Raw genomic sequence first — 576,716 nt, 5'->3', positions numbered from 1 at the left:
TTATCTAACACAAATAACCTAAGGGAAGTGCTGAATGGTGTTGGCAGGGGTGTTATGTGTGCTTTTTACTCACCTTTCTCAGCTATTCAGTAATGCAATGAAAGCAATTTTTTTCTGAAAATTTTATATACTTTATAAAAATAAGTCCAACAATTTTAAACATAATTTTATTTATTTATTTTTGGCTGTATTGGGTCTTGTTCTGCATGGCCGTTTCTCTAGTTGTGGCGAGCGGGGACTACTCTCCAGTTGCGGTGCACAGGCTTCTTGCTGCGGTGGCTTCTCTTGCTGTGGAGCAGGCACTCTAGGGCACGTGGGCTTTAGTCGTCGAGGTTTCCGGGCTCTGCAGCACAGGCTCAGTTATTGCGGTGCATGGGCTTAGTTGCTCCACTGCATATGGGATCCTCTTGGACCAGGGATCGAACCTGTGTCTCTTGCAGATCCTGCATTGGAAGGTGAATTCCTTTACCACTGAGCCACCAGAGAAGCCCAGTCCAATTTTTTTTTTAATAAAATTTAATCCGCTAACAGGCAAATAACTGATAAAAAAAAGTTTTGCTTCTAGCTGGTGATAGCAAAGCTGGAATTTTGATTTCACTGCTGGTTAACAGCAGTCACTCAACTGCATAGTTCCTGTTTCTCCTCTACGTCCACATTTCGGCAACATCACACAGGCTAATGCATCTCTCTTACTGACTGTTCAAAATTCTGATGAACCCAGGCGGAAGTGAGAAGCGTGAAAGTGTTAGTCGCTCAGTCATGTCCAACTTTGCCACCCCATGAACTGTAGCCCACCAGGCTCCCCTGTCCATGGGATTCTCCAGGCAAGAATACTGGAGTAGGTAGCCATTTCCTTCTCCAGGGGATCTTCCCAACCCAGGGATCAAACCCATGTCTCCTGCATTGCAGGCAGTTTCTTTACCGTCTGAGTCACACAGGTGAAATTCCCAATTGTGCTGCTACAGCCTGCCGTGGGCTCCCCTCAACTACCAGTGATGAGGTCGTCTTCTCATCTGGCTAGAGAGTGATCCAACTCTAGATTCTGTCCCAAGAATCTGTTTCTTAGGATCTGGTACCAAACCAAATGTGCTCCCTTGGGTTCCCGAGAATCAGAGCCCATACTAGGGAAACTCGTGCAAGTGAGATGCTGAGAGAATACTTTCAGATGACGTCTCTGACAGGGCCAGGGCCAGGGGTGCAACTTGGCCAGGATGTGAGTTCAGCTAAATTCTAGGCACAGCTTGATCCCATGGGGAGCTCTGGAATATCTCATGTTGAGGCAAGGTGGACGAGAACTTTGTATATACATATTAGTCAGAAATTGGCTGCATGCAGACCCTGGCCAGCATGGGGACAGGGTGTAACTCCTCAAATACATTCCAAAAATTGAAGAGCAGTGCTCCAGGGAAGGGGCAGCTGAGAATCACCATTGTGCACCTTCATGGCAGCAAGAGGGATGAAGCCCACCAGGTGAATGGGGTCTGGCTGATCACCATTAGTTTCTAGCATGGTTTATCTCTGAGTAAGTAGTATTTAGTCCTCCTCTTGCCTTTTACATTCAGCATCTTCACCAGCAATTTTGATTTTCATCCCAGCACTCCTAAAATGAAGTCAAACCAGCCAAAGGATGATCAGGAAAAGAGGACAGGAGCTACAAGAGGGACTGAGCGGGGCCAGTGAAAATGTTTTGAGTCAAAAGTTGTGTCCAGCATATATATGGAATTTAGAAAGATGGTAACGATGACCCTATATGTGAGACAGCAAAAGAGACACAGATATAAAGAATAGACTTTGGGACTCTGTGGGAGAAGGCGAGGGTGGGATGGTTTGAGAGAATAGCATTAAAACATGTATATTACCATATGTGAAATAGATCGCCAGTCCAGGTTCAATGTGTAAAAAAGGCACTCAAAGCTGGTGCACTGGGAGAACCTTGAGGGGTGGGATGGAGAGGGAGGTTGGAGGGAGGTTCAGGATAGGGGACACATGTACACCCATGGCTGATTTATGTCAATGTATGGCAAAACCCACTACAATATTGTAAAGTAATTAGCCTCTACTTAAAATAAATAAATTAATTTTTTAAAGTGTCCAGTTGTTAACTAAAAATCAATTTTACTCCTTGGCAGGGCTTCCCAGGTGGCACAGTGGTATAAAGAATCCACCTACCAAAGCAGAAGACTCTTGAGAGTCCCTTGGACTGCAAGGAGATCAAACCAGTCAATCCTAAAGGAAATCAGTCCTGCATATTCACTGGAAGGACTGATGCTGAAGCTGAAACTCCAATACTTTGGCCACCTGATACAAGGAACTGACTCATTGGAAAAGACACTGAAAGAATGAAGGCAGAAGGGGATGACAGAGGATGAGATGGTTGGATGGCATCACTGGACATGAGTTTGAGCAAGCTCTGGAAGTTGGTGATGGACAGGGAAGCCTGGCATGCTACCGTCTATGGGTTCGCAAAGGGTTGGACACACAGAGCGACTGAACTGAACTGAACTGAACCAATGCAGGAGATGCAGGTGTGGATTTGAGCCCTGGGTCAGGAAGATCCCCTGCATGAGGGCATGACAACTGACTCCAGTATTCTTGCCTAGAGAATCCAATGGACAGAGCAACCTGGCAGGCTACAGTCTGGATGGTGCAGAGTTTGACACGATTGAGCTCTCACGCACACACACAAAAGTTCCTTGGCACTTTACAGTTTATAAAACACTCTCAAACTTTTTGACTCAAATGATCCACACAGCTCCCATGGAATGGGGAGTCTCATTGTCCCCAGAGAGGTGAAGTGATTATTCTAAGGTCTTGAAGTTGGTAAGTGGTGAAGCCAGAGAGAGAGAGAGAGAAGCCAGTCTCTGACACCTCCCATCAGAGTTACCTGAACGTGTCAACCTCTGTATGTTCATCTGGGGGCCATCCTTTGCTCTTAAACACACACTTTTTCCTTCACTCAGAGGGAAATACATGCTAGCCTGGAATATGATTTCCTCGAGCTATAATCAAATGTTTCAGAGTTACAGATGTGAGTGTTTCCAAGCTATCAAGGTAACCACAGAAGTTTCTTTCTCTATTTGTACACAGATGATGGCCAGGTAATCAAACAGTCTGCTTCTCTGGCTTCCCATCTGTCCAGCCCTTTCTGGGTTGAAATCAAGATGTTTTTCCCTTCACTGGGGAAGAGAGTTGGGTGTTTTGACTCGTGGAAACATATGGTTCCATTCCCAGCTGACAGCCATTTGGCAGTGCCGGGGCAGGTGATGGGCAGTGCACACAGTAGGCAGGTTTCTCCAAGAACCCGGTCTGCAGCCAGGCAGGGTGGTGCATTCAGGGAGCCGTCTCACGGCCACAGGATTATGTGCAGCTGTAAATGGCTACAGTATGTCCTTCACATCTTCTACCCCTCAAACTGGGCCAGTAACTATTCCCCTGTCTCTGGGTAATAGAAAACCGCAAACTTGAACATCCCGGCCAGTGTGCCTTCCTCCCACCCTGGCTGTGTAATTCCTACACTCTGGTGACCTCTGTTTCACAATCTGGGCCACGTCTTGAAGCTCCTCTCCAGTTATCCCTCTGGACCCATCTCCTCTCTGCTGGCAACTCTGACGTTTGCGCATCCTCCTAGTCACTGTCTCAACAACCCCTTTTACTGGCTTGGCCAAAAAAAAGTTTGTTTGGATTTTCCTGTTACATCTCATGGAAAAAACCTGAACAAACGTTTTGGCCAACCCAGTAATTTTCTGTATGGCCCTTATGACCTTCATTTTCTAGTTTATATATTTATTTATCTGCTTCCTCTTCCCTCCACCCTACCCCCATCCCCATTGGAGAGTATAAGCTCCCTGAGGGCAGGACCTGGATGTGCCTTTTTCCCTGATGACTTCCTAGTGCCCTGTCACACAGTAGATGCTCAATAAATATTTTCTGAAGAGCATCCCTTAGATCTGTAATCCTTCCAGCCCACCCACCCCCACCCCACTGGGAAGTAGGCAGTGAGACAAGAGAGGAGACAGGCTCGGGGGTTGGGGGTTGAAGGCTTGCCCCAGTTTGCACAGCTCACTCCCCATACTCTCCCCACAAGGTCACAGAGGCAGGGTCTCCCAGCCCATGTCAGGCCCGGCCTCGGCTGCCTGCAAACCCTCCTCTTCCCCTGGGGTGCCCCCCTCACCTCCGCTCTGTGCAGAGAGTAAAATGAGACACAGAGCAGATGGCAGCCACGTGGAGCTTTGTGATGGACAAAACATCACATAAGAGAAGGGAGGCACAGATGAGGCAGTACCCGAGTTACCATGGCAACCAGGTGACCCCCCCCAGGTGAATCCAGGGAACCCCAGGTCAATGGCCATGAGCAGGACACCCCTACAGGCACACCAGATATTTGCTTTGTGGAAGGAAAGCCATTCCTGGCCCTCATCCGCCAGCGTCAGTGTGGCTTTTATCACATAGGAGATGTTTGCTGAGTGCATTAGGTACCACCCACCGTGCAGTAGGCTCCGTGTTGAGCCCTGTATCTCCCTGCCTGGTTATCATCTAACGCTCCATCTCCAACTTTCCCTCGGGAGATCTAGAGTCATGCACAAACACTCAAAATCCAACTTGGCTTAAAAAAGAAAATAAGTATCAGGTCAAGAGGAAAGGAAGGAAGGAAAAATCCAAGGTGGGCGAGGTGAAATTGGCCCACAGTTTGCAGAGCGAGGCTCAGGAGAGTTGGCAGAGGTGGGTCACAGGTTCGAGTCTCAGACCTCCAGCATCTGGTGCAGAGGGACACCCAGGCAAGTGATGCTGGGTGTCCCCAAGGTGAAACGGAACGGTTGCTGAGAGGCCAGTAGAGTAGCACAGAGAGTAGCACAACTCTTCCTGGTCCTGAAGTGGAGAGAAACATCTCCCTTCAGGCCTCAGAAGGATGGCTCAGTGGGGAGCAGGGAGCCCTGTCCTCACCTCTCATGGTAACTAAAATGGTTTTTCCTCACAGCATCCCTGAATGCACACCGGGATGAAAACACAGTACTGAGTGGGATAAACTTTGAATATTTAAGAGACTGTATAGATGCTAATCTGGTGGCTCAGTTGGTAAAGAATCTGCCTGCAATGCAAGAGATCCAGGTTTGATCCCTGGGTGGGGAAGATCCGCTGGAGAAGGGAAAGGCAATCCACTCCAATATTCTTGCCTGGAGAATCCCATGGACAGAGGAGTCTGGTGGGCTACAGTCCCTGGGATTGCAAAGATCAGAAGTGACTTGGCACGCAGGCACACACGCGTAGACACTAAGTCCCCAGGAACTCTTCCATCCATAGTCTGCTTTTGTGTCAATCAGGCTTTCGATACCTTTGGGTGGTAGTCCTGGAGTTCTCTTATAGGTTGCAGATGATATATCAGTGACCTGTCCATTTGTCATCCAAGTTGATCTTTGTTAATCCTCCCACCCACTCTGTGGGATAAATATTGCTGTCTCCATTTCCAGTGGGAGCCAGGAGGATGAGGTAACTTGACCAAGTTACCCAACTAGTAAGTAACAAACTTGGGTTCCAAACCCAGGGTCTGCTCCTCTCAGGGAGCTGGCCTAGTCTTACAAAATGGCGGCCAAGCAGCTTCCATCGGCTCTCAGGCCCCACTTTCTCCCTCTTCCATGGTCCCTGGGAACCCAGGGAACAGCCTGTTCTTTTGGCTCAAAGGAAACCAGGATGAATTTCAATATTTTCTAACCGGGCCTCGCCCTTCTCACTTGTGCCTTTGTTTGCAGATCTTCAGTTTTCCAAACCCAAACCCCCTGATTGATGGTGGGCAGCTGCCAAACACATCTGGAGCAAAGGAAGCCCAGAATCGCAGTCAGTCATCCAGGTGTTGGGAGGCCCAGCCAATGGGTCATCCACGGTCAGCCGGGCAGCCTTCTGGTTGGTTGAGGGCTAGCCCTCCCTGCTTATCTTTGGGGCCTTCCTCCTGAGGACAGGCCGTCAGGGGGAGGTTCAGGCAGGGGGACTGGGCCAAACATTTGGAAACGCTTGCCTTGCAAAGACTCAGCCAAGAAAGGAGATTCAAACATTTCTTCTACCCGCACGATTCAGGAAAGCTTGGCTTGGAATTTCCTAATTTTTATGCTTAATTATGACACAGTGCTGTCGAGGATGTGTGGGAAGAACTTTTGTTAGGCCCACAGAGTTAGGAATCACCAGAGACCCCTGGCAGGGGGAAGCTGGTAGAAACCACAAAAGCTCAAGGACAAACCCTCTTATGTAGATGAGGAAACAGCCCAGAGACAGAAGGGGACTTGTCCTTGATTATACAGAGAGCAGGTGGCTGAGCTGGGATTTGACCCTTGGTCCCAGGAAAACCAGTCCCCATTCTTCCCACCTCTCAAGTCTGTCAATCAAGGGTATGAGGGAGCTGGCCCAGGGTGGAGAGTGCTGGTGGAGCAGGAGGGAGCCACAGAGTGCCAAGGCTTTGCTCAGAAATGACACTCTCTGCAGATCACTGGCCATTCATTCCCAGAAAATGCCATTGTTTTGCAGATAACTACCAGAGTCCTAGGGACTGCAAGGAGATCAAACCAGTCAATCCTAAAGGAAATCAACCCTGAATATTCTTTGGAAGGATTGATCCTGAAGTTGAAGCTCCAATACTTTGGTCACTTAATACTTTGATCACTTAATACTTTGGTCATGTGATGCGAAGAGCTGACTCATTGAAAAAGACCCTGATGCTAAAGAAGAGGGTGGCAGAGGATAAGATGGCTAGATAGCATCGCTGACTCAATGGACATGAATCTGAGCAAACTCCGGGAGATAGTGAAGGACAGGGAAGCCTGGCATACTGCAGCCCTTGGGGTCGCAAAAAGTCCGATACATTTAGCAACTGAACAACAACAACAAGCTTGTTTAAATTTAGGCTCAAAGCGAGTGGGTTTCCCCAGTCAGTTTGGCTGGAAGCTTTAGACATTATCATGAGTCATCTCTGGTCCATTAGCCCTCTGACAGGACAGATGAGGAAACTGAGGCTTGGAAAGATTATGTGATAAGCAGTTGGGGGAAGAGTGGGGATTTGCATCCAGATATTTTCCTCTTAAGGCTTCCCTGATGGCTCTATGGTGAAGAATCTGCCTGCAGTGTGGGAGACCTGGGTTCAATCCCTGAGTTGGGAAAATCCCCTGGAGAAGGGAATGGCAACCCAATCCAGTATTCTGTCCTGGAGAATCCCTGGAGAATCTGACTAGAGAGTCACACACGACTGTGACTAACACTCTTGGACTTCCTCTTTGGCCTTCCTTGGTCACTCGGTCTTGAGGAATCCACCTGCCAGTGTAGGAGACATGGGTTTGATCCCTAAGTCAGGAAGATCCCTTGGAGAAGGAAATGGCGACCCACTCCAGTATTCTTGCCTGGGAAATTCCATGGACAGAGGAGCTCGGTGGGCTACAATGGGGTCGCGAAGAGTAGGACATGACTTAGCTACTAAACAACAATATTTTCCTCTTTCCTCTGGCCACTTGTGAGACTTATTAATAAATGAATATAACTTGTGTAATTAGGGTTCTGCAGGAAGCAGAAGTCCACTGAAATAAGTCCATTCAGATGAGTTTTCGTCACGGGCTGTGTATAGAAATGAGGACACTGGCAGCAATGTAGTCTTGGGACAATAGTAACGTGTGCAATCATTGCCTCCTGTTTTGAAGAGACAAGGGGAGGATGCCAGGGCATTGGGATCCTGCAAGGCCAGCAGCCCTGGACCAGGGACTGCGTTGGTGTCAGCCACTGCTGAAGCTCGCTTCTTTCCTGGAGATGTTTAAATTTGAAACCTGGTCATCATAAGAACAACTCCTCTCTCCCTGTCTCCCTCCCCCAACCTACACCTCCCAGAGCCCGCCGCTGGCTGACCGCCCCCAGAAGCCAGGGTGCATAGGTCCCTGAATGATGCAGTCTATGGTTCAACCCCTAAAGACGTGCCCTTGCTGTTGTTCAGTCACTAAGTCATGTCTGACTCTTTGTGACCCCATGGACTGCAGTGCGCCAGGCTTCCCTGTCCTTCACTGTCTCCCAGAGTTTGCTCAATCTCATGTCCATTGAGTCGGGAATTCTATGTTTGGATCAAATGGTGTTATGCCTAGTCTAGAGAGAAAAAAAAGCAGATTTAGCTACCAATACTTAATATTTGGAGCCATCACATAAAAATCTGAATTTCAGGCTTCTTTTAAAAAAGCATTGGAACCATCGGTCCCACATGTCTGCTTGGCTGATAGAGGCAGGACCAGAATCCCCTGCCCCTTTACCTAAGGGTGGTATGCTTGCCAGCCCCATTCCCTTGTCTTATGCCCTGGGTCCTCTGTGCCCCTGATCATACTCCCTGGGGCTTGGAGTCTGTCATGTGGGCAGAGAAAAAGTGGGGGTATTAGAGTCAGCAAGAAGTGATTTCCCCAAGGTCACTGGAGCCAGGACTGGTATGCAGTCCTGCTCTAGATGAGTATTCTTTCAAGGTATGCGATGCTGTCCCTGTTGGGTCTGGGACTCTGTGGGCCGTGTCCCTTGCAAGACTCACCCTGCTCTGAGCTCAGGGAATCATGTTTCACATCAGGTCAGCATGTCCCAAGCATCCAGCCGAAGGAGATGCCAGACCCCTGAATCTGCAGGGACATCTGCCAGAATCTGGACTCCGTTTTCGTGTGTTTAATGATGAAGATCCCTTTCTTTGCTCCTGGTGTCCCTCATGAGCTCTAGGACAACCCTGCCAATAGCCTTTAAGATCACCCTGTTTCTGGAAGAAAGGAGAGGGCTCAGAGATGATTTGTCAATGGCGGTGCAGTAGGGTCTGAGACCATGCTGGAATTTGACTCCCAACCTGTGCTATTGGGGTTTTACTGCCTGTGTCTCCCCCAACAACTGGCTTCACTGGATGTGGCATTGTTTTTTTAGTCGCTTAGTTGTGTTGGACTCTTTGCGACCCTGTGGACTGTAGGCCACCAGGCAGTGGGATTTTCCAGGCAAGAATACTAGACGGAATTGCCACTTCCTCCTCCAGGGGATCTTCCTGACCCAGGGATCAAACCGGGGAGGAGTTGCCAATTTCAGCTTTCCGGTGTCACCAAGTTGGCTGCACCTCTGCCCCATATCCATTCACTGAATGACACAGGCCACAGGGAGCTGCACCTAGACACACAGAGAAGCTGGAACAACCCTTCCGCATTTTCAGATGCCGCCCCCACCTGTCTCTGGGGTGTAAGGCTGTGTGCACTGTCCATTCACACCAGGCTTTCTCAACCCAGGCATCCAGCGGCTTCCATCAATGATCCCAGCTCCAACCCAGAATCTGCTACCTGCAGAGGCAGGGCTGGTGCTGCCCTCTTGGCCATGACATTCCAAAATCTCCCTGATCTCTCGGATAGGTCTTCTTGTCTGAGTCTGAGATATCCTTACTCAGCTCTGAAACTGACCTCGTCCCCATTTCTGGTTCAAGATGGAACAGCGCCTAACACCTTCTATGTGGGCTCCTGCGTGTGGGGCAGGGAAAAGTCACTCTTTTGCCCATCACAGGCTCTGAGTCCCTGGAGAGCCAGGCCTCCCATCACTTTTGACATGTGATTCCTGCCCAAATGCTTCATCATCAACAGAGGGCTGGGGGCCGGTGGTGAGCTGGATGCTGCCCTATGGAACGGAGGCTCCCTCTGCTCATGCACAATGGGACCCCCTCAGGCTCCTGGTGATTGCTCAGCACATGCTTGCCCACAGACTGTCACTTGCTCCTTCTCTGCAAACCTGGTCCCCAGGCCTGCACCTGTAAGGGACGGAGATTTGCTTTGAAGAAACGTGCATTTTGAAATCGGGCAGGCTTGGGTTTGAATTTTACTTCCATCCACAGAAGCTGTAGGAGGGACTTCCCTGGTGGCTCAGTGGTAGAGAATCTGCTTGATGATGTAGGGAACATGGGTTTGAGCCCTGATCCGGGCAGATCCCACATGCCATGGAGCAACTAAGCCTGTGTGCCACCACTACTGAACCTGTGCTGTAGAGCCGGGGAGCTACAACTACTGAAGCCCGCTTGCCCTGGAACCTGTGCTCTGCAACAAGAGAGGTCACCGCAGTGAGAAGCCTGAGCGCTGCCACTAGAGAAAAGCCTGTGCAGCAATGAAGACCCAGGACAGCCTATAAGTAAACACAGACTTTTTTTTAAAAAAGAAGCTGCAGGATTGGGCTGGTCTCAGAAACCCCTGGCCATCATTTCCTGTATCTGTCTTGTGGGAACAGAATGTCTTATCTGGCCAGATTGGGGAGAGGCTGTAGGCACACCTCCCCTTCTCTCTTCAGTCATGTCTTTGCTCAGAGGGCCAGCCTGACCCCCCACCTAAATCCCACCTCCTGTACAGCTTCATCTTCAAAGCCCTTGTCACCATTTGCCACAAGATACTTTTTTTTCTTAATTAATCTTGATTGGCGTATAGTTGCTTTGCAATGTTGTATTAGTTTCTGCCATAAGGATATGTTTATTTGCTTATATTTTTTGCTATCTGCCTCCTCTTCATAACATAAATTTTATCAGGACAGGACATACATGTCTCATTCAGTGCTGTATCCCTGGTGCCCACAAGAGTAGCTGCATATAGTAGGTCCTCAAGAGTATTTGCTAAATGAATGAATACACATCCTGTACTTGCCTTTTGTTCGTCGAGGCTGTATATCGTCACCCTGTTTATTTAACTTCTATGCAGAGTACATCATGAGTAACACTGGACTGGAAGAAACACAAGCTGGAATCAAGATTGCCAGGAGAAATATCAATAACCTCAGATATGCAGATGACACCACCCTTATGGCAGAAAGTGAAGAGGAACTAAAAAGCCTCTTGATGAAAGTGAAAGAGGAGAGTGAAAAAGTGGGCTTAAAGCTCAACATTCAGAAAACGAAGACCATGGCATCCAGTCCCACCACTTCATGGGAAATAGATGGGGAAACAGTGTCAGACTTTATTTTTCTGGGCTCCAAAATCACTACAGATGGTGAGTGCAGCCATGAAATTAAAAGACACTTACTCCTTGGAAGGAAAGTTATGACCAACCTAGATAGCATATTGAAAAGCAGAGACATTACTTTGCCAACAAAGGTTTGTCTAGTCAAGGCTATGGTTTTTCCTGTGGTCATGTATGGATGTGAGAGTTGGACTGTGAAGAAGGCTGAGGGCCGAAGAATTGATGCTTTTGAACTGTGGTGTTGGAGAAGACTCTTGAGAGTCCCTTGGACTGCAAGGAGACCCAACCAGTCCATTCTGAAGGAGATCAGCCCCGGGATTTCTTTGGAAGGAATGATGCTAAAGCTGAAACTCCAGTACTTTGGCCACCTCATGGGAAGAGTTGACTCATTGGAAAAGACTCTGATGCTGGGAGGGATTGGGGGCAGGAGGAGAAGGGGACGCCAGAGGATGAGATGGCTGGATGGCATCACTGACTCGATGGACGTGAGTCTGAGTGAACTCCGGGAATTGGTGATGGACAGGGAGGCCTGGCGTGCTGCGATTTATGGGGTCGCAAAGAGTCGGACACGACTGAGCGACTGATCTGATCTGATCTGATCTGGGGGGTGGGAAGGGGCTGCCCCTCACATGTTCTCACCTGTCCCCACAGGTCCTGCATCTTGCTGTCAGTCCTGCCTTTCCCTCTGGCCTCACATTTACTCAGAACTGAACCAGAGGCTGCCAGCCCCCTGATTCTGGTCACTTCCACCTTCTGGAATCCCTGAAGACATGTTCCCTACTGGCCTGGGCCAACATGGGCCACCTGTATTAGTTAATAAATGCAACAAACATTCCCCCTCTGATAGGTTGGGCTCTGCTCTGTAAGCGTACCATCTTGGGGGTGGTGAAGGCAGAGAAAGCCTATCGGATAGGCAGATTACCATGTATGGGGTCTGTGCTGGGCTGGCGTTTGGCCCCAGTCCTGGAGGTGCCTCAGGGGAGACCCACAAGGTCATGTCATTTTGGGAACTGGATCCTGGATGGGTGTTGTGTGTGAGACTGTTTTGGTTGCCGGTGCCAAAAACTGAACTAGGCCATTTAATTAAGAGCAAGAGGAACATTGCTGGCTCAAGGTACGAGTTATCGGAAGAGCTGAGATGAGACTGCGGAAAGGACAGACACACAAAAACCCCAGGCCTCTCTTTCTTAGCCTTGGGTATCCATTTCTCTCTGGGGGTTATTTTTGGGTCTCTTGTGTGTCTATTTTCTTCTACTGTGGTCACTGGGGGAGACACGGCCCTGGGGCCCTGAGATCCAAGAGCAAAAACGACCTCCTCTCCCACTTCCTCCTGATAAATTCTGGAGAAGGACTATGGTCAGCTCAGCTGTGTCCAGAGCTCCCACTTGGACATGTCACTTGGGTCGAGGAGATCAAGCACTCGACAAGACTTTCCACGTCCACCCTCGTGACCGGGCTGTGTCAGGAAAAGGGAGAAGCAGGGATGGGCCAACACAATGGGGTCTCTCCAGTTGATACCTTGAATCTGGGTCTGTAATCCCAACATGCCTCCTGCCCTGTCCTGGGGTTTAGATGCCCTCTGCTCCCACCTCTGCAACAGAGACTTCCTACTTCCTGCTTCCTGTTTCCAGTTCCTATTGCTACTGTAGCCCCACCTGCTTCCACACCCACCCTTCCCTGGTCCCTCCCCCTAGGGAGCAAACTGCTAAGAGTCAGACTCTCCATTCTCAGGTGTTCTAGGCTCTTGCTACCCCCATCCCCACATGCTTCCCTGCACCTCTGAGCTGCCAGGCTGGGGCCTGTGGGCAAAGCCCTGTGAAATCTGTGCCCTGGAGCTCAGATCAACCAAGAGATTCTTTGGAACTGAGCAGAGGCCATCTCCGGTCTAGTGTCTGGACTGGCAGTATGCCCTCTCTCTGCCCTGGCCCACCTCTGTCTGCTCCCTGTGCTCAGGGGAACCCAGGCAAACGATGTCCAAACACCCTGGGGCCAGAAAATTGGTGGAACTGAAGGAAAGGCTCTGTGTGAGGCTCTGATGTTCTTCTCCCTTCATCTGAGTACCTTGGAGGCTCTGGGGATCCCGCCTGGCTAAAAAGGATGGTCTTGTTCTCCAGGCCCTGGTGACCCAGAATTCCTGGAAGATGGACATCACTGAGAATCCAACTCCCTGAGCAGCTTCACCAGAATTTAACTCATCGAAAGCAATGTTGAGTTCCTGAATCAAATTGTGCCTGACAGCTGCCAATCAGAGCTGTCCAGAGAAGACTCATGGGCAGCACCTAGGATGGGAAGCCCTCAGAGGGCAGAAAGAACCAGTATTCAAAGTGAGGGGAGTGGGTGGTGAGTATAAAAGGCACTGAGAGCATGGCAGAGGTGGCGGCCACCCAGCCTGTGTCCTGACACCTGATGTGGGTCAGCCATCCAGAAAGTTTACACCTTCCCTTCAGGGAGCTGACGGTCAGATGGACTGCTTGGGTGCTGGGCCCCTGACTCACTCACCCCTGTCCAGCCCATCTGAATCACGGTGCCTCTGGTTGCCCGGGCCAACCCCTCTGCACAGCTGGGTAACATTAAGAACTTGGCACCTCTCGCAGCATGCATCAGATCCTCTGGGCCTTTTTCTTGTTGTTGTTGTCAGATGCTGATGGGACTTTGGGAAGCAAGTGAGGAATGTGTTCGTTCGGGGCCAGGATGAAGCTGGGCTGCAGGGCAGAGTCAGCCAGAGAGGGCAGCCTGCAGGGCATCAGGTCTATCTCCCAGTGGTGGGCTCTGGGTCACATGAATAGACTTCTTTCTCCAGCCCCCATCCCCCCATCTACAAAATGGGGGGGACAACAGCAGGACCCACATCCCAGGCCTGTGGGAGGACTGAGTGAGAGACAGCAGATATGGACAGCACCTGGAATAGCACACAGGGGTGCTCCGTCCACCCTGGTGCTCCTTGTGCCTCCGTCTCTCCATCCATACCCTCCATCTGCACTCCTCCTCTGCTTCTTCCTTCCCACTGGCCACAGTGTGAGGCCATATGAGGTCCTCAAAAGATCCCATCTTGTCCCTAGCACCCTCTCTAACCCCTCTCTCCATACTTTCTCCAACAGCCTAGCCCTAGAACTCTAGAACATCCTAGGCTTAGAACTAAAGGCCATTCCAGACCCTAGAACTCTAGAACATTCCAGGGCTTACAACTCTAGAACATTCTAGACCCTAGAACTCTAGAACACTCCAGGGCTTACAACTCTAGAGCATCCTTGCCCTTAAACTCTAGAACATTCCAGGGCCTACAACTCTAGAACATTCTAGCCCTAGAACTCTGGAACATTCCAGACCCTAGAACTCTAGAACACTCTAGGCTCTAGAACTCTGGAACATTCCCAGGCTTACAACTTTAGAACATTCTAGCTCTAGAACTCTAGAACATTCCAGGCTCTGGAACAGACATGAGCACTTCCCATCAAGCACACCTCTGTGTTTTTGTTGACCTTGTTCCCTTCAAATGCACCTCTACCTTCTTCAGCTGGCTGATTCCTCATCTTCTTCTCATGGCAGGGGGTGACGGGATGAGATTTTGGCCTCCCGTCAACCCAGGCCAAGTGACATGTCTCAGCTCAAATCACCTCCTCTGAGAAGCCTTCCCTGACCACCTCACCTGCCCGTCAAGCATTCTTAGCTGAGCCTCTCCTGTGCCCCATGGAGACTGGAATGTATATCCTCCACCAGGGCCCCCATCTCCACACTCCATGCCCACCTCTGGTTTTCTCCCTGGCTGTGAGTGCTGGGAACACAAAGCGTCCCTGCACCACCAGGGCAGGCCTGTAGGGGGTGTCCTCTGACTCTTTTTGAGAGACAGAAGGAGACGGGGCAATGCTGGCCTCCCAGTTAGGAGAACAGAGCTTCTACCCCCAGTTTTTTGCCCAGATTCTATCAGGCTTCACTTTCTGTCCGAAGACCCCAGGCTCTGAGAAGAGCTGAATCCAGCCCTTCTCAACCAGCAGCTGAAAACCTTGGACCATCAGAGAACGTTGAACTTCTCCTCCAACCTCTTACGCAGATTGTCATGGTGAATGAGGAGAGAGATGCAATTTGAAAGAGGCCTGAGAAAGTCACTGTGAGCGTCCAGCAAAATTTTTTGCCAGTTTTTCTCTTCGAGTCCATGTTGAGTGTGCCCTTGTAGGGAGATGTGAGACTGAGGTAGACAGGGGATATTGGAGGAGGTGCTGATGAACATGTCCTAATATTCCTCAGGGTTAATTTTTTTTTTTAAGTTACTCAAAGATAACGCCAAAGTTTAGAGTTTGGCGGAGATGGGAACGGAGTTGGTTCCCCTAAACCTGAACCCTGAGTGGCTGATTTGTCCAAGTCAGATTCTTCTTCTGGAAAGACGGCCAGGCCTTGGGACTTTGCGAGTCAGGCTTCTTTTTTTTTATTTTATTTTATTTTTAAACTTTACAATATTGTATTAGTTTTGCCCAACATCAAAATGAATCCAACTCTCCCCCTAGATCAGTGTAGATTAGGAACCCATGCCTGGCCAGCCTCCACTTCCTTCTCATCTTTGTCTGCCGACCATCCCTGCGTCCTTTGTTGCTGTGAGGGTCCTAATGGTCTCTGGATGACCTCAGCAGTGACTCTGGACTTCAGCTTCCTCTCATAGGAAATAGAGAGATAGCCCCTTCTCTGCCATCCTCATAGGGAGGCTGTGAAGACCAAATTGCTCAAGTGTGAGAAATAAGTGTTTGCCTCTTAAGTGTGAAATGAGTAGCAGAGGAGAGGCAGGGGGCTGGGAGCCAGGACATGTGGATCTGAGCCTTGGCCTTCTCTGATCGGTGGAGAGATGGGCCCTTGGGTGACTCACTCACACTCTCTGGGCCTCCATTTCCCTCATCTATGAATAAGAATCTTGGACCCCAGCCTAGGCTGATTTCAAGGGCCCTGACAGCTCCAGCCTTCCAGAAGCCTGCACATCCCGTTTCTTCTTGACTGAACTGTACCTTTTTGGGGAGAGGGAAGAGGATGATCCCTTCAGACTCAGTGCCACGTTCTTCCCAAACGGTGCAGCCACAGAATGCTGGCCCAGGATCCACCTTGGGGCTGAGACTCCTTCCATCTCCTGTGCCATGCCAGCTGAGACTGTGGCCTTCCAGTTTTCCAAGTGTGTTCTGGAATCTGACCTGGCCTGGCTTCCCTTGGCAGATGGGCTGCTCCTTCTGACTTGGCTGGTTGAAAGAGGACACTTTCCCTGAAACTGACTCAAGGTTGTGAAAGTCATTCATCACTGTTGAGTCTTCATGGGTGGGGCTGTCTATTCCTGGTAGAATTTCCTCTGGGATTGACTCTCATTGTGATGGGCTCTCACGCTCGTGCCACTTAGAAGGTCATCACGATGAAGATGGGGACTTGCATTCCAGTCCCAGCTCTGCCACTTCCTAGATGGATAAGCCACTTGACACCCCACCATTTCTGTGTCCTCAAGGGCAGGATGTTAGGAAAGAAATATCCCTGCCCATCTCATAGTGGTGTGGGGCTCAGAAGAGATGGGGTGGGTATGGGCTTCATGGTCTGTAATGGATTGTGGTGTTTCATGCAAAGGATACTATCTTTTGGCTGTGGTTATTTAGCAGTGGCAGCTCTGAACTGTGACAAGTCCCCCAGTCAGCTCATAGTGCTAAAAAAGGGAGTGGCTAAGGTGGGCAACCTTTCCTGATGTGATGCAGTGAAGAGACCACATGGGTGACAGTCATTTCCATTCTACTTAGCACCTCTGCGATCAAGGTAGATCCCCAGGCCTGGTAGCACCCAAACCTGGCTGCCCTACCCATAAAATGGGGACAATAAATTTGTCCAGTAATTACACTGGGCTCCTCTAAAGCAGGCTCTCAACACATAGATTGTGTGTGTGCTTAGTCGCTCAGTCTGGGTCCGATTCTTTGTAACCCCATAGACTGTAGCCCGCCAGGCTCTTCTATCCATGGGATTCTCCATGCAAGAGAACTGGACTGGGTTGCCATCTCCTTCTCCACAACACATAGATTCAAGTATTTCCTGCTCCAAGGGATCTTCCCCACCCAGGCATCAAACTTGCATCTCTTGTGTCTCCTGCACTGCAGGTGGATTCTTTACCCACTGAGCCAACAGAGAAGCCCTCAGTAATTTATCGGGTTGGCCAAAAAACTTTGTTTGTGTTTTTCTATAAGATCTTATGGAAAAATCCAAATGAACTTTTTGATTAATCCAATATTTGGTGATGACCTGGGAAGGATGGGGAAGGGGATAAAAGAAGGGGTGGGCCCCCAAAACCTTTGAGAGAGAGTTCAGAACACACCCAGAGTTGCCCCCCAAAGGGGGCCAGGATCCTAGGGTGTTTGTCCACAAGCTCTGGGTTGATCTTGGGGTGTTAAAGCCCCAGAACCCTCTATCCACTTGTGTGTGGGCCATAGATGGCCCACGTGACCAGAGAACACCCTTAGGCAGAGATGCAGGAAGCCAGGGGACTCTGGGGCCAGCCAAGGGTGTGCAGACCAGGTGCTGACAGTGACCTCATGGGCTGTGTGGCTGAGGGTGACCAGAGGTACTGGAGGAACAAATGGTGTCTGGCCTCAGTGAGCATCAGAGAGCTGTTTGCTTTCCTCACTATCTATCCCCCTACTTCCTCTGTCCCCAGCAGAACCTTCTCCTGTGGTCATGGCTTTGAAGGAGGCTGCCTCCAGCCCAGACCCAGGGCTGTGGTCTTGGTGGATCTAAATCAATGACCGTGCCCCAGGGCCCTTGCACTTGATTGGTTTAGTCATGGACCTGGGACACCTTTATGGTCTATGAGACACAGGAAGAGGAGGGTGGAACCTGGGATAAACTCAGGAAGATGGTCTCCTGAAAACCTCTGCTTGTTCTGAGCCTGGAATCACTCCTGGATTCCAGGAACCGCCATCTAGTCATGGTTCAGGTGGTCCTGGGTGGTGGGGCACCTTCCAGTAACTTCTAGAAGATGGTTGGAGTCTGATAGCTCAGCATCTAAAACTTCTTTCAGCAGGAGACCCAGAGCACAGATTGAGCTCTAAGATCAGCTTCCCACAGAATCGATATGCGTGTATTTCTTTCTTTAAGAAGGAAAGAAAAAAGAATGCTCTGGCATTTTTCCCTTAGAACCACCCTCTCTGTCTCCCCAAACAGATCTAATTTGCAATCAACGTACACATCTGCCTTTCTAAGGTCTGGAGGGCTGGGCCTGGAAAGTGGTCATTTGTGATGGAACCAGAAGGTTGGAGAAGCTTCTACATTCCTGCACATTCACACCCCTCTGGTGCAGAACGGGCACGCTGCACTTAGCTGTGTCCTAAGGGTTTTCCAGCTCCTTCTGGGAGCCTGGGAGGCTGGATGAAATCACTGGGTTATGAAGCAATTTCACTTGGAATGAATGGAGAATTTTGTTTTCCTTTGACAAAGAAACACCAGCCTGTAGCTGACCTTTTTCTTTCTCGGTAGTTACTTTTAGTCAGGACTTTTGAGTGCAATCAGGATGAGGTTAGACAAGGTCACACATGGTGTACTGTCCTGGAGCCGTGGAGCCCAGCAATGGCTCTAACAATGGCCGGAGGGAAGGTTTATAAGTGACCTGAAGCCTGTGGGAAGGACAGGAGGGCTCAGGTCCAGGATTTGGGGTACCTCAGAAACTATGGGTCTTCCCTGACCCCTCCCTGGGGAAACATCAGAGAGAAAGCTCTTCACTTCAGTTGCTTTAAAATGGGCTGGCAGAGCTGTCCAAGCCCTCCTGGTAAACTGAGCACCTTGGACATGATAAAAAAGGAGCCAAGGAAGGGAAAAATGAATACTCTTTTTTTCCCCAAGGGCAAATATGTTTATTCACAAAACATCTATACCCTCCCTCCTGGCATGCAACACTTGCTTTCATTTAAGCAGCTCTTTCTCTGGCCTCAGACACCGGAGACCCCAAAAGCACCAGGAGGGGTGGAGCCTGGCCAGGTCCAGAAGGACACACCCCGCCCCATACCCAATCCAGCAGTGGGTAGTGTCGGAGGAGTTGCTGTTGTTCAGCCACTCAGTTGCGGCCGACTCTTTGTGACCCCATGGAAGCACACTAGTTTTCTTTGTCCTTCACTATCTCCCAGAGTTTGCTCAAACTCACTGAATCAGTGATGCCAGCCAACAGTCTCATCCTCTGCCATCCCCTTCTCTTGCCCTCAGTCTTTCCCAGCATCAGGGTCTTTTCCAATGAGTCAGCTCTTCACATCAGGTGGCCAAAGTATTGGAAATTTAGCTTGGAGGGATGAATGCTCTCAATAACAATGATGATAGTTATTCTTCACAAGGCACCCTTTTGATTCCCTCCAGCTCCCCTGGAAGGCAGACACCATCACTCCCACTTTCATATGCAAGGAAATTGAGGCTCAGAGGGGTTTGTGTCCCTTACCAGGGTGACCAGTCTGGGAGGAAGGTGACCAACTTTCCCATCTGGCCCCGGGTTGGTCCTGGTTTTAGCACGAAGATTTCCATCTCCCTGGAAACCTTCAGCTCTAGGTACACCAGGACAGTTGGTCACCCCAGAGAAGTCAGAGCCAAGAGTAAAGCCAGTTCCACCTGGTTGGTCCTCAAGCCCGTTGCCCTCATGTCTACATGATGCCAGCTGCTGGCTGCCAGGCTTCAGGTGATCCTCACGTCAAGATGAAGCTGGTACCCAAAGCCATGCAATGAGATGCTGGGGAGGATGAGCTCAAACCTAAGACTGTATTTCCCCAGAGTCTCTTTTCCTTATAAGCTCACCTTTACATTCTGGTGGACGATTCCAGAATGCCTTTAGCTCTGTGGTGCTGCTGTGAAAGGTTAGATAGGTCAAATGGTTACATCCTTCCAGGGGCTGTGCACACATTCTGGAGGAGAAAGTCTTTGCAATGGCTGCCTCCTTGCCCGGCCTGGAGCCCTGCCTGGTAGAGAGCACAACGCACTAAGACTTCACCGCGTGAATGAGAAGCGAGATCACACATGGGTTTGCTTTCATTTAAGCAGCAACACAAACGTTCAACAACCCAATAATTGGCAGACATAAATACAGACATAAAATAAGGACCGGTTTTAAAAGAACTCAAACATACAAGTACAATGTGGTAACTTTTCTCATTAGCATCAACTGTTGTCCTTCGTTATGTGACATAATCTAACTCTGATGTTCTTCCAGGGCTGGGCTGAGTTGGTCTCTCTCTTTCAAATCTCTCTCTCTCTTATGTGTGTGTGTGTGTGTGTGTGTGTGCGCGTGCGCACGTGTGTGTGTGCGTGCATGTCTTCTGTGAATATATTTATATTCACAGAAGTTTTTCAAGCTGTTTCCCCCTCATGGAAGCTGTTTTGAATTTATGAGCAACTGCGGTGGAAAACTTGCTCTTTCATTGTAGCTGGCATGAACCATCACATTTAGCTGCTTGTCCTAATTAGCCTAAGATTTGTTTCTGTGTTTTTGCTACTCCCCAGCATCTTGGTCTTCCTAGCCACCCTGGTTCCAGGCCCAAGCGGAAGAACGTGCCAGCTGAGTTTATTTTGAGTGACTTCTGAGCCTAGGCTCTTGGCAGACGGTTGGTGTATTCCAATATTCATTCTCCTCTCTTTCTATGGTAAGAGAAGCCTGACATTTTGGCTGAACCATACCCACCTCCAAAGAGAGGACTACTTTTCTCGGCATTTGCCTCTAGCTGTGACTATTTGGCTAAGTTCAGCTCCAAAGATATGAGTGTGATTGGCATAAGCTCTGTGTTGTGCCCTTCAGGGCAGGGCTGTACCCTCTTCAGCATCTTTTCTTCACTTCCCATTGGTTTGTATATAAACAGAGTGCTGGTGGACTCAGTGGAAGCATTTGCTCATTTATTTACTTAATATAACAAAACAAGGAAACAGGACTCCATGAGGAATAATCCACAGAAGTAACAGACAGTAGAAATAGACCTACAAAGACATCAGATGTTGGAATGATCAGAGGCAGACAATTAAACAACACCTTAAAGATAATATAACAACAAGCTAGGGTATCTGAGTGCCGAAGAATTGATTCTTTTGAACTGTGGTGTTGGAGAAGACTCTTGAGAGTCCCTTGGACTGCAAGGAGACCCAACCAGTCAATCCTAAAGGAAATCTGTCCTGAATATTCATTGGAAGGACTTATGCTGAAGCTCAAACTCTAATACTTTGGCCACCTGATGCAAAGAATTGACTCATTGGAAAAGACCCTGATGCTGAGCAAGATTGAAGGTGGGAGGAGAAGGGCATGACAGAGGATGAGATGGTTGGATGGCATCACTGATTCGATGGACATGAGTTTGAGCAGGCTCCAGGAATTGGTGATGGACAGGAAAGCCTGGTGTGCTGTAGTCCATGGGGTCGCAAAGAATTGGACAACTCTGAGCAACTGAATTGCACTGAAGGTATCTGCAGCATAGCGGCTGCCTGGCTAGCTTATGTATGTAAGAGAAAGAAATGCTTCTCTTGGAGCCTCTGCTGTAGTAACTGACTGCATGTGAAAGAAAGTGTTAGGTGCTCAGTCATGTCAGACTCTTTGAGACCCCATGGACTCAAAGCCCATCAGGCTCCTCTGTCCATGGAATTCTCCAGGCAAGAATATTGGAATGGGCTGCCATTCACTTCTCCAGGGAATCTTCCCAACCCAGGGATCGAACCTGGGTCTCTTGCATTGCAGGCAGATTCGTTACCATCTGAGCCACCAGGGAAGCCCCCTTTCTGTAGCAGCTATTTCTTTCTAGAGTATAATATCACACTTACAGCAAGAACATTGTCGTGGAATATCTTTAGCGGACACCAAACAAAATATTCACTTCTAGGGTTTTTTGATCAGAAAAAAGATAATAGTCAGAATCTTGACACTCCATTCTTTTCCTTCCTTCCTTTCTTTTTTTTTTTTTTTAGAACCATAAGTGTGAACAGAGTGATTTTATTTGAAGTCATGATTTTAGAATCTTAAAGATGGTCATGAGACCCAGATGTGTAGGATTTCCAGATTTAATTCTCAGTCACTTAGTCCCAGTAATTGGAGGACTGACAACTGCAGCCACTCCAAAATGAAGGCAGTTAGGGGGAAATAAAGGCAGTTAGATAGCAAGGGGCTGGTAATGGGATCTAGAATTGGTTGGAGGCAGTCGAAAAGGAGAAGGAGATAATGATGGTGGAGAGGAGGAAGAGGAGGAATAGCAGAAGGTAGCTTGGTAGCACCTGAACTTTACTGAGCACCGTTTGTATACTTGGAACATACTTCTACTAAACATTATTTGTTGTTCATGTGAAATTCAAATGTAACTGGGTGTTCTATTATCAGGCAGCCTGATTTCTATTTCAACCTCCTGCTTCATCGGGATATTTCCTACTTATCCTTGCAGACTCAGCTCACATGTGGATCCCTTAGGGAAGGCGTTCCTGACTCCTAGTCCAGACTGGACCCTCATTACAGCTTCTCCTGGGATTGTGCTTCTGCCCCCAGAGCCCTTATCTCCATTTGACTATTCGATTAGCCTCTTACTTCAAGTAGACTGAGTATCTGATGGTAGGTCCCCCCTTGCTCTTGCTCACCATCGTCTCTTCTCCAACCTCTGCACCATGACTGGCACATGGTAGGAATGCGATAGATAGATGTGCAGTGAAGTAAAGGCTGGCTGAGGAATTTGTCTCGGGCCAGCCATTTAGCTAGTAGGAGAATTAGGATTCAAATCTAAAGAACAAAGACAAGAGCAGTTTAAAGGAAAACGGACTCTATAACCTGGCCTCTACGGTCCTCTGGCTGCTTCTGCAGCCCCCTCTGTGGAAGGCAGCTCAGTGGGTCAGGCAGGGCTTTGGAGCAAGACTGCCTGAGACTGAATCCAGGTTCAATGACTCATTATCTGGGTGGCCATGAGCTAGCCACCTAACTTCTCTGGATCTCAGCTTCTCTTCCTGAAAAATGATGATTAAAAAAAGAGAATAATAGCTCTCTCAAGTGATGGTTGTGAGGATTGAGTCAGTACACCCGGAACCCTTAGAAGGGTGCTAAGTGCTCAGTAAATGTGAGCTCCTTCATGCCACCTCTGCCTTGCTGGCTATCGTCCAGCCACATCCATGGAACTCATTCCTATCCCAGGGCCTTTGCACATGCTGCATCCTCTGCCATGGAAGCCCTTCTCATGCCTTTTTGCCTGGCCAGCTCCTTCTAATTCTATCTCGAATAAATCTCAACTCCCTCTTCAGGAGGTCCTTCTCTTCTCCTACCTCTCACCTCCCTCCCTATGCAGTCTCCTCAGAATCCTGACCACAATATGTAATGAAATGTGTATTTGGTATGTGTCTGGTTAGGGTCTGCCTTCCTCCACCAGACCATAAGTTCCATGAGGGCAGGGACCTCTTTCTTGTTCCCCATAAGACCCCCGGTGGCTGGCACAGTGCTAGCCACACTGTATGCCGTCAGTCAGTGTTTGGTGGATGAACACGTGAAGACAAAGTCACCAGGATATGGGGGCACCGAGAGTGGGGTGACGGGAGGGTGGTGAAGGGGCCTGGGAAGTGGGGGGCAACTTTGCCTTTACAGGGAGAGACCTGGCCTCTGTTCAGTTCACTGAATGCTTGTCCCGCCTTCTGTCCTTTGCTGTACTTCTCTCCTGTTAGTCACGTACGCTAGTCCATGAAAAACATCTTGGGGCCAAGTTGTACAGATGAAAGCTCTTACGACCTTGAAAGCTATAAATATTTCTGCATTGTGGCTGCCTTAAGATTTCTGTGTGTGTCTAGGATATGGATAAAAATAAGGATAACCATCACTGCCAGAACTACCAATTAAAAAATAAATATTATATAAAAAATTAAAATGTACATTATATAAAATTCTTCTGTAAAATCCCATGAGGTACTCCTCCTCACCCTACATTTTACAGATTGGCTGAGTCTTAGAAGCAATAAGTGATTTACCCAAAGTCGCAGAAAGTAGCAGGACTGATGGGATTAGAACCTTATCTGTCTAGCTCTGAAGCATGTACCCTTAACCTGTCCACCCAACAGCCTCTGAAAAGCTGGACTTGGACGTGATCAGTCTGGCTACCTACCCTCAGCACAAGGCAATAAGGGCCAGCGGGTCTCCGGGTCCGTGCTACAATACCAACAAATTGCATGCCCACCAAGCCCTGCTGTAGGGAAGAGGGGTACGGGAGCAAACTCTAGCTTAATGGTAGCTTGAGTTACTCTAGCTTGATACTCTTTGTTTTACATCCTTTGATCCAGCCTATTCATTCATTCAGTAAAATGAATTGCACAAGGCAGACACATGCTTAGGAGACTGCAGTGACATGTGACTGCCTGGGAGTAGTCACACTGGGGAGGGTTGACACGTGTTGCCAAAATTCTAGGATTTGGCAATCAGACAAGCTCTTGGATTTCTGGTTTGGGGTCTAATAATGGAGATCCATGGAAGACATCAGCTCGTGTGAGAGCCCCGGGGGCCCAGGCACATTTCACCTCTGGTTAATCTTTGTGTCCTCATAGTCTCAACAAGAAGCAATTGCAATGTGTGTGTGTGTGTGCGCGCGTGTGCATATTCCCTTTAAAAAGAGAAGCCAAGAGAGATTCAATTCAAAACAAGCATCTCTAAAAATATGTCTCCATTGAATGGGGATCAATTAATGATGCGAACAAAGAGAGTACCAAGTCAGAGGTCATCTGTTCATTCAGGAGGCACTCATTGAGGAATCCTGGGTACCAGAGCCTGAGTCTCATGGCTGCACAGCCTAGAGGGTGGAAGGATGATAAAGTGACCACAAGGTGACCCAGGTGCTGGGAGGGGGATGGACGTGGAGCTGTGAGCCCAGGTCTGTGGTTGTAACACATGTCTCACACCTGTCTTTGCTCTGGGTCCTCAGGTCCTTAAGGGTGGGAGACACCTCCTGGTCTTGTCTATCTCCTTAGGCAAGGCCAGCTAGACGCAAAACACAAATGAGAGTCCCCCTTTTCAAAAACAGGGGAAAATGTCATCAAAGTCACAAAAATATAAAGCTTCTCTTGTGGCCTCTTTCTTGAACTCTCATGGTGTTTTAACAATTTCACCATTTAACAGCAGTCTAAATAAAAGTTATTAGCATGACTTTCATCATTTATCTTTAAATTGTGTGATGCCAGTTTTCAGGGCAAATCTAAGAGCATTTAACTCTCATGCAGAATGTCAGGAACTCCATGCTTGTAGCTCAGATGGGCACATGTGGTTCATCTTTACCGGAACAGGGGAACCTGCCCTAAAGTAACTCACCTCTTCTCATTTCGCCTCTTGATGTGCATATATTCCACCAATGCTCTTAGTCTTCAGCTCACTGATGAGTGAGGAAGGACAGAAAGGTAAAGGAACCATGGGTCAGTCGATCTTTCCTTTCCTTGTATGTCATCACTCTCCGAGTGAGATTGGCTGATGCAGGGAAGTGACAGGAGATGGAAGGGATGTGATAGGATTTCTTGGTCATTAGTGCTTCTTAGAATACCACTGCCTTCTTTCTGAACTTGATACAAGTCCCAGTTACAATAAGAAGCATGGCCTCTGGAGGCTGTGAGAGACCCCTGCTGCTCAGCCATAGATGCAACACGCTTACCTTGAACTTGCTTTGAGTCTTGTTCAACTCCCTCATGGTGGGCGCACAGGGCTTCTGTGCCCATGGGGCCTCATGAACGCCAGGTGTGGATGGTGTGGCAAGGAACAGCAGGCACACGGAGTTGTGTGTACCCCCTCTGCTCCTGGGCACTCGCTATGGCCCCATGGGATTTCACTTATGAAGCACAAGTTCAAAGACAAGAACTTCAAGAAAGAAGAATTTCAAGATGGCGGTAGTAGAGCATCAAATCAAGCCATGGGTCCTTCCAGATATGGTATCCGTGAAACTGCCCAGGTTCCATGTTCATCAAGCTGGCCCTGTCCCCAGGGCCTTGCTAAACTTTTATCAATGAGTGAAAATCTTGCCCAAGGTGATCAGAGTTGACTCGGGATTGAGTGGCCAAATGGAAATCTCCCAGGCAGAGAAAGGGAGACCTGACAAAGACAGGAGAAGGTACTACAGGATGGGAATCGTGGTCAAATTGGCATGACTCGGGTGTTCTGTGCCAGGGAGGGAGGGGAAGCAAGGAGCCTGAATAGGAGAGCTGGAACCAGGTTGGAAAGGTCTTTGTATTCTAGATTAAAAAACTTGGACCTCTCCCAGTGGCAACGGGAGAACACTGAAGACTCCATTAGCTCTTGGGATCAGAAAGAGGGATCTGTTGTAGGGCAGGCAGAATGGGAGGGGAATGGCAATGAGGCTGGCACAGACAGTCAAGGCCAGAGGCAATGGGGTCAAGACATGGGTTGCAGGGCAGGTAGGGAGGATCTCTTTAGGGCAAATATCCAGGTACAACCCACAGAGATGGGTGCGCTTCCTGCTGGAGGCAGGGCAGACAGGTGGAGGCTGGGGAGGGGGAATAGGAGGCGGGAAGGAGGGGAAGGAGGAGAAGTCGGGGCGTTGAGCCTCTGATTTCTCATTTGGGCAGCTGGGTTCTCTAACTTCTAAACCCAAAGGGCTTAGAGATACCACAGGGTCTCCAGACTTCGATCCACGGTCTGCAAATTCTTCCATTTATTATTTCCCCCTGCTGAGGACGAGAGCATTAAAGCACAGAAAGGAAAACAGAGCACAGGGTATGTTAGTTTAGAGAAAGCCCAGAGCACAAATAAAAACACAATATTTCAAGGCTTCGTTTATTTGCAGGGAAGAGACCGTGTCGGCCTGAAGGTTCTGGACAGTGAGCCAACCCCCGCCGGCCTCTGTAAACACTTCTGGACAATAAATAATAGTAGCACCAGTGTTAAAGCCCCTCATTAGGGTCTTGGCACGAGCACGCTGTGATTTCACGCGTCCCCCTGAGTTGTGTGTGCTTCTCTTGGATTCCAAGGGATGGATCTTACTGCTTGCAGTTCCTAAGCAGAGCAATGGCTAGAGGAAGGTGCAAAGATTTGTTTGCACCAACAGAAACTTCTTATTGCTGCTGTCATTGTTATTTATGTATTAGGTCTTAAGAAGCATCCATACCTTAAACTTGCAACAGAAAATCCCTTATGCTATTTGATTTTCCTCACACTCCTGCATGGGAGCCTGGAGCCCGTTTAATAAATGAGGAAAAAGAGGACTAGCGACTCGCCTAAGGCCATATGCTAGAAAACTCTAGAATCCCTGTGCTTCTTAGTCCAAGTTCCTATTAGATCAGTGCTTCATTTTCTCACCAAAGTACTCATATCAGAGAGAGGTTGTCTTAGGGGTTGTAGAGGGAAGTCTTGTGGACCCCTCGAATAAGGAAAATGTCATCAAGGTCTAATGTCTTCTGTTAATTCATACAAACCTTGCATCTTGTGGTGTATTATAACCAAATACAGTTTTTAAACACAGATATAATGATTTGAATGTCTTATCTAGTAAGATAGATGCTCTGGGAAGACCTGCTATATTCATCTTTTGTCTGAGCCCCTGAGTGGGTCCTTGGCATACTGAAACTTACATTGAAGAGAACTGCATCACACTATAGCTACCACTGTGATCTAAAAACAGAATGAGATGATGTACAAGCTACCCACAATAAAGCTGCATAACAAGTAAGCCTAGGATTTCAGTGACATACAGCAGTAAGCACGTATTTAGCTGAAGGATCAGGGGAAGGTTGGCTGATCTTGACTGGGTTTGGTCATATGTCTGCTGTCCCGTTAGTCTCAGCAAGAATCATTTAGGCCTCTTGGTTCTGCTCCATGTGCCTCTCATCCTCCTCCAGGGGGTGGTATCCTAATCCAGGCCTGCTCTCCTTGTGACCACAGCACAGGAGCCCAGTCATGCCATGGGTCATATTATACCTGCCAGCTTTCCTTTGACCAAAGCAAGTCACATGGCTGAAACCAAAGTCAAAGGGTAGACAGTATTCTTTGCTTGGAAGGAAAGAACCTTCCAAATGGAACTCATTCATGAAGGGTGTAGATACAGGGAGGGATGAGGAATTGGGCTGTTAAGGAAATCTTCCACAACGACAAGAGGATGGGTCTAATTATTTTGTGTCACTCTTACTAACCTGGGGCTTCCCAGGCGGTACAGTGGTAAATAATCCACTTGCCAATGCGGGAGAAGCAGGAGACTCAAGTTCAATTCCTGGGTCAGGAAGATCCTCTGGATAAGGAAATGACAACCCACCTGAGTATTCTTGCCTGGAAAATTCCATGGACAGAGGAGCCTGGTGGGCTATACAGTCCATGGTATTGCAGATTGTCAGAAACACACTTACTAATTTGCATCAGGGAATCTGGAATGTTTTACTTTTTTAAAAAATTGAGGTATAATTGACTTATGATATTGTATAAGTTTCAGGTGTACAAAATACACAGTTTTTAAGTGGTAGACTGCATATATAGATATTATACAATGTTGGCTATATTTAAGGAAATCTGGCTTTTAATGGCAGCTCAGCCATGTGATGACAGGTAAGACTTGTATTCTCTCTGAGCCTCAGTTTTCTCATCCATAAAACAGGAACAATCATTCCTTTTCCACAGTGGTGTTACTAAGATAAAATACGATTATAAGGAACAGCACTTTATGAGAAAATGGGATGAAGTTACTCTGAACTGTTTCTCCATTGAATGTTTCCTGAGTTGCTCTACTTAGCGCCAAAAAATTTTCGACCTCCAAAACAATTAAATTAGGCTACTGAATGCTTTGGAACATGGATATCATTATAAAAAATAATGAAGACAACCACCATCACAGCATCAATGGTAAAATCACAACAGGAACACTTTTTTCTGTTTTTGTTTGTGTGTGTGTGTGTGTGTGTGTGTGTGTTTTGGCCACACCAGGCAGCATGTGGGATCTTAGTTCCCCAACCAGGAATCAAACCCAAGCCCCCTGCCTTGGCAGCCTGGAGTCTCAACTCCAACAACAGGAACACTTAGATCTTCACAATCGTCTTTCCTTGTATCTCCAAAACTGACACAAAGCACTTACTCCAACGAGGTTTTGCTGAATGGATGATCAAATCACCAATAACGATCATGCACTTTAACATTTCTCCGTTTCTAAAATTAGTTTCCAGAGGAACTCTAGAAAAAACTTTGCATGAGAGAGCCAAGATTCACTTGCTTTGAAGAGCAGTGGCTCACCTCTCCAGGTGTATGGTGAATGTTGTCTTCCACCGTTCCCAGCACACACAGAGAGCCACTTGAAGTGGCTCTACTTTGCAGCCAAGTCAAACAATTCTGGGAGCCCGAATCCTTGTCTTTACTCTCCATGACACAGTCAATCAAACACTATGCCTTGATTCTCTTAGGAAAGAGAAATGTGCATTTCTTGAGGCTCACAGAGGCTTCTCTGGTGGCTCAGATGGTACAGAATCTGCCTGCAATGCAGACTACCCACTCCGGTATTCTTGCCTGGAGAATTCCACAGACAGAGGAGGCTGGCGGGCTGCAGTCCAAAGAGTCATACACAACTGAGCAACTAATACTACTTTCACAGACATGTCAGGCAATTCTGTGTACGCTGATTTCTCTAGTTCTCACTACCTCCAAAAGAGACATTAGTATCCACGATTTTTAGCTGGTACTCTGAGCTCGGAGGGCTTCCCTGATAGTTTAGTTGGTAAAGAATCCACCTGCAGTGCAGGAGACCTCAGTTCAATTCCTGGGTTGGGAAGATCCACTGGAGAAGGGGTAGGCTACCCACATTAGTATTCTTGGGCTTTCCTTGTGGCTCATCTGGTAAAAATCTGCCTGCAATACGGGAGACCTGGGTTCAATCCCTGGGGTAAGAAGAGTCCCTGGAGAAGGGAAAGGCTACCCATTTCAGTATTCTGGCCTGGAGAATTCCATGGACTGTACAGTTCATGGGGTGGCAAAGAGTCAGACACGACTGAGTGACTTTCATTTTCCCTTTCTTTCTGAGCTCAGAGAGGTTGTGGGATTTGAACTCCAAGGACTAGCTTAGGCCCACATTGGCATTAAATACTGGTTGCTTGATTGCCATATCAGTGAACAGATTAGAAGAAGCTACTGCTAAAGTTACAGTCATTTGGCAGGAAGCAAAGTGTGAGACAAGTCGATATGACACCTGTCTGCTGCTCTGCCCTCTGGATGGTGTCCTTTCCCCAGCAGGGCTCAGGGAAGGGGCGTGGTGACTGTCACACTCTCAGGAATAGAATTCTGGAACGGGCTTCTCTTTTTATCAAGCTCAGGATTTTAAATGAGGCCAAGCACGTCCCGAAATTTCTAGGATTCCTCTGGATTTGAAAACACTGATGTGATCCAAACTCTTCATTTTCCAGATGAGAAAACTGGAGTTCCAAAAATGTAAGTGACTTTTAGGGTCACCAGGCTAGTTAGTGGCAGAGCTTGAATTTTCCAGAAAGGACTTTCTGTCTTTGTCTCTCTGCCTCTCGCACACATGCTTAGCCACACTGGTGCAGGGGTGGGGTGCTGGGTGCTGGCAGCTGCTTCCAGTGAGTAAGAATGCCCATTATCACCTTTCTGAGTGATGCTGAGAAGCTGAAGGCTGAAGGCCTCAACGCCCTGGAGGCCCAGGGAGTCTGTGAACACTTAGCACATTTAGACGTCAGCCCTTCAGACCATCCATCTGTGCAGCTTTCTGTGGGATTGATTACCCCCTCTTGCCCCCTGTGGTTCCATGGGATCCTGATTAGAAGCACGACGGAGCTCCAGAAGCTCCAGGAGGGTTGGCAGGCAAGGGACCCGTTTGAGAGCAGTGACACGGTGGACGGCTGAGCTGTCAAAACAGGAAATGGATTTGCGATGGTTGTTTCGGGCTGGTTGACCGCGTGTGCGAGGGAATCAGCCCGTGGCATGAGGGGCTCTGTTTTCAGGCTCTGAGCTGCTGGGGTGGGACTGCGGTCCATCACACATGCTGGGGGCCTTCAGATGGTCCAGATGGCTGCCACCTTTTCCTCTTGGAGTGAACGGCTGGGCTGAATGATTCTGCCTAAGGACCAGCTCTCCTGCCTAAGACAGAGGGCCCTGGGCCAGAGCCCTGCAGTGTATATTCAGCTTCCACACTCACTGCTGTGGGGTCTCAGGCAAGTCACTTAACCTCTCTGTGCCTCTGTTTCATCCTCTTGAAAATGGAGACAACAATAGCAGAGACTGAATGTAACTTGTGGGTAAACAAATCACCTCTATACCTTAGCAGAACTCAAGGCCCTGTAGGGCTTCCCTGGTGGCTCAGATGGTATAGGATCTGCCTGAGCCTGATTCTCAGTGCCACAGAGGTCGGGAAGATCCCCTGGAGAAGGGAATGGCTACCCACTCCAGTATTCTTGCCTGGGAAATCCCATGGACAGAGGAGCCTGGAGGGCTATAGTCCATGGGGTAGCAAAGAGTCAAAGACTGAGTGACTAACATTTTCACCTTCAAGTCACTGCATTTAATTCACAGTTAAATAACTCATCTACTCACATTAGGGGAGACAGAACTATGTAATTTAGAACTTGGAACATTGCAAGCAGAAGGCAGGCAGCAGATGTTGGTCGATGGTCTTCCCATTTCTGACCTTGTATCTTCTGACCTTGAGGTCAATGAAAGAGAGCTCTGGAAGCTTCAGCTCTGTCCAGGGACATTGACCTTGAGATTTTGAACCTAAGCATCCCTACTTTCTTCCTAAAATGAACATCCATCACTAATTGGCCACCGCCTGCCATATGCCTGGCATTGTGGTGGGTACTTGGACACAGAACCTCATTTTATTGCAACAACAAATCTATAAAGTAATGACTCCCAATCTAAAAATAGCCAATGAGGTACATTTGAACATTCAAGGTGCACTGTGAACATTTTATGTATATTAACTCAGTTAATTAGGTTTTAGGTCTTATTTCCCCCATTTTGCAGAAAAACCTGATACTTAGAAAGGTGAGATGCAAGGAAAAAAAGAAAGGTGAGACACACAAAGCAAGCTTCAGATTCCCAGACACCAAAGATCTTGGAAAGGCCCAATTTCCTCTGGACAGAAGTGATTATACATACACACTCTCACATGCATCTGTGTGCAGCTGTGCCCAGAAACTCCATTGCTGATGATAGGGAAGTGGTTCTGTGTGCTGGTTAACAGTGATTTTCTTTGTTTAAGCCCCGAATTCTGATGGGCTTTGTCATGACTGCCCTAGGAAACTAATATCACACGTGGAAATAACTGCTTATTGTCACAGGTCCATCTGTGGCAGAGTCTGGACTCGAACCCAGAGCAGTTTACTCCAAGATCCATTTAGGGTGAAGACTGGCTGATTTCCCCACTCGGTACATCTTTCTTACCAGTTCCTCCATTTTCCTTTTAGAATAAGAGTTGTTCTTTTCTCTACTCAATTTCTATCTACTGCTTCTCTACACAGAGTTGATTAGACCTGGGGAGAAGGCGATCCTGAAGAAGAATGGTGACCGGATGCATTAGATCAAGTGGAAATCACGTCTGTTTATCATTTTATGTGGATTAAACTTTTATCGTAGAAACCATAAACCTATATTGACACTATCTGTCAGTAATGAAACTTATCTCCGTGACGAAAGCTTGAGTGCCGCATTGGGCCAAACGTGTCTGCCTTAACTCCTTTGCATGTAAACCAAGGAATCCCAGTGGACACGTGAGGGGATGATGGATGGTACATTCAGGCCTGAAGACGGCCTCCAGACCATGATGGGTCAAAATGTGGATGGTGGTTCAGAGATGATGGACAAAGACCACTCACAAATCCCAGCTCCACTGGTTTAACCTCAGGCACTGTGATCCATCTCTCTATGAGTCAGTTTTTCATTTAGGGCTTTTCCAGTGGTTCAAGCAGTAAAGAATCCACCTGCAATGCAGGAGACATGGGTTCAATCCCTGGGTTTGGAGGATACCCTGGAGAGGAAAATGACACCTCACTCCAGTATTCTTGCCTGGAAAATCCTAGGGACAGAGGACACTCCAGGGGGTTGCCGAAGAGTTGGACATGACTTAATGACTAAGCAACAAAATTGATGGAATATTAATAATAGTAGTAATATTCTACTACTATATCCTATGTTACAATACTAGTATAATGATATTGTAATGTTAATAATATAACTATTAATTACAATATTAATAATTAAAGTAACATTTTAAAATATAACATTAATAATGCTATTGGAATAACAGTTGGATTGTTGTTCCAGTTATTACTGGTAAGTCCTCCATCGATGTGGGTTATTGTTTTGGTGTTCTTATTAGTGGTTTTATTGATGGCTCCTGAATGTCTCAACAGGTCAAAAGGGGATGCAGGGAATATTATAAAATTCTAAAATCACTTATTACATCAAACAGTATGTATGTGTATTAGTCTCTCAGTCATGTCCGTCTCTTTACAACCCCATGGACTGTAGCCCACCAGGGTCCTCTGTCCATGGAATTCTCCAGGCAAGAATACTGGCATGCGTAATACCCTCTTAAGGGGGATCTTCCCAACCCAGGGATCAAACCCAGGTCTCCTGCATTGCAGGCAGATGTTTTACCATTTGAGCCACCGGGGAAGCCCATTAAATAGATACACTTCAAATATTTGACTTTGTATCTTGCTTCCAATCACCATTTATATGGGAATATAAACATTTGCATGACTATACCACTTTCCCTGTGACCACAAGATGTGGCTCATTTCTGAACTGCCTGTGTGCCTGCTTCATACCTCACACGTGTGTCATAACCTCCTCAGTTCAGTTCAGTCGCTCAGTCATGTCCGACTCTTTGCGACGCCATGAACTGCAGCATGCCAGGCCTCCCTGTCCATCACCAACTCCCGGAGTCCACCCAAACCCATGTCCATTGAGTCGGTGATGCCATCCAACCATCTCATCCTCTGTCATCCCCTTCTCCTCCTGCCCTCAATCTTTCCCACCATCAGGGTCTTTTCAAATGAGTCAGCTCTTCGCATCAGGTGGCCAAAGTATTGGAGTTTCAGCTTCAGCATCAGTCCTTCCAATGAACACCCAGGACTAATCTCCTTTAGGATGGATTGGTTGGATCTCCTTGCAGGCCAAGGGACTCTCAAGAGTCTTCTCCAACACCACAGTTCAAAAGCATCCATTCTTCGGCGCTCGGCCTTCTTCACAGTCCAACTCTCACATCCATACATGACCACTGGAGAAACCATAGCCTTGACTAGATGAACCTTTGTTGGCAAAGTAATGTCTCTGCTTTTGAATATGCTATCTAGGTTGGTCATAACTTTCCTTCCAAGGAGTAAGCATCTTTAATTTCATGGCTGAAATCACCATCTGCAGTGATTTTGGAGCCTCCCCCCAAAAAAGTCTGCCACTGTTTCCATTGTTTCCCCGTCTATTTCCCATGAAGTGATGGGACCAGATGCCATGATCTTAGTTTTCTGAATGTTGAGCTTTAAGCCAGCTTTTTCACTCTCCTCTTTCACTTTCATCAGGAGGCTTTTTAGTTCCTCTTCACTTTCTGCCATAAGGGTGGTGTCATCTGCATATCTGAGGTTATTGATATTTCTCCTGGCAAGCTTGATTCCAGCTTGTGCTTCTTCCAGCCCCAGCATTTCTCATGATGTACTCTGCATATAAGTTAAATAAGCAGGGTGACAATATACAGCCTTGGCGTACTCCTTTTCTATTTGGAACCAGTCTGTTGTTCCATGTCCAGTTCTAACTGTTGCTTCCTGACCTGCATATAGGTTTTTCAAGAGGCAGGTCAGGTGGTCTGGTATTCCCATCTCTTTCAGAATTTTCCACAGTTTATCGTGATCCACACAGTCAAAGGCTTTGGCATAGTCAGTAAAGCAGAAATAGATGTTTTTCTGGAACTCTCTTGCTTTTTCGATGATCCAGCGGATGTTGGCAATTTGATCTCTGGTTCCTCTGCCTTTTCTAAAACCAGCTTGAGCATCTGAAAGCTCATGATTCACAACTTCACAGCAATTCTGTGAGTCAGGCAGTCATGAGGTTCATGTCACAGAGCAGGAAAAGCCTCCGAGACTCACCTAATGCTCAGCCTTGGTGCCAGGCAGAGCCCAGGGTCTGACTCAGATTGCTCTGGCTCCAAAGCCCTCCATAGGTGTTATCACTGTAGGACCAGTCCCAGGAGGAGATGATTTCTCATCTCCTTCTTTCAACCTCTGTGGTTCTTCCTGGAGCACTGAGGAAATAGTAATTCCTCAAAAACCCAATGTCTGGATTAAATTAATGAGAAAAGAAAGCAAGGGGACCCACTGTGGCTTGGAATGTTGAAAGTTCAGCATCTTCATGATTTTAATTACTTAAATCAAGTGAAGTTGTGGTAGAGTCTGCATTCAGATTGAGCAATGTGATTCTGCATCTTTGTTGCAGGTGGGTGACCTGGATGGACCTCACCATGGAAGGCTGGAGAGGGGGCTTGGTTGGGGGTAAAAGTTACAGCTTTGCCTCCGTCAAGCCCTTGTTGTGAAGGAGAACAAGGCACCCATGTCTTTCTGTTTCCCCAGGAGGTTTTCTGTGGTTGTCATTTGTTCCTGGGACTAATGGCTCTGTTCTCCCAGGAATAGATTAGAGATGTGACCACCTCCAGAAACTGGGAGGACAGAAATACCTTGGATCCCTCAAGGTCACCTGCTAGGGAGTGCAGGGATGAGATATAATGTCCATCAGTGCCTCAGAGCAACCAGAAACAAATGCATGTCTCAGGGGAACAATGAGAGACTCTAAATATGTACCGGCTGTAAAACTATCATGGAAGTCATGCAGTGCTTATTAAGAATGAGAATTGCTAGTAATGGGAAATGATGGCATGGGCTATGGATTATAGAGGAAGATATAAAGAGTAAATTTAAGGGATTTAATAGCAATGGTAAAGTAACAGCAATTAGGGAGACCAGCTTGTCTTGGGTCTCCTCGAACCGTGTTCGTCTTTTGTTTTTGATTTTTCTTCTGAAAGGCCAGTGTTCCAGAAAGCCCCTCAGTGGTGGTCACCCCAGTAATGAGCATCTCAGGCAACATTTGTTGTTCTGTTTAGTGGCTAAGTCCTGTGGGACTCTTTGCCAGGCTCCTCTGTCTGTGGATTTCCCAGGCAAGAGTACTGGAGTGAGTTGTCATTTCTCTCTCCATCTCAGATAACACGAATTCATTCAAATGAATTAAAAAGGATCCCTTTGCAACACTTTATGGACAATGGCTAAAACACTCATTCTGACTTGTTTTGGGGAGGGACTCTTTGTCATCCTTGGTTGGTGGCACCACTGTGACACCTGGAAAGCCTCAGTTGATTTCAGCCTTGGCCGTCCATCAGAGCCAGCTGCCTCAGGGACCCATCTCCTGAGACCTCAGGACTCACCAGAAACCCTGGCTTCCCCATCATAGCCCCTTGCAGTCTGCAAAGTGATTTGTCACCTACTGTTTCATTTCAGTCTCTTGGAAGGCTAGGGGAGTGGAGGTAGTTGCTGTTTGTTGTTCACTCACTAAGTCGTGTCCAACTTTTTGTGACTCCATGGACCGCAGCACTCCAGGCTTCTCTATCCTTCACTATCTCCTGGAGCTTGCTCAAATTCATGTCCATTGAGTCGGTGATGCCATCCAACCATCTCATCCTCTGTCGTCCCCTTCTCCTTCTGCCTTCAATCTTTTTCACCATCAGAGTCTTTTCGAATGAGTCAGCTCTTTGCATCAGGTGGCCAAAGTATTGGAGCTTCAGCTTCAGCATCAGTCCTTCCAATAAATATGCAGATTGACTTCCTTTAGGATTGACTAGTTTGATCTCCTTGCTGTCCAAAGGATTCTCAAGAGTCTTCTCCAGCACCACAATTCGAAGGCATCAATTCTTTGGCTCTCCGTCTTCTATATGGTCCTGCTCTCACATCCATACATGACTACTGGAAACACTATAGCTTTGACTATATGGACCTTGTTGGCAAAGCGATTTCTCTGCTTTTTAATATGCCATCCAGGTTTGTCCTAGCTTTCTTCCAAGGAGCAAACATCTTAATTTCATGACTGCAGTCACAGTCTGTAGTGATTTTAGAGCCCAAGAAGATAAAATCTGCCAATGTTTCCACTTTTTTCCAATCTGTTTGGCATGAAGTGATGAGACCAGATGCCATGATCTCAGTTGTTTGAATGTTGAGTTTTAAGCCAGTTTTTTCACTCTCCTCTTTCACCCTCAACAAAAGAATCTTAAGTTTTGGCCATAAGGGTGGTGTCATCTGCCTATCTGAGGTTGTTGATATTTCTTCTGAAAATCTTGATTCCAGATTGTGCTTCATCCAGCCCAGAATTTCACACGATGTACTCTGTATAGAAGTTAAATAAGCGCGGTGACAATATACAGGCTTGACTTACTCCTTTCCCAATTTGGAACCAGTCCTTTGTTCCACATCTGGTTCTGTTGCTTCTTGATCTGCATACAGATTTCTCAGGAGGCAGGTAAGGTGGTCTGGTATTCTCACCTCTTTAATAATTTTCTGCAGTTTGTTGTGATCCACACAGTCAAGGGCTTTGGCATAGTTAATAAAGCAGGAGTGGATGTTTCTCCGAAATTCCCTTGATTTTTGTATGATCCAGCTGATGTTGGCAATTTGATCTCTGGTTCCTCTGTCTTTTCTAAATCCAGCTTGTATATCTGGAAGTCCACATACTGGTCCACATTCTTGGTCCCCATACTGTTGAAGCTTAGCTTTGAGAATTTTGAGATTTACCTTGCTAGAATGCAAAATGAATGTAATTTTGTGGTAGTTTGAACATTCTTTGGCATTGTCTTTCTTTGGGATTGTAATGAAAACTGACTTTTCATCCTGTGGCCACTGCTGTGCTATCCAAATTTGCTGGCATATTGAGTACAGCACTCTAATAGCGTCATCTTTTAAGATTTAAAATACCTCAGCTGGAATTCCATCATCTAATAGCTTTATTCATAGCAATACTTCCTAAGGCCCACTTGACTTCATAGTCCAGAATGTCTGGCTCTAGGTAAGTGACCACACCATTATAGTTATGTGGGTCATGAAGATCTTTCTTTGTATAGTTCTTCTGTGTATTCTTGCCACCTCTTCTTAATCTCTTCTGCTTCTATTAGATCCTTGCCATTTCTGTCTTTAATTGAGCCCATCTTTGCATGAAATGTTCCCTTGGTATCTCCAATTTTCAGGATGAGATCGCTAGTTTTTCTCATTCTATTGTTTTCCTCTATTTCTTTGCATTGTTGACTTAATTTAGGCATTCTTAAGTCTCCTTGCTATTCTCTGAAACTCTGCATTCAGTTGGATATAGCTTTCCCTTTCTCCTTTGCTTTTCTTTTCTCAACTATTTGTAAGGCCTCCTCAGACAACCGTTTTGCCTTTTTGCATTTCTTTTTCTTTGGGATGGTTTTGGTCTCTGCCTCCTATAAAATGTTACTAACCTCCATCCATAGTTCTTAAGGCACTCTGTCTACTAGATCTAATTCCTTCAATCTATTCAATGCCTTTACTGTATAATCATAAAGGATTTGATTTAGGTCATCCCTGAATGGTCTAGTGGTTTTTCCTACTTTCTTCGATTTAAGCCTGAATTTTGCAATAAGAAGCTCATGATCTGAGCCATAGTCAGCTCCAGGTCTTGTTTTTGCTGACTGTATAGAGCTTCTTCATCTTTAGCTGCAAGGAATATAATCAGTCTGATTTTGGTATTGACCATCCGGGGATGTCCATGTGTAGGGTCATCTCTTATGTTGTTGGAAGAGGGCATTTGCTATAAACTCTTAGTCTTTGCCGTGCTTCATTTTGCACTCCAGGGCCAAACTTGACTGTGTGGCCTGTCAATTGACTTTTTACGTTTGCATTCCAATCCCCTATGTTGAAAAGGACATCTTTTCATGGTGTTAGTTATAGAAACTCTTGTAAGTCTTCACAGAACCATTCAACTTCAGCTTCTTTGATTTTAGTGGCTGGGGCGTAGACTTGGATTACTGTGATGTTGAATGATTTGCCTTGGAAACTAACCAAGATCATCCTGTCATTTTTGAGATTGCACTCAAGTGCTGCATTTCAAATTTTTTTGTTGACTATGAGGGCTACTACATTTCTTCTAAACGATTCTTGCCCATGGTAGTAGATATATGGTCATCTGAATTAAATTTGCCCATTCCCATCCATTTTAGTTCACTGATTCCTGAAATGTCAGTGTTCACTCTTGCCATCTCCAGCTTGACCACATGCCTTGACTCATGGAACTATATCCCAGGTAGATACGATTAATCTACTTTTCAGTATAGCGAATTGAGATTCAGAGAGATGAAGCCACTTGTCCCAGGTCACATAGCTGCTGGGTGATCCAGTAAGGGCTGATGGCTGGGTCTGTCTGACCCTAAAGTCTATGGTCTTTTACAACTACAGTATGATATTTCTAAATATATGAATGATATAAGAATGATATCACGTATACATGGAATCTAAAAAATACAACAAATGAGTGAATATAACAAAAAAGAAGCAGACTCAGAGAACACTAGAGAACAAACTAGTGGTTACCAGTGGTGGGGTAGAGGGAGAGAGGGACAATATATGGGTGGGGGAGGGGGAGATACAAACTATTGGGGGTAAGATAGGCCCAAGAATATATTGTACAACACAGGTAATATAGCCAGTACTTTGTAATAACTGCAAATGAGTGTAATCTTTACGTTTCACATAAAATTTTTTGGGGTTTCCCTGGCAGTCCAGTGGTTAAGACTTCACTTTAACTCAATGGTTGCAGCTTCGATCCCTGGTCAGGGAGCTAAGATGTTGCATGTCTCGAGGTCAAAAACCCAAAATATAAAATAGAAACAATATTGTAACAAATTCAAAGAATTTAGAAATGATCCATATCAAAACAATCTTTAAAAATAAATAAAATTTATATAAATTGTTAATTTAAAGACATAATCAATTAAAAAAAAAAACAAGTCTGTGATCCTCTCACTGTAGTATCTATCATTTGTCTGAGTTATTCTCTCATATGAAAAGCCAAGATCTCAGCATCTCATAAGCCAAAGCCAAGACTCCACTTCAGGGAATCTCCAGAACACCGGGCTGAGCTAAACACCCATACACCCGTGCCAGGCCATGGGGACAATGGCTTGGCTCCGGGAACCTCGTCCTCCTGGGCAGTCGTGAATGCTTCATGACACTGGCCAGTGTGCAGGTGTGAGGGACTGGGTGCATAAGAGGACGAGTGACTTTCACAGTGAAGTAGGGCACCACTAAAGAGAACCAATGTATACTAGAGTACTGTCTCCAGTATGGGGAATTGGCTAAGGGTGTAGGTTTTAGGTGCTCCCATCACACCCTTAAAGGAGGAGATATGTTCATGAGTTTAATCAGCTCAATATGCTAATGAGCTGGACTGCGGTTATCACTATGTCTGCATACAGCAGACCACCATGTCACACAGCTTAAATAAATACAAGTTTTACTTAGAATTTTTAAATAGGCGCTCTGTAATGACCTAGAGGGGTGGCAGGAGGGGATATATGCATACTTATGGCTGATTCATGTTGATGTATGGCAGAAACCAACACTTGTAAAGCAAAATATCCTCCAACTAAAAATAAAACTAACAAATAATTTTAAAATAAACTTACCTCCTTCTTTTACTCACTATGACCCTTGACTTCCTCACCTGTAAAATGGAATTATGGGTGCCTTGCAAGGTGATAGTGAGCAGGAATGGGGTAAAATGTTTATAGAATATGGTACCCACAAGGAACTGGGAGGCACAGTTCATAAAGCCAGATGTGGTTCTATGCACTTTGATGGATGAAGTATTTTAATCCTGAGCACCTCTGCGGGGGAGGAGTAGGCTGGGCCTACTCCTATATAGATCAGATATAGCTCAGCACACAGGGGGCTGGGGTGAACTCGGGCAAGATCAGGGGCTGAGCGAGGTTGCCAGATAAAAATTTTTAATCTGAGTACGTCCACGCAGTACTTGGGCCATAGACTACCTAATTTGATTTTGTTGCTTATCTGAAATGCACATGTAATTGATTGTTTCGTATTTAACCTATTGTCTGACTAAATCTGGTGCGCATAGGTCTGGGCCACTGCCTCCAACAAAACCAGTGTGGGTGACTCACCTGGAACACTTCTTGGGCAATAGTGGGTGGAGTATGGGTTGGAAGCTTACATGAACCTAGTCAGGACAGCCCTGTAAAGGTAAACGCACATGCACCAGGCTCCAGGGTCCCCTTTGGGTCTCCTGTGAGCTTGGTTCCTTTACATCTATCCCAAAGGGATCACCAGCGAAAGAGACAGGAATTCAGCTGTAGTTACTGTTTCTTCTGATGCCAGTCAAGTGATCTGTCTAGCCTCCATGTTTTTCTGCTAGGCTTTGCCTACACCCTGCAATTATTTTGAGTATGAATAAGGGGAGGAAATCTTCTCTTTCATTATCTTAGAATAAATGTTTTAGGGTGGTTCTGAAAGTGTGGTCCTAGGACCACCAGCAGCAGCAGCAACACCAAGGAACTTATTAGAAATGCAAATGAATCGGAAACTCCAAGGCGGGGCAGGGAAAAAAAAAACTGTTCCCACAAGCCTCCAGGGTATGTTGATGCCTTCTCAAGTTTGAGAACCTCTGGTTCAGGGCATCTGCTTTGAATTAGGAAGCAGGAGAGCTTAGATCCCAGCTCCCTACCTCCCTGACTGGGTGACCTTATGCAAATCACGTGGTCTCTTAGACTGTTTCCTTCTGTTGAGGGCAGTGGTGGAAACAAGGACCCCAGAGCCCTGTCCAGCTCTGCTGTGTGTTCTGTCTGCTGCTGTCGAAGAAGGCAGCATGCTGGGGGGTCCCTGGGCACCGTGCCACTGTGGTGGGAGCAGTCTTCTAGGTCTCTGCTCCCTGCCACCCAGCCTGCGGGTCTCCAGCCAAGAACAAAATGACACGTGCTGCCACTTGGCCTGGCAAGGGAGGTGGCCCAGTGCCAGCCCCTGCTAATTGCTAATTTGCACTGAACCAGCAGACAAAGCTCCTCATGTGAATGCCTTGGTTATTTGGTTCTCCCCCAGCCTCTTTTAGCCAGGGGGCTGCCTTCCCCTGCTCCCCACTCTGGGGCCATTCACCCCAGGATTCCTAGAGGCCACATGGCCAGAGGCGCACACCCAGCACCCCGAAGAGCCAGCCTCTCTTGGCAGCTAATTGGAAGGGGGAGGCTTTGCTGTTGCTCTGTTCTTTTTCTCTCCCTTGTTCCTGCCTCACCATGAAGAAAAGAGTACAGTGAATTCTCTCTCAGGGGCACAGAGCTTCAGAGAGAAAGCAAGAACTTCGACTTGTAAACTCGAGATCCTGCCAAGTCTTTCAATTCAGCTAGTCTCCCTTCCCTGCTGTAATTCGGGCAGTCTTGGGCGCCTCCCCAGTACTTGAGACCCAGGTAGGATTGCCTTGAATCCCATCCACTGCCTAAGGCCACACCAAGCCTCCCCAGGGAGCCTGTTAACCTCTGGATTTACATTTTCAGGGCCCAGCCCCTGCCTCCTCATCCTCTCTTATTCCCCCATGACTCCCTGATGCCCACAGCTCAGCTCCACCACCAAGTAATGCAAGCAGGGAGAAACCCACAGGTTCCAGACAGTCCACAGTTTTGTGGCACTGACAGAGAACTGGTGGAGGGTGGAGAGGGTGATGGGGTGAAGGTAAGTGATGCCTCCTACCTTCTGGCTACCCACTCCTGTCCCCCAACTTCATCACATGCTTCCCCGGGTCTCAGAAGCTGTGAGGGCTCCTCAGGACCTCCCTCACCCCGAGCTGACCCATCATGCCAGTCTCCCAGCCAGGAGCTTAGTTCCAAGAGCAGAAACTTTTTTTCACCCTGTTATAACTCATCAGTGACAATGGACTAAGTCCCTGCCCTCTGGGAGCTTAGTGGGAAGAAAAGGGGAGAAAGCAACAAACAGGTAACTATAGATTGTGTCAGGTGGTGAGGAGCCAATATATGTGGATTTGGAGTGATTCCCTCAATTTGTTCCCCCCGCCTCGCCCCCATAGGGACAGGACTTCCCAGGTGGCTCAGTGGTAAAGAATCTGCCAGTGCAGGAGACACAGGAGATGCGGGTTTGATCCCTGGGTCTGGAAGATCCCCTGGAAGAGGAAATAGCAACCCACACCAGTATTCTTGCTTGGGAAATTCTTACAGATGGAGGAGTCTGGCAGGATATACTGTCCCTGGGGTCACAAAGAGTCAGACACCACTGAGTGACTGAGCAACAGGATCCACAGGTGTAGAATATAAGCTCCATGATATGAAATTTTTTGTAAGCAGCTTTACTGAGTATAACTGACATAGTATAAACTGCACAGAGTACACAATTTGAGAAGTTCAGACAAATGCACACAGGCGTGAAACCACCATTGTGATCCAGCGAGTGAACAGGTCCATCACCCCCAGGTTCCCTCGTGATCTTTGGCAACTCTTCTGCTCCATTCATCTGTCCCCATCCCCACTGACGGTGGGCAACCACTGATTTATTCTGTTACTACAGATTACTTTGCATTTCTTAGAGTTTTACAGAAATGAAATCCTACTGCAGGTATTCCTATCTGTATGACTTCTTCCACTCACCAAAATAATTTTGGGATTCATCACACTTGTTGTTTTAATCAAGAGTTCATTCCTTTTTATTGCAGAATATATCCCATTGCTTGGGTAGACCACAGTTCAGTTGTGCTTTCACCTGTTGATGGACATTTGAATGGTTGCAATTTTTTGACTATTGTCAAAGCCTCTGACTGTATGGATCACAATAAACTGTGGAAAATTCTGAAAGAGATGGGAATACCAGACCACCTGACCTGCCTCTTGAGAAACCTGTATGCAGGTCAGGAAGCAACAGTTAGAACCGGACATGGAACAACAGACTGGTTCCAAATAGGAAAAGGGGTACATCAAGGCTGTATACTGTCACCCTGCTTATTTAACTTATATGCAGAGTACATCATGAGAAACACTGGGCTGGAGGAAGCACAAGCTGGAATGAAGATTGCTGGGAGAAATCTCAATAACCTCAGATATGCAGATGACACCACCCTTATGGCAGAAAGTGAAGAAGAACTAAAGAGCCTCTTGATGAAAGTGAAAGAAGAGGATGAAAAAGTTGGCTTAAAGCTCAACATTCAGGTAACTAAGATCATGGCATCTGGTCCCATCACTTCATTGCAAATAGATGGGGAAACAGTGGAAACAGTGACTGACTTTATTTTTCTGGGCTCCAAAAATCACTGTGGATGGTGATTGCAGCCATGAAATTAAAAGACTCTTGCTCCTTGGAAAGAAAGTTATGACCAACCTAGACAGCATATTAAAATGCAGAGACATTACTTTGCCAACAAAGGTCCGTCTAGTCAAGGCTATGGTTTTTACAGTGGTCAGTGTATGGATGTAAGAGTTGGACTATAAAGAAAGCTGAGCACAGAAGAATTGATGCTTTTGAACTGTGGTGTTGGAGAAGACTCTTGAGAGTCCCTTGGACTGCAAGGATATCCAACCAATCCATCCTAAAGGAGATTAGTCCTGGGTATTCATTGGAGGGACTGATGTTGAAGCTGAAACTCCAATACTTTGGCCACCTGATGCAGAAAGCAGACTCATTTGAAAAGACCCTGATGCTGGGAAAGATTGAGGGCAGGAGGAGAAGGGGATGACAGAGGATGAGATGGTTGGATGGCATCACCGACTCAATGGACATGGGTTTGGGTGGACTCTGGGAGTTGGTGATGGACAGGGAGGCCTGTCGTGCTGCGGTTCATGGGGTCGCAAAGAGTCAGACATGACTGAGTGACTGAACTGAACTGAGACATTTGTGTATCTCTTGGAATAGTTGTATGCTTTCATTTATGCTGGGTAAATACCTAAAAGTAGAGTGGCTGGTTCATATGGCAGATTTATGTTTAACTTAAAAAAACCCTACTAAATGGACTTCCAAAATAATTGCACCATTTTGCATCCTCACTAGTAATGTATGAGTGTTCTAGGTGCTAGCCAAAAGTTGGTATTCAGATCAGATCAGTCGCTCAGTCGTGTCTGACTCTTTGCGACCCCATGAATCGCAGCACGCCAGGCCTCCCTGTCCATCAACAACTCCCGGAGTTCACTCAGACTCACGTCCATCGAGTCAGTGATGCCATCCAGCCATCTCATCCTCTGTCGTCCCCTTCTCCTCCTGCCCCCAATCCCTCCCAGCATCAGAGTCTTTTCCAATGAGTCAACTCTTCGCGTGAGGTGGCCAAAGTACTGGAGTTTCAGCTTTAGCATCATTCCTTCCAAAGAAATCCCAGGGCTGATCTCCTTCAGAATGGACTGGTTGGATCTCCCTGCAGTCATTACCAATCTTTAAAATTTCAGATGTTTTGATAGATGTGTCATGGTATGGTTACTGAAATTGGAGTCCAGCTGCTCACCGTCTAAAGCCAACACTTGGGAGGTGAGGTTGGTGGAAAAGAAAGTTTGCTTTATTTTGGAGGCCAGCGACCAGAGGAGGGCAGACTCATGTCCAAAAGCAATATGTGGGCAAGCGCTTTTAAAGGGGAGTTTCCAGGGTGTCTAGGTAGAGGGAGGGGGGTACATGCAGAAACAGCGCAGTCAGCTCTGACAGTCATCTGGAAATTGGTCACGCTGTGATCTGATCAGTGTCATCTTGATTGTTTTGAGTACAGTTAATCTTCAGTTCCAGGGCTGGTTGTTTTCCCATTTCTGTGAGGCCAGTTCTCAGAATTGTGGCAGCTTGATGTTACGGCAAGAGTCTGGTCATCATGTTAACTTCTTCCACCTGGTGGGAGTTTCAGTCTCTATAAGACAGCTCAAAGGATATGGCTTGGAATATTATGTATAGCCCTTGAGGAGGAACTAGAAGTCCTTGACTTTGTTTAGTGACTAACCTATTATTATTTGGTCTTGATTGTTTTCCTTTGCTTCTGCATTTTCTCGCTTCTCTGATTAAACTTACTGTTTCACTGAGGTTTTTCTACAGACAAAAGGCAGGCAGAGGACACGGGGGTGGCCTTTTCAGTATCTGAATGTGATTTAATTTGCATCAAAGTATTGAACACCCTTTTATGTATTTGCCTTCCAGATATCTTCCTGAATGAAGTGTATGTTCAATATTTTGCCCATTTAAAAAACTGAGTGTTTTGTTTTCTCGTCATTGAGTCTTAAGAGTTCTTTATATGTTTCGGGTGAAAGTCTTGTATTAGACACATTCTTTGCAAAGATATTTTTTCCTGTCTGTGGTTTGCCTTTTTATTCCCAGCATGCCATTTGAGAAGCATAAGCTTTAAATTTTGACAAACTCCAGTGTAGCCTTTTTTTCCTCTTATGGACTGTGCTTTCTGTGTCACATCTAAAACATAACCTAACAAAAAGATCTCAAAATTTTTCTTCATTGTTTTCTTTTAGATGCTTTACAGCTTTAGGTGTTACATTCAGGCCTATGCTTTATTTTGGTTAATTATTGTATGTGGTGCAATGTAGAGATCAAGGTTCGTTTTGTTGCATAAGGATATCCGATTGTTCTAGCACTCATGTTAGAAAGACAGTCTTTGTCTCACTTAAATCGCTTTGTGCCTTTGTTGAAAATCAACGGACTGATATATGTACGTCTCTGTATGTGAAGTGAAAGCCACTCAGTCGTGTCTGACTCTTCGTGACCCCATGGACTGTGTAGTCCATGGAATTCTCTAGGCCAGAATACTGGAGTGGGCAGCCTTTCCCTTCTCCAGGGAGTGTCAGGATTAGTGTAGACATATAATGTCTTGAAGTCAGATAGTGTAAGTCCTCCAACTTTATGCTGAGTTACTTTAGTTGTGTCCGACTCTTTGTGACCTCAAGGACTATAGCCCGCCAGGCTTCCCTGCCCATGGGATTCCCCAGGCAAGAGCGCTGGAGTGGGCCACCATCTCCTTCTCTTGGTGCCTTCTCCAACTTTGTTCTTTTTCAGATTTACTTTGCCTATTCTGGGCCTTTTGAACATGAATTTTATAATTGGTTGGTCAGTTTCTACAGAAGAACTTGCTGGGAATAAATTTGAAAAGAGTTGAACCTATATGTCAGTTTGGGGAGAACTGACATCAAACAAATAGTCATCTGATCCATGAACACAGTCTACTGATCTGCAAACACAGTTTGTCTATTTATTTAGACTTTCTTTAATTCCTCTCAGCAATGTTTGTAGTTTTCAATATATATTCTTGCACACTTTTGACAGACTATCCTGAATAATTATTTATACTTTTGATGCTCTTCAAAATGGCATTCTAATTTAAATTTCTGATTTATAATTGCTGATATTTAGAGACAAAATGGAGTTTTGTATGTTGATCTTATATCCTGCAAATTTGATAAACTCACTTATTAGGTCAGCTTTAAAATTGTTTTCTAAATTTTTTAGATTCCATGAGATTTTCTGTAGAAAGGATCATATAATCTGTGAATCAAGACAGTTTACTCCTTCCTTTTCCATCTGGGTATCTTTCATTTTTTCTTTTTTTTTTGCTGTGATCAACATTTGATATTTTTATTTATTTGTTTAACTTTTTATTTTTTAACTGGAGTATAGACAATTAACAATGTGATAGTTTTAGGTGAATAGCAAAGGGACTCAGCCATACATATTCATGGATCCATTCTTCCCCAAACTCCCCTCCCATCCAGGCTGCCACATAACAATAAGCAGAGTTTATCTGCTGCTGCTGCTGCTAAGTTGCTTCAGTCGTGTCGGACTCTGTGCAACCCCATTGACGGAAGCCCTCCAGGCTCCGCCATCCCTGGGATTCTCCAGGCAAGAACACTGGAGTGGGTTGCCATTTCCTTCTCCAATGCATTTAGTGAAAAGTGAAAGTGAAGTCTCTCAGTCGTGTCCGACTCTTAGCGACCCCATGGACTGCAGCCTACCAGGCTGCTCCATCCATGGGATTTTCCAGGCAAGAGTACTGGAGTGGGGTGCCATTGCCTTCTCCGAGAGTTTATCTAGATATCTTGTATTTCCTTTACTTGCCTTATTGTACTGGTTACAATAAAATGTTGACTAGTAAGGATGAAACCAAACATCTTTGTCTTGTTCTAGATCTCAGGAGAACAGCATTGGATCTTTCCTTATTAATTATGACATTAGTTCTAGGTTTTTCATAGATGCCCTTTATAAGGTTGAGAAAGTTCTATTTTGAGTTTAAGATTTTTAAAAATCAGATACGGATGTTGGATTTTATAAAGCGTGTTTTCTGTATTTTTTATAATGTCATGTGACTTTTTAAAAGCCTGTTAATGTGAATTAAATTAAATGTTAAACTAACCTTGTATTCCTGAAATACTCTACCAGTCATGATGTTTATCATTTTTATAAATTTGTGGAGCCTAAAACTTGAGAAGTTTCTTTGCAACTATGTTTGTGAGGAATATTAGTCTTCGGTTTTCTTTTCTTGCAATGTCTTTGTCTAGCTTCGGTATCAAGGTAATGCTGGCTGTAGAGAATGAACTGGGCAATACTGCCTCCTGTTCAGTTTTCTGAAAGTTTGTATAAAATTCGTATTGTTTATTTCTTACATGTTTGGTAGAATTCACCAGTGAAGGTCCCTGGGCATGGAATTTCTTTGTAGGAAGATATTAAGCTGCAAATTCAAGTTCTCTAAAAGACATGGAACTATTTAGGTTATCTATTTATTCTTGAGAGAGTTTTGGCCGTCTATTTCTTCCAAGGAATTTGTTCATGTTATCTAAGTTATTGAATTCATTGTCATAAAGTTGTTAATAATATCCTTATTATATTTTTAATATCTGTGGTATCTGTAGTGATGTTTCCTCTCTCATGTTGGTATTTTATATATTTATCTTTTATTGTCTTGATCAATCTGATTAAAAATGTATCTATCTATTTATTTTTTGGCTGTGCTGGGTCTTCGTTGCTGCCCAGGCTTTTCTCTAGTTGTGGCTAGTGGGGGCTACTCTCTAGTTGCGGGGCACAGGCTTCTATAGTTGTGACTGCCAGCTCTAGAGCACAGGCTCAATGGTTGTGGTGCACGGGCTTAATTGCTCCATGGCATGTGAGATCTTCCCAAATCAGGGATCAAACTCATGTCTCCTGCATTAGCAGGTGGATTCCTTAAAACTCGGCAACCAGGTAAGCCCAAGTATATCAGTTTTAGCATGGAACTTCTCAGAGAATCAGCTTTAGGTTCCATTTCTTTTCTTTTTTTTTTTTGTTTTTCTCTTTTTATTTTACTCATGTTACTGTAATCCTTATATCTTTTTTTTTCTGCTTGATTTCAGTTGTTCTTTTCTCCCCTAGCCTCTTAAGGTGGAAGGACATTGATTTGAGACCTTACTCTTTTTAAATATAGGCATTTTGTGCTAAACATATCCCTCTAAGTACTATTTAAATTGCATCTCAAAACTTTTGTTATGTTATTTTCATTTTCATTCAATTCAAAATATATTTTTTAAATGTTATTTCTTCTTTTACCCATGGGTTTCTTAGCAGTGCATTAATTGGTTTCCATGTACTTGAGGGTTTTCCAGATATTAATTATCTTATGAGAGAACATACCATGTGTGATTTGAATGCTCTTAAGCTTGCTAAACGGAGAAGGCAGTGGCACCCCACTCCAGTACTCTTGCCTGGAAAATCCCATGGATGGAGGAGCCTGGTAGGCTGTAGTCCATGAGGTCGCTAAGAGTTGGACACGACTGAGCGACTTCCTTTTCACTTTTCACTTTCATGCATTGGAGAAGGAAATGGCAGCCCACTCCAGTGTTCTTGCCTGGAGAATCCCAGGGATGGGGGAGCCTGGTGGGCTTCCGTCTATGGGGTCGCACAGAGTCGGACACGACTGAAGCAACTTAGCAGCAGCAGCAGCAAGCTTGCTGAAACTTAATTCTTATGATGTATATGGACTATCTTTGCAGATGCTTTCTATGCACTTGAAAGTAACGTGTATTCTGCTGTTGTCCAGCAGAGTGTTCTCAAAAAATCCATTAGGTCAAGCAGATTAATAGTGTTGTTCAAATAATTGATATCGTTACTAATTTTCTGTTTACTTTTTCTAGGGCTTCCCTGGTGGCTCAGAGGTTAAAGTGTTTGCCAGGAATGCAGGAGACCCAGGTTCAATCCCTGGGTCAGGAAGATCCTCTGGAGAATTAAATGTGTATTCTGCTGTTGTCCATCAGAGTGTTCTCAAAAAATCTGTTAGGTCAAGCAGATTAATAGTATTGTTCAAATAATTGATATTGTTACTAATTTTCTGTTTACTTTTTCTATTAATATTGAGGGGTGTTGAAATCTCCACTATAATTGTGGACTTCTCTATTTGTTCTTTCATTTCTGTTAGTTTTTGCTTAATGTGCTTTGGAACTCTGTTATTAGCAGAGCATACGTGTTTAAAACCAATGTCCTCTTTGTGAATTTATTGTCATAAAATTGCTCTCTGTCTCTGATAATATTCTTTGATCTGAAATCTTTTGATTAGTGATAGCATAGGTATCTTTCCTCATCTTGTACTTTTAACTCTATTTGCATTTTTATTACTAAGTTCTTCTTTTGGAGGAGAAGTTATTATTATTTTTTTTTTTTGGTGGCAGCATATTGTTAAATGTTTTTAGTTTGGTAAGCTTTGTCTTTTAATTGGTGTATTTAACATTTAATTTGTTAATATTATTGGTCTTAATTTACTATTTATTTTCTATTTTTCTCATCTGTTCATAATTAAATGGATTAAATAACTACTTTTACTGATTTATTAGGTAGGACCAGAGATTGCCAGGAGAAATATCAATAACGTAAGATATGCAGATGACACCACCCTTATGGCAGAAAGTGAAGAGGAACTAAAAAGCCTCTTGATGAAAGTGAAAAAGGAGAGTGAAAAAGTTGGCTTAAAGCTCAACATCCAGAAAACTAAGATCATGGCATCCGGTCCCATCACTTCATGGCAAATAGATAGGGAAACAGTGGAAACAGTGGCTGACTTTATTTTTCTGGGCTCCAAAATCACTGCAGATGGTGATTGCAGCCATGAAATTAAAAGACAGTCCTTGAAAGGAAAGTTATGACCAACCTCGATAGCATATGCAGTAGCAGAGACATTACTTTACCAACAAAGGTCCGTCTAGTCAAGGCTATGGTTTTTCCTGTGGTCATGTATGGATGTGAGAGTTGGACTTTGAAGAAAGCTGAGCATGGAAGAACTGATGCTTTTGAACTGTGGTGATGGAGAAGACTCTTGAGAGTCCTTTGGACTGCAAGGAGATCCAACCAGTCCATTCTAAAGGAGATCAGTCCTGGGTGTTCTTTGGAAGGACTGATGCTAAAGCTGAAACTCCAGTACTTTGGCCACCTCATGTGAAGAGTTGACTCATTGGAAAAGAGTCTGATGCTGGGAGGGATTGGGGGCAGGAGGAGAAGGGTATGACAGAGGATGAGATGGCTGGATGGCATCACCGACTCGATGGACCTGAGTTTGAGCGAACTCTGGGAGTTGGTGATGGACAGGGAGGTCTGGTGTGCTGCAATTCATGGGGTTGCAGAGTCAGACATGACTGAGCGACTGAACTGAACTGAACTGAGAGCATCCTTTAGTCTAAAGCAAGTTTCTACCCACTACTGAAGCAAAAGTTTTCTGAATTCTCCACTTGACTGTCCATGAATTATAAGGTTTCCCTTTCTGGCTGGTATGAAGAGGAACTTTTGCTGAACTTGTGTGAGTTCCAGGAATTCTTTTCCCCCCTCTAATCATTTCTGGTAATTCTTTCCCTACCCTCAGATAGCTTTCCTACATGCAGATGCAGATCAATATTTAAGAGAAATGGTAGAAATTGGACTTTAAGTTGAGATTTCTAATCAAAAAAGTAATGCTCTGATCTGATTTCTTTCTGTGGCTTAGAGTAGAATGTGAAAAGAAAGAGGTAAATTAAGGGAAGAATATTAAACTAAAAGGAAACAGGACTTGATAGTCCAGAAAATTCTCAGCCTCTCCAGATTGTAGAAGACACTAAAATTGAGATATTCACTGTCAAGAAAGTATGGTTTAACAACTTTTGGCTAATACTTCTGAAAGACGACAAGGTCAGAACATTCAGTTACACAAAAGGCTCTTTGAAGAGATTAAAGATGTGAGTCTCAGATCTCAGCCATTTCAAAGAAGCCAAAAATAGGTATGAGATTATCTGAGAAGAATCTGTGGAGAATCTTCTTGTCTCATGGGATGACTCCCTAAGACATACATGGGAGACCTATGAGGTTTTTGAGAATTTTATATCAGTAGAAACACTGTCAGTGTTTCCAGTTTTGGCTAGTACGAATAAAGTTGCTATAAACATTTATGAACATACATTTCTATTCTTATTATTTTATCTTAAACTTAGGGCATTGACTAGGGGAAAGTGGGGCCTCAAAAATTAGGTTGTGGATGTATGGGTAGATTCCAGTGATGACCTTGAACCCTTAAACTTTGCCAAGTCTCTTTTACCAGTAGACCAATCCTTCCTCTCCTATCTCAGGAGGTTAACCTCCTACTGCCTGAATCTCCAGTGAGATTTCCTGAAGTAGCTGCCAATCAGGGACTGCTGATCCTTCTCAAGACCTCCTCCAACTACCCCTCATTGTTTCTAAGTCAATAAACACACTCAAATCCTGGCATTACCCAGTGGGCAAGATGTAAAGCATTCCCAGGAGGATACTATACATAATAAACAAATTGTAGGATTCTGTAAATTTATTTTAAAAAACCAACACCCACCAAATTTTTTTCATACTAAGGATTCTGTAAATTTGGTATTAATAGAATTTCGTGTTTTAGAGGGATAGTCTTTTAGCTCCACTCACATGTACAGTTGAATAATTGATTTACACTTGTGATTTTAGTGGGAATCTTATAAGACATATGTGTGTATGCATATAAAATTATTAAATCATTGCTTTTATAAGTTTATTTTACTTGATTTATAATAATTATTTCAGTATTGGGAGAGCTTGCCAGACCATTGAAACACTTAAAAGGAAATCAAGTATAAACAATTTATAAATGTAATTCAAATTTTTAAAGATGTTTAATTATTTCATTTCATTAATAGGATCAAATATTTATTTTGGACCTCTTGTGGGTGATTGTTTAATTTTGCTAGGCATAAAAAGGCCTTGTAAACTCTGGTAGAAAGTGCTAGGGGCTTAATTAAAACCTGCTTCTCTTCTTCCTTGGTGGATGTCATGGTTAGTTGTGGCCAAATGACTGAGTTCTAAAGGAATTAGAGTTCAAATGGAATTGAGCAGGAGTGAGGTGAGCCATTTACAGTCTTGGGCTATGAAAACCTCTCATGGCCTTCATTTCTTCCCACATCCACGGCTGGAATGGAGATGACAAAGGCAACTTTGCAAGTCACCAGTTGGAGAGTCAAAGCCTTGGTCAGCCTGGGTCCCTGAATGATCTCACAGATTATATGCGGCATTCCAGTCTCCCACTCCTCACTTATCCTGCCCCAGCACTGCGGTAGCATGTTCAGTTCAGTTCAGTCGCTCAGTCGTGTCTGAATCATTGTGACCCCATGAACTGCAGCACGCCAGGCCTCCCTGTCCATCACCAACTCCCAGAGCTTACCCAAACTCACGTCCATTGAGTTGGCGATGCCATCCCACCATCTCATCCTCTGTCGTCCCCTTCTCCTGCCCTCAATCTTTCCCAGCATCAGGGTCTTTTCCAATGAGTCAGCTCTTCACATCAGGTGGCCAGAGTATTGGAGTTTCAGCTTCAACATCAGTCCTTCTAATGAACACCCAGGACTGATCTCCTTTAGGATGGACTGGTTGGATCTCCTTGCAGTCCAAAGGACTCTCAAGAGTCTTGTCCAACACCACAGTTCTAAAGCATCAATTCTTTGGTGCTCAGCTTTCTTTATAGTCCAACTCTCACATCCATACATGACCACTGGAAAAACCATACTTTGACTAGATGGACCTTTGTTGACAAAGTAATGTCAACATTTTAATGTTGCTTTTTAATATAGGTTGGTCATAACTTTCCTTCCAAGGAGTAAACATCTTTTAATTTCATGGCTGCAATCACCATCTGCAGTGATTTTGGAGCCCCAGAACATAAAGTCAGCCACTGTTTCCCCATCTATTTGCCATGAAGTGATGGGACCAGATGCCATGATCTTAGTTTTCTGAATGTTGAGCTTTAAGCCAACTTTTTCACTCTCCTCTTTCACTTTCATCAAGAGGCTCTTTAGTCCTTCACTTTCTGCCATAAGGGTGGTGTCATCTGCATATCTGTTACATAAGCAGAAATACACTTCTACTGTGTGGGACCCCTCCATATTGCAACTAATTGTTACCTAGCCTTCTCTAATTAATACATTTACAGAATACTAAAGAAAAGATTATGTGTTCAGCTATTTAACTTCAACCAATTGAAAATAAACTTTGTAAAAAGCAAAACAAACTTCTGAATGGACTTTTCTTGGCATAGGAATCTTTCTTTACAAAGTTTCACAGTAACAATTTTCAGTTGGGAGCTTTTATGTAACAGATCTATTGGAGAATGCCACATTTTTCCTTCTTTCACATTCTGAGCTAACCATTTCCTCCCACGATGGGTCTAAACCCTGCTACAAGGAAGTCCTTAGAAAAATAATAATGTTGAGTATAAGTATAAAAGAAAACTTTTTTGATTCTTGAAAGTAATACATGGTCAGAAATTTTGGAAAATATAGAAAAGGGAGAGAATGTCACAGAAGGAAAATCACTGCTGTTATTCCAGCACTTGTTTTTTCAACCTTACGTCTAATTTTACATAGTTGATATCATGTTACATACATATATTTAATATATATATAATGTATCATAGTATATTCTTATGTTAGGACTAAAGGAGCTTATGTTTGAAAACTTGAGCTTGAAAATAGACTCAGAATTCAGACAGATCTTGCCTAATTGTTGATGGGAGAATTCAATGTGACTTGATTGCTTTAACCAGGCTTGCTAAAGCCTGCTGGAGATATCACCTGCTACTCACTCATCTGTACCCCTTTGAGTCTTCAGAAGTGAGTGAGAGAAGGAAGCTACAGGAATAGTAGCTTTTAATATGTTGGTACACCCATCTGAGGAAAGAGGATAAATGTAGGTCAGATTCTCCCTGAAATAAGGAAGTAGATTCCATTTTTTGATATTTGACTGCTGACAGCTTTAAAGCCTCATGCCTAGCTCTTCTCCTTATCTGGGCAAGCTGATGAGAACATCTGGGTGTTCTCTGCTTTGGCATTGGCAGGAGAGTCAAACCATTCAAGTCCTTCCCCACCCATGGTATGTGGGAATCCTCACTCCAGCCCCACTTCTACCCACAGTACGAACCAGAGCCAGGCTCCTCTCCCTGCGCTCTCAAGCCATTTTGGACAAATTTGAGAGGCTGCCCTGATCTCCCTAGAGGCATCAATTATGTAAGTAATACATCTTTTTATGCTCCTTTAACGTGTGTGTGTGATGTCATCTGTGGGACATTTTGGGTGGAATCCAACTGCCTCTGTAGATGGTCAAAACATACCACCTCACCAATCAGAGAAAACAGTTCTATGCCAGTATGTTATGTGTGTGCACCTATGTCATACGTGTGTTTATGTATATATGTATATTATATATGTTCAAGTGTGTCTGCGTCAGTGAATGTATGTGTTGCTTGTACTATGCCTGGTTGCATGGCATATACGTGTGCTTATGTATATGTGCCTTGTGCTTGCGTGCTTAGTCATATCCGACTCTGCAACCCCATGGCCTGTAGCCTGCCAGGTTCCTCTGTCCATGGAATTTTCCAGGCAAGAGTACTGGAGTGGGTTGCCCTTTCCTTCTTCAGGGGATCTTCCTGACCCAGGGATCGAACCCATATTTCTTGCGTTTCCTGCATCTCCTGCCTGAGCAGGCTGGTTCTTTACCAGTTGAACCACTGGGGAAGCCCATATGCCTTATATATGTGTATATTATTCCTGTGTGTACACATATGCTATGCATATTGTATTTGTATGTTGTGTGCATTATGTTTATGTACTTATCTGTGCCTATATGTATTTACATTATGTATGTTTGTATATTACTCCTGTGTGTATACATGTTATGCATGCGTGTTTATATGTGTTCCATGTGTGTATATGTGTGTTTATATGTTTGTGTGTGTATGTGTATTATACATGTACATGTACGTGTGTGTGTATATGTGTGTACTTATTTTTCTGACACTGCTGTCATCCACACTGCCCATAAAGACTTCCCTGGACTTGGCCATATTCCATTATAATAATCTGTTGGAAGGGGAGTTTCTAGAGGAAAGGGTAAATTTGTTTAAAGGCTCCTCATACACATTGCTGGATAGCTTTTCAAAATGTTGAGACAATTAGTTGCAGGGTAATCAGACAGTGTGGAGACTGTGAGGAGGGGCCTTGCAGACCCCTGACTGCAGAGCGTGTAAAGGCCCAGGGATCATGTGTGCTCTGAGGTTCATCACCATGTCTGGGGCAAGTTGTGCTTTTCCGATGGCTGACTTTGGCTTGCTGCTGCTGCTGCTGCTAAGTCGCGTCAGTTGTGTCTGACTCTGTGCGACCCCAGAGATGGCAGCCCACCAGGCTCCTCCGTCCCTGGGTTTGGCTTGAAGATTCCCCAAAGATCTCGTGGAAGCTTCTTGAGATGGCACAGAGTTTTCATTTAGGAAGCTTCCTCCCACCATCCTTTGCTTTCCCCTTCACTGGGGCAGACTGTATCGCTTTCAGGCAGCTGTCCTAGCCTCACTGGCTCCTCTCATGGGTGGTTCCCCTAAAATATCTTTGTACATTTAATCCTGTCTTGGCATCTGCCTCTTGGAGGACCTAGTCTGACAGATGAGTGGACAGAGCGGTAGCTCTGAGATCCTGAGTCCTGGTCCCAGCTCTGCCCCTCACTTGCTGTGTGGATTTGAGCAGGTGACTTCCATCTCTGGTGCTCAATTTCTGCATCTGAAGAGTGAAGATGTATGGCATGCACTCTACAATGCTACTGTGCAAACTAAATGAAACCATGTTTACGAAATACACACATGCCACCTTGTCTCCTTTCCTAGCTAAGAGAAAGCTTAGCATATTTAAGCATATGCAAAAGTGTACACAATGACACAGGGGCACCCGGGAGCCTAGGACCCCGTTGTAGCCTGAGCTGCCCCTTGTGGGTACTTCCTGATGGGAAACTTTGGAATGCTGCCCTCCAGCATCCACCTTGGGCCAAGCTTAATGACTCACCGGAGCTCAAGCCAGACCCTGCCCAGTGAGCCTCTGCTGTGTGAGTCAGGAAACATAACCTCAGCTCATGGCCTTTGTCTCTGAGCTCATCACCTGACCTGGGGTGGGGATCTAGGAGAGCTTATTTGGAAGAAAAATCTATGCAGCTATAGGATTGAGCAAGTTCCCAAAACCTAAACAAGCAAAACAAGGTAAGCAGAATCTGTATGGAGCTAGGACAAGGAATGGTCCCAAAGACTGATTCTTATCTCCTCTCAGCTGTGTGTGTGTGACCTTTAGCAAGTCCCTCTCTGAGCCTCAGTTATTACATCTGTGTCATGACAAACATTAGTCACTGCTTATTCTCTGTTGTTCATCTCCTTGTTTTTAAGAAGTCCTGGAGTTTTATCTCTAATTGGAGAGAAAGGTCATAGACCAAGAAAACATTTACTAGGCTTGATTTTCCTCTTCATAGCTGGTAGATGTCTGGGGTAAGTGTACCTGCTAATGACCAGAAGGCACCGACATTGACCAAGTGGTCGCAGTGTGCTGGGAGCTGCAGAGCTCAGCCCGTGTACTCTTCACTACAATCCTAGGAGGCAGATGTTCACATCACCCCCATTGTATGGATGAGAAAACCGAGGCTTTAAGAGGGAAAGGAAACAGGCTTGCTATGGATTCAATGTTTGTATCCCCACAAATTTATGTGTTGAAGCCCCAACCCAGAGGTTATGGTAGTAGGAGATGGGGCCTTTGGGAGATGTGTGGGGGTGTGTGTGATGGCATCAGTAGCTTTATAAGAAGGCACTCCTCCTTGGAAGGAAAGCTATGACAAAGCTCTACAGCATATTAAAAAGCAGAGACATCACTTTGCCAACAAAGTTCATGTAGTCAATGCCACAATTTTTCCAGTAATCATGTGCAGATGTGAGAGTTGGTCCATAAAGAAGGTTGAGCGCTGAAGAATTGATGCTTTCTGCTTCTGGTGCTGGAGAAGACTCTTAAGAGTCCTTTGAACTGCAAGGAGATCAAACCAGTCAATCCTAAGGAAATCAACCCTGAATATTCACTGGAAGGACTGCCGCTGAAACTGAAGCTTCAGTACTTAAGCCACCTGATGTGAAGACCCAGCTCATTGGAAAAGACCCCGATGCTGGGGAAGACCGAAGGCAAAAGGAGAAGAGGGCGGCAGAGGATGAGATGGGTAGATAGCATCACCAACCCAATGCACGTGAATCTGAGGAAGCTTTGGGAGGCGGTGAAGGAGAGGAGCCTCGAGTACTGCTTCATGGTGTTGCAAAGAGTCAGACCCGACTTAGAGTCTCAACAGCAACAAGAGGAGACATGAGAGAATTTGCTTTTCACTCATCTGTTTGAGGATTCACTGAGAGGGTGGCTGTCTGTTAACCAGAAAGAGAGCCCTCCAAAAACTGATAATGTCAGCACTCTGATCTTGGATTCCTAGTCTCCCAGATGACAAGAAAAAAAGGCTGTCTTTCAAGCCCACCAGTCTATGGTATTCTGTGATAGCAGCCTGAGCTGACCAAGTGAAGTCCCAAGTTCATGGTCTTTCTTGGTTTTCTTTAGTGGGGCTTCAGTCTTCACGGAGGGTTTCAGACAGGCTACCACCCAGCCATTAGATGTCTGTGTGGACGCTGCTACAGAGTTGTTTATATATTTTCAGAACCAATCCTTTGTCCGTTATGCATATTAAAGCTGTCTTCTTTAAGCTGTGTGCACTTTCAATTTTACTAAATATTGGTGAATTGTTCTTGAATGGCTGCATCAGCTTTCTCTCCCGCTGTTGTGTGAAAGTTCCCATCTGCCCACAGCCCATCAGTGTTGGTATTATCAGATTTTAACATTGCTTGCCTGTCAAGAAACATCAATATGACATTATTATTGTTTGTTTGTGCGCTTTTATGATTACCAGTGAGAATGAGCAACTCCTAAGACGTTAATAGACTATTTGGATTTTCTGTTCTGTGAATGCATTCCCATATATTTTGTCCATGTATTTCTTGTTACAATGTCTGTTTTCTCATAACCATTTTGAAACACTGTATTCAAGTCCTTTGCACATTTTAAAAACTGGGCTGTGTCTTGTGAAGTTGTAGGATTTCTTTACGTATTCTGGAAAGCAATCCTTTGTAAGATGTATGATTTGCAAATATTTTCTCCCATTCCATGGATTTTTTTTCATTCTGTTGATAGGGGCCTTTGCTTCACAAAAGTTATTAAGTTTGGTGAAACTCATTTCATCTATTTTTTTCTTTTGTAATTTGTTCCTTCAGTGTCATATCCAAGAAATTATTGCCAAATCTAATCATGAGGCTTTTTTTACTGTTTTATGTGTTTTAAGATATCCTTACCTGTATTAAATTTATAATATTTTCTTTAAAGTATTTGTTTTATCTTTTGTATTGTAGTCTTTTGCTCAGAAATCAGGTATTTTTATGAATAGAATGAGAAGGAGATTTAATTTTAATTGTTTTTTATTGCTACAAAGCCTTTTTTTTACAAAAATAAAAAAATAAAAAAAATTTCATGGTTACAAAACTATTTCTTGGATGATAATCTCTCTCTCCAGTGATCTGTAATGCTAGTTTTGTATCAGTATATAAGGGCGGGGCATCAACTTCTGGCATTTTCTCTGTTGTCTCCATTAATGTATTTCTTATCTGTGGGCCAACACTGCATTATTTTTATTACTATAGTGTTATAAGAAGGTTTATATCTGGCAGAGTCAGTTTCCCTTTGTACACGTGTGCGTGCAAAGTTGTTCCTGTCATGTCCGACTCCCTGTGACCCCACGGACTGCAGCCCTCCAGGCTCTTCCATTTGCAGGATTCTCCAGGCAAGAACAGTGGAGTGGATTACCATTTCCTTCTCCACTCCCTTTGTACAGAAAAGAGTTAATGCAGCAGGCTTGAGACTGATATCCTAGGCTTGCTTGCAAAGCTGGCCCTGGGTTGGCATCTGGGAACTTGGACTTCAGAAGGTTTCCATTATCTTCACAACTGATAAGAGTGTCTCACCATGTGGAAACCATTTGTACAAACAGAACTGTTTATATTGACCACCTGCTTTTCTTCTGAGAGTCTGGAGTCTCGGTATGTGCCAGGCAGAGAAAGCCTATGTGGCCAGCTCCCCCAGAAATCTTGGGTGTTGCTGTTGTTTAGTTGCTAAGCTGTGTCAGACTCTCAGTTACTCCACGGACTGCAGCAGGCCAGGTTTCCCTGTCCCTCACTAGCTCCCGGCGTTTGCTCAAATTCATGTCCATTGAGTCGGTGATGCTGTTAGTCTCAAATGGCCTTTCCCGGTGGTCCAGGTTCACATGTCCTGTTACAACCTACTTCTAGAGAACTTAAATGCACCCTGCCTGACTCCACTGGAAGAGGAGCTCCTGGTTGCCTCTGGACTCTGCCCTTCTGCCTTTTCCCTTTGCTAGTTTTGCTCTGGATCCTTCCATGTTGATCAATCACAGCCAGGAGGATGACTGTGTGTCAAGTCCTGTGATCCTCCTAGTGGAGGTGATCATGGGAACCCCAACACACCCTTCCTCCTCCCCCTGTTCCTCTACTTCCTCCTTTTTCTTCAATCTTATCTTGATTATCCTTGGATCTTTATTCATCTTTGTGAATCTTATAGTTCTTGAGGATTTAATTGGCATTCCCTTGCATTCAAAGTTAAATCTGGGGGGCAGGGATTGACATCTAGGACCATGCCAATTATTGTGTGTTTATTCCCAGTACCAGGCTAGCCATTCCAGGCTCCTCATTATATACCCAGCACCATGAAGCCTGCAAACTGCATTTTCTAGACTCCCTTGTCCTTAGTTAGGGTCCACCTATGAGCAGTACCAGCATGTAGCTGGAAGAAGGAAGGGAAGGAGTGTGTAATCTCTAGTTCAGGAGGGTATTACAGAGACAGGGTTTTGACTGCAGCTGTGAGCATCCTCCTGAACATCACTCACATCAAAGCCACAGGCATCTTCCTCGTGATCTCTGAACCTACAGAATTCTCAGAAATGCCCTTCCTGAGCTTGGCTCGTACACCTTTCCAAAGACAAGGGAAATCTCCAATTTCTGTGTCACACTGCTGCTTGCTTAAAGTACCTGGATCGGGGGACTTCCCTGGTGGTCCAGCGGCAGAGACTCCACACTCTCAATGCAGGGAGCCCAGGTTTGATCCCTGGTCCGGGAACAAGATCTCACATGCTGCAACTGAAGACCCCTCACACCACAGTTAAAAATCCAGTATGCCTCAACTGAAAGAGCCCACCCACGTGCTGCAACTAAGACCCAGTGCAGCCAAATAGACAAAAATAAATATTAAAAAAGTACCCAGAGTGGTTTCTGTTGTCCCGATCAATCCGTAACTGATTGTAAGACAGCACTGAGCTTTCCCAGTAATTTACATGCTCTCACTTTTCACTTACATAATCCTTTTCAAAATCCTTCAGTGAAGCTTTTTAATATTCTCCATGAAGTCAACTGGCAGAACTGGACTCCTGTTGGCCACCATAGCACCTACAACAGACTCTTGCTGTAGTTTCTCTTCCTTTCTTGTCTCACAGTCCTTGTTTCCTCATTCCTGCTTCCTGGTATTCAGTTCAGTTCAGTTCAGTTCAATCGCTCAGTCGTGTTTGACTCTTTGGGACATGAACCACAGCATGCCAGGCCTCCCTGTCCATCACCAACTCCCGGAGTCCACCCAAACCCATGTCCATTGAGTCAGTGATGCCGTCCAACCATCTCATCCTCTGTTGACCCCTTCTCCTCCTGCCCTCAATCTTTCCCAGCATCAGGGTCTTTTCAAATGAGTCAGTTCTTCGCATCAGGCGGCCAAAGTATTGGAGTTTCAGCTTCAACATCAGTCCTTCCAATGAATACCCAGGACTGATCTCCTTTAGGATGGACTGGTTGGATCTCCTCGCAGTCCAAGGGACTCTCAAGAGCCTTCTCCAACACTACAGTTCAAAAGCATTAATTCTTCAGTACTCAGCTTTCTTTATAGTCCAACTCTCCTGGTATTATCTTCCAAATAAAGGATGTCTGCCTGTCTTTGTCTCTGCTTAGGGAAACCCCAACTAGAATGTCCTTCTACTCAGACATCCTCATAACAAGAGCTGCCATTTCTTTGGCACTCACCATCAGCTGGACACTGAGGTTAGTCTGTACACACACCCTCTAAGTTGATTCTCCCAGAATTCCCATTATACCTTGCTGCTATCATTTATTTTACAAGCAAGCAAACCAAATCCCAGAGTGGAAACGACTTACTTGAGGTCACAAAACGAGGACTTGTGCGAACCCAGAACTCTCCAGTGCCAAATCCTGAGCCGGGGTCCTTCACCATGATGACAAAGGCCAACTCTTTCCATTAACTTGTCGTATGACTTTGATCAAGACATTGAAAACCTCTGAAATTTCCGGATGGAACTAGATGATCTCAAAACCTGTTTCCAGCATTGCAGGCTACAGCCCAGAGACCCCGGGAGCCAAACACTCTTCCAAGCGCCTCTTCCCCAGTGGGCTTGCTTGGAGCCGAGGAGATGGTTCCGCTTGGGCTTCCACAGACCTTGCAGATCACCTGCGCCTTGGCTGGCTGCCCTGCAAAGGCTGGAGCCTGAGCCTGGAAAGCCGCAAGCCAAGCAGAAAGATGGAACGAGCTTGGGAAGAGAGCGTGAGCGCCTTGAGTCGGGCCCAGCAGCACCAGGAGCCTCTGAACATTCCAGCTCCCACTCGGGATGGCTTTCACGCTTTTTGCAGTGGGGCAGACGCTCACTGCGCATAAATGCAGCCCAGTTCAGCATTTATTGCCGCGTGAAGGCTTGGGGGTGCTGTTTTATATGTCTCTGTTTGCACGACTCTAGCATCATAGGGGCTAAAATTAATTCCACGAGACGGGCTGCTCACAGGCAGAGCCAAGAATTTCCTGGGAAGGGTTTCGGTCTGACTTTGGCAGCCACTGTGCACAGTGATAAAGCCCCTTCAGACCGTCTTATATGGCCAGGGGCATCCAAGGGTATTGTATTCTTTGGCCCCAGAGGTCTATTTCTCCCTTTGCCATAAAACTGGGTGTGGAGTACGGGCTTGGAGTCAAGGCAGATCACAGATGAGAAACGAACACTGGCATCCTCTCTGGTCCTTCTGGATGACTTGATCGATAAGGCTAGTGAGGTCCAAACAGGTCAGCTAGCGTGCCTGCCCCAGGGCACTGGAGTCCTTGGACTTGATCCCTTGGCCATTTCCCCTATCCAGACAGCAGACCATGTACTGCTCGTGAGGTGGGTTGTGTCGGTCCTTTGATTTGCGAAGAACTTCCTTAGGTATCGTCTTACCTGAACCTCCCCAGAGCCCTGGAAATTGGTCTATGTGATATTATTACACCTCCTCCTGAACACAGTAATAGTTGTGATGACCAAGCTCACTGAGCATCGACTCTATAGAAGCTCCTGTGGGAAGCACTTGACACCCAGGAACTGTTGCTTTGTAGACAGGTCCCAAGAGAATGAAATGCCATAAGGTAGACAGTCCCCAAGCATCTAGTTCATGCCAGCCACCCTCTTCCCCGGAAATTCCCCGATCCGGCAATACTGCAAAGGCTGCAGTTTGCCATACACATTGTGTTCGTGCCCAAGGCCTTGTGCAACCTCTTCTGTTTGGCAGGCGCTCCCTGGAAAATGTCTATTCATCCTCAAAACACAGATCAGGAGAGGCTTCCTCTAACACGATTCCTTGGATCATGCTGGACTGATTACATTGATCTATTCACTGTCCATGAGCTCACTTTAATGTCCACTGACTGTGGTCCACTTCTCCCTGTTCTGGGCCCAGGAGGCTGACTATGTAGATTGCCCCTCACATCCTCTGCCCTCCTGATGGGTTTGGTCAGTGGGCAACATCAGTGGGAGATGCCAGGCAGGAGCACAGTGAGGGGTGGGCATCTGTTTCCCTGACTCTTTCTCTGTATGGTGTACTAATCATGTCTTTTTTTTTTTTCTCTACTCAGATGCTTCCCTCACCTGGAGGACTGGGCTAGCCCGTTCCTAGAGATAAAAAGCAACTCACTCACAAGTGCACTTTCTGATGCAAACCAAGCAACCCAGAGCCCACACCCTCCAACCACCTCATTTATGGGGTCCACACACTCTGGACCACCTGTCCTAATCCCCAGGTATCAGACAACGGGGGGCAACCTCTTGCCAGAGCCTGATGTAGTCATTCAAAGTAGCCCATCCCAAGGTGGCTTACCCTGCCTCACTGTTCCTTCCCATAGAGACCACAAGAAAGACTCCCGCCCAGGTTCCCTACTCCTCCGGCTCCTGACCGACCCTGGTGCTTCCCTATGTGGCCTGCCATGCTGTGCCTGTCCCTTGTTTTGGGATCTGTGAGTACAGCAAAAAATCTGTTCTCTCCTGATCTGTTGGCCTCACTGTACCTCCATAATAAGGACTGATGCTGAAGCTGAAACTCCAATACTTTGGCCACCTGATGCGAAGAACTGACTCATTGGAAAAGACCCTGAGGCTGGGAAAGATTGAAGGCAGGAGAAGGGGACGACAGAAGAAGAGATGGTTGGATGGCATCACCGACTTGAAGGACATGAATTTGAGTAGGCTCCAGGAGTTGGTGATGGACAGGGAGGCCTGGCATGCTGCAGTCCATGGGGTCGCAAAGAGTCAGACACAACTGAGTGACTGAACTGAACTGAACTGAAAGTATAGTTCTGGGCCTCCCTGGTAGCTCAGTGGTAAAGAATCCGCCTGCCAATGCAAGAGACAGGGGTTCAATCCCTGATCTAGGAAGATCCCTCATGCTGCAGAGCAACTAAGCCCGTGTGCCACAGTGACCGAGCCTGTGCTCCAGAGCCTGGGAGCCGCAACTGCTGAAGCCCACACACCCTAGGGCCCGTGCTCTGCAACAACAGCAACCACCGCAATGAGAAGCCCGCACATCACAATTAGGGAGTAGTCCCTGCTCGCCGCAACTAGAGAAAAGCCTGTGCAGCAATGAAGACCCTGCAGAGCCAAAAACAGATAAATAAACAAGATACTTGTAGTTTCTGTGGACTAGCTGCTTCCCTCTGCTGGAACACCACCATCCCATATCCCAGGCATGCTCCTGCCTCATCAGGTCCAGTGGCCATGCCTCCTCCCACCTTCTGGGTAAGAAGCAGTAGCAGCTCCCCCTGCTACCAGTCCCCAGGTTTTGCACTGTCCACACCTTTATGAGTAGTCTTTGTACCAACATCTTCCCAGTTACATGGTTTGAGAGGGTCTCTCTTGCCAGGACTCCACCTGGTACCTGCGGGACAAACCTGGGGCCAGACAAGGTGAACACTGTCCTCTTAGTCCATCCAACCATCCTGAGATGCACCTTAGGGCCCTTCCTGCTGCCCGGCACCTGCGCTCACCTGTCTCCAAATAGTAATCTCCCTGAGCCGGGCCTCTGCTCCTTGCATCTTGCCCTCCCCCATGGTAGGCACCATCTTGTGGGAAGCTGGCACAAAAACACCAAGGACAGAGTCCAGGTCGGGAAGGTGAAGACTTGTGGCTGGTTGAAGGAGATGTTTTCCTCTATTTCTTTGCACTGATCACTGAGGAAGGCTTTCTTATCTCATTTGAAAAGACACCAATGCTGGGAAAGATTGAAGACGGGAGGAGAAGGGGATGACAGGGGATGAAATGGTTGGATGGCATCACTGACTCAATGGACATGAGCTTGAGTAAACGGGAGTTGGTGATGGACAGGGAGGCCTGGCATGCTGAGGTCCATGGGGTCGCAAAGAGTCAGACACGACTGAGTGACTGAACTGAACTGAACTGAAGGCGATGTGGCAGATGACACCAGGTTTCTAATGTCACCAGAGGCGCTGCCAGGCAGAGCAGTGGGCTTGGAGGAGGGGGAGGTTATCATTCGGGTGTATTGCACTGGGAAGGGGTCCATGGTGCCCACAGGGCCAGTGGGTCAGCGGACAGGGAAGCTATGGTGTGGAGAGCCCCCCAGGGACTGTGTGGAGCGAGACGAGTGGGCCCAGGGGAGTCAGGCTACCTTTGGAATAGGAGTGAGAAGGCATCCCTGGGGGAAGGGGAGGGGGCTGAGAGGACCACAGCGGGGCACTGCCAGAGGGGTGGGAGGGGTGGGCTTCATCGGGGACAGGGACCCAGAGGTATTGGATCTGCCGGCTGCAGTGTCCCCTGGGCCTGCGGCTTTGTGGTGAGCGGGACAGAGGGGAGCCTGCAGGGGTTAGGGTGGCCAGGTGGTGCTGAGCCTGGCCTCACTGCACCCAAGGACAGGATGGTGTGAGGGAGGAGCTCTGGGAGGGACGTCGAGGAGGCACCCAGGTGGGCATCAGGCGCGGGAGGGGCACGGGAGCAGAGAGCTGAAGCATGAGGCAAAGCAGAGTGGATGGTGTGGCCAAAGGGGTGGGAACAGCGTTTCAGGCAGAGGAAACAGCGTGGCCAGAGCTGGACACGGAGGCTGTGCGGTTCGCTTAGTAGCTGAAGAGTCAGGCATACTTTAGGTGTGAGAGTCTGTGAGTGTGTGTTTGAGAGGGTGCGTGTGTGTGTGTGAGTGCATGTGTAAGAGAGAGAATAAATGTGTGTGTGAGTGTGTGTGTGAGAGAGGGGATGAGGGTGTGTGTACATGAGTGTGTGTATGTGAGTGCATATGTGAGAAAGATTATAAATGTGTGTGTGTGAGTGAGTGCATGTGTGAGAGTATAGATGTGTGTGTGTGAGTGTGTGTGTGTGAGTGAGTGCGTGCATGTGTGAGAGTATAAATGTATATGTGTGAGTGCATGTGTAACAGAGAGTATAATGTGTGTGTGAGAGAGGGTATGAGGGTGTGTGTGCATGAGTGTGTGTGTGTGTGAGTGTGAGAGGGCGTATGTGTGTAAATGTTTAGCGGTCTCTCCTTTTTCTTTCTTGCTGGCCCTCAGGTGCAGGGGTCCAGGCGGTCAGATCCTCACTGCTTGACCCTTGACTTCCTCTGGTTGGGAAAGCCTTTCTTTTTGTCGATTGGTTCTCTCATATTTCACTTCCACTTCTGTGTGTACATATGTGCATGTGTGCATGTCTTATTTGGATGCTGTTATATATGCGTTGTAATTTGTGATGGATATAGTGTTAATGTTTTTGTAACATGTATTGGCTCATAGGTCATCTTTTTTTTTTCTTCTTTCTTTTTTTTTCTGCCTCCCCCTCCCTCTCCCCCTCCCTCTTCCCATCTCGCCCCCTCCCCATCTCTCCCCCTCTCCGTCCTCCTCCCTCTTTCTCCCTCCCTCCCCACTCTCTCCCTCCCCTCTATCCTTCCCTCCCCCTCCCCTCCCCAATCTCTCCCTCCCCCTCCCCTTTAGCCCTCCCCCTCCCTTCTATCCCTCCCCCTCCCCTCCCCTCTATCCCTCCGCCCTCCCTTTCCCCTCCTCCCCCCATCTCTCTCTCCTCCCCTCTCCCCTCTCCTCTATCTTTCCCTCCCCCTCCCTTCTATCCTTCCCCCTCCCCTCTATCCCTCCCCCCTCCCTCTCCCCCTCCTCCCCTCTCCCCTCTCCTCTATCTTTCCCTCCCCCTCCCCTCTATCCCTCCCCCTCCCCTCTAGCCCTCCCCCTCCCTCTCCCCCTCCTCCCCTCTCCCCTCTCCTCTCTCCTCTCTCCTCTATCTTTCCCTCCCCCTCCCCTCTATCCCTCCCCCTCCCTTCTATCCCTCCCCCTCCCCTCCCCTCTATCCCTCCGCCCTCCCTTTCCCCTCCTCCCCCCATCTCTCTCTCCTCCCCTCTCCCCTCTCCTCTATCTTTCCCTCCCCCTCCCTTCTATCCTTCCCCCTCCCCTCTATCCCTCCCCCCTCCCTCTCCCCCTCCTCCCCTCTCCCCTCTCCTCTATCTTTCCCTCCCCCTCCCCTCTATCCCTCCCCCTCCCCTCTAGCCCTCCCCCTCCCTCTCCCCCTCCTCCCCTCTCCCCTCTCCTCTCTCCTCTCTCCTCTATCTTTCCCTCCCCCTCCCTTCTATCCCTCCCCCTCCCCTCTAGCCCTCCCCCTCCCCTCTATCCCTCCCCTCCCCTCTATGCCTCGGCCCTCCCTCTCCCTCTCCTCTCTAACTCTCCGCCTTCCCCTCCCCCTCCCCCCTCCCTTTCTCTCTCCCTCCCTCCCCTCTATCATTCTCTCCCACTCTCAGCCCTGGGTCTTACTGAGTAGCCATCATACAGTCGTAGGTTCATCCCTTTAGGCCGCTATGTTATGCTCCAGGGGTGCCCACCTTGCCTTTCCCCTCTGTTCCCCCAGGGGTGGACCCCAGGTTGCCTTCATCTTCCTGTCCCAGGGGCTGACTTGTACAGAGTCTGATGAAGAGGGGCAGGAGACAGGAGGCCAGAAGCCTGAGATGGTGGCGACGAGATGGGAGAAGGAGGTACCGAGGCTCTATGTCTGCACGACGCTCCCCGCAGAGAGCAAGAGGGGTGGGTCTGCCAGGTTGGAACGGGCCAAGCCCCCTGGGATGATGGGGAAGGACGAGATGCCAGAGTCTCCCAGACACCTTCCCGTTTCCCCCCAGAGAGTCTGTAAGCCAGAAGGGCCGAAATGATTCTGAGCGGCTGACCAGGCATTTGCTGGATACTTATTTGAAGGGGAGAGGGTACTTATTTTCTGCTAATAAAAATTGCATGCCTCTCTATGTTCAAAATAAGAGATTTATATATACATTTATTATAGTAATTTTCCAAGCCAGACGGCATCTTGGGAGGCATATTTAAAGAGTTTAAAATAAAAGAAAGCCCTCGTTTGGGGGAAGCAGCCCTGCGGAATGTCTCATTCTGTTTCTGGATCTCGGATGGCTGCGATTTGCACCCTCACAGTCTCTCCCATTGGCTGGAGAGAGTTGATGAAGCTCACAGAGGCTGGTGCAGAAGTAGCCAGAAGGGGTGGGACAGCCCCTGAGGGAGGCATGGGCTTATTTCCACTCCAGGCTGCAACCAGCTTGGCAGGACCAGGGCTTAAGTTCCCATTCTGGTGGCTGTGCGTGGACTCCTGTGCGGAGACCTTCAGTAGCTGGCAGTGCTTCCTGATGGATGAGGCTCTTACTGATCTGTGCCTGAAGCAGATGCTCAGCTGATCCCACTTACTCTGCCACTGGAGGCAGCTACTGTAAGCCTCATTTTCCGGCCGAGGGATGATGCTAAGTAACAGGCTAACAGGTCACACAGCTCTTGAGAGATGGAGCTAGGTTTCCACTCGGCGGACCCCACAGCCCCGTTTTCCACTGGATCCCGTGGTGTGCTCACCATGTCTTTTCCGTATTCTGATGCTTCTGCTCCTCGGGTCTTGCTGACCCTGAAAGGACTGCCCCTCCCAGGACCAGCCAATTCCTATAGATAATAATTCACTCACAAGTGTACTTTCTAAATTCAAACCAAACCAGAGCCCACACCCCATCGCCCCTTCCATCCAGTTCTCACATTTGGGACCATTAGCCTCCACGTTTCTCCTCATCCCCTCAGGGTACCAGAGACCTGGGGACAGACCTGTGTCTTAGGGCCTGCTGATATTATTCAGACCAGCTTGTTCACTATGCCTCCCGGTTCCTCCCTGTGAGAACCTCAGTAAATGCTTTTGACCCCTTATTCTCTCTGAGTCCTGACCCACTCTGGTGTTCCTTCAAGTGGCCCTGCATTGCGTGGTATGCCTCATACCTCCAACATAAAAACTTCTTCCCTCATAAGAGCCATTTCTGCATCTGTGTGTCTTACCACACCCATTGAAACAGATACTGGATGCCCTTGAAAGTGAAAGTGAAAAAGTCGCTCGGTCATGTCCGGTTCTTTACGACCCCATGGACTATACATTTTGTGGAATTGTCCAGGCCAGAATACTGGAGTGGGTAGCCTTTCCCTTCTCCAAGGGATCTTCCTAACCCAGGAATCGAACTGGGGTCTCCTGCATTGCAGGCGGATTCTTTACCAACTGAGCTATCAGGGAAGCCCCTTAAGATACACAGATCCCCTAGCAATCACAGCCTGGAGCTCAGATTTTGGCTTTCACTTTACCTTTTCTCTTTTTTTCCAAAGTATAATTACATTCAGTAAAAAGCGCTTATGTGTTATCCCCATCAGTTCCTGCCGCCTCTTAATCCTGCCCATTTTACCCACAAGAGGATTGAATTGCAGAGAGAGAGGTGAGAAAACTCAAGAATAAATCAGTAGCCAAGTAGGGAAGTGAGTCCAGATCTTGTCAGTTCCCGGAATCTCTGATGACCACTGCACACCCTTGCATCTAGCTGGTGCTCCTGATTGAAAGTGAAAGTGAAAGTAGCTCAGCCGTGTCCGACTTTTTGCGACCCCATGAACTATACAGTCCATGTAATTCTCCAGGTTAGAATACTGGAGTGGGTAGCCTTTCCCTTCTCCAGGGGATCTTCCCAACCCAGGGATCGAATCCAGGTCTCCCGCACTGTGGGTCGATTCTTTACCAGCTGAGCCACCAGGGAAGCCCTAGAATACTGGAGTGGGTAGCCTCTCCCTTCTCCAGGGTATCTTCCTGACCCAGGGAATTGAACCGGGGTGTCCTGCATTGCAGGTAGATTCTTTACCAACTGAGCTATGAGGGAAGCCCTTTATTGAAGCCTCTACATTCCAACTCAAACACTCGCTCATTCCTTTATCTTGGCCTCTGACTCTAAGCCAAGCAGGGCCTGGGGACTCAGGAGATAGAGAAATGACTGGAATGTGGTCCTCATCATCAAGACCCTCCAGGCCAGGCAGGTGGGGCAGGCAGAACGGCAGCCAAGGCTTGAGTGGGATGCAACAGGAAACACAGCCAGGGGCCCTCCTGACTCCTGAGATGGAGGAACCTGCCGCTGACAAGCCCCTTGCTGGGCTGCAATGTGCCTTTGTAGTCAGAGCTTCCATTCTCTCTCTTGCTGTCATGCATGGAGCATTCCAGCATGTCCTCTGACCTGGAGGCAAAACATCGGCCCCTCTGTCCTTCACCCCTCCCCTCTCGCCCACTACGCCTTGGTCTTCCTTATCTGATCCTGAACCTCCTTTGCTACTGCCCTTCTCCTCCACCTTCTGTCTCTCTGCCCTGACGTCTGCTGGTTGGGGGTGGGGTCTGGCTGTCCCGTTTTCTCTAGGGAGATCTGGAAAGAGACCCCGAGGTGTGTAGGTCTTGAGTTTAGTCCTCACACAGCCGGGCAAAGGGAGTGTAATTAACATGTCCACTTCACCGGCGAGGAAACCGAGACTTAACCCCAAGGCAGGTGGCTGAGAGGGGTTCAAGGCCACGGCATCCTGGCTTTGCTCCACACTGAGAGGCAGCAATGGGTTGATTTCTTAGCAGTTGAGGCCCTTCTGGGGTCCCCGCCATGCTGCCTGTGTAGTTAAAGGGCTCTTGCAAACAAGGACATGTACCTTATTTACGAGGCTGTCCCACTCTGTGTTCTAAACCATCAAAAAACAACACAGACAACCTAAGTAAGTGTCCAACTGAAGGGGAATGGTTAGCAAAAGGCTTGCTGTAGCCGTACAATGCAGCACTCTACTGCAGTTAGAGTTGCTGTCCAGAATATTAACTTGTCCATTGTAATTACTGAGCTAAAAAGAACTTACAAAGTGTAATTTGTATGATGATCCATTTGATACAAATATCTGGCAATGTATGCAGTTGTCTTTGGGTTGAGATTCAGGTGCTTTTAATTTTCCCTGAGTTCATCTGTGGTATTGTCTGTCTCAATAAGAAGAGGCATTGTCTAAAACAATACTTTCATTAGAAACAGTCTCTCTTTAATATCTGCCGAGTCTGTCTTCTCAGGCATATAGATGGCCCTGGAAGAAGAGAGGGCTTCCCTGGTGGCTCAGCTGGTAAAGAATCCACCTGCCAAGGCAGGAGACACAAGAGACATGGGTTCGATCCCTGGGTCGAGAAAATCCCCTGGAGGAGAATATGGCAACCCACTCCAGTATCCTGACCTGGAGAATCCCATGGACAAAGGAGTCTGGTGGGCTACGGTCCACTGGGTCACAAATAGTCAGACTCGACTGAGAGAGCATGCACACACACACCCAGGAGCTGGGGGGGTCTGATTGTCCACCCTGCTCCCTAGGCTGGGCTGGGAACCCTGAAATAGCCTCCTTCTTGGTGTGGGAGATGCCCACACATAGCCTCTGCAGAAGAGATTTATCTGTAAAATAGATGCCATGGTCTTCACTGTCCTTGTATGAGTTATGAACACAGCTATAGACGTGAGGATGAGATGGTTGGATGGCATCACCAACTAGATGGACATGAGTTTAAGCAAGCTCTGGGAGTTGGTGATGGACAGGGAGGCCTGGTGTGCTGCAATTCGTGGGGTCACAAAGAGTTGGACACGAGTAAGTGACTGAACTGAACTGATACACGTGAAGCGCCCAGCCTGGTGCAGAGTAAGAACCACAGTGAGGAACATGTTTGCTCTGTCGGGCTTCCTCTCCCCAGCATCCTGTGCCTCTCCACTTGTCTGTCTCATCTTCCATCACCCTGCCTCTTCTCACCTCTCCCATGTCTTCCTTCCTCCCATAACCTCTCCCTCATTGCGCTCTCAGACAGGAAGGGACTTCATGTGTCGGGGCTTCTCCCAACCTCTTCCCGGAGCTGTTTTTCACCAGTGTCAGCTCATCGAAGCCTCAGAAGCTCCCAGGGAAACAGCCTCATCCTGCCTACTTTATAGGATGATGCTGGGGCACAACGTGATGAGCTGGACGGGGGTGGATCACCGTGATGATAGTGGGAAGACAGCTGCCTCAGTGTAGATGGGGTGATTAGACCTTAACACCAATGACCAGGTTCAGATGGGGCTCCCCGCCTCCTGCCAGTGGTTACCTTCCCCAAAGAAGCTTTTTCCCTCTGCAAACCGGGGATACCAATAGCCTCATGCCCCATGGGCTGTTGTGATGGTTAAAAGTGAAAACCTCCAAAGCACACTCTTCACAGGAGAGCTGGACTGGCAGGAGCAGGGCTCTGGACTTGGAGGCTGGGGCTGGGGGTGGTGCCGTGTTACTGCGGGCAGCAGCGGGGTGGGGTGCGGAGCAACACCTGGGGCAATGAGCCTCCCTGCAGCCCTTCCAGCCTGATGTTGTAGGGGAGGGAAGTGTGTGGGGTTGAGGGCTTCGCAACAAGTTCATTTCCAGTCCACCTCCCAGACCATTCGCTGGCCCCTCTCTCATCAGGACCCATGAAAACCCCGCCACATTTTTCCTTTGCTCCTGATGAACCAATAACCTTGAAAACTTGAAAATAAAATGTCTACGGCCGCACAGCCAACTAAGGCTGCGTGGCTTTGCAGACATTATAAAACATCAAATTAGATGGAAAATTGCCCAGGGTCCCTGTAAACGAAAATTACTCTTTTTATAGGGGGAAAAATGACCCTTATAATAGCAATAAACAATTTCGGGCTCTTCCTTTTATTAGCTGGCTCACATGGAGAACAGGCTTTGTTCATTCCACTGCCCTGGCCCCGGCCAATGTTTTTACAACACTTTGCTTTGCACATTTTCACAGCATTATAACAGGAAAATGAGGTTCTGCCTGTGACTATCCTGTTGGGAGCGGACCTGTTCCCTCCCCCAAAGAGGACCTTTAGCCTTTTGACTGGTGCTGGCTGGATCCAGGCTTGCTGTGGGGCACTGGAAAGAGCCCTGGTAGGGGGATGAGACAAGGAAATCTGCTGTGTGACTTCAGGCTGATTGCTTACCCTTTCTGGGCTACACATCCTTCCTCCATGAAAAGAGAGGGTTGGATTGGCTCAAGGACACTCAATGCTTACAGGAGTTGGCATGGTGATGGCCAAGGGGAAGGCACCACCCCAGGGGCCCAGCCAGGGCCTGTGCCCATCCATTAATGTGCATGTTCTAACATTTAATATTTTTTTTCTTGCTACAGGACCCCACAAGAATATTTTGGGACCAAGGTACAGAGGGAATATACTGCTGGTCCTAGCTTAGTGGTTCTTCAACCAGAGGATGGTTTTTGCCTCCATCATAAGACACTTGATGGGTTTCCCTGGTAACTCAGCTGGTAGAGGATCCACCCATGACACAGGAGACTCTGGTTCCATTCCTGGGTCAGGAAGATCCGCTGGAGAAAGGATAGGCTACCCACTCCAGTATTCTAGGGCTTCCCTGGTGGCTCAGCTGGTAAAGAATATGCCTGCAATGCGGGAGACCTGGGTTCAATCCCTGGGATGGGAAGATCCCCTGGCGAAGGGAAAGGCTACCCACTCCAGTATTCTGGCTTGGAGTTGTCCATGGACTTTATTGTCCCTGGGGTTGCAAAAAGTTGGACACAACTTTCACTTTCAGTCATGTGACCATTTCTGAGATATTTCTGATCCTCAAGAGTGGGTGGTCATCAAGTGATGCTCCTGGCATTAGTGGATGGAAGCAGGGATGCTGCTGAACATCTCACAGAGCACAGGATGGTTACCCCTGACAAAGGATTAACCAGCCCTGGATTAACCAGCTCCAGGTGTCCGCGTGCCAAGGCTGAGACAGGCACCCTTCACAGAGGACTTGAACAGGGATTCGAGACTGGCTGGCCAGGGACTGGTCCCCATCGCTGGACCTGACTCCCCATAGTGCAAACGGGTGCCTGTTGGACCTTACAGGGCTGGCTGTCAACCCCACAAGTCACCACGCCCCACGAAGTGCCTGCGGTCTGACTTCTGTCAGGGGTGAGAGAGCTGTTGCCAGCCACCATGCCCGAACTGAGACCTGGAGAACCAGGAGGGTCAGGTGTCAAGAATGCAGGGCAAAGGAGGGCCGTGGGCGCTGCAAGCTGCTTTTGGTGAGTTCCAGCCCTCTCTCCTCCCGGGTTCCCACATGGGGGTGGTGGGCGGGGGCGTGGAGATTTCAGTGGAAGCACCTCCCTCGTTCACCCTCTCACATCCATTTCTTTCTTGCACATGAGAGGAAATAAACTTATCTTTTAAAACCTCCAAAGTGGAGTCTAAGAAGGCCTAGTGAGCAGAGGCCTGGGCATCAGGACCTTAGGCTCCAGCTCGGGCAGGTGTGATCATGGATGTCCATTCTACTCTCTGATCTCCTGTTTTCCAGTCTGTAAAATGGGCAAGTGGACACTGGCTCCCAAGTCCTGTAGTTCGAAAGGTGTGGGTGTTTCCTGATGCAAAGTACAAATCCAGGTCTGGGGCTGGCATATCTTGTGGGTCCCAGGTACCACTCTGGTCTGCCTACCTTGGGTCAGCTAAGTCATGGATTGTGGACCTGGACTTTGGGAAGTCAGGATTGTCTTGTCCTCCAACAAGGACCTATTGTACAGCACATGGAACTATATTCAGCATCTTATAATAAGCTATAATGGGAAAGAATGTGAAAAAGAATATATATATATATACACACACACACACACACACACACACACACACACATATGTCTTCCCAGGTGGTGCTAGCAGTAAAGAACCCTCCCACCAATGCAGAGACATGAGAGACGTCTATTCTCGGGTCAGGAAGATTCCCTGGAGGAAGGCATGGCAACCCATTCCAGTATTCTTGCCTGGGAAATCTATGGACAGAGGAACCTGGGCTACAGTCCATAGCGTCACAAAGAGTCAGACACGACTGAAGTGACTTAGCTTCCACACATGCATATATATGCGTGTGCACACTAAATCACTATATATATAACTATATAGCTATGTTATATGACTATATACAACTATATATATATATATACACATATAACTGAAATACTGCTGTACACTTGAAACTAACTCTTCAATTAAAAAAAAAAAAAATAAAACATGAGGATGATCTACTAAAGGATGAGGCACAGCCCACCTACAACATCCAAACTCCTACTCTGGGGAAATGAAAACCCTCAGAGTTGTTCTGATATAAGGTGCAGTTTCAATACATTGAGCTTTCAACAGTACATGAACCGTGAACTTCCAGATGTTCAAGCTGGATTTAGAAAAGGCAGACGAACCAGAGATCAAATTGCCAGCATCCACTGGATTATAGAAAAAGCAAGAGAATTCCAGAAAAACATCTACTTTTGCTTCACTGACTATGCCAAAACTTTTGACTGTGTGGATCACAGCAAACTGGAAAATTCTGAAAGAGATGGGAATACCAGACCACCTTACCTGCTTCCTGAGAAAACTGTATGCAGGTCAAGAAGCAACAGTTAGAACTGGACATGGAACAACAGACTAGCTCCAAACTGGGAAAGGGGTATGTCAAGGCTGTACATTGTCACCCTGCTTATTTAATTTATATTCAGAGTACATCATGAGAAACGCTGGGCTGAATGAAATACAAGCTGCAATCAAGATTGCAGGGAGAAATATCAGTAACCTCATATACGCAGATGGCACTACCCTTATGGCAGAAAGTGGAGAGGAACCGAAGAACCTCTGAGGAAAGTGAAAGAGGAGGGTGAAAAAGCCGGCTTAAAACTCAACATTCAAAAAATGAAGATCATGGGATTCAATCCCATCACTTCATGGTAAATGGATGGGGAAACGATGGAAATAGTGGGAGACTTTATTTTTGGGGGCTCCAAAATCACTGCAGATGGTGACTGCAGCCATGAAATTAAAAGACATGTGCTCCTTGGAAGAAAAGCTATGACCAACCTAGACAGCATATTAAAAAGCAGAGACATTACTTTGCTGACCAAGGTCCATCTAGTCGAAGCTATGGTTTTTCCAGTAGTCATGTCTGAATGTGAGAGCTGGACCATAAAGAAGGCTGAAAGCTGAAGGATTGATGCTTCTGAACTGTGGTGTTGGAAAAGACTCTTGAGAGTCCCTTGGATGCAAGGAGATCAAACTAGTCAATCCTAAGGGAAATCAGTCCCGAATATTTATCAGAAGGACTGATACTGAAGCTGAAGCTCCAATACTTTGGTCACGTGATGCGAAGAACTGACTCATTGGAAAAGACTCTGATGCTGGGAATGATTGAAGGAGGGAGGAAAAGGGGATGACAGAGGGTGAGATGGTTGGATGGCATCACCAACTCGATGGACATGAGTTTGAACAAGCTCTGGGAGGTGGTGATGGACAGGGAAGCCTGGCGAGCTGCAGTCCACGGGGTTGCAAAGAGTCGGACACAACCGAGGGACTGAACTGATACTGATAATGATTACCTCAAACTAAAAATCTTACGCACAGCAAAATAAACCTGCAATAAAACAAAAGGAAACATACAAAATGGGAGAAGATATTTGCAAATGCTATATCTGATAAAGGGTTGATATCCAAAATATATAAAGAACTCATACAACTCAATAACGAGGAAGGACAGATCAGACCTGCACCTCCATGTTAATCACAACATTATGCAAAATAACCCAAGATATGAAAGCAACCTAAGTGTCCAGCAACAGATGAATAGCTAAAGAAGATCATACACATGCACAGAAATACTACTCAGTCATAAAAAGATGAACTCTTGCTATTTGTGACAACATGTATGGACATTAAGGGCATTATGTTAAGGAAAATAAGTCAGACAGAGAAGTACAAACACAGAAGGTGGAATACAAGCAAACTAATAGACCAAACAGACAAACAGACAAAACCAAAATAAATGAACAAACCAAACTAAGCAAAAACAAACATGCAAATACAGAAAACAGGATAGTGGTTATGGGGGAGGGTGTGCTCTGGGGGGGTGGGCAGGGCGAAGCGGGTGAATTAGGAGGGTCAATGATATAATGACAAATGAACACCAGGTTTTTGGAGGTGAGTGAGTAGTAGGGCACACAGAAGTAGGAGTACAATGCTGTATACATAAAATAAAATGTTACAGGTCAGTGTTACCTCGATTAAAAATAAAAGAGTTTTTAAAAGTAAAATAACCGTTTAGAGTTGAGACTTGGAAAGCTTAGTGACTTTCACTCCAGCTACCTTGTAAGAGGGGCTTTCTGCCCCACTGTCCATCTCCTGTTACCCCATGACCCGGGATGGAGGGCCACCTTCCCCCAGCTTGCTGTGTCCCCACCCCGGTTCCTGGGATGTGTGAGTGATCAGACTCATGCCTCTACTCTGTATTGTCACTCAGCCCCTCAGTCGTGTCTGACTCTTTGTGACCCCATGGACTGCAGCACGCCAGGCTTCCCTGTCCATCACCAACCCCCGGAGCTTGCTCAAACTCATGTCCATTGAGCTGGTGATGCCATCCAACCATCTCATTCTCTGTCATCCCCTTCTCCTCCTGCCTTCAGTCTTTCTCCGCATTAGGATCTTCGGCGTTCATGTGTTTATTTTTACTTTTGTTTCCCTTGCCTGAGGAGATATTAGAAAGATATTGCAAAGACTGATGTCCAAGAGCATGCTGCCCATGTTTTCTTCCAGGACTTTTATGGTTTCAGGTCTTACAGTCAAGTCTTTAATCCATTTCAACTAATATTTGTGTATAGTGTGAGACAGCAGCTCAGTTTCATTTTTAAGACCTAAAAGTATAAGATATTGTTGATAGAAATTGAAGAAGACACAAATAGTTGGAAAGATATTCCGTGCTCATGGATTGGAAGAATGAACATTGTCAAAATGTCCTTATTACCTAAAGCAATCTACATATTCAGTGCAATCCTTACCAAAATCCCAAGGACATTTTTTGAAGAATAGAACAAAAAAATTCATACAGCACCATAGACGATCCTGAATAGTCAAAGCAATCTTGAGAATAAAGCTAGAGGTATCAGAGTCCCTGATTTCAAATTATACTACAAAGCTGCAGTAATTAAAACTGCATGATACTGGCAGGAAAACAGATACATGAATCAGTGGAACAAAACTGAGAGCCCAGAAACAAAACCACATATATATGGGCAATTGATTTACGACAGAAGAGTAAAGAACATACAATGGGAGAAGAATAGCCTCTTCAGTGGTGTTGAGAAAACTGGACAGCCACATGCCAAAAGAGAGAGAGCAAGCGAAACTAAATGTTTATTGTAAAAGATGCCCCAGGAAAAGCAGAGCAGGAAATTGTGGCAGGAATCCTAAGCTCAAGTCCTTGTTTCAATGTCCAAATTCTGGGTGTGAGCTGGTTGTTTTACTGTAAAATGCCCAGGCAGCATCTCAAAGTGGCAGGTTTCTCTCAGGCTGCTGTGTGTGGAGGGGGCTGGGCAGGGCTAGGATGGGCAGGGGGCAGCCAGGGAGAGATGCTGGTGGCTTAGTTCGGCGTGGGAGCAGTGGTATGGTGAGAAGGCTTTGGATTTGGGCTGCAGGGAGGTAGTTATGATGACTAACTTCAGCTAGGAGGACATTTAATTTATAGCCCAATGTTCATGAAATGGAAACCAGGAAAAAAAAAGGCGGAGAGGATTAAAAAATGGGCTCAAGGTCAGGGAGCTAAAGGCTATGCATGAATCCATAGTGTGCACCCATCGTGCCCCGAGGCATATGTTTCCTGGGATGGGACATGTTTGACCCACCACGGTGCCCACCCTGAGCACACTGGGTTCTGGTAGGGTCTCCGTGTCATTAAAGGAATTTGGTTGAAGCCTGCAGGGAGCCCTCTGGGCACCGCCATAGTTCATTCTGGCTAGTGACCACTAGAGGGCAGCGGTGCCTTTCCTGCCGCACAAAGTCTCTGGACACTGGCTTCAGCTGAGTTAACCCCCATCTTGTCCAGGTCACCCAGGGCTCGGATACTTTGGGAGGGAAAGGCCCCATCAATGATCATCCATCCACCAACTCCAGCTGTCCGCCCAAGCCAGAGGAAAAGAGCAAGCTTGAGGACCCTGGCGGGAGACTGGACAGGGGCGGCCAAGACCTGAGTAACTCACTCCTCCTCTCCTTGGTCCCCAACTCACATCCCAGAAAGGGAAGACAAGAAGAAGTGACTTGCCCAGGTCATGCGGGGACTGGGTGCCATGTGGTCACCCTCTTCTCTGAGACCTGCTCCAGTGCTTCTCTCTGGGACCCCAGGGGGGGCCTCCTTTAGTCCAGCTGATACTGGGGGGCTGTTCAGAGGGGGTTCAGAGGCACACAATCAAATCAGTGTCCTAAGGAGAGAGAGAGGGCTGGAAGGCCCGTCAGGGAAGAGAGCCCCCTCTGACAGCCTGCTGATCCCACCCTGGTCTCTCTTTTCAGTCCACAGAATAGAAGGCAGTACCACCTGTGAAAGGCAAGCATCATTAAAGTTCTCAACTTCAGTTATCCGGCATCAGCCAAGTGTGGATTGATTTTTTTAAGCATCCACACAGCACTGCAACTAGGCCTTTGAGAATCCTCTATCGCTTCAGAAAGGCACATAGAAAGGTCACAGGGATTGTTTCCCAAATCCCCACATAAATATTTGCTCGGTTGGCTGAGAACCTCATTCGCGTGTGTAAATCTATTTATAATTAACTGCATTTGGCAGGACTTCTTGTCCTCAGCTCAAGGCTAGCTTCGGATGCTCTGGCTTTTCCTGTTGACAGTCGGCGCATCCAGACAAAGCTTTCAGCTTCCTCAAGCAGCGCCCCTTTCCCCTGACTCATATCCACAGAGGGTGCCTATGAAGGCCCCACCCTGCCTTCAGCCCCATCTCCCGCTCAGTGTCTCCTAGTAATGGCAGTTGTTCATATCTATAGATGAACCACTCGTATGCCAGCCTCTTTTCCGAATACTTCCATGCCATCACTCATCAACACACCCTTGGCACAGCCCTCTTCAGTAGGTGTTATCATTAACCCCATTTTACAGATGTGAAAACTGAGGCCAAGAGCTAGGTGTAAAGGACAGAGTTCAGATTGGAACCAGGTGTGAGGCTGGAGAGTGTGTCTCCTTCACCTGTACGTGGTACCCTGTCTGATGCTGAGCCATGTGACAATGCCAGGGATGCTCTGGAGTGGGTCACCCCGCCACACCTCTGCCAGAGCTGTTCTCTCCTCCTGACTGCCCCTAGCCCCCACCTGGCTTCAGCTGGCAACCCCAACTGCTCCTCCACATTTCTCCTTAGACCCTCTATTCCAGAAGCCTTCCTAAGGTCAAAGTTTCCCTGGTAGCTTAGCTGGTAAAGAATCTGCCTGTAAAGCAGGAGACCTCAGTTTAATTCTTGGGTCAGGAAGGTCCGCTGGAGAAGAGACAGGCTACCCACTTCAGTATTCTTGGTCTTTTCTGGTGGCTCAGATGGTCAAGAATCCGCCTGCATATGCGGGAGACCTGGGTTCGATCCCCAGGTTGGGAAGAGCCGGTGAAGGGAATGGCTACCTATTCCAGTATTCTGGCCTGGAGAATTTCATGGACAGAGGAGCCTGGCAGTCTACAGTCCATGAGGTCCCAAAGAGTTGGACAGGGCTGAGCGACTAACACTTTGACTTGTCCTAAGTACCTGTGGGGGAATTATCAGTTTACACCCAGGGTTCGTCCACCAATGGGAGAAGACTGCTTCTCAGCATTGCTTTAGGCCGATCGTCTGTATTCCTTTGCTTCTGTCTCCTCAAGGTTGCCCCAACCCTCTGCGTGATGCTGGGGACAGTTCATGGCAGTGGTCCTCAACCTTTCTGGCGTCAGGGACAGGTTTAGTAGAAGACAATTTTTCCACGGACCAGGAGGGTGGGGATGGTTTCAAGATGATTCAAGCTCATTGCATTTATTGCGCACTCTGCCTCTATTATTATTACATCAGCTCCACCTCAGATCATTAGGCATTAGATCTCAGAGGTTGGGGCCCCTGGTCTATGGGTTTACCCTGTTTGCCTATTCTGGTGGGAGAATCATCAGAGGTGGGGTGATTTCAAAATCAAAACACACCCCACTTTGTGAGCAGCCAGGACATTTCCCGTGGGGCCCCATCAAAATATCTCCCCCCCACCCCTCCTCCCGACCCACAGCCCAGGATGGGTAACATCTGACCATTTCATTCCCCAAACAGGAGCCACAAAAGAATGTTGCCAAATAAGATGTAAAAACATGCAACCATGTAACCAGGAGGAACGAGGATTATTCTACAGCCGAGAGTCTGAGGTGCGGGCTAGAAGCTGGTCACATGATCCCGGAGGGGGAGGGGGGACGGGGGATGGAGGAGCTGGTCCCAGACTATTTCTGCCTGACTCCCTGCCTTTTCAGGTAAGTTAACTCGTCTTTGAAGACTCCCTTTTGTCATCTTAAAGATGGAAGAAATCGTTTTGCTCTAAATGCATCTCGGGTTATTGTTTTTTTTTTGAAACACAACGTGTATCATGGGTCAGTGTGTCCTACGGGCTTTGTGAACTTAAGCATCACAGAGAATAGAGGGGTCATGAGAATGGGGGAGACCCCCAGTTGGAGGTGGGACGGGGAGAGTCGAGCTCCCTCTTCGGATGGATCCCTCCGCCGTATCCACGCTCTGAAGGGGGCACTTACTCCCGGGCCCAGTGTCCTCGGAGGAAGCACAACCTGTGGCCGGAGATAAGTACGGGCTGTAAATCCATTTGATGAAGCCTGGAATCACTGTCCATTCAGGCGGCATCCAGGCGGCAGCGAGGGAGGCTTATCAGCGCTTTCAGGAGGCCTGTGACACCGATAAGGCCGAAACCAGCTCTGTGCGCTGCCTGGGATGCCAGCAACGCCTGTGCTGGGTGCTTGGGAGCCAGGACTCAGCAGGGCCAAAGGCTGTCAAGAGCATCGTTTTAGGGGGGCTGTGGTCCTCCGCCGCCGTCCTCCGTGGATGCCTCTCTGAACAGGGTTTTCAGTTCATCAGCGTGTGACTGAGGGTCCACATACATTTTCCAACATCAAAAACTGTGCATCTGAATTAATTATTCTCTTTTTGTTCATATGTGTCATAACCATGGACCTATCAGAAAAACAGGATTTGACTAATTTTCCAGCAATGAGTCCTTCACTGTCTCTTCCTTTAAATTAAAACAACACCATTCTTTGTCTTATAAACATGTTGCTCCAGGGAGTGAACTTACTGAATCATTCCATTTGAAACTGCAAGGAGAGGCAAGGGGTTTGGGAGGGATGAGGAGTGAGGCGTTGGTGGTTTGGGGCGTCTAAGAGGCAGGAGACCCCACCGGGGACACCTTGTGGGACTCACAGGGGCTGGTGGAGGATTGTGGATTCAGGGATGGGGGCGGGGTGGGAAGAGGAAAGGGGAGGTTGGCTGATCAGCCTGGTGGGAACATTCTATCGAGTCTGTGGGCTGGAGCAGATAATTCTATGACGATGCCAACAAGAAGACGTCCCAGGTTACACTGGTAAAGAACCCACCTGCCATTGCAGGAGACTTAAGAGACACAATTTTGATCCCAGGGTTGGGAAGATCCCCTGGAGGAGGGTGTGGCAACCGACTCCAGTATTCTTGCCTGGAGAATCCCATGGACAGAGGAGCCTGGCAGGTGACAGTCCATGAGGTCACAGTCAGACACAAATGAAGAGGCTTAGCATGCATGCATGCACGCCCACAAGAAGGGAACACACAGAATAAAAAATACGTGGAAGAGAAAGCACAAACTGCCAGAGGGGCATTTGAAAGGATGTCAAAATGGGCAAAGACGCCAGGGACATCGTTTCTGGGTCTGCGACTCTTCTATCTTTATTTTTCCCTTTCCTCAGAGAGCAGGTAGGATAACCTGGTGAAGAAGTCGTGAGGATGTCAGATAGTGTTCGTCCATCAGGAGGCCAGGAGATGGGCATCCCACACAGATGTCCTCTGTACCTGGAATAGATCAGTGTATGGTTCCTATTGGGGCTCAGTGGGGAGCGGGGGAACTAGACCTCCTCCAGGCCCTGGCCAGTAGCTGAGGTGTGAGGTGTGTGGCTGCTCCGCTGTGGACCAGCCCAGAGTACGCAGCTAGGAGTGGAGCATGTAGGCTGTGGAGGGGCGTATTCAGGCTTTGGAGGGTGGCAGTGGAGCAGCTGTGTGTTGCTAGCCAGTCTCTTTCCCTCTCTGAAACTTTTGAGCAAATGTCTAAGCTCTCACTCTGTCCTTTGAGCTCCCATAACACAAGTCTTAAAATGTCCTCCAATAGAGTCCTCTCGGGTAATTCCTGCATTGGTAGAAACAGCAGTGGGCTCAGAGTCTGGAACCTTCAGTGTGAGTACAAATCCTGCCACTTGTTGGCTGGGTCACCTTTGGCAATTTACTAACCCTCTCTGAGTATGGCTTTCTCCCCAAAGATCTCTGTGGTGCTGTGTTAAAGAACAAAGTTCAGCTATACTCTTCACAGGAAGAAGTGGCTAGAAAATCGGAGAGGGGGGTGCAGAGTGGGTAGGAAAGTAATAATTGAATAATTTATTGGGAGATGATTTCAGTTATAATTCTGGAATATTGGAAACATACTGGAAAAAAAAGACGAATTATAAATAAACACCGCAACTCAGATCCAGTAGATGTCAACATTTTGTCATGCATGCTCAAGCTTAACAAAAACCAAAAACATTACTGGGACTTCCCTGATGGTTCAATGGTAAAGACTATGCCTGCCAGTGCAGGAGACTGAGGTTCGATCCCTGATCTGGGAGGATCCCACATGCTGCGGAGCACCTAAACTCGGGTACCACAACCACTGAGCTTGTATGTTTTAGAACCTGGGAGCTGCAACTACGGAGCCCATGTGCCACAGTTACTGGAGTCCAAGCACCTAAAGCCTGTGCTCCACAATAGAGAAGCTGCTGCAGTGAAAAGCCCAGGCACTACAACGGACAGGATCATCTGCTCACTGCAGCAAGAGAAAAGCACACACGGCAACCAAGACCCAGCTCAACCAGAAATAAATAAATAAAATTATTAAAATATCAAACATTACTGGTAAAGTTGAAATTCTGTTTCCATCCCTGTGCTGTGTTCACTTCCCTATTCCCAGAAGCAACCAGTCACATGAATGCAATGTGTTTCCAGTCCATTCTCTTATGCATCTAAAAAGTTTTTAAGAGTCTTGCTGCTGCTAAGTCGCTTCAGTCGTGTCCGACTCTATGCGACCCCATAGACGGCAGCCCACCAGGCTCCCCCGTCTCTGGGATTCTCCAGGCAAGAACACTGGAGTGGGTTGCCATTTCCTTCTCCAATGCATTAAAGTGAAAAGTGAAAGTGAAATCGCTCAGTCGTGTCCGACCTGAGTCTTAAACGTATACAGTTATCCTAGGGGAAAGTCGCTCAGTTGTGTCCGACTCTTTGTGACCCCATGGACTATACAGTTCATGGAATTCTCCAGGCCAGAATACTGGAGTGGGTAGCCTTTCCCTTCTCCAGGGGATCTTCCCAACCCAGGGATCGAACCCAGGTCTCCTGCCTTGCAGGCGGATTGTTTACCAGCTGAGCTACAAGGGAAGACCTTCTAGGGGACATACACTCCTTGTTAGACAATAGTTATTGAAGTCGGTGCTCCTTGAATCATGGGCAGCTGATTCATTCATGTTAACTGCTGTGTAATATTTCATGGAATGAATCTATGAGAATGTATTCATTTTTCTGTAGGACTTTCAGGCTCTTTTTCTTTGTTCCATTATAGCCAATAATGAGGTGGTAATGAACATCCTCGTTTATGTCTCCTTGTGACAGTGTGTCTGAGCTATATCCCTAGAAAGGAAATAGCTTTACCAAATATTTGGAAATTGCTCTTTTTTAAAAAAAATATGCAATTGTATTTATTTATGTGGGGCTGTGCTGGGTCTTTGTTGCTGTGTGTTTCTCTAGTTGCAGTGAGCAGTGGCTTTGCTCTGGTTGCGGTGGCTTCTCTTGTGGCAGAGCATGGGCTCTAGGGCATGGGGGCGTCAGCGGCTGCAGCTCTCAGGCTCCAGAGCACAAGTTCAGCAGTTGTGGAATCTTCCCGGATCAGGGATCGAACCCACGTCTCCTGCCTTGGCAGGTGGATTCTTCACCACTGAGCCACCAGGGAAGCCCCATAAAAACCTTGCATTATATTTATTCATGTTTCCTTTATTGGATGCATTCTTTGGATCTTGTTTAAGAATTATTTCCTTATCCTAAAAATACAAAGAAATTCTGCCATATTTTCTTTTAAATATTTTAAAATACAGTTTTACTTACTGAGTCTGTCATCCTTCTCACTTTTATTTTTGTGTGTAAGGAAGAGATCAAATTTCCATTTTTTCCCTAAGCAGATATCCTGTTATCCCAGCAGCACTTAATGTGTTGTCTATTATTTTTCCACTGATTTGTCATGGTTTCTCAGAAATTTACTAAATTTCATTTGTTCTGCTCCACTGGCTATTTTTTTTTATCCCTGCATCAGTACTCTGGCATATTAATTTTATAACATCTTGATATTTTAGGGAAATTCTCCTCCCTTTCTTCTTCTTTTGAAAAATTTAATTAATTTTTTACATTTTTTCTATAAATTTTAGGTTCAGCATATCAAGATCTCTCCTGTTGGGGTGCTCACTGAATACACTGAATTTCAGTAAAGTTGAGATTCATAAATTATGGCTTATCTCTTTATCCATATAGGACATTCTTTTATGTCCTTTAATAAAGTTTTTAAATTTTCTCCTTAAAGTCTGCACACATATTTACTTTTATTTATTTTCAGGTATCTTTTGGGGGTTTGCTGCTTTTGTATATGGAATTGGTTTTTACTTTGCATTTCCCAATTAGTTTTTGATATGACTGCTATTCCTTTTTACTTATAAAATATTGAATAAATAATAACTTATTTTCCTAAAAGACCTATCTTCTGTCCTGAATCTTATTTTGAGCCCTTTCATGAACTTCTTTAAAGCTTTATCCCATATGTTTCTAGCCCCCAAATATATTTTACACTTTGCCTGTTTTCATTGTTTACATAAATGAAATCATTTTGCATGTCCTCTTCTGTTACTTATATTTCCTCCTCACTGTAGGTACCTGAGATTCAGCTGTGTTATTATGTACCATTGTAATATATTCATTATTATTATCATTATATGACTCTACAACAGCTTGTTTTTCCATTGATAACATTTTGACTTCTTTCCAGATTTGTTATTGTAAACATTCTGTTGTGAACATCCTTAGACATATTTGTAAGACACGTGTGCTAGAATTTCCCTAGGGTATATTCTAGAGTTAAAATCGCTGGATCACAGGGCATGCACATCTTCAGATTTACTGTTGCTGCTGCTCAGTTGCTTTAGTCATGTCCAACTCTTTGTGACTCCATGGACTGTACCTTCCAGGCTCCTCTGTCCGTGGGATTCTCCAGGCAGGAATACTGGAGTGGGTTGCCATGCCCTCCTCTAGAGGACCTTCCTGACCCAGGGACTGAATCTGGGTCTCCTGCATTGCAGGCGAATTCTTTACCACTGAGCCACCAGGGAAGCCTACACCAAATCTTTTTCCAAGAATATATCCATGAGCAATGTGTTAGTTGCCTGATGTCCTCACACTTGATATTGTCATATTTTAAATTTTTAAGCACGTTTGTAGAAACAAAGGGCTTTAATTGAAGATTTGCTTTAAAGGTATAGTTGGAAATCATCTGTCCTGATCCACCCATCCTCATCGCTGGGGAAAGAACTAAAGTTAACAAAGGGGGAAATAGACATGAAAACATTTTGTAAATTGCAAAAGGTTCAGCGGTAAAGAATCTGCCTGCAGTGGAGGAGACACAGGAGAGCATCTACCTGGAGCACAGAGGTAGTTTTTTAGGGCTTCCCAGGTGGTTCAGATGTTCAACAATCTGCCTGCAATGCAGGAGACCTGGCTTTGATCCCTCGGCTGGGAAGATCCCCTGTAGAAGGAAATGGCAACCCACGCCAGTATTCTTGCCTGGAGAATCCCATGGACAGAGGAGCCTGGTGGGCTACAGTCCATGGGATTGAACATGACTGAATGACTAACACTTTCACTTTATTTCCACGTAAGGAGTTATCATCATCAATCAATTGAGAGTATCTCAGAGAATCAGTAGACAATGTTACAGCATAACTCCAGATTTTTCTTCTCTCAAGCTTAAGGACTTACAGGCTCAGAATGTCTGCAGAGCTGTGGGCCAGTGGAAGGGTGCCTCTTACGGTGACAGTGATCTAAGCCCATCATCTAAACAAGGAGCATCTTCCAATTTTATAGCATCTTCAGATGGGTTGATTCTGGAGCCTTGGGATCAAACTGCATGTGCTAAGTCGCTTCAGTTGTGTACGACTCCTTGTGACCCTATGAACTATAGCCCACCAGGCTCCTCTGTGCATGGGATTCTCCAGGCAAGAAAGTGGAGTGGCAGTTATTAAAAAGAACGCATTTGAGTCCATTCTAATGAGGTGGATGAAACTGGAGCCTATTATACAGAGTGAAGTAAGTCAGAAAGAAAAACACCAATACAATATATTAATGCTTATATATGGAATTTAGAAAGATGGTAATGACAACCCTATATGTGAGACAGCAAAAGAGACACAGACTGCAAAGAACAGACTTTTGGACTCTGTGGGAGAAGGCGAGGGTGGGATGATTTGAGAGAATAGCATTGAAACATGCATATTACCATATGTGAAAGAGATGACCAGTCCAAGTTCGATGCATGAAACGGGGCACTCAAAGCTGGTGCACTGGGACAACCCAGGGGGATGGGATGGGGAGGGAGGTGGGAGAGGAGTTTGGGACGGGGGACACATGTACACTCGTGGTTGATTCATGTCAATGTATGGCAAAAACCACCACGATATTGTAAAGTAATTAACCTCCAATTACAATAAATAATTTAATTAATTAAAAAAAAGAATACTGGAATGGGCTGCCGTGCCCTCCTCCAGAGGGTTTTCCAACCCAGAGATTGAACCCACATCTTTTTCTGCTCCTGCATTGCAGGCAGATTCTTTTACCACTGAGCCACAGGAGATCAAGGTGAAGTGAATTAAAAAGCAACAACTTGAGCATGGTTCCTTGTCTTTGGGTAGCTGCCAGGAAATCCTTCAATAATAAGCAGTGCTGCATTTTAGGAACTAGATTACAAAAGTTTCTGAAATGTATATCCAAGGCCCAGATAATTCCTGGGATGCTTTCACTCTGAAGGAATGTAAACCTCAGTTATCACTGCTGACTGATGGCCATTTTCTACATACTGTGCTCTTTTTTCCTACTCTTTCTTCTCCTCCAACAGCTAATTAGTTTCAAGGGCAGTTTGCTACTCTCTCTTGCGAGTTCTTTTTTTTTTTTTTTTTTTATTTTATCCAAGTATAATTGTGTTAATTTCTGCTATACAGACAAAGTGATTCAGTTATACAGACATATATATAGATAGATAGATATTTTTATATTCTGTTCCATTATGGTTTATTACAAGATACTGAGTATAGTTCCCTATTCTATTCAGTAGGACCTTCTTGTTTATCCATCCTCTATGTAATAGTTTGCATCTGCTGATCCCAAACTCCTAATCCTTCCCTCCCCCTTGGCAACAAGTCTGTTCTCTATGTCTGTGAGACTGTTTCATAGATAAGTTCTTTTGTGTCATATTTCAGATTTCTCGTACAAATGATATCATATTATCCTGGCAGTTCTTGATCTGATTGTGTACAGATCTGAATATTGTGCAAATGCAGAAAATGATTTCACGTTATTAGCACTTTTGCAAATCAACGAGGCTTAAACTGTGAGGATTTTTGCCTAATAGTCCTCAGTTGCCTGACGTCGCCCCTGGGTGTGAAGGTGCAATGCTGTTGTCAGCAAATTTCTCCGAGAGAGACAAGACTGATGACTTAGATTTTAGACGCCTCAGGAAGAAAAGATAAGGGTTCTGTTCAGATCTCTGCTGCTGGCTCCAGTCCAGACAGTCATGTTTTATGGAAGAGCTCACTCAGAGCTCCATGAGAATGAGTGCCCGCCTGCAGGAGGTATGTCTGTTGTGTGTGTGGGGGTGGGGGGGGTGGGGGAGGGTATATGTGTGTGTGAGACAGAGACAGACAGACAGACAGAAACAGAGACACAATTACAAGAGAGAGTTACTGAGGTTTTGAAGGTGACCAAACAGTAAGAATAACAACAACAACAAAAAAAACCATGGGAATCGGGCTTTCAAGGCTGCGAATATGAATGTTTGAATAGTATTTATTTTATGAAGGGTGGGCATGGACCAACTGGGATTGTTGACTTTTCTTAGTCTTTCCAGTAAGTAGTATCCAGTCTCTATAAACATCCAAGATATATTTACTGTGTATGTGTGCTAAGTTGCTTCAGTCACGTCCAACTGTTTGCAACCCTGTGAACTATAGAGCCCACCAGACTGCTTTGCCCGTGGGATTCTCCAGGCAAGAATACTGGAGTGGCTTGCCATGCCCTCCTCCAGGGGATCATTCCAGCCCAGGGATAGAACCCAGGTGGGTTCTTCATCACTAGCACCACCTGGGAAGCCCTTTACCTACTAAGTGTCAGGCATGGTGCTGGGTGGGGGGATGAAACGACGAAACAAAGTGACACAGTCCCTGTTTTCCTGGAGTGAACAGTCTAGTGGGAAAGACAAAGAATAAGCAAACAAGTACACAAATGGACATACGATCAAGTACTATCGTGTTACAGAATGTTTTGCAGAGACTGGTGGTGTGATGGTCAATAAGGGCTTTGTAGACCAAGAGGAGAACTTCAAATTTCATTCAAAGTGGGAAGCTGTAGAAACTTTTTCAATAGGAGAAGGACAAGATCAAATTGATATTTTACAGCAGATTATTCTGGCTGCTGAGTAGAAATTGGATGGGAGAGGGCCAGAGTGAAAGCTGGGAGGCAACCACAGTGCCAGCTGCAAGTCAAGGTCATGATGACATTGACCAAGATATTGGTAACAGGTATGGAGAAAATTCATAAAGACAGAAAGACAATTAGAGGGGATCAGGGTCAGGAGAAGGCAATGGCACCCCACTCCAGTACTCCTGCCTGGAAAATCCCAAGGATGGAGGAGCCTGGTAGGCTGCAGTCCATGGGGTTGCTAGGAGTCGGACACGACTGAGCAACTTCACTTTCACTTTTCACTTTTGTGCATTGGAGAAGGAAATGGCAACCCACTCCAGTGTTCTTGCCTGGAGAATCCCAGGGACAGGGGAGCCTGGTAGGCTGCCATCTATGGGGTCACACAGAGTCAGACACAACTGAAGTGACTTAGCAGCAGCAGCATGGAGAGAAGAGCACAAGTTCAATGTATTAACCAGGAGTCTCTAGGATCCTGGATTTATTTATATATTTACAGATATAACATTGGAAGGACGGATGGTGAAGCTGAAGCTCCAATACTTTGGCCACCTGATGTGAACAGCTGACTCATTGGTAAAGACTCTGATGCTGGGAAAGATTGAGAGCAGAAGGAAAAGGGGGCAGCAGAGGATGAGACAATTGGATGGCATCACCATTTCAATGGTCATGAACTTGGGCCAACTCCAGGAGATGGTGAGGGAAGCCTGGCGTGCTGCAGTTCATGAGGTCACAAAGTCAGACATGACTTGGCAACTGAACAACAACAACAAAAAATATATAACATATTTATTTAAAAAAGGATTTATTGTAAGGAATTGGCTGACACAATTATGGAGTCCAAGAAGTCCCATGATGTGTCAGTTATAGACTGGAGACCCAGGAAATTTGATGGTATATTTCCAGTCTGAGTACAGAAGTCTGAGAACTGGAAATTTAACAGTAGAAGTTCTGGTCTGAGTCTAAAGGTCTGAGCATTAACAGCACCGATGGTGTGAGCTCCTGTCCCAGGACAGCAGAACATGGATGTCTCAGCTCGGCAGTCAGGCAGAGAGAACGCTCTCTCAGTCAACCTTTTGTTCTATTCAGGCCTCTGTGGATTGACTGAGGCCCACCAGCATTGTGGAGGGCAATCTCTTTATTTCATCCACCAAGTCAAATGTTAATCTCTCTGGAAATACCCTCACAAACACGCCTAGAATAATGTTTAACATGATATTCAGCCCACTCTCTGGCCTAGTTAAAGTGAAAAGTGAAAGTGAAGTAGTTCAATTGTGTTGGACTCTTTGCGACCCCATGGACTGTAGCCTACCAGGCTCTTCCCTCCATGGGATTCTCCAGACAAGAGTACTGGAGTGGGTTGCCATTTCCTTCTCCAGGGGATCTTCCTGACCCAGGGATCGAACCCTGGTCTCCCGCATTCCAGGCAGATGCTTTAACCTCTGAGCCACCAGGGAAGCCCCATTAAGCCTAGTTAAGATGACATGTAAAATGCTTTGGAGGCAGAAAGTACTGGTTTTGCTGATTAATTGCAAAGGTAGGAGAAAGGTGAGGGGAAAAAATTAGGGGACCCAAGTCCATGTTTTTGGAAGAAGCAGATACTGAACGATGGGGTGACTTTACTGAGGCAGGAAAGACCAATGGACAAGAAAGGCAAGACTTACCTTTAGAGAAGTCAATTTTGTGATACTTGTGGTGACTCTAAGAGAATATATGGGGCTTATCTGGTGGCCCAGATGGTAAAGAACCTGCCCCCAGTGCAGGAGACCCAGGTTTGATCCCCAGGTTGGGAAAATCCCCTTGAGAAGGGAATGGCTACCCACTCCACTATTCTTACCTGGAAAATTCCATGGACAGAGGAGCCTGGTAAGCTACAGTCCATGGAGTTGCAAAGAGTCAGACACACAACTAACGCACACACAAGAGAATATATAGCAACAAGGTAGTTGAAAAATTAGCCTAAGCTTCTTGGGAAAGTCTGAATGGGAGTTGTGAATTTGGGGGTTATTTCTCTAGGTGGGTTAAATCAGTTGAAGAAAGAACCTAGGCTCTAACAATTAACAAGCATATGAGGGAAAAAAACCCTTCTGATGGGGGAAGTCTCGGGAAAGGACCAGTGATTGCCAGAATCTCACTTGGGACAAAAAGAGCCAATGGTGGGGTAAGGATCAGGGGACCAAATTCTCACCTTGATCTCCGAAGCCCTTATTTAGCATCAGCAGCATTAGTCTCTGCAAAGCATCCTATAACTTTACAGTTCCCAACCATTAGCTCCATCCTCCATGAGAGGGACAAAGGTTTGGATGCCATGTTCTGAGAAGGTTCTGAACTAATATTGAGATGGTGAAATTGGAGAAGTCAACAGATGCAGAGAAGATGGGATTGACCTGTTGGCTATAGAGAAACAAGGGCTTTTTTGGTGGCTCGGACAGTAAAGAATCTGACTGCAATGCAGGAGACCCCGGTTTGATCGCTGGGTCAGGAAGATCCTTTGGAGGAGGGAATGGTTACCCACTCCAGTGTTCTTGCCTTGAAAACTCCATGGACAAAGGAGAACTGGTGGGGTACAGTCTGTGTTGGGTCACACAGAGCTGGACATGACTAAGTGACTAACACACCCAACAGAGAAAGAAGGAGAAAGAGCCCAGGCTGGTGCCCAAACATCTGGCTTGGCAATGGGCTGGTTCACAGTGGAGGAGTCGTGTCCCCATTTTGTTAGTTTTGAAATTCAAAGCCAAGGGACTTTCAGAAATTGATAATTTCCTATCATTAGGTCCCAATCTTTCTGCCCAGAAAAGGATTCTTCTTTATGTGACCCTGATTATTCCACAACTAGGGTGATGACAGACAAGCTCTGCCTGCATGTCCCTGGCAGCCTCCCGTGACCCACACCATTCTGACCCTACTACATTCTCAATTCCACTTCCCGATTTCCAACTACGCCACCATTCACTTCAGTCTCCATGCCTTTGGATCCACTCCATCTTCTGCCTCCTTTTCATCTCACCAAGTTCCTAGTTATGTCTAAAGACCTTGTTCAAATTCTGAATCCTCTAAGAAACCTTTCTGCCTCATCTCATGGAGCCTTATTTGTAATGTCTTTGGTTTTGCATATGCCCTCTCTGCTAAAAAAGAAGAATTCTTTACTTTGCATCTCAGTATTTGCTGAGTTCATAGTAAGCACTCAGTCAGTATGGAAGAAATGAACAAACAAGTAAATGCCTGGAATGTGTAAATTAGTCTTTGTCTTCACTGGTTTACTGTGCTACCTAGAATTAGCTAGGTATTACCTAGAATTAGCAGAGCTGTGGGCTTCCCTGGTGGCTCAGCTGGTAAAGAATCTCCCTGCAGTGTGGGAAACCTAGGTTCTATCCCTGGCTTGGGAAGATCCCTTGGAGAAGTGAATGGCAACCCACTCCAGTATTCTGGCCTGGAGAACTCCATGGGGTCGCAATGAGTTAGACACGACTGAGTGACTTTCACTCACTCACAGAGCTGTGAAATGAACACTTCTAGTGCCTATTTATCTGGAATCTCTTTGCCACTCTTTATCAGCTGTCTGGGAAAATCACTTAACCTTTGACCCCAAGGGCATGTCTTACATTGTAAATTGGGTTTGAGAACACCCAACCTGCAGCAGCATCATTGTGAAGGTTCAGGGGGCTAGTGTGTGCTGGGTGCCTGGCACCCACGTTTAGCCTCTGGCAGGAAGTGGTAGATGGTGGTAACAAAGGGTTAGTTTGCTGCATAATTGTCCTTTGTGACAACATTATCAGTTGAAAGACTGACTATTGTGGGTTGAATTTTGTCTCCCCAGAAGACACCCTGACATCCTAACCCTTCAGATCTATGAATGGGACCTTATTTGGAAATAGGACAGTTTATCCTAAACTAATAATTGGCATCCTTGTAAGTGAAAGGTTGTTGTTGAATCACGCGAATACACCGGGATTCTTGGCCCCCGGAGGAGAAGAATTCAATCCGGGGCCAGAGATGATCGTTCAGAGCTTTTGTGTAATAAAGTTTTATTGAAGTATAAAGGAGATAGAGAAAGTTTCTGACATAGGCATCAGAAGCGGGCAGAAAGAGTACCCGCCTGCTAGTCTTCAGCTGGATGTTATATAGTCACTAGCAGTCTGTTAATGAAAGAAAGGAATGTCTTAAAATTCAGAATGGCACCAGGCCCCTCACCCATAAGATGCATTTGGGGATAGTTTTGGCGCCAAATGGTTTATCCTGGGCCATAAAATGATTAACTTGAATCTTGAAGAAGGGCAGACCACCATACAAATAGTTTCATTTACATAGATTAGGGGAACAATATCTGAGTATAACATACTGGTTTGTCAAGTAGGTTCTGGACCAAGAGGTGGAACCGACTTGGAGACAGAGTTTGGGGTAAAGGCATAGCACATTAGCATAGCTTAAGACAAACATTTCCATAAGAAAAAGGCATTGGTTATCTCTAGGCTCGAGAATAGCTAACTTCAGGCGAAACCAGGTGTCATTATGGCCACACAGTATTTTAAGAGAAACCTCCCTTTAAATTTGTATAGAGAAGGAAAAAATATTGCTAGTTTGTTTCCTCCTGCCGCTTAAGAGAGATAAAAATGTCTGACACTTGCAGGCTATTTCCTCCATTTGGAGAACCCTGGCCTTCCTGCCTGTTACCCTCTCATAAGAAGAGGACATTTTTGTTTCTTTTGCTTTTTTTTTTGGCTTTATAGAGGTATGATTTTCAGATAAAACTGTCTATATTTAAAATCTACAGGGTGATGATCTGATGGAAGTTATACTTGGTGAAAGAACTCCTACAGTCTAGTTAATGATCACATCTATCATTTCCCGTAGTTACTTATTTCACTTGTGTATGGTGAGGAACGCTTAGAATGACCAAATCTGCTACCAAATTTCAAGTCCACAGCACAATTATTAACTACAGTCTCCATGCTGTACATGACATTCTCAGAGATTATTCTCTTATAACTGAAGTTTTCTGTCCTTTGACCAGTATCGCACCATCTTCCCCACTCCCCAGGGCCTGGTAATGAGCATTCCACTGTTTTTATGAGTTCAACTTTTTTTTTTTTTTCAGGTTCCATATATAAGATTCTACAATATTTGTCTCTGACTGGCTAATTTCACTTAGCATAATGTCCTCTCAGTTCATGCATATTGTTGCAAATGGCAGGATTTCCTTCTTTCTTGTGGCTTAATAATAATCCATTATATATAGCCATAAAATTCTTTATCTGTTCATCCATCAATGAACATTTTGATTGTTACCATATCTTGGCTTTTGTGAGTAATATTTCAGCGAAGGTGGGTGTGCAGATATCTCTGTGGGTTCCTAATTTTCTTTCTTTCAGAGATATCCTCAGAAGTAGGATTGCTGGATCACATAGTAGTTCTATTTTTAATTTTTTGAAGACCCTCCATACTGTTTTCCATAATGACTATACCAATCTACACTCCTGCCAACTGTGTTCAAGGATTCTCTTTTCTCTGCATCCTTGCAAAGCTTGTTATCTGTCGTCATTTTTATAAAACCCACCCTAACAGATGTGAGGTGGTGCTTCATCAAAAACCACTAAATGGTTTTGATTTCCATTTCTCTCATGATGCATGATGAGAAATGATCATCATTCAGATGATCTTTTGCCCCTTTAAAAATAAGATTGAAAGTGAAAGTGAAGGTCGCTCAGTTGTGTCCGACCTCTGCGACCCCATGGACTATAGTCCATGGAATTCTCCAGGCCAGAATACTGGAGTGGGAAGCCTTTCCCTCCTCCAGGGGATCTTCTCAACCAAAGGATCAAACCCAGGTCTCCCTCATTGCAGGAGGATTCTTTACCAGCTGAGCCATTACTTGGAACTTTTTGCTATGAGTTGAAAATTTTCTTATATACTCTGGGTATTAACTCCTTATCAAATATGTGGCTTGCAAGGATTTTCTTTCATTCGTAAGTTTCCCTTTCATTTCGCTGCTGGCTTCCGTTGTTGTGCAGAAGCTTCTAAGTTTGATATAGCATGACTTGTTTACTTTGCTCTTGTTGCACGCATGCTAGATTGCTTTAGTCGTGTTCAACTCTGAGGGACCCTATGGACTGTAGCCTTCCAGACTCCTCTGTCCATAGCATTCTCCAGACAAGAATACTGGAGTGGGTTGCCATGCCTTCCTCCAGGGGATCTTCCTGACCCAGGGATCGAACCCAGGTCTGCTGCATGGCAGGCAGATCTGTTACCATCTGAGCCACCAGGGAAACCCATACCTGTGCTTTAAGTGTGATAACCAAAAAATCGTTGCTGAGACCAATGTTAGGGAGCTTTTCCCCTGTGTTTTCTTCCAGTAGTTGTATGATTTCAGGTCTTACACTTCAGTTTTTGATCTATTTTCGTGTGTAGTGTAAGATAGGGGTCTAGTCTCATCCTTTCCTTGTGACCAATTTTCCCAGCACCATTTATTGAAGAGACTGTCTTTTCCCTACAATGTATTCTTGGTGACCCTGTCAAAGTTATGCATGGGTGTATATCTGGGCTTTCCATTCTCTTCCACGGTTCTATGTGTTCTGACCCATGCGCCTGTACCATACTGTTTTGACTATAGCTTCTAGTATAATTTGCAATTAGGTTGGGTGATGCTTTGAGCTTTGTTCTTTCTCAAGATTGTTTTGGCTTGAGAAAACAAGCCAAACTACATATGGCTTGTAGTTCCATGTGACTTTTATGATAGTGTTGCCTTTTCTGTTTCTGTGAAAAATGCCAGTGGAATTTTGATAGGGATTGTCTTGAATCTGCAGATCACTTTGGGTGTATGGACAAGATTTTTGTTTTAATGGTGTTAATTCTTCCAATCCATGAAAATGAGATAACTTTTCATTTATTAGTGTCTTCCTCCATTTCCTTCATCAGTTCTTATTGTTTTCAGTGTACAGGTCTTTTACCTTCTTGGTTAAATTAATTCATATGCATTTTATATTTTTTGATACTATTATAAATGGGATTTTTTAAAATTTCCCTTTCTGAAAGTTTGTTGTTAGTGTGTAGAAATGCAACTGATTTTCATATATTGATTTTCTCTCCTGTAACTTCACTGAATTCACTTATTAATTTTAACAGGTTTTCTTTGATGAGGTGTTTAGCATTTTCTGTATTTATGATCATGTCATCTGCAAACAGAGAAAATTTACTTCAGGAAGAGGGGATTTTGGACACAGAGACACAGATGCAGGATACACAGCACGTGTTGACGGGGGCAGAGATTGAACTGATGTGTCTACAGGCCAAGAAATGCCAAGGGCTGCCAGAAACCACGAGAAGACAGGAAGAGACAAGGAAGGACCCTCTATCCTAAAGCCTTCAGGGAGAGGAGGACCCCGCCAACACTAGATTTAGGAACCTCTAGCCTGCAGGACTATCAGACAATGCATTTCTCCTATTTAGGCCCCAGTCTGTGGTACCCTGTTACAGCAGCCTTGGGACACTAGGACAGTTATTCTCTGCGCTTGTGCTTCTAAATGGAAAAGCATAGCCTGCTAAACCATTCTCATAGATCACCTAAGTCAGAGACACGAAAGACCAGGAAAGGAAAGTATGGCCCACGTGTACAAAAGAAAGGAGAGAAAACAAAAAGACCCCTGGTGTGGTATGTGAGCTTTTAAAAAATCAATATTTGGAAACCTTTTCAGCAATCCAGTTACTTAACCGTGATGATACTGTTGATTTCATGAATTTATTAAGCAAGCATCCTTCACCTGCAGAAAACCAGCCTGGGTCACTGGGGAGAGTGTGGGCTTTGGAGCCCCTGAGTTCAATCCAGAATCCCCACTTACCAGCTGCTGACCTTGGGCAAGTTACCTAACCAACACGAGCCCCAGCCTCCTATGATGCCCATGTCTAGGTTTGTGATGAAACCTCGCTGAACCGATGTTTGTGAAATGTCAGGTACCGCACTGCCATGGATACAATGCAGGATACAGTCTTCCTCAAACATAAACTGCAACATCTTCTGATACTTTGAAAACAGATTTACACAAGTGGCTTGAAACAGACCAAGAAATACCTATGCTCGATGGAAAGAGGGAGAAAGACGTATCTTGCTAAAAGCAGCGACTTGCAGAAAGGGCAGGAAATAAACACCCTGACACCCACCTTGGATGGAATACAGCAGGACAGGTGTTTCTCACTGTAATGATAGTCTTTATTTGATTTTCATCACCTTTCAATGAAAGAGTGGTTCCCGTCAGCACTATGTCATTACAAACCTTACAAATACATCTTACAGGCAGTGAAATTTCTTCTAAAAAATGAAAGCTAACTGTAAGGAACATTTGCAATTGGAGAAGGTGTAAAATAGAAGCATGGTTAAATGTAAGTTGGTTTCTATCAAGAGAGAAAAATGGTACCACTACGCCATTGAAGTAGTACTACAAACATACTATTTTGCTTGTTTGGAAGCTGACCGTTCATATGAGAGAAGCTGATTTGCTCTTTTCTTCTCAGTGACCAAATCAAATGCTTGCATATCTAACCATCCTGGCAAGACAAAAACAGGGGGAATGAGAAGCAAAGCTTCTAATTATGTTCAGAATTGACTTCAAGGGTTAGGGAGCACAAGCTGTGGTTTTCAGAAGGTGAAGACAAACTCGTGACAGTTTCAAGGAGAGCTATGGGGGCCACGGCTTTAGCCTGTTGTGTCTGGGCAGCTGACATAACTTCATTCGCCCAGGTTCTGTCTCTGGTCTGAGCTGCCTTAGCTCTGATGATCCGGGAGGACTGTGGTTACTAGGACTGGGTATTCTAACGCATTGCAGTCATCCGTCAGGAACACCAAATCCTGAAAAAGATGTGCAATAAACAGGAACATCACTAAAGGTGGCCACAGAACTCATGCACAGCAATAGGGCTCCTGCTTATCCTCAAAGGCTGTTCAGTTGTTCCCCTTTGTGTGAAAACTTCACCCATTGAATCTCATATTCCTTTGTTATTGAATTCACGTGTGTGTGTGTTGGTTGACCAGATGGATGGATAGATGGGTAAAGAGCAACAACTCTGGGGCCAGGCACTGGGGATACCAGGAGTAACAGCAGTAGGTCTCACCCTCAAACACTTCAGAGTCAATAGTAGCATTCTCAGATTGTATTACAATTATGTTTTCCTCCTCTCTCCCCAGCACCACCAAGCAGAGAGAGGAATGAAGAGGGAAGTGGTGGAGTAGGAAATGCATGTCTCATCCCCGATGCAAAGTAACAAATACATCTTTTAAAAATATGTATTTATTTTTATTCTTTTGGCCATGCCAAGTCTTCTTTGTGGTGTGTGGGATCTAGTTCCCTGACCAGGGATCAAGCCTAAACAAATCTTAATAAAACTTAAAGCTAGAAATCTTAATAGCTGAGTACTAAAGTTTCCTGGGTCAGGCCTGGTGCTCGGCATTCTATGTGTAGTTACCTTCTTTATATGTTTAATCGCCTTGCTAGAGATCTTATTACCAAGGAGTTACTGCAGCGCCCAGCACACACATGGTCAGGGTGTAAGTATTATTATCCTACCAACATAATATCCTTCAATTATTATGAAGACAGGGGCTCAGGTCTGCCTGATGCTGAAGCTTGTGCCCCTAAGACCACATGACCCAACTTTCTATATCTAACCAGTGCTGATTCTCTGCTCTTCCTGTCTCCTTCCCCTCTGATGCGGACTCTTCCCATCACAGAGCACACCCAAAGCCTCTCCCCTAGAAAGTCTCCTCTAACCTGCTCTCCAGGACACGGGAGTTCTCAGAATTCCGCAGTTCTCATCCCACCCCATTTGACTGCCGGCAGAATCTGTTCTATACGATTTTCATATGGTCCTGGGTGCTGCAGGTGGGGCTGGTGGAGGTGGGGAGCCTTGTCCAGAGTCCCCAGCACTTGGCAAGAGCAACGGGGTTGAGGAAGGGCTTTGTGAACTGGAAGCACCCCATAAGCTTTTCTCTTTCTCCTCCTGATTCCCCTGTTCCTCTAACCCGTCTCTTAATTTCTTGACCCATAACAAGTAGGAAAAGAATGTTCAACGCGTCACTCACTCTCCTGCAGAAGGAGTTCATGATGGTGTACAGCTTCCGCACTTTGTCCTTCAAAGCGTCCACCTGGGCCAGCTTCCAGCAGTGGGGTGATGCCACGAAGTCCCGAAGCTTGGCCAACACGCAGTAATTCTGCGAGTGGATGACAGGGAGGGGTCTCGTGGGAGAAGTCAGTAGTCAGAGGGCCAGGAGCTGGGGCCGGCTGGTCCTTCTTCACCGGATGTCTCCCGACCCCCCACCCTGCCCCCCAACCCCCTGCGGCAGGCAGACCGCTCTTACGTGTATATCCAGATACAGCCTGGGCAGGTATCTCACACACGCCTCCTGTGGAAAGGGAAGTGGCTTTCTGGGATGCCCACAGGGACACACCCCTGTCACAGAAGTCTCTGTCAGCCCCCAGGCAGCTGGCCCAGCCCCAGGTCCCCAGGGACTTCCTTGATGCCGACATGCACATACACTCTTGTGCTGTCTGCCACATTCCCCCAGGGTCAACTGCTCTTCTAGAATTTAGAATGCAAACTTTATGTCATATACTATGAGTTAGGGAACTGTTTCATATATGCGTGTAGAGAGAGGGAGATGTACATAAATATGTAAGTGTGTATATATATATATATACACATAGAACATGTATATATACAGTTATAACTATATATATACAGTTCTATATATATAGTCTGGGGGCTTCCCAGGTGGCTCAGTGCTAAAGAACCACCTTGCCAATGCAGGAGAGGCAGGAGACGCAGGTTTGATCCCTGGGTTGGGAAGATCCCCTGGAGAAGGAAATGGCCACCCACTCCAGGATTCTTGCCTGGAGAATCTCATGGACAAAGGAGCCTGGCAAGCTACAGTCCACGGGGTAGCAAAAGAATTAGACATGGCTTAGTGACTGAACATGCATGCACGCATAACTGTAATCTAGATATAGTAGTACATGTAGCATATGCTATAGGAATAGAAAGCTGTATATATAGTTATATTTTTATATCACTCTGTTTTAGTTTTGCTTCTGTGCTGGCCCGAAACCCGAAAACCCAGATTCTGGTCTTTTCCAACCAGTAAATTCCCTGTTGCCGGGGATAGATCTCCTTCTTTTTGGTGACTCAGTTTCCCAGTTGTGAGGCTAGAGAGTTAGAACACATAATCTCTCCACTTCCTTCCAGCTCTGAATCTATGCATTTTAAGTTTTAAAATCATGTTTTTTTTTTTTTTTTTTTTAAAGATGATTGCTCTACGTATTTGGGCTTCCCAGGTGGCACTTGTGATAAAGAATCTGCCTGCTAATGCAGGAGATGTAAGAGACGAGTGTTCGATTCCAGGGTTGGGAAGATCCCCTGGAGAAGGGCACGGCAACCCACTCTAGTATTCTTGCCTGGAGAATCCCATGGACAGAGGAGCCTGGTGGGCTATAGTCCGTGGGGTCGCAAAGAGTCGGACACGACTGAAGAGACTTAGCATACATGCACGCTCTATGCACCAGTGCTCGACACATCTAATAGCAAGGAATCTGTGGATAAATTAGGGTGCTTCAGAACAACCAAGTGCTGTTTCAAAGGAATATTATTTTGACGGCATTGTTAGAAAGTAAATTGCAGAACTGCTGTGCTGTTTGTTTCGATTTGTCTATACACACACACACACACACACACTTGGATTGGATACCTATGCACAGATCAAGAACTGAAATCCTATCCTCTGAATGTGATGGCAGCAGGTCACCTCTAGGTGGTAGGATTGCAGTAATATTTATTTTCTTCTTTGTCTTGTGCCTTTTCCAACTGTTTTCAAGCTGTATGAGCTTCATAACTTACGAAAAAATACGCATTATTTAACTTTCAAAAAGAAAACACGAAGGAGGTGTCAAGGTACCATAAGCCCCACATCTGAGAACAGTGCATCTTATGTGAAGGGTTCACAAGTGGTGAAGGGACACTTTTAAATTTTGCCAGAGCTTTGAAGTTTAATTCAGTTTGTATCTACACTGGAAGAGTGGTCAGGAGGCCAGATTTTAGCTCTGGGTGGCCCCTTAGAGACTCTGGGTTCCAAGCCCCTGCGTCTTCCGCTGAACAGAGCAGTGAGAACAGTGGCTGAAGTCCAGGGTTGTTTACACTGGGCAGACTGTGTCTGCATTCCAGTTTGCAACCCTCCAGCTGCCCAAAGTGTGTCTCACAGCTCAGGATGCTGAGATTCTCTGATTCGGCTAGATAATTTGCTCAGGTCCCATGGCAGGTGAGAGGTGGGGCCGGTTCAGGAGTCACCCCATCAGCTCCTACTGGTTAGTGGGGAGAATAAACAAGCTGAACTCCTTGGCCCTCCTTAAGTTGGGGTTCTACACTCTATGGGAACTTTTCTCCTCTCTCTCTCTGTCTGTCTGTCTTTAGATTTTAAAACAGATGCTCTGATATTTGCTAGCTTGTTGCTCTTCAGTCGCTACGTCGCGCCCGACTCTTTGGGACCCCATGAATTGCAGCACGCCAGGCTTCCCTGTCCTTCACTATCTCCCTGAGTTTGTTCACACTCATGTCCATTGAGTCAACTAGTTATAAACAAAAGTTTTGATGTCTTGGATTGCATTTTCTTTGTAGTAAAGAGGAAGCAGAAACGATGGTCATTTAATAGGATGGGACTAAAGCACAAATACCCTGGGAATTAACATTGACTGGAAAAGGAAAAGAGCATTTCCCCCCCACCCCTGGTCCCCTTCTAGCCCCCAGTCCAAAGGCAAATTTTTGAGAACTGGGTCTGCATGGACCTCCCATCCTCATTCAGGTGGGGGCTGAGGGCACTCACCGAGGGCTCGGTGGCCTGCAGGCTCTGGAAGTCAGAGGTGATCTCCCGGCTCAGGGCCAGCATCCGAGAGTAGCAGGTCGGGGGAGTCGGCCGTGTGGTGGGGAGCCCAGCCAGGAGCAGCAGCAGCAGCAGCAGGGGGAACACCTGGGCTGTCATGGTGCAAAGGCGGCCTGACTGCAGCCCAGGCCAGCCTCCCTTTTAAGCAGAGGTCTGGGGGTGGTCCTCCGAGACTCCTCTGTTTCCTGTGGGGCCCAGCCAAGGCCAAGGCCACGCCCACCTGGCTGGGGGACACTGGAGCCTTTCAGACCTGAAGCCCCCACCACCCCTGTTGAGAGAAGAGGCTGTCTGGACTGGGGTGCCGGACACTTGGAAGGGAAGTGGGGTCTTTCTCTCACACAACGTGCAATAGAATTTTCTCTCTTGGCAGGCGCTCTTCCTGAAGTGGCAGGACTGGTAGATGAAGGGAAGACGAGAGAGAGACAGGATGGATGAGTGGGTGGTTCAACCCTGGGGCAGTCAACCCTTTCAGTTAGAATGGGGACTGTTTTGTTTTTTAAACTGACTGATCTCTTGGAGCAGAACTGGATGGAATGGGGCTAAGGGACCAGAAGTGATGGATCGAGCATCAGTGATCCAGAACTTGGGATCAGGCAGCTGGGTATCACTATCCACCCGCCACTGACTGGCCAGCTGCCCTCTGAGCAGCTGCATCTCTGCATCTGGAAGATGGGCTCATGCTAGTATCTGAGGTAGGGGTGCGGGAGCATCCCCCAGGCTGGTCCACGCCAGGCTCCTGGCACGAGCCCTGGTACAGAGCAGACCCTCGGGAAGGGTGGGTTCTCCAAATGTCTCTCTCTCTTTTGTTCACTTGACTGCACCAGGACTTAGTTGTGGCATGCAAGATCTAGTTCCCTGACTGGGGATCGAACCTGGGCCCCCTGCATTGGGAGCACAGAGTCTTAGCCACTGGACCAGTAGGGAAGTCCCCTAAATATGTCTCTTTTAGCAATGATGCTCTGCAGGCTGCTCTCCTGTAAACATAGGAGCGTGGGTACCGGTTAAAGGAGTAAGCGCTGCGCTTAGGTGCTCAGTGGATCGAGTGGTCACCAGCTTCTTTGATGATCTTGGGCAAGTTTCTTAACTCTTCTCTCTTCTTAACTAGGGATGATAAGAGCGTGGTGAGGAATAAAAGATGCTGAGCTATTATCACAGCCGGAGCTAATGTCACTGTCTCGTTTCCTACAAGCGTCCCTGGGAGGCAGGGACAGAAAACAGTCCCATTTTCCAGGTGGGAAAATCGAGGCTCACAGAGTTCCAGCAATATGCCCAAGGTCGTAAAGCTAGAGGCAAATGGATCCCATGAGGCTCTGTGTTTTACCTGTTTCCCATTCTCCCACCTCACAGTGTGGAACTGGGGAGGAGCAGGATTCTTGCTGTCAGGGACTGAGCTCTTGGGCTGCCCAAGACCAAGGAACAAGCTGGGAGAAGGAGCTGTCAAAGGAGAAGGTTCTTCTTTAACACCGAGCATTGAATATGCACCAGCATGAGGCATCAGCCTAATTTATACCACTACACAGATGTTGTCACAAATGTCACGAACCTTACAGAAAGTCAGTAAAGTGGGTGGGATTATTCCCATTTCCCAGATGGAAAAACTGAGGGTCTCAGGGACAATGAAACTATCTGAGGTCACAAAGTCAATAAGGAGAGACAAAGCTGTAGACCTGTGTTTGCCTGTCTCCAAAGCCTGTCTCACTGCAGGGGGTGCAAAAGAGGGGTCAGTTGGGCACACATTCCCGGAAGAAAACAACCCATGGGGAGGACCAGAGGGTTAAGGGAAAGGAGGATGGTGTCCTGGATGTGGGGCGGCATCGAGGATCAACAGCAGGGATGAAAGTCCAGCTCCAGCCCGTCCTTGTCTCTGTTTGCCCTGAAAAATCACTTCCTGACCCTGGTGCCCATCCTCTGTCCATAAACAGAGCAGCACCTCCTGGGGCAGTTGGAGGTCCTTTCCCACCCTGACGTTCTATTTTGCTACTTCTCTGTGTTCAAGCCCCAGGCAGGGATCACAGCTTTCCCTTCCTGTTTGGTTTAGAGCCTGTTCTCTAAACACTTTAAGTGAGAGGGCCTGGGGACTGCCTCTTGGGTGCCCTCTCAGACTGGGCAGAACTGTGTGTGTTCTGGAGGTCCAAGTGGCAAACACAGATGTGTTTTCCTTCTGAATGAAGGGGTCTCCTCACTCCCTCCATGGTGGGGCCTGGGGTGTGGGCGTCCCTGGCAGACAAACCAGCCCCAGACGGGAATTCCAGTCTGCTTTGAAACGCCCCAGGGCTTCTGGACGTGCTCATCGAAGGAGCTTTAAACTCAGGACAGGGAAGAAAAACAAACCCATGCAGCAAAACAAGTCCTTGGACCGTCCGATCAAGGAGACGTCGCTGTGCTGGCAAACAGGCGTTTCTGCGCGCTTGATGGTGAGATAAATGTGTCGCAGGGAGACCCTGTCTGGTTCCACCCTGGACACGTGTGTTGCTGTTGATGGGGCTCCTTGGGCAAATCAGAAGCACCCTCTGCACCCTGAGCACCAAACATCCTGCTGAGCGGATCCTGTCTGTCTTCCCACGCGCCATGTGCGCCTTCTGCATCTTGGCTTGTCAGCACCCAGCACCCAGCTGGGCAGAGCGGATGCTCAGGAAAGCTTTGCTGAATTAACCTGGTGGCTGTTAATTTTGTTACTCAAAGCGAGGCACAAGTTCATTAAGAAATGCATAGAGCACAGCCTGACTCAGCTCCCCTGGCAGAGAGGCTAGACCCTGCCTGGATGCCAGTGGTCCCGGGGTTCCCCCGTGTGTGTCTGCTCACAAAGGTCTCCTGTGACACTGCCCTGCCTCCTATAGCCAGCCCCCTTCTCCGGCCCCTTCCCCAGCCCCTTCAGCATCAGGTTATACCATCTGGAATGTGAATGTTAAAAATCCAGGCTGGAATTTCCCCACAGACTAAAGCCTTTGTCTTCTTCCAAAGGTTCCTCCCAACTCCCTTGATGCAGGTGAGGAACAGAGGTCCCATCACAGGGACTTCATCATGCCAGGAGAGCTGAACAACCACAGCTAATGAGGGTGTGAATGCTTCTCAGCTAGAATGGTATCTTCCAGGCATTTTCTTTAAAGGGATTCTTCATTCATTCTCCGGACTCTTCTTTATTTATTGAGAATCTAGTGTGTGCAAGCCTGAGATGGACATTAGGATAAGAGTGGATGATGGGAATGCTGTCCTCAGCAAGGAGAGGGAAGACCAATTTACTCACTGAACAAGGGAAAGGGGGTGAAAATCCTGGTGTCCCAGGAACCACTCCCTGGTGATGGCTCCATCTGTGAGGAGTGTTGTGGGGATGTGGGACAGGCATGGGTGTGAGGGATAGGGGAGTGTGAGACAGTGAAAGAGAAAGGGAATTTGGAAGATGCTATGCTGCAGGCTTCTTTGAAGACAGAGGAAGAGGCCACAAGCCAAGGAATGCAGGAAGCCATGAGAAGCTGAAAGGGGGAAAGAAAAAAAAAAAAAGATCGTTCCCTAGAGCCTCCAGACCCAACTTCTGCCCTCCAGAATTGTGAGATAGTCAATTTCTGTTGTTTTAAGTCATTCCGTTTATAGTGATTTTGTTACAGCAGCAACAGAAAACTAATATACTGTCTCTCTGGGGTTCTGTAGGAGAACAGAGATCAAGGCTGCAAGGAACTTGGAAATGATCTGCCTCAACCCGCCTGAAGCTTGTGCTTCTTTTACAGCTTCCTTGTCAAGCATTCATCCAGAGTCTGCTTGTATACCTCCCTGGATGGGGAGCTCATTACTCTTTAAGACTCTTTTCTGTGATCTAAAACTCCAGTACCTTCTATTACAGAACAGCCCTGGGTGGTTCTCAGCCCTCTGTCTGTCTGTCACCGCTTGTCCCTGTCCCTCAGCATCGACTCTTTTTCTAAGCAAGCAATTTCATAAACATTTTCCCATGGGCAATGACTTCAAGATCCTTTTCCACAATTACATCTACATCTCTATTACCATCTCTCTGCCCAGGGTCCTTTCTCCTTCCAGTAGCCATTCCAAAAGCAGAAATTCATGCTGGCTGGCCTCTGTTTCATGTTTTCCCCTGGTTCCTTGAGGCCTGGAAGATTGTCTGAGGTCTGTGGCCTGGTCCACGCCAAGCTCTTTAGCCATCTCTGCCAGTCTTTCCCACACTTTTTATCAGGTACTGACAATGACAATGATGCAGTAATGATGGTGATGATAAACTAATCCTGGAATGCTGCCTTCTTCCAAGTCCTGTGCAAGGATTAATGCATTCGGTCTAGTCTCATCATTCAAGGGCACTGAGGCACAGAAAGGTAAATTTAGTTGAATCACACAGCATTAGCAATCCCTAGGGTTTGTGGTTACCGCGTGCAAGTGATCTTTGGCCTTCTTATGTGCCATTCTCTTTTCTTGCAATGTCTTTCCCCAGCCTTGCTTGTTCCTGGTTTGTTTCTTCTTACCTGCCAGACCAAGCTGAAATGTCACTTTCTCCAGGAAGCCTGCCTTGCTGGATTAGGTTCCTTCCACTTGCTCACACAGGCTCCCATGGCCCCTTCACTCTCCTTGGCTTTGACATGTCCACTTGTTCATCTATCCCCTACAGGCAGAGCAAATCTCCTATCTGTCTTTTTGTCCACAGCAAGGAGGCCTGTAAACATCTCCCCACTAAATGGTAATGACTGTTCCTTTATCCATCCTGGTCTGTATCAATGTGTCTCCCACTAGCTGGAATCCAGATTGGAACCCAGCCCTCTTTGAAAGGTCTGCTCAGAACTATCACCTCCTTTGTTTGGGCCCCTCTTGTGTCAGTTAGGACTAAAAGTTGTGAGTTACAGAAAACACAGCTTGAGATACCCATGGCCAGACTTTTTAAAATATTCAACTGAAACATACTGGCAGTAGTGTGGAGCTCAGGAATGGTTTGATCTAGGAACTCAAAGAAGTCACCAGGAAATCATCTTATTCTGTGTCCCTATTCCATGCTATGATGGTCTTTTGACATGTCAGCTCTTCCAGACTAAAATCCCTGGTTATTCAACCACATGCTACTCCAGATGTGAAGGTATTTGTAGATGTGATCAAAGTCTACACGCAGTTGAATTTAAGGAAGGGAAATTATTCTAGATGTTCTAGGTGGGCTTGATTCAATCAGTTGAACAATGTTAAGAGTAGAGCTAAAGAAGAAGAACTTCCCTGAAGGAGAAGAAATTCTGTTTATGGAATAGATTCAGTCCATCCCTGTGAGTTCTAGCTAGCCCTTCCTCACAGCCTGCCCTGATGTTTTGGACTTTCGTGGCCATCCACCACAACCATGTCAGCTGATTCTTTAGGGTAAAATAATCTCTTATAATGTCTCTGCTTCTGTTTCTGTGATTGAACCTGAACTGACACATATGTGACTGACTGCATCCAGGTGTCTGTGTGGTCACAAAGTGGCTGCCAGTAGAGTCTATCACATATGCTATCCCATCCCTGTCCAGGGAGGACACATGCCATCTCATCCCCTGACCACTGAAGGAAATCCTAAGCTTTGTGCTGCTAGTAGAGCCTACTGTGTCTGTCTTGTGATCTTGTGTTTTCATAGTCTGGGACTCCTTTTTAGTACTTCTAGGTAAAAAGCTCTCAACTTTTTCCTCCTGGCTGTTCAGACTGGCATATTCCATAAGTGATGCAGGTAATGAGGGAAATACTTGTGTTCTCAGCCCTAGGGAGTTGTGGGAAATTCCTGAACAGACCAGAAGAAATAGGAACTCTTTGTTACTTGGCTCAGACACAGAATCACACCTTTTCAAGTGTTCTGTGTGTTCTTGCCCTATACCTGTTTATAATGGCAGTCGAGGCTGAAATGGCCATGGCCAATCTCAGATCTCTGTTGCCCAAATTCCAGCCAGTAGCTGTTTTTGCCAGCCATTGGAAGAGCCTGGTGGCAGTTTCCATCCTGTGAAAAACATTACTCTAGACACACAAGGAGTCTGAGATGCTGACCTTAGGGGCTGGTGGTGGAGGCCACTTCTCTAGCAAAGAGACCACCTCCGGGTCCCTCCTTCCTGCCTGCATTCTGAGGTTAGAAACTAGGGGCCAGTGATGCCTGTGCCGTCCTAACCCAGCAGGGACAGCTGGGAGGTATTTGAGGGAGGGGTGTAGCTTGAACAACTAGCCTTAATGTTGCCTCCAGGGTTCCTGTTGACAGCAGTGTTCCTTTGGTTAAAAGCCTCACGTATCCCCCTGTTTGTGTGCTATATTTTGAGCTTGTTGCTTGCGCTCTTGGCAAACCCCAGTGGAAAGTTGGCCCACATGGTCCAGAGTGAAGGAATGAAGACAAACACCGAGGCCGGGTTTTGCTTTGGGGCAGTAATTCCGAAAATAATCCCACACTTTAGAATAGAGACCCCTCTATAAGCCTCAAAACATAGGTTCAAATTTTAATAGGGAACAGTGTGCAAGACAAATTCTCCCAAACGTTTTCTTTGGGTCTGTTTTTGCAGAAAAGACTCAGAACAAGTCCTTCAAGAAAAATTCCAGTTTGGCTTTGCAGAAAGAGTGCAGACATTGGAGGGATACAGACTTTAGTTTAAATCTCACTTCTGTTATGTAATGGTGCAAATCTTGTCACCCTTTGGTTTCCTCTGAAGAGTGGGGTTTATAACATTTATCGCCCAGAGTTCCTGTGAAGATGAAATAAACATGAAATGGCTGGAATGACTGCGGGGGCTGTGGTTTTCATTTCTTTATTTTCATTTTTCCTGCCCCACCCCTCCCCGCCCCCAGTTATGGACCTTGGTCATTCACTCCATCTTAAGCCAGTTCTTCCCTCCCCACCATGGTAATGGTGATAGCCCATGCATGCTAAGTCACTTCAGTCCTGTCTGGCTCTTTGTGATTCCATGGACCATAGCCCACCAGGCTCCTCTGTCCATGAGATTTTCGTAAACAAGAATACTGGAATGGGTTGCCATGACCTTCTCCAGGGGATCTTCCTGACCCAGGGATAGAACCCGTGTCTCTTCTCCTGCATTGGCAGGCAGGTTCTTTACCACTAGCTCCACTTGGATGGACCAGCTAGCATCCTTCCCTGGGATGAACTGATGGGTGAAGGAAGGAAATCATTCTCATTCCACCAGTGTTCCCACGTGGTTGCCAGTAATTATGTCTCCTGTGCTGGAGTAGCTGCTGTGCTGGAGGCACTGTCAAGACCAGAAGCAGAGCTGGGAGATGGATGGAGAACTGGGAACCTCAGTCATACAGTCATAAGGAACTGGGTCTGTCAGTAACCTGAATGAGTTTGGAGTCTGAATGAGTCCTGATGGAACTACCTCCCTGATTCTAGTCCCAGGGGCCCAGTCCTGGAATTCCCCCATGGACTCTGTAAGCCATCCTGGGGTCTTTTCTAGCTACAGACCTAGGGTTTCTTTTTGGTTAGAGCTGGTTTCAGTGAGGTTTTTTTCTCTGTCTTGCAAAGAAAAAGGTCCTGAATGATATAGTAACCAGCAGAGTGCTCACTGGAGAACTGGTGCTCACAGCCATTGCCTTCTCTTTGATGATTCACCCTTTGTGGCAATCACTGGTGCTCGTCATCAAATACATCCAGTTTCCTCTTTCCTGAACCCATGCCAGGATTGAGCTTCCCTGGCCCCTTGAAATTATGTGAGGCCACCTGAGTTATTTTGTGCAATGATACGTAAGAGGACATGATGGGTTTTGCTTCCAGGCAGAAGCTTTAAGAGCCCGTGCATGCTTTGCTACTTTCCCTTTCTCTCTGCGATGCGACCACAGAGTCAGAGATGGTGGCTGAGATGAAGACCTGGAGCTGTACCCCAGCCCACCTGTGGTGTGGACTAGGGTTTGTTTGTTATAACAGCAGAACCTAGCCCAGCCTGACTGTGGTAGACAGAATTCGACCATGCCCTCCAGACCCCTGTAGAACCTCATCCCCTTGAGTGTGGGTGGAGCCCATATAGGATGGAACATCACTTCAGTGGTTTGGTTAATTATATGGCAAAAGGAATCTTGCAGATGTCCTGAAGATTACTAATCAGTTGACTTTGAGTTACTTAAAAAAGGGAGATTACCCAGGGGAGCTGATTCAATCACACCAACACTTTAAAGGCAGGGAGTTTTCCCAAGTTGGTAGAAGAAAGGGAAGTCAGAGAGACTCCAAGTGTAGAAAGGATTTGACTTTCACTGCTGGTTTGAAGGTGGAGAGGGCCACACAAGAAGGAACGGGGCAACCTCTAGGAGCAGAGAGTGGCCTTGGCTGGCCTCCAGTCCAGAAATGGGAGCCTCAGTCATACAGTCATAAGGAACTGGGTCTGTCAGTAACCTGAATGAGTTCAGGAGCAGATCCTTCCCCAGAGCTCCCAGACATGCAACAAAGGCCAATGCAACCCACAGCGATGAGCCCAGCTGACTGCATCCAGACATCAGCCCTCCAGGGCCAATAGCTAATAAATGGGTGCTACTTTACCTTTCGGGTTTGTGGTAATTTGTTACACAGCAATAGAAAACAAATACAACAAGCAATACATTTTACTTGAAGATTATTCCTTGAGGATTATAATTTTTCAATTTAATAACACATGTGTAATACTCCCCAGGCTGCCCTTCAGTGGTTTATTTACCAGTGTGTGTATCAGACTCAGGATTTCCTGATGGAGGAACTGTGTCCCCAGGCTGAGCAGAGACCCTGGATGGATGCTCTAAGATGAAGTAAAGGCGATAAAAGTTGTCGCATCCCACCAGGCCTGGTCTGAGGACCTGGAAACTGACAGCGGCCAGTATGGGTGCAGAGCTCGCTGAGCATCTAGTGCTGTTGTTAGGGCACTGTGCACACGAGCCACGGCAACCCTCAGAAAACCCCAACCAGGTGACCACTGGTACCGTCACATCCCTGCTTCACAGGTGAGGCACTAGCAAGGCAAGAACTTGAATAACTTGCTCAAGGTCACACAATTAATTAGAGTGAAGCCCAGGTTCAAACCAGACAAGCTGGCTCAACTCTCTGTTGCTAATACCCCACTACCCTGCCAACTAAGAGAAAGAACTCAATAAAAATTTGTTAAGGGACAGAGTGAATGGACATGAGTTTGAGCAAGCTCTGGGAGTAGGTGATGGACAAGGAAGCCTGGTGTGCCACAGTCCATGGGGTTGCAAAGAGTCGGACATGACATGACTGAGAGACTGAACTGAACTGAAGGGCCAGAGTGACGGCAAGTGGGAAGAAAATAATTTCTTTTTATGCTAACAAGCTGTGTGATACTAGGCAGCTTGCTACCCTATCTCTGAACCTTAATTTCCTTAGAAAATGACGGGTGACTATTATTTAAGGTGATGTTTTGGATTTTTCTCCATGCTCAATGTGGTTATTCATTGCTTTTAAGGCAGGGGTTCCCAACCTCTGAGAGCTAATGCCTGATAATTTGAGGTGGAGCTGATGTACTAATAATAATAGAGATAGAGTGCACAGTGAATGCAATGTTGTTTGAATCGCCCTGAAACTAACATCCCTACCCCAGTCCGTGAAAAACTGTCTTCCATGAAACCGCTTCCTGGTGCCCAAAATGTTGGGGACTGCTGTTTTAAGGCATCGGTCATGGACACAGTGCGTCCTCTCTGCCCTGGGCAGGACCAGTCTGCCAGCCACACAGCCTGAGTGTTGGCTCACGGGCACCCTGGGCTCTGAGCCACCCCTTTGCAGTGTGCTTTGATCCCTCGGATTTCAGTGCCCCGAGGCCCCTCACGGGGAGGTGGCTGTGAGGACTGAAGTGGGGTAGCTGGTTCAGGCAGAATGGGGGATGCTCACTCAACAGTAATCTCCCTTCCCAGACCCTGGCTCCACGGCACCTGGAAAATTCCCTGATTGTTAGCAGATACATGTTGTGTTAGAGATAGTATTCAAAGATGCTTTTCCCCTTTATTTTGTTTACAGGATGTTAAATGATTCACTTAACTGATTCTTTTCAATAAATTAACAGAATTGGTTTAACTCAACAAACATGCTTGTTGCATTAGAGTCATGCATATACAACCAGAGTTCTTTTCAGGTTAGGACCTGAGACCAGGAACTGGTTTTGGCTCCTAATCTATGAAAAATCGGTACCACTGTTTCCATCTTTAATTATTTCTTTTATAATGAAAGATGATCCATTTCTCCTGCAGTGTCCTAAGTATTTCTAGAGCTATGCTATATTCCCCTGCACCTATGAAAAAAAGTTTATTGTGGTAAAATATACATTAAGTATTTTTTTAAACGTTTAATCTGTTGAGTGTCAAGTTCACTGGTTTAAGTACATTCACAATGTCATGCAGCCATCACCACCATCATCTCTAGACCCTTTTCATCTCCACCAACTGAAACTCTGTACCCCTTAAAACGCTAACCCCCCCTCTTCCTCTCCCCCAGCTCCTGCCCCGCACCATTCTGCTTCCTAGTGGCGGGCCAGCTTGATTTTGGGGTTTCAACTCGAACCAGAGATCTAAGTCACCTTCTTGCTGGATGAGTTCTCTATTTCCTTACCTGTAAAATGGAGACAATGCTGGTGATCACCCTTCTCATGCTCAGGGCTGAGAGAGGAAGAAATGGTTGAGACATGTAAAGCCCTTCGACCAGCCAGTGCCTGGGGTAGGGACAGCACTGTGGGCTTGCTGTTATTATTATTTATATGATTTCCAGGGCCTTCCCTGATGGTCGGGTGACTGAGACTTCGCCTTCCAATGCAGGGGGTACTGGTTCTGGGAACTGGGATCCCACATGCCTTGAGGCCAAAAAACCAGAAAATAAACAATAGAAGTAATATTGTAACAAATCCAATAAAGACTTTAAAAATGGTCCATGTCAAAAATATCTTAAAAAAAAAAAACCCATATGTGTGTGTGTGTGAGTGTGTGTGTGTGTGTGTGTATGTGATTTCCATCCCCCAAAATACATTTTCCAGCCCCATCTCCTCAAGTCACTGGACCCTGAGCGGTTTGGGCCCTGGGACACACCATCATTATCCCCAGGAGCTGGCTGAGGGCTTGGACCTGGTAAAAGGACTGAGAATGTGGGTGGAAGAAATGAATCAACAATGCCCTTGTCCCTTTTCCTCCCATAACATGAAATCCTGGGAGGCCTTGCTGCAGCACCGCCACCATAAACAAGAGCCTCTGAAACCTCCATTCATCGTCCTGGTCCTGCGGATTCCAGCCTTTGCGAGGTTAAGGCTTCCTCCCTCGGGAAGCGCTTTGAGTGTTTTGGCCTCCGTCCTTTCAGGAAGCCTCGAAGCCAACACACACCCAGGGCAGGAAGTGGGCAAGAAGGACTTAAACCTTGGGTGGAAAACATTTCGCCTCTTCAGGAACCATTTCAGAAGCTGGCTGTGCGTCCACATTGCTGGCACGAAGATTCGTGTTAAGTGTGACCTACTATGGTTTTTTTCTTTTTTCTTTGAATAGTTCCTTTTTCCCTTCATGAAAAGGCCATAGTTTCTGAGAGGGCGGCTAGCTTAAGGCACAGAATCAGGAAGGTAAGGAGGGCAGAAATGGGTTCGGAGCATTTTTAGCTGTAGCTCTCAATACTTTCTGAGCAAACATCCCAAGAGTTGGGTATAAATCCTCATTTTACTCTTGAGGCTCTTAGGTTCAAAGGAGTCACATGTCTTGCCAAAAATATGCTGCTGCTGGAGGGCTTCCTTGGTGGCTCAGACAGAATATGCCTGCAGGCTGGTAATAAAGCCTAGATCTTCTGGGTCCCAGAGCTGATGCTCCTCACCGTTTGCTCCTCACCTTCATTGGCTGGGGGTATCCAAATATGCCAAATACACGCACATAGACTGTATTACTCACCATAGACTTTCAGATTATTTTTCACACTGGACTGAATTCACTGATGCACAGGAGATGTAAGACCCTAAAGATATTACAAAATTATGGAGGAGTATCGCATACATTTCCAGGTAGGTCATGCTGATTTCACGCCTGTTACTTTTAGGTCTTCCTAATTCTGTTTCAACTAAATCTCTGCATTCTTATTATTTTCTTATTCATCTGTTCAGCAGAGCTTTCAACAGCAGCTGGGCCTCCTACATCTACAGAATTAGTCTTGAAAAATGAACCAGAAGATATATGGAAAGTAATCAAGACTTTCTCAACAACTACACTATTAACAATAACCTCTTATGCATGGGAGTCACATATTTGTAAAACACGTGCCCCTTAAAAACAAACTTATATACTAAACAGAAATAGACCCATAGACATAGAAAACAAATTTATGGTTACCAAATAGGAAAGCAGAGGAGAGGGACAAATTAAGAGTTTGGGATTAACATATACAAAACTACTATATATAAAATACATAACCAACAAGGACATATTGCATAGCACAGGAAACTATGCTCAATATTTTGTAATAACTTATAAGGGAAAAATTATATGTATATGTATGTATGTATGTATAGGCTTCTCCAGTGGCTCAGTCAGTTCAGTTCGGTTCGGTTCAGTTCAGTCGCTCAGTTGTGTTCGACTCTTTGCGACCCCATGGACTGCAGCATGCCAGGCTTCCCTGTCCATCACCAACTCTCAGAGCTTGCTCAAACTCATGTCCATCAAGTCAGTGATGCCATCCAACCACCTCATCCTCTGCCGCCCTCTTCTTTTGCCTTCAATCTTTCCCAGCATCAGGGTCTTTTCCAATGAGTCGGCTCTTGGCATCTGATGGCCAAAGTTTTGGAGTTTCAGCTTCAGCATCAGAATATTCAGGACTGATTTCCTTTAGGATTGACTGGTTGGATCTCCTTGCAGTCCAAAGGACTCTCAAGAGTTTTCTCCAACACCACAGTTCAAAAGCATCAATTCTTTGGCATTCAGCTTTCTTTATAGTCCAACTCTCATATCCATACATGACTACTGGAAAAACTATAGCTTTGACTAGATGGACCTCTAATAATGTCTCTGCTTTTTAATATGCTGTCTAGCTTAGTCATAGCTTTTCTTCCAAGGAGCAACTGTCTTTAATTACATGGCTGCAGTCACCATCTGCAGTGATTTTAGAGCCTAAGAAAAGAAAATCTGTCACTGTTTCCATTGTTTCCTCATCTATTTGCCATGAAGTGATGGGACCAGATGCCATGATCCTCATTTTTTGAATGTTGAGTTCTAAGCCAGCTTTTTTACTCTCCTCTTTCACCTTCATTAAGAGGCTCCTTAGTTCTTCTTTGCATTCTGCCATAAGGATGGTGTCATCTGCATATCTGAGGTTATTGATATTTCTCCCTGCAATCTTGATTCCAGCTTGTGCTTCATCCAGCCTGGCATTTCTCATGATGCACTCTGCATATAAGTTAAATAAGCAGGGTGACAATATACAGCCTTGATGTACTCCTTTCCCAAGTTGGAACCAGTCTGTTGTTCCATGTCTGGTTCTAACTGTTGCTCTTGACCTGCATACAGATTTCTCAGGAGGCAGATAAGGTGGTTTGGTATTCCCATCTCTTGATGAATTTTCCAGTTTGTTGTGATCCAGTGGCTCAGTGGTAAAGAATCTTCCGGCAATACAGGAGACACAGGAGATGCAGGTTCGATCCCTGGGTCGAGAAGGTCCCCTGGAGGAGGAAATGGCAACCCACTCCAGTATTCTTGCCTGGGAAATCCCATGGATAGAGGAGCCTGGTGGGCTGCAGTCCATGGGGTCACAAAGAGTTGGACATGACTGAGTGACTGAACACACACACAGAGACACACACACACGCATATAAGCATATGTATAACCGGCTCACTGCAATATACCTGAAACTAACACATCATTGTCAATCGGTTACAATCCAATAAAAATGTGCCACAAACGTGTCATTTTCTCTATGATGCCTGGGCTTCTGAGCACACTATTCACATGCCTGGAACACCATTCCCTGCTCCCAACCCTAATGCAATGAGGCTCAGACTTCTGGTGGTTGGACTGTCTGTTCCCTGACAAAGCATTTTCTGATTCCAGGCAAGAGGAACCACTTGCTGTGTTCTCTCCCCTAGCTTCTCATGCTTCCCTGTCCATTTCCTGTTCTTTTTTGTACACCTTCTGTATTACTCCGAGCTGAATCCTGAGCACCCAGCACAGCAATTGAGTCCAGAAATATTGCTGCTATTCTCCCTTGGATTTCATGAATGAATGACATATCGAACACATTTGCTCAATAGCCTTTGTAAATACCACACTCCTGCAGTGTGTCCTGCGACAGATTTCTTATCGTTGCTATTGCTGTCAAAATGACAGTTTTGTCCCATGTTTTGCAAAAAAAAAAATCAATCTGCACACTTAAAAACACTTTGCCTGTTGTGTACATGTCAGGTATTTTTCAGAATAATCTTCATGTTTTCCTGCTTGAACTATTGTTCAAAAATAAGCAAAATATCGAGCAGAGCTCCCTGTCCTATATACAGTACGACTTTTTCATTACCATTTTAAGTATAATGAGTGTCCATGTCCATCCCAAATTCTCATGTTATGTGGCAGCCAGGACAGGAGGGGAGTTTGGGGGAGAATGGACACATGTATACGTATGGCTGAGTCTTTTTGTTGTCCACCTGAAATTATCACAACATTGTTAATCAGTTATAGTCCAAAAAGCTTTTTAGCATCGTTACACTCATTCAGCTGATTCTTCAGTTGGTCTCAGCCCTTGAGTAAATTTGTCAGGTGGCTTGAGGAGCATCTTGGGCTCTTCTCAGGCTCCATCATCAGACAAGGGTTGCAGATGCATTTTTGTGGCAGTCTTGCCACGGAAGTCCTGCAAGAGTCAGGGGCAAGAGTCTTCATGGAATTCTCTATTGATGGCTGATGTCTGCTTTCCCTCCTTGGCCATCAGTGACTTCCTTTGAATGATAATAAAAATGCATTTTTGTGGTTAAATATAAATTTGGTTCCAGAGTCCCACAGATGTTTGGAAAACTCTGCTTATATTTGCAGACTCACCTGGGGGTGGGAGTGGATTTTAGTACATGGCTGAACACTCAGAGATTAAAGCCTGACCACCTCTGCTGGATATGCTGGGCTCAATCACTCACCATTGACATCATTTCACAACCACACAACTTCATATCACCATTAAATTATCTGTAACATACTTCCTTCCTTCATTTTATTTCTAGCACCCAATAGCAACCATTACATAGGAGTCTTGATAAGTTTCATCAAAGAAATGAATATATGAATCTGTCTCTGAGCCTTTACTGTTTGGATATTAAAAAGAAAAATAATCTTTTAGGATGATTAAAATAAGTGATTGTTTGTAACATGCTTATTATACTAATAAGCACATAATTGCTCAATAAATGGGCAAATGGTGACTGAAACATTCCTAGTCCTTGTAGGGGCTGGAGGAGGGATTGGCATATCATGCAGACAGGAGGAAGGGGCTATGAAAAGGACAATTCATTGAACAATAATGCTTCCTTCTCCAATATTTCAGGCAAACCCTTCCCACGTATGTCCTGCCTGAACAGGGGATGCCCTACTGCCACAGGAGGGTAGAGGAGGAACACTTGACTTTGTCAGGGTTGGGCAATAAGTGGGGTTGGGGCTGGGGGGGTGGGAAGGGTGGGGGGGCAGTTGGGGGTTATTTGCACATAAGGAGATGACTGAGCTGGACTCTAGAGGCTTGTCAGGGCCGCCCCCCCCAGGCAGGGAATAAGAGCCGGGCATCCCCAGAAAAAACTTGGACTCATACTCAGAGAGCTAAAGGGTCTTTGAGAACATTTATATTCAAAGTTAGTAAACTTAGAATGTATTTGCCTCAGAAATACAAATTAAAGTAATTGTAAAATTAAAAAAAAGTTAATCTATGGCCATACGACCCTGAACGCATCCCGTCTTGTCTAATCTCAGAAGCTAAGCAGAGTCGGGCCTGGTTAGTACTTGGATGGGAGACCGCCTGGGAATACTGGGTGCTGTAGGCTCAAAAAAAAAATTATTCTTCATGGATGTTTTCAAAAAAATTTTTCTTCTATCATATTCAAAATTATGTTTTAAACTAAAAGGCAGAATATAAATTATCACAGAATATAAAATATAATTTAAAAATTGCTCATTTGTGTTTTAAAAAATATTTTTCTTCTAGAATATTCAAAATTATTAAACTGAAAGTCAGAATATAACTTATCACAGAATATAAATTATTAATAATAATTACTAATTATGCATTATAATAGAAGAGAAATTAAAATGAAAATACTTTAAACCAATGAAAAAGGATTTATTACTTTGAAAATGTGAAGAAGTGTCATGGACTATTCTTATGAAATACTGTAAAATTTTCCATTCCAGTGTTCAATGTCGACCCAGTTGCTAATATAAAGAATCTGTAGGACTTCTCTGTTGGTCCAGTGGTTAAGATCCAGAGCTTCCCCAAAAAAACGTGTGGGTTCAATCCCTGGTCAGGGAAGTTCCACAATATTGGAGCTTCAGCTTCAGCATCAGTCTTTCCAGTGAATATTCAGGATTGATTTCCTGTAGGAATGACTTGATCTCCTTGCAGTCCAAGGGATTCTCAAGTCTTCTCCAGCAAAGAATATTTAGTAATGCAAAATATTCCTCAGCCATCCCATGCATTCTTGCCCACTCTTGAGTGTCTCTGGATCTGCCTACCAGAACCAAATGAGAGCTAGAAATGGGTCCTCAGGCCAGCAGGGAAACAGTACTCTGTTATGCAGGAATCTGATGGTTAAGGAATTCCAGAGGAGGGGTACCATGTGCTAGATCATTTGTCTTTTCTTGTAAATAAATCCTTTGGCTGTTCCAATTCTCTTTAGTCTTGGAAGCAGTGTCTGTCTCTAGTATTAGCAGTGAATCAACTTACAAATCTTGGAAGCAGTGGCATGCAGCCACATTTTGTTTTTAGAAGATAATGCCTGAGATGCTGGGAAGTGTTCCTAGGTTTCTGAACCGTCTTTAGGATTATGGGACGTTGCGTGCTAGCTCCCTTGGGATGGAGGCCCCCGGAGTTCTAACAAGCTGCAGGTGTGTTGATGATTTGCCAGGCCAGCTAAAAGCGGGGGTGGGGAGGGCAGTGCAGAAGAAGCCCCTCGTGCTTTGGTCTAAGAAGAACACACACTCTTTTCTATTAGATTCTGATTGAGGGTAGTTACTGCATCCCAAATCAGTTTATTTCAGTTTGAGTTAAGGGCAATTTTAATTCTTCAGAGTACTGGTCACTTCCAGTGAAATATTTTGTTTAAAAATTTAAAAAAACTTGCTTTCTTGTCTGTCTTTCATCTTGGAATGTAAACTCTGCAAAGGGAGATTATTTTTTCTGTGTCCTGCCTTGCCTTGAGCAGCATGTAGTAAGATCTTGAAGAATATATAGAGAACAACTGCAAAACTGAAAAAGGTAGCTTGATGGCCCACCACATGCCAAGGTGGAGGGGCCACTTAGAAGCTCGCACAGAGCCTGGCATAGCAGAGGACAACTGATTCTAAAACAGATTCAGACCTGCTTTGCCTGCCCTTGAATCGTCGGTTCACTCACTCACTCAGTTCAGACTGACCTTGAGGACTTGAGTAGTCTGTGTGGATCAGGAGAGAGCAAGCCCTGTGGGGTCCCCTCTCCTGTGTGGGGGCTATACTTTTCACTTCCCAAGACCAGAACCACTTCTTTTTTTCAAAACTGTGTATTCCATCCTCACAGTGTATCTCATATCTTTTGGTTGTCGTTGTTGTTGTGTTAGTTTCCGGTCTATAACAAAGAGGTTATACGTTAACTACATATGTATATGCTCTTTCATATTCTTTTCCATTATAGTTCATTGCAGATACTGAATGTAGTTCCTTGTGCTCTGTGTATAGTAGTTTGTTTCTGCAAATCCAAAACTCCTAAATTATCCCTCTCCCACCTCTTCCCCTTTTGCAACTCTAAGTTTGTTTTCTATGTCTGTGAGTCTGTTTCTGCTTTATAAATCAGTTCGTTTGTACTATTTTTATATTCCACGTTTAAGTGATACCATATGATACTTGTCTTTTCCTCTCTGACTTACTTCACTTAGTATGATAATCTCTAGATCCATCCATGTTGCTGAAAATGGAAGCAACATTTATTTCATTCTTTTTATGGCTGAGTATCTTAGTGGTAAAGAATCTGCCTGCAGTGCAGGAGACACAGGACGTAGAATTTCAATCCCTGGTTTGGGAAGATCTCCTGGAGGAAGATATGGCAACCCACTCCAGTATTCTTGCCTAGAAAATTCCATGGACAGAGGAGCATGGCGGGCTACAGTCCATGGGGTCACAGAGAGACAGACAGGACTGAAGTGACTGGGCAGTACTCCATCGTACACATGCACCACATCTTCATCCATTCATCTCTTGTTGGACCTTGAGGTTGCTTCCATGTCTCGGCTGTTGTAAATAGTGCTGCTATGAACGCTTGGGTGCATGTATCTTTTCGAATTATAGTTTTGTCTAGATATATGCCCTGGGATGAGATTGCTGGATCACATGGTAACTCTATTTTTAGTTTTTAAAGGAACATCCATACTGCTTTCTCCATAGCAATTATGCCAATTTACATTCCTACCAACAGTGTAGGAAGATTCCTCCTTCACACCAGAGGGACTCCTACTTCCAGTGAATGACTCCGAGGTGCTGGGCTGGCATTCCCACACAAGTGTAAGAGCTGGCACTGAAATCCATGTTGGTGCCAAAAAGGTTAAATTATCTGTCCATTTGAAAAGTTTCCATTTTGGCTCTCCTGCATAAAAGGAGAGCAATAGGGGCAGGGTCCCTCCACTGGTAGACTTGAATATTACCTTCGTGGAAGACATGGTTCTACCCATCAAGATGAGTTGCCTAACCTCTCTGGACACACTGTCCTGTTTGGTTAAACACGGATGATAATAAGGCCAACAGGAATAAATGCTAATACATCCATGTCACATTCTTAGTCCAGACCCTGCCATATATTTTTCACTTAGTAAATGGTGACTGGGATTATTAGTGAGTAGAAGGGATGAACCAGCGAGGCTAGAGCCCTGGGTCTACCAGATGACCTCAGATATTTCTAAGTCTTTGCAATAAATGGGCTGCTTTTACAGAGATGGAGGTCCCAGTGCTGTCACTTACGTATGTGACTCAGAGAAATGTCACCAACAACAAAGAAAAACTTGAGGTTTCCCCAATTTTAATTGAGAAATGGGACCCAAAAGAGAAGATCTGGAGCTAATTCCCATATATTCCCAGAGGAATAACTAGGGTTCTCATGGAGAGAAAAAAACATGGAATATAGATCAGAGAGGTCAAGGTTTGACTCTCTATCCCTCATTTACTGGCTACATGCACTTGGACTGGTAATACCCCTGAACCCTGGTGTCTTCCCTTCCTAGCTCCTCTCTCCCATACCTGTGATATTCTTGTCATTAATCTCATTATCCACATATGATAATTACCCAGTACATTGATACTCTTATTATTTTAAACAGCATTATTTTCAGAACAATGAAAAATAAGAAGAAAAAAAGATTGTATTTTATCTGTATTTGTTCTTTCTCTCATCACCGACTCAATGGACATGAGTTTGAGTAAACTCCGGGAGTTGGTGATGGACAGGGAGGCCTGGTGTGCTGCAGTCCATGTGGTAGCAAAGAGTTGGACATGACTGAGTGACTGAACTGAACTGAACTGAACTGTTCCTTCTCTAATCGTCTCCCTTCCTTTATATAGATCCAAGTTTCTGACTTACAACATTTTCCTTCTCCCCAAAGATCGTCTTTCACCATATTTTTGTAGGGCAGGTCTGAATTCCCTCAGTATTTGTTTGAGAAAGTCATGTTTGTCCTTCATTTTAAAGGATAATTTCACTAGATATATAATACTAGGTTGGTGGGGGTGGGAATAAAGAAAGGCAAATACAAGTTGGAGGCCATTATTGCAATAATCTACCTACTTAATCCACTAATGGTCTATGCCTTGCTTATCACACAGGATTTGGGGCTCTGCATCGTGGTTGCTCTGCGATTGGACATATGTCATTATGGTGGCCGCCCATTATCTTTTTTTGAAAGAATTTATTCATTTAGTTTTTGCTGTGCTGGGTCTTTGTTGCTGCATGGGCTTTTCTCTAGCTGTGGAGCGGGGGAGCGATTCTGCAGTTGCTGTTTGTGGCTTCTCATTGTGGTATCTTGTCTTGGTGTGGAGCACTGGCTTCAGGGAGGGTGTGTTCAGTAGTTGTGACTCCCAACCCCTAGAGCACAGGCTCAACAGTTGTGGCATATGGGCTTGGTTGCTCTGTGGCATGTGGGATCTTCCCAAATTGGGGGACTAAACCTGTGTCTCTTGCACTGGCAGGTGGATTCTTTACTACTGATCCACCAGGGCAGCCCTGCCCTTTATCTTTTGAATGAGCTTTTTATTTTAGGGAAGGAAATTTCCACTTTGTGAATCCTGCTTACCTCTGCAATGCAGAACCAGAATTCAATTTTCCTAGCTTCCCTTGCAGCTAAGACAAAGGACGTCACCTAGATCCCACCAATTAGAAGCAACTAAAGGAGAATTGGCTTCAGAAGAGAAATTGATGGTCACGTTGCACCTTCTGTTCAGCATCTCCAATGCCAGTGCCAAGAAGCAGTGGGACTGGGCCTGCAGCCTGCTCAGTGGGGAGCTATGATCTTGGTTACTGGCTGCATCATGTCCTATTCGATTCTCTGGCCATCCCAGGGATTGTGTAAGCTAACAGATATCCTTCAATACTATCCCTTTATGTGTATGTGACTTAGGACTCATTTTGCTGTTTGCAACTTAGAATCCTAATTATGCACTTGTCTGTAAGTGTAACTTTCTCACCTCTAGCCACTCCCATTCCTGCCTATTTCAAAGATTTGTGCAAATATAATAATATATGCTAAAGCCATCTGAAAGCAGCGAGGTGCAATTAGCATGGGGGCTGTGTTTATTTTATTTCCCACTCAGTGCCCAGCACTTAGCATTTAGTTTATTTCCCATGAATGCCCAGCACTTAGCATTTAGTGCTTGGAATGTAGTAAGTGCTCAATGAATGTTGGCTGGAAAAAAACACTCAAATCATCACAGCTTATAGTGGTAATCACCATCATCAACATCCCACTCCTTCTCCACACAGCAGGCCCCTTATGGTTCTGATTATGAGGATTGCATGCCTCTGAAGTCAGAAAATAAACTCCAGAATTGCCGACCAGACTAGAAGATGAGGCTGTTTCCTGATGAGTAATCAAGTGGAACTGAGCAAGTTGGATCAGGTTCTGCCAGCAGCAATTCATACGTGGATAGAAGGAACTCAAGCTTGCGCTGCTGCTATTTTGAGACAAAGTTTCCAGAATTCCAGCTGACAGTCATAGAAATATTGTTTTATAATTATATATTAAATACCAATGCAAGGTGGCATTGTAAATTGCATACTATAGGTCTCTAGCAAGAGTTTGAATGTGTCACGTTGAAGTTGGTATTTTGATGGACTAGAGCACAATCTCCCAGCATTGACACCATTGACGTTTGAGAGGGATATTTTTTTTCCTTGGGGGGTGTCTTGTGTATGGTAGAATGTTTAGCAGCTTCCCTGGTTCTTGCCCATTAGGTGCCAGTAGCTCTGCTTTTCCCCCACACCATTCATGACCATCAAAAATGTCTCCATACATTGCCAAATTTCCCCTGTGTGGGAATCACCCCGACTGAGAACTCCTGGGCTAGAGCAATATTTCTCATGCTACCAAATCAGTATCTATTCACCTGCATGGGAGCCCTTGGTAGACAGCAGGCCCTCTGTTGGGTCCTTTGCTTTGAATTTCACAATAACACTATGAAAGTGAAAATCTCTTGGTCGTGTCCAACTCTTTGTGACCTTATGGACAGTAGCCTGCCAGTCTCCTCTGTCCGTGGAGTTCTCCAGGCCAGAATACTGGAGTGGGTAGCAATTCCCTTCTCCAGGGGATCTTCCCGACCCAGGAATCGAACCAAGGTCTCCTGCATTGCAGGCAATTTTTTACCAGCAGAGCTACCAGGGAAGCCCTTGGTAGCTTCCACTATAACACTAAGACAGGAAAAATTATCCCCATTTCACCAGTGAGGAAATTGAAAGGAAGCCTGTGTGAGCGGAATGACTGGGTAATGAACGAGTGGTCCAACAGCCACGGTGGGTTCTGATCACAATCAGCTCTTCTCACTCACAGGCTGGAACTTTGATCCCTCCAGAACTCCAGGTTCATTGCTAATCAATCTCAATTACTCTGCAGGCAAAGGAAGTGGACCTACAGTGAAGATGCCTTGAGCACTCTGAGAACTGGCTCAGACAGATGAAGTTCCCCAAAGCAAATCAGGAACTCCTGATGGTGCTGAAGTCAGTAGGGATAAAGGTAGTTCTTTTTTAGAGACCAGCTCTGGAGATACTCAAAGATTAAGATGTCTCCATGTTTCAACCTGTTTCAGCTTCCACAGCTCTGGTTTTCTTTACCCATTGCCCCCTTTTCTGCATTGGCCTGTGAGGGTTGGCATGTGGACTTGTTCATTTCTGTACCCACTGGTGCCTGGCATAAGGCAAGCACATGTTTGTTGAGTGAATGAATAAATAACTGAAAGGGGGCAGAGCAGAGTGAAGGGGTGAGTGTGCATTATATCTCCTTGATCCCTCTTAGAATCTCCCCTCCCCATCCTTTATTTGGAAGACAGTTAAGACGATGCCAGTCACTTCCATGTTCCCAAATGAACCTCAGTTCTGAGAAGCATTAGGACAGAATTTTAGTATTGGAAGGATACTTAGACATGATCTTATCCATAGCCATAGACATGAGCTTATCCATAGCCAGTCCAGTTCATGAATTATCTCGATCACATTCCTGATATACCCATTAAGCCCATTCATTTGTTCATTCATTTTCTCACTTTGCTGGCCCTCTGTTATGTGTCCATTTGCTCTGGATGTAAGGGAAGATGATGGTCTTGGCATTCATCCAATCTGTAATAGTTAAATACTGGGCTAAACTGCTGCACCAAAGAAACAATGATAACTATGGTGGTTAACTATGATAGTATGTTATGGAAATCAACCCTGAATATTCATTGAAAGGACTGGTGCTAAAAATGAAGCTCCAATACTTTGGCCACCTGATGCAAAGAGTCAACTCATTGGAAAAGACCCTGATGCTGGGAAAGATTGAAGGACAAGGAGAAAAGGGCAGCAGAGGATGAAATGGTTAGATAGCATCACTGGTTCAATGGACATGAATTTGAGCAAAATCCAGTTGATCAAACCAGTCAATCCTAAAGGAAATCAACTCTGAATATTCACTGGAAGGACTGATGGTGAAGTTGAAGCTCCAGTACTTTGGCCACCTGATGCGAAGAGCTGACTCATTGGAAAAGAGTCTGAATAGAGGGCAGGAGGGGAAGGGGATGACAGAGATGTTTGGATGGCATCACTGACTCAAAGGATGTGAGTGTGAGAAAACTCCAAGAGACAGTGAAGGACAGGGAAGGACGGGGAAGCCTGGTATGCTGCAGTCCATGGGGTTGCAAAGAGTTGGACACAACTGAGTGACTGAACAACAGCCAGGAGATAAGGGAGGACAGAGGAGCCTGGTGTGCTATAGTCCATGGGGTCGCAAAGAGTCAGACGCAGCTTAGCGACTTAGCAACAACATCCCCTCTTAACAGTCCAGAGGTCAGAAGTGTGTTAGGGCAGGTAGTCCAAGGTCAGAAGGGTGTTCTGTCTGAGGTTATCCAGGGACCTGGGCTCCTTCTCTGGTTAGTCTGTTCCTTCCTAGGGTGTGGTCCTCTCCTTCAGGGTGGAAGCAGCTGCTCACTCTTAAGTCCCTATCACAGTCTATACAGGTGGGAACAGTCACTATACAGATCATTTCTCACATCCCATTTGCTGGAACTTAGTCACATAGCCACTCCTATTTCCAAAGGAAGCTGGGATATACAGTCTCTAGCCAGGTAGTCATGTGCTCAGCTAAAACAGATTCTTCACATATTCTGTTATTAAAAGGAAAGAAGGGACAAATTAATAGCAAAAGTCAAGTTGTAGTCTTTGCCACATAGCTCAAATCCTTTATTCTTTTAGTTTTACAGATAAGGAAACTGAGGCCCAGGGATGGGAAGTAGTTTATCTGAGATCACATAATGAGGCAGTGACAATAGAATTTTTAAAATCTGTCTTCTGCCTCCTAAGTCATTCTTAGGTCAAACACCTTCCATCTCAATACATGATGCCTTTTATTATTAGTGCTACTTCATGTGACTTCTTATGTAGACTAAAAAACCCCCATGCAACCTAAAAGTTGAGGGTTATGTTTTATTCAGTGGACAAAACTGAGAACTTGAGCCTGGAACACAGCATCTCAGCTAGCTCTGAAAGACTGATCCAAAGAGGTAAGTGGGGAGCCATGGTTTATAGGAGTTTTTACAGAAAAGGTGACATAGTCAAAACATCAAAAGATTACTATTAAAGAAAACCAAGTATCTCAAGTTAAGGAATTTAGCGTTTTTCTATATGTGGGAAGATACAAGAGTCTGGGCTCATTGAAATCTTTCTTTTGAAATATTACTCAGCCATAGAAAGGAATGAAATTGTGCCATTTGCAGAGACATGGATGGACTTAGAGACTGTCATACAGTGTGAAGCAAGTAAGGAAGAGAAAAACAATTATAGTATAATATTGTTTATATGTGCAGTCTAAAAAAATGGTACAGATGAAATTATTAGCAAAATAGAAATAGACACACAGACATAGAGAACAAATTCATGGATACCAAAAGGAGAAGAGAGGGACAGGATGAACTGGGAGATTCAGCTCAGTAATGACTCTTTGTAACCCTATGGACTGTAGCATGCCAGGCTTCCCTGTCTATCATCAACTCCTGGAGCTTGCTCAAACTCATGTCCATTGAGCCAGTGATGCCATCCAACCATCTCATCCTCTGTCATCCCCTTCTCCTCCTTCAATCTTTCCCAGCATCAGGGTTTTTTCCAATGAGTCAGTTCTTCACATCAGGTGGCCAAAGTATTGGACATCCAGCTTCACCATCAGCCCATCCAATGAATATTCAGGACTGATTTCCTTTAGGATGGACTGGTTGGATCTCCTTGCAGTCCAAGGGACTCTCAAGAGTCTTCTCCAACACCACAGTTCAAAAGCATCAATTCTTCTGCACTCAGCTTTCTTTATAGTCCAACTCTCACATCCATACATGACTACTGGAAAAACCAGAACTTTGACTAGATGGACCTTTGTTGGTAATGTAATGTCTCTGCTTTTTAAAATGCCATCTAGGTTGGTCATAGCTTTTCTTCCAGGGAGCAAGCGTCTTTTAATTTCATGGCTGCAGTCACCATCTTGCAGTGATTTTGGAGCCCCCCAAAATAAAGTCTGACACTATTTCCATTGTTTCCCCATCTATTTGCCATGAAGTGATGGGACTAAATGCCATGATCTTAGTTTTCTGAATGTTGAGTTTTAAGCCAACTTTTTCACCCTCCTCTTTCACTTTCATCAAGAGGCTCTTTAGTTCTTCTTCCCTTTCTCCCATAAGGGTGGTGTCATCTGCATATCTGAGGTTACAGATATTTTTCTTGGCAACGTTGATTCCAGCTTGTGCTTCATCCAGCCCAGTACTTCACATGATGTACTCTGCATATAAGTTTAAGCAGGGTGACAATATACAGTCTTGACATACTCCTTTCCCTATTTGGAACCAGTCTGTTGTTCCTTGTCCAGTTCTAACTGTTGCTTCTTGACCTGTATACAGATTTCTCAGGAGGCAGAATAAGGTGGTCTGGAATTCCCATCTCTTGAAGAAGCAGAAGATATTAAGAAGATGTGGCAAGAATGTACAGAAGAACTATACAGAAAAGATTGTCATGACCCAGATAATCACGACAGTGTGGTCACTCACCTAGAGCCAGATATCCTGGAATGTGAAGTCAAGTGGGCCTTAGGAAGCATCACTACAAACAAAGCTAGTGGAGGTGATGGAATTCCAGTTGAGCTATTTCAAATCCTAAAAGATGATGCTGGGAAAGTGCTGCACTCAATATGCCAGCAAATTTCGAAAACTCAACAGTGGCCACAGGACTGGAAAAGTTCAGTTTTCATTTCAATCCCAAAGAAGGGCAATGTCAAAGAATGCTCAAACTACCGCACAATTGCACTCATCTCACACACTAGTAAAGTAATGCTCAAAATTCTCCAACTGAGGCTTCAACAGTACGTGAACTGTGAACTTCCAGATGTTCAAGCTGGATTTAGAAAAGGCAGAGGAACCAGAGATCAAATTGCCAACAACTGCTGGATCATCGAATTGGGAGATTGGGATTGACATATATATGCTAGTATGTATAAAATAGAAAATTAATGAGAATCTACTGTACAGCACAGGGAACTCTACTCAGTGCTCTGTGGGGACCTAAATGGTAAGGAAATCTAAAAAAGAAGGGATATATGTATATGTATATATGTATATGTATATATGTATAGCTGATTCACTTTGCTATATAGCAGAAACTAACACAACTTTGTACTGAAATTATACTCCAATAAAAATTAATAAAAAGCAAAGCATAACATAAAAAGAAAGTATTCCTTTGATATACACCTCAGCTATCTAGGGTCAGTATCCTGTGTTTTCTCATCCTGAACTTCCTCAGGGGGTTTAGGCTGGGAGGGGACACTACAATTTGATGATTTGAGGGGAGGGCAAGTATTTCGTCTCCATCCTGAGTTCCTTAAGAGCTCACCAACACCATCCAGAGTGGCTGTAGTGGCTGATAGCTACAACATCACTGGTGTGGTTCACTGATAGGGCAGGCGGCATTTTTAGTTCACAACTATTCTACAGATCCGGAGAAGGCAATGGCACCCCATTCCAGTACTCTTGCCTGGAAAATCCCGTGGGCGGAGGAGCGTGGTAGGCTGCAGTCCATGGGGTCGCTAAGAGTTGGGCACGACTGAGCGACTTCACTTTCACCTTTCACTTTCATGCATTGGAGAAGGAAATGGCAACCCACTCCAGAACTCTTGCCTGGAGAATCCCAGGGATGGGGGAGCCTGGTGGGCTGCAGTCCATGGGATCGCACAGAGTCGGACACGACTGAGGCAACTTAGCAGCAGTGGTTCTATAGATCAGTGGTTCTCAGTCCTTTTTTTTTCAGCAGAGGAAGACTCGGGGAACTTTTTAAGGAACAAAGAAAGACTTTTACTCTCTCCCCACTAAAATACTGAAACATGCTTGCATGGGCACGCACACACATACATAAGTCCACACAAGTTCAAGTGCAGTTTGCGGTATTCATTCCTTTAAGCCCCTAAGAACTCCTGTCAACCCAGGGGGGAACACAGTGTTACACATTCCATGAATGCTGCTTTTGGCAGCTACTAAGCCTTCCTCCTGACCCAGCCTGGTTCACATTACAGCTAGAATTTCCCTCCAACACTTAATTAATTTGAGGTCAACATGGAGCTACTATGCAAGTTGTTTTAATAAAAGAATGAGGCGCTCAGAATTGCTGGACTACCCAGGAAAAGCAGTTACACCACCACAGTAGCAAGTGACAGACCCTTCTTTTAAGTAAGCTGTTGTGCACACACACACTCACCCACAAAGGCTCTTAACAATAAAAGGTTACTCTTTGAAATTACCATTTAAAAAAAATCTTTAGGGAGATTTTGCTACCCGAGTGAAGTGATTTTCAACAACGAATTGGCTGTACAAACCATTCCTTATCTTGGCGTGCCACAAAACAGCCTTTCTTCTTATTTTTTTTTTTTTTCTTTATAATGTACAACGCTGCCAAACAGAATATATTGAAAAAGAATGCAAGCAGACGGTATTTACTCTAAGTGAACCAGAATCAAGTTTTAAATAAAATAGGCTTAACAGAAAAGATAACAAAAGCTGATCTAGCAGACTAAAACAAACAAACAAACAAACAAAAAACGGTTTGGCACAGAAGACATCCTACCCCGGAGAATTATATGAGCCTCCTCAGCATGACCGTGCTACATAAAATTACAGGTTAAATCTGCTGGAGTTTATAGCTTTAAATGCAAGTCTGGTGAATGCTTAATCATTCTCTCTGTGATAGGAGCAGCAGCCCCGAGAATCTACTCAGGAAAACTGAAGTCAGAAAAAGCATCCCAGTTCTTATTTTCTGTGCCTCTATTTGGTATTCGAGACGCAACACAAAATCGTATTCTCAATCCCTTGTCAGATTCATAGGAGCAGCCCTAGACTGTAACTTCCCTGGTTTATCCACAGTTAACCTTCTGTGGACAGAAGACAGATCCTCTCAGGGCAGAGAAGCAGATGGCTTTTATTTTATTGATTTATTTTGCAGGGAGTCAAAAGACCGCACAAAGCCTTACCAGCATGTGAGCCAGGCAAGAGAGCCAGATCTGTAAGCTGGCTTTGTCTAGAACATGGCTAACATCAAGTAGCTCAGCCACTCTCATTCAGGAGGCTGAGTGACACTCCACATTGTGCAGGAGAAAGGAGAGTGAGGTATAATACTTACTTCAGAATAATTCAGCTGGCAGTACAGGACTGATTCCTGCAGCCACAAAGAGTCATGAAGAGAGTTTCTGGAGGCTTCCCAGCCTCAGCTGTCTGATAGGGACAGCAGAGTGATAGAGCACACCACCTTGTCATCTGTACCCCATTTCCACATCTGGAGGTCTTCCTGGTTGGAAATGAGTCTTGGTGGGGAGGCTGGGGTGGTCAGATTAAACACCTGACTCTGTCTCCTTGACCAAAGGCCTCACCCAGACCCGGTAGGAGAATGGAGTTCTTATCTGTCTTCTTTGGGCAGTGGGCTTCTGAAGACAAGGGTCCAGTGAAATTTCCTCCGTCTTTCAGCACCTGAAAAATCTTTTTTGGTAAAGAATATTTTATGGAGTTGTAAGTAGGAAGAGTTAAGAGCTGACCTTCTATGTGGAATGAAAACATAAACCTCTACTTACCTTTGAAGCATATATACTATGTATTAGCCTTAATTATGCATATGGATTCACTTACATCTCTTCTAAATCTATAGCTGTGTAGCTCACATAATCCTTGGGACAAATGATAATTTTATAGATGATGAGACACAGAGAACAACCACAAATCCTCTGCTCTGCCTCCAGGACACCCTGGACAGCCTTTTATCATAGCAGGTGTCAGGATGCATTTTTACTTGCTGGTCTCCTTAATGCTCCTAGCGCAGCATCTGATATAAAAGACAAGCTCAGGGCATGCTAATTAAAGGACAAAATGACAACAGGGAAGAAGTCTTTTGCTAGAAGCTGTTTGGACATCCCCTCTAACCAAGGTTTTATCAGGTACACTTCTTGTATTGAGGGCTTCCCAGGTGGCTCAGTGGTAAAGAATCCATCTGTCAATGCAGGAGACGGGGATTTGATCACTGGGTCAGGAAGATTCCCTGGAGGAGGAAATGGCAACCCACTCCAGTATTCTTGCTTGGAAAATTCCATGGACAGAGGAGCCTGGAGGACTATAGTCCATGGGGTCGCAAAGAGTCGGACACGACTGAGTGACTAAGCACAGCAACAAAAGACAGAGGAGGAGGTGAGTAGAAAAGACAGAAGGTTGCGTGAGGATGGCAGCAAGGATGGGGTCCTACAGCCTTGAGGCAAGGAGGCAGTCCCTGGAGCCATCAGAAGCAGGAAGAAGCCTGTAACTGAGCCCTACCTCAGAGACTCCAGAGGGAATCCACTGTGCAGACAGCTTCATTTCATATTTCTGACTTCCAGAACAGTGAGGAAATATATGTCTGCTGCTTTAAGACACCAAGTTTATGCTAACTTTTTACCATGGCCATAGGTGGCAACGGTGGCATTAAGGGCAAGCTACTTGACTCTCTGAGCTTCTTTTTAACCAAAATGAAGGATTTTGGATCCCCTGCAAAATGGGGATTTCTTAGCACTGCCTCTTGACACATAGTAACTTAGGTATGAACCATGAAATGTGCCTTACAAAATCAGGTGTGGATTACTGTCCACAAGTTTTTTTGAAAATGAAAATATTTCTCATTGTTTTTGCCGATTATTAAAATATTGATAGTACAGAAAATAATATAAAACTACTTTAAAAAGAAAATTAAAATGATCTGAATTTCACAGCCACTATTCCCTACACCGTTTCTTTACGATCTGATACCTATGTTTCAGCTGTGGACTGAAACCTCCACCACTCTGCAACCATTTGGACTCGGCTTTAATCTTTCTATGCTTTTGTGTCTGTCAGTACAGGGGTTACGGTCAAGCCCACTGGCCAGGTTTGTTGTGAGGATTAAAAGGGGGTGATCCATGAAAAGCACTGGAAGTAACAGGCCTGGAATAATATCTATAAATGGGAGAGGATCCAGGGAAGAGGCTGCTTGGAGGGCCATGCTTCCTGCAAATGGCTGGCACGGACCTGGAACCCAGAGAGCGCTCCATACGATGTGTCACAGATGCCATCCTGACCACCCCTGTGCTCCGACACTGCTCCAGCCTCCTGGAACAGCCGAAACCCCCCTTACTCGGCTTCAGTACTTTACCCAACTACCCCTTTTTCCTCCCACATGGCTGACTCCTTCTCGTCCTTCTGATCTCAGCTCACACACCATCTCCCTCCAGTTGGCTTCTTTGTGGATAAGGAAGAACAAATCTGACTCCATCTTGGATCTGTTTCCTTTACTTTAACCTTTGTGTTTGTTTACTGCTTTTGCTACCAGTTAAGAATGTTGAGACTTCCCTGTGGTTAAGAATCTATGCCTGCACTGCAGGGGGTGTGTGTTCAATCCCTGGTCAGGGAACTAAGATCTCACATGCCACACTGTCGCAGGCAAAAAAATATATGATAATATTGCCTCTAGCATGAGATATTGATTCATGGGGTCACAAAGAGTCAGACACGACTGAGCGACTGAACTGAACTGAACTGAACATGAGATATACAGGATAGCCCCTTCTCAAGGCCCTGATCTTCAGAGGTATAACACTTTTCTGTTTATACAGAGATAAAAAGTTGCAGAACAAGGAATAACATTTGCCATGTTGAAGGTTTACAGAAACACTGTGGCCTGACCTAGTGGATAACTGCAAGAACAAAGGATTCTGACACCAGGCAGTTTGGAACAACCAACCACACCCCTTCCCCTTTGAGTAAAAGAGAAGCCTGAATTGTAACTTGGGAAAGATGAAGGTTCTTTTTAAGACACTAGTCCACTATCACCTTGGTCTGCTGGCTTTCCAAATAAAGTCCCTACTCCTTTCCCCAACAGCTTGTCTCCTGATTCACTGGCCTGTCTCGTGGCGAGTAGCACAGACTTGGACTCGATGACTTGAGGGGCCTCCCTGTGTGTGTTGCCCTTGTCCTGCACCAGCCTTCTAAACTTCAGGTTCATAGATCCTATGTTATTCATCACAGGGTCTGTCTTTAGCACCCACCCCAGGACCTGACCCACAGTAAGTGTTCAGAAAACGCTTGTTCAACAAAGGAGGAAGTTCAGTCAGTTCAGTTGCTCAGTCGTATCCAATTCTTTGCAACCCTATGAACCACAGCACGCCAGGCTTCCCTGTTCATACCAACTCCTGGAGCTTGCTCAAATTCATGTCCATGGAGTCAGTGATGCCATCCAACCATCTCATCCTCTGTCGTCCTTCTTGAACAAATGCTCATGACTTCTTTCCGTGGGACCCTGCACCTGCCCAGACTCTCAGAACTGGGACAGGGGCTTCCTGTATTCTCACAGCCTCCTAGGGTTCCTTCCACACGACACAGTTTGCAGTTTTAGCCTTTGCATGCATGACTGTTAATTGAATATCTGTATTCATCAGCTTTTTCCATGATAATGCTGTGGAACAGCACTTCCCCCCAATCTCAGTGGCTTACAAGAACACTTAATTTTCTTGCTTGTAAGCTTGTAGCTGTTGAAGCAGTCAACATGGGATGGAAAAGAGTTTCCAGACACAGAGCATTTCAGAAGGGAGCGAGTTTATTAAGAATAAAGAGCAGAGATAAAGTGGGCACTGTGAGCACAGTGGGCCAGCCTCCTGACAGACCACGGAGAATTGATAGTTTTTCTGGATTAGTAGCCAATTTTAATAGCCTTGGGACAAAGAAAATCCCTGCTGGAAAGTTGGCATTAGGTGACTGGGTAGGGTGCTATAGGGTGACTACTCAGGTGGGCATTTTTGCCTAATATTGGGTCAAAAAGCCTGTTGGTGCTGATCAGGGGGGCTTTTGGAAATGGTTACAAAGGGGCTCAGTCAGCTTTGGAGGTGACCTTGGTTCTGTACTCTGCTACTATGGCTTTGATACAAACCACACCTCACACCCGTGGCCCTGGGGCAGGACTCAACAGCAGCTCTGCTTCAGATTACATGTGGGGTTCAGAGGCTACCCAAGACCAGCGCTTCTCATGGTGGATGGCAGAAGGACAAGAGAGCTGAAACATGTGACATCTTAAGGCTGTCACTCAGAACCGGTACACCATCACTTCCTCCCATAGACCAGTGGCCAAACTAAGTTCAATGGCATGCTCCATGTCAGTGGTCAGAAAGTAAGAAATGCCCCCTCATCCCAGTGAGCCATGTCAAGGACAGGGAGAGAAGAACTGTGAGCCCAGAGCACAATTTACACCATAGCTCCTTATGGAAGATAATACTAACACCTGTGTTGTGTTTATTGTGTTCCACGTAGCAACATCATTTATTCTGCATAACAACCCTAGGAAGGGTGAAAATACCATTATTATCATACCCATGTTATGGGTGAACAAACTGAGGCCAGCAGAGGTTAAGTAATTTACCCAAGTTAGCCTGCTAGACAGTGTCAAAGTCAGGTGAAATCTGGGAGGAACAGGACCCAGTGCTCATGCCTGTCACCATCCCTCTTCCTGCCTTGATCTGGGGGCTGTACCTGCTTTATCTTAGTTCATTATATTGCTCGCTATAGCCTGGCCACTCAGCCAATGCTTGTCAGTAAAATGAAAAGCAAGAAATATTTATTCATCATTGTTATGTCCCTGGGCCCTGTTACCCACTTTTATAAATATGATGTGATAGAATCCTCATAGCAATGCTGGGGAGTTAATACCAACCTCCCCATTTCACAGATGGGAACTCGAAGTTGGAACTGCACAGAGACTGTAAGTGGTGGGAGCAGTTCTGTGAATGAGGCTTGTCTGACCCATGAGGCCTAGTGGTTTGGGCCAGTCCTGAAACTTTGGCTGGATGGGGCTGGCTCCCAGGGCTCACTCACCTCCCATCGTCTCCGGGAGGTTTCTTGTGATGTTAGAGAACCATCTCACCCATCCATAGTCTCCTTCTCCCCCTCGTCTCCCAGAGAGAGAGACAGAGACAGAGGCAAAACTAGGGGGCTGGGAGAAAGGATGGGGAAGTAAAAGAACCGCTGCTTTCTATTAATACGAAGCACAGACGGTGGCTGAAGACGCCCAGTAGATGGCAGGATGTGGCCAACGATCCTGGCTGCCTGGCGCGCTGGGCTGGCGGGACTGCACTGCGCGGGTAACCTGCGGGTCCCTCTGAGAGTCCGCGCTCGCCCCAGGAGAGTCTTGGGGCGCAAGCATCGCACCCCCGTCTTAAGCATCCCCGTCCCTTTTGCTAACAGGCTTTAGTTCAGTTTCAGGGGACTCCCGAGGCCCATGCGCAGCCAGTCCTAGGGAGAATGATTTGGAGGCAAACTCCGCCCCCTTTGGGACTCAGTTTCCCCCGTAGAATGCAGGGGAGAAATTGAGTCCGAGAGGGTCCAGACTCATTGCTAAGCTAAGTCACTTCAGTCGTTCGTGTCCGACTCTGTGCCACTCCATAGACGGCAGCCCACCAGGCTCCCCCGTCCCTGGGATTCTCCAGGCAAGAACACTGGAGTGGGTTGCCATTTCCTTCTCCAATGTATGAAAGTGAAAAGTGAAAGTGAAGTCGCTCAGTCGTGTCCGACTAAACATTTAGAAAACACCAAGAGGAAAGATGTCTGCTGCAGAATTGCCTGGGACTCTGCTCAAGTGGGCAAATAAAGTCAATGGGGCGTCCGAGGGGCTTCCTCCGCAGCCAGTGCCGACTAACCGAAGAGCTCCTTTACCCCTGAACCTCAGTCTACCCAACTCTAAAATGGGCAATAGTGGTTTTTGGAGGTGACAGAGGATTGCGCTTCTAAAGCGTTTGGCTGGGGCCCGGCGCACACTAGATGGCTCACGACTTGCTTAACGCCGGGAGGTGAGCGCCCGACTCCTCTGGGCGGACCCGGCGCTCAATTCGAGTGCCCGCGTCGACTCTTCCTAGACCCGCTGGCCCCCAGCGCCCGCCGCGCCCCCTCCTCCAGGCCGCCCTCGGGGCTGCGTTCGCGCGCCCCCTCAGCGCAGCCCGCGCCCATCGCCTCCTTCCCCTCCTGTTCCTCCTCCTCCTCCCGCGCCGCCTCCGGTCTCCAGTGAGGAGCGCGGCTCCGTGCGGCCCCGGCGCTGGGAGCTCCCGCGTTCTCGGGTGCGTGCGGGCGCCTGGAACCCGGCCCGGAAGACGAGCTAGCGTGGCCGGGGCGCGGCGGGAACGCCGGGAGAGCGACGCCAGGGACAGGGGGACGCCCGGGAGGAGGGGGCGCGGTTCCCGCCCCTGCGCGGCGCTCGGCCCCCTCCGGCTCGGCGCGCGGCGGCAGCCGGGACTGGACGCTCGCGGCGCATCCGCACCCCGCGCGGCGCGCCCCGCATCCCGGCGGCCGGGCATGTAGCAGCGGCAGCCGCCGCGGCGGAATATGGGCGGGAACCACTCCCACAAGCCCCCGGTGTTTGACGAGAATGAGGAAGGTAAGAGGGCTTCGGTCGGGCAGCCCTCCTTTCCCCGTTACCCTCGGCTTGAGCGCGGGCTGCGCGCCCGACCCGTGCCGGGCGCTGGGCTTTCCTCCGAGGCAACTCCTCTGTTTCGGCGCCCCTTTAGGGGGGCCCGGGAGACGGCGCCCAGGGAGGGCCGGGCGCGGATTCCTAGGGAAGGGAGAACGCCGAGGCTTCACTTGGGGAGACAGGAGGGACAAGTGGACTTCGGAGGCGAGTCCGGATGTTGCTCGGGCTCCGGGGAAGCCGAGGTCCCCCCTTAGAGCCGGCGGCTGCAGAAGGCGGTGTTGTGTGTGTGTGTGTGTGTATGTGCGCGCGTGTGTGCGCGCGCGCGCGTGTGTGTACTATGCATTTGGTCTGGTGCACCGGCAGGTTCCATGCTGCCCTGCTCGTTCTCCCAGAACAGCCTGGGGAAACTTTTCCTGGTTAAACTCTTGAGGCCGGGCGGAAAGCGTCCCGCTGTTGGCCGCCTCCCAGGTGAAGGAGTGTTGTAGGCGGTCCAACCGTGTCGAAACTCCAGAACTGGGTTCCTGCGGCTCAGGTCGGTGGAGCTTGGTGTTTGGACCAGCAGAACCCTTTCCCAGCGCTGTGTCTCTGTGGGGCAACTTCCTTAACCTCTCTGAAACCTTCCTTTCTTCATCTAGGAGATAACTTATGATAACCGCCCTCTACCTTAGGGGATTGTTTGAAACTTAACCACTGGTAGTCCATGTGAGAAGTGCCTTGTAAATAGAATCAGTACCGAGGTCTGCACATAGTGTTGTTATCTGGTAACTCTGCCTGTGAAAGCTCCGTTTCCTATTGCACCGGTTTCTCCAGTCTCTTGTGCCCTCAATAAGAGCCAGGACTACTGAACACATTTCATGTACCAGACACTGTTCTAGGCTTCATATGTCCTCACTCAGGCCTCATGGCAACCCTAGGAGGTGGGTACCTTTGTTGTACTATTTTACAGGTGAAGAAAGGGATGTGTCACTGCTGGCTTGGAGGCTGGACACTCTTGCCCTGGAGACAGTAGGCCTTTGGGCACTGGTCATGGTCTCTAGATCTTCCAAGGCTGTACATGCATGCATGCTCAGTTGTGTCCGACTCTTTGCAGCTCTAGGGACTGTCACCTTCCAGGCTCTTCTGTCTGTGGAATATTCCAGGCAAGAATACTGGAGTGGGTTGCTATGCCTTCCTCCAGGGGATCTTCCCAACCCAGGGATTGAACCCACTTCTCTTGCATCTCCTGCATTGGCAGGTGGATTTTTTGCCTGGGAAGTCTGAGGTTGCGGATGGTAGTCAAAAGCTCACCCCACAGTCCCTCTGAGAAGAATACCTGAGTACAGTCAGTGTAATTGAGTCAGGCCCATCTGGCCCTTTCTTAACAGGAGTTCCCAGTCTGGTGGCACTGAGGACCATGCTAAGGGCTTTAAGTGGGGCCAGCGTAGGATGTGGGGACCCAAGGAGGATTGATCCCTTCCTGTTTGTTATTCTGGAGCACAGGTAGGTGGGGAGCCAGGAGTGGACAGAGAACAGGTAAACAGGTGGGTGGGGGAGGCCCTTGTGTGTTCCAGAAAGCATTCAGACACTGTGTAGCTAAACACTTTCCCCAACCAAGCTCACAGTAACCCTAAAGTGCTCTATGGAAAGCAAAGTGATCTCGACACTGAAATCGATATTTAAATGTGTGCTCTGCTAAGGACATCTTGCTTGAGGTGGACGTGGGGCAGGCCTGTTCCTCTGGGAGCCTTTTTGTCCTGTGAGGTTACATTCAGAGCTGCTCAGACCCTGTGAGAAGATACAAACTCATTGACAGATGGAGAGGATGACTTGGGTCAAAACCTTTCTATTTTCAACAAGTCAAAAGTTTCCTGTCTATTTTAGGGAAGGGACCAATGCTGGTCTTCTCAGGCTGCTGTTACTATAACAAGATACTACAGATGCTTAGACATTAGAATCTGTTGGTGATGGTGGCTTGAACAACAGAAATTTATTTTCTTACTGTTTTGGAGACTGGAAGTCCAAGATCAAGGTGCCTTCAGGGTGGGTTTCCAGCAAGGGCTCTCTTCCTGGCTGGTAGACAGCCTCCTCCTTGGGTCTTCACATGGCCTTCCTGTGTGTGCTCCGGAGATAGAGATCTCTGGTTGCTCTTCCTCTTCTTATAAGAACACCAATCCCATAGGGTTAGGGCCCCACCCTTATAACATCACTGACTATTAATTATCTCCTTAGAAGTCCTCTCCAGATATAGTCATATTGAAGGCTGAAGCTTCAGCATCTGAAGTTTGGTGGGGACACAGTTTAGTCTATAGCAGGATACTTGGATAAAAGTCATGGACTCCTTTCCAGAGAAAAGCACACAATTTTATCACTCCCGATTTTAGAGGTTCATGGTACTAGCCTGGGTCAAAGGTAATTTAGATAATTTTCTTAATGTCCTTCTTTTATTTACAGAGGAAGTTTTTGTCCCTTATATTGACAACTGTCTTTTTTCTTTATTCCGGGAACTTTGCTTTAAAATATTTATTGGCGAAATAGTTATATCTAGCAGAGCCACCTTTTGATTTTCCTGCTATTCCTCATTCTGAAAGTGGTCAGGCTCAAGGTCAACTGGTTAAAGCCCAAGGTTAGGACTCTCATTTTACCAGTTTCCAGCTCAGTGAAACATTAACTTGTTTGGTTTTGCCAGTCTATTTCTCAACACCTGTGCAAGTTGATTCATTGATTTCATAGGCATTTACTGATCATCTTTTCTGCACTCACCCCTGTGTTGGGCAACAGGACTATGAGGAAGGTGGAGGTAAGCTTCTAACCCTCAGGGAGCTTGCAGGGCAGATAGCTAGGATGATGCAAGGAGCTCAAGGGACTTTGGTATCTTGCAAGAGGGACCCTAACCCTGGGACAGGGAGGAGGGGTCAGAGGAGACTTCCTCTTAGACTAAGCCTTGCAGAAATGGTATGAGTTCCCAGGAAGGAGAGGTTGGTAGAGAGGGAAAGGGTATTTCAGAGGGAGGGAGCAGAATATACAAAGGTAGATCAGATCGGATCAGATCAGTTGCTTAGTCGTGTCCGACTCTTTGCGACCCCATGAATCGCAGCACGCCAGGCTTCCTTGTCCACCACCAACTCCCAGAGTTCACTGAGACTCATGTCCATGGAGTCAGTGATGCCATCCAGCCATCTCATCCTCTTTCGTCCCCTTCTTCTCTTGCCCCCAATCCCTCCCAGCATCAGAGTCTTTTCCAATGAGTCAACTCTTCGCATGAGGTGGCCAAAGTACTGGAGTTTCAGCTTTAGCATCTAAACATGGCTCACTGGGGAGATTGTAGGAACTTTAGTACTCTTGCAATGTGGTGTGTGAGGAGGGAAGCCTCAGGTCCTGAGTGCTGGGCTGATCTTAAAGGACCCAGTGGCCATGTGTTTCGAATCGACCTTAGGGGCACCTGTGGTCATGGAAGAATTTTAAACAGGGCAGTGACATGGTCCAGCCAAAGAACATGCTCTTGCAAACCAGAGTTGTTGGGTTGAAGATGCAGATACCTCCTCAACTGGAACAAACCTGGTTTGTAAGTAATTTAAAGCTAAACTCTAACTGGAAATTTGTCATTGCATCATTGTACCATAACCATCTTGTATCTAGGTAATATTAAAAACTCTAGCTTAGTGATGCATTGTGTGGACTCCTTTTCATACCTAATTGGGAATCATTATCACAGCTCAGCCAGGGAGGTCTCTGCACCTGCATTTTACTAGAGGGGTTACAGAGCCCTCCAGAAAACTCACTAAGGTCCCATGGCCTGTGTGGGAATGGACTCACCCCCAGGCCTCTTTACTCCAGCGTCTGGTACCTGACATTGTTCCCTGTGCCACTTCTGGAGACCTACAGGAAAATTCATCTCTAACAGATATGTAGGGCCAATGCAGAATGAGACTAGCACATGCATCACAATATGATAGCGGTCTCTTCATGCAAATGTCTATAGGAAGATAGTAACAATACACCTTGAATGCACTTGATCATTTACAATAATCAGCTACCATCTTCAAAAAACATTTTGTTGAGCAGTCATATCATAATACACATTCTGGGAATGAAAGCAAAATCATCTCCCTTTCTAGATTTGTGGCAAAATTGTTTTTACTTTTTTTTTGTTTGTTTGTTTGTTTCATTTACTGTCCTTATCTATGTCTAGACGTTTTTACATAAGGATACACTTGTCACAATAAAATGCTTTTTGCTTTTTCTCTTGGCATCGTATTTTAAGTAGATTATGTTGTTATAATGTCTTCAAAGTTAATATTTTAATGGGCTGTAATATTCCATCTGATGGAACTATCATAATTTACGTAAGTCTTTTCTTGTTGTTAGACATGCAGGCTATTGTCAGTTTTTCATCTTTATAAGTAAGTTGATTGAAAATTTTATACATAAAGCATTCCTCCTTTTTAAAGTGAATTCCTTAAAATTAGATGCAAGGAGTGAGATTATTAGATCAAAAGAATTGAATACTTTCTAGGATTTCAGAAACATGTTCTTAAATTATATTTCTAAAGGGTTTTTTAAAAATCAATGTTGTATCAACTTATGGCCTGCACCCACATTTGAAAGTATTGATTTTACAACCTTGTAACCAGCTGTCGGTATTCTCATTTTAGATTTTCAGGAGTTAAAGGGACATTTAAAAGGAAATGTTATTTCTTTTTGTAATTACTGGGTTATAATTATTGGGTCAGGTAACTTTGCATGCAGCCTAGAACGTGAAAATATCTTCTTTGTTTAAATACATATACGACAAAAGTTGTTTTTCTCTGTGCCTGTTCAGATGATGAAGGCAATTAAAAAAAATCACTCCCTGAAGTTGCAATCATGATTCACTTAGACAGTCTTTTAAACCCGGGGTGTCCTTGTCATTGTGATTCACAAAGTGACTGAGATCTCTAATGCTGCAGGATTCACTCCCAACTTTGTCTTCAGTCTTTTAGCGCTGGAGCAAGCTCACTTATGTTATACATTGCTTTCCATCCTTGTATTTATACCAGTTATGGCTTGTGCAAAAGGTGGAAGTGAAAAATATTCTGAGGAACCTCAGAATTGCTTTGAATGAACTTTGCTTTCATAATGTGGAGAGATGCCATGTAAGGGATGTGGACTTATGGGCTTGGTGTCCTTATGTGTACCAGGCATGTGTGTGTCTAATGCAGGAGTCTAAGATGTGAAAATTACATTTGAAGATCTATGCCTCATTTAAAAATTCATGTTGATTCCTCTTGTACGTGGGGGATTAAGAAAATGGCCATGAGTCAATCTGAGAGGTGAAGTAGAAGTGAACTGTCAGATGCGTTTATACCTTTCAGCCCTTCTAGAAAGTAAGCATGGTTTTCATAAGGATAAACCACGTTTCAATCATCTCTATAAAATCAGACAAATGTGTACATACTATTGGATTTCATTGACTCTAAGGCACACATTTCCCTGTGTTTTAATATTTCTGAAATTGGGATGTGCTTTATGATGACTGCTGATCATGGTGGTACTTGTGATATAGTTTTATTATTTGCATGTGCTGTTCATAGTTGTTCCTACTAACATTCATAAAAGGTCTAAAGGAGCTCTTTCAAGGGATGTGAAAGAATCACACCATCGGCTAACTGGCAGCATTTCTTCCTTCTTGGTGGTGCGTAAAGTGAGTGTATTTAATGTGGATGGAATCTGAAACGAGATGGAATAGGGCATGCCAGCCTCCATCAGCTGCAAGTGACCGAAAAGCAGCATGAGTTCCTTTGAAAGCAGTTAATTGGCTCTGGTTCCCTCTCAACGCTATTATTCTGGTCCAAGCCAGGGTCACCTCTCTTGCTTAGGTTATAACAATAACCTCCTTACTTTTCCTCTTCCTCCTTTTCAGTGGCACCTCCATGCAGCAACTCGAATGATCCTGTTAACATGGACTTCATTTTTTTCATGCGTTGTCTCCTCCTAAGGAGTTATAAAGAGTTGCAAAGAGTCAGATCCGACTGGAGGACTGAACAACACCACCACCACAAGGAGTTAAAAGCTCCTTAAAGTAGGGATATGGTGTGATTGATTCACTGTTGTGTTCCCGAGGCCCAGAAGAACACCTGGCACATACCAGATGCCCAGTACACGTTTGATGGATGGATGAGTGAACCAGTGAAAGGAGGTGTAAATCTCATCAGTTGTGGCTGGACCAGGTTCCTGAATAATATCATCAGAAATCTTCCTTCTTGAATTCTGTCCTCTGTGAGGCTCCAAGTGGGCTTAGAGGAGCTAAGCCCCCGTGGAGGGGCCCTTACCACCCCCAGGCTCACAGCCCCACAGCTCCAAGTGTGGGAAGGGGATATCTTTTTCACCATCATTGCAGAGAACATTCTAGGGTTAGTTCTGATGGAATCTGATAAGGTCCTGGGTCAAGGCTGTGAACAGGGAGGCTCTAACTGGTTGAGCTGGATCACATATCCACCCTTGGATTCAGGGGGTGGCATTGGTTCCCTTTGAGGCATTTGGATTAAGAAGATTAAAACAACAACACTCTTTCTTCTGTATTAGAGTATAGCCGATTAACAATGTTATGATGATTTCAGGTGGACAGGGACCCAGCCATACATATATATGTATCCATTGTCCCCCAAACTCCCTTCTCATCCATGCTGCCACATAACATTGAGCAGAGTTCCCTGTGCTACACAGTAGGGCCTTGTGGGTTATCCATTTTAAATACAGCAAGTCTACATTTCCATCCCAAACTCTCTAACTATCCCTTCCCCCATCCTTCCCCCCTCTCCTGACACCAGCAACCGAAGGTCTTTCTCTGAGTCTGTGAATCTATCTCTGTTTTGTAAGTAAGTTCATTTGTATCATTTCTTTTTAGATTCCACACATAAGGGATGTCATACGATATTTTTCCTTCTCTGTCTGACTTATTTCAGTCAGTATGACACTCGCCAATTCCATCCATGTTGCTGCAAATGGCATTATTTCACTCTTTTTAATGGCTGAGTACTATTCCATTGTTTCTATGTACCACATCTTCTTTTGGATTGAGATTTATGAAGAATATTCTCAATGGATATTGGAGTATCAACAGAAGAAGGGAAGTGGGTCCTGGGGCAGGCAGGTAAATATAAGCAGAAGCATCCACACCAGTGCTTATTGTTTTTGTGTTCTGTGAACCATGGTTTGGAAGCCTTTGGCTTACCATATTTCATTGTTTGGTTGCATGTCCGCTTCTGTGCTAGACTTCATAAACAGCAGCAATTCTTTCCTTTTTCCTTTGTGTTTGCAAGGCCTAGAAAGGGGCCACTGAAGGCCCTTGGCCACTCCTTGTTGACTGAGAGATGAGAGTAAGCATTTACTGGGGGCCAATTTCTTACATTCTTCTGGGTCCAGAAACTATTGGGAAACAAATGGAGAAATTCCAGACATATTATCAATGAAGTTGGTTTGGAAAACTGACTTGGATTGGAGTCTAGAATGGTCTTTCTATTCTTGTCCCTTAATTTCAACCTTGACACTTACTTGAGTAGAGAACTGTCTGTAAAGTTTGCTCTGGGACTATAATTCTCAATTTCAAAGAACTCCCATGAAATTTCTAAAAAATGGCAACCAGCAGTGATCAATGGGTATCAGATTCTTGCATAAGGTGATTTGGGCTGTCATTTCTCTTCCCTTTGAGTCAGAATGCAGAGTTTTCCCCTACTGCTTTCTGGGTGAGACAAACTTCCTGCTTCATGGGACATAAAAGGATGGGTTGAGTGGAGATGGCTCTCAGGATATGATCTGGAGTGAATAGGGTGTTAAGATGGTGACAGGATTTGTTTCGAGTCTTGAGGGAAGTGTTTGAATGCCTTGAGAGAAAAAGGATCAGTATTTTAGGAGGATCAAACAGCCTAAGCTAGCACTGAGCTTAGGCATTTTCCTGAGAGAATTGGAAGGAACAAAATATTCTTAGCAATACTCAGTTGTCTAAAATCTGGACTCTGAGCAATTGCAGACAGAGACAGAGAAACTGTCCTACAGGAAACAGTGAAGGTTCATCGAAAAAGCAAGAGAGTCCAGAAAAACATCTATTTCTGCTTTACTGACTATGCCAAATCCTTTGACTGTGTGGATCATGATAAACTGTGGAAAATTCTTCAAGAGATGGGAATACCAGAGCACCTGACCTGCCTATTGAGAAATCTGTATGCAGGTCAGGAAGCAACAGTTAGAACTGGACATGGAACAATAGACTGGTGCCAAATCAGGAAAGGAGTACGTCAAGGCTGTATATTGTCACCCTACTTATTTAACTTATATGCAGAGTACATCATGAGAAATGCTGGGCTGGAGGAAGCACAAGCTGGAGTCAAGATTGCCGGGAGAAATATCAATAACCTCAGATATGCAGATGACACCACCCTTATGGCAGAAAGTGAAGAGGAACTAAAGAACCTCTTGATGAAAGTGAAAAAGGAGAGTGAAAAATTTGCTTAAAACTCAACATTCAGAAAACCAAGATCATGGCATCCAGTCCCATCAGTTCATGGCAAATAGATGGGAAACAGTGGAAACAGTGGCTGACTTTACTTTTCTGGGCTCCAAAATCACTGCAGATGGTGATTGCAGCCATGAAATAAAAGACGCTTACTCCTTGGAAGGAAAGTTATGACCAACCGAGACAGCATATTAAAAAGCAAAGACATTACTTTGCCAACAAAGGTCAGCCTAATCAAAGCTATGGTTTTTCTAGTAGTCATGTATGGATGTGAGAGTTGGGCTATAAAGAAAGCTGAGTGCAGAAGAATTGATGCTTTTGAACTGTGGTGTTGGAGAAGACTCTTGAGAGTCCCTTGGACTGCGAGGAGATCCAACCAGTCCATACTAAAGGAGATCCGTCCTGGGTGTTCATTGCAAGGACTGATGTTGAAGCTGAAACTCCAGTACTTTGGCCACCTGATGCAAAGTGCTGACTCACTGGAAAAAACCCTGATGCTGGGAAGGATGGAGGGCAGGAGGAGAAGGGGATGACAGAAGGTGAGATGGTTGGATGGCATCACCGACTCAATGGACATGGGTTTGGGTGGACTCTGGGAGTTGGTGATGGACAGGGAGGCCTGACGTACTGCCGTTCATGGGGTTGCAAAGAGTCGGACTCGACTGAGTGACTGAACTGAACTGAACTGATGCCCTAAAGGGATATTCTCCTGCAAACAATTACAGGACAAACAGTTCAGGGTACCAGAACTACCCAAGAAGAGAAAACCAGGCTTCTTAGCCAGAGCCAACCAAGGAACAAGTGGAGACCAATGTTGTTACCGGACCTGGAAGCTAACTCTTTTCAGCACTTGGTTTTTATGACCTCCTTGCAGTGTCCTTATTCTTTGAGGATTCTAGCCTCTGGTCATCTCTCTGTGAAGTCAGGGATATAAAGGCCCCAGTTCTCTGGATGTGGGGCTTTAGCACTGTTCCCCCACATCCCATCCCTCTTTATTTCCTTGCAGACAAAGAGTTACCCTTCCCTGTCCCCTTGAAGTTATGTGGTACCATGTGCCTCGCCTTGGTCATTGTGAGCAGAGGTGATGCATGTCAGTTACATCTTAGAAAAAGTGCTTATGAACTAGATGTCACTTAGTATGTACCTAGCTCTGGGCAAGCACGATGTTCTGGATGGTGGAACTTACTTCAGCCTGGCTCCCAGAGTGAGTGCGACTTGAGACGGAGCCACACCAGTCACCAAGTCACCTGACCTGGGACATGGCATCAGTGAGACAGGAACTTCAGCTTTTTGAAGTCACTGAAATTCAGGGCTGCTTGTTACTGCAATGTAACTGAGCCTTTTCTCCATCTGTTGAGATAACACGTGGATTTTCTCCTATTTCTTTTTTTGGCCATGCTGTGTGGCTTGTGGAATGTTCGTTCCCCAATGTGCTGTGCTCAGTCGTGTCCAACTCTCTGTGGCCCCATGGACTGTAGCCTGCCAGGCTCCTCTGTGGAATTTTCCAGGCAAGAATACTGGAGCAGGTACCCCAATCAGGGATCAAACTTTGGCCCCCAGCAATGGAAGCCTGGAGTCCTAACCACTGAACCACCAGGGAATTCCCTCCTTTTTCTGACTAGGTGAAGAATCAAAATTTTAGAGTATTTTTGAATAGTAAATCCACCTTTCATTCTTGGCCTAAAGCCTAGTCTCTTATGGTGTGGTGTATTATTAGACTTGATTTGCTAATATTTTGTTTATAAGTTTTTCATGAGAAGATTCTATGAACATTATGCCAGTATATTTGAAACTCGGATAAAGTAACTACTTTGAAAAACACAACCTAACCAAAAATAATACAAGGAGAATTTAAATATTAGAATAATTTTCTATCTATTAAGGAATCAAACCTATAATAGAAGCTTTCTTATAAAGGAAAGTTTCTAGGTCTAGATGTGTACATAAGTGAATTCTTCCAAATGTTAGACATAATAACAATAATAACCCTCCACAAACTCTTGTAGAGAAGAGTAAGAAAGAGCACACTTTTAATGTCATTTAAAAAAATTATTGAAGTATAATTGATTTACAAGGTAGTGTTAATTTCTGCTGTGCAACAAAGTGCTTCAGTTATACATGTGTATATTCTTCGCATATCCTTTTCCATTATGGTTTATTACAGGATATTGATTATAGGTCCTGTGCTCTACAGTAGGACCTAATTGTTTGCCCATCTTACACATAATAGTTCGCATCTACTAATCCCAAACTCCCGGTACGTTCCTCCCCCACTCCCTTAGTGTCTTTGTTAGTTTTTTGTACCAAGATTATAGTGGCCTCATTAAAAGAATTTGGAAGCATACCATTTCTTGCAGTTCTCAGTAAGAGTTTGTGTAGGACTGTTATTTCCAAGTTTCAAATATATTGGCATAATATTCATAAGATCCTCTTAATCTTTTCAGTATTTGTAGGCTCTGTGATGTTACCTCTCTTTTAATTCTAATTTTGGTAATTTGTGTTTTCTTTCTCTTTTATTTACTTTTTGGTTGGTCTTGCTTGGGTTCATTCATTTTTTTTAAATTTAAAAATAGCCTTGGCTTTCTTATTATTTGCTAATGATTCACTGATTTATGTTCTCATTTTAATTTTCTCCTATATACTTTTTGGAATTCCCTGTAGCTCAGATGGTAAAGAATCTGCCTGTAATGCAGGAGACCCGGGTTCGATCCCTGGGTCAGCAAGATTCCCTGGAGAAGGAAGTAGCAACTCACTCCAGTATTCTTGCCTGGAGAATTCCATGGAGAGAGGGGCCTGGTGGGCTACAGTCTATGGGGTTGCAAAGAGTTGGCGGACATGACTGAGCGACTAATATACACAGACATGTACTTTTTGGTTTAACTTACTGTTATTTTTCCAGATTTTTGAGATAGGATCTTAGATCATTGATTATGTTTATTCACATATTTCGCTCATTATTTCTTCCTTCACTTGGAAGTTTCCATTAGAATTATCTTCATTTTGCCTGAGGCATTTTCTTTAGCATTCTCTTTAGTGTATGCCTTCTGGTGACAAATCTCACTTTCTATTTGTCTGAAAATGTCTTTATTTAAACTTTATGGGCTTCCCAGGTGGCATTAGTGGTAAAGTACCTGCCCACCAGTGCAGGAGATGCAAGAGATGTGGGTTCGATCCCTGGGTCAGGAAGATCCATTGGAGTAGGGCATGGTGACCCACTCTAGTATTCTTGCCTAGAGAATCCCGTGGACAGAGGAGCCTGGCAGGCTACAGTTCATAGGATTGCAAACAGTCAGGCATGACTGAAGCAACTTAGCATGCATGCATGCAAACTTTATGAGTGATTATTTTTCTGGATTTCAAATTTTATGTTGGCAGCTTTTTCCTCCAGCATTTTGAATATATGATTCTGTTATATAGTGGTTTTTGTTTCTGCTTTAAAAGACAACCGTTGGTACTATTTTTTTTTGCTCCTTTTCAGCTGTTATATTTTATTTGTCTTGCTGCTTCTGAGAATTGTATATAAAATCTAAATCAGAAATTAAATTAGAAATTTAATTACAGTGTGCATAGGTCTGGTGTTCTGGCCATTATGTGCTGGGGCTCTTGCTTCTTGTATCTGTGCTTGAATGGTACTGTTATTTTGCAGGATTCTTATTTTGTCTTCTAGTATCACTTCTGACATTTTCTCTTTCTCCTCACATTATCAAACTCAAATTACACAGATATTAGGCCTTATCACTATGGCCCGTGTGGCTCTGATGATATTTATGTACTTATAAAATTCTTTCGTTTTTCTTTGTTTTTAGTCTGAATAATTTCTTCTAGCCTGTTTCTTCTGTAGTCACTTCAGGTCTGTCTCTCAGCTGTGAAGTATAACTTTCAGGTTCTTAATACTCATTGTTGCACTTTTCAGTTCTATCATCACTGTTTGGTTCTCTTTTATGACTTTTACCTCCACTGAAATTCTCAAAACCTGCATTTTAATTACTTATGGGGTCACGAAGAGCTGGACATGACTTAGCGACTGAACAACAATACATGTCGGTCATGCGTACTTAGAAGACGTGTTTGGTAACTCTGTTATTTGGCAACCTCCTATTTCTATTGCCAGTTGTTTTCTTTTAGACATCTTGTTTTCTCATTTACTTTGTTGTTGTTGTTACATTCTAGGCATTATTGAGGAAACAGTAGAGAAAATAATGTGAGGCTTGGGATGATGTTATGTTTCCTCAGAAAGGTATTCTGTCTGCTTTTTGGAGGCAGCTAAGTTGGAGTCATGAGAAATCTGTATGCAGGTCAAGAAGCAACAGTTAGAACTGGACATGGAATGACAGACTGGTTGATAATTGGGAAATGAGTACGTCAAGGCTGTATGTTGTCACCCTGCTTATTTAACTTATATGCAGAGTACACCATGCGAAATGCTGGGCTGGATGAAGCACAAGCTGGAATCAAGATTGCTGGAGAAATATCAATAACCTCGGATATACAGATGACACCACCCTTAGAAACAAAGACTAAAGAGGCTCTTCATGAAAGTGAAAGAGGAGAGTGAAAAAGTTGGCTTAAAACTCAACATTCAAAGAGCAAAGATCATGGCACATGGTCCCATCACTTCATGGCAAATAGATGGGGAAACAATGGAAACAGTGAGAGACTTTATTTTATTGGGTTCCAAAATCACTGCAGATGGTGACTGAAGCCATGAAATTAAGAGATTTGCTCCCTGGAAGAAAAGCTATGACCAACCTAGACAGCATATTAAAAAGCAGAGACATTACTTTGCCAACAAAGGTCCATCTAGTCAAAGCTGTGGTTTTTCCAGTAGTCATGTGTAGATGACTTCCCTGGTGGTTCAGAGGTTAAAGTGTCTGCCTGGAATGCGGGAGACCCGGGTTCAATCCCTGGGTCAGGAAGATCCCCTGGAGAAGGAAATGGCAACCCACTCCAGTACTCTTGCCTGGAGAATCCCATGGACGGAGGAGCCTGGTAGGCTAGAGTCCATGGGGTTGCAAAGAGTCGGATACGACTGAGCGACTTCACTTTCACTTTCATGTGTAGATATGAGAGCTGGACTATAAAGAAAGCTGAGTGCTGAAGAATTGATGCTTTTGAACTGTGGTGTTGGAGAAGACTCTTGAAAGTCCCTTGGACTTCAAGGAGATCAAACCAGTCCGTCCTAAAGGAAGTCAGTCCTGAATATTCATTGGAAGGGCTGATGCTAAAGCTGAAGCTCTTGGAAAAGACTCTGATGCTGGGAAAGATGGAGGGCAGGAGGAGAAGGGGATGACAGAGGGTGAGATGGTTGGATGGCATCACCAACTCAATGGACATGGGTTTGGGTGGGCCCTGGGAGTTGGTGATGGACAGGGAAGCCTGGCATGCTGCAGTCCATGGGGCTGCAAAGAGTTGGACCTGACTGGGCAACTAAAGTGAAGCTGGAGTGCCAGAAATTGCTTTAGATCTCAATCTTCATGGAGATTGAGATGATGAGATGTCCTGTAAAGACCGTTCTCATCCATTTCACACTCACTCCTGAAACAAAGCCCTTGGGCATCCTTACGGGATATGCAGGGTTTACCAGGCTTCTTCCTTGTTGGTAGAGTTTGATTTTTAGCGTGTGTGCTATCCTTAAATCCTATCAGGGCTTCCAGACCCACAAGCCTATTTGGCTTCTTAGCCTCCTGAAAGCTGCTTTCAAATGTGGCAGGTGCTTCTTGAGAAAGAGTGACCCCAGTACTAGTCCCATCTATTTGGGCTCCTTTTTTATACTCAACTTGCATCTCCTCACTCCTTTCATAGCTCTGTGAATGCCTCAAATAGATTTAAAAAAATATATTTTGTATAGTTATTCTAGTTCTTATTAGCAGGAACGTTTACATGAGTCAACCAGAAGCCAACGTCTTCTTCTCAGTGTTTATCTGTGCGTGAAAGAAAGTGAAAGTGAAAGCATTAGTCGCTCAGTCATGTCCTACTCTTTGTGATCCCATGGACTCTAGCCCACCAGGCTCCTCTGTCCATGGGATTCCTTAGACAAGAATACCCGAATAGGTAGCCATTTCCTTCTCCAGGGCATCTGCCCAGCCCAGGGATTGAACTCGGGTATTTTGCATTGCAGACAGATTCTTTACCTTCTGAGCCACCAAGGAAGCCATAGCTATGCATGTTTTCTATTTTAAAAATAAGCTCTCCCTGGTACCCATGTCACCTTCGGCCTACCACCCCACATGCCTCACTTTCACAGCCATACTTGCCACCAAAATTATCTTCAGTTGGTGTCCTGACTTTCTTGTGATAACTCATTCCTCCACTCACTACGTTTGGCTGTATCATTTTAGCGAAATAACTCTGACTAGGGTCATTATGATCATTTGATTCTTAAAACTAGCATATGATTGTAAGTCTTTTCTTTCTTGGAAATAAGAAAATGAGCTCACCCATAAACTCATGATCCAACTGAGGAGAGCCTGTCCTGTTCTTTTGAAGCTCCCTGGGCGTGTTTTCCCGACTCCATCCCCTTTCCTATGCTTTCTCATTCCTAACTGCTGCTGCTGCTGCTAAGTCGCTTCAGCTTCAGTTGTGTCTGACTCTGTGTGACCCCACAGACAGCAGCCCACCAGGCTCCTCTGTCCCTGGGATTCTCCAGGCAAGAACACTGGAGTGGGTTGCCATTTCCTTCTCCAATGCATGAAAGTGAAAAATGAAAGTGAAGTCACTCAGTCGTGTCCTACCCCCAGCGACCCCATGGACTGCAGCCCACCAAGCTCCTCCGTCCATGGGATTCTCCAGGCAAGAGCACTGGAGTGGGGTGCCATTCCTAACTATACAGTGTTTAAATGTTATTGCTTTGCGAAATTTATGAAAATGGTACCACGTTTTCTGTATTCTGGTGTACTTTGTGGTTCTTGCTCAAGACTGAATCTCTAAGATCCGTCTGTGCTGGATATAGCTGTATTGTCTTCATTTCCATTACAGGATAATGTTCCATCACGTGACTGTACCACGCATTCTCTCCCTGTACTCTGTCTAATTTTTGACTATTATGAACAATGCTGCCACGAACAATTCTGTATATATCTCTAGGTACACATGGGGGTTCCCAGGTGGTGCTAGTGACTGGTAAAGAACCCTGCCAATGCAGGATACATAAGAGATGTGGGTTCAGTCCCTGGTTTGGGTAGATCCCCTGGAGGAGGGTATGACAACCCACTCCAGTATTCTTACTTGAAGAATCCCAGGGACAGAGGAGCCTGGCGAGCTACAGTCCATGGGGTCACAAAGAGTTGGATGCAACTTGGCACTTGGTGCCCATATTCAGGAGTTTCTCTGGAATGTATACCATTAAGAGAATGGCTGGGTCATGGAACAGGCATTTGTTCAACTTTGTAAAAATAATAGCAAATTGTTTTCCAAAGTGGTTGCCTAATTTATACTCTGATCACCCACATATAGATACTTGCATTGTTCTACATCAGATTAAATCTAAAGAATTATGATGAATTCCACAAATACAAGCCACATTTGTAATTTTAAGATTTCTTCTCATAACATTAAGAAGATAAAAAGAATTAGGTGAACCTAATAAATATAACTAAATATTATAATTTCAGTATCAAAATTATTTAGGTATTTTACGTCCTTTTATTCATACTGAGTCTTTAAAATTAGGTATATATTTTACACTTAGAGCATGTCTTAATTTGGACTGGTTGTTGTTGCTGCTGCTGCTACTGCTAAGTCGATTCAGCCATGTCCGACTCTGTGACCCCATAGACGGCAGCCCACCAGGCTCCCCCGTCCCTGGGATCTCCAGGCAAGAACGCTGGAGTGGGTTGCCATTTTCTTCTCCAAAGCATGAAAGTGAAAAGTGAAAGTAAAGTCGCTCTGTCGTGTCCGACTCCTAGCGACCCCGTGGACTGCAGCCTACGAGGCTCCTCCATCCATGGGATTTTCCAGGCAAGAGTACTGGAGTGGGGTGCCATTGCCTTCTCCAGGACTGGTTGTTAGCTACATTTAAAGTGTTCAGAATCCACATGTGGCTCGCAGCTACCCTATAGGACAGCACACTTTTTCTTCCTTGCCATTATTTGCTGTTATGGACATTTTCATATTTGCCAGTTGAATGAGCGTAAAATGGCATCTTGCTTTTGTAAATTGCATTTCCTCCTTAACACAGCTGAGGTTTCTTCATATATTTAGATTCGAGTTTTGTTAAGTGTCTGTTTATAGCTTTGTTCATTTTTCTACAAGATGTATGCCTATAAATCTTATACAAGATGTGGATTGATTTGTGGTTCTTTACATGTTCTTTGTCAGTTATATGTGTTATTAATATTGTCTCCAGTTTGGTGATTGCCCATTTTAAGTCCTTTGTGATGTTTATTGGCTCTTCCTTCTCCATCTTTTTTGAACAGTCAGCCTCCTCCTGCTTGCAGTAAATGTTAGAATTCCTCAAGTCTGAGCCCTCAGATCTCTTTCTTCCTTAACCATCTGGACTGTCTCCCCAGGTTATCTTGTCAACCCCTCTATGTTCAGTCATGTACAGTCTGAGTGCAGTCAAGAGACCAAAGTAATGTCAAAAAGGGAAATTGTAGTACAAAGAACAGTTGAGAGTTAGATCATAAAGAAGGCTGAGTGTGAAGAATTGATGCTTTTGAACTGTGGTGTTGGAGAAGACTCTTGAGAGTCCCTGGGGCAGCAAGGAGATCAAACTAGTCAATCCTAAAGGAAATCAACCCTGGATATTCATTGGATGGACTGCTGCTGAAGCTGAAGCTCCAGTACTTTGGCTACCTGATGCAAAGAGCGGATGCATTGGAAAAGACCCTGATGCTGGGAATGATTGACAGCAGGAGGAAGAGGGAGCAACAGAGGATGAGATGGTTGGATAGCATCACTGACTCAGTGGACATGAATTTGAGCAAACTCTGGGAGACAGTGAAGACAAAGGAGCCTGGTATGCTGCCGTTCACAGAGTTGGAAAGAGTCTGACACTACTTAACAACTGAACAGGAGTACAAAGAACTGTCATCTAGTCAAAAGGTTTAGCTGAAAAGGAGTCAGGTCTCTAGGAGGTCCAGAAGTAGCAACTCTAGTAAAACAGCTGCTCCTGCTTGGGTTGAGGGTGAGTGAACAAGGAAAGGACTCAGAAATACCTAGAAGATAGCCCCCTTCTGCATCTAGGCGGTGTTTCAGATCTCTTTGTCAAGGGTGTGGCCTGGTTGTCAGAGGAACAGGCATCCTACTGGGTGGCATAGAAACTTGCCAGAAGATGCTGCCTGCAGCTTGTTCACGAGGACCTCTGAGATGAGGGCTGCCAGGCCCATGCATGCTGACCTACTGCTGCACCCGGAAAGCAGCACACGGGAAGAAAAAGGGACATCCCTTCCTCCCACTCCGGTCTGGCAGCATCTCTCTTGCGCCCTCTGTTGGCCATGCCGAACATGAAACCAGCTGGGAACTGTCTACAGGGTCCTGTCCAGTGTCACAAAGCAGTGGATCTGTGGCTGAGAGATGGTATATGAATACCTGGTGCCTATTCCTCCACAACTCATTAGAAGAAGACCCTGAAGATCCAGCTCACTAGAAAAGACCCTGATGCTGAGAAAGACTGATGGCAGGAGAAGAAGGGGATGGCAGAGAATGAGACGGTTGGATGGAATCACGGACTCAATGGACATGAGTTTGAGCGAACTCTGAGAGAAGGCAAAGGACAGGGAAGCCTGGCGTGCTGACGTCCATGGGATTTCAAAGACTCGGACACGACTGAGCGACTGAACAAGAACAATTCCTCTACAGCAGTGACTCAGTAATTTCTTTAATTCGTGTTTTTACTCTGGTCTCCTGATCTGTGTGCCTGTGTATATATTTCCACTTAGATGTTGCGTGTTGCAAAAGAATTAATACCTCAGATTCAAAATGACCTCAATCAACCTCATATTCTTTCAGAGTTTCCCAGCTTAGTGCACTGAACCATCATCTACCGGGTCACAGAAGCCAAAATCTCTGAGGTTTTCCTTCATCCTTCCATCTCCATAAACCCCCGCAAATCCAACGAGGCACTTGGCTATGCTGATTTTAACTCCCAAATATCTCCCCAATCTATGCCTTCTTTTCAGCCACACCACCACTATCTCCATTCAACACCCCCTCATGGGATTCCAAAGCTGCCGCCTCCCTCTCTCCTTTCGAGTACGTCCCCCATCCGACCGCCAGAATCACAGCTTTATATCACGAATATGACCATGTTGGTCCTGCTTAATGGTTTTGCCCATCTTGGGATTAATATTGGGAATGTAATATGGCCTCCAAGGTTATATGGTCTGGAATCTGTCCACCTCTCTCATCTCATTTCATCTCGCGTGAGTTCTATTCCTCGTGTGAGTTAAATAGCTCAGGGCACTTAAAGGTCTTAGAATACCTGACGTGTGGTCACTGTTGTACAAAGTTAGTCACTCTCTAAGTCACTCTTAGTTCCCCTAGGATGTCATTCTTCCTATAACCAGTGCTGTTATTTATAGCCACGTGAACATTCTTTCAGATTCCTGTAAGTTCCATACCCATTCCTGTCCCCAGGAACGAGTGGGTATCACTTGTTCTGCTTGAAATGCTCCCCTCCTCCCCATTTGGCTTAGTTACCTCCCACTCATCTTTCTTCAAAGTGCCAAGATCTCCAGGGACACCCCCCTCCCCCATCAAATTACCATGTGCCCCTTAATGACATTTATCATGGTTGTAGTTCTCTGCTTTTTCATGTGAATCCTTCCTTAACGCCCTCAGGAGGTTGCAGGCTCTGTGCTGACAGGCCTGTGACTCGTAGTGGCTTGTGTGGGTCCCACTGCTTTATAAAGTGTCTGTCCTTGTGTTGCTGGTTAATTTAAGGTTCTTGCTTCGTTGTGAAAGAATTTGCAAAGTAATAGATAAGAAGTCGGTTTATTTAGAGAGAAGCACACTCCGCAGACAGAGCGTGGGCCATCTCAGAAGGTGAGAGAGCTTCAAAATGTGCTGTGGTTATTTTTTTTATGTGCTGGATGATTTCATAAGCCAAGCCTTTGACTGTGTGGATCACAACTGTGGAAAATTCTTAAAGAGACAGAAATACCAGACAACCTGACCTGCCTCTTAAATCTGTATGCAGGTCAGGAAGCAACAATTAGAACTGGACATGGAACAACAGACTGGTTCCAAATCGGGAAAGGAGTACGTCAAGGCTGTATATTGTCACCCTGCTTATTTAACTTATATGCAGAGTACATCATGAGAAATGCTGGGCTGGATGAAGCACAAGCTGGAATCAAGATTTCCGGGAGAAATATCAGTGACCTCAGATATGCAGATGACACCACGCTTACGGTAGAAAGTGAAGAAGAACTAAAGAGCCTCTTGATGAAAGTGAAAGAAGAGAGTGAAAAAGTTGGCTTAAAACTCAGCATTCAAAAAACTAAGATCATGGCATCTCATCCCATCACTTCATGGCAAATAGATGGGGGAAACAATGGAAACAGTGACAGCCTTTATTTTCTTGGGCTCCAGAGTCACTGCAGATGGTGACTGCAGCCATGAAACTAAAAGACACGTGCTCCTTGGAAGAAAAGCTATGACCAACCTAGACAGCATATTAAAAAGCAGAGACATTACTTTACCAACAAAGGTCCATCTAGTCAAAGCTATGGTTTTTCCAGTAGTCATATATGGATGTGAGAGTTGGACCATAAAGAAAGCTGAGTGCTGAAGAATTGATGCTTTTGAACTGTGGTGTTGGAGAAGACTCTTGAGAGTCCCTTGGACTGTAAGGAGATCCAACCAGTCCATCCTAAAGGAAATCAGTCCTGAATATTCATTGGAAGGACTGATGCTGAAGCTGAAGCTCCACTACTTTGGCCATCTGATGCGAAGAACTGAGTCCTTGGAAAAGACTCTGATACTGGGAAAGATTGAAGGCAGGAAGAGAAGGGAACAACAGAGTATAAGATGGTTGGATGGCATTGCCAACTTGATGGACATGAGTTTGAGCAAGCTCTGGGAGTTGTTGATGGACAGGAAAGCCTGATGTGCTGCAGTCCGTGGGGTTGTAAAGAGTGGGACACGACTGAGCGACTGAACTGACTGAGTTATACTTTCTGAATAACTGGAAAGCTCTTTCCCTCATGGTAATCTTTCTCAAAACTCAGCCATTTGCGTCCAACCTGTGGAATTATTTTTTTACGTCAGCTGTGTATTACCTGTACTGTTGTTTACTTGATACTCTTCTGTGTCTTGACTGATTTTACTTTAATAGAACTTTTTACAAAGGCAATTTCTATCTCTAGCTTAAATTAAGAATGGGTTAAGACTTCTACAAATAGGAAGAAAGATAAAGTTGTGAGAAGGTAGGATAGATACACAAGGAGGCTATCCAGTGCAACAAGATATCATTAATCTTTTGAGAACCCTTCATTTGTGACCTGCTCAGTAGATGTTTTTGGAGTGGATTTGTAATGACTGAACTCCCAGCAGCCCTGGGGAGCTGCTGTGTGGATGCCGGGTTGGGTCATGGGGAGGTCTCCACAGCAGACGTTTGCGTGTTAGCTGGAAGAGGAGGGCAGGTCCTTGAAGGGAAGTGAGCCCCGTACTTTGCTACCAGTGTTGGAGCTGCAGCTTGACACTCTTTCAGTCACACTCCAGCTTCCAGTCCTGCTTAAAGATAATATATTGGCCTCTGGGCTTATGTGTCTCTGGGAGACAGCAGGTGCCTTGGCAGGTCCACCCTAGAGTCTTCCAGCAGGAAAGCCCCTTCCACAGCACAATGGTTGAGTACAGACCCTAGCATCAGGCTTCCTGGAGTTCCATGGAGTTCTGCCACCCACAAACTGAATGACCTCATGTAAGTTTCTTCTCCTCCCTGATCCTCACTTTCCTCATCTGTAAAATGGGGATTCAGTGATACTTACTTCATAAACTGTTCTTGAAGAGTAAATGACTTCAGTTAAGTTCAGTTGCTCAGTCGTGTCTGACTCTTTGCGACCCCATGAATCGCAGCACGCCAGGCCTCCCTGTCCATCACCAACTCCGGGAGTTCACTCAGACTCAGGTCCATCGAGTTGGTGATGCCATCCAGCCATCTCATCCTCTGGCTTCCCCTTCTCCTCCCGCCCCCAATCCCTCCCAGCATCAGAGTTTTTCCAATGAGTCAACTCTTCGCATGAGGTGGCCAAAGTACTGGAGTTTCAGCTTTAGCATCATTCCTTCCAAAGAAATCCCAGGGCTGATCTTCAGAATGGACTGGTTGGATCTCCTTGCAGTCCAAGGGACTCTCAAGAGTCTTCTCCAACACCACAGTTCGAAAGCATCAAACTGCTTGCTATGTAGTCTGGCACATAATACATGCTGTATTGTTGTTGCTGTTCAGTCACTAAGTCAGTCCCACTCTTTGCAGCCGCATGGGCTGCAGCACCTCAGGCTCTTCCATCCTTCACGATCTCCCAGAGTTTGCTCAAATTCATGTCCATTGAGTTGGTGATGCTATCTAACCCTCTCATCCTGTCACCCTCTTCTCCTTTTGCCCCTGGTCTTTTGCAGCATCAGGGTCTTTTCCAGTGAATTGGCTCTTTGCATCAGGTGGCCAAAGTACTGGAGCTTCAGCATCAATATCAGTCCTTCCAGTGAATATTCAGGGTTGATTTCCTTTAGGATTGATGGTTTGATCTCAAAATTAGATTGTTTTGTGACTGAAGAAAGTCATGCATAGGAGTTAAAAGGGAAGGTTTTAGGGAATTACACAGGTTTAAACCCTGATATTTCTACATATTAACTAACGATGGGGCTTTCCTGGTGGCTGAGATGGTAAAAGAATATGCCTGCAATGTGGGCGATCTGGGTTCAATTCCTTGGTTGGGAAGATCTCCTGGAGAAGGAACTGGCAACCCACTCCAGTGGTCTTGCCTGCAGAATCCCAATGACAGAGGAGTTTGGCGGGCTGTAGTTCATAGGGTGGCAAAGAGTTGGACATGACTGAGTGACTATATGACAGAACTGTGGAGCAGTGCCTTAACCTTCCCAAGCCTCAGTTTCTTCCTCTGCAGAATGGGATGCATTCTGACACAGTTGCCATGGGAACAGAATGAGATGATGCTTCTTAGAGTGAGCAGTGCTTAGGAGGGCACCTGACAACACCAGGCAGCATGAAGTACGTGCAAAGAAAGAGGTGAGGGCTGCTGCTTCATTCAGCCTGAAAAAGAACACGGTTCTGACTCCCTCCTGCTTGCAGCCTGAATCATCAGTAGGGATTCCTCATTTCCATTCTCCTGGGAAACAGCCCTGAAGTTCAGACAGACTCTGCCGTCAAAGCTTCTTTGCCTGAGTCCTCATTGCAGCTGTCAGGAAGGCTAAGGTTTGCTTTCAGAAGACTGACTCTGGCAAGGTGTGTGGAGCCAGTGTGCAGGAAATAGCCATCCTCTCATCGGTGGTTGATGCCACAGACATGTATCAAGCCAGCTTTCAAGTCTTTTTGCTAAATCTCTTGGCAGCCCCCATGGAGGGCTTGGGGGCTGGAGTGGGATTTTAGAGAGGATTAGATATTGGGCCCTTGTCTTTTAGAAAATGCCCATTATTGAATCTGTTACAATACTGCTTCTGTTTTATGTTTTTTTGGCCCCAAGGCATGTGGGATCTTAGTTGTCTGACCAGGGATCAGATGTGCACCCCTTGCGTTGGAAGGCAGAATCTTAACCACTGGACCTCCTGGGAATCCCTCATCTTAGATGCTTGAGGGGACTTGTAAAATAGATAGCAAGTGGTAAAACAGGGAACTCAACCCAGCGTTCTGTGACAACCTAGAGGGGTGGGATGGTGAGGGAGATGGGAGGAGGATTCAGGAGGGAGGGGACATAGCTATACTTGCGGGTGATTTGTGTTGACATGTGGCAGAGGCCAACACAATATTGTAGAGCAGTTGTCCTCCAATAATTATATTTTGTTCTGTACCTCTCAATATTGTACAATTATAATCTTTGATAATCATTAGTTAAAAAAGAAACAGAAAAAATAATTTCTGGATGCCTGGTGTTGTGGATTGAATCGAATCCCCCAAAATGAGTATGCCACAGCCTCACCCCAGTACCTCAGAATGTGACCTTATTCGGAGACACAGATGTAGGTAAGTTAAACAGAAGTCATTAGTGTGGGCCCCTGCTGCTACTGCTGCTAAGTCACTTCAGTCGTGTCCAACTCTGTGTGACCCCATAGACGGCAGCCCACCAGGCTCCCCCGTCCCTGGGATTCTCCAGGCAAGAACACTGGAGTGGGTTGCCATTTCCTTCTCCAATGCATGAAGGTGAAAAGTGAAAGTGAAGTTGCTCAGTCAAATCCAACCCTCAGCGACCCCATGGACTGCAGCCTACCAGGCTCCTCTGTCCATAGGATTTTCCAGGCAAGAGTACTCTCCCCTAAACAGGAAACTGGAGCACAAAGACAGACACACAAGGAGAGTGCCTTGTGCACGGGAAGGTGCAGGTGGGGTAGTATGGCTGCCAGCCGAGGCACCCCGACACCTGGATGATCTGCCAGGCGCTGGGAGAGAGGCACGGCTCAGCGTCTGCCTCACTGCCTCAGAGGAGACCCTCCCTGCTCACACCTCCATCTTGGACTTCCAGCCTCAGGGCTGTGAGGAAATACGTGTCTGTTGTTTTAAGGTCCCCAGCTGTGGTACTTTGTTCGGGTGGCCCTAGAAAAGGAATTCACCTAGTTTTACTATTAGATAGTAACTTCAATGCAACATTCCGGAGGAGGCCCCAGATCAGCTCTGGGAGGTGTCTCCAGAAAAGGCAATTTCTGAATCCAGTCCTGAGGGAGGGACAGGAGGCATTGAAAGGGAGGTAATGTGTGAGGGAAGGAGAAGACCTGAGAAGGTGGGGCTGGGGAGGCCCTTTAAGGTTGGGGGGCGGTGGCAGCACCATGCAGAGGTGAATGAATGGGTGGATAGGAGGGGTTCAGAGTGAATGAGGGAGTGGTGTGGTGGGGGAGCGGACATGGGGAGGGAAGCTATAGAGATGGGACTGGAGCCTTAGCCCGGAGCTGGGCACTGAAGGCCCTGGGCTGTCATGCTGTGTGTCTTGCTCGGCTTGGGCCACCACAACAAATCCCACAGGCTGGGTGGCTTAAACAGCAGACATTTATTTCTTATAATTCTGGACCCTGGAAAGTCCAAGGTCAAGGTGCTGGTGAGATCTTTATTCTGGTTTGCAGACAGCTGTCTTCCCTTCCTGTCCTCATCTGGTGGAGGGAGAGAGAGCTCTAGTCTCTTCTTCCTTTTGTGAGGACACTAATCCCATCATGGGGCCCCACCCTCCTGACCTCATCTCAACACACTGTCCCTCACAGACCTCACCTCCAAATTCTGTCATCTCACTAGGGGTTAGGGTTTCAATGCATGAGTTTTGGGGGGGCACACATACACACATGTCCATACACTAAGGAATGTGATTTTTTGTTCTTAGCTGGTAGAACTGACTCCATTATGCATGAGACTTAGTGCAAAATAAAAAGGTGTGGTCCTTCATTCCAAAACGAGAAGAAATGCTGTTAAAGGTACTAAACTATATAACTTTGCTTTCATGGTCTTTCTCTTTCTCTTGGTTTGTCATGGTGTTTTTTACCTGCTTTTTGATAGCAGTCTAGATGAATAACAATAATTTTAAATTATTAGCAAGAATTTCACCATCTCTGTATTGTGCAGTTCCAATTTCAAATACAAATGCAAGAGCATTGAACTCATATGAAGAATCATGGAAATGGCCCAGTTCATACATCAAAATGCATGGATGCACATGTATCTTGTTCTCCAGAACAACAGAAACATGGAAGAAAACAGACTCAGTTCTTTTCTGTTCGCTCCTTCATGTGTGCACTTTCTACCAATGCTGCCTGCCTTGGACTGACTGATGAGTGAGGTGAGACAGAGGGGAGGACAGGCTATGGTTGTCTTGTCTTTCCCTTTCCTCCCGTGTCATCATTTCAGCATCAATGATTTGCTGACACAGGGAAGTAGCACATGAAGGAAAGAATATGACTAAGGTTCCTTGGTCATTACAGTTTCTTAGGATACATTTGCTTCTTTCTGCATTTGGAGCAAGTTGGTTCTGGTTGGAACAGAATCCTTAGTCTCCAAGGGCGATCAGTGCCCCCTGCTTACTCTTGTGTAGACAAAATACACTTCCCTGGGTCTTGCTGAATCTCCACACTTTGTGGGTCCACCAGAATTCTGTGCTTGTGGAGCATTACAAATACCATGTGGGAGTGAGGGACACACAAACTGAGTGTGTAGCCTCTGCTCACGTGTACGCCCATTGTTCAGTTCAGTTCAGTCGCTCAGTCATGCCCGACTCTTTGCAACCCCGTGGACTGCAACACTCTAGGCTTCCGTGTCCCAGACCTTGTTCAAACTCATGTTTTGAGTCGGTGATGCCATCCAACCGTCTCATCCTCTGTCGTCCCCTTCTCCTCCTGCCTTCAGTCTTTCTTAGCATCAGGGTCTTTTCCAAGAAGCCAGCTCTTCTTATCAGGTGGGCAAAGTACTGGAGCTTCAGCTTCAGTATCAGTCCTTCCAGTGAGTATTCAGGACTGATTTCCTTTAGGATTGACTGGTTTGATCTCCTCGCAGTCCAAGGGACTTTTAAGAGTCTTCTCCAACACTGCAGTTCAAAAGCATTAATTCTTCGTCACTCAGCTTTCGTCCAACTCTCACATCCGTACATGACTATGCCTATTGTGATCCCTTACAAAGTAACACTTCTAGGGTGAAAGATATCAACTCCAGAGCGTTAAGCTGAGTGCAAGGTGCTTCTGAGCATAGCACTCTGTATGGTTGCATGCCCCCAAAGCCAGCCCTCTTAGTAGAAGATGATGTGACACTAATGGTTTTCATCTTAAACATCTCTTTGTCTTCTGTGTATGTTGAAAGTCCTAGTCTCCGTACTTGACACCATTGAAGTGTCAATCGCTGTTCCATGTGGTCTTGTCTATCCTAATACTCTTGGAAATCCTTGCTGCCAATGTGGGCACAGATCAAGCACTAGACCACTGGGGCCCTCACCACGGAAGTCTCCTCTTGTCCCCTGGAAGGACCAGTCAGTCACAGGCCAGGGTAGATGGGCACTAGGCACTCTGCGGATGTGTTCTGGTAGGCTTCGCCCTTTCTTTCTCACTTAGGTGTTGAGAAAACTCACAGTACTGCGGGCTGGCTGAAAGAGGAGGGCAAGTCCAGGCTCTGTCCTTTCTTTCTCACTTAGGTGTTGAGAAAACAGTCATAGGACTGCGGGGCTGAAAGAGGAGGGCAGGTCCAGGCTCTGCTGAGTAGGGATGGCCAACTGGAAAGAGATGATGTGATCAGTTTCCATTTTAGAATGGTCATCCTGCAGACTGAAGGATGGGTTGGCAGGGGGAGAAATTGGTGGCTAGGAAGACAGTATAAAACATCCACAAAGAAAGGAGGAAGGCTGTAAATGCCCATAATTGGATATCGTGGCATATGTGTAGACAGTCACATTTATCACTATATATTGATGTACAGATAAGCACAAATACACCTACCGGTGTTTTTACAAATCTAGTCCCTTTACCCTGTGAATAATTCCAGTGAGCTCCCACTTATAGGCAATATAACTTATCAAATTCAAACAAAATCGTGGCACAGTAGAATTTTATGCAGTTCACTTAAGTGGTGTAAGGTGTTTATAAATCCCATTTAAAATGTAATTAATCTTAAGTGCACTTTTTAAACAAAATCACAAAATCGCTGCATGTCATATTTAATAAGTTCCAACACAGTTTCTTAGCCTTCCTTTCCGGAGTATAATTACTCCATCAATCTTCCTGGAGAATCAAAGAGAGCTTAGCAGAACACACCTTTCACGCGTGAACCAGAATTGTGCTTTCGAGTTACATTTGAAAGTGATTTGCATTGGCATTTTATTTCTTCCAGAATATAACAAATGTTTTTCATCTTCCTGAGGTATCTTCGTCTTAAACTGAGGTTATAAATCTTTCAGAGCTTCTGTTTACCAGTTCCTTGAATTTCTGTGGTGTAAAGGATAGGAAAAGAAACAAAGCTATAATATATGACTCTTCTTTCTTAGTCAGCAAGTAAGACACAAGATCAGGTCCTGGTATGCAGATTAGCAATTTGGTTTGCGTTTTAGCTTATGCTTCTGAGTTTTCCCCGATGCAGATGTACCTACTCCCCCTCTTTCTGTGTTTGCTAAGTTGCTTCAGTTGTGTCCGACTCTTTGTAATCCTATGGACTGTAGCCCACCAGTTTCCTCTGTCCATGGGGTTCTCCAGGCAAGAATACTGTGTTGCCATGCCCCCTCCAGGGGATCTTCCTGACCCACTGATCAAACCTGTGTCTCTTATGTCTCCTGCATTGGCAGCGGGTTCTTTACCCCTAGTGCCACCTGGGAATTCCAAGAAGTGTTTTATCTGTTTGTAAATAATAGGAACATTGTGTTAGATTTTGATATAAATTCCTGACTCAGGTCTGTCAGGTAGAGGGTCTCAAATATGATGTTGGTTTGAGGTGTAATAGCTATTTAAATGGAGAAGGCAATGGCAACCCACTCCAGTACTCTTGCCTGGAAAATCCCATGGGCGGAGGAGCCTGGTAGGCTGCAGTCCTTGGGATCTCGAAGAGCTGGACACGACTGAGCGACTTCACTTTCACTTTTCACTTTCGTGCACTGGAAAAGGAAATGGCAACCCACTCCAGTGTTCTTGCCTGGAGAATCCCAGGGACGGGGGAGCCTTGTGGGCTTCCGTCTATGGGGTTGCACAGAGTTGGACATGACTGAAGCGACTTAGCAGCAGCAGCAGCAGCAGAAGCAGCAGCTATTTAAAAAACCCACTAGTATAGTACTGGGGCTTCCCAGGTGGCACTAGTGGTAAAGAACCTGCCTGTATTCTCGCCTGGAGAATCCCATGGACAGAGGAGCCTGGCGGGCTATAGTGCATAGGGTCACAAAGAGTCTAACACGGCTGAAGCGACTTAGCACATACACAGCATAATATTTGCTGACAACCCCATCATTTTTTTTATAAATACAACCTGTACCCTACAGACTTAAATTTTTAATTGCCAATCCAAAGGTTTTATGTAGATATCTGGTAGGAATCTCAGTCTTAGTGCCCCTCTGCCCGATCCCTAAATCTGATCCTTCCCATCTTCCCTACATAGGCAAATAGCAGTTCTTGTCTTCGGTAGTGAAGGCCAAAACTTTGGAGTCACCCTGACTTTTTTTTTTCACGTGGCATCTACCCTCTTAACTAGTCCTGCCAGTCCTGCCCTGTCTTTCACACCTGCCATTTCAACAGCAAACACTGACAACTTTGGAGCAAGTCAGCTCTCTCATTTGTGTCAGACTCCCATTCCCCGTTCTGTTTATTTTCAGTCTTTCAGAGATTATTGAAACTGAAATTTGGTCACCTTGCCATAGCCTCTTGGAGGGAATACACACCCCATAGTGATCGGTGTAGTGTTCTATAAATGTCACTTGTAGTTTAGACACTAAGTCCTGTCTGACTGTCCATGGGATTTCCCCAGCAAGAGCACTGGAATGAGTTGCTATTTCCTTCTCCAGGGGATCTTCCTGACCCAAGGATCAAACCCATGTCTCCTGCATTGGCAGATGGTTCTTTACCACTGAGTCACCTGGGAAGCCCAATAAATGTCACTTAGGGATGTTCAAATTTCCTATATCCTTAATGAGTTTTGCTGCTTAAAAAAAATGGTTACTGAGAAAGGAGTTTTAATATATGTATTTGTTGGTGAATTTTTCTGTTCTTTTTAGTTTCGTCAATGTGTACATATTTTGAAATATGTTACTAATATGCACATTTAGGATTATTTTGTCTTCTTGATGAGTTGACACTTTTATCATTATGAAATCATCTTCTTTGTCTCTGGAAATACTGCTGCTTTGAATTCTACATGGCCGCATATAGTCATACCAGCTTTTTAATGCTTAGTGTGTGCATAGTAGGGCTTCTCAGGGGGTGCTAGTGGCAAAGAACCCACCTGCCAAAGTAAGAGACATAGATGTGGGTGAACCCTGGGTCGGGAAGATCCCTTGGAGAAGAGCATGGTAACCCACTCCAGTGTTCTTGCCTGGAGAATCCCATGGACAGAGGAGCCTGACAGGCTATATAGTCCATAGAGTCGCAGAGTCAGAAACGACTGAAGTGACTTAGCACACATGCACATATGTTTGCATGGTAAATCTTTTTTCCAGTCTTTCACTTTAATTTACTGTGTCTTTGAATTTAAGTATCCCTTTAAACAGCATATAGCTGTATCTTCTTTTTTTGCTTTGTTTAAAAATCTTTGCCTTTTAGTTGGAGTATTTAGTTCATTTATGTTTAGTATAATTTTTGATGTGTTGAGTGTAGTTCTGCCTTTGCCATTTGTTTATTTTTTCCCTCTGTTCTTTGCTCCCTTTTTTCCCTTTTGAATTTTTATAAATCTAATATGTTTTAATATTCCATTTTATTTTGACTATTGGCTTTTTAGCTAAGCCTCTATATTTTTTAAAAGTTACTGTACAGATTATAATATGTGTTCTTAGTTTATCACAGTCTGCCTTGAATCAGTATTATACTACTTCATGAATCATGGCAGACTCTTAGTGTAATTTCATTCTCCTATTTTTGTCCTTTTGTGTCATATTATTTTTATTCCCATATAGGATATACTTTGTTATTATTTTTTCTTTAAATTTCAGTTGTCTTTAAGGAAAAGCATTATATTTACTTACATGCATTGAGCTTCCCATGTGGCTGTAGTGGTAAAGAACCAACCTGCCAATGCAGGAGACATAAGTGACGTGAGTTTGGTCCCTGGATTGGGAAGATCCCCTGGAGGAGGGCATGGCAACCCACTCCAGTATTCTTTTTTGGAAAATCCCATGGACAGAAGAGTCTGGCGGGCTACAGTCCATAGGGTTGCAAAGAATTGGACATGACTGAAGTGACTTAGCATGCATGAACACATATCTATTATAGGCTCTTAATTCATTTTCAGTGATTAACCCTTTTGTCCAATTTTATTTTCTTCTTTTGAAAACAATTATCATTGGATAAATTGAATGATAAACCAAGTTTAGTTCTAGTACACTCTTTTTGTTATTTTTATAGTTAATAATCTCGTTTATTAGACCTGGAAATCACTTAGCACACATGGAGCCACACAGCATGGTCACAGGTGAAGGATGTGGACCTGGGGTTCTGTTTTATTGAGGGTGGAGGCCTTGGGGTTTGTGGGTTCACTCTTTATTAGTGAATTTAAAACATAAAAGCAGGAATTTAAAGTATCGGAAGAGAAATAAATGAAGCATGTGGCCCAAATAGTCGTTACCAAAATCAACCAAGATCTTTAAACAAAGGAACCTCAGTCAAGGGAGGAAGCCTGGCTCTTTATCTCGCCATGTGGCTGGCAATATGTTTGTTTGAGATAGCCGTCTTTGAAGTGGGTGCCTTTTTGAAATGGATGTCTCAGCAATCAAAGCTTAAGTCAGGCACTTGCGTTACAAAAAAGAAAAAAATCCCAACAACTATCAGGCTTTACACTACACTAGTAAATACTGCATTTTGACAAGGCTGATCTATACTGACAAAATCTGCATTTTGTATCTTACCAGCTAATGCGGTGGGAAAATGTGCTAAAAAGATGTTGAATTTTAAGTTGATGAACTGTGTACATGGTAATTACAGGTTGCAAGATGGTGATGATGATAAACTCGGCACGTATAAATCTTTGCCATGGTTACAGTGGCCACAATTATAGGAAAAGATATTGATATGGTAGGCTACTTGGACCTTTTTGTAACTAAGTGTAGGTCAGAAGGAAGATTTTTATTTCTTCGCTGTGAAATTTTCCTGGGCAGTGTTTTTCTTTCTTTAAATTGTTATGGAAGGGCTGGGTCACTGGGGGAAGGAGGGCAAGGAGATAAGGGAAAGGGGAGCTTCCTGGCTCAGGCCTCACCATCTGCAGTGATGCTCTTAGGATGGGCTGCTCTGTCTAGCTAGGGGACTGCTGAGTTTCTGAACTGTACCCTGGAGGCAGTTGACCTCATTTGTGTGGACTTCATCCCCCATGTTTCTCTCTATATACTCAGGAACTGGAACGTGGCATGGTACAATGTGCAGAAGTCCCCATGGTATATTTGTTGAAAGAAGAAATGAACCTCCTACCATTTGTTACGTTGAGTGGCTTTCCTCATGTCAGTTTATCAACCGCATGGAAATTTCATGACCATGAAAATAAGTTGAATGCAACAAAAATATTATGTTTCACTACCCTGTCTCACCACCCTGTCCACCTCCCTCCTGCACACAGTCATGTCCTTTTATAGTCCAGCCCTCTTGTTAGCCCCTCTTTATCCTCCAATCTCACCCCAGCCACTAAGATGTCATTGCAGTAGGCCTGTTTGCCCATTCAACTGTGAAGGCTTGTATCATTAACTCATCATGAACCATACCCACTGAGCCCAGTCAACTTCAGAATACTCCTGGAGGCACCCCCAGTAGCTTATCTCCAATGACCAGAGCAGGCACTGGAGGTGAAGCCTCTCCCTGGTTGACCTGTTGTTCAGCCTGTGTACCTCCCTTCCATCTTTCCAAGACTGCTTCTTGTCTCTTCCACTCAAGGTTAAATGATCGAAATAGCTCTTGCCTGTTTCCTTGCCTAAGACACACCTGGCAGCTTTGTACAACAGCCCAAGTTCCATGTAATTCTTTGCAAGGATGCTCTGCTAGAAAGGCAGGAGATTGGGATCCCTTGGTAACATCACAGTATCTTAGGGCCCCAGAGGACCTACACCACTGTAATACTTTCAAGGCTACTTTAAGACAGATTATATGTCAGGAGGTTATATTGTTAAAGAAAAGAATTATTCAAGGACACTTGCTACTTGCTAAAGTGTGGTAAGGAAGACATTATTCAAGGAGAGGGACATTTTGAAAAATGTAAGGGCCACTGCGGTGGGGTCTGGCAGTGGAGGAGAGAGCTCAGATTCAACTCTAATATAGCATGGGCAATGGGAAATTATAGTCAAGGAGAATGGTGGGGATCATGGGATGGAAAATTATTTGTAGGTATGTCAAGATTAAGGGAGAATTCAGAAGAAACTGAACTAACAGAATTCTTGCTGAAGACAGGCCAGGGTGATTAGACATCACCTGGAGGATGGTAGAGGATGAGGAACCCAATTAGATATTGAGGGTAATCAGATATGGAGAATCAGTTCAGTTCAGTCAGTTCAGTCGCTCAATTATGTCTGACTCTTTGTGACCCCATGGACTTCAACACACTAGGCCTCCCTGTCCGTCACCAACTCCCAGAGCCTACTCAAACTCATGTCCGTAGAGTTGGTGATGCCATCCGAATGTCTCATCCTCTGTCATCCCCTTCTCCTCCCACCTTCAATCTTTCCCAGCATCAGGGTGTTTTCCAATGAGTCAGTTCTTCACATCAGGTGGCCAAAGTGTTGGAGTTTCAGCTTCAACATCAGTCCTTCCAATGAATATTCAGGACTGATTTCCTTTAGGATGGACTGGTTGGATCTCCTTGCAGTCCAAGGGACTCTCAAGAGTCTTCTTCAACACCACAGTTTAAAAGCATCAATTCTTCGATGCTCAGCTTTCTTTGTAGTCCCAACTCTCATATCCATACATGACCACTGGAAAAACCAGGCTTTGCCTAGACAGACCTTTGTTGGTAATGTGTCTGTTTTTTAATATGCTGTCTAGGTTGGTCATAGCTTTTCTTCCAAGGAGCACGTGTCTTTTAATTTCATGGCTGCAGTCACCATCTGCAGTGATTTTGGAGCCCAAGAAAATAAAGGCTGTCACTGTTTCCATTGTTTCCCCATCTATTTGCCATAAAGTGTTGGGACCAGATTCCATGATCTTAGTTTTCTGAATGTTGAGTTTTAAGCCAACTTTTTTACTCTCCTCTTTCACTTTCATCAAGAGGCTCTTTAGTTCTTCTTCCCTTTCTGCCATAAGGGTGCTGTCATCTGCATATCTGAGGTTATTGATATTTCTCGCAACAACCTAGATTCCAGCTTGTGCTTCATCCAGCCTGGCATTTCACATGATGTACTCTGCATGTAAGTTAAATAAGCAGGGCGACAATATACAGCCTTGACATACTCCTTTCCCTATTTGGAACCAGTCTGTTGTTCCATGTCTGGTTCTAACTCTTGCTTCTTGACCTGCATACAGATTTCTTAGGAGGCAGGTAAGGTGGTCTGCTATTCCCATCTCTTAAAGAATTTCCACAGTTTGTTGTGATCCATACAAAGACTTTGGTGTAGTCAATAAAGCAAAATTTGATCTCTGGTTCATCTGCCTTTTCTAAATCCAGCTTGAACATCTGGAAGTTCACAGTTCACATACTGCTGAAGCCTGGCTTGGAGAATTTTGAGCCTTACTTTGCTAGCATGTAAGATGAGTGCAGTTGTATGGTAGGTTGATTTATGTAGGGGGGACCTTTCCCACTAGCCATCTGTTGGGAAATTCTGGGAGTCTGGAATTCTGGAAGTCCTAGGTCCAGATTTCATTTGTCACTTCCTGGCTTTTGTCCACTCTGGCTTAAATATCACCTGGGATGCCTCCTGACATCAGATCCAGGAAGAATATTGGGTTCTGGGGAGTAATCCTTCACCTCTCAGCTTCTCAAGTCAAGATGGCTAGAATTTCAGTGACTGACCTCAGTCCCCTGCAACTATCTCCACCACTCATTTCTTCTAGATGGTTCAACTCTTTCATCCCTTGAGAGCAAAGGCCAGCACAAGGCAGGGAGCATTATATTGGGATTGGTGTTAGCACAGGTTGAAGTGTGTTTCATTTTCCATCACTACATGTGAGAGTAGAATAGCCATCTCCAATGAAAATAAAATTGTTTTTCTTCATAATGTTAAAATTAAAATGCTTTGAAAAAACTGCAATTAGAAGAAACAAGTGTTGTCAGCACCCAGGGACAACTGTGATGCTTTAGTAATTCCTTGCCAAATCTTTTTCTTAGTATTCATTTTTTTACAGCATATTATACTGTATTACACTGTGTATTGCCATTCCCTTTAAAATCTTTGTTTTAACAATTTATGAAAATTTTTAATGGCTGTGCAATATTCTGCTGTGTGTGTGAGTACATAATAGTATTTCAGCTGTATCTCTATTGTTGGATGTTTGGGCTCCTTTCAGTTTTTCATTTTTAGAAATAAGACTGGAACTGCATACATAAATCTTTGCCTGTACTTTTTTGCTATTTTTCCTAGAACAGATTATTTGAAGGGAAATTTTAACAGGGTGAAATTTATGAATATGGCAAGGAGTCTTGATTTTTATTCCCAAATTATTTCTCGGAAAATGTATGCCACTGCTTGGCTTACTGCATCCTAGTCAACAAGGTAGGTTCTCATATTTTACATCTTTGCTAATTAAAAAGGCAAACATTTAATCTCATTATTTACACTGGGATTGCTTTGCTTAGTGAGGTAGAAGATTTTACACATGGTTGTTCGCTCTGTGTCTAAAATTGAAATCTTGATTTTTTTTCCTCCTGAATGGCTCCTGCCAGGGGCTCATGGATAATCTGTTCTTTATATAATCTATTCTTCAGGTCGAAATTTTGGTCAAGTCATCCTTGACTGTTGTGTTTTTCTCCCACCTCTCACCCCTCACTGTCTGCAGCAAGCCCTCCTGCACTCTGCTCCCAGTTGGTCTGTGCATCTTCTCTAAGTCATTGTAGCAGCCTCCCGATTGTTCGCATTACACCCGGATCTTAATGCAGTAGCCAGGGTCATCCCATTACATTGTAACTCAGATCACAGTAGTCCAGTGCTCAGAGCCCTCTGTGGCTTCCCACTGCAGTCACCGAAATAGCCAGAGATTCGAATTCTACAAGGCCCTTCATGATCAGACCTCCAGCTACCTCTCGGATACCACCTTTTCTTCTACTTCCCCATCACTTTCCTGCTGGCCCTTGCATTTCCCTGCCTCAGGCCCATGGCTCTTACTGTCTGCTCCTGCCACGTCTGCTGTCTTGCTTTTCCTTTAATACTCCAGCATAGCCTCAGGACCTTTGCACTTGCTGTGCCAACTCCCTGAAATGCTGTTTCCCTAGATACGTGAGTGACTGGCTTCCTGCTTCCCTTAGGTCTTTTCTGAAATTTTTTTTTTTTTTGTCAGTGAGGCCTTCTCTGATCTTTCTTTTTAAACTTTCCATGCATCTTGATGTTTCACTTTGCCCTTACTGCTATCTAGCTATTATATGTTTTATTTTTTCAGTCTTAATTGTTTACATCTGCACTAAGATTAAACTATACCTAGGTGGGAGTTTTTAACTTTCTATTAATAATTCACTGCTATATCCCAGCATGCATCAGTGCGTGCTGGGAAGGTCATAGCAGCTCTAATATGTGCATGAATGAGTACACTGGTCTTTATTTGCTTGGAATCCCTATTAGTTTTATTCTCTCATAAAACTGATACAGGATAAAAATTAAGAAGAGTTCAGAAATCATTACTGTGGTCCTAACTTTGAGTGGAAACCAGTATTAAATTTTTCTTTACTTGCTAGAACACTTTCTTTCCCTCTCTGCATAAGTACTTTTCAAATGCATGCCTTGTGCAGTAAAATTTTACATTCAACTTTTCCGCTATGCATTATGGTTTGTTTGTATTTTTCGTGTAATGATAATTTTTTTACATAAAATTTTTAGTGATTTCAAAATAGTACACTAAATAAAATTACTTTATTTTCCTTAGTATTGGCTCTTTGTATCATTTTCATTTTTTTGCTATTGTAAAATGGTGCTATGATGAACATCCTACTACATACCACATGTTCTGCCTTTCAGATCATTTTCTTGGACTAGATGTTCCAAAGTTAAAAAATGTTTATGAGTAGTTTTAAAGCTCTAACATTTTGTCACCTTGAAGACTTCTCTTGGAGAGTCCCTGAGATGGCTAAAATTCAGCTTCAATTAATATTTGCTTTCAAAATATATTTAGAAATCTGTGTTCTGTTGACTTCAAATGCTTTTTGAGATGTTTCCATCTCTGTTCATGGAATTCATCAAAGAGGAAATTTGTCAAATTTCCACATGGTACTGCGGAAGGTCACAGACCCTGGACAGAGATAATTTTTAGTTCTGGTTCAGTTACTTGTTGCTGGAGGACCTGGGGCAGGTTACCCAACTTTTGAGCCTCACTTTCCACTTTAGTCAATTGCATATAATTGTACTTGCTTTGGGGAAAGGGCTAAATGAGGTGGAGTAGGTACAGCCATTTACATAGACACAGGCATACAGCACATGCTCAGTGAGTGGATGCGGGCACCACTAGTGTTTCAAATGATTAAGGGCTAGAATCATCTCCAGTGCCCACTACATACAGGAATAATCACTAGAACGGTGGTTATTCATCATGTATTTAAACAGCAGAAGGAGGGGAATAGTCTCCATTTTGGTTCCTTAGCTACAGATTGCTCCATTTCCGTTACCTGGTTCCTTGAACTTTCCATATCTGTTTTTCTCTATAAGACCATGCTTCTCAGTAAAAGCTGCCCCTCTAACTTCTATTTTAAAACCTTGTGATTTTATTAGATGTTTCATGTTGTAGATACAGTTTTCTTTGCTAAATTTGTGGATTCATTTCCACTGATCTCTTACTGTTTCACATTTATCCTTTCTTCACATCACTGTGGCTGGAGATGGTAGCCTGTTGGTTGACATGGTTGTGTGTGTGTATTTCACTGTAACTTCTACCTGGACCAACCTTGGTGTGTAAGATTATTGTCATCGTTCAGTTGCCAAGTTGTGTCCAACTCTTTGCAACCCCTTGGACTATAGTCCACGAGGCTTCCTTGTCCTTGACTATATCCTAGAGTTTGCTCAAACTCATGCGCATTGAGTCAGTGATGCCATCCAACCATCTCATCCTCTGTTGTTCCCTTCTCCTCCTGCCCTCAGTCTTTCCCAGCGTCAGGGTCTTTCCCATTGAGTTTGCTCTTTGCATCAGGTGGCCAAAGTATTGGAGCTTCACCTTTAGCATCAGTCCTTCCAATGAATATTCAGGATTGATTTCCTTTAGGATGGACTAGTTTAGCATTTTGTGATCATCCAGAGCTGTTTATCACAGAATCATTTAAAACAGTGAAAGATGAGCAACAACCTAACTAGTCAACATGAGTGGAAAGATTCTGTAAATTATGATCCCTCCCTGGAGTGGAATGTTTTGAAGGCTTGCAAATAAAGATGTTTATGAAGAGTTTTAATGGCATGAAAAAATAATTATAGTAATAAAAATTATATGTATGGCAAGATTCCAAGGATGAAAAGAAAACAAGGTCCTCAAAATGCTAGAAAGAGCTACGTTGACAGAAATTGCTTCTGAGAGGAAGAAATTAAGATTTTTATTTTCTGTTCCTTTACATAGTTTGGGTTTCTTTTCAAATTTTCCTATGCTGAGAACAAATTGCCTTCTTTGCTGGAAAAAATAACTCGTGCAAAGAATTGAAGAAAAACAAATCTTTAAGGTGGAGCCCGTTCATTTAGTTCTGCTATGACTTCATAAATTCAAATTATATTGCTAATTTCTGCCTCAGGATAGAATCTCCTGGTTTTGGTTTTGTTATGGTAACCTTTCACGCCTGCCCCCGAGGAGACACTTAAAATTCAGAAACTCCTATGTGTTGATAGTCTATAGGTTGACGAGCTCCATGTTCCATTCTTCAATCAATATTTAATGTGGTAGCCAGGGTCTGTGGCATGATTTATGACAGCGAAAGTGTTGAGAAAAACACAAACTGGTTTCTTGGTCATTAAGTGTGCTTTAGCCTAGCGTTTAACAGAATGTATTCTGAGACATGCTAGTTTTCCAAGATTCTCTGTGAACAAATGTTTCTCTGACCAAATTAAGTTAGGAAATCCTGCAGTGTGGTGTATTGACTTAGGGCAAAGGCTATAAAACAACTTTGATTAAATTCCCAACTCTGGCAATTCCTAGTTGGGATAATTTACTTAAACTTAATGTGCTTCAGTTTCCTTGCCTGTAAAGTAGGAATAATATTTTATGGTGGTATGAATCAGATGAGATAATAAACAGAAGCACCGAACATAGTTTTCTGGCCCACAAGTTACCTGCTGTTGTTTTATTTATACTGTATATTCCCTTGAAGGTGTACAGCATCATTAGGGTAGCGATTATGAATTCTGAGAAATCCTGTGGTAAGGAGATATGTGTAACTTCAACATGTGGATTACAAACTTATTTCAGCACAGAACTATCACACCAGTTGTCTCCCCATGGAACTCGTGTTCTGGAGAATGCACACTGGAAACGTAGCTCAGGATAACTCCAAGGGAACACATTGTAAAAATCAAGAGCACCCTTGCTGCTGCTAAGTCACTTCAGTCATGTCCGACTCTGTGCGACCCCATAGATGGCAGCCCACTAGGCTCCCCCATCCCTGGGATTCTCCAGGCAAGAACACTGGAGTGGGTTGCCATTTCCTTCTCCAATGCATGAAAGTGAAAAGTGAAAGTGAAGTCGCTCAGTGGTATCCAACCCTCAGCGACCCCATGGACTGCAGCCTACCAGGCTCCTCCGTCCATGGGATTTTCCAGGCAAGAGTACTGGAGCGGGGTGCCATTGCCTTCTCTGAGAGCACCTTTAGTCACATCCAAAACAAACATCAAAAGGATATTAGTGAGATTGGCAGAGCAAGGAACTCTGAAATTCTGGAAAAAAAAAAAAAAAACTGGCAAAAATGGTCAGAATGAACATTTTGAAACTCTGAAAATTAACCAAAGGTCTACAGAAACCCAAGGAGCACTTCTTCAAGAAAAACAGCTGAATCTCAGTAAGAATAGCAAGCTTTGTAATATTTTAACTCACCTTCATCCTATTTCCCACTTCCTATCCCAGTAATAGCCTTGAAAATAACAGCTCATATTCCACGTGCAAGAGGTAACAGCCTGGACCTCACTCACAAAGAATAATCCTTATTAGATCAGTCTATTGTCTCTCTGGAAGAAGACTGGCTGGAAAGGTTTATCTTTATTTCACCTGAGTTGGAACTGTCCCACTGCTGTCTGTGGGGTTGTTGATAAAAATTACTTACAGGCAAATGTTTTAGTGATCACTGCATGAGACAACAGATAACAGTGGGAATGAATAATGGGTGAAAAGGCTGGAGAATGAGATGCTTTGGGTAATAAAGACTTTGAGTAGTTTCACCATATTCCTGGGGTATCACATGAAGCTCTGTGAACATGCTTAAGAAAAACACGTGAAAGCCCTAGGATCTCACCTCTGGCTCACCTTGAGGGTCTGTACCAGCAGGAAGTAAAGGTTAAAGCTGTGTTGTCACTTCATAGCTGAGCATTCAAAGTGTGCTCCAGTACACTCACAGAGCCCCTTTGCAAACATGGGGAAGATTCTTTTCTGTACAGAAATGTAGGGAAATCTACGGCTGTTAGCTGAAGAAGTGGAAACAGTGACAGATTTTCTTTTCTTGGGCTCCAGAATCACTGCGCATGGTGACCTCAGCCATGAAATTAAAAGACGCTTGTTTCTTGTAAGAAAAGCTATGACCAACCTAGACAGTGTATTAAAAAGCAAAGACTCACTTTTCTGACAAAGATCTGTATAGTTAAAGCTATGTTTTTTCCAGCAGTCATGTACAGATGTGAGAGTTGGACCCTAAAGAAGGCTGAGTGCTGAAGAATTGATGCTTTTGAATTATGGTGCTGCAGAAGACACTTGAGAGTCCCTTGGACTGCAAGGAGATAAAGCCAGTCAATCCTAAAGGAAATCAACCCTGACTATTCATTGGAGGGACTGATGCTGAAACTGAAACTGCAATACTTTGGCCACCTGATGCAAAGAACTGACTTATTGGAAAAGACCCTGATGCTGGGAAAGATTGAAGGCAGGAGGAGAAGGGGACGACAGAGGATGAGATGGTTGGATGGCATTACCCACTCAGTGGACATGAATTTGAACAAACTCCAGGAGACAGTGAAGGACAGGGGAGTCTGGTGTGCTGCAATCCATGGGGTCACAAAGTGTTGGCCATAGCACCTGAACAACAAGGATAATAAAAAAGCTAATGAGACTTCAGTGGATACATATAATAAATGATACACAGTTTGCAGAATTAGTTCAGAAAAGTCATGAGACAAGCAACAACTACAGGAAACCCTGAGCTGGGGGAAGAAAAGAATCTGATTTTCAAGATTGCCACAATGTAATATCCAGTGTCCAGTTTTCAACAAAAAGTTGCAAGGATTACAAAGAAAGAAGAATGTATGGTTGTTCCATGGGAAAATAAATAATACAGACTGTACCCGAGGAAGCCAAGAGATCGGAATTTCTAGGTGAAGACTTTCAATCAGGTATTTAAAATATGTTCAAGAGCTAAAGAAAACTACACTTAATGAACTAATGGAAAGCATGAGAACTATATCTCAGTAAGTAGAATATCAGTAAAGAGATAAAATTATAAAAAGGAACCAAATACAAACTTTGGAGCTGAAAAGTATAATAACTACAATGAAAAATTAAACTATAGGGGCTCAGCATCAGATTTAACTAGGCAGATACAAATGCAGTGAATTTGAAGATAGGTCAATTAAGATTATCCATTCTGAGGAACAGAAAAAGAAAAGGATGAAGAAAAATAAAGCCTCAGAGACCTGTTAGAATGTCATTAGATATATCAACACAGGCATATGATGGGAGCCTCTCAATGAGAGGAAGGGGCAAAAATGGCAGAAAGAGTATTTGAAGGTATAATGGCCAAAACTTTTCTGAATTTGATCAAAATGTTAACCTACACCTAAGAGGTTGTAGCTCAGTGGTAGAGCGCTTGCTTTGTACCTACACCTACACAGAGGTTGTAGCTCAGTGGTAGAGCACTTGCTTTGCATGTATGAAGCCCTGGGTTCAATCCCTGGCATCTCCAGGTCTGATCTTTCCTGTTGCTCAGATGGTAAAGAATCTGCCTGCCATGCAGGAGACCCGGGTTTGATCTGTGGGTTGGAAAGAGCCTCTGGAGAAGGGCATGGCAACCCACTCCAGTGTTCTTGCCTGGAGAATTCCATGGGCAGAGGAGCCTGGGGGGCTACAGTTCATGGGGTCACAGAGTCGGGCACCACTGAACAACTAACAAGACGCTCAACAAACACCAGATAGGGTAAACTCAGAGAGACCTAAGATAAACTACTGCTGCTGCTGCTAAATCACTTCAGTCGTGTCTGACCCTGTGCGACCCCAGAGACGGCAGCCCCCATCCCTGGGATTCTCCAGGCAAGAACATTGGAGTGGGTTGCCATTTCCTTCTCCAGTGCATGAAAGTGAAAAGTGAAAGTGAAGTCGCCCAGTCGTGTCCAACTCTTCACGACCCCCTGGACTGCAGCCCACCAGGCTCCTCCATCCATGGGCTTCTCCAGGCAAGAGTACTGGAGTGGGTTGCTATTGCCAAACTATCAAAGGTTGAAAATAAAGAGAATCTTTAAAAAAGAAAAGTTACTGATCACATGGAAGAGGTCCTCAATAATATTAGCATTTGTTAATATTAGTAATATTAACATCTCATCAGAAATCATGGAAGCCAGAAGACATAGACAAAATGAAAGACATACACAAAGTGCTAAATATATGTATAGATAGTTGACTAAATATTGTGTATCCCACAAAAAATACCCTTAGAAATGAAGGAGAAATTAAGACATTCTCAGAGAAGCAAAAGTTGAGATGGTTTGTTACTAGCAGACCTGCCCTGCAGGAGATGCTAAAGGGAGTCATGAAATGAAAGGACACAGGATATTAACTGAGACCCACGTGAAGAAAGAAAGAACACTAGCAAAGGTGGCAAGGCAGGTAAATACAGAGGACAGTATAAATGTATTTTTGTTTTTAACTCTTTTTGTTCTATCTGTGAAAGTTGCTCAGTTGTGTCCGACTCTTTGCACTCTCATGGACTGCAGCCTGCCACGCTGCTCTGTCCATGGGATTCTCCAGGCAAGAATGCTGGAGTGGGTTTTCATGCCCTCCTCCAGGGCATCTTCCCGATCCAGGAATCAAACCTGGGTCTCCTGCATTGCAGGCAGATTATTTACTGTCTGAGCTACCATTTTATCTGTGCTAAAAGATGAGTTTGTAAAGCAGTTATAAATCTTTCTTGATGGACACACAATGTTTAAAAACTAATTTGTGGCAATAACAACATAAAGCTGGTCAATGGAGATATATGTGAGATAAGATTTTCTATATTTGAAATTAATTGGTATTAATCTAAACTAGATTCTTATAAATTGTCAGTTACAGTACCCTGGGCAACCACTAAGAAAATAACTGAAAATTATATAGGAAAAGAAATGATCAGGAAATTGAATAAGGTGCACTAGAAAACCTCCTTAACAAAAACAAGGCAGTAATGGAGGATCTGAGGAATAAAAAATATATAAGGAACATAGAAAACAAATATCAAAATGGTAGAAGTAAGTTCTACATCGTCAGTAATTATATTTAGTTGAAATGCATGGGGCTTTCCAGGTGGTGCTAGTGGTAAAGAATCTGCCTGCCGTGCAGGAGATGCTGGTTCAGTCCCTGGGTGGGGAAAATCCCCTCCACTTCAGTATTCTTGCCTGGAGAATCCCATGGACAGAACCTGTCCAGGGGCTTACAAAGAGTCAGACATGACTGAACACACACACACTCACACACAGAGAGAGAAAGAGAGAAATAGATTAAACTCTCCAACTAAAAGGCAGATATTGGCAGAGTGGACAAACAATATGATCCAATGATCTGCTGCCTACTAACGATCTACTTTAAATCCCAAACACAAATAGGTTGAAAGTAAAAGAGTCCATCCATCAATAAGATGTAACAAACATTTATCTGAAAGAGAAACCCAAGATTCGTGAAGCAAAAACTGGCATAATTGAGGGGAGAAATAGACACTGAGCAATAATAGCTAGAGACTTAGATACTCCATTATCAATAATGGGTAGAACAACTCTTGTCGTTCAGTTGCTCAGTCATGTCCGACTCTTTGTGACCCCATGGACTACAGCATGCCAGGCTTCCCTGTCCATCACCAACTCCCAGAGCTTACTCAAATTCATGTCCACCGAGTCAGTGATGCCATCCAACCATCTCATCCTCCACTGTCCCCTTCTCCTCCTGCCTTCAATCTTTTTCAGCATCAGTGTCTTTTCCATTGAGTCGGCTCTTCGCTTCAGGTGGTCAGAGTACTGGAGCTTCACCTTCATTAGTCCTTCCAATGCATACTCAGGATTAATTTCCATTAGGACTGACTGGTTTTATCTCCTTGCAGTCCAAGGGACTCTCAAGAGTCTTCTCCAGCACCACAGTTCAAAAGCATCAATTCTTTGGCACTCACCCTTCTTTATGGTCCAACTTTCACATCTGTCCATATCTACTGGAAAAACCATGGCTTTGACTAGAGAGACCTTTGTTGACAAAGTAATGTCTCTGCTTTTTAATATGCTGTCTAGGTTGGTCACTGGAGAAGGAAATGGCAACCCACTCCAGTGTTCTTGCCTGGAGAATCCCAGGGACGGGGGAGCCTGGTGGGCTGTTGTCTCTGGGGTCGCACAGAGTCAGACACGACCGAAGCAACTTAGCAGCAGCAGCAGCAGCAGCAGCAGGTTGGTCATGGCTTTTCTTCCAAGGAGCAAGCATCTTTTAATTTCATGGCTGCAGTCACCATCTGTAGTGATTTTGAAGCCCAAGAAAATGAAGTCCCTAATTGCTTCCATTGTTGCCCCATCTACTTGCCATGAGTGATGGAACCAGATGCCATGATCTTAGTTTTTTGAATGTTGAGTTTTAAGCCAGCTTTTTCACTTTCCTCAAGAGGCTGTTTAGTTCCTCTTCACTTTCTGCCATAAGGGTGGTGTCATCTGCACATCTGAGGTTATTGGTATTTCTCCTGGAAATCTTGATTCTGTCTTGTGCTTCATCCAACTACATTTTGCATGATATCCTCTGCATATAAGTTAACTAAGCATGGTGACAATATATAGGCTTGATGTATTCCTTACCCAATTTGGAACCAGTTTGTTATTCCATGTCTGGTTCTAACTGTTGCTTCTTGACCTGCATACAGATTTCTCAAGAGGCAGGTAAGGTGGTCTGGTATTCCCATCTCTTGAAGAATTTTCCACAGTTTGTTGTGATCCACACAGTCAAAGACTTTAACATAGTCAGTGAAGCAGAAGTAGATATTTTTCTGGAACTCTCTTGCTTTTTTGATGATCCAGCAGATGTTGGCAATGTGATCTCTGGTCCTCTGCCTTTTCTAAATCCATCTTGCACATCTGGAAGTTCTTCGTTCACATAGTGTTGAAGCCTGGCTTGGAGAATTTTGATCATTACTTTGCTAGCACGTGAAATGAGTGCAATTGTGTGGTTAAGTTCAATCGCTCAGTTGTATCAGACTCTTTGCAACCTCATGAACCGCAGCATGCCAGGCCTCCCTGTCCATCACGCCAGGACTCCCTGGACTCCTGGAGTCCACCCAAAACCATGTCCATCAAGTCGATGATGCCATCCAACCATCTCATCCTCTGTCATGCGCTTCTCCTCCTGCCCTCAATCTTTCCCAGCATCAGGGTCTTTTCCAATGAATCAGCTCTTCACATCAGGTGGCCAAAGTATTAGAGTTTCAGCTTCAACATCAGTCCTTCCAATGAACACCCAGGACTGCTCTCCTTTAGGATGGACTGGTTGGATCTCCTCACAGTCCAAGGGACTCTCAAGAGTCTTCTCCAACACCACAGTTCAAAAGCATCAATTCTTCGGTGCTCAGCTTTCTTTATAGTCCAACTCTCACATCTATACACGACTTCTGGGAAAACCATAGCCTTGACAAGACAGACCTTTGTTGGCAAAGTAATGTCTCTGCTTTTGAATATGCTGTCTAGGTTGGTCATAACTTTCCTTCCAAGAAGTAAGTTTCTTCTAGTTTCATTGCTGCAATCACCATCTGCAGTGATTTTGGAGTCCAGAAAAATAAAGTCAGCCACTGTTTCCACTGTTTCCCCATCTATCTGCCATGAAGTGATGGGACCAGATGCCATGATCTTAGTTTTCTGAATTGTGTGGTAGTTTGAACATTTCTTTGGCATTGCCCTTCTTCGGGATTGGAATAAAAACTGATCTTTTCCAGTCCTGTGGTGAAGGCTGAGTTTTCCACATTTGCTGGCATATTGAGTGCAGCCCTTTCACAGCATCATCTTTCAGGATTTGAAATAGCTCAGCCAGAATTCCACCACCTCCACTAGCCTTGGAGCTCCACAGTGCAGAACAACTGTACAGAAGATCAAAAGTAAACTGATTTGAACAGCACTAGAAAACAGCTACACCTAACAGACATACAGAAAACTTTTCACTCAACAGTTTGTTGCTTGGTTGCTACGTCTGGTTTGACTTCTCTGCGGCCCCATTGCTCTGCAGTGTATTGCCCACCAGGCGCCTCTGTCCATGGGATTTCCCGGGCAAGAATACTGAAGCAGGTTGCCATTTCCTTCTCCAGGGGACCTTGTTGATCCAGGGATCGAACCCATGTCTTCTGTGTTGGCAGGCAGATTCTGATTTTTTTAAAATTATTTTTTAATATAAATTTATTTATTTTAATTGGAGACTAATTACTTTACAATATTGTATTGGTTTTGCCATACATTGACATGAATCCGCCACGGGTGTACATGTGTTCCTCATCCTGAACCCCCCTCCCGCCTCCCTCCCCATCCCATCCCTCTGGGTCATCCCAGTGCACCAGCCCCGAGCACCCTGTATCCTGCATCGAACCTGGACTGGTGATTCATTTCATATATGATATTATACATGTTTCAATGCCATTCTCCCAAATCATCCCACCCACTCCCTCTCCCACAGAGTCCAAAAGACTGTTCTGTACATCTGTGTCTCTTGTGCTGTCTCGCATACAGGGTTATCGTTACCATCTTTCTAAATTCCATATATATAGACAGATTCTTTATCACAGAGCTCTCAACCAACAGTGAAAGTGAAGTCGCTCAGTCGTGTCCGACTCTTTGTGACCCCGTGGACTGTAGCCCACCAGGCTCCTCCGTCCATGGGATTTTCCGGGCAAGAGTACTGGAGTGGGTTGCCATTTCCTTCTCCAGGGGATCTTCCCAACCCAGGGATCAAAACCCAGGTTTCCCACATTGCAGGCAGACGCTTTAACTGCTGAGCCACCAGGGAAGCCCGCAGTAGCAGAATGCATATTTTTCTCATTCACTATGGAACACTTTTCCAGGACAGGCTATATATTTGGATGTAAGACAAATCTCAATAAACTTAAAAACATTCAAGTCATGGCTTCCCTGGTGGCTCAGTAGTAAAGCGTCTGCCTGCCAGTGCAGGAGGCATGGTTTTGATCTCTGGTCTGGGAAGACCCCACATGCCATGGAGCAGCTAAGCCTGGGAGCCACAGCTATTGAGCGTATGCTCTAGAGCCCAGGAGCGCAACTACTGAGTCCATGAGCTGCAGCTACTGAAGCCCATGTGCCCTAGAGCCTGTGCTCCAGAATAAGAGAAGCCGTCACAGTGGGAAGCCTGCACACTGCAGCTCAGGAGTAGCCTCCACTCATGACAACTAGAGAAAGGCCCAGCACAACCAAAAATAATAAATAAGATTGTTAAAGATATTTAAGTCGTATAAAATATGCTCTGTGACCACAACAGGATAAAATTAGAATTCAATAAGGAAAATTTGGAAAGTTCACAAATATATGAAACGTACGCAACACATTGCTAACTAAATAATAAAAGCCTGTAAAAAAAAAAAAAAAAGAAAGTAGTTTGAGATGAATGAAAAGGATAGCACAATGTACCAGAACTTATGGGATGAACTGAAAACTGTGCTCAGAGGGAGATTTATAGTATACGTCTACAGTTAGAACTGGACATGGAACAACAGACTGGTTCCAAATAGGGAAAGGAGTACATCAAGGCTGTATATTGTCACCCTGCTTACTTAACTTACATGTAGAGTACATCATGCGAAATGCTGGGCTGGATGAAGCACAAGCTGGAATCAAGATTGCCGGGAGAAATATCAATAACCTCAGATATGCAGATGACACCACCCTTATGGCAGAAAGCGAAGAAGAACTAAAGAGCCTGTTGATGAAAGTGAAAGAGGAGAGTGCAAAAGTTGGCTTAAAACTCAACATTCAGAAAACTAAGATCATAGCATCCAGTCCCATCACTTAATGGCAAATAGATGGGGAAACAGTGGAAACAGTGTCAAACTTTATTTTTTGGGGCTCCAAAATCACTGCAGATGGTGATTGCAACCATGAATTTAAAAGATGCTTGCTCCTTGGAAGAAAAGCTATGACCAACCTAGATAGCATATTAAAAAGCACAGACATTACTTTGCTGACAAAGGTCCATCTTGTCAAGGCTGTGGTTTTTCTAGTAGTCATGTATGGATGTGAGAGTTGGACTATAAAGAAAGCTGAGCACTGAAGAATTGATGCTTTTGAACTGTGGTGTTGGAGTAGACTTGAGAATCCCTTGGACTGTGAGGAGATCCAACCGGTCGATCCTAAAGGAAATCAGTCCTGAATATTCATTGGAAGGACTGATGTTGAAGCTGAAACTCCAATGCTTTGGCCACCTGATGCGAAGACTGACTCATTTGAGAAGACCCTGATGCTGGGAGGGATTGGGAGCAGGAGGAGAAGGGGATGACAGAAGATGAGACGGCTGGATGGCATCACTGATCAATGGACATGGGTTTGGGTGGACTCCGGGAGTTGGTGATGGACAGGGAGGCCTGGTGTGCTGCAGTCCATGGGGTAACAAAGAATCAGACACGACTGAGCAACTGGACTGAACTGAATATTAGAAAAAGGAGAAAAATCTCAAATTAATAGCCTAACCTTTGACTTTAAGAAGCATTGCAGGCAGATTCTTTACCAACTGAGCCATCAGGGAAGCCCTTAAGAAATTAGATAAAGTAACAAACTGAACACAAGCAAACACAATGGAAATAAATGAAATAGAGAATAGAAAAATAATAGAGAAAATCAACAAAACAAAAAATTTGTTCTCTGAAAAGAACAAATAATAAAGTGCAGTAGTTAAGACTTGGGCTAGACTGACCAGAAAGAGAGAGAGAGAAAGAGAGAGAGGGAAGACTCAAATTACTAAAACAGGGAATGAAAGTGAAGATATTACTGTTGACCTTACAGAAAGAAAAACGATTAAGGGCAATGCTGTGAACAACTGCGTGCCAACTAATTAGATGATTTCAATGAACTAGGCAAATCATATGTTTGATAAGGATCTAGTATACAGAATATGTAAAGAACTCTTTAACAATTCAAAACTAAAAGGACAGCTCAACTGAAAAATGGACAAAGAATTTGAATAGAATTTCTCCAAAGAAGACAGACAGATGGTACATAAGCAAATGAAAAGATGCTCAAAATCATCTTAATTATTAGAGAAATGTAAATCAAGACCGCAGTGAGATAGTATTTCATACTCACTAGGATGGATATAACAATAATTTTTTTTTAATGCAAAACAATAAAGCTTGACAGGAATTGGAGAATTGGAAATTTCATACCTTCTGGTGGGAGTGTAAAATGGTGCATGCGTGCATGCTCTGTCGCTTCAGCCATGTCTGACTCTCTGAGACCCTATGGACTGTAGCTTGCCAGGCTCCTCTTTCCATGGGATTCTCCAAGTGGGAATACAAGACCTTGAACTGACTGTGACTCTGGTCATGAACTCCTTATTGCAAAATTCAGACTTAAATTGAAGAAAGTAGGGAAAGCCACTAAGCAATTCAAGTATGACCTAAATCAAATCCCTTACGATTATGCAATGGAAGTGACAAATAGATTCAAGGGATTAAATATGATAGACAGAGTGCCTGAAGAACTATAGATGGAGGTTCATAACATTGTACAGGAGGCAGTGATCAGAACCATCCCCAAGAAAAATATATGCAAAAAGGCAAAATGATTGCCTGAGGAGGCCTTACAAAGTAGCTGAGAAAAGAAGAGACACAAAAGGCAAAGAAGGAAAGGAAAGACATACCCATATGAAAGCAGAGCTCCAAAGAAGAGCAAGGAGAGATAAAGCTTTTCTAAGTGAACAATGCAAAAAATAGAGGAAAGCAGTAGAATGGGAAAGACTAGAGATTTCTTCAAGAAAATTAGAGATACCAAGGGGACATTTCATTCTAAGATGGGTACAATAAAGGACAGAAATGGTATGGACTTAACAGAAGCAGAAGATATTAAGAAGAGGTGGCAAGAATACACAGGAGACCTATACAAAGAAGATTAGTGGCCGGGATAACCACAGTGGTGTGATCACTCACCTAGAGTTAGACATCTTGAAGTGTGAAGTCAAGTATACCTTAGGAAGCATCACTGGGAACAAAGTTAGTAGAGGTGATGGAATTCCAGCTGAGCTGTTTCAAATCCTAAAAGATGATGCTGTGAAAGTGTTGCACTCAATATGCCAGCAAATCTGGAAAACTCAGCAGTGGCCACAGGCCTGGAAAAGGTCAGTTTTCATTCCAACCGTAAAGAAGAGCAATGCCAAAGAATGTGCAAACTACCGCACAATTGCACTCATCACATGTGGTTAGGACTGAGTGGCTGAACAACAATAAATGGTTTTACAATATTGTAAGTACACTTAAATGGTGCATTTGTGGTATGTAAACTATATACCTCAATAAAAATACTGTAAAATATAGTAAAGCAAATGTGGCAGTTAATTTCATGGCAACTTGACCGGATCACAGCATGAGTGGATATCTGGGTAAACATTTGTTTGTCGGGGTCAGTGTCAGAGTTTCCAGATGAGATCAGCATCTGAGTCAGTAGACTTGAGTAAAACACATTGATCTCCCCAGGTGGTGGGCAGTATCCAATCCACGGAGGGCCTGAATGGAATAAAATGATGGTGGTAGGGAGGATTTGCCCTCTGTGCTACAGTGAGACATCAGTCTTCTCCAGCCCACAAGGTTCTAGGTTATCGTACCTTCAGACATAGACTGGAATCCATGCCATTAGCTCCCAGCCCTTCCAGTGCTAAGGTCTTCCTGGGTCCCCAGCTTATACTCGGAAGATTGTTGGACAGTCTCCATAACTTCATGAACTAGTATCTTATAATAAATTGTATAGTTATGGATAGAAGATTCTTGAGAGTCCCTTGGACAGCAAGGAGATCAAACCAGTCAGTCCTAAAGGAAATCAACTCTGAATGTTCATTGGAAGGACTGAATCTTTCTGGAATTTTATTTACGTATTTATTTTTGTTTGCCCTGGGTCTTGGGTGCTGTGCGAGCTTTTCTCTAATTGCGGCGAGTGGGGGCTGCTCTTTAGTTGTAGTGCTCGGGATTCCCATTGTGATGGCTTCTGTTGTTGCCCATCACGGGCTTCAGCTGTTGAGGGGCATGGGCTCAGCAGTTGAGGCTCCTGGGCTTTAGAGCACAGGCTCAGTAGTTGCGGTGCACCAGCTTAGTTGCTCGGAGGCATGTGGGATCTTCCGGGATCAGGAATTGAATCTGTGTCTCCTGCATTGGCAGGCGGATTCTTTGCCACTGGACCACCAGGGAAGCCCCAGAAGGACTGATTCTGAAGCTGAAGCTCCCGTCCTTCAACTTATCAAAGTGCTGACTCGTTGGAAAAGACCCTGATGCTGGGAAAGATTGAGGGCAGGAGGAGAAGGGGGTCACAGAAGATGAGATGGTTGGATGGCATCATCGACTCAATGGACATGAGTGTGAGCCAACTCTGGGAGATAGTGGAGGAGAGGGAAGCCTGGTGTGCTGCAGTCCATGGGGTCACAAAGAGTCGGGACACGACTTAGTGATTGAAAAACAACAGAATAGATGGAAGGGCTATAGGTTTTATTTCTCTGGTGAATTTTGATTAATACAGCCAGAGCAAAGGAAAAATGTCAGTGAAAACCATGTACTTATTTTCTGCCCCTAGTTATTTCAGAATCAATAGTGCAATCTTAGGTCAAGTCGTGCAATTAATTAGTTCATCCCAGCCTGCTTTTACTGCACACACACACACACACACACACACACACACACACACACACACAACTAGTAGCTTCCAGCCCTGAGCTGGGTACCAGGAGTGCAGAGAGGAATGGGACTCTGGCGCCCCCTTGAGGAGGCAGGTGAGACCGAGGTTGTCTAATAGTACTGAGGGGCAGGTTCTGCTGTGGACAGTGACCATCTTTGCTTGGAAGAAGACAGCTGTGATAATGAGAGCTAGAGACATTTTCATTAAGAGGGCACAGTTGGAGGATATATCAGTGGTGTGGTTGGGGTCCAGGCAGAGGTGGCCCAGGGCACTCTGGAAAGAGATCAGACCAACCTCAGATGCCAGGCTGGGGTTTGGATAGTGACTTAATGCTAAGGCTGTAAATATGGCTTTAAGAAATAGCAATAGAAATTACATTCTAAAAATATAACAGGATTCATTCATTAAAGCAATATGCATTGTTCCAGGCCCTGTACTTGATTCTGGGGAAATGTTGGTTCTTAAAAGAGATGTAACTGCTCACATGTCCCTTTAGTTGTGCAATTAGAAATCTTCATGGTGGCATAATTCATGATGGAGAACACGTATAATTTCAATGTTCAGTTTTCAGAGAATGGCTAAGTAATTAGTGGGTATAATATGATGAAATGTTACCAATCTCACAAAGTTAACGTTTGTTGGTAATTTTGATGGGAGATGTTTAAAACTTAAGTGAAAAAGCAGCTTGAAAATATGAGCTGAAAAAATTACTGCTGGGAATTATAATTCACTAGGTGGTAAAATTAGAAGTGATTTTCATTGTATTCCCACTACTTTTCTACGTTTTCTAAGCAGGAAAATATTTTCTACAATAAGCATGTGCTTTAACGTAGTAAAGAATTGTTTAATATGCTTTAAGAATACTCCTAAAAGAGCTAAACATTTGGGTCTACACCAAAATATCTTTTTAGAATTTTCAGACAGCTGGTGTGAGGGATAAAGAGAGTACTGTCTTAGCACTTTAGAATTTTTGTACTTTCCTATTAAAAAGAATAATAAAACATCCGCTTCTGTCTCAGCATGGTTAGCCGCTTGTGATGCTGGAGGAGCCAGCGGGCGATCAGCATTTCTGCACACCCACTGTTGTGAGTGACCACGTAATCCAAGAAAATTGAGCTCCAGGTTTACTTCACTCCAGATGGCTTTTTGACAACACAGATAAAACATTCACGCAGTCACAGCACACATCCTGCTCAATTAGACTCCCTCAGCTCACCCTGGATCTGTTGGAGGGGCTGTTTTTGTTTTTCTAAACTTCACTTTGAACTTGAGGAGTGCCTTTTATCAGGCTGTAAGCCTCAGAAGCATTTTATTGTTTGGTAGCTTTTAGATACTTGAAGTCTATGGCAACTACAGAATCCATTTGGGAATACCCTGAGGTTTACCAGAGATTATGGGAAGGGGGAGTGTGAAGTATGTGTATGTCAGCCCATGTTCAAAAACCTCAGTCCCCTTTGGAGATAGGTACTTCGGTGCTGCCATGTAAGGAACCTAGATAATTGCCTGTGGGCAGAAAAATAGGAGCAAATATTAACACTCACAGCAACCAGGATTTGTAAATAGGGAAAGGACTAACATTTATTGAGCTCCTGCTAAGTGCCAAGCACATTCCATGTGGAAACTCACTCAACCATCACAGTGACCTTAGGAGGTAAGTGTTTTTATTCCCACTCTGGAGAAGATGAAATTGAAGCTAAAAAAATAAGGAACTTACCTAGCTTGTAAGTGACAGAGCAGAGATTTGCACCTCAGTCATTCCAGTTCTTAAAACCTTGTTTCTTCTTCTTGTCCTGGCTGTGTGTTATGTATATGAAGTCTCATTTAATCAAACTGGCTTCCTTGCCCATGGTACTTTTATTGTAGGCAGGAAAAGGGAACATGAAAATGATTGTTATGCTAACTAGGAAACATATGTATGTATGTATGTGTGTATGTATTTAATTTGATTGTTACGTGGATACTTAACATGAGATCTACCTTCTAACAAATGCTGTTGACTGTAGGCGCAATGCTGTACAGCAGGTCTCAGAGCTTATTTGTCTTACTTTACTAAGACGTTATGTCCATGGATTACCAACTCCTCATTCTCTCTACCCTCTGCCCTGATCAACCACCATTCCACTCATTTTATGAATTTGACTATTTTAGATATCTTATAAGTAGAATCATGTAATATTGAGCATTCTGTGACTGGCTTATTTCACTTAACATAATGTCCTCAGGGTTCATGCATGTTGTCACATAATACAAATTCCCTTCCTTTTTAAGGCCGAGTAGTATTCCACTGTAACTATATACCACATCTTCTTTATCCATTCATCTGTCAGTGAACAATTTAGGTTGTTACCACAGCCTGGCCATTGTGAATAGTGCTGTGATGAACACAGATGTGCTAATACCTCTTTGAGCCTGATTTCCATTTTTTTAAGATAAATAGCCAGAAGTGGGATTGTTGAGTCACGTGGTGATTGTATTTGTAATATTTTGAGGAAACTTCATATTGTTTTCCATAGCAGCTGCACCATTTTATGTTACCACCAACAGTGTGCAAGAATTGTGATTTCTCTACATCCTTGCCAATAATGGTTGTCTGTTTTGTGCTGTTTTATCATAGCCATCCCAACAGTTGTAAGATGATATCTCATTGTGGTTTTGATTTGCCTCTCCCTGATGCTTACTGATGTTGTCTTTTTCTTATACCTGTTGGCCATTTGTTATGTCTTCTCTGGAGAAATGTCTACTCAAATTCTTGCTGCTGTTGTAGTTCAGTCGCTCAGTCATGTCTGACTCTTTGCAACCCCATGGACTGCAGCACACCGGGTGCCCCTGTCCTTCACCATTGCCCAGAGCTTGCTCAAACTCATGTCCATTGAGTCGGTGATGACATCCAACCATCTCCTCCTCTGTCATCCCCTTCTCCTCCTGCCTTCAGTCTTTCCCACCATCAGGATCTTTCCTAATGAGTCAGCTCTTTGCATCAGGTGGCCAAGTGTTGGAACTTCAGCTTTGGGTCTCCCGCATTGCAGGTGGATTCTTTACCTACTGAGACACCAGGGAAGCCCTTCAAATTCTTAGTCCATTTTTAAAATGGGGTTATTAGTTTTTTTAATTAGTTTTCTTTAGTTGTAGGAATTCTGTATACTTTGGAAATTAATCCCCTATCAGATATATGACTTGAAATATTTTCTCCCATTCTGTAAGTTTATTTTTACTCTGTTGTTTGTTTCCTTTTCTGTGCAGGAGCTTTTTATTTTGATGTACTCCCTCTTGTTTACTTTTATTTTTGTTGCTTGTGCTTTTGGTGTCACACTCCAAATATCATTCCCAAGATCAACATCAAGCAGCTTTTCTACATTTTCTTCTAGAAGTTTTACAGTGTATGAATTAAAGACATAAAAAATCATATTTGTGTCATTATTCCATTTTGATTTTTGTGTATGATGTGAAATCAGTGTCCAATTCTGTTCTTTTTCATATAGATATCTAGTTTTCCCAACACTGTTTATTGAAGAGACTGTCTTTTCCCCATTGTGTATTCTTGGCTCTCTAATCGAAGATCAGATGACCGTATGTGTGGATTTATTTCTACTCTCTCTATTATGTTCCATTGGTCTATATATCTGTCTATATGCCAGTAAAATATATTTTGATTACTGTATCTTGATATTCCCTCATGGCTCAGATGGTAAAGAATCTTCCTGTAATGCAGGAGACCTGGGTCAGATCTTCGATCCTTGGGTCAGAGAGATCCCCTGGAGAAGGGAATGGCAACCCACTCCAGTACTCTTGCCTGGAGAATCCCATGGACAGAGGAGCGTGGCGGGCTACAGTCCATGGGGTTGCAAAGAGTTGGACATGACTGAGTGACTAACACTTTAATATATTTTAAAAACAGGAAGTATGATGCCTCCAACTTTGTCCTTCTTTCCTCAAGATTGATTTGGTTGTTCATGGTGTTTTGTGGTTTCATTTGAATTTTGGAATTATTTTTCTATTGATGTAAAAAATACTATTTGGAGGAATTGGATGGTATCATGTAAATTCCACAAACGGGAGTAATGTCAGCAGGATGTTAGAATAGGAAACCCTAGATCCCAGATCTTGCTCTTTCAATAGGAATCTCTGCACATCAGCGAAGACAGTCCTTGCCTGCTCCTCAGCAGACTGTTATGGTCTTGCCAAGCATCCCCTCTTCTTGCCAGTCCTGTGCTGTCATTGTTGTTCTGGACATCAGGCACAGAAGGGGATCCAAGAGGAATAATATTAGGGCTGGGACTCTTTTCATGAAGTGACATGTGAATCTTTGTCTCTAACTTGCATAACTGATCTGTCTCTTCAGAGGAATCATTTTTACAGTTTCTAAAGGATGTAAAGGTTAATACTCAAACAGCACCCTCATCTCTCACCCATCGGTCACCTGGATATGTGATTCATAGGTCTCTGTAAACACTAGTGAGTAACAAGGGGATATGTATCAGTTGGCTAAATTGCTTCATAACAAAGTACCTTAAACAGAGTGGTTTAAAACAATAAGCTCTTATCATTGTTTATGAGTCTGCAAGTCAGCTGGGCACTTCCGCTGACCTGCACCGGGCTCAGCTCATCTCGGCTGGGTTCACTGAGCTGTCTGCAATCAGCTATTGGATCAGCCAGGCATTGGCTGGTCTAGGATGGCCATGGCTGGGGTGGGTCATCTCTGTTCCACGTGGCCTGTCATCTGCCAACTGGTTGGTTTGTGCTTGTCGATAGGTGGTGGCAGGACACAAGAGAAAGGGCATACTTGTGCAAGGCCTCTTGTGACCTAAGTTTGGAACTGGCCCACCATCCTCCCGTCACATTTATTTGGCTAAATCAAATCTCCAAGCCAGTCTGGATGCAGTGACTGGGGAAATAAACTCCCATCTCTTGAAAGAAGATGCCAGAAAGTTGTCGTGCAAAGGGTGTGGTATGAAGATGGGTGGAAAATGAGTGTTAAAGTCAGTGACTTAAAGTAGAGAGCTGTTATCTTCACAGTAGTGCAGTGGGGGAAATGGAGTGTTAAGATCTATATGTTTTATTCATGTAACAGAAGGACCCAGGGAACAAGTACACCCCGGGGCTAACACACCTCCCAAGCATTTCTTGGCTGAGAACCAGAGCTCTTTCCTAGGTTACAAAACCCAGTGTCAGCAGCAGACTGGGTTGAAATGCCATCCTAAGAGTTTATAATGAGTTTGTGGCACATATGAGTATGTATGTTCTAGACATTTCAAATCTCATCTGTGTACCAGTTCTTTATCTCAGTAATTCTGGAAGGAGGTACTGTTATCCCTGTTTCATGGGCAAGGAGACTGAGATTTATCAGAGTGAAAGAACTTCTGGTTACTGTACCTACTGAGTAGAGGACCAGGATTCCAGCCTTCATCTTCTAAAGCCAAAGCCCTATACTCTTCCCGTCTTCTGTCTTTTCCAAGCTGGTTTCTCATTAGGAGTTAATTGTGTGCCCTGGTGACTCAACTGTGTAGGGTGAGAGATGATGCATCCTTGTCCTTAGGTGATTCTGGGATGCAGAGAAAGAAGATGCTGTCAGATTCAGTATCTACAGGCATATATTGAGCACCAACTGTATAAAAAGAGGGTATATTAGATTCCTATTTTTGCCCTAACAAATTACTATCACCAGTGACTTAAAAGAATCCAATTCTCCTACTGGAGAGCACTGGAAGTTGGGAATCTGGAATGGGTTTTAGTGGGTCAGTAAAACAGTGGAAACAGTGACAGACTTTATTTTTGGGGTTCCAAAATCACTGCAGATGGTGACTGCAGCCATGAAATTAAAAGATGCTTGTTCCTTGGAAGAAAAGTTATGACCAACCTAGACAGCTTGTTAAAAAGCAGAGACATTACTTTTCCAACAAAGGTCCATCTAGTCAAGGCTATGGTTTTCCAAGTAGTCATGTATGGATGTGAGAGTTGGACTGTGAAGAAGGCTGAGCACCGAAGAATTGATGCTTTTGAACTGTGGTGTTGGAGAAGACTCTTGAGCGTCCCTTGGACTGCGAGGAGATCCAACCAGTCCATCCTAAAGGAAATCAGTCCTGAACATTCATTGGAAGGACTGATGTTCAAGCTGAAACTCCAATACTTGGGCTACCTGATGAGAAGAACTGACTCGTTTGAAAAGACCCTGATGCTGGGAAAGATTGAGGGCAGGAGGAGAAGGGGATGACAGAGGATGAGATGGTTGGATGGCATCACTGACTCAATGGACATGGGTTTGAATAAGCTCCAGAAGTTGGTGATGGACAGGGAAACCTGGCATGCTGCAGTCCTTGGAGTCACAAAGAGTTGGACACGACTGAGTGACTGAACTGATCAAGGTATCAAAAGGACTACTTCCTTTCAGAGGCTCATAGGGGAGAATCTATTCCTTGCCTTTTCTGGCTTCTGTGGGTTGCCTTCATTCCTTGGCTTGTGGCATCCTTCTGTTTTCAAAGCCAGCAATGGCCAGCTGAAGCCTTCTCACTGTACATCACTCTGACTTCTCTGCTTCCCTCTTCAATACTTAAGGGTCTTTGTGATTATATTGGGCCCACGTGGATAATCCAGGAAAATCTCCCCATCTACAGGTCATCTGATTAGCAACCTCAGTTCGGTCTGCTCTCTTAATCCCTTTTTTTTCACCATGTAATATAACATTTGCAGGCTCCAGTGATTAAAAAATGGACATCTTTGGGGATGAGGTGTGTTATTCTGCTCACCAGAGATTGTGCTAAATTAGGGAATACAGATGAATTAGGGCCTCTATCCTCAAGAAGTCTGATATGTGTGTGTGTGTGTGTGTGTGTGTGTGTGTGTGTGTTCACAGCTAAGTGGACTAAAAGGAAGGATCTGAAAAGGGACATGGCAGGGTTGAGTCTAGGAATTAGAGGAAGTAAGAGGAGGGGGACTTCTTCAGATTGGGGAGCAGGGGGCATGGAAAGAAGCTTTTTGGAGGAGGTGGTCTTTGAACTTAGCCTTGAGGGATGGGGAGAATTTCAATGGGCAGAGTTGGTTGGGAGAACATGCAGAGAATGGCCCAGAAACACAGAGGTGTGTATGTTGTGGTCCCCAGCTCTGTTGCCTCCAGGGAGCAATACTCACCCTCTTCCTTTCTGGCTTCTGGGTTTTCAGGAGGGGAGGGTCCCAGCCAGAGTGGGCAGTCACCACCCAACTCCAGCATAGTGTTCCCTGCAGGAACCTGGGCCAGGGCAGTGGCCAGATTGTTGCCTTTCTAAAGAAGCTGGAGATCTGGATTATTATATGAACTATTCAAGTTTTAAAAGTGAGTGTCTAATTCAGTTCTTAAAAAAACACCAAGGACTTCCCTGGTGGTACCATGGTTAAGACTCTGTGCTCCCAATGCAGGGGGCCCAGGTTCCATTCCTACTCAGGAACTAGATCCCACAAGCCACAACTAAGACCCAGTGCAGCCAAATAAATAAATACTTTAAAAAGAAACCCACACAGAATAGGCCAAAAGTCAGAGGGCTTCCAGCAGTAACGCATGATGTGAGGTGCAGAGAGAGGGAGTTGCTGCCCAAGGCGATAGGACAAAGTCAGAATAGTCAGTGATCCCCGAATTCTTGATCACATGCTCCATATTCCTTGGTCATTGTGAGCATTCTCTGGAGAGGCGAATGGACAGCTGGCATGGCCACAGGAGGTGTTGAAACTGGGAGAAGATGGCCACTGATCGGCGAGATGGCCTTGGAGGAGCATTGATGCAAGAGGATAAGATTTCTTTCAACCCGGAGCTGCTGTCACTCCAGGAAGATTGGGGACACGGCATGTGACTTCCCAGGAGGGTCTGCACTGTTCCGCAGCAGATCTGGAACAGTGATTCAGGAATGTATGTCCTGCAGTTGTTTTTCTGAAAGAGAGAGGTGGGGCGGGGGGAGGGAGGGAGGAAGAGAGAAAAGAAGAAGGAGATTGGAAAAAAAAAAAAAACACAAGAAAAGAAAAACTAAAATTACCTCTTTTGTTTATGCTGAAAGAAGAGGCATTTGGCTCACAAAAAGGGGATGGATAATTAAGATCATTATTGATATGAAGGTTCATTGGAAACTCCGTTATTTTTTTTTTTTTCAAGAATGGAACGATAGAAATGATTCCTTTATCATCATCTCTGATAGAATGGAAATTTTATCCCATCTTGTACCCCAATTACAGACAATAATGACTTAGTCTTCTGAAAGAATTTTTTTTTTTTTAATACAAAGCATTTCTTTAATTTGCAATTCTACCCTCTGGGTCTGAATAACAGGCTGTGTAATGATAACACTGCAACTGAAAATTCCTGTCTTCTGGAAATTGCTGTAGATTTACACTAAGGGGCCTGCTTTTTCAGCGAAAGCCCCTTGTAAGTACATTTCAGTTTCCCTGATGCGTCGTGTGCAGTGTTACCCAGTGATTAAGATCCCAGCCGTCAAGCAGAAGGCCTGTGTTCATTCATTCAACAGATATTGGTAATAAAGTCACCTTTCTTCCCAGAACTGCACTACTTTTCCAGAGCCCCCTTAATTTTTTTGTTGTTCAGTCGCTCAGTTCTGTCCGACTCTGCGACCCCATGGATTGCAGCATGCCAGACTTACCAATCCTTCACCATCTCCCGGAGCGTGCTCAAACTCATGTCCATTTGAGTTGGTGATGCCATCCCACTATCTCATCCTCTTTTGTCCCCTTCTTCTCCTGCTTTCACTCTTTCCCAACATCAGGGTCTTTTCTAATGAATCTGCTCTATGCATCAGGTGGCCAAAGTATAGGAGCTTCAGCTTCAGCATCAGTCCTTCCAATGAATATTCAGGATTGATTTCCTTTAGGCTTGACTGGTTTGATTTCCTTGCAGTCCAAGGGACTCTCGAGTCTTCTCCAACACCACAGTTCAAAAGCATCAGTTCTTTAGTGCTCAGCCTTCTTTATGGTCCAACTCTCACGTCCATACATGACTACTGGAAAAACCATAGCTTTGCTGGCAAAGTGATGTCTCTACTTTTTTGTATGCTGTCTAGATTTGTCATAGCTTTTCTTCCAAGGAGTAAGTGTCTTTTAATTTCATGGCTGCAGTCACCATCTACAGTGATTTTGGAGACCAGGAAAATAAAATAACATAATAAAAATAAATTATGTCACTATTTCCATTGTTGACCCATCTATTTGCCATGAAGTTATGGGGCTGGATGCCATGATCTCAATTTTTTGAATATTGAGTTTTAAGCCAGCTTTTTCACTCTCTTCTTTCACTTTCATCAAGAGGCTCTTTAGTTCCCCTTCACTTTCTGCCATAAGAGTGGCATCATCTGCATAACTGAGGTTATTGACATTTATCTTGGCAGTCTTGATTCCAGCTTGTGCTTCATCCAGCCTGGCATTTCTCATGATGAACTCTGCATATAGGTTAAATAAGCAGGGTGACAATATACAGCCCTGACGTACTCCTTTCTCAATTTTGAAGCAGTCTATTCTTCCATGTCCGGTTCTAACTGTTGTTTCTTGACCTGCATACAGGTTTCTCAGGAGGCAAGTAAGGTGGTCTGGTATTCCCATCTCTTTCAGAATTTTCTACAGTTTGTTGTGATCCACACAGGCTTTAGCATAGTCAATGAAGCAGAACCTCCAAGACCTAAGACTGTGATCTTATTTGGAGCCAGTGTCCTTACAGAGACAATTGGATTAAAATGGGGGTCATCAGGGTGGACCCTAATCCAGTATGGCTGGCGTCCTTATAAAAGGGGGAATTTTCTGACACAGACACACACATAGGGAGAACACCATGTGATGATGAAGGCAGAGACTGGGGTGAGGCTTCTACAAGCCAAGGACGCCAAAGATGTCCAGAAAGCTACTGGAAGCTGGGGGAAAAGCCTGGAACAGATGCCCTCCCCCACCCCCAGACGCAGCAGAAGGAACTATTCTGCTAACACCTTAATAGACTCACAAGAGAATAAATTTCTGTTGCTTAAGCCACGCAGTCTGTGATAATTTATTACAGCATTTCCTGGGTACTGACAGGCCTTTCCAGAGGTCACGGTGTTCAGGCAGGTGTTTCTGGGTGAACAGGAGCATTTACACTGGTGGGATGTATCTGTGTCACTTGGCTGGCATCCCTGGGGGCTGGCCCACGCCTTTATCTTAGATATGGACACCTTCAGAGCCCCATTGCAGCCCATTCACTTATTATGAATCCAAATCAGCATCTCAGTGTGACAAAGAGGAGATGAGGCTCCAGAAGCATGTTTTGAGGGAAAAAGAAATGCAAATGGTTGTTTTCCAGAGGTAAGTGATACCCCTGGAACAGCTGCAGGGGGAAGGGAAAAAATTGGCTTCAAACCACAGATTTGGGGTTGCAGACACACAGCTGCTACAATGTGTACCTTAACCATTTCAGGCTTCTGTTTTCTGCCATGGTTCCACTGGCTACACTGACCAACTCACAGAAGGAGAGAAGTTCAAGTCTGCCACTGACTCTCTCTATACTTGTGGGGAAGTTGTGACCTCAGGTATAACCTCATACCACTGACTGTTGCCATTTGCAAGCGATATATCTAGAGTCCTTTGTGGATTTGGGGATTCATGACTAGGATCAGTCTTTCATTAATGATTTTTTTAATGAAATATGTGAAACATAGACAATAATACAATGGAAATAATACAGTGTCCACCAGCATATCCTTCCCCAGTTTAAGAAAAGAGGCATCGTAGATACAGTTGAAGCCTCTTGTCTATCACACCATAATCCTTTCCCCTCTGCAGAGATCACCACAAACATTTCTATGGTTTTTTTTTTTTTTTAATTTTGCCTAATGTTTTGTAACCCAAGGAGTAAATCCTATTCTTAAACTCTACCAAAATGAAATCAGATCATTCTGCAACTTGCTTTTCTCAGTCCCCATTTTTAATGTTTATTCATATGATGCAATTCATTTATTGTAACTGCTCTACAGTGTTGCCCAGGAGTATACCACAATTTATTAACTTATTTCCATGTTGATATAGATGTGAGCTTTCTTGTTTGGCTTTCCTTATGCAGATTTCTGGGAAGTTCTATGGGGCACATTCTACAAAATATGCACTGAGAAAGAGTGGATTTGCTGGGTCATAGGGTTTGCCATCATGGAATTTATAGGAAACCAACAGATTACTCCCCAGAGGAGTAATTTGCATTCCAACCTGGAATCTTAATAGTTCCTGTTTATCCACACCTAGGCAACATTCAGTATTATCAAGTTTTAAATTTTTGCCAGTGTGATGAATTTTTAAAATTGTGTTTTCTGATACTAGTGAAGTTGAACCTCTTTGAAATATTTATTGTCTATTCTGGTTTCCAAAATAGAAAAGGATGTTGCCTATTGTTTCCCAATAGGTTGAATTCTTGAATAGCATCAGTAAGAGAGGGCATCCTTGTCTTATTTTTTACTTCAGTGGAGATGCTTCTCAAGTTTTAATATTAAAATTATGACTGTTTAAAGTTTTAGATTGTTACCTATTTCTTCAAGAAAATTTACAATATTCCCAGTATTCCTTTAGAGGACTTGCGGTTTTCTTATTCACACTCAGATATATAACCTACTTGGAATAATATGCCTTTGTAGATTGTTGAAATTGAGATCCAAACAAGGGTTTTCTTTAAACATTGCTTTTTAATGCTACTTACTTGTTAAAGAAATGAGCTGTCCTGGAAAATATCTGATGTGTAGGGTTTTATTATTGCTTCTTTGTGGTGATATTTAATTTGCTCTCCTAGCCCTTATGTGTCCTGCAGATCTCCAGTTAGACGTTAAGTGTGGATTAGGTTTACCTTTAATTATTTTTGGCATGGATTCTTCTCTAGTGGTTCTTGCCTCATGTACAATTTTGGGTTGTCATGTTTAGTGATGCTAAGATTGGTAAGTAGGTTAGGTAGTGACAGTCTTATTCTTTCCTTGTAAAATCTCACATCAACTTTCCACCTAATAATTTTAACATCCATCAATGACCATTGTCTGAACCAGTTATTAACTGAGGAATTGCAGAATGGTAAATTTTAGTTCTACCATTCCTTTAGTATTTAGTAAGTGAGAGAACTTTACCTCATGTGATAAGGGCATAATAAATGTGTAACTCCCTTTATCACATTTCAGAGAAGTTGTGTCTTTGCAAGACCCAGTATTATCCATCCAATGAGTTTTTTTCTCTCATTTTTTTAATTGAGGCTAATTATTAACTCATTGTTTTCCATATATTCCATGTATCTTAGTAATTATGGTCTAGTTTTTGTGAATATTTTTATTGAGGTACAATATACATATAGATGACTATGTGAATTGTTCACGTGCAGCTTGAGGTGGTCTTCATAATGTGGTACCTGTATGACCACAGCTTATATCAAGAAATTAAAAACGGGAAGTCTTCCTGTCTTCACAGATAGGAAAACTTAATAATGTTAAAATGTCTATGCTATGCAAAGCAGTTTACTGATTCAGTGCCATCCCTATCAAAATCCCAATGCTATTTTTTACAGAAATAGAAAAAAAATTCTAAAATTCATATAGAACCATAGGGACTACAAATAGCCAAATAAGTCTTGAGAAAGAAGAACAAAGCTGAAGTCATCACACTTCCTAATTTAAAGTATATCACAAAACTATCACGGTCCAAACAATATGATGCAGGCATAAAGGTGGACATACAGACCAATGGAAATTAATAGAGAGCCCAGAAGTAAATTTATGGATCTAAGGTTAACCTGTCTTTACTAAGAGTTCCAAGGATATGCAATGGGGAAAGGATAGTCTCCTCAACAAACTAAATATCCAGGTGTGAAAGAATGACATTGAATCTCTATCTCACACTACACACAAAAATCAACTCAAAATCGATTGAAGACAAATAAAAGACCTGAAACTGTAAAACTTCTAGTGGAAAACATAAGGGGAAATCTTTATGATATTGATCTTGACAATGATTTCATGGAGATGACACCAAAAACACAAGTAACAAAATGAAGAGTAAGCAGGACTGTGCCAGACTGAAAAGCCTGAAACAGTCAATAGAGTGAAAGGGTGACTTACAGAATTGGGGAACGTTTTGCAAGTCATATATCAGATAAGGGGTTAAACTCCAAAATATATAAGGAACTCCTACAACTCAATAATAAAAAGAACTAATAACCCAATTTGAAATGGGCTAAGGACTTGAATAGACATTTCTCCAGAGAAGACATAACCGATGACCAACAGGTACAGGAAAAAAAAAATTGAAGTCACTAATGTTCCATTTGATTTGCAGGGAAAGGCAAATTTAAAACAGTGAGATGCCACTCATGCCTGTCAGGATGGCCATCATCAAAAAAGCAAATGACAACAACTGTTGGCAATGATACGGAGAAACTGGAGCCCTTGTATACTGTTAGTGGTAATGCAAACAGTGCAGCTACTGTGGAAAACAGAATAGAGGTTCCTCAAAAAATCACACACAGAACCACCCTATGATCGAGGAATCCCCCTTCTGGGTATTTATCTGTGTTCATTGTAACTCTATATGTAGTAGTCAAGATGTTGTAACAACCTAAGCATCCATTGATAGATGAATAGAATACACACACACACACACACACACACACACACACACACACACACACAGATACACACATGTACATACATACATTGGAATTCTATTTGGCCTTGAAAAGGAAGGAAATTCTAAAATATATAATAGCTTGGATATATTTTGAGTACGTTATGCTTAATGAAATAAGCCAGTCACAGAAAGATAAATATTGCATGATTCCTTGTATATGAGTTAATCTAAAATGATCAAATTCACAGAATCAAAGAGTGAAATGGTAGTTGCCAGGGGCTGGGAGGAGGTGGAAATGGGGAATTACTAATCAGTAGGCATAAAGTTTCAATTAAGCAAGATGAGTATGCTCTAGAGATCTGCTGTACTAATATTGTACATATAGTGAATAATATATTGCACACATAAAAATGGGTTAAGAGAGTAGATCTTATATTGAGTGTTCTCACCATAAAAAAGTAAAAGTAACTGAGTCTCTTGCAGAAAAGAAGGAAAGAAAAAGAAGAAGAAAAAAACTACTGACCTCAAGGACCACAGCCCATGTCTCTCCCAGACCCCAGGGTTTCTCCCACTCACCTGCTCCTAAAGATAGCCATTGCCCTGACTTCATCCACTTCATTTCTTCCCCCAGGTTTTGAACTTTAAGTGTAGACCCATGGTGTATCTTCTTTTGCATGTGACTTTTTCATTTGACATTGTATTTCTTAGGATTACTTATATTGTTTCATGTAGTTGTAGATCATTTATTCTAATTGGTGTTTATATTTCAGTGTTTGATTATACCACAGTATATCCTTTTGGCTATTGATGGAATTTGAGTTGTTTCCAGTTGGGACTGGAGTAAATCTTGTATATATGTCTTGAACATGTATTTTGGGTGGTACCCGTAAGTTTGGGGTTATGTACTTTGAAGTGGATTGCTAGGTTATATGCAAATGGTTTGCTCTGATTGGCACTGTCAAATCATTTCCAAAATGTTTTTACCAATTTACATTTGCACTGAGATATATGAGAATTCTAATTTTCATGCATCTTTGCCAATACTCAGTACTGTCATTCTTTATACTTTTAGAAATTCTGGTGAATGTGCAGTGATAATCCATTTTATGTTTTCAGTTTATATCACCCTGATGTCTGATGATATTGAGAGCATTTTCATCTGCATATTGGCTATTTTGATACTCATTTTATGAAATATCTTTACTGGTCTTTTACCAATTATTTCTCAAATTGGGTTCTCTCTCTTCTTACTGATTTTTAGGTGTTCTTGATATATTTTGAAAAATTATCATTTCTCATGTAGATACATTGCAGATATATTCTTACACTTTGGCTTTAATTCTCTTTCTGGTATCTTTTAGTGAACAGGAATTGTTACTTCAATGTAGCTAACATAATAAGTGTGTCCCTTATAGAGTTAGACATATTTTGTTCCCTGTTTAAAAAAAAATCTTTATAAGTCCCAAATATTTAAAAAATATTTTTAAAATTCTTTTAAGAATTTTCTTAAAATTCCAATATTCTTAAAGAAATCTTATAAGTCCCCACTATTTTTTTCCTATGTAACCTTTGAAGGTTTATATTTTTACCTTTTGATTTTCCATCCATCGGAAGTTAATTTTATTTATGGGGGAAGTGGAGGAGGGGATAATATTTATTTCTATGTGTATTGAAAAGGCCGTTGTGAACAGTTTTCTATTACTGTATAACAAAAAATATCAAAATAATTTTAGTAACTTAAGACAACTGCCATTTATTTTGGTCACAATTCTGCATGTCAGCCATTTGGGCTGAGACTCACTTATACATCTGCAACCAAGCCCTGGGTGGGCTGGGGCATCTTTTCCTGTGGTTTGTCATCTTACAGCAAGATAGGCTGGCTGGTTCATATGCTGTCTAGGTTCTAAGAGGGAAGAGAAAGTCATAATGTGAAAGGACTTTTTAATCTCTGTGTATGTCACATTTCCTATCATTCCTTTGGCCAGAAGAAGGCCAATGGTCAACCCCAGACTTGTGAAAGGGGACTTCCCCATGTCATGGATATAGGGTAGTGGGGTCATATTGGAATCCATTCTTCAATAACCTGCAAAAAGCATGTCTTAAAGGATTTGACTGTATGTGTATCTGTCTGTTTTTGGTGTCACACTCTATTTCATGGCTCTGTTTGTCAGTCTGTATGCCAATAATGTATTTCCTTAATTCCCCTAACTTTGTAACTTTAGATAATGGCATTTTAATGTTTCTATCATTCTTTTACAGGATTGCCTTGTCTAGTCTTGGTCCTGTGTAGTTCCATATGATCATAGGAACAGGTAGTCTGTTTTCTTTTAAAAAATGGCTGGGATTTTGTCAACTAAATAGGTAAATTTGGAGGACCATTAGCATCTTCAAAATATTGAGTCTTCAAATCCATGAGCATGATGTAGCCCTCTATAGTCATTCTGTTTCTCTCAGTAGGACTTGTAGAGCTCTTACGCATGTTCTAGATATGCAAAAACCTGTATATAATTAAACATTCTAGATGTTTAATTGTATGATTACAGATAAGCATTATAGATGTTCAAGTGTATGATGCTCTTTGAATGTTATTTTTAAAATGACACATAGGTGAAAGATTTATGCGATTACAAAGAGAAACCAATGGTGAAAAATTGAAAGCATTTCCCCTAAAGTCAGGAACAAGACAAGGGTGCCAACTTTCACCACTACTATTCAACATAGTTTTGGAAGTTTTGGCCACAGCAGTCAGAGCATAAAAAGAAATAAAAGGAATCCAAATTGGAAAAGAAGAAGTAAAACTCTCACTGTTTGCAGATGACATGATCCTCTACATAGAAAACCCTAAAGACTCCACCAGAAAATTACTAGAGCTAATCAATGAATATAGTAAAGTTGCAGGATATAAAATCAACACACAGAAATCCCTTGCATTCCTATACACTAATAATGAGAAAATAGAAAGAGAAATTAAGGAAACAATTCCATTCACCATTGCAACAAAAAGAATAGAATACTTAGGAATATATCTATGTAAAGAAAATAAAGGCCTATATATAGAAAACTATAAAACACTGGTGAAAGAAATCAAAAAGGACACTAATAAATGGAGAAATATACCATGTTCATGGATCGGAAGAATCAATATAGTGAAAATGAGTATACTACCCAAAGCAATCTATAGATTCAATGCAATCCCTATCAAGCTACCAATGGTATTTTTCACAGAGCTAGAACAAATAATTTCACAATTTGTATGGAAATACAAAAAACCTTGAATAGCCAAAGCAATCTTGAGAGAGAAGAATGGAACTGGAGGAATCAACCTGCCTGACTTCAGGCTCTACTACAAAGCCACAGTCATCAAGACAGTATGGTACTGGCACAAAGACAGAAATATCAATCAATGGAACAAAATAGAAAGCCCAGAGATAAATCCATGCACCTATGGACACCTTATCTTTGACAAAGGAGGCAAGAATATACAATGGATTAAAGACAATCTCTTTAACAAGTGGTGCTGGGAAAACTGGTCAACCACTTGTAAAAGAATGAAACTAGAACACTTTCTAACACCATACACAAAAATAAACTCAAAATGGATTAAAAGTCTAAACATAAGGCCAGAAACTATAAAACTCCTAGAGGAAGACATAGGCAAAACACTCTCCGACATACATCACAGCAGGATCCTCTATGACCCACCTCCCAGAATATTGGAAATAAAAGCAAAAATAAACAAATGGGACCTAATTAAACTTAAAATCTTCTGCACAACAAAGGAAACTATAAGCAAGGTGAAAAGACAGCCTTCAGAATGGGAGAAAATAATAGCAAATGAAGCAACTGACAAACAACTAATCTCAAAAATATACAAGCAACTCCTGCAGCTCAATTCCAGAAAAATAAATGACCCAATCAAAAAAATGGGCCAAAGAACTAAATAGACATTTCTCCAAAGAAGACATACAGATGGCTAACAAACACATGAAAAGATGCTCAACATCACTCATTATCAGAGAAATGCAAATCAAAACCACAATGAGGTACCATTTCACGCCAATTAGAATGGCTGCGATCCAAAAGTCTACAAGTAATAAATACTGGAGAGGATGTGGAGAAAAGGGAACCCTCTTACACTGTTGGTGGGAATGCAAACTAGTACAGCCACTATGGAGAACAGTGTGGAGATTCCTTAAAAAACTGGAAATAGAACTGCCTTATGACCCAGCAACCCTACTGCTGGGCATACACACTGAGGAAACCAAAATTGAAAGAGACATGTGTACCCCAATGTTCATTGTAGCACTCTTTATAATAGCCAGGACATGGAAGCAACCTAGATGTCCATCAGCAGATGAATGGATAAGAAAGCGGTGGTACATATACACAATGGAGTATTACTCAGCCATTAAAAAGAATACATTTGAATCAGTTCTAATGAGGTGGATGAAACTGGAGCCTATTATACAGAGTGAAGTAAGCCAGAAAGAAAAACACCAATACAGTATACTAACGCATTTATATATATATATATATATATATATATATATGGAATTTAGAAAGGTGGTAATGATAACCCTGTATGCGAGATAGCAAAAGAGACACAGATGTGTAGAACAGTCTTTTGGACTCTGTGGGAGAGGGAGACGGTGGGATGATTTGGGAGAATGGCATTATAATATGTATAATATCATATAAGAAACTAATCGCCAGTCCAGGTTTGATGCAGGATACAGGGTGCTTGGGGCTGGTGCACTGGGATGACCCAGAGGGATGGTACCGGGAGGAAGGTGGCAGGGGGGTTCAGGATGGGGAACACATGTACACCCATGGCGGATTCATGTTGATGTATGGCAAAACCAATACAATATTGTAAAGTAATTAGCCTCCAATTAAAATAAATAAATTTAAATTTAAAAAATAAAATAAAATGACACATAGGAATACAGTTGCTTTTTGTATATTGATGTTATATCTGGTGTCCTTTCTAAAATTACTTATTAAGTATTTAAGTTTTTCTGTAGATTATTTTTTACTTTCTATGTATCTAATTGTGTTTTCTGTGAACAAAGATGTTTTATATATTTTTTTCTAAACCTTGTACCTTTTATGTCTTTCTGAGGCAAAGAAATTATTTGGGACCTACTAGAGGTTGAATAGAAATGGTGATAAGCATTTTGCTTCTTTCCCAATTTATGTAAATATTTAACCATTAGGTATAATTTCTTTTGTAAATACTCTTTATCAGATTAAAGGAACTTTACTTCTAAATTTACTGTGTTTTGTCATGAATTGGTATTGGATTTTATCAGATGCTTTTAATGCATTAATTAAAATTATTTCAAGTGCCTTTTTTTCTCTTCATCTGTAATGTCTTTAATCTTACATTTCTGAGATAAACTGAACCTGGACCTGTTATAGTAACCTTATAGCAGGATTTAGTCAGTTAATATTTTGTTTATGATTTTTGCATCTATGTTTGTGAATCAGATTGACTTGTAATTTTCCTTTCTTATAATGTTCTTCTTATATTTTGATGTCAAGATGACGCTGATCTCATGAAACATATTGGGAAATGTTTTCCCTTTTTCTGTTTTTTAGAAGAATTTACCTAATTTTGGTGTTCTTCCATACTTCAGTGGAAGAGGCCATTGGGACCTAAAGACTTATTTGTGACAATATAGTTAATTGTATATTCTACTTCCTGAGATATATAGGCTTCTTCAGACTTTCTGTTGAGTCTTTTATATGTCAACAAGTCAAGTGACTTGCAGAGTGAGTGAATCAAATTCAAGTTCATTTGGTATTACGCATGTTTTGTTTTAAGTCAGTGGACTTTATCACACTTTATCAGTTGCTCCACTAGTGTCTGTCATAACGTAAGGACATGGTGAATATGGGATCTGTGTGGCCTTTTCTATATGGATATTTTTCACTAAAGATGGTTTAAATGTTTATTCATGTTTATTCATGATACTCAGGGTTCCATTCGAATCGGTCCAGGGGCATCAGGCCTTATCTCGAGTGGATGGGGAAATCAGTGTCTTTGGGATTGTGGCATGACCCACGAGGGTTCCTGTCGAGTTTCAATGTGAGACTGGCTTCCTCTTGAGGTGCGACGGGAACGTCGGGATTCCTTTCCAGACAAAGCAAGAGAATCGACCCTCATCTCGAGATGAGGAGGGGCAAAGGGGCTCAGATTGAGGGAAAAAAACTTCACAGTTCAGGAGCCCGTTCAGAATTACATATTGCATTTAGTTGTCATGTGTGTTTCTTTAAAAATTATATAAGTTGCTTTTTACTTGGTAGTGGCCTATGCTTTTATTCATTCATTTCCATTTCTTGCTATTGTGAGTCAGTGGCTTGCAATTTAAAGCTTTTCTCCCCCTGAGAATTATAACTGTTTTTTAAATGACTAACAGATCTGGTGATGGAAAACACAGAAGTCCACGCACACCTGGATTTGAAGCCCAAACCTACCATTTTTAGATGTGGGATCTGGGCAACTGCTCTACCTCCTTGAGCAGCAATTTTCTTTTTTTTTTTTTTAAATGAAACTTTATTATTGTTATTTTTCGTATGTACAATATTACATTTCTACTTCTGTAACCACCACAGCATGCTTTGGGATCACCTGCAAACCTTAAATCTGCCGATGCTGAGGGTCGTTGACCCTAGGAAGTGGGCTCATCGTTCTCCGTCCTAGACTCACAAGTGGAAATCAGGGGGAAAAACAGGAGAGTGACTAAAACAGTAATTAGGGGAGAACAGTTATGTTTAAATCTGAAACACTCATTAGTCTTGAAGAATGGAAACCTTAAAAGGCAATTTATATGCAAACACTTCCAATGTTCTTTCTGCACCAGGCTGCACTCTGTCATTAGCTTGCCAAAGACCACCTCTAAGAAAGATTTTTCCCTCTGCCTTTTTCTTCTTTCTTAATTGCCATGCTTTCTCCAGCTTCCTTGTCAAATTAATGCGGACTGAAGCCACGTTCTTACCCAGAGCCTTGTCCGGCAACAAAACCGTGCACTTCATTATCCCGCCAGCCCCTGATGGCTCTGGATCTCAGAATGTAAAGCCAGAAGCAGCCTTCCAGGTGCCATGCACAACGGCCTCACTTTCCTAGTGAGGGAGCCAAGGTCTGGGCAGGAGAAGGCACATGTCCAGGGTTAGTTCCTTCCTTCATCTTTTATCTGACAGATGTTATTAAATATTTATTGAACAACCAGTTCACACTTGGCACAAGGGAAATAAAGATAGTCAAGTGCACTTATTACAGACGAGACAGTGAGCTAACAAATGAATGCATAAAAAAATGAGAGAATGTGATATATGCCAGGAAGGAAGCATACAGGGTCCTGTAATAGAAAATGATGTGTGTGGACCTTCTTGATGGGGTTTGTCTTAGTTTGGGTTTCTAGAAGTTGAGCCTGAGGCAAGGATCCACGTGCAAGCAGTTTGCTTTGAAGGCGAATCCAAGAAACATGGAGGGGAGGGCACGTGAGGCAGGGAAGGGAAGGCATCCAGTAAGGCTTGTGTTATCCAGTGAATCGCCTCTGTGGGCACCTGTAGACTTTAGGAAGTGGTGTATGACACACCTTAGTGTCATCCCATACCTGTATCCAAGGCACATGTGGTGTTGATCCACCCATGCTCACCAGTCATTGGTTGAAGGTTCCCCCCCGGGTGCTTTCAGTTTGGGGCATTTACCAGCTGCATGCAGGGCAGAGCAGAGTCCGATAACCAGGGAAAGCCCTCCATCAAGGATATGTAGGTGTTTTCAGTGCATACATTGTGATGGTAAGGAGAGAAAGATGAGTAGGGTACCAGTAATGTCAGCTATAGTGTTGTATTAGTCAAGGAATACAGAGAAACAGAAGCAATAGGATGGGTGGATGGGTAGATGGTTGGCTAGATAAAGGAGTGTGTTATAAATAATTGGCTCATGCAATCATGGAGGCCCGAGAAGTCTCAAGACCTGTCATCAGAAGACTGGAGACCCTGGAGAGCTGATAGTATAAGTTTCAGCCTGAAGGTTAGCAGACTTGAGGTCTAAAAAAGCTGATGTTTCAGTTAATGTCTGAAGGCGGAAAGACTGATTTCCCAGCTCACAGCAGTCGATTCGAGTGTTCTCCTATTTCTCAAAAAGTTAAGATTTTTGTTCAGTTCAGGCCCTCAACTGATTGGGTGAGGCCCACCCACACTGGGGAGGGCAATCTGCTTTATTCATTCTACCAATTCAGCAGTTACTTTCATCCAAAACACCCTCACAGACACACTTCCAGAATAATGTTGAACAAAATATCTGGGTATCTCACACCCAGTCACGTTGACACATAAAGTTGACATCATGAAGGTAGTCTGAGAAAGCCTCTCTGTGAAGGTGAGGTCTGCGATTGGAAAAAGTAACCACGAGTGGGGTTCATAAAGGGCTGGGGAAGAAAAGTCCCTGAGTAGGGAAGGAAGACTCTTGGCTGGCTCTTGGGGATGATGGATGATTGTGACAGACTGAAGTGTTCAACATTCATTTATTCAAAATTTGTGGTTGAATAAATGCTTTTTGCATGCTGGGCCCTGAGGAGAAGGGAGTGGACTAAACAGACAGATACGCTGGTTTCAGGAAAGAGAGAGACAACCAAAGGAGTAAAATACGTAGTAGTTCCGATGGAACCTCAGTCAGCCTGGGTCCCTGGGTGAGCGCAGTAGAGGGGGCTATTGGCTGATCTGTGTGGACAAGTAGCATGAGTGACAAAACAAACATCTTTTGTTATAACCCATCGAGTTTTGGGGCTTACTTGTTACACAGCATCGGCTAGCCCTGTGATGGATGAGCCATCTTGCTAAGATCATATCTCCCCTCCTTCTAAGATACACATGCACACACACACACACACACACACAGTCCCCCTCTGCCTCTCAGAGCCCTGTAGGATCCCCACTGCCCTCAGGATGAAGAATAACATCTTTATCCAACCTTAGAAGCTCAGCATGGCCTGCTGCTGCCTCCTCTCCAGTATCATCTTTAACCTCTGCTCCCCTCACCCCCATTTCAGCATCTTTGACCTTGCTCTTTCATTTGCTTGGGATAACCTCTCGTACTCTCCTCCTTCTTCCACCCCTCCTGCCTTTCCTCCCAACATTGCCCAACCCCTGTGCCTCCTCTGGTCTCAGTGTCAAGTTCACTTCCTCAGAGGAGCCTTCCCTCCCCCCAGGTATATTCTTTAATGTGATGCCTCTTCATGTAGCCTCCAGCATTTGGGCCCAATACAGGTGAAATTCCTGTTGAACGTCAGGTTCCTCTTAGATTTTAGGCTCTTGGAAGACAGGGATGCTGTCTATCCTGTTTGTTCCTGTGTCTCGACACACAGCACTGACAACATCAAAGAATAAACTCCCTGTAAGTATATAACTGATGAATAGATAACAGATGTTTCTGACATCTTTCCACTAGAGTGTTTTTTATTAAACGTCAGGTTTTCTTTTAAAAGGAGTTCCTCATAGAGGCATAGGACTCACTTGTGTGAGTTCCAGCCTTTTCAAAGAACTCCCTCCTGTCTTCCAATAAACAGAGACAGGAAGACAGAGGAAGCGCGTCTCCTGTAGAACACACCGTGCCTCCTGCAGAGCCGGCGGCTGGAGGGATGTGACGCCCTAATTGGGAGCAGCGTGGGCTCATTATTCCATGAGCAGAGGGTATGATGCATGACCCAAGTTGAGCCTGGCATTTCTCTGGGATTACTCAGCAGCCCTAGCTCTTCCAAACCCCTAACCTTACATTAATGAACCAAGTCGGGGAGATGTGACCTGTTCTCACTGCTTTATGAGGTCATCAGTCAGTCAGTCAGTTCAGTCGCTCAGTCATGTACAACTCTTTGTGACCCCATGAATTGCAGCATGCCAGGCCTCCCTGTCCATCACCAGCTCCTGGAGTTCACTCAAACTCACGTCCATTGAGTCGGTGATGCCATCCAGCCATCTCATCCTCTGTCATCCCCTTCTTCTCCTGCCCCCGATCCCTCCCAGCATCAGACTCTTTTCCAATGAGTCAACTCTTTGCATGAGGTGGCCAAAGTACTGGAGTTTCAGCTTTAGCATCAGTCCTTCCAAAGAACACCCAGGACTGATCTCCTTTAGAATGGACTGGTTGGATCTCCTTGCAGTCCATGGGACTCTCAAGAGTCTTCTCCAACACCACAGTTCAAACGCATCACTTCTTCGGAGCTCAGCTTTCTTCACAGTCCAACTCTCACATCCATACATGACCACTGGAAAAACCATAGCCTTGACTAGACGAACCTTTGTTGGCAAAGTAATGTCTCTGCTTTTCAATATGCTATCTAGGTTGGGCATAACTTTCCTTCCAAGGAATAAGCGTCTTTTAATTTCATGGCTGCAGTCACCATCTGCAGTGATTTTAGAGCCCAGAAAAATAAAGTCTGAGACTGTGTCCACTTTTTCTCCATCTATTTCCCATGAAGGGATGGGACCAGATCCCATGATCTTCATTTTCTGAATGTTGAGCTTTAAGCCAACTTTTTCACTCTCCTCTTTCACTTTCATCAAGAGGCTTTTGAGTTCCTCTTCACTTTCTGCCATAAGGGTGGTGTCATCTGCATATCTGAGGTTATTGATATTTCTCCTGGCAATCTTGATTCCAGCTTGTGCTTCTTCCAGTCCCGCGTTTCTTATGATGTACTCTGCATGTAAGTTAAATAAGCAGGGTGACAATATACAGCCTTGACGTACTCCTTTTCCTATTTGGAACCAGTCTGTTGTTCCTTGTCCAGTTCTAACTGTTGCTTCCTGACCTGCATATAGGTTTCTCAAGAGGCAGGTCAGGTAGTCTGGTATTCCCATCTCTTTCAGAATTTTCCACAGTTTATTGTGATCCACACAGTCAAAGGCTTTGGCATAGTCAATACAGCAGAAATAGATGTTTTTCTGGAACTCTTTTGCTTTTTCAATGATCCAGCAGATGTTGGCAATTTGATCTCTGGTTCCTCTGCCTTTTCTAAATCCAGCTTGAACATCTGGGAGTTCACAGTTCACGTATTGTCATAGGTTGCTGGAAACCTGTCCTCCATGGGAGGGGGTGGGTAGCTGGAGGCTACCTGAGCTGGATCGTCAAGGCTTATGGTGAAATCATGGTTGGATTTGGTTAGAGGTGCTGGGATTGGGGGATGCTCTTGGGTGGTCCTCTGTGAGTGTCACATCTCCGGCTGTCCTGTGTCATTGGTTAGCTTTCTGAAGTTGCTTTACCTTCCAAATGGGAGACCACATCACCCCCCATCCCCACACCCCTCTCATCACCCACCTACCCCCCACAATGCCTTCCCCATCCACCCACACCCCCCTTCCTCATCCGCCCACACCCCCCTTCCTTAGGATGCCCCCGGGGCCTCATGTGCTGGTCTGCACACACTTGGCCAGTTGAGCCCAACCCAGTTCCACCCCTTGGCCCCATCAGCTTTCCCAAACAGCCCCTGGCCCTGAGAAGGATCAGAGCTGGTGAGGGAGACACGTGCGTGTGAGCTTGAAAAATTGCTTTCCTTCACATGCAAGGAAAGACGTAAGTTGTCTTGGCCGGCACTGGAAGTATAAGAAGGCAGCACAGATGAAAATATGTGCAACAACAAGGAAGGAAAGCAGGGATGGGGCAGAAACAGCACCAGGGCGAAGGCAGAAGTGTGTCCCTACTAAAGCCCCCACGCAGATCTGAGTTTCCTCATGGCCAATTCAAAAAGTGCAGCCAGACCCGTAACCCATTTCCAGGTGTGTACAGAGAAACTGGGCCCAGTGTGGAGGAGCAGAACGAGGACTCCTGGTCCTGAGGGGTGGCTGTGGACCAGTCAGGTGGGCTGGTTCCTACTATGGTGCTGGGGCTCGGCTGGTTGTAGGAACTTGGCCAAGACACTTGGCTCCTATTAAATCAAGGAGAAGCGTCTCTGCTCTGTACTTCTCCCTGGGTGCTGTGAAGGTCAGACAAGGATGAAATGCTTTTTGAACCAGCAAGAATGATGCAAGCATGAAGCATTAATATCTGTGAGAAATTGACAGTATTAATTAATCTCTCTGAGCTTTAGTTACCTTAATTGTAACATTGAACACAATAGCAGTCTCACTGGAGTTTTGTAAGAATGTAAATTGTCTGGTGGCAGGACTTGTCTGATCTTAATCGTCTTCCTTTGGTTTTCTCTCATTAAGTCAGAGAGACAGACTGTCAGATTGAAATGGAATGGATTCCAATGATAATGACATAAATGTTCTGCTTCAAACATTTATTGCACACACACACACACACACAAGCACACCCAGTGTGTTCTCCACCCATTACTGGCAGACAAGGCCAGCGCCACGGCATGGGACCTGGGCAGTTGTTCAGGGCTGCACCCTCAGAAGGGCTCCACACTTGGTCTGATGCTCTGTCACCATCTTGAAACGTTTAATAATATTTGAACAAGGGATCATGCGTTTTCACTTTAGACTGAGCCCTGCAAGTTCGACAGCTCGTCCTGTCCTGCCTGCAAGCATGGCCAGCTAGTACCTTGCAGGAGGATGGGAAGAGACTTTTAGAGCCGGAAGCTCAACTTTTAGAGCCGGAAGCTCAGCTTTGGGAGATGGAAGCTCAACTTTAGGAGCCGGAAGCTCAACGTTTACAGCTGGAAGCTCAACTTTAGAGCTGGAGCCTCTTTCTTTTTTTCAGGAAAGCTGAGAGGGCTGTCTTACTTACTCTGGTGTCTGTGCCAGAGACCCTCAGAGACGGGGGCTTCCACCTGCTTCTGGAAGAAGAGGGCTTGTGGTGGGGGTGTCCCAGTGTGGCTGGTGCTTGCCGTTACTTTGACCTTCACTTGTGCCATTTCTGTTAGTTCCCACTGGCCTCTGATCTCTTTCTTTTCCCGGATGCCACGGCCACCTGGGCCAGTGCACATCGTCGTGCATGGTGCTGTGGGCCTGGTGGTTTCAAGCTCAGGCTCTGGAGCTGGACTGGCCTGGGTTCAACTCCCAGGCCTACCCATCTGCACCTCTGTCCCACAGGCAAGGTTCCTGGCGTTTCGGGGTCTTGACTCCCCCAATAAGAGAGTGAAGAGAGTGTGAGCTCCTCACCGTGAGGGTTGAGACCCAGGCCTGGCACTGAGTGGTCTCAGACATCGGGTAATTGATGTGGCTATAGCAGCTTCTTAACCCATACCCCCTTTCTGAGTTTGCTCCCAACCCTTCACTTGCCACAGGCAGCAAAAGGGATCGTCTGAAAATCTAAGTGGGGTCACATACTGTCCCTGCTTGGGACTCCTCCATAGCACCCCCTGCTTTTAAATGTACTCCAAGCTCTAAAACACTGGCCTGAGGGGCCCACCTGCTTCTCTGACTTCAGTTCGCCCCCACCTGCCCTTCCTATCAATCCCACTCCAGACACACAGTGTTTTGTTGGGTCCTCAGAAACACTACATCCAATTAAGGAGAAGGGAGCCACAGAGGATGAGATGGTTGGATGGCATCACCGACTCAATGGACATGAATTTGAGCACACTCCAAGAGACAGTGATGGACAGGGAAGCCTGGCGTGCTGCAGTCCATGGACGACTGAGCGACTGAACAACAACAACAGAAACACTGAACTTGTCTCTGTCCCTTTGCACATGCTGTCCCCTGTGCTGAACACAGATGCATGTATTGCTCTGTTCCCACAGAGCTAAAGGCTTCTCTCCCTTCAGGTTCTATTTCAGAAGCCACCTGCTCAGAAAGGCCTGCCCTGCCCACCCGTGGAGGGTCCCCTCCCCACAAGCAGATGACTCCAACTCCACTTGACTTCCTTTATGCAGATTATTGCCACCTGCTATTGTTATCTTAGTTATTTGCCAACTTCCTCTCTGTCTTCCTGGTTAGAATGTAAATTCCACAGGAAGGATGACCATTTATGGTCACTGTTCCTCCCAGAGCACCTAGCTGGACACAGTATTTGTACACGAATGACCAATGTGACTGCTCAAAACGCTTGGCCAAACGACGCTCTGTCTGTCCTTCTTTCCCCCCAGCTCGGCTGGTCAGGGCTGGCTACGGCTCCTCAACCTCTCTTTTATCATCGCCTCTCCACGCTTGTTCCAGGAGCCTTTGGATGCCTTGTTTTACAATCGTCTTCCCCACTCCCCACGTGCTGTGAGATTGTGACAGCCCAGGTGTGCTGGGTACCTGTGCACGCTGACTCTGTGTGCCTGTGCTCTGCACACAGAGGAGGAAGATGTGGATAATTTTACCCCCACAGCCAGTTTCCCCCTTGCAGGATTGCGTGCTGTAGGCGGTCTTGATGATGATGAACTTCCCCCATCCCTTTGCCTAGGCATGCTCTGAGTTTGCTGTTGTTTCCACAGTTCAGTAAACACTTTCTGCACCTTTTCCTGTGTGCGAAGGCCTCTCCATATTAGAAATGAGCAGGTTGACACTCTGGTAGCTGGGAAAGCTCACGGAAGGGTAGGAGCACGTGTAACCTCTGGGTCAGCAGATTTCTCAGCTGCCGTCACAGCTGCTCCAAACTCGGACTTTGGTGCATGTCCCCAACTCTAGGACTTCCCAGGTGGCACTAGTGGTAAAGAACTCACCTGCCAATTCAGGAGACATGGGAGACCTGGGTTCGATCCCTCTGTCAGGAAGATCCCCTGAAGAAAGAAATGGCAACCACTCCAGTATTCTTGCCTGGAGAATTCCATGGCCAGAAGAGCCTAGCAGGCTACAGTCCATGGGGTCGCAAAGAGTCAGATACAACTGAAATGACTGAACACACACACCAGACTCTAGACCCAGCGCCTCCCCACTGCACTGTGGGACCTGAGGCTCCCCTAACCTTTCTGGGCCTTTGCTTCTGTGTCTGCAAAATGGGAATGGTAATTTCACTCCCTTTGAAAGTCACTGTGAAAATTAGAGAGGATTTATGGAGAACAATCCGGCCTGCTACCTGAGAGATCTGATCTGCTTTGGTCTTGATATTGGAGCAGTTGCCATTTCTACAAAATGAACCAAAAAAAAAAAAAAAAAAAGAAAGAAATGGTTTAGTCTTTTTCTCAGCAAATATCTGACAGACGTTGGAGCTCAGCTGGACAGTGGGAGGCATGAGATTTCCAAAAAGTTTCATTTCCTTTTCTTTTTCTCTCAGATATTGTCAGTTTTTTTCAGACTGCTATTCTCAAGGTTTTATCTCTTTCCACGAATCTGACAAAACCTGAGCATATGTTGTGACTGTATGATGCTGTTTCCAAAAGTACCATTTTCAAAATAAAGAGATAAGGACAGTCTCAGTTCTGAACGTGTGCCCTCAGCTTATAAACATGGGAATGTAAGATCATATATGACTTCACAAATTTCAAATAGCATGTTTATACATTCTGAGACTAATGTGGTGACTTGAACTACAAAAGTTGCTTTTTGGGAGACACAGATTTCATTATGTCCTTTAAGTTTTCATGATTTCTCTTTTCTTCACAGGCGGTTGTTTCAATACCTGATCATTTGTTTCAATATCCTCTCACCAGTTCCTCTCTGCTGGGTCCTGCTGCTGTCTCTTTATCACCACAGGCCTCTCAAACTCACAGGCTCCAAACCAAAGTCCCCATCTTTGCCCACAAATTGTCTTTCTCCTCTTGTCTTTGCCTCCAGCGTGAACCCTGCTGTGCATATCTAATCAGTTGCCCGTGCTGGGGATCCAGAATCATCACGAGGCCCACACCTGCCATCCTCTGTGTCCACTTCCAGTGTCCTGCTGATTTGTATCCCTTTCCTTCCTCCTGTCTTAGCTCCAGTTCAGACCCTCCGACTCTCTTGTCCGGGTACCACATGTCTCCCAGCCTCTCTTCCCTGGATCCACACTGCAGTGGGTGATGAGGGATGACTCACAGAGCTCTCTGTTTACAACCCAGGGTCCCTCATGTCTCACAGTCCTGTGCTTTTCTAATAATTATCAACAGCATCATCATTATTGTATGAGTCTGCTTGGGCCACCGTGACAAAGCACTATGGACTGGGGGCCTTAAACTACCGTAATTTATGTCCTCACTGTCCTGGAGGCTGAAAAATCTGCGATCAGTGAGTCAGCAGTGTTGGTTCCTTCTGTGGCCACCTTTCTCTCTGTGTCCTCACATGGTCTCGCTTCTGTGCATGTCTATGTCCTAATTTATTCTTCTTAAAAGAACATCAGTCATATTGGATTAAAACCTACCCTAGTGACTTTATTTTGGGCTTCCCTGGTGGCTCAGAGAGTAAAGAATCTACCTTCAATGCAGGAGACCTGGGTTCAATCCCCAGGTCGAGAAGATCCCCTGGAGAAGGAAATGGCAACCCACTCCAGTATACTTGCCTGGAGAATCCCATAGACAGAGGAGCCTGGGGGGCTACAGTTCCTGCGAATCACAAAGAGTCAGACACGACTGAGCAATTAACACTCTCAGTGACCTTATTTTCCCTTCATCTCTGAAAACCATTTCTCCAGTTAAGTCACATCTAAGGTTCTGGGGACTTCAGCATGTGAATCCTAGGGGGGCACATTTCAGTTCAGTTCAGTTGCTCAGTCATGTCTGACTTTTTGGGACCCTATGAACCGCAGCACACCAGGCCTCCCTGTCCATCACCAACTCCCGGAGTCCACCCAAACCCATGTCCATTGAGTCGGTGATACCATCCAACCATCTCACCCTCTGTCATCCCTTTCTCCTCCTCAATCTTTCCCAGCATCAGAGTCTTTTCAAATGAGTCAGCTCTTTGCATCAGGTGGCCAAAGTATTGTAGTTTCAGCTTCAACATCAGTCCTACCAGTGAACATCCAGGACTGATCTCCTTTAGGATGGACTGGTTGGATCTCCTTGCAGTCCAAGAGATTCTCAAAAGTCTTCTCCAACACCACAGTTCAAAAGCATCAGTTCTTTGGTGCTCAGCTTTCTTCACAGTCCAACTCTCACATCCATACATGACTACTGGAAAAACCATAGCCTTGACTAGACAGACCTTTGTTGGCAAAGTAATGTCTCTGCTTTTTAATATGCTGTCTAGGTTGGTCATAGCTTTTCTTCCAAGGAGCACGTGTCTTTTAATTTCATGGCTGCAGTCACCATCTGCAGTGACTCTGGAGCCCAAGAAAATACAGTCTGTCACTCTTCTCATCTATTTGCCATGAAGTGATGGGACCAGATGCCATGATCTTAGTTTTTTGAATGTTGAGTTTTAAGCCAGCTTTTTCACTCTCTTCTTTCGCTTTCATCAAGAGGGTCTTTAGTTCTTATTCACTTTCTGCCATAAGGGTGGTGTCATCGCATATTTGAGGTTATTGATATTTCTCCTGACAATCTTGATTCCAGCTTGTGCTTCCTCCAGCCCAGTGTTTCTCATGATGTACTCTGCATATAAGTTAAATAAGCAGGGTGACAATATACAGCCTTGACGTACTCCTTTTCCTATTTGGAACCAGTCTGTTGTTCCATGTCCAGTTCTAACTGTTGCTTCCTACCTGCATACAGGTTTCTCAAGAGGCAGGTCAGGTGGTCTGGTATTCCCATCTCTTTCAGAATTTTCCACAGTTTATTGTGATCTACACAGTCAAAGGCTTTGGCATAGTCAATAAAGCAGAAATAGATGTTTTTCTGGAACTCTCTTGCTTTTTCGATGATCCAGTGGATGTTGGCAATTTGATCTCTGGTTCCTCTGCCTTTTCTAAAACCAGCTTGAACATCTGGAAGTTCATGGTTCACGTATTGCTGAAGCCTGGCTTGGAGAATTTTAAGCATTACTTTACTAGCATGTGAGATGAGTGCAATTGTGTGGTAGTTTGAGCATTCTTTGGCATTGCCTTTCTTTGGGATTGGAATGAAAACTGACCTTTTCCAGTCCTGTGACCACTGCTGAGTTTTCCAAATTTGCTGGCGTATTGAGTGCAGCACTTTCACAGCATCATCTTTCAGGATTTGAAAAAGCTCAACTGGAATTCCATCACCTCCAATAGCTTTGTTCGTAGTGATGCTTCCTAAGGCCCACTTGATTTCACATTCCAGGATGTCTGGCTCTAGGTGAGGGATCACACCACCATGATTATCTGGGTCATGAAGATCTTTTTTGTAGAGTTCTTCTGTGTATTCTTGCCACCTCTTCTTAATATTTTCTGCTTCTTCTAGGTCCTTACTATTTCTGTCCTTTATTGAGCCTATCTTTGCGTGAAATGTTCCCTTGGTTTCTCTAATTTTCTTGAAGACATCTCTAGTCTTTTCCATTCTGTTGTTTCCCCTATTTCTTTGCATTGATCGCTGAGGAAGGCTTTCTTATCTCTCCTTGCTATTCTTTGGTACTCTGCATTCAAATAGGTATATCTTTGCTTTTCTCCTTTGCTTTTCGCTTCCCTTATTTTCACAGCTAGTTCAGCCCATAACATCAATCATGTCATCATCCCCATCATCCTGCTACCATTTACTGATCACCTAGTATGTGTTGGGCTCTGGCCTTAAAACTTTCTGTGTGTGATCTTGTTTAATTTTCACAGGAGTGGGGAGGAGACAGATAAAGTAAACCCACCTCCTCAAGAAGGTGTTCTCTCATGCCATGCTTCTGCCAAAATGTCATTATCCCTTCAGTCCGTAGGTTGGGGAGCTGCTGTGTAGCCATCCACTTGGAAATCAAGCCCTTCTTTGAATTATGGAAACTGGCTCTCTCACAGAGAAAACATCCTGAAATCTTTGAGCTTCTCAGATGTCTAGGTGGCAAAGGATTTCACTGTGCTTGCCAAGAGCTGTATAATCCCAACTCTCCTTAAAAGCCATCAGTGCTTTCTGAGCTCTGGAGTCACCTAGAGCCATCAGAGAGGGTGGCCAGTGCCCTCTCTGTCCAGCCCCCCATGCCTCCAGGGCTTTCCTGCACTTGGGCAGTGCCACTTACTTTCTTGATGGGCAGAGCCTGGATGGCTGGGACCCAGTTTGGTTTGTTCTGCCCCAGGGCTTAAAATAGAATCAGATCTCCATGAAGGTCAGGAAGGAAATACAAAATAAACAGATCTTCTTAACTCCAAAGGAGCACCACAGGCCATGGATATAAAGCATTTCAGTGAGGCTTCTCATCTCATTATTCTGTTTTGCATTAGGCTAGTAAAGGAATAAAATTGTGTGTGTGTCCCTACATGCATGTATGCGTGTGTGTGTGTGTGTGTGTGTACATGCGTGTGTATTTTAGGGGCCATCCCCAGTCTTTAGCAGTTCACAACAATGAAGTCATCATTTATTTGGCCCTGTAGGAGGCAGAGTTTTAAGATGGCCCCCACAAAGCATCCTGGCCCCCACTCCACTCCTGTGATTATGTCATGTTGCACTGCAAGAAGGAGCTTATCAAAGTGCATCAAACCTAATCACAGGAGCCCTCTAAAAGCAGAGAGATTTCTCCAACTGATTACAGAAAGGACAGTAAGAGAGGGCAGATGCATAAGAAGCATTTGAGGTGATATTATGAGCCCCCAGATGCTTAGAAAACTCCCGGTTCACAGTCAGGATAGAGACGAGACCACCATCGTACAACCATGAGGAACTGAATCCTGCCAACAACCTTGATGAGTTAAGAGGCTGATTCTTCCCCTAGAATCTCCAATAAAAGCAGCCCAGCTGACACCTTGATTTTGGCCTCGTGAGACCCTAAGCAGAGAACCTACTTGCTTTCACTCAGATTTCTGAACTGCAGAGCTGTGGACTAATGAGTGGATGTTATTTTAAGCTGCTATAAATGTGATATTACACAGCATGGAAAACCAATACAGGCCCTTCCTCTGTGTATAGGATAGGCCCTGAGCTGGATACTGGGGGCGTGGAGGTTCGTGGGACAGGCTTCTGCCCCTAAACACTCAAGGTTAGATGTTAGAATCCAGAGTTGGAGGACCTTGCTGGAGGTAGAGGTCACTGCGGGTGGGGGCTGCTGTAGCAGCATTTGATGGCAGGCAAGAGTGATGGGCAGGCCCGGGACCAAGGCAGGTGCTGAGTTGACTGTCCTGCTGCCTGGACCAATGTGGCTTTTCTGAAGCTGTTGGGCCACATGGGTCTGTTTGGGTTCTGGGGCCATCCAGGGTGCCATCCCTGGCTTTCTCTCTCTTACCTTCTCTTGAACTTCTATGTCCATCATCCCCATTTGCCATCATCAAGGAGTCTGATTTCTCTTTCACAATGAAAGTGGCAGCCCTTTAAATCCTTGTCCCAAACTTTCCAGCTTCAAAGTGTATGCAGATCTATCTCCAGGCAGTGCGAGCTCTTCATCAGACCTCACGGCAGGGCTGTCTCCTGTTCCCAGTCAGTTCATCAGTGAACTGACCCTGCCCCCTGCCAAAGACTCTAGCCTTGACTTGGGTTGAGGGTCATTTTCTTGCCCATGGATGTCCAGTTGTTCCAGTGCCACTTATTGAAACACTGTCCTTCCTCCAAACTGTTTTTGCTCCTTTGTCAAAAGTCAGAAAATTGAGAGCTTGGTTTCCAGGAGAAATGGTCATGCTCTAGGTCCATATAGTCAAAGCTATGGTTTTTCCAGTAGTCATGTACAGATATCAGAGTTGGACCATAAAGAAATCTGAGCGCTGAAGAATTGATGCTTTTGAAATGTGGTGTTGGAGAAGACTCTTGAGAGTCCCTTGGACTGCAAGGAGATCAAACCAGTCAATTCTAAAGGAAATCAACCCTGAATATTCATTGGAAGGACTGATGCTGAAGCTGAAACTCCAGTACTTTGGCCACCTTATGCAAAGAGCTAACTCACCAGAAAAGACCCTGATGCTGTGAAAGATTGAAGGCAGAAGGAGAAGAGAATAACAGAGGATGAGATGGTTGGATGGCATCACCAATACAATGGACATGAGTTTGAGCAAACTCCAAGAGATAGTGAAGGACAGAGGAGCCTGGTGTTTAGTAGTCCTTGAGGTCACAAAGAAGGACACGACTTAGGGACTGAACAACAACAACTAAGTCATGCAGGATTTCTCTTTGAATCACTGTGTAAGAGCTGGCACAGACATCACTTTTTGTCCAGGGTTGCACAGCTGGAAATAACTAAAGCCTTCCTGTCCCACAGCTGGTTCTACTCTACCAGAATCAGAGCTCTGATTCTACCAGAAAGAGGCTGAATCCCAGGGACTCAGTGGCTTGATAAGTAAAGGGACAGGATCCCCCCCGGGCAGTGCTTTTCCTAAAAAGCTCCTGTGGAGGCCGGATGCATCCTTACCCTGAAGAGATGTTTAGTGATCTGGTGGGTTAACCCTCCTAACCCCACCCCACTGTTGTTGTTCAGTCGCTCAATCATATCTGACTCTTTGTGACCCCATGGACTGCAGCACACCAGGTTTCCCTGTCCTTCACCATCTCCTGGAGTTTGCTCAAACTCATGTCCATTGAGTCAGTGATGCCATCCAGCCATCTCATTCCCTCTTGTCCCCATCTTTTCCTGCTTTTATCCCCACCCTACTCATGCCTTAATACTCATAACCCGGTCCTCCTGTTCCAAGAACTCATCCTGCTGTTTCATGCCTCTGGGTGTTAGTTTTCCTTGTAACTTTTCTTGGAATCCCTACTTCTTATCCTCACCCCCTGGAGAACTCTTGTTATTCCTCAAACCCACACTCAAGGTTTTCTGCTTTTCAGAACTTTTCCTGACTGTCCCCACAGCATGGAGGGAGTCCCTCTCTATGACCTTAGTCCTTACAGCTACTGCATCAGCTTAGGTGCCTGCAGAATCTAGCTGTGTTCCCTGCTAGGCCTGAACTCCTTGTGAGCAGAGCCCTGTCACCTCTGAGGTCCCCTCGTCCCATCAGGATAAGCAAGCCATAGACACAGATGTGAGAGGAGACCTGAATTTCGTAACGAGACTGCCCTGTCCCTGCTTCCCACATGTGGACAGACTGGACCAACTCTGCTACATGCTTACGTTGCTTCTCCTTTTCCTGGGCTGATGGCTGGTTACCCTCTTTTTTTTTTTTTTTTAAATTTGAGACTGTTTTCTTTTAGAGCCTTTCAAGGTTTGTAGCAAAATTGAGGGGAAGATTCAGAGACTTCCATTATGTCTCTGCCACCTCGCATGCACAGCCTCCCTCATTATCACCTCCCCGCCCATAGCCATACTTTTTTTTACAAGCAGTGAACCAATGAAACTGACCCATCAGTGTCACCCAAAGTCCATAGTCTTCATTAGGGTTCACTCCTGTTGCACGTTCTGTGAACTTGGACAAATGTATCATGACATGTACCGTTACTATGGTATCACATGGAGTAGTTTTACTGGCCTAAAAATCTTTGTGCCCGCTTCATTTTTCTGATTAATTTATTTAGCCAACTGTAACATAATTGTGCTGGGATTCCACATCCTTAATTACAATCATGTGGCAGTTTTGTTTCCCTGAGATCACACCTAAATGTGCTTATTTCCAAATAGCTTAAGCCAGCATCATCCAACTATAGTTTTTTATTTTCTCTACTCAGGACTCTCTAGTACTTTCCCACCATGTTTAGAAAAAATCTCCTAAAGCTCTTACCCTGTCCCGGTATGGTCAGCTCCTAACCGTCCTTCAGATCCTGGTCTCCTGCTTGCTCTCCCTGTCCAGTTGCACTCCAGCCATCCTTGCCTGCCTGCTGTTCTTGCCGAGCACCATGCATATTCTTGCCGAGGGCCTCAGCTCTTGCTATTCACTCTGCCTGCAGTAACCATCCCCTGGATATTTGCATGGCCTTTTTCGAGTATCTGCTCGATTGTTCTCTCCTTTTAAAGGCCTGGCCTGAACCACCTGTTCTCCTCCCAACATAGTTACTGTTTATGCCTCTCTCTGGTGGGGTCAGCAGAATAATGGGCCCCCAAAGATGACACATGGATGGAGGAGCCTGGAAGGCTGCAGTCCATGGTGTCGCTGAGGGTCAGACATGACTGAGGGACTTCACTTTCACATTTCACTTTCATGCATTGGAGAAGGAAATGGCAACCCACTCCAGTGTTCTTGCCTGGAGAATCCCAGTGACAGGGGAGCCTGGTGGGCTGCTGTCTATGGGGTTGCACAGAGTCGGACACGACTGAAGTGACTTAGCAGCAGTAGCAGTAGCAGCAAAGATGACCCAGAATCATTGCAGATGATGACTGCAGCCATGAAATTAGAAGACGCTTGCTCCTTGGAAGAAAAGCCATGACCAACCTAGACAGCATATTGAAAAGCAGAGACATTACTTTGCCAGCAAACGTCCATTTAGTCAAAGCTATGGTTTTTCCATAGACTGGGACTCCTTTGACTAAAGGGGGCAGTGGCCGGGAGGACCAACCCCAGTCCAAGGAGCTGGGCACAGGAGGGCCTAGAGGAGCTATCCCACGTTGAAGGTCAGGAAGGGCAGTGGTGAGGAGATACCCCTCGTCTAAGGTAAGGAGCAATGGCTGCGCTTTGCTGGAGCAGCCGTGAAGAGATATCCCACGCCCAAGGTAAGAGAAACCCAAGTAAGACGGTAGGTGTTGCAAGAGGGCATCAGAGGGCAGACACACTGAAACCATACTCACAGAAAACTAGTCAATCTAATCACACTGGGACCACAGCCTTGTCTAACTCAATGAAACTAAGCCATGCCTGTGGGGCAACCCAAGATGGGCAGGTCATGGTGGAGAGATCTGACAGAATGTGGTCCACTGGAGAAGGGAATGGCAAACCACTTCAGTATTCTTGCCTTGAGAACCCCATGAACAGTATGAAAAGGCAAAATGATAGGATACTGAAAGACAAACTACCCAGGTCAGTAGGTGCCCAATATGCTACTGGAGATCAGTGGAGAAATAACTCCAGAAAGAATGAAGGGATGGAGCCAAAGCAAAAAGAATACCCAGCTGTGGATGTGACTGGTGATAGAAGCAAGGTGTGACGCTGTAAAGAGCAATATTGCATAAGAACCTGGAATGTCAGGTCCATGAATCAAGGCAAATTGGAAGTGGTCAAACAAGAGATGGCAAGAGTGAATGTCGACATTCTAGGAATCAGCGAACTGAAATGGACTGGAATGGGTGAATTTAACTCAGATGACCATTATATCTACTACTGCGGGCAGGAATCCCTCAGAAGAAATGGAGTAGCCATCATGGTCAACAAAAGAGTCTGAAATGCAGTACTTGGATGTAATCTCAGAAATGACAGAATGATCTCTGTTCATTTCCAAGGCAAACCATTCAATATCACAGTAATCCAAGTCTATGCCCCAACCAGTAACGCTGAAGAAGCTGAAGTTGAACGGTTCTATGAAGACCTACAAGACCTTTTAGAACTAACATCCAAAAAAGATGTCCTTTTCATCATTCCAGGGGACTGGAATGCAAAAGTAGCAAGTCAAGAAACATCTGGAGCAACAGACAAATTTGGCCTTGGAATACGGAATGAAGCAGGGCAAAGACTAATAGAGTTTTGCCAAGAAAATGCACTGCTCATAGCAAACACCCTCTTCCAACAACACAAGAGAAGACTCTACACATGGACATCACCAGATGGTCAACATCGAAATCAGATTGATTATATTCTTTGCAGCCAAAGATGGAGAAGCTCTATACAGTCAGCAAAAACAAGACCAGGAGCTGACTGGCTCAGACCATGAACTCCTTATTGCCAAATTCAGACTTAAATTGAAGAAAGTAGGGAAAACCACTAGACCATTCAGGTATGACCTAAATCAAATCCCTTATGATTATACAGTGGAAGTGAGAAATAGATTTAAGGGCCTAGATCTGATAGAGTGCCTGATGAACCATGGACAGAGGTTCATGACATTGTACAGGAGACAGGGATCAAGACCATCCCAATGGAAAAGAAATGCAAAAAAGCAAAATGGCTGTCTAGGGAGGCCTTACAAATAGCTGTGAAAAGAAGAGAAGTGAAAAACAAAGGCGAAAAGAAAGATAAACATCTGAATGCAGAGTTCCAAAGAATAGCAAGAAGAGATAAGAAAGCCTTCTTCAGTGATCAATGCAAAGAAATAGAGGAAAACAACAGAATGGGAAAGACTAGAGATCTCTTCAAGAAAATCAGAGATACCAAGGGAACATTTCATGCAAAGATGGGCTTGATAAAGGACAGAAATGGTATGGACCTAACAGAAGAAGAAGATATTAAGAAGAGGTGGCAAGAATACACAGAAGAACTGTACAAAAAAGATCTTCACGACCCAGATAATCACGATGGTGTGATCACTGACCTAGAGCCAGACATCCTGGAATGTGAAGTCAAGTGGGCCTTAGAAAGCACCACTACGAACAAAGCTATTGGAGGTGATGGAATTCCAGTTGAGCTATTCCAAATCCTGAAAGATGATGCTGTGAAAGTGCTGCACTCAATACGCCAGCAAATTTGGAAAACTCAGCAGTGGTCACAGGACTGGAAAAGGTCAGTTTTCATTCCAATCCCAAAGAAAGGCAATGCCAAAGAATGCTCAAACTACCACACAATTGCACTCATCTCACACGCTAGTAAAGTAATGCTCAAAATTCTCCAAGCCAGGCTTCAGCAATACGTGAACCGTGAACTTCCTGATGTTCAAGCTGGTTTTAGAAAAGGCAGAGGAACCAGAGATCAAATTGCCAACATCCACTGGATCATGGCAAAAGCAAGAGAGTTCCAGAAAAACATCTATTTCTGCTGTATTGACTATGCCAAAGCCTTTGACTGTGTAGATCACAATAAACTGTGGAAAATTCTGAAAGAGATGGGAATACCAGACCGCCTGACCTGCCTCTTGAGAAATTTGTATGCTGGTCAGGAAGCAACAGTTAGAACTGGACATGGAACAACAGACTGGTTCCAAATAGGAAAAGGAGTACGTCAAGGCTGTATATTGTCACCCTGTTTATTTAACTTATGTGCAGAGTACATCATGAAATGCTGGACTGGAAGAAACACAAGCTGGAATCAAGATTGCCGGGAGAAATATCAATAACCTCAGATATGCAGATGACACCACCCTTATGGCAGAAAGTGAAGAGGAACTCAAAAGCCTCTTGATGAAAGTGAAAGTGGAGAGTGAAAAAGTTGGCTTAAAGTTCAACATTGAGAAAACGAAGATTATGGCATCTGTTCCCATCACTTCATGGGAAATAGATGGGGAAACAGTGGAAACAGTATCAGACTTTATTTTTCTGGGCTCCAAAATCACTGCAGATGGTGACTGCAGCCATGAAATTAAAAGACGCTTACTCCTTGGAAGGAAAGTTATGACCAACCTAGATAGCATATTGAAAAGCAGAGACATTACTTTGCCAACAAAGATTCGTCTAGTCAAGGCTATGGTTTTTCCTGTGGTCATGTATGGATGTGAGAGTTGGACTGTGAAGAAGGCTGAGTGCCGAAGAATTGATGCTTTTAAACTGTGGTGTTGGAGAAGACTCTTGAGAGTCCCTTGGGCTGCAAGGAGATCCAACCAGTCCATTCTAAAGATCAGCCCTGGGATTTCTTTGGAGGGAATGATGCTAAAGCTGAAACTCCAGTACTTTGGCCACCTCATGCGAAGAGTTGACTCATTGGAAAAGACTCTGATCCTGGGAGGGATTGGGGGCAGGAGAGAAGGGGACGACAGAGGATGAGATGGCTGGATGGCATCACTGACTCGATGGACGTGAGTCTGGGTGAACTCCGGGAGTTGGTGATGGACAGGGAGGCCTGGCGTGCTGTGATTCATGGGGTCGAAATAGTCGGACACGACTGAGCGACTGATCTGATCTGATGGTTTTTCCAGTAGTCATGTAAGGATATGAGAGAAAACTGAGTTGGACTATAAAGAAAACTGAGCACCAAAGAATTGATGCTTTTGAACTCTTTGGAGAAGACTCATGAGAGTCCCTCAGACTGCAAGGAGATCCAGCCAATCCATCCTAAAGCAAATCAGTCCTGAATATTCATTGGAAGTACTCATGCTGAAGCTGAAACTCGAATACTTTGGCCACCTGGTGTGAAGAGCTGACTCATTGGGAAAGACCCTGATGCTGGGAAAGATTGAAGGCAGGAGAAGGAAGGGGACAACAGAGGATGAGATGGTTGGATGGCATCACTGACTCGATGGATGTGAGTTTGAACAAGCTTTGGGAGTTGGTGATGAAAGGGAAGCCTGGTGTGCTGCAGTCCATGGGGTTGCAAAGAGTCGGACAAGACTGAGTGACTGAACTGAAAGATGACCCTATTTGAGAGATGAATAAACAGACTGTAGATACTAAGTGGCCAGGCTCAGGGTTCACAGCTCCTGTAGGGTTTGAGTTGATACTGTTCATGATGGCCTCCGTTTATAGAATCAGCCTTCAGCTTTCACTGCCTATGGCCCTCACCCTGACTTGGGGAGGTAGGTGTCAGTACCCCCATTTTCCTGATGGGAAAATTGAGGCTGGGGAAGTTAATTTATTTCCTTGGGTTCACAATGGCAAAAAATGGTGGATTTAGGTTTAAAACTAGCAGTGAGGAACATCAAGCCCTCCCTTCAGCCTCTGCACCTAACCATCTCCCCCATCTGATAGGTTCTTTTCTAGTACAGTCCAGTGACCAAAACCTCAAATACTGATGGGATCAGGCAGGAAACAGAGATACCTGAACTGGGCAGGCATGGAGAGTGGTGACTCAGAGAAGACTGTTGTCCTGTTGTCAAGGGACATCAGAGAGCTTGTTCTGCCAGATCTTCCAATTTTTAAAATGATGTCAGAAATCATCACTGACATAGGGAGTGAAATTTCCTACACATACATGATCAGCCCAAGTGCACTGGTAAAAGGAATGAACTCCAGAGTTTCAGCTTTTTAGGGAGACAGAAAAGGGGACATTTACTCACTGTCTTTGCTTGATGTATTTTTATAGGATATTGCTTGGGGTTTACTTACCATTAGCGATTATTTAAAGAGTAACTAGCCATCTTAAAAAATTCACACTTGGCTCTCAGAATAAGCTTCTTCATGAATATTGCATGTTGAAAGAGTGCTATGAAATTAATTAGAAATAATTCGTCTGATGGAAATGAGAAAAGAACCCACTGGCTCATAAGATAGAACAACCAAATTTACTCAGCATGATTATTACCATCAGTAGTTAATAGGCACTAATACAGTTCTCGCTTATCACCCCTGCAGTGTTTGGTCATGAGTTAATCAAACTAGTGTTGTGTCATAAAGGTGAAAAGTGGGGGAAAACTAGTGATACAGAATAATAATGATAATGATACTTAATATTGATAGGCATTACTTCTGACCCAGCATTATTGTAAATACTTTACCTCCATTGATTCATTCAATATTAATGACAATCCAGTGTGTGTGTGTGTGTGTGTGTGTGTGTGTGCGCATGTGTGCTTAGTTGTGTCTGACTCTTTGTGACCCCACAGACTGTAGCCCACCAGGTTCCTCTGTCCATAGGATTTTCTAGGCAAGAATACTGGAGTGGGTTGCTATTTCCTTCTCCAAGGGATCTTCCCAATGCAGGGATCACACTTGCATATCTTTCATCTCCTGCATTGACAGCCACATTCTTTACCACTTGCGCCACCTGCGAAGAAGCCAATGACAACCTTAGATGGATATTTTAGTTTACTCATTTTGTAAGTGAAGAGACTGAGACACAGAGAGGTTAAGTGACTTTGCCAAGGTCACTCAGCCAGTGCATGGTGGAGCCAGAATTCAAATTCAGGTAGGTTGGCCCCTCTGGTTATACCCCAAACAACAATTATTCTTCTGCCATTCAGAAAAATCACAATGAGGCTGGAAATTCAACAATAAAATAGCATTTACTAAGCTCCTACTAGTGTGACTGTCTTTGTATATTAGAGAAGAATGCTTCTGGCTTCTAGTAGTAGAAAATCTGATTCATAGTGACTTGAACAAATAAGACTGTTTTGTAATTTTTTCTAATATAATAAGTCCAGAGGTAGGAGGACTTTGGATGGCTTCAGGGGCCCAACAATATGGAGTGGCTTCTGTGTCCATATCTTGGTCTTCTTCTTGTGTTTGTTGTCTCATAGTCACAAGATGGCTGCTGTAGCTCCAGACATCATATCCTTACTCATGGAGGAAGAGTGGGCATGTTCAAGAACCACTCCAGCTATAACTGTCCCTTTTCATCAGGAAAATATGCTTTTCCAGGAATACCACTGTTAATAGGCTTAGATCTCATTGACTGGACCTATGTCATGAAGTCACTGTCCGCTAAATGAGTGTCTAGGACCGTGGGGAACAGAGGTGTCCAGTGGACAGGCAGCATCACCTGAGAACTTTCAACTTGGGAAATGCAATGTCTCTGGCCCCTGCTCAGAAATTCAGAAGGGGACCCATGATCTATCTTAACAAGCCTCCAGGGAATCTTGTGGAAAAGGCAATGGCACCCCACTCCAGTACTGTCGCCTGGAAAATCCCATGGACGGAGGAGCCTGGTAGGCTGCAGTCCATGGGATCGCTAGGAGTTGGACACGACTGAGTGACTTCACTTTCACTTTTCACTTCCATGCATTGGAGAAGGAAATGGCAACCCACTCCAGTATTCTTGCCTGGAGAAGCCCAGGGACAGGGGAGCCTGGTCGGCTGCTGTCTATGGGATCGCACAGTCAGACACGACTGAAGCGACTTAGCAGCAGCAGCAGCAGCAGCAGGGAATCTTGATGAACTCACTGGATTCAATGAACTGTGATTCACTGCTTGGGGCTAGCCACACTGCTCCCTAACATACCTGAGGCTTCCTGGTCAAAGAGAAAGGGTGAGTTGGGCCTGGCAGGGCAGGCAACTCATTACTTCATGGCTCCTGTGTCATTTCATCATCCATGTGACAGCCCTCCAGGCAGGTGTCCCTGCCCTTGTGTTTTTAGGTGAGGTCACTGGCACCTCTCGGCTTTGCCTCTGGCTGGCAACGTGCTATCTACTTCTGCTTTCACAGTGCACTTATTACAGCGTTACCCTTGGAAACTCCAGTCCTTTCTAAGTGTTGGAAAGTCCAAACAGACACTGCTTTTCAGGAATTCACCTTCCCATTCCCCTGGCCAACTCTGGCAATGCTCATGATCTAGAAACCTATAGGTCAACTCTTTCAGTTTTCCCAGGACTGCAGGGTTCCCAGGGATGCAGGGCCTTCAGTGCTAGGACCAGGGAAGTTCTGGGCAAACCAGGACAAGGTGGTCGCCCAGACCGCTCATCACCCCTCTCACACCCACCATCCAACTTCTCTTGCTCTGGGCCAACAGCCCTAGATGAGAATGTGATTTCTAGGATCCATCTTTGGCTTGGGACTCACTGATTACAACCATTTCAATCTGCTTATCAGCCAAGTGTAACCCTTCCCTTATTCACTGTGTATACATGGAGTCACTTTTATGTAAGTGTATGTATATCAGGTCAGAGGGTTGCCAAATAAATGGAAAACCCAGGCCATATGCTCAATCACTTAAATCCAGTCTAGACCAATAAGCAAATAAACATGAAATAGATACCTATTTGCCCTGTACCTTATGTTAGATCCCCACTGCAACACCCATGAGTACACATTTCATGAGGATGTGGATGAATGAGCTTATTTGCAATATTATAATGCTAATTACTAAAGCAGTCTGTTAGTCCCTTTGTCATTTCGGACTTTGCAACCTCTTGGACTGTAGCCCGCCAGGCTCCTCTGTCCATGGAATTCTCGAGGCAAGAATACTGGAGTGGGTTGCCATTTCCTTCTCCAGGGGATCTTCCCGACCCAGGGATTGAACCTGAGTCTCCTGCATTGCAGGCAGATTCTTTACTGTCTGAGCCACCAGGGAAGCAGTAGTTTTAGGCATTTGCCGGGTTGCTCAGTAATTAAAGCTCCTTCCATTTATTTTCAAGACAAAAGAGGAGGCCAGTGGAGAACCAAGCCTTACCTCTAGAAGGGATCTAGGTGGGATTGAGGAATGGGACCCAGGAAGGCAGCAGCAAGGACCCGCTGATTCTGAAGCCCAGTATTAGCCAAGCTCACCTACCTGTTCAGCATCGACTCAGTACCCTGTAGACCTCCCCTACATGGTGCCTGGCTCTGAAACGCTTCTGACAAGAAGCAACAGAGGGAAAGCTTACTCCCCAAAGATAGCCATTCCAGAGAGAGCGCAGGGCAAGCAGAAATGCACTGGTGCAATCCCTTTTCCAGTTTACTGCTGGACAACTCCCACCACCTTTGATGGGGCCAGAGGCCACAAATGTTCAGTGAAATATCCCTCCTGGAAGAACCCAGCAGAGCAGAAGGATTGTTCCTCATCCCCAACACGAACAGCTAAGTCTTGTAGGGAAGTTGCTGTGTGCCAGGCACTATTCTATGCTCTTATGGAAGGTAGGCACTGTTGGTCCCATTTTACAGATGGGGTAAGTGAGACACATAGAGGCTAAGTCATCCAAGGTCATTAGGCAGAGTTGAGTTATGGACCTAAGCAGTCTGACCTGAGGCTGGGGTTTCCTGATCCCTGGACAGATGTCTGCAGAAGGTTCTGAGATTGCACTAAGAAGAAGAAAGTGATTTGTTGGGAGTGGAGAACAAATCACTTTTCTTTCTTTCATGAGCATGTGCCATGTGTCAAAGGCCAGGTAGGAGTGTTTCTTGAAATGAAGAGTGTTGGAGGAATGGCTTTGCAAGCAGGTGAAATGACAGCACACCCATGGCAGCACAAAGCAGTGTGGAGCCTTCAGGGAAGTGGGGATGTTTATTGCTAATTGGGGGCAGGTGGCAAATGCCTCCTGGGACCTTGGGAGCACTTGATAATATATGTACATTTCCGAACTCACTGCCAGTCACATCACACATGCAGGCCAAGTTCCTCACTTTTCTCTCTTCCCTTGAGCTCTGGTGAGTGGGGAAGAGGAAAAAATAAGAGAATTTCTTTTCCTGGCAAGTTATTTACAAAGGAAGCCAATCTAGGTCAAAGAACCCAGGTTTTGCTAAGTTAACCGTTAACCTTGTCTCTCTATACTAAGCACGTTAGGTGTTAGATGGCACACTGAATTCTGACTTTGGCTTGGCAGGGACACAATTCAACATAATTATCTTCCATGGCATCAAGTTGAATACATAGGGAGCTAATTGTATTCATTCACCTCTCCCCATCCTTGCCCCCATAATGTAGTGAACTAATCAGTTCACTTCATCTTTTGTAAATAGCATGTCTTTCCTAGTTATTGGAAACTGGCGGTAATTCAATCTGATTCAGAAATATTTACCGAACACTCATTATGTACTAGGGATTGCATTTGGCACCATGAATATGGAGATCTGCTTTCAGTTATCCCTTTAATTGATGAATATTTGTTAAATATGACTGTGTTCTAATGCCCTACGAGCTGTGGGGACACCGTAGAAAAACAAACATGGCCTTTGACCTCATGGAACTTGGAGTCTAATGCTAGATCAGTGATCTTAATCAGATGCATGTAAAGTAATACACAATGGGACTTCCTTGGTGGCCTAGTAGTTAAAGACTCTGAGCTTCCACTGCAAGGAGTGAGGGTGCAATCCCTGGCTGAGACTGAGATCTTGCATGCCCTGCAGCACGAAAGTGAAGTCGCTCAGTCATGTCCGACTCTTTGTGACCCCATGGACTGTAGCCTACCAGGCTCCTCCATCCATGGAATTTTCCAGGCAAGAGTACTGGAGTGGGCTGCCATTTCCTTCTCCAGAGGATCTTCCCAACTCAGGGACTGAACCTGGGTTTCCTGCATTGCAGACAGATGCTTTACTGTCTGAGCCACCAGGGAAGCCCTTATGCCCTGCAGCATGGCTTAAAAAAAAAAAAAAAAGGTCAGTCAGTCTACCTATTCTACTTTTTCTTTTTTCAGGGATTTCACTGCTGTGGCCCAAGTTCAATCCCTGGTCCCGGAACTGAGATCCCACAAGCTGTGTGGTGCAGCCCACAAATAAATACATTTAAAAAATAAAATAATACAGAGTGATGACTTTTGGAGGAAAGTCCCAGGATGCTGTGAGACTGTATAACAAGGAGAGCAGACTCTGGAGGGTGAGGGCAACCTTCTCTGAATGTGGAAGAATGAAGAGGAAGCAGAGTTAACAAGTGTAGGGCCCAGAAAAGAGCATTAAAGGCACAGGGAATGGCTGCTCAGAGCATGGAAAGAAAGCTCTCGTGTCTGGAGCTCAGTGGGTTTGGGGATGGGGATGGGACGTGAAACAGAAGTGGCAGGACCCAACTGTGTAGTCTCTTGGCCATGGGGAGGAATTTTCCCCTTTCCCTGAAAGCAATGGAGGGGTGTTTTGGAGGAGTATAAGCAGAGGATGAGCAAGACCCCCTTCCTGAGGGAGGATGTTGGAAGACCACTGTGGTTTGTCCAGACAAGAAATGCTGTGGGTTAGACCAGAGGGTGACCATAGAGTAGACAGATGAGAGAGACAGTGAAGAGGTGAAACAGACCTCACCTAGTGCAGGATTAGGTGTGGAGTTGAGAAAGAGAGGATTCAGGGATGAGTTCCAGGCTTTGAGCTTATGAGGTCAAATGAATGTTGAACCACTCAACCTAGGCCTGCTTTCTTTCTTCTTCTTCTTTTTAAATTGATGTATGGTTGATTTGGGTGTCCCTAGTGGCTCAGATCGGAGAAGGCAATGGCACCCCACTCTAGTACTCTTGCCTGGAAAATCCCATGGATGGGGGCCTGGTAGGCTGCAATCCATGGGGTCACGAAGAGTTGGACACGACTGAGTGACTTCACTTTCACTTTTCACTTTCATGCATTGGAGAAGGAAATGGCAACCCACTCCAGTGTTCTTGCCTGGAGAATCCCAGGGACGGGGAAGCCTGGTAGGCTGCCGTCTGTGGGGTTGCACAGAATTGGACATGACTGAAGCAAGTTAGCAGCAGCAGCAGTGGCTCAGATCGGAGAAGGCAATGGCACCCCACTCCAGGACTCTTGCCAGGAAAATCCCATGGACAGAGGAGCCTGGTAGGCTGCAGTCCATGAGGTCTCTAAGAGTCGGGCACAACTGAGCGACTTCACTTTGATTTTTCACTTTCATGCACTGGAGAAGGAAATGGCAACCCACTACAGTATTCTTGCCTGGAGAATCCCAGGAACGGGGGAGCCTGGTGGGCTGCCGTCTATGGGGTCACACAGAGTCGGACACGACTGAAGCAAGTTAGCAGCAGCAGCAGCAGCAGTGGCTCAGATGGTAAAGCATCTGTCTACAATGCAGGAGACCTCGGTTCAATCCCTGGGTTGGGAAGATCCTCTGGAGAAGGAAATGGTAGCCCACTCCAGTATTCTTGCCTGGAAAATCACATGGACCTCGGAGCCTGGTAGGCTACCATCCATGGGGTTGCAAAGAGTTGGACACAACTGAGCGACTTCACTTTCAGTTTCATGGTTGATTTGGAGCTTCAGCTTCAGCATCAGTCCTTCCAATGAATATTCAGGGTTGATTTCCTTTAGGATTATCAGAGGATGCAGTGGTTAGATAGAATCCCCAACTGAATGGACATGAATTTGAACAAACTCCAGGAGATAGTGGAGGACAGTGGAGGGATAGTGGAGGACAGATAGCCCGGCATGCTGCAGTCCAAGGGACCCTAAAGAGTTGGACATGACTTAGTGACAACAACGACAAATGGTTGAGTTACAAAATTGTGTTAGTTTCGGGTGTATAGGAAAGTGATTCAGTTATATATTCAGCCATATATATGCACACACATTCTTTTTCACATTCTTTTCCATTATGGCTTATCACAGGATACTGAATATAGTTTCCTGTGCTCTACAGTAGGACCTGGTCATTTATCCATCCTCTCTACACTAGTTTGCATCTGCTAATCCCAAACTCCAAATCCATCCCTCTCACCTACCTCCCCCTTGGCAACCACCAGTCTATATATATGTGTGTGTATATATATATATATTCTTTTCTATTAGACGTTATTACAAGATACTGAATATAGTTCCCTGTGTAATACAGTAGGTCCTGTTGTTTATCTATTTTATATATAGTAGTGTGTATCTGTTAATCCCAAAGGGAATACACATAAGTGAATATTGTATGACATTTGTCTTCCTTCGTCTGACTTACTTCCCTTAGTGTTATGACCTCAAGGTCAATCCATGTTGCTGCAAATGGAATTATTTTGCTTTTTTAAAATGGCTGAGTAATATTTCATTATACTATATGTACCATATCTTCTTTATCCATTCATTTGTTGATGGACGTTTAGGTTGCTTCCATGTCTTGGGCATTGTAAATAGTTCTGCTGTGGACTCTAGGGTGCATGTATCTTTTCGAATATAGTTTTTCTGGATATATGCCCAAGGGTGGAGTTGATGGATCATATGGCAGCTCTATTTTTAGTCTTTTGAAAAATCGCCACACTGTCCTCCATAGTGGCTGCACCAATTTGCATTCCCACCAACAGTGTAGGAGGGATCCCTTTTCTCCACACTCTCTCCTAGGTTTTGTTTAGGATCCTTTGAAATGGTTCAGGGTAACTCCGAAGCCCCCAGGAGTCACTGTGGGGTTGGCATCAATCTGTACACACAGCCTGGAAAGTTATTGGCCATTAGGTGATGATGAGAGCCCTTGGAGCCAGTGAGGAGAGGAAGGCTGTAGGATGGAGGTTTGATGGAATCCAGTATTTAATGGATGGGAGGTAAAGGATGAATGTGCAAAAGAACTGAGGCATGAAATGGAGTATCGAGAAGGTGTACTTCCACAGAAGACAAGCAGATGTTTCAAGAGGGAGAGAGTGGCCAAGTAAAATGGGCACAGAAAACCGTCCACTGGCTCGGGTGGTATGGCCATACTTTGTTGATGTTGTGCTGTGGGGATGAGGTATAAGCCAGACTGGAATAAGGCAATAGACAGCAAGAATGGGGAGCCCCATCAAGAAACATGGTGAAAGAGAGACATGAGACAGGGCAATGCTTGCTTGCTTGCTAAGTTGCTTTAGTCACGTCCGACTCTTTGTGACCCTACGGAATAGAGCCTGCCAGGCTCCTCTGTCCATGGGATTCTCCAGGCAAGAATACTGGAGTGGGTTGGAGACAGGGCAGTGCAGGGTTTGAAATCATTGTCCTCCTCCTTCTGGCTCATGATACCAGAGGTGAGACACCCTAGCAGGAAAAGACTACGATGTAATCATGTCACTTGGTGGTCCAGAGGTTTCATAATGGAGGCAGGATTAGCTCCTTGGACACTGAGACAGGTGAGCTGATGTCTGAATGTGTAAGGTAATAGTGCTTGGTGGCAAGACAGAGACTAGAAGTAAAGTCATCTTGGCAAAGGGAACAGGGTGCAAGAATATGGTAATCCAAGTATCCAAGTTTTTCTCTGTTATCCCTTCCTCTGGCCCAAAAGATGTCTCTCCTCCTTTATATACACTGGGGAAGTGTTAATTGCCAAATATATGTGTTGGGGATGGGGGAGTGGAATATACAAAGCAGCCATTCAGGGGTGGAATGCTGTTATGGCAAACGATGCAGTAAACCAGAAGCCATTGGAAATAAATGGTTAGATATTCAGGTGAAGACATTTTAAGAATCAATACAAGGACTGACAAATCTAACTTGTTCATTTTTTTTTTTCTTTTACAGTCAACTTTGACCATTTTCAGATTCTGCGGGCCATTGGTAAAGGCAGTTTTGGAAAGGTAAGAATGGTGGATTTTTAAAAATTTCATCCATAAAATATAAAAGTTCTGACCACTGGATTTATACTAATGTGCATGTTTGTGTGTTTGTTTTTGTGTTGATTGCTGGGCACTGGGGATTTCCTGTTTGACAGAAAGATTTGAATTTGCCAAATTTGAAATGTGAAAGGAAGTCTGAATAGTTTCCTTTGGATACGCTGTAATTTCATTCTGAAAATTAAATTACCACGGCTGCCCTGCTTTAGGTGAATTACAATGGTAATTATTTCAAGGTTGCTAATGCTATTTCTTCTTTGAGAATCTAAATAAGGAAAGTGGGAAAAAACCACAAATTTATGTGATGGCCAACAGCAGCTTTTTCCTTCAGTGTAGGCATTTTATTTAAAAAGTTATTGTGGAAAGCAGACTTAACATGAGATCTACTTGCTTAAATTTTTAAGCGTACAATATATGTATTATTGTTGGCTATACAGAGAACACTGTACTGTAGATCTCTAGAGCTTATTCATCCTGCTTAACTGAAACTTTATGCCCATTAGATAGTAATTCCCCATGCCCTCATCCCCTTAGCCCCTGGCAACCAGCATTCCAGTCTTGCTTCTATGAATTTGACTATTTTAGATACCACATGTACATGGAATCATGCAGTATTTGTCTTTCTGTGACGTGTTTATTTCATTTGGCATAATATCCTCACGATTTAATCCGTGTTGAATAAAAGTGGCAAGAATGGGCATTCTTGTCTTGTTCCTGATCTAAAAGGAAAACCTTGCAGCTCTGCACTCTTGAGTATGATGGTGGTTGTGGATTGGTCATACATGGCCTTTTATTATGTTGAAATGTGTTTCTTTTATACTCACTCTGTTGAGAGTTTTTATCATAAATGAATGTTGAATTTTGTCAAAAGCTTTTTCTTCCTCTATTGAGATGATCAGGTGATTTTTAGCCATCATTCTGTTAATGTGGTATATCATGCTGATTGATTTGTGGATGTTGAATCATCCTTGCAGCCCTGCAGTAAATCCCGCTTGAACAGGGTGCATGATCCTTTTAATATATTGTTGAATTCAGTTTGCTAATACTTTGTTGACGATTTTTTGCAGGTATGTTCATCAGGTATATTGGCCTATAATTTTTGTTTGTGTGTGATCCTTGTTTGGTTTTGGCATCAGGGCAATGCTGACCTTATAAAATGAGTTTGAGAATGTTCCCTCCTCCACAATTTTTAGGAAGAGTCTGAGAAATATAAGTATTAAACCTTTGGGCATTTGTAATATTCACCAGTGAAGCCTTTTCATACAGTTCATGGGGTTCTCATGGAAAGAATACTGAAGTGGTTTGCCATTCCCTTCTCCAGTGGACCACGTTTTGTCAGAACTCTCCACCATGACCTGTCCATCTTGGGTGGCCTTACACGTCATGGCTCATAGTTTCATTGAGTTAGACAAGGCTGTGGTCCATGTGATCAGACTGGTTAGTTTTCTGTAATTGTGGTTTTCATTCTGTCTGCCCTCTGATGGAGAAGGATAAGAGGCTTATGGACGCTTCCTGATGCCTTAGGAAGCATCACTACAAACAAAACTAGTGTAGGTGATGGAATTCCAGTTGAGCTATTTCAAATTCTAAAAGATGATACTGTGAAAATGCTGCACTCAATATGCCAGCAAATTTGAAAAACTCAGCAGTGGCCACAGGACTGGAAAAGGTCAGTTTTCATCCCAATCCCAAAGAAAGGCAATGCCAAAGAATGCTCAAACTACCACACAGTTGCACTCATCTCACACGCTAGTAAAGTAATGCTCAAAATTCTCCAAGCCAGGCTTCAACAGTACATGAACCAGGAACTTCCAGATGTTCAAGCTGGTTTTAGAAAAGGCAGAGGAACCAGAGATCAAATTGCCCACATCTGTTGGATCATCAAAAAAGCAAGAGAGTTCCACAAAAACACCTACTTCTGCTTTATTGACTACACCAGAGCCTTTGACTGTGGATCACAACAAACTGTGCAAAATTCTTAAAGAGATGAGAATACCAGACCACCTGACCTGCCTCCTGAGAAATCTGTATGCAGGTCAAGAAGCAACAGTTAGAACTGGACATGGAACAACTGACTGGTTCCAAATTGGGAAAGGAGTACGTCAAGGCTGTATATTGTCACCCTGCTTATTTAACTTATATGCAGAATACATCATGCAAAATGCCAGGCTAGATGAAGTACAAGCTAGAATCAAGATTGCTGGGAGAAATATCAATAACCTCAGATATGCAGATAACACCACCCTTATGGCAGAAAGTGGAAAACTAAAGAGCCTCGTGATGAAAGTGAAAGAGGAGAGTCAAAAGCTGGCTTAAAGCTCAACATTCAGAAAACTAAGTTCATGGCATCTGGTTTGATCGTTTCATGGCAAATAGATGGGGAAACAGTGGAAACAGTGACAGACTTTATTTTTGGGGGCTCCAAAATCACTGCAGATGGTGACTGCAGCCATGAAATTAAAAGATGCTTGCTCCATGAAAGAAAAGCTATGACAAATGTAGACAGCTTATTCAAAAGCAGAGACATAATTTTGCCAACAAAGGTCCGTCTAGTCAAAGCTTTTGTGTTTCCAGTAGTCATGTATGGATGTGAGAATTGGACTGTTAATAAAGCTGAGCACCGAAGAATTGATGCTTTTGAACTGTGGTGTTGGAGAAGAGTCTTGGGAGTCCCTTGGAGGAGACTCAGCCAGTCTCCAAGAGGAGATCCAGCCAGTTAATCCTAAAGGAAATCAGTTTTGAATATTCATTGAAAGGACTGATGCTGAAGTTGAAATTCCAATACTTTGGCCACCTGATGTGAAGAACTGACTCATTGGAAAAGACCCTGATGCTGGGATAGATTGAAGGCAGGAGGAAGGGATGACAGAGGATGAGATGGTTGGATGGCACCACCGACTCAATGGACATGAGTTTGAGCAAGCTCCTGGCATTAGTGATGGACAGGAAGGCCTAGTGTGTTGCAGTCCATGGGGTCGCAAAGAGTCAGGCATGACTGAGCAACTGAACTGAACTGACTTGATGCTTTCTTATATTTTCTATCTCTGGTGAAGTACTATCTTTGTTTATCCATTCTTCTCCCAAGTTCAGTGAGCATCTATATGACCAATATTTTGAACTCTGTTTCAGCTAAACTGCTTATCTCCGTTTCCTTATGGGTTTTTAAACTGGTAGTTATCTTTTCCTTTTATTTGAAATATATTCCTTTCTCTCTTCATTTTGCTTGACTCTCTGTATTTGTGTCTAATATTACGTGAAGCAGCTATCTCTGCCAGTCTTGAAATACTGGCCTTATGAAGGAGATTAACTTTATTGTTTAACCTTGCCCTAGCTCTTGATTGTCTCTTAAATGTTTGTGATTATCTTAGGTCTCTGACTTATTCTTCATAGTTCCCAGTTGTTGAAGGTGTGCAAAGACCTGTTAATGTTCCAGAGAGTGGAATTTCAGTTAGCCCTTAGCTTCAGGCTGATTAGAAGCTGGACTTGCAGGCCACACATTTTAAGGTATGCCAATACATACAGTAATATAGAACTGCAATTGTAAACCTCACTGGCCTTCACATCAGATGATCTACACATAACTCATTGGTGACAGCTGCAAAAATCAGGGCTCCAGATGAGTGTTTGATCTCATTTCCAGGCTTCTCTAGAGGCTCAGTTGGTAAAGAATCTGCCTGCAATGCAGGAGACCTGGGTTCGATCCCTGAATCTGGAAGATCCCCTGGGGAAGGAAATGGCAGCCCACTCCAGTACTCTTGCCTGGAGAATTCTATGGACAGAGGAGCCAGGAAGGCTATAGTCCATGGGATCGCAGAGTTAGACACGACTGTGAGACTTTGACTTTCACTGGGAGTTACCAGGGAGCTGCAGTGAGTTCACGGGAGTACACAAAGAGGACATCCCCTAGACCATGTCCATAGCCTCTAAATGTATGGAAAACTGGAAGCCTGTCCCTCGGGCTGAAGCTCCAAGACCAGTAGATCAGCTTTTTTCACAGGAAGACGGGCTACATCTCAGTCAATTGTCTGTACAGTGACTGGAGTATGGGGGCCTTCCAAGAATAGTTTCTCTGATTGTCTCAGACCCACGGGGCACCAAAACACAATTCCGCCTGCACAGCAGAGCCAGATGCTCAAGGGGCATCCCCTGTATGGCCTGCATGTGCCTACTGGCTTTGGCAGGGCTGAGAAGCGGTGTGAAGATGAGGCACAAACACTGGTGCTAGAAGGGGAGAGGATAAGAATGGCACCAGGAAGACTCCCAACAGATTCCTGCCCATCCAGCAGAGGGGTTAAGGTTAATTAATGAACCTTAGGATTTAAAGTTAGTAAGTGAATCTCCTTCACATAAGATCTAAACCTAGGCCTGTTTGTTGCTTTTGCACTGGGTCCAAGACGAGTGAATCTTCATGCAAGCCCTTTATAAATTCTCTGTTCTCTATAGCCCTATATTCTTCCAGATGTAAATCCTGCTGGGTTTCAAAGCCAGACATTTTGCAGGCTCTCCTTACCAGTGCCAGTTCCGAGGGTTGAGATGCCTGATGTGGGCACAAACCCCTGGCTCTTTGGAGTGAAGTTTCCTATTTGTGAGCCCCCTCCCAATTTCAGGTCACCAGGCTGGGGCGGGGGGGTGGAGATTTTTTTTTTGTGAGATCACATCTCTGCTTCTCCTTCCCATCTTGATGTGGCTTTTTTATCCTTTATTGTGGAGAAGCTGTTCAGCTAGTTTTCAGGTCATTCTCATAGGGGTGTTTTCCATGTGTAGTTGTGAATTTATTGTGTCCATGGAAGGAGATGAGTCCAGGACGTTCCTACACCACCATCCTGAACCACCTCCTTCCTTGGTCTCCATCTTCACTGATTGTAACAATCTAGTTGTTTTATCCATTTCTGAGCCAGTTGTACAAAATCTCCAACTCTGATCCTAGAGTTGTTTCTTCTTCCTTTATTTCTGTCAGTTTTCCATCTGACACTTTGAAGGTCTGTTATTAGGTCCATACAGATTTATAGTTGTTATGACCTCATGATGGATTGACCTTTTTATCATTGTGAAATGTTCTTTTCTATCTCTTGCTAATGATCTTTATCTTTAAGCTTATTTTCTCTGAAATTCATATAGTTATTCTAGCCTACATGGCATATATTTTTCCATGCATTTTCTTTCATTCTATCTGTGTCTTTATATTTGACATTAATCTCTTGAGCATATCATATAGTTAGGTCTTGTGTGCATGCTTGCTGAGTTGCTTCAACTGTGTCCAAGTCTTGGCAACCCTATGGATTGTAACCCCTGTCATGTCAGTGTCCCCTGTCATGGGATTCTCCAGGCAAGAATACTGGAGTGGGTTGCCATTCCCTTCTCCAGGGATCTTCCCAACCCAGGGATTGAACCTACATCTTTCACATCTCCTGCATTGCCAGGCAGGTTCTGTACCACTAGCATCACCTGGGAACTTGCTTCTTTGTAAATCTGTCTGGCAATCTCTACCTTTTAGTCTATTCACAGTAAATGTAGTTATTGATTTGGTTTCAATTAGGCTTAGCATGGTTTTATTTGTTCTTGTTCTCTCTTTTGTTCTTTGGTTTCTCTTTTCCTGTTTTGTTTTAGATTAACTAATGATTTAGAATCTCCATTTATCTCATGACTTTACAGCCATACTTCCTTGTTTTAAAATTATTGCTCTAGGGATTATAATGCATATCCTCAGGGCTTCCCTTGTGGTTCAGCTGGTAAAGAATCTGCCTGCAATGTGGGAGACCTGGGTTCAATCCCTGGGTTGGGAAGATCCCCTGGAGAAGGGAAAGGCTACCCACTCCAGTATTCTGGCCTGGAGAATTCCATGGAGTGTATAGTCCATGTGGTCGCAAAGATGGACACGACTGAGCAACTTTCACCTCACAGTTTATTTCAATCTGCTTAGAGTTAATATTTTATACTTCACATAAAATCTAAAAAGCTGGCAACTGTATAGAACTATTTACCACACCTGTCAACTCTTATACTATAGCTGTCATGTGTTATAGTTTATAAATCATAAATCTCCAATACAACATTATAGTTTGTTGCTTTCCGATCAGATCAGTCGCTCAGTCGTGTCCGACTCTTTGTGACCCCATGAATCGCAGCACGCCAGGCCTCCCTGTCCATCACCAACTCCCGGAGTTCACTCAGACTCAGATCCATCAAGTCACTGATTCCATCCACCCACCTCATCCTCTGTTCCTTCTCCTCTTGCCCCCAATCCCTCCCAGCATCAGAGTCTTTTGCAGTGAGTCAACTCTTCGCATGAGGTGGCCAAAGTACTGGAGTTTCAGCTTTAGCATCATTCCTTCCAAAGAAATCCCAGGGCTGATCTCTTTCAGAATGGACTGGTTAGATCTCCTTGCAGTCCAAGGGACTCTCAAGAGTCTTCTCTAACAAATGTATATGTAAAATACATATACTTAAAAGTATGTGAGGGTTTTTTGGCCTTTAAAAAATTAGAAGGAAAATAGCCCTTAATAATTACTCATACCTTTCATGAAGGTATGAATTTCCCTCTGGTAACCTTTAGTATTTTATGTGGCACAAATCTCCAATCAATGCATTCTCTTAATTTTATTTTATCTGAAACTCCAATACTTTGGCCACCTGATGCAAAGAGCTGACTCATTTGAAAAGACCCTGATGCTTGGAAAGATTGAGGGCAGGAGAAGAGGACGACAGAGGATGAGATGGTTGGATGGCATCACCAACTCAATGGACATGAGTTTGAGTAAACTCCGGGAGTTGGTGATGGACAGGGAGGCCTGGCATGCTGCAATTCATGGGGTCTCAAAGAGTCAGACACAACTGAGCGACTGAACTGAACTGAACTAAACTGAAATGCATTTATTTCACCTTTCTTGAGGACTATTTCTACTGGATACAGATTATTGGGTTGACAACTTTTTCTTCATTGCTTTAAAGATTTTGTGCCATTGTCAACTGAATGACCTTTGTGCTTTCTGCTGGGAGGTCATTAAGCTGAATCATTATTAGCTGATAGTAATATGTCTGGAGAAGGCAATGGCATCCCACTCCAGTACTCTTGGCTGGAAAATCCCATGGACGGAGGAGTCTGGTAGGCTGCAGTCCTTGAGGTCGCTAAGAGTCAGATACGACTGAGCGTCTTCCCTTTCACTTTTCACTTTCATGCACTGGAGAAGGAAATGGCAACCCACCCCAGTGTTCTTGCCTGGAGAATCCCAGGGACGGGGGAGCCTGGTGGGCTGCCGTCTGTGGGGTCACACAGAATCGGACACGACTGAAGTGACTTAGCAGCAGCAGCAACAGCAATAATATGTCACATCCATCTCTTTCTTTTCAAGATTTTCTTTTAATCTTTGATTTTCAGCAGTTTGACTATGATAATCCTAGGTATAACTTCTGGATTAAAAGAAAATAGTTTCTCTTTTCTTAGATTTCCCATATTTTCATTTATTCTACCATATTGCCCTTTATACCCTGCAGCTTAGTCTTAGTCTTAAGAGCTGTTTTCATATCATTTATTCTATTTCCAACATCTGGGTCATCTTAAGATTCACCTTGATTAAGGATAGATCACGTTTTCCTGGTTCTTTATATGCTGAGTAATTTGGGCTTGCATCCTGGATATTGTGAATGTTATGTTGTATAGACTTTGGATTGTGTTGTATTTCTTTGAAAAAATATTTTGAACAAGAAGTTACCTTGGTTGGATTTATACTGCATACTCTCTTCTTGGGCATGCACATAAATCTCAGTCCCTTTCTTTTTTTCTTCTGCTCTGTACTGCTTACAGTCTGCTCTATACATGTGAGTTACTTCAGCCAGAAACGTGGACAGAGTTTATGTGCTGCGTTTGAGGTTCTTCTCTAGATTTCTTAGAAGAGTTATGATCCAGAGAATTTAGAAAGTTTGCCTGTAGTCCCATGGGGAGGGCTGAACTTCTGCAACAACAACAAAACATTTTAAAACTTCTCTTAAATCATTACTTTCTGTTGTCACTTACCCTAATGTTGAGCGTTTTGTGGCTGAAGAAAACTTGAAGCAACTCCCTTAACCCACAACACAACTGGCACCACGTAGAAGTGTATCATTTTACCCTGGAGTCAGTGGTGATCTTGGCCCTGAGCCCTTTGCACCCTTTCCTGTCAGTACTATCAGATCCGTTAGCCTGGGCCCTCATGAGTTATTACTTGATTATATCCTGAAAGTTTTCTTTTCCTTTTCTGTCTTCATCTGTGCTGCTCTTTGGCTGCTGGCTTGGCTCTCAGAACCTGTGGTTCAGAGCATAAATATATTCAAGCTTTGGGTATAGTGGGTGTTCTGAAGAAAAATGCAAGCTTTCTAGAGGAGAATTTATGTTTAAGTCACTCTTAGGTTGTGGCAGTATCTTGATGACACCCAAATTCATGTAGAACGTACACAAACAGCCAGTATTCAGGATGTGGTTGCTTCAAGGCAATCAAACAAAGCTCTGTTCTGGTCAAAATACCAAATAACTACTGCTTTTCATGTCAATGTAGATGAGCCTACATGACTATTATGAGACTCAGGGTGGAAGTGTGCTGGGCTAGGATGAAGAGAACCACCCTCCTACTATTGAATGGGTACTTTGGCTTTGCTTTCAGCCTTTGGTGGGTTTGATAGCTGGCATTTATTACGAGTTTTCAAGAAAGACATTTCACTGTTAAAGTATGACAGTAGCCTTGGTTATCAGGAAAAAGCACATGTGAATTTGCAGAAATCTTATTTGACTTTCATGCGGGGGGTAGATTGTGCTTCCCCAGTGAAGCACCAAAGTAAACAGCTGCAGGCAATCCATTGGTTTTAGCAAGAATTTACTGAAGAGTTTTATAACACTTTTATGACTTAATTCTAGGACAGTTGAGGCATGGCAGATGAATTTCTACATATCTCAGTGGAAACACTTTCGATCTGGGAAGCAGGCTGACTCTGATATGCTTTAGTTGTGCTTACTTGGGATAGTGAATTAACCAATCTTAAGCTTAGTTTTCTCATTTGTACAAAGAAAAGGGAATGGTGAATCAGTGGACTCTAAAGGCTGTTGTTTTCTACTGTCCAGCATGCTTTTCATGTCCCTTACTTACCACAATAGCATCTCTTTTCTTCAGAAAACACCTCTTCCACCCCATGTGTCCACATGCAGTCCATGGGGTCGCAAAGAGTCAGACACGACTGAGTGACTGAACTGAACTGAACTGACTGATCCAGGGCAGAAAAAGGCTTCAGAAGTAGGGCTTTCCTGGTAGCTCAGTTGGTAAAGAATCCACCTGGAATGCAGGAGACCCCAGTTTGACCCCTGGGTTGGGAAGATCCCCTGGAGAAGGGAAAGGCTACCTGCGCACTCCAATATTCTGGCCTAGAGAATTCCATGGACTGTATAGTCCATTGGGTTGCAAAGAATCGGACACGACTGAGCGACTTTCACTTCACTCACATCCAGGGCAGAAAAAGGCCCTAGCAGAGAGCCTCAGGTGTCCACAACAAGCAGCCTGAGCTCTGTGGAGGTTCAGGAGAGGGGGCATGGGCAGGTACCACCAGTGCCTCCACCTTTTGTTCTTCCAGTCCTATAGCTATATCCACTGTCCTTACCAGCCACGGAAGCTGGTACCCTGTTTTGTTTATGCAAGATCATGTTGTTGTTGTTCAGTCACTCAGTCATGTCTCTCTGTGACCCCATGGACTGCAGCACACCAGGCTTCCCCGTCCTTCACTGTCTCCCGGAGCTTGCTCAAACTCATGTCCATTGAGTCAGTGATGCTATCCAACCATCTCATCCTCTGCCATCCCCTACTCCTCCTGCCTTCAATCTTTCCCAGCATCAAAGTCTTATCCAATTAGTTAGCTCTTTGCATCAGGTGGACAAAGTATTGGAGCTTCAGCTTCAGCATCAGCCCTTCCAATGAATATTCAGGATTGATTTTCTTTAGGATTGACTGGTTTGATCTTGGTCCAAGTGACTCTCAAGAGTCTTCTCCAGCATCACAATTCGACAGCATCAATTTTTTGGCACTCAGCTTTCTTCATGGTCTAACTCTTACATCCGTACATGACTACTGGAAAAACCATAAATTTGACTATATGGACCTTGGTTGGCAAGGAGATCCAACCAGTCCATCGTAAAGGAGATCAGCCCTGAGTGTTCATTGGAAGGACCGATGTTGAAGCTGAAATTCCAATACTTTGGCCACCTGATGCGAAGAGCTGACTCATTTGAAAAGATCCTGATGCTGGGAAAGATTGAAGGTGGGAGGAGAAGGGGACGACAGAGGATGAGATGGTTAGATGGCCTCATCGACTCAATGGACGTGAGTTTGGGTAAACTCTGGGAGCTGGTGATGGACAGGGAGGCCTGGCATGCTGCAGTCCATGGGGTCACAAAGAGTTGGACATGACTGAGTGACTGAACTGAACCTTGTTTGGCAAAGTGATATCTCTGCTTTGAAGCATTACGACAAGCAAAGCTAGTGGAGGTGATGGAAGAGATCATGTTGGGTTCCCAGTATTTGCAACCTGGAGAGTCCTGGCTAACTCACAATCATTGTCCTAGGAACTGAACCCTTTTACCATTCTTGTCTTCTTAAAGCTCAGTGTGCTGGGCCTTATTATACACATGATGCATCAGAAGCCTGGAGAAGACCCCACTGCCACCAGCCTGTTTTGTTCCCACATGTCCCTCCCAAATACAGAATTTAGGAAGAAAGTAGTTTTAGTCACATGTATATTAGCAAGAAATCATGAGAGTCAGGAGGAGAGAGTCCATCAACATCCCAAAACATTGGACATTTGCTTTGGGAAGGAACAACATGTAGGAGAAAGAGCATGAGCTTTCAAGATGAGGAAGCCTGAGCTCAGATTCTGGTCCTGCTGCTTCTAGCCATATGAACTTGGACCAGTCATAAATTTTCTGCAAACCTCTGTTTCCTCTCCAAAAACATGAGAATGCCCATTTTTATCCTTATTATGTTCACAGTTTCCTTATCCTTGAGCATAGAGAGCACATGAATAATAGCCCCATGGAAGTCCTTGTTTGTTAATTTCATCACTGGTGCCATTTCTGAGTCTGTTTCTCTTTATTAATTTTCCTTCTGCTTGTGGGCCATATTTCCTGCTTCTTTTCATGTCTAGGAAATTTTTGGACACAGGAAAGTGCAATTTTATTTTATCTTCATATTTTTATTTCCCTGGTGGCTTAAATGGTAAAAAATCTGCCTGCAATGTGGGAGACCCAAGTTTGATCCCTGGGTGGGGAAGAATCCCTGGAGAAAGGAATGGAAACCCATTCCAGTATTCCTGCCTGGAGAATGCCATGGACAGAGGAACTTGGCGGGCTTTGAAGAATTGAACATGACTGAGCAACTAACACTTTCATAGTTGACTTATAATGTTTAGTTTCAGGTGCACAAAATAATGATTTGATATATTCTTAGGTTATAGTCCATTTACAATTATAAAGTATTGATTATATTCCCTGTGCCATACTTTATATCCTTGTGTCTTATTTATTTTGTACCTAGTAGCATGTCCCTCTTAATTCCCTTGCCCTCTCTTTCCCTTCCCCCTACCCAGCTTTCCTGTGGTAGCCACTCAAATAGAACTCCTAGAAATGAGAACTACAATATATGAAATGAAGCATTCATTGGATGGGATATTAACAGCAGATTAGGCAGAGGATGAGATGGTTAGATAGCATCACCGTCTCAATAGACATGAATTTGAGCAAACTCTGGGAGATAGTAGAAGATAGAGGAGCCTGGCATGTTGCACTCCATGGACCCAACTTGGTGACTGAATAACAGCAACAAATGCAGTGTAGAAGAAAAGGCTAGTGAACTTGAAGATATAGCAATGGGAACTATACAAATGAAGCACTGAGGAAAAAATTAACAGAGCTTCAGTAACTTATGGGCTTCCCTTGTGGCTTAGCTGGTAAAGAATCCGCCTGCCTGCATTGTGGGAGACCTGGGTTCAACCCCTGGATCGGGAAGATCCTTTGAAGAAGGGAAAGGCTATCCACTCCAGTATTATGGCCTGGAGAATTCCATGGACTATACAGTCCATGAGGTTGCAAAGAGTTGGACACGACTGAGTGACTTTCACTTTCACTTCACTTTCAGTGACTTATGGAACAAAGTGCCGTAATTTACCGTATGTGTAACTGGAGTTTCAGAAGGAGGGATGGGCATATAAAATACATTTGGGGAAATAATGGTTTATTTGTTTAATTGATGAAAATGATAAAATCATATCCAGAAAGTTCAACCAACTCCAAGCAAAAGGAACACAAGGAAAACATCATCAAAGATCATCATAGTCAAATTAAAAAGTGGCTTATAACCATTAATAGAAAATCTTGAAATGAACCAGGGGACAAAAGGGCACATTGTGTTAGGAAATGGAAACTATGCAAGCCAAAGATAGGGGAACAGCATTTTTCAAGTGATAATAAAGAAGAACCACCAATCTGGAATTCTATATTGAACTGAACAAAAATAAGTTTCTAAAGTGAAGACTTTAAAAGAGGGAAACAATGCTCAGAGTGATCTTCAAAGTTTACTGTGAAAATAAGTGGCAGAGACCATACAACTCCCGGACCTGGCATATGGTTGGCATTTTTCATATGCGTTCCATGTCATCTTGTCTCTAGGTTATGTGGTGGGTTCTGGAAACTTTTGGGTAGCCACCTGGAGGGATCAGGGGAAGACCTGACTCTCTCAGCTTCCTCTTGCCATCCTTCACAGCACATCTTGCTTAGAGGTGGTCTTCAGATTGCTCCTCTGCCTCAGCCATTAGACTGTGAGATTCTTGAAAAGTTAGGGTTGGTCATAGTCACCTGCCAGTCCCATCAGCAGCTGGCTCAGTGCCCAGCAGGTGGGGAAGGCTCAATAAATGCTGCCTAGAGCATGTATAAGTGAGAGAGAGAAAGAATAAGGAAGGCTCCGGTCTACATAGCAGCCAGTGATGTGATAAAGCATGAATTGGATGGAATGGTTAAGGGGCTTCCCTGCCATTGAGAATGCATGCCAACCTCTTTATGCCAGCCTGCAAGGCCCTGCAATCTGGCTATGCCTATTTCACTGACACTCCTCTCTGCCCCTCCATCTTCCTGCTCGTTCCTTGCAGCCCTTCTTCTCATCTTCCGAACATGCTGAACTTCTTTCTAACTCAGAACCTTGCACTTGCTAGGCCCACCTCCTTGATATCTTCCCTTAGAACTCTGCAAAGGTCACCCATCCTGTACAGAATTCTGCTCAAGTGTCCCCTCCCTGAATACCCACCCCACTTGACTCCACCCCAAGCATTTCCTATCCATGTGCCCTTCCTGGTCCTGTTTTCTTCAGTGCACCTGTCATTACCTGTAAATCCATTAAATACTTGTTTGTTTTTCCTTGTGGTTGTTGGTCTTATGCCTGAGAACATAGGCTCTGTGAAGGTAGGAATGTTTCCTTATTGTTCACAGTTTGATCTGCAGTACTTACTGAGTGCAACTGTATATATGTAAAGTATAATACATATACACACGTATATATTTACACATATATATGGAATTTATGTATATAATGCATATATACATGTGCATATATACTCACTGAGCAGTATATATGCTGCTGCTGCTGCTGCTAAGTCGCTTCAGTTGTGTCTGACTCTGTGCGACCCCATAGACAGCAGCCCACCAGGCTCCCCGGTCCCTGGGATTCTCCAGGCAAGAACACTGGAGTGGGTTGCCATTTCCTTCTCCAATGCATGAAAGTGAAAAGTGAAAGTGAAGTCGCTCAGTCATGTCCGACTCTTAGCGATCCCATGGACTGCAGCCAACCAGGCTCCTCCATCCATGGGGTTCTCCAGGCAAGAGTACTGGAGTGGGGTGCCATTGCCTTCTCCGGAGCAGTATATATATACACGTACAAATACATTAAGCAAAATATGTATATGAGCACACATTTATGAATATGCATGTATTCATACCTAGGAAACAGTGTACATAGACATGTGTATATGTATATAGCATATACACATGTATGTGTATGCATATATCTACACAAATATAAATGTATAGTATATATAAACACACATATCTATATACATATATACCTTCTAAGCAGCATATATATCTATACATCTATATACGTACACATTAAGTAGTATATTTAATGTGTATTTGTGTATGTATAGTCACGTATACATATACCCAGGCTTCCCCAGTGGCTCAGTGGTAAAGAATCCATCTGCAATGCAGGAGACTTGCAGGAGACACAGTTTCAATCCCTGGGTCAGGAACATCCTCTGGAGGAGGAAACGGCAACCTACTCCAGTATTCTTGCCTGGAAAATCCCATGGACAGAGGACAGAGGACAGAGGCTATAGTCCTTGGGGTCACAAAAGAGTTGGACACGACTGAGCAACTAAACAACAACAATCCATATACCCACCATTCACACAGAGTGCATAGATACATACACACACTCATATATGTATATGTATGCCCACGAAGCAGTACAGTATATATCTACATACATGTATATATATAAACACACATATATGCATATATATATACACTAAGCAGTGTGTATATTTATGTTCACATACAATATTTATTTACATATACAATGTGTATATGATGCATATGACATATATGCTACATAATTAAATGAATGAATATTATATAAATGAGTGAAAACCTTGATAATTAACAAATTAACTGATAAGAGTTAGTTGACCGGTTTATACTGACTGCCTCTGGATTAGGGTCCTGAGGAGAATTTCTGCATCCCCCTTGCTGCAAACTCTCATTTTTCACAGAGGCCCCCTCTCTCTCCAGGCTCATTCTCCCTGCCTCACAAGTTCCTTGTGACCCCTTGGAAGGTGGAGCCGGTGAATGTTTTGCTTTTGCTCCAGCAGAGAAAGTCCAGGCTGGAGTACTCTGCTCTGAGTCAACTTGAAAGTCGACAGGGCTTAATTATTTTCAAGGGAAGGAGGAAGATACCTTTGGGAGAACTTCCTGAGAAGTTCACTTCAAAAGTGTCTTTCTTGGATTAGCAAATGGGCCCTGTGCTTAGAGAGTCATAGGGTTGAAGCAAAATAAACAGAGAGTTAATTAAAATTCATGGAATAGCCAGAGGCAGTCTGCACATAAAACAGCAGAAAGTGGAATAGTTATATGATAATAGCTTTTTATGTCCCTTAAAGGCAGATTCTGGATAAAACTGAGCAGGAGTTGCACAGATGATAATTCCAGACTCCACACTATCTTATTATGCAATGACGATCATTTCCACACACAAGCATATTATTAGCTGTCTCCTTCCACATTCCCGACTTTTACATCTGCGTGTGAAAAACTATTTGATTAATAGCAGACTAACCAATTTACTGCCCAGACTGCAACAAATCAATTTTGCAGTTTTTAGAGATTTGGTCTTATGTATCTGTTTTATCAGTTTGAATGTTCAGAAACATTTGACTGATCAGCATATTTTTTTCCCTTAAAAATGTACAGTTTTGGAATCATTTTCATCTTTTAAGTTGCTGGGCCTCTAGGATAGGAGTAGGGGTGGAAAGGACAGCAGGACTTTGAGTCAGACAGTAAACGTTTCTGCCAACTGTTCTGTCCCAATGTTTGTCTGCGTACTTGTGAGGGTGTGGCAAGCAAGATGAATGAGGTCCCTGATGCTACCGAGTTGACAGTTTAGTAGGGAAGATAAATACACAAACAGTACATAAACATGATCTCAGTGATGATAATTGCCCTGCAGAAAATGTGTAATGTGATGACCTGGGAGGGTAGGACAGCTTTCCTTGGAGGAGAGGGCAACAGTGAAGGCCTCTCTGAGATGGAGACAGTTAAGCCAATACCTAGCTGCTAAGGAGACAGACCACGTGGAGATTCAGGGGGAAGAACTTCACAGACAAAAGCGGCCAGCCGATGCAAAGGTCCTGTGGTAGGGCCAGAGTTAGTGATGGGGCGGTGGCAGCAGATGTGTGTAAGACGCCCAGCCAATGTTGCATCCTGCTGTAAGTGGGGGCCTGGTGCATATGTTTGCTGTTTTCAGGACATTGCAAGAGTTCATCGTTTTATAGCACAATTGTTAGACAGTTTCATCTCTAAGTCTGACAGAGCTGAGCTGGAATTTGGGTCAACCTGGTGACTCTGGGCAAGATGTCTCACTTCTCTGTGTCTCTGAAATGAGCTGTTATTCTTATGGAAGAATCAGTTTTAGAATTCTTTAGCATGATGCTTTTACTGGCACCTTTCATCGTTCATGCAGGCATCTTTGATAAGGGTTGGAATCCATTTCTTTTGAGTGAAGTGTTTATTCCTTTCATGGGCTTCCCTGGTGGCTCAGATGGTAAAGAACCTGCCTGCAATGCAGGGGAACCTGGGTTGGATCCCTGGGTGGGGAAGATCCCCTGGAGGAGGGCATGGCAACCCACTTCAGTATTCTTGCCTGGAGAATCCCATGGACAGAGGAACCCGGCCGGCTACAGTCCATGGGGTTGGAAAGAGTCAGACAGGACTGAGCAACTAGCATGCACACACACTTATTCCTTTCATATTAATTAGTCTGTGTTTGGCTTGAGGCATGGGTTAGAGGAATTTGCTGGCTTCCATGGACTGCTTTAAGAGCTAAATATCAGAGGAAATGCAGGCTCACTCGTGAATGGCTTTCAAGCTTGGCCAGAGCAAATGATCCATTACTGACCAGTTTATTAGTAACAGACGTCATTACTCATTTGCATTTCCCATTTTCCCACAATGACGTCTCAGTCCATCTTCTGGATGAGCTTCCTGAGGACTTTCTCTGCCTATAAACCGGTGCCAACCTTGATTCATCCTAGAGAGTACATTCCAGGATAAGGGGGTTAGAAGTAACAGGGCTGGTCCTGGACCCTTGTCCCCATGACGCCTTTTGGCATTTCCTAACACAGCAAGTCCCTTATGACTCCTGAGGAAAACTGTGTGCGTAAGCAGTGGCAATAAATTATTTATAAAACACTCTTGGAATTACCTCCACACTCCTCTCCACCCTGTTGTTAGAAAAACATTCCCCTCCCCCCAAACGCCATATCTTCCACGTTGTATGTTTGTATGTTATTTCCTTTATTCTTTCATTCACAGTTGTAATAGCTGGGATCCACTTTTTAAACCCTTCTGTATTTCCCCAGTGTCCTCAGGACAAAAGCCAACCATATTGGCCTGCTTGTGCTAATGTGACAAAATTCCACAGCCTGGGTGCTTAAGCCACAGAAGTGGTTGTCTCACAGTTCTGGAGGCCAGAGGACACCAGCCCAATTGGATCAGGGCCTGCCCTCATGCCCTCATTTTAACTTAATTACCTCTTTAAAGGCCGTGTCTCCAAATGCCTCACATTCTGAAGTAGTGGGGGTTAGGGCTTCACCATGCAGAGTTGGGGAAACATAATTCAACCTGCAACACCAACCTTTTAAACATGCCATGCAAGGCCATCTGTCTTCTGCTCCTCACATTTGTTGCCTCGGTTTTCACCATGGTCTATCTCCATGATGTCTGCCGTGTAGTGTCTCAGGTGAACGGGAGTGAGCTTCACCTGATACAGATCAGAACTCACAGATGCAGGGTCCATGGGGTGGGTGCACTGTTTCTTAGCATCCCAAGGAGAGGCCAGTTCAGCTTAGAGTGGAGCTGGACACACCATGGGGCTGTGCCCCAGGCAAGGGATGCCTCTCCATTCTGCCGTCTCTTTTTCTGCTGACTGGGGACAAATACCTTAGAATCAAGTACCATGCAGTTTGAGCTTCCTGTACTTACATTTTAGTGGACTGTGGAGAAAAGCCAGATGCCCAGCCCTGGAGGCCTCAGTGGCTCCCAGGGCCCAGGAGAAGTTGACATTAGGTGGTGACTTGTGATCCTGGCTGATTCATTGCCATATGTATTAGTCAACGTTCTCCAGAAAGACAGAGCTAATAAGAGGTGTACAGGGAGAGATAGAGATAGAGTTATTTAAGTAATTAGTTCACATCATGATGGAGGCTAGCAAGTCCAAAATCTGCAGGATAGGCTGTCAGGCTAGAGATCCAGCAAGTTGCTGATATTGCTGTGCAAGATCAAAGGCCATCTGCTGCAGAATTCCCTCTGTTTGGGGAAGGTCGGTCTTTTGTTCTGTTGAGGTCTTCAATTGATTGGATGAGGCCCACCCACACTATGGAGAGCAATCTGCTTTACTCAAAGTCCACTTGTTAAAATTCATCACAAATTAATTTTATCTAAAAGCACCCGGTGGTAAAGAACCTGCCTGTCAATGTAGGAGGTGCTGGAGATGTGGATTCAGTCCCTGGTTTGGGAAGATGCCCTGGAGGAGAGCATGGCAACCCGCTCCAGTATTCTTGCCTGGAGAATCCCATGGACAGAGAACCCTGGCGGATTACAGTCCATAGGGTTTCAGAGAGTTGGACATGACTGAAGTGACTTAGCAGGCATGCATGCAAAAGCACCTACACATACAGAATCCTGTTTGACCATATACCTGGGCATCATGACCCAGCCAAGCTGACACATACGATTCACCATCACATCAAACAATTGTGAAATTGTTCCTGAGCTCCTTGGTGGGCCAATTCTGCACATCTCTTCAACATTCTCTATTCTTACCTTCATAACGTGTATGAATAATGATCATAATCAAAATGGTGGTGGTGGTGGTTTAGTCGCTTAGTTGTGTCCAATTCTTGCGACCCCATGGACTGTAGCCTGCCAGACTCTTCTGTCCATGGGATTTCCCATTCAAGAGTACTGGAGTGGGTTACCATTTCCTTCTCCCATAATCACAACAATAATAATTTAGTAAGTGCTTATCATGTAACCCTCAAAATCACCCACTAAGATAGGTACGCTCCTACCCCCATTTTACAGATGAGGAAGTTGAGAGCACTACTAACATACATGTTCCAGCTCTCTGTGTTTGCAGAGGGACTGTGCCCTCTCCTGGCAATGCCCTTCCTTCCACCTCCTCCCACACTTCCATCGTCATGACGCCAACCCTTGTTGACTGAGAAACAAGGAATGTTCAAATGCAGCCTCTTCCAGAATGCCTTCTCCTAATCACAGGTCCTGGTTAGGATCCCTCTTCTCAGGTACCTTAGCTTCATGTGCTCGTCTGTCTCACAGCACTGCTCTTTCTGAAGTAGTAATTATCCATTCCTCCAACTAGCTAGCCAGCCACAGAGGTCAACTAGTTGTGCTTGGCACTGTTCAAGTCACTAAGGAGGGAGCAGTGAATAAAAGAGAGAAAAATCCCTGTTATCATGGGGTTTACACTATAGCAAGGGGGACAGACAAAAGGGAAACAAACCCAGAAGCATGTTTGGTGATGGGACCTGGATGACAGGGACACAGGTACGGGGGTGGGGACTGAGGAGGGATTGGCTCGTTCACAGAAGGAGCTCAGGGATGGCTTTTGGGATAAGGTGACTCATGGGCAGAGCCTGAAGGAGGTGAGCAACCAAGACTGTACATGTGGGGAAAGCGTGGTAGACAGGAATGGCATGGAGGCCAGGCTAAGAAGCGAGCTGGGAGGAGAGTAATAGGTAGAAGTAAAGAGGGGCTGGGGCCATGCTGCATGGGGCCCAGGGACCTGAAGTGAGGTACTTTGTCTTCACTCTTGAGTATTGTTTGTTTATCCCATCAAATCTTGAGTGCTTAGAGCCATGCCATATCTTCATGGTTAGCACAGTGCCAGAACCATGGCAGGCATTTATCAAATGTTTATTGACTAAAATACTCATCCAAATGAGTATTTTCACAAAGCTAACTTTTGATCACTTTAATGAGGCTCCATAGATCACAGCCTTCTGCTTCTCATAATCATTCTTCCTTGTATTGTCAGGGTTCTTCGGCCATGCCAGCTCCCGGCAACAGCCCACATGGAATTTCTGTGCCATGAAAAATCATTGTATAGTTTGTATATCAGATGAAGATGTTCTCAGGAGTGAGAAATAGAAAATCTGCCATTGGAGTGGCTTAAACAAAGAGGGTTTATTTTCTCATATAACAAGAAGTTTGAAGGTAGGTGGCACCATGGTAACAGTTTCAGTATCTCTGAGACTCTTGTAGCCTCAAGATCACAAGCGGCTGCTGCAGCTCCAGACGTTACATATGTGCTCAAGGTAGAAAGAATAAAAGTGATGCAGAGGAGAAAATTGGAATCATCTGTAGCTATTACCCTTTATGCAGAAAGCGCAAGGTCAAAAGGAGAATAAAAGTAGGGAATAGGAGAAAATTGAAACCATCTGTAGCTATTCCCTTTTATGCAGAAAGCAAAAGCAGAAGTCAAAAAGCAAAAAGCAAACTTAGAAGTCAGAAACAGTCTAATATCTCACGGGTCAGAACTGTGGCTACTTCTGGCTGCAAGTGAGTATTTAATAGCTCATACTGCCTCCTTGAAGAAAATTGTCCTATTATAAAGGAAGAAGGGAGAGGATGCATTTAGGTAGTTAACAATCATTGTCTGCCAAAGGCAATCTTCACGTCAGATAAAGATATTTGAACAATGGTACCCAGCATGACCACTCCCCTTTCAGTTCAGTTCAGTCGCTCAGTCGTGTCCAACTCTTTGCGACCCCATGAATCGCAGCATGCCAGGCCTCCCTGTCCATCACCAACACTCAGAGTTCACCCAAACTCACATCCATCGAGTCGGTAATGCCATCCAGCCATGTCATCCTCTATTGCCCCCTTCTCCTCCTGCCCCCAATCCCTCCCAGCATCAGGGTTTTTTCCAATGAATCAGATCTTCACATGAGGTGGCCAAAGTATTGGAGTTTCAGCTTCAGCATCAGTCCTTCCAATGAACACCCAGGACTGATGTCCTTTAGGATGGACTGGTTGGATCTCCTTGCAGTCCAAGGGATTCTCAAGAGTCTTCTCCAATACCACAGTTCAAAAGCACCAATTCTTAGGCGCTCAGCTTTCTTCACAGTCCAACTCTCACATCCATACATGACCGCTGGAAAAACCATAGCCTTGACTGCTACTGCTACTGCTAAGTCACTTCAGTCGTGTCCGACTCTGTGTGCGACCCCATAGATGGCAGCCCACCAAGCTCCCCCGTCCCTGGGATTCTCCAGGCAAGAACAATGGAGTGGGTTGCCATTTCCTTCTCCAGTGCATGAAAGTGAAAAGTTAAAGTGAAGTCTCTCAGTCGTATCCGACTCTTAGCGACCCCATGGACTGCAGCCCACCAGGCTCCTCCATCCATGGGATTTTCGAGGCAAGAGTACTGGAGTGGGGTGCCATTGCCTTCTCCGATAGCCTTGACTAGACAGACCTTTGTTGCTTTTCAATATGCTATCTAGGTTGGTCATAACTTTCCTTCCAAGGAGTAAGCGTCTTTAATTTCATGGCTGCAATCACCATCTGCAGTGATTTTGGAGCCCCCCAAAAATAAAGTCTGCCACTGTTTTCATTGTTTCCCTGTCTATTTCCCATGAAGTGATGGGACCAGATGCCATGATCTTAGTTTTCTGAATGTTGAGCTTTAAGCCAACTTTTTAACTCTTCTCTTTCACTTTCATCAAGAGGCTTTTCAGTTCCTTGCGGGGAGCAAGCTCCGCCTGTGGCAAAGGTCATGAGGAAGGAGGCTCGGCATACGCAAAGGCGGGATCAAGCCTCAGGAGTCTCCCTGGAAATTCTCGAGCATCTACCCCCAAAACCAGAGTCTGCCTACTTTTTGCTTTGTGCTTTCACCTACACCTCAGACTTTACGGGGGGCTGTCCCCCACTACCTCTCTCTGAAAAAAGAGTTAGCTTACAGCTCCAGTTAATTCCTGGGTGTGACAGTGTTTAACCTACAAACTCCTTTGGAAATCCTCTAGCCTGCCTGAATAGGTTTTTCCGGCCACATGTGATTGCTCAGAGCCTCCCAACTGTGAGAGGCATGAGATGTTCTAAACTTTCTGAGTACAGATTCCTTTGAGCAGTTAAAAGATTGATTAGAAATTGTATTGGCGAAGGGTTTTTCACTTGTCGGGCCAATGTTTGCTGCTAAGTCTCCATATCCCTTACCTGCTGTGTCCCTGGCAGTGTATTGATTGATATAATTGGTGTAAGTAGTAGCTTTAATGTTTGTAACCTTGGACCCTTGAGTTAATTCTTTTTCTTGTTATAGCCCACCACACCTTTGCTATCTAATGCTTTCGGAGGGTGGCGCTTGACTTATCACCTTTAGAGAAAAATAAGTTTTCTGAAAAAAGGGTCTTAAAATGTTAACAGGCCTCCGGGCCAGAAGATAATGCAAATCACCTAAACTTTTGCATATGATAAGTTTGCAGGAAGAAAGCCTGGCTTACTGCATGACTCTACCCCTTCCCCCATTATCCTCTATGCATAACTTAAGGTATAAAAACTACTTTGGAAAATAAAGTGCGGGCCTTGTTCACCGAAACTTGGTCTCCCCATGTCGTTCTTTCTCTCACCTTCTGGCTGAATTATTCAGCCTCTTTTCTCCACTGAATTTCCTCACTGAGCTATCCTTATTTCAGCCTCTTTTCTTACTGAATTTTCCTACTGAGCTATCCTTATTCTATCACTCTTTATATCCTTAATTAACGTTTAATTAAGCAGTTGTTTCCTGATCCTCGCCGATGCCGTCCCTGCTTCGAATTCCCTGGATCCACCGGGGCTGGACCCCGGCAGTTCCTCTTCACTTTCTGCCATAAGGGTGGTGTCATCTGCATATCTGAGGTTATTGATATTTCTCCCGGCAATCTTGATTCCAGCTTGTGCTTCTTCCAGCCCAGCATTTCTCATGATGTACTTTGCATATAAGTTAAATAAGCAGGGTGACAATATACAACCTTGACATACTCCCATTTCCTATTTTGAACCAATCAGTTGTTCCATGTCCAGTTCTAACTGTTGCTTCCTGACCTACATACAGGTTTCTCAAGAGTCAGGTCAGGTGGTCTGGTATTCCCATCTCTTTCAGTATTTTCCATAGTTTATTGTGATCCACACAGTCAAGGCTTTGGCATAGTCAATACAGCAGAAATAGATGTTTTTCTGGAACTCTTTTGCTTTTTTGATGATCCAGAAGATGTTGGCAATTTGGTCTCTGGTTCCTCTGCCTTTTTTAAAACCAGCTTGAACATCTGGAAGTTCATGGTTCATGTACTGCTGAAGCCTGGCTTGGAGAATTTTGACCATTACTTTCCTAGTGTGTGAGATGAGTACAATCGTGTCATAGTTTGAGCATTCTTTGGCATTGCCTTTCTTAGGGAATGAAAACTGACCTTTTCCAGTCCTGTGGCCACTGCTGAGTTTTCCAAATTTGCTGGCATATTGACCTTATTTAATCCTGATTTTTTTTACTTTTCCCCAATTTGGTTTTTTCCCCCGCTCAGATTCTTGCTCCTGCAAGCATCACCAGTGTCTTTAAATGTTACACTACACCTGTACATCAATCAGCAGGATTTGCTAAGTGCACTCAAGCTGAGGATGGGGTGGGCAGCACAGCAAAGGTCAACTGAATCATGTACGAAGAAGCATCCAGGCTGGTCCACGGAAGGGCAGCACCAGCCTTTGCACCTGCACAGTCCTGGGTTCCCAGCACAGCTCTGGTTTCTCTGATTCTGGGGTCATCTGTTTCCCCAGAGCCAGGCTTGCCTGAGCTGAAGAGTGGGGTTCACAGTCGTGACCATAAAGGTCACTGAGGATACAGCCAGACAAGGACTTTCCTGAAGAGTCCAGCAAAGTGATTCTCAGCTGGCCTGCATGTCAGATTCCCCTGGGAAGCTTTTTACAAAATACACCATCCTAGGGCCCTCCCAGACCTCTGAGGGTGCTGCAGACTGAGGTCATCAGTGCTGTGAATGAGCAGTCCACTGGGGACTACTGGATGCCAGTGTGATGGAGATTCTCAACACCCAGCGGTCCCCCTTCTCTGCCAAAGTGGGATCAGGTCCCAGATTTCTGATGCACAGTATGCTGGCCACATGTCTTTCTTACGACAAGTCATCTGAAATCCATGCTCACTAGCATTTATTTATTTGCCCCAATAAATTGTAATTAATAAATGATAAATCAATTCCTAACTGAATTAGACTAATGAGGGTTGTTAACTGCCAGTCAGCAGCTGGAGTAGCTCTGGCCAAACTGCATGTAGTCTGCCTCATTAATTGTGGTTTCTGGTGGAAGGGGTTCTGTGCTGCCCTGCCGAGGAGTGCTGAGGCCACCTGGGACCCACCTCCTCTGTTTGGAAATTTCCCAGCACCTGAGCAGAGCTGACCGTTGGTAAGGAGGGCTGACATTCCCTCTGGAACACCTGTTCTGAGCCCAGGAGGCTGAGATGCTCAACCCCTCCAGGCAACATCCTGTATCAACCTCCGTTCCTTATCTGGTACCCAGAGTCAGACGTCCAAGCCCTATGCAACTCACGAGCTCTGCTTTGAAAGCTCAAATTCGAATCCCATTTTGAAGAGTCTCCCCTAGCTCCTGAGCTGTCTCTGAGCTGCAGTGAGTGTCAACTTCCCCCCTTCCCGGGGAGGTGAGAGCCATCTCTCAGCACCCTCGCCCACCATCAGTTATACCAACGAGAGCTGGGGACAGGGTAGGGGGGACAGGAGCTCTTCCTCTCACATGGGTGTTGCCCAGACCCCATGGAGTCACAGCCTCAGCTTTTCGAGCTGATGCAGCTGACTGGACTTCAGGGCTCCCAGCCCTGGCAGAAGTCGTGTCTGTTCCACACCTTTTCTGAGAAGACAAATGAAGAGTGATGAAGATGGGAAACCCTAATTAGTAGAATGATCCACCCACCACATGTCTGCCTGCAGATGTGGATCTCAGGGCTGTAGAAGGGTCTCAGATTCCTGCGGATCAGGGCCCCACAGGGCTTATGTATAGCACACCTTTGCCTCCTGTGGTTTTATACAAACTTAAAGTTTGTTGGTAAAGTTTGTTGGTAAAGTTTTTGAGCCTTCAACCTCATGCCACTAAAGAGCCTCTTGATGAAGATGGAAGAAGACAGTGAAAACGCTGGCTTAAAACTCAACATTCAAAAAAGTAAGATCATGGCATCCAGTCCCATCACTTCATGACAAATAGATGGGGAAACAATGGAAACAGTGAGAGACTTCATTTTCATGGGCTCCAAAATCACTGTGGATGGTGATTGCAGTCGTGAAATTAAAAGACACTGCTCCTTGGAAGGAAAACCTAGACAAACCTAGGTAGTGTATTAAAAAGCAGAGGCATCATTTTGCCAACAAAGGTGCGTATAGTCAGAGCTATGGTTTTTCCAGTAGTCACGTATGGATGTGAGAGTTGGACCATAAAGAAGGATAAGCACCAAAGAACTGATGCTTCTGAACTGTGGTGTTGGAGAAGACTTTTGAGAGTCCCTTGGACTGCAAGGAGATTAAACCAGTCCATCCTAAAGGAAATCAACACTTAATATTCATTGGAAGGACTGATGCTGAAGCTTAAACTGCAGTACTTTGGCCACCTGATGCGAAGGGCTGACTCACTAGAAAAGACCCAGATGCTGGGAAAGATTGAAGGCAGGAGGAGAAGGGGACGACGGAGGATGAGATGGTTGGATGGCATCACTGACTCTATTGACATAAGTTTGAGCAAACTCAAAGAGATAGTGAAGGACAGGGAAGCCTGGTGTGCTGCAGTCCACGAGGTCACAAAGAGGCAGACACGACTGAGCTACTGAACAACAAGAACTTTGTGCCACTGATGTACTGCCTAGAAAAACACTCATTTGGAGGTTTCATGAAATGTGCTCTTTAAGACATTAAGATTCGGGTGACATTTATCATCCCCCAGATGCAGCCAGGCTCTCTCACATCCTCAGTCTTATTTAGTTTCATCCCAGTGGGGCAGGGTGGGCTTTGATAACTCAGTTCAGACAGATGCTGAGACAGAAGCTCAGAAAGACAGCAAGAACCAGAGTGGGAATCGGAATTCAGGCTTTTGTCCATCATCTTCTTTTTTTGTTTGTTTTAATGAGCTCTGCTAGGTCCTTGTTGCTGCGCAGGCTTTTCTCTAGTTGCAGTGAATTGGGGCTACTCTAGTTGTGGTGCACATGCTTCTCAGTGCGGTGGCTTCTCTGGTTGCCAAGCACCAGCTCTGGAGTGTAGGGGCTTCTGTTGTTTTGGTTCCTGGGCTCTAGAGCACAGACTCAGTAGTTGTGGATAGAGACTTAGTTGCTCCATGGCATATGGGATCTTCCTGGACCAAGGATCGAACCCAGATCTCCTACACTGGCAGATGGATTCTTTACTACTGAGCCACCAGGAAAGCCCCCACCGTCTTGTATCCGCCTCAGATTCACAGCCTGTTGGGGCCAAAAGGGTCCCGAGTTCCAACAGAAGAGCAACTTGGGCTGCCTGGAGAAAACCCTGCACTCCCAGGCCGGCGACCACATCCCTGGTGTTGTCCATCACAGCCCTGTTTCCCAGGAGGAGCATCATTGGTGAAAAGCACCGGCTGGAGGGGCAGAGAGCCTGAGTTTGGGTCCCAAGGTGTGAAGAAGGTCTAAGACCTTTCTGTGCGTCTCTTCCTTTATCTGTCAAGTGAGGGTGTTAAGAGTAGTTACTGTACTGAGTTGAACAGTGTCACCCCACCCCCAAATTTACATGATGGAGCTGCTAGTAAGGGCTTCCCTTGTAGCTCAGTCGGTAAAGAATCTGCCTGCAGTGCAGGAGACTGGGGTTCGATTCCTGGGTTGGGAAGATCCCCCGGAGAAGGAAATGGCAAGCCACTCCAGTATCCTGGCCTGGAAAACCTCATGGACAGAGGAGCCTGGTGGGTTGCAGTCCATAGGGTCACAAAGAGTTGGGCACAACTGAGCGACTAACACTTACTGACTTATTTAGCTGCTAGCACGAAGCATCCAGGATTGGTAACAACCTTCAGAAATTAGAAGAGGCCAAGAAAGATTCTCTCTGAGAGCCTGCAGAGGGTACGGCCCTGCCAGCACTTTAATTTGGAGCTTCTGGCTTCCAGAGCTGTGAGACAGTAAATGTCTCCTGTGTTGAGCCCCCCAGTCTGTGGTCCTTTGATGTGTCAACCTGGGGAAAGGAAGGCAAAACCCTGTCAGGATATTGGGAACACGGTATCTGTTCTTCCTGCTAATTTTTTCAGTGACACTGTACTCCTTGCTGGGTGTCCTAAGGCTCCATGTCCTCCTTTATATCTTTCCTTTTCCTTGAACATCGCTTCTTTTGACTTTGCCATCTTGCCAGCCTTTCATGACTCCCCTCTGGCATTAGCGCCTCCAGACAGCCTTCTCTGACAGCAGGTCCCCCCTCCCACTGCAGCCCCTTGTGAGTTAGGGAGTTGCTCCAAAGTCAAAGTGTTGTGGATTTGACACTGAGAAGCTTGTTGAACTCTAATTAGCACACTCAGCTGCAGTTTCCTTGCAGTTGAAGGCGGTTGTGCTGTTTAGCCACTAAATTGTGTCTGACTCTTTGTGACCCCACAGACTGTAGCCCACCAGGCTCCTCTGTCCATGGGATTTTCCAGGCAAGGATACTGGAGTGGGTTGCCATTTCCTTCTCCACGGGAGGGCTTCCCTGATAGCTCACTTGGTAAAGAATTTGCCTGCAATGCAGGAGACCCCAGTTTGATTCCTGGGTTGGGAAGATCCACTGGAGAAGGGATAGGCTACCACTCCGGTATTCTTGGACTTCCCTGGTGGCTCAGCTGGTAAAGAATCCACCTACAATACAGGAGACCTGGGTTCGATCCCTGAGTTGGGAAGATCCCCCTGGAGAAGGGAAAGTGTACTCACTCCAGTATTCTGGCCTGGACAGTTCCCTGGGCTCTATAGTCCATGGGGTCGCAAAGAGTCAGACAGGACTGAACGACTTTAAGTTTCACTCCCAGGGATCTTTCCAGATCAAGGATCAAGCCCACGTCTCTTGCACTGGCAGGCGGATTCTTTGTGGCTGAGTCACCAAGGAATCCCTATATGGGCAGTACTTAGTGTAAATACTGATCAGCAGCTCTTCCATGATGCCAATGTGGAGGGACTGTGGCATAGCCAGGGCTGCTTGCCCACCAGGATTTCAGAACTGAGCCTTGAACCCAGGAGTGGGGAGGCAGTGAGGGGCTTTCCCTTTTTGTTCTTTTGAAATGTTGGTCTGAACGTTCTCCCCTTTGGCTGTCACTCAGGTGTGCATCGTGCAGAAGCGAGACACCAAGAAAATGTATGCGATGAAGTACATGAACAAGCAGAAGTGCATCGAGAGGGATGAGGTGCGGAACGTCTTCCGGGAACTCCAGATCATGCAGGGCCTGGAGCATCCTTTCCTGGTCAATCTTTGGTGAGTGAGTCCCTCCAGGGCTGTTGTGAATGCCTCATGGTGCGGCCAAATGCAGACACGGCTCTGCAGCAGGAATCCTGCATTGTTCAGAGAGGAAATGGAATTTTCTGGGTTCGGATGTTCTTTTGAATATATCGCTGTGTATGCTTTCCAATGACTATTGTCATTTTCTGATGAAATCATTAAGCACATACTTAATTTTCATTCTATTCTCTTACCTGGTGAATCGGAATTGAAATTGATTTAGAAGAGAAGGTTGTTGTATGTTTGAGAACACAGGTACAATGTTTTAAGAGGATGCCAAGTGGGAGTCTTCTAAGGGAATTTATCGAAAATCACCTGCGTGATGTTGATGGCAAGAAGGACTTCTGGGAGCTGATGTTTTACTCCACTCTGGATGGCTGCCCGGTGTGGATATGCTGAATTCCAACTTCTGAATCTGGCCCACAGGGCCCAGTTCCATCCGTGTTCTGAAACTCTCTCCATTGCACTGCTGGCTCTTGTCTCTGCTTTGTGTCCTAGATTTGCCACTTTGCTGGTGGTTTCCCTGCCTCTGAGCCTTTGCATGTGAAGTTTCCTCTTTCTGAGGCTTCTAATACCTCCCAGTCTACCCAGCTTCCTCCTACCAAATGCCTCAGATGGGCATTTCTATGGGGAAATGTCATACATTAGAGATTGGTAACAAGTGTGTGTCTGTCATGTCTCCAGCCACACAAGTACTTCAGTTATTTGGGGGAAATAAAACCGCTTCATGTTTTAATTGCTATGCAAGAGAAATTTTCTAATTTACTTTTTATTGAGGGGACATTTGGTTTATTAATACTATATTTGTTTCTTGTGTACAACATTATATTTCTGTATGCACTCCAGTGTGCTCATCACCAAAAATTAAGCTTCCATTCGTCACCATTCAGTTGATCCCCTTTCATCATTTCACACTCCCCTGGCCCCGCCCCTTTCCCTCTGATAACCACTGTGTTCTCAGCATGTATGTGTTTGTTTTTGATTGATCTGGTTTGTTCATGTATTTTTTGTTTGTTTTTTATATGCCACATGTGAGTAAAATCATACAGGGCTTGTCTTTCTCCATCTGATCTATTTCTCTTACCATAATACCCTCAAAGTCCATCCATGTTGTGGCAAATAGCAAAATTTCATCTGTATTATTACGGCAGAGTAGTAATCAGTTATATATATACACACACACACACCACATCTTCTCCATTCATTCGTCTGTTGATGGGCTGTGAAGTTATTACCATATCTTGGCTATTATAACATAGTTGTACAAATATCTTTTGAATGAGTATTTTTCTGTTCTTTGGATAAATACCCAGGAATGGGGTAGCTGGATCATATGGTAGTTATATTTTTAATTTTTTGAGGAACCTCCAGACTATTTTGCACAGTGGCTGCACCATTTCTGATCAGAAAAGCAGTATAGGTTCATTGCAAAATGCAGAAAATGATGTATGTAAGAAGGCAATAGGGCTTCCCCAGTGACTCAGTGGTAAAGAATCCACCTGCCACTGCAAGAGACGTGGACTTGATTCCTGGGTTGCGAAGATCCCCTGGAGGAGGAAATGGCAACCCACTCCAGTATTCTTGCCTGGAAAAATCCCATGGATAGAAGAGTCTGGTGGGCTACAGTCCATGGGGTTGCAAAGAGTCAGACAGGATTCAGAAACTAAACAAGAACAACAAGAAGGAAATGGTTATCTAGAATCCCACCACCACTAGGTTGCATTCTGGTGTGTAATTCTTTTTTTATAGTAAGTCCCTGCATATGAATGAGTATCTTTCCTAGAATGCATTCGTAAGTCCAGTTTGTTCGTAAGACCAACAAAGTTAGCCTGGGTACCAAACTAACACAATCAGCTGTATAATACTGTACTGTAATAGGTTTAAAGTACTTTTCACACAAATTATTTATTTTTAAAAAACCCACAAAAGTAAAGAAAACATTTCTAATCTTATAGTACCGTATCTTGAAAATACAGTCATATAGGACAACAGCTGGCATACAGGGCTGGCATTGAGTGACCTGTCCCCATTTTACAGATGGGGTAATTGAGTCACACCACTAGTAGATGGAGGAGATGGGACTTGAATCCAGTCTGACTTCATGGCCCACACTTGCAACCCTTCTACCACTGCTGCTGTGAGAAGGCCCTGGCCCTTCCCTTCTTTGCCCACCGTTTCCCCTTCCTCCCTGCATGGAACACCTCCTGCGAGGCTTCTGTTTGGCTGCTCTGTCACCCTGCTAGCAGGGAGTGTGGTGTGGAATCACTTGTCAGGCTCATAAGGACGCCATGGCTTTGAATTAATTACACGTCAGCTTTTCATCTCATTACACGGAGGGTGAATTACCATGGCCTTGGAGCGCCTGACTGCGCCCCTTCTCATTCCTGTCTTTTGCTGACATGCTCTATAACTGGCAGAGGCAAAGACCAGGCACTGATTAGTTTTCGCGACAGTTTGGCCTCTAGAGAATGAATGATGGGTGTTCCCAAGCCTGTGACGATTCAGGTTGAGTTGTCCAGTGCAATATTTTCACCTGTTCTGAAGCAAAGCTGTTCTGCTCTCTGGGGCTTTAGACAACTGGAGCAAAGGAAAAAGGTGATGAAATATCCCACCCCAAACAGAGGAGTTGTGCAGTAACAGGAGCCCTGGAGAGGCAGGGCGTGGGAGAGGAGGGGAGGGGAGAGATGAGGCAGAGAGTTCCAACACTCGGGCTCTGAGGTCTGATCTCCCAGGTTCTAATAACAGCTCTGCCTCTTGTAGGTGAAGAGGTTGCTATGGACTGAATTGTGTTTCCTCCCCACCCTCTCCCTGCCCCACAAAAATTCATATATTGATACCCTAACTCCCAATGTGATTGTATCTGGAGATAGGACCTTTTGGTGGCTATTAAGGTTAAACGAGGTCATTAGGGTGGAACCCTAATCCAATGTGATCTTTACCTGTCTGCTTCCCTGGTGGCGCGGATGGTAAAGAATCTGTCTGCAATGCAGGAAACCTGAATTCGATCCCTGGGTCAGGAAGAGACCCTGGAGAAGGGAATGGCAACCCATTCTAATATTCTTGCCTGGAGAATTCCATGGACAGAGGAGCCTGGCAGGTTACAGTCCATGGAGTCACAAAGAGTTGGACATGACTAAGCAACTACCACCACTAATCCAAAAAGATGGTAGCCTTGTAAGAAGATGGAGAGAGTTCGAGTCTCCACCATGTAAGGACAGAGCAGGAAGGGGGCTGCCTGCAAACCAAGAAGAGAGCCCTCACCGGAACACAACCATGCCTGCGTCCTGATCTTGGACCCCGATCTTGGGCTTCCAACCTCCAGAATTGTGCGAGAATACACTTCCGCTGCTTCTGTCTCCCAGGTGGTGGTGGTTTTGTTATGGCAGCCTGAGCAGACTAGTACAGATGCCTTGAGAGTGATTTGAGTCTCCCTTCTGTGTCTCAGTTTACTTCTTTGGAAAATGGAAGTGAAAAGGTGATCACATCACAGGGTTGCTGTAAAGACCAAACAGGGCAATATTAATGCATACAAGCATCCACACGGTCCTGCGCTTGAGGCGGCTGCTGGGTCAGGGACCTCCACTGCTGCTGGTAGGACTAGCACTTGTCCTTCAGGTCAGCTATGGGCTGGCTGGACCAATCCTGTCCTCATCCAGCTGTGAACATGAGGACGTGCTTGCTGACTATTAGAAGATGGATTGAGTTTTCAGTACTAAAGACTTTTGTCTCGATCAGTGGTAGTGGGGAGGTAGTTTGTGTGTATTTTCAGACTGTATTTTCAAAATCCAATTCTGCTTACCAGATTGACTACATTTACTAGACTGTTAAATGTTCTATTTACAGCTGGGCAGGTGCCTCCCCTGCCCTATTTGCTGTTGAAGTAACTGTGGGGATGGAGGGGTGGATACCTGGCAGAACAAGATGAGAACAGATACCTGCAATTAATGTAAACAGTTCTCATAGCAAGTATTGTTTCTAGAGCCTTCCCTGAGTAGAGAATGGCTGAATGATGACACAGCTCTCTAACAGGCTACTGGAAGCCAAGAAAGAACCACTTAAATTAGTGGCTAGTTTTTCTTCGGCATTGAGACCTTTGATTCAAGTAAAACTACATAAGGTGTTGAAAGATAGAGCTGATCTGTCTGAAGCAGGGGGCAGGAAAGAAGGTTGTAGAGAGGACAGAGACAGGAAGTCCCTTAGGGAACCTCTGATGAAGGACAAAGACCTGTACAGAGTTTCCCTGATGGGCTCAGTGGTAAAGAATCTGCCTGCAGTGCAGGAGACACAGAAACATGGGTTGATCCTTGGGTCGGGAATATCTCCTGGAGGATAGCATGCGACCCACTCCAGTATCTTGCCTGGAAAATCCCATGGACAGAGGAACCTGGCGAACTTCAGACCATGGGTTCGCAGAGTCAGATGCAACTAAAGAGACTGAGCATGCACACACCAAAGCCCTGTATAAAGAATCACCAGTTACTGAGCAGCTTCATTTTCATAAAAATAATCATCTTTGATCTTGAATATTGCTACAACCTCCCAACTGTCATTTCAGCACTTAGTCATCACCAGTTTGCCACACACACAAGTTGTCTTGTTCAGCTCAGGCTGCCATAACAGATTACCATAGACTGGTGGATTAAATAACAGACATTTATTTCCCATAGTTCTGCAGGCTGGGAAGTCTGAGACGGGGGGCCAGCATGGTCAAGTTCTGATGAAGACCCTTTTCCTGGTGTAGAGATGGCTGTCCTCCTGCTGTACCCTCCCCTTGGTCTGGGAGAGAGGGAGAGAGAGGGAGAGCGCTCTCTTGCCTCTACTTATAAGGGCACTAATACCATCACAAGGGCTCCATCCTCATGACCTGATTATCCCCCAGCCACTCTGTCTCCCTCACACAGGGGACTAGAGTTTCAACATATGAACTGGGAGAAGGGGACATAAACATTTAGCCTACAGCACAGGGAAAGTCCCATCAAAGTGCAAATCTAAGCCCACCCCACCTCTGATTAGAATTCTGCAATGGCTCCCCAAAGCCCACAGAATAAATGTTTCTTCACAACCTGGCCTCTGATATTATGTTAGTCCCTCCTCTGGACACCCATGCCTGCTCCTGTCTTCGTGCATTTTTGTTCCAGTCACACTAAGTGATTAGTGGGACCCATCATTCATCTTGTCGTTTTGATCCCTCCAGGCCTTTTGCACTTGCTGTTCCTTCTGCCTGGAATACCGATTCCTCTTTCTTCTCTGTGAGAACGTCTGCTCTTCCCCCTACAAGTATTCATTCATTAAATAGACATTTATTTGACTCTTCCTGTGTATCAGGCACTGGCTTAATTTCTTAAAAGAGTTTTTTTTTTTTTTCAATTTTGCTTGTAGTTGCACTGGGTCTTCATTGGGCTTCCCTGGTGGCTCAGACGGTAAAGAATCCACCTGCAACGTGGGAGACCTGAGTTCAATCCGTTGGTTGGGAAGATCCCCTGGAGGAGGACATGGCAACCCACTCTAGTATTCTTGCCTGGAGAATCCCCATGGACATGAACAGAGGAGCCTGGCGGGCTACAGTCCATGGGGTGGCAAAAAGTCGGACATGACTGAGCATTGCTGTGCGTGGGCTTTCTCTAGGTGTGATGAGCGGGGACTGTTTTCCAGTTGCAGTGTGTGGGTTTCTCATTACGGTGGCTTCTCTTGTAACAGAGCACAGGCTCTAGGTGTGTGGGCTTTAGCAGTTGCGGGGCGGGAGCTCAGTACTTGCAGCTTGGGAGCTCTAGAGTGCGGGCCCAGTAGTTGTGGCACACGGGCTTAGTTGTTCCGCTATATGTGGAATCTTCCCGGACCAGGGATCAAACCCGTGTCTCCTGCATTGGTAGGTGGACTCTTATCCACTGGACCACTAGGGAAGTGCCCCTGTCTTAATTTCTTAGGGTCCAGAGAAGAAGAGGATCCTTCTGCTCCTGCCCTCTTGGAGTTCATGGGCCAGCAACTACCTTCTCCTCCAAGCTGCCTCAGGGTTGCTGCCCACGTGATGGCAGGTAGTGCTTCCTTCTGGACTCTATTGCAGAACAAGGCAGTTCAATCACATTTATCTGCTTGTACATCTGTTTCCTCCATTAGTGTGAGACTCTTGGGGATTGGGGCCATGTCTCATTCGCCTCTGTAGTCTCAGCATCCACAGTGTTCAATAAATTAATTCTTTCAGTGTTTGTTAAGGATCTGCAGCATCTGTGCTGGCTTTGGTGATGGAACAGTGAGCAAGATAGTCACTCCCGATCTTTACAGAGCTTACAGATGAGAGAGGACAGACCCTTTAACCAATTTGTGTTTCTCTGCTCTTTTCCTTAAGTAGTCACTGTCCTTTGGGGGCCTGGGTAACTTAAAAAATATAGAGATAGCAAATGGCCACCATGTCCTGGGGGTCAGAGACGGGAAATGCTCATGGGGTTTTCTCAATTCCAATTAGCAGCATCTTCTTTAGTCTCCATCACCATGGCAACTCCCTTACTAGAAGGAAGCAAGAGGTGATGCTGACATGTCCAGGGTCCTTGTCTCACCTTTTACTATTCAAGGATTTGTCAGTATCACTGGTCACTTGGTTTGTGCTTTCAAGATGTCAGATTTCCCAAATTTTACTTTTAAGTGGAATAGGTTTGTTATCCCTAAGGGAGTGAGTGGGGATTATAAAATGTCCCAGCTCCATTCTGATATCCAAAGGGTCAGCATTGAACTGTGGAAAGGGAGGGATGAGGAGCTACAGATTGTTCCATGAAAAACCAGGCTGGAGGCAGGGTAGAATTGGGCGCTATGTCAGACAGTTCTTGTGAGTGAAGGGGGGGGGTGGTCCATCAATCAATCAGGAAGGGCGTGGAGTTTGCAGAAGGTCAGCGGGAAAGCCAGGACTCCCTTGGACTGGCCAGTGGTCTTTGGAGCCCTCTGCTTCTCCACCTTCCAACCCCCCACACAGTCCCTTCTGGTGCCCGTTTCTCTGACTCTTTCTTATACTTCCCATGGTTTTTCTGTAATTAGGGCTCTCCTTGGTCCTTGGTGCTCATTAAAGTCTTCCCACACTTTATCAAGTGGTCTTAAGATCCATGTCTTAAAATCTTAGTAACACTACCCTATTTGGGTCATCCATGGTACGTGGCTCTTTTCCTATTTTAGCCTGATCTAAACCATCTTACAACGCTTCCCTAGTAGCTCAGATGGTAAAGCGTCTGCCTGCAGTGTGGGAGACCTGGGTTCGATCCCTGGGTCGGGAAGATCCCCTGGAAAAGGAAATGGCAACCCACTCCAGTACTCTTGCCTGGAAAATTCCATGGATGGAGGAGCCTGGTAGGCTACAGTCCATGGGATCACAAAGAGTTGGACATGACTGAGCAACTTCACTGGTTCAAACCATCTTTCAAGGTGGATGTTCTTGTCTTCAGTTTACAGTTGGAGAAGCTGAGGATGGGTGGGTTAAATAACTCGTGCAAGATTAAGTAGCTGACAGGAGGTGGCATTGGGATTAGAGGCAACAATATACCAGGAAATGGTTAACAACCAACAGACCAAGGGGACACAATGCAAACCCTGATTTGTAGTGTCAGCCAATTCCCATGGTGTAAATATTCCCATCATGGTCTGCTGTAGACTTGGTGTATGTGTCTTCCCTGGATTTATATGTTTGAAGCCTAATCTGCAATGGGATGGTGTCAGGAGGTGAGGGCCTTTGGGAGTTGATTAATTCACGAGGGTGGGGCCTTCATGAATGGGATTAATGCCCTTATAAATGCCCCCATGGAGCTTCCTTACTCACTCCTTCCCCTTCTGCCTCGTGAAGACACAGCAAGAAGACAACTATCTATGAGCCAGAAGGCTGACCCTCGCCAGACCTCAAATCTGCCCACACCTTGATCTTGATCTTGGACTTCCAGCCTCCACAGTTTTGAGAAAGGAATTCCCATTGTTTATAAGTCCCCCAGTCTATAGTACTCTATTACAGCAGCAATAACAGTCTAGGAAATGGTTTATACCAAATTAATTGCATGCCAGCCAGCTTGCAAATTTTCTGAAAATTCAGCAATTGTCATGAGCCAGTATAAGCCAGCCCAGAATAACCCTGATAGGCCCAGGTCTAACACCAAAGCATTTGCTCTTCCTAAACTCAACTTCTAGGAGCCAGGCTCAGGGATAAGCCTCATAGTCTGAAGGTGAATGAGCAATGAGAGCGATGCCTTGAGAGGAATTAAAAAGAAGAAATACAGTGGTTAGATATTGGGTAAAGCCTCAGTTTCTTCATCTGTACAATGGGTATAGTACCGCCCTCCTTTCCATGCTTTCTGAAGTCCAAATCAAATGTGTACCTGAAAGGTCTATGGAAATGATATATTTGTTAGCAAGATATATACATTCTTACACTTCCTTCTGAGAAAAACTGTGGGTAATAACATAAATCCCGTAAACAGTTTGTGTGTATGAAGTTTCTGGTGGGAGGCAGGGAATGCAGTTAAACATGAAAAGTGAAGTCGCTCAGTAGTGTCTGACTCTTTGTGACCCCATGGACTGTTGCCTACCAGGCTCCTCCATCCATGGGATTTTTCAGGCAAAAATACCAGAGTGGGTTGCCATTTCCTTCTCCAGATCTTCCTGACCCAGGGATTGAACCTGGGTCTCCTGCATTGTAGGCAGACGCTTTACCATCTGAGCCACCAGGGATGTCCTTTATCATGTTGAAGATTTAGAAATCTGCCTGCAATGCAGGAGACTCTGGTTCAATTCCTGGGTCAGGAAGATCTACTGGAGAAGGGATAGGCTACCCACTCCAGTATTCTTGCGCTTCCCTTGTGGCTTACCTGGTAAAGAATCCACCTGCAATGTGGGAGACCTGGGTTCGACCCCTGGGGTGGAAAGATGCCCTGGAGAAGGAAAAGGCTACCCACTCCAGTATTCTGGCCTAGAGAATTCCATGGACTGTATAGGCCATGGAGTCACAAAGAGTTGGACATGACTAAGTGATTAAACATGTAAGGATTTCGGTAAAGATGAGAGAGTCTCAGTGACAAGCAATTTTATGTTAAGCTCTATCCCCAAGAGATACAAAAGTTGCATTAGGATATAATACATTTGGGAAGAGTGTATTCACTGTAGTGAGCTTAATTAAATTGGAAACCATGGTGTCCTTGTTCCTCATTTTTGAAAGTCACATGGCAGCTCCCCATTTTCTTCCAGCAGTTGGGCACACACCCACCGCCAGTCCCTACTTCTGGTCTTTTGCACTGATGTTTCCTCTGTTGGGACAACTTCCTGGGGACACCTGCAGGGCATACCCCTTCACTTCCAGCAGGTCTTTCTCCTGTTTGAGCTCTTTCTCTGACCACCCAATTTAAAACTGTGAGTTCCTCTCTACACTGGCGGCTCCTAACCTTACAGTACATGATCCATTTTACTTATTCATCTTCTTTATTTTCTATGCCTCATTTAAACACACACACACAGACACAAAGGAAGGAAGGAAGGATTCCAAAAGGGCAGAATCTCTTGCATTTCCACTGCTCCCTCCCAGGGCTCAGGATTACGTCTTGGCATTAAAGACGTGAAGTTACATGGCTCACTAAGTAACAGCTGAATGAGGGATGGAATGAGTAAATGTCCCGTCTCCCCTACATAATGTGCAGGGAGCTGTAGGTGGCGACTTCCTTGGTTCTTCACTCCCACTAATCCACACTGACCTGGAAACCAAAAGTGAACCCTTTAGTCTTCTAAACCCAGTAGAAAGGATTTTGCTAATTTGGACACATGGGGTTTCACCCCTTACCTGTGATCCAGAGTAAAGTGTATGAAGCTGAGAAGTGGAAGTGACCTTCTACATTCTGGTGGATAACAGTGGTGGCTGCTCTAATAGCGAACTTATATTAAGCACCTGCTGGGTACCTGGCATTGCACTGAGTGCTCCACTGGGGTCATGCCATTCATCATTCCTGGGGCCCTGTCAGCTGGCTCTGGGCCTCTCCACTTTACAAAGACAGCTGAGGCCGAGGGGGGTTAGGGCTATAAACGAACAGACTGTGCATCAGACTGGGGCTCTGCACGAGCGCCCGCTGTCCTTGGACTCATGAGTTCATTCCTCCAGTACGTATTTATTGAGTGCCTGTTATGTGCCAGGTATGGTCGTAAGTGCTGATGATATGTGTAAAGCAAAAGGCATGGCTTCAACTGCGTGGAGCATCCCTGTTCCTGGTTTGGACAGGAGACAGGCAAAAATCCAATAATTATTAAAATACGGACAATTCAAGATACTGGCGAGTGCTGGGAAGAGGGTGCATGTGCCCAGGAAATTGACATTGTGGAGGAAGAAGAAGCATGGCATTGTCTATGGCGTCAGGGAGACTCCCCAAGTTAAGTGGCACCTCATGGATTTCCTGGCACCCATTGCCCACAGCAGGTCCCCAAGGCAGGCATTATTACACATGGGGAAACTGAGGCTTGGAGAAGCTTGAGTGATTGATTGTATAGGGCCTCACAGTTAACAGGAGAGAGCCAGGATTCCTGCAGAACTTAGACTTTCCAGAATGTTGCACCATCTACATTTTTCTAGCTGATGCAAGAAGAGTTGTTTGCAATTGTATTAGAATTTTGAAGAGAAAACAGACCTATCTTTGGGATTGTATCCACTCACTTCAGATTTGACACTTTCCTTCTCTGGGTGCTGTTTCCTCCCCTGTGGCCTGAAAGGCTTAAACTCTATCCCCTGGTCCTTCCCTGGTTTCCATGGAGACCTGGGGCCCAGAAAGTTCCTTAGAGGTTACTCGGGCCTGATGAGGCTGAAAGTCTAGGGACTTGGTCTCTGTCCTGCCTCATTCTGCATTCATGTTTCTTCATATTCTACATGTGGCTTCATTTAAGGAAGAGTTTCTGCTGCTTGACGATGTTGACAGCCAGCAGCCTGAGTCCTCTCTCCTGCTCTGTGAGTCGGGGATTGGACCACCCGCAGCCTGCTTTGCGGGCTGAGAATGGGGCCCAAGCACAGCCAACTGTGAGAGGCAGAGCAGAATGACCCAGGCTATGTGATCAGATGCAAAGAATTACGGGCGTAATGAAACTACATCACAGTGTGCAAAACCAGAGGCAGCACGTTTATGGTTAAAGAATGTTCTGTCACACACTCATGTTAACTGCTGTACCCGGGTCAGTGACGGGCACCACAGGGGACAGGAAAGGATGCCTGAACAGGCTCCCCAGCCACACTCGGCCCCCACCCAACCCGGAGCCTTGCAGTGCCTGAGGAAGTCAGGAATTAGGGCCAGACAGAGGAGAGGCACAGAAAACACAACGTCATTATTGTCAACTCTCAGGAGTGTGTGCTTCTATGATAAATAGCCGCTTGGGCTTTTGCCCTGAGAACTGTTTAAGAGACGGTGGTAAATGACAGTCTAAGTGCACCCTGCTCATGAGGGGCAGGGTGGGAATTTGCAAGGTTCTCAGTCCAAAATGATGATCCTTCCTTGGAAAACACATCACAAATGACCTTGAGAACCATGCTTCCTGATATTGGATCTCCAGGGAGACTTGTGCTGTGCAAAACTTTCAGGGGACCATGGAATCTTCACACTCTCCTGCAACACAGTAGTTTGGTCCTCAGATGTTCCTGGCTGCCCGTGAGAGCTCTGTGGACCATCATTCCCCTCTGTCACTCCTGATGCCCCGTCTACATGTGACCCCAACAGTGTGTTGGCCCCTTCTTTCTGCTTGTAAAACTTTGCCTCTGCAAGACTCAACTTCATTCCCCTGCTTCCCACCTCTCAGCCCATTCCTCGCAATGTATCATGAGCTGTCTTCCTGTGCTAGATGAGTGAAAGAGATGCACTGAGCATCATTATCTTGGTCTGTAGATGCAAAGACTTACATCGGTAAGATGGAGCGGTTTCCCCAGCGTCATCAGACCGTGAATTCGGGGAGTCAGTATTTTAACCCCTATCTGTCTCATTCCAAAGCCTGAGCATCTCTCACCGTTTCCCCTGACTCCCCACACTCCACGGAAGCCTCGGCCACCATCCAGCTGGTGCGGATTCTCAACAGGAATCACAGGTGTGCATGTTGCTTCTCTGTGAACCCTCTTCTGACTGAATTTCTGAATTTCAGGGTGCCCAGCATGGACCCACCCACGGCTCCCGAGGGACTTCTTCACAGGTGACATTGTGTTTTTCATTTTCATCCACATTTTAACAGCCACGTGTGAAACTAGGAGATATCTTTTTTTTTTTTTCAAACTTTAAACGTTTTATTTTGTATTGGGGTATAGCTGATTAGCAATGTTGTCGTAGTTTGAGATGAATATCGAAGGGAAACGCAGCTATACATACACATGTATCCAGTCTCCCCCAAACTCCCCTCCCATCCAGGCTGGCACATAACATTGAGCAGAGTTCCATGGGCTGTACAATAGGTCCTTATTGGTTATCTATTTTAAATGCAGCAGTGTGTACATGTCTGTCCCAAACTCCCTAACTGTTCCTTCCTCCCATTTTCCCCCTGGAAACCATGAAATGATTCTTTGAGTCTGTGAGTCTCTGTTTTGTAAGTTTATTTGTATCATTTCTTTTTAGATGCCACAAATAAGGGATGTCATATGACATTTCTCCTTCTCTGACTTACTTTACTCTGTATGACACTCTCTCGGTCAATCCATGTTGCTGCAAATAGCCTTATTTCATTCTTTCTTAGCGGCTGAGTAACATTCCATTGTATGTGTGTGCCACATCTTTTTAATCCACTCCTCTGTCAGTGGACATTTAGGTTGCTCAGGAGAAATATCTTAAAAGGTGGTGCAGAAGGAGCATTGTTCTCAACACTTGTGCAAGAAGAGATTTCTGGAAGTTTGCTGACTTGGAAGCCCAATGTGTTTGCTGGGTTGTTGACACATTGAGCTGGAAACCTACAAAGGCAGCCAGAGTCAGAAACCCTCCTCTCCCAGAGCCATCCCCTCTGAGTGTCTCCATCCAGAGCAGAATCCCTTGCTTCCTCCTCTGGGTCCCCGCAGCACATGGCTGGTGCTCTCGGTGATCCTTCTCAGAGTCTGTCCGGTGATTGTTCCATCTGACCATCTCAAAAGAGGGTCGTGGCTCATTCATTCACAAGAGGCCATCCTGGACCATCAGCTTCATCCAGCTCCCAGACTTTCTCTGTCACATCACCCTGTTTTATGTAGAAAGCACAGCTCCTTGCTGCCTCTGGTGTTTGCTCATTTCTTTATAGATTATTTTTTCTCAGAATAAATATGAGCTCCCTGAGGCCAGGGTTCTGTTTATCTCATGTGCTGTGTTTCCAGGATCTAAAACCGGATTGGGCACAGGTGGGCACTTGATAATCCATTTGTGGTGTTGAATTGGATGGTTGCACCCAGTCCACGGCTTGGAACATAGTCCTTTCTCGGTGGATGGGAGAGAAAAGGGAGGGATGTGTGGAAGAAATGGGGAGCCCGCTTGTTCTCCCAGTGTGTTCTTGAGGGTGGGGACCGTGCCTTTTCATCTCTGCATCCTTGGCTTCCAGCACAGAAAACACATTTTGCGTGGATGATAAATTACCCCCAGAACTTGCTGAGTTTAATATGCAAACATATGTGCCCCAGCAATGGAACGATGCACTTAAGTGCTTCTTGATCTCAGAAATCCTTTTTGGCTTTCATTTTTAATTATTTTCTCCATAATTCACAACAGAAGTGTATTTTCCTTTTGATTGGCAGGGCACATACCTTTGATTTGCCAATATATTCTTTGGGATGGGTCTAAGGCCATTGGCTCCGATGGAAATGGGGAAATAAGGCATTTATAAGATGTATTTCTATCAGATGTATGTTTACGCCAGCCTTCTTGTTGCTGCCTCCCCTTCCTCCATGTCTTCCTTCTTATGCTAGCAGCCTGGCATTCCCCAAGCACATTTCAACCAGTAAAAAAAAAATGTTGAAATGACCTTGGAAAGTGTTTGTCCACTTTTCAGATGATAAATTGATTCTGTGATGTCCTGGAGAAGGAGGTGGGAGAGACCCCATAGAGGTCCCTCATGGTGATACGGTCATCATCTTCGTATTTAAAAACCACCTGTGTATAATGGGCTTAACATTTCTGCATCAACTCCCTTTTTTTATTTAGATTAACTTGATCTTAAAAGCTTGGTATCATCCTGTGAGTAAAAAGCTGTATTCTGTTGTCTTAAATAGAAGGCAACCCTAAGAATTTATACCTTGAAACTTACTGTGTCATTAAATTCTAACTAAATACTGTTGCCTGCCAAGGTGGTGAACCTGAGACCAGGTCTTTTGTGGCTTGAAATGGAGACTGACAAGTCGTAGGAGAGTGTGGAAGAGAGGCTGGCATCAAACTCAGAGTTTCGCCTCAATATAGTTAAGATGGAAATGCAATCAGAATTGGAGTAAGTGGCCCTTTGCTCTGCATTTGATGGCGTTCAATGTCACGCCAGAGACACCTGGAACCATCTCACAGGTAGCACTTGTGATACAAGGCCCAGACCCTCAATGATACTTCTCTGTATAAACACTGTGCACAGCAGGAATTCTAAACCAGCCAGACATCAAGATCTCCCATTGTGGGAATTCCCTCGTGGTCCACCAGGTACCCCTCTGCAAAGTTCTCTTACTCTTCCCGTTTCCTTCTCCTTCTCTCTTCTTCTATTCCTTTTCTATCCTACAGTTTTGCTCCCCAAATTACTTAAAGTGACAAATTCTTTAAAATTGAGGATAAGATATATTGTTATTAAGCGAAAAAACCAAAGGAAGAACCACTGTGGGAGATGTAGCCGATGAAAATTTCACGAGGAATAGTCCAAGTTCATATAAACACATGGCTCCATGGCCTTGAATCAGATGCTCTGTGTTACTAGCAGCGATGGAGGGTGCCATGGCAGACACGAACCCTGTTATCTCCATGCAAACCTCTTCAGAAGCAGCAGGTATGCAATCTGTCAGGACCTGAGTTGGCTTCTTCCTGTGAGCAGGTGGGCTTGAGAAATGACCCTTATCCTCAGGTCCTTGGGACGAGAAGTTATGCCAAAGTAGTACTTACTGGTTCAGGTGCATACAGGGGCACACAGGAACTAAATGAAGAAAGGGGTTGGGTCTGAGGAACACTGGGGTGTGGTGGGGAGTGTGGCCGACAGAGACTGTGGCTTTAACACATCGTCACCTGTGTAGACTGTGCAGATGAGGGTTTGTGGGTGGAGCTTACTGGAGGTGCCCAGCTCTGTATGTCACCCACTGTTTGGGGCTGACCGTCTCTCATCCCTTGCCATCCTCTTGGTCTCACTTGACTACATGGCATGATGGTGGTGAACCAGTGGTTTTCAGGCTGAATTCTGTGACATCCCTTCAATGGCTGCAGGGAGAGATGAAGGTGTGATGCAAAGGGTCTTATGGCCACAGCCCTTCTATCTGTCAATACTCTTAATTATTTTTTTTCAGAGCCAGGTCATCATCATTAATTATCCTGTTCATTTACTTCTTATCCTGTTTATTTCCTTCTTCCTCCAAAATAAATGCATCATTTCTGGGCCACCAGAACTTGATCATGAAGAGTTCACTCCAGAAATATTGGTAAAATGGAGGAATACTTGAATGATGAGTGAATATATTCTACTTTTCCAATAGTTATGGGGCTTCTCTGGTGGCTCAGCTGGTAAAGAATCCTCCTGCAATGTGGGAGACCTGAGTTTGATCCCTGGGTTGGGAAGATCCCCTGGAGGAGGGTATGGCAACCCTCTCCAATATTCTTGCCTGGAGAATCCCATGGACTATCATGGGGTCACAAAGAGTTGGACATGACTGAGCGACTTTCACTTCACTTCCAAGATCTATACCTCTTCACTAGTTCCCTTGTTTAGTTGCACTGATAACCTTAAGAATGTTATCCTTTCCTTCTTGTTTTTTCTAACAGTTTCTTTATTTTTGGAGTTGACTTTGAATTTTATTAGATGCCTTTGGAAGAATCATCAAGATGCTTAGATGTTTGGTTTCCCTGACTTGAAATCTGGTTAATTATATTATTAAATATATCAGAAGTGTTTCATCTTAACTAGAATAAATCTCACTGTTATGTTTTGTGGTAGAATATGTGTTGTCACTTTTTGAGGAAATAACAATGACAAAATAGCAATATCTAAAATGCACTAATCCTTTCTGCATGTCAGTTTCTCTTTAAAATGTGTTATGCCGTCTCATCCAAACCACTCCTGTGATAGACTATTCATACTTCACTGACTGGGAACTTCATTGAATCTATGTTAAAATAGGTGCATGGTGCCCAGCAATGGTTAAATGTCAAAGTTAGCTATTATGATGCTTATAAAACTTTCTCTGCTTCCATGATAATTTGCTTAAAATATAAATTCCTTGAAGTCAACACACTGGAATAAAGGGTTTTTTTGGAAACATACTATGACACTGCATTTCAGAATGTGACCATTTAACAAATAGTCTCTAAAAATGCCTCTTTCACCACTTTCTCACCAGGCAATTTCAGAAGCAAAACAAGATGATCTCTTATAGTTGTTTTAATGCATGTGTCTTTGATTCCCAATAAGACTGCCTTTTTTTTTTTTTGCAGAAGATTATTGGGCATTTGTTCAATAAATTCTTTCTGAGTGAATACATGAGTTGTGTCCTGAAGGACAAGTGAAAGAGAGCTGCTATGCTTCAGTCTCTGGGGGACTGATTGGTTTGGGCAGGAGGGAGGGTAGAAATAGACCCCACCCACCTCCATTGCAGGACATTCAGCCGCATAGCCCAAGAGTCCTCCGTGGGTCATGTCTGTTGACCATGCCAGCATCATCATCTATTGACCATGCCAACATCATAGTCTATTCCCAGGAAGAGGCAGGGTTTCAGGGAGCAAAAAAGAAGAGGAAGGAGGTGCCAGTTAAAGGGACCATGTGTGGAGAGGTGCCTCGCATCCAAACTCTGTATCTTCTCTTTGTGTTTAGGTGAGAGACACGATGAAAGATCCTAATTTTCTTTCTTTTTTTTTTAATTGGCCACACTGTATGGCTGTTGGATCTTAGCTCCCCGACCAGGGATTGAACCTAGGCCCTTGACAGTGAAAGCTCAGAGTCCTAACCAGTGGACCACGAGGGAATTCCCCCAGTGGGAGATCTTGATGTCCAACTGGTTTAGAATTCCTGCTGTGCACAGTGTTTATACAAAGAAGGTGTATCCTGTCTCTCCCTCCCAATCCTGAACTTTTATATGAGGTGCAGTGAGAGGGAACATCAGTCTAAAGCACTCTAACAATTTCCATTTTGCCAGCACTCTTGAGCTTTGTATCAGGAATAATGAGATGTCTGAGGAACCCTGAGCCAGTCACCAGTTTCAGGTCTGGATGTTATGCTTAAAGGCATCTCAAGCTTTACAGAGACCCTGTATGAGACGTTCAAATGCAGATGAGTGGCCATCCGCCTTTCTCAACCACACATCCGGGGAGCATCCGAACATCAGGCATGCAGTGAGTGCTGTTTAATTTAAGGATGCGTGGCGGTGATTCGTGCAAAAACAGCTCAAGTGAGGCAGGCCCACGTATATCAACATTGTGCGGGGAGTAGAAAGTCTAATAAGGTATAGAGAGGAGCGGTACCATGGGGAAAATATTTTAATGAACTATTTAATGAATGAATAATAACATTTGTTATTAGCATATCTTGGTTGCTATGTGACCATACACACCTGAATATTTGAAAACTTATTAGTAGCCTATGTGGTTTGGAACTGGTGTCTCTAATCTTGCTTCTATTATAAATCAGCTCCTCAAAAGCTTCATTTTACCTCTCTGAATTGCTTCATGTTCCGAATTAGTGGAGCCCACCTTAATAAGATTTTATTACGCGTCTTGAAATTAAATGTTCTCTTCTCGTCTCTTTGACTGAACTTGACAATGTGATTAAATTAGTTAACCTCACATTGAGCTCTACAAGTACTAGGCTCTTTGGAGCCAATCTCCAGCACCAATGGTTTTAGACACTTATCTACGCCTTTGCACGTGCTGTTCCATTTTCCTGAATTTTCTCTTAACCCTGTTTGCTTGGTGAACTCCTGCTTGCTCCACCAAACCCTGCCCAGTGTTCATCTGTGAAACCTTCCCTGATTCCATCTGAGGGACACCTTTCTTTCCTTGTTTTTTTAAAGTTTATTTTATTCACGTATAGTTGATTTAAAGTGTTAGTTTCTGCTGTACAGTGAGGTGACTCTGTTATACACACACATGTGTATATATATATTCTTTTTCATATTCTTTTCCATTATGGATGTTGAATATGGCTCCCTGTGCTATACAGTAAGGCTTTGTTGTTGATCCATTCTTTATATAATAGTTTGCATCTGCTAATCCCAGACTCCCCGTCCTTCCCATCCTACCCCTATCCTCTTTGGCAACCACAAGTCTGCTCTCTATGTCTGTGAGTCTCTTTCTGTTTTGTAGGTAAGTTTATAGGGCTTTCCTGGTAGCACAGATGGTGAAGAACCTTCCTGCAGTTTGGGAGACCTGGGTTTGATCCCTGGGTTGGAAAGATCCCCTAGTGAAAAAAATGGCAAACTACTCCAGTATTCTTGCCTGGAAAATCCCATGGATGAAGGAGCCTGGCAGGCTACCACCCATGGGGCTCCAAAGAATCAGACATGACTGAGCGACTTCACTTCTTATTTGTGTCGTATGTTAGAATCCACATATAAGTGGTATCACATGGTATTTGTCTTTCTTTTTCTGACTCACTTAGTATGATAATCCCTAGGCCCATCCATGATGCTGCAAATGACATTATTTCACTTTTTATGGCCGAGTAATATTCCATTGTATATATGTACTGCATCTGTTTAATCCATTCATCCATTGATGGGGATTTAGGTGGGTTCCATGTCCTGGCTGTTGTGAAGAGTGCTGCTATGTGAGTGATGCTATTCTTGAACTCAGTGCTTGGATAGAAGTTTGTTTTCCCTGAAGAACTGGAATGTATTTTCATTCTCATAATGAAAATTGTGTGTTTGGCTGTGTCATCCTCTCCTCTACGATTGAAAGAAAGTTCAGAGCTAAACCACCTTAAAGAGGCTACATGATGTCTTAAGAAGAGAGAACTCCCAGACAGGTAGGCCTGAATTAGAGTCTCAGGCTGAAGGATTTGGGATGACTGATTGAAACTTAGTTTTATCATCTGTAAAACAGGACTAATGTCTAGTGCTTTAGTTTGAAATCTATGTTATTAAATGTCACAGAGATCTTCACACACTGAAGGACGTTCATTCTTCAGTGTGATTTGTGTGTTCATTTCCTGCCTTATTTCGATCAGCATTTCTCTGCTGTTTTTTTTTTTTTTTTTATTGCCTTGCTTTCTATCTGAAATTAAAATTCCTCAATCCCTAATCTCTAATTTTATCACCATTTGTTTTCCATGTTTATGTTGTAAGTCACCTAAAGTCACTTGTAGGACTGGCCAAGACATACTGAAATAAGCTGTTCTATTTTTAAAGTGGTTGCAACCTTCCCACATCGTGTGTGAGGGACACATGGCACCCGGGCCCTCCCTTGCTGCTTTTCTCCTCCAGGGTTGGGGCACTAGAGCAGATCCACATGGATATGGAGCCAGATGGGCAAGTGCTGTGTCACTAATATATTGGCAGAATCCCCCCACCTTATCGTGTGGTGCTGCCCAAAGCAGGTTTGGAAAGCTTGGCTTGGACTTGAGTCTGAATTGGAAACTTCTTCTTCCAGCTGAAAGCTAGAGATGAGGATCCAGAAACCCAGATGCGGCTGCAGAACTGAGTTATGACCAGTAGGCCCTGAATATACTGAACCAAGTAGCCTCTTGGTGATTCAGACCTTACTGAGCATCAGATCATTCTGGTGACTTTGCCAATGATGGATGCGGGGACCCCACTCAGTGGGGTGTAATTGAGACGAAACCGAAGCCCAGGCATCAGTGAGTTCCCAGGTGAGTCTAAGATGCAGCCAGGTTGAAACTGCAGAGCTGCTAGCCGCTCAGCCCTAGGAGGTGTAAATTAAATGGGTGCAGGAAGCAGAGGCCAAACCCGTCCTGGGACCCTGTGGATGGAGGAACAGCTGGCAGGAAGATACGCACAGGTTGCTTTTTGAGGTTCCACAAATGGATGAGAGGGTCTGAGCAATTGGGTGAGCCTCTCCTCCTGTGTTAGGGAGTTGCAACTGAGTGGGAAAGCAAGAAGTAAAAGTGTCTCTGTTTGTAGATGAAGTTTCTATATATCCAATCAATAGAAAATCCTAAAGACTCATCAAAAAGCTGTTAGAGCTAATAAATGAATTCAATAGAGTCACAGGATACAAAATCAACCTGCAAAAAATTAGATGTGTTTCTACACAATAACCAAAAACTCTGAGAAAAAAAAAAAAAAAAAAAGCAAGCAAAACTATTTACAATGGCAACTTGCTACAGAATCAGAAGTGCCTGCCTGGAAGTTTACACCCCTTCCAGGTGACCCTCTGGCCATTGACCGATGGTCCCAGGACTGTGAGAGCTCAGCTCTCTCGCACTGAGGAATGTGCCCTCCGGAGCTCCCTGCAGGACCAGGCTGAGGCTGTCTTTGCCTGATGTCATGCCCATTACTTTCTATCCCACTGGTCTCCCAGGGAGCACTCCTTAATGAATCACTTACTGATGAATCCACATCTCAGGGTCTTCTGCTTCCGGAAAATCCTAAGAATGGTGCTTATCTGAAATAGGAACTCTGTTCCAATTGTAGAACTCTGAAATGGGCAGTGTGGGGAGCAGAACAAACATGGTCTTTGGACCTTCTGGTTCCCCCATCTGAATCTGTGTTCATAGAAAAATGGTGATAAATGAATGGCCGAGAACTCTAGAGCTGGACAGGGTCCAAGAGTTTAACTAGTGAGATTCCCATAATTCATTTCAGGAGCATTTTATTGAATATGTGCGTGCTGTGCTGAGACTGTGATGGGCTGCAGAGGGGGAAACTGAGGCCCAGAGAGGGGGTGTGGGTCACAGAGCACATGAGTGATAGTGACAGGACAAGAACCCAAGACTCTTGGTCTTTGTGCAAAATATAGTTCTAGTTCTTCCTCCTTCTTGGTGGCTGTAAGTGAGGCTGGGGTTCTTGAGTCTCTTCTGCCTTTGCCTTGTCTCCCTCACTCTCTCCGAAGACAAGGCAGTGTCCAGGGCACATGAGTCATGGAGGAGGAGGAGTGTGGCCCATGGGCCTGATTGGACTAAACTAGACTATGTTGTCAGTGGCTGGAACCCTGAGGGTCTCTCTGGATGGCTTCTCTACCTTTGCAGTCTCTGCTGATGACAGGGACAGTGTTTTCTTTTTTTTTTTTTTTTCGTAGATGAGCTGTGATTTCAGAGGTTTGCTCTTGGAAGGAATAGGTAGAGAATCTGGTGGCAGTGATGATGGTGGTCTGTGCTTGTTTGTGTTCAGTCACTCAATCATGTCTTTGTGATTTCATGGACTGTAGCCCACCAAGCTCTTCTGTCCATGGAATTTTCCAGGCAAGAATTCTGGAGTGGGTGGCCATTTCCTCCTCCAGGGGATCTTCCCAACCCAGGGATTGGACCTGCATCTCTTGTGTCTCGTGCATTGGCAGGTTGACTCTTTACCACTAACACTGCCTGGGAGGCCCCCTGCATGTGACTCAAAGTGAGAAAACCTAGAATTGTGTCGAGCCCTTGTCTCTACTCTGGGCCTTTGGGGAGAATCTGTCCTGTCTTAGAGGAAGTCTTTCCTGATGACTCTCACTTTTCTTCCTCTCTCCATCAGAAGATGTTGGGACATGAGTTTAGGGTGGAGTCCTGAGGCAAAGGAGTAGAAAAGGGAGCTGGAGCTGGCTTTAATTCAAGCCATCTGGATTGTCTCTGCTTAGGTCAAAGGAATATACTTAGCACCAGGGGGCCCTGTCAATCCAGTCCAAGAGGGGCCAAGACTTCCCAGCTGGGAATTGGATTGAAAAGCTTTATAGTGTTCAGCCAATGGATTTAGTCTAGAGTGTCACCTTTTCTGTTTTCTTCTCAAATCTGTGACAAGGTTTGAGGCTAGTTATAGGTTCTGGTCAAATATTTTCCCAGGTCATCATGCCTAACAGAAAAACAAAACCTCCAACTTGCCAGGTGGCTCAGGGGTAAAGAATATGCCTGCCAATGCAGGAGATACAAGAGATGTGGGTTCGATTCTGGGGTTGGAATGATCCCCTAAAGAAGAGAATGACAACCCACTCCAGTATTCTTGCTGGGAAATCCATGAACAGAGGAGTCTGGAGGGCTGCAGTCCACTGAATCTCAAAAAGTCAGACACGACTGAGCACACACACACACACACACCAAACCAACCGTCTTATAATTCCAACAAAAACTATGACTTTCTTCTCTCACAATAATTCATCAGAACTTCCTCTGACTCCCGAGTTTCCTTCAACCGGGGATGGCTCTAACAGTTGGGCAGGCAATGGCTCCCATGTAAGGGGATTTGTAGTAGCTTCCTGCCAAATATTCACTTTCAGTAGCCCCTGCTTTTGGCTGCCCCTCCACTGAGCTGCCATACTTCTTGGAGACAATAAGGGGGTCAGTAGTGGACAATGGCTATTGCTTGGAGAGATTGTCACAGCTCTCTAGTCCTGAGCTCATAGCAGAGACATTACTTCTCAGGGGTGGTGGCTAGTGGCCTGGCAAGGGAGAGCCCTGGCAGATGGAGGGGCTGGCAAATGGAGGCCTCGGTAATTGAAATGACTGATGGTGAGTCATGCACACACGAGCAGAGTGGGAACAGCTGTGGAGGGGGAGGTGGAAGGCCCATCTGTGGAACCTTTCCAGAAACCCAGATCTGTTTCTGCAGAGACAAGACAGCATTCATCAGAACCGTTCTGCCCCCCTGAAGACAGACACACACACAAGGAAGAGGCTGAGCCAGGGCCCGGGAAGAAGAGGAGGTTGGGGGTTGGGCCTGGGGTGCCTTCGTCTTTGAGTTTCATTGGCTATATTCTCTGCTTTCTCTTTTCTCTTTAATTCCCTTTATATTGTTCATTCCACCTGGGTCACAGTGCCATTGCAGGTTCATCCCATTCTTGATCCACTTGATTCTGAACTTCTTTAGATGGTTCTGATTTTCCATGTTGATGGGTTGGCAAACTGACTCATGGAACAAATCTGATGTGCCTACTGTTTTTGTAAATAAATTTTTATTGCCACACAACCATGCTCATTTCTTTATGTGTTGTGTGTGGCTGCTGTCACATGACCAAGGCAGAGTTAAGTAGCTATGTGTCCCACAGACTGAAATATTTACCTCACAGCCCCTATCCTGACCCCTGTCATCTCCCATCTGTCTCCATCTTCTCCAACTTCCTGGAGAACTAAAGCCTCTTTGATATGCCCCAGGCTGATCCTGCCACTTATGCCAGCTCAGACTAGTGAGAGCAGAACCAGAATAAGAAATAGGCTTTTATTTTTCTAGCCATGTGACAAAGAGAGGCCCATGTGACATTGGTTGTGTATTTGTTGTCTCTCATCTGGATACTTCCTTTAATTCCTTCTTCTTTTTTCTCCCTCCAGCTCCCCACTTTTTAATCCCCAATTCCTTTTATGTACATTTGTTCAAAAACAAAACATTATCTGAGTTGCTATGAGTTGCTATGATGTTACAGGCAGGATATCGGTCAGGATGGGCTAAGCTATGCTGCAGTAACAAACAGCCCCCTCTTCTCACGGTCTCTAAACAGCAAAGGTCTGTGTGTTGTTCGTGCTACAGTTCATCCAGCCTGGCCTGGCAGAGGGTCCTGTTTTTCACAGGGATCCAGGCCTGTAGGTTGATGATATATGGAGATGTATCATCCATGGTGGGCCAGAGGGAAAGGAAGCTCAGCTCCCAAACAAGAAACATCCATCTCTGGTCACAGCTCAGGGTGAGTTACAGGGCTCTGTCCAATCACAAGGGGGTCGGGAAACGTGTTTCTACCACGTACCTAGGAAGGAAGGAGAACTAGATATTGTTGAGTAGAATGAATGATAATCAAACACTGGTGATATAGAGATAAATAAGAATAAATTATGATCTCTGTTCTGGAGGAGAACCAAGTGTCACACATGATTTATTGAGTTCTTACTGTATACACAGCATTTTGTAGTTGTTATGACCTTTGATCTTCACACCAGTCATGAGAAATTTCCCCACTTACAGGTGAGAAAACTGAGCCCCAGCAAGACTAAATGACTGAATCACTCATGGGTGGGACTTTTAGGCATAATTCTGGCTTCAAACTAGAGCTCTGTCTCTGATGCTACAAGAGCCCCCAGGCTCCCTGGTCAAGCTCTGTCTTTGAATTCCCACCTGTGACTTCCAATGCCTGGTCATTGAGGTGGGACAGGAAGGAAGATCCATTTAAGAATTCATTGGTCACCTCATGGTGGGTTGGAAAGAGATGAGAGAGTCTAATCTTGGCTTGAGTCATCCAAAGCAATCCCTTCCACTTAATATGATTGTGTTGTTCAGTGTCTGACCAATTATTGTGATACCTCACTAGCAATCTTCATTAAATTGCATTTTCAGAAACTACTTCCTCCCCTCTGTGAGATGTTCATGACTTTCCCTCCCACACTTACCCCACAACCTCATTGCTTTCAAGGGGAAAAAACCCCAATGTCTTTGATTAATTTTCAAAGTCCAGCCCAGTTGGGTGCTTCTCCTCCTCACGGTCCCTCCTCCTTGTCCATCATGCTCTCTCTTTCTCCCAGCATCCACCCCTCAGTGCTTCTGTAGAACAAGAGGTTCAGGGCAGAGGAGATGTGTGTCTGGACTGAGACATTGACAGGAAGATGGATAGAAGGAGAGAGAGATTGGGAGATTAGGTTTAAGAAAGACAAGTTTACATTTCTTTTTTTTTTAATTTTATTTTATTTTTAAACTTTACAATATTGTATTAGTTTTGCCCAACATCGAAATGAATCCGCCACAGGTATACAAGTTTACATTTCTTGATGGAGGCAACCTACAGTCAAAATTCTGAAGACGATGAGAGGAATAACAGTGTTCAAGAGAAAAATCTCATGAAATTGCTTTATTTCCACCCATTCTTATGTTACAAGGAGGCAAAGACGGGCCTTTCTTCCCCTTGTCTCTTGCCTTTTTGACTTTTTAGAGAACTGACTGCGTTATGTGTAATTCACCATGTCACTCGATAAAAGGTTGTTAAATGGAACTGGACAGATAATGACCATATAATAATCATAGTAGCCATAGTTTACATTGAACATCTATCAAGTGCTGGTCTCCATGCTAGATCCTTCATCTGCATTATCGTACCTTTTTATCATAAACCTTTTGGAAGTGGCTGAGTGCCGAAGAATTGATGCTTTTGAACTGTGGAGCTGGAGAAGACTCTTGAGTGTCCCTTGGGCAGCAAGGAGATAAACCAGTCAGTCATAAAGGAAATCAATCCTGATATTCATTGGAAGGACTGATGCTGAAGCTGAAGCTCCAATACTTTGGCCACCTGATGCGAAGAGCAGGCTCATTGGAAAAATTCCCCACCTGATGCTGGGGAAGATTGAAGGCAGGAGGAGAAGGGGAAGACAGAGGATGAGATGGTTGGATGGCATCACTGACTCTGGATATGAGTTTGACAGTGAAGGACAGGGAAGCCTGGTGTGCTGCAGTCCATGGTGTCATAAGGTGTCAGACACGACTGAGCAACTGAACGACAACAACAACATTCTACATAGGAGAAAATAGTTTGGAAACTTTAAAGAATTGTGCAGAGTTGAAAGGCTAAAAAGAAATAGAATCAAGTTGTGGCCCCTCCCAAAGGTCCACTTCCAAAACCCAGACCATTTCATCTTTGCCCCAAGGACAATATGTTTGTTCTTACTTCTCCAAGGACAATATGTTTCATGTTGCTGCTGCAAGGAGTTTTGGTCAAATATGTGAATTTTAGAGACTGACTGCCTGATGTGGGTGTAACTTCGCGTTTCCTAGAAGGCTTAAATTATGCATCATTGAAGCGCTTCCATTGGAAAGTTAAAATGTCAAACACACGCCCACAGCTCAGCACATACGTAATCTAGCAGCCATTTCCTTGAAAATAGCATCTTGTTACAAAGGCATAATGTCGCTGACTGAATCTCCAGCCTACGTATGCAAATGTAGGTTCTCTAAGTGCATTTGAGGAAAGAAATGGAGTCTGGTTGGGGCCAATGGCTTGAGCGCTGAGACATCCCCCTTCCATAGCTCCAGGCATGGGTCACCTAACAAAGAGGCCAATTCAGCACTGCAGTTCAGCAAAGATGAACATGGGGTGACCCCTGGATCACTCTGCAATGAGCCATTTCCTTCTTTTCAGGATAGCGAGCATGTCTTTTCAAGTCATCTCACCATCCTGGACCTCAGTTTCCTCATCTGTTCAATGGATATAATAATTGTGCCTGCTTCATAGGATTGTTGCAGAGGTTGGACAATAATACATAGATCTGTATAGTCAAAGCTATGGTTTTTCCAGTAGTCATGTATGGGTGTGAGAATTGGACTACAAACAAGGCTGAGTACTGAAGAATTGATGCTTTTGAACTGTGGTCCTGGAGAAGTCTCTTGAGAGATCCTTGGACAGCAAGGAGATCAAACCATCCATTCCTAAGGGAAATCAACTCTAAAAATTCATTAGAAGGACTGATACTGAAGCTGAAGCTTCAATACTTTGGCCACCTGATGCAAAAGAGCCAACTCATTGGAAAAGACCCTGATGCTGGGAAAGATTGAAGACAAGAGGAGAAGGGGACGACAGAGGATGAGATGGTTGAGTGGCATCACCAACTCCATGAACATGAGTTTAAGCAAGCTCCAGGAGATGGTGAAGGACAGGTAAGCCTGGTGTATGCTGCAGTCTGTGGGATTGCAGAGTCAGACAGGACTGAGTGACTAAACAACAGAAAGTGCTCAGAGCAATGAGCCAGCATTCAATGAATATTAGTTATTTATCATCATCATTCATTATCACAGTGCAGTCAGTTCACTCTGGAGTGATCACTGACTTTGGTGTCTGGTAGCTTGCAGATCAAATGCCTGCTCTGTTGTTTATTAGTCGTGTAGCCTCAGACAAGTCCTTATGCTTTCTGAACCTTAGTTTCTTCAATCTTTCTAAATGCTAGGTGCACTGCTAAGCACTTTTAATGCTTTCTGTCAGCTCCCAACAATACCAGGAGATAGATTATAGATTAAGGTTCAAAGAAGTTAGGGATTCCCTGGTGGCTCAGATGGTAACTAATCTACCTGCAATATAGAAGACCCAGGTTCTATCCCTGGGTCGGGAAGATCCTCTGGAAAAGGGAATGGTTACTCATTCCAGATTCTTGCCTGGAGAATTCTATGGACCGAGGGGTCTGGTGGGCTATAGTCTGTGGGCTCCCAAAGAATCAGACACGACTGAGCAACTAACACTTTCAGAGAAGTTAAGTGAATTGCTCAGTGTCACACACCAGTAGTTGGTGGAACCCGATTTAAGCCCAGGTCTTTCTGTCTCCAAAGTTCTTTCTCTTAACCACCTCACTAAGCTACAGGGGTTGGAAACCCTATGTCAGAGGGTACTTGGGAGGTCTAAGCAAGATCTGAAATGTCAAATGCCAGTTAACAGTGGTTAAAATGAAGTGGTGCTCAAATATCCTAGTAGAAATATTTTATCATTATGATTATGGACAATAGCCACATAGCTGTCCCACCCCTCTTTTCCCCTTCCCCTTCCTCATCAAGCCTTTCCCAGGATGTCCTAACCCATTGTGCGTATCTTGCTTTTCACCTCGCCTGTCCTTACGCCTGCATGACAGCCCAGGCCTGTCTGCTCTAGCCTTCTTGTCCTGGGCCCTGCTATCCTTTCTGCTCCACCATCTCTGTATGTTCGCACCTTAGCTGGTCTTACATCAAAAATCCCAAACCCTTCCTTTTCCTTGGAGACTTTTCTTGCCCTCACCTCAGACTAAACCTGAACTCCTGTGCTTTTGCATTCTTACAAGTGTGTATCATGAACTCCACTTGGGGCTTGATTGACTTGCCAGTCATTCCCTTGTTAGACATTAGACTCCATGAAGGCAGAGATGGGAAGTGGAGTTCACAGTCATGTGCCCAACCCTGCAGTAGCCACTGGTGGATATTCAACAGCAGATAAATGGGCATTTAATACAGTCTTAAATCTGTTCCTTGGGACATAGTAACACATTACACAGTGTACAAGAGTGTATTTTGATTAAGTAAGCTTTAGAACTTCTTCTTCTATCTCCACTCCAGGAGTCATGTGAAAGGTGGTGTGCAAAGGCTCTGAGAAAACCATTTTGAAATTTTTTAAGCCAGTGAACTCACTTGCCCATTGACCAACCTTCCCCACTCCCACAAATACCCATTATTCCTCAGACCTCTTCCGTGGGTTTCTTGTAAGAAATTAAAAGTGAAGGCTATTCTGGTCCAGTGCTAATGGGTACAATTTGTAACTCTGGTAGAGAGAGAGAAATGGAGAAAGAAATGGTAACCCACTCCAGCATTCTTGCCTGAAAAAACCCATGGATAGAGGAGCCTTGTGGACTTTGGTCCATTGGGTCATAAAGAGTTGGACAAGACTGAGCACAGACAGAAGGAGAGCTTCCCCCAAACTTGAAGTGTCTGGATGTAGAGCTGCCACGTGGGGAGCAAGAGTAGCATCAGCAACCACCAGAAGTGGCCTCGCCTACAGTGGGGTGACCGGAAGGACCAGCTCCCCTCCAGTGACAGAGCTCAAACCACAGGAGGTCACCATGCTGTGCCCACTGGCTTATGAGATTCAGGCGGAAGAGGGAGGGAGATGGAGATTGACAGCTCCGATTCCTTGCAGAATCTGGCATTTATTGGTTTGTTTCTTTGGCGAAGAGAATTCTCCATCTCCTACAGGCCAGGTTTCCCTTGCATTGATTCACTCACGCTGCATAATGACCCTATGAAATAGGCATCATTCCTTCCCAGAGAGAAATAAACACAAACAAACAATCTTGTTTCACTGTTTAAAATGCAAGCCTGTTCATTTGAAACTTAAACAAATTTGCATTTTAAACTGTAAAGACAAGCAAGTGGGAAGTCTCCCTGATTTTCAAAATTTTTTTCTTGAACTATAGTTTATTTACAATGTTGTATTAATTTCTGGTGTTCAGCAAAGTGATTCAAATATTCATGCACACACACACACTATATATATATATATATATATATATTCTTTTTCATATTCTTTTCCATTATGTATTTTATTTTTTATTTATTTATTTATTTATTTTTTTGGAGGCTAATTACTTTACAATATTTTATTGGTTTTGTCATACACTGACATGAATCCACCACAGGTGTACATGTGTTCCCCATCCTGTTTTTTCATAAGATATTGAATATAGTTCCCTGTGCTATACAGTAGGACCTTGTTTATCTATTTTATATGTAGTAATTTGTAAGGAGATCAGCCCTGGGATTTCTTTGGAAGGAATGATGCTAAAGCTGAAACTCCAGTACTTTGGCCACCTCATGTGAAGAGTTGACTCATTGGAAAAGACTCTGATGCTGGGAGGGATTGGGGGCAGGAGGAGAAGGGGACGACAGAGGATGAGATGGCTGGATGGCATCACTGACTCGATGGATGTGAGTCTGGGTGAACTCCGGGAGGTGGTGATGGACAGGGAGGCTTGGCGTGCTGCAATTCATGGGGTCGCAAAGAGTTGGACACGACTGAGCGACTGAACTGAACTGAACTGAATTTGTATCTACTAATCTCAAACTCCTAATTTTTCCCTCCGCCACTCGTTTTTCCCTTTGGTAAATGTAAGTTTGTTTTCTGTGTCTGTGATTCTGTTTTGTAAATAAGTTTCATTTGTATCGTATTTTATATTCCACATATAGTGTTATTATGTATTTCTCTTTGTCTTTCTGACTTACTCCACCTAGTATAGTAATCTCTTAAATCCATCCCTATTGCTGCAAGTGGCATTACCCCATCCTTTTTTATGACTGAGTAATATTCCATTATGTTTATATACCAATCTTCTTTATCCATTCCTCTGTAGGTGTACCTTTAGGTTGCTTCCATGTCTTGGCTGTTGTAAATAGTGTTGCTATGATCACTGGGGTGCATGTATCTTTTCAAATTGGAGTTTTCTCTGAATATATGCCCAGGAGTGGGATTGATGGATCACATGGCAACTCTATTTTTAGTTTTTTAAGGAATGTCCATATTATTTTCCACAGTGGCTCTGCACAATTTACATTCCCATCAACAGTGTTTCTACACTGTTCCATTTTCTCTGCACCCTCATCAGGGCTTGTTATTTGGAGACTTTTTAATGATGACCATTCTGACTGGTGTGAAGTGATGCCTCACCATAGTTTTGATTTGCATTTCTTTGATAATTACTGATGTTGAGCATCTTTTCATGTGCCTATTGGCCATCTGTATATCTTCTTTGGAGAAATGTCTATTAGGTCTTCTGCCCATTTTTTGACTGTTTTTTTTTTTTTTTTTGCTGTTGTAGTTATTGTTAGTGAGTTGTATAAGCTCTTTGTATATTTTGCAAATTAAGCCCTTTTTGGTCACAACATTTGCAAATATTTTCTCCCCATTTCATAGGTTGTCTTTTTGCATTGGTCTCTGATTTTGTTTTTAGTTCAGTGAATAAGGCTTTTAAAGATCATTTTATGAGCTACCATTTATTTGCTGTCTGCCGTATTATTTCATTTTTGTGACAGCCTTGGGAGGTGACATTACTGTCCCCTTGTACCTGTGAGGAAACTGAAGGTGAGAGTGTGATGATAATTCATTCATTATCCTTGGAACAAATGGTTATTTTGTCCCTACTGTGTGCCAGGGAAAGTGATAGAGTTAAGGCAGGTGGTCCTACTTAAAGATAATATTACTACTAGTCTTTCTTAAATGTACAGTGTGCATCACGGACTCTTCTGGTGTGCTATACCCCGAATGTTTGTGTCCTACAAAATTCATCTGTTGAAACCTAACCCCAATATGCTGATGTGTGCAGCTGAAGCCTTTAAGAGGTGATTAGGTCATGAGGGGGCTTCCCAGGTAGCACTAGTGGTAAAGAACTCACCTGCCAATGTAGGAGACATAAGAGATGTGGGTTCGCTCCCTGGGTTTGGAAGATCCCCTGGAGGAGGGCATGGCAACCCACTTGGGTATTCTTGCCTGGAAAATCCCATGGACAGAAGAGCCTGGCGGGCTACAATCCATTGATTGGCAAAGAGTCGGACACAACTGAAGTGACTCAGCATGCACTCAGCGTAGATCATGAGGGCAGAGCCTCATGAATGAGATTAACGCGTTATACAGGAGACCCCAGAGAGCCCCCTTGGCCCTTCTACTACATGAGGATGCGGCAAGAAGAACATCTGTGAACCAGATACCAAATCTGTTGGAAGCTTCAGCTTAGACTTCTGCTCTCCAGAACATAGAAGAATAACAGTTTGTTTTTACTGTTTAAGGCCCCTGGTCCACAGTGTTTTGTTACAACTGCCCCAGCCCATCAAGACATAGTATTTTCTGCAAGTCATCCTTTTTAATCCTCACGATTAGTAAGGAAGTAGATGGGATTAGTGTTCACATTTAACAGATGGAGAAACTGAAGCACAGGATTCTGAAAACACTTGTCCAAAGTGGTGCAGCTGCCCGTGGCTGACCAGGATCCGGCCCCAGGCAGTCAGGGTTATTTGCTAAAGTAATGCTCAGATGTGACACCTCACAAAATAACCAACTCTTCCTTACAGCCTGGGGCCTTGCTGCCAGCCTAATAAAGAGCTCTTGGAACATAATTCTTGATCTTCTGTTTTAATAGGGTCTGTGTGGACCATAAAAGGTACAAAAGCTGTGGGTGAAACCCAGCCCCGCCATAATCCTTCTGAAGAAGCCACCCATTGGTGGCTTAATCAAAGTCTTGTGGCGCCCCTGAAGTCAAAATGCCCTCGACACGCTGTGATTTAATCCAAATGCTCCCATTCTGTTATCTTAGCAAAGGCCACTGGGTGATCTCTCCTGCATTTGTCATCACCCCTTAAAACATGATATAATTGGAAGTTGCTGTGCTGGGCTGAGGGTAGGATGACATTTTATGCACATTCAATTTGGACATAAATGTCATATTTGCACTAGGTTGAGGCTGCCGGTTTTAAGGATAAAATGTTCATGAGTGATGAGCAGACCTACAGGAAATCTTGCCGAGTGAGTTGAAAGCAGCTTCCGATGACCCAGGCAGAGAGAAATTAATTACTGCAAGCAGAAGGTTGGCATTGTTCTCTTAAAAGGCAAAGTTTACGTTCTTTGTGTTTTCTTATTGCATCACCACAAAATAGATTCTCTGCATCCTCTTGCTCTAAATATCAGATAAAGCCTGATCATGTTTATGTATATAAATATGCATATATGGGCTTCCCAGGGGGTGCAGTGGTAAAGAATCTGCTTGCCTTGCAGGAGACACAAGAGACAGATGCACATTCCATCCCTGGGCTGGGAAGATCCCCTGAACTATTCTTGAAAATATTGGAGTCTAGAAAGTTCTGTGGACAGAGGAGCCTGCAGGCTACAGTCCATGGGGTCACAAAGAGTCAGACACGACTGAGCACCTAAGCACTATATGCATATAGTATACTGTTGTTGAGTAGCTAAGTTGTGTCTGATCCTTTGAAATCCCTTGGACTGAAGCATGCCAGGCTTCTCTGTCCTTCACTATCTCCTGGAGTTTGCTCAAACTCATGTCCATTGGGATGGTGATGCCATCCAACCATCTCATCTTCTGTTGCCACCTTCTCCTCCTGCCCTTAATCTTTCCCGGCATCATGGCCTTTTCCAATGAGTCGGCTCTTCGCATCAGGTGGCCAAAGTATTGGAGCTTCAGCTTCAGCATCAGTATGAATGCATATATAGAAATACCCTCTTTATATAAATAATATATACAATGTATAATAATATATAATAAAATTATGTATATCTATATTTGAGTCATTATTAATTAGCCATATATAGAGCCATTATGAATTAGCACCTCTATCTTTAAGACAATTCATATCCACTATTATTTTCATTTTGATTGAATTCTAGGTCTCATCTTTGGTCGCCCTTCCCCCGCTTCCCCCATTCAATACAATACCACACTCCTTTGGCTGTGATGGCTTATTATCCCTCCACTCCTGTCACCAAGCCACCCTGCTGCCTGCTCTGGGTTTGGTGAAAGTCGACTAATGATCCTTCAGCTTTCATCTCTGCCCCTGAGTCTATTCTCCATAGAGCCACCAGGACGAACTTCACAAAAACTGAAGTCAGGTCATGTCATACTTGTTCAAAACCATCCAGAATAAAAGTCAGGTTCTTTTCTGTTGGGATTTGAGTCTAATAAATAATACCATTCCCTCTCTTTTACCCACCCCAGCTTGGCACCAGTTGAGAAATGAACCAGAAGTAAGGTCAATAAAGATGCAAATATCGTGTTTACAACTGACACAAAGGTTGTTGAAGAACAGAGCTTAGGTCTGCTTAATGAGTGGGCTTCAACACTCCTCTTAATTGAACTTTCTCCCCCTGTAGAGAAGCCTGCCTCATTAAAATCACAAATATTGCTTTCTTGGGGAAGCCTTCTCTGCCCCCTGTTTCAGACAGTCATTCTCTAAGATTGTCTTTTTCCTTATTGATTTATATATGTTAAACATCTTCTTACAACTTATAGCTTGAATTCACATGTTATGGTGAATTTGGGGGCTTCCCTGGTAGCTCAGCTAGTAAAGAATCCGGATGCCTGCAATGCAGGAGACCTGGTTCGATTCCTAGGCTGGGAAGATCTGCTGGAGAAGGAATCGGCTACCCACTCTAGTATTCTTGGGCTTCCCTGGTGCTCAGAGGGTAAAGAATCCGCCTGCAATGTGTGAGACCTGGGTTCGATTCCTGGGTTAGGAAGATCCCCTGGAGAAGGGAAAGACTACCCACTCCTGGAGAATTCCATGTACTGTATACTCCATGGGCTTGCAAAGAGTCGGACACAACTGAGCGAGGTGAATTTTTATAGAAATGATCCTAGCTTTAATGGAAGTAAATGACCAGTTTTTTTTCTTTTTAAAGTTAGTATATATCTTTGAAAAATCTTTCCCAGTCTCCAGACTATAATGAGATTTTCCTGTATTTTCTTCTAACAGTTTGAAATTTGGCTTTTCCCATTTGATTCTTAAATCCAAAAGATATGGTGTGAGGTGTTGATTGTTGTATATGGTGATATTTAGATTGAGTTTTGTCTTGTTCCTCTGGAGAGCCCACTATTTCAGCATCACTTATTATATTCCCTCTTGGGCACAAGTCCCCCCTTTCTTCAGTGACCTGCTGTGTCTTGTATCATTTTTTTGTACCTATGGGTTTGTTTCAGGGTTGTCTTTCTTTTGCTGTTTGTCTAACCCTGCACCACAGTCACACGGTATGAATTGTTATAACCTGATAAATAATAAGAGAAAATTAAGAAGAAATTTTAAATCTCTTATGATCCCATCAATCAAACTATCTCCGTCTCAGTTTGCTTGGCACGTTTTTATTCTTTTGCTTTGGCCCATTTTTGTACATTCAGGAGAGATTGTATATACAGGGACAAATTTTCATTTTTTCTTAACATAATTATTATTCTTCTTTAACATTTGTGATCCTTACAGATTCGAATTTTCATTTTTTTCCTTGAAACTGTCATTCCCCCCCCCTATTTTTAGTGCATATTGGCAAATGCTCCAGATTTGTGAGGTTTTTTTAATTCTGTTTTTTGAAGAATAGTTGTGTTAGTTTTGGGTGTACAGCAGAGCAGTTCAGGTATATATATACGTGTGTGTGTGTGTGTGTGTATAACTGAATCACTTTTCTTACATCTAAAACTAACACAACTGTACTTCAAAAACCAAACTAAAAACACCACACAGATTTGGAGCATCTGTCAATATGAATTAAAAATAGGAAACAATTATGTATGCATATATATACCATGCACTATATATATATATATATATATATATATATATATATATATATATACATATATCCTTTTCAGATTCTTCCCCCTTATAGGTTACTACAAAATATTGAATATGTTTCTCTGTGCTATACAGTAGGTCCTTGTTGGTTATCTATTTTATATATAGTAGCATGTATATGTTAATCACAAACTCTTATTTTTTCAGCCCCCTTTCCCCTATGGTACCCTTTGGTAACCATAATCAGTACTTTGGCCACCTCATGTGAAGAGTTGACTCATTGGAAAAGACTCTGATGCTGGGAGGGATTGGGGGCAGTGAGGAGAAGGGGACGACAGAGGATGAGATGGCTGGATGGCATCACCGACGCGATGGACATGAGTTTGAGTGAACTCCGGGAGTTGGTGATGGATAGGGAGGCCTGGTGTGCTGTGATTCATGGGGTTGCAAAGAGTTGGACACGACTGAGCGACTGAACTGAACTGAACTGAACCATAAATTTTCCAAAGTTGTGTTTTTATTTTGAGAAAGATATAAACAAAGGGTTAAAGTTTTAAGATGAAGCAAGAAAGCATTTCATCCAGAGAGAAATCAAGAAAGTTATTGAGACTCTAAGCTACTTACTTAACATAGCTCTTTTTTTTTTTTTTTGGCCACAGTGCACAACATGCAGGATCTTAATTCCCCAACCAGGGGTTGAATCCACACCCACTGTGGTGGAAGCACAGAGTCAACCACTGGGCCACCAAGGAAATCTCACATAGTTCTTTCTTGTTGATAAATGAATGGTAGCAGTATGTGGAAAGGGCTGGATCATCCATTCAAAACTGTGACACAAAGACATCTGGGAATGATGGATGTATTAAGAGTCTGATCATCAATTTTCAAGGCCTTTACATGAAAGCAAAGCATCAGTTAGGTGGGATCATCACTGAATCGTCTATTTCAGGGACAAACAGTGACCCCACACTGTGTGGAATCCTTTGCCTTCTGTGGTGTCAGTCATGACCCTTTCAGAGTCAAGTACTCTAGACAACATAGCGAGTTAACTCTAAGTTCGAAGTCAAAAGGGAACCGTTCTGCAATCTGTATGGCAGTGGTGTGAATTGCAGTTTCTAAATAGGGAGTAGATCTGTTGATTGTTGTCAGGAGGTGTTCAAAGATCTTAGTCACTTCAATCAGATTTTACATCTTTCTCCAATTTGACTGCAGGACTTCTGACATCATTTCCACTCCAAATGATTATCTATTCAGTCGGCTCCAATTAGGGGACAGCACATAAATGCACCTTTCACAGGGAACACTCTTCTTTTGATTTCCAATAACAGCAGCTTCTCCTGTTCAGATATCCTGGACGTGAACTTTCTTTGTTCAGTCAACCAGCTTCCCATTTAGATTTAATTGTGTTTTTAAAATTTAGAGCCATTTATAAAATCCTTATGGCTTAGCTTCTCCTGAAATTGGGTAGAGGACTCTTGATGGTTTTTGTTGTATTTGTTCAATATTAAAAGACGTTTTACCTAAGCCCCTCCAAGCTTCATTATGCTCCTTTAAATCTTCAGAGTAGGCACAATTCTGTGTGCTTTTGAACTTTGGTGATGGAGAAGAGTCTTGAGAGTCCCTTGAACTGAAAGGAGATCCAACCAATCCATCCTAAAGGAAATCAGTCCTGAATATTCATTGGAAGGACTGATGATAAAGCTGAAATTCGAATACTTTGGGCACCTGATGCAAAGAACTGACTCATTGAAAAAGACCCTGATGCTGGGAAAGATTGAAGGCAGGAGGAGAAAGAGACGACAGGATGAGATGGTTGAATGGCATCACCGACTCAATGGACATTAGTTTGAGTAAGCTCCGGGAGTTGGTGATGGACAGGGAGGCCTGGTGTGCTGTAGTCCATGGGGTCGCAAAGAGTCGGACATGACAGCAACTGAACTGAACTGAACGAAGGCACACCTGGGGTGCCTCCAAGAGTCTTTGAGATGAACAGAAACGTGGCAGCTGGTATTATCTGACTCAGCAATCTCTTCTCCACCATTCAAGTCACCGTTTATTGAGTGTAACTCTAAAATGTACCTGCACAGCTAGGGGCCTGGTGTGCCCTGCTCTCTTTCTCAGGGGCATTCTGTTATGAAACTTGACTGATTGTGGGAAAATCCCTCCTGTCCCTTATCCAAAATCAGCCTGCAAAGGATATCGACCCATTGGTTCCAGTCTTGCCTTTCGTGGTTGAGCAGGGTTAAGTTTTACCTGTTCCAGTGTGAGTGCCTTCGTATTAAAGATCACTGATTCTTGGTGCTGTTCAGAAGTAAATAGTTAGGGCTTTCCAGGTGGCTTAGTTGTAAAGAATCTGCTTGCCAGTATAGGAGACATGAGTTCGATCCCTAATCTGGGAAGATCCCCTTGAGAAGGAAACAGCAACACGCTCCAGTATTCTTGCCTGGAGAATCCCATGGACAGAGAAGCCTGGTGGGCTACAGTCCATGGGGTCACAAAGAGTCGGACATGACTGAGCAACTGAACAACAGAGGTAGTTAGCCAACAGAGACTTACTATATAGCATGTGGAAGTATGCTCAATATTTTGTAATAACATATACACACACACACACATATCTGAATAACTGTACACCTGGAGCTGACACAATATTGCAAACCAAGTATATTTCATTTTTTTAACTTTTTTTTTTTTTTTTTGCTACCCCTGAGTACCTCTGGTACTCAGTTGCTCAGTTGTGTCCAACTCTTTGTGACCCCATGGACCCGCCAGGCTCCTCTGTCTATGGAATTCTCCAGGCAAGAATACTGGAGTGGATTGCCGTTTTCTTCTCCAAGTTGTAGTACATGGGATCTTGGATTGCATGCATTGCTTTAGTTCATGATCTAAAGAACAACAGAGGCTGAGATGGTTGGATGACATCCCCAACTCGATGGACATGAGTTTGAACAAGCTCCGGGAGTTGGTGAAGGACAGGGAACCTTGGCATGCTGCAGTCCATGGGGTCGCAAAGAGTCGGACACAACTGAGCAACTGAACTGAACTGAACTGACCGAATTGATAGCTTTAGTAGTTGCAGCACATGAGCTCTCCAGTTGTGGCACTTGGGCTCTGTAGCACATGGGCTCAGAGGTTGTGGCATGTGGGTGCAATTCAAAAGCTTAGTCACTTCAAGGCATGTAGGATCTTAGTTCTCCCCTGCACTGCAAGGCAGATTCTTAATCACTGGACCACCAGGGAAGTCCTCCAACTATACCTTAATTAATTAATTTTCTAAGACCAATGGGTCTCAAACTTCAGTGCACATCAAAATTGCTTGGAGAGCTTGCTAAAAGCACTGCCTTCTGGCCTGCCCTTAGAGTTTCTGATTCTGTAAGTCTGGGATAAAACCAGAGCATCTGCATCTCTGACAGGTCTCTGGGGGATGTCATGCTGCTGGTCTGGGGACCACATTTTGAGGGCTTCTGCTAGAGACAAATAATATCCATTTATCTAGGTGCGAGGCATTTGTTATCTATCAAGGATACAACCTTTATCCTCATGGTCCAGTGGAACTTAGTGTAAATACAAACAGCAAAGTGCCATGTTTGTCGTGACAGGGAAAGGTTGAGAAACTCCGAGAGTATAAAGTAGGGGACCTCATCTGGTCACTGGGTCAGAGTCAGGGAAGCCTCCTCGCCAAAGTGATTTTTGAGCTGTGACCTGAAACATAGACTGGAGTTTGTCAGACTGAAGAAGGCAGATGGAGCAGTGAGAAGTTCTTTGCACGGGTGAAGATGGATGGCACATAAATACAAGGCGTGTGGAGACAGCCGGCATGGTAGATGTGCAGGAAGGGAGGAAAAGCCTGGGGGAGGTGGAGGTGCTTTCTGAACTAGCTTCAGATGTCTAGTTTTTATTCCAAGGTCAATCAGAAGCCCGTAAGACCCATGGGGCTTTTAACCAGGTGAAGTGGGTGTGATGTTTGTTTTGTTGATTTATATTGATTTGTTGTTGTTGTTCAGTCGCTAAGTTGTGACCGACTCTTTGCAACCCCATGGACTGTAATCTCCCAGGCTCATCTGTCCTCCACTGTCTCCTGGAGTTTGCTCAAATTCATGTCCATTGAGTCAGTGATGCTGTCTAACCATCTCATCCTTTGCCATCCCCTTTTGTGCGTGTGTGTGTGTGTGTGTGCCAGTGACATGATAAATAAATAGCTTAGGCACAGCAAACCCAGCTTATGTAGTTGGGAGAACTGCCAATGCTCAGCATCCTTGAGGCTGATTGCATTGCCCTGTGACTATCACCATGGTGCTGGCCCCCCGTGAGCAGTCAGTAATTTAAATTATAGATTAAATTGATTTGGAGGAGGCATAATTTTGCATTCTTTGACCTAAAGGCAAGATTATGATTGTCTGATATAATTTAGGGTTCATAAAAATGCCATTGACCTACAGAATTGAAGTACTTTTCATTCTTCCTGGCCAGAAGGTCATTCTGCATTTTACGAGAAAGAAGTGGTGGGAGTAGTGAAGGTGAAGGGGTGATGGGGGAGGAAGCAGGCAGAAGAGTGTCCCTGATCACAGATTTTGCTGTTATTGAAGCTATGGAGGTGTGCCAGTGCCTTTCTCCCTCATTAGTGTGGTTTGAAGAGCAATGAAACTTGGAAGGAGGGAGTGAGCAAATGAGGGCACTGGTTAACATATGGCTTTAATTACGGGATTGACCCTTGTACTTGTGGGGAGTTTCTTAGGGCAGGACAAATATCACTGTTATGCAATGTGGCATCTGAAACCCATCTGACTTATTGTTTTAATTTGGAGAAAATAAGATCTCTTCCCAGTTGAACTTGTCTCTTAATATTCGTATCTGGTCTTGGGGACGGGCAAGGAAAAGAGAGAGGAAAGATGACTTGAGCATCCTCCTTCAGGAAGGACCAAGAGTGTCAGTGTCAGTTAGGCAAGGATTTCAATGCTTGCTCTTGGTTTATTGAGAAAATTAATCTATGGAACTACAATCTTCTCATTTGAAAAATAGAGATAATACTACCAGCCTCATAGGATCTTAAGACATGGTGAAATTTATATATCTAAAAAGGTCTTAGGCCTTCTAAGAACTTTTCTTAAATGGAAGCTGGTATTATTATTTTTTATTGGAGTGTAGTTGCTTTACAATGTTGTCTTAATTTCTGCTGTACAATGAAATGAAACAGCTATGTATGTACATTTTATCCCCTCCCTCTGGGACCTTCTCCCACTCCATCACCACGTTCCACCCTCTAGGTCATCACAGAGCACCAAACTGAGCTCCCTCTACTATGTAGCAGGTTCTCACTAGGTATCTCTTTTACATGGGAGTGTATATATATCAATCCTAATCTCCCAGTTCACCCTCCCCTCCCCTCCACACCCACTGTGTCCACAAGTCCCTTACCTATGTCTATGTTTCTATTCTTGCCCTGCATATAGGTTCATCTGCTTCATTTTTCTAGATTCCACATATATGTGTTAACATACAATATTTGTTTTTCTCTTTCTGCCTTACTTCACTGTATATGATAGACTCGAGGTCCATCCACATGTCTACAGATGACCAAATTTCATTCCTTTTTATAGCTGAGTAATATTCCATTATATATATATTTACCCCTTATTATTGTTGTTGTTGTTGTTATTGTTTTCCATGTGATACATCAGTGGGTCAAGTACCTCATTATCAACCTCTCAGGGCTCTATAAATGGCTTAAATTTTTACTGCTGTTACTCAAGACCCAGCCCTGGGAGTTACACAGAGACACTTCTGCCTCATTGTTAGTTAACACAAGCTACTGGGCCAGCCCAGATGCAAAGGGAGCATAAGTAGATTGCACCTACTGATGGGGGTGGTGGCAAAGAATTTGGTGTCCACCTTTAGTCTGCCATGCTGATTTGTGTGTTTAAAAGCTCACTCTGACTTTTGTGGGTAAGACAGATTAGGGAGCATAGTAAACAGCCTATTTAGAAGGCTTTTGTGATGGCCCAGGAAAGAGATAATAGTGTCTTGAGTTAGGCTTATAAATAGGAAGTAGATGAATTCAGTTCAGTTCAGTTCAGTCACTCAGTCATGTCTGACTCTTTGCGACCCTATGAATCGCAGCACGCCAGGACTCCCTGTCCATGACCAACTCCCGGAGTTCACCAAAACTCTCGTCTATCGAATTGGTGATGCCATCCAGCCATTTTATCCTCTGTTATCCCCTTCTCCTCCTGCCCCCAATCCCTCCCAGCATCAGAGTCTTTTCCAATGAGTCAACTCTATGCATGAGGTGGCCAAAGTACTGGACTTTCAGCTTTAGCATCAGTCCTCCCAAAGAACACTCAGGACTGATCTGCTTTAGAATGGACTGGTTGGATCTCCTTGCAATCCAAGGGACTCTCAAGAGTCTTCTCCAACACCAAACTTCAAAAGCATCAATTCTTCTGTGCTCAGCTTTCTTCACAGTCCAACTCTCACATCCATACATGACCACAGGAAAAACCATAGCCTTGGCTAGATGGACCTTTGTTGGCAAAGTAATGTCTCTGCTTTTCAATATGCTGTCTAGGTTGGTCATAACTTTCCTTCCAAGGAGTAAGCGTCTTTTAATTTCATGGCTGCAATCACCATCTGCAGTGATTTTGGAGCCCCCAAAAATAAAGTCTGACATTCTTTCCGCTGTTTCCCCATCTATTTGCCATGAAGTGATGGGACCGGATGCCATGATCTTCGTTTTCTGAATGTTGAGCTTTAAGCCAACTTTTTCACTCTCCTCTTTCACTTTCATCAAGAGGCTTTTTAGTTCCTCTTCACTTTCTGCCATAAGGGTGGTGTCATCTGCATATCTGAGGTTATTGATATTTCTCCCAGCAATCTTGATTCCATCTTGTGCTTCTTCCAGCCCAGCATTTCATGATGTACTCTGCATAGAAGTTAAATAAGCAAGGTGGCAATATACAGCCTTGACATACTCCTTTCCCTATTTGGAACCAGTCTGTTGTTCCATGTCCAGTTCTAACTGTTGTTTCCTGACCTGCATACAGGTTTCTCAAAAGGCAGGTCAGGTGGTCTAATATTCTCATCTCTTTCAGAATTTTCCACAGTTTATTTTGATCCACACAGTCAAAGGCTTTGGCATAGTCAATATAGCAGAAATAGATGTTTTTCTGGAACTCTCTTGCTTTTTCAATGATCCAGCGGATGTTGGCAATTTGATCTCTAGTTCCTCTGCATTTTCTAAAACCAACTTGAACATCTGGAAGTTCACGGTTCATGTATTACTGAAGCTTGGCTTGGAGAATTTTGAGCATTACTTTACTAGCATGTGAGATGAGTGTTATTGTGTGGTAGTTTGAGCATTTTTTGGCATTGCCTTTCTTTGGGACTGGGATGAAAACTGACCTTTTCCAGTCCTGTGGCCACTGCTGAGTTTTCCAAATTTGCTGGCATATGAGTGCAGCACTTTCACAGCTTATGAGAAGCCAGATAAAGGATTGAACCTTGTGGGTAAGAACTATGAAGGTCAGCCTATAGGGTAGGAGGTATTCTTAGCAGTTGAGAGTCCCAAAGAGAAGATGAGAATAACTCCAGAATCCTCACTCAATATGGCTTCAGGAACCATGAGTGAAAGAAGGCCTAGGGAACTGACCAGGGTCCTGAAACTTTCTTTCCGTTGTTCATCCATCCACTGCCTCTGGGTTTGTGCCAGGCACTGTGATAATCTTTGAGAGTCTAAAGATCAGTAGGACAGGGTTCCAACTTTCAATGAGTACAAGTCCTTTTGTGATGATTAACAAGTATTCAAGAAATCCCAGGACAGTGTGATGTGCATGCCAGCCTGCTGAGGTCACATAGGGCTCTCTGGTAAAGATGACCTCTGAGCTGAATACTGAACAGTGGGGGACAGGTTGCAGGTCAGTTTGAGGGAGAGAGAAGGTGTTTCATGCATAAGCAGATGACAGGAACAGAAACATGAAATGCAAAACACCAAACAACTGGGCTGAGGCTGAAAAGACAGAGGAGATATTTAAGAACCTCATATACTAGGCTTAGGACTTTAGATTTCATCTGAAGACAATGAGGCTACACAGGATTTTAAGTAGAGTGTGGTAGCATGAAATAATTTATTCTGTGGCTGGATCTCCTGGGAGTGTGGCCTTGAAAGTAGGCAGAAAGAGCAGAGGTGGGAGGCGAGTGAGGTTCCTGTTGCAGTAATCAACTAGAACAGTGGCAGTGAGAACCATTTCTGTGCTCTCCTCTTTATCAAGTTGACATCCCAAATAAGAATTTCTACTAAAAAAAATCCAAACCATCCTATGAGAAATTTACTGGAGAATAAGCTGCTGTCATCATTTCTTCATGCTTCTCATAACTTTATTGGATTTCTGAGTAATTAGATATATGGCTTCACTTACACCTCCTTTCTCTATAGAAAATAACTGGTATGTTGAAGGAAACTGTTCCTCTGAGGGTGTCTGGCTATTTCTATTCCTTAGAGATGGCCTGTATGGAAGCAGTTCACATCCTTCTCTTTGTTACTGCCTCGTCCACCAGGATGGTGGGTTAAGGATCTATGGATCCAACTCTATGAATCTAACTCCTTCAATGTTGATGTTCCAGAATCTGCTGTTTGAAGGAAGTAGTAGGTTGTATGGGCTTACATGGTGGCTCAGATGGTAAAGAATCTGCCTGCAATGCAGGAGACCTGGTTCAATCCCCGGGTTGAAAAGATCCCCTGGAGAAGGGAATGGCAACCCACTCCAGTATTCTTGCCTGGAGAATCCCATGGACAGAGGAGACTGATGGGCTACAGTCCATGGGGCCACAAAGAGTGAGACACAACTGAGTGATTAACACTTATAATCAGTGGTATTTCTACTTTCACTAGTAGAATAAGCTGTATTCCTCACCCAACTTTACAGCAATAAAATGCACCCAGTATTGCATATGCTTTCCTGAGATGTTAAGCAAGTATCATTGGCAGGGCTTGGTGGTTTGATTCCTATTGGAGATAGGAGATAAGGGAAGTGGAGGATTCTTAGTGATACCTATGGTTCAGGCTTGGAAGTGTGGTTTTTTAAAATTATTAATTAATTTTATTATTGGACTATAGTTGATTTATAGTGTTGTATTACTGCTGTACAGCAAAGTGAGATATATAGATAGATAGATAGATAGTTGTTCAGTTGCTAAGTCATGTCTGACTCTGTGACCCCATGGACTTCAGCACAGGCTTCCATGTCACTCTTTTTTGGATTCTATTCCTGTATAGGTCATTACAGAGTATTGAAGAGTTCCCTATGCTATACAGTAGGTTCATTTTAGTTGTCTATATATAGTAGTGTGTATGTGTCAAGCCAAATCTCCCAATTTATCCTCCCCTTTCCTCCTTGGTAACTGTAAGTTTGTTTTCTACATCCATGATTCAATTTCTGTTTTGTAAGTAGGTTCATTTTTACCATTTTTAAAAGATCCTATATATAAGAATATCGTATGATATTTGTCTTTCTCTGTCTGACTTCATTCAGTATGACAATCTCTAAGTCCATCCACATCACTGTAAATGGCATTATTTTGTCCTTTTTATGGCTAAGTAATATTCCATTTCCGGAGAAGGCAATGGCACCCCACTCCAGTACTCTTGCCTGGAAAACCCCATGGACGGAGGAGCCTGGTAGGCTGCAGTCCATGGGGTCACTAAGAGTCGGACATGACTGAGTGACTTCACTTTCACTTTTCACTTTCATGCATTGGAGAAGGAAATGGCAACCCACTCCAGTGTTCTTGCCTGGAGAATCCCAGGGATGAGGGAGCCTGGTGGGCTGCCGTCTATGGGGTCACACAGAGTCAGACACGACCGAAGTGACTTAGCAGCAGCAATATTCCATTATGTATATGTACTGTATCTTCTTTAGCCATTCACTGGACATTTAGGGTGCTTCCATATACTGGCTGGTAAACACTGCTGCAATGAACATTGAGGCTCATGTATCCTTTTGAATTACCATTTTCTCTGGGTATATGCCCAGGAGTGGGATTGTTGGATCATACAGTAGTTCTGTTTTTAGCCTTTTAAGGAGCCTCTATGCTGTTCTCCTTACTAACTGTGCCAATTTATGTTCCCACCAGCAGTGTAAGAGGGTTCCCTTTTCTCCACACCTTCCCCAGCATTTATTGTTTGTAGATTTGATGATGTTCGCTATTACGACCAGTGTGAAGTGGTACTTCACTGTCCTTTTGATTTGCATTTCTCTACTAAGATGGATAGTACAGAAGTAAGACATATTTGGGTGGGAGGGAAAATCACTTACTCCTCCTGTGAGATGGGCATATGCCGAGATGCTGTCAGTTTTCTGCCCGTGCCCTTGCCTGCTCGAATCCCTTTCCCACTTGTTGATGGATCCCAGTGTGCTTCCCTCCAGCTTGCCAGCACCTACATGGTGCTTTGCTGTCGGGCTGCTCTCAGCCTTCCAGAACTTTCTTTGCCTGATGCACATATTGCTGGAATTGCCTGAGAATTTATATCCTCCTGGAGATACCTGGGTGTAGGTGTGTAGTCTTCAGCTCCCTTGAACCTCAGTCAGGGACATCGAAGAGTGAGTGATCTCCTTTCCTACCCCTCAGGATTCCCTCTAGGAATGTTTTCCTTGGCCTCTTTTCATGCTGGGTTCCACTTCTCTCCTTCCTGACTGGTTTTCCTAGAAAGCCTTATTAGTAAACTTCTTTTAATTTTATTTTATTTTTAAACTTTACATAATTGTATTAGTTTTGCCAAATATCAAAATGAATCCGCCACAGGTATACATGTGTTCCCCATCCTGAACCCTCCTCCCTCCTCCCTCCCCATACCATCCCTCTGGGTTGTCCCAGTGCGCTAGCCCCAAGCATCCAGTATGGTGCATCGAACCTGGACTGGCATCTCATTTCATACATGATATTTTACATGTTTCAATGCCATTCTCCCAAATCTTCCCACCCTCTCCCTCTCCCATAGAGTCCATAAGACTGTTCTATACATCAGTGTCTCTTTTGCTGTCTCGTACACAGGATTATTGTTACCATCTTTCTAAATTCCATATATATGCGTTATTATACTGTATTGGTGTTTTTCCTTCTGGCTTACTTCACTCTGTAAAATAGGCTCCAGTTTCATCCACCTCATTAGAACTGATTCAAATGTTTTCTTTTTAATGGCTGAGTAATACTCCATTGTGTTAGACAATGCCTCATCTCAGGATTTGCTTCTGGAGGACCAAAGCAAAGGCTGGGGTCAGTAATTAGTAACACTCAATTTAGAAAAGGCAGAGGAACCAGAGATCAAATTGCCAACATCTTCTGGATCATGGAAAAGGCAAGAGAGTTCCAGAAAAACATCTATTTCTGCTATATTGACTATGCCAAAGCCTTTGATTGTGTGGATCACAATAAACTGTGGAAAATTCTGAAAGAGATGGGAATATCAGACCACCTGACCTGTCTCTTGAGAAACCTGTATGCAGGTCAGGAAACAACAGTTAGAACTGAACATGGAACAACAGACTGGTTCCAAATAGGAAATGGAGTATGTCAAGGCTGTATATTGTCACCCTGCTTATTTAACTTATATGCAGAGCACATCATGAGAAACGCTGGGCTGAAAGAAGCACAAGCTGGAATCAAGATTGCCAGGAGAAATATCAATAACCTCAGATATGCAGATGACACCACCCTTACAGCGGAAAATGAAGAGGAACTAAAAAGCCTTTTGATGAAAGTGAAAGAGGAGAGTAAAAAAGTTGACTTAAAGCTCAGCATTCATAAAACTAAGATCATGGCATCTGGCCCCATCATTTCATGAGAAATAGATGGGGAAACATTGGAAAGAGTGTCAGACTTTATTTTTTGGGGCTCCAAAATCACTGCAGATGGTGATTGCAGCCATGAATTAAAAGACGCTTACTCCTTGGAAGGAAAGTTATGACCAACCTAGATAGAATATTCAAAAGCAGAGACATTACTTTGCCAATAAAGGTCCGTCTAGTCAAGCTATGGTTTTTCCAGTGGTCATGTATGGATGTGAAAGTTGAACTGTGAAGAAAGCTGAGAGCTGAAGAATTGATGCTTTTGAAGTTTGGTGTTGGAGAAGACTCTTGAGAGTCCCTTGGACTGCAAGGAGATCCAACCAGTCCATTCTGAAGGAGATCAGCCCTGGGATTTCTTTGGAAGGAATGATGCTAAAGCTGAAACTCCAATACTCTGGCCACCTCATGCGAAGAGTTGACTCATTGGAAAAGACTCTGATGCTAGGAGGGATTGGAGGCAGGAGGAGAAGGGGATGACAGAGGATGAGATGGGTGGATGGCATCACCAACTCGATGGACGTGAGTTTCGGTGAACTCCGGGAGTTAGTGATGGACAGGGAGTCCTGGCGTGCTGCCATTCATGGGGTCGCAAAGAGTCGGACACAACTGAGTGGCTGAACTGAACTGGACTGAATGTCATTGAGCTGTGAGGATTAAATATAATACAACAATGCTTCTAAGGAAAATTACTGAGGACCTCAGAGAGATTTTGTTTATGTGGGTTGTATCTATGAACATTTTCAATTTTAGGAATGAAAGCAGAGGAACCAAAAAAGATTTATTTATAAATGAATTTTAAATGGTAACAGTAAATCCCCTACATGTTAACATTAATAAAATTTTTATTAAAAATGCCTATTTTTTTCCAAAACAAAACTACAGATAGAAAATGCCATTGTACATTTTTGCAAATTTCTGTAATATTTGGGTTTATGGAAAGCAGTGTCCTTATATCTGCTTCTACTTTCAATTTGTTTCAATATGATGCTTTCATTGAAGTATATGAAGAAAATGCAGCCTCACACAGAGATGTCGTTGGTGGAGGGAGAAATATTTTGATGGCCATTTTCAGATAATTTTGGATATTCATCTTTGATATTATTTGAAAACCCAATGAGTGGCATTTCCTTAAAGGTCAGTTGTGGTATGAAATATGAAGCCATGTCAATGAATTTTTCATATTCTGTTACCTTAAAATCTTTCAGTCTGTCTTGAAATTTAAGTGGATCTTTTACCCCTGCATTATTTTGTAACAGAATATATCAGTAAATAATAATAATTTGGGAAACAGTCAATGACTGACTCAAACCTTCTCAGTATTGGCACACTTTATTATCCAATATTTAAAAATACACATTAATATCACTATCAAACTCATCGGAAACATCTTTAAGTGTTGGAAAGCTGTCAAACTAGACACTAGTTTCCTAAATGTCTACTTTTTCACTTGAAAACTCAGATTTTATTACCAGCAACAAATTCAATAAGATTTTTCTTTTCTTGAAATGACAGGCTGGCTTCATTCATCTTCAGATTTGTCAGTAGGTCAATCGCTGAAGAAAAAATAGCATCTTCTGAGCAAAGTGTATGGATTCAGCTTATGAATTAAATGCAGAAGGGTTGGTTTGTTTTCTGGAGAGAAGTGGCTTTGTACACATTTCCCATCTTGTCACTCAGAATATTAGAAAGGATATAAGTTTAATACAGTTTTTTCCCTGCTTCATCAGTACCGTTCGTAAGTGAATTGGCTTTTATTTATGAGTGTGTAGCAGTGAGAAACACAAGCGCTGTTGGTACAGCTCGGTACCACTTTTTAAATTTGTACAAAGGGACCATCCATTTCACCCATCAGTTCATTTGTGCTCTCAGTGAGAACACATGCCAAGATTCGTAGGTTAGTCAGCACTTTGAATACTTCAGCACCCCTGTGGCAAGATCTTCTTTGATGATGCGTTAGTGCTGATACCAGAGGAATAGAAGCAAAACTGCAAATCCTGCCATATCTGTCAATGTGTAAGGCAAAAGTGCAGTTCCTTATTTGTTTGGATGGCTCAGTCTGCATGTTCGCAACTAACTTCTTTGACGCCAAAGGTTACTGTATTGTTGGAAACTGGCAATGCTGTGATTTCTTTTGCTGACTTATCCTCCAGCAGGCATGCAGTAATGTCAGTGATAGAAGGCTTTACTGGCCCCTGAGCTATCGTTTTCCTTCCTCAGGAAATGATACTGTAGCACATTTGAGTGAGTTTTCCATTTAAATCATGAAAAACTGCAATAAGCCAACTGTTTTTTTTTTTTTTTTTTTTGGCTTTTAAGGCGCTTGTTTTGTCTATGTCTAATTCATGTAATTCCTTTTTCTTTAAATTCCAAATGATTATATAGATATATATAATCTTATATATATAAAGATATCCTAATTCAACTGTCACCACAGTAATATTCTAAAATGCTGTATTCTATAGAACACAGAAAGATAAATTATTATCATCTGTGAAGCTGAGGGAACTAAAGTAATTTTGTTCGTTTTTTGTTGTAGTTTTATTTGTATTTTTACCTAGTTTCTTTGGAGAAGATTCCTCTCTTCCATGAGTCAGAATTGTCTGATATGTTAGTTTCATTTTTCTCAGCAGTTTTACTCACAGATGTTTCGGCTATGGGTTGGAGGAGGTGAATTGTCTAGATTTTTTTAAGCTAATGCTCTATCCCTAAACAGAAGACAGATATATTATAAATGTTCATTTATTTTAAAGTAAATATTAAAAGGGGAATGAGTGCATGCTCAGTCGGGTTCGACTTGTTGCAGTCTCAGCCCACCAGGCTCCTCTGTCCATGAAATTTTCCAGGCAAGAATACTGGCATGTGTTGCCATTTCCTATCCCAGGGGATCTTCCCGACCCAGGGATTGAACCTGTGTCTCCATGACTCCTATATCTCCTGCATTGGCAGGCAGTTTCTTTTACCACTGAGCCACATGGGAAGCCCCATCCTAAGTTATAAAATAACAAAAACTTTAGGTAAGATTTAAATTTTTATATTTTTATTTTCTAGAAATTATTTTGAAATTATTTTCTAAGTATTATTACAAAATAGGACAACATAGGGTAGTTTTGATGTGTCTGAGTAAGTATAAGGAGAACTTGTGGATTTCAAATGAATGATTTATTGGATGATAATGAAATTACAGCTATTAAGCAGATATAACCAAAGGTAGCTAATAACACAGTGGAAAGTGTGAGACAAACCGAGATAATCTTCGACAATGAACATATGTATACCTCAAACTTGATACCTCAGAAAGGTCTGCAAAACACAAGAGTATATAATATGAACATGTGTTCCATTTAAATTTGACATCATAACATGTCATGTGGTTTTTGGAAAACTCCACCATACTCTCATGCGAATATTAAAGTTTGGGCAAATAAAGATTTAATAATATGAAAATAATTTTTACTATGTAGACACACTGAAAGGATCTTAGCAATCCCTATAATGGAAGCTTCAGGAATACCAATATGTAAGGAGTGGATGGATTATCAAGAAATTAGTGGAGATGGAGGAAACTGGAAGAATTATTGTCATAATGATGGGTATAAAATTGCCAACAGACCTATTTAGATAGAAAAGGATATATAAACTTCTGGAGACAGATACAAGAAAATGGGAAGTAATCAAGGAAGCCGGCTGATGTAGGTACAGTTTCCCAGGTCCCCCAGGCTTCCTATGGGGTTGTACAGCAATAGGAGAGGTCGCCTGCCAGACTCAGGACACCGCTTGTCACTTGTCACTTGTCACTCTCACAAGGAACTTATGGCTCTCACTCACATTCCTTATTTCACTTCTCCTGACATGTTTTATTTGTGTCTTCCTGAGTTGCAAGAGGTGAACAGCTCACGAACGACTTTTTCCATGCTCTAGCTGCCTTGCCTCACATACAGCAGACACTCAATAAATATTGATTGAACAAATGAATGATGGATGTGACCTTTGAAGGAATAGTTCCCGCAGGAATGGTTGTGGGTGGAAAAGAAAAGCCAGATGACAAAGGGCTCAAGACTGATGGTCAGGGAGGAAGGAGGAGAAACAAGTGTAAACACATCTTTAAAGAACATGAATGTAAAGAATGAAAGAGAGAGGAATCAAAAGGAATCAGTAACCCCATGAGGATCTAGGGACAAGAAAAAAATCTCTCTTTTCAAGGGTCAGGATTATGAGAATCATGTGCTAAAAGGAAAGATCCAAGAGAAAAAGACGGGGAGAGGACACAGAGATACAAGAGAGAAAGAGCCCCAAATAAAGGTAGTAAGAAATTATCCATTCATTTATTCATTCATTCAGCAAATAGTAAATGTGCAATGTGCATGCCTGCTCAGTTGTGCCTGACTCTTTGTGACCCCATGGACTGTAGCCTACCAGACTCCTCTGTCCATGGGATTTTTCTGACAAGAATACTGGAGTGGGTTATGATTTCCTTCTCCAGGGGATCTTCCCAACGCAAGGACTGAACCCTCTTCTTCTGAGTCTCCTACATTGGCAGGCAGGTTCTTTACCATGGTGCCATCTGGGAAGCCCCATCTAATAGTGACTGAATGCCTATTATGTTCCAGGTCTTGTGCTGACTGGTTGAGATGGAGAGCAGAAGGGTGGAGATGGGTCCTTGTCATGCACAGATTTGGAGATGAGCTAGTCTATCCCCATCCTTTACTAGCGGGTAGCTTTGGGCAAGAAGCTCAATCTGCGTAAACTCCAGATTTCTCATCTGTAGAATGGGTTCTTGTCTGTCTCCTGCGCGAGGTTGCTGTGCATGGTGCTGTGTTCAATGCCTAGAATTCAGTGGGTGCTGGGTGGGCAGCATGGTGGACAAGAAGACATTTCCTGGAAACTGAATACTTGATTTTGAATCCCAGCTCCATCATTTACTGGTTATGTGACCTGGGGTAAGTTACTTAATTTCCTTCTGCTGTGGTTTCCTCTCCCTGGAAAGAGAAAGACAATGTATGTCCCTCTTTGTGTTGTGGGGAAGTGGATGAGGGTGCATGTAGCAGGGGCTTAGAATGGTGCTGGATCGTTGGATGGTGCTGCTATTCTTCTCTCCTTTGAAAGGTTGCACCGAAGCATTGTGAATGGTGTGGATTTTCTGGACCATTCAGAGGGTAGTAAGAATTTGGTGGATCTGTCTACAGAAAGAACAGTGTCTTCCTTTGACTATTCATTCTAGATTGCAAGTCAAACTCAACCCAGTGACTTAATCCAATATCATGTCCATGTGAAAATAACTGAAGATAAATAGAAGGTTATACCTTAGCCAGGAAGATCCCCTGGAGAAGGAAGTGGGTACCTACTCCAGTATTCTTGCCTGGAGGATTTCAGGAACAGAAGAGGCTGGTGGGCTACAGTCCATAGGGTCACAAAGAATCAGACACGACTGAGCAACTAACACGTATCTTAGCCAAATATGGCAGAAGTTCACCTGTGCTCGAAAAGCTGGCATCATAATTGACTAAATCCAGGTTATAACACAACTTGTTGTTTTGACTGGATAAAAGATTTGTCATTGAGGAAGAGAGGCTGTTGAGAACAGTCAGCTCCCATCTCATTTAGCTAAAAACAGAAGCATCAATTTGAACCTTTAACCCAACAGCACTTTAGATTCTTAACAAGGCTGATAACATCAGGCCCTGGGTATAACTTTCTCCTCCTAAGAGTGGGTCTGCAGAAGTGAAGGCAGAGGTGTTGGAAGCAGAGGAGGGGAGATGGGCTCTTGGCCAGCAGAGGTGGGCTTCAGTCCTGTCTTGTCACTTAAGAGCCCGTCAATAAACAAGGGGAACTGAGCACCCAGCGCTGGGAGGCCTGCCAGCGGGACAGGAGAAGAATTAGACTCCAGGAGAACCAGGATGGGTGGGGTGACTGGGGAATCCATTTGTGGGAGAATCTGGATACTTACTGCCCATTAGCTGTGGTGTGTTGCTGGACAAAGCTGCCTCTCAGGCCAGGTTGTACTGGGGAAGTTATTTTTTTTCTTTTTCACCCCCAGCAAGAAAACTTTATTTTTTTCTGTATAGCTGAGCCCAGAGTACTCCTTATGATAAAGGCAGAAAATGTTTCATCTTGGCTACTTCCTCTTGGGTATTGTGAGATGTAGAGCAATTCAGGACATGACCACATAGCTGGTTATGGTTATTCTCTGCCCATAAGCTCTTCAGGGGCAAACAATATGCCTGAGGTTTGTATCTCCAGCACCTAAGAGATTACCTGGGAAAAGGAAGGTTTTCAATTCATGTCCATTGATGATACAAAAAACATTCTTCAGTTTTGGATTTTTGGGGTGGTCAGTGTGACAAACAAATTCACTCTTAGAAAAATTTCCTGGAGATGCAAGACAGATTCTTCTGCCTGGGTTTTAAATGTTAATGTCCCTCAGACTGAGTTTCTGGGTCCTCTTTTCTCTCATTCTAGTTCCTTTCCTCTGTTCCTCTGCTTTTATTACTTTTCATATGCCACCAGTGCCCACAGGAAAGTCTCCAGGACCGATCTCGTCCTCTGAGTTGCAGACTCATATTTTCAATGCCTACAGTTCTTTTTTTAAAAATTTTTTAATTGAAGTATAGTTGATGCACCATGTTGTGTTAATTTCTGTTATATAGCAAAGTGACTCAAGTATATGTGTGTGTGTGTGTGTGTGTGTGTGTGTGTGCGTGTGTACTTAGTCACTCAGTTGTATCCTACTCTTTGTGACCCTATGGACTGTGGCCCACCAGACTCCTCTACCCATGGAATTTTCCAGGTAAGAACACTGGAATGAGTTGCCATTTCCTTCACCAGGGGATCTTCCCCACCCAGGGACTGAACCCATGTCTCCATCTCCTGCATTGCAGGCAGGTTCTTTACCCACTACACCACCTGGGAAGGTTTTTTATATATATATCTGTTATACATTATATCAGAGAAGGCAAAGGCACCCCACTCCAGTACTCTTGCCTGGAAAATCCCATGGACGGAGGAGCCTGGTAGGCTGCAGTCCATGGGGTCGCTAGGAGTCGGACACGACTGAGCGACTTCACTTTCACTTTTCACTTTCATGCACTGGAGAAGGAAATGGCAACCCACTCCGGTGTTCTTGCCTGGAGAATCCCAGGGATGGGGGAGCCTGGTGGGCTGCCGTCTATGAGGTCGCACAGAGTCGGACACGACTGAAGTGACTTAGCATAGCATATACATATATAGCTGTAATATATATATATACACACACTCATCTGTCAAATGAACACTCATCCCCATTAAGTGATTCTGTTTTACTCATTCTTAACCCCTTTTTTGTTCATTTTACCCATGGCAGTCATGGTAAAAATGTCTCAAATGTAGTCCTTATAACATCACTCTCAGATTAACAGTACAGGGGCTTCTCATTACTCTTAAAAGGCGGCATAAAATCCTTTAATGTGACCCATAATGGCACGATTTAGTCCCTGAGTACCTCTCCAATTTTAACCACCATACTCCCCTTTCCTTTCTATGAAACAGCCACATGGCCTTTTTTTTATTGAAATATAACTGAAACATACTATTATATCAGTTGTAGATGTACAACACAGTGGTCAGGACTTACTTGTCTCACAATTGGAAGTTTGTAATTTTTGACCACTTTCCAAAGGTGAAGACTCAAGGAGAACTTATTCTCAAAAAGGTCATCTTTACACTCAGCTGTAGTGTCTCCGGTCATTTTCCTCCTGTTTCAGGTTCTGTTTTCTACCTGCTTCTACGTGGAACTCTCTCAGATACAGAAGGATCGACAGTTGTGCCTCCCCTCCAAGTCTTCTCTTTTTCTGGATGAATAACCTTTGTTCTTTCTTTTAAATCATTTAGCTTTTCAGTTCAGTTCAGTTGCTCAGTCATGTCTGACTCTTTGTGACCCCGTGGGCTGCAGCACACCAGGGTTCCCTGTCCATCATCAACTCCTGGAGCTTGCTCAAACTCATGGCCATCCAGTTGGTGATGCCATCCAACCATCTCATCCTCTGTCATCCCCTTCTCCTCCTGCCTTCAATCTTGCCCAGCATCAGAGTCGGTCTTTTCTAATTAGTCAGTTCTTCTTATCAGGTGGCTGAAGTATTGGAGCTTCAGCTTCAGCATCAGTCCTTCCAACGAATATTCAGGATTGATTTCCTTTGATTGACTGGTTGGATCTCCTTGCTGTCCAAGGGACTCTCAGGAGTCTTCCCCAACACCATAGTTCAAAAGCATCAACACCACAGCTCAAAACTATCACAGTTTAGCTTTTAGAAAAGTTAAATGCATACAAAAAAGTGCACACGTGATAAATGAAGAGTTCAAAGAATTTTCTAAAACTGAACCCAGCCATGTAACCAGAACCCAAAACAAGAATCATAGCATATCAGCTTCCATAAGACCCCCTTCAGCCTCCACCCACCAGAGGTTGTCACTGTCCTGACCTAGAACAGCATGAGTTCACTTTGCCTGTGTTTGTATCTTATATAAATCCCATCAGACAGTAGGTGTGAGATGTAGATAATGTGCACACAGGATGGGACCAGAACTTCTGTGTCTGGATTCCTGCTTTCAGCATTGTGGTTTGAACTTCATCCATACCACCCTAGGCAGTTGTAGGTCACTTGTTCTCGTCCCTGTATAGTGTTTCATTGTGTGACTACACCACAGTTTTTTATTCATTTCATTGTTGATGGACTTTTGAGTTATTTCTAGTTTGGGACTCTTAACAAATTGTGCTTCTAGGAACATTCTACTGCAAGGCTTTTGGTACAAGCATATGCACTTTCCTGCTGGATGTATACCTTGATGTGGAACAACTGGATCACAGCACGTAAGTGGAAAGGTCTCACGTCAAGATGCTGTCAAACAGTTTGCCAAAGCAGCTACACCAGTGCTGTCTCTGCTTATATCATGAGCTCCTGATTATGGCCACATGGGAGGCCCTCTGGTGAACTTGGTTTGTAGGAAAAGCAAAATATGTAACCAAGAAGGAGAAAAAAAGATTGTCTAGAACCTCCAGGAATCATCAGGGAGATCTAGCCTGAATTAAGGCTAAATTATGCAAACCCTGCCCCGCCTAAAGAGTGTTCTGGTCAGGCTTGGTCACGTGCCTGAGCCACTTTCTGCAAGCAGAGGAATGGGACCATATGATTGGCCAGCCTGGCTGTCACACAGGCTCCCTACTTCTGTATAAGGAATGGTACACTTTGATTGATAGCTCCTCTGCTTGAGCAGCTATTGCTGCTAAGTGGCTTCAGTCGTATCCGACTCTGTGCGACCCCATAGACGGCAGCCCACCAGGCTGTCCGTCCCTGGGATTCTCCAGGCAAGAATACTGGAGTGGGTTGCCATTTCCTTCTCCAATGCATGAAAATGAAAAGTGAAAGTGAAGTCGCTCAGTCGTGTCCGACTCCTAGCGACCCCATGGACTGCAGTCTACCAGGCCCCTCCGTCCATGGGATTTTCCAGGCAAGAGTACTGGAGTGGGTTGCCATTGCCTTCTCCGGCTTGAGCAGCTAGTCAAAGGCAAATAGGTGAGTTTGATAGGCAGGCAAAGGGTTCCTATCACAGCCACTGGGGCATCCAAGAGCCAGGGTGCTCCTGCATTTTACCACCTGCTTCAAGCTGCCCAGGAGTGTGTGTGTTAGGGAGTGCCTCTAGGACCATCACATGAAGAACTGGATGTGAAAATGCTGTATGAACATCTGCAGATGTGAGTTATTAATGTCTTGTATCCAGTTCAGCTTTTATTGTGAAGAGTTTCCCACTTGGGAGATTAATAAGAAAGAACCCAGCTTCTTCAACGAGGTCTGTATGCCCAGCTGCATGTAATTGTTGGGAAGTGAAAAATGTGCTGCTGTTTTCTCCGAGGCTTTACCAGAAAGACTAAGACAACGAATCTGGGATGAGGGAAAGGACTTATTAAAAAAAAAAAAAAAAAAAAGGAAGCATGAGCTAGAAATGAATGTGAGCCTTAATGAGAGTGAATCATAGGACGGGTGGTGTGTGACCAAGTTGAGATGCAGGCAGCAGCTTGTTATCCAAAGGATATGTCATGCCAAAGTTGCCCTTTCCCCTTGAGAGGAGCATGTCAAGGTCAAGTCTCCGTGATATGTCTCTTCAGCCACGTAGCATATTTGATGATGGAAATCTAAAGTGAGTTTTTTTTTATTTTATTTTATTTTTAAACTTTGCAATACTGTATTGGTTTTGCCAAATATCGAGATGAATCCACCACAGGTATACATGTGTTCCCCATCCTGAACCCTCCTCCCTCCTCCCTCCCCATACCATTCTTCTGGGTCGTCCCAGTGCACCAGCCCCAAGCATCCAGTATCATGCATCGAACCTGGACTGGCGACTCATTTCATATATGATATTATACGTATTTCAATGCCATTCTCCCAAATCATCCCACCCTCTCCCTCTCCCAGAGTCCATAAGACTGATCTATACATCAGTGTCTCTTTTGCTGTCTTGTATACAGGGTTATTGTTACCATCTTTCTAAATTCCATATATATGTGTTAGTATACTGTATTGGTGTTTTTCTTTCTGGCTTACTTCACTCTGTATAATAGGCTCCAGTTTCATCCACCTCATTAGAACTGATTCAAATGTATTCTTTTTAATGGCTGAGTAATACTCCATTGTGTATATGTACCACTGCTTTCTTATCCATTCATCTGCTGATGGACATCTAGGTTGCTTCCATGTCCTGGCTATTATAAACAGTGCTGCGATGAACATTGGGGTACACTTGTCTCTTTCAATTGTGGTTTCCTCGGTGTGTATGCCCAGCAGTGGGATTGCTGGATCATAAGGCAGTTCTATTTCCAGTTTTTTAAGGAATCTCCACACTGTTCTCCATAGTGGCTGTACTAGTTTGCATTCCCACCAACAGTTTAAGAGGGTTCCCTTTTCTCCACATCCTCTCCAGCATTTATTGCTTGTAGACTTTTGGATCGCAGCCATTCTGACTGGTGTGAAATGGTACCTCATAGTGGTTTTGATTTGCATTTCTCTGAATATTAGTGAGAGAGGACAAAGGTCCAGTGATCCTTTACAAGAGAACTCATTTAACAAACACATGAAAAGATGCTTAAAGTGAGTTTTCTTGTAAAGGATCACTGGACCTTTGTCCTCTCTCACTAATATTTTTCAACATTTACTTAGATAAGATGGAAAAAGAATCAGAGTAACTGGTCCAAATCAGAAGTAGAGGCCTTTTTCTTCACTAAGAGGAGACTGAAAGGTGGTGGTGTTGTTTAGTCACTAAGTCGTCTCTGACTCTTTGTGTCCCCATGGATTGTAGCCCGCCAGGCTCCTCTGTCCATGGGATTTCCCAGGAAGAACACTGGAGTGGGTTGCCATTCCCTTCTCCAGGGGATCTGGGATCTGTCCGGTCCAGGCACCAAACCCGAGTCTCCTGTATTGGCAGGCAGATTCTTTACCACCGAGCCACCTGGGAAACCAGAGGGGTGATGCAGGTGCATAAAAGACTCAAAGGCAAAAAAGAAGATGAGTATGGACTCTCAACTGTAATTATTTGTGTGGCTATATTAAATAAAAAACAGCTTTGTCTTTTTTTCTGAATGATGTTGAAGGTTAGACTCGAGTCTCTTTTGGCTTCTATCTTCATTCTCCAATTGTATATCTGGTTGCATTAATATGAACACCATGATCTATTACAAATGCATCATTGTCTTTCACACACCCATAGCTTTATCTTGCTTATTCCTTGTGCTGGGACCTCTTCCGTGTAGCTCCTACCCATTCTTGCTTCCTCCAGGGAGCTAGCCTTCTCTGACAGCCTGGGCTGCTCTAAGTACTTCACTTGTTCTCCCGTCTTGATCTGGGCTTCTCTCCATCATAGCACTTAACAGATGAAATTGACATTGTCTGTCTACTTCTCTGTAACCATGATTTACCTACTTTTGTGACTGAAGCAGTGATTCAAACCTGGGCTTTCAGTAAATGTTTTTGAATATGTAGGTGAATGAGGGAGTGAGCAAGTGACAGTATAACTAAATAAATAAAACTGGAAGCAGTGACGGCATTCGACTATAAGGAGGCATCTTTGGTCTCCAACTAAGAAAGAACATTCTCACAGGTACATCTGCTCAGGAAAGAAATAGGCTGCTTTCACTGCGAGTGGGCGCACTCATTGCAGGATATAACTCGGGCTGGATGACCCTCCAACAGTGAATTTCTGCCTTGAGAGAGGGGCTGGCTAGCAAAACTGCCAACTTCCATTTTAACTGTAAATTCTTTTATGCTACTTATTTGCAGGATGCGTCAAGCCTGAAATTGGGTTATGATTTGTGGGAATGATACTTTATTGACGTTTACAAATGATGAGATCAAGAAAAGTTAATTTGTAACTATTGTACAAATATTGTAACTTGATGGATACATCAAGAAACATAGAAAGTTGAAGGGAGAAATTTCGCCTAGCTATTAAACATCTCCTGGACCAAATAATCAAATTAATTCCTACCCTACAATTTTCCCTGTCTCTTAAGTAAGCAATATTTTTAATACTTACAATAGATTTTTAACATATTAACCTTATTAAAAGATGAATTGCAGAAACTTTTATCTTGAAACCCTGAATTTTTTTAGTTATTTCTGAGAACTCAATTACTAAATCAATGTCTTTATTGACTTCCTATGTGTGCCATGTGCTCAAGAAATATATCCTTACTGCAATTTAAACCTACAGAAAAAATATATCAGTGTACCTATCACCTTTCTTAAGAAAACACTGAGGAGTGAAAATACAATGAAACATGACCATAAGCACTATCCAGTGGTAAAGTTTACATTACTTTTCGACATATGGATGTATTGATAAGCAACATATGATATTGTTTGCATGTTTTTAAGTGTTATATTACTGATACAAGATATGAGAGTTATCCAACTTGCTTTGTTATTTTGTGTGTGTGTTTAGAAGTTTATTCATTTTTACTGCTATAAAGATTCTGTCACAGGAAAATATCACAATATATTTATCCGTTCTTATGCTGGAGAATATTTGTGCTGTTTCTACTTTTCTCTTATTACAAACAATGCTGTTATGTGCCTTCTTATACATGCTGTTTGCTTGTGTGTGTTTTTATTAGTGTTTCTCCATGTTATGATAGGAAGTAAGATTGCTGGCTTATATGGTACAGCAACCAGATAAAGTCAGTTGTCCCCTAGAGTGGTTTTATCAGTTTGTATCACTTCGAAGATGCTGATAGTTCCTGTTGCTCCACATACCTGCCAACACATGATGTCAAATTTAAAGTTTTTAGAAATCTGATATTGTGAAACATTGTTGTTTTAAATAGCATTTTATCATGACATGTGAAGTTGTTTTTAGCTTTTGTTGATTTGTAGGAGCCCTTTGTATATTCTGGATATGAGTCTTTTTTCAGATATATACTACAAATATTTTCCCCCAGACCTTAGCTTGATTATTTGCTTTCTTTCCAGCTATAATGAGGCATAATTCAAAAATAAAAATTATATATATTTAAGATATACTTTGTGAAGTTTTGCTATACACATGCATTGTGAAAAGATTGCAACAATCAAAATAACATATTCATCACCTCACATAGTTATGTTTTGTATGGGTAACTGCAGCTATGAAATTAAAAGACGCTTGCTCCTTGGAAGGAAAGCTATGACATACCCAGACAGCGTATTAAAAAACAGAGACATCACTTTGCCAACAAAGGTCCGTATAGTCATGTTTTTTCCAGTAGTCATGTACGGATATGAGAGTTGGACCATCAAGAAGGCTGAGTGCTGAAGAATTAATGCTTTTGAACTGTGGAGCTGGAGAAGACTCTTGAGAGTCCCTTGGACTGCAAGATCAAATCAGTCAATCCAGAAGGAAATCAACCCTGAATATTCATTGAAAGGACTGATGGTGAAGCTGAAGCTCCAATACTTTGGCCTCCTGATGCAAAGAACGGACTCATTGGAAAAGACCCTGATGCTGGGAAAGATTGAAGGCAGAAGGAGAAAGGGATGACAGAGGATTAGATCATTGGATGGCATCATCGACTCAATGGACATGAGTCTGAGCAAACTCTAGGAGACAGTGAAGGACAAGGAAGCCTGGTGTGCTACAGTCCATGGGGTCACAAAGAGTCAGATAAGACTTGGAGACTGCACAACAACAATAACAAAGCTTTAGTTAATTTCCCCCTCTGTATGGTGGAGTCCTGCTTCTCCCAATGTTCTGCCAGGTCTGAGCACAGCTGTGTTGCTTTCCTCTCCTGTCAGTAGCTCATCACTTTCTGGAATTTAGTTCCCATACATTCCTTTACACCTGGGCTCTTTCTCAGAGTTTAGAAAAACTACAGTGTTACAATGTTTATGGATTATTTTTGATCTTTGGGTTAATGGAAGTCTCCTTGGGTTAATGGAAGAAGTGAACCTCTTTCACTTCTCTTTAATATTCAGTTGCTATTTAGGTTTACTTTGTTTTGACTACCCCATTTTGTACTTTAAATGTTTTCTTGACTATTGTTTTTTTTATTATTAACATGTTCTTTATACAATCTTAATTAATATTAATATTTTTTCAGTCAGATACATTGCAATTATATATTTTCAACTCTGTCACGTATCTATTTACTTTCTAAAGATGACTTTTGATGCATAGAAGTTTGTTTTAACATAGTCAAATCTATCTCTCTGTTGTAGTTGTGCTTTACTGCATCTTTCTTCTCTTATCTGTGAATGCCATGTCTGTCACTTGTCATGTTTCCATGTGTACTTGGGTCTGTTTCTCTGGTCTGCTTATTTATCCCTCTACCAATATATCTGTTTCTTTAATTATACCTTTAGGATAAGTTTTAGGTTCTGGTTGGTAAGTCTTTCCATCCTTTTCATCTTCAAAATTTACCTTAGATATCTTCATTCTTTGTTCTTCCATACAGGGTTTGCATCCATTGTCAAATTCTATTAAAACTATTGAGTTTTGACAGGAAACACACTGAATTTATAGGTTAATTTTAGGAGTGCTGACATTTTTATGTTATTGAATCTGTGAACATGGTATTTCTCTCCATTTATTTAGGTTTCATAAAAGTGCTATAATCTTCTTCAGAAACAATTGTGCATCAATTGTGGAACTTATTCCTAGGTAGCTTTTTATCTTTTTAAAACTATATTCTAGTTGTTTGTGGCTAGTAACTAAATGCAATGTATTTTTCCTTATTGATCTTATATGCAGAACCATTCTTATCGTTAGTATTAGGTTCTCTTGGATTTGTCTAGTCAAGCAATCGTAGCACTTGCAAATTTAGATGGTTTTTATCTCTTCCTAATAGTCTTCATTTTTCTTTCCCATCCCTTTGGCTGGATCTATGTCTTCATCTTGATTTTAAAAAGGATGCTTTTAATATATATGTTGTAGGTTTTCAGAAGACATTATTTATTGGGCTGATTCCTAGTGTATAGTTTGTTATTAATCTAAATGAATGTTGAATCTTACGTGTTTTTCTGGGTCTATTAAGAATATATCTTAGTGAATATAGCACAAAAGAAGCAGACTCACAGATATAGAACTACTTTGTTCTAACTAGCAGTTAACCCATGGGGTGAAAGAATGGGGGAGGGGCAAAGCTACAGGGATATATTGTATAACATGGGACATATAGCCAATATTTTATAATATATATAAATGGAGTATAACCTTTAAAATATGAATCACTGCATTGTATACCTGTAATGCATGTAAAATTGTACAGCAACTATATTTCAACCAAAAAATAAAACAATAAACTAGTAGGATATGAGAAAAAACTATCATAGTTTCTCTTCTTCATTCTGCTGATGCATTCCGAGTTACTCACATGGGCCCAAGGCCTTGGTTGATCTCCTTGGGCTGAGTGAAGCACATGCCTCTTTTTTTCTGAAATCAGCAAAGATGCCCAGGGCAAACTTGGATTTAGTTTCAATTTGCCTCCCTTATTTTCCACTCTCTCTTTGTTGTTGGCAGCTTTAGAGGTAAATGCATTTATTTTGTACAGCTTTTCTAGGGTAACGTTGTGGGTGTTGTCAGAATATACAATCTGTCATATCATTGTGAAGTAATGAAAGGTTGTTGTTGACCCATGAAAAGACACCAGGATTCTTGGCCTCTGGAGGAGAAGAATTCAATCCAGGGCCAAAGACGAGGCTTGATTGCTCACAGCTTTTGTGTAGTAAAGTTTTATTAAAGTGTAAAGAAGATAGAGAAAGCTTCTGACATAGGCATCAGAAGGGGGCAGAAAGAGTACCCCCTGCTAGTCCTCAGGTGGGTGTTATATAGTCACTGCTGCTGCTGCTAAGTCGCTTCAGTCGTGTCCGACTCTGTGCGACTCCATAGACGGCAGCCCACCAGGCTCCCCCGTCCCTGGGATTCTCCAGGCAAGAACACTGGAGTGGGTTGCCATTTCCTTCTCCAATGCATGAAAGTGAAAAATCACTAGCAGTCTGTTAATCAAAGAAAGGAATGTCTTAAAACTCAGGATGGTAGCAGGCCCCCCATCCATAAGATGTATTTTGGGATAATCTTGGCACCATCCCAGGCCATAAAACGATTGACTTGAAATTTGTAGAAGGGCAGATTAGCATACAAATAGTTTTGTTTACATAGATTAGGGGAACAATTGAATATAACATACTGGTTTGTCAAGTAGGTCCTGAGCCATTAGGTAGAACCGACTTGAAGACAGAGTCTAGGGTAAATGCATAGTACATTAACTTAGCTTAAGACAAACATTTCCGTAAGAAAAATGCATTGGTTAACTCAAGGTTTGAGAATAGTTAACTTCAGGTGAAACCGGGTGTCATTATGGCAACACAGTATTTTAAGAGAAACCTCCTCTTAAATTTGTATAGAGCAGGAAAAAATACCACTAGTTTGTTTCCTCCTGCCTCTTAAGAGAGATAAAAATGACACTTGCAGCCTATTTCCTCCATTTGGAGACCCCTGGCCTTCCTGCCTGTTACCCTCTCAGTAAGATCTCAATGATCCCATTTTACAGGTGAGAAAATGAGGCAAAAATGATATGAAGTCCCTTGTTCAGAGTCACATAGCTGGCAAGTAGTGGGGGGCTGGGATTCAAACGTGGGTGGGTGGTCAAATCTCCAAAATTCATGTCCTCATGTAACGTGCGCTAGTCTCCACGTTAAGGTATCCGGGCGTGCAGATGTTCCAAGCTTTCATGTCATGTCAATAGGGAACTCACACGTTACAAAGGGTATATTGTGACTTGGAGACACACTATGCCCTTGTGTATCTTATGGAAGTGTTCCTTATTTTGCTACTTAAGAAACAGACACTTCTCATATTTTTGCTTTTTGCTTTCTAAACACAAGACCACCATTGCAAAACTGTGTTGGTCAGTTTCATTTAACTTGTAGCTAAATTATTTAGGAGACACTTATCCTTTTATACAGTGAGTGTTTTCACTGGAGTACTTGTCAATGGCTTATTTTTAGAAGCTTTCCAAAATATGATGATAAAAATACCATGTCTTTTTACGCCAATATTTTGTAGTGTAAAATCAACACTGCTCTCTGTTGCTGCTGATGATATATGCAAGATTTTTACTGAATTTGTGGTTTACAGAGGTTTCTACCTTCATGAGGGACATCCCTGGTGGCTCAGATGGTAAAAATTCCACCTGCAAAACAGGAGACCCAGGTTCGATGCTGAGGTCAGGAATATCCTTGGTGAAAAGAATGGCTATTCATTCCAGTATTCTTGCCTGGAGAATTCTATGGACAGAGGATCCTGGTGGGTTACCATCCATGGGATTTCAAGAGTCAGACACGATTGAACAACTGTCACTTACTGCCTTCATTATCTCAGTTCCCCGAAGAATCCCAAACATTGGGTGGTAGCACCTAAATATAGCAGATGTACAGAGTGGGTCCTAGAGAGGTTGATTGATTTTATTAAGGTCACACAGCTAATAAGAGTCAAAGCTAAGATATAGAAAAGTTTGTTGAGTACATGAATTAATGAATGAATTATAAGTACTCTGGTGTTACTCTCCTTCCCTCTATCTTTCTTTTCTTACCATCTTCCTGCCTTCCTTTATTTAATAAGCATCTTTTAAGCACCTTGAGTTCCGTGGTGGCCCAGATGGTAAAGAATTCATTCGCAATGCGGGAGACCTGGGTTTGATCCCTGGGTTGGGAAGACCCTCTGGAGAAGAGAACATCTACCCAGTCCAGTATTCTGGCCTGGAGAATTCCATGGACAGAAGAGCCTGCCAGGCTACAGTCTATGGGGAGGCAAAGAGTCAGACACGATTAAGCGATTTTCACAAAGCACCTCCTCAGGGACTTCTCTGGTGGTCCAGTGGTTAAGAATCCATCCACCAATCCAGGAGACATGGGTTTGATCCCTGGTCTGGGAAGATTCTGCATGCTTCAGGGCCACTAAGCCTGTGCACCACAGTTACTGAGCCTGCATGCCCTAGAGCCCATTCTCTGCAACAAGAGATGCCACCAAAATGAGAAGCCCATGGACCACAAATAGAGAGTAGCCCTGCTCACCAGAGCTGGAGAAAGCCTGTGCAGAGCAACGAAGACCCAGCACAGCCAAACATAAATAAAATTTTTTTAAAAAGCACCTCCTCATGCCAGACACTGTGTCTTGATTTTATATTCTTTAATTGTGGTAAAACAAACAAACAAACAAACAAACAAAAAGCATAAAATTTACCATCTCAACCATTTTGAGCGTAAAATTCAATCATGTCGATTATAGTCACAGTGTTGTACAGCCAACATCCAGAATGCTTTTCATCTTGTTACACTGGACCCTGGAAACGAAACCCTGTATGCATTAAACACTAACTCCCCATTTCTCTCTCCCCTCAGCCCCTGGCAACCAACTTTCTATTTTCTGTTCTAAGAGTTGGACTCTTAATGGAATCATAAAGTATCTGTATTTCTGTGAGTCGCTCATTTCAGTAAGCATAATGTCCTCAGGTTTCACCCATGCTGTAACATGCATCAGAATTTCCCTCCTGTTCAAGACTGAGTAATATAATATTGCGTATGTAAATGATAGATTGTCCTTTCATCCATTGATGGACACTTGAGCTGCTTCTGCCTTTTGGCAGTGGTGAGTAACAAGCTTTCTTTGAGATCCTACCTTCTAGATCACTCATGATTTTTTTGGATATATAGTCACCTTTTCATATCTTCAGGGTCCACATCCATGGAGTCAACCAACTGGAGACCAAAAAAAAAAAAAAAAAAATCAGAAAGTTTCAGAAAGAAAGACTTGAATTTGCTGGACACCAGCAACTACTTGGCATTGATACAATGGATAAGAACTTGGGCAAACTCCAGGAGATGGTGAGGAACAGGGAGGCCTGACATGCTGCAGTCCTTGGGTTTGCAAAGAGTTGGACACATCTTGGCAACTGAACAACAAGAACTACTTACATCACACTTACGCTACAGTTAACAAGTGTGCACACAATGCTTACATTGTGTTAGGAATTACAAGTAACCTAAAGATGATTTATACTATGTGTAATGAGAGAATGTGCATAGGTTATATGCAAATGTTAATACTTTGCCATTTTATATAAGGTATTTGAGCATCTGTGGATTTTGGTATCTGAGAGGGGAACCAATACCAATCTCCTACAGACACTGAGTGTACACTCATGAGCAGAATTGCTGGATTTTATGGTAGTTCTATTTTCAGTGTTTTGAGGAACCATCATTCTGTTTTCCACAGCAGCCAGACCACTTTACATTCCCATTAACAGTGCACAAAATCTTGATTTCTCCACATCCTCACCACTACTTGTTATTATGTTATTTTTCTTCTTGATAGTAGCCATCTTAATGGGTCTGAGGTTTTCATTTGCCTTTATTCCCAATCTTCTGCACACATTTTATTTAAACCATGCAACAATTCTGTTCATAATTTATGTTATACTTGAGGAAACAGAGGGGAGAAAAGTTTAAGAAATTTGCTTGAGGTCACACAGTCAAAAGCCATGGTTTTTCCAGTAGTCATTTATGGATGTGAAAGTTGAACCATAAAGGAGGCTGAGCACCAAAGAAGTGGTGCCTTCAAACTGTAGTGCTAGAGAAGGCTCTTGAGAGTCCCTTGGGCTGTTAGCAGATCAAACCAGTCAATCCTTAAGGAAATCAACCCTGGGATATTCATTGGAAGGACTGATACTGAACCTGAAGCTCCAATACTTCAGGAAATACCTGATCTGAAGAGCCGACTCATTGGAAAAGACCCTAATGCTGGGAAAGATTGAGGGAGAAGGGAGCGACAGAGGATGAGATGGTTGGATGACTTTGAGCAAACTGGGAGACAGTGAAGGGCACGGAAGCCTGGCCTGCTGAAGTTTATGGGGTCATAAAGAGTCAGACTTGACTTAGCGACTGAACAACAATAACAACAACACAGATATTAAGTGAGGGAATTAGAATTTGAAGCCACGTATTATTATATCTAGCTCTGTACCCTGCTCCCTTTCCCTTACCTACTAAAATATTTTAAAAATTTCATGTGGTGTAAATCACTTTAAAAATAATCCTTATGTGGGTTATTTTGCACACATTGATTTCACTTCAGTCAGTTCAGTTTAAGTTTAGTCTCTCAGTTGTGTCTGACTCTTTGCGACCCCATGAATCGCAGCACACCAGGCCTCTCTGTCCATCACCAGCTCCCGGAGTTCACTCAAACTCACGTCCATCGAATTGGTGATGCCATCCAGCCATCTCATCCTCTGTCATCCCCTTCTCCTCCTGCCCCCAATCCCTCCCAGCATCAGAGTCTTTTCCAGTGAGTCAATTCTTCGTATGAGTTGGCCAAAGTACTGGAGTTTCAGCTTTAGCATCACTCCTTCCAAAGAACACCCAGGACTGATCTCCTTTAGGATGGACTGGTTGGATCTCCCTGCAGTCCAAGGGACTCTCAAGAGTCTTCTCCAACACCACAGTTCAAAAGCATCAATTCTTACTTATTTCTCTTTAAAAGCTTTTCAGAGTATAAAGAATACCATTACATTATTATCCTATTTTCCACCTAAGGGAACTGAAGCTAAGAGAGCAGATGGACTTCTAGGAAACCTCACAGTTATTGAGCACCTACTGTGTGCCAGGTCCTGGGGAGGCAGAGGTAGACTTGCTGCAGACCCCAGGGTTTGGGGATTTGATCAAGCTTTGTGATTTCTTAGATTTGTAGGGAAATAAAAAGTTAATCAAATTCACCTCACTCACAGACATGGAAGCAGTTCTGTGCGGGGGACATGTAGGGCTTCACTGTGGTTTAGTGAGCATGATGGGGGAGAGCCCGTCTCTCTGGGAATCTCTCATCCAGAGGATCCGTGGGCTTTTCAGGATCTATCGTCCATGGTCCACTGAGCATCAGTTCTGCAGGCAAAGCGAGCCTTGGGCTGGAGGATGGAATTCTCTCAAATCAGTAGGGAAAGACTCACCCCCTCCTGGTCAGACAACTTGACTGTTTCTCAAAATACTGCTGAAAATCCCCTACCATAGTAAAATTTTATTCAGAATGTCCAATGGCAAAGAAGGAGTTTCCATGAACTCAAACTCTGTATTCTTGGCCAATTCAGCCAACTGAGCTTTCTCAGTGACTGTGTATGTAGCCTTTAACTTTTTTGGCAGAACAAATCCCTCCAAAATGCAAGGCTTTAAACAGCTACTGCTTATTTAGCTCATGATTCTGTGGGTGGGTCCGAAATAGGGCTGTCTTGACTGAGCTGTGCTTTTTGTTTGACCTGGGCTCTTGGCGCCATGTAACTGAACGCAGAAACAACTTCTCACCGCTCAACTGCCAGTAAATTGAGGGGCAAGCTTTGGTGGAGAAGAAATGTACTTTACTCAGAAAGGTGAGCAACTAGGGAAGTGGTGGGCTTAGGTTCAGTGACCAAAGATTCTGCCCAACCATTACAGTTTTAAAGGGAGAAGGGAGAAACACTCTTGGTTCATCTTTAAGGCCAGAAGTCAGATTCTTGATCATTTTGGTCATCTTTACATTGTGTGCAGACCTGTTGACTTTTCCTGATTTTGGTTGGAACACTGTCTTGCTCATGTGGTCTGCCTGCAATTGGATGTTCTTTTGCCCACGTGGTCCACCTACAAATTTACAAAGGAAAATCTAGGGGTAGAGGGTCAGTCATCCTTTATTTACTTAATTCTTCATTTTTACCCCTGCTGACCCAGGAAAGGAAACACCTGGTTAGGTAAGGTGTTGTGTATAGTTAGTAAAGCAGAAACCAGGAGCTAAGCAAAATGTTGCCTAATGATCTCATCTTTATGACTGAGATCTGCAGAAAACAGATGATCCAACAGAAATGAGGCAAAGGGGCTGCTTACACATTTGCAGTCAACCATCTGTCAGCCAAGTGGCTCTGGTTCCTGGGGTTGTCTGGCTGTCGGCTGGGGGCTCAGCATGACTCGCAGGGCAGTGTCTCAGAGCAGCAGGAGAGTAAGTCCCGGAGCACAGGTGGTGCATCTTCATGGATACTGTTGTCACCGTGGACAGTACAAGTTGCAAGGCTAAGAATCCATGAGGGGGGTTCCTTAGGGCATGGGGAGAAAGAGGTGTAAACAGATGAGGCCTTTGCTGAATCAGTCTGTGATAAAGCATCTGCTTGCCTGTGGCATGAAGGATCCAATGCAGGACTTAAAGCCACACATACCTCTGCTTGGTCCTGGTTCTGCCGCTCATCTCCACAGATGGCCTTTGTTACCTTCCTGTTAACCTATCTAAGCATCACTTTTCTCCTCTGAAAATGGTAAAGGTAGCATAGGCTGCCTACTGATGAAATTACATGGGCCAACCAGCATATATGAAAACACCTAGTCTGTGGCCATAATCCTTACTCCTTTTCCCTTCTCTTCCTTCTAGCGTTGGTTTAGGAACATCAAAAGCTATGTCAGTTGCCCCTCGCCCTTTCCTAGTCTTTTTTGCTTTTGTGAATCAGAAAGTGATGCACAAAAGCTCCTTTACTGATACTGCCTTGCCCCTGATATATTCCTTAGTGAACAGTTTCGCAGTGCTGGAACATTAGTTTCTTTTCTCTCCATTTTAGTGTAACATCCTCAATTAGACGATCAAAGCCCTAAAACTCATATCCTTCCCTGTCCTGGTACGTCACAGAGGATTTCAGTTTAATCTCTAGTTGCCTCTGGAGTGACCCATCTACCCACAATTATATTCATGTTATTTCTTCCCTTAGTAATCCACTGGCACCCATCTCTTAGAGATGGTTAGATAGCATCACCAACTCAATGGACATGAACTTGAGCAAACTCTGGGAGACAGAAGAGGACAGGGAAGCCTGGTGTGCTGCAGTCCATGGGCTCACAAAGAGTCGTTCATGACTGAAAAACTCCGTCTGTTGCAGCAGGGGTCCCCAACCCCCAAGGCCACTGACTGGTATCCGTCAGTGGCCTGTTAGGAATCAGGAGGTAAGCAGTTATCTCCCACAAAACTGATCCCTGGTGCCAAAAAGGTTGGGGACCACTGTCTTACAGGATAGCATCCAAGTCCTTAGCTAGGCACTCTAGATCCCAAATGATCTGGTCACTGCATATCTCTTCAACTCTAGCCCTTCCTCCATACATATCCTGCTGTCCAGCAAGGCTGAGATTCTTGCCTTTGCGTGTGCTGTTCCTTTTACCTATCAACTGAAAAAAAGAATACATAACCTGAAAGTTGAGAATTATGTTTTATTTGGCAGACTTTCTGGGGACTTAAGCCTGGGGTGCAGCCTCTCAGATAGCTCTAAGGGATAGCTCAGCCTCTCAGATAGCTCTAAGCTCAAAGAGGTAAGGGAGGAACCAAAATATATAGGTTTTTGCAACAAAACCAGGTAGTTGGAGCATCAAAACATTTCTGTTAATTAAGGAAAAAAACAGTTATCTCAACTTAATGAGCTCAGCGCTTTTCTGTGTAGAGGAAGATGTAAGAATCTGAACTCATGGAAATCATTCCTTTAATATGCACCTTAGCCATCTAGGGCCTGTTGTTTTTCATCCTGAGTCTCCTCACTGCACAGTCCAGGAGGGTGGCTGCAGTGGCTGAAGACTTGATGCCTGCAACATCCTTTGTTTACTGATATAGCTGGCGACAGCTGGCGATATTTTCTTTCATCCACTCACCTATGCCTTGCCCTCTGTTTCTTTTCCTGGTCAACTTCTATTCGTTTCCCCGTTCCCTCATCTCCAGGAAGTCCTCACTGACTGTCCACCCCAACCCTACCAACCCTTGTTTGGACCATTGCTTCTGCAGAACTCTCAGAGCGCCCTGCCTCCATCATGCCACTTCTCTCACTTTATAAAAATGACCAGTGTAGGGACTTCCCTGGTGGTTCAGAGCTTAGGACTTTGACTTCCAGTGCTGGGGCTGCTGGTTCGATCTCTGGTCAGAGCTAAGATCCCACACACCTTGAGGGCCAAAACCCAAAACATAAAACAGGAGCAGCATTGTAACAAATTCAATAAAGGCTTGTTTTTTAGAAATGGCCTACATCGAAAAACCTTTTAAAGAAAATTACCAATGTACCTACCTGAAGCTTCCATGGGTTTCTGAGCTCCTTGAGAATGGAGACCAAAATTGAATGATAGAACAAATAACCCACCTTTCTCCAAATTGGAGTTCAGCTTCCAAAGCCCACGATTCATTCAGTGTGATAGCTGAGCTGTCTCGAGCAGCAAAGAGGTGTGTAAGTAAGAAGACAGAGGAAAGTGTTGGTTCTAATTTATGTGAAACTTCTATATGTTAGAGCTAATACTAAGATTTCTCATTCTAATCGATGGAGCAGGGTAGAAGATGCAAGAGCCGTAGTCATACTTGAAGATGCCCTCAGCCTTATTGTCAGATTTCAAAGGACAAGTCTGAGTTATTGAGTTTCTGCCCATGGTGGGGAATAAAGTCCCTGGTTTTTGTGCACTGTCGTTTCACTCCCAGGACTGTCTTATTCTGATTCCTTTTCCTAATCGCTGCTGATAGAGGAAGCACCTTGCCTTCTTAGCTAAATGAGTCACTAAGGACTCTTGTGGTGAAATGTGTGGTGCCTTTATACATGCCAGATATTCTGCGCTGGGCTACAGTCACTGGAGAGTCCATCACCATGGAAAGATCTCCTACCCTAAAAGCTATTAAGAGGGAAAAAGCCTGTTTTCTACCACAACTGGGGAGGCTGTGGGCTGAGATGGGGTCAGCACAGGTTTTGGAGCAGGCTCCATCACACCCTCATCATGAAGCCTCAGCAAATCACCAAAGCCTGTGTCCTCTGCAGAGTGAGCTCACTTACCACACGCACAGTGCTGTCGAAGGTTGGTCCCTGGTGTCTGATTATTTAGACAGGTGGAGAGATTTGCTCATGGTTTCCATTGGTGAGAGAAGGTATCCCGATTCAGGGTTTCTGATTCTAGAGCCCAGGCTCTTTCTCTCACTTTCCATCTCCTTCCATCCCTCCTTTCTTTCCTCCCTCCGTTTATCCATCTTTCCTCCCCTCCCTTCCTTTCCTCTTCCTTCTTCTCTCTCTCTGTCTTCCTTCCTCCTCTCCCTCCCTACTTCCCTCCCTCGCACTCCCTTTCCTTTTTTCCAAAACTATTCATCGGCTACTGTGTGCTAGATACTGTATTGAGCATCAGGGAAAATGGTGTCCAACTAGATGTGGTTCTTGCTCTAAAGGAGTTTACAGCCTAGTGGGGGGAAAGGAACAAAAACAATTTAATTATACTGAAGCGACTTAGCAGCAGCAGCAGCAAGGCAACAATGGATCTGCTGAAGTAAGGGGTAAGTATATTTATCTGTGTGTATCTTCAGGGTTTAGCCAAAGCCCAAAGCCCATAAAATTCATATTAAAACATAGGCTTAATGTTTATTAAAATAATTTTCTTCCTTGATCTGGATATCAAGCATAGAGGTAGGTTGAAAGCCTGTTTCCCAAGGTCTGAACTCTGAGTTCTCAGCCTGGCTCCTCCCCTAAGTTGTTTTACGATGTTTGATAAGAAGTCAGACCCCACGTGGGTACCAGTTTCTTTCTCTGAGATGTTAAGACTGATAGTGCTCCCTTGCTGCTTCTCAGTGGGTTATGCAGAAACTGGATGATGTTTATGAAAGTTCTCTGAGAAGGTATAAGTTGTTAATGAATATATGGAAGGCTTGAGTTATGAAGTTCACATTTTTTGTGCTGGGTTGTGCTTAGTCACTCAGTCATGTCCGACTCTTTGTGCCTCTTGGATTGTAGCCTGCCAGGCCCCTCTACTCATGGGGATTCTCCAGGCAGGAATACTGGAGTGAGTTGCCATGCCCTCCTCCAGGGGATTTTCCCAACCCAGGGATCAAACCCAGGTCTCCCACATTGCAGGCAGGTTCTTCACCAGCTTAGCTACCAGGGAAGCCCTCACATTCCTTAAACTTCTCCAACCCAGAGATCTCCAGCTAGCCTATGGCAAAACCCAGCCTAGGTGACTTAGTTGAGGTGCTTTCAGGAACAAGATGGGAAAGGAGGAATTTATGTGATGAGATACTTTTTCTGTATTCAATGTCTTTTCTCTATCTCTTCCCCCTTTTACATAAATTCCCGTCAGACATTTGTTACAACTGACCATAACAGAATCGTTTTGTGAGTATCCTGTATACAAGTCCTTTGTGCCAGGACTTGTGCTGTACGCATCAGATAAAGAACATCTCATTCTCACCAGAACAGTGAGACGTCAGTTTCAATATCCCCATTTTATAGGAAATAAAACTGAAGGTCATGGGCACTGGAAGAAACTGGATCATCTTCTGTATCCATGGTAACGACTGCCTGTGCCTCATCTCAGAGAGTGATACTGTGCAGGTAGCTGATGCGTCTTCTCCAGCCCTGCGTCCTCCTTTGTTTCTTGCTCTTTAGCCATCCTGTGCACTCTATTACACTTACCTATCCCCTCTACCATAGGCTGTCATTATCACTCATTTTGAGGAGAGAAAAGGATGAGGAGAAAGAATCTGAGCTGGAGTCACACCTGGATATAAATTAGCAGTACCACTTCTAACCCATGTCATCTTGGGGTGGTGGTGTTTTAGTCGCTAAGTCATGTCCCTCTTGCGACCCCATGAACTGGATCCCACCAGAATCCTCTACCCAGGGGATTTCCAGGCAAGCATACTGGAGTGGATTGCCATTTCCTTCTCTAGGGCATCTTTCCCGGTCGGGGATGGAACCTGCGTCTCCTGCATTGCAGGCGGATTCTTTACCATTGAGCCACTGGGGAAGCCCCTCTGTGTAATCTTAGGCAGAGTATTTAGCCCAGGGGTTGGTTTCCCCATCTGCAAAACAGAGGCAGTAAAATCACTGAATCAGGGTCAGAGCTACATGCAGTGACTGATAAAGTGCCCTGGTGTCTTGCTTGGCATTCAGTAGCGACTAGTAAGGGAGCTTCTTCCTCTCTCACCTGATTGGTTGTACTTCCTCTCACCGTTTCTCCGTTCTCTCTAAGCATTTGTCCCTTTTAATCCTTCTACCACCACTGCTGCCTGAGGCTTCCTAAGGATGTATCCTTGATTTTCTCCTTGCTCCTGAACACTTACCAGAACTATTAGACTCTTCACTCTGGCTTTTCAGGATCTACAAAATTTGGCCATGGCATCCCTTTCCAATACTGTCTCCTAGAAAAGCCCCTAGGGTTTTCAGCACCCCACCCAGAAAGTAGCACAGGGTTCATCCACTTGCCCTGTTGCTTCTCTCTGCCTAGAGGGAGCCGCCCCCCCCCCCACCCCCCCTACCCAGAAACTTCTGCCTGAAGAAAGGCTGCATAAGACCAAGCCTAATCCTCCAACCAGACATGTTTTTGAGACTGTTTCTTTGGGGCAAGAGTTGTGGCTTGTGTGTCTGAAATTCTCAGTAGCTGACAAATGTTTATATCTTATTGCATGAGTCATTTGAAAAGACCTTGATGCTGGGAAAGATTGAAGGCAAAAGGAGAGGAGAATGACAGACGATGAGATGGTTGGATGGCATCAGCAATTCAATGGACATGAGTTTGAGAAAGCTCTGGGAGTTGGTGATGGACAGGGAGGCCTGGCGTGCTGTAGTCCATGGGGTTGCAGAGTCGGATGCAACTGAATGGCTGAACTGAACTAATATCACTCAGTTTTTTAATTTCTTCCTGTGCTAGTTCTAGTAAGCCATGCCTCTCTAGAGTTATTTATTTCACTTAAATTTCAAACTTATTGTCATACATTAATTTACCATACCTCTTATATTTTTAATATCTCTTGGATCTGTAATGATGCCTCTTTCTTCATGCCTGGTGTTGTTTATGTCTTTCCCTTGTTTTCTTCATCAATGTTTCCAGAGTTTTATTAATTTTATTGGTGGTTTCCAAGAAGTAATGGTCTTATTGATCTTGTATATTGTTCATTTTTATCTATTTCATTGATTGTGCACTTAAAAATTATTTCCCAGTTTGCAATTTAAAATGTTTTTTTCTAATTTCTTTAGAGGTATACATGCAACATTAGTTTTTAGCATCATTTTTTTGTTTGTAACACTGCACTTAAGGCTATAATTTTCTTCAAAGCATTGCTTTATCTGAATCACACAAGTTTTAATATATTGTATTTTCATTATCATTCTGTTCCAATTATTTTCTAATTTCCATGGTAATTTTTGCTTTGACTCATTAGTTTTTGAGAAGTATATTTTTAAATTTCCAATTACCTGGGGATTTTCTAGTTAACATTTTGTTATTAAGGTCTCAGTTCAGTTCAGTTCAGTTCAGTCACTCAGTCATGTCCGACTCATTGCGACCCCATGAATCGCAGCATGCCAGGCCTCCCTGTCCATCACCAACTCCCGGAGTTCACCCAGACTCACGTCCATCGAGTCAGTGATGCCATCCAGCCATCTCATCCTCTGTCGTCCCCTTCTCCTCCTGCCCCCAATCCCTCCCACCATCAGAGTCCTAAGGTCTAGCTTAATTTAACTGCAACCAGAATGTAACCTTCAGTCAGGTCTTGCCCATTGACCTCACATGTGTTATGTTCTTTGATGCAATTTTTCAAATTTTGCCTGTACATTTTTAAAGATTACCAAATATAAATGTAAAGACTTATGAAATGAAGTGGATATTATGATCTTGGGTTTTCTTTTGAGTTAACCTCAATAAACATCCCGTATATAAAATTCTTAGTTTATTACTAGTTGCCACCACTCACTAAAACATATTTTTTGAGAATGTTCTGCATACGAGGCATTGAGCTAAATGTTGGAGATTCCACAGCAAGAGAAATCAGACACTGTCCTAGATTTCACAGCCCAATGGGGCAGACTGAGATTAATCAAACAATCAGCATAATAGTGTGTTATTTTAAACTAAGATAAGTGCTCTGAGGAAAATGAACACATGATCTCTTATATCTAAGGAGTCTTATCTGTTTGGGGCTGGAGGAGGGGCAGGTCTATTTTTTCATATATCAAGCTGTAGAAAAACTAATAGGATTTGGTGTCTAGAGGATCAGCATCAGTAATGTTTCTTATCTTATTTTGAGAGCGTCACAGCCATCTGAGTTCCCCCTCCTATTAATTAATACTCAGCCATCTGACTTTTTCCTGTTTGGAATACTCACTTCAGAGACTTTTTAAAATTTATTTTGGCTTGGCAGTAAAGAATCTGCCCGCCAATGCAGGAGACATGGGTTTGATCCCTGGTAAAATTGGCAAGATCCCCTTGAGAAAGAAATGGTAACCTACTCCAGTATTCTTACCTGGAAAACCCCAAGGGCAGAGGAGCCTGGTAGGCTGCAGTCCATAGGGTCGCAGAGTCGACACAACCGATTAAACAACAACAGCGTAACACACAGATAGCAAATTGCGTTAATCTTAGCTATTCAGGTAATTAGAATTTTACATATGTATGCTTAGTCTCTCAGTCGTGTCTGACTCTTTGTGACTTCCAAGGATTGTAGCCCACTAGGCTCCTTTGTCCATGAGATTTCCCAGGCAAGAATATGGAGTGGGTAGACACTCGCTTTTCCTTCCCAACCCAAGGATTGAACCTGCGATTCCTGCACTGCAGGTAGATTCTTTACCATCTGAGCCACCAGGGAAGTTGACAACCACCCAAATCAAGTTATGAAACTTTGCCAGCATTTGAAACTTTGCCATGAATGTAACAATGGAAAAATACTCTTTCATGTTTGGCTTCTTTTAATTAACAGTGTCTTTGAGATTCATCTGTTGTATTTCAGAAGTTTTTTTTTTTTTTTTCACCGCTGTATACTATTCTGATATATGAATATGTTGTAGTTTATTCAATCATTTTCCTATGGATGGACAGTTGGGTTGCCTATAATTTAGGGCTGCTGTTATTGAGGCTGATGTGAATTTTCTTGTCTGTGGTGAATATATGCATTCATGTCTCTTGGGCAATTTACACTTCATGGGGTTTTGTTGAAAGAAGTGTAATATGCAAAGTATATAGTATGTGCAAGGATATTGCAAGTCCAAGTGCTGTATTGCCTGTGAGTGGTTGCCTTGCTTGTTTCTTATTCTGAGATTAGAAGAAGGAAATTGCAGGCTTTGTGTTCCGGAGTTGATGTTTGATCTCATCAGGCCTTCCCGTCTGTTATTGATGCAGACACTGAACCCAGAGGGAGAACATAACCTTCCTGGGACCACACTTGAAACTTACAAATGGTTCATCTCACAAGATTACTGTTTTGTAAGCCAGAGACTGTCTTTCATAAACATGTGTGAAATTCATTAGACTGAACCTGTTGTCATAGACAGGGTGTAGACATATTGACAGGGTGTCCAGGCCTAGAATCTCAGGAGGAGGACCTGAGGTTTTCTAGGGGTTAGGAGCATACAGCAGGGAGGAGTTTGGTACATAAGGGAGCAGCCCCAAGGTGAATGCTTATTGAAAGCCCTCCCGCCCCAGTCCCATCCCTCCCATCCCTTTCCTGCTTCCCCATGCAATAACCTAGCTGTACCCTTTGGTTGCAAAGAGTCGGACATGACTGAGCAATTGAGCATGCACACATGCATTCTTCAATGCAGACTTAGAGCATCTCTATTCTCTGAGTGTTCAGCCAAGCTCATGCCTCAGCTTTTCTCTCCATAGTGTCTGAACACATTTCACTACTTTTTCTAACTTTAAGCCCCAGGTCAGACATCCTGTGCCCCTAGTAACTAACTCTCTCATTGAGTTCCTGCAGCCTCGTATGAGCTGAGCTTGGCCTGGACTCAAAGGATCTGCTCCTCTGAGATAAGCCCCACATGCCCTAAGAGCCCTGACCTCCTAGAATGTCTTATGCAATCATGCTTCCTGTCTCCTTTCCTGGTGAGGTTCTGAACTTTGTGAGGGTGGGAATTATACCTGCCTTCACCCCCATAGTCCTTGACACCTCACATGGGGCTTCGTACAGGGGAGGATGGAACTATGAAAGGTGCATAAGAACACCCTGAGAAAAAGTGAATGAATGAATGTATGAATGTATGAATGAGTGAATGAATGCAAACTGCTGCTCAGAACATGACAACTCCTCTTCACTTCCCCATAACCTTTCTCTGACCACCATGGTCTCAACCCTAAGTGGTCTCCTTCTCCCCTCCTTGGCCCCTCTGCAGTCTCTTTGCAACACAGCAGCCGGGGGGAGGGGGGGTCCTTTGACCTCTTACCATGTCATTGCTCAGAATCATTCAGTGACTTCCATCTCATTTAAACACTATGTGGGAGAAGAGTGTGAACCCTGGGGTCAGACTTCCTGAGTCCAAATCCAGACTCCTTGGCTTTGGCTGTGCAGCTCTGCCCCATTGCTTCACCTCTCTGTGCCTACGGATGGGCTCGTGCAGAATTCATAGAAAGCACTAAGGACAGTGCCCAAAGAGGGTCAGTATTAGTGTGGTGAGGATCAAGCCAGAGGAGAGAAACAAAAATGGTGATGGTATTGCAAAGTGACACAGCCCTGGGGATGGAAGTGCAGGCCATCTGGTGCTGGGCTTAAGTCCTGGTTCTGCCACTTAGCAGCTGTGTGACCTTGGGCAGGTTATAGAACCTAAGTCTCAGTTTCCTCATAGTGCATTGAGAGAATAATAGTTTACCCTTGTAGGTTTTAAGTGACCTACATTGTTCAGAGACAGACAGGCCTCTCAGGGCCCAGAGGACCCACACTTGAATACTGCTTGGGACAATCAGGAGAGGCTTCCCAGAGGAGGTGCTATTTGATCTGCACCTGCTGGAGGAGTAGGAGCTCTCTAGGCTGCCAAGTTTGAAAAGACCTTCTGGAAAGGGAGAGAAGTGTGAGTTACAGCAGGGAGCCGGGGCAGTGAATGGCCAGTGGGGAGGAAAGACATCCGCGTGTATCAGACACGTGAGAGATGGGTCACCCATCTAGAGAGGTTGCCTGGGTTGCAAGGTGGTTTCTTGGGAAATAGACTCTGAGGTGGAAATCAGCAAGCAAAGGGTGGGTGGGGAGCCTAATTAGCAAGCGCCCTGGGGCTCAGCATCTGGAGAAGGAAGAGATGGGAGGAGGCAGGGTGAGCACAGGGGCACTTGATCCTGGTGGAGTCTCAGTGAGGCCTTGGATGACCCCGCAGGGTATTTTGAAGCTGACCAGCTCTTCAGAGTTATCCTGAGTGGGGATTTCGGACCAGGCTTCTCTACCCCGAGGCTGACCAGGCGGTGGCTGTGGGCTGCCCCAGGAAGGAGGAGGTGACCTTGGCCAAGGCAGTTTTCTTTAGCTGAGGCAATTCTAACTCAGTTGAGGGCTTTTTACCCTCAGCCCTCCCAGCAGGGGCAGAGGTGAGCCTGCCATCTTATTCAGGGTGGCTCACAGCCTCCATCATGGCAGGCAGACCTCAGCCCTCCCAGCAGGGGCAGAAGTGAGCCTGCCATCTTATCAGGGTGGCTTGCAGCCTCGATCATGGCAGGCAGACCCCGTATGTGGTCTGTGTGTCTCTTTATGAGGTTTGGAGCTTGTCCTTCAGGCTGCAAAGGGTCATCTCTGCACATGGAAAAGACATGCATTCAGATGTGCATCTGTATGTGTGTAGTAGCCTGGGCAGAGAGGAGGGAGGCAGAGAGACCCGCTGAGAAGCTTATCACTTCATTCCAGGTGAGCGATTGGACTCTTAGCAAAGATAGAGGCAATGGGGACGTGGAAGATTTCAGGGTAAATGACAGTAATCACAGCATCATTTATTCAACCCCTGCCACACAGCTGGCTCTTTAACCTACTGTTATCAACCTCCACAGCAGTTGTGCAAAGCATGCGTTTTTATACAGAATCAAATGGAGGATCAGAGAGGTTAAGTCACTTGCCTAAAATCACACAGTGGTAAAGAACAGAGCCAGAAATGAAACTCAGTTTTGTCAGACTTTAAATTCTGCACCCAGGACAGCTTCCGAAACAGTGGATGCTCAGAAACTAGTCGTCCTTAGTATGGTAGCTAATCACAGCTATTCCCATCTTCATATGGATAAGATGAAGGCCTGGGTAGCAGATCTGCATTTTGTTAGCAGAAAAGGCACTGAGGATTGCTGACAGCTATGGTGATCTTGACAGTATTAGGGGAAGACATATTCAAATGCAATTAAAAACCGCAAATATAATAATCAAATGTAAATGAGCAGCAGCCAACAATTACTGATGCATATACAATTAGCACATATGGTAATTTAGCAGGAGGCACAACTCGCTCCATTTCATTGCCTCTAACAAATTGCTGATGCCCCGCCTCCCCACTCCCGCCTTCCCCTCCTCTTCGCTGCTAACAATTCCTCTCTGTGTTTGTCGACGCTCTCTGTTGGCAGACAAGAGTCTAATTAGCTGGACTCTCCCAGAGCCAGGATGCGTCTAGCTGTGGCTCAGAAGAGGAGCTGGCTCCAACAGCCTGCCTGGGGCTGGTGGGCAGGGGCAATCAGAGAACTTAGTGTTCTTTCTCTTTTGCTGATAAGTGATGCTGCTTATGAAAACTGTTGATCATCTTCTAGAACAAACACCTACTAAGTAGCCACTGTGTGCCCAGCCCTATGCTGGGTACCAGGAGGATAGAGGTTCACACCTTCATTTATCTCTCTGTCATTCACTGGCAACCTGCTCCATGTCAGCATCTGGACACAAGGAGGAAGAAAACAGGCTGATGTCTTTTGGAAACTCACAATCTTTCAGAGAGAAATAAAGAAGCATATAATTTCCACACAGCATGCTGTGTTGCAGTAGAGGTAGGGTTCAGTCCAAGGCTGTGTGTGCAGTGCACCTTCCAAGGGTTTGGGCTGCCTATAATTAGATCCTGGATCCTCTTCTTATGAGCTAGGTGACAGGGGCCACATCACTTGTGCTCTCCGTGCATTTTTACAGAGATGATATTAACATAGACTCACAAAGGTGGTTGTGAAGATTAAGTGAGTCAGTGCATGCAAAGCCCTTGGCCCAGCACCCAGCACACGGCAAGCGCTCAGTAAATGTGAGTGAGCTACAGTTGCATCCTTATAGCTGCTCTTGGAACTCAGAGGAGGGAAGGACTGCCCTTCTGCCCTGGGTTTGCTGAGTTCAGGAAAAGCGAGAGAAAGCCTGGGGGAATGTCATGAATTGAGCTAGTATTATGGAAGGAACACCCTCTGCCTGTTACTGGATGATGCCATAACCTCTTTGAGTCTCCATTTTTGCATCTGGAAAGTGTGGATAAGAGTACAGTCAATCTTCATTATTTATGGATCCCATATTTGCAAATTTACAACTCACAACAATTTATTTGAAAGCCTCAAATCAATACTCATGGCACTTTCATGGTCATCTGTGGACATGCACGGAGCCACAAAATAAGAGTCACCAGATGTGTGTGTTCCCAAATGAGGTTGGACAAGACTTCCTTGTTTCAGCTCTTACACTGCTGCATGTGTCCTTTCTACAACCACATTTGTATGCTTTTTGTTGTTGCTGTTGGTGTTTTAAATGGCCACCAAACCTGGTGCTGAACTGCTGTCTAGCATTCTTAATCTCAAGCCTGTGATGTGCCTTATGGAGAAAATATATGCTAGGTAAGTTTCATTCAGATATGAGTTATAGTGCTGTTGGCCGTGAGTTCACTGTTAACTAATCAATAAGATGCATCAAGCAAGTTGTCTTTAAACAGAAACACACACAAAGCAAGGATATTGATTGGTTGATAGAATGTTGTGACCAGAGGCTCATAGGAGCCTAGCCTGTTAGGACCACTGGTTTGCTAGTCACTAATCCAGTTTTCACAGCAACTTCATCCAACAAAGCTTCCATGAACAGTGAGAGTCAACTGTGTCTTTTCTGCAAGGGTGTTACTAGGACTAGCATTGTGTTAAAGCACCCAGCACAGTGCCTGGTACAGAGCAGGCTCTCAGGACGTCTACTTAAATCCACAGCAGTTTTATACATGATGAAGCTGAGGCCTAAAGAGCTGAATGGAGTTCATGATCACTCCCAAGTGGTTGATGTCTAAATTGTTGTTGGAATCACACCCTGGAAAAGATTAAAAATAAAATAAAACAAGTCTCTGCAAATATTAAAGAGTTACAGTCAGAGTCTATTCTGACTATAATGAATTCAAACCGGAAATCAATAACAGAAAAACACTCAAATACCTGGAACTTAGATAACAAACTCCTATATAATAAAGCATCAGTTAAGAGGTATCAGTTTTTTAAAAAATGGGTTTAACTGACTGGAAATGGAAATAAAATACATCAAAATATGTGTGAAACAAAGCAATGTTGAGAGGTAAACTAATAGCATTAAATGCTTACATTAGAAACAAAAAATTTCAAATCAATATGTTTCTACTTCAATAAACTAGAAAAAGAAGAGCAAACTAAACCCAAACAAAGGAAGGAAATAACAGAGATAAGAATGGAAATCAACAATATTGAAAATAGGGGAACTGTAGAGAAAAAAATTTTAAGCTGGTTCTTTGATATGATCAGTAAAATGAAAAAACCTCCAGACAGACTGACAAAGATGAAAAGATAGAAACAAATCATGAAAAAAAAAAAAAAGAAACAAGTCATGCATATCAGGAATGAAACAGAGATGATCAGTAAGGATCTTGCAGCATTAAAAAGTTAATAAGGGAATACTTTAGTCAGCTTTATACTCAAAATACATCAACATCTTAGAAGACATGGAACAATTCCTTGAAAATCCCAAACTGGTAAAACTTAAATAATATGACATAGATTATCTGAACCATTAAAGAAATTGAGTTTGTAACTTAAGTACTCTTAATAAAAAATCTCCATAGTCAGAAAGTTTCACTGGAAAATTCTACCAAACAGTAAAGAAGAATCAACACCAGGAATTCCCTGGTGGTCCAGTGCTTAGGACTCTGTGCTTCTGTTGCAGGGGGCGTAAGTTCAGTCCCTGGTTGGGGAACTAAGATCCGATAAGCCACGTGGTGTGGCCAAAAAAAGAGAAAACTTAGCATCAACTTTATACAGTCTCTTTCAGAAAATAGAAGAGAGTAGAACATTCCCAACTCATCTTAAAAAAGCCAGTATTACCTGATATCCAAACCAGACAAAGATAGTACCAATCCCCCCTCAAAAAAAAGCTACATAACAATATTTTTCATGAACGTACACCTAAAAATCCACAACAAAATATTACCAAATTGAATCCAACAATCTACAGAGTCATACTCCACAAGCAACTGGGATTTATCCATGATACACAAGGTTCAACCTTCAGCATTGTTAGTCAATGTAATCTACCATATTCATAGTCTAAATTAAAAAGCCATATGTTCATATCTATTGATTCAGAAAAAGCATTTGATAAAACCCCATACTCATTAATAATAAAAACTATCAACATTTTAGGAATAGAGGGAAAGCCTCAACTTGATAGAAACATCTACAAAAAAATCAACAGCTAATTTCACACTTATTGTGAAAGACTGAATTTTTTTCCCAGAAGATTGGGAATGAGGCAAGAATATTCACTCCCACCATTTTTATTCAACATAATACTAGAAGTTCTAGTCAATGTGGTAATAAAAAAGAAAAATGTATGTGTAGTAGAAAGAGAAAAATAAAACAATTATATTTGCATACACCATGTTTGTCTATATAAAGAACCTAAAAGAAGTTACAAAAAAAAAAAAAAAATTCCAAGAACTAATAAGTGAGTTTAGCAAGGTTGCAGAATAAAAAACCATTACTCAAAAATCCATTTCATTTCTATATTCTGAGAATGGACATGCAGAAACTGTAATTTTAAACACAGTATCATTTATACTTCCTTCAAAGATAAATGAGATACTTAGATATACACATAACAAAACATTTATAGGTTCTGTGTGCTGAAAATTGCAAGTACTAAAGAAGGAACTCACTGAAGACCTAAATAAATGAAGCAGCATACCATCTTCATGGATTGGTAAACTCAGCAAAGCAAATATGTCAGTTCTCCCCAGCGGATCTATAGGTTTCAAACAATCCAAACCTAACCCTAGCATAATCCCAGCATGGAGTTTTGTTGACCAGGACAAACTATGGAAAGCACAGGCCTTAAACAAGCTAAAACAATCCTAAAAGGAAAGAAATAAGTTCTTCTTAGTCTACCTGATGGTCTTCCCTGGTAGCTCAGCTGGTAAAGAATCTGCCTGCAATGCAGGAGACCACAGTTTGATTCCTGGGTCCAAAAGATTCCCTGGAGGAAGGCATGGCAACCCACTCCAATATTCTTGCCTGGGGAATTCCACAGACAGAACAGCCTGGCAGGCTACAGTCCATGGGGGTCGCAGAGTCAGACATGACTGAGCGACTAAGCATAGCACAGCATTCTGCCTGATAATAAAGTATCCTTCAGCAATGCTAATCAAGATTGTGTGGTATTAGCAGAATGATAGAACTATAAATCAATGAAATGAATGAAACTCGCAGAAATATAACCACAAATGTGCTCAACTAATTTTTTTTTTTTTTTTTTTACTAAGATCAAAAGCATTTCAAAAGAGGAAAGATAGCATTTCAACAAATAATGCTGGAGCACTTGGGGATTCATAGTCAAATGGAAAAAGACTTAAACCTAAACCTTACATGTTATACAGAAGTTAACTGAAAATTAATCGTGTAAATGTAAAGCCATAAAATTTATAGGAAAAAAATTAAGGAGAAAAATCTGAGGATCAAGGACTTGGTGAAGAATTCCTAGACTTGACATCAAAAGCAAGCACAAAAATTTGATAAAATTGACTTCATTGAAATTTGAAATGTTCGCCATACAAAAGCTCCTAGAAGAAAGTATTTGCAAATCACACATTTGACAAAGAACAATTATCTAGAGTAGATAGCAGTAAAAAAAAAAAAATCCACTTTAAAAATTAGCAAGAGGCATGAGTAGTCATTTCACTGAAGAGGATACACAGATGTCAAATAAGCACATGAAAAATGTTTCAACATCGTTAGCCATGAGGGAAATGCAAACTTAAACTGCAGTGTTAAATCACGTTACATCTATCAGAATGACTAAAATCCAAAAACTGTGACAACACCAAATGCTAGTGAGAACGTGGAGAAATTGGATCATTCCTTCACTGCTGGTGGGAATATGAAATGATACAGCTGCTCTGTAAAACTTTCTCAGTATTGCAGTTTCTTGAATTGCCGTGTGACTCAGCAACTGCACTCTCCAGAATGAATCCTAGAAGATGAAAACTTATTCATTCGCACAAAACCTAATCATAGGGACTTCCCTGGTGGTTCAGGGGTTTAGAATCCATCTTGCAATGCAGGTCTGATCCCTGGTCGGGGAACAAAGGTCCCAAACGCCAACGAGCAACTAAGCCCATGTGCCATGACTACTGAGCCCGTGCATTGCAACTAGCAAGTCTGTGCACATCAGTGAAAGATCCCTCATGATGCAACAAAGATTCTCGTGCCACAGCTAAGACCCGAAACAGCCAAATAAATAAATATTTAAAAACCCTAATCATAGCAACTTAGTTGGCAATAGCCAAATGCTAAAAATCAGTACAGGTGTAATTCAATGGGTGAGTGGTTAAATAAACTGCTGTACATGAATAGCGTGGCATATGACTCAGCAATCAAAAGAAAAGTGTTGATGTATACAACCTGGATAAATCTCTGTAGAATTATTGTGAATGAGAAAAGCCACTTCCAAAAAGTTGTGTTATGATTCCATTTATATCACCTTTTTTGAAAAAAAAGTTTTAGAAATGGAGAGCAGATTAGAGGCTTGCACAGTGGTGGAGCACGAGAAGATGGAGGTGAGTGTGGTCTTTAAAGGACGAGGCCAGGGATTCTAGTGGTGGTGGAACTTTTCAGTATCTTGACCGTGAGAGTGGATTCAGGGACCCACACATATGGTAAAATTATATAGAACCAAATGTACACACCTATGAATACAAAGTAAAGCTGAGGAAATGTGATTAAGATAGGAGGCTGGCACCAGTGTCAATTCCAGGTTGTTGTATAACAGTTTTGTTACTATTTTGTGGGAAAGTGGGTTAAGGGTACATTCAGTCTCCCTGAATTATTCCTTAGAATCCCACATAAGTCTAAAATTATTTCAATAAGACTTTCAATTAAAAATGGCAGAAGTCACCTAAAGATAGAAATTGAATTTTCTGGAGAAGGTTTCTTCTGGATTTGTATTGTATTGAGGAGGAACTATTTGAATTCAAGAAGATCTGGAGCTTGGGACATCAAAGACTGAGCTTTGCTTAAGAAGGAAGGTCAGATTATGTCTTAGATCCTTCATCTTAATGAAATTGTGGTGAAATCTGCACTTTTTTTCCATGCCCATTCAATACAGCTGCACTGTGTCATATCCATGACACCAAATGTCCTCTTTTCTTTCTTTCATGAGCCATGTATGCACGACTTTGCTCGTTTTATGTTTGGTTAATGTATGTGTTCACTTGATCTTGGCACAATTAAGTGATGTTGATCACTGCTAAAATTATTTTCTATGTTTGTTTGTGATCTTCCCCTCCTGAATGAATGCTCTGGAAGATAGGGTTTTGTCCATTTTCTGCAGTGATGTATTCTTATCTGTTATGCAGAACTGTGACCAGCACATAGTTCGGGCTGTTTCATTATTTTTCTATTTTCCTGGTTTTTTTTTTTTTTTTTTTTTGGTGGGGGTTGTTATTGTTCTCAAGTTCTTATTTTTGACTTATGGCTTCTATTCCTTTTCTTTAAACAATTTGAAAATAATTATCTGCAGCCCCCTTTCATATTGTTCCTTTAAGTCCATTTATTGAGAGGCTAATTCTTTTCTTAAACATCTGACGTGTGGTTAAAGTTTTTGTCAGAGAATTCATCTTCAGCCAGTTTTCTGTGTCACCTTGACTGCAGAAGTATTTCATCTTTTCTTCTGCTGTGTTCTCAGTTTCCACTAGTCAGGCCAGTTTTTCTGTTAAATGTCTATCAGATGGATGGTATGAATTTCGCCTTCACACCACATTTGATACAGACTTGCAATTTTTGTTTCTTGTGTGGGTGATTTTTCCCACCATTTCCCAGGGTGGATGGCAAGGTTTTCTTGTAATTCCCTGGGTGTGCAGGAGGTGTTTTAAATATGTTTGTCATTGATCAAATATATAGTCCTTCAAGGCTCCCTACTTCAAGAAATGCTTCCTGTTCTTCCACTTATCTGAGTCCAACCCCCACCTCCATTCTCCACTTGGGTTGACTCTTCCCCACCTCTAAGGTCTGTATCCAACTTTGAGTGTTTGACTTCATCTCACACTCAATTCTCTGACTTAGACATCCCTCCTGGTTTCTGCATCTGCCTTCTGTAACTTTTTTTCTCTCAACTGTGAATAGATTATTTAGCTTTTTTTTTGGTTATCTTTTATTCAGAATATCCATATCCTTGGAAACCTCCCTTCACCTCAGTGCCCCAGACTCTCATCCTATGGGTATACTTCTTACTGGAGGCTCTCATCCCCTAAACTAGAGACTGTCAGCCAAAACCACAAATGTCCAAACCTACAATGTGTCCCTAAGCCAAGCAATCCATCCAGAAGTCAGACCTGAGAGAAGAATCAGCTTGAGTCAAATATGGAAGGATGGCTATTCAAGGCTAACGTATTCACAGGGACCAAAAGCCAATGAAAGGAATTATTGGTTGTCTCTGGCTTATATTCAGTCCCTGCAGACTTGAGTGGGCTTCCCAGGTGGCTCAGTGGGTGAAGAATCTGCCTGCAGTGCAGGAGATGCAGGAGATGTGGGTTTGATTCCTGGGTTGAGAAGATCCCCTGGAGGAGGGCATGGCAACCCATTCCAGTATTCTTGCCTGGAGAATCCTGTGAATGAGCCTGATGGACTATAGTCCATAGCGTCACAAAGAGTTGGACACAACTGAAATGACTGAGCGCACACACACACCGTCTTGAGTGGGAAGTGTTTCCTAAACTGACCTGTGCCCGATGGCTTGGCAAATTACCACACACTGGAGAGTAGGGAGTGATCAGTAGAGCATGTCTTTGAATGGAATGGCTTAGTTCTTTTCTTTTTCCCAAAGCAAGCTACACACATCCTAAGTGTACTGTTAAATTTGATGCATCAATTAGTTTAATCAGTTCTGACAAAAGTATCCATGTAACCCACGTTCTTACCAAGATGTTGTTGCTCAGTTGCTAACAAAGAACATAACGATCATTCCCAGATTTCTTTTGTGTGCTTTCCTTGTCAATCTCCATCTCTGCTTTCCAGAAAATCACTGTTCTTATGTCCATCACCGTCATTTCGCTTGGCCTAGTAGAATTTCATATGAATGGAAAGCTCGTGCCTGGCTTTCAAGCACTGTTTTTGAGATTCAGCCCTCTCATTCAAGGGGCTTCCCTGATGGCACAGTGGTAAAGAACCTGCCTGCCAGTACAGGAGACGAAAAAGACGCGGGTTTGATCCCTGGGTCAGGAAGATCCGCTGGAGAAGGAAATAGAAACTCACTCTGGTATTCATGCCTGAGAAATCCCATGGACATAGGAGCCTGGCAGGCTATAGTCCATGGGGTTGCAAAGAGTTGGACATGAATGAGTGCACACACACATATACACATTCTCACACACACATGCATATCATTCATAAGGGCTTCCCAGGGGGCACTAGTGGTAAAGAATCTGGCTGGCAATGCAGGAGACACAAGAGATGAAGCGTCAGTCCCGGGATTGGGAAGATCTCCTGGAGGAGGTCATGGTAACCCACTTCAGTATTCTTGCCTGGAAAATTCCATGGACAGAGGAGCCTGGCAGGCTACAGTCCATGGGGCTGCAAAGAGTCAGATACAAATGAGCGGGCTATGCACCCATATCATTTGTTGAGTACATGTAATTCATTCCTTCTTCTTACTGTGTAGTATTCTGCTATGTGAAAATACCACACTGATTATCCATTCTCTGATTGATAGACATTTGCTGTTTCCAGTTTGGGGCTACTATGAGGAAGGCTACTATGGATATTCTTATATAGGTCTTTTTGTGAACTTATACTTTGGTTTCTATTAGGTAAACACTTTGGGAAAAGTTGAATTGTTTAACTTTATAAGAACCTGCCAAAGAGTTTTCCAAAGCTATCAAATCTTTGCTCCCTAATGACAATGGTGGCTTCTCTGGTGGCTCAGATGGTAAAGAATATGCCTGCATATTCTTTATGCAGGAAGATCCCCTGGAGAAGGGAGTGGCTACTCACTCCAGTATTCTTGCCCGGAGAATCCCATGGACAGAGGAGCCTGGTGGGCTACAGTCCATGGGGTCTCAAAAATTGGACACGACTGAGTGACTAACACGTCCACTTTCAGTGGCAATTTATGATTCTTGTTGCTCCATAACATTTTCAACATTTGGAGCTGCCAGCCTTTTAAATTATAGCCATTCCAGTCAATGTGTACAGGCATTTCTTTGTGATTTTAATTTCCCTTTTTTTCTGATAATTAATGATGTTGGGAACTTTCATCTACTTATTAGCATTTATATATCTTTTTTGTGAGGTGTCTGCCCACATCTTTTGCGTTTTTTAAATTGGGTTGTTTTTTAATTATTATTGATTTGTAGGGGTTCTTTATAAAATCTGGATGAAAATGCTTTGTCATTTTTACACTGTGGATATTTTAGCCCAGCCTGTAACTTGCTTTTCTTTTTCTTTGTGGTATCATTAGTAAGTAAAGATTTTAGTTTGGATGAACTGCAGTTGATCAGTCTTCCTTATGTTCATTGCTTTTTATCCCCTAAGGATTCTTACTTATCCCATCACAGAGAGAGCTTTCTGTGTTTCTTCTAGAAAATATATCCAACTTGTATATCTATTTTCTCCTTCAAATTATCTTTGGTGTATGATATGAGGTAGTTATTGATATTCCTGTTATTTCATGTGGATAACCGGTTGTTCTTGTTCTAAATGTTAGAAAAACTTTAAAGACTTTCTTTGGTCCTTCGTTAGAATCTGAGAAATGATGCAAAAGAGACATCTCAGAATTACACCACCTGAAAAGTGAGATTATTTCGATGTTTGGTTGCCTCCTAAGAAGAGTTGAAATTTCCTCCTAAGGAAATGTTGATTCTTTGGATGTTCTGATCTGCTGTAAGCATGGCCTCCTGCAGGTCCTGGATAAACATCTTTGGGCATAGAGATACAGATACTGGAGGTTAGAAGTACCTCCAGGCTAACAGACATAGGGTCCAACATCTGTGGGTAGGCTTTAACACATTTGCTATAGAGAGCTATAGTGCAAGCATCCTGAATCATACCATGATCATCAATAATGTTTCTAAGATATTTTGAGTTAGGGTAGTCTAACTTTATCTATTGCATACATATTAACTTAAACATACAAATAAACCTCCACAATCTTATAACTCCAAATTGACTATTTTTAATCTTTACTCCTGGTCATTCCCATGTTTGCCCATAGGGACCTACTTCTATATAAAGTAATTGTGTGTGCGTGCTTAGTCACTCAGTCATGTCTGACTTTTTGTGACCCCATGGAGTATAGCCCAACAGGCTCCTCTGTCCATGGGATTATCCCAACAAGAATACTGGAGTGGGTTGCCATTTCCTTCTCCAGAGGATAGTCCCGAACCAGGGATCGAACTCCCATCTCCTGCAGCTCCTATGCCTGCAGGCAGATTCTTCACCACTGAGCCACCTGGGAAGCCCCCTTAAAATAACCTTAAATTTTGCTTATTTGTCTTCTTTATTGTCCACTTGAGATTATATCCCCAAGTGCCTTCCCTGTAATTACATGGTGTTGATTTTAATAGCAACATAATATCCCATAACACAGATGTATCAAAATGTGCTTAACCATTCTCCCATTGTTAGATAATACGGTCAGCCCCAATGTTTGGTAATGTATAGAATGATGAGCATCTTTATACATAAACGTTTTTTTCTTATTTTAATTTAGTTTTTTAAGGTAACTTTCTAGATCTTGGATTCCTGCATGAAAGAGATAAATGGATGGTTATTTTTAGTCTGCTGATATACATGTAGTCCCCTGTTAATACACGCATTCAGCAGGTTTGGGATTTAAACCAAAGGTTCTACAGCAAATGTTATTAATATTTTTTCTAATTACTAACATTAATAAAAACAAAAGCATGAACAACATTTGGAAGCAGTTTATTTTGTTTGGATTTTGATAAAACGTTCAGAGCTGGCTCACAGTCTGTCCCTGGAGAAATTAACTTTTTGAAATAGTACGGTTCTAAAACTCTCTTTGCAAGCTGAGCATATAATGTGGGGTTAAAATAAACAGTTATCTTCAGAGCCTCATGAAAGTCTCCAGGGGATATCTGAGGGTAAAAGGGTTAGGTCTGGTTTCAAAGAAGATCTTAATTAACGATCTGGAAGACCAGGACAGCAGCTGGTTAATTAAATTCACAGATGGGACTCATTTGGGAGGTGGTGTGAACTCTGGGAAAAGGTGAAGAAATTAGATAAAGAACTCAGTTGCAGTCGCTAAGGAACAGAGTGAAAGTAATAATTTGCAGTAGTCTGAATCAAAATAATTTGGTCTTATATTAATAGTGTTTTATCCCAGTCATAGCTTTCTTCTAGCATGGCTTACTTAAAGGAGCACTGAGTTTGGAAAAGCAATTTGGGTGTCAGTCTCTTCTCACCATCTTTGTGATCTTCACCAATTCCCTTTGTCCTCTCTAGGGTTCAGGTTTCTGTCTACACACTGGGGATAATGGTTATGCTGACTTTTCAATGTGAAATAACAGGAAGAAGGTGAAACTACTTGGTTAGCTCAAAAGTTACTCTACTTATAATTCCTTTTCAACCCCCAGAATCTTTTGCATGAACGTAGATTTTATGCTTTTAAATACATTTTGCCCACTGCAGAATTAAATAAAGGCCAAGCAGAGGATTTCCCATCTCAAACATCCAAACACTTTGGGGTCCACAGGACGAAGATGGGACCCACAAGATAGGTTCCTGAACCATGTAACCAAGATGATGTAGAATGTTTGGATGGAGGACATTACACAGAAAATTTGTTTGGTTTGCAAAGAGCAAACCGCATTTTCAATCATCTTGTTGAAACTGTGAGTGAGGAAGATCTGAAAGATGCCCAGAGAGCCATGGGTGGTAATAGTTTTTCAGTATGTCTGAGTCAATGGGTGCAATGCCATCACTGTTCCCTTAAATTCAGTTCAGTCTTTAATTTTTAAAATTGAATAAGAGTAAAAGTATTTTTATAGACTGTGACCTTGATTTCTCCCCCCTCCCCATTTTCCCTAGAATTTTCAGCTTAACACCAAATTATCTTCTTACATGGAGGATTGTGTGTGACTCAGCCTCATTATCTAGGTACAGAAGGACTCATTTATGTTAATATGGTTAATAGCAGCTCCCCTGGGAGAGGATGGGAAGGTGAGAACTTCTTCATATCTCAGGAAAGGAAACAAAATCTCAAGGAGATTAAATGACTTGCCCAAGGTCACACAATGAGTAAGTCACACAGCTGGGACATAAATCAAGTTTATTCAGATATTCTGGTTATGCATATCTCAAAGCCAGATATGGAGAAAACAAATTACACCAGAATGTGGGGGAAGGAAACCAAAAAATGGTTCTGCTTATGATTGTAAATGGCAGCTCACTCTAAAGAGATACTGTTCGTACCAGTTTTTCTCATGCAAAGAGAGCATTTGTGTGCTTCATCCATTTCTATGTTCCATCATATCTGGAAGGAAATGTGGCAGCTGCCATACAGTTTGCAGCTCTGTCATTTCCCTTTCGGGGCCAGAGAGTGAGGAGGATGGCTGTGAGACTGCAGGAATGGCTTGCCCGCGGTGCTTAGGGTGTGCTGTTGGGAGGATGTCTTGGATGAGGTGCAGGACAGCAGTAGGTTTAGGACCATTCCATCCTGACTGCCAGCAGCCTGTGGGTTGAATACATTGTGCAGATGCAAGGAAGAGTGAGCCAATTTCTCTGATGTTTGTTGTTCATCATTCTCGAGGGAGGGATGTAAAGAAAAATTCACTTTGATATTTTTTGCATGTTTGTGTGCAGTTTCCCCACTCTACTGCACTCCTCGCCCCTGATGTATAAGATTCTAGCTGATCTGGCCCCTGTCTTCCCCTTCTCTCTCTCTCACTACATGTAAGCCTCTTTGGTCCTCATTCCACACTGCAGTGTGCTTTGGTCACTCCCACTCAGGACTTTTGTACCTGTGGATCTCTCTGCCTGCATTGCCTTTCCCCATGACTACTGCATGTTCACCTCCTCCTCAGAGATGCATTCCCTGACCAATATCTGTAAGGCTGTTTTCCCAGTCTCTTCCAATCCCTAGTGATCGCTCTCATTTGCCTAACACTATCTAAAATTGTCTCATTTATGTATTTACTTTTCGCTTCATGTTAGTTTGCTGTCGTCCCCCACTAGACTGTAAACTTAGGAGCACAGAGGTTTTTCTGTCCTATTCACTGTGCATTCCTGGCACCTTGAGCATTCTGTAAGTATTAATTCCATCAGTCTTTCTTTTGGAAAATCTACTCTGTATCAGAATGTAGGCTAAGGGCTTCTGCTTCTTAACCAAGATGGAATAAGAGAGACCAGATTTATCCTCCTGCTTGAAACAACCAAAAAAAAAAAAAAAAGAATGAAAAATTTATATGAAACATATGAGGACATTAAAAGTTATTATAACTGTATTCCATGAGTTAAAAAAGTTAAGTGGAGACATGGAAGATATAAAAAAGACCTAAAACAAACTTCTAGAGTTGAAAACTAAATGTGTTGAAGATATGCTGGATAGGATTAATAGCAGATTAGACATTGCAAGAGAAAAGTTTAGTGAACTTGAAGACATACCAATAGAGGGAATACTCCCCACTTTATTCTTTGAATTCAACGTTACCCTGTTATGAAAACCAGGCAAAGACATTACAAGAAAAGAAACCTGCAAGCCAATATCCCTCAAGAATATTGATGCAAAATATATTCACAAAAATTTTTTTCCTTTTTTTAATTTTATTTTTTAACTTTACAATAATGTATTGATTTTGTCATATATCAACATAATTCTGCCATAGGTATACACATGTTCCCCATCCTGAACCCTCTTCCCTCCTCCCTCCCCATACCATCCCTCTGGGTCATCCCAGTGCACCAGCCCCAAGCATCCAGTATTGTGCATCGAACCTGGACTGGCAACTCATTTCATATATGATATTATACATGTTTCAATGCCATTCTGCCAAATCATCCCACCATCTCCCTCTCCCACAGAGTCCAAAAGACTGTTCATAGTCTCTTTTGCTGTCTCGTATACAGTGTTATTGTTACCATCTTTCTAAATTCCATATATATGCATTAGTATACTGTATTGGTGTTTTTCTTTCTGGCTTATTCACAAAATTTTAAAAATCAAATCTAATAATACATAAAAAGGATATCAATTTCTGAGTGAAATTTATCTCAGGAATTCAAGATTGGTTTAACATTTGAAAAAGAATTAACTATATAAGCATGCTAAAAAAGAAGAAATATATAATCATTCCTATTAGTGCAGAAACAGCATTCGATGAAATCAAACATCCATTTCTGCTAAAAACTTTTAACAAGCTTAGAGTAGAAGGGAATTTCCTCAACCCAATAAAAGGCATCTATAGAAAACCTTAGATATCATTTTACTTAATGGAGAAAATTTAATGCTTTTTCCCAAAGATCTGAAACAAGATGAGAATATCCACTCTCACTACTTCCATTAAACATTATATTGGAGTTTTTAGCCAGTGCAATAAGGCAGGAAAAAGAAATAGAAAGCACTCATATTGGAAAGGATGAATACAACCCTCTTTATTTGCAAATTGCATGATGATGTTGTTTATATAGAAAATTTGATAGAATCAAGATAAAAATATTATAACAAGAGAACTTAGTAGAATTCCAGATAAGATCAATATATTTAAAATTATTGAATTTCTCAGTACTAAGAATAAACATTTAGAAATTGATTTTTTTAAAATACCATTTATAATAACATAAAAATGTGAAATAGGGATGAATCTGAATAAACCTATATAAGACTTATACATTGAATACTATAAAACATACCTTGCTCATGGTGAGACATACCTTGCTCATGGGTCTTAAAATTCAATATTGCTATGGTATAAATTCTCCCCAAATTGATCCACAGATCCAATACAACCTCAGTCAAAATCTCAGCAAGCTTTTATGTAGAAATTAAAAACTTGTTCTAAAATATATGTGGAAATGGAATAGCCAAAACAATTTTTAAAACTAAGACATTACAAGAAAAGAAACCTACAAAGCAATATCTACTTAGAATAGATGGGAACTTCCTTCTACTAAGAATGTAGTTACAAAACTAATCCAAGAGTTATAAATGTACAATAATCAAGACAGTGTTGTATTGGTATCAACATAGACAGATGGATGGAACAAAATAGAAAGTCCAAGGATAGATCCACAAATATACGGTCAGTTGATTTTTGACAGTGCTTTTGTCCTGCAGGCCCTTCCTGATGTGGGGACAGGGGTGGGCCGCAGACTAGATTCAGATAAACCAAGTAAACCAATGATATAATATTATTTAATGATGTAGTTTCAACTTGCTGCTGCTGCTATTTAGTTGCTAAATCATGTCCAATTCTTTTCAACCCCATGGATTCTAGCCCACCAGGCTCCTCTGTCCATGGATTGTCCACGGCAAGAATTCTGGAGTGGGTTGCCATTTCCTTCTCCAGGGTGTCTTCCTGACCCAGAGATCAAACATGTGAACCTGTGTCTTCTGCATTATCAGGCAGATTCTTTACCACTAAGCCACTAGGGGAGCCCCAGACTCTGGTCTGGCAGCAGTGGGATTCAGTCATGATTCCAAGAGTCTGACTTTTTGTTATTAGTGTTCTGTTTAAAACCTCTGCTAATTCATTTCAATACAAATATCTTCTTATTGTGGTTCATCTGTGGTTGGTCTCTGGCCCAGCCTGTGAGGGGAATAAGTCTTCTCAGAAAAGGTGCACTTTTGCCAGGATTGCTCTGAATCCCCATGAATCCTTTGCTCGCTATCTCATGTCCACCCTTTACGTTGTAGATCTGATGTTGTCTCCATGACTGTCATCCTTGTATCCCCATCAATTTCTGCAGCACCTGGTGTTCAGTGCATGCTTTGAAAATATTGGATGAGTGGATGCAGGGATGATCAGGCCTTAGAGCTGAGTTGAGAAATTCTGGGAGGGTCCCCTGTGGGAAGAACCACCATTGAGTCAGTCACACTGAGTGTGACTGGTGCCCAGGTCACTGGTTGGGGTGGGAAGAAAGATAGGCTCAAAGAAAAGGCAGGGCCCAAATCTGAGAAGTCAAGGAGAGCCTCATTAGGAATTTTTAGCATTTTTAAACAGAACCAGCTTTTCAGCCATGCATATCCCAATTCTTCCAGGTGCCACAACACATCACTTTATCATCTGTTGTAAATGCCCCCAAGCATCTCTTTTCACCTAAGAACCAAGGGAGAACACAGTCAGCCAGCATTTTGAAGGAATTTTTATCAAGTTTTGATGCTTTTATAAAGTATACAGGCTTCTTAGAATGCACATCCTACTTTGGGGAGTTCAGCTAGGGGCCCTCTCTTAATATGCCATCCTTGCCATCCAAAGATTCCATTCCAAGTTCTTCCCCAGGCTGCTACTTGAAGATAGAGATATTCAAAGATATCTTCAAGTAGCAGATAGAGAATTTGATGTTTTCAGGGTCTCTGATGTCAAACCTTGAAGGAATTCACTGAAAGGGCTATTGTACATCATGTCGCAGCTTCTTGTCTGAGAGGAAAACCAAAGGACTTAAAACACAGGGAGATTCTTTTTGTTTCATTTATTATTGTAATGGAACAGTGATTGCATCTATGGGCTTCCCTGGTGGCTCAGAAGATAAAGAATCGGTCTGCAATTTGGGAGACCCGGGTTTGATCCTTGGGTCGGGAAGATCCCCTGGAGAAGGAAATGGCAACCCACTCCAGAATTCTTGCCTGGAAAATCCCATGGACCAAGGAGCCTGGTAGGTTATAGTCCATGGGGTCACAAAGAGTCGGACACCACTCTTAAAAAATATTGTATCTATTTTTCAAACTGCTTCCACATGCATCTTCTCATATGTTTCTTATACCAACTAATGATTGTTTTTATTCTTGCAATAATCATATTACAAAGAAAGAAAATGTGGCTCAATGACTTGAAAGACTTGCCCAGAGAGACACAGCTGGCAAATGGTAGTATGTAGTCTCTACCTCTGCTCTGTCCAAGTGCCCAGCTCTGCTATTTTTCTGAAGCACCAAATTGCCTCACAGTGAGAACAGGAGCCTGTGGGATTTTCCAATTTCCTCACTGACTGACTCATATAGAGGACACTCTATAAATACTTGTTTAATTGCCATTCATTTGGACTAGCTCCCACTGAATATGAGTGCCAGACTTTCAAACAGACATGGATTGTTCCAAATGATCTTTTTATCTCACTGAGTTTGTTCTCTGCAACTCCAAATCCATATCATAAACATGGAGCATATGAAAGCCAAACAGGTTTGTTTGCTTTGTTCTTGTTAATTGTTTTTTTAAAGATCGAGTATAGCAAGCATGTTCAATTTTGCATGGCAGGACGATTGTGTTGTAGGTGGCAGAGTGCAGAGAGAATCAGTGCTCATTCTAAGATTGACTTGAATGTGCTGACTTCATTTGAATCATTATTGGTGCCAGTGTGTATCTTTTAATTTTCAGGACAGGGTGTGAAGGAACTATTAGAGAACAGGTCATTTCTGGAACATGAAAGCTGTCTAGAGTATTTTTTTTTCAACTCAGCCAATTCATTCTTTTTTTTTTTTTTTTAATTGCCTTAGATGGTTTAGATCATTACAATCAGCCGCAATTTTACTGGGGTGCTTGTGGATCAGCTAATACCGATATCAAGAAATTGAAGCCTGAGCCTTCCTTTGCTTATGGGTGCATTCTCAGATCCATTGTCTCCATTTGTAACAAGTGGATAAATCTATTTTCACCTGCCTACCTGGCTGGAAAATTAATGGGAGGTGTTTTGATCACTCAAAAAAAAAAAAAAAATATAAAGAGCTGCGCCTCATAGTTATGCCTCTGTAGCTCACTCACATGTAGTGCTTTTAGTGTTCATATGACCAACATTTTCAGGAGCCTTTACATTGTATTTTTCCTTTCATATTTGAAAAGGATACACAGATTTTTTTTTAATTGTATAAAAATTGCATGTATTGAGAACCTGCAATCTGGATCTTTTAAACATTTTTTGACCATCAATAAAATATTGCTGGTTATACTAAGCCTTACCTGTCACTAAGCAGATATTCTCTAATTATTTGTGCAATGATTAATGAGTGACCCAGGAACTGTTTCTAATGCTTGATATGACTCTCTACCACATATCCATCTTTAGGATGCCCTTTATGAGAGTGACTGATCAAGAAGCCTCACTTTGTAGTCCGCATTCATGCTGGTCAGTGGTAAGGTGATGAGATGACTGGTGAAGGGTCCCAGGGGTGGTGAGAGCAAAAAAAAAAAAAAAAGCTGTTGTTCAAGATGGCATGTTGGTTTCTACTTATAGCAAAGCAGTGCTCTAATACAGGACACGAAAAGCCTCTCAGTAAAAAGACCAAGAAACACGGGATGAAGCATATTTTTAAAAACTATTTTAAGTACAGAATTTGACTTGAAAGAAAGGAAAACCTTCATGTGCCAGCAGATGGGCACTGAAAACCGGAGCATGAAGGATATGCACTGACACCTTAGCTGCCCAGAAGCAGGTGAGGGCGCTGACCTCAGTTACACTGGGACTTAGGGTTCAGCACCCCCAGGGGTAGAAGATTAGACTTTGGGCAAATGTAAGATGGAGAGTGTGAACTGAGACCTCCACATGCACTGAGAACCTTCTGAAGGTTGTGCCTTCATTGAAAAGTCAACCAGGAAAAAAAGTGTCCAGCAGAGAAGGATACAACAAGAAAGTCTCTGATGGGCTCTGGAAAGAAAAAACAGATTATTTCACATGTGAATTTGATACCCGAAGTGCACACCTCACAAGTACTGGGGCTTGAATGTACATCACCTACTTTGTTACTGAGAAGTACTGCTATGTAATAAGTACCAGTGTATGCATTTTGAATTATGCTAAACCAGACAACACATTTCAGATATATGCATAATGGTATTAAATCTATAAAATAGCAAGACAAGGATAAATTTTCTTTAAAAGAATGAAGTTCTATCTGGGAGATAGAGGAAGATATAATTGAAGGGAGGTCTGCAAGTACTTAGGTGCTATTGGTCAGATTCTGTGTTTTGTTTTTTAATTTAATTTTTTATTCTGGCACAGTGCACATATAAAATTTTCCATCATAACCATTTAAAAGTGTACAGTTCAATGGTATGAAGTACATTCATATTATCATCACCCCTGTCTATCTCCAGAACTCTTTTCATTCTGCAAAAATCTATTCCATAAGTCCCCATTCTCCCCTTCCTCATCGCTGGACTCACCATTCTTTCTATCTCTGTAATTTTGACTACTCTAGGATCATAAAAATGGAATCATATAGTATTTGACTTTTGATGACTGGTTTATTTCACTCAGCATGATGTCTTCCAGGTTCATCCATGTTGTAGAGTGAGTCAGAATTTCCTTCCTTTTTAAGGCTGTCTAACAAGGTGGTATTTCATTTCCTGTCACTTTACTATTTGTTTTCTATATACCTTAGAGCTTTTTGCGTCTCATTTTCTTCATTATTGTCTTCTTTTGTGTTTAGCTAATTTTTTTGTAGTGAAATGTTCACTCTCCTATCTCATTTCTTTTGTGTGCATTCTGTATCTATTTTCTTTGTGGTTACCATGGAGTTAAATTTAACATCCTAAGATTACAACACTAATTTGGATTTACCCTAAATAAAACTTAAGTAACATACACAAACTCCATTCCTTTACACCTCCATCCCCACTCCTCCTTTTAGTGCTTGTCGTCCCAGAATCACACCTTTCTTTATACATTGTGTATTTGAGCTTCTCTGGTAGCTCAGTGGTAAAGAATCTGCCTGCCAATGGAAGAGACACAGGTTCGATCCCTGGGTTGGGAAGATCCCCTAAAGAAGGAAATGGCAGCCCATTCCAGCATTCTTGTCTGGGAAATCCTATGAACAGAGTAGCCTGGTGGGCTACGGTCCATGGAGTCACAAAAGAGTCAGACATGACTTAGCAACTAAAGAACACCACACTGTGTATCTAAAAACATAAACTAATATTTTTTTTAAATATACTAATGTCTTAAATTATGTAGAAAATAAAGTGTGGAGTTACAAACTAAAGTTATAATAATACTTTTAGACTAATAATTGCTTTTTTAAAAAGCATTAATCTCTCAAACCATGTAGAAAATGAAAAGTGGGATTACAAACTGTTATTACAACCATACTAGCTTTTACATTTGCCCTGTATTTACCTTCATTGAGACCTTTATTTCTTCCTATGGCTTCAAATTGTCTAGTATCCTTCTGTGTCGGCCTGTAGGACTGCCCTGAGAATTTCTTATTAGTCAGGTCTAGAGGTAATGAAATTCCTCAACTTTATTTATCTGGGGGAGTCTTATTTTCTCGCTTCCTTTTGAAGGACTTTTCGTTGGATATAAGATTCTTGCTTGAGAGTTGTTTTGTTGTTGTTTTAGAACTTTGAATATTATCAGCCCCCTGACTTTCGGTTTCCAAATTTTTTGATGAGAGATCTGCAGATAATCTTATTGTGGTTCCCTTATATTATATGGCCGGAGAAGGCAATGGCACCCCACTCCAGTACTCTTGCCTGGAAAATCCCATGGACGGAGGAGCCTGGTGGGCTGCAGTCCATGGGGTCGCTGAGGGTCGGACACGACTGAGCGACTTCACTTTCACTTTTCACTTTCATGCATTGGAGAAGGAAATGGCAACCCACTCCACTGTTCTTGCCTGGAGAATCCCAGGCACGGGGGAGCCTGGTGGGCTGCTGTCTATGGGGTCGCACAGAGTCGGACACGACTGAAGTGACTTAGCAGTATATTATATGGCAGGTTGCCTCTCTCCTACTGCATTCAAGACTGTGTCTTGGTTTTCCCCAGTTTTTATAATGTGTCTCAGTGTGGGTCTCTTTAAGTTTATCCTGTTGGACTTGGTTGAGGTTCTTGGATGTTCATTTTCATGCGCTTCCTCATATTTGGGATGCTTCAGCCATTATATCTCCAAATAGTCTCTCTGCCTCTCTCTGTCTTTTCCTTCTGGGACTCCTATGATGTGTATGTTGGTCCACTTGATGGTATCTCAGAGGACCCCTCATGCTCTGTTGTTTTTCAATCCCTTTCCTTTCTCTTCTTCAGCCTCAATAATTTCCATTGGCCTAGCTTCAACATTGTTGATACATTCGTCTACTGGTTGAAATCTACCTTTGAATCCCTATAGTGATTTTTCCTTTTAGTTATTATAATTTTTAGTTCCAGCATTTCGTTTTGGTTTCTTTTTAGGTTTTCTAGCTCTTTTTTGATATTTCCATTTTGCTTGTGTATCATTTCCTTGAATTTCTCCACAGCTTCCTTTAGTCTAGTCCTTTGAGCATCTTTAAGACCATTATTTCAAAGTGTTTGTCTACTAAATCTGCTATAAGATCTTGTCACAGGGACAGTTTCTTGTTTATTTTTTCCCTTTGAATGGGCCATACTTTCTGACTTCTTTGTATGTCTCATGACACTTTTTTTCAAAACTTGACTTTTTAATCTAATGATTTGGTAACTCAGGAATCAGATTCTTCCCTTCCTCAGGATCTTTTTTGTTTTTGATTGTTGTATGTTGTCCCTGTGCCAGGGATCAGCCTGAGGTGTAAACTTTAGGTCTTCTTAATTTTTTTTTTTTTTTCTGAGACTGTGCTTTTCCCTATGCATGCATGGTGAATTTCTAATTTTCCCCATAAATGTGGTTTTAAATGTACTAGACTTTAATATCTGACTCCCAAAAGAGGAAAAGAGAAAAATTAAAGTGGGGTGAAACGGGTACACGCCCTTTAAGTCCCCTGAAGCTCACTTCAGCCAGTGGGGGAGGAGTTCACAACAATAAGGGGAGATACAACAGCAATGCTCCCCCGCCTCTTTGTCTTCGCTTCTGTGGTCAGAAACAACAATTAGCAGTCAGGTCACAGATCTCCAACATTTGAAGCTCAGGGCCCTTTTGGCCCACCCTGCCTTCTGCAAGTTGTGTGCCGGCTGCTCCTGGAACACAAGAACATCTGCCTGCTCTGGGCCTGGGGGTGAGAGATGGGTAGCTGCTGCTGTACTAAGCACTGAAATTAGCCATAATTAACTTAAATCCAAGCCTTGAAAGTTGCAAGCCTTCGTCAGACTCCAGAGTCCAAAATAATTGCATCAGACACTCTACCAGTACAGTTGTTGTTGAGGTGGGAATAGATTCCTGGTGTTCTCCACCATCTTTTCAGAATCAGGTTCTATTTAATTTGGGCAGTAGCTATAGAGTTTATTGAATTATTATTTACAAGCCACAGGTACATGTGTTTTATATGTATATATTACATATATATAATTATTGTGTATATAACATATATTTTATTATATATAAAATATATATTGTATTATATTTAAAATTACTTCAAAAATATATGTATATATATAAGTGACAAAAGTTGAACAAGATTAACATAAATAAAATTTAATTCTAAAAACTAGGTTAAAAAAAGACTAGGTAACAATAACATAAAGGATATAGAAAAAGACGTGATCATAGTAAAACATACTACTTCTATGTTTTTTAAAAAGAAAGTAGAAACATTGTTTAATTCAATACCTTGCTAAGTAAGATGATGTAGATGTTAATATTTAAATGTAAGCACTAAAAGTTTAGAAATAGCCAAGAGGGTAATTAAAGAAACTGAATCAATGAACTTGAAGAGGAGAAAAGTATGGTAGACAGAAAGCACTACACATAAAGATAGCAGTAATATCAGTCACTATAATAGGGGTGAACATACTGTTCTCACTAAACAATAGTCAAACTCTCAGTTTGGATATTTAAAAAATCTATGCATGGCCTATTTACAAGAGTGCAGCAAAAAAACATGAAGATAGATAGTGAAAAACTATATGTAATGAGATGTAAAAAGATAGATCAGGAAAAGAATATAGGTCAAAATTGACATCACAGCAAAAAAATTTTTTTTCAGGATAATGAGAATAAACTACAAAATGATAAGAAAAATTCACATCTCTGAAGTTGTATGCTGATACAAAATTGAAAAATATATGAAGCAAAAATTGCTGGAATCATAAGGAAATATAACAAGTCAAATATTTGATGAGAGACTTTCACCTGTCTCATGTGGAGATAGATCAAAGGGGACAGAAAATAAGACACAATTAACAAGTTTAAGCTGCTGCATGGAAATAGATCCCTGCAGGAAACCAAGTGAATAGTCAGAACACTGGTTGAGAGAAGGTATTGTCAGCATATATACATGTCAAAAGTTTAGTCTCCAATATGTAAACAGCACCTACAAATAACTAGGGCTTCTCAGAATCAGGTAAAGAATCTGCCTGCAATGCAGGAGAGCCAGGTTTGATTCCTGGGTCAGGAAGATCCCTTGGAGAAGGGAATGGTTACCCACTCCAGTATTCTTGCCTGGAGAATTCCATGGACAGAGGAGCCTGGAAGCCTATAGTCCATGGGGTTGCAGAGAGTTGGACACAACTGAGCAACTAACACACACACACACACACAACTAATTAGAGAATCAAACAGCTCCATAGATAAATGGATGATGAATAACAACAGGATGCACAGAAGAGAAGGCCCAAGTGGCAGATGAATCTGTGAACAGATAACAGACTCACTGGGGCTGAATTGTGTCCATTCAAAATAAATGTGTTGAAATCCAAACCCCCAGTGCCTCAGAATCTGACTGTGTTTGAAGACAGGGGCATCTTTGAAGAAGTAATTAAGGGTAAATTAGGTCATTAAGGTGAATCTTAATCCATCTGACTGATCTCCTTATAAGAAGATTAAATTTGGACACAGAAACACACAGAGGGACAATCATATGAGGACACAGGGAGAAGACAGCCATCAGCAAACCTAAGGGAGAGGCCCCAGGTTGACACTTTGATGTTGGACTTTCAACCCTGCCAAATTGTGAGAGAGTAAATTGCTGTCTTTTAAATCCTCACCCCACTCCACCCCTGTCTATGGTGTTTTGTTGTGGTATCCCTGCAAAAATGAAAACTCTTGGTGCAAACATTTTGGTGCATGTATTTTTGTATATGCAGGTGAATGTCTTTGCTGGATATCTGCAGAAGAAAGAAATTGTTGGATAACTGGTCATGTTTTTGTTCAGCTTGAGTTGTTACTTAGTCACTAAGTCATGTCCAACTCTTTGTGACCCCATGGACTGTAGCTTCCCAGGCTCCTCTGTCCATTGGGATTACCCAGACAAGAATACTGGGATGAGTTGCCATTTCCTTCTTCAGGGGATCTTCCCAAATCAGGGATCGAACCCACATTTCCTGCATTGGCAGGTGGATTCTTTACCACTGAGCCACCAGGGAAACCATGTTCAACCTAAGTTTAGTTAAGTTCAGTCACTCAGTCATGTCTGACTCTTTGCAACCCCATCGACTGCAACACACCAGGCTTCTCTGTCCATCACCAACTCCTGGAGCTTACTCAAACTCATGTCCATCGAGTCCGTGATGCCATCCAACTATCTCTTCTCTTCTGTCGTCCCCTTCTCCTCCTGCCTTCAATCTTTCCTAGCATCAGAGTCTTTTCCAATGAGTCAGTTCTTCGCATTAGGTGGTCAAAGTATTGGAGTTTCAGCTTCAGCATGGGTCCTCCCAATGAATATTCAGGACTGATTTCCTTTAGGATGGACTGGTTGGATCTCCATGCAGTCCAAGGGACTCTCAAGAGTCTTCTCCAACACCACAGTTCAAAAGTATCAGTTCTTCAGTGCTCAGCTTTCTTTATAGTCCAGCTCTCACATCCATACATGACTACTGGAAAAACCATAGTTTTGACTAGACAAACCTTTGTTGGCAAAGTAATGTCTCTGGTTTTTAGTATGCTGTCTAGGTTGGTCATAGCTTTTCTTCCAAGGAGCAAGTGTCTTGTAATTTCATGGCTGCAGTCATCATCTGCAGTGATTTTGGAGCCCCCCAAAATAAAATCTGTCATTGTTTTCATTGTTTCCCCCATCTATTCACTTTCATTAAGAGGCTCTTTAGTTTCTCTCCTCTTTCTGCCGTAAGGGTGGTGTCATCTGCATATCTGATATTATTGATATTTCTCCCAGCAATCTTGATTCTAGCTTGTGTTTCATCCATTTCACATGATGTGCTCTGCATATAAGTTAAATAAGCAGGGTGACAATATGCAGCCTTAATATATTCCTTTCCCTATTTGGAACCAGTCTGTTGTTTCATGTCCAATTCTTTTTATTTTATTTTTTTATTTAACTTTACTATATTGTATTGGTTTTGCCATATATCAAAATGAATCTTCCACAGGTATACATGTGTTCCCCATCCTGAACCCTCCTCCCTCCCCCTACCATCCCTCTGGGTCGTCCCAGTGCACCAGCCCCAAGAATCCAGTATCGTGCATTGAACCTGGACTGGCGACTCATTTCATATATGATATTATACATATTTCAATGCCATTCTCCCAAATCATCCCACCCTCTCCCTCTCCCACAGAGTCCAAAAGACTGTTCTATACATCAGTGTCTCTTTTGCTGTCTCGTATACAGGGTTATTGTTACCATTTTTCTTTTTTTTTTTAGAATTTCTTTCTAAATTCCATATATATGCGTTATTATACTGTATTGGTGTTTTTCCTTCTGGCTTACTTCACTCTGTATAATAGGTTCCAGTTTCATCCACCTCATTAGAACTGATTCAAATGTATTCTTTTTAATGGCTGAGTAATACTCCATTGTGTATATGTACCACTGCTTTCTTATCCATTCATCTGCTGATGGACATCTAGGTTGCTTCCATGTCCTGGCTATTATAAACAGTGCTGCGATGAACAGTGGGGTGCACGTGTCTCTTTCAATTCTTGTTTCCTCAGTGTGTATGCCCAGCAGTGGGATTGCTGGGTCATAAGGCAGTTCTATTTCCAGTTTTTTAAGGAATCTCCACACTGTTCTCCATAGTGGCTGTACTAGTTTGCATTTCCACCAACAGTGTAAGAGGGTTCCCTTTTCTCCACACCCTCTCCAGCATTTATTGCTTGTAGACTTTTGAATCGCAGCCATTCTGACTGGCGTGAAATGGTACCTCATAGTGGTTTTGATTTGCATTTCTCTGATAATGAGTGATGTTGAGCATCTTTTCATGTGTTTGTTAGCCATCTGTATGTCTTCTTTGGAGAAATGTCTATTTAGTTCTTTGGCCCATTTTTTGATTGAGTCAATTATTTTTCTGAAATTGAGCTGTAGGAGTTGCTTGTATATTTTTGAGATTAGTTGTTTGTCTGTTGCTTCATTTGCTATTATTTTTTCCCATTCTGAAGGCTGCCTTTTCACCTTGCTAATAGTTTCCTTTGTTGTGCAGAAGCTTTTAAGTTTAATTAGGTCCCATTTGTTTATTTTTGCTTTTATTTCCAATATTCTGGGAGGTGGGTCATAGAGGATCCTGCTGTGATGTATGTCAGAGAGTGTTTTGCCTATGTTCTCCTCTAAGAGTTTTATAGTTTCTGGTCTTACATTTAGATCTTTAATCCATTTTGAGTTTATTTTTGTGTATGGTGTTAGAAAGTGCTCTAGTTTCATTCTTTTACAAGTGGTTGACCAGTTTTCCCAGCACCAATTGTTAAAGAGATTATCTTTAATCCACTGTATATTCTTGCCTCCTTTGTCAAAGATAAGGTGTCCATATGTGCGTGGATTTATCTCTGGGCTTTCTATTTTGTTCCATTGATCTATATTTCTGTCTTTGTGCCAGTACCATACTGTCTTGATGACTGTGGCTTTGTAGTAGAGCCTGAAGTCAGGTAGGTTGATTCCTCCAGTTCCATTCTTCTTTCTCAAGATAGCTTTGGCTATTCGAGGTTTTTTGTATTTCCATACAAATTGTGAAATTATTTGCTCTAGCTCTGTGAAGAATACCGTTGGTAGCTTTATAGGGATTGCATTGAATCTATAAATTGCTTTGGGTAGTATACTCATTTTCACTATATTGATTCTTCCAATCCATGAACATGGTATATTTCTCCATCTATTAGTGTCCTCTTTGATTTCTTTCACCAATGTTTTATAGTTTTCTATATATATGTCTTTATTTTCTTTAGGTAGATATATTTCTAAGTATTTTATTCTTTTCATTGCTATGGTGAATGGAATTGTTTCCTTAATTTCTCTTTCTATTTTCTCATTATTAGTGTATAGGAATGCAAGGGATTTCTGTGTGTTGATTTTATATCCTGCAACTTCACTATATTCATTGATTAGTTCTAGTAATTTTCTGGTGGAGTCTTTAGGGTTTTCTATGTAGAGGATCATGTCATCTGCAAACAGTGAGAGTTTTACTTCTTCTTTTCCCATTTGGATTCCTTTTATTTCTTTTTCTGCTCATGTCCAATTCTTTTTTTTTTTTAATAATGATACAATTTTATTAACTAGAGTTCAGATTTTCATTAATTTCATTCAAATAGCTTTCTTCATTTTGCCCATTGATCTCCTATTTTCAATTTTAATGATTCTCCCTCAAAATTTTTTTTTTATTTTTTCTGCTTGCTTTAGTCTTAAATTGCTTTTCTTTCTCTTGTTTCCTAAGTTGGGAGCTTATATCACAGATTTTTAATGTTTCTTCTTTTCTAATATATGCACTTAATGCTATAAATTTCCCTCTAAGCACTGCTTTCATTGCATCCCAAGAATTTGGATCAATTTCATGGTTTCAAGGTCTATATTGGTGTGTATATGTTCCACATAACATTGAGAAGAATGTATGTTCTGTTATTTTTTTTTAAATTTTATTTTATTTAACTTTACAATATTGTATTGTTTTGCCATATATCAAAATGAATCTGCCACAGGTATACATGTGTTCCTCATCCTGAACCCTCCTCCCTCCTTCCTCCCCATACCATCCCTCTGGGTCGTCCCAGTGCACCAGCCCCAAGCATCCAGTATCATGCATCGAACCTGGACTGGCAACTCGTTTCATATATGATATTACACATATTTCAATGCCATTCTCCCAAATCATCCATTGTTTCTCGACCTGCATACAGATTTCTCAGGAGGCAGGTCAGGTGGTCTGATATTCCCATCTCTTGAAGAATTTTCCACAGTTTGTTGTGATCCACACAGTCAAAGGCTTTGGCGTGGTCAAAAGCCAAAGTAGATGTTTTTCTGGAACTCTCTTGCTTTTTCTATGATCCAACGGATATTGGCAATTTGATCTCTGGTTCCTCTGCCTTTTCTAAATCCAGCTTGAACACCTGAAAGGTCACAGTTCACGTACTATCGAAGCCTGGCTTGGAGTATTTTGAGCATTACTTTGCTAGTGTAGATACTCAACCTGAGTACTGTAGATACTCAGAGTAGATACTACTAAGTACTTTTCCAAAGTACTTGGCCAATTTGGATTACAGTCAGCAGTGTATGACAGACATGCCTGTTACAGAGCCAGCAACTTGTCCTGTTGTCCCTAGTTCTTATTTTAGCCATTTTATTGGGTATGAAATCACATTTTCATACCCAACAAATGAAACCACATTTTCATTTTGATCTGTACTTCGCTAATGAGGCTGAACACTTTATATATTTTTATATGTACTAGTTGTATATCCCTCCTTTTGTTCAAGCAACTCTTCAAATCTCTTGCCCTTTTTTCTTTCACTTTAAATGTATGAACTTAAGCTAATTTTATTCAATTTTGAATAGGTATTTTCATATGGTTCATAATTTGTTATTGCTGTTCAGTTGCTAACTGACTCCTTGCATTCCCAGAGTTTGCTCATATTTATGTCAGTGTTACTATCCATCATGCAAAAGGGTAAATAGTGAAAATTCCTTCCTCTAGTCCTAAAACCAGGCCATCAAGTGATCCTGCCCAGATCATAGTTGTCAGTCTTATAATTCCAGCGATCTTTTATGTATGCCTAAATAACCCATATATTATTTCCTTAAAAAAAAAAGTCCTTCCACTTCTTGCATAAATGGCTTAGTATACTGAACATTGTTGTGTACATTGCTTTTTTGGATAAAGTTTCATTGAGATATAAATTCACATGCTATAAAATTTCCACATGCACAATTTTAAATGCACAATTCAGTAGTTTTAAATATATTTGCAAGTTGCATAACCATCACCACTATCTAATTTTAGAACATTTCTGTCATCCCTAAAAAACATTTAATATCTATTAGCCATCAGTCTTTATTCCCTGTACTCTTCTTCCATATGTCTTTTTTTCCTAGAATTTCACTGTTTTGTATCATACATTAAGATTTACAGTCCTTCTGAAATTTTTAGGTGTGTATGATATGCGGTCTGTCAGAATTCATTTTTCTCCTCATAGACATACAATTGATGCGGAACCATTTACTGAAAAACCTCCCATTTGCCGCTGGTTAATATGCCCCACTTCCTGTGGATTCAGGTTGATGTATGGCAAAACCAATACAATATTGTAAAGTAATTAGCCTCCAATTAAATAAATTTAAATTAAAAAAATAAATAAATCAAGTGTATGACTTTAAATAAGGTAAACTTTCTAGGTGCTTGTTCGGGCTTAGTGAAATAGGTGTAAAGTCTTCTCTGGTGGCACAGTGTAAAGAACCCTCCTGCAATGCAGGAGATGCAGGAGGCATAGTTTCAATCCCTGGAGGAGGAACTGGCAACCCAGTCCAGTATTCTTGCCTGGGAATTCCCATGGACAGGGGAGCCTGGTGGGCTGCATGCAGTCCATGGGGTCACAAAGAGTCTGACACGACTGAGCAATTTATCACACATGTGAGCACGCACAAAATAGGTATAATTGTATATTGCTCTGGAGTTATTGCAAGGATTGCAAGAGTAAGAATGTGATACACATTAATCATTCCATATATTTAGCATCAGAATGTAGCATTGTTCATTTAGCCGCTCATTGTTATAACTAGTTCCCCTTAAGGCTTTCTATGTGCTTCCCACCGTGCTGGTTGCTTACTCCACTTTACGTAATCCCACAGAGACAGGATGTGATTTCTGTTGTTTGCTTACGTATCCACAGCACCTAGACCAGGGTCTGACATACGGTTGGTGCTCGGTGCATTTGTTTAACAAGCTATCTTGTGCCTGTGAGCATAAGCAGCATTGTTTATAACAAGGGACAAGTAAAACCAGCTGTGCTGAGACCCAGTAGGAAATAGATAATATTTATAAATAGAAAATGAAATTTATACATGGTAATTGATATAGGGCACTGTATTAAGATGATTCAAATAATGTTATAAGTGAGTCAACCATTACAATTTCCAAATGCATGAAGCAAAATTTAATAGCCCTAGAAGGAAAAACAGAAAAACCCACAGTTATACCTGGGGGTGTCTTAGCAATTGATAGAACTTCTAGACAGAAAGTCAGCAAAGATATAAAAGGATGAACTTCACCATGACCAAGAGTACCTAACTGACATTTGTAGAACGTTTCAACAAGTAACAGCAGAAAGGAATTTTTTTCCAAGTGTCCGTGGAAAGTTCACAGATAATATATCTGGTTCTTGGTTCATAAAACAAACCTCAACAAACTTTAAAAAATGAAACCATAACAGAACATGTGCTATGACCATAATGCAACCACACTGGACCATACTCGCAGAAGGACTGCAGGAAAATCTCCAGATACTTGTTCATTAAACACCGACTTCTAATAATCCTTGGGTTAAAGAAGAGGCCTCAAAAGAGATAAAGATACATACCAGTGTGAATGAAAACACAAAATCTGTAGGATTCAGCTAAAGCTGTGATGATTTATAAATTTATAGCTCTGGATGCTTACATTAGAAAAGGGAAAAGGTCTCAAAATTTTATCTATTTTTCATCTCAAAAATCTAAAAAAATGATTAGAAAAATAAACCCAAAGAAAGAAAAAAGAAGGAAATTATAGAGTAGAATCAATGAAATTGAAAAGAAGAAAGCAGTAGGGAAAAAAAAAATCAGTGGAACAGCAAGCTGGTTCTTCAGAAAAAAGACTGATGAAACTTTAGCAAAACTGACAAATAGAAACAGAGAGAAGGTACAAATTATGAAAATCAGGAATAAAACAGAGGCTATCCCTAAAGATTCTTCAGCCATTAAAAGGATAATAAGGGAACACTGTGAAAAGCTTTATACTCATAAATTTGACAGTTTAGAAGAAATGGAGCAATTTCTCAAAATCTACATACTGCCAACACTTAAGCAAGAAAAAATTAAATAATCCTATCACTTTTATATAAACTGAATTCATAATTTAAAAGCTCTTAGAATGAAATTCCATGTCCAGATAGTTTCACTAGAGAGTTCTAACAAATATTTAAAGAACTAATACCTATTTTATACAATCTCTTCCAGGAAATCTAGGAAATAGAAGAGAAATGAACACTTCCCAATTCATTTTATGAACTTGTGTTACCCTGATACCAAAGGCAGATAAAGATAGTGCAGTGAAAACTAAGGACCAATATCTCCCAGGAATATAGAGATATACACAGGACACACTCTCCTAGTGTGCATTACCATTATTCACTTCCTGTTTCTTACTCCATGCCCCTTTGTAAAGAATGCAAATTATACATTTCTTTTGGAGTTCAGCCCAAGAGGAGAGGTTTGGCTCCGTCTCATTTAGACAGTGAGCGCATTTGTCCGTTCTGCTCTGCCTTATTGCTGTGCCCTGCGGAGGAGGTTGAACCGTGCTCACAGCCAGTTTGTCCACATGGACGCACCATTCGCCTCCCCTTCATTCCACATTTTCCCTCTCCATCAGTCTTACTTTGTTAGGCACTGCTTTAGAAGAAAGCAGGAGCAAGCACAAATTTAATTTACAAATTAAATGAAACCATGAAGTCACAAGAACAAGGTTCTGCACTGACACAGGGAGATGGTACTTTAGAGTCTGCAAAACCTGCTGTGTAGCTGGCAGGTGGGAGGAGTGTGGAGGACAAGAAGCTCCTGGAAGCAATGATGTAAACATCAGACAGAGACCAGTGCCCAACACTAAGCTTTCCTTTCCCATCTACCCACCACCTCCCATATTTCTTTCTGTACTATCTCCCCGCTCCCTCAAGCTTCTGCATGAAATTGACAGACTGATGTGCCACATAGACTATGGGTCCTTTGGGTGTTTATGATTCATTCATTCTTGAGTGTGTCTGATGCTCCAAGTAATGGGCTAAATGCAAGGGCACAAAGCTAAAAATAGCTTGGTCCCTGTGCCAGACAGCTGGCTGTCTGGTGGGGAGAAGAGACCAGGAGATAGAGGGTCCCTGTGCCACAAGGAAAGTGCCACCAGAGCCCTGAGCAGGGATTCTGAAATGGAGCAGGACCCTATGGTCCTTCAGCACCATGTCCTCAGCCTGCCTTTTGTCTGTGGAAACACTTTAGCCAAAGAGTAAGTTTAACCAGAGAAGTGAGAGAATGAAGAAACCAAGGAAAGCAGTCAAACAGGGCAAAATGATAATAGTTTAGTTGTTATAGAAAATCAAGGACTTTAGTTCCTCATTAAGGGCTGTAGATAATATTCTGAACTGAGCTGTCTTGTAGATACTTAAACCCCTACCAGGTAGAAGAAGTTAATACATGATGACCAGACTGTAGACCTCACATAAGCTGCCACAGTTCCAAGAACTGGCCTCAAGGAAATAGGGACAAACCAACCCTGGAACACTGAAAACCAATTACTGCTTAAAACAATCAAGATAACTGACCAGACCACTGCATGACTGATTTCAAGATGTCAAGAACTGACTGTGCTGTTTCTACATGTAGCCTCCCAACCTCCCACTGCACTGGCTTTAAAAGCTCTTGCCCACTGATTGTTGGACATAAGTTCGTCTTTGGACATGAATTTGCCTTTGGACATGAATTTGCCCTTCCCCCAGTTACTGGCATCCGAAATAAAGCAAACTTCTTTTCCATCTATCTTGCTTCTTGATTGGCTTTCAAGCAGCAAGCAGCCAGACCTTACTTCCCATAATAATTCTAGAATCTGGAGATGGAGAAATCATCTTGGTTCAACTCTCATCTCTGCCATTTCCTGGCTGGGTCAGTTGGAAAATAGTCCTTCATCTTTCTGAGTCTCAGTGTGTCGAAATCTGCCAAAGGCAGCTCATGGTAACACTTACCTCCAAGGGCCGTTGAGAGGATGCAATGAGTTAATAGACATAGGGTACGTGAAGTAGTGCCTGGCACACGGTGGGCAGCACACCAGTGTTAACTATTATAGGGTGCACAGGGACAGAAAAAGGGTCACCCAGCTCGGTCTTCCAGGTTAAGAGTCATGGCCGACTCTTTGCAACCCCATGGACTATACAGTCCATGGAATTCTTCAGGCCAGAAGACTGGAATGGGTAGCCTTTCCCTTCTCCAGGGAATCTTCCCAATCCGGGGATCAAACCTAGGTGTCCTGCATTGCAGGTGGGTTCTTTACCAGCTGAGCCACAGGGAAGCCCCCTAAAAGGAGCACATTCATCTAAACCAGGGTTTCTTAGCCTTGGTGCTGTGGACACTCAGGGCCAGGTCACACTTTGTGATGGGGGCATCCAGTTCATTGTGGGATGTTTAATGGCAACCTTGGCCTCTACTTACTAGAGACCAGTAGCACCCATTCCCCCAGTTGTAACTACCAAAAATGTCTCTAGATGTTGTCAAATGTCCCCATGAGAGCAAAGGTGCCCCTGGTTGGAAACTACTGCTCTAAACTGAAAAGAGGATGATGGATGAAAAAGAGTAGAAAGGCAGGATTAGGAAACATTTTGAGTGATCAGGTAGAGATGACCTGACAACAAAGAGTCTCCTTGGGACTGTAGGTTCACGGCAAAGGGCAAGAAATGGAAATGCAGCAATGGATCACCTGGGGCACTTGTCCTGGCATGGAACATCGAACTCCAGACCCCTTATGGCTATCCCAAACTCAGGTGAGACATCTGGGGCAACTTCTCACGCTGAACCCCAGCTTCTGGCACAGGGCTGGCTGGATGGTAGAAGCCTAGAGTCTTTGTTGGTGTGTGCATGAGCTCATGTTTGTAAAGTAGTCCCTGAGGCCATCTGCCATCATTTCTTTTATTAAGAAAGTTCATCCATGATCACGCTGCCCGGACCACCTTGCTATTGCCCCACGAAGCACTGTGTTGATGGGCTTGGGCTTTGACACATTCAGCCTATGCTGAGGAACGTCATACAAAAGAATCTCCCATTAAACTTGTGACTCTGTTCAGAGCTATTTTATTATCTTTTAACATTTACTTTTTATTTGGTTGCACCAGGTCATAATTGTGACATGCAAGATCTCTTAGTGGCAGCATGTGAACTCTTAGTTGTGACATGTGGAATCCAGTTCCCTGCCCAGGGACTGAACCCAGACTTCTTGCTTTGGGACCACGGAGTCTTAGCCACAAACAACCAAGGAAGTCCACAGAACAATTTTATGTAGCTCACTGATCACACGTTACAGAATGCCATATTTATAAGAAGCCAGTGGGAAAGATGTCTCTCTGGCTTCTGTACCAGTAATAAACATATGAATCATAAAAGTAAACAAGTTTACTTTTGTTTTTTCACCTTGACCCTTGAATCATGGAGCTGGTCGTGTTTTTCACTTTGTTCTAGTTGCTGGGGAAGATTAGAGTCCCATTGATGACCCACTTCTGGCTTGCAGGCAGGTTCTTTGAGCATGAATTGGGGTATTTTTGCCTGCATCCATTTTCTTGACTTTCTTTTTTATTCTTTGACTTGACTGATAGTTTACCTATTTTCAATTGTATTATGTTACATGTATTTAGCAAGTCACTTTTAATCTATTTTGTAATAAAGTAGCAAATGCTTTAAAAAAAAAACAAAAACCCAACACACATGCTGTGTGTTCGTGCTCAGTCATGTCTGACTCTTTGTGATCCCATGGACTGTACCTGCCCGGCTCCTCTGTCTGTGGGATTAACCCAGCAGGAATACTAGAGCAGGTTACCATTTCCTTCTCCAGGGGACCTCCCCAACCAAGGGCTCAAACTCACATGTTCTGCCACTCCTGCACTGGCAAGCGGATTCTTTACCACTGAGCCACTATGGTGGCCTGTGTCAATGTCCAGGCCGGGACTGATGCCTTTCTAGGTCCCGACCTTCTTTGATCTTGAATGTTGATTTCTCCATGGTCACTGTTACTGTAATCCGGTGTAGGTTTCTCATTCCTGATCTCCATCATTTCCATGACAATATGCAACAGTATCATGAGAACGTAATTGTTATTCCAATCCAAGAAGAAGCAAAAGAGACAACAGCACGGGGCTGGAGAACAGCACGAAACCACAGGGAGATCAATACAAGGCCATTCTCTGTTCTCAGATAATAGCGTTGAGACTCCTGGGGAATGCAGAGTCCATGGCCCAGGTGACAAAGGATCCTCAGCGAGAAAAAGCCGTAACCAGAGTTATTGCCTAAATTATTGTTCTCTTTGAATTTTAAATTTCCTCTTTAGAATTCATTCCAGTCTGCTTGTTTCTCTCCTGAAAATTCATGTCGCTCTTCCAAAGAGTTCTGATGGAATATGGAATGAGATGCCCTTTGACTGTTTAGCTGTGAATTGAGAGTGCAGAACTCACTCTTATTAACACAGCATTTCAATAGTCCATCAACTATTGGAATATAAATTGAGGATCTGTAGGGGGCATATATTAGCTGATTCCTATCATTCCTTTTTGACCATCTAGACCTTTCTCTCCAGGAGCAAATAAGTAGAAGGATGCATCAAATGACTTTTTCAGTTCCAAGTGAATGAAGCACAATGTTAAGTAGCTTTAATCAAAAAGTACAGCCATTGACCATGTAAACATGAAATTCAGGGACAGACCACTCTTCTGCCTGGGCTGGAGCCCACACCTCCAGCAGGGCCTCTCTCTGTACTTATATCTCAGCCTGTCTCAACTCCCTGCAGCTTCAGGTGGGTCTCATCTTCGTTTGGGCATCAGGATCTAGACAGTCTCACAGTTACAGCTTCTGGCCAAGCACGCCTAGAGGAACAGGTTTTTCTTTCAGTGTCCACACGCTGATTGCAAAAGCATCTGCAAGGGGGCCTGATGAACCAGCACCAGTGGCCAGTTGTTGTTCTGTCCCTCAGTCGTGTCTGACTCTGTGCAACCCCATGGGCTGCAGCAGTCCAGGCAATCCCTGTCCTTCACAATCTCCTGGAGCTTGCTCAAACTCATGTCCGTTGACTCGGTGATGCCATCCAACCATCTCATCCACTGTAGTCCCCTTCTCCTCCTGCCCTCAATCTTTCCCAGCATCAGGGTCTTTTCTAATGATTTGGTTCTACACATCAGGTGGCCAAAGTATTGGAGTTTCAGCTTCAGGATCAGTCCTTCCAATGAATATTCAGAGTTAATTTCCTTTAGGACTGGCTGGTTTGATCTCCTTGCAGTCCAAGGGACTCTTGAGAGTCTTCTCCAACACTGCAGTTCAAAAGCATCAATTCTTCGGCTCTCAGCCTTCTTTACAGTTCAGCTCTCACATCCATACATGACTACTGAAAAAACCATAGCTTTGACTAGACAGACCTTTGTCAGTGAAGTAATGTCTCTTCTTTTTAATATGCTGTCTAGGTTTGTCATAGTTTTTCTTCCCAGGAGCAAGCGTCTTTTAATTTCATGGCTGCAGTCACTATCTGCAGTGATTTTGGAGCCCAAGAAAATAAAGTCTCTCATTGTTTTCATTGTTTCCCCATCTGTTTGCCATGAAGTTATGGGACCGGATGCCATGATCTTAGTTTTCTGAATGTTGAGTTTTAAGCCAACTTTTTCACTCTCGTCTTTCATTTTCATCAAGAGACTCTAGTTCTTCTTTGCTTTCTGCCCTAAGGGTGGTGTCATCTACATATTTGAGGTTATTGATATTTCTCCCAGCAACATTGATTCCAGCTTGTGCTTCCTCCAGCCCAGCGTTTCTCATTATGTACTCTGCATAAAAATTAAAAAAGCAGGGTGACAATATGCAGCCTTGACATACTCCTTTCCCAATTTGGAACCAGTCTGTTGTTCCATGTCCAGTTCTAACTGTTGCTTCTTGACCTGCATACAGATTTCTCAGGAGGCAGATAAGGTGGTCTGGTATTCCCATCTCTTGAAGAATTTTCCATAGTTTGTTGTGATCCATACAGTCAAAAGCTTCAGCATAGTCAATGAAGTAGACTTTTTTTGGAATTCTCTTGCTTTTTCTATGACCCAATGGATGTTGGCAGTTTAATCTCTGGTTCCTCTGCCTTTTCTAAATCCAGCTTGAACATCTGGAAGTTCTTGGTTCATATACTATTGAAGCCTAGCTTGGAGCATTTTGAGCATTACTTTACTATCATGTGAAATGAGTGCAATAGAGGTGCATAAATTTCCTAGTCAGTTTTCCTCTCTTTGTTGAGAGAAAGGAGCAGGAATCATCAGACATCCAACAGGTACACCTTAAGTGAGGAGGGAAAATCCCACATGAATTAGAAATAGGGAAATGCAGGGTGTTTTGAGACCACACATTCTGCAACCAAATGGTGTCTCTTATGCACTCTTCTTGAACATAGACAAAAAAAAAAAATCACTTCATCATACAAAGTCAGTATTACCATGATACCAAAATGGGTCAGGACAAAGGTAGGAAAATTTGAGCCAGTGTCACTTGTAACATTTGATAAAAAAAATCCTAAATGTATAGAACAGTCTTTTGGACTCTGTGGGAGACGGAGAGGGTGGGATGATTTGGGAGAATGGCATGGAAATATGTATAATATCATATATGAAACGAGTCACCAGTCCAGGTTCGATGCATGATACTGGATGCTTGGGGCTGGTGCACTGGAACAACCCAGAGGGATGGTAGAGGGAGGGAGGAAGGAGGAGGGTTCAGGATGGGGAACACATGTATACCTGTGGCAGATTCATTTTGATATATGGCAAAACCAATACAATATTGTAAAGTTAAATAAAATAAAATTTTAAAAAAATAAATAAAAATAAAAAAAAATAAACCAAATCTATCAACATACAAAGAGAATAAAAAAAATCCTAAATGAAAAACATTAATCCAATTTTAAAAAATATATATAGTATATGTTTATCTAGTATACTTCTCTATGATGTGTATATCTATTACACTGGAGAAGACTCTTGAGAGTCCTTTGGACTGCAAGGAGATCCAACCAGTCCATTCTGAAGGAGATCAGCCCTGGGATTTCTTTGGAAGGAATGATGCTAAAGCTGAAACTCCAGTACTTTGGTCACGTCATGCGAAGAGTTGACTCATTGGAAAAGACTCTGATGCTGGGAGGGATTGGGGGCAGGAGGAGAAGGGGACAACAGAGGATGAGATGGCTGGATGGCATCACTGACTCGATAGACGTGAGTCTGAGTGAACTCCGGGAGTTGGTGATGAACAGGGAGGCCTGGCATGATGCAATTCATGGGGTCACAAAGAGTCGGACACGACTGAGCGACTGATCTGATCTGATGTAATAGATACGTATATATGTGTCTTATTTACTTAGATACACATATATGAGTGTGTTTATCAAGTAAGGTTTAGTTTAGGAATGCAAAGACATTTTAATGTTAAAAAAAAAAAAAGCCTCTGAACCACTCAATAACATTTCTTAGCAGTCTAGACAGCAACTTTCTTAACTGGATAAATGTTATCCAGTGGCAGTCGTCCAGTGGTTAGGACTCCACACTCCCAATGCAGGAGGCACGGGTTCAGTCCCTAGTCAGGGAACTAAGAGCCACATGTGGCAAAAAAAAAAGTTATTCACCAAATATCTACAGCAAACAATTTATTTAATAGAGTTTACTATATTCCAGACCAAAATGAAAATGCGCGATGTCACCTCTTGTAATCAGTGTTTTACTGGAGGTCCTGGATAGTAAAATAAAATAAGGAAGAAGAAGTAGAGGGCATAAGGATTGCAAGGATATATGAACATGGCAGTTGTTGTGAAAGAATCATCATTTCATGTAATAAGTGGAAAAAGTGGGGCTTCCCTGGTGGCTCAAGAAGTCAAGAATCTGCCTGCAATGTGGGAGACCTGAGTTTGATCCCTGGGTCAGTAAGATTCCCTGGAGAAGGGAATGGCAACCTATTCCAGTATACTTGCCTGGAGAATCCCCATGGACAGAGGAGCCTGGTGGGCTCCAGTCCATGGGGTTGCAAAGAGTTGGACATGTCTATGCGACTAACACTTTCAAAAGTGGAAAAAGTATTAGAAAGATATTATAACTAAGAGGTCAGCCAAGCTGCTAAATTCAAGATAAACATAAGCAATTCCAGAGTACATCTTCCCCTAGCAATGACCTGTGAGTACATCTTACTTTAAAAGACTGTCTTCTCAAATAAAATCTATTTTAAAATATCATAACAATAGGAAGGTTTCATATGTATACCTATGGCTGATTCATGCTGATGTATGGCAGAAACCAACACAATATTGTGAAACAATTATCCTCCAATTAAGAATAAATTTAAAAAACAATAATGAAGTGTGATAATAACAACGATGATAATAAAAATATCATAATAAAAATGCATACATCCCAGGATTTTAAGTAGAAAATTATAAAGCTTTACTGACAAGCATAAAAAGAAGACCAGACATTTAGATCATAAACCAGCCATTTCTTCGCTCCCTCTGGCTCCCGATGTCTGTCATATGGGACTAGATGGCATTTAGGTTTCCTCCCAGTTCTGGAGCTCTCCATCCCATAATCACAGGGTCTGTCACCTCTTCTATGACCGAATCAGGTTCCCTCCCCTGGTCTGCACGGCCAGGGCAGGGAAACACGGCAGTGTGCGACTACAGCAGCATCCCAACAGTGGGTAATTGTAAGTGAGGCAAGACTGAGGGGTCTGGGTCCTTGTCTTCACCCTAACACTGGCTCACTGAGGCCCTTCTTCCCTCTTCTGTCCAACAAGAGGGATAGCCTGTCTGGCCCAGGATATAATATTCAAGGATCTGAGACACAGATCTAAGCATCCAGGACAACATCCAGTCATTCTGCAAAGTCCTTGTTACAGTCCATGGTTCCATGTGGATTGTGACAACATTTTATGATGTGATTCTAGTTTACAATTGTTTGACACCATTCTTAGGGTTTATCTGTTGTCTCTTTGATCCATAAAAGGCCTAAGTGCATTTCTTACTGCTTTGGGGAAAAAATACACCCCAAAACATAGTGCTCAAAATACAATCACTCAATTATCTCATGTTCTGTGAATTGACTGGGCTCATCGGGGTGGTTCTGCCCCACGTGATGTCAGCGGGGGCTATAACAAAATATCCAAATTCCCAAAGGGTCACTCCCAAGGCTGCTGATTGGCGATGGCTGGCACTGTGTGCTCAGCTGAGGCTGTCGAGTGGAGCACCTTGGTTTTCCTTCTTGTGGTCTCTCCATAGAGCTTGGGCACCAGCTGGGTTCCAAGCAGCCATCCAAGTAGAAATTGCCAGTTCCCTTAAAGCTTGGGTGTTTCTTGCAAGAGCATCACTGCCCTCTAGGGCTGTAGAAACAAGCTCCTCGTGGGGAGGGCAGGGGAATGGAGTGGAGAGGAGACTGCAGCTTTGGAGACTTTACTGAAGTCCATTGTTGTTGTTCAGTCACTGAGTCATGTCCGGCTGTTTGCAACCCATGGACGCAGCATGCCAGGCTTCTCTGTCCTTCACCATCTCCCAAAGTTTACCCAAACTCATGTCCATTGAGTCAGTGATGCCATCCAACTATCTCATCCTCTGTCATCCCCTTCTCCTCCTGCCTTCAATCTTTCCCAGCATCAGGGTCTTTTCCAGAAAGCCAGCTCTTAGCATCAGGTGGCCAAAGTATTGGAGATTCAGCTTCAGCATCAGTCCTTCCAATGAATATTCAGGTTTGATTTCCTTTACGATTGACTGGTTTGATCTCTTTGCAGTCCGAGAGACTCTCAAGAGTCTTCTCCAAAATCACAATTCAAAAGCATCAATTCTTTGGTGCTCAGCCTATGTCTAATTAAAGCATGCACTAAAAATGAAGTAGCGTATTGGAGACCAGCATTGGTTCAGGTCCCATTTGTCAGCTCAGACCCAGAGGACTGGTACTTCACCACAGGGCACTGTGACTTAGCATCAGTGCCTCTCTCTGAGCCTCAGCTTGCGCTTCTGGAAAATGGGGCCATTGACCTTGAGGGCATGGGAGACATCTCCATCCCTAACTTTCTCTGCTTCTCGGTGCTCCTAGGTACTCCTTCCAGGATGAGGAGGACATGTTCATGGTGGTGGACCTGCTGCTTGGAGGGGATCTACGTTATCACCTGCAGCAGAATGTACATTTCACAGAAGGGGACGTGAAGCTCTACATCTGTGAGCTGGCCCTGGCCCTGGAGTATCTGCAGCGGTACCACATCATCCACAGGTAACATCATCCCCAGAGGGATGCCAGTGGGTAGGGTGTGATGGGAGCAGTCTGCAGCCATGGAGAATATTTTCTCACTGACATTCTTTAGATGTGGCAGTACATGGAGATCATAAAAAGCAGAGCAACATTATTATTGCTCATACCTTCTCTGCAGACAGCCTACTCCATCATCACCTGCATTGAGGTGAAACACCGCCACTGCCCATGTGCCCTCCTCTCTTGGTACCCACTGCTTAGAGACGTGGCTGCCCTTTGCTTTTCCATTCTGGTATGTCTTTGGGAGCCTGGAGTGTTCAGACTCAGGTTAGAAGGAGTGGCATGAGTTGGGAACATGACGGATTCTACTCTCTTACTTTTCATACCTTGAAATCAATGCTGTGCATCGTGGAGGACTTCTTCCTCTTGCAAAGCTTTGGTGCTGGCTTTGGGCTCTGGATATAAGCAAGAGCTTTGGGCTCTTGCTCAGGACCTTGACTTTTCCCTGCCTGTGCACAGCACAGATGAGTAAGGTGAGTTTGACTGCAGAGGCAGGAGGCTAGCAAGAGCCTTCAGATAGCAATGGGATCCTTGTTGTTTACTCGCTAAGTCGTGTCTGAGTCTTTTGTGATCCTGCGGACTGTAGCCCACCAGGCTGTTCTGTCCATGGGATTTTCCAGGTGAGAACACTGGTTGTGGTGGAAGATCTCCTTCTCCAGGGGATCTTCTCAATCCAGGGATCAAACCTGCCTCTCCTGCATCTCCTGTGTTGGCAGGTGGATTTTTACCATTGAGCCACCAGGGAAGTCCAGCAGTGGGATCCTTAATGAGGTCTTCTCTCTGACCACAGAGGAGGGGGCATGAGTGGCTGCAGATCTGTGCACCCATGGTCTTGCACTGTGCCTAGAGCGTCTTCTTCTAACTTGTACAATGTAGGAAGACTTGGGAAAGACAAGCACTTGAATTTCTGTGTAAAGATGGTAGATTAAGCACACACACGCGCATGCATGTGCACACACACACTTACATTTTCTCACTTCTAAAATCTCCATAAAATGGAAATGAAGTATGTTTGAAAAATGGCAAATTCACAAAGATGGAGAAAACTAAAGAGGAGACTATCACAAAACACAGGGGAAATTGGAAAGAAGGTGTTTCGTGGTAAGTGGCTTACGACACCAGAAGCTGAATTTTGAGTTGTGTCTGGAAATAACCATGAATTGATAGATGTTAAAGAATCTCTTCAAAGGCTCAGAAATGAATAGTCATCAACAATGATGGAAGGAGGGAGAAGGGATAAAAGAGAGGCTAAAATGGGGTGCAGGGTTTGAAGGCCTTTTAAGACATTTTAAAAAGCACCAATCTGCTTGCCCATCCTGAATAACTGGATGTCTGTCCCTTCCTCTTCCAAGCAGAAGACTGAAGGCTTATTCACTAAAGATAGTAAAACAGAGGGTGTCTGAACTGAAGTACGTTAAGACTCTTGAGTTGGGATGCAGTACTGAAGATAGCACAACTAACTAGACGCATCCATACCAGATGCTGAAATAACACACCCACCCCACTTCCAGCTGGGCTCAAGACTTCAGCTTCCAGGCTGGACACTGGAATGATTTCAAGGGGGGATGTGGCTGAGCCAAGAGGAGAGAGATTATGACATCAGAAGTTCCCCAGTTCCCTTGGAGTGTAGTTCACAGTCAGTGAGACCTGCTTCTTTGCTGTAAGCTCCCAACTGGGTTAGTGATGACTAAAGATTATCAGATATCCAGAGAAATCTTCTAACATGAATAATGAGAGCCATGCAATCAAATGGGAAAAAGAAAAAAAAAGCTTGGAATAAACAGAGACTCTGCCAGGAGAAAGAACTATCAGAAGAATCATGCTCAGTATTTTCAGAGGAATGAACAGATTTTTGCAATTGTAAAATAAACGCTATGTTTACTTAACATTCAAAGAACAAACTTCAGATCAGAGTTCTCATAAATTAAAAACATGAAAGTAGAAATGAAATATTCAGAAGATGTGTTGGAAGACAAAGTTAAGGATATTCCTTAAACAGTAGAATAAGAAGGAAAAAGAAAATATAAGAGAATTAGAGGGCCAGAACAGGAAGTTCAATATCAGACAGAGAAAGAAGAAAGGGAAAGAGAGAGAGACAGAGAGAAAGAAAGAAAATAGGGAGGGATGGAGGGGGTGAAGAAAAGGGGGAAAACATTCCCTGGTGGCTCAGCTGGTAAAGAATCTGCCTGCCATGTGGGAGACCTGTCGATTCCTGGGTTGGACAGATCTCCTGGAGAAGGGAAAGGCTACCCACTCTAGTATTCCGGCCTGGGGAATTCCATGAGCTGTATAGTCCATGGGGTCGCAAAGAATCAGACACCACTGAGCGACTTTCACTTCACTTCACAGGGGGAAGAAATCATCAATGAAATAAAGACCTGAAATATATGAGTTTCCAGATTGAAGGGTTCACCAAGGCTGCAGGGTAATGACTAGAAACAGACATAAATCAAAACAAACTTCAAAGCCAATAAGTCTGCACAGAAGAACAGGGTATAAAGGCTGAGGAATCAGGATCCTTTGGGATTATCTATCACTAGAAGGCGGAGGAAACGTGCTAATCAATCAAATCTGAGATGTACATTTTTACAAGTTCAAGGTCTCAAAAAATCTCTCTCTCGTATATCTTGTCTCAAGTAGTTAGAAAATGACATGGACTCTACTAAAATGAAGGGCTAAATCAGGAGGAAGACATGGTATATGGAAAGCTGGAGCTCCAGCAAAGGAGAGAAAGAGGCAAAAGCTTCACGATGATGGGCAGGTCATCAATGTCAGCTGTGCCTAAGGTGTAGACCATGACTAGTTCTGATTGGAGTCAGATCAAAAGACCCTCGGAGAGTCTTCTTCAGGAAAAGTGAGCTGATAAAAATGGCTAAGATATCTGGCTGCCTTGAGAGATTTATTTAGTTGGTTAAGAATCTGAAGTTGAATAAATGATGTCAGGAGAAAAAACCTCAACAATAAAAAGAAGGTAATTTTTTAACTCCAAGGAATCAAAGTGTTAGCTAGGACATTGGATATCATACAATTTACTACATGAAGCATCTCTGTGTAGCATGCTTAGTCATAATCCCCTAAACCCTGAAAGTTGACCTAACCAGAAAAATATATTAATACACCGCTGGGGAAGTGAGGGAGTGGCGAGATGAGTGTGTCTCTTGCGGACGCATAAAGGAAAAAGACTGCTTGCTACACACGCTTTCATCCATAGTGGGAAGACAGTAGATAGAGCAGGAAACTGAAAATCAATGAGTCCTATACACTTCGAGATAAGGAGCTAAATACCAAATAAATACCAAAATTATAGCCTGAGACAGATGAATGGGATGGAGAGGGAAAAGTGGGAGAGAAAGATATGAATTGTTGCTAAAAATTGTAACAAAACTTTCAGTACAGTTTGATTCTTGGAATTGTTCACGTGTATAATTTTGACACAAATAGTAGCACACATGACCGAATGCAAATGAAGAAGAAACAGGAAAAGAAAAAGTATTTAGAAAGAGGAAGGGGGAAGAGGTGAGGCTGTAGTAGTCACCATGGTAACAGTAGTAGTAGTAATAGCCTCAGCAGCCTTAGCCATAGAGGAGTAAAGGGAATGTTCAATGAAATGCGACCTGTTTACTGAGGAGCATTGTTCATTCACACAGTCAAAGACTAGCTTTTGCCCGCAGGAATTCTGGCTCCAGAGTCTCTGCTTGTAAGCCCTGTGCTATATTTGTTAAGGAAGGTCATTTAGTACTAGAGAAGACTCTGTGGGCTGGCTGGGCTGCTTTGAAGGCACGGAAAGATGTGAGCTCTTTACCAATCTCTTGTATCAGTGTCATTCACCAATTTTCACTGTCATTGCTCTGCTAGTGTGCAATAGATGTGCAATAGAATAGCAATAGATGATCTATTCGCCTACAACCCCCCAGACTGAGTCTTTGTGGACCTGAGTGAGACAGAGGCCAGCATCCCAGGGCAGACAGACCAGGCGAAAATGAAACTGTCAGTTAAGAGCATGGTGGTTGGGGGACTTCCATGGCACTCCATTGGTTAAGACTTCACCTTTCAACACAAGAGGTACAGGTTCTATCCCTGGTTAGGGAGCTAAGAGTCCACATGCCTCAAAGCCAAAAAACATAAAGCAAAAGCAATATTGTGACAAATTCAATAAAGACCTTAAAGATGGTCTACATCACACACACACACACACACAAATCTTTTTTTTTTTACATTTTATTATTATTTTTTTATTTTATTTTATTTTACTTTACAATATTGTATTGGTTTTGCCATACATCTGGAAAAAGATATTCTATGCAAATAGAGATCAAAAGAAAGCAGGAGTAGCAATACTCATATCAGATAAAATAGACTTTAAAACAAAACTTTTAAAAAAAGAGCATGGTTGTTGGAACCATTTCATTATATTTCAATAAATATTTTAAAGTTGCTCTCTTTGGGGTCATCTGTCCTCAGATTCTAAATCTACCTTGGAGAAAAGGAGCTGTCCAACAGTATAGGGAAATTGTTTTTAAAAAATCCTCTAAGTAAATGGAATTACCTTACCATTTGTAAACTTACAGACTTGGCAGAGATTTGAGTCCGGTTTTCTCCCTCTCCCATATGGTTCAACAAATCTCTTTTTCACTGTATACGTGTGTACAGACTTGAAATGATGTGTGTCTGTATTCACCGTGCATAGGGATTTAGGACAGTGTTGGGCAATGTTTCTCATTCATTCAACAGCTGATCTTATAAGTCCCCCACTGCGTACGTACAAGACATTTTCAGTGCCACATTTTATACAGACTGATGAATGTTGCTTCTTCCCAAGTAGCCACACTTGCAAGTGATAGAATCCTTTGACAAATGCAAGCCTGAGTTGAATTGCCAGTAATTTCTTATCTTCTATCTTGGTGGACTCGGACATGTGACTTAGCTTTTCATACCTCCTTTTCCTAATCTGCAACATGGGCCTGATGACATCTGCTTTGCTGGGCTCTGATGCAAATTCCATGAGAAAAAAGTTCATAAAGGATTTAACTGTGCTTGGGAGGGGTTGGGGTGGGGCCTTACGTGCCTCATTCCTCTTCCTTTCATCTGGGGAGTTGACTTTGCAGCCAGGTGTTCATTTATTCTCAGTGGTGACAAACCTCCATCCTTTGAGGCTGATGTTGAGGATTTGTAGAATGTAACAGGGATATATGTATACCAATGGCTGATTCATGTTGAGGTTTGACAGAAAACAGAAAAATTCTGTAAAGCAATTATCCATCAATAAAAAATAAATTAAAAAAAAAAAGGTATTTCAGAGTATAACCCAGTGGGTTTGAAAGCACTGAAGCAGGGAAATACCACTGTGGGTTCAAAATAAATCATTGTTTTAAAACAATTAGAAGATCTACTTTTTAGAGCACTTGAGTTGGCCCTTCAATCTTCCAAAACACTCTGGGCTAAGAAACGTGCCAGCCCTGGGAGGAAAATGACCGATGGGACCCTTTGCCTGCACCAGGGAGCACTCCCCAGATGGAGGAGGCAACCCCCCTAGGGGCCAGATTACTGCAGTCCAGGGGGAGCACCCAGGACAGGACATCACATGTCCTGGGGCAGAAGGAGCTCTGAAGAGGGCACCCAGCCCAGACTGAGGTGGGGGGCAGGGCAGGGAGCACAGAGGAGGCTGGCAAGTCTTCCTCTGGGACATGCATCTGTGATTTGTAGGACAAATAACCATTAGCTCGGAGAAGAGGAATGCAGGAGACACTGGGCAGATGAGCTCCTAGAGAGAGTTTGGGTGAGTAAAGCCTGTACTGGTCAGCTCAGTAGGGGGCACATCCTGAGACCTCCACTGATGTTAATCATTGATGGGCTGAAGTTTGGGAATGACCTAACTCAACTGGTAATGGAGAATAACCTTCGCTGAAGGCCCCTCCCCAGAGGGCTCTTCAGCCAGAGCTGGTCACTAGATACCCAGAAGGGCCAGGTCATAGAAAATCAGATGAGTAAAAACAGCGCCAGTGAATCAAGCTTATTAAACTCTTATGTGTCAACACTACTTTAAACTAGACATAGGAATATATGCTTACATACAAACGTGTATATGTGTGTTCACATATGTGTGTGCATATATATGGGCTTCCCAGGTGGCATTAGTGGCAAAGAACCCTCCTGCCAATACAGGAGATGTAAGAGACGTGGGTTTGGTCCCTGGGTGGGGAAGATCCCCTGGAGGAGGGCATGGCAACCCACTCTAGTATTCTTGCCTGGGGAATCCCATGGACAGGGGAGCCTTGTGGGCTATAGTCCATGGGGTCATGAAGAGTCATATACTACTGAAGCAACGTAGCATGTGCAGATATGTGCATGTGTGTATGTTAATATACATATAAATATCACCTCATTTAATTCTCATGTCAGTCCAATGGGCAAGATACGATGATTACCCTCATTTGTCATGGTGATTAGACAATTTGCACCCTGACACACAGCTGGAAGGTCATAAGCCAGGTTTCAAACTGACACTCTCTGATCTCAGTTCTACCCTGGACCTCACACTGATGAGCGTGCTCTGTCCTGACTTTCTTATCTTTCAAAATGCATTGAACTGTTGATAGAGCACTTAAATGAGGGAGGGTGCTTCCACATCTGAAAATGACAATATGCACAGATGGATCTCATCAACCCCCCCAAGGAAGGCTGTATTCTAGCAGTGGCCATGAAGCAAGGAAGGCTTCTAGTGGTGATGCCCCTAGCCTGTAAATCACACCTGACTTACTGTCTGGCACAGGGTAAGTGCTCCATAACTATATATTGAATCAATGAAGAAATACTCAAGAGAGGAAAGACATGCCTTACTTGAAATTACTTGAAAGCACAAGTTCAAATGCAGTGGGTCACTACCTATATCTCGCACAGCTTCCTATAATTTTTCTGCCCAAATATCCCTTGATATCTGAAGAGTCAGACTCTCAAAAGTTTCCCAAAGTAGCTTGCCACAAACATGAAATTCCTTTGAAATTAAAGGATGTTATAATTTGATGTTAAAAATTTCACGAAGTTTCACTGCAAAATATAGTCATAATTCTTTTGATACATAACTACCTTTCATCACAAAAATAAAGGATATGAACAATAAAGGCTTCTCGGAGTCTCCTTGATGAATGGCAGGTGCTGTTGTACTACATCTATCAATTTTGGGAAAATGAACTGATCTGAAGAGAGCTCATGGCTCAGGTGAGGTTCAGGGCACCTGTAATTCTTTCCTCTATCTTGTAATTTTAGATCCAATCTAATCCAAATATAAGCTGGTAAACAGCAAGCTTGTTCACTCTTTAGAACAGAGCAGAGACCTAAATGCTAATTGAAGTGGCTTTAGGGAAATATTTTCGAGCTTCTTTTGGAGAAAAATTTTCACCAGTGAGGTTACTTCTATCAAATTGTGGTCTGAAAATGCCTGAAAGCCTTAGGGCCATATCTTTCACTCCCTTGGGAAAAATCTCTCAGTGAAGTCTGATTATTTATATAGTGCACTTTATTTTGCTTCCAGCCCCGAATCTGCATCACATTCAAATGAACTCACAGTCTCAAAGGTTTGTAATCTCAGTGATCCTTCACGTCATCAGATTCACAAGCTTCCTTTCCAAGACAGGAATCTCGTAGATGTATGAAAAGTATCTACATCTTTGCCTTGGAGTTGTTGATTGAAAGTATTCAGCCTTGAGAAAATATCTGCTTAATGTGTCAAATATTTGTGAAGCCCTTTCTATCATTAAAGCTAATTATAAATTTTATTTGAGGGTTTTTTTATGATCTTAGTCAGAAATCTTTTTTTCTCTGTTTTTACCTTTAGGAAGGATAATTGTTTAATCCTGAAACACCAGCAAGCAATTTTCTTTAAACTAGCATTATTTCTGAGAAGAGCAAATTTTCCAAAGTTATTTCTCATTTCTACAAATTGTCTAAAAGATAAGGATACAGTGCTGTTTTATAGCTTATCGTTTTGTTATCAAGTCCAAGATCATACTGCTCACCACATGCGAGTGTGCATGCTCAATCGCTCAGTCATGTCTGACTCTCTGTGATCCCATGGACTGTAACCTGCCAGGCCCCTCTGTCCATAAGATTTTCCAGCAAGAGTACTGGAGTGGGTTCCCATGTCTACTCCCAACTACTCACTGCATGACAGGTCTTTTAATCAAAAGACAAGTTGTTGGGGCAAGAAATAGTGACTTTATTTGGAAAGCGAGCAAATAAAGATGGAAGACACACACAAGAAGATGGAAGACTCCTGTCCCAAAGAACTGTCTTGTCTGAGTTAGAATTCAGGCTTCTTTTGTACTAAATGAGGAGGGAATAAAGTTCAACATTTCTAATTCTGGTCAGCCTCCAGAGTTCAGTCCAGTTCAGTTGCTCAGTCGACTTTTTGCAACCCCATGGACTGCAGCACACCAGGATTCCCTGTCCATCACCAACTCCCAGAGCTTACTCAAACTCATGCCCATCTCATCCTCTTTCGTCCACTTCTCCTCCTGCCTTCAATCATTCCCAGCATCAGGGTCTTTTCCAATGAGTCAGTTCTTTGCATCAGGTGGCCAAAGAATTGAAGTTTCAGCTTCAGCATCAGTCCTTCCAATGGATATTCAGGACTGATTCCCTATAGGATGGACTGGTTGGATCTCCTTGCAGTCCAAGGGACTCTCAAGAGTTTTCTCCAACACCACAGTTCAAAAGCATCAATTCTTCGGCACTCAGCTTTCTTTATAGTCCAACTCTCATATCCATACATGACTACTGGAAAAACTATAGCTTTGACTAGATGGACCTTTGTAGGCAAGTAATGTCTCTACTTTTTAATATGCTATTTAGGTTAATCATAGCTTTTCTTCCAAGAAGCAAGCATATTTCAATTTCATGGCTGCAGTCACCATCTGCAGTCATTTTGGAGCCCAAAAAAATAGTTTGTCACTGTTTCCATTGTTTCCCCATGTATTTGCCATGAAGTGATGGGACCAGATGCCATGATCTTCGTTTTTTGAATGTTGAATTTTAAGCCAACTTTTTCACTCTTCTCATTCACTTTCATTAAGAGGATCTTTAGTTCTTCTTCACTTTCTGCCATTAGGGTGGTGTCATCTGCATATCTGAGGTTATTGATATTTCAATAACAATCTTGAATTTCTTGAATTCAAGATTCAGTCTTGAATCTGGCAATCTTGATTCCAGCTTGTGCTTCATCCAGCCCAGCGTTTCTCATGATGTACTCTGTATATAAGTTAAATAAGCAGGGTGATAATATACAGCCTTGAGGTACTCCTTTCCCAGTTTGGAACCAGTCTGTTGTTCCATGTCTGGTTCTAACTGTGGCTTCTTGACCTGCATACAAGATTTCTCAGGAGGCAGGTCAGGTGGTCTGGTATTTCCATCTCTTGAAGAATTCTCCAGTTTGTTGTGATGCACACAGTCAAAGGCTTTGGCGTAGTCTCTGAAGCCTCCAGAGAGAGTGAGTTAATTTCTTCCTTCCTGCAGTCATTCACAGGTGTCCCTGGTCAGGATATTTCCTGTGAGCTACACAAAGATATTTTAGCTTGATGCCCATTACCTGGGAGACAAGGTTCTCAGAGATGGGCCATTATTTATACTCTAAGTTTATAGGAACTATCCCTTTAGTGAATAACTTGTAGTACAAGTTATTCACTTGTATTTTTACAACTTTTTGTTACTTTATTGAATACACTGAGAAAAGAAAGGAGTAAATTTTGTTTTTTTGCTATGGAGAATAGGGTTAAGTCAAGATTTTATTTCTAACAGATAATATGTGTTCATGTTGCAAAGTTCAAACGATTCAAAAATGTGTAATTGAAAAATAATTCTCTGATTATCTTGAAGATTTTCATTTATTTAAAGTATATGCTCTTCAGGCTTTCTTCTTGAAGTCATCATTCATGTTCTCTGTGGACAATTTAATTTTTAAATATTAACACATAAAAAGTAAATGAAGCATGTGCAGGTACACACACACACAGGAGATTTTTGTCATTTTGTGTCTTTGGGTGGGAACAGTTTAAGAAGGAGATTACTCACTAGGGCAGAGCTTGGAACTGAAAGTGAAAGTGTTAGTCACTCAATTATGTTTGGCTCTTTGCAACCCCAGGAGCTGTAGCCCACCAGGCTCCTCTATCCATGGGATTCTCCAGGAAAATACTGAATTGGGTTGTTATTTCCTCCTCCAGAGGATCTTTCTGACCCAGGGATCAAACCTAGGTCTCCTGCAAATGCAGTGCATTCTCCCCGTATTTGGAACTTATGATTGGAAGGTAACAAAATAGGAATCACTTTGTAAGATACTATATCCATGATGTAGATAAAAATTTGCTGAGCATGTTGCATGTGCCAGGCTCTACTTTAAGTGCTTTACAGGTATGACCTCACCTAATCCCAACACCAGGCCTTAGAGATGGGGCCCATTATCAGCCCCATTTTACAGGTGAGACCAGAGTCTCATGGGGAGGAAATAACTTGCCTGAGAGCAAACAGTAAGTGGACATCTCAAGTCACCAAGATCTTACTGTCTCTATACTTATAGTAAGTGGCAGTCAGTTTCTCTATCATATTTACACATAATATTTATTATCCAGGCTTTTATGAAGGAAAAAAAAATGTGACTATCACCAAAAAGTGACATCTTTTGCTTTCACACGTACATGCAAATAGAACTCTATTTTCTGCGGCAGTATTCACCTCTTCTGTCCCCGAAGCCCTTGGCGTTTCCAGATGAGTTGCTCATTATCTTGTGCGGACAGCACTAGTTTTCAGCTTTGGTTGTCTGAACTGATGGGGCTCGTATCTGTGTTCTCACTTTGGAATGCTTGTGTGTTTATGATTTAATTTTCTCTTTGGTAAATAGAGTCACTCCCTTAGGCTTGTGCCTCCTGAATTCTGGAAAGAGAAACTGTCTTAACTAGTGATAATTTGGTATAGTTGCCTACGTGTATTTTGTTGTTGTTTGAAATTAACATTTATTGGAGCACAGTTGCTTTACAATGTTGTTTATGTTGCTGTTGTTTAGTCGCTAAGTTGTATCCAACTCTTTGCAACCCCACAGGACTTCCCTGTCCTTCACTATCTCCCAGAGTTTGCTCAGATTCATGTCCACTGAGTTGGTGATGCTATCTAACCATCTTATCCTCTGCCACCCTCTTCTCCTTTTGCCCTCAGTATTTCCCAATATCAGGGTATTTTCCAATGAATCAACTCTTCCCGTCACTACTGAACAATGAATTGAATCAGTCATACATATAAATATATCTGCTCCATTTTGGACTTTTTTTTTTTTTTTCCTGGCTGCATCATGCAGCAGGTGGGATCTTAGTTCCCTGACCAGGGATTGAACCTGCACCCCCGCATTGGGAGTTTGTGAGCTCAGGCACAGCATCTAACTGATCTGAAGCTCTGGTTTGTTACCTGTAGCAAAAATGATGGTGGACCAAAAACTGCCCCTGCCACAGGATGGCCATATCCTAATTACTGAGCCCTGTGAATATGTTATATTCCCGGCCAAGGGCTTCAGATGGGGAGATTGCCCTGGATTTTCCAGGTGGTTCGATGGAATCACAAGGCTCTTTAGAAGTGGAAGAAGAGGAACAAGAAGAAGTCAAAGGGATACAATGTGAGCCCTCAGCCTTCACCCCAGGCTTTTCTGGCCTTGATGATGGAGGAAAGGGCCATGAGCCAGGAAAGGCAGGTGGCTTCTAGAAGCTGGGAAAAGGAAGGAAACAGATTCTCCCCAAGAACCTCCAGAAGGAATGCAAACCCTGCCATAACCTTGACTTTCCATTGGACCTCTGACCTCTAGACTGTAAGAGAACAAATTTTGTTGTTTTAAACCACTAAGTATGTGGTCATTTGTCACAAGCTGAAACTAATACCCAACTACACTTGGATGTTTAAAGAATAAACTAAAATAATGTGTTGCATGTTTAAACTTAGTCCCCAGTAAGTGTTCAATAAACATGAGCTTCTGTGACAAAAGTTACTGATGATGGTGATGATGATGGTGATGAAGAAGAAGACGAAGCTGATGGTGACGATGATGATGGTGATATTTGAGAGCCTTACTCTAGCCCATCCTCCAGCCTCATCTCTTGCATTGCATCCTCTTCCTTTGGTTCCACCCACAGACTTTTTAAATTCACTTGTTCCAGACTCCTTACTTTTTTCCCGAGTTCCTGCTGTCTTCCACTTCTGTTCTTCCTCTGCATGGTGCTTTAAAATGCTTTTACTTACCCAGTCCACCTGGTTAAATTATTCCCAACTGGGAATTCTCTGGTGGCTCAGGTGGTAAAGAATCCACCTGCAGTGCAGGAGACCTGGGTTCAATCCCTGGGTTGGGAAGATCTGCTGGAGGAGGTCATGGCAACCCACTCCAGTATTCTTGCCTAGAGAATCCCCATGGACAGAGGAGCCTGGCAGGCTGCAGTCCATGGGGTCACAAAGAGTCAGACACGACCGAGTGACTAAGCACATTAGGATTCATGGTGGAATTCTGAAGGGTATAGAGCAGGGTTTCTCAGTCTTGACAGTGTTGATATTTTGGTCCAGATAATTCTTTCTGGTGGGGGCTGTCCTGTGCACTGAAAGACTTTTAGCTGCATTTGTGGTCTCTACGTTCTAGGTGCTTAAAGCCCTTCCTCTCCTTCCCTGCCAAGTGTAACAATCAAGAATGTCCCCAGATACAGTCGAATGTGCCTTGGAGGGCAATGTCACCCCTGGTTGAGAATTACTGCTTTAGGGGATATTGCCCCAAATCCTGCTCCAAACCAACAGCTGTGCAAATACATGACTTTCCCAAAGAACACAACCCTCTGGGAAACCCAAGCACCACTTTACTAACAGCTGGGCTTGGACCCCAAACCTCAAAAAAGCCATTTCTAGGAACAGAGCCAGATGCCATGGAGCATCATCCCAGTGAGCTACTGAGGACTCAGCACCTTCAAACCGGAGGCCAGGGGGCTGCATCTCACTCCTTGTGCCCAGGAGGATGCCACAGAGAGAAGTGAGCAATAGGAGTGGTCAAACCTGCAGGAGGTGCTGAGCAGACTTACAGCCTGGCTGGCCCCAGCCAGACACATCCCTGGATGGGTCTGTGGTATGAGAGGAAGCAGATCAGGAAAGAGGTGGTTAGTTAAGGAAGAGGTGGGCTGCATGACTTTATTTCTGACTGCAAGGAAGGGAGAAGCAGGAAGAAGTGAGCCCACCTCTGCACTCACCTCTCAGCACACAGTGGCCCAGTCCATTGCCTGGAATCCAACCTCTCAGAACAGCAGTCTTTGCAGAAGTGAGGAAAAGAGGGATATAAAGCCTTTGACATCTTCTGCATCATCTCATTAGTTTCCTGTGGCTGCTGCAACAAAGTACCACAAACTTGGTGGCTTAAAGCAACAGAAACTTATTCTCTCCCGGGTCTGGAGGCCAGAAGTCCAAGATGTCAGCAGGGCTGGGGTTCTTTCTCTCTGAAGGCTCTAGGGGAGGCTCCTTCCTCGTCTCCTGGCAGTGCCTTCCGATGGCTCTTGGTGTACCTTGGCCTGCAGCAACATCACTCCAACCTCCGCCTTCACCTTCATGTGAACTTGTGGTCCCTTCATCTCCACGCCTCAAATCCCCCACTCCTTTCCCTTATAAGGACACCAGTCATAGGACCACCTCAAACCCAGGATGAGCTCATCTCAAGATATTTAATTTCATCACCTCTCCAAAGAACCTACTTCTAAATAAGGTCACATTCACAGACAGAGGGGGTTAGGACTTAGACATATTTTTGGAGGACCCAGTGTAGCTTACACTGTCACCTTCCAGCTCCAAGCCACTCCTGTATAAAGACTCCTAAATGGTCCAAGGAGAGACGGGTGGTTCCTCCTTTGGGCATCCTCTTCATACTTTGAGGAGGACTTCCCTACACTTACTATTGTGTGCTGGAGACCCCCCAAAACTGTATATTCTTCCAAAAGGTGCTTTCAGAATTACCTATGTCCTGGTTCCTGATTTTAGGTTTTGGCACATAGTAGGTGTTTAATAAATGTTTATGGCTCAGCAGCACTTTTTACAGTAGCCAAGACATGCCAACAGCCTAAACATCCATCAACAGATTAATGGATAAAGAAGCTGTGGTATATATACATATATATATATATATATGTATACATATATATATATATATACATATACATATATACATATATATATATATATATATATATATATAGTGGAATATTACTCGGCCATAAAAAAGAATGAAGTAATGCCATTTGCAGCGACATGGATGAACCCAGAGATTATCATACTTAGTAAAGTAAGCCAGACAGAGAAATACAAGTATCATATGATGTCACTGCCATGTGGAATCTAAAATATGACAGAAATGAACTTATCTACAAAACAGAAACAGACTTAGAAGCATAGAGAATAAATCTTGTGGTTGCCAAGGTGGAGGGGGGTAGAGGAAAGTTGGACTGGGAGTTTAGGATTAGCAGATGTAAATTATTATACAGAGAATGGAGAAACAACAAGGGCCTGCTGTATAGCACAGGGAACTACATTCAGTATCCTGTAATAAACCATATTGGAAAAGAATATTTTTTTAAAAGGAAAAAAATGTTTATGCCTTAAATGAATGACTGAGGCCTAAGGAATTGAAACAGATTTCCCAGGTAGTAGCTTTTCTGCTTTGACAGGCTTTGAAGTAAACTTAATCTCAGGATCACATTCATTCATTTAGTAAGTGTTTAATTGGCACGTACTGTGTGCCAGACAGCACATCAGACATCCTGATACATAAATATGTGGTCTTTTTCTTAAAACCTCCAAATCTTCTTAATTACGCATTGAGTACCTACTGTGTGCCTGCCACTGGGCTCCCAGGTGGCCTAGGGAGACAGACATGCATTGACCCTCTCAGCTGAGGTGGGAAGTGCTTGCTCAGAGCTTGTTCAGAGTGCCACAACACACAGAGGAGCCAGGATTTAATTTGGCTTCAAGGGTCATTCAGGCTGCAGGGAGATGATGGTATCTGGGTTGGATTTTACTTGTAGGGGAGACAGGGGTGTTTCCTGAGATGAAGCATTCTAGAAACATGGTCTCTGGGCAGTCTGAATATCTGTTTGCTGATGGCAGTAGAAATTGTTAAAACCCTTTTGAAAAGATATTTGGCAATAAGAATCAAATACATTTAAAATATTCATGCATTTTGACCCACTGATTTCACTTCTTGGAATATGTCGTAGGGCTCCAGTCTGACCTGCATAAAAGCTTCTAAGCCCGAGGATATTTATTACAGTGTTGCTTCAATAACCAATAATTTTGAAATAACCTAAAGGAAAGAAATCAGCTTAGTAAAGTGTGTGCCTACTTTTAAGAGACCTGAGACTACGATATGCTTATATATATAGTGCTTACTGTAGAAATCCTGTGATATTAAAAAGCTACTTTTATGATTTTGGAAGAAAATTATAGCTTATAAAATTGCATGACTATGTAAAGAAATGTCTGCTTATTAAACAAACAATTTTCCAGGGCACTGGGGCTCAAGGGAGATTTTCTTTTTCTTCTTTTTCCTATTTTGAAATTTTCTTGAATGTTATCCTTTTAATGAAGAAAATCAAAGCATAGATTTCTCTCTAAAGGGAAGGTGTTTATCAAATGTGAGCTTTGTTTTTTTGTAAACTTTTATTTTTTTTAAATAGCAATGCTCTATTTATGGATACATCAATAATCATATGTATCTTCAGATACACAGTTTAGTAGTTTTGCTATAGAAATTAGTATATTTTGTTAATGATTAAATTACATTTTTTCTAAATCCTTGTTGAAAACTGCACTGTTGGGTTGGTGTAGAGGAGGTGAGTGTGTTAGAAAAGCAAATACATTTGATAAAAATTCAGAGCTGTTGAAATCACCTTAATATCATACTAAATTTTGGCACTTTACAGTGAGACTTACAGTTTGTCTATCATGTATGACCTTGAGATTGGACTGCCTGGATTGGAATCCTAACAATGTGAGAGCTCAGAACAGTTCATCTCATCATTCCTCAGTCTTGTCATCTTTAAAATGGGCTAATGTGAGAATCGGATGAAATGATCCATAAATGCTCATAGCATAATGCCTGCTTCACACATACTAAGCCTCTGGCGAGATTCATAGTAGAGTAATAGTAATTAATAAACACAGGATAAAACTGATATGACCTAATTTTGTATCTTAAATATCTTCCCCACCCCTCTCAGGCAACACTGTGCCGAAAATAAACTACCAGTTTTCATCAGATTAAAGAACAAACACTTCAGCAATCCTTCTTCACTACCCTCTGGGCCCAGCATCAGTGCAACGAGAAAGAAATTTTCAGTTGGGAAAAGAAATTGAAGGCATTCAGAAGTGTCATTTAGGATGGAAATTCCAATTCAATTTCAGGAGTAACTTTGTTATTTCTAAGCACAAAGCTTGGTTTCCCTTCTATTATAGGCCAGCATTTTGAGAATTTATGGCTTTGTGATGATAAAAAAGTGAGATACGAGAGAATCCAATTATTCCTTAAAGGGATTGTTCCATCTCCGGGGTATAAATTGCTCCTGCAATTGGGTGGAGAGCATTTATGTTAGATAATAAATTTTAGAAATAAGGACCTGGGTCTCAACGTAACGTCAAAGAAACTGGAATGAAATCTGGGAGCAGAATTTGAAGGCAGAAAACAAATCTCTGAAAGAATCCAATAAATTAGAGGCTGTTTTACAGAAGATGTTCAAAAGTAAGACGATGAACACAGCATCAGAAAACCGGGTCAGCATTTTTGGAAATGGCACCACGTAGTGAGAACACGAAGGCTGCTGAAGCCTTATTCCCATGCTGTTCCCTGAGGCCCTGCATCCCTCTCTCAAGTAGAATCCTTCATTCATTCCTGCAGTCATTCAGTAAGCAATGATGGGAAAGTGTCAGAGCTTGGGCATTAAGGGCAGATGCATTAAGACAACAAAACTACCCTCAAGAAGCCTCAGTCCTTGTGGGAGAAGCACGTTGGTTAATAATAATAGCAACCACATATATGGGGAATCTAGAAAAACGGTATAGACGAACTTATTTGCAAAGCAGAAATAGAGACACAGACATAGAGAACAAACGTATGGATAGCAAGAGGGGATGGGATGGATTGGGATACGTATAAAACAGGTAACTAAAGAGAGCCCACTGCATAGCACCGGGAACTCGACTCACTGTTCTGTGGTGACCTAAATGGGAAGGAAACCCAGAAAAGCGGGGATGTATGTGTACATAGAGCTGATTCACTTGGCTGTACAGCAGAAACTAACACAACATTGTAAAGCAGCTAGACTCCAATTTTTAAAAAAAATAATCCACAAAATAGCTGTTAAATACCATATTTGGTGCTCTAGATAACCATATATATACATATACACACTGCTACAGATACATATCTCTTATTATAATATATATGTCTCTCTCTCTATATATATATCTTATTATGATTCAGTGTAGCCTCCCCCACTTTTAGCAAGTGAAGAAAATATAGGGCTAGAAAGGATATGAATCATAAGAAGGGGTAAGTAGAGATAAAATATCCTGATAATTCCAAGAAGTAAGAGATCACATACACTATATATCTTGCCTGGGCTTCCGGAGCAGCTGTACTTTGAAGTCTGAATAGCATTTTAACAGGCACAGATGGCGGAGAACATTTTTTCCAGGAGGAGGATTTGGCACGTGAAAGGGGTTGACTGACTTCAGGTCTTCTTGTACAGGACCTTGAGTAAGGTTATTAAATACAGGCTTTGTCTTGTGGAAGTGGCCACAGGGCTTGTTGGAATAATTACTTTAAATCAGATAAGGATTGAAATAAAGGAAGAAGAGAGGAGGATGGTGTAGCTATTTCCATACCAACGGATTGATAACGACTACCATGCCACTCTGGAGAAGGCAATGGCAACCCACTCCAGTACTCTTGCCTGGAAAATCCCACGGACGGAGGAGCCTGGTGGGCTGCAGTCCATGGCGTCGCTAAGAGTCGGACACGACTGAGCGACTTCACTTTCACTTTTCACTTTCATCCATTGGAGAAGGAAATGGCAACCCACTCCAGTGTTCTTGCCTGGAGAATCTTGGGGATGGGGGAGCCTGGTGGGCTGCTGTCTATGGGGTCGCACAGAGTTGGACACGACTGAAGCGACTTAGCAGCAGCACCATGCCACTCTGCATTATCTCCCTTGGGCTGGAACTGATAATCTGTGCAGCCTTCACAGGTACTCATTCATTCATTTTTCCACTCATCCATCCAACCATGCGTGCATGTATCCATGCAGCCAGCCATCCTTTCTTCCATCCATCCATGCATACATCCACTCAACAGAGACTTACCTAGTACCTACGTCATGTCAAGCTAAGGCTACAGCAGTGAACGGCTGATCAAGTTTCTGCCTGCTTACTGCATATGTTCTTGTGGAGGGAGGCAGACAGTAAATAGATGTGTATATAATATGTCAGGATATGATAGATGTGTGCGTGCTCAGTCGTGTCTGACTCTTTGAGACCCCATGGAATGATAGCCCGCCGGGCTCTGCTACCCATGTAATTTTCCAAGCAAGATTACTGAAGTGGGTTGACATTTCCTCCTTCAGAGGATCTTCCTGACCCAGGGATTGAACCCATGTCTCCTGCATCCCCTGCATCAGCAGGTGAATTCTTTACCATTGAGCCACTTGGGAAGCCCCAGGAGACGAGGTGTGTGTGTGTGTGCTAAATCACTTCAGTCATGTTTGACTCTACGTGACCCTGTGGACTGTAGACCCCCAGGCTGCTCTGTCCATGGGATTCTCTAGGCAAGAATACTGAAGTGGGTTGCCCTCCTCCAGGGAATCTTCCTGACCCAGGGATCGAAGCTTCGTCTCTAGGTCTCCGGCATCGACAGGTGGGTTCTTTATCTCCAGCGCTACCTAAGTGCTCTCAGATTCAATGGCAACATAGGGCAGACCACAAGCAGGGGTCTGGCTTGCTGCTGCTGTACAGAGGGCAGTCAGAAAAAGACCTCTCTGATCCTGGGCCATGTGAGCATGAGCTGCAACATGGGAGATGTGGGATTGTGGCAGTCTTGGGGCAAGCAGCCTTTCCAGCTGCTGGTGTACAGGTGGCGAGATGGGAGTGTCCTTGGCATGTCTCTGGAACAGCGAGAGAGCAACGTGGCTGGAGCTTTGGGGAGAGTGGTGGAAGTGAGACCAGGGTGGGAGGTAAGATCGAGGGGAATTGGGATTCATCAGCTCGGGCTTCTACCCTGACAGAGGGGAAAGCTATCATCCTGTTTTCAGCAGAGGATTAACATGATCTGATCTGTGGCTTCAACAGAGGTGCTTTCGCAGGTCGTTCTGGCTGCTGCATGGAAGATGGACTGTAGGCAGGAGAAGGGGAAGTAGCCCCCCTCCCTACAGCTGAAGAGAAGGCACAGCTCTTTCTGAGAGCAGAGACACAATTCAGTGGAAGCTCAGATAACCTGCCCTTGATACCTCATTTTGCCAAATGAGCCACAGCTCACTTACCTGGAAAGAGAGACTCCATTTGACAGATTCTATTGCAAGGTCCCAGATCCATTACTCCATTCTGGGGTAACAGAACTGGGGTAGAGCCATGGCAGTCTTCAAAGTACTCCATGCCCAGGGTTGGGAAGATCAAAGATGCTCACACATTACAGTGAAACAGCAGAGAGCCCCATGTGCTTGGAGAGAAAAAGCCCTAAGTCAGGGTTTAATGTGACTGTGAGCTCACCCAGGGGACAGGACGCCAGGTGAGATGAGGCAACCCTTTGGGGCTTAGGAGGGGTATGTGCTGTGCTGTGAGGAGCTGACTGTTCCCTGATCATCGGAGCTGTGATGTTGGGGAGGGCATAACTGATGCAGGGCATTGTGGGATCATGTGAACAGGAGGCTCAGGTAAGTTAGGTGGGAATCACCTGGATGAGCCTTGCAGCAGACAAGACAGGATGAAACTGGAAGGCTGAGCTAGAGTTGTTTATTTTTTATTGTGGTGAAATACACATAATACTTGATGCCTCACTGGTGGCTCAGATGGTAAAGAGCACCTGCAGTGCTCAAAACCCAGATTCGATCCCTGGGTTGGGAAGATCCCCTGGAGATGGAAATGGCTACCCACTCCAGTATCCTTGCCTGGAAAAGTGGATGGAGGAGCCTGGCCCCAGCCCACAGTCCGTGGGGTCCCAAAGAGTCGGACATGACGGAGTGACTTCATTTCACACATAGCACTTAACCATCTCGACTGTACAGTTCAGTAATGTTAAGTACATCCACACTGTTGTACAACCTAGAATTCTTCCATCTTGCCAACTTGAAGCTCAAAATAAACCCATTAAGCAGCGATTCCCCCATTCCCTCTCCTTCCAGCCCTTGGCAACCACTATTGCACTTTTGTCTGTCTAAACTTGACTCTAGGCGCCTCATATCAGCGAGCTTCTATAGTGTTTGTCTTGTGACTGGCTTATTTAACTTAGCATCATGTCTAAGGTTCATCCATTTACAGCATGTGTCAGGATTTCCTTCATTATTGAGGCTGAGTAATATTCCACTGTATGTATATACCACATTTTGTTTACCCATTCATCTGTCTCTGGACATTTTGATTTGCTTCCACCTTTTGGATATTGTGATGAATGCTGCTATAAACAGTTCTTTGAGGCACAAGCTCAGAAATGGAATTGCTGGATCACATAGTAATTCTATTTTTAATTTTTTGAGAAGCTGTCCATGCTAGAGTTTTATGTTGAGGAATCTCAACTACTGGAATAGAGCTCAGACTTTGTTCTGTCAGCCATGGGGAGATGAACAATGTACGGGAGTCTTCTGAGCAATCGCACAGAACAGGCATTCTGAAAGAAAAGTTTAGGTTAAGGCGGCCAGTTAGGAGACAGTTACAAATGTTAATTTCATGGGATTCTGATGTGAAAGGAAAGATCAAAGTCAGTATTTCAGTTTGGAAGATACTAGAATTAACTTAGACATTAGAATTAACTTCTAGTACTCACAGTAATTGAGATTGCTTCCTTTCCACTATCATCAGAGGCATTTACAAATTCTAAATGTTTTGGTGCAGAAACCAGAGTTCTTTCTGAAAAAGTAAACAAGCTTTCTTTAATATGAGAGATTTCATCTCCATCAGGATACACATACACTGTTATTTATTTATTTGGAAAAGCAATAAAAATTGCATATTGCGGGATGAACTCTCCTTAGTGCTGCATGTAGAAATTTCCCATCTGTTCCTTGACTTCAGATTGGAATTGGAGATATGAAGACAAATCATATACAGTCAGCTCAACCCTAGGAATGGGATGAATAAATTTAAGCCCTTATGCACTCATGATTCTGTTTGCAAATTGGTGGGTCCTGTCATCTTGGAAACTCTCTGTCAGCTCTCCTCTCCTTTATTCCCACATCCACTTGACTGTCAAATCTTCCTGGTTCCCCTCACTGCCTCCATCCATCATTATCTCTTACTTGAACTAATTCATCAGCCTTTGTATATAGGTCTGGATGCAGGCAGAATATGAAAACAACCCTGAATATTTCAAACGGAGGGAACTTAGTACCAGGAATTGGTGACACTGATGTATGTCTTTTGAGGAACAAACAAGGGTTTACAAGGCAACAAAGAGATAAACAGGGCAGCTGCTACATACCCTGAAGGGACACATGGAGCAAGGGGGTAGGGAGGATGCCGTCCTGCCTGGGAGCCAGGTTCCTTTGATGGGCCTAGACCCTGAGAGGATCTGCTCCGTGAGAGCTGGAGCCAGGCCGTACCACAGAGGCAGGTACTGGAACAATGACCTGGAGAAGATGCAGTCCTGCTAGGGCTGCTGCCCAAAGGAAGCGCCTAGCTCCTCCCCAACTTCCAGTCTTCCAACATAGGGCAACACCAGCTGGAGGCCAGAAGACACCGATGCTGAGAAATGCGGTCCCTGTGAAAAGGACAGGAAATAGATGAGACCACTAAGAGGGCTGTGACCAGCACAACCTCCTGGTCTAGCTGGTTAGACTTTGACTTTCCATCAGTCCATCCTCCACACTTACTGGTTGGTTTCCCTAGAACATTGTGGGTATGGTGTCCCCACCGACTCCAGCATTGTCCCCTCCATGACAACTACCATGACTTCAAAGACAGGCACATTGGAGTTCCGTGCTTTGTCCTTTCTGCTACCAAAGTACCTCACATAGACCCCCGCTATCACAATGACCATCCCTATAGTCTTCACTTCAACTGTTTCTCCCACTTGGTTTCAGCCTCTACAAGCTTGGAACCATGTTCTCATCACTAGTGTAGCCCGAACAGCACCAATCAAGAATGTCTGATGGATGACCGTTGAACACCTATTAATAGGATTATGCACCTTTTGATTTTTTTTTTACTAAATTTTTTATTTTGTAATGTAATATAGCCAATTGACTGTATGCTCTTGCTAAGTCGCTTCAGTCATGTCCGACTCTATGCGACCCCATAGATGGCAGCCCACAAAGCTCCCCCATCCCTGGGATTCTCCAGGCAAGAACACTGGAGTGGGTTGCCATTTCCTTCCCCAATGCATGAAAGTAAAAAGTGAAAGTGAAGACCCTCAGTCATGTCCGACTCTTAGCGACTCCATGGACTGCAGCCTACCAGGCTCCTCCGTCCATGGGATTTTCCAGGCAAGAGTACTGGAGTGGGTTGCCATTGCCTTCTCCGAATTGACTGTATGGTGTATAGCAAGTCAAATCCCTTACAATCATACAGTGGAAGTGACAAATAGATTCAAGGGATTAGATCTGATAGACAGAGTGCCTGAAGAACTATGGACGGAGGTTCGTGACATTGTACAGGAGACAGGGATCAAGACCATCCCCAAGAACAAGAAATGCAAAAAGGCAAAATGGTTGTCTGAGGAGGCCTTACAAATAACTGAGAAAAGAAGAGAAGCTAAAGGCAAAGGGAGTTGGTGATGGACAAGGAGGCCTGGTGTGCTGCAATTCGTGGGATCGCAAAGAGTCGAACACAGCTAAGCAACTGAACTAAACTGAAAGGCAAAGGAGAAAAGAAAAGATATACCCATTTGAATGCAGAGTTCCAAAGAATAGCAAGGAGAGATAAGAAAGCCTTCCTCAGTGATCAGTGCAAAGAAATAGAGGAAAACAATAGAATGGGAAGGACTAGAGGTCTCTTCAAGAAACTTAGAGATACCAAGGGACCATTTCATACAAAGATGAGCACAATAAAGGACAGAAATGGTATGGACCTAACAGAAGCAGAAGATATTAAGAGGAGGTTGCAAGAATACACAGAAGAACTATACAAAAAAAGATCTTCATGACCTACATAACCATGACGGTGCAATCACTCACCTAGCACCAGACATCCTGGAATGTGAAGTCAAGTGGTCCTTAGGAAGCATCACTACGAACAAAGCTAGTAGAGGTGAGGAATTCCAGTTGAGCTATTTCAAACCCTAAAAGATGATGCTGTGAAAGTGCTACACTCAATATGCCAGCAAATTTGGAAAACTCATCAGTGGCCACAGGACTGGAAAAGGTCAGTTTGAAAAATGACCAATCACAAAGAAGGGCAATGCCAAAGAATGTTCAAACTGCAGCACAATTGCACTCATCTCACACCAGCAAAGTAACGCTCAAAATTCTCCAATCAAGTATGTGAACTGAAAACTTCCAGATGTTCAAGCTGGATTTAGAAAAGGCAGAGGAGCCAGAGATCAAATTGCCAACAACTGTTGGATCATAGAAAAAACAAGGGAGTTCCAGAAAAGCATCTACTTCTGCTTTATTGATAACACCAAAGCCTTTAACTGTGTGAATAACAACAAACTGTTGAAAATTATTCAGGAGATGGAAATACCAGGCCACCTTACCTACCTCCCGAGAAATCTATATGCAGGTCAAGAAGCAACAGTTATAACTGGGCATGGAACAACAGACTGGTTCCAAACAAACTGGTTCCAAACAGTACATCAAGGCTGTATATTGTCACCCTGCTTATTCAACTTATATGCAGAGTACATCACGTGAAATGCTGGGCTAGATGAAGCACAAGTTGGAGTCAAGATTGCTGGGAGAAATATCAGTAACCTCAGATACACAGATGACACCACCATTATGGCAGAAAGTGAAGACGAACTAATGATCCTCTTAATGAAAGTGAAAGAGGAGAGTGAAAAAGCTGGCTTAAAACTCAACATTCAAAAAACGAAGATTATGGCATCTGGTCCCATCACTTCGTGGGAAATAGATGGGGAAACAGTGACAGACTTTATTTTCTTGGGCTCCATAATCACTGCAGATGGTGACTGCAGCCATGAAATTAAGACATGCTTGCTCCTTGGAAAAAAAGCTATGACCAACCTAGACAGTATAGTAAAAAAGCAGAGACATTACTCTGCCGGCAAAGATCCATCTAGTCAAAGCTATGGTTTTTCCTGTAGTCAGGTCTTGATGTGAGAGTTGCACTATAAAGAAAGCTGAGTGCTGAAGAATTGATGCTTTTGAAGAATTGATGCTTTTTGTTGTAGAAGACTCTTGAGAATCCCTTGGACTACAAGGAGATCCAACCAGTCCATCCTATAGGAAATCAGTCCTGAATATTCATTGGAAGGACTGATGTTGAAGCTGAAACTCCAATACTTTGGCCACCTGATGTGAAGAACTGACTCATTGGAAAGGACCCTGATTCCGGGAAAGATTGAAGGCAGGAGGAGAAGGGGACAACAGAGGATGGGATGGTTGGGTGGCATCACCAACTCAATGGACATGCGTTTGAGCAAGCTCCAGGAGATGATGATGCACAGGGAAGCCTGGTGTGCTGCAGTCCATGGAGTCTCAAAGAGTCGGACACAACTGAGTGACTGAACTGAACTGATAGCCAATTGATATTATTATGATGTCAATTAATAGTTTGATTATAGTGTTATGATATTAATAGTTTCAGGTGGACAGCAAAGGGACTCAATGAAACATATACACGTATCCATTCCCCCAAAACTCCCCTATACTCCCCTTCTTATATAAATTCACCTTTTGCATAAGTATTTTTAAATTCAAACAGTTTAACTTTAGAAAGTCTTGTATTATTACGTATAATTCACACAGCAATTCTTTAGCTTGGACTATCTCTTATAACTCCACTTATTTTATAGACAGAGAAAATCAAGACCCAGGGAAAGGCTATGGTTTATCAAGGCCACAGGGTGAGTCAGGGCTGCAAGCAGGTCCTGCTGCTGGTGTTCTGAATCAGAGTCCAAGGCCTGGGTGATATGTCACCTGTGGATTCTGGGCAGACTGCACGTGAAATACAGACTCCAGCCTTGGTGCTAGTTCTGTGGCCTTTGCTCACAGTTACTATGTCTTCTTTGCTTCTTTTAGATATTATAAGGTTCTTCAAAAGTTGAGGCTTTTAGACCAAAATGGAATAAATTTAGGTTATTGGTTATGAAAAATTTCAAGGTTATGAAAAAGATATTATCCGAATAGAGTAGATAGAGCTCTATCCAGATAGAGCAGAGCTGCTGTAACCAGTCATAGAATGTCACGTGGAGAAATGCGTTTGGCCACCTTTCCTATTGTGACTCTTCCTTTGTTTTCTTTATTAACTGATTTGCTTGCTAATTGCGACACACGTCCTCGTACCTATGGGGCTTTGGCTATATGAGAGATGATTCTGTGACGTGTTTACTCCATTATTGAACATACAAAAATTCCATATTCATTGCTAATTGGGTCATCTCAGTTACTAAAGAGGAAAACGGCCTCCTGGCATATTCAGATGAAATTATCAGTTTCAAAATATTCATCTTTTTCTCTTCTCCCTGACTACTTCAGTGGAGGCCCTCACAATATTTGCGTGAACTAACGAATCCAAGATCTCCTGATTCATTCCCCTGCTAGAGACGCCTTCTAAAACAAAACTCAACCATGTCACTTTGCTTCTTAGAGGGAGGGAGGTGGGAGGGGGCTTCAGGATGGGGAACACATGTACACCCGTGGCTCATTCATGTCAATGTATGGCAAAACCAATACAATATTGTAAAGTAATTAGCTTCCAATTAAATAAAAAAATTTATATTAAAAAAAAAATGTTCACTCACTCCCCATTGTCCACAGAATGAAGTCTGAATGCCTTGGCCCTGTTGTTCATAATCTGATCCTTAATTCTCATTTTGCCCTCTAGTTCCTTTATGCTACTAGGGTATGGCAACTTGTTATCACTGTTTTGATAAAGTTAGAGTGGGTAGAACCTCAAATCAAACCAGTTTAATTAAAAAAGGAAAATTGTTTTAAAAACTTGGACATTGACTACATCTGATATTGCTGAAGCTCAATCTCAGAGAGAGAGGGAGAGGAGAGGTGGGTCTTGCTTTGTAGCTGTCTGCTAACTTCATTCAGCAAACAAGCTGTCCAGTGGGGCAACAGTCCCAGGCTGCCTTGTCCCCAGATTGGCCATCACAGTCAAAGCCAGTCTTCTCTGTCACCAAATTCATATATTAACTCCAGAGAAAGCTGATAGGTTGTTGAGTCATGACTATCCCTGCAAAACCTCTGATGGATCTACTTGAGTCACGTGACTATCCCTGAGCATCTTCTGATTGGTTTGCTTGAGTCACATGACTATCTCTGAATGAATCCCTATAGAAAGACTTATGGAATATTATAATTTAGATATTTGAGCCATATACCCACCCCTCTGAGCCCCATGAACAGCTCTTCTGGGACCACAATGAAGAGAGAAGAGGTTCCCCAAAGGAACCAGAAGAAGAGGCAGGACACTACATTAAGCAGGAGAAAACATGCCACTCTAGTCCATACCCCCTGTGTCCTTTTAGGGCTCCATATGTTCACAGGGTTCATTCAGGCTAAATGGCCCTCTTTTTTCAACTCTTCCTAGAAAAACAATACTTCCTCCTTTGAAGAAAGGCAAATGAATTCGCTCAGTCATGTTCAATTCTTTGAGACCCCATGGACTGTAACCTACAAGGCTCCTCAGTCCATGGGATTTTCCAGACAAGAGTACTGGAATGGGTTGCCATGCCCTCCTGCAGGGGATCTTCCTGACCCAGGATTGAACCTGGGTCTCCCACATTGCAGGCAGACGCTTTATTGTCTGAGCCACCAGGGAAGCTCCTCCTTTGAGAAATCTTCCCAGATTCTTCTAAACAATGTAATTATTCCCTCTTCTGTGTTTCCACTGAACTTTTGCATATTCTTAGCCCAAAAACTTATATATCTACTTCCTCCACCAGATTGTAGGTTTGTTCATTTGTGCATCTTGCTCCCTTTGGGGTTTAACAGTTCCTGGCACACAGTAGGTTTTAGATACATCTAGAACCAGTGAGTAAGGTGAGCAATAAGAAATCTTTAAGCTTTCTCTACATTAAAACCTAAATATACCTAACCTCATTCCCATTTTAAAATTCCTTACATGTTTTCACCATTCATCTTGTTTACCTGCATTCTTTAAAAAAGCTGCAAATCAAGTCACATTCTATTTTACAGCAGTAAATCCAGATGCTGGGTTGGAAAAGAGACTTTCATGATGGAAAACCTTCAGCCTCATCAACTGCATGAAAATGCAGAGAATTTCTACTGAGGTTGGCAGCAGGCGATATCCCTAATGTTTCAACACACATTTTTCCTGTGGAATAGTGAAAAGTTAACTTGGGAGCTTCAATGTTGATATTACTCATTTTTCAAAAGAGACTGATTAGTGAGTCACTGGGGAAGTGGAAGTTATCAAGATTGTGTGTGTGTGTGTGTTGTGTGCTACAAAGGTTTGCTGCCAAGAATCAGCCTGCGGGGGGCTTGGAATTTTAAAAGGCAGTGTTACAAGACCTAATTTAGAACTTGTGATTCTGCACTGCCGTGCTCATGGATGTTTAGAGACATGCATGAAAAGTGTACGGATGTGAGAGCTGGACTGAGCACCAAAGAATTGTGGTGCTTTCAAACTGTGATGCTGGAGAAGACTCTTGAGAGACTCTTGGACTGCAAGGAGATCAAACCAGTCAACCCTGAAGGAAAACCCAGAATATTCATTAGAAAGACCGATGCTGAAGCGGAAGCTCCAGTACTTTGGCCACTTGATGCAAAGAGCCGACTGATTGGGAAAGACCTTGAGGCTAATTGAAGGCAAAAGGAGAAAAGGGCCACAGAGGATGAGACGGTTGGATGGCATCACTGACTTATGGACATAAATTTAAGCAAACTCCAGGAAGGTACCAAAGTGTGTGCCAGAGAAGGAAACTTACACACCAGTCCTCCTAAGCAGGGCGAGAGGCATGAACGGCCAAATGATGACTCAGATGGCGTCGGATATATCTGAATTCTTTGTGACCTCTTCATAATGTTTTGCATTGAGCAGAAGCACCTGGCATTTCACATAGACAAACTTAGGTCCAAATCCTGACCATGCCTTGGTCGAAGTTGGTGTCAAATTCCTAGACTACTAAATTTGGAAGACAAATTAGAGTGCCTAGTGTCCATTGTCAGAGAGGGCTATGGCACCCCACTCCAGTACTCTTGCCTAGAAAATCCCATGGACGGAGGAGCCTGGTAGGCTGCAGTCCATGGGGTCGCTAAGAGTCGGACACAACTGAGCGACTTCACTTTCACTTTTCACTTTCATGCATTGGAGAAAGAAATGGCAACCCACTCCAGTGTTCTTGCCTGGAGAATCCCAGGGATGGGGGAGCCTGGTGGGCTGCCGTCTATGGGGTCACACAGAGTCGGACACGACTGAAGTGACTTAGCAGCAGCAGCAGCAGTGTCCATTGTGGCCATGATGATCACTACCACTTACCACATGCCTAATGCATTACAGGGTTCCATTAAGTACATACATCTCATTAAATCCACACAACCATCAGGTCTGTTAAACATTATGACCCACCATCCTCCCATTTTTCAGCTATGACCGTTGAGACCCAGAAAAGTTTAATAGCACATGGATGATGATGGGGATAGTAAGTGATGGAAGACGTTTGAACTTAAATCTGCTGATCTCAATGTCCAGACCTTTTTCTTTATGTCTATACTTAGCTTTTCTCCTGGACTTCCCTGGTGGCTCAGACAGTAAAGAATCTGCCTGCAGTACAGGAGACCGGGGTTCAATCTCTGGGTTGGGAAGATCCCCTGGAGAAGGGAATGGCAACCCCACTTGAGTATTTTTGCCTGGAGAATCCTATGAACAGAGGAGCCTGGTAGGCTACAGCCCATGGGGTCACAAAGGTTGGAAATGACCAAGCAACTAACACACACACACACACATGCACGCATGCACACATTACATATTTAACTTTTAACTTCAGGAAATAAAAAGGAGAACAACTTGTCACCCAGAAAGAACTCACATTTCTCCCTAGAACTAAGCTAAAAGAGAAATGTAACACATGGTGTTTTTTTTTTTAATTTATTTTTGTATTGAAGGATAATTACTTTACAGAACTTTGTTGTTTTCTGTCAAACCTCAACATGAATCAACCATAGGTATACATATATCCCCTCCCTTTTGAACTTCTCTCCCATCTCCCTCCCCGTCCCACCCCTCTAGTTTGATACAGAGCCCCTGTTTGAGTCTCCTGAGCCATACAGCAAATTCCTGTTGGCTATCTATTTTACATATGGTAATGTAAGTTTCCATGTTACTCTTTCTATATGTCTCACCCTCTCCTCTCCCCATGTCCACAAATCTATTCTCTTTGTCTGTTTCTCCATTGCTGCCCTGGAAATAAATCCTTAAGAACCATTTTTCTAGATTCCTTATATATGTGTTAGAATATGATATTTATCTTTCTCTTTCTGACTCACTTCACTCTGTATAATAGGTTCTAGGTTCATCCACCTCATCAGAACTGACTCAAACGTGTTCCTTTTTATGGCTGAGTAATATACAGTGGAAGTTAGAAATAGATTTAAGGGACTGGATCTGATAGACAGAGTGCCTGATGAACTATGGACGGAGGTTCATGACATTGTACAGAAGACAGGAATCAAGACCATCCCCAAGAAAAAGAAATGTAAAAAAGCAAAATGGCTGTCTGAGGAGGCCTTACAAATAGCTGTGAAAAGACAGGAAGTGAAAAGCAAAGGAGAAAAGGAAAGATATACCCATTTGAATGCAGAGTTCCAAAGAATAGCAAGGAGAGATAAGAAAGCCTTCCTCAGTGATCAGTGCAAAGAAATAGAGGAAAACAACAGAATGGGAAAGACTGAAGATCTCTTCAAGAAAATTAGAGATACCAAGGGAACATTTCATGCAAAGATGGGCTCAATAAAGGACAGAAATGGTAGGGACCTAACAGAAGAAGAGAATATTAAGAAGAGGTGGCAAGAATACACAGAAGAACTGTACAAAAAAGATCTTCATGACCCAGATAATCTCAATGGTCTGATCACTCACCTAGAGCCAGACATCCTGGAATGTGAAATCAAGTGGGCCTTAGGAAGCATCACTATGATCAAAGCTAGTGAAGGTGATGGAATTCCAGTTGAGCTATTTCAAACCCTAAAAGATGATGCTGTGAAAGTGCTGCACTCAATATATAAGCAAATTTGGAAAACTCAGCAGTGGCCACAGAGCTGGAAAAGATCAGTTTTCATTCCAGTCCCAAAGAAAGGCAATGCCAAAGAATGCTCAAACTACTGCACAATAGCACTCATTTCACACGCTAGTAAAGTAATGCTTAAAATTCTCCAAGCCAGGCTTCAGTAATATGTGAACTGTGAACTTCCAGATGGTCAAGCTGGTTTTAGAAAAGGCAGAGGAACCAGAGATCAAATTGCCAACATCTGCTGGATCATCAAAAAAGCAAGAGAGTTCCAGAAAAACATCTATTTCTGTTTTATTGGCTATGCCAAGCCTCTGACTGTGTGGATCACAATAAACTGTGGAAAATTCTGAAAGAGATGGGAATACCAGACCACCTGACCTGCCTCTTGAGAAACCTACATGCAGGTCAGGAAGCAACAGTTAGAACTGGACATGGAACAACAGACTGGTTCCAAATAGGAAAAGGAGTCCGTCAAGGCTGTGTATTGTCACCCTGCTTATTTAACTTATATGCAGAGTACATCATGAGAAATGCTGGGCTGGAAGAAGCACAAGATGGAATCAAGATTGCTGGGAGAAATATCAATAACCTCAGATATGCAGATGACACAACCCTTATGGCAGAAAGTGAAGAAGAACTAAAGAGCCTCTTGATGAAAGTGAAAGAGGAGAGTGAAAAAGTTGGCTTAAAGCTCAACATTCACAAAACGAAGATCATGGCATCTGGTCCAATCACTTCATGGCAAATAGATGGGGAAACAGTGGAAACAGTGTCAGACTTTATTTTTCTGGGCTCCAAAATCACTGCAGATGGTGATTTCAGCCATGAAATTAAAAGACGTTTACTCCTTTGAAAGAAAGTCATGACCAACCTAGACAGCATATTAAAAAGCAGAGACATCACTTTGCCAACAAGGTCCGTCTAGTCAAGGCTATGGTTTTTCCAGTGGTCATGTATGGATGTGAGAGCTAGACTATGAAGAAAGCTGAGTGCTGAAGAATTGATGCTTTTGAACCGTGATGTTGGAGAAGACTCTTGAGAGTCCCTTGGACTGCAAGGAATTCCAACCAGTCCATCCTAAAGGAGGTCAATCCTGGGTGTTCATTGGAAGGACTGATGTTGAAGCTGAAACTCCAATACTTTGGCCACCTGATGTGAAGAATTGACTCATTTGAAAAAACTCTCATTCTGGGAAAGATTGAAGGCAGGAGGAGAAGGGGATGACAGAGGATGAGATGGTTGGATGGCATCACTGACTCGATGGATGTGAGTCTGCGTGAACTCCGGGAGTTGGTGATGGACAGGGAGGCCTGGCGTGCTGTGGTTCATGGGGGTCTCAAAGAGTCGGACACGACTGAGCGACTGAACTGAATAATGAGCAATGCTGAGCATCTTTTTATGTGTCTGTTAGCCATCTGTACGTCTTCTTTGGAGAAATGTCTGTTAAGGTCTTTTTCCCACTTTTTGATTGGGTTCTTTGTTTTTTCTGGTATTGAGTTGTATGAGCTGCTTGTATATTTTGGAAATTAATCCTTTGTCAGTCGTTTCATTTGCTATTATTTTCTCCCATTCCAAGGGTTGTCTTTTTTACCTTGCTTATAGTTTCCTTTGCTGTGCAAAAGCTTTTAAGTTTAATCAGGTCCCACTTGTTTACTTTTGTTTTTATTTCCATTACTCTAGGAGGTGGGTCATAGAGGATCTTGCTTTGATTTATGTCATCAAGTGTTCTGCCTATGTTTTCCCCTAACAGTTTTATAGTTTCTGGCCTTACATTTAAGTCTTTAATCCATTTTGAGTTTATCTTTGTTTATGGTGTTAGGAAGTTTTCTAATTTCATTCTTTTGCATGTAGCTGTCCAGTTTTCCCGGCACGATTTATTGAAGAGGCTGTCTTTGCCCCATTGTATATTCTTGCCTCCTTTGTCAAAAATAAGGTACCCATAGGTGCATGGGTTTATTTCTGGGCTTTCTGTCTTGTTCCATTGGTCTATATTTCTGTTTTTGTGCCAGTACCATACTGTCTTGATGACTATAGCTTTGTAGTATAATCTGAAGTCTGGAAGGTTGATTCCTCCAGCTTCATTCTTCTTTCTCAAGACAGTTTCGGCAATTTGTAATCCCTTTGACAGTACCCAGTGAAAGACCATTCACCACCACCACCCATCCCATGATTCAGAAATGTTCTGGAGCAGCTCAGGGATAGCTCTTTATGCCTTTTGATTTGTCAAATAGGAGAGGAACAATGCTTGAATTGTGTGGCCTCTGTGGGCAGATTTGTGGCAGATGTGATGGGGGAGCTGGTTGGATTCTCCATAAAGGATTTGGAGCTGCCCAGCCTGTGGCCAACAGCCTCACCAGGCAGTGAGTAGTAGCCTTTTCCTGAGCCCATCAGTAGAGGCTGGAGGACAGCTGAACCAGATGCTGGAGAGAGGACGCACACAGGACAGAGTCCCAGGCTGGAGGGCTGGCAGCTCCCCTGCACCAACACCGAACACCACCACCACCCACCCCCCCCCCCCCCCCGCCCCCGCAGCTCATCTATTGGAGCACACTTGAAACTTCCGTGGGCTGCCATACTTGGCCAAGTGCAAGCCAACTTGTAGGAGGGAAGTGTGAGCATATCCAGTTTATTACATTATTTCTGCTCATTGGGCTATTTAAATCAAATTTTCTTTATTTTTGTCTAATCCTTGTTCAGTTGTGCAGTGGTGAATGTTCTTTCTCTGTTGGATAGCTGATTGCATTTTGGGTAGATTCCATCACATCCCAGGAAACTTTGCTAATCCAAAGTGCAGTGTGGTCCAGTTTAAAATTGGATTCTTATATAAGATCCAGAGCCTTCCCCTCTTCAGTCACTGTGCAGGTGTGGCTATGGACACTGAGGTGGGGAGGGGCTTACCTGCCCTCTCCTTTTTCATCTCTCCCCTTAGCAATATGAGTGTGGAGATACCCACCTCCACCAACCCCCTCACCCCGACCCCGCTTCTGGGTCTCCTACTTCTTGGTGTGTCAGGTCAAAGAAGAGGGAGATAAAAGGGACTTGTGTAACTGGCCATGTTAGTCCTTTTGCTGTTGGCTGACCAACCAGCCATGGGGGTTTCGTTGGTGGCTCAGTGGTAAAGAATTCAACTGCATTGCAGGAGACATGGATCAGGAAGATTTCCTGGAGAAGGGAATGGCAACCGCACTCGAGTATTCTTTCCTGGAGAAGTCCATGGACAGAGGAGCCTGGTGGGCTGCAGCCCACAGGATTGCATAAGATTTGGAGACAAGTTAACAGCAACAATGATGACTGTGTATGGACACTCTCTGCATGGAGATGTCCAAGTGATAACCACAGCAAGCTTACCAATTTTGGGGGCTGGTTCTAAGGGGGCTGCACTCAATAACTCACTTAATACTCGCAGAAACCTCCTGAATTAGATCTATTATTATTCCCAAATTACAAATTACAAATCTCAGTCATGGGACACAGAAACATGCCCAAGGTCAAGTAGGAGGTGAGCCCAGGTGGTCCTGGTGACAGATGGCCTTGTCTTTCATGGGTCTGAGTGAATTCTTAGGAGGGCCTGGTAGGGGCATCCTGACATTGGAGTTTCAGAGCACAGCTTCCTTCTTCCACCCCCTTCAGTTCCTCTCCTCTGAAGGACACCCCCAAAGGGGACACTTGGATGGTTAATTGTAGCTGTTATTCCCATGGCCCATAGTAGTACATTTTAGCTAGGCATGTGGCTGTCAGAATAAACACCATGTTGCCCGCCTCCTTTCCATTAGCTGTGATCATGGGCTGGGTGCTGGCCAATGAGATGTGAGCAGAAATAACAAAGGCAACTTCTAGGAACCTTCTGATGAGCCAGTTGACACAACCTCTTTGCCTCTTCCTCCCCACTTCTTCCAACTGGCTTCTTGGATGGAGACATGATACCTGGAGCTCTATCCAAGGGGAGGAGAATCCACACCCCATTGATGACAGAGTGGGGAGCTGGAAAGAACCTGGTTCCTCAAAGACTCTGTGGTGCCCAGGTGCTGTGCTGGCTGTCAGGTGCCTACCTCTAAATTACTACATGGTGGAGAAATAAACTTCTTTCTTTAGTCAAGCCACAAATTATCTAGCGGCCAAACCTAAATCCAGCTAATTGGCCTATATCGCTTACTCTCATTCTTTCTTCTGCTGTTGAGGTCAGCAAAAGAGCAAATAGGAGGCTCACGGCCTGAGCAGACAGTGGATAAAACCCCATTCATTAATTCTCACAGGCAGCTGAGGTCTCTACTGTGAGTCTCTTAGCCTCTTTCTTAGCTTCAGAGGGTCGGAGTACCTCTTCCTGTGTTTTTCAGCTTCCTTCTCCAAGCGGGCATGTCATGCCTGATGGCTCTCACTCTCAACCCTCACTGGTCTTCTTATAAGAGGGTTTAGGGTGCAATGGCAGCTGGAGGACATAGAACTGTGCTGACACTTGGTGAGCCCACTTCTTGGACCTGGTGGCCAGGTCTCAGGCGACACGAAGATCTCAATCGTGACCCTGTTAGGTGCATTTCCTAGTTACGAGCCAAGACGGTCTGTGAAGCTGTGAACAAGCACATTAAACGGCATTGATTTCAGCATTTCACCCGTGGTCAGGCTCTTGTGGACTTCTTCATATTCGTGTGGGATTCTCATTGGCTGACTCAGTGTCTGCAATGTTGAAGGAGCGCTGCGTTTTGAATGAGTAGACCAAAGAATCAATGAACTCTTTGGCAGCCCTTTTAAGTGACTTTAATTCCAAAGAGGTGACTAATGGCATCAGTGGGTAAAGATGGTGATTGAGAGTGTGAATCAGAGGTTTGTCTACACTTCCAGGGCAAGAAACAGTGTTTCAGTCGAGCAAAAGTGTCCCCAAACTCGAGTCCAGAGTCCAGTGTGTGTGAGCAGCATCCAATCTTGGATACCTGGCTGGAGAGGCAGGTGCCATAGGCCAGAGTTGCTGGGCTGGATGCCTCAGAGCCCGGATGGGAGCCCTGATGCGTCACTGATGGACCATGTGACTTCAGGCAAGGTATTCAACTCTGATAAAGAAAAGATTACCCTTGACACTTGCTAAAATGGGGAAGAAGACTTTATTCGGGACTATTGCAAAGGGATCAAGACTGTTACCATAGAGAAGAGAGATCAAGCTCAGATTCAAATACAGCAATGACAGTGGGGATTTCTAGCCAAGGAGCAGAGTGGAGGATCAGCAGACGGACACTTACTAGAAAGAGACATCAAGAGTGGGATGGGACTCCCGGGGGTAAGATTTCACCTTCTAATGCAGGTTTGATCCCTGGTCCTCGAGCTAGGATCCTAAATGCCTCACTGCCAAAATCCCAAAACAGAAAACAGAAACAAACTCAATAAAGACTTCAAGGGACTCCCCTGATAGCTCAGTTGGTAAAGAATCCTCCTGCAATGCAGGGGACCCCAGTTCAATTCCTGGGTCAGGAAGATCCCCTGGAGAAGGGATAGGTTACCCAGTCCAGTGTTCTTGGGCTTCCCTTGTGGCTCAGCTGGTAAAGAATCTGCCTGTAATGCAGGAGACCCCAGTTTGATTCCTGGGTTGGGAAGATCCCCTGGAGAAGGGAAAGTCTACCCACTCCAATATTCTGGCCTGGAGAATTCCATGGACTGTATATGGGATGGGATCACATATAGCATGGGATCACAAAGAGTCAGACTCAACTGAGTGACTTTCACTTTCAAAAATGGTCTACATCAAAAAGAAAAAGAAAAAAAAGGAAGAGTAGGGCGACTCTCACTAAACTATTGTAGCAGGAGGATTCTTCCTAAAAGAAAACTTGGCAGGCCAAAGACAGCACCCAGGATTAGATCTGGTCAAAAAGGAGATCAGAGGAACCTATCTGGGGATTGGCCATGCCTTTATCATTCTTTTTTAAATTTGTATTTATTTTTTAGTTTTTGGTCATGCCATGCAACATGCAGAATCTTAGTTCCCCAACCAGGGATCAAACCCACACCTCCTGCAGTGGAAACCCAGAGTCCTAACCACTGCACCACCAGGGAAGTCCCAAGTCTGTCATTCTTGAGCCTGTCTCTTGTCATAATTCCTTTGCAATGTTGTTATGAAGACAACACAAGGCAGGGCAGTAGAAGAAGACAGGGGAGATAGAATCCAGCCCTGCCTGTGCTTAGCTTGTTGTGCAGATGTTCTACCTACAGGGTCAGTGAGTGAATATTTTAGATTTGTGGGTCATAAGGTCTTTGTCTCATTAATCAGTTCCGTCTTTGTAGTGTGAAAGTAATAATAGATAATAATGCATCAATGAATGAGGGTGACTGCATTCCAATAAAACTTTATTTACCAAAACAAGATGTGTGCCTGAGACATAGATTGACCTCTGTGTAAAGGGGGAGCGTCTTTTTCCAGTCATGCAAAAGTACTCTATAGAATAAGGGTGCAGTTTTCAAAGGGCTTGTGTTCCATTTCCCTCACATAATCAGTTATTATTTTGTAACCCAGTGATCATATACGGAGAAGGGAATGGCAACCCACTCCAGTATTCTTGCCTAGAAAATCCTGTGGACAGAGGAGCCTGGTGGGCTGTTGTCCACAGAGTCGGACAAGACTGAAGCGACCTACCAGCAGCAGCAGCAGTGATCATATATGTGTTGTGTAAACCTCTTTATAAACCTTTTTTCAATAAAGTAGATACAAATATTTAAAAACAGATTCTCTTGTGTGATCATCCCAGGATACTGGCCTATGGGACTAGGGACAGGGAGACCAGGAGACCAGAGAGGGACAGTGTCCATCAGGCAACACAGTGAGGATGAGTGTCCTGCCGTGCAGGACACACCCAAATGGTCACACAGATGTCCTCCCAGAGGCACCGGCCACTTCTCCACCCTTGGAAAAAGGCCAGGATGTGGGCTGCACTCAAGTTGACCCTACTCATCCCTGAAGGCAGGCAAATAATAAAGATAAAGCAGGTGGTCCAGAATGAGAGCACAACAAAATTAGCCAGTAGTCGACCCACCCCATGACAGACAGATGGGCACCAACAGCTAGAAGGGCTTACACGTGAGGAAAAAATCCAAAGGACTGGGGATCAGGATACCCAGCAGGAGAGCAGAAGATGTATTAACGGAAGCAGAGGATGCCACAGCCCTGGGCCCTGGTTCCTGCTACCTCTGTCTAACCAGGTTACTCACGGACTTGGTTAATTTACTGAAAACAACCATGATGGCATCCATTCTTTCTGCCAGAGCCTTGAAGCCTCCATCATGCCAGGAGTCATGGTATCCAGCACCCCTTAGCTTTCACTCAACATTCTAGACATTGTCATTACTATTCTGTATTGGCACCCTGCCAGGGCAATTGTCTTTAATTCAATGTTTCATCCTATACTAGAGCAAAAAATTCAGAATGTTTAAAAAGGAGAAGATGACAGATCTGCTCTCATCTTTTCTGGGTCAGTGGACTATTTAATAAGATTTCAGCTTCATTCCTATCATTGCAATAAATAACTGTGTCTACACACTTTGCGCACAAGGCCTCAGCAGGAGAAAGGGGATTCAACCACACTAATATTCCCAACTCTTCCTCTCCAGCACACATCTGTATGTCTTCCCTGAATTCAGATTGATTTCTGCAAGGCATTTCATGCTACAGAGCATGAAAGCTGAGTTTTCTGCCTGAAGCCTAATAAAGTTTTAGATTGGGTTCAGCAGAGTGGAGGCCTTTCAAGACACAAGACACATGGCCCCAGTGGTAAATCTTCACTTTGCTCGTATGAGACTGACAAAGATTAACTGGATGCTGACTAGGAGTCAAACATTTTGTTAACACCAATTGGAAAATAAAACAGGTGGCGCTAGTGGTAAAGAACCCGCCTGCCAATGCGGGAGACAGACACAGGTTCGATCCCTGGTCAGGAGGATCCCCTGGAGGAAGGCATGGCAACCTACTCCAATATTCTTGCCTGGAGAATCCCATGGACAGAGAAGGCTGGTGGGCTATTGTCCATAGGGTCACAAAGAGTCGGACGTGACTGAAATGACTTAGCATGCATGCATGCAATTGAAAGATATGACTGCAGCAGCCATGGGGTCAGGCTCTGGACCCAGAAAAAGCTTTCTAGGGGGAGACACCTCTGGAGCTATGACTTGAAGCATGAGTCGGAGTCACCCAGAAAACAGAAACAAGATGAGTCCTCATGGGTATAACTTGCCCATCTGTGTTTGTAGGGTTCTGCAGAGAAACAGAACCGAAAGAATAGATACTCATATCTTCATCAACTTATGATAGGGTTCAGTTCAGTTCAGTTCAGTCGCTCAGTCGTGTCCGACTCTTTGCGACCCCATGAATCGCAGCACGCCAGGCCTCCCTGTCCATCACCATCTCCCGGAGTTCACTCAAACTCACGTCCATCGAGTTGGGATGCCATCCAGCCATCTCATCCTCTGTCATCCCCTATTCCTCTTGCCCCCAATCCTTCCCAGCATCAGAGTCTTTTCCAATGAGTCAACTCTTCACATGAGGTGGCCAAAGTACTGGAGTTTCAGCTTTAGCATCATTCCTGCCAAAGAAATCCCAGGGCTGATCTCCTTTAGGATGGACCGGTTGGATCTCCTTGTAGTCCAAGCGACTCTCAAGAGTCTTCTCCAACACCACAGTTCAAAAGCATCAATTCTTCGGTGCTCAGCTTTCTTCACTCCAACTTTTAAGTCCAACTCTTTTAAGTCCAACTCTTGCATCCATACATGACCACTGGAAAAACCATAGCTTTGACAAGATGGACCTTTGTTGGCAAAGTAATGTCTCTGCTTTTGAATATGCTATCTAGCTTGATCATAACTTTCCTTCCAAGGAGTAAGCGTCTTTTAATTTCATGGCTGCAGTCACCATCTGCAGTGATTTTGGAGCCCCCAAAAATAAAGTCTGACACTGTTTCCACTGTTTCCCCATCTATTTGCCATGAAGTGATTGGACCAGATGCCGTGATCTTCGTTTTCTGAATGTTGAACTTTAAGCCAACTTTTTCACTCTCCTCTTTTACTTTCATCAAAAGGCTTTTTAGTTCCTCTTCACTTTCTGCCATAAGGGTTATGTCATCTGCATATCTGAGGTTATTGATATTTCTCCCAGCAATTTTGATTCCAGCTTGTGCTTCTTCCAGCCCAGCGTTTCTCGTGATGTACTCTGCATATAAGTTAAATAAGCAGAGTGACAATATACAGCCTTGACATACTCCTTTTCCTATTTGGAACCAGTTTGTTGTTCCATGTCCAGTTCTAACTGTTGCTTCCTGAACTGCATATAGATTTCTCAAGAGGCAGGTCAGGTGGTCTGGTATTCCCATCTCTTTGAGAATGATAGGGTTACATCCTGATAAACCCATTGTAAGTTGAAAATATTACAAGTCAAAAATGCATTTCTTACACCAAACCTGCCAAGCATCATTGCTTAGCCTTGTTATTCAGTCACTCAGTTGTGTCCCAACTCTGTGCAACCCCATGGATTGCAGCACACCAGGCTTCACTGTCCTTCACCATCTCTTGGAGTTTGCTCAAACTCATGTCCATTGAGACAGTGATGCCATCCAACTATCTTGTCCACTGTCTCCCCCTTCTCCTCCTCCCTGCAATCTTTCCCAACATCAGGGACTTTTCCAATGAGTCAACTCTTCACATCAGGTAGCAGAAGTATTAGAGCTTCAACATCAGTCCTTCCAATGAATATTCCAGATTGATTTCTTTTAGGATTGACTGGTTTGATCTTGCTGTCCAAGGGACTGTCAGGAGTCTTTGCCAACACAACAGTTTGAAGGCCTCAATTTTCAGCACTCAGCCTTTTTTATTGTCTAGCTTTCACATCTGTACATAACTACTGGAAAAACCATAGCTTTGACTATACTGCCCTTGTCAGTAAAGTAATATCTCTGCTTTTTAAATACACTGTCTAGATTTGTCATAGCTTTTCTTTCAAGGAGCAGGTGTCTTTTAATTTCATGGCTGCAGTCACCATCTGCAGTGATTTTGGAGTCCAAGAAAATAAAGTCTCTCACTATTTCCATTGTTTCTCCATCTATTTGCCATGAAGTGATGGGACCAGATGCCATGATCTTCTTTTTTTAATGTTGAGTTTTAAGCCAGCTATTTCACTCTCTTCTTCACCTTCATCAAGAGGCTCTATAATTCCTCTTCCCTTTCTGCCATTAGGATGATGTCACCTGCATATCTGAGGTTATTGATATTTCTTCTTGCACTCTTGATTCCAGCTTGTGCTTCAACCAGCCTGGCATTTCACATGATATACTCTGTATATAAGTTAAATAAGCAGGGTGACAATATACAGCCTTGACATACTCCTTTCCCAATTTTGAATCAGTCCATTGTTCCGTGTTCAGTTCTAACTTGTTGACCTGCATACAGATTTTGCAGGAGGCAGATAAGGTGTTCTGGTATTCCCATCTCTTGAAGAATTTTCCATAGTTTGTTGTGATCTACACAGTCAAAGGCTTTAGACTAGACTAGCCTAGCCTTTTTGTTTAGCCTAGTCTGCCTTAAATGTGCTCAGAATGCTGACATTAGCTTATCATTGGGTGAAATCATCCAACACAAAGCTCATTTTATAGTTAAGTGTTTTTTTTACCTATTTGAATATCTACCTTTCACACTGGAGTTTTCCTCAAATGTTTAGGGATGTTTAGTGGCTTGTTTGGATGACTGGATTAAGTTTATTTATTTATTTTTTAAATTTATTTATTTTACTTGGAGGTTAATTACTTTACAATATGATAGTGCTTTTGCCATACATCAACCTGTAAGTGTTGAATAGCTCATGTAGTTTATTGAATACTGTACTGAAGTGAGAAACAGAATAGCTGTCTGGGTGTAGAATGGCTGTGAGTATATCGGCTGTTTACCCTTGTGAACTTGTGGCTGATGGAACTGCAGCCTCTTCTGCTACCCAGTATCATGACACTGCATATTGTATGGTTGAGAAAAGATGAAAATTCAAAATTTGAAGTGTGGTTTCTCCTGAAACCAAACCTATTGATTCTTGATTCTTTTTCTTTTTCTTTTTTTGTTAGTTGTCAGATATGCTAATTCCAAGAGTTCTTTCTCCTTCTCTGATGGTTCCTTTTTCATTGCACCTTATTGTGTTTTTTTGTTTTATACAGTATCTCCTCCTAACTCTCTGAGGATATTAATCGTAGTTATTTTGAAGTTTCCTCTTCTCTGCATTTATTTCTGTTTCCTCTGAAGTCCTTTGATGTTTTTATTTTCTCTCTGCTTTTCATTTTGAAGGTTTTCTTCAAATGGCTACTGGTCATTGATAACCATTAACTGATAGTGAAGAAGGAGGCAATAAAAAAACTGGTTGGTAGGTCCTGGGCCTGGAGGGCACCCCGGTGGAGCATCAGACAGCTAGAGCTGGTGGAGAAGCTCCTCCATGGGATGATCACGCTGCAACTGGACATGTCAGTGTCTGAAAATCTTCACTCTCTGGGGCCTCTTCAGTCTTGTGAATGGTGTTGATCTTAGCCTGGCCTCTGAGGATGTGGCTACAGGACAAGACATGGAAGTTGGGACACCTTTTATGAGTCAGACCTTTCTTTATTCCCCTGCTCATTTCAGCCATGTGCACATGTCCACCCTTCCCTGTGAGTGACTCAGCATCATAAGGCTGGGAGTGGATTTGTGGGTCCAACAGCGTAGGTGAAGAGTGTCAGCTCTACATCCCCTAGCACAGCCCATCTTCAGTGGACCCCAGTCTTTCCGTAGCTGGAGATTCTCTGAAGTTCTGTGAGTAACTGGCTTGCCAGGCTCCCCTAAAGGAGCACTGACATAAGACCTTCCAACAGTCCATTCAGTTGGCTCCTCCTTCTGCTTGGCTTTTTTTTTTTTTTAATTTTATTTTATTTTTATGCTTGGCTTTTTAAACATGTGATGACAGCTCACCCTTTGGTATAAATGGCCGTGATCTCTTTGTCCCAGTGCGTTCATACTGGTTTTATTCCTTGTCTTCCTTGGGGACTCATCCAGTCACTGAATAAATACTTAATGATCACTTACCGTGTGCCAGGCGTTCTTCCAAAGCAGTGAGCAGAAACATGGCCATACTTGTCTACCTGGTGCTTGCATTCTAATGATCTGAATGCATCTTGTCAATTCCCCATGTTTACCGGAAAGTGTCAAGCCATCTTCTACAAATGTAAATCAGAACATGTCCCGCCCCTATTGGAAACTCTTGTCAACCAAGTACAAGCTCATACTGCTCATGGCAGGACAGGCCAATAAATCGAGAAATGAGTTGTTGGGGCAAGGAATCGCAACTTTATTCAGAAAGCCAAACAGACCAAGAAGATGGTGGACTAGTATCACAAAGAACCATCTACCCTGAATTAGAATTCAGGCTTCTTTTCTACCAAAAGGGGAGAGGGTGTGGCTGGTTATTGCAACTTCTTAGTGCTGGAATCCTTTGTTCTTGCAGCTGTCCACATGGATCTGGTCACCATGATCCTACAACAAGACAAATGCTACTGTCTTTTCTGCAATGTTTTATCTCTAGACAGAGTATTAAAAAGCAGAGATATCAGTTTGCCAACCAAGGTCTGTATAGTCAAAGCTATGGTGTTTCCAGTAGTTATGTATGGATGTAAGAGTTGGACCATAACAAAGACTGTGAGCTGAATTGATGATTTTGAACTGTGTTGCTGGAGAAGATTCTTGAGAGTCTCTTAGACAGCAAGGAGATCAAACCAGTCAATCCTAAATGAAACCAACCCTGAATATTCATTAGAAGGACTGGTGCTGAAGCTTCAATAGTTTGGGCACCTGATGTGAAGAGCCAGCTCACTGGAAAAGACCCAGATGCTGGAAAAGATTGAGGGCAGGAAGAGAAGGGGACAATAGAGGATGAGATGGTTGAATGACATCACCAACTCAATGGACATGAGTTAGAGCAAACTCTGCGAGATGGCGAAGGACAGGCAAGCCTCTCATGCTGCAGTCCATGGGGTCACAAAGAGTCGGACACAACTGAGCAACTAAACAACAACAATTAATGGGAAAGTGTTATACCTATAATGGTCAGAACCTTGAGAATGCGCTGTCGTGTGTATTTCAAGCTACAGGTAACATTCGTTTACAAAGGTGCAAAGCCAGCATGACTCAGCACAGGCCACAGAGCACAAGGCTTAGAGCTAGAGGAATAGATCTAGTATTGGAGTCAGGTTTGTTCCTCTCTGCGACACCCCTGCAGGATCCTCACACTGCAGTGAGACTGGACCAAGGCCCTCGCCCTAGCTGGAATGAGTCCTGATGCCTCCCCCAAACCCTCCCCAGGCTCCTGCAGCCTCACTCCTAACTCAGCCCTGCTTTCTCCTTCCTGTTCCTCCAGCATTAGGTGTCCTGTTGTTATTTGTCATCACATTAGGCTTCACAGCACTCCCTGGAGACAGAAATTGTTGCCTCCACTTTGCAAGTAAGCAAAGCTTAGAAACTTCACATCACCAAGTTAGGTCAGGTCACAAAGTGAGCAAGTGATGCCAGCTGGGTTCCAGGAGGGATGTCTGATGTCACAGCTCCCCTTGGCACCCAAACTGCCTCCCTCGCTTCTCTCCAGAGTGGTGTCTACAACACTTAGGAAGACACAAAGCCGTTTTTTTTTCTCTCTCTCTCTCTCCCTCTCATCACTTCCCCACCTGCCATTTGTTAGAGAATAGACAGAGAGGGACCCAATCATAGCACTGGCAGAAGCCCAAGTGAAGTGAAAGTGAAAGTTGCTCAGTAGTGTCCGACTCTTTGTGACCCCATGGATTATAAAGCCAATGGAATTCTCCAGGCCAGAATACTGGAGTGAGTAGCCTTTCCCTTCTCCAGGGGATCTTTCCAACTCAGGGATCGAACTGGGGTCTCCTGCATTGCAGATGGATTTTTTTTTTTAACCAACTGAGCTATTAGGGAAGCCCTGGCAGGAGCCAAGGACCCTACTTGTCTTAGAGAGGCTGACACTTTCAGAGATTGTCTTCTTTTCTCCTCCATAAGGACACACAGATCCCTGGGAATGGTCACCAACGTGGCCATTTGTCAGCTTCAGGTTGATGGAGATGAGTCTGGAAGAAGCAGAGCCCCTAGGCGTATTGAACCCCTTTTAAAGTTATTGGTCAGAATCTGCCGTCATCCTTCCCTCATCTCCCTCCCTTCCCGTCCCTCCACCCTCCATTCTTTACCTCCCACCCCTCCTCCTTCCATCTCCCTCTGCACCTCCTCCTGGATTCCACCCCCACCCTGGATTCTTCACCCCCACATTCCACCCTCTACTTTCCACCTCTCCTCCACCAGCATCTGTTTCCTCCTCTTCACACTCAGTCACTTTTCTCCCAGCTTTTTGATAACCCTCCTGGTGGTCTCCTTACTTTCTTTCTCTCCCTCTTTATTCCACAAGCTGTCCAGCAGGGTCTCTTTCAAATGCTAAAGAAGCAAGTTTCCACTGTGTTAGAAATTCTCCAGGGGCTTCTCCTGGGTCTCTTCAAAAAGCCCAGACCCCAGTGGCCCTGTTCCTCCTAACCCGCTGCGGCCACCTCCCCACCTGCCTTGTGTCATCCACCCCTTCATCCAGCCTGTACTGTACACCAGCACCCCCTTCTCCCTTGCCCATGGCATGTCCAGTCTGCCTGGGGCCCCGGCCCCTGCTGCTTTTCCTGGGTCCTCAGCTCCAAGAAGTCTGCTCCGAGTCCTTCCACCCTAAGAAGGGGCTGCTCCCCAAATACACCCCTGGCCCCTGTGCCCCCTGCTGGCTCTCTGCACATTTACACTGTTGGAGAGAACTGTATTGCTCTATCTACCAAATCAGTCTTGATTCCAGGGTGTCATGGGACGTCAATGTGATGTGATATATCTAGAAATACCCTCAAATTTAAAAATACCTGGTCCTTATATTTCACCATTAAAATTCACATTTTTTTTTTCCATTTAGGCATAAGAAAGAGCCCTTAAACCTAAAATAGCTACCAAAGGGCTAAAGCATGAAGAACCTGTCTTGGTAAGCTTTAGCATCTCAGATCGCTTTCCAAACTGACAGACAGCTTTGAAACAGGATTCCCAACTTCAGATCCACAAAATGCCCTCTTAATATTTGCCCATCACCCCACCAACCAAATGCTTCCCTTTTTTTGTCAATCGACTTTTCTTTCACTTAATGCATTCCTTTTAAAGGACTTTTAGTTCATATCTGAAACAGCAAACCAATATCATTTGCTTTAAATAGAAGGTGACTGTCAAGAAAAATCAATGAAAACAAAATCATATGACAAAACTCAACCAAAAGTGTGAGCTGAGTCCTACCCTCTCTCTCTTTGTATTAAAAAGAGGGTGGGATTAGCAAGTGATGGAGAGATGGTCAAAGTACCATCTGACTTTCTTCTTGATCAGGAGAATGAAGTGAAAACTGAAATGTCCAGTAGTGTACTGCTTTCCGTGTGGCTCCTGAACTAATCAGTCAAAACATTGGTGATGGCACCTGCTTTATGAAATGCTAGCTGAGTGGGAAGGGAATGTGGGCAAGGAAGGAATTGGTAGAGAGGGTACAAAACCAAAGATCGTCATAATGGTCCTCAACCTTGAGGGTGCAGGTCAGCACCCATAAAGCAGACCACCAGTCAGTTCCCCAGAAAGTCTTATTTCCTGTGTCAGGTGGTAGGTGTCTGCATTTTAATTTAGTCAAGGCTGCTGATAGTGGCTTTGATGGAGTTGATGGAGACTCTCTGAGAAACACTGGCCCAGCACATAGAGCTGTGACTGGAACGATCCTAGAGCCCCATCCCAAAGCTCCAGGTTTCATTGGTGCTTCTGACCCTCCCTAGCTTGTTGACCTTGGCATGACCTTGGCATGTTGTTCCCCTTCCTTGTGCAGACAATGCTTCACCTACAAAAGCAGTGACAATTCTGCCCAGGCATGTGGCTGAGAGCTGGTCACAGGCTCTATGTAGACAGGTAAAGTCCCTGGTCAGCTCTGGGCTGTGCAGATAGTGGGCGCTCAGAGAGCTTTCAGGGCTCAACACTGTGGCTGGGGAGAAGGGAGCACTGTGCGGGAGGGAAGAAACCTCAGGATTTAGCCCTGAATTAGGCTCCCTCCTCCCCACCATGGCTGGTCAGTGATAACGGTGAGGTTGAGAGTAACCAGTTATTGGGATTCTATAAGTGGATATTCTTATGCTCCTTTTGAGATCATTGGCAGAGCTGGATTCAAACCCAGGTCTCCAAGACCTGTGGCACCAGCATCTATGCCTGTCACATTTCCTTTCTTCCCAGACCTTCATCAGGGTCCCCTTGACTCCGTCACAGGGTCCCCACACTCTCTAACATCCTTTACCTCCATCATTCAGTCCACTCTCTGACCTCTTCCTTATGCCGACCACATGCACCCTCTGACTTCAGGGTTGCTGGCTCTTCCTGGACATCTATTTCCCAATAACCATCTCTAGAGGGGCCCATCCTCCTACTGTCCAACCAGAGGCCAAGAGGGTTTCCAATGAGAGACTGTTATGAGCTGAATTGTGTCCCCACACATTTATATAATGAAATCCTAACCCCCAATACCTGAGAACGTGACAATATTTGGAGATAGGGTCTTAAAGAGATGATTAAGATCAATCATAAGGGTGGGCTCTAATGAACATGACTGGTGTCCTTTTGAGAGGAGGAGGATTAGGACATAGACCTGAAAGGAGTGATGAAACCATGTGAGTTCACAATAAGAAGACAGCCATCTACAAGCCAAGGAGGGATGACTCACAGGAAGTCAACCCTGCCCACGCCTTCATCTTGGGCTTCTAGTCTCCAGGACTGTGAGGACCTAAATTTCTGTTTCTTAAGCTCCCCACCTCCTTGCCCCATTTGTGGCATGCTGTTATAACAGCTGAAGGAGACTCTGAAATTAAAAGACACTTGCTCCTTGGAAGAAAAGCTATGACAAAGCTAGACATGGAGTGTACTGAAAAGCAGAGACATAGCTTTGCCAACAAGGGTCTGTCAAAGCTATGGTTTTTCCAGTAGTCATATACAGATGTGAGAGTAGGACCATAAAGAAGACTGAGCGCCAAAGAATTGATGTTTTGGAATTGTCGTGCTGGAGAAAACTTTTGAGAGTCCCATGGATTGCAAGGAGATAAAACAGTCAATCCTAAAGGAAATCAATCCTGAATATTCATTGGAAGGACTGATACTGAAGTTCCAATACTTTGGCCACCTGATGCGAAGAGCCAACTCATTGGAAAAGACCGTGATGCTGGGAAAGGTTGAGGGCAGGAGGAGAAGGAGATGACAGAGGATAAGATAGTTGGATAGCATCACCGACTCAATGGACATGAATTTGAGCAAGCTCCGGGAGATGGTGGAGGACAGAGGAGCCTAGCATGCTGCAGTTCATGAGGTGGCAAAGAGTCAGACATGACTTAGCAGCTGAACAACGACAATAAGCAGACTGTTCCAAAGGCTGATGGTTCCCCTGATGCATCCTTGGGACCTCAAGCAAATTTAACCTCTAGATCCCAGCCCCACCCCAAGACAGCTACCTGAGGTCTCCAAGGAGGCAGGGCATAGGTATTCCTCTCCTTGAGCATGTGGTGACTTGAGGATCTTTGTAGAGGTGACTCTGTTACTAATAACAGCGAGGACTGTGCTCCAGGGGTTGCTGGCATCACTAGTGCCTGGACCGCAGCTGGAGCCACCATTGTCTGAGACAGGACGTGATGAAACCACATACACATGAGGTTACTTGAGTCACCGGGCCACGTTCAGTGCGTGAGGCGTCTGCTGAGCCACTGCTTCTTTCCTGGGGACAGTTTGAATATGTTATTATTCTGGTGACTGCCCCTAACCAGACCTATCTTGCAGCTGGCTGTGAGCTATTTCATTTCTCCTCACTCAACAGATAAAAAGAAAATGGAATAGAGTGGGCTGCATCAGAGCAACCCCAGCCCTGTTGCCATGTACACCCCAGTCTCTTCCCCTTATGTTTAGTCCAAGGTCCTCACTTCCAGGGTCCTCGCTGTAAGGGTCCTTCCGACCCCTTCCCAAACCTCTCCAGTGTTACCAAGAGAAACACAAAAGGCCAAACTTCTGTACAGAAATAATGCTATGAAATGGAAGGGGGTTGCTTAGGAGATAAACAGGAATTGTATTAATACTAATGCTCTGCCTAATTTTGTGAATGAAAGTGAAGTGAAAAGTTGCTCAGTCGTGTGCAACTCTTTGTGACCCCATGAACTGTACTGTGTCCATGGAATTCTCCAGGCCAGAATACTGGAGTGGGTAGCCTTTCCCTTCTCCAGGGGCTGTTGCTAACCCAGGGGTTGAACCCAGGTCTCCCACATGGCAGGCAGATTCTTTACCAACTGAGCCTACCAGGGAAGCCAGTTTTGTGAATTGATGTTATAAAGAGAAAAGTTTCATGTTTAAGATGAGGATGACTTTACAGGCATCCTCTCCCAGCCCCTCTCCCTCTCTCTGTGTGTATACAGGGACTTAAACGCTGACTTAGCTTCCTCATCCATCAAATGGGAATCATTATCCTTCCTGAGGGGTAATGGGGAAGATTAATTAAGATGAAAAAATAAAGAGCAGTTTCTGGCAATGGCATCTTGGGCAATCATGGACTCCTTCCACAGCACTTTTGGAGTTTACCATGTGCCAAGCACTGCCCTCTACTTGAAATAGAGTGGACAAAACTCAGGCCAGTTCTTATTCTCATGGAGATCACCTTCCTCGTAGCTCAGTTGGTAAAGCACCTGCCTGCAATGCGGGAGATCTGGGTTCAATTCCTGGGTCGGGAAGTTCCCCTGGAAAAGGAAATGGCACCCCACTCCAGTATTCTTGCCTGAAGGATCCCATGGACAGCGGAACCTGACGGGCTCCAGTCCATTGTGTCGCAAGAGTAGGGCATGACTTAGCACTTTCTTTCTTTCTTTCTAAGGATAGACATGGAGTGAAAAGAAAACATACTGTAAATGTGGTCATTCACATTGTGTTATTGTCATGCAAGATGTATCCTGGGTGATGGAACAGAGAGCTGGGTAGGGGGGAGCAGGCTAGTGGGGATCACCATGATGATGATGCTGGTGATGATCACAATAAAGATGGTGATGAGGGTGGTGATGAGGGTGATGGTGACAACAATGTTGATGATGATAATGGTGGTGATAGGATGACATGGTGATGATGCTGGTAATGATGATGGTGATACCAGGGACCTTTGTACCATGAGCGGGCTTCTTGACTTCTCTGAGCCTCAAGTTTTCAACCACAGCATGAAGATACAAAGCCACCTTGCCAAAAAGCCTAAGAATTACATGACTGGAGGTAAAAGCAGGACCACCCACATAATTAGAGGGGTCCAGTGCAAAATGAGAAGGCAGTGGCAACCCACTCCAGTACTCTTGCCTGGAAAATCCTATGGACAGAGGAGCCTGGTAGGCTGCAGTCCATGGGGTCGCTAAGAGTTGGACACGACTGAGTGTCTTCACTTTCACTTTTCACTTTCATGCATTGGAGAAGGAAATGGCAACCCACTCCAGTGTTCTTGCCTTGAGAATCCCAGGGACAGGGGAGCCTGGTGGGCTGCTGTCTGTGGGGTTGCACAGGGTCGGACACGACTGAAGTGACTTAGCAGCAGCAGTGCAAAATGAGGGGCTTCCTCCATGACTCAGCAGGTAAAGAACCTGCCTGCAATGCAGGAGATGCAGGAGACACACTTTCGATTCCTGGGTTGGGAAGAGGGCATGGCAACCCACTCCAGTTTTCTTGCCTGGAGAATCCCATGGACAGAGGAGCCTGTCAGGCTGCAGTCCACAGCATCACAAAGAGTCAGACATGAGTGAGCGACTGAGCACAACACGTGCAAAATGCACATGCAGACGCCCTGTTCAAATCTTGTTAAACTTCCCTCTCAGCTGTGTCTTCCTTTCCCTCGGTAGAAGGAACAGAGGGAGACACGACAGAGGACCCCTCGACTCCTCTCTGTGGTCTGCTTCTTTAACCTGTCCCTAAAAATGTAAAGCTCAACAACTTGTAGCGAGGAGACTCCAGCTTTCCGACCTGGTCTCAGTTCTTCCGCTTTCTATAGAATTTCCCCTTCTCCCAACCAAGATTTTCTTATTTCTAAATTAAGTACTTTAAATTTTTTTGGATGTATTAACTCGAACTTCACCATGGACCAAACCTGAGCTAATTCTTTTGTACACATCATTGCACTGAATCCTCACAACAACCCTCAGAGGTAGACTTGATGTTTGTCCCACTTTACAGGTGAGGAAAACTGAGGCTGAGCAAAGTTGCCATACCCGGGGCTAGTTTGTTTCAGATAGACCTGAGGTCCCTTCAGTGTTGACAGGCTGGAACGCGGTGACTCTTACACATTTTGGCAGCACACTCCCTTGGATGAAATACTTCCAGAGAGACTGGGCCCTGAAAATAGCAACTCTTAAAATATTAATTCTCTGTAATGCTCCACACAGACTCCGCTTTCTAACGAGGCCTCCCACATTCCTAGTAAAATCAGAGAAGGGAAATCTCCTCCATTTGTGGTTCCAGTCTGGGCCCTGCCATCAGCGGTGGCTGGGTGGCTGTCAGGTCTCTTTTGCTTCCTTCCTTTGCCAGCTGATCAGTACCTGCCATGTCTGGTGGCTTTAGAACCCGCTAAATGAACCTGCTTGGCTCCCTCTTGCACACAGATCCACGCTGTGAGTGGAGAAGTGGTTCTGCCCTCCCCCTACCCTCATCACACCAATCAAACCAAACAGACCTGCCCCCGAGGGGGCCCACGGGACTCAGTAGCTATAACACAGTCCTAACTGATTCCCACAGGAACCGGAGCCCATTACTGGGCCCTGTGTTTTAATGAAGCGATGCCTACAAGCCAGGGATTGGAGACTGAGAATTCTGGAAAATTCCTCTCCTGAATGCAGCCTCCCACTGTGGTGGAAGGTGTGATGGGACAGACAACTCAGATATCCATCATGTCCCTGAGCAGAGCAAGGCTCTCAAGCCTGAGGAGGCATCAGAAACCCACTGGAGCTGGTGGGAAGGCAGGTTCCCTGGCCTGGGACTCTGTGACTGGTCTAGGGTGTGTCCCGAGTAGCTGCCTTGCTCAGAGGAACTCTGTAGACTGTGGACCAACCTTGAGAAATAGAAGAAGAGGAATCACAGGACAGGCAGTCCTGGATGCTGGGCCTTCACCCACTCAAGTATCCAAACAATTGTTTACCCAGTGTGTTCTTTGTGGTAGCTTGTGTTCTAGGTCCTGGTGGTACAGCATGCACACAGTATGCGGTCAGGGTGCCTGGCCACTCAGGAAATGGAAAGAGCACTGGGCATCAGGAGAGCTGGATTCAAATCCTGCTGCTGCCACTTTAACTTTGACCAGGGGAAGTCACTTCATCTCTCTTCAAGGCTTCAGTTTCCTTGTCCATAAAAAGAAAATAATGCTGATTCTCTAAGGCTGTCATGTGGGTTAAACAAATTGCAGTGTGGGGTTTGTGAGCTGTACAATAGCATGTATGTATACAGAAGGAGTTTCATGAGTTGTGTGCACATATGTGCAGAATAGTCATAATCATTTTTGAGGTCAGCTCTTCTGTCTCCCTTCCTGCTTCATCCTGTTCCCTCTAAATTCCCTGTGCAATAGTACTGAGTCGAGGTGGAGGAAGCAGTCATATTTTTTGAGCGTCTACTGTATGCTAGGAACTGAGCTAGATCCTTTACATACATTATTTCATTTCATCCACATTTTACAGATGAGGAAAACTGAGACCCAGGCAGTAGAAGAGTTCACGTATAAAGGGCTTCAAAGCTTTATTCATCATCACAGGTGGTCCTGCGGTCACTGCAGGGCCAGCATCCTATCCTTCTATACACTTTTATAGTTTTCCATATGCTCTGCAGTGAATCCTGCATTGAGGAGTTCACAGACTGATTCATGGACAGACCTTTTCAATCTAGTATTCTTAGAGAAACTAGAAAGAAAATAAGACTGACCTGGGTGGTTCTGTGAGGACTTCATGGACCCTTCCTGGCCTGTGTAGGAAGGAAGCCCCTTGTCTAGGGAGGTGTGTTGCTAGGCTCATCCATCCATGAAGGAATTAACTGAACCCAGCTCATCCCTGAATGTGTTTGTGAATCCTGAGAGCCTTGAATTCTCCACAAGATACACTTGGGAATAATTAGCCAAATGCAATTGCCTTAGTAGCCAAGTTTACATCCAGGCCCCGTGGAGTGGCCCAGCATTTGAACAGAATTAATCAATGTCAACCATGCTGCTGTTTGTTCTTTGCAGGATTAAAGGAAAAACAACAAGCCTGAAACATGGCTTGACTGGATGCACTTTCTCTCCCAAAGGAGAAGAAAATGATTTGAGTTGCTCCATGGGGTTTTAGGCCAGATGTAAGAAAGAACTGACTGGCTAGACTGTGTGTACACTGTAAAAATTGTTTCCATGCCTTAAAATCAAGTCTTGGGTCTCTAACTGGTACATCCAGTTTCCATCTTGGACTCTGTGACCTGGAGAAAAGGTTTAACTGCTCTCAGCCTCTGTTTTGTGGTCCAGTAAGATAAGGATGATACTAGTTTTCTTGGGCTACATACAGAGTTCGACAGACTAAGCAGCTTAAACAGAAGTTTATTTTCTCATGATTCTGGGGGCTGGAAGTTCAAGGTCAGTGAACAGCAGGGTCGGTCTCTTCTTACAGATGGCCACCTTCCCCCTGTGTCTGCACACAGTCGTCCCTCTGTGTGTGTCTGGGTCCTCATTGCCTCTTCTTGTAAGGACCCAGTCAGATTAGATTAGGGCCACCCCAGTGACCTCATTTTAACTTAATCATCTCTTGAAAGATTGTATCTGCAAGTATGGTCACATTTTGAGGTACTGGGGATTAGAACTTCAACTCTGAAGCTGGGGGGGACATGATGTAGACTGAATGGGCTTCCCTTGTGGCTCAGCCAGTAAAGAATCCACTTGCAATGCAGGAGACCCGAGTTTGATCCCTGGGTCAGGAAGATCCCCTGGAGTAGTAAATTGCAACCCACTCCAATATTCTTGCCTGGAGAATCCCATGGACAAAGGAGCCTGGTGGGCTATGGTTCCTGAGGTCACAAAGAGTCAGACATGACTGAGTGACTAAGCACACACGCAGTGTAGGCTGAATCATTCCTCCTGTAAAGGTGTCACGTCCAAATCCCCCCAAATCTGTGAACACAATAGCTTACATAGAAAAAAAAAAAAGTCTTTGTACATATGTTTATGTTAAGGATTATGAGCTGGGAAAATTATCCTGGATTATCTAGGTGGGTCCAATATAGCCGGAAATGTCCTTATAAGACAGACAGGGGGAGTCAGCGTCAGTAGTAGATGTGACAGGGAGGGGCCACAGTCAAGGAACAGAGGCCTCGCTAGAAGATGAAAAGTCAAGGGAGCAGGTTCTCCCTAGAGCCTCCCAGAGGAACTCAGTCCTGTTGACACCAGCTTTTAGCCCTGAAGATGCATTTTTGGACTGTAAGAGGAAAATCTGCTTCGAGTCACTAAGTTTGTAGTGATTTGTTACAGCAGCATTCTAAATCAACTATACTTCAATAAAATAAATTTTAAAAAATAATAAACACATCTCCAGGATTGGGTCTTACTCTGAAACTGTGTCCTCATAACTTCAAGGCTCCTCTTTCCCTCTTTGTGTACAGTATAGTGGTAGAGCTTGCTGGTTTTCTTTGATGCCTTCAGTTGATGGGTTGAATATTTGACAACTACATCTCAGCATTCACTTTTTATTTTTGAGATGACGTTAGAATATGGAATCCTAAAGTCTGGCCACTAGTGCTGCAGGCACCAGAGGGCCATTAAAGGGGTTTATGTAAGAAGGGACAGATGGATGCTTTGTAAAGCCATTTGTTGTTGTTGTTCGGTCACCAAATCGTGTCCGACTCTTTGCAACCCCATGGACTGCAGCACACCAGGCTTCCCTGTCCTTCACCATCTCCCAGAGATTGCTCAAATTCATGTTCATTGAGTCTATCATGCCATCCAACTCTCATCTTCCATCATCCCCTTCTCCTCTGCCTTCAATCTTTCCCAGTATCAGGGTCTTTTCCAATAAGTTGGTTCTTTGCATCAGGTGGCCAAATTACTGGAGTTTCAGCTTCAGCATCAATCCTTCCAATGGATATTCAGGATTGATTTCCTTTAGGATGGACTAGTAAAGCCATTTGGGTCAATGCAAAGAAATAGAAGAAAACAACAGAATGAGAAAGACTAGAGATCTCTTCAAGAAAATTAGAGGTACCAAGGGAATATTTCATGCAAAGATGGGCACGATAAAGGACAGAAATGGTATGGGCCTAACAGAAGCAGAAGATATTAATAAGAGGTGGCAAGAATACACAGAAGAACTCTACAAAAAAGATCTTCATGACCAAGATAATCACAATGGTGTGATCACTCACCTAGAGCCAGATATCCTGGAATGTGAAGTCAAGTGGGCCTTAGAAAGCATCACTACAAACAAAGCTAGTAGAGGTGATGGAATTCCAATTGAGCTATTTCAAACCCTAAAAGATGATGCTGTGAAAGTGCTGCACACAATATGCCAGCAAATTTGGAAAACTCAGCAGTGGCCACAGGACTGGAAAAGGTCAGTTTTCATTCCAACCCCAAAGAAAGGCAATGCCAAAGAATGCTCAAACTACGACACAATTGCACTCATTTCACACGCTAGTAAAGTAATGCTCAAAATTCTCCAAGCCAGGCTTCAGCAATACGTGAACCGTGACCTTCCAGATGTTCAAGCTGGTTTTAGAAAAGGCAGAGGAATGAGAGATCAAATTGCCAACATCCGCTGGATCATGGAAAAAGAAAGAGTTCCAGAAAAACATCTATTTCTGCTTTATTGACAATGCCAAAGCCTTTGACTGTGTGGATCACAATCAACTGTGGGAAATTCTTCAAGAGATGGGAATACCAGACCACCTGACCTGCCTTTTGAGAAACCTGTATGCAGGTCAGGAAGCAACAGTTAGAACTGGCCATGGAACAACAGACTGTTTCCAAACAGGAAAAGGAGTACGTCAAGGCTGTATATTGTCACCCTGCTTATTTAACTTATATGCAGAGTACATCATGAGAAACGCTGGGCTGGAAGAAGCACAAGCTGGAATCAAAATTTTCAGGAGAAATATCAATAACCTCAGATATGCAGATGACACCACCCTTATGGCAGAAAATGAAGAGGAACTAAAAAGCCTCTTGATGAAAGTGAAAGAGGAGAGTGAAAAAGTTGGCTTAAAGCTCAACATTCAGAAAACGAAGATCATGGCATCCGGTCCCATCACTTCATGGGAAATAGATGGGGAAATAGTGGAAAAAGTGTCAGACTTTATTTTTTGGACTCCAAAATCACTGCAGATGGTGACTGCAGCCATGAAATTAAAAGACGCTTACTCCTTAGAAGGAAAGTTATGACCAACCTAGATAGCATATTGAAAAGCAGAGACATTACTTTGCCAACAAAGATCCATCTAGTCAAGGCTATGGTTTTTCCTGTGGTCATGTATGGATGGGAGAGTTGGGCTATGAAGAAAGCTGAGTGCCAAAGAATTGATGGTTTTGAACTGTGGTGTTGGAGAAGACTCTTGAGAGTCCCTTGGACTGCAAGGAGATCCAACCAGTCCATCCTAAAGGAGATCAGTCCTTGGTGTTCACTGGAAGGACTGATGCTGAAGCTGAAACTCCAATACTTTGGCCACCTCATGCAAAAAGTTGACTCATTGGAAAAGACCCTGATGCTGGGAGGGATTGAGGGCAGGAGGAGAAGGGGACGACAGAAGATGAGATGACTGGATGGCATCACCAACTCAATGGACGTGAGTTTGAGTGAAGTCCGGGAGTTGGTGATGGACAGGGAGGCCTGGCATGATGCAATTCATGGGGTCGCAAAGAGTCGGACACAACTGAGCGACTGAACTGAACTGAACTGAAAAAACAAATACAACCTTGTACTTGGATGTTGTAATAAAGAAACATATCCTGAAATCCAAGTGACATAATTTTATTTATCAAATCAGATTATTTAAGCCTGCTCCTTGAATTAGTACTGCCTAGTTGAGATTCTTGAACTCGAATTCATTTTCTTCTTGAGTTTCTCCCCCAGGTAGAGAACATTGGTCTAGAGGCGAGATGAGAATGAGTCTTGTCTATTGACATGTGACCTTTGACCCTCTGTAAATACTTCTTTCTTCATAATAAAATATGAGTAGTGAGTGATACCTGCCTCTCAGAGTTGGGTCGGAATTGAGAGAGGTGACAGAGAAAGTGACACCACAGCACCTGATCCAGAGAAGCTACACCCCTCTTGAAACCCTCGTGACCCGCCCACAGGGTGCCTGGCTCACAGGAAGCTCTCCGTGAACTGCAGATCTTAACAGTATCAGGACTTCTGCTAACATGAAGGCATTGTGTTGGGGGCTGAGGTCTGTACATGGTCCCTGCTTTCCACAGGAAGCAGGGGAGAGATGAGAGACAGAAGTGAAATCTAACTGGTAACAATGATGCCTGGTTGCAGTCTTGGTACCCAGTTTGTGGAAGGACAGTCCATAGCCTTCCCCAAAATGCAAGAACCAAGCTCATCCGCCCGTCCCCCATCGTCTTTCTGCTGAATGGATGCCAGCTGGCCACCGAGGTCTACAGCCAAGGTGAATCCCAGCATTTTAACCCCAGCTTGGTCACTGCCTGCAGCCTATTCCCTGGTGCCCAATCTGATAGCCCAACCCTATGTTATTAACCACAAGTCTGTATCCTGTGGGCCTGGCACTGGGCTGGTTGCTCTCATAAATCCCCACTGACATTGGACAGAAACATCTAGTACTCAGCCAGCCTGAAGGAAGATGCCAAGAGTTGCCTCCTAAGTCCAACAACCTGAAGTTGGCTCCCTAATCAAATAGAGGTCTTGTCTGTGCTCAGAACTGGCCATCCTTCATTCGGTCCCCAGTCCTGCCTGTAATGCTCTACATGCGACCCCCTTGGAGAGCAGTGAAGAAATACGGAACTTTCTGGACCAGATGACTGACACCGTCAAATCTGTGTTTCAGAACATGATAACGTTCCTGTAATAGTTAGGATGTAGATTTAGGTACTTTGTTGCTGTTTAGTCGCTAAGTCATGTCCGATTCTTTTGAGACCCCATGGACTGTAGCCCACCAGGCTCCTCTGTCCATGGGATTCTCCAGCCAAGAATACTGGAGTGGGTTGCCATTGCCTTCTCCAGGGGAGCTTCCAGACTCAGGGATCAAACCCACATCTCCTGCATTGCAGGAGGATCCTCTACCACTGAGTCACCTGGGACGCTTTTGGGTGCTTTAACAGTGAGCAGGATGAAAACATCCTCGCCATAACTACCTGGAGTGCATGTTATTATCCAGTTTATAGATGGGGAAACTGAGGCTCTACCCTGGGCATTGTGCCAAGACTTCAGGACCAGCAGATTTGGGATAGAAACATGGCCTCTCCTGTCCATCTCCCTTTACTCCTCCGTGATGTCAACAGCATGTTCTTTCCCTAGGGGTAAAATATCCACAGATGTTCATTTCACAGACGTGGTTCCTTTTCCAGCAGGTTTTCATTTGTCTTTATTGCTGCATAAGATTGCAGACACTCAGAGACCCCCTGCAAAGGGACACGTGCAGATATGTCCCCATGGCCCTTTTTTGCAGTCTGAATCAGAGCCACTTCTGTGCTGTTTTTTTAAAATAGCCCGGCTGACATTTTATGGTTTGTTTTATTGGGGGGCTGGGGGATAATTCAAAAGCAAAACCGGGTTTTATAGCCTTTGCAAGCACACTTTCCATCAAAGTGTCATTTTGCCCAGCTCTGAAATTATAGGTCTGTCCTCAGAAAACATCGTCACAAACTTGCCCATCCACACAGTGCTTCTGATGCCCTTTCCAAACACACGGGCTAATTTTCAGCTGGATGACGTGCTTGAGCCGAGATACAATCAATGTGAAAAATAGAACCGGAGGAAATGGCCCTGGAACCCGCTAACCTAGAGGTTCCGATAAGATGCTTTGCCCATAAATGCTATTCTTATTAAATCCTGAATGACTCAGGCTCCCGGCTGCTCTGTAAGGCTTTGCAAGAGTCTGCCTGGTGAGTTTCCAATGAAAGAGACCTAATTCATTTGTAAAAGCTTAAGAAGCTCCCTTTAAAGAACATGATAGAACCCGCATTGTTGTTTATTTCAGCACGACTTATGCACCGGGAGCCCCACTAAGCCTCCCATGATAGCACCTCTGTGTATACACCCCCCCAGCCACTGTCAGATAGGAACCATCATTCCCATTTTCCGGATTAGGCAAGCGAGGCTCAGAGTATGCTGTCCAAGATCATATAGCTCTCGTAGCAGTCTTTTATCACGGCAGAACAAGTTTCTACTAAAGGGGCGGCTTTTCACATTTATTTCCTCAGTTTCCCAGGGATCAGGAGTTGGTGCACAGCTTAGCTGGCCCTTCTGCTCAGGGTGTCACAAGCTTTCGATCCTGGAGCCCACTGGGCTGCCTTCCTTTCTGGATCTTTCTGGATCTGTCCCAAGGTCTCCTGGTTGTTGACAGAATTCTGTCCCTGGTGGCTACAGGAGTGAAGTCCCTGTTTCCTTGCTGACACTCAGTTTCTAGAAGTGCCTGCAGGCCCCTGCCATGTAGCTGCTCGCACAGGATGGCCGGCAAGGGAGGCTCCTGTATTCAGGCCTGCCAGGATGAGTCTGATAGCCTGCAATCATTGGAATGACCCTGCCACCTTTGTCTTGTCCCCTCAGCTGGATGGATGTCACAGGTGTAAACCATTCACCCCCTCAGCCTTCTATGCCTTTATCAGCAAAATGAGAGCTTGCTCCCGGGTCATATCAGACTTTCTCTTTCTTGCCATTCAGATGTCAACCTAATGCCACATCTTCTGAAAGCCCTTCCATGGCCGCCTACCCAAAGCAGGTCTCCTTTCTAGACCCTGATTTGTTCTTCTCAGAGTACTTGTCCCAACTTGGGGTTGTGTCCATTTTTCACTCCTGTCCGCCTCCTAGAAGCGAGCTCCATTTGACTGGTTCTGTCTTGTCCACTGTCGTGGCCCCAGGGACCGTGGAGGGGACGCTTGAGGATCGCTGACTCCCCTGTGTGCTGAGAGCCGATGCAGAGCATGTGTCAGATGGTTTGTCCACACCACAAGGGAAGCCGAGGTACAGGGAGTTCACCCCAACAGCAAGAGGGGTGGGCGTGGGGACTCTGGAAGGTTGCTCCTGAGTAGTACTCACCCAGACAGAACACCCTCTTTCCTTGGAGCCGTGGGGTCTAGTTTACCAAGTCACTCGTGCATGCTAAGTCCCTTCAGTCATGTCCGAGTCTGCAACCCCATGGACTGTAGCCCACCAGGCTCCTCTGTCCATGGTGATTCTCCAGGCAAGAACACTGGAGTGGGTTTCCATTTCCTTTTCCAGGGGGTCTTCCTGACCCAGAGATCGAACCTGCGTCCCTTATGTCCTCTGCATTGGCAAGTGGGTTCTTTACCACTAGCGCCACCTAGAAAGCCAAGTCACTCATACTTCTGCCCCTGTTTGGTTCTCAGGATGTAAGAGACCACAAACAGGGACCTTCTGATGGGCTCTAATGGACGGTGGTCCTATCCAAGGTCACACCATGGTCACTGGGGGACTCTGGTTGGAGCTTGACATTTACCCACCTCCTCCGTAAGCTCTCTTTCTGCTCCATTAGGCATGTAGCTTCCTGTGGCTGTTGCAGCAAATTCTCACAAAATTGGTGGCTTCAAAACATGTAAATCTGTGACCTCACAGTTCTGGCCAGAAGGCTGAAATTCAGGTGCCCATGGGGCCAGCCTTCTCCAGAGGCTCTGGGAGAGAATCTTTGCCTTCTTCTTCCAGCTTCTGGGAGCTCCTGGTTCTCCTTGGCTTGTGGCCACATCACTCCAGACTCTGCCTCTGTCTAGACGTGGCCTCTTCTCCTCATTGTGTCTGTGACCAAACCCCTGTCTCCTTCCTAAGATGACAGACAGCCCCAAACTCAGGGCGATTTCATCTTGAGATCCTTAACTAATTCCTTGGAGGAGCAAAGGCCGTGACTCAAAATAGCATCACATTCTGAGGTCCTAAGTATTCTGAATTCTGGGAGGATACTATTCACCCACCTATGCCAGTCGCCTCTCCTTAGTCCTGCCACCACTGCCCCATCTTTTCTTGGTTCTGCCACCCTGGTCCCCACTGGTCCATGTGATCCCCAGCCAGCCGTTCCCTCTTCCCTGGGCTCCATAGCTGGTCCGTACTGTGGCTTCTGAGCCTCCCACCTTCGTGTCTCCCCTCCCCTTCCCACTGAGTCTGAGCTTCTGGAGGGGAGGGACTATGTCTGGAGCCTCTGCAGGTCAGGCTGTCTGCCAAGATCTGCCAGGAAGAAGCACTTGAGGAATGTCCCCAGAAGGAAAAGGAAGGGATTGAAGGAGGAGATGAAGGATGAAGAAAGAAGGACTGGAGAGGGGTGGTCAGAAAACCCCAAGACAGGGCATGCTCAGCCTCAGGGGAGGCAGCAATTCAGGTCAAGGACCTTGCAGCCGTTCGGGTCCAGGCTCCTGGTCCATGGCTACCTCTTCTGAGATCTCCAGGCCCCAGACAAGGTCACCCTAGTCCAGTGACACCTTAAAGAAAGGATGCTCTTTCACATTCGCTGCTGTTTTCATTCTTAACAAGTATCTATTTTCCCTTTTCTCACCTTTCTTGAAGCAACCCTCCTAGGGCCCTCTAGGTAGGCCCTAGACAGGGGCCAAGTGTTTGCTGATTTGAGCCACAAACGCTTGACTCCAGGTCTTCTGCCTTTTGTTTTAATTGTGTGAGTTCTCAAGTTCATCCTTCCCCTGGGGGATCCATTAACAACCCATCTCTGTTCACCAGGAATGTTGGTGAACTTGGCAGCATGGAGTTCATGGTTTAATACCCATCAATATTCATGGTGGGAAAAGTCACAATAAAATGAAAATTTCAATATATGGATTGAGTGTTTCTTTCTTCCCCCAAAGCCGCAGACATTGCCTCATATGGTTCCAAATAACCACGTTGTGTTTTCTGGTAGAATTGCTATTTAATAAACTCTGGAGCAGTCACTTTTTATTTCAAAGAAAGCCATCATTAGTCTCAAAGGATTTGACATTGACTCTAAATGGGTGAGTGGGGCTTGCATTTCTAAAATCTATGGCTTTAATACAACACTTTGGAAAGTGTATGCTTGCTAATGGTGTGTAAATCAGAGCTGAAAGTGTCAACTCAGTTTCTCCAAGGCTGTGTTTCCCTCACATTCATTCTTCCCTGTTTCCTGTGTGTTGATAAAGATTCTCTTCTCTCTAAATCTCTGCTCAGGCTCTTCTGAGTTCTTTTGAAACCAGGCATCATCTTTTGGACTTCCATGTCGGTTTATGCATTGTTCAGTCTTAGTAAAAACCTACTAAGTCAGTTTAGGGGCTTCCATGATAGCTGAGATGGTAAAGAATCTGCTTGCAATGCAGGAGACCCCAGTTCGATTCCTGGGTCAGGAAGATCTGCTGGAGAAGGGATAGGCTACCAACTCCAGTATTCTTGGACTTTCCTGGTGGCTCAGCTGGTAAAGAATCCGCCTGCAATGTGGAAGACCAGAATTCGTTCACCAGATTGGTAAGATCCCCTGGAGAAGGGAACAGCTACCCACTCCAGTATTCTGGCCTGGAGAATTCAATGGACTATATGGTCCATGGGGTCACAAAGAGTCAGACACAACTGAGCGACTGTCACTCTTACCTTCACTAAGTCGGTTTAGCCATAATCCAACATCCTCCCAAACTCATCATCCTCTGATCAGGTTGCTCATCCCCCAAGTCGTTTGATGCCCTGGACTGCCCTCAGCAAGAATACTGATGAAAAGTTAGTGACTTTCCATCCACCAACCCCTACCTCCTCAGCTTCAAATTCCCACTTGTCCACACTGTGTTTGGAATGAAGCCCAGTTCTATGCTCAGATCCCTTTTCCCCTTTGGGGATTGCTGTTGAATAAAATCTATCTTAAGTGTTTTAACTACTGTCCTGGTTTTTCTCTGACAGTGTCTGCTGGTTACAGGCACCACGCTGGAGGTACAAAAAGTGAAGAAAGCAAAGCCCCTGCCTTTAAAAAGCCCAGCTTTGAGTTGGGGGCCCTTTGCTTTAAAGATGAGGAGAGCTGAATTTTTCAGAAACTGCCTAGCTCAGATTTTGCTGCACATGGCCCACTGTTACCCTAAAAGTGAAAGTGTTAGTTGCTCAGCTGTGTCGGACTCTGCGATCCCATGGACTATAGCCCGCTAGGCTCATCTGTCCATGAAATTCTCCAGGCAAGAATACTGGACTGGGTTGCCATTCCCTTCTCCAGGGGATCTTCTTGACCCAGGGATCAACCTGGGTCTCTCGCATTACAGGCAGATTTTTTTTACCATCTGAGCCACCAGGGAAGCCCTAAACCGGATCAGCAACCTTCTAAAAGGACCAGATAATAACTATTTCAGATTTTAAGGGCCACATCAGTGTGTGTGATACATTTCTTTTCATTTTTGCTTCGTGTGCTACGTGTGTGTCTTGTTTTGCTTTTTACAATCCTTTAAAAATGCAGAAAACCTCCTAAGCTCACAAACTGCAAAAACTGGTTGATTGCTGGATGTGATCTTTCAAGAAACTAAATTGACACCTTCAACCCTGATGTACTCATCATGAACATACATGTGCTTTCTGAAGCTCCATATTAAAATCACAGATTTTAGAAACGCATGCTCCGTTCACTTCTGTATAATAAATGTCCCATCTCCTGAGATCATACAAAAACTAGCAGAGGCTGTGGTCCATCTCTGACCCGGACAAGTTACTGACCCTCCTAGAGCTGCAATTCCCAGGTCTATGGAACAAAGGACATTAAACCTGGGAGGTTAGTACCTACCAAGGAGGGAGGGCTAAATTCCACCAGGAAGCAAAATTGTCTGTACCCACCGAAGAGACCCAGCGCTCAGTGAGCAGTCACTTCTGGGAGTCAACTGGCCAGACATCATTAAAAATTCAGGAAAAAACATACTCACACAATCCACTTGCAGTTCCAGGAAGAGAAAAGTAAGAGCACGGGGCTCTGCTTTCGTAATAATAATAACCGTCCTGCTTGCTGTCTGAGCCTTCACGCTGGGGGAGATACAAGCACACTGGGTGTTGTCAGGTATCTGTCCCCAGCTGTCATGTTTGACATGTGCTCCTCCATGCACTCAAGGAATCATATTTTCAGCTTCTCTGTTTTCTCTTGCAGAGACATCAAGCCAGACAACATATTGCTGGACGAACATGGTAAGCCTGTTATGAATGCTTTCTAGAGACTGTTTCAGTGGCAATTTTGAGGCTCTGGGAATCTGGGTGGGTGCGGGGGGCGGGTCCTGGTGAGTTGTATTTTGGGGTTGACTAGAAAGCCTTTTTTGTTTCAATCCTGGTGAACAGCCACCTGTGTAAGTTTCTGGTCTGTGTCCTGCCGTGGTGAGTCGAGTCCAACGTGTCTGAAGGTTTCACATCCGAAGACATCATTGTCCACATCCTGGTGTGAGAATGACAGGGCAGAAGTGGGAATGGGATACAGGGGTGGAGGCTCTGAGTCTCCCACCCCTGCCCCCCAACCTGTGAACCTAAGGGCTTCAGAAAAGTCACTCACACTCACCTCTCAAAGCCTCCATGTCTTCTTCAGTAAAACAGACAAAATGGTACCCACCTTCCTGATTGTCATGGGATCAAGTGAGATAGAGTATGCTTGGTGAGCTAGACATCAATCATCAGTAATCTGCTAAAGCCTTTCCTCACCCGGGCTTCTCAAGCTTTCATGAGGAGTCAGGGCAGATTCTTAAACTGATTCAGTAGATTGAGTTGGATCTGGGACTCTGCATTTCTCACTGCTCCCAGTTGAGCCTGACACTGCTGGTCTATGGAGATAGTTCCCTGTCAGTGGCTTTCTGACTCTGGTCTTATCAGAATCCCCTGGGAGGCTTGGTAAGAAGCAGAGGACAGACCCTGCTTTAGAGAACCTGGGCCTTGGTGTTCTGAGTCAACCCCCGGCATGTGGTATCCAACCAAGTTAGGACCATGAGTCCAGGGTACAACCCAGCAATGATTGACAGTCCACTGCAGTCCATGCCAATGGCACCTTTATAGCTGCCAATATATAGCCGCTGTTGGCTGTAAAGCCAAGTCCAATCATGGTGGACTTGAAGACTTAATTCACTGATGTTCTTTCAGGAACTAATCCCTCAAGGGTTTGTGGGAGGGTGGGCTGGAGTGAGCAGGTGGGGAAAAATCCATGAGATGCTGCTGAATCATCCAGAGATGAATCTGTCGACTCTTCCACACAACTGTGCTAGATCTCCCTCCCCGACTCCACGCAGGCTGATGCTGTGGCTCGAAGCCTCTCTAGGACTCGTGTGTCTCAGGGAATCCTACCTCACTGTGTAAACCCTTTGGTATTGGGAGGCAGAATGGGAATGGTGGATGGGACCCTCAGCGCTCCAATCTCCTGCCAGAGGCTAAAACCAGACCAAATACCTTGGGGCAGTGAGTTGAAATCCCTGGGCTCCTGATGAAAGAGCAAGGACAACCTCAGGATGCCAGGGAAAACTGGGCAGAGCTGAGGATGCAAATCAGGGTCCCCAGTTTGTATGTAAAAGTCAGGAACCCCAGACCCGAGTCTCAACTGGTCCCCCAACTAGCTGTGTGTCTTTGGGCAGGTTACATAGCAGAAGTAATACCACCTGGCAGGGCCGTGAAGGTGTAAGACGGGACAGTGAGGGCTCCCAGCACCGAGACATAAGAGGTGCTCATGAGGGCTGTGTTAGCTTATAGGACTCGGCCTCCCCTATCCTTTCTCTGCTCAGACCACAGAAGCAGGTGAGGTGGAGGCAAGCGGAGGCCCAGGCTGAGTGATGCAGGACCCCTGGCAGGACTGTCCTGGAAGCCAGGGGCCTGGGAAGCAGGGTTCTGGCTGGAATCCTCAGAGCCCTGCCTACTGACTGAGAGAGACTTTGGGACAAAGACCTTTCAGAAGCTGGGCAGCTTTCCTTCTGGAAAGCAAAATCAAGACAGGAACACCAGGCAATAGGAATAATTCAGCTGCTTCATCTATGAAGAAAGGAGATTCAGGGAGCCTGTGGGGTAGCTGGGCCTGCCTGATGCCACAGTTCCTGCCCGACGCTACAGCCTAGCCTCGGGCCACAGCTCACACCACCTTCTCTGTGTTCCCTCGCTCCTGAGTTCCTGGATCTGCATCCATCCTTTCCTTCCTCCCCTTCTGCACTCGGCCTCACCTCTCCACCTCAGCCCTTTCGCATTTTTCATATTTCCTCCCTGTCAGTCAGTTCAGTTCCAGGACTGGTCTCATTTAGGATGGACTGGTTGGATCTCCTTGCAGTCCAAGGGACTCTCAAGAGTCTTCTCCAACACCACACCCTGTCCTTCAGTTCAGTTCAGTTCAGTCGCTCAGTCGTGTCCAACTCTTTGCAACCCCATGAATCACAGCACACCAGGCCTCCCTGTCCATCACCAACTCCCGGAGTTCACTGAGACTCACGTCCATCGAGTCAGTGATGCCATCCAGCCATCTCATCCTCTGTCGTCCCCTTCTCCTCCTGCCCCCATCCCTCCCAGCATCAGAGTCTTTTCCAATGAGTCAACTCTTCACATGAGGTGGCCAAAGTACTGGAGTTTCAGCTTTAGCATCATTTCTTCCAAAGAAATCCCAGGGCTGATCTCCTTTAGAATGGACTGACTGGTTGGATCTCCTTGCAGCCCAAGGGACTCTCAAGAGTCTTCTCCAACACCACAGTTCAAAAGCGTCAATTCTTTGGCACTCAGCCTTCTTCACAGTCCAACTCTCACATCCATATGTTTCCACAGGAAAAACCATAGCCTTGACTAGACGGACCTTTGTTGGCAAAGTAATGTCTCTGCTTTTCAATATGCTATCTAGGTTGGTCATAACTTTCCTGCCAAGGAGTAAATGTCTTTTAATTTCATCGCTGCAGTCACCTTGTCCTTCACCACCCACTTATACAGTGTCCTGACCCTGTGCTATAGTTTTGCAGCATTCCACACACTCCCCAAGCACCTCTTACTGGACCCTTGTCTCTTCTCTAAGATCCTATTTTATCAAGCTTGGTATGGGAACAGAGCACTGAACACTAACACACTAAGGAGTGAGTGGCTGATACCCTCCCCTCCTTCATCTTTAGCATCCAGTGGGTGCCTTTTCAGAAAGTGCAGAAGGAAAATTAGGAGCAGAGATTCTCAGAAAACACAAGTCTCCTCAGGAGAGAAGGACAGGAGAGGAGGCTGTGACCATGGTTTTCCTTTCTCTGATTTATGACAGCAGATAGAATCTCATTAGCTTTTCTTTTTTTCCTTTCTTAGTCATTGTTGCCTTTCTTTTCCCTCCAGCTCTATTGAGGTATTACTGGAAAATAAAAACTGTATATATGTAGTACAATATGTTGTACAATGTGATTTTTAAAAGGTGTACAATATGATGATTTAATACACATATACATTGTGAAATCAGCTCAACAATCAACTGGTAATATCCATCACCACTCATAGTTGCATTTTTTTTAAATTTTATTTTATTTTTAAACTTTACATAATTGTATTAGTTTTCCAAATATCAAAATGAATCCGCCACAGGTATACATGTGTTCCCCATCCTGAACCCTCCTCCCTCCTCCCTCCCCACACCATCCCCCTGGGTCGTCCCAGCGCACCAGCCCCAAGCATCCAGTATCGTGCATTGAACCTGGACTGGCAACTCGTTTCATACATGATATTTTACATGTTTCAATGCCATTCTCCCGAATCTTCCCACCCTTTCCCCCTCCAACAGAGTCCATAAGACTATTCTATACATCAGTGTCTCTTTTGCTGTCTCGTACACAGGGTTATTGTTACCATCTTTCTAAATTTCTAGATTTCTAAATCTAACTAAATATGTGTTAGTATACTGGTGTTTTTCTTTCTGGCTTACTTCATTCTGTATAATAGGCTCCAGTTTCATCCACCTCATTAGAACTGATTCAAATGTATTCTTTTTAATGGCTGAGTAATACTCCATTGTGTATATGTACCACAGCTTTCTTATCCATTCATCTGCTGATGGACATCTAGGTTGCTTCCATGTCCTGGCTACTATAAACAGTGCTGTGATGAACATTGGGGTACACGTGTCTCTTTCCCTTCTGGTTTCCTCAGTGTGTATGCCCAGCAGTGGGATTGCTGGATCATAAGGCAGTTCTATTTCCAGGTTTTTAAGGAATCTCCACACTGTTCTCCATAGTGGCTGTACTAGTTTACATTCCCACCAACAGGTTAAGAGGGTTCCCTTTCCTCCACACCCTCTCCAGCATTTATTATTTGTAGACTTTTGGATCGTAGCCATCCTGACTGGTGTGAGATGGTACCTCAATGTGGTTTTGATTTGCATTTCTCTGATAATGAGTGATGTTGAGCATCTTTTCATGTGTTTGTTAGCCATCTGTATGTCTTCTTTGGAGAAATGTCTATTTAGTTCTTTGGCCCATTTTTTGATTGGGTCATTTATTTTTCTGGAGTTGAGCTGTAGGAGTTGCTTGTATATTTTTGAGATTAGTTGTTTGTCAGTTGCTTCATTTGCTATTATTTTCTCCCATTCTGAAGGCTGTCTTTTCACCTTGCTAATAGTTTCCTTTGATGTGCAGAAGCTTTTAAGGTTAATTAGGTCCCATTTGTTTATTTTTGCTTTTATTTCCAATATTCTGGGAGGTGGGTCATAGAGGATCCTGCTGTGATGTATGTCAGAGAGTGTTTTGCCTATGTTCTCCTCTAGGAGTTTTATAGTTTCTGGTCTTACATTTAGATCTTTAATCCATTTTGAGTTTATTTTTGTGTATGGTGTTAGAAAGTGTTCTAGTTTCATTCTTTTACAAGTAGTTGACCAGATTTCCCAGGACCACTTGTTAAAGAGATTGTCTTTAATCCATTGTATATTCTTGCCTCCTTTGTCAAAGATAAGGTGTCCATATGTGCATGGATTTATCTATGGGCTTTCTATTTTGTTCCATTGATCTATATTTCTGTCTTTGTGCCAGTACCATACTGTCTTGATAACTGTGGCTTTGTAGTAGAGCCTGAAGTCAGGTAGGTTGATTCCTCCAGTTCCATTCTTCTTTCTCAAGATCGCTTTGGCTATTCGAGGTTTTTTGTATTTCCATACAAATTGTGAAATTATTTGTTCTAGCTCTGTGAAGAATACTGTTGGTAGCTTGATAGGGATTGCATTGAATCTATAAATTGCTTTGGGTAGTATACTCATTTTCACTATATTGATTCTTCCAATCCATGAACATGGTATATTTCTCCATCTATTAGTGTCCTCTTTGATTTCTTTCACTAGTGTTTTATAGTTTTCTATGTATAGGTCTTTAGTACACGGTAAAAGCAGTCCTAAGGGGAAAGTTCATAGCAATACAGGCACACCTCAAGAAACAAGAAAAAAGTCAAATAAATAACCTAACTCTACACCTAAAGCAACTAGAAAAGGAAGAAATGAAGAACCCCAGGGTTAGTAGAAGGAAAGAAATCTTAAAAATTAGAGCAGAAATAAATGCAAAAGAAACAAAAGAGACCATAGCAAAAATCAACAAAACCAAAAGCTGGTTCTTTGAAAGGATAAATAAAATTGACAAACCATTAGCCAGACTCATCAACAAACAAAGGGAGAAAAATCAAATCAATAAAATTAGAAACAAAAATGGAGAGATTACAACAGACAACACAGAAATACAAAGGATCGTAAGAGACTACTATCAACAATTATATGCCAATAAAATGGACAACGTGGAAGAAATGGACAAATTCTTAGAAAAGTACAACTTTCCAAAACTGGACCAGGAAGAAATAGAAAACCTTAACAGACCCATGACAAGCACGGAAATTGAAACTATAATCAAAAATGTTCCAGCAAACAAAAGCCCAGGTCCAGATGGCTTCACAGCTGAATTCTACCAAAAATTTAGAGAAGAGCTAACACCTATCCTGCTCAAACTCTTCCAGAAAATTGCAGAGGGAGGTAAACTTCCAAACTCATTCTATGAGGCCACCATCACCCTAATACCAAAACCTGACAAAGATGCCATAAAAAAAGAAAACTACAGGCCAATATCACTGATGAACATAGATGCAAAAATCCTTAACAAAATTCTAGCAATCAGAATCCAACAACACATTAAAAAGATCATACACCATGACCAAGTGGGCTTTCTCCCAGGGATGCAAGAATTCTTCAATATCCGCAAATCAATCAATGTAATACACCACATTAACAAATTGAAAAATAAAAACCATATGATTATCTCAATAGATGCAGAGAAAGCCTTTGACAAAATTCAACATCCATTTATGATAAAAACTCTCCAGAAAGCAGGAATAGAAGGAACATACCTCAATATAATAAAAGCTATATATGACAAACCCACAGCAAACATTATCCTCAATGGTGAAAAATTGAAAGCATTTCCTCTAAAGACAGGAACAAGACAAGGGTGCCCACTTTCACCATTACTATTCAACATAGTTTTGGAAGTTTTGGCCACAGCAATCAGAGCAGAAAAAGAAATAAAAGGAATCCAAATTGGAAAAGAAGAAGTAAAACTCTCACTATTTGCAGATGACATGATCCTCTACATAGAAAACCCTAAAGACTCCACCACAAAATTACTAGAACTAATCAATGACTATAGTAAAGTTGCAGGATATAAAACCAACACACAGAAATCCCTTGAATTCCTATACACTAATGAGAAAACAGAAAGAGAAATTAAGGAAACAATTCCATTCACCATTGCAACGGAAAGAATAAAATACTTAGGAATATATCTACATAGTTGCATTTTTACTGTGTGAATAGTGAGAACATTTAAGATCTACCTTCTTGGCAAATTTCAACTCCACAATACAGTATTATTAGTTATAATCACCATTCTGTACATTCGATCTCCTTCAGTTCAGTTCAGTCGCTCAATCGTGTCTGACTCTTTGCAACCCCGTGAATCACAGCACGCCAGGCCTCCCTGTCCATCACCAACTCCCGGAGTTCACTCAGACACACATCCATTGAGTCAGTGATGCCATCCAGCCATCTCATCCTCTGTCGTCCCCTTCTCCTCCTACCCCCAATCCCTCCCAGCATCAGACTCTTTTCCAATGAGTCAACTCTTCACATGAGATGGCCACAGTACTGGAGTTTCAGCTTCAGCATCATTCCCTCCAAAGAAATCCCAGGGCTGATCTCCTTCAGAATGGACTGGTTGGATCTCCTTGAAGCCCAAGGGACTCTCAAGAGTCTTCTCCAACACCACAGTTCAAAAGCATCAATTCTTCGGCATTCAGCCTTCTTCACAGATCTCCTTAGCCTTTTGTTAACTGCATTAAAAAAAGTTTACAAAACAGTTAACTGTGTGTTCCTATTTAAAGAGTTTGCTGATGAATCTCATTAAATGTTTTCTCAGAGAACAAGTTGGTTGCTGTGTTTACAATGAAGCATAAGCATAATTAAATAACTGCATTTATATTTTTATTAAAAATGTTCAAGATCTGCTGGTTACACAAAATCCAAGACTTATGTAAGAATTTGCTCCCCCAGTGTCTGCCCTGCTTTCTTGTCCACCAGGCTGGATTCATCTCCTAGAATGGGTCCTAATTCTCCTTTGAGATTGGGTTCTCTTGGCTAACAGCAAAAGCAGAGAGATAGCATATGCATCCTAGGTCGCTCAGTCGTGTCCGACTCTTTGAGACACTATGGACTGTAGCCCGCCAGGCTCCTCTGTCCATGGGATTCTCCAGGCAAGAATACTGGGGTGGGATGCCATGCCCTCCTCCAGGGGAGCTTCCTGACCCAGGGATCGAACCCATGTCTCTTATGTCTCCTGCACTGGCAGGCAGGTTCTTAACCACTAACACCACCTGGGAAGCCCGAAGAAGACAATTCCTGGAGGTTAAAGGAAGTTGAAGGAAGAGGTAGCATACTAGAGTTGTATGAGGAGAAGAGCTGAGTGTGCTTTAGGGCTGAGGGCAAAGTGCTTGAGGAAATAGGGAATTTAAACTGTAGGGGGAAGGGATTGCATTTAATTTTCTCTTGGTACAGTGATGCTGGGTGATGAATAACCACGTGAATATAATGGCACAAACATGCATCCAATTAAGCTCACAGGTCTCTGAAGCTTTCATAGGCAGGGCTTGCTCCTAAGACTGAGGTCCAACAGGGTCAGCTAGGCAGCTGCAGTGACATTGGCTGTGCTCACTGCCATGTCTGGGGTTCACCTGGCTGCTTGCTGGTACACCATGACTTTGGTTCATGGACTAGACAGCTCAGCCCAGCGGCTCATGGGTCATCCTCTGGCAGGTCAGCCCCATGTGACCTTGCATGGCCAGAGCAGGAGAAGGAGCAGGGAAAGTCCAGTCACTCAGCCTCCACCTGTGTCACATTTGCTGCCATCTCAGTGGGCAAAGAAAGTCACAAGACCCAACCAACTGGGGGGTTGGGCACTGCCAAGTTGCATCCCAAGAAGGATGGATCCCAAGAGGAGGGAAGAATTGCAGAGATTAATGCAATCATCTGTAAGATGCTCATAGAAAAGGAAGAGTCACTAGCACAAGTAGGGGTGGTGGTCTTTAACACATGTGGAACTTGTTAGTTTTGTTCAGTTGCTCAGTTGTGTCCAACTCTTTGAGACCCCCATGGACTGCAGCATTCCAGGATTTCCCTGTCCATCACTATCTCCCAGAGCTTGCTCAAACTCATCTTCATTGAGTTGGTGATGTCATCCAACCATCTCATCCTCTGCGGTCCCTTTCTCCTTTTGCCTTCAGTCTTTCCCAGCATCAGGATATTTTCCAATGAGTCCGCTCTCCACATCAGGTGGCTAGAGTTTTGAAGCTTCGGCTTCAACATCAGTCCTTCCAATGAATACTCAGGGTTGGTTTCCTTTAGGATTGACTCTTTCCTTTTGGCTTGCTGTCTGAGGGGCTTGCTGTCTGAGGGACTTGCTGTCTGAGGGACTCTCAAGAGTCTTCTCCAGCACCACAGTTTGAAAGCATCACTGGGGAGCTTTCAGTTCAGTCCAGTCACTCAGTCATGTCTGACTCTTTGTGACCCCATAGACCGCAGCACACCAGGCCTCTCTGTCCATCACCAACTCCTGGAGTTTACCCAAACTCATGTCCATCGAGTCGGTGATGCCATCCAACCATCTCATCCTCTGCTATTCCCTTCTCCTTCTGCCCTCAATCTTTCCCAGCATCAGGGTCTTTTCAAATGAATCAGCTCTGTGCATCAAGTGGCCAAAGTATTGGAGTTTGACTTCCCTCAAAATGGGCAAAAAACTGGGAGTCAGAGACAGAAGGGCAGTGTTTGCATTTTGCCCTGAGTGTCACTGAAGACTCTTGTTCAAATTTACTGACGGTATACTATTAGCTTTCTGCATCTGAGGGGTCCACATTCTCAGATTCAGCCAATCTCAGATCAAAAAACATTTGGGGAAAAAAATTCCAAAAAGTGTCAAAAAGCAAAACTTGAATTCACTGCTGGCAACTATTTATATAACATATACATTGTATTTATGACTATTTACATAGCATTTGCATTGTATTAGGTATTAAAAGTTGAAAAAAACTTGGACAGGTGTGCCCAAGTGGTAAATTCTACACCACTTTATACACGGGATTTTAACATCCAAAGACTTTGGTATCAGTGGGAGTCCTGACTCTAGTCTCTTGAAGATACCAAGAGACAGCTGTAGCTTTTTCCTCTTCTGTATGCAAAAAAGTGACTCCATCATTTTGCAGACCTGCTGTAGGCCAGGCATTGTGCCAGGTGACCGAAGGACACAGAGCCTCTGTGGTCAAGAACCTCACAGTCTAGGGTAGTGTTTCTCAGCCATGGCTGCACATCACCTAGGAACTATAAAAAGTGCCAATTCCAAGGGCCAAACTTAGAAGTCCTATTTGACTCATCTTGCAGGAGAAAGTGGGATTTTTAAAGTTACCAGGTGGTTCTAAGGTGTATCCAGGGCTGCAGGAGAGATAGAGTGATACAGACTCAGCAAGGCCAGTGCTGGGCAGGACAGGGTGAAGCTGTGCAGGAACACCAGGGCAGTGAGGCTTGGAGAGGAGGAGGAGGGAGGGCTTGCTGGATCCTGCAGCATGCATGGAGTCAACAGAGCGTTGGGAAGGGCAACAGAGCATTCTAGAAGGCCAGTGAGAAAGCTCCAATGGTCTCAGAACAGCTGGCTATGAAGTGTAGAACTCACTCTTCTCAGTGGCCTTGGGATGAACACTTGGGGGTCAGAAACCTCACCTGGAGCTTTAGGATCTTTAGTAAAGGCACACCAGCAGAGTGAATTTGTTTTCTCATTGTATTCACTGTGTCTTCTCTTTCCTGTATGTGGATGCTTGACTTTTGCACACTCCAGGCCACCGTCCACTTTCCCTAAGCTTCCCTGTGCCAGGATCCAGATGACCAGGGACAGTCCTGTGCCCCCAGAAACTCCTGAAATTATTCAGACTAGCCAGTCCTAAGTCTGCTTGCCCTGCCTCTTCCCAAACTCCTGAAATTATTCAGACTAGCCAGTCCTAAGCTTGCTTGCCCTGCCTCTCCTGTTCCTTCCCACAGAAACCACCAGAGAAGCTCTTGATCACATTTTCTCCCTTGTCCCTGTGTCTCGTGACTGACCCTGATGCTTCCCCGGGGTCACCCCCAATGGTATGACGTGTCCCCTCCTCTTAGGAACCATGAATGACAGGCTTGTCTTTTCAATGGCAGTTGTCTCTTAATCTGTTGGCTTTACTGTACCTCAAGTTTTCTATTAATAGACAATATATCAGAGCATGCACTCACTGGACTCATTTTGAAGAATTGCCTCTCCATCTGTTGCTAATATATTTGTTGATAATTGTGATGAGTGCTCCCCAAAATGGCAATATCCAGCAGCAGCAACACCCCTATCCCCCTCATCAGAACACTGTGTGTGCCATGCCATCTCCATCTTGGCAGGAAGAGAGTCCAGGAAATTAACAGAAGGCATGTATTGATGCTGAAGCCTGAGATACAGGGATTGGAACAGCGGAGATGGAAGTGGAGAGAACCACTGGGGCAAATTGAGGGGTAGAGGTATTTCTGCTAAGTCTGAGGAACGAAGAGTTAGTGTCATTATTCTAGATAGGGTTCCAAGAGTTTAAGGATAAAACTTAGGAATGCAGTTTAAAGCTACACTGGGATCCTTGGGAGGGCTGTATTGAGATTCTTTCTGAAGACTGCTGGGAGTGGAAGGAAGTGTCTAGTACAATGTGATGTCTTAAGGTCCTGAAGACCCTGTGTAAGGAATCTCTCATGACCCCCCAATAAATAGCCTCCTGTATTAGCTTCCCAGGGGTGTTGGAACAAAGTCCCACAAATTGAGAGGCAATCAAGAGCAGAGATGTATTTTCTCACAGTCTTGGTGACTGAAATCCAAGGTCAAGATGTCTGCAGGGCTGTCCTCCCTCTGAAGGCAACAGGGATGGGTAGGTGTCAGTTCTGTCCCTGAGCTTCTGGTTTGGTGACATGCATACTTCCTTGGCTTGAGATGGTGTAACTCCAGCCTTCAAATGGCTTTCTCCCTTGGCTTACTTTCTTTTTCCAAACCTTGTGCTGTGCTAGTCACTCAGTCATGGCTGACTCTTTGTGACCCCGTGGTCTGAAGCCTGCTAGGCACCTCTGTCCATGGGGATTCTCCAGGCAAGAATACTGGAGTAAGTTGCCATGCCCCCCTCCAGGGGATCTTCCTGACCCAGAGATCAAATCCAGGTCTCTCACATTGCAGGTGGATTCTTTACTGTCTGAGCCACCAGGGAAACCCCATTCCAAATCTTGCCTGAGTGCATTTGAACAGCATGCATTTGAATGGCAGAATCTAAATCTTGCCCAGAACCCTAGCTGCAAGAGAGTCAAGACATGTTTTTTTGTTTCTCTCTCTCTCTCTCTCTTTCTTGTCCTTATAATACAGGGGGCAGGAAAGAAAGGAGTGGAAAAGGATACTAAGTGTCAAAAGATAATCTCTATCCCAGTGCCCCTCAGAGTCCTTGCAAAGAGCAGATCATGGCTGAGAAAGTGTTCTAAAAGCCTCTCTGCATCTGATTCATTGTGATTTGCATGATTGTGTAAAATCACATACCAAAATACATATGGAAGGGGAGCACATTGGTCAGGTAGCCTTGGCTATGCTAGTAACTAATTAACCAAAATCTAGTGATTTAACATTAAATTAAAAGCCACAGAAGTAGAGAAAGGGGAAAGAAACAGAATTACTGAGCTCATTCAAAAGCCTTGAGTGAGGTGGTGTTTAAGCAGGATCAACTCAAATAGGATGTGAAGTCTGGGCAGATTTTATGAAATCACAGTATATCTGGGGGAAGGTATTGAAACTCATCTCAGCTGAGTTGTTCAGTCGCTTAGTTGTGTCTGACTCTTTATGACCCCATGGACTGCAGCTGGGAATTCCCCCAAATCTCAGTCTAGGAGCTTAGGAAACCCCAGACCTGTTGCATTTCTTGTTCCCAGTTTTTTGTTCTCTTCTGTCTCAGGAGATCTGGGAACACACAGATTGTTTTGATAGCCCTGCCTTCCTGCCCTATGACCAACAAATGGAAGGAAGTCAAAGCAAATAAAGCAGAAGAAAATCAGAGGGTCATTTCATTCTACATCAGGCAAAGGCCTGCCTTCACACAGTCAGTCTTCCTACTGCAATAAAGCCAAATGAAGCCTGAAGAAGCTGGTACCTTAGAATTTGATTTGTTTCTCTCCCTCTCTCTCTTTCTCTCTCCCTTCCTTTCCTTTTCTTTCTTCAATTCCTTCTTTCCTTCCTTCCTTCTTCTTTCTCTCTCTTTCTACCACTGTCCTGAAGTAAGTTCAGTATGATCTCCATGAAGAGAAGTGGGAGGAAGGAAAAGTGTTCAGGATGATCCTAAGGGGAGGATCGGCATCCAGGGTTATATCACAGGGTTATATCACACCAGCATCTTGGAAGTAGATATTATTAGCTTTATTACCAGTGAGCTCTGGGGCCTTCCATGGGTGGGGCAGCTGGATCCACAGCTAGGGTTCTCATCCTCTTGAGCATCCTTGGGCATCCAGCTGCATCTTTTCAGCAGCACCACTCTGACCTCTGGCTTAGGCACGTTGTACACCTGTAAACCACCTAAGATGGAGACAGATGTTCATATGAGACTTGACTCTGAATTTCAGGGAAACAAGGCAAAAAAATTATGTGGTAGAAGATCATCTCTTACGCAGGGCCTTCTTGCCATCCTAACTTCTGGTCTAGCGCCCTCTGATGGCTACTACCTGAAGTCCAATCTTGGCTTCTGAGGACAGATCTAAAAGCCTGCCACTGGGTTGACTATCCCCTCCCAAGCAGACTCTCATCTTCTCCCAGGCTGTGGCCTTGTTGGTCCCAGTGAGATCACTCCACTGTCCTCCTTCATTTGGTAAATATCCATACAGAGTTAAGGTAATTTCATTTCAGGAGCTGAGAGGGGTGAAGGGAAGGGAGGGAGCATGGTGGAGCAGGAACAGACACTGGTGCAATATGGCTGCAGGAGAAGCAAGTGAAAATACAGCAAAATCCAGGATGCTTTGGATGCTTCCTCCTGGAATATGCAAGGAAAATGCAGGAACCAGTCTTCAAAGCAGGAGTCACTGCTACTGGTAATGCTGAGTTGATTCTGTGCATCAGTAATTATTTCCCAGTGCGGGGACTGTGGATGGAACTTTAGCCCTGTATAATCTCCATCATCCCATCCCCCAGTTCCATGGCACAAATAACTGACACATCCTTAGTGTGTAGAGTTTCAAGTGCTCTTCCTCCAAATGCACAGATTGTTGTTGTTGTTCAGTCACTAAGTTGTGCCCTACTCTTTGCAACCCCATAATCTGTAGCACACCAGGCTTCCCTGTCCTTCACTCTCTTCTGGAGTTTGATCAAACTCATGTCTATTGAGTCAGTGATGCTATCTAACCAGCTCATCCTCTGCTTCCCCCTTCTCTTGCCTTCAATCTTTCCCAGCATCAGTCTTTTCCAGTGAGTTGGCTCTTCGAAGCAGTGACCAAAATATTGGAGCTTCAGCTTCAGCATCGGTCCTTCCAAAGAATATTCAAGGTTGATTTCCTTTAGGATTGACTGGTTTGATCTCCTTGCTGTCCAAGGGGCTCTCAAGAGTCTTCTTCAGCACCACAGTTTGAAAGCATCAATCTTTGGTACTCAGTCTTCTTTGTGGTCCATTTCTCACTTCCGTACACTTTTCATGCACATGCCGAGCCTGATGCTGGCCCCAGGGAGTACAAAATCACAGAGATGGTGGCTGAGTCTCATCATTTAAGATCTGGTTGAAAAATTGATGCTGCTGTAGTCTTAAAAGTAAAAAATGGAATGTTGTCAGATCCTGTAAATATCATGATAGCTCTAAGAAGTAAATAATGAAGAAAGATGATAGCATTTGCTCACCATATTTCTTTCATGCCATCTTTTATTTGGTCAGTAAGTCAGCCAGTCAACAAACACTTGTTAAGTACTTTTTCCAGATCAGGCCAGTGCTAACATACAGGGGACATAGAAATGAACAAGGGAGGATACCTGGTCTCAAGGAGACAGACACAGCAGATACAGCATAGTGGATGCTAGGATGGAAATGAAAATGGAGAGGAGTTGGGAGGGTCCAGGAGAGAGGCCTAAACCAGTCAGTCTTCCATGGACTAAGTGTCCATGGAGTTAATTAAATTGGTATGTTGAAGCCTTAACTCCCAGTGTGATGGCTTTTGGAGCTGAGGCCTTTAGGAAGTAATTGGGTTTGGAAGAAGTCAAAGGATTGGAGCCCCCACAACGGGATTTGTGCTCTATAATGGGATGAAGGGGCTGGAACTTGTTCTCTCCTCACAATGTGAGGATACAGCAAGAAACCTGCCAAGTAACCCAGGAAGAAACCAAGGACCCTAGCGTGCTGGACTCTGGTCTTGGACTTCCAGGCTCGGATACTGAGGAATAAATGTTGATGTTTACACCACCCAGTCCATGGTAATCTGTTTTAGCAGAGCAAGTCAACTGAGACACAACCCCCCATGGTAGTGAGTTTCCTGTTAGTGGAAGCAATCAAGCAAAGGCTGGATGTCCATCCATCAGGAATACAACTCTTGGGCCAGGTTTTGAAGAATGAATGGAAATCTGCCAGGCAGAGGGCAAAGCTTTCCAAATGGTGTCAAAGTCTTGGAGGTGTGATGAGTTTCCATGTGTTCAGAGAAAGGAGAGAGCAGAGCTGGAGTACAGGATGCACAAACAGGGGTGGGAGGGCAATTGTTCATGATTCTCATTCAAACTTTTACTAATGGATCTCACACCGTATACTGGGCTCATTCTCTCACGGATTGCTGAATGTTTTTAATTTACAGAAAGCAAATAGCCGAAAACTGTTCATATGTGCACACTTTGTAGTAAATTTCCATTCTCCTGAGAAGGGACTCAGAGGAGACCTCGTATGGCACTAATTTTCACTTTCCCACATCTTGACTCAACCGGTAAAGGAGGCACACCAGGAAGTTTCAGCTCATCAGCTAGCATGGTGTGGAAATCAAAAATGGGGTTCTGCTGTCTGGCACTCCTGCTGGAGGTGACTTGCTGGGAAGACAGGTCTGCTTCAGAGCTGCCCCAGAGCCTCCACCCTGGAGGGCCAGGAGGAAACAAGGACAGGGCCGGGCGACTCCACCCTGAAGGGGGCAACAGGGGGCGGTGGAAGCGCCCACTGGAAAGAGACTAGAGACAAAACATGGCTCTCCACGTTTCAGCTGCCAACCGTGGATGGGTCACTGGTCTCTAGAACTTCAGGCTCGAGGAGGGGGAAGGGCAGGACTTTCCTGGCAGTCCAGTGGTTACGGCCTCACCTTCCAATTCAGGAGGTGCAAATTCGATCTTTGGTCAGGGAACTAAGATCCTACAAGCTTCACGGACAAAAAACCAAAACCTAAAATAGAAGCAACATCGTAACAAATTCAAGAAAGACTTTAAAAACGATCCACATCCAAAAAATTTTTATAAAAGGGGGGTGAGTAGCCATACCCCACCCCCTACAGAAGTTGTTCAACGACTAACATGAACTTCAGCACCAATTCTGTACCGTTTACGCAACCTTAAACAATAGCAGCTTACATAGATGAGGGATGCATTTTTTCCCCTCTTAATCAGTTTCCCTGCTTTGAGTCTTGCCCCAGTAATCCACACACAAGCCAAAGTGATACAAATGACTGGGATTGTGTCTGTCTTTCTCAAAACCCTCAGGCTTGGGGTAAAAGCCACCTGAGCCCTTTCCCCCTTTCTCCTTCTGGCCTCCTTGCTGGCCCTTGCAAGGTCCTGGTGCTGCCAGTTCCCTCAGCCACCTCACTCCTCCCCCTAGAAGTCCACTGGCTTGCTGCCTCTCTTCTTCAGATCTTTGCTCAAAGGTCACATCCTCAGTCCCTAAACACCCTGTTGAATGCTCACAGTTACCCTACCAGGTACTTATTAATATTAGGAGGCTTATAGAGTGAAATAACCTGCTGAAATCTTGTGGTAAGTGGCTGCATGAATTAGGACACCAACAGTGTGTGGCAGACAACAAGGAGCCCAACTCAAATCGCCCTAAGCAACGTGTTTTTCAGCACGTATAACTGAAGCCCAGTGGAATATGGCTTCAGGCAGGGTTTGATCAGGCTTTGGTACCATTTCTCTGCTGTCCTTGCAGCTCTGCCTTCTCCAAAAATGGGCTTCATCTTTAGCTTGTCTTTCTTTGTGGCACCCAATGGCTTCTACAGTTTGGGGCAGGGGTCATTTCCCCACATCACACCAGCCAAAGGCAAAGAATATCACTTTAGATAGCTTCTGGAAGGAAAAGGAAGAAAACGTTTCCTTTCCTGAACCCCCTAGAAAATCATCTCCCCAGTTTTCATGGGCCATGATTTGTTCATATGCTCAGCCTGAGCCAACTATTAAAGCCACCTGGAGACATGTGCTCCATCCCAAAGCCAAATTAAATGCAAAAGTGACTTTTAGAATGATCGATGGAGTATGATCTCTTTATTGCAAGAACAAACCAAAGTCCTGTGATATGTGGATATACATTTGCATAAGCAAAAGCGAGAAAGAATGGAGGAGCTAAATGAATCAGTGTGGTTATGTGGCAGGTAGAGGAGACCCTAGGATGTTGAAAGGAGAAACTCAAACATGTATTTGTATTCTACGATTTATTATAATGAGCTGGCGTTACTTTCATCATGCAAATATTAAAGAATTTTAAGAGTGGGAGAAATTAAACCACATAAAAGCCATCTATATTCTAAGATTCCAGAATTCTGTCCCAAGGGTACTGCTGTGCTTGGAACTGTACAGGTGTGGGGTGCAGAAACCACTCAGATGTCCAGCTACTTTCACATAACTCACAGTCTAAAACTGGACTTGAATTTACTTGTTTGTTAGAACTAGAACTGAGGCAATGGGAGGGTGCAGGGTGGATTGGCCCCAGCTGGAGAAGGGATTGGAGCCACACCTTGGCAGGATAATGCTGCTAAGAGCAATGCTTACAGAAAATGCCCTCATTGTTGTGTGGCAGTATGCTGTAACCATTTCTTGTGTATTAATTCTCTGACTCCTCCCAACTGCCCTCTGAGATGTATATTTTCTTATCATCATCCCCATTTTACAGATGAGAAAACCAAGCCTCAGGGAGCTTAGTATTTATATTGAGGACATAATAAAAATGTTAAAGTTTAGAGGCACTGGTCCAGAGAGTGGAAGCTTCTGATAAATAAATGAGACACTTGAGACCAGACTCCTCCTTTCAGGAAAACAGTAGGTGGGGGAGGGGTGTAAAGAGAGGATACTCATGCCCTGAGGGCACCTTATTCTGTCCACCTGCTCTGGCCAGTGGGGGCCTTAGTACGATACTGATGAACTGAGTAGGGAGGGGGCTTGAGGGTGGAAACCACTTTCTGTCCAGCCTAAAGTAATGGGAGCCGATGGGACATGGATGTCAAGTACCCTAAGAGGGAAGGAAGAGGGACAGGGAGGAAGGAGACAAGGAGATGTGGTGGTGAAGAGAGAAAAGAAAGTGTCAGAAGGAAGGTGGGAGGGGAGAAGGAGGAAAATCCAAATAGTCAGTATTGGTTCTCCGGGGAATCTGGGAACCTACCATCAACAGATGAAGGGGTAAAGAAGATGTGGTTTAGCTATATAATGGAATACCACTCAGCCTTAAAAAAAAAAAGAATGAAAACTTGCCATTTGAAGCGACATGGATGGACCTGGAGGGCCTTATGCTAAGTGTCACCATGCTTTTCATTATCCTTGAATGTTATTCATCTTAGTGTTGAAAGTTTGTACCCTCTTACCAACCTTTCCCTATTTCCTCCTCTTCTAGCCCCTGGCAACCACTTTTCTACTCTCTGTTTCTATAAGTTTGGCTTTTATTTTTTAGATTCCACATACAACTGAGACGGTGCAATATCTGTCCTTCTCTGTCTGACTTCTCACTTAGCATAATGCCCTCAAGGTCCAATACTTAGGTTGCTTCCATGGCTTCAGTTCAGTCTCTCAGTTGTGTCCAACTCTTGCGACCTCATGGACTGCAGCAGGCTTCCCTGGCCATCACCAACTCCCAGAGCTTGCTCAAACTCATGTCCATCGAGTCGGTGATGCCGTCCAACCATCTCATCCTCTGTCATCCCCTTCTCCTCCCGCCTTCAATCTTTCCCAGCATCAGGGTCTTTTCCAATGAGTCAGTTCTTCACGTCAGGTAGCCAAAGTACTGGAGTTTCAGCTTCAGCATCAGTCCTTCCAATGAATATTCAGGACTGATTTCCTTTAGGATTGACTTGTGATTGTGATTCCACTTATTATTATGATTCCATAGCTTGGCTACTGTCAATGATGTGGCCAAAACAGACCCTCCTAAAGTATCAAATAAACACAAATGTAAATAAAAATTCTGATATTTTCTTCCTGTACATCCCCCCTTGCATACCACACTGTTAAATCAGATGGGAGATAACCCAGCTGCCTGCAGCTTTTGCTAACTGCTTTTTCTGATTCTCTGTCTCCAGGACACGTTCACATCACAGACTTCAACATAGCGACAGTCGTGAAAGGCGCAGAAAAGGCTTCCTCCATGGCCGGGACCAAGCCCTACATGGGTGAGTGTTCCAGGCCCCCTCAGGCCTCAGCGTTCCTCTCCTGCTACATCCCACCCCTCCCTCAGCCCACCTCCCACTCCCATACCAGACCCCAGCCATGCTCTCTCACACCTTTGGCCCTTACCTAAGCTGTCTGGAGTTCACCTAAACTCATGTCCATTGAGTCGGTGATACTCATCCAACCATCTCATTCTCTGTCGTCCCCTTCTCTTCCTGCCCTCAATCCTTACCAGCATCAGGGTCTTTTCAAATGAGTCAGCTCTTCACATCAGGTGGCCAAAGTATTGGAGTTTCAGCTTCAACATCAGTCCTTCCAATGAACACCCAGGACTGATCTTATTTAGGATGGACTGGTTGGATCTTCTTGCAGTCCAAGGGACTCTCAAGAGTCTTCTCCAGCACCACAGTTCAAAAGCATCAATTCTTTGGCGCTCAGCTTGCTTTATAGTCCAGCTCTCTCATCCATACATGACTACTGGAAGAACCATAGCCTTGACTAAATGGACCTTTGTTGACAAAGTAATGTCTCTGCTTTTTAACATGCTGTCTAAGTTGGTCATAACTTTCCTTCCAAGGAGTAAGCATCTTTTAATTTCATGGCCGCAATCACCATCTGCAGTGATTTTGGAACCCCCAAAAATAAAGTCAGCCACTGTTTCCCAATCTATTTACCATGAAGTGATGAGACCGGTTGCCATGCTCTTAGTTTTCTGACTGTTGAGCTTTAAGCCAACTTTTTCATTCTCCTCTTTCACTTTCATCAAGAGGCTCTGTAGTTCCTCTTCACTTTCTTCCATAAGGGTGGTGTCATCTGCATATCTGAGATTATTGATATTTCTCCTGGCAATCTTGATTCCAGCTTGGCTCAGGCTTAAGAAAAAACAAGCAATAAGCCCTTCTTCTTTTTCGTTAAAGTCCAGCGGTGTTGCCAAAATACGTTTTGCTGCTGGTCATTGCAGGTCTGTATTCTGAAGTATACATTACCCTTCCAATATAGTTTCAGGTTGGCTTTTCTGTAGGACTTTTGATGGAAAGGTCATGTTGCACCAAGTCTTAGTTATGAGGGCTTCCCAGGTGGCTTAGTGTTAAAAAAACACCCGCCTACTAATGCAGGAGACATAAGAGACGTGGGTTTGATCCCTGGGTTGGGAAGATCTCCTGGAGGAGGGCATGAAAACCCACTTCAGTGTTCTTGCCTGGAAGATCCCATGGACAGAAAACCTTGGTGGGCTATAACATGGGGTCACAAAGAGTCAGGTGTGACTGCAGTGACTTAGCACACACACCGGGTCTTAGTTGTGGGATATTTAGTTGCGGCATGCAGGATCCAGTTCTCCTACCAGGGATGAAACCAGACCCCCTGCACTGGGAACATGGAGTCGCAGCCACTGGACCACAAGGGAAGCTCCCAGAAATGTCTTTTGCTTTAATCCACATTCTGTTCTTTTACTTTCTTTTCTTTGTTAAGGATCCTTATTACCTGAATGTTGGGTCTTCTTTGCCAATCCTCAACATTTGCCATTTTCAAATCTTTTGTCTTTCTTCCTATGTTCAATTTGCTTCTCAATTTTTTATCTTTCTCTTTATTTTAAAGCAGTCTCTATTGTATTTGTTTTGTGTGCTTTCTCATGAAGTATTTGTTTCTGAAATAATTTTCCTTTTTTCTGATGTTTTTCACGAGTCCTCTTATGAGATTTCTGAGTATCTAAATCATAATTTACATGTTCTTTCATGTCTTGCATAATTTTTAATGTCTATATTATTCATTCTTAATGTCTATGTAGTTATCAATTGCTGATGACAAACCATGTCAAAACCTAGATGTTTAGAACAGAAGCAATCTTTTATTTATCACATCTGCTACTTGATTGAGTGGTTTTTCTGCTGGTTTTGGCTAGGCCCACTCATTCAGCTGCTGGGCCAGCCTGCTGCTGCTAAGTCGCTTCAGTCGTGTCCGACTCTGTGCGACACCACAGACGGCAGCCCACCAGGCTCCTCCGTCCATGGGATTTTCCAGGCAAGAGTACTGGAGTGGGACACCTGAAATGAACGGGCCCCTCTCTCTGCATGGTCTTTTATCATCAAGGAGACGAGAGTGAACTTGCTCACATGATGGCAGCAGTTTCAGGAAGGAAAGCCCAACTCTCAAGTGCCTACCGACCCTCTCCTTGCTTCACATTTCCTGATGTCCAATTGGCCAAAGCAAGTGATGTGACAAAGACCAGGGCCCACATGGGAGGGGACTGCGTAGAGTGTGGGTACCTGATGGCCTGATCCATTGGGAACCATTCATGAAACAATCCACCACACTGTCTTTTCTGAGGTACTTTCATTGTCCAGTGTTGTTCTGCTTGCCATTGTCCTTTCTCTTACAATCACTTTGCATGGAATTTCACTTAATGTTGGTTTTCCTGAATCGTTAGAAGATGGTGTGATTCAGGGTAGCTTCTCTAACCGACCTGCCTCTTCTATTGTTTATGTGACATGTCATGTCCCTAGGCAGCTTGCTACCTGGGATTTCCTGGCCCAGTCCTCTTGCCCACTTCCATCTGGACTTCCCCTTTCTTTCATCTGTAGGGCCCCCATCCTGCTTAGTTTTGATTTCACTCCCAACAGTTTCTCCTTGGGATCCTTCCTAGAAGAGAGCTCTGGCTGGATTGAGTGAATGGATTTTGTGTTCCAGACTCCAACTTCTGCAGAACTCACCAAGGACACTTTTCATTCACCTGAGATGGGGCTGGACAAGCCTCTCACTGTTTCAGCTGCTGTTCTCAGACTGGCTATTCTTCCCAGTCAGTGTCTGCTGACTCTTTTGGAGTTCTCTGTCCTCTGGTGCATCATCAGCTGTGTTATTTTTATACAGAAATCACTGCTATAGAGGGCTTATGACTGTTGCTGGTTTGTTCCCATCTGCTTATATTTTGGGGTTTGTGGGAACAACTTAGCTTTATAGTAAGTGTTGCCCATGGTTTTTGCTTTATCTTGTATCTGCTCTGCCAGTGTTTATATGTGGATTGTGGAGATTCAAGAACCATGTCATCACGTCTCCAGAATTGACTCCTTGTGTTATTTGTCACTAACTTAATAAATTACATAATAGTGAAACAATACTTTTTAGTATTTACTATGTACTAGGCATTCTATCCATAACCTTATTTAAGCCTCATAAACATGCGTGCGTGCTTAGTCACTTCAGTTGTGTCTGGCTCTTTGTGACCCTGGACTGTAGCCTGCCAAGCTTCTGTGTCCATGGGATTCTCCAGGCAAGAATTGTGGAGTGGGTTGCCATGCCCTCCTCCAGGGGATCTTCCCGAGCCAGGGATCAAACTCATGTCTCTTATGTCTCCTGCATGTACAGGCAGGTTCTTTACCACTAGCGCCACCTGGGAAGCCATTCATAAACATAAAGTAGGCACAATTATTTATTCCCACTTTTAGAGTCGAGAAAATGGGTTGAGAGTTAGGTGACCTGCCCAGGTTGACATCGGGATGAGAGCAGAGCCAAATCAGTGTGAACAGCAGAGGGTATACATATGAGCAGATCTGTCTACTTCAGAGTCCCCTTGGGATGCTAAATACAGACCCCAATACAGCTTTCTTTCTTTTTTTTTAATTTTTTTATAACAGAAGTATTTTTATTTATTTTTATTTTTTACTTTACAATATTGTATTGGTTTTGCCATACATCAACATGAATCTGCCACGGGTGTACACATGTTCCCCATCCTGAACCCCACTCCCACCTCCCTCCCCATACCATCCCTCTGGGTCATCTCTGTGCACCAGCCCCAAGCATCCTGTATCCTGCATCAAACCTGGACTGGCGATTTGTTTCTTATATGATATTATACATGTTTCAATGCCATTCTCCCAAATCATCCCACCCTCTCCCTCTCCCACAGAGTCCAAAAGACTGTTCTATACATCTGTGTCTCTTTTGCTGTCTCACATACAGGGTTATCGTTACCATCTTTCTAAAATCCATATATATGCATTAGTATACTGTCCCAATACAGCTTTCATTGTTGACGATCCTTCTGAAATCCCTTTCCAGAAGAATCTAGGTCTGAGGCAGTTCTGGAGGTCAGATCTGCAGTAAGATCCAACAGAGATCAGATGGGCAGGACTTGGAGATGAAGAATGGCAGTGAAGGAGGGGGCAAAGCTGCCTCCAGGCCTCTGGGTCTAGCAGCAGAGTGGATTCCAGGGAGGCTCCCGTGCAGAAAGCACCACAGGAGGGGCGAGTGCGAGGGATGGTGGGAAGGATGGACTTGGAGGCGAGGTGTCTGTAGGAACTTCCGGACATTCGGATGTACTCCAAGCATCTGGAGAGTGGTGTGGACTCAGTCTGTGCATTGAGAGTTACCGTCATGGAGATGCAGCAAAGCCAAGGCAGTGGGAGAGAAAAACACTGGTTCTAAGCCCAGGAGCATCTTGCCCGAAGGGGTGGAGAGAGGCCAGAAGAGTCATCATCTGCAGAGGGAACATGGAGGAGAGGGGAGAAGAATCTCCCATTTGGAGCCGCCTCCATAATCCTATAGATCAGTTCCTACTGCCTTTAGGCTATTTCCAAAAAGAAAATTGATCTCTAGGAAATTGGGTTCTTGACCACTGGAGAAGTTCAAGACAGTGTTCTCCCAATGCTGACCTTTCAGCCCCTGCTTTACCGCCATTCAGAGCAGACTTCCCTGGGTGCCTCGGCTTCCCACTCCTGTCTGAGGCTCCTCCGTCCTTGCTCTTAGCCTCTGGGAAAGCAGGCCCGTGGTGACCCAGCTGGCCACTCTCTACAGTGGCCCCACCTTCCAAAGGGAGAAGAAAGCTGGACATGTATTGTGATCCATCACATGTCTGTCATCACGTTTAATCCCCAGAAGATCCAGGAGAGTTTTTCATATCTCTCTCATTTTATATAAGAGTAAGCTGAGGCCCAGAGAGGTTAATTAACCTATGCTGAATCACACAGCTGCCAAGGGATAGAGCCAGAATTTGAAGCCACATGTATATGGGTCTGAAGTCCCTGCTTTTTTTAAAAAAAATGTTTAATGAAATATAGTTGATTTATGATGTCATGTTAGTTTCAGGTATACAACGAAGTGATTCAGTTATGTGTCTGTGTGTGTGTATATATATATATGTATATGTGTATATATATATATATATATATATATATATATATGGAAAGAGAATGTTAAAAAATATTGTTTTAAACATTCTCTTTTCTCTTAGGTTATTGCAATATATTGAGTATAGTTCTCTTCATTATGTAGTAGGTCCTTGTTGGTTATCTATTTTATATATGCTATGCTATGCTATGCTAAGTCACTTCAGTCGTGTCGACTCTGTGTGACCCCATAGACAGCAGCCCACCAGGCTCCCCCATCCCTGGGATTCTCCAGGCAAGAACACTGGAGTGGGTTGCCATTCCTTCTCTAATACATGAAAGTGAAAAGTGAAAGTGAAGTCGCTCAGTCGTGTCCCACTCTCAGTGACCCCATGGACTGCAGGCTACCAGGCTCCTCTGTCCATGGGATTTTCCAGGCAAGAGTACTGGAGTGGGGTGCCATTGCCTTCTCCGATTTTATATATAGTAGTGTGTATATATTTATCCCAAACTCCTAATTTATGCCTCCCCCACTTTCCCTGGGTAACCATAAGCTTCTTATGTCTATAAGTCTATTTCTGTTTTGTAAATAAGTTTATTCATATCATTTTTTGGATTCCACATATAAGCAATATCATATGGTATTTGTCTTTCTCTGTTGGGTTTTTTCACTTAGTTTGACAATCTCTAGGCCCATCAATGTTGCTGTAAATGATGTCATTTCATTCTTTATGTGAAGTACTGTTCCATGGTATATATACAGATATATAATATACACACACACCTCATCTTCTTTAGGTTTCCCAAGTGGTGCTAGTGGTAAAGAGCCTACCGACCAATGCAGGAGACATGAGAAGTGTGGGTTCGATCGCTGGATTGGGAAGATCCCCTGGAGGAGGGCATGGCAACCCATTCCAGTATTCTTGCCTGGAGAATCCCAGGGAGAGAGGAGCCTGGCAGCTACAGTCCGTAGGGTCACAAAGAGTCAGACATGATGGAATTGACTTAGCACACACGCATCTTCTTTATCCATTTGTCTGTTGATGGACACTTGCCTCCAAAGTTCATGCTTTTGACACTATACCAAGTTGCCTTTTGACACTGAGTTCTTGTATCAGAAAGCCACATTTCTCAGACAAGAGAAAGGTGTATTATCCCAGCTGTACCTGGGATTCCGGACTTCTGGTGTCCTTCTAATTAAGAGGTCTTTGGTACTGAATTGATAAACAAATGTGCAGGAGAGGCTTTTGTGAGATTTGGAAAGTGCAACTTATTTACCAAAAGGAAATAATTTCAGAGACCATAGGGGTTGGCAGTGCCAGGCAGTAGGAGGTTAGTAGGGAAGATGAGGGTGAGGGGAAAACTCTCTCAATCAAGTCACATTCTGCAGTTCCCAGGGCTGTAAATTCCTGCTACCAAGCGGCAGCTTTGTTGACTTCGTTCACTTGAGCTATTTGATTCAAAGGCCCAATAACAAGTTCCCAGAATGTTCCAAACATGCATTCAGGGAACGGGCTGATGAGTAAGCTCCCAAAGGTTGCTCATGAAGAATGATCCCAGAAGAAACATTTGCATAGAGCTGAATTTTCATTAATTAAAAAAGCAGATGGAATTCACAAACAGGGAAAAAAAGAACTCTCTGAAAGGTGCCAGATTAGAAGTAAGAAATGTTCCAGCAGCTGTCTGGGGCTTCAGTTTATCCATCTGAAGTGAGATGAAGAACTGAGCATTCTTTCAGCAAACATGGAATGTTTGCATGTCAGGAGTGCAGGGCTCAGAGTCAGGCATTGGGCCCCAGGGACTCGGCATCTCTGGGACAGACAGCTGTGAAGGCCTGCATGTAAGCTGATCCCTGTCGAGAAAGACTCCCCAGAATGGGACCATCTGAATTAGACTCACAGGGTGTGTTCACAGCTCACCTGCCGGGTGAGGGTAAGGAGAGGCCATTCCAGTCCATGCAAAGGCATGGATGGGGTCATAACATGGTGGTCTGGGAGACCCTAGTGGTCCTGTTTTTTAATAGCTTTATAGAATTAGAGGAGGTGGGAGGGAGAGACGAGACAGACCAAAGCACCAGGGTCTTGAATGCCATAATAAGGGTCATGGAACCAGAAGATATGCCAATGCCAGAGACGGTCATGATCAGACTCATGGGATCAGCCTCAAGGGTGTCCTTGGAGAAGCAAACAGGTAACTGAGCTTGCCAGGAATGGGTCTCGATGAAGCGTGGGCTTCAGCATCGGGCAGTTTGAGTATCTTCTGCTTAGAGACTAGATGAACTAAGATAAATTACATTATCCAGTATAAGGTACATAAAGCACCCAGCATGGTGAAGGATGAACCACGGGACCTGATAGTGTCTTCATCTGAGAAATGGGACTAATGGTTATGCAAGAATGGCAACCCACTCCAGTATTCTTGCCTGGAGAATTCCATGGACAGAGGAGCCTGGAGGGCTACAGTCCATGGGGTCACAAAGAGTTGGACACGACTGAGTGACTAACTTCCCTGGTGGCTAAAGAATCCGCCTGCATTGTGGGAGACCTGGGTTCGATCCCTGGGTTGGGAAGATCCCCTGGAGGAGGCATGGCAACACTCCAGTACTCTTGCCTGGAGAATCCCTGTGGACAGAGGAGCCTGGTGGGCTACAGTCCATGGGGTTGCAAAGAGTTGGACACTAACGACTAAGCACTAACTGACACTGAACTTCTAAGCACACAGATTGACTAACACTTTCAATTGGCCTTAGTAGGCTGTTTGTGAGGAGTTCACGATGTGACTGTGGAAGACCAGTACGTGACGTAACGCCAAGTGTAGATACATCACACTGGTAGCTAAGATTACTACTGTTGCACTTGTCATTGTTATCCTTCAGATGCTTGATTAGTTGGTGTATGTTAAGCCCTGGGAATCCAGAGCCAGATATGACATTTCCTTGCCTTATGGAGCTTGCAGTCTAGTCAAGAAAACAGACTCAAAACAGATCCTAATTCACGGTTACAGCTGGATGGATTAGGAGTAGGTGGGGGTGGGGGGGAGTGCCCTGGGAGACCAGGGGGCTGTCCTTTCCCCAGTGAGCAAACACACTCACTGTGTTGAGTTGTTGTGGAGGCACCATGGCCCATGGCCACGCTTGTGCTTTCCTTGTAGAAATGATGGAGGTTAGAGGAAGTGAAGCGTGCTGCCCTCTGTGCCAGAGAAAGTGACAGAGTCAGCATTCAGACTCAGGTCAGTGAGGCTCCAAGACCCAGTATCTTCCCTGAGGACCTGCCAGTCATCCATCCATCCATTCGACAGAGATTTGTTGAGCACCTTCCACATGGCAGGCAGGGTTCTACAGGCTGGAAATACATCTGTGAACAAAATATTCCTGCCCTCATTGGTTTGGCTGTTTGTGAGAGAGACAATCACTTTGCAAATCATCAAACCAATAAACATAGTTTGAGATGTTTATTTTTGAGGAAGAATTTCCGTGCAGCAAAATGCACTCTTTTAGTGTATAATACTGTGAATTTGGACAAACACAGTCATGCAGCCACCACCATAACAAAGACAGAGAAAAAGTTCCAGCACCTCTAAAATTCTCTTATCACAGTCCCTGGGAGCTAGTGATCAGTACCCCTATAACTTGTACGAGTCCAGAAAGTCATAAAAACAGAGCCATATTGTCTGTAACTTTGGGAATCTAGCTTTTTTTTTTACTCAGAATGCTGTGTTTGAGACTTAGCTATGTTGCAGGGATCAGCAGTTTTCCTTTTGTTTGCTGAGTAGGATTCCTTTGGATGAATGAAAGTGAAAGTGAAAGTCGCTCAGTCATGTCTGACTGTCTGCAATCCCATGGACTATACAGTCCATGGAATTCTCCAGGCCAGAATGCTGGAGTGGGTAGCCTTTCCCTTCTTCAGGGGATCTTCCCAACCCAGGAGTCAAACCCAGGTCTCCCACACTGCAGGTGGATTCTTTACCAGCTGAACCACAAAGACAGTGAAAGAGAGAAAGTGAAGTCGCTCAGTCATGTCCGACTCTTTGCGACCCCGTGGACTGTAGCCCACCAGGCTCCTCGGTCCATGGGATTCTCCAGACAAGAATACTGGAGTGGGTTGCCATTTCTTTCTCCAGGGGATCTTCCCTACCCAGGAATTGAACCTCGGTCTCCCGCATTCCAGGCAGACGCTTTAATCTCTGAGCCACAAGGGAAGCCCCAAATACACATCCAGTATGTATATTGAATGAATATACATAATCAGTTTATCCATCCACCAGCTGTAGGGCATTTGAGTGGTTTCCAGTTTTACAAAATTAAAGATAAACTGTTTACATGCAGGTTTTTATACAAGCTTTAGCTTCTAGTTGTTGTTATTCAGTTGCAAAGTCGTGTCAGATTCTGCAATCCCATGGACTGCAGCACACCAGGCTCCTCTGTCCTCCATGATCTCCTCCTCTGTCCTCCACTATCTCCTGGAGTTTGCTCAAATTCATGTCCATTGAGTCGGTGATGCTATCTAACCATCCCATCCTCTGCCTCCCCCTTCTCCCTTTGCCTTCAATCTTTCCCAGAATCAGGGTCTTTTCCAATGAGTCGTCTCTTCACATCAGGTGGCCAAAGTATTGGAGCTTCAGCTTCAGCATCAGTCCTTCCAATGAATATTCAAGACTGATTTCCTTTAGGATTGACTTAAGTTGCTACTTCTATAGAATAATTAGTTAGAAGTGGGATTCTTGGATCCTATCCATGCACCTTCTTTGTGAAGTATGTGCTCACATCATTGGCCATTAATTTATTGGATTGACTGACTTTTATTATATATTCTGGTTATAAGTCCTTTACCAGACATGTTTGCAAATATTTTCACCAGTCAGTGGATTATCTTTCTATTACATTAATAGAGTCTTTTAAAAGGCAGATGTTTTAAATTCAAATAAAGTCCAATTTCTTTTTCATTTATTGATCATGTACTGGCTGTCATATCTAAGCATCTTTTCCTCCATCACTGCTGCTGCTACTGCTGCTAAGTCACTTCAGTCGTGTCCGACTGTGTGTGACCGCATAGACGGCAGCCCAGCAGGCTCCCCGTCCCTGGGATTCTCCAGGCAAGAGTACTGGAGTGGGGTGCCATTGCCTTCTCCCTCCTCCCTCACATAAGGTCGAAAAGATTTTCTCCTTTGTTTTCTCATAGAAGTTTTATACTTTTGCATTTTATATTTAGAGCTATAGTCCATTTTCAGCTCACTTTTGAATATGATGTGAAGGTTCATTTATTTGCAAAGACTGTTCAGTTGTTCTATCCAGCACCATTTGTTGCAAAGACAGTTCTTTCTCTATTGCACTGGCCTTGCAACTTCATCAACACTCAACTGACCATAAATGTATGGGTCTATTTTCTGGATTCCATTGATCTATTTGTTTATGCTTTGGCCAGTCTCATACTTTTCCAGTTGCTTCATAGTAATATTTAAATCAGGTAGTGAAAGTCCTTTAATTTTTTCTTCTTTTCAAAATTATTTGAGCTGTTCCTATACCCTTTGCCTTTTCATGTAAATTTTATCATAGAATCAGATTGCTGATTTCTACCCCCACCCCCCAAAAAAGTCCTGATGGCTTTTGTTAGGATTACACTGAATCTAGGTCAGTTTAGAAAGAAGTGACAACCTAACAATGTTGAGTCTTCCAATCCATGAAGGCAGAATCTCTATCCATATTTTTAGATGACCTTGGATTCTTTTATAGTTTTCAGCCTACCAATCTTGCAAATATTTTGTTACAAGTAGACCTGTCTTAGGCTTCCCTTATAGCACAGTTGGTAAAGAATCCACCTGCAATGCAGGAGACCTAGGTTTGATCCCTGGGTTGGGAAGATCCCCTGGAGAAGGGAAAGGCTACTGACTCCAGTATTCTGGTCTGGAGAATTTCATGGACTGTATAGTCCATGGAGTCACAAAGAGTCGGACACGACTAAGTGACCTTCCCTCACTCACTCACTCAGGCCTTATCTTATGAATTTTGGATGCTATCCAAATGGCGTATTTTTAAAAAATTCAGTTCCATGTCATTCATTGCTAATCTTTAAAGACACAACTGATTTTTGTGTGTTGACCTGATATCCTGTAATTTTGCTGAATTCACTTATCAGTTCCAGCAGGTGTTTTAGTAAATTCTTTGAATTTTTTATGTAGGCAGTAAAGGCAGTTTTACTTTCTCCTATCCAATCTGCATGCCTTTCTTTGTCTTATTGCCCTGTCTAGAACATTTACACTTGGTCTTGATCCTGATTTTTGTCGTAAATCAATTAGTTGTGGGGTTTTTGTTTGTTTGTCTTCCTGCTAGGTATGATATTAGCTATAAGGTTTTTGTAGTTGCTTTTCATCAGATTAAGGAAATTTCCTTCTATTTCCAATTTTCTAAGTTTTTAAAAATCATAAATGAATGTCAATTTTTCTCAAATATCTTTTCTGTGACTATTAAGATAATCATATGGTTTCTCTTCCATAGTCCCTTGAAATACATTTATTTTAGAATATTGAACAAGCCTTCTATTCCCAGAGTAAATCCCACATGGTCATAATGTATTTTCCTTTTTATATAATGCTATAATCAATTTGCTGATATCTCATTTACAATATTTACATCTAGGTTCATGGGGAATATTTATAGTCTTCTTGTAACTTTCTTGTGTAATTTTGGTATCAGAGAAATGCTGGCAATGTAAGTTGGAAAATGCTCCCTCCTACTCTGCTTTGTGGAAAAATTTGTGGAGAACTGGTATTATTTTTAGCATATTTGATTGAATTGACCACTGAAGCCACTTGGGCATGCAGTTCTTTGCAGGAAAGTTTTTAACTATGACTTTGATTTCTTTAATAGACTTGATCAATTCTGTCTATCTGTTTTTTCTTAAGTAAGAAAAACCATGTAAATCTTAAATAAGATTTCGTCATTTATGTTTCAAGAAATTTCTGTTTCATTTCACTTTTCATGTATTTGGGTTATCAGTTCAATTCAGTTCAGTCACTCAGTCATGTCTGACTCTTTGCAATCCCATGAGCCGCAGCATACCAGGTCTCCCTGTCCATCACAACCTCAGAGTCCACTGAAACCCATGTCCATTGAGTTGGTGATGCCATCCAACCATCTTGTCCTCTTTCGTCCCCTTCTCCTCCTGCCCTCAATCTTTGCCAGCATCAGGGTCTTTTCCAGTGAGTCAGCTCTTCACATCGGGTGTCCAAAGTATTGGAGTTTCAGCTTCAACATCAGTCTTTCCAATGAATACCCAGGACTGATCTTCTTTAGGATAGACTGGTTGGATCTCCTTGCAGTCCAAGGGACTCTCAAGAGTCTTCTCCAAGAGCACAGTTCAAAAGCATCAATTCTTTGGCGCTCAGCTTTCTTTATAATCCAACTCTCACATCCATACATGACCATTGTTAGGCTCAGAATGACTATTTCCAACTCTTACATTTTCAACAGAAGCAGAATTGTTTGAGGTCTTTATAAGAATTATGTTGCAGAAAGACAGGTGCTGATGAGACAGATGGATTCGATTGGAGGGGACAGGATAACACTGATGAGGATGTGAACTTTCAGCTGGGTTCTAAAGGACAGGTAGATGTTGTGCAGTACAAAAGGGGGAAAAGCATTGCAGGAAATGGAATTGTATTTTCCTAGACCCTCAGGTAAGAAGGAGCTTGTCACATAGAAAGAACTAGAAGGAAGCTACGTTGGCCTGATAAAGTAGACAAGGAGAGGGAGCCTGGAGGCATGGCAGGGCCAGATCATGTGGTTCTTGTATACCAACCAAAGCTTTGGACAGTGTGAAATTTTAATGAGCAATATTGGCCTCAGATAAACAGGAAATCCTGGAATCCTTTAAGAAAGCAGCACTGTCTAAATGAACTTAATCAGCCTGACACGCCATTTGGATGTTTATCCCGTTTCACATATTGACTGTAAAATGCACTGGATTCCAATCCTGTGCTTTCAGTTAGCACTTTCCATCATTCTCTAGAAAACTTTCCGAAGGTCTTTTTTGTTAATCTGTTACTTTAATCTGACACATTTCACATGAAGTAGATTTCTGCTACTGGTACATCATTTATTTCTGTACCTCGTCATAACTTCAGACATGCAGATGACACCACCCTAATGGCAAAAAGCAAAGAGAAATTAAAGAAACTCTTAATGAAAGTGAAAGACGAGAATGAAGAAGCTGGCTTAAAACTCAACATTAAAAAAAATGATTTAAAAAATGAAGATCATGGCATCTGGTCCCATCACTTCATGGCAAATAGATGGGGAAACAATGGAAACAGTGACAGACTTTATTTTTTGGGGCTCCAAAATCACTGCAGATGGTGACTGTAGCCGTGAAATTAAAAGACACTTGCTTCTTGGAAGAAAAACTATGACAAACCTAGATAGCATGTTAGAAAGCAGAGACATTATTTTGCCAACAAAGGTCTGTATAGTCAATGCTATGGTTTTCCAGTAGTCATGTACACATGTGAGAGCTGGACAATAAAAAAATGCTGAGCACCAAAGAATTGATGCCTTCTAACTGAGGTGCTGGAGAAGACTCTTGAGAGTCCCTTGGACTGCAAGGAGATCAAACCAGTCAATCCTAAAAGAAATCAGTCCTGAATATTCATTGAAAGAACTGATGCTGAAGCTGAAGCTCCAATACTTTGGCCACCTGATGCGAAGAACTAACTCATTTGAAAAGACCCTGATGCTGGGAAAAATTGAAGACAGGAGAACAGACGGTAGAGGGCGAGATGGTTGGATGGCATCACCGACTCAATGGACATGAGTATGAGCAAACTCTGGGAGATAATGAAGGACAGGAAAGCCTGGCGTGCTGCAGTCCACAAGGTCACAAAGAGTCAGACATGACTGAGCAACTGAACAACAGCATCAGACCTTCTGTATTTACTCACCCAATTAAGCTTCCCCTGCTTTTCCTCTTATGCAGACAGGTGAGATCCTACTGGTCCACACTGGAACAGTGTCTTACATACTTGAATAAAACAAGTCTTCTGTTGCTATTAATGCTATTTGTATCACCAAATAAAAAGAAATTATCAGATTGACACAGCAGTTTCATTTCATCTCAAATTAATATGTGTGTGACACCTGATTTCATCTCCAAGGTAAAAAGCCAAAGGAACATGAATTACCCTAAGGGATACAGACAGAGGCCAGTCATCTTGCTTATCTCTGCTTTTCATGGCTTTTCTGCAAACTCTAATCAAAGAATGATGATGGAACTCTGAATCATCTGGGGACATGTACAGCATGTCCATCCGTTAGTTGGTCTTTCATTTATGGATGTATTTCATTTCTCATTCAGTGATGAATTGATACAATAATAACTAGCTCATATCTATTTGGAATTTGCTCTGCATCAGCCCTTGTTCTAAATGACTCCCATATGTTATCTCGCTATGGGGTAAAGGCTGTTATTATCCCAGGGGATCTGAGACATATGCAGAAGCTAAGTGCTTGTCCAGTGATAAACAGCAAAGGTGGCCACTGAGATTCAAAGCCAGGATTCTGTGACTTCAAACTCTGCTATTCTGATTCCTTGAGCATCTCTATCTAGACCAGCTTCATGCTAATCCCTGAGGTTTTCACCCTGACCTAGTCATATCCTTGTTTAAAGAGCTCACAGTCCAGTGAGGGCAATGGGCATGTATATCCTTAATTACAATATGGCCTGATTAGTGCTGTAGGGGACAAACAGACAAGGGTTTGGTAAAAATCCAGAACAGTGATATGCTTGGTGAGAGGGGGAAAGAAGGGAACTGAAGATCAGGAAGGGACTTGATGAACATTCCACAGTGGGTGTAAAATTTGGTCTGTGTTTTGAGGTATAAATAGGAGTTCATGATTATAAAAATCTGGTAAAGATTATCAGGCAAGTCACTGAAGATTAAAAATAAAGCATGTCCTATTTTTTCCTGTTGGCATATACTCAGTTGCTCATTCATGTCTGACCCTATGGACTGTAGCCCACCAGGCTCCTCTGTCCTTGGGGTTCTCCAGGCAAGCATACTGGAGTAGGTTACACAACAGGCATAATAAAGACAGTGGCCAAAATATGAGGAAACTGGAACCTAATTTTTTATAAATTTTTCATGCTAAGAAGTTTGACTTTTATTCTAGAGTATACAGAAAAATTTGGAGTGATTTTAATTAAGTAATTTGAACATATGAATGACAATAACACAATGTTATATTGCATTTATAGAGCGCTTATTTTGTGCTTAATAAATACATGCAGAACTTCACTTTTTTCTTCTCCATAACATGATGTGGCAGATACAGTTATTCCTTTTTAAAGATGAAGACAATCGAGGCAAAAAGTAACAGGTCAGACAGCTTGCATGAGGCTGTCATGGCAGTAAGCCTAGCCTGAATCATCACCACATTCACACATTCTGTCTCTTTTTTTTCACTGATGCTACTGACTTAGAAAAGTGTTGCAGGAGCAGGTTCAGTTCAGTCACTCAGTCGTGTCCAACTCTTTGCGACCCCTTGAACTGCAGCACTCCAGGGTTCCCTGTCCATCACCAACACTCGGAGTTTACCCAAACTCGTGTCCATCGAGTGTGTGATGCCATCCACCCATCTCATCCTCTGTCATCCCCTTCTCCTCCTGCCCTCAATCTTTCCCAGCATGAGGGTCTTTTCCAATGAGTCAGTTCATCACATCAGGTGGCCAAAGTATTGGAGTTTCAGCTTCAACATCAGTCCTTCCAATGAACACCAAGGACTGATCTCCTTTAGGATGGACTGGTTTGATCTTGCAGTCCAAGGGACTCTCAAGAGTCTTCTCCAACACCACAGTTCAAAAGCATCAATTCTTCATCGCTCAGCTTTCTTTATAGTCCAGCTCTCGTATCCATACATGACCACTGGAAAAACCATACCTTTGACTAGATGGACCTTTGTTGGCAAAGTAATGTCTCTGCTTTTTAATATGCTGTCTAGGTTGGTCATAACTTTCCTTCCAAGGAGTAAGCGTCTTTTAATTTCATGGCTGCAGTCACCATCTGCAGTGATTTTGGAGTCCAAAAATATAAAGTCAGCCACTGTTTCCACTGTTTCCCCATCTATTTGCCATGAAGTGATAGGACCAGATGCGGTGATCTTAGTTTTCTGAATGTGGAGCTTTAAGCCAACTTTCTCACTCTCCTCTTTCACTTTCATCAAGAGGCTCTTTAGTTCTTCAATTTCTGCTATAAGAGTGGTATCATCTGCATATCTGAGGTTATTGGTATTTCTCCCAGCAATCTTTATTCCAGTTTGTGCTTCATCCCGCCCAGCGTTTCTCATAATGTACTCTGCATATAAGTTAAATAAACAGGGTGACAATATACAGCCTTGATGTATTTCTTTTCCTGTTTGGAACCAGTCTGTTTTTCCATGTCCAGTTCTAACTTTTGCTTCCTGACCTGCATACAGGTTTCTCAAGAGGCAGATCAGGTGGTCTGGTATTCCCATCTCTTCCAGAATTTTCCACAGTTTTTTGTGATCCACACAGTCAAAGGCTTTGGTGTAGTCAATAAAGCAGAAATATATGTTTTTCTGGAACTCTCTTGCTTTTTCTATGATCCAGAAGATGTTGGCAATTTGATCTCTGGTTCCTCTGCCTTTTCTAAAACCAGCTTGAACATCTGGAAAGTCACGGTTCACGTATTGTTGCCTGGCTTGGAGAATTTTGAGCATTACTTTACTAGTGTGTGAGATGGGTGCAATTGTGCGGTAGTTTGAGCATTCTTTGGCATTGCCTTTCTTTGGGATTGGAATGAAAACTGACCTTTCCCAGTCCTGTGGCCACTGCTGAGTTCTTCAAATTTGCTGACGTATTGAGTGCAGGAACAGGTGGGTGGGGTTAAACATCCCCAGGCTAGGGTGCATGAGGGGCTGTCATTAGTCCAGACAGTTATGAAAGAGGATCAGAGAGAAGAGGAAGATTCTGGAAGGGAACAATGATGAATCAAGAGTTAATCAAATCATCAAAGCATGGGCTTCCCAGGTGGCGCTAATGGTAAAGAATCTGCCTGTCAGTGCAGGAGACACAAGAGATGCAGGTTCAGTCCCTGGATCCGGAAGATCTCCTAGAGTAGGGAATGGCATCCCATTGCAGTAATCTTGCCTGGAAAATTACATGGGCAGAGGAGCCTGGCAGGCTACAGTGTGTAGGGTTGCAAAGAGTCAGACATACCTGTGCAACTGAGCACACATCAAAGCATAGACTGATTTCTGACTCTTGCAATTGAGCAGACCATCGGCAGAGACTGGGAACCCAGGAGAAGGGGCAGTTGGAGAGGGGTGATTTGGCTTGGACATAGTAAGAATGCCATGCCTGTGGGGCTTCTGGGTGGAGGTGTCCAGATCTGGCCATTCTACTGGCTGGGATGTGCAAACTGAAGTGAGACTCAGTGGACAGGAGGCCTGGGCTCTGGTCCCAGCTGGGCTGGAAGCCATGGAACACCTCCAGTAGGCTTCAGCTTCCTCACCTACAAAATGTAGGAGAGAAAGGAAATGACCTTGAAGGTCCCCTCTAGGCTGAAATGTGGTGATTCTATATTCCCAGTCCAGAAGGATACAATTACCTGTGGAAGCCAATCCTGGAAGCCAGTCAACTTGTAAGCTAGACATTGAATAGTGTGTCACACTCCACTGCAGCAATCAAAGCCTTCAGGAATATTCATAGAGCTAAAGCAGCAGGCTAATAATTATAACTTAGGAGGTTTCTGGGAGTTTTTCCATATTTTTAGTCTAATGAGGAAGTAGCTCTGCGTGGTGAGCCGAAGGTGGCAAAATCCACCAAAGGCATATTTTCATTGCCTTGAGGCGATCTCTTTCATTCGACACCCCATGTACTTGCTTTTCTGGAAGGCCAATTCTCTGATGCCACTTGGAATCCAGACTCACTTTCCATTTAAAACCTGCATTGGCAGAATTGCTCAGCTGCTGCTAGAAACGGTTGATGGAAGGTAGGGCTGATCTTTTCATGCCCCTGGTCATGCTGGAGAAGCCACTTCCATGGAGCCTGGTGTCAGCCCAGGGTATTCATTCATGGGCTCACAAGTACCCACAGAGCATTCAGCATTCACTGGGCACCATGAAGGACCCTGGGGATGTAGCGAGGAAGGCTGCTGCTGGGGCACTGTGATTCAAGAGCCACTTTTATTAATGTGCATGTTAATGGCGAACTACACATTCTTTCGGATTATGTCAAAACCTTGATTTCCTAAATTTAGCATTCCTAGACCTTCATAAACATTCTTGATTTGGGTTCCAATTAAATTTGCAGATTTAATGCATTGACTTTGGAGAGATTTTGTACTATAAGACATGTAAAGTATGTACATATATACTACATGCTAAGTCACTTCAGTCTTGTCTGACTCTTTGCAACCCTATGAACTATAGCCCACCAGCCTCCACTGTCCATGGGACTGTCCAGGCAAGAATATTCAAGTGGGTTGCCATGCTCTCCTCCAGGGGATCTTCCCCACCCAGATATCAAAACTGCATCTCTTATGTCTCCTGCATTGGCAGGCGGGTTCTTTACCACCTCACATATATGTAGTGTGTGTGTGCATATATTTTTTATGATACATTATTTTTCTTTTCATCATACACGTAAAGATGGTATAACATGGTGGGAAATGTATGGGTATTGAAGGAGACAGAGCAAGGCTCTGGTCATCATTCTGGATGACACTGGAGAATGAGGGGAGCCAGGCTTCCAATGAGACTTGGGACCTTGATAGGTCTGTCACCGCTCCAAGCCTGGCTTCCTCTTCAGTTCAGTTGTGTCCGACTCTTTGCAACCCCATGGAATGCAGCACGCCAGGCTTCCCTTCCATCACCAACTCCTAGAGCTTTCTCAAACTCATGTCCATCAAGTCAGTGAGACCATACAACCATCTCATCCTCTGTTGTCTCCTTCCCCTCCTTCCTTCAATCTTTCCCAGCCTCAGGGTCTTTTCCAATGGAGTCAGTACTTCACATCAGATGGCCAAAGTATTGGAGCTTCAGCATCAGTCCTTCCAATGAATATTTAGGACTAATTTCCTTTAGGATGGACTGGTTGGATCTCCTTGCAGTTCAAGGGACTCTCAAGAGTTTTCTCCAACACCACAGTTCAAAAACATCAATTCTTTGGCACTCAGTTTTCTTTATGCTCCAGCTCTCACATCCATACATGACTACTGGAAAAACCATAGCTTTGCTTCCTCAGATGGAGATAATGATCATTTTCATCTCCCAAGGTCCTTCTGAGTTTAAAAGGAGATCACGCACATGCAGCTGCAGATAGTGCTCCATAAATATTAGCTTCCCTGAGGAGTAAATAATAGAGGTAGAGAAACCTGAAGAGCTTCTAGCACATGGTAGATGCTCAGTCAATGGCACATTAATAGCACAGCTCTTAGCATTGTAAAGAAAGCCACTGCTTATGATAACAGTGGGATAGTGGTATTGAGTCCCCTCTAGAAAATTGTAAGAACAGCCTTCCACACTCTTCCACTCACCACCTAGATGGCCCTGAACTTGCCCCTTTACCTCTCTGTGTCTCTTTTTTCTTCATCTGTGGTTCAGGGTGCTTTAAGGATGTGTGCTCAATGGTGTCTGACTCTGTGACCCCATGGACTATAGCCCACCAGGCTTTGCTGTCCATGGAATTTTCCAGGCAAGAGTCTATACTGGAACAGGTTGCCACTTCTTACTCCAGGGGATCTTCCCAACCCAGGGATCAAACCCGTGTCTCTTGTGCCTCCTGCATTGGCCTTCTCTGTGTCCCAAATCTCTCCTTTCTCTTATAAAGTCATCAGACACTGAATCTAGGAAGGGTCCACCCTGAATCCAGGATGATTTTTATCTTGATGTCCTTAATTACACATGCGGAGTCCCTATTTCTGAATAAGGCCCTGTTTACAGATGCTGGAGGTTAGTACTTGGATATAGTCTTTTGTGGACACTATTCACCTTCCCCGGGTGGCTCAGGTGGTAAAGAATCTGCCTGCAATGTGGGAGACCTGGGTTGGATCCCTGGATCAGGAAGATCCCCTGGAGAAAGGAATGGCTACTCACTCCAGTATTTTTGCCTGGAGAAGTCCATGGCCAGAGGAACCTGGTGGGCTACAGTCCGTGGGTTCACAAGGAGTCAGACACGACTGAGCAACTAACATTTTCACTTTCATTCACCCAACTACACTCTACCTCCTCATCTGGAATGTGGAGATCATTGTAGCACTAGTTCTGTTGGGTGACTGGAAGAATGAAGGAAGCTGTATGTGTAAAATCCTTAACACAGCACCTAGCAAACTGTTTCCACACTCACTCATTCATACATGAAATAATGGTGGCAGGTGTGTGTCTTGTACCTGTCCTTCAAGTTCTAACCCTCTATGACGCCCTCACTTCTAAGCACTGGTTCCAGGGCACTACAGCAGTCATTTTGGTGGCATATGGATTGTGACATAAATGTTGTTTATGTTCTCTCAGCCCCAGGTGTGCAAGGGAAGGGAGATTGCCACCTTCTCTGGGAGTGGAGTCACAGGCTGCAGATAGCTGTCACGTGGCTCGTCAGGACAGCCAAGACAGAACTGGTCAGATGCTGCTTCTACTATGAATTCCAGATGGGCTTGGGGCAGCCAGGCATGACAAGGCTTTATGGGGACAGCTGAACACACAGCCTCTCCTGTAGTCCTGAGCATGTCCCTGCCTCCGGCCTGGTCTGAGCACGTGGGCCGGGCCAGCAGCTGTCAAAGTCCTGGTTCTGCACAAGCCTGCACGACTGTCTCCTTTATCAGAACCCTTCGCACAGAGGGAAGAAGGACAAGTGCACAGATTGGGGTGCAGGGAAGGAAGCCCCTCTGGGTTGGAGCCCAGCCTCAGGCTCCCAGAGTGGGATGCAGAATAGTACAGCTCAGTGCCCCGAGAGGCTAGGAAATCAAATGTTCGCTCACCAGATGTTTACTAAACCGGTACAACTACCACCTTTGAATTCAGGTTGATCTAGGATGGATAGGAAGGGGAAGATGGAAAGATGCCCAGAATGCCAAGCTCATAGGGTCTGGAGACTGATAAGTCATGAGGCTGAGGAGGTTGGAATTTAGGATGGTCCCCAGGCTGACTGGGAGGACAGTGAGAAGTTGAGTTTTATGAAGAGAGGACATTTGAATGCCAATTCTACTAACAAAAACCATGCCCAAGATTTCCAGAGCACTCACAATGGACCAGCCTGGTATCGGGCTTAGCTCTTAGCCAGCATTTTTCCTTAATACTCATAAGAACCCTGTGAATAGACTGTTTATTATTGCTCATGCTTTACAAACTGAAGCAAAGAGAATGTGTTAACCCAGCTGCAACCACACCAACCTTCTTCCTATTCCCCAGCACACATACCACTTGGTGAGGCTCAAATAAACCAAAATGACATTTCCCCAAACTCCCAATAACATCTTCCCCAACGTAGACTGATTATGGTTTTGTACCCAAACGTTGATGCAAAGCTTACTTCAAACTGGAATTTGACTAGTATGTAAGGCACACCTCAGCTCTGCACTCTCTCCTGTGTGACTTCATGTGCTCTGCTGTCCCTCTCTGAACCTCTTCGGGAAAGCGTGTCAAATGATAATATGACCCTGGGGGTTGTCGTGAGGAGGAAAGGAGAATCTTTGGGTGCAGTTGTTATAAAATACAAAATAAATGGTGTGGGTTGCTGGAGGACAGCTAGAATTTGGCCGAGGATCAGGTTCATTGATGGTAAGAGTTGGACCATAAAGAAAACTGAGTGCAGAAGAACTGATGCTTTTGTTTTTTTTTTTTGTTTGTTTTTTTTTTTTTTCCCTCTAATTTTATTTTATTTTTAAACTTTACATAATTGTATTAGTTTTGCCAAATATCAAAATGAATCCGCCACAGGTATACATGTGTTCCCCATCCCGAACCCTCCTCCCTCCTCCCTCCCCATACCATCCCTCTGGGCCGTCCCAGTGCACCAGCCCCAAGCATCCAGCATCATGCATCGAATCTGGACTGGCAACTCGTTTCCTACATGATATTTTACATGTTTCATTGCCATTCTCCCAAATCTTCCCACCCTCTCCCTCTCCCACAGAGTCCATAAGACTGTTCTATACATCAGTGTCTCTTTTGCTGTCTCGTACACCGGGTTATTGTTACCATCTTTCTAAATTCCATATATATGCGTTAGTATACTGTATTTATGTTTTTCCTTCTGGCTTACTTCACTCTGTATAATAGGCTCCAGTTTCATCCACCTCATTAGAACTGATTCAAATGTATTCTTTTTAATGGCTGAGTAATACTCCATTGTGTATATGTACCACCGCTTTCTTATCCATTCATCTGCTGATGGACATCTAGGTTGCTTCCATGTCCTGGCTATTATAAACAGTGCTGCGATGAACATTGGGGTACACGTGTCTCTTTCCCTTCTGGTTTTCTCAGTGTGTATGCCCAGCAGTGGGATTGCTGGATCATAAGGCAGTTCTATTTCCAGTTTTTTAAGGAATCTCCACACTGTTCTCCATAGTGGCTGTACTAGTTTGCATTCCCACCAACAGTGTAAGAGGGTTCCCTTTTCTCCACACCCTCTCCAGCATTTATTATTTGTAGACTTTTGGATCGCAGCCATTCTGACTGGTGTGAAATGGTACCTCATAGTGGTTTTGATTTGCATTTCTCTGATAATGAGTGATGTTGAGAAAGAAGAATGGAGCTGGAGGAATCAACCTACCTGACTTCAGGCTCTACTACAAAGCCACAGTTATCAAGACAGTATGGTACTGGCACAAAGACAGAAATATGGATCAATGGAATAAAATAGAAAGCCCAGAGATAAATCCACGCACATATGGACACCTTATCTTCGACAAAGGAGGCAAGAATATACAATGGATTAAAGACAATCTCTTCAACAAGTGGTGCTGGGAAATCTGGTCAACCACTTGTAAAAGAATGAAACTGGACCACTTTCTAACACCATACACAAAAATAAACTCAAAATGGATTAAAGATCTAAACGTAAGACCAGAAACTATAAAACTCCTAGAGGAGAACATAGGCAAAACACTCTCCGACATATATCACAGCAGGATCCTCTATGACCCACCTCCCAGAATAATGGAAATAAAAGCAAAAATAAACAAATGGGACCTAATTAACCTTAAAAGCTTCTGCACATCAAAGGAAACTATTAGCAAGGTGAAAAGACAGCCTTCAGAATGGGAGAAAATAATAGCAAATGAAGCAACCGACAAACAACTAATCTCAAAAATATACAAGCAACTCCTACAGCTCAACTCCAGTAAAATAAATGACCCAATCAAAAAATGGGCCAAAGAACTAAATAGACATTTCTCCAAAAAAGACATACAGATGGCTAACAAACACATGAAAAGATGCTCAACATCACTCATTATCAGAGAAGAACTGATGCTTTTGAACTGAGGTGCTGGAGAAGACTCTTGAGAGTCCCTTAGACTGCAAGGAGATCAAACCAGTCAATCCTAAAGGAAATCAGTCCTGAATATTCATTGGAAGGACTGATGCTGAAGCTGAAGCTCCAATACTTCAGCCATCTGATGTGAAGAACTGACTCATTGCAAAAGACTCTGATGCTGGGAAAGATTGAAGGCAGGAGGAGAAGGAGGCGACAGATGACAAGATGGTTGGATGGCATCACTGTCTCAATGGACATGAGTTTGAGCAAGCTTCGGGAGATGGTGAAGGACAGGAAAGCCTGGCATGCTGCATTCCATGGGGTCACAGAGTCAGACACGACTGAGTGACTGAACAACAACGGGTTCAGGTGTCCAGCTGCCCATCTAGAGCCAAATTCAAGCATCCTTTGTCTACCCTTGTCTGCCTCCTCTGGCCCTTCCTGCCCCCACGCCATCTGAATGCCAGTCTGAAAACTGAGATGTTTTTAGTCACAACATGTCCTGGTTCCCCATGACAGAGCTTGGCTGCTCTGACACCTGTAAAATGGAATTACATCTGTATATTAATTTTCTAGAAATGACCTGCATTTCCCAAGACTTTCCTGGAAGCCAGTGTGAGCAATTAAAGCTTGAGATGCACTCCTGGCCTGGTGAATTGGGGGTGATGCAGTGATGAACCTACCTTCCAGCAGCTTAGGAAGCAGCAGGACCCCAGGGGACCCCAGGACAGCTGCAGCCCCCTGAGGAGTGAGGGTCCATCCCTCTGGGGGCTCCACCCTCCACTGGTTTATTACAGAGGTAAAATTCACATAACCTAAGATGAATTGTTTGCAAGCAAACACAGTGGCGTTTAGTACCTTCACCACACTGTGTAGCCACCAGCTCTGTCTAGCTCAAGAACATTCATCATCCCAGAGGAAACCCAATGAGCAGTTGCGCCCCATCCCCCCACCAGCCCCTGGAAACCCCTGATCAGCCTTCTTTCTCTGTGCATTTACTTATTCTGGGTATTTTGTATTGATTCCCACCTATGCTAAAATAACGTTGTACTGAGACTAGACTAGGCACCAAGGGCTCTAACCATTCTGGTTGTTGGGACATCTGACCTGGTGTTGGTGCCAAAGCAGACTGACATTTACCTAGCTTCTCAGCCCCTTAGGAGTGAACCAAATCTGGCCTCTGTACCCCAACACCAAGTTAAATCTCAGAGACAGAGTTTTGGGTGAAGTAGGAAAGAATAGCTTTACTGCTTTGCTGGATGGATCACAACCTGGAATCAAGATTGCCAGGAGAAACAGCAAAACCTCCGATATACAGATGATAGCACTCTAATGGAAGAAAGTGAAGAGAAACTAAAGAGCCTCTTGATGACAGGGAAAGAAGAGAGTGAAAAAGCTGAATGTTGAACTCAACATTCAAAAAACTAAGATCATGGCATCTGGTCCCATCACCTCATGGCAAATAGAAGGGGAAAAAGTGGACACAATGAGAGGTTTTATTTTCTTGGGCTCCAAATCGCTGCAGATGGTGACTTCAGCCATGAAATTAAAGATGCTTGGCCCTTGGAAGTAAACCTATGACAAACCTAGACAGTGTATTAGGAAGCAGAGGCATCATTTTGCTGACAAAGGACCATATAGTCCAAGCTATAATTTTTCCAGTAATCATGTACAGATGTGAGAGCTGGACCAGAAGGCTGAGCACCAAAGAATTCATGCTTTTGAATGGGTGGTGCTGGGCAAAACTCTTGAGAGTCCCTTGGACAGCAAAGAGATCAAATCAGTCAATTCTAAAGGAAGTCAGTCCTGAATATTCATTGGAAGGACTGATGCTAAAGCTGAAGCTCCAGTACTTTGGCCACCTGATGCAAAGAGCCAAGTCATTGGAAAAGATCCTGATACTGGGAAAGACTGAAGACAAAAGGAGAAGGGGTGGCAGAGGATGGAATGATTACATAGCATCACCGACTCAATAGATATGAAATTGAGCAAATTCCAGGAGATAGTGCAGAGAAGGAAATGGCAACCCACTCCATGTTCTTGCCTGGAGAATCCCAGGGACGGGGGAGCCTGGTGAGCTGCTGTCTGTGGGGTCGCACAGAGTCAGACGTGACTGAAGCGACTTAGCAGCAGCAGCAGCAGCAGATAGTGAAAGTCAAGGAAGCCTGGGGTGCTGCAGTCCATGGGGTTGCAAAGAGTCAGACACGACTCAGCAACAGCAACAACAACAAATTGCTTTTCCAGGCAAAGGGGGCCACAGCGAGCAAATGCCCTCAAAGCTGTGTGTCCCCACCTGGAGTGGGTAGTGAGGGGTCTTATAGTAATGGTTCAAAGAGGGTGACAAGCTCACGGACATTTTGCTGATTGGTTATTGGTGAGGTAAGTGAGGTCCGCATCATCCACCTTCTGGTTCTAACCGGTCTGGGTCTACTTGCTTGTGGGCATCAGGCCCTTGGGCTTCCCAGGTGGCGCTAGTGGCAAAGAACCCCCCTGCCAATGCAGAAGATGCAAGAGGTGCAGGTTCAGTCCCTGTGTTGGGAAGATCCCCTGGAGGAGGGCATGGCAATCCACTCCTGTATTTCTTGCCTGGAGAATGCTATGGACGGAGGAGCCTGGCGGGCTACAGTCCATAGGGTCGCAAAGAGTCTGATACAATGGGAGCGACTCATTAATTTCTCCATCAGACACATCAGACCCTTAATTTCTCCCACCTGGTGGGGGTTTTAGTATCTGCAGAAGAGCTCCAAAATGTTATGTGTATCGCTTGGGAGGGGACCAGGACTCTGCCCCAAGGCTGCATTATTGTTTCTTGTCTGTTCCTCCCTTGTCTCTGCATCCCCTCCCATCCTTGCTTTGCATCCGTTTGAAACTACAGGTTGGAGCTAAGGGAAGGTCACAGACACTGAGTGAAGCTCATTTCCTGTCATCAAAGAATCGGCGGGCACAGAAAGTCTTTGTGCCCAGGAGCCCCACAGGGTCCTGCTCCGTGACAGTGTAGGCTCTTCCTCTTAACTCAGACTTTATTCCCCATGCTGACCATGATTCATGCTCCACCAAACCCTCCTCCCTGCCTGCTTTCCCTGACTCCCCAGCAGACTGCCCTCTGCAGCGGGGCGCCCTGTCTGTATTCTGCCCCAGGTGTCACATGGGGTTGCTTGCGTTGCCTGCAGCTTGTCTCAAGCTGGCTTGTGACTTACAGATGGTAGTAACTACGTAGCATCGTCGATGGGATGTGAGCCTCGCAGTCCAGCTCCTGGCCCCATGTCCTCCTTCTTGGGCATGATGCATGTCAAGTGAGATGCCCAGTGATATCTTTTGTCCTGTCTTTGGCAGCGCCGGAAGTGTTCCAGGTGTATGTGGACGGAGGCCCTGGGTACTCCTACCCCGTTGACTGGTGGTCCCTGGGTGTCACGGCCTACGAGCTGCTGCGGGGCTGGGTAAGATGTGTGTCTGTGTGGTGAGCATGGGGACTGTGGAAGTTGGCGGGGGAACTCAGGTCCTACCAGGCTTGGGTAGAGTCGGATGGCCATGTCCCATGGGTGGTGCACCATGCTGGCAAGGAGCCCTGGGTGTCTGTCCTGATGGCCCATGTGCCAGCTCCACTGTCCTGAGTGTTAAAAAGCTCTTAACCAGCTTCTGGTCCAGGCCCTCATTCTACTTGTGCGCAGAGGGATGTCAAGGGGAAGGGTCTCTTGCTAAGCTCAGCCACGAATCAGTGGCAGCTCAAACACTCAAGCACCCCAATCTCATGATTTCAGCCCACAACATCACGTACTCATGCTCGATCAGACTCTCCTGCTTGTTTTTTGCTATTGTTATTTTTGTCCCAATCTTCCCTGAATACTTAGCTCAGTGTCCTATAAAAGTGGGGCATTCAGTATTTTTGTTTTATTTCATTTAAATTTCATAACTAAAGATGACTAAGGGAACTCTTTGGCAACTAATAGCTCAGTTTTATTTTAGCAGGAAGAATTATGTCAAACTAATTTGGAGGCATATTTTCTCTATACAAATATCATTTGAAAAGGATACCACTTAACCTCTCAGGACCATGGCTTCCCCCTTACACAATAAGGATAATAACATCCTTCCATTCTATTCTGTGGCACTGAAGTTATCCCAGGATCCACGTGCCCAGCTGGGACACACGGCTTTCATATTAGTCGCCTTACAGCATCAAAGAGTCGGGAACACTTTAGTGACTGAACAACACAATGACACCTTATAGGTCTGGCACCCAGCACACGACTGTGGAGAGTGAGTTCCCATCACCGGCTGCTCTTTTAACGTTATCCCACGGTCATCTGCATATTTAAGCTGGCAGTCAGCACTCCTGGAGGTAGGGGCTCCCAGTGCAGGGTGATGAGGGATGGGAATGAATGAATGATGACAGCTAGGTGAAAACCATCCAAGCTATGTGAGTGTTATTCATTATCGCCCTGTGGTTCAAGCAACTGTTCTCTGCTGTTGAACTCAATTATTTCCCCTGAGTTCCTCAAAAAACGTATTATGGCACGTGGTTTTTTAAGAATGCAAAAAATAATATAGGTGATCTTGTGAGTTTTCTCAGGCACTGAATGAAAACTACCTCCCACAGGCTTGCCTAAGGCTTACCTATGGGCTTTCCTGGTGGCTCAGAGGGTAAAGAATCTGCCTGATTCTTGAGCTGCCACCGATCCACAGCTGAGCTTCGCAAGAGACCCTTCCCCTTGACATCCCTCTCCCCACAAGTAGAATGCAGGAGTCGCAGGTTCAACCCTTGGGCCGGGAAGATCCCCTGGAAGAGGGCATGGTAACCCACTCCAGTATTCTTCCCTGGAGAATCCCCAGTTTTGCTGCAGCTCTTGAGTGGTCTGGGCTGGTGGTTGCAAAGCACAGGATTCCTCAGCCTCAGCTCTATGGTTGCTTGGGTCTGGATACCATTTTGTGTGGGGGGCTGCCTTGTACATTAGAGAGTATTTAGCAGCATTCCTGGCCTATAACCACTAGAGACCAGCTGGAATCACCCCCACAATTGAAATGTTGCCAAATGTTGCCAGACGTCCCTTGGGGGACAAATTATCCCCAGTTGAGAACCACTGCCAGAGTACTCAAGGGCATGAGCGAAAGGAGATTCTGAACGTCAGGCCACATTGTGCCCATGACCTGGCACAATGCGCTTTGCATGCAGCCACAGGTAGAGCCCTAAAATCCACACTATGGCACTGTGAAGACTTCTACCCTCTCTGCTTCCTCCCAACCACCTCCCTCACCTGGTATTACCCTTGGCTTTGACTCCAGTCAGCATTTCTCCTTAAGGTTCAGTAGACAGAGAAGGTGGGGGTGATGGGAAATAGAGGAGGGTTATGGAGGTCCTAGGGTTTCTCAGGTGGCTCAGTGGGTAAAGAATCTGCCTGCAATGCGGGAGACCCAGGTTCAATCCCTAGGTCAGGAAGATCCCCCAGAGAAGGGACTGGCTGCCCACTGCAGTATTCTTGCCTGGATGAGTCTGTGGACAGAAGAGTCTGGCGGACTACAGTCTATAGGATTGCAAAGGGTCAGATGTGGCTGAAGCGACTGAGCACACACACACACATGCATGGAGGGCCTACAGTTTGCAGCAGAACTAAGAACCTCTGGATGCACGCCAAGTGGTGGGCTCAACCACAGAGACGAGCATCTATTGGTTTATTAACCCAGCAAAGTGAGAGAGGTGGCCCTTGAGTCGAACGCTGCCTTCCTATCCCTCAGTGAAGCAGAGAGATCGCTGAGCTGGAAGTTAGAAACCTGGGGTGAAGTGAACTCTCTGACCTTGCTCCTCCAGTTCCCATAAAGCAAGGGATTTTCAAGCTTTGCTTCCTAAAAGCAAAGGACTCTGCAGGAATGATTCAACAGTTCATAGAGGGAAAAAGATTTCTCCAGCTGCTGGAGGTTTAAGCAACCTGGGGAACTGTTCTTCACTTGCATCTGTTCTATGTTTTGGATTTTGAGCAAAAAGATTTTGGGGGAAAAACATTGGATGAGATGGTCCCCAAGGCCCAGCTCAGCTCTAGCAGTTAAAATAACAGGTCTGTGGCAATTCTTTTCCTGCTTATTCTGTTTCTTGGTAAATTGGAATTTTTGTAAACTGGGTTTCCTGGAATAGACACACTTGCACTCCATAATGAGTCTATCAGGTGCTCTGCTGCCAAAATCACTTTCACCAGCTGAACAGGTAATTACATCACCTTAAAAATACTGCTGGCTTCCCTGGTTCGATGCGGGAGTCCCGGCTCTGATCCCTGGGTTGGGAAGATCCCCTGGAGAAGGGAATGGCTACCCACTCTGGTGTTCTTGCCTGGAGAATTCCATGGACAGTGGAGTCTGGCGGGCTACAGTCCATGGGGTTTCAAAGAGTCAGATAGGACTGAGAGTCTAACACTTTCACTTTCATAAATGCCACTCTGTTTTCTTAGCACATCCTAAGACCAATGAGTGAGACCAAGCCTCAGTAGAACTCTTGACCACAAGTCGGTGGAATATTGATCTTAATATTGAACAATATTCTCGTCTCCACAACCACCCAAACAGATCAAGGCTGAGCCTGGAGCTTCAAGATGCAGTGCAGATTTTAGTCATAGTGTTCCAAATGCATTTCCAGAAGTATTTAACTGCTATATTAGCCTCATGGCTGATTATGGTTACTGTTATTCTCATCGTTGTTTTTATTGGTCTGGTTCCCTCCAGAAGTCGGGGGAGAGAGAGAGAAAGGCTCTTTGAGGGGCCTGGGGGGGGGCAAGTAAAATTCATAGATGCCTTGAAATAGCCAAGTAGGAAATAGAATGAAGCGTAAATGATAACAGGAGTCTGTACATTTGTTGGCTGATTCTCCAGTTGGGTGCTTGAGTTCCCGTCTCTGATGGAAAGAGCCGCAAAGGAGAATCTGGGTCTTTGGGGCATTTGGAAAGTCACTTTTTGTCTCTCAGCCTCAGTTTTGCAAACTAAAATGAAGAGGTGAGCCAGCACCCTGACACCTGCAGTAGCTGGGTTACCAGGGCGGGGCTTGGACCGGAGTCAGAGAAATGGCCTTTTGAGAGGCAAAAAGATGGGAAGAAGCGATCCTGAAACGATCCTTAAGAGTTCAAAAACCAGAGTCTCAACCCCTGAAGGCTGGTCTTTGTGTGGTGGCATGAACTCTGGTTTCTTGAACCCCCTCCCGCACTAAGACAGCACCCCTCTACCCCTTCTGTGCACCCAGCAGCCCCTGTAGGGGCCCCCCAGCATGCACCCCACACCCGAAACCCCTCACTGCCATCTTTTCCATGAAGAGCTGAGAGGGGTTGGGACCCTGTCTGTCTGCTCGCACCAGAAGCCTGGTCTACACAGCACTGACACCTCCCAGAACAAAGCAGAAGTCAGACACCTTCCCTAGAACTCTGCCTGAGGATGGCTAGGGTAGTGGTCTTAGTCTGCTCGGGCTGTTGTGACCAAGTCCGACAGACCAGGCGGCTTAAACAATAGAAGCCTGTTCTCTCGTGGCTCTGGGGCCTAGAAGTCCAAGTTTAAGGTGTCTTCAGGGCTGACTCCTTCTGAAGTGAAGGAAGTGGTGAAGTGGTAAAGGAACCTGCCCCTTTACACCTCATATCAAGATGCTTCCTCATTGCTAGAAGACGGCCGTCTTCTCCCTGTGTCTCCTTGCTTGGTGTCTCCTCTATGTCTATCTCCCTGGGTACTAGGGTCTTTCTCTAGGGTTTCCCCTGTTTACAAGGACACCAGTCATATTGAATTGGGGGGTCCCTGCTAACGACCTCGTGTAAACTTGATCACCTCTGTAAACACCCTGTCTCCAAACAAGGCCACCTTCTGAGGCGCTGGGATTTGGACTTGAACATATAAACTTGAGGGACACAATTCCGTCTGCGACAGTAGTGCTCAGAGGTGAGCTGGGGGTTGATACTGCCTGAGCTTTAATGTCGATGTCATCACATTCTAGCTCTGGGGCTTGGGGCCTCCGGCTCATCTGCTGTAAAGTGGTCATATTGTGTGTGCCTGCTAAGTCACCTCAGTCATATCCAACTCTTTTCAACACTATGGACTGTAGCCTGCCAGGCTCCTCTGTCCATTGGATCCTCCAGGCAAGGATACTGGAGTGGGTTGCCAGGCCCTCCTCCAGGGGACCTTCCCAACACAGAGATGGAACCCAGGTCTCCTGTCTCCTGCATTGGCAAGTGGCTCTTTACCACTAGCACCACCTGGAAAGCCCAGGTGGTCACATTCACAGTAGCCAGCTCATGGAGATGCTGGGAGCTTTGTGTCACATCCCAGATGCTCTCAGTGAATATTCACTCTCATTTCTAATTGTGGTGGTTGTTCCTGGTGAAACGCAAAGGGATCCTGCAACATGAAAGCAGGCAGCAGCTTTGGGTGGAAATTTTAAAACTGAAACTGTACTCCACTGCCTATTAAATTCAAAAATGTTTGAAGCCAGATTTAAAGAATGTTAGTATAGCAAGCTGATTAGACTTTCTAGGGAGTCCACGGGTTTCCCTGGTGGCTCAGATGGTAAAGAACCCACCTGCAATGCAGAAGACCCCGGTTCAATCCCTGGGTCAGGAAGATCCTCTGGAGGAGGGCATGGCAACCCACTCCAGTATTCTTGCCTGGAGAATTCCATGGACAAAGGAGCCTGGCGGGCTACAGTCCGTGGGGTCGCAAAGAATCGGATATGCACGCACACACAGGGAGCTCATGGTTTGGGGTTTTGCCCTATTGGGCGGAAGGGAGATTCCCAATTCAGTAAAACAGATGAGAGAGGAGGCAGCCAGTCAGGAAGAAGCCCCTTTCTAGGTGGATGTATCAGAAGGCACAGGTGCGCCCATGTCGGCAGGCATCTTCCTCGGCGGGGGGGTGGGGGGGCAGGGCCCATTTGGTAGAGATACAGACACTTCCTTCCAGGGAATTGTATCCAAACCAGGGCTCAGGATCACCTCCCTTTTCCCAGCTGACGTCTCCAGTTGCTGCAGCCCCATGGTAATCCAAGTTCCACGAGGTTGGAGCTGGCCCTTTATGCACCATGGGAGCCCAGCACGGTGTTTAGGTTGACGGTCCGTGTTCCATCAGCAACTGTGAATGATCTGACCATCATCTTTGTTGTCCTGCTGCTCCCGGACCTGCTGGGCAACAGATACTGCTCGGTGCCCTGAGGACACAGAGATGTAGGTTTTGTAATCCCACCTACCAGGAGCGCCCCCCACCGCTTCGCAGGAACTCCATACCAGTCAACCAAGGTCACGTGGATTAACAATGAGCTCATTCCTCCAGATTTCTCCAGGATCAGTTTGGTCATTGAAACATACACGCTTAGGAAACAGTTGCCTGCTCCAGCCCTGGGTCATGTGACCCTGATGGAAACCTGGAAGCTTCCTGGAGTACACAGCCAGGTGGAGGGTGAAGAAGAGGCTCTGAAAGAGCTGTTCTTGGGTGGGAGGGGTGGAGGGAGTCAGCTACTGTTCAGCCACTTCCCCAAGGTCCCAGTCAAAGGAGGCTTTCCAAGCTTTGAGAGGTGTTTGGAGGCCAAAAAAAGAAAAGAAATCTGCCCACTCCAATGTCAAGAGAATGTGTCAGAAAGCTCAGTGCTCTGCCGTGCTGGGGAATTGGTAAACAGGGCTTAGGCATCCTTCTGGTGCAGAAGAAAGGATGGCAGGGGGAAATGGCCCAGCCTCCCTACTTCCCTCGCCCAACCAGACCCAGACTTGGTGATTCCTGCCCTGCTCACTTGTGGGGCGGCTCAGCCAGGGCAGGGAAGATGCAGCCAAGCCTGCCAGAGGGTGGGGGGCTGTGAATGGTGAGAGCCACTCCTCTCTGCAGGCCTAGGTCTGGAACAGAGACTCTGGGGTTAGGGTATGGGTCCTGCCTCTGCCGCTTCCTGGCTATGTGACCTCACCAATCACTGACCCTTCTGGGGCTGTAAGAGAACACCCACCCACTGGGTTCCTGCACTGTTCACTATTGACATTAGGGTCCAGGCCACCTGCTCAGCCATGTAATTGGAACACCCACTGTTACCTGCAGGGAAAGAATAAACCACCCCTCATATTGACACAGTTTTTTTTATATATTATTTATTTTTGATTTTCAGTCACTAAATCATGTCCAACTCTTTGTGACCCTATGACTGCAGCCGCACGCCAGGCTTCCCTGTCCTTCAGTATCTCTCAGAGTTTGCTCAGACTCCCATCCTTTGAGTCAGTGATGCCATCCAACCCTCTCATTCTCTGTCGTCCCCTTTTCCTCCTGCCCTCAATCTTTCCCAGCATCAGGGTCTTTTCCAGTGAGTTAGCTCTTTGCATCAGGTGGCCAAAGTTTAATTATTGAACTATAATTTATCTACAATGTTGTCTTAATTTCTGCTGTACAGCAAAGTGATTCAGTTATGCATATATAGACATAGATATAGGTAGATACAGATACATACATTCTTTTCCATTATAGTTTATCATGGGATATTGAATATAGTTACCAGTGCTATAGAGTAGGACCTTGTTGTTTATCCACTCTATATGTAATAGTTTGCATCATCTAATCCCAGTCTCAGTCCATCCCTCCCCTACCCTGTCTCTCTTGGCAACCGCAGGTCTGTTCTCTGTGTCTGTTTTAGCCATGTGGATGGCCGTCTCTGATGCTGTCTGTTGTCCCTTGTTGCAGAGACCGTATGAAATCCACTCGGCCACGCCCATCGACGAGATCCTTAACATGTTCAAGGTGGAGCGTGTCCACTACTCTTCCACGTGGTGCAAGGGCATGGTAGCCCTGCTAAAGAAGGTAAGGGGGCAGCCGCCCGTCTACCTGGCCAGGGAGCTGGTCACTCAGTGCAGAAACAAACAGACCAGCCGACTAAGGAACGAGAGGACGAATGGAGGGACAGTGGTGAAAATACCAAAGTCAGCAGGGTTCTAACATCTCACGGAAGGGCTCTCACCATCTCACTTCAAGATCACAAAGCCGCTGGACAGAGCGGTGTGGCCTGAAGTAAAATCTGGGATGACAAAGACCTCAGACTTTTTTCACCCCGCTACCAACTTCTAATAATTAGAAATATTTAATGTATATGGTTCTTTAAAATTTTTACAAATCATCTTTTAACTCACTGAGCTTTAAGAAATTGGGTATCTCCTGACTTTTCCTAGGAATTGTTCAGTTCAGTTCACTCAGTCATGTCCGACTCCATGGACCGCAACACGCCAGGCTTCCCTGTCCATCACCAACTCCCAGAGCTTGCTCAAACTCATGTCCATCGAGTCCGTGATGCCATCCAACCATCTCATCCTCTGTCGTCCCCTTCTCCTGCCTTCAATCTTTCCCAGCATCAGGGTCTTTTCCAGTGAGTCAGTTCTTTGCATCAGGTGGCCAAAGTATTGGAGTTTCAGCTTCAGCATCAGTCCTTCCAATGAATATTCAGGACTGATTTCCTTTAGGATTGACTGGCTGGATCTCCTTGCAGTCCAAGGGACTCTCAAGAGTCTTCTCCAAGACTACAGTTCAAAAGCATTAATTCTTCAGCTCTCAGCTTTCTTTATAGTCCAACTCTCACATCCATACATGACTACTGGAAAAACCATAGCCTTGACTAGATGGACCTTTGTTGGCAAAGTAATATCTCTGCTTTTTAATATGCTGTCTAGGTTGGTCATAGCTTTTCTTCCAAGGAGCAAGTGTCTTTTAATTTCATGGCTGCCATCACAACTGCAGTGATTTTGGAGCCCAAGCAAATAAAGTCTGTCACTGTTTCCATGTTTCCCCATCTATTTGTCATGAAGTGATGGGACTGGATGCCATGACCCTAGTTTTCTGAATGTTGAGGTTTAAGCCAACTTTTTCACTCTTCTTTTTCACTTTCATCAAGAGACTCTTCAGTTCTTCTTCACTTTCTGCCATAAGGGTGGTGTTATCTGCATATCTGAGGTTATTGATATTTCTCCTGGCAATCTTGATTCCAGCTTGTGCTTCATCCAGCCCGCCATTTCACATGATGTACTCTGCATGTAAGTTAAATCAGCAGGGTGATGATATACAGCCTTGACATACTCCTTTCCCAGTTTGGAAACGTCTGTTGTTCCATGTCTGGTTCTAACCATTGCTTCTTGACCTGCATGCAGATTTCTCAGGCGACAGGTAAGGTGGTCTGGTAGTCCCATCTCTTGAAGAATTTTCCAGTTTATTGTGATCCATACAGTAGAAGGCTTTGGCATAGGCAATAAAGCAAAAGTAGATGTTTTTCTGAAACTCTCTTGCTTTTTGATGATCCAACAGATATTGGCAATTTGATCTCTGATTCTTCTGCCTTTTATAAACCCAGCTTGAACATCTGGAATTCTTACTAGTAGAATAAAGTAGTGGGTCTCCAAGTACAGTCCCTGGACCAGCATCACCTGGGAGAGCACGTTGGAAATGCGGTTTCTCAGGCTCCGCCACAGACCTGCTGAATCAGAAACGGCGGGGTGGGCCCCGTTGTTTGTGTTCTGATAAGCTCCAGTTTGGCATAGGCAGTGGGTTTTGATGCCCTTCTTCAGCAGGTGGCATTTGGCTAAACTCGCTCAGAATCCTCTGAGACGCAGGGTTGAGCCTTGCGTGTGGTCGGCAGGTTTGTGCGCATGCTCAGTGGGCACCAGTTACCTTTAATGAAGGAACTGTGAGGATAGCAGCCAGTGCTCGTTGGGGGAATGTTGTGTTCTATACTCTGCTCATTTAGTCCTTACAGGCCCTTCGAGAGGAGTCCTGTTATTACCCCTATACTAGAGATGGGAAAACTGAGGCTTAGAAAAGCAAAATTATTCACTCAAGCCCGCAAGGCTGTTAGAGGGCAGCAGAGGACTTGAGTCTAAGCTCTCTGAACTCTTTGCCTGAAAAATCCCATGGACAGAGGAGCCTGGCAGGCCACAGTCTAAGGGATTGCAAAGAGCGACTAACACAGTCATTCATTCTCTGAACTCGAGATGTCAGCTCTTAATCCTTCCACTGCTGCAGATTAGCAGTCCCCACCCTTGCTGGCACCAGGGATCAGTTTCATGGAAGACAGTTTTGCCATGGACCTGGGCGTAGGGGGATGGTTTGGGGATGATTCAAGCACATTAGGTTTATTGGGCACTTTATTTCCACTATTATTATTTCAGCTCCACATCAGATCATCAGGCATTAGATCCTGGAGGCTGTGGACCCCTGCTGTAGACAACTTGGGGAATTACTCATTAGTTAAATTGCTTAAGGGGAGATTGAGCTCCTGGATTTTAGACATCAGTGGTCCTTAACCCCAACTGCTGATTGGAATCACCCAGAAGCCTTACCCACCTGCCAACACTGCCTCCTGCACACCCAGGGAGTCAGAGAACTAGCTTCTACCCTAAACCATAAACTTCACCCCCAGGCATTGAAATAGCATCTATGTTTAAATCTGCACCTGCCTTTTGGGGGGGCAGCTCCTAGAGAGAGGCCCCCATGATCAGCAGGTAGCATCTGCCAGGTGTCCAGCCTACTAGCTGGAGTGACGGTGAGGGCCGCCTGGTGAGGGGGTCCTGATTCCAGCCACCATCTGCCAGCGTCGGGGCATGCCATCCTGCCAAGAGGTGTCCCAGGTCCTCACCAACCCCCTTTGGGTCTCATCTTAATCATGAACCAGAAGTGGAAGAATTACCATTATTCCTCCTGCTTTCAGAGGAAACATGTTTGTCTCAGTCAGCAGCTCCTCTGAAGCTACATGGCTACCGAGTGGCTGTCCCAGGGCTGGGTCCTGTCTTTCATTTGTAGCCACTGTGTTCTTAGCATCAGACAAGCCAGTGTTTTGAAACCTGAAAACCCCTCTGGATGCAATGTAATACGATACAGCTAATTTTTTTTCCTTTTACTGCATCACCCCTTATTAGCAGAAACTCTATTTGAGGAGAAGCTAAAAATGAGATCTTGGCTACAAATGAGACTACTCCGTCAGGCTGCAGAGGTCACCTCATAGCTGTCCAGGGGAAAATTTTATTATGCATCCCATTACCAAGCTGAACGTTCCAAAACGAGACAGCTGATTCTTTTTATTTTTAATTGGAAGCCTCTGCAGACATCATTGGCAGGTAGCACATCCCAGGGTAAGAGTCCTTGAGGGGAGCATGGAGGCTGAAAAGCTAGTCCCAAAGAGGCCCTTGCTGGTTGACCTTGGGGAAGCCTAGCCTCTCAGCTCCTCCCTGACTGTAAACAGGTATAAGCATATGTGACACTTCAATAAGCAGCCCTGGTGGCTCAGTGGTCAGGAATCCACCTGCCAATGCAGGAAACGCAGAGTTGCGGGTTCGATCCTGGGGTCACAAAGATTCCCTGGAGAAGGAAATGGCAACCCACTCCAGTATTCTTGCCTGGAAAAATCCCATGGACAGAGAAGTCTGGCAGGCTACAGTCCATAGGGTCACAAAGAGTTGGGCCTGACTTAGCAACTGAGCATGTACAATGCTTCAACACAAGCAGCCCAGACAGGGCACAACATTCATGGAACGTGGAAGCAGAGGCACCTTCATTTTCCCAAGACTCCATCTTCGGAGGCTCTGCGAACCTCAGTCCTGCCCAACTGCATACGTTTGCTCATTGCCTGCAGCTCCTGACCAAGGACCCTGAGAGCCGCCTGTCCAGCCTTGGTGACGTCCAGAGCGCACCCTACTTGGCCGACATGAACTGGGATGCGGTGTTGGAGAAGGCACTGACACCCGGCTTTGTGCCCAATGTGAGTGAGGTCCTGTTCTATGACATCCAGCCCTGTGCAGGGTCTCCCTCCTGGGTATTCAGGAACACTCTGGAAGCTGGCACGGGGGAGGGGGGTTGCTGGCCACATCATTTGAGCTCCAAAGGAATCACCTTTCACTGGGATTCGGCGTGGATTTGGACCTGATTTGCGCGGTCCAGTTGGGTGGCTTCCCTCCCTGTAGTGAGTCCTCAGGGGCACAAAACCTCCTTTTTCTTGTTAAATCACACCCTCAGTGTGCACAGATCCAGGCCCTGGGTGGGTGAGAGCAGGGTAATGGGAGTCAATGAGCCACCCTTTCACAAGCTGCCTGTCGGGTAGAGGAAGACAGTGAGTTACCAGTAAATATATAACAGTTCAGTTCAGTTCAGTTGCTCAGTCATCTCCGACTCTTTGCGACCCCATGGCCTACAGCATGCCAGGCTTCCCTGTTCATCACCAACTCCTGGAGCTTACTCAAATTCATGAGAGGAAGACAGTGAGTCACCAGTAACCGTGTAACGTGACATCAGGCAGTGATGCCAATTCCTACACAGAGAACGAGCTAGGAAGACAGAGAACGGGGTGAAGGAGAAGGAGGCAGAGGCTGCTTTTAGGTAGAGGTGCAGAAATCCGAACCAAGTGAGGGAACCAGGCTTGTAAAGACAGGGTGGAATTTTCCAGGCAGAGGGAATATCAAGATCACGCACCTCCAGGCAGCAAAAAGCTTCCAAAGAACAGTGAGAAAGCTTTATAGCTGGAGCAGAGTAAAATAGAAGAAAACAGTAGGGAATGAGGGTGGAAGGGACCACAGTCTACACCCTGGAGACTTCCGGAGATCATGACAAGGGTTTTGGACTGTGCCCTCTAAACACTGCAGTGCTCTTGGCAGGGAGGTAAAAGTGTCAGGTTTACACCATTGAGTGGACAGGTGGTTGCTGAGGATGAATGAAGGAGGCCAACAGGAAGGAGGCCGAGGAGCTAGCCCAGAGGCTCCCAGGGATGACCGCAGGCCTGAGGGTCAACTGGCTTCAGCTGCAGGGCACCTGGTAGCCAGGATGGAGAACTGGGTAGATTTGGTGTCTCAGATGGTAAAGAATCCGCCTGCCATGCAGGAGACCTGGGTTTAATCCCTGGGTCAGGAAGATCCCCTGGAGAAGGGAAAAGCTACCCACCCCAGTATTCTTGCCTGGATGATTTCATGGACAAAGGAGCTTGGCAGGCTACCGTCCACGGGGTCTCAAAGAGCCAGACACAACTGAGCGACTTTCACTTTCACTTTTTGGCCAGAAATGGCATCTTTAAATGGATTTGTTAAAAATGATATTTATATTAATATAAAAAGTAGTAATGACGTGAGGAGGAGGGTATGAGAAAATATGTGAAAAGTACCAGATTGGTAAACTGAACTCAATCTCATGAAATGAACACACACAAGATGAAGGAAACATGTGGATATTAACAGGTGGGTGGGGATTATAGGGCTAAATGAATGACATGTGCAGTGAGAATGTGTCAGTGTTCATCATCAGGACAGAAATGAGCAGATATGTCCCCTGTGGGGGGGGGGGGGCTTCCCTGGTGGCTCAGATGGTATAAAGTCTGCCTGCAATGCAGGCGACCTGGGTTCAGTCTCTGGGTTGGAAAGATCCCCTGCAGAAGGGAATGGAAACCCACTCTAGGATTCTTGCCTGGAGAACTCCATGGACAGAGGAGCCTGGTGGGCTACAGTCTGTGGGGTCACAAAGAATTTGACACGACTGAGTGACTAACACTTTCACAACTTTCTTTCACACCCTAGGAGTAGCTCACTGTTACTTGTTGAATGAGTGATTGAATGAATGAGTGATTGAATTAATGAATGAAAATACAAATCAGTGATGCGGAACCAAGGCAAACCGTGTTTCCTTTTCCACTTCTTTTCAGAAAGGGAGACTGAACTGCGATCCCACATTTGAACTTGAAGAGATGATTCTTGAATCCAAACCACTTCATAAAAAGAAGAAGAGGTTGGCAAAGAACAGATCCAAAGATGGCTCTAAGGACAGCTGTCCTTTGGTGAGCACTGTCTTGGGAGCACACCCTGACAGAGAGGAACCCTATAGTCCAGTGAATGTGATTGAGCTGCTCCTTAGCCACAAGGGGGGTGGGCGGGGAGTGTGACGTGTCACTTCACCCTCCCAAATGCCTTCGTTTGCAGTCAATCAAATGCCTCCATCAAACAAGTGATCTTTCAGAGCAGGATGCTATGAGAGCATCGCTTGAGTCGATACGTTCTTGCTCTCATCATTCACGTTAGCACGGTTTCCTAGTGCAGGAATCTCTGTATCTCTGATCAAGAGCCCAAGAACGATGCCAAGTGACTTCAGTGCTGCGCCCAGTAGAGCCCAGCACCCGTTGCTGGCCAAAATCTTGGCCTTCTCTGCCCACCAAAGCTAAATAAAAAATATGAGACAGAGTCTGGAGATAATAGAAAGGTGGATTTAATTCTCAGCCAGTGGAGAGGAGAATACAGTAGGCTCGTGCCTCCAAGAACTGTGCCCCCGCCCCCACCTCCATGAGGAGTCTAGGAGCTTATATAAGATCAAAGTCAGGAGTTGGTGATGAGGTACTAATGTGTTAGGATCTTGATTTCTTCCTCTTGAATTGTTTCAAAAAGAGTCATAGGCTGGCATCAGTAACCCAGTAATTGAGTCTGGCAGTTCGGTGCCTTGCGGCCTTCTTTCTGATATGTAACTACAAGGGGAAGGGTGTTGTACGGGTGAATACCAGAAACAGGATGTATTTAGCATAGAGTCAAAGGAAAATAGGAGTGAAGCAAACTTAGTTACAGACATGCAGAGTTAGGAGCAAAAAAACTCGGAATGTTCAGGCCTGCTCACTGTTCTCTGTATCTTCTTTGTTCTCAGAAAAGAGAAAGAAAAAAAGTCATTCTTCTTTTTTCCCACACCCTCTGCAAAGGTGTTATACTGTGGAGGCATCCAAGGCCACCCTTTGTGGGTCCTTGTATTAATTTTCTAGGCTATCATCACAAAGTGTCACACATTGATCTGGAACAACTGAAATGTGTGCACTCACAATCCTACAGACCGGAAGTTCAGAATCAAGGTATTAACAGAGCTGTGCTTTCTCAAAGGCTCTCAGGAGGCTCCCTCCTTGCCTCTTACAGCTTCCGGCAGTGGCCTACAGCCCTTGACACCCCTTGGCTCGTAGCTACATCACTCTCATTTCTTCCTCCATCTTCACAAGGCATTTTCCTCTCTGTGTCTTCACACAGTCCTCTTTTAAAGACACCTGTCATCAAATTTAGGAAGCGCCCCCCTCCTTGCTCCAGGTTGACCTCATCCTAACTAGTTCCATCTGCAAAGACCTTGTTTCCAAATAAGGTCACATTGACCAGTACATGGCGTTAGGACCTCAACATGTGTTTTTCAATTTATTTATTTTTATTGAAGTATAGTGATTCGCAATGTTGTATTAATGTCTGCCCTACAGCCGAGTGATTCAGTTACAAGAATATATACATTCTTTTTTGTATTCTCTTCCATTGCAATTTATCACAGGATATTGAATATAGTTCCCGCTGTGCTATACAACAGAAACTTGTGGTTTATCCATTCTGTACTTAATAGTTTGCATCTGCTAATCCTAACCTCCCAATCCTTCCCTCCCCGACCTCCACCCCCTTGGCAATCACGGTCTGTTCTCCATGTCTTGTGAGTCTGTTTCTTTTTCATAAGTTCACCTGTGTCATATTTTAGATCCCACTTAAGTAACATCATGGGCTTCCCTGGTGGCTCAGCAGTAAAGAAACTGCCTGCAATGCAATAGACTCAGGACTGATCCCTGGATAGAAAAGATCCCCTGGCAACCCATTCCAGTATTCTTGCCCAGAGAATCCCATGGACAGAGGAGGCTGGCAGTCTATAGTCCATGGGGTTGCCAAAGTCAGTCATGACTGAATAATCAGCAACAACAACAACAAACTAATATCACTTGGAATTTGTCGTTCTCTGTCTGACTGACTTCACTCAGTATGATATTCTCTAGGTCCATCCATGTTGCTGCAGATGGGATTACAGCATTCTTTTTATGGCTGAGGAGTACTCCACTGTACATATGCACCACATCTTCTTTATCCATTCATCTGTCAATGCACATTTAGGTTGCTTCTACAACACATCTTTCTAGAGGACACAGTTCACCCCACAACTTTCCCTTCCTCCATCAAAATATATTAAACATTACAATTTATGATTACATTGCTATGAAGACAAATATAGCATTCGGTGTTAAAAGTTCATTCTTTTCAGCTTATTTGAAAAAAATATCTCTGTAGCCCCTAAAAGTACTGTGGACCCTAGGCTGTGTGCTGGGACTAATGCAGAAGTTGACCAGGGGAGGCCTGGGTGGGCATTCACGTGGGCCCACAGCGGATGGAGGTCCTGCAGACACGTGCACGTCCATCCTGCATCCAGGCAGCTGTGAGACGTGAGTTAGAACATTTGTGAGACCGTGGTCCTTGGCTCCTGTTCCTGAGGAGAATGAGCATCTTTGTGTGACGGCCTTGAAATCCCCCTCCCCCACCGTGCTGCTCAGTCAGGCCTCATGAACATTCAAGTGATCAGGAAACCAGGGTCCTTATTTTCAGTTCATATTCCAGAGACTTCCCTGGTGGTCTAGTGGTTAAGACTGTGTTTCCACCACAGTGGGGTGCAGGTTTGATCCCTGGTCAAGAAACTAAGATCTCACATTCCATGTGGCCAAAATGTAAAAACAAACAAACAAACTCAACTCATAGCCCATTTTAACAAGACTTTGACATTGCATTTAATGGCTTAACATGTAGAAAAACATCTTCTTCTGTCAGCCCTTACCTCCCCATGACACTGTCGCCTGTACAGTCAGGGCTGTTCCAGCTGCTTAGCTTGTCCCCATCCCCAAGCATCCTATTTAGATCAGTGTCTGGTCGTCCTCACTCTGGGGAGGATGCGTCGTCACTTACGGTCCCCTCTCTGTGCTCTTTGACAGAATGGACACCTCCAGCAGTGCTTGGAGACTGTGCGGAAGGAATTCATCATATTCAACAGAGAGAAGTAAGTATGCTACCAGGATCCACTGGGCAGAGCCCTTTCAAGGGACCCATGGTCTCCCTGGGTGAATCAAGGCCCCCAAACCCCATGAAGCCAGCCACGATGCTGGAAGGGAACCAGCAGGCAGACCCCATTATTCTAATCCTGCCTCTGCCGTCTGGCCCAAGCAAGGCTCCAACTTCACCTCTCTGGGCCCCGGGGGTCTTTATGTGAAGTGGGGTGACCACAGCAGGACTGATGGCACACAGGATGCTGGCATGGAGGGGCAGGCCAGCAGATGGCTACACGCCCGAGACCCGGAGAAAAACTGCCTTGGATCAAGTCCTGGGTCTGCTGCTGCCAGAGCAACCCAGGGCAGGTCGCTTAACATCATGGAGCCTCACTGTCAGCAACGACAAAGTGGAAATCACGCCCTTGCCGTGTGGTTGCTGTAAGGTTGATTCAAGGCCTGGCGTGGTAGGAGCATTCAGGAAAAGGATAACTGTTATGATTGTTGTTGTGATTATCATTATTTGATGGGATAACGTGGTGTGGGCTGTGCTAGGACCCCAGCATTGTGGACTGGCAGGAGACAGGATGATGGTAAGGTGGGAGGGGCTGACCTGATCACATGACTGACCTGATCACATGACTGCCCTTACAGCAGCCGAGGAAGTGGAGGCTCAGGCTTGGTCCCACCCATGTTACCATCTGGGGGTCCATCCACCAGTGCCTGATGACTCAGAGAGAGGCCTCAAGGGGCCGTGGGCTCACACAACAGGAGCCGCCCTGCAGGCAGGACTCACAGCACATAGCTCCATTTATCTAGTCATTCACCCAGGCCTCGGGCTTGCAGAGACAATCAGATCCACTTCCGTCCCTACAGGAGGGCCAGATGGACACATGCCCAGTTGACCCTTATGTGTTCACCCGTGTTCCACCACTTTCGGCTTCTCGCAGGTGGCAGCCACAGAGGGTCCACACGTTGTGGGAGAGGGCAGCCCAGGCATGACTTTGCAGCAGGCACACAGCTCAGCCTGGGTGTCAGGGAAGCTCCTGGAGGTGCCATGCCTGGCGGTGCCCTGATGGGCGAGGAGGCCAGGGCATGGAGGTCCATCAGTGAGGGCAATACACAGAGAAGCAAGGTGGCCTGGCAGAGGTGGGCACCTGCAGCTGGATTAGAAGCTTGAATTCCCAGAGTATGCCAGGGGGTGGGCGGGAGGTGCAGCAGGGTGTGAGGGCCCTGGGGAGGGCTGTTTGGGTTGATGGGCTGGACAGGGCCCCATTCCCAGTGGGCGCTGGGGGAGATGAAGGAGGCAGTAGCCTGTCCTTTGTCCTGGGTGGCTACAAATCTAGGCTAGTAGACACACAAACACAGACACACCAAGCCAGACAACATCACTCACTCATCAACATCACTCATCTCTCAGACAGCCTCACCCACACTGATCATGTCCTTGGTCCCAGCAGGATGGGAAGAAACTTGGAGCAGGTGAGGGCTAGGATTATAAGAGGTTTCAGAGCCCATCACATTTCCTTGTGGTCCTGTCTGCTCTGAGGCTCATGGTCCCTTCCCCACGGTAGACAGTCAGTCCTGGGAACTTCCGCTGAAACCAGCTTGGGCATTTTGGACCACAGTGAGAATGAGCTCCAGGCAGCCTTGGCTCGGGTCCTCCAGTGGTTTAGGCAGGGACTGTAGCATCCTCAAAGAGTACCTGGGTGGAAAATGGGAGCCTGTGAAATGCAGAGGGTGACAGACCCGAGCAGGGAGCAATCACACTGTGTGTGGCACTGTGTGTCAGAAGACGCTTCCATCTGGAACCTGAAGAACCCAAGTTGTTTCCCTTAAAAAGAAAATGAAAATGAGATACCCCTCCTTGTGTTGTCAGGTGGCATCTGGCTGTTTTTAGCAGAAACCCAACTATATAGTGGCTTTGACCAATCAGATGTTCTTTCTTACGTGGAAAGGTGAATGTAGTAAGATCACCCAGCTATACTGAGAACCCCCATGAGAGTTGTGGTTGTGGAGTTGAAGTGAGGCTGGCACCGTTAACAGGAGTTCTCAAAATAAAGATGGAGGATGGAAGTTGTCTTCCAGATGGGGGTGGTCAGGATGACCATATGTGAAAGCGGGAGGCATGGAAGAAGATGGGAAAGGGGAGATGTGCATGGGTTTGACAGAGGTTTCTGCTCTTTTGTCCCTGCGTCTCTGCTCCCCAGTAGCCCTGAAGCTAATAGGCTACCTGTCAGGGCAGGTGTGCTGGGAGCAGTGTCTTTCCCCCAGCTTCTCCCCACAAGGATGCTGTCCTGTACCTTGCCAACCCCTCCATGTCAAACCCTATCCCTGCTCCATGATGTACCCGGGAAAGGACCCACATTACAGCCACCCATAACCACCCTGCTGCAACTTCTCATCTGCTAAAAGGAAACAAGGAGAACACTCTTGAGAGTCCCTTGGACTGCAAGGAGATCCAACCAGTCCATCCTAAAGGAGATCAGTCCTGGGTGTTCATTGGAAGGACTGATGCTGAAGCTGAAACTCCAATACTTTGGCCATCTGATGCAAAGAGCTGACTCATTGGAAAAGACCCTGATGCTGGGAACGATTGAAGGCAGGAGGAGAAGGGAGGGGATGACAGAGGATGAGATAGTTGGATGGCATCACCAACTCAGTGGACATGAGTTTGAGTAAACTCAGGGAGTTGGTGATGGACAGGGAAGCCTGGCATGCTATGGTTCATGGGGTCACAAAGAGTCAGACATGACTGAGCAACTGAACTGAACTGGAAAGGAAACAATGGAAACAGTAACAGACTTTATTTTAGGGGGCTCCAAAATTGCTTCAGATGGTGACTGCAGCCATGAAATTAAAAGACACTTGCTCCTTGGAAGAAAAGCTATGACCAACCTAGACAGTATATTAAAAAACAGAGACATACCTTTGCCAACAAAGATCCATATAGTCAAAGCTAAGGTTTTTCCAGTAGTCATGTATGGATGTGAGAGTTGGACTGTAAAGAAAGCTGAGTGCCGAAGAATTGATGCTTTTGAACTGTGGTGTTGGAGAAGACTCTTGAGAGTCCCGTGGACAGCAAAGAGATCCAACCGGTCAATTGTAAAGGGAATCAGTCCTGAATATTCATTAGAAGGACTGATGCTGAAGCTGAAACTCCAATACTTTGGCCACCTGATGCGAACAACTGACTCCTTACAACAGACCCTGATGCTGGGAGGGATTGTGGGCAGGAGGAGAAGGGGACAACAGAGGATGAGATGGTTGGATGGCATCACCGACTCGATGGACATGAGTTTGAGTGGACTCCGGGAGTTGGTGATGGACACGGAGGCCTGGCGTGCTGCAATTCATGGGGTCGCAAAGAGTCAGACATGACTGAGCGACTGAACTGAACTGAACTGATATAAATAGTACACACATGGTTTATCCGTTTTTCTTGTGGACATTTGGGCTGTTTGTAGAATTTATCTATTAGGAATTAAGGTGTCATAAATATTTTGTACAATCCTCTTTGTAGATGCATTTTTATCACTCTTGGAGAATAACATGATTCTGTAGACATCTAGGAGCATGAGTGAAAGGGGTTTCCAAAAATCTCTTTTATATTAGCGAGATAGGCACCATGCATCCTGCACTCCTTTCTGTGGTCCTGTTTATGAAGCACCTGTTCTGCTGACACTGGAGTAGCTGGAAAATTAAAGACCTTATTTCCAACATCAGCCACGTGGCCAGTGGGATGCTGAGAGGGGACACTGAGACACCGAGCCAAGCTTCCCTTCATGCTCCACTGGGACCTTGCTGCCCGCTTCTTGACTCCTCTGGCAGTTCCTTCTCCTTTTGGTCTCTGCAGGCCTGGCCGTCCGCCTGAAACACACTGCTCCTACTTCCTGCGTAGTCATTACAGACCTTATCTCCTCTGTGTCTTATGTGCGTGCTCAGATGCTTCAGTCATTTCCGACTCTCTGCGACCCCGTGGGTGTTAGCACACCAGGCTCCTCTGTCCGTGGAATTCTCCAGGCATGAATACTGGAGTGGGTTGCCATGCCCTCCTCCAGGGGATCTTCCCGACCCAGTGATCAAACCCGTGTCTCCAGTGTCTCATGCACGGCAGGTGGATTCTTTACCACTGAGCCACTGGGCAGGCCCTTGTCTCTGCAGAGGGTGCTGCAAAGGTGAACTGGAAGGAAGTGCCATGGTCACAGGGGTTCCTGTCAGGAACTCCTGGGGTGAGAGTTGTTAGCATTTAGAGTTGCTGCCTCTGTTAAATAGGATGAACTATGACCTCCCAAAAGATATGTTGAAGTTCTAGCCACCAGGACTTCAAAATATAACCTTATTTCCAATCCTTGGAAATAGGGTTGTTGCAGATATAATTAGCTGAGATGAGATCATACTGGAACAGAGGACTCTTAATCCGAAATGCATGCATGCATGTTCAGCCCATCAGTTGTGCCTGACTCTTTATGACTCCATGGACTGCAGCCTGCCAGGCTCCTCTGTCCATGGGATTTCCAGCCAAGAATACTGGAGTGGGTTGCCATTTCCTTCTCCAGGGGATCTTCCTGACTCAGGGATAGAAACCACATCTCCTGCATTGGCAGGTGGATTCTTTACCCCTGAGTCACCAAGGAAGCCCATGAATCCAATATGAGTGATGTCCTAAGAAGAAGATAAGAGACACAGACACACAGAGAAGACTGTGTGAAGATGGAGGCAGAGACTAGAGTGATGCATCTACAAACCAAGGGGCGCCAAGGATGACCCACAGCCACCAGAAGCCAGAGGGGCCCTGGTACAGATTCTCCATCAGCCCCTCCAGAAGGAGCTAACCCAGCTGACAGCTTGACTTCAGACTTCTGCCTCCAGACTGTGAGACAATACATTTCTGTTGTTGTGAACTATCCAGGTGGGGACACCTGTTACAGCCACCCTAGGAAACAAGTACAGCATCCTTCTGAATCCGAAGTAGAGAGAATGGGCCTGTGACTCTACAGTTTACATCTTTCCAGTCATTCTGACGCCTCAGGGTTTGAGAATTTCTCCTAGAGACCCATGTACCCAAACTGTGCCTCCTCCAGTTAGTTCTTGGCTGAGTCACGGGTGTTTGTGCACACTCTCTTGTGTCCAGATCTTTGCCATCCCATAAACTATAGCCCACCTGGCTCCTCTGTCCATGGAATTTTCCAGGCAAAAATACTGGAGTGGGTTGCCATTTCCTCCTCCAGGGGATCTTCCCAACTCAGAGACTGAACCCGAGTCTTCTGTGTCTCCTGCATTGGCAGGCAGATTCTTTACCACTGAGCCATCTGGGAAGCCCAAAAGAATCCCTTCTAAAAATGTCCCCAAGAACAGAAGGAATGAAAAATGCCCAACAAACTGACACTGTATATTGAGACTGAAAAGTGAGGCAGGAGGGCAGCTCCATAAAGCAGAATTAGGAAGTTTTGTATGGGTAACTTACGAACGACTTGGATCAGGCATATGGCAATCTGGAAGCATCCCCAGCTGCACTCCATACTTCTAAGGGACCATCAGGAGTTTTATAGTTAAGCTCAGTTATGAAGGGAAGTGCTTGGAGACAGAAACTGAGTTCCTAAGTCAAGACCCTATCTGATTTATGATGGGTGGGTGCCAAAAATATGTCAGCCAAGGTCTTTGTCCTTATTTGGAGACTAACAGAGCAGAGATGCTACTTGGACCTAATGATCATTATGCTGTGTGCTAAATCACTTCAGTCTTGTCCATCTCTGTTCAATTCTATGGACTGTAGGCTTCTCAGTCCCTGGGATTCTTCAGGCAAGAGTATTGGAGAGGCTTTCCATTTCTTCCGCCAGGGAATCTTCCCCACTCAGGGACTGAACCTGCGTCTCTTAGATCTTCCGCAAAGGCAGCCAGGTTCTTTACCGCTAGCGCCATCTGGGAAGCTAAATAATATCTATGATCATTAAACAATATCTGTTCATTACAAAGGGGCTGCTCAGGTGGCGCAGTGGTAAAGAATCTGCCTGTCAATGCAGGAGAGAAGAGTTCAATCCCTGGGTAGGGAAGATGATCCCCTGGAGGAGGATATGGCAACCCACTCCAGTATTCTTGCCTGACAAATTATACAGACAGAGGAGCCTGCCGGGCTACAGTCCATGGGGTCACAAAGAGTGGGACACAAATGAGCACCCACACACACATTCTTTACAAATCCACTGACAATGGAGAAGAGACTTATTGCACAGCACAGTCCTAGGTAGGGTTAGTGGAAGGACAGGAGGAACTGAATGGGCCCAAGATGACGTCGGTGATGGACAGACATGGCAGACCCTCTAGTCCTCTTCCTCCTTTGCCTTGAATCATTCATCTGCAACTTTGAGCCCTCATGTGTTGAAGGATGCCACTAAAGACACAAACACCCTGCACAGCCACCTGCCTCTTGCATGGTCAGGTGTGCTTCCTCAACCAGAAGAAGCTCTTGGGCAGAGCAAAGGTCCCCCTGCGTCATGGGACTACTGTCCTAGGCTTTAAGGAGGACATGAGCTGGGCACCTATTGCATCAGCTCCCATGGAAGATTCTCATTGGTCCTTTGAAAGATGCATCATAATCCTGGACTGGTACCTGGGGACACAGAAGTGGATATAGCAGGACCTATGACCTCAGGATGCTTGAGGCCTAAAGGGTACAGATTGGGACACAGACTTGCTTGGACCACTGTGCAAACGTCGAGGAGATGCCCTAGGTCTGACTTCTCTGGACCTCACTTTCTAGACACAGAACAAAATTAAAATTAGCACTACCTAATTTTCTGGAAACACAGTTATTAATGGATCATGGTCTCAGCTGGCAAAAGGCCACTGAGTGAGGTGGAGCATCTGGTTCCAGGGACTGGTCCGGGCTTCCAAGGACCCAGGCAGCTGAGCTTCCATTAGTTTGAGAAATGCACCATGGGGCTTGTCTTCCAATTTTAGCCAAAGATCAGAGCAGGGGTGATTTTTCCAAAAGGTCTTTTCAATAGCAGTTGACAAAGCTTTGCAGTATAAGAAGCCCCTGATGAGAAAGGAATTTTCTATCTGCTTCATCTTGTAAAGAACTTAAACATTTAAAATCATACTAAAGCTACCTTTGGAGCCCTTGAAAACGTTACATTTTAATAATCAAATACTGCACATGCTATATTTAGTAATACTATTAATAATGACTGTATGTGATTTTATGGGTTTTATATCATGTTTCCTTAATCCAGGGCTACTCAACCTCAGCTCTATTGCCATTTGATGACTCTTGACATCAATTCTTTGATGTGGGGACAGTTCTATACATTGTAAGAGGTTTAGCAGAATCTGTGACCTTTTACTCATTAGATATCCATAGCACCTCCATAGCTATGACACCAAAAATGGCCCCAAACTTTACCTGGGAGGCAGATCGCCCCCGCTTGAGAACCATTGCTCAAACCCCTACCCATCACATTTTCTAAGGTACTCCTCCTCCTCCTCCTCCTTCTTCCTCCTGAGCTCTTGCAGCTCTTAATTGTAACATGAAGGACCTGAAATCTGATCTTCCATCCACTGGATTCTGGGCTCTTTCTGCTACATATGCTTTCATCCAGGTGTCCAGCAGGTGCTTATTCCACATCCCCACTGGGTGGGGTACTGGGGATAGAATGGGAGCAAAGTCCCTGTTCCCATGGGGCTCACTGTCTGGTAGAACAAGCTCTGTGAGATGAAGGAAGGGGTTACTTTCTGCAGTGGTGTATTTGGGGTTCTCTCCAGTGCGTCCTGTGGGGCCCTGACTTGCAGGGAGCTGATGTTATTAGGCTTCATTTTTATAGGGCACTCGCTGTATGACATTTAGTCTGTACATCCATCCTGTGAGCCAGCTACTTTTATTGCCTCATTTTGCAGCTGGAGAAGGGTAGGCATAAAGCAGGTGGCGGGCACATGGCCAAGAGATAGCAGGGAGGGAGGGGAGTATAAGGAGGCAGTCTAGCTCCAGAGCCCAAAGTGTAATGAAAGTGTTATTTGTTCAGTCGTGTCCTACTCTTTGCGACCCTATGGACTGCAGCACACCAGGCTTCCCTGTCTTTCACTATCTCCTGTAGTTTGTTCAAATCCATGTCCTTTGAGTCAATGATGCTATCCAACCATCCCATCCTCTGTCTCCTCCTTCTCCTGCCTTCAATCTTTCCCAGATCAGAGTCTTTTCCAATGAGTCAACTCTTTGCATCTGGTGGCCCAGATGATACAAATTAATATGAATCACAGTATATTCAAAGTTCGCTGGCTTCATCTGCCCATGCGGCCTCCTTGGAATTTCCCAGCAGATAGATAGGGACCTTCCATTTTGGCCTGGAGCCTCTGGGAACTGGTGGCAAGGAGGTATGAGGATAACTCATCTCAGGCTTGGGAATGGAGTGGACATTGCAGGTCCTGGCTCTGCTTCTCTCGGTGGCCAGCCTGGTGGGGTTCCAGCTTCTCTGGAAGCCTCAGGATCCATAAGTGTGTCAATAAAGGCTGGGCTGTGCATCAGTGACTCCATGACTTGACCAAGGTCTGTGTCACTCACAGAAAACCTTGACATCCTTCTCAGCTCTTCAACAACCCACAGGGAAGGAGGGACAGAGTTAGAGCCACTTTTCCCAGATATGTCTATAAAACGGGGAAAACCTTTCCTCGGGCACCCTCCTTCTAACTTCCGTGCTAGGAAGAGGCCGACTCTGAGAATCCAGCCTCTGAAATCAAGGCCAGTGCACTGACATTCTCTCCAGTTTGAGGTTCCCAGTGTGGTGCAAACCTCGATTTCACAGGAGCAGGAGAAAGGGAACAGCAGCTGACAGTTGAGAGCACCTGTGGTGTGTTGAGCTCAGGGTGGGGATGGGGCCCTGCAGCCACTTTCTCACCCAGTTCTCATCGCAGGTCTATCCGTGAGTGTCTTCCTGCCTGTTTCACGGTCAGAGAAACTGATAAAAGCATAACTGCAGTGATGTGTCTAAGGGAGAGTGGAGAGAGGGGCCAGGCGACTGAATGGGAAGCAGAGTGGCATCTTTCCAAACACAAGGAAACGGCCAGGGGAAATCAACTCCATGGCCTGAAACCGCGGGAGGAATTTCAGCCCCAGATGAAAGTGACCGGAGGGAAACTCTAGTTCCATGAAAACTCAAAATCAAGAAATCACACAGGAATCAGGGCCCTCTCCACTCCAGTACTCTTGCCTGGAAAATCCCATGGATGGAGGAGCCTGGTAGGCTGCAGTCCATGGGGTCGCTAAGAGTCGGACATGACTAAGCGACTTCACTTTTACTTTTCACTTTCTTGCATTGGAGAAGGAAATGGCAACCCACTCCAGTGTTCTTGCCTGGAGAATCCCAGGGACGGGGGAGCCTGGTGGGCTGCCGTCTATGGGGTCACACAGAGTCAGACACGACTGAAGTGACTTAGCAGCAGCAGCAGTCCTCTTCGCTGGGGTCTCAGTCAGAGGAAATTGCAGCTGGGTTAAAAAGGGTAACTGATCCTGACATATCCATCTCAGCCACAGAAAATAAAACATGGCCAGTTTTCAGTTGGCCAAAGGAGACACACTGCTGCTGCTGCTGCTGCTAAGTCGCTTCAGTAGTGTCCGACTCTGTGCAACCCCATAGATGGCAGCCCACCAGGCTCCTCCGTCCTAGGGATTCTCCAGTCAAGAATACTGCACTGGGTTGCCATTTCCTTCTCCAATGCATGCATGCATGCTAAGTCGCTTCAGTCGTGTCCAACTCTGTGTAACCCCATAGACCACAGCCCACCAGGCTCCTCTGTCCACAGGATTCTCTAGGCAAGAATACTTGAGTGAGTTAAGGAGACACACAGACCCTGACAAATTGCCTCAACTGTATGCAACCCTGTATCATGTTGCTCTAAAGCACATATGGTCATTGGTCTGCTCAGATTTAACTCATTTAAAGACCTATCTTTACTTTTCCTTGCATCAGATTTCTCTAGTCAAAAAGAGGTACCCTAATTTTTATATGAATATTTATAGGCCTTATTTAATCCTATGTGAAATAAGGCTATGTGTAAATTTGAAAGCTATAAATAGGATCCAGTGATCTGTTTTAGAGTAAATGTTGTTGTTGGTGGTGGTGGTCTAATTTTCTCCCTGTTACATATGGAAATCTCATTGCTAGCCAGTTAAGTGAAATAGGTTATCATTTTTTAGAATATTGAAAGCCTGTTACATACCATGCACTGTGCTTGATGCTTTATACACATTTACATTTTATCTAAAATAAATCCTCACCACAACCTTGATTTGTAAGTATTGACATCTACAGAGGACTTCCTGGTGGCTCAATGGTAAAGAATCTGCCTACAATGCAGGAGACACAAGAGACGCAGGTTTGATCCCTGGGTCAGGAAGATCCCCTGGGGGAGGGCATGGCAACCCACTCCAGTATTTTTGCCTGGAGAATCCCAATGACAGAAGAGCCCAGTGGGCTACAGTTCATGGGGTCACAAAGAATCAGACACAACTGAAGTGACTTAGCACACACGCATGACATCTACAGAGAAGGAGTCATTTGCCCAACTTTATCTGGAAGGGTGGTGTAGGTATTAAATGAGGAGGTGTTGAGTAAGAATGAACTCAACAAGTCTCAGTCCCTATCACTCAGAAACTTGAGGGTGCCATCCCTTCTATTTCCCCCAGAGCTCATCTGTTTGCAAAAGGGGAAAGAGGATGCTTAGTAAGATAATCCTCTCCTTTCTGCTATATCACACCCAAGGTGCAGCTGACTCCATCCTCAGACTTCCTCAAATAGGTTTTGCTTCAGGCAATAGGAGATAAAATAGAATTTTAATGCTTCTGGCCAAAGGCTCTTATTGAATTTGCAAGATAAGTGTTGCATACAAGGTGATCTTCCCAATAAGTGATAAGATTTGAAAGTAGAACAGACAGTTATACTGAGCTTTTACTTAAGGAAAAGACATCTCATGAGGAACTAGAAATGATGTTGTATCAGTCACAGTTGCAGAGGAGACACTCTCCAAGGATAATTTATCTACAGAGGACCCTTTACAAAGGTGTGGCTATAAGGACGTCATAGAGGCTTGTGCAGTAAGTAAACTGGGGCTTCAGAGAAGGCAAGGTGTTCCCACTGGGAGGTTGAAGAGATGAGAGGGAGGCCATCCAGAAGGCTCCCTCGATTGGAGAAGTGACCTTCCAAGGTTCCCAGTAGCCCCAGGGGCCAGTACAGGAAGGGGACTGGGGACTTAATGCCCTTGCTCCTTCTAATTTCTGCCAGGGCTCCTGAGCGGTCAACCCCTGGAAGCCCAAAGTGCTTAGGAGTTTTTGATACAGTTCCTACAAGTCAGACTCACAGGCTGGAGAGCAGGTGGAGAGTGGGGTGGGGTGAATCTGGGGGACAGTGAAAGGTGGTTAGTTTGGGGGCTCCTAAGAATTGAAGGTATATCCCTAGAGAGAGAAAAATTATAATCATCTGAATAATTCCAGGAAGTGCACCAAAGGCCAGTGGGGAGGACCTATCAGGCCACGGATTTCTCAGTTGCAATTCTATGCAAAGGAAAAGTTTATAAGCATTTGAGCAGTTCCCAAGTGAAGTGGACAATCTGGGGAGGAGGGCAGTGGGGTTTGGGTTAAGATGGGCTGGCTCTGTGCAAGGGATGCTAGAGAAGGGATTCTTGCAGTGTGCAAACAATTAGACCAGGTGACTGCTTGCTTCTCTTCAATCAGATCAGATCAGATCAGTCGCTCAGTCGTGTCCGACTCTTTGCGACCCCATGAATCACAGCACGCCAGGCCTCCCTGTCCATCACCAACTCCCAGAGTTCACTCAGACTCATGTCCATCGAGTCAGTGATGCCATCCAGCCATCTCATCCTCTGTCGTCCCCTTCTCCTCTTGCCCCCAATCCCTCCCAGCATCAGAGTCTTTTCCAAGGAGTCAACTCTTCGCATGAGGTGGCCAAAGTACTGGAGTTTCAGCTTTAGCGTCATTCCTTCCAAAGAAATCCCAGGGCTGATCTCCTTTAGAATGGACTGGTTGGATCTCCTTGCAGTCCAAGGGACTCTCAAGAGTCTTCTCCAATACCACAGTTCAAAAGCATCAATTCTTCGGTGCTCAGCCTTCTTCACAGTCCAACTCTCACATCCATACATGACCACAGGAAAAACCATAGCCCTGACTAGACAAACCTTTGTGGGCAAAGTAATGTCTCTGCTTTTGAATATGCTATCTAGGTTGGTCATAACTTTCCTTCCAAGGAGTAAGCGTCTTTTAATTTCATGGCTGAAGTCACCATCTGCAGTGATTTTGGAGCCCAGAAAAATATAGTCTGACACTGTTTCCACTGTTTCCCCATCTATTTCCCACGAAGTGATGGGACCCGATGCCATGATCTTCGTTTTCTGAATGTTGAGCTTTAAGCCAACTTTTCCACTCTCCTCTTTCACCTTCATCAAGAGGCCTTTTAGTTCCTCTTCACTTTCTGCCATAAGGGTGGTGTCATCTGCATACCTGAGGTTATTGATATTTCTCCCGGCAATCTTGATTCCAGCTTGTGCTTCTTCCAGTCCAGCGTTTCTCATGATGTACTCTGCATATAAGTTAAATAAGCAGGGTGACTCTATACAGCCTTGATGTACTCCTTTCCCTATTTGGAACCAGTCTGTTGTTCCATGTCCAGTTCTAACTGTTGCTTCCTGACCTGCATACAAATTTCTCAAGAGGTAGATCAGGTGGTCTGGTATTCCCACCTCTTTCAGAATTTTCCACAATTTATTGTGATCCACACAGTCAGAGGCCTTGGCATAGTCAATAAAGCAGAAATAGATGTTTTTCTGGAACTCTCTTGCTTTTTTGATGATGCAGCAGATGTTGGCAATTTGATCTCTGGTTCTTCTGCCTTTTCTAAAATCAGCTTGAACATCAGGAAGTTCACGGTTCACATATTGCTGAAGCCTGGCTTGGAGAATTTTGAGCATTACTTTACTAGCATGTGAGATGAGTGCAATTGTGCGGTAGTTTGAGTATTCTTTGGCATTGCCTTTCTTTGGGATTGGAATGAAAACTGACCTTTTCCAGTCCTGTGGCCACTGCTGAGTTTTCCAAATTTGCTGGTATATTGAGTGCAGCACTTTCACAGCATCATCTTTCAGGATTTGGAATAGCTCAACTGGAATTCCATCACCTCCACTAGCTTTGTTCATAGTGATGCTTTCTAAGGCCCACTTGACTTCATATTCCAGGATGTCTGGCTCTAGGTCAGTGATCACACCATCGTGATTATCTGGGTTGTGAAGATCTTTTGTGTACAGTTCTTCTGTGTATTCTTGCCACCTCTTCTTAATATCTTCTGCTTCTGTTAGGTTCATACCATTTCTGTCCTTTATCGAGCCCATCTTTGCATGAAATGTTCCTTTGGTATCTCTGATTTTCTTGAAGAGATCTCTAGTCTTTCCCATTCTGTTGTTTTCCTCTATTTCTTTGCATTGATCGCTGAAGAAGGCTTTCTTATCTCTTCTTGATATTCTTTGGAACTCTGCATTCAGATGTTTATATCTTTCCTTTTCTCCTTTGCTTTTCGCTTCTCTTCTTTTTACAGCTATTTGTAAGGCCTCCCCAGACAGCCATTTTGCTTTTTTCATTTCTTTTCCATGGGGATGGTCTTGATCCCTGTCTCCTGTACAATGCCATGAACCTCATTCCATAGCTCATCAGGCACTCTGTCTATCAGATCCAGGCCCTTAAATCTATTTCTCACTTCCACTGTACTACTGTTCTACTGCGGACACTGTTCTACTGCAGACAGGAATCCCTCAGAAGAAATGGAGTGGCCATCATGGTCAACAAAAGAGTCAAAAATGCAGTACTTGGATGCAATCTCAAAAATGACAGAATGATCTCTGTTCGTTTCCAAGGCAAACTGTTCAATATCACAGTAATCCAAGTCTATGCCCCAACCAGTAATGCTGAAGAAGCTGAAGTTGAACGGTTCTATGAAGACCTACAAGACCTTTTAGAACTAACACCCCAAAAAGATGTCCTTTTCATTATAGGGGACTGGAATGCAAAAGTAGGAAGTCAAGAAACACCTGGAGTAACAGGCAAATTTGGCCTTGCAATACGGAATGAAGCAGGGCAAAGACTAATAGAGTTTTGCCAAGAAAATACACTGGTCATAACAAACACCCTCTTCTAACAACACAAGAGAAGACTCTATACATGGACATCACCAGGTGGTCAACACTGAAATCAGATTGATTATATTCTTTGCAGCCAAAGATAGAGAAGCTCTATACAGTCAGCAAAAACAAGACCAGGAGCTGACTGTGGCTCAGACCATAAACTCCGTATTGCCAAATTCAGACTTAAATTGAAGAAAGTAGGGAAAACCACTAGACCATTCAGGTATGACCTAAACCAAATCCCTTCTCTTCAATATCCACCTTCTATCCCCAAACAGACAACTCTTCTTCAAGTTGGTGCATGCTCTTCCAGAACTTTCCAGTAACTTTGACTCTTTGGTTTTTATTAACTGTGGACAGGCAGTATACATAATAGCTAAGAGCGTAGCCTCTGGAATCAGACTGCCTGGTTTTGAATCCTGATCCATGTTTGCTTTGCGACCTCGGACCTCACACTAGTGCCTCAGTTTCCTCATCTGTAAAGTGGTGAAAGTGAAAATTGCTCAGTTGTGTCCAACTCTTCGCAACCCCATGACCTATAGCCTGCCAGGCTCCTCTGTCTGTGGAATTCTCCAGGCCAAAATACTGGAGTGGAGGTAGCCATTCCCTTCTCCAGGGGATCTTCCCAACCCAGGGATCAAACCCGGGTCTCCCACGTTGCAGACAGATTCTGTACTGTCTGAGCCACCAGGGAAGAGGGTGTTAAAACCTACCCTGTATGAAAGACTGTTGTATGGACCAGTGAATGAACAAATGTTAAGCACTTAACACCCTTCCTACACGATCAGTCAGCACTGCCCAAATATTTACTAGTAATATTTATTATACACAAAATTACCAGGCCAATATAGTACTGTATCAATTAAGTGCCATATCAGACATCATTGTGCCTTAATTTTTAAACCAACACTTACATATACACACAAAACAGCAACCTATCTCAACTCCCTTGGCCACAAGAGATAGAGCTCCAATTTGACTCATGCAAACTGTCATCCACAAGGTCTGTGAGCTCACCAGTTCTGCCAGTGGTCATGAATTCTTGTCCAGCGAGGATACGCTGTTACTCCATTCGGTTGGGATTGGCTTCCTTTCCCCCTCAGTGTGTTGAGACAGAGCCTGCCAACCTGTGCAAACAGGCAGCTGATGAGCAGTAGAAACCTGGCTGGGCGTTTATTCCTGCCTCCACCTGCCCAGCTTTCCAGCACAGACTGTCTGTGCACCTGCCCCCGGCCGGCTGATGCAAGGTCACAAATGGCACGCCGTGGCCCTTTCCCAGAGGAGGGGCGACCAGCAACCAGGTTGGAGACCCAGTTCCAGGCACCAGTTCCATGCCCAGCCTTTCCTGGTTTGCAGACCCCCCCTGGGTCCCACCGTGACTTGTGCAACTGGATTCCCCCACCTGAGCCTGTTGCCTGTCTCACCCATGGCTGGGTCCTGACCTTCAGCCACTCTATATCACCCCATTCCAGTACCCTGCACTTTTCTGTGTCTCCCTCCTTGATCCCCTAGAATGGAACCATCTGTGGGGACCTTCTTGCTGGGAGACATTCATCAGAACTAACACAGGAAGTTAAACTTGACTTACTGATCCTGTTTCTCCATCTGTGAAATGGGAGTATCCCCACACTGCAATCAGTAACAAAGAAAGGTGGCTTAGTGGTAAAGAATCTGCCTGCCAATGCAGGAGGCAAAAAAAAAAAAAAAAAGCAGATTCAATCCCCAGGTTGGGAAGATCCTTTGGAGGAGGAAATGGCAATGCACTTCAGTATTCTTGCCTGGAGAATTCCATGGACAGAAAAGCCTGGTGGGCTACAGTCCATGGGATTGCAAAGAATCAGACACGACTGAGTACATGCATCACACATCCACACTGCAGTCATCATCATAAAAATCCCTGCCCTTTATAAAGTGCCTGTTACAGGCAGGTAGATACTATGCATTGTTCACCTTCATTAAAGAGGTGGTGTTGTGGGGGTGTTACAGGCGAGGAACGAGAGGCTTCAGGAAGTTGGGTGAGTTCCCCCAGGTCCCTCAGCCACTCACAGCAAAGCTGGGATCCTGATTGAATTCTGTATGATTCCAAAGCCTGCATTCTCCCACCACGCCACACGGCCACTCCAAGATGCCACACGGTTCTGGACGCATATAACCAGTGAAATGATATGAATAGGTGTGACAGTACTTGAAGTGTTTTCCTTTTTGAAGCACCCAGCACAAAGGAAAGCTGGTCAGTCTGAACCAGGGAGCCAGGCTGTATCTTGGATTTGAGGCTGTAGATCAATGTTGGTGTTAATCTGACTGCATCCTCGGGGTGTGAAAGAGCTTGGTTTGAAATTACTTTGATTGCTAACCATTTTCTTTTCGTCCTGTGTAGTGCTTTGCCTTTGAAAAATGCCTCCAGCCCATATTACGATGAATTTTAATATGTCCTGTTCTCATTAATCGAGGGTCTCCATCACAGAGCACTTCCTTCTGACAATTAATGTTTGAGTTCGGGACGTTGAGAGCATTCACATCCATCACTCAGAATTCTGGTCACAAAACTGACAATTAATTTGATAAAGTTGGCTGAGAAAATTAAATGTTCCTGCCATTGCAGAGATAACTAGCCAATTTGTATCAGTAGACTTGGGCTACATCTACTAAGATATGTAAAATCCTTTTTCATTTCCTCCTGAAATATAGATAACTGGGCTCTGGGCTAGTCATGGAAGTGAGCTCTTGGGACCAACCATATGGTTTCACATCATTGTCTTGGTTCCTGGGTTTCTATTTAAGCAAACTGAGCCTTTCTATGGAGAAGGAAATGGCAACCCACTCCTGTGTTCTTGCCTGGAGAATCCCAGGGACGGGGGAGCCTGGTGGGCTGCCTCTATGGGGTCACACAGAGTCAGACACGACTGAAGTGACTTAGCAGCAGCAGCAGCAGAGCCTTTCTAATTTCTTCAGAGCATGGCAAAATCATTCCACGCTGTCTCCTCCCAGATCCGGATTGAAAGGCATGAGATTCAGTGGAAAGAGCAGGGGCCTTGGAGACAGACAGACCTGAGTTGGAATCCAGCCTCCCAAAGTCACATGGCTAGTAAGTGGCAGACTCAGAGACAGAACGAGATAGCCTGGCTCTAAGCCCAGGCCCTGGATGCCGGGCCATACTGCCTCCTCTGGCAGAGGCTTCATCACAGTGAACATTCACTGTTTGCTCTCTGTTGTGTTCCCCAGGCCTCAACTGTGAGCCTGGCATACTCATAGCTGGTGGAAAGAATGAGTGGAAGGATATGGAAGTAATAGGTGGATCAGATGATTGATCAGATGAATGGAAATATGGGAGTAGATGGATGAATGAATAGGCAGAAGGGTGGTGGATGGATAGATGGGTGGATGGATAGTAAATGAAAAGGTGACAGATGGGAGGTAGCTGTGTGGGTGGATGGGTAAATAGGGAGTCTCTGGGGGCAATCAATGGATAGGGTGGATAGTGAATTGAGGGACAGGTGAGTCAGTAGATGGATGATGAGCAGATGGGTGGATGGAGGGATGTATTGATGAATGGATGGATAATGAATGGATGAGATAGATTTCTATATAGGAGGTGCATGGATGGGTAGGTGAGTAAGTAAGTGGATGGAGGGGGGACACAGTGAGTAGGAGTGGACACGTAGGGGTGGGGTGGAACAGATAATTGAACATATGGGTGGATGATGGATGGATGGAAGGGTGGAGTAGAATATATGATAGGTGAAGAGAAAGTGGATGGGTAGATGGATGGTGAATAGTTGGTAGGTGGGCAGGACTGTAGATGCAGAGAGAAGAAGGCAGGCTTTGGAGCCTCGAAGAACTAGATCAGAATCCAGTTCTGTAAGCCTGTAGGGGGATGGGTGGGTGTCTAGAGAGGGTTCTTCCTTTTTGGTTCTGTCTCCTCATCTCACACTGAGCCTGGTGGTAAGTTGCAAGCGGCATGACTCACGTCTCATTTACTTACTGTTCGAAGCCCCCAGCACTCAGGTCATATTGTTCCACATACAACCCTCCATAGAAGAGGGGAGACTTGAAACAGCCAGTTCTCTTTAAAACAGCTCTGTCCAAGAGGAGGAGCTGAAGTTGCTGAAATTACATAGCTCCAAAAAAGACTGATCCATCCTGGATTTTTTTTTTTTTTTTTTTACTTTCTGTGCCTTACTGCACTGGTGTCCTTTTATTTCAAATTTCTTCCCTCCCTCCAGCTACCCACATTCCACATCAATCCTTAAAGCCCAGCTCAAAAGCTGCCTCCTGCAGGAAGCCTTCCTTGATCTACACAAGACTTCTGACTCCATCTCTCCCTTACTGGGGCTCCCTCTTCCATATGTTCCACTCTTTATTATGCAGCTTTTGAAGCTTTATTTTGCATTATAATCAGAGAGTACAGAAGTCTAGAGATAGTAATGCTATCTAAGCTATGTTTGGGCATTTAAAAGAAAATCTTAATGGCATTCATCTTTATCTTGCAATATACCTAGAGAATTATGCAATATTACAGATGTGAACCAAATAGCGATGTCCTACTTTGTAAGTAAAACAATTTCCTTTTCACTTCCATAGGTTTCTTGTCATTTGAGTTTTCCCTATTTCTGATCTGATTTTCTCTCCAGAGATGCCTGAGAGAGTCTCTCTGAATGAAGGGGAGGGAATAAGAAAACAGGAGCAAGATTCTCAGACAATCCCAGCCTTGCAGATGAAATCCGACCACCCTCCTCCCTCCCCATAGATTCTCCCCTCCTTGCCCACTTTGTCCTTTAGATCCCAGCTCTGTCCCTTTGGTCCTGACCCCTCCTCCACTAGGATGATGTGTTTTATCCTGCCTGCCTTCCCCAGTTGTCCCACCTGGAGGGCTGCAAGCCTCAGAGGCAGGTGGACTGCACACCTGGTCCTGGGTCCTGCAAGTAGACAAAGGACAGGAAGCAATAGCCACCAAGTTCCCTATCTTATAAACTGCTGTGTTGCTGCTGATGTTTCAGCATTGGCTGGAGGACTTGCTCAAATACTAGCATGGTTCCAAACACTAGGTGTCCCCACCACACACACACACACACACACACACACACACAGCATCCCCATCACACACAGCATCCCCATGATACACACACACACACATACAGAGCATCCCCACCACACACAGCATCCCCATCATACACACACACACATACAGCATCCCCATAATACACACACACACAGCATCACCATCATACACACACACACACACACACACAGCATCCCCATCACACACACACACACACAGCATCCCCATAATACACACACACACATACAGCATCCACACCACATGTATGTGTACACACACACACACATATACAGCATCCCCATAATACACACACACACACACACACACAGCATCCCCATCACACACACATACAGCATCCCCATCATACACACACACACATACAGTATCCATACCACATGTATGTGTACACACACACACACATATACAGCATCCCCATAATACACACACACACACACACACAGCATCCCCACCATACACACACACACATACAGCATCCACACCACATGTATGTGTACACACACACACACACACATATACAGCATCCCCATAATATACACAGAGCATCTCCACCATACACACACACACATATAGCATCCACACCACATGTATGTGTACACACACACACACATATACAGCATCCCCATAATACACACACACACACACACACACACACACACAGCATCCCCATCACACACACACAGCATCCCCACCATACACACACACACATACAGCATCCCCATAATACACACACATACACACACACACACACCATCCCCATAATACACATACACACACACACACAGAGCATCCCCATCACACACACACACACACACACACACACACACACAGCATCCCCACCATACACACACACACATACAGCATCCACACCACATGTATGTGTACACACACACACACACATATACAGCATCCCCATAATATACACAGAGCATCTCCACCATACACACACACATACAGCATCCTCATCATACACACACACATACAGCATCCCCATCACACACACACACACACACACAGCATCCCCACCATACACATACACACACACAAACTGAGATCCATCTGAGGCTGTGTATGTGTTCACCTGAGGGTCCTCCACAGTTCTCTGCATGTGACGAGCACGCACAGAAGTTTGTTGGGTGAAACAGCTCTTTCGTTTAAATCAAGCTGTAGGCCTGCACTCCATCTGACAGAACATACTGATGTAAAGGATATATTCCGGCTGAAACCTGTGTCTTTCAGAACAAGGTAGAACTCTAGTAATATGATTATTTCCTGCTCTGTACTAGATATTTCGTGCCCATCCTCTCTGATTCCCTTTAGCCTCCTGCTGAGTAAGTGATATAGTCCCCAGTGATAGATCGGGAAACTGAGGCTCCCAAGATAGACAGCTTGACCCCTTGACTCAAGTGGCTGGTGTTGAGATCCAGGGTTTGAGCTGAGCTCTTCCCTGGTCTCAGACTTCTCACTGCCTCCCTAAATGTCTCAGCTTCATGTTTTGGCCTAACCATCTACACGTCATGACAGCTGTGGTTTAGGGCATGATCCTGAACTTGATGAGATCAGAAAGGGAAGGATGTTGACCTCCACAATCACGTGGAAAGCAGCCGGGTGGCCAGCTGTTAGGAAATGCAGTGTTCACATCCCTGCTCCCTCAAGGTAAATTGCTGCAGCCACTATTTTTAAGGAGGAGCCTTAAAAACTAAAGAGTTGCCATATGAGCTAGCAATCCCACTCCTGCGTACATATCCAGAGAAAACCTGGCACCCCAGTGTTCATAGCAGCACTACTTACAATAGGTAAGACACAAAAGCAGCCTAAATGTCTATCAACAGATGAGCGGATAAAGAAGATGCAGCATTGCTCAACCATAAAAAAGAATGAAAATGCCATTTGCAGCAATATGGATGGACCTAGAGATTATCATGCTTAGTGAAGAAACGTAAACAGAGAAAGACAAATATCATATGATATGACTTATACGTGAAATCTAAAATATGATACAGATGAATTTATTTACAAAATGGAAACAGACTCACATAGAAAATAAACTTATGAACATTGGGGTACACGTGTCTCTTTCAATTCTGGTTTCCTCGGTGTGTATGCCCAGCAGTGGGATTGCTGGGTCGTATGGCAGTTCTATTTCCAGTTTTGTAAGGAATCTCCACACTCTTCTCCATAGTGGCTGTACTAGTTTGCATTCCCACCAACAGTGTAAGAGGGTTCCCTTTTCTCTACACCCTCTCTAGCATTTATTGCTTGTAGACTTTTGGATGGCAGAATGAAATGGTACCTCATTGTGGTTTTGATTTGCATTTCTCTGATAATAAGTGATGTTGAGCATCTTTTCATGTGCTTGTTAGCCATCTGTATGTCTTCTTTGGAGAAATGTCTAGTTCTTTGGCCCATTTTTTGATTGGGTCATTTATTTTTCTGGAATTGAGCTGCAGGTGTTGCTTGTATATTTTTGAGATTAGTTGTTTGTCAGTTGCTTCATTTGCTATTATTTTCTCCCATTCTGAAGTCTGTCTTTTCACCTTGCTTATAGTTTCCTTTGTTGTACAGAAGATTTTAAGTTTAATTAGGTCCCATTTGTTTATTTTTGCTTTTATTTCCAATATTCTGGGAGGTGGGTCATAGAGGATCCTGCTGTGATTTATGTCAGAGAGTGTTTTGCCTATGTTCTCCTCTAGGAGCTTTATAGTTTCTGGTCTTACATTTAGATCTTTAATCCATTTTGAGTTTATTTTTATGTATGGTGTTAGAAAGTGTTCTAGTTTCATTCATGTACCCCAATGTTCATCGCAGTACTATTTATAATAGCCAGGACATGGAAGCAACCTAGATGTCCATCAGCAGATGAATGGATAAGAAAGCTGTGGTACACATACACAATGGAGTATTACTCAGCCATTAAAAAGAATACATTTGAATCAGTTGGTGGATGAAACTGGAGCCTATTATACAGGGTGAAGTAAGCCATAAAGAAAAACACCAATACAGTATACTAATGCATATATATGGAATTTAGAAAGATGGTAATGATAACCCTGTATGTGAGAAAGGAAAAGAGACACAGATGTATAGAACAGTCTTTTGGACTCTGGGAGAGGGAGAGGGTGGGATGATTTGGGAGAATGGCATTGAAACATGTATAATATCATATATGAAACAAAAAAAAAAAGCAAAGAAAATAAACGTATGGTTACCAAAGGGTGAAGGAAGGGAGGAGGGATAAATTAGGAGTCTGGGATTAGCAGATGTAAACTACTATACATAAAATTAAATGACAAGGGCAGCTGTATTCAATATCCTGTAATAAGCCACAATGGAAAAGAATATGAAAACAAACATATAAATAGACATGTAGAGATATACAACCGAGTCACTTTACTGGACCCAGAAACTAACATAACGCAAATCAATTATACTTCAATAAAAAAATTTTTTTAAAGAATTAAACTCCCTCAACACTGTTTGTCGTGGAGTATATTGTAAGTCTGGGTGCTCATCTGTTCAGGTATTTCTTTGTGAGATCAGTTCAGTTCAGTCGCTCAGTCCTGTCTGACTCTTTGAGACCCCATAGACTGTAGCACACCAGGCTTGCCTGTCCATCACCAACTCCCAGAGCTTGCTCAAACTCATGTCCATCAAATCAGTGTTGCCATCCAACCATCTCATCCTCTGTTGTCCCCTTCTCCTCCTGCCCTCAATCTTTCCCAGCATCAGGGTCTTTTCAAATGAGTCAGTTCTTCCCATCAGGTGACAAAGTATTAGAGTTTCAGCTTCAGCATCAGTCCTTCCAATGAATATTCAGGACTGATTTCCTTTACAATTGACTGGTTGGATCTCCTTGTGTCCAAGGGACTCTCAAGAGTCTTCTCCAACACCACAGTTCAAAAGCATCAATTCTTCGGCCCTCAGCTTTCTTTATAGTCCAACTCTCACTTCCATACATGACCACTGGAAAAACAAAACTTTGACTAGACAGACCTTTGTTGGCAAAGTAATGTCTCTGTATTTGAATACGCTGTCTGGGTTGGTCACAGCTTTCCTTCCAAGGAGCAAGTGTCTTAACCTCATGGCTACAATCACCATCTGCAGTGATTTTAGAGCCCCCCAAAACAAAGCCTCTCACTGTTTCCATGTTTCCCCATCTATTTGCCATGAAGTGATGGGACCAGATGCCCTGATCTTAGTTTTCAGAATATTGAGCTTTAAGCCAACTTTTTCACTCTCCTCTTTCACTTTCATCAAGAGGCTATTTAGTTCTTCTTAGGCTTCCCTGGCAATGGCACCCCACTCCAGTACTCTTGCCTGGAAAATCCCATGGACCGGGGAGCCTGGAAGGCTGCAGTCCATGGGGTCGCTGACGGTTGGACGCGACTGAGCAACTTTACTTTCACTTTTCACCTTCATGCATTGGAGAAGGAGATGGCAACCCACTCCAGCGTTCTTGCCTGGAGAATCCCAGGGATGGGGGAGCCTGGTGGGCTGCCATCTATGGGGTCACACAGAATCGGACACAACTAAAGTGACTTAGCAGCAGCAGCAGGCTTCCCTGGTGGCTCAGAGGGTAAAGCATCTGCCTGCAATGCCGGAGACCTGGGTTCGATTCCTGGGTCAGGAAGATCCCCTGGAGAAGGAAATGTCAATCCACTCCAGCACTCTTGCCTGGAAAATCCCATGGACGGAGGAGCCTGATAGACTATAGTCCATGGGGTTGCAAAGAGACACGACTGAGCGACTTCACTTTCACTTTCTGCCATAAGGGTGGTGTCATCTGCATATCTGAGGTTATTGATATTTCTCCTGGCAATCTTGATTCCAGCTTGTGCTTCAACCAGCCCAGCGTTTCCCATGATGTAGTCTGCATGTAAGTTAAATAAGCAGGGTGACAATATACAGCCTTGACGTACTCCTTTCCCTGTTTGGAACCAGTCTGTTGTTCCATGTCCAGTTCTAACTTGCTTCTTGACCTGCATACAGATTTCACAGGAGGCAGGTAAGTTGGTCTGGTATTCCCATCTCTTTTAAGAATTTTCCACAGTTTGTGGTGATCCACACAGTCAAAGGCTTTGGCGTAGTCAATAAAGCAGAAGTATATGTTTTTCTGGAACTCTCTTACTTTTTCTGTGATCCAACAGATGTTGGCAATTTGATCTCCAGTTCCTCTGCCTTTTCTAAATCCAACTTGAACATCTGGAAGTTCACAGTTCATGTACTATTGAAGCCTGGCTTGGAGAATTTTTAACTCTGCTAGCGTGTGAGATGAGTGCAATCATGTGGTAGTTTGAACAATCTTTGGCATTGTCTTTCTTTGGGATTGGAATGAAAACTGATCTTTTCCAGTCCTGTGGCCACTGCTGAGTTTTCCAAATTTGCTGGCATGTTGAGTGCAGCACTTTCACAGCATCATTTTTTAAGATTTGAGTTACCTCAACTGGAATTCCATCACCTCCACTAGCTTTGGTCGTAGTGATGTTTCCTAAGGCCCACTTGACTTTGCATTCCAGAATGTCTGGCTCTGGGTGAATGATCACACCATTGTAGTTATATGGGTCTTGAAGATCTTTTTTGTACAGTTCTCTGTATATTCTTGCCACCTCTTCTTAATATCTTCTGCTTCTGTTAGTTCCCTACCATTTCTGTCCTTTATTGAGCCCATCTTTGCATGAAATGTTCCCTTGTTATCTCTAATTTTCTTGAAGAGATCTCTAGTCTTTCCCATTCTATTGTTTTCCTCTATTTCTTTGCACTGATCACAGAGGAAGGCTTTCTTATCTCTCCTTGCTGTTCTTTGGAACTCTGCATTCAAATGGATATATCTTTCTTTTTTCTCCTTTGCCTTTAGCGTCTCTTCTTTTCTCAGCCATTTGTAAGGCCTCCTCAGACAACCATTTTGCCTTTTTGCATTTCTTTTTCTTGGAGATGGTCTTGATCACTGCCTCCTGTACAGTGTCAGGAACCTCTTGCCTATAGTCCTTCAGGCACTCTGTCTATCAGATCTAATCTCTTGAATCTGTTTGTCATTTTCATTGTATAATCATAAAGGATTTGATTTAGGTCATACCTGAATGGTCTAGTGGTTTTCCCTACTTTCTTCAATTTAAGTCTGAATTTGGCAATAGGGAGTTCATGATCCAAGCCATAGTCAACTCCTGGTCTTATTTTTGCTGACTGTATATAGCTTCTCCATCTTTGGCTGCAAAGAATATAATCAATCTGATTTCAGTATTGACCATCTGGTGATATCCATGTGTAGAGTCTTCTCTTGTGTTGTTGGAAGAGGGTGTTTGCTATGACCAGTGCGTTCTCTTGGCAAAACTCTGGTAGCCTTTGCCCTGCTTCATTTTTGTACTCCAAGGCCAAATTTGCCCCTTACTCCAGGTATCTCTTGACTTCCTACTTCTGCATTCCATTCCCCTATAATTACCTTTGTGAGATAATTTGATTTATATCCAACTCCCCCGTCGGGTGGTAAACTTGATGAGGATAGACACTCTGACTGTTTTGCTGGCCAGGGCTTCCTCTGCTCCTGGGCATGATGGCTGGTCCACCAGTGGGCATTCAGGACTTAATACGTGTGAATGATGTGTGGGGCTCACCCTCTACCTACTGTGTAAACTTGGAAATTATATACGTGATCTCCTGTGGATTTCACAAGGAGACATGAGGTAGGAATTATTATCTCCATTTTACAGATAAAGAGACCAAGGCGTTGGGGGTTGAGTAACTCATCAGAGCCACCTGAGCTGGGTGCGGACCCTGCCTGTGGGCTCCCAGACACAGCATTCTGCTCTTGCAAGTCTCCTTGATTTCTCTGGTTCCCCTCTGTGCCTGGACATCCCCTGCTCCGCATCGCTAACTGGGTCTGTGCTGTGCTTATTTGCAGGCTGAGGAAGCAGCAGGGGCAGGGCGGCCAGCTCTTGGACATGGAAGGCCGAGCCGGGAGCCAGGCCCAGGGCAAGCTCCAGGACGGGTGTAACAACAACATTCTGGCCCATGCCTGTTCTCGTGGCTGCAGCAGCTAAGCCACCACCTGCGGCTTCCAGCGGGACTGCACACACCTCTGCCCTGCCCACCGAAAGCCCCTCTCTGTGCCGCGATGGTCCCCGTCTCACCCCAAATAACATCAGATGCAGAGAAGGCCCTGGGCTCAGAGCTGGGGAGCCTTGGTTGTGGTCCAAGCTGCCCAGCTAATTCCCTGCACATCTGTGGACAAGCCTTGCCCTTTCTGTGCCTCAGTTTTCCACATCTGTCAAAGGGGTCACACAGCTCAATGCCCCACCTCTGACTACAAAGTTATTGGAAGAATCCAATTGGGTAGTAGACATGCAAAACCTTTGACATTTATGACATTATTTATACAGACGAAATAGAACCTTACTTTTTGGAGTGCACTCCCATCCCCTAAAGCAACTAGACCCATCACAACTTTGCAATTCGGTCTACCCTGGTCTTCAGGGCATACTTTTGAAAATTCAGCCCTTGTCTGATGTGTTTGCCCTGCCTATGGAAACACGATCCCCCAGTCCTGGAGCAAAACCGGAAGTGTCCTCTTTTGCCTCCTCTGCCAGGCCAGTCTTTCTGATGTTCTAAGTTGGCCTGCTACTGTCCCCATCTTTAATTTCAGCAGGTCTCCACTCCCACCCCACCCCTGGTGCTGGGATGGCAGGACGATGCCCATTCAGAAGGTCAAGTCACTGACCGTCGGTCACCCCTAAAGAGTGTCAGCAGAGTTCCTCCCAAAACCCAGCCCCATGGCAGAACTCCGAGTCTCTGTCTCCATCCAAGCTTCCTTTCCTGGAAGGGGTGACATCATCTCATCAGCACCATCTTAAAGAGGATCTCCAATTGCCATCAAGGAGGCTGCTCCACACTGATAAACTAGGATAAACTAGGATAAACACTGATAAACCAGTCAGTTAGAAAGTTTACGCTACGATGATGGTGGCTCATGCTAAGAGCAAACTACTTGATGATCTGTTCAGGGAGCACTTTGTTTTTGAATTGGGAGATGCTTTTAGCAACCAGAATAAAGCTTAGACTTGGAATCAGGACTGTGGTCGGAATCCAGCCCTGCTGTTTACTAACCAGAAGACCTCAGGCAATCACATAATCACTTCAGTGTCAGTTTTCTCATTTTAAAATGGGAATTAAAAAAACTAACCCCTGGGGTTGTTAAAAGGTTAATTAAGATCCTGTGTGTGATATACCCAAACTACTTTGTAGCAGTTTTTGGTCAACATCATAATCAATGTAATTTTAAGAAACTTTCTTGTTTCACTCATTGGGCAGGTCAGTTTTCTGTAGAAACAAGCCTGGTGTTTTAGATTCTTTGAACTCATCTTTCTGGAGTCTCTGATATCTGTACAGTCCTGTGAAAAGTTCAGTTGTGTTTTTATTTTTATCCAACTTTCACTATTTACATCATAAACCTCTTAGATTTCTTAAGAGACATTTTCATATATCACATGGTTTATGTTTTTATTTGAAAAAAGGAAAGAAATGGTCTTTTGTTTTCCTCCTTCGAACCCAGGCTGTTTCTAGATGGTATTGTCCACGTGTCCACTGTTTTGTACACTTTTCATTCTTTGTTCCCTGTGGGCACCATCCTGTCCCCTGCAGGAAATAATGGGGCTGCTTCTCTCTTCACTGCGACCGTGGCTACACTGAGGGTGTCTCACTGGACTGAGTTCATGAATTAGGGGCAGGAGCTGGAAGTAGCCCGAGACACTGGATTTCCTGGCTTTGTTCAAGTCAGCCTTGTTCCTTGTTCAGAATAAACTATTTCTTGGAGATTCCTTCTTACAACTTTGTTCTTATGTATGGTTGGGTGAGATGGGCAATGTCCCCTTAGAGTCCAATTCAGCAAGAAACAAAAGAGATGGGGGGCAGGGAGGTAGGGAGTATATCAGGTCTTATATCAAGTCAGTGGTGTGTTTCCTTTGCCCACAGAATAAAACCAAGCTTGGCAATTTAAGGCTCAGTCCAACTTGATCACAATTCATGTTGTCATCATCACCACCATCATCATTATCATCACCATCATCATCATTATTACCATCATCATCACCATCATCATCATTATCATCACCATCATCACCACCGCTGTCATCATCCCCATTGCCATCATCATCATCATCAGAAGCAGCAGCAGCATCATCACCATCATCATTGTCATCACCATCATCACCATCATTACCACCACTGTCATCATCCCCATTGCCATCATCATCATCATCATCAGAAGCAGCAGCAGCAGCATTACCATCATCGTTATCATCACCATCATCACCACCGCTGTCATCATCCCCATTGCCATCATCATCATCATCAGAAGCAGCAGCAGCATCATCACCATCATCATTGTCATCACCATCATCACCATCATTACCACCACTGTCATCATCCCCATTGCCATCATCATCATCATCATCAGAAGCAGCAGCAGCAGCATTACCATCATCGTTATCATCACCATCATCACCACCGCTGTCATCATCCCCATTGCCATCATCATCATCATCAGAAGCAGCAGCAGCAGCAGCATCACCATCATCATTGTCATCACCATCATCGTTACCATCACCATCATCACCACCACTATCATCACCACCATCACCATCATCATCACCGTGATCATCTCATCATTATTTCACACATGCAAAGATACAATCTATGTAATAGAGGAAAATACAGAAAATTCTCCACCTAAAGAAAACACTCTTAAAATTCCCTCATATTGCCACTCAAACCTTACAGTACACACATGGGTACAAATCAACAGTATTCGCTCTACTGTACAGATTCCTTAACTTGCCACCTCCCTACTTTTGCCAACCTGCCTCTGCTACCTGGGACCCCTTTCAACCCCCATCTCGACATCGGCATCTCAAAATATGTGACTTTCATGGGCCAATTCCACCCCCTCCATGATGCCTTCTGCGTCTCATGGCAACCCTGACCCAAGACAGATATAATATTCCCCACATACCCTCTCTCACATTTTCTGTGACTTTCTTACAGCTCTGATTTCTGCCAACTGCATGACAGGGTTACTGTCAACCATGACTCATCCTCTTTCTCCCCAAACTGCTAAGAGAGGTCAGGTTCTCAAGTCTACCTCCTCACACTTCCCATATGCAGTCCTGAAAGCACCTATTTCACAGGAGGTAATCATTTATTTGAGCTCCCCAGGTGGCTCAGTGGTAAAGAATCCACCTGCAAATGTAGGTAGAGCTGGGTTTGATCCCTGGGTCAGGAAGATCCCCTGGGGAAGAAAATGGCAACCCACTCCAGTGTTCTTGCCTGGAGAATCCCCATGGACAGAGAAGCCTGGTGGGCTATAGTCCATGGGGTCACAAAAGAGGAGGACACAAGTTAGCGACTAACCAACAACTAATAATTTGGGGGCAAATGAGATAAAAGCAAGACCAACACAAACTCTCCAAGTGGGTGAAGCTTGCTTTTGGCAGCCACCTATCTGGCCCCACTGCCATCTCCCAGGCCTTTTTTTCTCTCTCTCTCTCTCCCTGTCCCAGTGGTTTCCCAGAGGCTGCCTCTTCCTGACCCACCAATGAAGAACCAGTCCATCCCCTTAAGAGACATATCACCTGAGTCTCGAGTTCCAGATGAATTTTCCCTCCTCCCTCATCCAAACCCCCATTCCCAGAGTACAGCGCCTCAGGCCAGTTGTCAGGAAAGCAATCCGATAAAAGAAATATGTGCCCAAGGAAGAACTTGCATGAGGAGTCACCTTATGATTTGAGATTTAGGCACAGAGGGACAAGCTGGAAACTGGTAACATTGACAGGGCTTTCCCATTTCCAGTGAAATATATTTCAGTCTTCTCGTGCCAATAAGTAAAAATTACTCACATTTATAATACTAGTAATGGGCTTCCCTCATAGCTCAGTTGGTAAAGAATCTGCCTGCAATGAAGGAGACCCCAGTTCAATTCCTGGATCAGGAAGATCCGCTGGAGAAGGGTTGGGCTACCCATTCCAGTATTCTTGGGCTTCCCTTGTGGCTCATCTGGTAAAGAATCTGCCTGCAATGTGGGAGACCTGGGTTCGATCCCTGGGTTGGGAAGATCCCCCGGAAAAGGGAAAGGCTACCCACTCCAGTATTCTGGCCTGGAAAATTCCATGGACTGTCTATAGTCCATGGGGTCTCAAAGACTCGGAAATGACTGAGCGACTTTCACTTTCATAGTAATAGTAAACTCCAAGCCACATGCTTGAAGTCCCTTCCCACTTACTGACAGAATTACAGTCATTATATTGTCCAGAATTGTCTCCAGACTTGCTTGAGTAACCACAAAATACTTTCATGTTAACCAGAAGGGCCCCTCCCCGCTAGTGGGAAAAAGGGGCGTCACTAGAAAGCCTTGGTTCCCCCAGCTGTTGTCACTTCTCTGCTGTGTTGACCATCATGGTTCCTGGCCACCATGAGCTATGACCTCCAGGCTTCTGCCAGAGCATTGACGTCCACCCCTTTCTCTCTTTCCAGCCTGTAGAGACACAGTTTGGACTTGTTATAATCAGCTCTTTTAATGGTGGTTCCAATGCAGAGCTCTTGAGCTGCAGGCAACTCAGTTCTTGCCGTTCGGCCTCCTCCCTCACCTTCTGAAAGTACAAGATGTGATTGGTCCTGGGAAGGTCCCACGCAGTGACACACTGTCCCTGGGTCCCCGCCTCCTGATGCCCCCTGCCCCCTTGCCAGGTCTTATCTTTCAGCTTCCTTTAGGGACCCCCATCCATCAGACTCACCTCAGTTCCCATCATAGGTTGGTCCACTTCCCTTTCCAGGGTCCTTGGCCTGCACAGAAATCAGGCAGTGTCTTCCACATCCACACATCTCAAATGATGGCTGGGAGGCTGCTCCCCACTGGACACACTGGTCCTCTCTGGAGTGGGCACAAGCCCACCTGATCTGATACTGGCCCAGCAAGAAATGCTTTGGAGTGGGAGACTTGGCTTCAAATCACAGCCCCACCATTCACTGTGTGGAACCACTGGCAGGCTCTCCGCAAGTCCTTACATTTCTGAATGTCAGTTTCTGCACCCATGAGCTGCTGCTGCTGCTGCTGCTAAGTCACTTCAGTTGTGTCCGACTCTGTGCGACCCCATAGACAGCTGCCCACCAGGCTTCCCCATCCCTGGGATTCTCCAGGCAAGAATACTGGAGTGGGGCCTGGTAATTCCTGAGCTGCCTTTCTCAAGCAGCAGTTATGAAGGTCAAATATGGGGCTCTGGTTGAAGGTGTGCACACACTAACTCATGGAGTTCCATGCAAAGCCATAGTTCTCACCAAGCAAGGCATCTCTTCCCACCTCATGAAGCTCTTCCCACAAATTGTCCAAGCTGAGCTCTGCAGACAACAGTCTCCATCACCTACCCTCTGTGCAAGCCCTCCATCTCTGTGCCTTCTCACTCAATCTACTGCAGGCTTTGGGTCAAATAGCTAGCAGTGACCTTCCCAGAAGCTGCAACAAAGACCAGGCATGGAGGGAGCCCAGTGGGCAGTGCTCCAGCCTGCTTCTCCCCCAGGAGTCCCAAGAGAGGCCAGAGCTTATTCCAGTCCCACTTTCTGCCAGGAACTTGACATGATTTTAATTCTATGCAGTATGCACATCTTAGAGATGAGCAAAACGAACTCTTTGGAGGATCTATAATTTGCCTGAGGCCACTTACCTAGTTGGTGGTAGAGCCAAGATTTGAACTGTCAGCTGAAGTTCAAACTTCATGAACATTCTATCACAGAGTGGTGTCCCCACAGGGTGGGCTTGGGGGTCCTTCCCATTCTCTCTTAGAATTACAAAATCACCCCATAAAGGTGCTCTTTAGCTAAGCAGAAGGTGCCTGCTAAACAAAAGCAGTTTTAAGGCAAATCTCCCATCCATCCAGACTGGCATCCTGAGTCCCTGCTCTGTAGAGATTCTAGAGTCACCTTACCACTTGTTACTACAAGGATACTCTGTCTTCTACCAGGAAAAGCACCTGGAAGAGAATCTTCCTGGGGACACAGCATCCAGCTTCCAGCTCTGATATGATGTTCCATACCATTTCCATGCTACTGTGACCCAGGTTTATAACATTTTCCAGTACGTTGGTGGTTTATGGCCACTTGCTCTGGAAGGGAGAAAGAAGGTGGCCAGGGGATGGAATCTCTGGATCAGGTCACAACCCTAGCACTTCTGACCTTGAGCATCCTACAGGAGATTCCCAGGAACCAGCCAAGGACAGAGGCTAAGGAAAAGTAAATTCTACCCATCCTTCCTTTCTTGTGGAATTAAAAGCAAAGGGAGTTGCAGGGAGAAGTTGCCGAGAACACTTGATGGGTTCCTCGACTTTGATCCATCCAGGAAACTTCCTTTCCTTCAGGAAAGGGAGGTGTGTCAAGAGACTCCTGAGTCATCAGAGGACTTTATTACTATTAACAACCACAGTAGTATCAGAGCATCAGCAAGTCCTTTGGTGTCCCATTGGCCTCAGGATGCTCTGAAGAAGGCCAGCACACTCACGCATGCAGTGGAGTACATTACACAAGAGGTGCCCTAAGCTCAGGGAACCCAGGTGTTTTATACCAGGCACTGAGCACTTCAGCCCTTTGCCCTGAGGGAGACACAGTCTCCATCAGTCAAGTTTGCTGCACAAACATCCTTGAGAAGATCTTCTAGAACAAAAGGGCCATCCTTCTCACTTAGAAGGCACGCACTGACAGAGGAGACCCGTGGAGAGTGGTCTCTTAGCGTTGTCAACCTGTGAACACTCAGAATTCTCACACCACCCAGTGTGCTGGGTATATGAATTATCTCTCCATTTTACACGTGACAAAAATGTGATCACTCTATATGGTAGTGATGTATGTGGAAGTCTCAGGAACAGTCCTTGTGAGCAGCAGATCCTAATTCAGGCGGCCCCCAGTGGGGTCTGAGATTCTGCATTTCTAACAAGCTTCCAGGGCATGCTGATATTACTGGACCAGGAACCATGCTTGGAGTAACAAGGATCTAGACCCTTCTGTTCTCAGGCCAACTTGGCCACACCCATTTGCTTCTGTGTGTCTACAGCTGCATTCAAACTCCAAAGGCAGAATCGAGTATTTGCCACATGAATTAGATGGCTTGCAAGGCTGAAAATATTTGTCATCTGGCCCTTTTGGGGAAAAGGTTTGCTGACCTCTGATCCAGGAAACACACCTCGGACATTAGGTGGGCAGACTGAGAGTAAACCCTTGACTTGCTCACAGGCAATTCAGCCCCATGAACTCCCCCATGGAGGAGAAGAATTTGCAGAGAAATCTATGGTCCATTTTGTCCTCATGAGTTGACTGTTGGGCTTTTTCTCAACTGTGGACCCCTGTCAGTGACCCCTTCCTTCCCAGTTGAGTATTCTTGAAAGTTCCTCTGTTTCTTTTTTCTTCCTGTCTGTGCAGCAAGTGCTCCCAGCAGGCCTTTGCATATAGCGTCTGGTTTATGCAGTTTAACTCTGGCAGCATTTACCATACTACACCAATTGAAAGTAGCTCTTTTGCCCCTTTCTTGTTTACCCATTTCTGTTTTCTCTAACCTTTAAAACCTAAGTAAAGGAATGAGATCACTAAGCAATTGAAACTAACTCCTCCGAGTTACTCCTTCCCAAATACACAACATGGCTTGTCTAGCCTGTTGCTTCTTTCCTTAGATTAAAAAGAAGAATGAAGAATCGAGGAAAGAAGGATTAGCTCTCTACCCCACGACAGCCCCTTAAGGAATCCTGAAAGTAGATCACATGAGCAAGATAACATCTGAAAGAGAGAGTCTACCAGTCTGCATGCAGCGGTGAAGGATACAGAACTCAACCTCCTGCCTTGATGATTCAGATTCTTGCCACCATTGTTCCCTTTAAAAACTGCCATGGCTGAGCAGAATCTTCAGAGCTGTCCTCTGGACATGAGTCCGCCTTCTACAGAGATTGACATCTTATCTGATTTAAGCACCTTTCCTTTCTACTGACACTTGCCTCTAGAGTTATTAGCGTTTGAGCAGCGAGCAGCCAAACCTGAGCTCAGTAGCACACCTCTGGTTACGTGTCCCACCCACCCCAGTCCAGACTGTGAACTCCACTGTGGTGGGCTGTGTCTAGCTGGCCCCCCAGCAGTGAGCTGCCTTCAGTGGACATGTAAGGAGTGCAGACACGCCCACCGTGGTGCCCAGCCTGGCCGCGCTTACCAGTTAGCTGCCACTTTGATGAGTCAGCCCACGCACTGCGCCTGTCACCATTCGTTGTCTGTCCCATTTCCTCTTCTGACCTCAAACATGAGATCACGGTGGGGCATCTCTCATGTTTAATTGCTAACTCTCACAAATAACAAGCAGCTGCTTCTTCCTGGGTAATCACAGACAAACATGATTAATGGATTTCCCTCTCAGCCTCTTTGCACTTCATGTTTATTCTCCATCCCCCAACACCCACACCTGCTAAGTCTTTCCTCTCTACAGGAAGAGTGGTGAGTAACACTCAGACCTTTCCAGGCATAGAGACTGCATCCTGGCATTGTCCTTATGCTAAGAATCTATTTGTATGACCACCTACTATGTTCAATTCAAGGGCATTTTCTAAACAAGAATTCACTTCATGTGTCATATGTAGTCAACTTAACCATTAAGGTGGAGAAAGAAGGGGTTCTGGATGGTGTTCTGGGCAGGATGAGAAAAACTTGAATCCTGTTTTGTTGACCAGCCCTTCCCCATCTCCCCAGCTCACAAGTTCTCAAGGGAGCTCAGGATATAAGAATATAACAGAAATCAGTGAATGACTGACTGTATCAATGTTGAAATCTCAATGCAGAGCCCAGTGGGAAGTTCAAAATTGAAGCAAGAAGTCCAAGATCTAAGGCTTGGTAACCCTGGAGATGAAGAAAAGTGAGTGGATTTGGGACATATCTGAGGACTTATCAAAGAATTGGATTGGGGTGGTAAAGGGCCAGGACTTCTGTTATGTTTTAAGCCACTTGAAATCTCTCAGCCCTATCCTGGGAATTCAATAAAGCCATGTGTTTAGAGCTCCTACTGCCTGGCATGAATACACACTTATGAAAATTGTCCTCTACTCTCCTTCATCCTTCTTATGGGAAGAGTATGCACTCTGAATGCCTTGGGTTGAGCCTTTTCTCCTTTCTGCTTCTGTTAGTCAGCTGGTTCCCCCTCTGCCCAACATTCCTGCTCCCTTCACACACACACACACACACACACACACACACAAGTTTTCTCTAAGATAAAAATATCAGCTATTTAAAGCACACCACTGTAAGAGTCTCTGGAGAGGTGTTTTGAAAAGGCTGCTTGTTTGCAGGAGGATTTTTCCAAAAATGTAGTGTATCAGTTTGCTTTCTGCTCTAAGTAAGAAGAAACCCAACTCTAACCACCTTACTCAAGAAAATGTATCGTCCCACTTAACAAGGAGACCAGGGGAGGGCAAATCCCTGGCACAGAATGGCCCACAGATCGAGAACATCACCAGGGCCCAGCTTCTGTGCATCTTTCCACCCTGACATTCTGATGTTTTGGCACTGTCTTCAGGATGTTGACCCTCTTGGTCATTAGATGGTGGCCACAGCTGTGCACATCCTATCCAGATACAGGCCTATCCGGGCAAGGAAAAGGAATACGACCTTCCTGTGGCTCTCATAGAGGAGAAGACTTTCCCAGAATCCTTTGGACTTTCCCCCACATCTCATCAACAACATTGGCTCACAGGCCCATCCTAAATTATCACCAACATACAGGATGAAGCGCTCGGATTAGTTTAGACCAATAGCAATCTACTCTCTTATGCTTCAGATGAGGTCACCTTCCTCTACGTGATATGGGAATGGTACAGAGGCATGACCAAGGTCAAAGTTCTGTTAGAAAAGATGAAGGGGAAACAGGCTTTGGCAAAGCACATAGCTCTTAACAAAAGAAAACACAGACTTCACTGAGTTGCAAGAAATATTGCAGTTTTATTAGCAATGGCCCCCACTTAGAACTTTCTGGCTCTGATTAATCAAATAGAGGCAAGAGGCAGCAGAAATAGGGATTTCCTATTTTCTTTCTGCCTTAAAATTCTATCCAGTGAAAAGAATTGGCTCATAGTCATGTGTGATTTGGTGACTGTAATCTCAGGACTTTAGAATGTTAGAGGTAGAAAGCCCTGAGATCGCTCAGGCAGCAGGGAACTGTCATTTACCGAGAATGGACCTCACACCAGGCCCCAGGGCAGGCACTCTGCTTATGTTGTCTCATCAGGTCTTGGATTTCTGCAAGGCCAAAATCTTAAAGGAGGAAACTGGAAGCCAGAGAGATTCCAGTTTATGGCATTTTCTCAAACTACAGAGTAGATTTTCATGTAGGATGGAGTAAAAAAACTATCATCATATATCTCTAATTCTAAAAATTAAGCACGTGAAGGGAAAGACTGCCCTGACATTCTGTATCCTCTATGTGCCCAGAGAATGTGCCAAATTTGGCTGAGATACCAACTCATTCACGAAGGAAGAATGGTGTAGGGAAGTGGATCATGGAGAAAGTATGGCAATTATCCTGGGACCTGTGGGCAGAACTTGGTGACTCACTTCTAAAGCAGATAGAATATGGAAGGGGAGGAGGGTATGTTACAGTGGAGAAACCTGACACATACCACTTAACCCAGGTAGTCAAAGATAACAAGGAAAAAGTCCTGTAGATACCATGTACCCCAATCAGATATGATGAGCAAGACACTTCATCTCTGCAGTGTGCTTCCCCCAAATCCATAACCCCAGCAGTCATGAGAAAACACTGGACAGACCTCAACTGAAAATTCCTGCTCATCAAAGTACCAGAACCACAAAAGACAAGGAAGACTGATAAATATCACAACTTACAAGAGACTAAGGAGATGCAGCAATTAAATGAATGAGGTGTGCTGGATGGCCTCATGGAACAGATAGAGGGCATTAGTGGAAAAACTGGTGACTTCCAAATAAAAAGTCCAGATTTTAGTTACTGGTAAGTACCAATGTTCATTTCTTAGCTTTGACAACTGTATCATGGTTATGTAATATGTCAACACTAGGAAAGGTTAATCTTGCTGTCTTTGAAGCTCTTGCAAAAATCTAAAATTATTATAAAATAAAAAGGGTTTTTGATTCTGTTTATTAGTTTTGATTCTATAGTGCTTTACAACTTTCAAAGGTTTCACACACACATGATTTCACATAATCCCATAATAATCTTTTTTAAAATCCCCTACTCCTATGTACAGTATGAAAAGGCAAAATGATAGGATACTGAAAGAGGAACTCCCCAGGTCAGTAGGTGCCCAATATGCTACTGGAGATCAATGGAGAAATAACTCCAGAAAGAATGAAGGGGTGGAGCCAAAGCAAAAACAATACCCAGTTGTGGATGTGACTGGTGATAGAAGCAAGGTCCGATGCTGTAAAGAGCAATATTGCATAAGAACCTGGAACGTCAGGTCCATGAATCAAGGAAATTGGAAGTGATAAAACAGGAGATGGGAAGAATGAACGTCGACATTCTAGGGAACAGCGAACTAAAATGGACTGGAATGGGTGAATTTAACTCAGATGACCATTATATCCACTACTGTGGGCAGGAATCCCTTAGAAGAAATGGAGTAGCCATCATGGTCAACAAAAGAGTCCAAAATGCAGTACTTGGATACAATCTCAAAAATGACAGAATGATCTCTGTTCATTTCCAAGGCAAACCATTCAGTATCACAGTAATCCAAGCCTATGCCCCAACCAGTAACGCTGAAGAAGCTGAAGTTGAATGGTTCTATGAAGACCTCCAAGACCTTTTAGAACTAACACCCAAAAAAGATGTCCTTTTCATTATAGAGGACTGGAATGCAAAAGTAGGAAGTCAAGAAACACCTGGAGCGTCCCAGTGCACTAGCCCCAAGCATCCAGTATCGTGCATCGAACCTGGACTGGCATCTTGTTTCATACATGATATTTTACATGTTTCAAGGGAGGGAGGAGGGAGGAGGGTTCAGGATGGGGAACACATGTATACCTGTGGCGGATTCATTTTGATATTTGGCAAAACTAATACAATTATGTAAATTTTAAAAATTAAATAAAATTGAAAAAAAAAAAGAAACACCTGGAGTAACAGGCAAATTTGGCCTTGGAATACAGAATGAAGCAGGGCAAAGACGAATAGAGTTTTGCCAAGAAAATGCACTGGTCATAGCAAACACCCTCTTCCAACAACACAAGAGAAGACTCTATACATGGACATCACCAGATGGTCAACACTGAAATCAGATTGATTATATTCTTTGCAGCCAAAGATGGAGAAGCTCTATACAGTCAATAAAACAAGACCAGGAGCTGACTGTGGCTCACATCATGAACTCCTTATTGCCAAATTCAGACTTAAATTGAAGAAAGTAGGGAAAACCACTAGACCATTCAGGTATGACCTAAATCAAATCCCTTATGATTATACAGTGGAAGTGAGAAATAGATTTAAGGGACTCTATAGAGTGCCTGATGAACTATGGACTGAGGTTCGTGACATTGTACAGGAGACAGGGATCAAGACCATCCCCATGGAAAAGAAATGCAAAAAAGCAAAATGACTGTTTGGAGAGGGCTTACAAATAGCTGTGAAAAGAAGAGAAGTGAAAAGCAAAGGAGAAAAGGAAAGATACAAGCATCTGAATGCAGAGTTCCAAAGAATAGAAAGAAAAGATAGAGAGCCTTCCTCAGCAATCAATGCAAAGAAATAGAGGAAAACAACAGAATGGGAAAGACTAGAGATCTCTTCAAGAAAATTAGAGATACCAAGGGAACATTTCATGCAAAAATGGGCTCGATAAAGGACAGGAATGATATGGACCTAACAGAAGCAGAAGATATTAAGAAGAGGTGGCAAGAATACACAGAAGAACTGTACAAAAAAGATCTTCACAACCCAGATAATCACGATGGTGTGATCACTCACCTAGAGCCAGATGTCCTGGAATGTGAAGTCAAGTGGGCCTTAGAAAGCATCACTATGAACAAAGCTAGTGGAGGTGATGGAATTCCAGTTGAGCTATTTCAAATCCTGAAAGACGATGCTGTGAACGTGGTGCACTCAATATGCCAGCAAATTTGGAGAACTCAGCAGTGGCCACAGGACTGGAAAAGGTCAGTTTTCATTCCAACCCCAAAGAAAGGCAATGCCAAAGAACGCTCAAACTACCGCACAATTGCACTCATCTCACACGCTAGTAAAGTAATGCTCAAAATTCTCCAAGCCAGGCTTCAGCAATACGTGAACTGTGAAATTCCAGATGTTCAAGCTGGTTTTAGAAAAGGCAGAGGAACCAGAGACCAAATTGCCAACATCCACTGGATCATGGAAAAAGCAAGAGAGTTCCAGAAAAACATCTATTTCTGCTTTATTGACTATGCCAAAGCCTTTGACTGTGTGGATCACAATCAACTGTGGAAAATTCTGAAAGAGATGGGAATACCAGACCACCTGACCTGCCTTTTGAGAAACCTGTATGCAGGTCAGGAAGCAACAGTTAGAACTGGACATGGAACAACAGACTGGTTCCAAATAGGAAAAGGAGTACGTCAAGGCTGTATATTGTCATCCTGTTTATTTAACTTCTATGCAGAGTACATCATGAGAAACGCTGGGCTGGAAGAAGCACAAGCTGGAATCAAGATTTCCAGGAGAAATATCAATAACCTCAAATATGCAGATGACACCACCCTTATGGCAGAAAGTGAAGAGGAACTAAAAAGCCTCTTGATGAATGTGAAAGAGAAGAGTGAAAATGTGGGCTTAAAACTCAACATTCAGAAAACTAAGATCATGGCATCTGGTCCCATTACTTCATGGGAAATAGATGGGGAAACTGTGTCAGATTTTATTTTTCTGGGCTCCAAAATCACTGCAGATGGTGAATGCAGCCATGAAATTAAAAGACGCTTACTCCTTGGAAGAAAAGTTATGGCCAACCTAGACAGCATATTGAAAAGCAGAGGCATTCCTTTGCCAAAAAAGGTTCGTCTAGTCAAGGCTATGGTTTTTCCTGTGGTCATGTATGGATGTGAGAGTTGGACTGTGAAGAAAGCTGAGTGCCAAACAATTGATGGTTTTGAACTGTGGTGTTGCAGAAGACTCTTGAGAGTCCCTTGGACTGCAAGGAGATCCAACCAATCCATTCTGAAGGAGATCAGCCCTGGGATTTCTTTGGAGGGACTGATGCTAAAGCTGAAACTCCAGTACTTTGGCCACCTCATGTGAAGAGTTGACTCATTGGAAAAGACTCTGATGCTGGGAGGGATTGGGGGCAGGCGGGGAGGGGGACGACAGAGGATGAGATGGCTGGATGGCATCATTGACTCGATGGACGTGAGTCTGAGTGAACTCCAGGAGTTGGTGATGGACAGGGAGTCCTGGCGTGCTGTGATTCATGGGGTCTCAAAGAGTTGGACACGACTAAGCGACTGAACTGAACTCCTGTGTTGCCCCTTCTCTTCCCTCTCCCCACTGGTAACTACTAGTTTGTTCTCTGTAGCTGTGATTATACTTCTTTGTTGTTTTATTCACTAGTCTTTTGTGTTTTTTAGATTCCATATATAAGTGATGTCATACAGTATTTGTCTCTATCTGACTTCTTTGATTTATCATAATACCCTTGAAGTCTATCCATGTTACTGCAAATGGCAACATTTCCCTCTTTTTTATGGCTGAGTGATATTCCATTGTATATTTAAACCACATCTTTCTTATCCATTCATCCACTGAAGGACACTTAGGCTACTTCCATATCTTGGTAGTTGTAAATAACACTACCATGAACATTGGAGTGTATGGATCTTAAAAGCTGTGTGTACAAAAGACCTGGCCATCAACCCTCCCAATGGTGTTCTTTCTACTCACATGCCAGCAGAAGCTTCAATTTCTTTTCCAAGACTGAAATTGGAGTCCTAATTTCCAAAGAAACAGGAGGGCAAACTTAACTGCAGTTCCTAGTGCTCAGGGTAGAGTTTATGCTTAGGGGAGGGGCAGTCTGTCTGTCTGTACCAACCCTACAGACTGAAGTCAAGCCTTGTCCTGGCAGGCCTCACCCATGGGGAATGCCCACATCAACCTCATTTGTGAGAAAGCCAAGAGATCAAACATGGTCACACACCAGCAGAAGCCCACAGAGCACCTCATCCATCAGCTTAGTCCTTTATTGACAAACCATAAGAACAGGCCGGCAAAAGCAGACCTCGGGGGAAAAGAAGGAGAAAGAGGACCAGGATAAACACAGACCAATTCTCCCCAAAGGAAATAGTCAATTCAGGGAAGAGAAGAGAACCCTGAAAGATTGAATTCATATCCTCAGAGAGATGTGAGAAGGTATTGCAGCCATTAAAAGAAAAACAGAACAAGCTGTACTGAAAAAAAAAAAAAAAAGAGGGGAAGAGTATAAAAGAGTTTCTGGAAATTAAAAATTATGGCCCCAATAAAAAATTCAATAAAATGGCTGGAGAAGCAAGTGGAAGAAATGTCATAGAACTGAGAGTAAAGAGAGTATGAGCTTAATTTGATGGAGCAAGAGATGCCTGAGATCAGTATTCATAACAACACTGAAGTATTCAGAGCACTCACTCTACATTGTGTGCACACACAGCCTGATGAGGTCTCAGCTAGGATCTCAGTTTCACAGATGAGGAAACTGAGGCCTAGGGATGAAGAATCACTTATAAAAGCCACACACTCGGTGAAGGAAGGAACCAGCCCCCAAATCCAGGCCCAAATCGCTTCCTTCCTGTGGTTCTTTCATGGTGAACCCTTGTCCTTGGAATTAAGCAAACAGCTTGGCTTGGAAGGAATTTACATCCACACCAACATGACAAGATAGTCCATGGGGTCTCAAAGAGTTGGACAGGACTGAGTGACTTTCACTTTTACTTGTCACTTTCAAACATGACAAATATAATATTGCAAATACTTTGGTTGGTTTAAAATTATAGAATCAAACCTGGGACAAAGCAGGGATACTTTCTTTATATTTAATAAAGAGAATATGATTGTGACTTAGCTGATAGAAGTCAGAAGATGAAGGGTGAAGACACGGAGAGAATTCTCCAGGTGCCAAGCAACTCAGCTTTCACTATGAGAGTCCACAGGCCCAGTTTCAATTGATGCAATAAGAAATAGAGCTAAGTGAAGTATGTCAGAATGAGAAAACCAAATATCATGTATTAACATATATGTGGAATCTAGAAAAAATGGTACAGTTCAGTTCAGTTGCCCAGTCATGTCCAACTCTTTGCAACCCCATGGACTGCTGAACGCCAGGATTCCCTGTCCATCACCATCTCCAGGAGCTTGCTCAAACTCATATTCATTGAGTTGGTGATGTCATCCAATGACCTCATCCTCTGTTGTCCCCTTCTCCTCCTGCCTTCAATCTTTCCCAGCATCAGGGTCTTTTCCAGTGAGTCGGTTCTTCGCATCAGGTGACCAAAGTACTGGAGTTTCAGCTTTAGCATCAGTCCTTCCAATGAATGAATATTCAGGACTGATTTCCTTTTCAATTGACTGGTTGGCTCTCCTTGCAGTCCAAGGGACTCTCAAGAGTCTTCTCCAACACCACAGTTGAAAAGCATCAGTTCTTCAGTCCTCAGCTTTCTTTATAGTCCAACTCTCACATCCATACATGGCTACTGGTAAAACCATAGCTATAACTAGATGGACCTTTGTTGGCAAAGTAATGTCTCTGCTTTTTAATATGCCGTCTAGAAAAATGGTACAGATGAACTTATTTGAGGGTAGGAATAGAGACACAGATGCAGAGAATGGACATGTATACACAAGGGAGAGAAGGGAAGAGTGGGGTGAATTGGGAGATTGGAATTCACATATATACACTACCATGTGTCAAGCAGATAGCTAGCAGGAACCTGCTATATAACACAGGGAGCTCAGCTTGGTGGTCTGTGATGATACAGATGAGTAGGATGGAAGGGGTGGATGGGAAGTGCAAATATGTACACATATAGCTGATTCACTTTATTGTACAACAGAAACTAACACAACATTGTAAAGCAATTATACCCCCAATTTAAAAAAGAAAGAAATAGAGCTTATTACCATTCTTCCCAATGGCTCAGCTGGTAAAGAATCTGCCTGCAATGTAGGAGACACAGGGTCAATCTCTGGGAAGGAAGAGAAGATTCCCTGGAGAAGGAAATGGCAACCCACTCCGGTATTCTTTCCTGAAAAATCCCATGGACAGAGGAACCTGGTGGGCTACAGTCCATAGGGTCACAAAGAGTTGGACACAACTGAATGACTGAGCATACATACCTACCATCCTCATTACAGCATGGTGACTACAGAGTGTTAGTACAGCTAAAAGCTATATACCTATACTGTCTACATATATTTGACATTATAAAGTTAACAGGGCAGATCCAGATTTGGAGGGTCTGGAGCTTGAACAAATTGGGAACCTCTTGGTGGCTCAAAAGTAAAGAATCCACCTACAATGCAGGAGACCCAGGTTCAGTCCCTGGGTTTCAAAGATCCCCTGGAGAAGGAGTGGGCAACCCACTCCAGGATTCTTACTGGAGAATCCCATGGACAGAGGAGCCTGGTGGGCTATAGTTTATGGGATTTCAGAAACAGACATGACTGAGGGACTAAATTCTTTTTAAGAAACTGAGCACAATCTTAAAAATCCAAAATTAGATCCACAGCTTTGGAAGGAGCCTGAGAAGCTGAGGGGCCCAAAGCTTAAACTGTCTTGTATTTAAACTCATTCAACCTCTAATCAATCCACAGATGACAGGAAAACTTCAAGAAAACTAAGAAAGTGTAGAAGGAGGGAATAGGAAGTGGATAATAGAGCAAGTAGACTAGATCCCTTATTTCTCAATGTAAAGAATAAATCTCAAAAAATAATGTCTATAATTATAGACATATATGTATAAAATTGAGTAATATACAATCATAAAAAATAAAAGCAGAAATGTTTAGCATTATTTCTGCGTCAAGGCTCATCGGCAGGTGGGGTATCCCTGAAGCTGAAGCTCCAATATTTTGGCCTCCTGGTATGAAGAGTCCCCTCATTGGAAAAGACCCTGACGCTGGGAAAGATGGAAGGAAAAAGGGGGTAGCAGAGGATGAGATGGTTGAATGGCATCACCAACTCAATGGACATGAATTTGAGCAAACTGCAGGAGATAGTGAAGGGCAGGGGAGCCTGGCATGCTGCAGTCCATGGGGTCACAAAGAGTTGGACATGACAGTCACTAAACAACAACAGCAACATCAACAACCCATTCAGAAGTGCTGCATTTTATTTTTCCGTTTTAAATATCGTTATTCCAATTATAAGAGTCTTGTGCCAGAGACCCCAGCACATCAAGCCACTGTCCTCACAGCTACTTGCACACGTGAAAACTCCGTACGTTGCAAGCAGGGTCACATCTAGAACATCCTGCTGCTGGCTGGGGCTACAGCCCCAAACCCCAGGATGACCACCCCCAACTGTAGCAGGGCAGGTCTCCTTCTGCCCAGATCGGCAGGACAGTGTGAGCGGAGCCATGCAGGCCTCCTCTCCACATTGACCTTTTAAGCACAGGAGGCCCAGCCCAGACCTCCTCGGGCCCTCTCACCAGCTCTGTGCCTCCACCCGCACGCCCTGTATGCTCTGCCGCCACGGGTTTGTCCTGTAACCTTTCCCAGACTTGCCTCAGGCACTAGAGTCTTCTTTGCTGGTGGAGATTGCGAAAAGAACTTGAGAACTCTCCCAGGGCCTTCCCTTCCAGCCCACCACCCCAGTGCCAACAATGACCAGTGTAAGAACACACAAGTCTGCACCTTGGCCTGTGGTGGGACAGACTCTGAGGATGACCTCTGCTTCTACGCTTCACTCTCCGTCGGGCTGAGGCTGGAGTCTCACCAAAGATCAGAATCTGCCCAAGGTGGGAAAAGCATTCAAAAAAGTTGGTTTAAAATTCAACATTCAGAAAACTAAGATCATGGTATCGGGTCCCATCACTTCATGGCAAATAGATGGGGAAACAATGGAAACAATGACACACTTTATTTTCTTGGGCTCCAAAATCACTGCAGATGGTGACTGCAGCCATGAAATTAAAATATGCTTGCTCCTTGGAAGAAAAGCTATGACCAACCTAGACAGCATACTAAAAAGCAGAGACATTACTTTGCCAACAAAGGTCCATCTAGTCAAAGCTATGGTTTTTCAAAGGGTCATGTATGGATATGAGAGTTGGACTATAAAGAAGGCTGAGGGCTGAAGAATTGATGGTTTTGAACTGTGGTGTTGGAGAAGACTCTTGAGCCTCCCTTGGACTGCAAGGAGATCCAACCAGTCCATCCTAAAGGAAATAAGTCCTGAATATTCATTGGAAAGACTGATGCTGAAGCTGAAACTCCAATACTGTGGTCACCTGATGTGAAGAACTGACTCACTGGAAAAGACCTTGATGCTAGGAAAGATTGAAGGCAGGAGGAGAAGGGGACGACAGAAAATGAGATGGTTGGATGGCATCACTGACTCAACGGACATGAGTTTGAGCAAGCTCGGGGAGTTGTTGATGAACAGGGAAGCCTGGTGTGCTGCACTTCATGGGGTCACAAAGAATTGGACATGACTGAGCGACGGAACTGAACTGAAATGAGCTGAGGCAGAGGGTGGCGAACCAAACAACACAGTCCCTGACTTGAGGAAACACACTGAGAAGAAGAACCGTAGCTTCGCTGATGAGTGCCGACGACTGCAGAATGAGGAGGGGCATGTGCCTCTGTTCATGGCCGAGTTCTGTTGGCCAGCGGTGGGGGGCGTTGCGTCAGCCATCTTTCGCACATGCCCATGCTCCATGGACCATTCCCACCCCGCTTCTCAAAGCGTTGTGCTGCCTTCAGGAGTGGAGCCTCAACAAAGTGTGTTGTTGTTCAGTGGCAGGTGTCTCCCAGCCCCAGGACCCCCTGAGCATCCTGGGGTTTATTTTGTGCTGGTTCTCTTGGGAACAAACACACAGAACCCAACTTATAAACAAGGTCCTTGGGTAGACAGAGATCCAATTCCCTCTCGTCTTCAGAGAGTCCACTTTGAAGAGAAGCAGGGTTGTTTCGGTGTTTGTGAAGGTTTTTTTTTTTTTTTTTTTTAAACATTTCCTGAGAAAACAGAGCTGAGCATCAGTGAGGAGCTGAAGATGACAAGCGTAGGGGATAAAAGCTGTCTTTCCCCTACCCTTCTGAGCTTTTCTGACAGCTCCCAGCTGAGAGGAAGCAAAATGATGAAAGATAAAGGACCCCAGAACAGAGAGAGGGTGAATAAGAGGGTGACCTCATCTCCTGGTTGTTTCTCTTGGAGTCTCATTTGACAAGATGCCTTCCAGGTGACCCCGCTGGGAGGGTGCCCTGTACCTCACACAAAACCTTACTCAGTCCTCACAACAAAGCTAGGATTCTTTTTTCTTCCCCCATGAGAGATTAAAAATTAAAGTTCAGAGAGGTTATGGAACTTGCTTGTCCGAGTAATAAAAGACCCTGGGTTAGAACCCAGATATGTGTACCTCCAAAACAGTTCTTTTCTACCAGATGACAAATATCTTAGGTGTATAATTTCATTCACAGTCTCTCCACATTTCATCTTTTCAGGCAAATCCTGTGAGGGTTAGATGGGGTGATTCATGTTAAGCAAACACGCTAAGCTGCTCCCTAGGACTGAAGGAGGTAATGTTACGGTTGTGGTTGCTGGATTGCTGAGATGCTATTGTTGTTATGTTGATGAGGGTGGTGTTAATATACCTGTCTCAATTCATTGCTTCTGTTACAGTTTTCCAAATCAACCTGAACTTCAGCCAGCCGTAATTGGCCAGATTTCCCAGGAGAGAAATTTCTTCCCCACTTTGGATATCTCCATAAAGGCAAGAGTATTTCCATCCCCTCCATAAGAGGGAGCATCTGAACCCCTCTGTGTTTCATCACTGAGCTGGGCATGCTCGTCTCAGACTCCTCAGAGAGTGGACCGCTATGCACCATCAGAGAGCACTCCTGACCAGATCGGGGTTAAGTTTGAACTCATCTTGTACGTGTGAACTGTTGAGATGGTAGGGAGTAAGCCTACCTAATGCGAGAGTGAAGTAAGAGGAAATTGATGTGGCCACTCAGCTCAGGTACAGGGACCAGTCCATGGTGGTGGTGATGGTGGGGAGACAAGGAAGAGTGACTCTTCTGAAAGCCAGCAGATCAAGAAGCTGGTGGACTAGTGCCCTGAAAAACCATATTCCAATTCAGGCTTTAAAGATGACATTTTCATCTCCACCTGTTACACTCCTGGGTTAGGGGTGCTCAGTCTTGTCCAACTCTTTGCCACCCCATGGACTGTAGCCCACCAGGCTCTTCTGTCCATGGGATTTCCCAGGCAAGAATACTGGAGTGGGTTGCCATTTCCTTTTCCAGGGGATTTTACCAATCCAGGGATCAAACCCAGATCTCCCACATTGCAGGCAGATTCTTTACCATCTGAGCCCCCTGGGAAGCCTGTTACACTACCGTTTCTTAATTAGTTCAAAGTTAGGTATTATTCTGCCTCCAAGATACCCACAAATCCTTCACAATATAATTTGATCAAATTGTCACCTCCCCAAAGAAGTCTTCCCTTCTTACCATAGCCCACAGTGAGCTCTCCCACCTGTGAATCTCTGTACTAGCTCAATATTTATTTGCATTCCAACATCACATCTATACCATGACATATGTGCACACAGCTAGACTGTGCATCCTTCAGGCTGGAAGTGTGTCCTTTGCTGCCCCCCTCCCATCTGCAGGATCGATGTCTTCCTGCTTCCTTTTAAAACTGAGCATCCTTCTCCTCTCTCCCCAGTGACCCCTTGAGTGTGGCCCCCTCTGAGCTGAACCTCTGGCAGACAGTTTACTGGCTGATAGTTACTGGCTTCAAAGCTTCTTCAAGCACAATGCTCAGGGTAGTCAAGGTGAAGGGCATTAATCAGGTTTGTTTCCTGGACACCTTGTGTGGAGTGAGAAGCTGGCCCACAAGGTGGACAGCGGGGCACCCAAGGCTGGTACTTGCGGGCGGTACACCAGGCATTCTAAGGACCTAATCTCATTTCATCCTCACAGGTGTCAGGAGGGACTCTAACCACCCACTGCAAGGGTGAGGAGGACAGGAAGCTGGCCTGCTTCATTCATTTGCTCAGCAGATGTGCCTACCGTGTTCTCGGATTTCAGGTGCTTGAATGCATCCCTTCTCATGGAGCAGTCATTGCAGCAAAGGGAGACAGAATATAAACAAGTAGATGACACAGTATGTTATAAGCTGATGGGTGATATGGAGAAAAACAGAGCAGGAAATGATAGGAGGAGGATGGAGGGATGGATTTGCAGTTTTCAACGAGGTAAGGCCTCATTGAGATGGCAATGTTTGAATGAAGGCTTAAGGAAGTGAGGAAGCAAGCCCTGTAGATGGTGAGAGAAGAGTACTGCAGAGAGAGCAATCAGCAAGTTCAAAGGCCCTGAGGCAGCAGCGTGTCTGGCTGCTTGAGGTACAGCAAGGTCCAAAGTGGCTGGAGCAGAATAAGAGGAAGAAGTGGGATATGCAGTCAGGCACATAACTGTCAAGTTGTTTGACTTTACAGGGTAGAGAAAGGAGACTGACCTTATCTCTGCCTGAGATGGGAAGCCTTTGGAAGGCTATGAGCAAAGGAAACACATGAGCTGACTTACCATCTTTACAAGATCAAAGAAATTAACATTGTTCCAGGTCACATAGCTGGCATGGGATAGAAAGACAGGTCAGTGTATCTAACTGTAAAGACTGTTATGGTCTTTCACCACCACTATATCAGCCAGAGTCCCTTTCTATTGCTCATGACTAAGAAAGTTGACTGATAGCATTATGTGAAAAATAAAACATGGGTTGAGGAAAGATGGGTGAGTGTGGCATTCAGTAGATCTTCCATTAACTGAACTGCTTAAATGAATGAATACATATGCTTTGGAAATTGTGAGACACTGTACAAAGGTGAGAGATTGTTTTTGTCTTATTTTATTTTGCATTGACCATTAAAGTTTAAAAGCTTTCCCAAGACATGGAAACAACCTATTAATAAGTCTATAGACAGATACATATACACAATGGAATAGTACTCTGCCACGAAAAAGAATGAAATAAGGCCACTTGCAGCAACATGGATGGACTTAGAGATTACCATACTAAAAAAGTGAAGTAGTTGGAAAAGACAAATATCATATGGTATCACTTAATAAAGTCATGCACACAAAACAGAAAGAGACTCACAAATGTAGAGAAGAGACTTGTGGCTGCCAAGGGGAAAGCGGGGGTGGGAGAGGGATTTGGGAGTTTGGGGTCAGCAGATGCGAACTATTATCTGTGGAATGCACAAACAACAGGGTCCTACTGCGTAACATAGGGAACTATATTCAATATCCTCTGATAAACCATAATGGGAGAGAATACGAAAAGGAATATATACACATGTATAACTGAAACACTTTGCTATACAGCAGAAATTAATACAGCATTGTAAATAAACTATACTTCAGTAAAATCAACTTTAAAACAAGTGTTAAAGTCTTTCCCATTTCATAGCAATGGGAACTAAAGGGTTATTGATCACTTCTGGGGATTTTTTTTTCCCTTAGCATATTGTCATTCTGTGTTAGCAAATTTCCTGTGATCTTGTTGCGAAGTAGGGGTGGAATAACCTCCTGCTAATTTATCAAATTAACATGTTTGGGCTTCATGTTCAACAACTTCGAACATCTCACACCACACAGCCTGCACAGAATTATTTTCCAGACACAATTGCAGTGAGTGATAAAGGCTTTTATTGTTTTTGATATCCCCACTGGTCAAAAGTTTTGATATCCTGGTTTTCTTCCTGCTTCTCACAGAAGTCTATCACTTGGCACAGCATCTGGTATATAGAAAAGTCTCAATTTCTTTTCAAATGAACAAAGAGGATGGTTGGTGGCCACGAAGCAATGGTTTTATTTTCTCTCATCTCTATTCTCTAAAGAAAACAAGGAGAACTTTATTGTCTCCCTCTATTTTTTCTTATTAGCTGGAAGAAGGTGCAAGTTAAAGAAGTGTTACTTCCCAGATCCCACCCTTCCCAATCAAAGAGTCTGAAGATCAAGTTTGAGGTGGTGACAATATCCAGAAACAATGTCCAAATGCCCCTACTTGTCACCTCCAGTGAAGTTCACCTATTGCCACTTCCCTTGAGCATGGACATCTTAGCTCACAAGGCTCACTGGGAGGGTGAACCCCAGCCCACTAGCCCTGCCTGCCCCTCTCTGAAGCAGCCTCTGCTGTAATTCTCCTGATAAAGTGAATTTCCAGATGTGCTTGCCTCATCCAATCCTTTATATTTTGCAAATCAAAGTCTTATGTCAGTGCATTTGATTGGTGAAGACTGAGTCACATGCCTGCTCTGAATTGCAAGGGAGGCTGGGAAAGTGAGTGACTGATTTCTGCTTCGGGGATGCAGAAATCATAAGGAGGATAAGAGTCCAAGTTTAGGAAGGTTATTCCACAGACTAGGCAACCACAAACAGGGCTATATCCACTGAAGACTTTCTCTTACAACTATGTTCTTCTATTGTGCTATTACATAGTACATGCTCAATCAATGATGACACCACATTTCTCTAGCCTTGCTTCCCTGCCCATCCCTAAATGTCAGTCTTTCTGCCTGGGTTCCTGTGCTTGGTATTTCTTCCCAGGGACCCTTTCACTATAAACAGAGCTTTGAAAAAACATACAACTGAATTCAGGGCTTCCCAGGTGGGACTAGTGCTAAAGAATCTGCCTGCCAATGCAGGAGATGTAAGAGACATTGGTTTGATCCCTGGGTCAGGAAGATCCCCTGGAGGAAGGCATGGCAAAAGAGTCAGACACAACTGAGATGACTTAGTATGCACGCATGAAACTGAATTCAACATGCAGGGGTTTACCTCATCCAACTTCAGCAAATATTTTACAACACAAATTCATATAAATATTCAATACAAGTGTATTTCAAAGATACTATTCTCTTTAAAAAAAAAAACCTAGGTACTGACAGTCTGGCTGTTATATCAGAACCTTAGCATCCTTCACCCAAGGGATGCTTGAAGAGTTTACCCGAATGCTTGGTTTCTCCACAATGTGCTTACTTATATTGCTTTTTTTTTTTTAAAGGAATACATCTAATAATTTAGAAGCAATAAGGGAAAGCATTTTTACATACAAATTAAAAACATTTGCATGAAAAAATATAAAACTTTAAATGACAAATATACTAGGAAAATATCTGGAATTTAAATCGCAAGAACAACAAAGTGTTAGTACCCCTAACATATAAATCTCTATAGAGTTTTCCAGAATTATAGAAGGAAGAAAAACCCTGGTGAGAAATGAGCCAAGAAATGAATAAAAAATTCACAGAAAAAGAATCTCAATTGTAGGAAAAGATGAAGAACTTTACTGATATGAGAAAAGTAAATTAAAATCACTTTGGTCTAAGGACAGGGAAACCTGTCATGCTGCCGTCCAAGGGGTCAACTGAGCAACTGAACAACAGTCTAAGCTTATGACCAAGATGTAGTAAACAAGAGCTAGATTTACCCTCTGCCTAGGAAAAATGTCTTTAATAGACAAAGGTGCAAAACAACCAATTTCAAGACATTGGACATCGGGCAATAAAGGACAGTGAACCTGAAAGTTGGGAAATAAATGAAGTCAGCCCTATGATTGTCCCACTTTCTGCCTTGAGAGACATTACAGGCATCCCTGCAGGGAAGGGAACTCAGATGGAGTCCAAGGGCTCCTTGAGTTAAAGAGACAGAGCTCAGAGTCCAGAGAGTTCAAGGTGGCCAGAGATTCTGGGTAGGGCACTGCAGAGGAGAGAATTTCAGAGACTTTCAAAGAGCAGCCCTCATCTAATCAGTAGAGTACTATGCATGTGAGAAAACTATTTGAGGCCAGTGAAAGAACCACTAAAAAGGACTAGAGGGAAGAGTATTCAGGGCTCACACAGGGCTGCGAATAGTGCTGCTCCCATATCTTACAACATTTTAATTCAGGGATCATTCTGTAGAGTACTAAGAAAAAGCATGTCTCAATAATGGGTAATAATTCAGTTCAGTTCAGTTGCTCAATCGTGTCTGACTCTTTGCGACCCTACAGACTGCAATACACCAGGCTTCCCTGTCCATTACCAACTCCCGGAGCTTACTCAAACTCATATCCATTGAGTCGGTGATGTCATCCAACCATCTCATCCTCTGTCGTCCCCTTCTCCTCCTGCTTTCAATCTTGCCCAGCATCAGGGTCTTTTCAAATGAGTCAGTTCTTCACATCAGGTGGCCAAACTATTGGAGTTTCAGCTTTATCGTCAGTCTTTTCCAATGAATATTTAGGACTGATTTCCTTTAGGATTGACTGGTTGGATCACCTTGCAGTCCAAGGGACTCTCAAGAGTCTTCTCCAATACAACAGTTCAAAAGCATCAATTCTTCAGCACTCAGCTTTCTTTATAGTCCAACTCTCACATTCATACATGACTACTAGCAAACCAAAGCTTTGACTAGATGGACCATTAGCCATAGACTAAACACTGCTCTGGGCCCACCTAATAAATCTTAAATGTGTGCCTGCGTGCTCAGTAATGTCCGACTCTTTGCAACCCCATGGACTGAAGTCCTCCAGGCTTCTCTGTCCTTGGAATTCTCCAGGCAAGAATCTTGGAGTGGGTTGCCATTTCTTCCTTCAGGGGATCTTCCTGACGCAGGGCTCGAACTCAAGACTCCTCTATGTCCTGCATTTGTGGGTGGATTCTTTACCACTGAACCAAAATCTTAAAAACCAGACTCAAAAGATCAAAATGTCTCCAAGTGATTAATTGCATCCAAGAACAAAGGATATTTATAAGAATACAAACATATCTAGGGCTTCCCTGGTGGCTCAGACGGTAAAGAATCCACCTGCAGTGCAAGAGACCCAGGTTTGATCCCTGGGTTGGGAAGCTCCCCTGGAGAAAGAAATGGCAGCCAACTCCAGCATTCTTGCCTTGGGAATCCCATGGACAGAGGAGTCCAGTCCATGGCATTGCAAAGAGTCGGACACAGAAATATCTAGCCCCTGCTGCTGCTGCTGCTGCTAAGTCACTTCAGTCGTGTCTGACTCTGTGCAACCCCATAGATGGCAGCCCACCAGGCTCCCCTGTCCCTGGGATTCTCCAGGCAAGAATACTGGAGTGAGTTGCCATTTCTTTCTCCAATCTAGCCCCTAACAAGCTACAATGATTATCATTAAATAAAGTAATGTCAGGCATGTAAAGAATCAGGGAACATGATGAAAATGAAGAGGATAAGAAATCAAATGGACTCAGAACAGAAATGATCAAAATTTATTGGAGTCACCAACACATTTACTAGAGGGAAATTTAAAGGACTAACTGTGTATATTAGAAAAGAAGAAAGACTTGACTTCAGATTTTCCCCTAATAAACTAGATTTTTTTTTTTTTAAAGAGCAAATTAAACCTCAAGTAGAGACTTTCCTGGCCATCCAGTGTTTGGAAACTCACCTTCCAATGCAAGTGGTGCAGGACTAATCCCTTGTTGTGGAGCTGGGATACCACATGCCTCATGGCCAAAAAACCAGAACATGAAAACAGCAGAAGCAATATTGTAACAAATTCAATAAAGACTTAAAAATAGTCCATATTTTATAAAAAACCTGAATTAAGTCAAATAAAGGAAATAATGAAAATAAGATCAGAAATAGAAAAAACAGTAGAGAAAAATCACTAAAACTAAAAACTGGTTCTTTGAAGAGGTCAGTAAACTTGATAAGCCTCTAGCCAAGCTCATCATCATGAAAAAAAATCAAAGACAGCGTAGATTATTAAGACTAGGAATGAGAGAAGTAGCACCAGTACAGATTCTACAGAAATTAAAAAGAAGAAAAGAAAATATTATGAACAGCCTTATGTCAATAAATGAACAATATGTCAACAGGTGAAAAGGAAAAATTCCTTTGAAAATGTAAACTACCAAAGATTATTTTAAAAAACACAGAAGTCTCTATGTGTTTAAAGACATTGACTTTTTAATTTAAAATATCCCAATCATGAAAATTCTCAGTACCCAAATTCCCTTTGCATTCTAGCAAATATTTAAGGAAGAAATAAACCTAATTTTCCCCATACTCTCCCAGAAAAGTAAAGTAAGAATATACTTTCCAACTCATTTTTATAAAACCAGTAATACCTTGATTCCAAAACCAGAAAGATAGCAGAAGAGAACATTCAGTTCAGTTCAGTCACTCAGTCATGTCCGACTCTTTGTGACCCCATGAACCGCAGCATACCAGGCCTCCCTGTCCATCACCAACTCCCGGAGTTCACTCAGACTCACATCGATTGAGTCAGTGATGCCATCCAATCATCTCATCCTTTTTCGTCCTCTTCTCCTCCTGCCCTCGATCTTTCCCAGCATCAGGGTCTTTTCAAATGTCAGCTCTTCGCATCAGGTGGCCATAGTAGAAGAGAACACTGCAGATGAATATTATTCATGATCTTAGTTTCAAAAGTTTTCAGGAAGATTTTTGCAAATAGTGATATTTTATTTTAAAAGAAAAATATATCAAGTTGAGTTTACCCCAAGAATAAAAAGTTGATTTAATATTTAAAAATCAATCAATTTAATTTATTTTAAAAATTATGGAAAAGAAAAATCTCTTATGAAATAAAAATTTTAAAAACTTTACAAAATGCAGCATTCATTTCTGATTAAAACTATTAACACAGTAGGAATTGATGGAAAATTCTTCCATAAGGTAAAGGACGTCCCTGAAAAAAAGTATAGTTAACATCATATTTCTATATACTATCCATGGGGAAAAACCAAAAGAGATAGTTCCCCAGTGGCTCAGTGGTAAAGAATTCACCTGCCAATGCAGAAGATGTGGGTTCGATCCCTGATCCAGGAAGATCCCATGGAGAAAGAAATGGCAACCCACTCCAGTATTCTTGCCTGTGGAACTCCATGGACAAAGGAGCCTCACATGCTACAGTCTATGAGGTCCCAAAAGAGATGGACACAACTTAGCAACTAAACAACAACAACAATATAAGAGACACAAAACACATGTCCATACAGAGCTTTATCCGTAATAGCCAAAGTAAAAGTGAAAGTCTCTCAGTCATGTCCGACTCTTTGCAACCCCATGGACTGTACAGTCCGTGAAATTCTCCAGGCCAGAATACTAGAATGGGTAGCTTTCCCTTCCCAGGGGATCTTCCCAAACCAGGGATCGAACCCAAGTCTCCCGCATTGCGGGAGGATTCTTTACCAGCTGAGCCACCAGGGAAGCCCGTAATAGCCACAGTCTGGAGCAACTCACATAACCATCAAAAGGTAAGTGAAGAAGCACTTTGCAGTATATCCACACAACTGAGTATTACTATGTAATAAAAAGAATGCACACTATCCAACTATTAATGCACACAATGACATGCATGAAACCTGAAATGATTACACTGAGTGAAAGAAAGAAAATAAAGAAGGCTGTTCAATGGCACCCCACTCCAGTACTCTTGCCTGGAAAATCCCATGGATTGAGGAGCCTAGTAGGCTGCAGTCCATGGGGTCACTAAGAGTCGGACACGACTGAACGACTTCACTTACACTTTTCACTTCATGCATTGGAGAAGGAAATGGCAACCCACTCCAGTGTTCTTGCCTGGAGAATCCCAGGGAGGGGGGAGCCTGGTGGGCTGCCGTCTATGGGGCTGCACAGAGTCGGACACGACTGAAGTGACTTAGCAGTAGCAGTAGCAGTTTGGTTCCATTTATATAAAATGCTTTAAAATGCAAGCTAATTTATAGCATATGAACAGGTCAGTGATTGGGGATGCGGGAAAGGGTGCTTTAGAGAGGGGGATTGCAAAGGGGCACAAAGAAACTTTTGGGGGGATGCATATGTTTACTTTTTGATTTTGATGATGGTTTAAGAACTGCATCCATACTTCAAAATGCATTAAATTGTACATTTTAAACATGTGAAATTTATTACATGTCAATTATACCTCAATGGACTGCAAGGAGATCCAACCAGTCCATTCTGAAGGAGATCAGCCCTGGGATTTCTTTGGAAGGAATGATGCTAAAGCTGAAACTCCAGTACTTTGGCCACCTCGTGCAAAGAGTTGACTCATTGGAAAAGCCTCTGATGCTGGGAAGGATTGGGGGCAGGAGGAGAAGAGGACGCCAGAGGATGAGATGGCTGGATGGCATCACTGACTCGATGGAAGTGAGTCTGAGTGGACTCCGGGAGTTGGTGATGGACAGGGAGGCTTGGCATGCTGTGATTCATGGTCGCAAAGAGTCGGACATGACTGAGCAAATGAACTGAACTGAACAGTTTTTTTTAACTACCTTAATGTGCAATTTCTCACCCAGCAAATTGGCAAAATTCTAACACTTGAACAGCATATACTACTAGCAAATTTGTGGGGAAGTAGGTTTTTCAGAGAAGCTCTTTCAACTTCTACTCCCACTCTCAGTGTCTGAATGCTCCCCATCACTACACACTTATCCAGGCTAATGAATTTTTAAAATCTAATTTTTTCTATTTCAGCCATTTCTGACCTTTCCAAACAGCAGAGTTTTAGTCTGACTGTCATAATAATATTGTTCAGAGAGGATATAGATTTTTAAGAGAAGAATCAATATGCATAAGATGCAGAGAGATGCAGATTTTCTTCACTTACTCACTTCTTCCTTTGTCATAAATTCCTAAAACCTTTAATTGAGTGCCTACTAGATGTCAGACTCTGTTCTAGGCACTGGAGATACAGCTGTAAGTGAATAAACCTGAATCCCAGGTTTGTTTGCATGGAATGGACACCCCTGTACCTTAATGCAGACCCTACACAACCCATCGGATACACAGGTATGTGTCAGGTGGTGTATGGAGAAAAACAGGCAGAGATGGAGAGGAGAGGGGTTTGGAGGGAGTTGTCATTTGAAAGAGAGGGGTCAGGCTTGTCTGTGAGGAAGGTGACATCTAGAGCTAGAGAACGCATTGGGATGAGATGATCTGGAAGGGCTGAAAACAAGCTCCTTTTCGAGCATGCGTTTGGTTCCCCACCCCACCACCACCTTTGTACATGTTTAGAATGCAGGAGTGGTTTCATGTCCTTTCTTCTCAGCCTCTGCATCTTTTCGCAGAATTTTGAAGTCTTTTCAAGGCTTGTTGATATTTCTGCCATTGTGGCTTCAGAGTCCCACGCCTGGCAGGAGTCCCTCTCACCAGCCGGGTGACTCTGAGCAGGTCACTGATGTCTCTGAGCCTTGTTCTCCTAGCATGAAAATGCAAAGAAAAGCGAAACTGTTGGTCACTCAGTCGTGTCTGACTCCTTGCGACCCCATGGACTGTAGCCTGCCAGGCTCCTCTGTCCAAGAAATTCTCCAGGCTAGAATACTGGGATAGGGAGCCATTTTCTCCTCCAGGGGATCTTCCCTACCCAGGGATCAAAACTGTCTGCTGTGGTGCAGGTGGATTCGTTACTATCTGAGCCACCAGGGAAACCGGAGAAGATAATGATTCACGCACTCATGCAACAAATGTGAGTAGAGCAGTTAGTAAATGCCCAGCCCTGTGCCAGGTGCCGGGGATGCATGGGGGTGGGTACCACAGATAAGACAAAGTCACAGCCTCCACTGGTCTCTGGCATCCCAGGCACGCAGATGTATACCAGCAACCACAGTGATGCACACTTGAAGTTAGACATATGGGAACCACAGGGGAATGAAGAGAGGGCATGTTAGGTCCAGATATCAAAGAATGCCTCTCAGAAGGGACATCTGAGATCTAAGGAAGCTAGCCAGGCAGAAAAATAAGGATGGCACATGTGTGCATGTATGTGTGTGTGTGTGTATGTGTGTGTGTGTATGTACATGTGTGTGTTGCAGGGAAGGGAAACATTCCAGGAAGCAGAAACAAATCAGGTGTAAAGACCCTGAAGCAGAGCAGACACTGATACTTTTCAAGGAGCTAGGGAAAAGGCCAGGACCAATGTCGATGGAACAGAATATTCATCTCGCAAGGTCCTACAATTAAATGCAACCACCTGACAGAAAGTTGCTCTTTCCCATAGGTGCGCAACACACAGGACTTGCTGCCTTTCCTTTCTAGAGCTCTGACCCACCATCGAGGTTCGGGACACTGTTGCCTCCCCATCACCCCTCTAGTTATCTGAGACTCTGTTACTCTTTTAACCTACACACATACAGGCTTGGCAGTAGAGATCCTTATGCTCATTTTCTAGGTAAGAAAACAAGTCTTGGGAGGCGTAACGTTTGTTAACACCTTATTTTCAAGTCAATTCAGCAAATGCTTACTGATTCCTGTAACAGATCAGCTTCTGGGTAGATCTGGCTTGGACATGCAATGAGAAAGTAGTCTGTGCCTGGGAATCCCGAAACATTTACACCCAAGACGTGTGCCTCAGCTTCCTGTAAGGAGTCTGCATTTTCCAATGCCCACAGCTTTTGTGGGGACCTCCTAAAAGAACCAACATCTCTACCCCTCTGTGCCACCACTCATCCTTGTCATCTGATGATGATGTAGGCTCTGGAGGTAGACAGCCTGGGTTGTAATCCTGGCTCCCTCAGCTGCAATTTCCTGCATCTGTGTGCCTTACTTACCAGTTGTACCTCAGTTTTCCCATCTGTAAAATGGGGGTAATGTTAGTACTTACCTTGCAAGTTACTATGAGACATAAGTAGGATCTTACACATGAGAGGCTAGTTCTTGGTCACATAGCAAGCTCTCAGGATTGGCTCCTCAAAGCTCTCTTTCTGGGCAAAAGGACCACTTATCATGGCAGGGGAAGTTCATGCATCCCCTGTTCATGGGAACCACACAGCTATCCCAGGCCCCTCCTCAGTTTTCCTGGGCCCACTGCCAACCTCAAGAGTATCACCAGTAAATGGTTTTCTCTGCCTTTCCATGGAAACAATTCCTCCACGTCTCCCCCCACATTGCTTAAGTGATACAGGCAGGAAGGAATTCCTTATTGATCAACTTATAATTATGAGAACAGAGGTTCTGATGATTGGAATGCTTAGTCTAAGATCATATAGAAATATCCTTACCTTTCAGATGTCCACCCTCATAACAAACATCTGTGGAGTTCCTATCAGACACATGAACGTGGATCAAGAGAAAATTCTAGGCTAAGCAAGCCCCCCACCCACAACCAGCACGTATTTCCTTGTGCTCATTTCCCATCCACCCTAAACAAGCAGCAACAACCAGCACACATGGTCTTCTCCTTAGAA

General features: G+C 44.2%; 2 protein-coding genes, 1 non-coding gene and 1 pseudogene across 5 annotated transcripts; 2 read left to right on the top strand and 2 right to left on the bottom strand.

Annotated features, from left to right (window-relative positions):
• Positions 1–98,975: 98,975 nt before the first annotated feature.
• On the bottom strand, positions 98,976–104,013 carry CYTL1 (cytokine like 1). Its single transcript, XM_019962082.2, has 4 exons — positions 103,625–104,013; positions 101,114–101,158; positions 100,838–100,966; positions 98,976–99,607 (listed from the first exon to the last, which is right to left on the bottom strand). Exons 1-4 carry the CDS (start codon positions 103,778–103,780, stop codon positions 99,524–99,526), a joined length of 414 nt encoding a protein of 137 aa, XP_019817641.2. The 5' UTR covers positions 103,781–104,013; the 3' UTR covers positions 98,976–99,523.
• A 15,476-nt stretch (positions 104,014–119,489) lies between these two features.
• Positions 119,490–119,608, top strand: LOC139183737 (5S ribosomal RNA; annotated as a pseudogene).
• Positions 119,609–137,820: 18,212 nt separating this feature from the next.
• STK32B (serine/threonine kinase 32B) lies at positions 137,821–545,119 on the top strand. Of its 3 annotated transcripts, XM_070791787.1 has the most exons (12): positions 137,825–138,465; positions 240,239–240,294; positions 268,511–268,662; positions 390,511–390,684; positions 454,697–454,734; positions 473,600–473,689; positions 500,605–500,708; positions 507,934–508,050; positions 511,859–511,984; positions 513,908–514,039; positions 517,013–517,077; positions 543,211–545,119. In XM_070791787.1, exons 1-12 carry the CDS (start codon positions 138,414–138,416, stop codon positions 543,347–543,349), a joined length of 1,245 nt encoding a protein of 414 aa, XP_070647888.1. In that variant the 5' UTR covers positions 137,825–138,413; the 3' UTR covers positions 543,350–545,119. The 3 variants fall into 3 exon arrangements, with proteins under 3 accessions (XP_070647889.1, XP_070647888.1, XP_070647890.1); XM_070791788.1 differs by lacking the exon at positions 473,600–473,689 and having other exon boundaries at positions 137,821–138,465; XM_070791789.1 differs by lacking the exons at positions 137,825–138,465; positions 240,239–240,294 and adding an exon at positions 260,007–260,395.
• Positions 277,308–277,380, bottom strand: TRNAC-ACA (transfer RNA cysteine (anticodon ACA)). The gene has a single exon. It is a non-coding gene; the product is annotated as a tRNA-Cys (tRNA).
• Positions 545,120–576,716: the final 31,597 nt, after the last annotated feature.

The sequence above is a fragment of the Bos indicus genome, chromosome 6 (genome assembly GCF_029378745.1).
Source record: "Bos indicus isolate NIAB-ARS_2022 breed Sahiwal x Tharparkar chromosome 6, NIAB-ARS_B.indTharparkar_mat_pri_1.0, whole genome shotgun sequence".
NCBI lineage: Eukaryota > Metazoa > Chordata > Mammalia > Artiodactyla > Bovidae > Bos > Bos indicus.
The sequence above is the reverse complement of the archived record's forward strand: the minus strand, read 5'-3'. Positions and strand labels throughout refer to the sequence as shown.

Bases quoted from the DNA above. Each gene is read 5' to 3' on its own strand.
- CYTL1 (XM_019962082.2), bottom strand. From the start codon at position 103,780: ATGACAGCCCAGGTGTTCCCCCTGCTGCTGCTGCTGCTGCTCCTGGCT. The intron at 101,159-103,624 runs GTGAGTGCCCTC...CCCTTTCCACAG, and splicing joins TGCAGGCCACCGAGCCCTCG to GAGGCGTGTGTGAGATACCT. The intron at 100,967-101,113 runs GTAAGAGCGGTC...ATCCACTCGCAG, and splicing joins GGCTGTATCTGGATATACAC to AATTACTGCGTGTTGGCCAA.
- STK32B (XM_070791787.1), top strand. From the start codon at position 138,414: ATGGGCGGGAACCACTCCCACAAGCCCCCGGTGTTTGACGAGAATGAG. The intron at 138,466-240,238 runs GTAAGAGGGCTT...TTTCTTTTACAG, and splicing joins GTTTGACGAGAATGAGGAAG to TCAACTTTGACCATTTTCAG. The intron at 454,735-473,599 runs GTAAGCCTGTTA...CTCTGTCTCCAG, and splicing joins CATATTGCTGGACGAACATG to GACACGTTCACATCACAGAC.